Source organism: Mustela putorius, unplaced genomic scaffold (genome assembly GCF_011764305.1).
Source record: "Mustela putorius furo isolate JIRA1106 unplaced genomic scaffold, ASM1176430v1.1 tig00003949_pilon_pilon_pilon, whole genome shotgun sequence".
Classification (NCBI taxonomy): Eukaryota; Metazoa; Chordata; class Mammalia; order Carnivora; family Mustelidae; genus Mustela; species Mustela putorius.
The window spans coordinates 8563731-9111278 of record NW_025422093.1 but is presented as its reverse complement, the minus strand read 5'-3'; the positions used below and the strand labels follow the sequence as shown (position 1 = coordinate 9111278).

The window sequence follows — 547548 nt, the reverse complement described above, 5'->3', positions numbered from 1 at the left end:
AGTAGTTTAGTGCCATCACAGTTTGAAAGAAGACATCCATTTTTTACTATAGATGTTATAAAGAAAATTCTAAAATGATGCTTTCTTCTGTTTTTATAAATTTCCAGTTAAAAGTGGCTTAAATAAGCAGGTTATCTTTGCAGATTTTAAAGAAAGCTAGAAAGTTCTAATGTTCTGACTTGGAAAAAAATACATTTCTAATTATTTAGCATGCTTACCAAACTTTGAGTGAGTGTCATTTTTAAGAAGAGTTGTAGCTCTTTGGATTATTGCAGTAGCTGTCTAAGTGTGCAAAAATCTGTGATGGATGTAGTCATTAGTAAAGCATTTAAATCACTTAAGTATTTTACCATGGATCATTATTATTAAAGCACAAAATAACCCATTGTTAGAACATGTGTTTTTATAAATGAGTGTAAAAATATTTAAATGAATTGTGAAATGGATGTTTAAGAAAATATAGGTTTAAAAAGTAACTATATTAAGTAATGTCTTGAAACAAACATATCATGAAAAACACTGCTTTACTAGGTATATGATTATAAGCTACATTCACCCAGAATTTGAACACTCAAGTTAATTAGATTTAAATATTTAGTATATTTTGATAGTAGAGGATTTTGTTTCTTGAATATCTTTCACTTTTTTTAAAACTTTGATTTGTGTGACATTTATTTTTGGAAGTGTCTTTTTTTTCCTTTATTAAAAGTTTTGAAACTTACCTAATTCTTGTTTGCCTTTGCTTACACCTGAATTGTGTGACCAGACTCCAGAGGAGTGAGCACAAGTTCTCATATTAAATAAAAACCTTAAGAATTCTGTGGTGACATAATGATGGGCCAAGTCACCATTTTAGCTCTGTCATTTTTGCTTAATTCTGAGAAGGATATGTCACTTACCTTTTACAACTGCAAGTCTGAAGTCAAGGGCCTTCCTCCATAAAGTAACCATTGATCTAGGGATCCTTAGAATGAGAAAAACAGGTAGTCTTTTGGAGTTTTGGATAGTACCTCTTGAAGTCTTGGGTATTTCAAGACAGTTAAAAACGATATTCAGGTTGAATTCTGGGCACTTGTAAATGTCACATACAGTAAGTCAGAGATACGAGTTGTAAGGGCAGCCTCACCCTCATCTCCCATATTTGTGTATGATTCCTGAAGTACAGACTTTCTACTTGCCTATGTAAAGCATTTATAATTATTCATTTTTGATTTAAGTTGTCCCTCTCATCCCCTTATCCTTAAACTGTTTAGGGAAAATTTAAAATTTACTTTGTATATCAACTGCCTGTCAGTTGCAAAGGATCATAAGGTATCACATGAGAAATACAGATCACAAGGGCAACCTAGGACTTAATATTCAGAAGCGTAACTTTTCAAAAAAAATTGATAAAAATACCACGTGTAGTTTTTCATTTCTTTTATTTATTCCATGATCAGTTTGTACACGATTCAGCCATTGATGTTTTGTGGGATCTTGCACTCACAGTTCTGTATTTTGGGGGAATTAATTTTCCTCTCAGATTAAAAGAGATTCTTGGTTATGAAACTATTTATCTCATGTTTATTTGTTGGTAGTCAATTTGAACTGGACTCAAAGTTTTTTTTTTTTTTTTAATAAAGATTTTTATTTATTTATTTGATGGAGATCACAAGTAGGCAGAGAGGCAGGCAGAGAGAGGGGGGGGGAAGCAGGCTCCCCGCTGAGCGGAGAGCCCGATGTGGGGCTCGATCCCAGGACCCTGAGATCATGACCCAAGCTGAAGACAGAGGCTTAAACCACTGAGCCACCCAGGCGCCCCTGGACTCAAAGTTTTGAGTTCTGCTGTAGAATCATCAGTCCTGTTACGAGGACCAGCCATGGAAAATGTGATCAATACTTTAGCCAAGGCCATATAAATAGAGCTTCAGTGTATTCAAATTGTTGGATTTGGTCTGTGAAAATACTACATTACTGTTTATCTTTTTAGTTTAAATCTTTTAAGTGATTGTAATCAATAAAATAAAAACAAACCTGAACTTCAGAAGTTCAGTTTTATTACTCATCAACTGTAAACTAGGACTTTCAATTTTATTTCCTTTAAACAGGGGCTTAAATGCAATTGATTAGCCCTAAGGTATAATGCACATCACTTGTGGAAGTTCTCATTTTTTAAATATGCTTCTCTTACTGTTCTACAGATAAGAAAAGATTTATCTAATTTCACTTGTAAAAATTGCTATGTGTGGATAGTCATTCCTCCTTCTTTTTTTTTTTTTTTTTTTTCCTGTACTGAATGATGTCGGTACACTCTTCTTAAACAATTTGCATGCTTTCACCAGGAGTTTTTTCAGTAATAGTGCCAATTAAAAATTTGTGGACAGCTGGTATTTTTTGGTTGTAGAAATAATCTGTAATGTAAAAGTATGTTCATGACAGCTTAATAGCATTACATCTCTTATTTGTATTATATTGCATTGTCCTGTTATATGTAAGAAGGTGGTTTTAAATTGTTCATAAATTGAATGAATAGAAGGAGGGAATATTCACCTAAAATATTAGCACTTGGAAGGATTTTTGTATAATAGGATATAGTTCTTTAAAAGCTTACTTTAGCACTCTTGCTTTCTACTGTAGAGGAAGGGATGTGTCTTTCTTACCTCAGGAGGACATAAGTTGCTTTTATTATGTTGACAAATATGTAAGATCTGAGCTATGCTTTCCCCATATAATTTGTTTCTGTGAAGATCTCTTTACTTCCAAAGATCACTCTGAAATAGAGTATTGTAAACTCTTAATATACATATTGTGGGGTACGGTTGTGACACCACTTGTGTTGACTCTTCTAACCTACTAATTTTTTTATTTTTTTATTTTTTGTTGTGTTATGTTAGTCGCCATTGAGGACATGATTAGTTTTGATGTAGTGTTCCAAGATTCATTGTTTACATATAACACCCAGTGCTCCATGCAATCCATGCCCTCCTTAATACCCATCACTGGGCTCACCTATCCCTTCCTCCCCGTCCCCTCTAAAACCCTCAGTTTATTTCTTGAGTCCACAGTCTCTCATGGTTCATCTTCCTCTCTGATTCTCCTCTTCCCTTTTCCCTTCCTTCTCCTAATGTCCTCCATGCTATTCCTTATGTTCCATAAGTAAGTGAAACCATATGATAATTGACTTTCTCTGCTTGACTTTTTCACTCAGCATGATCTCCTTGAGTCTCGTCCACGATGATGCAAAAGTTGGGTATTCATCCTTTCTGATGACTGAGTAATATTCTATTGTATACATGGACCACATCTTTATCCATTTGTCTGTTAAAGGGCATCTCTTCTCTTTCCACAGTTTGGCTATTGTAGACATTGCTGCTACCAACTTTGGGATGCATATGGCCCTTCTTTTCACTACATCTGTATCTTTGGGTTAAATACCCAGTAGTGCAATTGCCAGGTCATAACATAGCTCTATTTTTAAGTTTTTGAGGAACCTCAACACTCTTCTAAAGTGGCTGCACCAACTTGCATCCTATCAACACTGTAAGAGCATTTCCCTTTCTCCACATACTCTCTGACATTTGTTGTTTCTTGCCTTGTTTTTTGCCATTGTAACTGGTATAAGGTGCTATCTCATTGTGATTTTGATTTGAATTTCCCTCATGGCTAATGATGATAAACATTTTTTCATGTGTCTGTTAGTCATTTGTATGTCTTCATGGGAGAAGTGTCTGTTCATGTCTTCTGCTCATGTTTTGACTTAATTATTTGTTTTTTGGGTGTTGAGTTTGAGAAGTTCTTTATAGATCTTGGCTATCAGCCCTTTGTCTGTAGTGTCATTTGTGAATATCTTCTCCCATTCTGTGGGTTGCCTCTTTGTTTTGTTGACTGTTAACTTTGATGTGCAGAAGCTTTTGATCTTGATGAAGTCCCAAAAGTTCATTTTTGCTTTTGTTTCCATTGCCTTTGGAGACGTGTCTTGAAAGAAGTTGCTGTGGCTGAGGTTACTGCCTATGTTCTCCTCTAGGATTTTGATGGATTCATGTCTCACATTGAGGTCTTTCATCCATTTAGAATTTATCTTTGTGTACGGTATAAGAGAATGGTTGAGTTTCATTCTTCTGTATGTAGCTGTCCAGTTTTCACAGCACAATTTATTGAAGAGAATTTTATCCCTTGGATAATTTTCCCTGCTTTGTTGAAGATTATTTGACCATAGCATTGAGGGTCCATATATGGGTTCTCTTCTCTGTTCCATTGGTCTATGGTGTCTGTTTCTGTGTCAGTAACTTGCTGTTGTGGTGATCACAGCTCTGTAATAAACCTTGAAATCGGGCAACCTGATGCCCCCAGTTTTGTTGTTCTTTTTCAACATTTCCTTGGTGATTCAGGGTCTTTTCTGATTCCATGCAAATTTTCCAACACTTTGAAAAATGCCAGTTGCATTTTGATTGGTATGGTGTTGAAAGTATAGATTGCTCTGGGCAGCATAGACATTTTAACAATATTTATTCTTCTGACCCTTGATCATGGAATGTTTTTTCTATTTTTTTGTGTCTTCTTCAATTTCCTTCATGAGTGTTCTATAGTTCCTAGAGTATAGATCCTTTACCTCTTTGGTTAGGTTTATTTCAAGGTATCTTATAGTTTTTGGTGCTATTGTAAAGGGAATTGATTCTTTAATTTCTCGTTCTGCAGTTTCATTGAAACTGAAAAAAGCCGCATTTGAAGAAAGCCGCTGATTTCTGTGCATTGATTTTTGTCTCCTTCCACATTACTGAATTGCCATATGAGTTCTAGTAATTTGGGGCTAGAATCTTTTGGGTTTCCCACATTAAATATCATGTGCATCATTTGCAGATGTGCAAAGAGAGAATTGGAAAAAATTCTTTTTTGCCAATTCAAATACCTTTTATTTGTTGTTGTTGTTGTTTGATTTGCTGTTGCTAGGACTTCTAGTACTATGCTGAACAATAGTGGTGAGAGTGGGCATCCTTGTCATATTCCTGATCTTAAAGGAAAGGCTGTCAGCTTTTCCCCATTGAGAATGATATTCGTTATCAGTTTTCATGGGTGGATATTATGGAATTGAGGAATGTTCCCTCTATCCCTATAATCTGAAGTTTTAATCAAGAAAGGATCTTGTATTTTATCAAAGGTTTTTTCTGCATCAATTGAGAGGACCATGTGGTTCTCTCTTCTCTTACTAAAAGAATCAATCACGTTGACTGATTTGCAGATGTTGAACCACCTTGCATCCCAGGGATAAATGCCACCTTGTCAAGGTGGTAATCTTTTTAACGTACTGTTGGATCCTGTTGGCTAGGATCTTGTTGAGAGCCATGGCATTCATATTCATCAGAGATATTTGTCTGAAATTCTCCTTTTTGATGGCGTCTTTGCCTGGTTTGGGGATCAGGGTAATTCTGGTCTCATAGAAAGAATCTGGAAGTTTTCCTTCTGTTTCTATTTTTTGAAACTGTTTCAGAAGAGTAGATATTATTTCTTTGAATGTTTGGTTGAATTCCCCAGAGAATCCATCAGGTCCTGGACTCTTGTTTTTTGGGAGATTTTTGATCACTGCTTCAATCTCATTAGTTATTGGTCTATTCAGATTGTCAATTTCTTCCTATTTCAGTCTTGGAAGTTTATAGGTTTCTAGGAATGCATCCATTTCTTCTAGGTTCCTTAAGTTATTGGCATATAACTTGATAATAATTTCTGATTATTGTTTCTATTTCCTTGGTGTTAGTTATGACCTCTCCCCTTCATAATTTTATTCATTTGGGTCCTCTTTCTTTTCTTTTGGATTAGTTTGGCCAGTGGTTTATCAATCTTATTGATTCTTTCAGAAAACCACCTTCTAGTTTCATTGATGTGATCTATTGTATCTCTAGTTTCTATCTCATTGATCTCTGCTCTAATCTTGATTATTTCCCTTCTTGTGCATGGAGTTGGCTTAATTTGTTGTTGATTCTCCAGTTCTTTAAGGTAAAAAGAGAGTTTGTGTATTCAGAATTTTCTTTCTTTCTTTTTTTTCAGTAAGGTTTGGATGGCTATGTATTGCCCCTTAGGACTGCCTTTGCTGTATCCCATAGATTTTGGACTGATGTGTTTTCATTCTCATTGTTTTCTTTTTTTTTTTTTCCCCTGTTAATAGTATTTTATTTTATTTTATTTTTTTAATTTTTTATTTTTTATAAACATATATTTTTATCCCCAGGGGTACAGGTCGGTGAATCACCAGGTTTACACACTTCACAGCACTCACCAAATCACATACCCTCCCCAATGTCCATAATCCCACCCCCTTCTCCCAAACCCCCTCCCCCCGGCAACCCTCAGTTTGTTTTGTGAGATTAAGAGTCACTTATGGTTTGTCTCCCTCCCAATCCCATCTTGTTTCATTTATTCTTCTACCCACTTAAGCCTCCATGTTGCATCACCACTTCCTCATATCAGGGAGATCATATGATAGTTGTCTTTCTCTGCTTGACTTATTTCGCTAAGCATGATACGCTCTAGTTCCATCCATGTTGTTGCAAATGACAAGATTTCATTTCTTTTGATGGCTGCATAGTATTCCATTGTGTATATATACCACATCTTCTTGATCCATTCATCTGTTGATGGACATCTAGGTTCTTTCCATAGTTTGGCTATTGTGGACATTGCTGCTATAAACATTCGGGTGCATGTGCCCCTTTGGATCACTACATTTGTATCTTTAGGGTAAATACCCAATAGTGCAATTGCTGGGTCATAGGGCAGTTCTATTTTCAACATTTTGAGGAACCTCCATGCTGTTTTCCAGAGTGGCTGCACCAGCTTGCATTCCCACCAACAGTGTAGGAGGGTTCCCCTTTCTCCGCATCCTCGCCAGCATCTGTCATTTCCTGACTTGTTGATTTTAGCCATTCTGACTGGTGTGAGGTGATATCTCATTGTGGTTTTGATTTGTATTTCCCAGATGCCTAGTGATATGGAGCACTTTTTCATGTGTCTGTTCACCATCTGGATGTCTTCTTTGCAGAAATGTCTGTTCATGTCCTCTGCCCATTTCTTGATTGGATTATTTGTTCTTTGGGTGTTGAGTTTGCTAAGTTCTTTATAGATTCTGGACACTAGTCCTTTATCTGATATGTCGTTTGCAAATATCTTCTCCCATTCTGTCAGTTGTCTTTTGATTTTGTTCACTGTTTCCTTTGCTGTGCAAAAGCTTTTGATCTTGATGAAATCCCAATAGTTCATTTTTTCCCTTGCTTCCCTTGCCTTTTGCGTTGTTCCTAGGAAGATGTTGCTGCGGCAGAGGTCGAAGAGGTTGCTGCCCGTGTTCTCCTCAAGGATTTTGATGGATTCCTTTCGTACATTGAGGTCCTTCATCCATTTTGAGTCTATTTTTGTGTGTGGTGTAAGGAAATGGTCCAATTTCATTTTTCTGCATGTGGCTGTCCAATTTTCCCAGCACCATTTATTGAAGAGGCTGTCTTTTTTCCATTGGACATTCTTTCCTGCTTTGTCGAAGATTAGTTGACCATAGATTTGAGGGTCTATTTCTGGGCTCTCTATTCTGTTCCATTGATCTATGTGTCTGTTTTTGTGCCAGTACCATGCTGTCTTGATGATGACAGCTTTGTAATAGAGCTTGAAGTCCGGAATTGTGATGCCACCAACGTTGGCTTTCTTTTTCAATATCCCTTTGGCTATTCGAGGTCTTTTCTGGTTCCATATAAATTTTAGCATTATTTGTTCCATTTCTTTGAAAAAGATGGATGGTACTTTGATAGGAATTGCATTAAATGTGTAGATTGCTTTAGGTAGCATAGACATTTTCACAATATTTATTCTTCCAATCCAGGAGCATGGAACATTTTTCCATTTCTTTGTGTCTTCCTCAATTTCTTTCATGAGTACTTTATAGTTTTCCATGAATTGTTTAAGTTCTTCTTTGATTTCCTGGTTGAGCCATACATTCTTGAGCAGGATGGTCTTTAGCTTCCAAGTGTTTGAATTGCATTTTTAAAAAATTTTTATTTTATGTTTTTTCTGTGTTTTGAGACTCATTGTTTATGCACCACAACCACTGCCCCATGCAATACATGCAATCTTTAATACCCATCATCAGGCTCACCCATCCTCACAACCCCCACCCCTCCAAAACCTTCAGTATGCTTCTCAGTGTCCACAGTCTCTCATGCTTCATCTCCCCCTCTGATTTACCCCAATTCATGTTTCCTTTCCTTCTCTTAATGTCCTCTGTGTTATTTCTTATGTTCCACAAGTAAGTATAACCATATGATATTTGACTTTCTCTGCTTGACTTATTTCACTCAGCATAATCTCCTCCAGTCCCATCCATGCTGATACAAAAGTTGGGTATTCATCCTCTCTGTTGGAGGCATAATATTACATTGTATATATGTACCATATTTTCTTTATCCATTCATCTGTTGAAGGGCATCTTGGCTCTTTCCTCAGTTTGGCAATTGTAGACATTGCCACTAAGAATATTGGGGTACAGATGGCCCTTCTTTTCACTACATCTATACCTTTGGGGTAAATACCCAGTAGTGCAATTCTAGGGCCATAGGGTAGCTCAAAAATATGTTCTTATTGGCATCATGTTGCCTGTGAGGTCCTTGTTTCTATAGATTGTCTCTGTAAATTTCTGTTCTATATCTCTCTTGGGGTCTTTCTTTTTTTATAGAACCCCCCTTAGTATTTCTTGCAGGCGTGAGCTTAGTGGTCACATATTCTTTCAGTTTTCGCCTATCTTGGAAGCTCTTTATCTCTACATCTATTCTAAATGACAGCCTTACTGGATAAAGTATTCTTGGCTGCATGTTCTTTTGTCTTGCTAGTTTCCTGTGGACAAGTCCGACGTTTTTCTGATGTTCCTCCCTCTGTACATAAGGAATCTCTTCCCCCTAGCTGCCCTTAAGATGTTTTCCCTGGTTTTAAGATTTCTGAGTTTCACTATCACGTGCCTGTGGTCGTTCTGCCCTCCTTGATCTTGGGGTTGTCTCTCTGCGTCTAGGGCATGAGTGCTTGTTTCATTCCCCAGATTAGGGAAATTCTCAACTAGGATTTGTTCAGCTATATCTTCTAGTCCTATCTCTTGGCACCCCCCCCCCCAACCAAGGATCCCAATAATTCTGACATTGGAATGTTTCATGGTGTCATTTATTTCACTAATTATGTTTTCATGGATTCTGAGCTGTTGCTCCAGGCCTTCTCCTGATCCTTCTTTTCTATCATTTTGTCTTCTAGATCACTAATTCAATCTTCGGCCTCATTTACCCTAGCTGTTAGAGTATATAGATTAGATTGGATCTCACTGACAGCATTTTTAAGTTCTGCCAGATCAACTCGCACTTCTACCTTTAGAGAATCTATGTTGCCATTAATGGTTTTCTCCATCCTAGCTATTGTCTGCATAAGTGTTACCCTGAAGTCTTTCTGACATCTTGCTTATATCCATATCCATTAGTTCTGTGACAGAGGTCACAGTCTCTGAATTTTTCCTGTGTTGGGAGTTCCTCCTCCTGATCATTCCGCTGAGAGGTGGTTGAAAGAATGCACAAAGTCTAAACTATTGATCACAACCCGAGCAAGATGCACCTGTTTTATAGGGACCTTAGGGTTGTTGGCCTCTTGTTCTTTCAGCCTGTCTTCTGGGAGAGTGTCCTGCTGTGCTTTTACTCAAGCAACACTGTTTGGACAGAATTGTCCTTACCCCTCTCGGGGGGCAGGATGGGCCCTGTGAAAACTGGTTGGGGGGGGGGGCTTTTGTTCTCTGGTGGCTTTCCCTAGTGGTTTTCTATGTCTCTTTCGAGAGTCAGAGCAGAAGTGATGGTATCCAATCCTGTCTTAGAACAGAAAGATTGCAGTCTGTTTTCCAGAAAGCCCTCCATGCCAGACTGACTTTGTTTTTGTCTGTACTTCTAAGAACCACAGTTGTGCACCCCACAGAAGCACTCCCAACTCTTGCTTCCAGATTCAGGCACATCTCTGCTTTTTGTGCTTCTAAAACTGCCAGCTGCCCCCAGTTCACATGCATGCCCCTGCAGCTCCAGGTTTCAGTCCAGGGGCTGCCTTAAAGCCCTTTCCCCATGGCTACAGGTCTGCAAATCTGTGCCTGGTCCCCAGAGGGGGACACTTTTGCACTCCTGTGTTTATTTCACCCTCCTGCCAGTGCTTGTGGTGGCTTTCTCCCCCTTCTGTTTATCTTCTGATATCTGCTCCAGCATCATTGCTCCCCACTTCATACCTTGAAACAAGCCACTGGAGATATTCTGTTGGTATAGATCCTGATATATCTTCTTACATTTCAGATTGATTTCATGGATGTTCAGAGTGGTCTGGCAGATATCCAGCTCAATTCAGGGGACCAGTTGAAATAGGGTCCTCTACTCCTCTGCCATCTTTGCCCCTCTCCCTTATTTTTTGTAAGATTTTTATTTTCTTTTAGAAAGACAGAGTGTGAACAGGGAGGGGGAGAGCGACAAGGAAAGAACCTCAAGCAGACTGTGCTGAGCATGGAGCCCAATGTGGGGCTTGATCCCATGACCCTGAGATCATGACCTGAGCAGAAACCAAGAGTTGAATGTTCAACCCACTGAGATACCCAGGTGCCCCTGACCCACTCGTTTTAACAGCCCACAACCACCCATATATTCAGTATATGAAGATGATTTATAAGACTAAGCATATGGTCATACGCATAGGTAAGAATTATTATAGTGACACAGCAAAGATACATAGCTGGATCAGAAAGAGGAAAAAACTATAGGAATTAGTCTAGAGCCTAGAGGAACCCATATGCAAGCTTCCTGTGCTGTCCTTGAAGAGGCTACACAGAGCGTACTCCCTCCAACAGTGAAATGCATTAACATGGGCACAGTATTTCTGCCTAGGGAAACCTGTTTTAAAAACCCAGGGTTTTTATTGGGTGCTAAATCATATAGGCCCACTTTGCCCACCAAAAGTCTAATTTCCCAGAAGAAAAGCAAGTGTTCACCATAAATTACATGGTCTTTAAAACAGTCTGGTCAAGCTAGCACAGCCAATACAACCATATCAAATAGAGAAAATTTCAAAAGCCAAGTTTTTAGATGCCAGCTGAGGACCAACCCTGTAAGCAAGCCCTTCTAAAGATTAGGCCACATCACTTGTTGAAAAGACGGTTTTTTCCCTTGGAATGGTCATGGTATCCTTGAAAATTAGCTGAACATAGAGGCTTATTTCTGGACTCTATATTCTATTGATCTACATGTCTTATGTTAATACCATACTATATTGATCACTGTAGCTTTGTAGTAACTTCTGAAATCAGGAAGTATGGGTCTTCCAGATTCATTAGTTTGTGATCTTGTTTTGATCTTCATGTCCCTTGTGATTCCAAATGCATCTCAGGACCAGCTTTTCCATTTTTTTTCTGCACTTATTAAAAGTCTATATGACTTGAGCTTCTCACAACATGATAGGTCAGTTCTAAGAGAGAGCATCTGGGGACAAGTGTTCTTAGAGAAAATGGAGAAAGCTCCATGACCTTTTATGATCTCACCTTAAGTTACAAAGTGTCACTTCTTGTAGTTTACTGGTTGAAGCAGTCATAAGCCATTTCAAAGGGAAGGGAACATAGACTCCTACCTTTCCATGAGAAAATTTGGGGTCACCGCCAAATTCATCTTATGAATTCATTCATGATTTCCTCCATTTCATAGATAGATGATAGATAGATAGATATAGATAGATAGATAGATCAGTAGATATATACTGTTTCATAGCATTCTGTGTAGAGGTCTTGCATATTTTGCATTGGATTTATTACTAAGTATCTAATTTTTTAAATGTATTAAAAAGATTTTTCTTCCCATTTTCTGTTCTTACTGTATAGAAATCAATTTATAATATTTGCCTTGTATCCTGCAGCTTTGCTGAATTGACTTTTTAATGGCTTGTAGAATTTTAAGGTTTTCTATAATCATAATCACGTAACCTGTGAATAATGATAACTTCCTCATTTCCAGTAAGTATATGCCTATTATTTCCTTTTCTTTCCTTGTTGCATTAGCTATGACCTCCAGTACCATGCTGAATAAAAATAGTGATAGCAACCGTCCTTTCTTGATTTCTGAGGGAATGCTTTCATTATTTCAGTCTTAAGTATGGTGTTTGTTTATTGTCACATTTCCTTCTATTCTTAATTGGTTGAGCATTTTTATCACTGTTGCATTACATGTTAAATTTCATTGAATACTTTTTCTACATCAGTCAAGATTATTATTGTGTTTTAATCCTTTTTTCCCCATTAATGGAGTATAAATTCCATTAACTGATATTTAAGTGTTAAATTGTCTACATTTCTGGACTAAACCCCCTTTAAGATGCACTATCCTCTTTCACAATCACTAACTTCTCAGGGAGAGCTAAGATTGTGGCATAGGAGAAGGATGCTAGGCTTGACTCATCCTCAAACAACTAGATAAGTATCAAATCATTCTGAATACCCAAGAAATTGACCTGACGACTGACAGAACAAACTGCACAACTAGAGAAAAAGAAGAGGCCACATGGAGGAAGGTAAGAAGTGCAAAGATATGATCTGGAGTAGAAATGGATTGAGGGTTCTGCAGAGGTGAAAGAGCCCTGGTCAAGGAGAAAGATGAGAGGGAAAGAGTGGAGTGCACAGGGATATGCACACAGAGAACACTTCCCCAAAGTCATGGGCTGGGAAAATGACTGGCTGATTTTCATGAGTTTTTGCTACCAGTGGGACTCAAAAGACTGGAGTTTCAGAGGTCAGCAGGCTTAGCTGAGATAGAGTCCTGAGGGTGCTGCCCTGTTTCTGAAGAGAAGGTGTGCAAACAACCCCAGGGCAGATGGCATGATCTAAGGATACCCTATGGTGCAGAGGGAATGTTCACTCTTCTTGGAGTGGATCTGTGAAGTGGTATTCACAGAAATGCTTCTCCTGGGATGCCTGGGTGGCTCAGTCAGTAAAGTGTCTGCCTTCAGCTCAGATCATGATCCCAGCGTCCAGGGATCGAGTCCCACATTGAGCTCCTTCCTCAACAGGGAGCCTGCTTCTCCTTCTGCCTGTCGCTCCCCCTGCTTGTGCTCTCTCTCTCTGACAAATAAATAAATAAAATCTTTAACTGAAAAAAGGAAGGAAGGAGAAAGAAAAAAAAGAAAGAAAGAGAGAAAGAAATGCTTCTCCTGGGACAAAAGAGCCAGCAGGCACCATTTCTCTCCCCTCCCTCCTCAGCATAGGTGCAGAGACAACTGCTGAGGGTTGCTAACCCAGATACTGGCTGTTCAGCCTGCTTTGCTTCAAATACCATGATCCTGCACTCTGGTGCCACTGCCTTCAATTGGTCAAACCTGCATCAGTCCAAATGCAGTGAGACCCTCCCCCAAAAGACTAGCACAAGTTCCTCTGCCACACCAGGTCCCTAAAGCCTGGAGTTTTCAAAGAAGTCTTGGCTGGGATAGAGCCCACTGTGCTAATCCAGGCAAACAAACAACCAAGAGACAATGTAAAAATAGTGGCTGAAAATACTTAGGACATGCCCAAGGGGAAATTACTTGCTCTTCCCTGAGACAGCAAGCATGAGGTCCTTCCTCTGGGACAAAGGAGCTAGCTGGTGCCATTCCCCTCCCCTGACCATCAGTATAAATCAGCTTCAATAAAAAGTATAGCATCAACTATGGTTGCCTAACCTGCTTACACCAACTCCTGCCCCCTGTGCTCTCCTGATACTGCTTTTCTCAGGCAAGTGTATCTAAGGACCAGTGCACTGGACCTCATCTCCAGAAAACCAGCACAAACCCTTCTATGGACTTCATCTACTAACCAAAGACCTCTGCAAAACTTCAGTTCTAGTGGAAATAGCATCAGGTCTTATTTAATAAGCAAACCAGAGCACACCTAGTTAAAACTCACCACACTCTAGCCAAGAACCCAACACTGCCCACTGCAGGCAAGGAGAATTTCTGCAGATGACTGACCTGATGGGTAGTGCACAACTGAGTGCACAAAGCACACACCAGAGACACTCCCTGATGCACCAGGGTCTGGACACTATATGACCTTTTCTTCATAAAGCCATTACATTCAGAAGCAGGAAACATAACAGGATTTTCTAACAGACAGAAGAAGACAGAGACTTATACAAAATGCCAAAATGGAGGAATTAATTCCAAAAGAAAGAACAAGAAAAGGTCTTGGCCAGAGATCTAATCAAAACAGATATAAGTAACATGTCTGATGGAGAATTTAAAGAAGGATACTTGCTGGGCTTGAGAAAAGCACAGAAGACACCAGAAGACCCTTACCACAAAGATAAAAGAGTTAAAAAACAATCAAGGAGAAACAAAAAATGCAAAAACTGAGATTTGAAATAGACTGGATGTAATGGCTACAAACATGGAAGAAGCAGAGAGGAGCGAATAAGTGACATAGAAGATAGAATTATGGAAAATAACAAAGCTGAACAAGAGAGAAAGGAGAATGATGGATCATGAGAATAGACAAAGGGGACTCTGACTCCATCAAATGTAATAACATTAGTATCATAGGAGTCCTGGAAAGAGAAAAGAGAGAAAAGGAAGCAGAAGGTTTATTTGAAGAAATAATAGTTGAAAACTTCACTAACCTGGGGAAGAAAACATATTCCAATCTAGGAGGCACAAAGAACTCCAACAAAAACAATAAAAGCAGGCTGACAACAAGACATATTGTAGTTAAATTTGCATAATATAGTAATAAAGAAAAAATCCTAAAAGTAGCAAGACAAAGGGAATCCCTAACTTGCAAGGGAAGACCATAAGGCTAATTGCAGATCTATTCACAGGAACTAGGCAAGCCAGAGGAGAAGGGGCTATATATATATTCTTATATGTATTGAATACATACTGAATATATAAACATATTCAACATGCTGAATGGGCAAAATCTGCAGTCATGAATATCCTATACAGAAAGGCTGTCATGCACAATACAAATAGAGATAAAGAGTTTCCCAGACATGAAGTGTCTGGGTGGCTCAGTTGGTTTAAGCATCTCCCTTCACCTCAGGTCATGATCCCAGGGTCCTCGGATTGAGCCCCATGTCAGGATTCCTGCTCAGTAGGGTCTGCTTTTTCCTCTCTGCCCACACCCGCATCTCATGCTCTCTCTTTCACTCTCTCTTAATTAAATAAGTAAAATCTTTAAAACAAAACAAAACAAAATTGAAGGTGTTCATGACCAATAAGCCAGTCCTGCAAGAGTTAGTAAAGAGGACTCATTGGATGGGAAGGAAAGACCAAAAGTAACAAACACTATTTTTCTGGAGAAAATCTCCAGAAACAATGACAAAACAAGCAATAAAATGGCAATAAATACATCTATCCATCTATCCATAATTACCTTGAATGTAAATGGACCAACTGCTCAAATCAAAACACACAGGATTGGATTAAGAACAAGATGCATCTACATGCTGCCTACAAAAGACTCGTTTTAGACCTAAAGACATCTGCAGATTGGAAATAAGGGTATGGAGAACCATCTATGATGCTAATGGACATCAAAAGAAGGTCAAAGTAGCAGTACTTGTATCAGACAAACTAAATTTTAAACCAAAGACTGTAATGAGAGATGAAGAAAGACACAATATCATCATAAAGAGGACTATGGAACAAGAAGATTTAGCAATTGTAAATATTGAGGCTCCTAACTTGGGAACACCCAAGCATATAAAAGAATCAACAATCATAAAGGATCTCGTTGATAATAACACAATAATAGTAGGGGACTTTAACACTCCACTTTAAACAATGGACAGATCTTCTAAGCAGAAAATCAATAAGGAAGCAATGGTTTTGAATGATATATTGGAACAGATGGATTTAACAGACAAATTAAAAACATTTCATCATAAAGAAACAGAATACACATTCTTTTCAGGTGCATATGGGACATTCTCCAGAATAGATCATGTACCAGATCACAAATCAGGCCTCAACAAGTACCAACAGATTGAGATCATACCAAGCGTATTTTCTGACCACAATGATAGAAACTTGAAGTAAGCCATAAGAAAAAACTGGAAAGACCACAAATACATGGAGGTTAAATAACATGCTACTAAAGATTGGCTAGCCAGGAAGTCAAAGAAGAAATTAATAAAATACATGTGCACCAAAGAAAAACATGATGGTCCAAAACCTTTGGGATGCAGCAAAAGTGGTCATAAGAAGGGAGTATATAGCAATACAGGCCTAACTCATGAAGCAAGAAAAAAATCTGAAGTAAAAAAACTTAACCTTGTGCCTACAAGAGCTAGAAAAGAACAATAATGAAGCCAAAAGCCAGCATAAGAAGGGAAATAATAGAGTAGAGCAGAAATAAATGACATAGAGACTTAAAAAAATTTTAGAACAGATCAATGAAACCAGGAGATGATTCTTTGAAAAAATTAATAAAATTGATCAACCTTTAGCCACACTTATAATAAAGAAAAGAGAAAAGACCTAAATAGATAAAATCACAAATTAGAGGGGGAAAATAATAGCCAAAACTGCAAGAAATAAAATGATAAGAGAATACTATGAAAAATTGTATGCCAACAAATTGGACAATCTGGGACAAATGGATAAATTTCTAGAAACATATAAACTACCAAACTGAAACAGGAAGAAATAGAGAACTTTTACAGCAAAGAAATAACCAGCAAAGAAACTGAATCAATAATTAAAAGTGTCCCAAAAGCCCCTGTGTGGCTCAGTTGGTTAAGTGTCTGACTCTTGATTTTGGCTCAGGTCATAATCTTGGGGTCATGGGATTGAGCCCTGTCTTGGGCTCTGTGCTTAGAAGGGAATCTGCTTCTCTCCCTCTTCCTCTCTCTCTCTTACCCTCCACTCTCTTTCTATCTAATAAAGAATAAATAAAGATAATTTTTTTTCTCCCAACAATCAAAAGTCCAGGTCCAGAGGACTTCACAGGGGAATTCCATCAAACATATAAAGAAGAATTAATACCTAATATTCTCAAACTATTTCAAAAAATAGAAATTGAAAGAAAACTTTCAAACTCTTTCTATGAGACCAGCATCCCTCTGATTCCAAAATGAGACAAAGACTCCACTAAAAAAAGAACTATAGTCCCACATCCCTGAGGAACATGGATACAAAAATTCTCAACAAAATGCTAGCAAATCATTAAAAGAATCATTCACCACAACCAAGTGGGTTGCATTCCCGGGCTGCAAGGTGATTCAATATTTGCAAATTAATCAGTGTGGTATACCACATTAATAAAAGAAAGGATAAGAACCATATGATCCTCTCAATGGATGCTGGAAAAGCATTTGATAAAGTACAACATCCATTTATGATAAAAAAAAAAACCCTCAACAAAGAAGATTTAGGGGGAAAATACCTCAACACAATAAAAGCCATATGCAAAAAACCAACAGCTAATATCATCCTCAATAGGGAAATACTGAGAGCTTTCTTCTATGGTCAGGAACAGGACAGGGATATCTACTCTCACCACTGTTATTTAACATAGTACTGGAAGTCCTAGTCCCAGCAAGCAGACAACAAAAATAAATAAAAACATCCAAACAGGCAAGGAAGAAGGAAAACTTTCAGTATTTGCAGATGACATGATACTCTATGTAGAAAATCCAAGAGAGTCCATGAAAACATTGCTAGAACTAACACACAAATTCAATAATGTTGCAGGATACAAAATCGGTGTCCAGACATCTGTTGCATTTCTATACACCAATAATGAAGCAGCAGAAAGAGAAATCAATCGATCCCATTTTCAACTGCTCCAAAAACTGTAAGATCCCTAGGAATAAGCCTAACCAAAGAAGTCAAAGATCTGTACTCTAAAAACTATAAAACACTGATAAAAGAAATCGAAGAGGACAAAAAAATGGAAAAACATTCCATGCTCATGGATTAGAAAAACAAATATTGTTAAAATGTCTATACCACCTAAAGCAATCTCCACATTCAGTTCAATCCCTGCCCAAATACCAATAGTGTTTTTCACAAAGGTAGAACAAAAAATCCTAAAATTTGTATGGAACCACAAAAGTCCCTGGATAGCCAAAGGAATCTTGAAAAACAAAGCCAGAGGCATCACATTTCTGGACTTCAAGTTACATTACAAAGCCAAAGCAATTAAGACAGTCTGATACTGGCACATAAACAAAGATATAGGTCAGTGGAACAGAAGAGAAAACCCAGAAATAAACCCATAACTAAATGTTCAACTAATCTTTGACAAAGCAGGAAAGAATATCTAACTGAGAAAAGACAGTCTCTTCAGCAAATGGTGCTAGGAAAACTGGAGAGAAATATGCAGAACAATGAAACTGGACCACTTTCTCACACCATACACTGAAAATAAATTCAAAATGGATGAAAGACATAAATGTGAGGCAGGAAACCATCAAAATCCTGGAGGAAAACACAGCCAATAAGCTTGTTGACATTGGTCCAACTTCTTACTAGATGTGTCTCTTGAGGCAAGGGAAACAACAACAACAAAAAATAAATGATTGGGACTTCATCAAGATGAAAAGTTTCTGCACAGTGAAGGAAACAATCAAAACTAAAAGGCAACCTTCAGAATGGGAAAAGATATGTGCAAATGACTTATCTGATAAAAGGTTAGTATCCAAAATCTATAAGGAACTTACCAAACTCAACACTCAAGAAACCTCTAATCCATTTAGGAAATGGGCAGAAGCTATGAATAGACATTTTTCCAAAGAAGACATACAAATTGTCAACTGGTATATGAAAAGATGCTCAACGTCACTCACCATAAGAGAAATACAAATCAAAACCACAATGAGCTATCACCTCATACCAGTCAGAATGACTAAAACAACACTTATAACACAGAAAAAAACAGGTGTTGTCAAGGATATGGAGAAAGGGGAACCCTTTTACAGTGTTGATGGGAATACAAACTGGTGTAGACACTTTGGGAAACTGTGGAGATTCCTCAAAAAGTTAAAAACAGAACTACCTACAATCCAGCAATTGTACCACTGGGTATTTATCCAAAGGATTCGATTGGATACATGCACCATGATATTTATAGTAACGTTATTAATAATAGTCAAATTATTAATTTGACTATTGACCGATGTCCATTGACCAATGAATGAATATTGGCCAAATGTCCATTGACTGATGAGTGAATTAAAAAAAACAGGTGAGATACACACACACACACATCCCAGAATGTTAGTCAGCCATTAAAAAGAGGCAATATATATATATATATATATATATATATAAAACAGAATTTTAGTCAGCCATAAAAAAAAAAGGATGAAATCTTACCATTTGCAATGACATAGTGGAGGTAAAATGTATAATGCTGAGTGAAATAAGTCAGTTAGAGAAAGGCAAATACCATACAATTTAACTCATACATGATATTTAACAAAAGAAATGAACATATGGAGTTAAAAACAGAGATTGGTAAACCAGGAAACAGACTTTCAACTAGGGAAAGCCTGAGGGTCCTGGAGGAGAGGTGGGCAGTGGGGATGGGTTAAATGGGTAATAGTTTAAAGAGGGCACTTGTAGTGATGAGCACTGATTGTTGTATGTAAGTGATGAATCACTAAATTATACACTTGAAACTAATATTATAGTGTATGTTAACTAACTGGAATTTAAATAAATCTTGAAGAAAAAAATCACTGACTTCTATTTACTAATATTTTTTTGAGGATTTTGCCTCTATATTTATGGCCATAATTTACTCTTTGAATATATTTGTCAAATTTTGCTATTGTAAATTTTGCTAGCCTCCAAAAAAGATTTGGGCAGTATTCCCTCTTTATTCCTCTTGAAGAATTCATGTAAGATTTGTGCTACTTCTTCCTCAAATATTTTGGAGAATATTTAGAAGCCATCTGTGCATAGACTTTCATTTGTGGGAAGATTTTAATAACAAATTCATTATCTTTACTATTTAATAGACACATTCTATTTGTTACTCTCAGTTTTATTAAGTTGTGGTTTTCAAGGAATTTCTGCATTTTATCCTAATTTTCAATCTAGTTGGCATGGAGTTGTTCACGGTATCCTCTATTTTTTTAAGATTTTTATTTATTTAAGAGTGTGGGGGGAGTACGAGTGCGGGAGGTGCAAAGGGAGAGGAACAAGCAGACTTCCTGCTGAGCAGGAAACCTAACTCAGAGCTCAATCCCAGTATCCTGGGATCAAGACCCAAGCCAAAGGCAATGGCTTAACCAACTAAGCCAACTAGTTGCTCCCATGGTATTCTTTTTCATAGTCATACCTCTTACATTTTATAATCTTTCTTTTCCTAATGATTATTGCTAGAGGACTACCAGCTTTTTAATCTTCCAAGGAATTCACATTTGATTTTAAAATGTTTCTCTTAGACATTTGTTCTCCGTTTCATTTATGTTTACTATTTTCTTTTTCTTCCTTTAGTTTGATTTTTAAATTATTTTAGGTTCTTGAGATGGAATCAGGTTTTAACCTTTCTTCTTTTGTAATATATGCATTTAAGACTCTCTCTCTCTCTCGCTCTCTCTCTCTCTATATAAAATCTCCTTCTAAGTCCCACTTAAGCTGCATCCTACCAATTTGGAAATATTGTATCTTCATTTATCATTAAATTAAAAATATTTTCAAAGTCCTGTTTTGATTTTCCATTTACTCTTGAGTTATAGAAATGTATTATTTAATTTCTCAGCAGTTGGATTTTTGTTTTTTTAGTTATGCTTTTGCAATTGATTTCTATTTAATTTCTCCATGGTCAGAAAACATAGTCTGAATGATTTTAATTTTCAGAAGTGTTTGAAGCTTGCTTTATGACCCAGCATATGGTAAATTTTTATAAAGATTCCATTTACATTTGAAAAGAACATGCATTTGTTGTTATTAGATACAGTGTTTATGTGGTAATTACATCAAGTTTATTAATTGTATTCAGTGTGTATTTGCTTGTTCTCATAGACATTAAGGGTAATATGTTAAAGTTTCCCCTTTATGATTATGGGATTGTCTATTTATTGATTTAAATTATTGGATATATACACACAACATACACACACATAAAATTGTGATTTCTTACTAGCAGAGTAATGTTTTTGACTTCAAGTCTACTTTATCTAACATTAAGATAGCTTTCCTTTTCATTAATATTTACAGTGTCTATCTTTTTCTGTTTTTTCACTTTGGATCTTTCTGTATCTTTTAAAAAATGTATGTCTCCTGTACTTAATATATTGAGTTTCATTTGATTTGGTTTTTATCCAATATGACAGTTTCAGCTTTTAACTTTACACTTAATGGAATTACTGATGTAGTTGGATTTCTATGTTCCTGAGGCTTTTCTTAAACATGTTTTCTTTTCTTCGTCTTTCCTTGCTTTCTTTGGATTAATCAATTTTTATAGTAGTCCTGTTTTTCCCTCTGATAACTTTGTAGGTTTTTTTTATTCTTTCAAGTTTGAGATTACCCTAAATTAAGAGATCAATCTTTGTCTTACTAGAGTTGAATATATATTATTATTTTTACCATTTTCCTAGTAATGTAAAAACATTACATTACTTGAACTGTGTTACCCATTTCCCATCTTTTGCATTATTATTCTCATGTATTTCAATTCTTTCTATAAGTAAAGTTCCACAAGACATTAATATTATTATTTTTATGTCATTGCCAGTATACTTACCTCCATAGTTACTTTTTCCAGTGCTCTTCATTGCTTCTTACATTTTCATGTTTCCATCTAAGACCATTTACCTTCTGACTAAAGAACTCCTTTTGATATTGCTCATTTTAAAAAGATATTATTTGAGAGAGAGGGAGGGAGAGAGAGAGTGCCAACAGGGGGAGGGACAGAAGGAGAAGGAGAGCATCTCAAGCAGACTCTTCACTAAGCACAGATAACCTCATGAAGGTTTTCATCCCACCACCCAGAAATCATGACCTGAGCCAAAATCAAGATTCAGACACTCAACCAACTGAGCCACCCAGGCATCCCTAGTATTTCTTTAAATGCAAATATGCTTGTGACAAATACAACTTTTTTCCTGAAAGTTTTTATTTTGCTATCATTTTTATGGGATATTTTCACTGGGAATAGAATTCTATCTTATTATTTTCTTTCAGCTCTTAAAGACATTCCATTGTCTTTTGATTCCGCAGTTCTATTGATAAATGAACTGTTAGTTTTACTGTTGCTTTTTGAAAAATAAGATGTCTTTTTTCTATGACAGCTTTTAAGATTCTTTTTTTTTTTTTATATTCTTTAACAGGTTTGCTACAGCGTTACAAAGAGTAGCTTTGTCTTATCTTGCTTGAGGTTCACAGAACTTCTTGAATTGTAGGTTGATACATTTCTTCAGTTTTGGAAAAATCTCAAATATTCATCAAATATTGCCTCTGCCTCTTTTTATTTCTCCCCTATAAGACTCTAGTATAAAATATATTAGAATTTTTTACTATAGCCCCCATGCTCCCCAGCATGTCTTCTGTGTTTTCTTTTCTTTTTTCCTTTGTGCTTTAGTTTGGAAATTTTGTATTCATCTTTTTTTTCAGTTCACTAATCCTATGTTCTGAGTGTGTAATCTGTTCTTAAACCCACCTACTCAATTTCAAATATTGTAGCTAATTTCAGATTTTATTTTTCAGTTCTAGAACTATCTCTCTTTTTTTTTTTACATATTTCAGTTTTCTATTGAGTCCCTAAATTATTTTCTCCATGTTTTCCCCTATTTTTAAGTCCTTAATCACAGTTATTTTAAAGTCTGTCTGCTAATTTCAATTAACTGAATCACCTGTAGCTGTGCTTTTATCAAAAGCCAGAAATTGTGTATAAAAACTGTTAGAGACTCTAGATGATATTATCTTACCTGAAAAAGGGCTCACCCATTCCTCTGCCAGACAAATAGTATGCAAAGATGCTCATCTTGAGGCAATCAAGGTCTGTACTTAGTTGAGGCTGGTTTGCAGTTTTATCTAATTCAATCTATGTCTAACTTACTTTTGTTTGGAGTGCCCAACGTTCTAGGACTGTCTTTGTTTCCTCAGAGCAGAGACTGCAGGAAATTCCAGTCTGCTTTTCAATATTTTTGATTCCCAGTTTCAGCATTTTGCTTCTTAGAGCTGCAGAATTTGGCAGATATTTTGAGAGGGGAAATAATCATATTTCTGAAGACTTCCTGATCTGCTGGAAATCACCAAATGTACAATTGGTTTTTCTGTTGTAAGCAGTTGCCCTTTGCCAGAGATCCAACCTGAATTCTCAGCCTTTCACCACACCAAATTAACACGTACTCCACGGAGAAAAAGGACCACAGATCCACTTTTTTAAAGCTTCCCCTTTCCTCTGTCTCTCCACAGTACAAGACTGCAAAAAATTGCAGTGTGGTTTCAAAAGTTTAGTTCTTTAGCTCCCCAACCAGTACAGTTTAAGACTCTGGTATTTATCTTGAGGAGAAAGCTAGCTGCATGTGGATGTCCCTTAAGTCTCCAGTTCTGTCCCTACAGCACTGTTGAACCACAGCAAGTTCTGTTAGTTTCTCTGCCTTTCAGTACTCACCTACTACCCGTGTGAAACCCAAATTCTCACCCTCTAGTCTGTACTACAGAAGAATGGTTGCAAAAACTCAAGAGCTTATCTTTGAGAGTTTCATGGTTGCTGCAGCAATCTTGTATTTTTCAATTATATTTTTAAAAGACTTTATTTTTTTTAAGATTTTATTTATTTATTTGACAGAGATCACAAGTAGGCAGAGAAGCAGGCAGAGAGAGAGGAGGAAGCAGGCTCCCTGCCGAGCAGAGAGCCCAATGTGGGGCTTGATCCCAGGACCCTGGGATCATGACCTGAGTGGAAGGCAGAGGCTTTAACCCACTGAGCCACCCAGGCACCCCTAAAAGACTTTATTTTTAAGTAATCTCTGCACCCACTGTTATAATTTCTGTATTTCAACCAGTTCTTCTGATTCTCAGTAGATCAGCCTATCTGGAAATAAAAATCCCTATCACTCTTTTTCTTTAATGTTCTACTTCTATAACATCCTATCTCTCTCTGTCCTCAGACTGCCTTCGAATTCATCATCCACAGAGATGTCAAAGTAGTCTATCGAACCCGAATATGTTCTTGTGGATTATTAGCTTTAAAATGTTTCAAAACTCCCACAGCCTCAGTAGCGGTTTTGCAGAGGAGACTGGGAAAAAAAGAAAGAAGAGGTTAATGGGTTAGCCTTTGGATCTTACACTGCAACTTCAAAGAGTGAAGCTGATTTATATATCAGAGTCCTGTAGGTTCTCACATTTGTTCCTTTTGTTTAAATCATCAACCAGCAGAATAAAGTACTATGATCTGACCTGTGCTGCACTTCCAGACTCATCTCCCCCTGCCTGCCTCCCACCAAACTTCCTGTGGTGCCAATGGCTCCCAGCCTTTCCCAATTCCAGTACAGAGCAGTGCTTTTCATTCTCAAATGTTGGTCATATTGTTCATTCTGCTGAAAATGCCCTCTTCTCCAATCCTTTAAATCTCCAATTCTTTGTTATCCTCACTGGTGCTTCATGACACTTAGTGTGCATCATTTCCACACACACACCCCGCTTTATTGAGATACAATTAACCTATGACACTGTATAAGTTTAGGGTGTACGACATGTTGATTTGATACACTTATATATTATAAAATGACTACCACAGTAGGGTTAGTTAACACCTCCATAAGCTTACATAATTACCACCATTTTTAGTATTGAGAACATTCAAGATTTAATCTCTTAGCAACTTCCCACTATATAGTACAATATTATTAACTGTAATAACCATGCTGTACACTAGATCCCCAGAACTTATTCATTTTATAAATGGAAGTTTATACCCTTTGGCCAACCTCACCCCATTTCTCAATGCCATTGCATCTCCACACAGACACACACACAGACACACACACACACACACAGACACACACACACATCCCTTCTGGTACCATCATTTTATTCTGCTCTATGAGTCTGGCTTTCTTAGATTCCACATATAAGTGATATACAGTGTTTGTGTTTCTGATTTTTCTCACTTAGCAATGTCTTCAAGGTTGCAAATTGCAGGATTTCCTTCTTTCTCATGGCTGAATAATATTCTACTGTGTATATATACACCACATCTTCTTTACCTATTCATCCACTGATAGACCCTTAGGCTGTTTCCATATCTTTGCTATTATGAGCAATGCTGCAATGAATATTGGAGTGCACATATTTCTTGGATATCTTGTTTTCACTTCCTTTGGACGGATACCCAAAAGTGGAATTGCTGGATCATAATAGTTCTATTTTTAATTTTAGGAGGAAACTCCATATTGTTTTCCATACTGGCTGCACCAGTTTACGTTCCCATGGACAATAGATAAGAATTCATGCTTGTCAACATTTTTTAAATCTTTTCTTTCTTTCTTTCTTTCTTTCTTTCTTTCTTTCTTTCTCTCTCTCTCTCTTTCTTTCTTTCTTCTTTTTTTACTATAAACAACTTAAAAAAACCCCAAACATACCTATAATGTATTCTTTGCTCCAGGGGCACAGGTCTGTGAATCATCAGACTTACACATTTCACAGCACTCACCATAGTACATACCCTCCCCAGTGTCCATAACCCAACCACCCTACCCCTCTTTCCCTGCCCCCCAGCAACCCTCAATTTGTTTTGTGAGATTAGGAGTCTCTTACAGTTTGTCTCCCTCCCGATCCAATTTTGCTTTATTTTTTCCCTCCCAACCTCCATGACCTCCCATTCTGCCTCCCAAATTCCCCATATCAAAGAGATCATATAATTATTGTCTTTCTCTGATTGACTTATTTTGCTCAGCATAATACCCTCTAGTTCCATCCACGTCATTGCAAAGATTTGGGGTTTTTTTGTTTTGTTTTGTTTTGTTTTCTGATGATAGCTATTCTAATAGGTGTGAGGTTAAATCTCTATGATTTTTTTAAAAACTTTACTTATTTATTTGAGAGAGAGAGATCATGAGAGGGGAGGTCAGAGGGAGAAGCAGACTCTCCGCTGAGCAGGGAGACTAATGCGGGACTCAGTCCCAGGACTCCAGGATCATGACCTGAGCTGAAGGCAGTCACCCAACCAACTGAGCTGCCCAGGCACCCCAAAATCTCTTTATGACTTTGATTTACATTTCTCTGATGATTAATGATGTTGAGCGTCTTTTCATATACCAATTGACCATTTGTATGTCTTCTTTGGGAAAAAAAAAAATCTCTTCAGTTCCTCTGCCCACTTTTTTTTAAAGATTTTATTTATTTATTTGACAGAGATAGATCACAAGTAGGCAGAGAGGCAGACAAAGAGAGAGAAAGACAGGGAAGCAGGCTCCCTGGTGAGCAGAAAGCCCAATGTGGGACTTGATCCCAGGACCCTGAGATCATGGCCTGAGCCGAAGGCAGCGGCTTAACCCACTGAGCCACCCAGGTGCCCCCGCCTGCCCATTTTTAAAGTGGGTTCTTTGTTTTCTGCTATTGCTTTGCATGGTTTCCTTATATATTTAAATATTAACTCCTTATCCAACTTATTATTTGCAAATACTTTTTTCTATTCCATATGTTTCCTTTCTATTTTGTTAATTGTTTCTTTTGATGAGCAGAAGCCTTTTAGTTTAACGTGATCCCACTTATTTATTTTTGTTGTCATTGTTTGTGCTTTTAATGTCATATCCAAAAAACTATTGCCAATGTTAAGGGATTTTTTTCTTTTTCTTTAGGTGTTTTATGGTTTTAGGTTTTACACTAAAGTCCTTAATTCATGCTGAGTTAATTTTTGTGAGTGGTGTATGATAGGGGCTCAATTTCATCCATCTCTATATGATTATCCAGTTTTCCCAGTACCATTTTTTGAAGAGACTATCACTTCCTCATTGAATATTCTTGAATCCCTTGTCAAATATTAATTGACTGTATATGCAAGAGTTCACTTATTGATTCTTGATGCAATTCCATTGGTCCATGTTTATATTTTTATACCAGTACCATACTGTTTTGATTAATGAAGCTTTGTAGTATAGTTTTTTTAAAGATGTTATTTATTTATTTGACAGAGAGAGACACAGCAAGAGAGGGAACACAAGCAGGGGTAAGTGGGAGAGGGAGAAGCAGGTTTCTTGCTGAGCAAGGAGCCCAACGTGAGACTCAATCCCAGGACCCCGGGATCATGACCGAAGCCAAAGGCAGATGCTTAACAACTGAGCCACCCAGGTGCCTTGTAGTATAGTTTGAAGTCAGGAAGTATAATGCTTCCAGCTTTGTTCTTTCTCAGATTTGCTTTGACTATTCAGAGTCCTTTGTGATTTTATCGGAATGTTAGGATTTTTTTTTTTTTAAGTTTCTGTGAAAATTCTTTGGAATTTTGATAGGGGTTGCATTCAATATATAGATGGTTTTGGGTAGTATGAACAATTTAACAATATTAATTCTTCCAACCCATGAACACGGGATATCTTTCCATTTATTTATTTTTTTTATTTAATTTCTTTTCAGTGTAACAAAATTCATTGTTTATGCACCACACCCAGTGCTCCATGCAGTACGTGCCCTCCATAATACCCACCACCAGGCTCCCCAAGACTCCCACCCCCCACCTCTTCAAAACCCTCAGATTGTTTTTCAGAGTCCATAGTCTCTCATGGTTCATCTCCCCCTCCAATTTCCCTCAACTCCCTTCTCCTCTCCATCTCCCAATATCCTCTGTGTTACTTCTTATGCTCCACAAATAAGTGAAGCCATATGATAATTGACCCTCTCTGCTTGATTTATTTCACTCAGCATAATCTCTCCCAGTCCCGTCCATGTTGCTACAAAAGTTGGGTACTCATCCTTTCTGGTGGAGGCAGAATACTCCATAGTGTATGTGAACCACATCTTCCTTATCCACTTATCCGTTGAAGGGCATCTTGGTTCTTTCCACAGTTTGGCGACTGTGGCCATTGCTGCTATGAGCATTGGGGTACAGATGGCCCTTCTTTTCACTACATCTGTATCGTTGGGATAACTACCCAGTAGTGTAACTGCAGGGTCATAGGGAAGCTCTATTTTTAATTTTTTAAGGAATCTCCACACTGTTCTCCAAATTGGCTGCACCAACTTGCATTCCTACCAACAGTGTAAGAGGGTTCCCCTTTCTCTACATCTTCTCCAACCCACGTTGTTTCCTGTCTTGCTAATTTTGGCTATTCTGACAGGTGTAAGGTGGTATCTCAAAGTGGTTTTAATTTGAATCTCCCTGATGGCCAGTGATGATGAACATTTTTTCATGTGTCTGATAGCCATTTGTAGGTCTTCATTGGAGAAGTGTCTGTTCATGTCTTCTGCCCATTTTTTGACATGATTAACTGTTTTGTGTGTGCTGAGTTTGAGATGTTCTTTATAGATGCTGGATATCAGCCTTTTGTCTATACTGTCATTTGCAAATATCTTCTCCCATTCCGTGGGTTGCCTCTTTGTTTTGTTGACTGTTTTCTTTGCTGTGCAGAAGCTTTTGATTTTTATGAAGTCCCAAAAGTTCATTTTTGCTTTTGTTTCCTTTGTCTTTGGAGACATATCTTGAAAGAAGTTGCTGTGGCTGATATCGAAGAGGTTACTGCCTATGTTCTCCTCCAGGATTCTGATGGATTCCTGTCTCATGTTGAGGTCTTTTATCCATTTCCAGTTTATCTTTGTGTACGGTATAAGAGAATGGTTGAGTTTCATTCTTCTTCATATAGCTGTCCAATTTCCCAGCACCATTTATTGAAGGACTGTCTTTTTTCCACTGTATATTTTTTCCTGCTTTGTTGAAGATTAGTTGACCATAGAGTTGAGGGTCCATATCTGGGCTTTCTATTCTGTTCCACTGGTCTATGTGTCTGTTTTTATGCCAGTACCATGCTGTCTTGGTGATCACAGCTTTGTAGTAAAGCTTGAAATCAGACAATGTGATGCCCCCAGTTTTGTTTTTGTTTTTCAACATTTCCTTAGCGATTCGGAGTCTCTTCTGATTCCAAACAAATTTTAGGATTATTTGCTCCAGCTCTTTGAAAAGTACTGGTGGAATTTTGATTGAAATGGCATTAAAAATATCGATTGCTCTAGGCAGTATAGACATTTTAACAATGTTTTTTCTTCCTATCCAAGATAATGGAATAGTCTTCCATCTTTTTGTGTCTTCTTCATTTTTTTCATGAGTGTTCTGTAGTTCCTCAAGTACAGATCCTTTACCTCTTTGGTGAGGTTTATTCCCAGGTATCTTATGGTTCTTGGTGCTATAGTAAATGGAATCGATTCTCTAATTTCCCTTTCTGTGTTTTCATTGTTAGTGTATGGGAAAGCAGCTGATTTCTGTACATTGACTTTGTATCCTGCCACATTACTGAATTGCTGTATGAGTTCTAGTAGTTTGGGGGTGGAGTCTTTTGGGTTTTCCATATAAAATATCATGTCATCTGCAAAGAGAGAGAGTTTGACTTCCTCATTGCCAATTTGGATACCTTTTATTTCTCTTTGTTGTCTGATTGCTGTTGTTAGGACTTCTGATACTGTGTTGAACAAGTGTAGTGAGAGTGGGTTTCCATTTATTTTTGTATTTTTTTCACCTAGGTTCTATAGTTTTCAGCTTACAGATTTTCACTGTCTTGGTTAAATGAGTGTTTTAGTGGTTTTGATGCTATCACAAATGAAATATTTTGTTTTTCAGATATTTTATTGTTAGTATATAGAAATGCAACGATTTCTGTATGTTGATTTTGCAACCTGCAACTTTAATTTGTTGACTACTCTAATAGTTCTTGATTGGTCTTTAGGATTTTCTATATATAAGATCATATAATCTGCAAAGATAATTTTATTTCTTCCTTTTTTTTTTTTTTTTATTTCTTCCTTTTCAATTTAGATGCCTTTTATTTCTTTTTCTTGCCTAATTATTCTGGCTAGGACTCCAGTACGGTGTTGGATAGGAGTAGTAATTGTGGACACACTTTCAACCTTTCACCACTATGATGTTACCTAAGTTTTGTCATATATGGCATTTATGTTGATGCACATTCTTTCTTTGATCAATTTTTTGATAGCTTTTATTCTGAAAGGATGTTGTATTTCACCAAATGCTTTTTCTGCATCAATTGGGATGAACATATGATTTTCATCTTTTACTCTACGAATATGTTGTAAGACATGTGTTGACTTGGGTAGTTGAACTATCCTTTTATCCCAGGAATATATTCCACTTGATTGTGGTATATGATCATTTTAATGTGCTGTTGAATTCAGTTTGCTAATATTTTCTTTAGGATCTTTGCATCTATATTCATCAGGTATATTGGCCTGTAGTTTTCTTTCGTTGTAGTTTCCTTGTTTGGTGTTGGTACATGATAATGCTGGCCTCATTAAATGGGCTTTCAAATGTTCCCTCTTCTTCAACTTCTGGAAGAGTTTCAGAAGGATTAGAAGAATTTGAGATGGATTGCTATCAATTCTTCAAATGTTTGGAAGAGTTCACCAAGGAAACTCTCTGGACTTTTCTTTGGTGGGGGATTTTGATTATTGATTCATCTCCTTATTATTGGTACATTTCAATTTTCTGTTCCTTCATGATTCAGTCTTGGCAGGTTGTACCTACTAAATTTCTTCTAGGTTATCCAATTTATTGTTGCATAATTGTTCATAGTAGTCTCATGGTTCTTTGTAATTCTGTAGTTGCAAGTTACAAAGTCTCTTCTCTCATATCTGATTTTATTTATATGAGTCATTTTCTCTTAGTCTAGCTAAAAGTTTGTCAATTTTGTTGTATTTTTAAAAAATCAGCTCTGGGTTTCATTGATATTTTTTATTCCTATTTATAATATTTCTATTTCTTTTCTGGTCTCTATAATTTCTGATCTGATCTTTGTTATTTCTTTCCTTCTTTAGTTTGTTCTTCTTTTTGTAGTTCCCTGAGGTGTAAAGTTAGGTTGATTATTTAACATCTTTCTGTTTTCTTTGTGTAGGTGTTTATCCCTATCAACTTCCTTCCTAGAGCTGCTCTTGCTGTTTCCAACGGGTTTTAGTATGTTGTGTTTCCATTTTTATTTGCTTCAAGATTTTTAAAATTTCCTTTTTGTTTTCTTCTTGATCTATTATTTGTTCAGGACTGGGTTAATTTCTACAAATTTGTGAATCTTGCAGCCTTCCTCCTGCTATTAATCTATAATTTCCTAACATTGTGACCTGAAAACATACCTGGTGTGATTTCAATTTCCCTAAATTTGCTAAGATTTGTTTTGTGATGTACCATATAGGCTGTCCTGGAGAATGTTCTGAGTGCTTTTAAGAAGATTGTGTATTCTGGGGCTGCCTGGGTGGCTCAGTGGGTTAAGCCTCTGCCTTCAGCTCAGGTCATGATCTCAGGGTCGTGGGATTGAGTCCCGCATCGGGCTATCTGCTGGCCAGGGAGCCTGCTTCCTCCTCCCCCTCTCTCTCTTTCTCTCTCTGCTTGCCTCTCTGACTACTTGTGGTCTCTCTCTGTCAAATAAATAAAAATCTTTAAAAAGAAAAAGAGAATATTGTGTATTCTAACAAACTGAGTGTTTTGGGGGGTGTGGGGATGGGTGAGCCTGGTAGTGGGTATTAAGGAGGGCACATATTGGATGGAGCACTGGGTGTAATGTGTGAATGATGAATCTTGGAACACTACATCAAAAGCTAATGATGCATGGTGACTAACATAACACAATAAAAATTTATTTTTAAAAAGATTTTATTTATTTATTTGACAGAGATCACAAATAGGCAGAGAGGCAAAGGGAAAGGAGGAAAGCAGCCCCCCCCCACCTCCAAGCAGAAAGCCTGATGTGGGGCTTGATCCCAGGATTCTGAGATCATGACCTCAGCTGAAGGCAGAGGCTTAACCACTGAGCCATGCAGGCACTTCCACAATAAAAATTAAAAAGAAGAAGAAGAAGAAGGAGGAGGAGGAGGAGGAGGAGGAGGAGAAGAAGAAGAAGAAGAAGAAGAAGAAGAAGAAGAAGAAGAAGATGATGATTTTGGGATATGAAGAAGAAGAGGAAGAAGAAGATTTTGTATTCTAGTGTGGTTGGATGGAATGTTCTAGATATGTCTTTTAGATCTCTTTGGTCATAAAATATAGTTCAAATCCAAGTTTCCTTATGGCATGGGTGGTTCAGTGGTAGAATTCTTGCCTGCCAAGTTTTCTTATGGATTTTCTGCCTGGCAATCTATTTTTGAAAGAGGTGTATTGAAGTTCCCTACTATTACTGTATTATTGTCTATTTTCCCTTCAGATCTATAATTGTTTAATATATTTAGATGCTCAATGTAGAGTGCATATATATTTAAGATTATCATACCTTCTTGATGAATTGACTTATCATTATATAATGACATTGCCTTTTATAGTTTTTGGTTTAAAATTTATTCTGTCTGATATAGGTATGGTTACCACTGCTCCCTGGACTTCTACTTGCATGCACTATCTTATTCCATTCCTTCACTTTAAGCTTATGCATCCTTAAGCTAAAGCAAGTGTTTTGTAGGCAGCATATAGTTGAGTTTTCTTCTACTTCTTCTTCTTCTCCTTCTCCTTCTCCTCCTCCTCCTTCTCCGCTTCCTCCTCCTCCTCCTCCTCCTCCTTCTTCTTCTATCTATCCAGCCACTCTATGCCTTTCTTTTGGAGAATTCAATCCATTTATATTTAGAGTAGTTATTTATAGGTAGGGACATATTCATACCATCTTATTAATTTCTAGCCATTTTGTATTTCCTTCTTTCCTTTCTCTTGTTGCCTTCTGTGACCTGATGATTTTCTGTAGCAGTATGCTTTGATTTCCTTCTCTTTATTTTTTGTAATCAATTGTAAGTTTTTGCTTATGGTTATCATGAGGCTTATGTGAACTGTCTTATAGATATAACAGTCTATTTTATGCTGGTAACAACTTAAGCTGCATACAAAAATTCTGCCCTTTTACTCTCCTACCCTTCATGTTTTTTATATCATCATTACCTCTTTTATATTGGCATTCATTTAAAAATTATTATATCTATAGTTATTTTCAATATTCTTATCTTTTAACCTTTATGCTGTAGTTAAGTGGTTAACATATCTCCATATTATGGTACTAGGTATTCTGAATTTGCCATATATTTACCTTTACTAGTGTATTGTATATTTTCAGGTTAATTGGTGTCTTATTATTTCTGCTTGAAGAACTCATTTCAGTATTTCTTATAAGACAGTTCTATTGGAATGCTAAGTGAAATAAGTGTCAGAGAAAGGCAAATACCATATAATTTCACTCAATTATGTGGAATTTCAGAAGCAAAACAAATGAGCAAAGGGGAAAACAGAAAAGCAAACCAAGAAATAGACTACTAACTGTAGGGAACAAACTGATAATTACAAGAGGGGAGTTTGATTGGGGGATGGGTAAAATAGGTGATGGGGATTAAGGAGTGCACTTGTTGTGATGAGCACTGAGTGTTATACACAAGTGTTGAATCACTATATTGTACACCTGAAACTAATATTACACTGTATGCTAACTAACTGCAATTTAAATAAAAACTTGAAAAAAAAAAACCTGTTCTACTGGTGATAAACTCCCTCAGCTTGTTTGTTTGGGAAAGTCCCATTTCTCCATTTCTGAAGGACAGCTTTGCAGTTAGAGTATTGTTAGTTGGCACTTCTTTTCTTTCAGCACTTTGAAAATATCACCTCTTTCTCCTGGCCTGCAAGATTTCTGCCAGATATATGTAAATAGCTTTATGGGAGGGGTCCCTTGTAAGTTATATACTTCTTTTCTTTTTGTGTTTTTAAGATTCTCTATTTGCCTTTTATCTTTGATGGTTTTATTTAATGTGCCTGGGAGACAATCTTTTTAAGCTGAGTTGGGTGATCTATGAACTTCATCAACTTGGATATCCAAATCACTCCCCAGATTTAGAAAACTCTCAGCAATTAATTCTTTAAGCTTTCTTCCCCCTCCCCTTCTCCTTTTGGAACTTCAATAATTTTCAAATTGTTTCTTAGTATGTAATTCTATAGATTATGTAGGTTTTCTCCATTCTTTTTTATTCTTCTCATTGTTGTTCTCTGACTAAATAACATCAAAGTTCCTGTCTTCTGATTCATAAGTTCTTTCTTCTGTTTGTTCCATCATGATGATGATGTTCTCTAAGGCATTTTGCACTTTGTTCTTTGAATTCTTCAGCTCCAGAATTTGTTTTATTCTTTTATGACTTGTATCTCTTTGTTAAGCTTCTGGGTCCCCCCCCCCCCATATATTGTTTCCCTGATTTTGTTGAATTATCTTCCTGTGCATGTATGCTTTGGTTTTGTTTTGGTTTTGGGGGTCTTTTTGTAGCTCATTCAGTTTCCTTAAAACAGCTCTTTTGAATTCTTTACCAGGTCCATTGCAGATCTCTGTTTTGGGCATCAGTTTCTGGAAGATTACTGTGATCCTTTGGTCTTGTCATTTTTCTTGCCTTTTTATGTTCCTCGAAGTTTTGCATTGTGGTCTTTACATCTGACAGAGCCACCTCCTTCAATCTTTACTAGCTGCCTTTAGTAGAGGAAAAACTTCCATCATCACTGCTAGGGATTCTGAGGCTTTCTCAGCTCCTTTGTACAGCTGTTCCGTGCTTCTTGCTCCCTCTTGTGGCAGAACTCCGTGTGTGTGTGTGTGTGTGTGTGTGTGTGTGTGTGTGTGTCAGAACTCTTAAGCTTAAATGCCTTCTCTTGATCCTTTAATGCGCTAGGTAGAATGCTGACAGCTTCCTTTTTGTTTTCCCAAAGGTGGCATTAAAGTTCAAATCTGTGGTCTCTTTCTGGCCTACAGATTCCAGCTGGCTCTCTGTGAATGTTCACTAGCCATATGTCAGAGATTGATTTCACTGCTGTCATCAGAAAATGCACAGAGCAAGTTGGATACAGGGTATGAATGTGTGTGTGTGTGTGTGTGTGTGTGTGTGTGTGTGTTGCATCGAGGACTGGGGGAGGCTATGGGCCAGGTGGGAAGATCTGTGGGTGAGGAGTCCCCTGCAGTTAGTACTCTGGTTTCCTGATGCAGTCCACAACAGAGTTAGTAAGATCCACATCTTTTTAATACCCTCTGAGAATCCTATCTGTGCTCTCTCAGCCTCTTCCCATTCTCCAGTCCTTATGTTTATGATTCAGTACTCTCTGGATAGCTGAGAGAAAAATGAGATCCTTTCACAGTTGTTCTACACTTTTTTCTCACTTTCCCTTGTTAACCAGAGAAATCATGGGCTCAGATTTCTCTTGGTCTTAACCTGTGCTCTCTTAGGGGAAAGGTGATGACTCTGTTCCTCTTCTTTTTCCAATGTGTCACAACTCCTTTTTTCTTTTTTCTTTTCTTTTCTTTCCTCTTTTCTTTCCTTTCCTCTTTTCTTTTCTTTTATTAAATTTTTATTTTTTTAAATTATTTTTTAAATTAAATAATAATGTATTATTAGCCCCAGGGGTACAGGTCTGTGATTTGCCAGATTTACACACTTCACAGCACTCACCATAGCACATACCCTCCCCAATGTCTATAACCCAACCACCCTCTCCCTACCCCTCTCCCCCTGGCAACCCTCAGTTTGTTTTGTGACATTAAGAGTCTCTTATGGTTTGTCTCCCTCTCTATCCCATCTTGTTTCATTTATTCTTTTCCTACCCTCCCAACCCCCCCCCCATGTTGCTTCTTGACTTCCTCATATCAGGGAGATCATATGATAGTTGTCTTTCTCCAATTGACTTACTTCGCTAAGCATAATACCCTCTAGTTCCATCCACATCATTGCAAATGAAAAGATTTCATTTCTTTTGATGGCTGCAGAGTATTCATTCCATTGTTTATATACACCACCACATCTTCTTTATCCATTTAACTGTTTTCTCTTTTCTTTCTTTCTTTTTTTTCTTCAATATTGTCCTGGAAATTTTCTGGGAACCTGGACTTATACAATCCTCTTTTGGCCTTGATTTTCTAAGACAGTGTTTTGCAGGCACTCCTAGACTATGGTTGAGGGGGCTGGAGTGGCTCACAGGTCACTACAGTGTACATAGCTGAGACTGAGACCTGTAAGCCTATTATTACCCATTATACAAGTGGTGGAACTCCTCCCAGGTTCCTTGAAAAATAGTGCTAGATCCCACAGCTCCCACCTAGGCACTTTTGTTCATGGATGGATGTCAAATTATTGTTGGTGGGGAGGCACAGATGAGGGATGTCTTATTTAGCCATAATGCTGACATCACTCCACTCCCATTGTGTATCTTTATAATTACCCTTACCATGCTCTATTATCAGTATAATTAACCATGGGATCCTTAACTTGGGATCATTTTTTACTCCCTGGCACTTAGCACAGTGTCTGGCACCCAAGAACTCAAATATTTATTGAATAAGTAAATGAATTAGTCATCAGAAGATACTTGGAATTTTATTTTTATTATTTATTTATTTATTTATTTATTTGACAGAGAGAGATCACAAGTAGGCAGAGAGGCAGGCAGAGAGAGAGGGGGGGAAGCAGGCTCCCTGCTGAGCAGAGAGCCAGATGTGGGACTCGATCCCAGGACCCTGAGATCATGACCTGAGCTGAAGGCAGCGGCTTAACCCACTGAGCCACCCAGGCGCCCGATACTTGGAATTTTAAATGGCATGTTTAATTGGGGAAGGGATTAATTAAGATAAGTGAAACCCAACAAAGATAATAAATAGAAGTAAGTAGAAATAAGAAATAAATAACAGCATTGGTAGGTCTGTGTGCAGTTAATTAGAGAAAAGGTTACATGGAGAAGGCAGATTTGATAGCCTGTAAGAAGTCAGGATAAGTTTTTCACTGGCAAACTGATGTAATAAAAACATTTGTTTAGGAATATTTATTTAATGCAGAATAGAATTTGAATAGGAATAGTCTGTTATACTAGAATCCTCAAAGGCATTCTTGGCTTCCATAGGCTAAACTGGTCAATGAAATCCTGCTGGTGGTACTGATAAATGTCTTTGGAATGTGAGCTGTAGCACTATGCTGCTAGTTTGATCACAGTCTCTTTCCTGGATTTTAGCAATAGCCTCTTCACTCATCTCCTTCCTTACAGTTTCCTCACTCCGATCACTTTCTATGCTCCTACCAAAGAGATTTTTCTAAAAACAAGTTTAACCTCCCTAAAGAATCATCCATCTTTTGCTAGCAAACTCTTTAGCAGATTACACACAGCCCTTCACAACCTAATGCTGCCCAACATTTTTGGATTTGTGTCAAATCACTCATTCCATATACATATTTAAAATACACCATGTTCTCATGTTTATCTGTCACTTGCACATACTGTTTCCTTTTTCTGAAATGTACCTCCACCCTTCTCCACTTGAAAAAAACAGTTCAAATGTCACCTGCTTTATGAAGCCAACCCCTCCTCCCCCAGGCAGATTTAAACAGATGGATCATTCCTTAGTCATGTTTGTATTTTTAGAAGTTGTTGCAGCATCTAGCATAGTACTGGTTTCTACTAGAAACTAAATTAAAAAAATATATTATGAAAGATGAATATCACCGTTATATCTTGGGAAAAATGTAAAAGAAACAGATTTTTTTTAAAGATTTTATTTGTTTATTTGACAGAGAGAGACAGAGAGGTCACAAGTAGGCAGAGAGGCAGGCAGAGAGAGAGAGAGAGGGAGAAGCAGGCTCCCCGCCAAGGAGAGAGCCCGATGTGGGGCTCGATCCCAGGACCCTGGGATCATGACCTGGGCCGAAGGCAGAGGCTTAACCCACTGAGCCACCCAGGTGCCCCAAGAAACAAATTTTTACAAAGTAAAAAGTGAGTACCATATACACACTCCTGCAATACTCAGATATAATCCCCATTAAACCCAATTTTGTGTATATTATTTCACACACTTTTTATGCATTCACACATTGTATAAAACTACACATGTGTAGTTTTGAAAAATTCAAGCCTAATGTTTTTGAATGACTGAATGAGTGAATAAAAGAACCTAAGATGTTATTTTAACAATATTCATTAAAGAAGTTAAGAAAGAGTCTTTATAGGGATAGAAAAGGAACAATAGAATGTGAGTATTGAAAAAAAAAAACAACACTGCAATTTCATGACTCATTTGCCTATGTTGTCCTTACATACAATCAAATATAATTTCAAAGCTGCAAACTGGATTCATAGGTGGGAATTTATAGCAAGATGAAACAATAAAGGTAATCCCTCCTATATATAGCTCTCTGAATACCAGTTTTCATACCAGTACAAAACAAAGAATTCCACCTTGTAGGATTTTGAAACAATTAGAGATAATATATTAAAATGTTTGGCACATGTCAGAGGGGAGAGGGGTAGGGCATGGGCTAAATAAGTGATGGGGATTAAGGAGTGCCCTTGTGATGAGAAATGGGTGTTGTATGGAAGTGTTGGATCACTATATTGTACTCCTAAAACTAATATAACACTATATATTAACTAACTGGAATTAAAATAAATATTAAAAAATATGTAAATAGCCACGAAATTAAATGTTTGGCACATAATTGAGCAATAAATTATAATTTTAATTGATCAGTTATTTTACAGTAATGCAAGGGCAAATACTATAAAGTTATCCTGTTTATTAACATTATTCTAACAATTTAACCATTCTGGATTTCTTCGACCCTTAAGTCAGCTTTCAGGAATATCCAGCAGTATGAATTTGAGTTTTATAATTTGCATAAAATTACAGCTATCCTTTTGCTTGTCCTACCTCCTGCTGACTCATAGAATTAACTTTAAAATAGAAAGGTTATATTTATATTGCATAATGTTGCTACAGCAATAGCTAAAAATAACTTTGGTGTGCTCTTAATAATTAAGGTTGCATCTTGACTTTGTTCCAATTGGGAAATAATTCATAAACCAATTTGGATAACTTGGAATTGTTAGCATGCAATAGATCTTACTTTCTATTTTTTTTCTCCCTTCCATTCTTCTGTATAGTATGTTAAGGCAAACTCAAGTGTATTCATAATAGAACCTTAGTAAATGAAAATGTTTTGGAGGAAAAAATTACATACATAGTTTTCTATGTGTATAATTTATTGAAATATCGATTTATAGGAAAGATACACTAGGAGAAATTCAGACAATAATTCCCTCCCCCCCTTGCTGCAATAAATTGTTATACTTTTGTAATTTTCATGTGTTGTTACTTTGTTTTCCTAATCAGAGTGTAACCTATTTGGGACAGAAATACCTTACTTAATACCTATTAGAGTGCTATTTAGTTTTTAATGAGTAAATTGTCTTTAAATGTGGTGTTGAAATATCTTATTTCTAGAAATACATTTTACTTATGAGTTTAGAATGCATCTATTCCTCATGCTAAACCTATTAGGTGATTGCTCTTATTTTAGTGAATTATTTGTCCATTATAATTACAAAAGCAAGACTACTTTCTTGAATATTTTTTCTTTGGGTGATATCAATGTATGTAACTCTGTTATTTAGTAGTGAATTATCTTGGTCTCTGGCTGCTGCTACTACTTTTTTACCAGTGTGCATGTATCAATAAACCATTATCATTATTTTCATATGTGTTTCCCAAAATTTTACATAGTCCCCATCTCCACATATTAACTTTTTATTGGTGAATACTTCTAACAGGTGTCACTATTTTCTATGGGGCCAAATTTGTATGTAAATGATTTGTGCAGATGCGAACCTTTTCACATTTTCTGTGTCTCTCTTCCTCCCTCCCTCTACCTATCTGTCATACTGAATATAGTATGTTAGGTACTAAAGGGGATAGAAAGAAGCTGAAGACTTGGTCCTGTCTTCAAGAGCTTGCCATCTATTGAGGAAAAAAAAAATATATGTGCACATAACAAAAGATTAAACACCAGAGCAGTCTATGATATGTCACAAGTAAATAATAAAAGCTCACACACTAAAGAAAAATTCAAGAATATATTTTGGGCTGGAATGATACGGTGTGTTGAATGAGTCTGATGGATAGTCTGATATAATGGAGAAAGCATTACATTTAATTGGAAGACCAGGTTTTCACCTCCACAACCTACTAATTAGTGTAACCTTTTGTGTCTTGTGCTTTCTGAACTTAATTTTTCTCATCTATAAATAATGATACCATCTCTGCCTGCTATTTTAATTTCTGAATAACATAATCAAAGTTATATAAAAATGTTCTAAAATATTAAAGTATGACTCCAATCTAAAGGGGTGTTATTTTTTCATCACCTACCATAGTTTTATGCTCAAACATCACTAATTTAAGAAATGCTAAAAGTTCAATAGGAATAGAAGAGTAATGCTGATATATAACATATGTGTATGCATGTATTGATGTGGGAAACAAAAGCAGTAGAAAAATTACTTTTTTAAAGATTCATTTTATTTATTTATTTGACAGATAGAGATCACAGGTTGACGAGAGGCAGGCAGAAAGAGAGGAGGAAGCAGGCTTCTCGCAGAGCAGAGCGCCCGATGCGGGGCTCAATGTGGGGATCGATGCGGGGCTCGATCCCAGGACCCTGGGACCATGACCTGAGCCGAAGGCAGTGGCTCAATCCACTGAGCCACCCAGGCGCCCCAGTAGAAAAATTATTAAATTTCCTTACCACCTACAGCCCACTGACAAGTCCTTGAAACAGGAAGAGTGACATTCCTCTAGGGACTCAACTGCCTTGATTACTTTGCTAAGGGCAAAAGGCAATCCTAGCCTGACCCACCACCTCCAGGACCCTGTAAATCTACTTTAACATATAAAAATTCCTTTGGAAACGTCATCTCTAAACTCCCAAGATACTTGTTGGTAATCATCCCCCAGGCCTATGGCCCACCAATATACATCTGTAGGGTCTCATGACTAAGCTTTCATTAGATGTTAATAAATGACCTTATCCCAACAATAGCTAGCCCCCTCAAGGTCTGAAAATCTTGCTTCCAAAATTCTTTAGAGACTTATGTTATCCCTAACTACTCCCAACTTGTATATAATGGGCCACTCCTCCTGACCCATTGCAGCTCTTTCTAACCACAGGTCCTGTCCCTGTACTTAAATAAAATCACCTTTTTGCACCAAAGATGTCTCAAGAATTATTTCTTGACTGTCAGCTTTGAACCCCAACATCTTCCCTACATTATGGGTGTAATTTAAAAGGGGCAGGAAATGACAGAGTAATGGCAGGTCTGTGATGCAAATCTCACGTTGGGGAAAATTCATATTACACCTGTAATTATTTAGAAGCTAATAATAATTGTTACAAATAATATAAAGATAATTATAGCCATTATCTGTTGAATCTTTATGATGTGACAGGGACTCTGTTAGGAACTTCTTGTATATTTCCTAATTTAATCCTCACAACAATCTTAAGAATCAGCCATTATTGTTCCCATTTTCACAGAAGGGAAAACTCTGGGTCAGAGAAATTATCATTTGGCAGGGTCACACAGCTAGTAAGTAACAAGAACAGGATTCAAATCCAGATGTGTCTAACTTATGAGTCTATATTCTTATCCGGTAATTTCCGTAACTTCGGTGTGTCATGCAAAATGCAACCCAGAGCCAAGTGAAGTGGTTTGATGTTTTTATTAAACCAGAAAAAGAACCAGGTATTTAAATAATAAATTATTTTTAAGCAAAGGTGAAGTGAGAAACTATAGGGGAATCAGAAAAGCCAGTTCGTGGAGGATTTCTATGCCATGTATGAGAATTTAAACTTGATTCCGTAGGTAATCAGGAACCACTGAAGGTTTCAAATATAGATATGTGAAAATCGCCTACCTGGCATTGTTGCAGGATTTCTTTTCCTTTATTGCCCGTGGTTCTTGGTCACACTGCTTTGAAGAATGAAGAGGTAGACCAGAGGAAGAGTGTTAGGCAGCAAAGCAAAGTTTATTGAGTGATAGCAAAGCAGTTTATTAAACAATAGTACAAAGCTCCCAAAGGAGGGAGCCCGATAGGGCTGCTACCATGAGTTTCTAAGACTAGAGGTTTTGGGGGGCTTGATGGCAGCTGTTTAATCTGATTAACCCTCAATGTGCCCATCACCCAATCAAGTTTTTGTCATCTACCTATCACAGGGGAAAGGGCAGAGGGCTTCTTCCAGGGTGGTGTAAAATCCTTTTAAGGGTTGAGTCCTCTTAGGGTAGGTTAGGAGTGGGGGGAGGGGGTCATCCCTGTCTGCCTTTCTTCAACTATCCTTCATTAGCATAGAGTCTGTCTCAATAAGCAGGTGAAGGGATGAGATTTGTCTTTTAGAAAGAAGGAGTTGGTGACTGGGCACAATATGGTTAGGAGGGAAATAAGATGAAAGTAGGAAAACTCCTGTAAGAGTTTGGGAAAAGATGTCAGAGCCTGAACCAGTGACATACAGGAGCGAGCTGGTATTGGTCTGGAGAGCCAGTTGTGTGTGTGTGTGTGTGTTTATATATATCCAAATGGATATATATAGCTCTTCCAAACTCTAGGTGTGGTGACATCACAGTAGTTGGAAATGAGCCGCTGTAGGAGAATTTATACCACAGATCTCAGCAAACACTACAAACTAGGGCTTTCTCTTTGGAGAGCTGATTTGCCAACATATTACTAGCCAAACAAAAGCAACAGCAATTTGGAGAAAGAATACTTACCAGAGAGGTTAATGAGGTAAAATCAGCAATACTTACCATTAGCTGATTGATGGGGGAGAAGTATTGTTACCAGCTAGATCCCAAGACCCGACCTTTACTGCTTGCCTGCCTGTACCTAGAAGCCTTTTCCCACCTTTTTTCCTTTCAGCTTATCCCATAACTCAGGCAAAAGACCCTAGGGGCATAGCATCCTCAGAAGGATAATAAAACTACCCCTTAAGCGATAACATCTGCCTGGGTAGCGATCCACTGGTCCAGACTACCCAGACCAATCTGAGATTAACCCCCAACTCACACCTTACAGAGTTGGACCATGGAGTGACCTGTGGAATGACTGACCTCATTATAATAGTAAAATCTCCACCCAAGGAGGAACACAAGCCTCATTTGAGCCTCATTTATATTACAATGTTAAGGCATGTTTTATTAAGCTGCATGTGTGACCTTATGCCCAGTCCTACCTAAAATGACAAGGCTTCCCTATCTAAATATTCATCCTAACGCAAATAAAAGGAACCCATTCAGCCTTGCTCAGAGAGTCAGGTCTTTGAAGTTTATTCCCCATGATGTCTTTATTTGCTGCGAATAAAGTTTACTTTGTGTGACAACTCCACCTGTATAGTAGTCTCTGTGACTTACCAAAAAGCAAACTCGCAGTAGCTCAATTACAGTGTCAGTGGGAAAGATTATAAAATGATTTATCAAATTATTAGTTTGGATAATTCAAATGGGATACTGGTGCCTCTTATCAGGACAAGGAGTTCAAAATGGAAAAAATAGTGAATTCTCTTCAGGGAAAATTGAAGTATCTGTGAGACATGATGGTAAAGATGTCCACAAGACAGTGGTTATATAGATTTGGAACTAAAATGAGGTCTGTATTCAAAATAAAATATTGGAATCATGAGGATATAACTGATAGTTGAAGTCAGTAGATAAACAGTAGATAAAACATTTAAAACAAAACAAAGTAACAGAGCCCTGGGAAAGGCTGTGGCAAGACTTCACATTTCATAAAGTAAATATAAATGAAATCATATGTCTTTTTGTTAAAAGCAATTTCAGTAAGTAAGTAGGATTATTTTTATAAATGCTGCATTCAGAATAAAATTACACTGCATGCAAATGAATGTAAAGGAATATTGGTATCTGATGAAAACAAATATAGATCAGATTTGTAAGAATTGTATAGGAAGATTTATCAAAATGACACTTTAATATTTAAGATTTTATTTATTCATTTTAGAGAGAGACAGCATGAGTGGGAGAGGCAGAGAGAGAGAGAGAGAGACAGGATCTCAAGCAGACTCCATGCTAAGCATGGAGCCTGTTATGCAACTCAGTAGATACCTGGAATCTGAGAACATGACCGGAGCTGAAAACAAGAGTCGGAGGCTTAATCACCCAGGAACCCCTCAAATGACACGTTAAAACAAAAAGATTTTTTAAATATCCAAAAGAAATTTAACTTTTATCAAACATCTGAAAGAACAAAAACATTCTAGAAAGTACAGAGAAAAATTGAGAATTCAGCTAAAATGTAATTATAAGGAAATGTGTGCTATACTTTATCTTGGCAATGTATTTTAATTGTTTATTTCTTTGCTTCTCTCATTAGACTTTACTGAGAGTGAAGGAATGTCGTGTCTTTTACCCACATTTGGGGCCTTGTACATAGTTATATAATCAGAAAAAAACTCGTTTCTTTCATGACAAGATGGACGTTTGAACAGATGACCTGGGAAGGTCTTTTCAACCCTGACAGTCTATGAATAGATGATAGAAATAGATAGATATATAAAAAAATATAGATAGAAAAAGTAATAGTTGCTTACTTACCGCTTAAAAGAAGTGGGCTTAGTCCTTTGTAATACTAAAGGGCCAATGTTTCAAAGCTACAGAAAGGCAGTTGACTCTCAGCTTAATTACAGTGGTATGAATTTTTCAATTATTCAATTAAGAATTAATAATTATAGCTACCCAACAGAGGTTTCAAGATGTGGCTATCTTGGAAATAATTAGAAATGTAAAAGCTGATCCTTAGATACTTTCAGTTTAGGTCTTCCCAATCTTTTTCATGCCATTGTCTGCACAGAAAATGGTTGTACAGCATATCAACCAATAGCTCAAAGAATATTTGCCATATGCTCTCAGGACTTGGGGAAAACTAATCTAGTCCAACATCCTCATCTGCAGTGGGGGAAACTGAATCTTAGGGGATGCAACATTTCCGGATCAAGACTTTAACATGAACGCTGGGACTAGGTACTGCCTCTGCACAACTAATTAGACAAAGTCCCCTTCCTAGAAATTAAGCAGGATTGGATGTCAGGCTCGAAGACCAGGTCTGGGATAGCTGCAGTGGAGGGGAGGACCGTCTAGATCAGTACTGCTTTAAATGTGGTCCCATGATCACTGGCATCAGAACTTTTTAAACCGTGAGGAACTTGTTGAAAACAGAGATTCACCGGCCTCACACAGACATACTTAATTAGGCAATGCGGCAAGGCCAGGACATCTGCATTTTTAGGTTTGAAAACACTCCCTACCTTCCACTCCCCCACCCCCGCCCCCGCAGTATTTTGGGGCTCTAGAGCTCCAGCTCCGGCTAGAACTGAGCGGCTCCGCTCCTCGCCAGGCACCCGCCAGCTTCACCTCGGAGCAGCGGGTGCCGCACAGTTATCCCGCGTCCTCGTAGTAAACTTGTTTGTTACGTACTAGCCCTTCCGGTCGTCACAGCCAGACGCCAGCCAGCACTGCCCAAGCCAGCTGAGACCACCGCAGTGCCTCCACCAGCCTCCTGGCCCCGCGGAGTAAAAGACTGCGGAGGGGGGCGGGGGCCGGGGGCAGAGGTGGCTCAGCTGCGCCCCCTTAAGGCCAGGACCCTCCGCAGGCAAGCCGGGCTGCGGTTTCCTTTCTCCGCCCCCGAGCTCCTCCTACTTTGCGGCCCCGCCCATCGGGAAGCCACTACAGCGCCTGCGTCAATTCTGCCTTGCCCCGCCCCCTACTACCAACCGGATGCTAGAGGATTTCCCATGGTGCCTCGCGAGTGGCGGGCATGAGAGTAAACTGCGGAAGGTCGCCAGCGGGTTCTAGTCATTGTTGGAGTTGTTCTCTTGTGCCGCAGGGCTTCGCCGAGATTGGCGCCCAGTCGCTTACTTGGCGGGTGCAATGGCGCTTTTCCGATGCGTGTGGAGCGTGCTGAGTGCCCTGGGAAAGTCCGGATCGGACCTCTGCGCGGGCTGTGGAAGTCGACTGCGCTCTCCTTTCAGGTGGGACCGCTCACCTGCTCTCTCGGGAGGTGGCACGGCCCAGGACGCTCTGGGGTTGGAGTGTGTACTTTTTGTCCCTTCTAGGAGGTGCGGGCCACTATGGCCCTCTGATTCAGACCTCGTCTTTGCCTAGGTGGCTTTGAGACCAGGCCTAGACGCCAGTAGTCTTTCCGGCCACCCTCCACCTTTCCTCTTCCCGCCCCACCGCACTGTCCACTCTGGTAGCACCGGTTCCGAGCTCTCTGCGAAGTCGCGCCACGAGCCTCCCGCCATCAGTATGGGAGTTAGGGAGGCGGCGGCCAGGACCTTTCCTCCACCTTGCTCTTCCTAGGAGGCATAGGTAGAGTTTTGAGACTTCCAAGTTTTGCAGGTTTTCCTTCCGGTTAGGACAGGGTTTTAAATGTCACTAACATGGTGTCATCTGTGGCATCTTGAGGACCTCTCATTTGGTGTCTCTGTCCTATACAAATGAATATTGTCACTTAAATACTTTATATTGGTTATTTTCTTTATACGTAGTTTTGCGTATGTACCGAGATGTTTTTCATCCACCGCGAATAGTTACCCAAAGAAGCCTCTGACTTCATATGTTCGGTTTTCTAAAGAACAGCTACCCATATTTAAAGCTCAGAACCCAGGTAAGGAGTTTTGGAGCATTTATTCTTTTCTGAAGTAGTAAAGAGGACTAAACGGTTAAACTTCAAACTTGATTTGCATTTTCAAAGCATCCATTGACTGTGCGAACATAACCATTATATTTAGTGGTCTGTAAAATAGGAAGTATGACGTATTTTTTACCAAGTCGAAATGCTTTAAGAATATGTTAATGAAAAGTATTATTTCCCTTTCCTACAGTATATGTATTTTTTGATGCATAGTTGATGTGCAGTGTTACTAGTTTCAGGTGTATAAGGTAGTGATTCTAGTGATTCCTATCCATAACTCTGGGTTATGCCATGCTCACTGCAGGTGTAGCTATCAGCAGTCACCAGACAGTGCTGTTAGGATATCATTGACTTTATCCTCCTGACTTACTAATTTAATGAAAGGTATTTTTAAAATAGCAGCGTGTGGAGTGGAAAGCATCCAAGGAAGAGGATGAAAAAGCTGAATTTGGGTGATAAAGTTGCCATTGGCCTGGAGTATCATTGATAAATCATCTTATCTTTTACTTAGCTCCTACTTCAGGGAAGTTGCAATGAAATAATAACTTACTTGGATTTGTTCTATAAACTGTAAAGCTCTATACAAATTACTGCTAATTTCAGGAGCTTTTTCACTGGAAATTGGTTGAATTCCTGAAAAAAGAGATTTCCAGGTAGGATATTTGTTGACTCCCTAGAAAGGCTATGGACCTTCCATTTGGGGTTATAGTGGCATAAATGTCAATTAACTTTGTTTACGATATCTAAAGCCCTTTCAGAGGGCACTTGTGAAAACCAAATGAGCTTTGATGAATTACATTATAAAGAATTGGTTTAAGAAACATGTTTCAGAAGTACTCACATCTTTTAAAATATGGTAGTTCAAACTAAGTGGGAAATGGGGAATGATGAATTGATTTTGGAAGAGTTTGCTTGAGTATAGTACTTCTGTAATTAAAATACAATTGATGTTACATGAATCAAGACTATATTTTATGTTTAGTCAGGTTTTATGAACTTAATAATTCCTGAAAGACTGGGGAAAAAGTTTTGTCTGAAAAATGAGTTAAAAAGCTTGAAGAAGTTGATTACCCAACTTCTTAAGCTAATAATTTCTGAGGACTATTTGGGGATATGTTATATACTTCTTAACTTTTAGTTAATAGATTTTTAACAGTGTTGAATGAAATAATGAAATCCTGTATCAAATTTAAATTAGCTGATTAAAGAAAACCTACATCATTGTATTCAGTGTTGTGTGGTATAGAGATATCTGTAATAAAACTTAGAGCTGATGGATTATGCTTTCCTAGAAGTCTTTAGAAATTAATCCTGAGACATAAAATTGTGACTTTTTTTCATTTTATTCCAATCTATAGCTGCAAAAAATTCAGAACTAATTAGAAAAATCGCCCAACTATGGAGGGAACTTCCTGATTCAGAGAAAAAAGTAAGCATATTGGTTTTTCACTATTGCTGGCCAGTTATTCTGCAGTTAAAAACAGTAGTCATGTCCTTTAAGTACCAAAAAAAAAAATTTATTTAATACCCTTATCTATAAAGGAACTTCATACATTCTCATTCACATAAACGATTAGAATATGAACGTATGGCAGTGGTCATGAAGGGTTGGCAGCAATCTGAAGTTGAAGACTAATTGTTAGACTCTCACCTTGGTTAGCATGTATATGAAAAATACAGGTTTTTAATCCATATGCATGTGATTCCAAAGCACATTTTTCACTTGGTAGTTCAGTCAGTCTTTATCTGAAGTCATGCAGTTGTCTTTCCCTGCAGGTATGTTATGTTTAATTTACCAGGGGTAAATTTATTGACTTCTTATCTGTGTTTTTTATTTATAGATATATGAAGATGCTTACAGGGCAGACTGGCAGGCATACAAAGAAGAGATAAACAGAATTCAAGAACAGTTAACTCCAAGTCAGATTGTATCTTTGGAAAAAGAAATCCAGCAAAAACGTTTAAAAAAGAAAGCATTAATAAAAAAAAGAGTGAGTATCAATGAAATATTCTTTTCCTTTGGCAAAGGACTGAAATTTATGTAACTATGAATATAGGGAGTTTTTTTTTTTTTAATTTTTGTATGTGTGGCTAAATGATGGAATGTCATCAGGGGTACCCCATTTAGGAAATAATGAGATCGCTCTATTCTGCCACTTGTACCACTTGGCACTGAGTGTCTTGGAAACCCTTGTTACTACTTTTGGATGTATCTCTATTTAAGATACATAGTTAGGACTAGCATGAAAGCTGTAGGAACAGAGTTATGAAACAGCCAAATCAGGAATAACAAGGATCTTTGCTTCTGGGTCTTATCTAGAATAACCTGCTGATTTGACTTGTTTTATAAGTAATGGTGAGTTTGATGCTAAATGTTGCTGAATAGACTGAATCTATTAACACGTCAGGAAGAAGTGACTTATTGTATCTAGTCAAGTAAGAAGTGTCCATAGGATGAAATTCGGTTTTTCCTTATTAAAAACCCCACATGGTTCAAAGTTTGTAGTTCCCAGCTTAAGGTTATTAATTCAGAAACTAAATTGATTTAAACAGCACGGAATATGTGTATTCTTTTCCATCTCCTGCTTCCCCTGCTCTTTGGTACCCAATTAAAAGAATTGAATTTAACACATTGTTGAGGTTTAAAAGTTGAGAGATATCAGAGAAGGAAATGAGATTGTTAAACAGATAGTCTAGGGTTCATGAGTTGTGGTGGATCCACGTAGTGACTAGGAGATGGTAGTGTCCTGCAAAGATGAAGCTGAGATTGTTTTAACTTTTAAAAAAGATTTTGTGCATATGTGCTCAGTTATTCAGTTTGTGGAGACTTTGAGAATCATATGTAAAGGAAATATTTGTGTGTGGAAAATAAATCATAAAATCTATTATAATTTTGAAAACTTAGTGCAGTTGTCATCTCCAGAATGAATAATCATTTTGTATGAGAATTATAACATTGACTCACAGGAACTTCCCACAGTGCATAGTAGTGAATAAAGTTTCTGTAGGTAAAGTTAAGTCTCACACAAATTAAAACTGTATCTAATTCTTCATTTTTATTACTCAGGAGTTAACAATGCTTGGAAAACCGAAAAGACCTCGCTCAGCTTATAACATTTTTATAGCTGAAAGGTTCCAGGAAGCTAAGGATGGTACATCACAGGTAAAACAGAAAACAGCATTTGTTTTTTAAATTTTTATTTATTTTAATTTTAAAATATTTAGACAGAAAGTTGTAGAGGTGCCATGTTAGGAGGTAAAGAAAAGTAAATTATTTTAAATAAGTATACAAATAAGATCCTCTTTCTTATATCTCTTTTAGAAGAAAACCCTTTTTCTTACCACATAAAATTAATTTGAGTACTTAGTGGCTAATAATGTATATTCATTTTTTTTATTTAAAAATAACATTTTCAAATTCATAGGTATTTCAAAGTTCGGAGACTTTTTATATTTTTATTGTTAGGTTTATTATTATTATTTTTTAAAGATTTTATTTATTTATTTGACAGAGATCACAAGTAGGCAGAGAGGCAGGTAGAGAGAGAGAGAGAGGAGGAAGCAGCAGGCTCCCTGCTGAGGAATCCTAGGACCCTGGGATCATGACCTGAGCCAAAGCAGAGGCTGTAACCCACTGAGCCACCCAGGCACCCCTTATCTGGCAATTCTTAGCTGTTTTGTAATCACTGGGAAAGAATGAGAGTAGAATTACAATGTTTTGTATTGGGATTTGAGTATAACCTATTGCTTCATGTTATATCCTTTAATAACAGTTATGTCCGTGGGAATGTATCATACATATGAATATCATCATATGAATGTGTCAAAGAAAGAAGTTTATCATTCCTGCTATGGCTTATTCTTTCCTTTATTTCCTTCTTAGAAGCTCCAAATGGGGAATTATATTTTTCCTTTTATAATATGATATGGTAAGAAAAGCGTACAGATCCCTCACTGTTGTCAATCTGGAGATGAAGGTTTTTTGCCATTCTGCCACATTTTGGGTTATTTGGATCTGTAGTTCATTTCAGAAATCTCTTTAATGTATGATTAAATAATGTATATGTGACATAGTCTTCCCTGGCTGTATACTTTTCACTGATTTACTCGTTGGGATTTTTTTTAATCTTATGTTCTTAAAGATTTATTTATTTTAGAGAGAGTGCAAGAGCTGGAGCGCAAGGAGAGGGACGAAGGGAGGGAGAGAGAGAGAGACAAGCAGACTCCCTGCTGAGTGGGGAGCCTGATGCGGGGCTTGATCCCAGGATCCTTAGATCATGACCTGAGCCCAGAGCAAGAGCCAGATGCTTAACCAACTGACCCACCCAGGTGCTCCACTCCTTGGGATTTAAAAATTCCGTTTCTATGTCTTTATGTTACTAAAATGCATATCTGTTTATTTTTTTTTAGTTGAAATTTGCTCAGTTAGTAACTTACTTTGGATTTTATCAGTATAAGAAAATTGTATGCTATATGAGAATCCTCCTAAATCAGTGGTTCTCAACTCAGACTGTGTCTTGGAATCACCTAGAAAGCTTAATGGCTGAGGGACCCTATCCTGGGAAATTAAAATTAATGCAACTGTCATTTTTAATCATTTAAAAAATACTGGTGGGACGCCTGGGTGGCTCAGTTGGTTAAGCGGCTGCCTTTGGCTCAGGTCATGATCCCAGCGTCCTGGGATCGAGTCCCACGTCGGGCTCCTTGCTCAGCGGGGAGCCTGCTTCTCTCTCTGTCTCTGCCTGTCACTCTACGTGTGCTCATTCTCGCACTCTCGCTCGCTCTCTGACAAATAAATAAATTTTAAAAAATATTTAAAAAAAATAAAAAATAAAAAATACTGGTTATACATCCTCATAGTTAAAAGAATAAAAATAAGACTTTGTTATGAAAGGTACCAGGTTTCACAGCCTTGTCATACTGCTTACTCCAGAAGCAGATACTTTCAACTGTTAGCTGACTCTTGTGATATTTACTGCTTATCTCTAAATCATACCTTATATTATTAATTCTTGATTTATTTCAATTTTAAGCCTTATCTTTTAAGCCTACTATATAAGACTAACATTTAATATTATCTTATCCTGCTGTTCATGTTTCCACTCACCTGCGTCCCAGTATAGTTATCAGAATTTTTGTTAGTTCAGTATTGAGTATGTTATTATGATAATGTAAACCTAGTCATAGCTGAGTTGTGCCATTTGCTATGATTATTTTTCCTTTCTTACAAAACTCACTTCCACTGAAGTTCATTTTATTTTGTGTTTTTGTTTCCTTAGCTTATTATATACTATCAGTAATTTACCCTTAAACTCTTAAATATATTCACTGGCTTTCAGTGCATTTAAGATACATAAGCTGTTCTGTCAGTTTCAGGGTGGTGCCTCTGATTTGTTCCAATTTAATTATGGCCTTTTATGGTTAGTGCACAGTTGACATTCAGCTTTTGTGGTGCTTTTGCTTCTTCTGTTGTCTTTCTTGGTTTACTGGTTCTGTTACAGCATCTCCCCAGTGAGAGTATGTGGAAGATCAACTTTTTGAGTTTTTGCATGTCTGAAAATATCCTATCCTTACATTGTTTGATAGTTTGGGCATAGAATTCTAGGATGGGGTCATGTTCTTTCAAAATTTTAAAAATAGTGCTTCTTTCTCTTGCAGCTGCTTCGAATTTATTTATTTACTTATTTTTAAAGATTTTATTTGAGAGAGAGAGAGAGACTATGAGAGGGGTGAGGTCTGATGGAGAAGCAGACTCCCTGCTTGAGCAGGGAACCTGATGTGGTACTCAATCTGGAGATTCCAGGATCGTGAGCTGAGCCAAAGGCAGACACTTTAACCAGTTGAGCCACCCAGGTGCCCCTTGTAGCTTCTTGTTAATGTTTTTGAGAACTATAAGCCATTTTGATTATTAGTTCTTTGAATGTGATCTGCTTTCTTTTTTCTTCCTTTGCCCCCCTTTTTTCCTCTGTTCTCTCTAAGACAGAGAGTCTTCTGAGCTGGTCCTTTCATTTTCTTTTCTGTATTGTTTTCTCTTAGCCTTTTTTGCCTTTCTTTCTAGGATATTGTATACATTTTTACTTAATCTTCACTGGCCCCAACTATACCTGGGGTAAATACACCCTTTAGAGAGGGTAAATCCTAGAATCTGCCCATGGTGGGGATTTAATCTCCTTTTCAAGAGAATTTCAGTCAGTCTCCTGTTTTAAGCCCAACATTCACCTCTATTTTCTACCTATCTGATGCTGCCAATTCCTGAGCTACCTGGGAATTCTGCACTATAAACCAGTTTGCTTTTTTGGCTTTCCTAGTGCTAACTTGGGAATCTGCCTTGTTGGTTAGGAAGTCACTATTTCTCCACCTGCTTTTCAGCTTCTAAAATTTTGTGATAGTGCCCTCACCTGTTGTTTTTGTCCACATGGGTTTATGGCATAAGAAATATTTATTTTACGTTAAAAAAATAAATAGTAGAAGTTTTTTGCTCACAGTCTGGAGGCTGGGAAGTCCAAGACCAGGACAGCGTCATGGTTGCCTACTGGTGAGGTCCCTCTTGGTTCATATCATCTCACTGTGTCCTCCATGGTGGGGGGGCTTTGTGTAATGGGTTTTAGGAGGGAGCAGAATTCAATATCTTTATATCTTTTTAGTTTTCTTTAATGAATGGTGAAAGCTCAGATTATTTAGACATGCAACTTTATAAATTATTTTTGAACTCAGTGAATACAAAACTTTATGGATTAAATATAAGCTTTAAAAAACTTAAAGAATTGAGAGCATTAAAGCAATTCCTTGCAAAGCTAAGAGAGCAGTTGTTTAGTGAGTAACTGTCCCTGGATATATTAGATGTGTTTATAAAGGTAAGTTTTAAGATGTTCGAAGTATAATGGTTATATAGTCTCAGATACTATCTGGTACCTCCATTTTTGTTGATAGGAAAGAATTTAGAGTTTGAAATGGTAAAGCTCATTTTTCTCATTCTGTTTTTCCTTAAAGCCACTGATAATTTCCTCTTAGCTTTAAACAGATACTTTTTAGACTATTTCCCTCTCTCCTTCACATTTGCTTTCTCCTACCCCTGTGTGTTTCTCCCTGCCCCTCATTCTCCTCCCACCCATTTATTCCCATTTAGTCTCTCCTTTGTAGGAGCAACAGCATAAGCTGTATGCGGTGTGCAGACTGTCCTCTCTGCCTCTCTCCAGTCATGGGTTCCCTGAATCCTTTTAATTTCATAAATGAAGAACCATGCCTAAGGGAGGTAATAATGACTTTTTCCAAGTCATATAATTAAGTTCAGCTAAGTAGAATTAAGGACTAGTGTTAAATTGTTCCCATGACTACAACTAAATACTTTGGCTCAAGTTTTAGAATAAAACATTAAGATACAGGGAAGAAATAAAGACACTTAGTCTTTGAAGTTAGTCTATCATAGGGAATATAGATTTATACTTGAATTATTAGTATTGGTGAATCAAAAAGGATACATCCACATAGCAAAGAAAACCATTATCAAAGTGAAAAGGCAACCTACTGAATGCGAGAAAAATACTTGAAAATCATACATCTGGGTGCCTGGGTGGCTCATTGCGGTAAGGCTCCGCCTTTAGCTCAGGTCATGATCTCAGGGTCCTGGGATCAAGAACTGCTTTGGGCTCTCTGCTCAGCAGGGAGCCTGCTTCCCCCTCTCTCTCTGCCTGCCTCTCTGCCTACTTGTGATTTCTCTCTGTCAAATAAATAAATAAAATCTTTATTTTAAAAAAAATCATATATCTGATAAGGGGCTAATATCTAGAATATATAAAGGACACATACAACCCAATAGCAAAGAACAAAAAAAAAATCTGATTAAAAAATAGGGAGGGGGCACCTATTGGGCATTATTTACAATAATCAAGACATGGAAGCAGTCCAACTGTCTATCAATGGATGAATGGATAAAGAAACTTTTATTTATCAATGACTATTCAGCCATCAAAAAAAAATGACATCTTGATATTTGCAACAGTATGGATGGCCTTTGAGAGCATTATTCTAAGTGAAATAAGAAATAGACAAATACTGTGTGATCTCTTATATGTGGAATCTTGGAAACAACCAAGTTCATAGGTACAGAGAATGGATTCGTGCTTGTCAGAGGTTAGGGTTGGGGCCCAAAATGGGGTGAGAATGGTCAAAGGGTACAAACTTGTATTTTTAAATATAAATAAGTCTTAAGGATGTAATGTGCAACAGGGTGACTGTAGTTAATATTTTAAAGTTGCCTGGAATGGATCTTAAAAGTTCTCATCACAAAATTTTTGTCTGCATTTTTGTGACATGTTAACTAGACTTATGGTGGTGATCATTTCACAGTACATAAAAATAATGAATCAAGTTTACTCCTGAAACTAATAAAATGTTACATGTTCATTATATCTTAATGAAAAGATAAATATTTTCATCCTATTCACTTTTTGTATGTTTTAACAGTGTAGTAGTTTTTATTTGGAAAGAAAGGTAGGAGTTGAGACTTTGCCTGTGATTCTTGACATCTGAAATTTTATTATTGAAATGAATAATAAAAAATCTTTAACCACTGAAGTGTATCTGGTACTTAAATATACATATTTTACAGGTAAAGCTGAAGACTATAAATGAAAACTGGAAAAATCTGTCTAGTTCTCAAAAGCAAGTAAGTAGTATGGTTTTAGTTTCAAGTGTCTAGTTAAAATATCTGTGAGAAAATATATTAGGGCAAGGCTTGATTCATGTGAAAACAACTTTGTATCACTAATAGCACAGTTAAAGTATTTTAAAATTATTTTTATATCCTTAGAAACAGTTTGGTTTTTTTCTTTTGGTAGTTTTTAACTGCAAATAAAACTGATATTTAAAACAATGTCACTCATAACTCTGAGTGCTCACTCTATCCAGGAATAATCACTCCTGGCCTCTGTTTCTTTTCCATATCCCAAGCCCTAAAATTATACCAGCTTTATTAATTCTTACAAAAATCTTAATTTCTGGCCCTTTTCTCATCTTTTATCTCAAAAAACTTTCCTTCTGCTGTCCCTTTTACACATGTAGAACAGTAAGGTGATTTCTAGAATATATGGAGTTTTCCAGAAATTAATTGTAAAAGACTCTTCTAAAGAAATCATTTTAACACTTAACACTTTTTCTCAGGTATATATTCAGCTTGCTAATGATGATAAAATTCGTTATTATAATGAAATGAAATCTTGGGAAGAACAGATGATGGAAGTTGGACGAAAAGATCTTCTACGTCGCACAGTAAAGCACCAACGAAAAGTCGACCCTGAGGAGTATTGAAATAGAAGATTGAGTTATGTTCATAATGGATAGACACAAGAAACCAATTAGGTCTCAATACCTGAAGCTATTGAAAATTAGAAAGGATAAAGTTGGTGAACATTTTATATTTAATTCCTTTTTTCTTTAGCCCATGGACTTTTCTGCCAGTTCAATACATTTTGTATTAGTATCTTGCTTTGGAAAACCCAAAGAGATAAAAAGTTCATGCGAAATTTATTTTGTGTTAAGGAACTACTGAGGATCCAAATAATCCATGAAATGCAGCAGTGAATCATTTTACCTTTGATAAAGGTAAATCAGACTGTGAAGTTTTTTTATACTTGATGACTGGAAGGAGTATTTTTGTTTCCTTATATATATATGGAGTCAGGAGTTTCATATTCAAAAGTGTCCCAAATTGTAGAAGTCATAGTGTCCTCTGATATAATTGTACATTTTAGAAAAGCGCCCATAATTCATCTAAGTAAATTCCACTTCCTAGGTGTAATTCACATATTCAGAGTTGATGGTTGTACATACAAGGAATTGCTGATTTTAATTGCAGTTTTTTATAAAAAGGATGGAGAGATTTATAAACCTTTTCCTCATTGCCTTTTTCCCAGAGTAAAAACAAAGAAATTATGTACCAAATCTATGCATATTGTTTTATACTGCATAGAATAAAGATTTTAAATGTTTCCTAATTATATGTTTTAAGGTGAAACATTCATTTTGCAGATTTTGTTTTCTTTTTTAAGTAGAGGTATGTATTCTGAATTATTTTCTTTTTCTCATGTGAGTATATTTATCCATAAAGTAGATAACCTGTATGGTATAAGTTTTAAAATGAGTGATCTAAAAAACAAGTCTCCAAACTCTTTAGGCTTGGGATTTAAAAGTTTTGCACAGCATATATAAACCCATATATAAGACACAGGCAGCTCTGGCCTGTAAGCCAAATCCAGCCTAGTGGCTGCTTTTCATAGTCTGTGGGACTAAGAATTGTGTTTACAATTTTAATTCATTAAGAAGGAAGTTTCAAGACACAGGAAAATTAATATGAGATTCTGTGTCCATAAAGTTTTATTGGAACACAGTTATACTTTTACTCTTATACTCTTGTATAAGTTATACTTACACTCTTTTACTCATGGTTTATGGTTGCTTTTGGGTAACAGTGACAGTTGAGTAAATGTTTCAGAGACTAAAGCCTAAAGTCTAAAATATTTACTATCAAACCCCTTACAAAGAAAGTTTGTCAGCCTATAGAGTGGTATGACTGGTGTTCCAATGTATAAATGTGTTGGGATAGTTCTTTAAAACTCTTTCAAAGGTTTTTGTTTTAGAATCTTTGTCACCATTTACTTTAAGAGAAAAGAAGTCAGACCACTGAAAAAGCTAAGCAAACTTACTCTGCAGTGTTAGCCAGGAAAATTATCTTTAGTTTCACATTATGTTGCAGTATAATAAAAAAGGTCCACATAGTGTGGAATGAGATTCTTTTGAAGTATTTGCTATGGGTTAGTAAAATGAACTTCAGGAACTTTCCAGTTAGCACATTACCACAAAATCTTTATCAGCTTTTAGCATTTGTTTATCCTTTAAGAGAGTTAAGCAAAGGTTTTCAAATCCATACCACATTTTTGATCAAAATAATTCATCTGTCATCATCAGTTCACAGGAACAGGATAACTCAAAATTTATATGTGCTTTATATTATGCTAGCTGTTGAGAAATGGCAGTTTCTAAATTTCTAGAAAACTTAGAAGATTTTTGTTGTTTCTGGATAGAAAAATCAGTAAAAAGTCACAAAAAGATGACTTAGGTACACCGAGCTTGACAAAGTTAGGGACTGAAGACAAAAAAATACAGCTTAAGAGGAAGAATAAGATTTAAATGTATAAAGGTGGGTGTTTTCAAACAACTTTGTGCTGTGGTTAGGAATACGGGACAGTCTGCCATTAGTTAGATACACCATGAAAAAAAATAGATACACCATGGTTCTGAGGCTAGAGTATTTTGGGGAAGAAGGGAACTGCACTGTTACCAGTCTATTTGGGTTTCCAGGAGAATTAAGTGCTCATTCCCTGTGGTATTTAGAATGTTACTCCTTATGTACCTTCTTCAGGAGAATGGCGAAAGTCATCAGTCAATAATTTTTTGTGTCCTGTGCTTCAGATGAGCCCAGGGAGCGTATAGGTGTCAGTGCTGGTAGTAAATATTGTAGAATGGGTGAGATGGAGAAATGAGTTTTGTAAATACCTGACAAAAGTACAAAACACGTCTTTGCAGTTACCTTCTGAGCTCTTAGCATTTTACCTATGGATGCTATTTTACACTGAGCACATTCAAATCAAATCTTCCCAAATATATTGGGAGGTTCAGTATACACTAGGTTCTCAAGTATTTACACCCTCATACAGGAAAAGGAAGTATAAAACAGTGGAAGGAGCTAGAGCAGAACTAAATTATGATAATACCAAATTGTATTGGATTGGCTTTGTTTCTAAAACAATGTTATTGTTAATACTTTAAATATTAGAATAATCTGATTCGACACCTTTCTTAAACTTCAATACATGCTGAAGACTGGCATGCCATATGTCAAATGTCATCTAGATTATACACAAAGTTTCTATTATAAAGAATAAGAATTTAACATCAGTAACCAGTGGCCACTCCTGTAGAGCCTTGGTTTTTAGATGTTTAAGTTGTTTCAACAGAGTAAGTGCTGTAGGAAGTACAGAAGAATGCTAGAGAGAAAGATGCTCAAGAAATGAAATAGGGTTTATGCTGTTCGTCATAAGTGATTTGTCATAAAGAGATTTTTGTACTATTGTTTAGAGGAGTACCAATATTAGGTTTTTGAAGTACTTTGATGACAGAATAGAGGTCTGTGTGATTATTTTACTTTCTGATGTTTACTTAAAGAATATTGTGTGCCCATTCAGCCTTTTATGATCATGTAATTTTGCTGTTGTTTTTGGCTAATCCTTTTTTGGAAATACCACTTTAAAAATAAGGCGTATGTTTTTATAGTTGCTCTGAATGTGTGTATTTAAATTTGTGAATTAAAAGGGTAGTACTATAAGTGGATTTAAAGTAACTAGAAAGTTTTATTGATTTTTCTGACATTTGCTGTACCTAAAACAATCACCACCAGGTTGTGCCGAAACAGTAGGAAGTTTTTATACAGTTAACTGAGGATATCCATTATTTCTCTTAATTTTATCTACATTCACTTTAAGAATATTCTCTTCCTTTCTTTACTGTCCCCAGCTACTTTCCCTTCTTTTCTTCATAGCACCAACCTCTTACAGACAATTTTGAAAATGCTATTAAGCACAGACTGTGTTTTAAAATTTTAAAGCAGTAAAGAATATTTTTAAAATTGAGTAAGAAAATGATCATATTTATTACTTTGAATTTATAAAACAGCATAATAATACAAAGCTGCTTTCATCAGTCTCACATTGTTCACAAAGTACTTTTGGTAATTGATTAAATCACTGATAATATTTAATAGCAAATACATAAAATAGAAAACCATTTTCTAATACACTTTAAAATATTTTTTTAAAAATTTACTGACTAAAGAACTAAATATTTAAAATTGACCCTAAACAAGAATTTTAAATAAGCTAAACATTTTTTCACTTTAACATCATTTGAAACACCCTTATATAAAATGGTTTCTGATTAACTTAGGTGATGTGCAACAAAATATTGGAATTTATTCTTTTTTGCTTGTATTGACTGAATTTAGAATTTATCCAGTTTCATTTCTCTTTCCCCACAAATCCTGTTTAAAATATGGGAAAAAAAGCATCTGATCCGAGTACTAACCTGGCCCAACCCAGCTTAGCTTCCAATATCAGGTGATAGCGGGCGTGTTCAGGGTGGTATGGCCATAGACCCCTTGCTCAGCCGGGAACCTGCTTCTCACTGTCCCGCTCCCCCTGCTTGTGTTTCCTCTCACTGTACCTCTATCTGTCAAATAGATAAAATCTTTAAAAAAAAATAAAATATGGGAAGAAAGAAAGGAGTGTATAGTTTTGATGTCACTAGTTTTGACACACTGACCTTTTATTATATAGGCTGCCAACCAGCAGCCTTAACATTAAAGAACTTGATTTGGTTATAGCCATCTCTAAGGTTCTGTTTATTTTTATTTATTTAACACAGATCAGAACATTTCTCTTCAGTTTAAAGTTGTAAAAAAAAAAAAAAAAGTAGCCCTTTGTTCTCATATTTATGTTATCACTTGATTTCTAAGGATTCCAAACCAATTAAGCTCTAACTTTAAAAAGCATTAAAGACCCCTACTGTAGCAAACTCTGTTCTATAGTTCATCAATCTTGCTTTCAAATTAAGATGAAAACGGTAGCAGGCTCCATAATCTTAAAATCTAGGTGAAACAACTTGTAAAATGTAACCAGGTCACTAGACCAACACACTAGTGTTCAACTTTAATAATTTCTAGCAGTAAAACACCTGGAATAGCCATTAACAAATGTATTCATTGGATTGTAGATTAATTTTTTTGAAAGAATTTTTAAAAAGTATAGTTCAGTTGCAGGCAAACATGAAAGATATCAAAGATCTTGTTTATCTCCCCCTTTCCCAGTGGGATCAGGTGCAACTGGAACCTTATTAGTTTCAACAAAAACAGATTCAAAGGCAGATTCCAGTTCATCCAAAGAATTAGCAGCTGTGGCTACTTTAATTAGTGTTGCATTGGTAAGATTGTTGCTGCTTGGAAATTTTGCTGGATTCCACTGCTTCTGTACTTCTTACCAAGACTTTTGACATAATTACAAGGTGTAAGTCTTGTTTGACCATCAAGACTAGCCAGAAGCGAGCCATGCACTTTGGGTTGCTTTCTTTGAGAGGTTAAGTTTAGCATATTGCCAGCATGGAAAGAAATTTCTTCAGATACAGCAGCAAAATCATATTCTCTAGCAAGTATGTGGTCATCCTCACCACTTGCCCAGTTCATATTGTTACTTCATCATTATGGGTAGACAGCATTTTCCAGATGAGGTAAGGACTACTAAGAATAATCGCAAAGAATAAGAACATTGGCCGAGATTTTGCTGAGTTAGCAGCTCTGCCCTCATCATCAAGGCAAGCCACAGTTCCTTCACTTTCTGCCCAAAGGTCCTCATTCAGAGCCTCTTCTTAAATCATCCACTGCAACTGTTTGTAAAGATACCTTATAGTCCTAACTAAAGCAAAAGCTGAAAAACCCTTTGTGAAATGTATTTTTAATTGGGAAAAATGATTTGCTACATCCAGTACAGCCCCGAAACATACAGACAGCTGAAAAGGTAGCATCCATCATCATACTCAAAGAGGCAAATACATGCACAATACTTCAGTGGACTGAAAAGCACCTCTGCTGCTTTCTTCAGCTTGCTGAATAAATCTAGGTGGCAGATCATCACACAGAGGCGGTTATAGCCAAGCCCATTATCTCCATAACTATAAGGTCTATAGCTTCCATAAAATGCATTTCCACAGGCACCATATCTTGAAGAAAATGAACTGTAAGCAGGTCTGAAAGCATTCACATTGCTGCTTCCTGTCTGCTGTGATGGCCTTGGAAGAATAGGTGGGGCATTCTGGTAAGTGTTGGTTATCCAGGTCTTGTCAGTAAAGTAGGACCCAAATCAGCAGATTGGAAATGGGGGCAGGTCTTCATCCTGGCCAAGCTCCAGGAATTCTGGCCAAGCTCCCTGGGTTTGGGGGTCAGGGGAGGAGTCTGGGAAGCCATCTCCTCCTCCTCCACTCAGCTCCCAGTCTGTGCTGGGAGGTTCTTTTAAATTAACTTGTTTATATTGGAGTTTTGTGCATTGAATTTGGTGGGATTAAGTGATGAGGGGTCCAAATTTATTAATCCTTCAGAAATTGTGAAACATTATGAGCATTTGATACCAATTTCGGATTTCTTTTCCCCCAGTCACCAGTCAGAACAGTTTCTCAGCAGTTGTGTAACTAAGGTGAGCAAGAATTTTATTAGTGGCAGATACTTAGTTTTACTGGTGGTAGAGACCAGTAGTTTTTATGACTTCGGAATTTATACCCTGACCACAAAGGTACTTACATGAGGTTAGTGGAGATTAGTTAAAAACATCATTTTTTGTTAATTTTGATATTAACATCTGATTATGCATAAACTTAGTATCAGATATAAGTTAGACCTAAACAACTCAGGATTTATCCAAAGCTATCTCCTCACCTTCAGTTTTTACTTTTGCAAAGCTCCTACTTGTCCTCTATAAGAGCCTGAATGACAATTTGGATGTGAGATAGACATGTCACAACTTTTAACCAATACTATTATTGACAGTGTTATCTTGGATTCAGAAGGAATGTGTCCCCTTTTTTTTAATGGAAAATGGGAATTGATTGTTGATGAAGTTTGTTGCTGAATATTAAGAACAAAAAAGTCTACTTGAGGAAAATAATTAGAACTAGACATTGCTCCCTATAAAAATCAAATGATGAAAAAAAAGTTTTGAAAATGGTGAGATGAAGACTTCTTTCCTTTTCGTTTTCCAAAATCTATTAAAGTGGCTAAAGAAATGCTAAGCAGGTAGACAAAAATAGCAATATTAGAAAACAAGAAACAGTACCATCAATAGAGTAGCAATTTCTAGTATTTTTGGAAGATAGGAGATGAGTAGTGACCAATAGGTGTTTGTTGCTGCCAACATAAACCAACCACATAAAGATTAGTGAGATAAATGGAGGTCTCACCAGTTCTGAGTATGGGGGCTAGTAACAAAGGTTATCTCTTAAGGTTTGGAGAGAAATTGGGGTTGGGTTGGAGCAGGAGAGGAATAAAATGGACAGACTAGAGTTTGTTTCTCCTTATTTTGCTTAAGGAAAGTAGAATGATAAGATACTGCATGGTTGGCTCTATCCAAACTAGGTGATATGATTCTTAACCCTTACTCAAAAGAATCAACCCTAGAGCTTTTAAACATGCAGATGCCTAGAGTCAAAATCTGGAAGGTAGAACTGAGTGCTGGCTTTTTGTAAGTTGTCTGGGTAAAATAATGTGCAGTTGGGGTTGAGAACCGTTTGGTGGGAGTAGTGCTGTATTTTGGCTTCCCAACCTGGTGGTAGTGGCTGGTATTACCTCGATAGGTTATTGGTAGAGTAAATATAGTCCATTATCCCAGCTGGAAGGTTTTCGAAAAAGCAAGAATTAGTAGTCATACCTGGACAACAAGCAGCCTGGAGCATATGGTCACTCTAGATATGAGTGTGCTTAGGTATTCTTTTCACCTCTGTGTAGTTATGCTGTTGGTTTGAAGAGCCAGGTTGTACAAGGAGCTGCTTCCATTTACTCCAGTATGCCTTGTAAATAAAACCATTTTTTGGCATGCCATGACATGAAAGAGGCTGATAAACACTGTTTCTAACTAACCACAGGTTACTTTTAACACATGTAGTAAGAAGTGAATTCCCTGTGAAAGAGAGAGCTCCTCTGCTGGTGTTGAACCCCCAAATCAAACCCTGGCCAGTAGGTTTCATGCTGTTTAAATCACAGAATCAAGCTGAGGAATTTTTCCTTTATCCATGTAGAGTCAGACATACTTGCTTCCTGTTTAAGGGCATATGGAGCATTCTTCTGGTTAGGCAATATGTTAGGTCATACGACAAACCTCATTAAATTTAAAAAGATTTTAAAAATCATGCAAAATAATCACAATGAAAAATAAGGTAATTTGGGAAATATATAAATATGTGGAATTTAAACATCCATTCCTAAATAACCAATGTGTCCAAATAAATCACAAGAGAAATAGAAAATACATTGGAATGAATGAAAAGACAATCTACCATGATGGGCTATAGCTAAAGCAATGCTTCAGAGGGATAATATGTTTACCTTCTATTGGCTACAGTATAGGAGATCACAAATCAACAACATAACCTTTCAGCTTAAGACTAGAAGCCCAAAGGAAGTGGATGGAATGAAATGAGATTTAGAGCAGAAATTAAAAGAGATAATAGAAAATAGAGAAAAATCAATGAATCCCAAGGGTTGTTATTTGAACTGATCAACAAAATTGACAAACTTGGCTGGATCAACCTATGAAAAAAGATTGAATGACTAGAATCTGAAATGAAAGAGGGAACTTTACTAATGACTATACAGAAATAAAAAGGATTATAAATATTATGAACAATTTTATGCCAACAATAAAATGGATCAATTTTTAGAAAGAAAACTTTTTAAGTAATAGAATAACTGGTAATTCAGGAGAAAGTGAAGGTATTTTCTAAAATTGGTTGAGAAAAATATTTTTAAGTATCTTTTAATGTTATTCAGCAGTAGAAGAACTAAAATTACAAAATTGGAGGAAAGGAGTAGTGTTACTATAAATGATTAAAATTCTCATCTTTTACTTACATGTAAATAAAAGTACAATTGTTATTCAGAGCTATAATCAAAACTGAAACCTGAAAAGTGGAATAGATAGCCTAAGGGATGGAAATAGGTTGGGAGACTTCTCCTATTCTTCTGATGTTTTAATTTCTATATATTACCTAAATAATTTTTAAAAAGATTTTACTTATTTGAGTGTGTGTGAACAACCACAAGCAGGGGGTGCGAAGGCGCAAAGGGAAAGGGTAGAAACAGACTCCCTGCTAAGCAGGCTCCATCCCAGGACCCTGAAATCAGGACCTGAGCCAAAGGCAGACACTTAACCAACTGAGTCATCCAGGCTCCCCTTAAATAATTCTTAAGTGCAGAACTGAAATATGCACAGATATTTTAAGGAAAGGGAAAAAAAAACTATGAAAAAGATTTCATATCCCTTGAGCTCTCAAGAAATTGGGCAAGATTCAAACATTATTTGATCTTTTTTTTTTCAAGCACAAATAGAACATTTATTAAAAAGATGTTCTGAAAACTCTCTTCACACTAGACAATATAATTAATATAATTTATCTAATTTACATGCAATTGGTTTCATATAAGCCACATTTCTGACCAAAATGCAATTATGTGGGGGTGCCTGGGTGGCTCAGTGGGTTAAAGCCTCTGCCTTCGGCTCAGGTCATGATCCCAGTGTCCTGGGATGGAGCCCCACATTGGGCTCTCTGCTCAGCAGGGAGCCTGCTTCCCTTCCTCTCCCTCTGCCTTGTGATCTCTGCCTGTCCAAAAAAAAAAAAAAAAAGAGAGAGAGAGAGAGAAAAGAAAAGAAAAGGAAAGAAAAACTCTTAAAAAAAACCCCAAAAACAAACAAACAAAAAACCCAAAATGCAATTACGTTAGAAATCAATAGCAACATCAACAACAAAAGGTAGAAAACTCCATGTGATTGGGAATTAGAAAAAAGATGTCTAAAATCACTGGGCAAAGAAGTAATTATCACAAAAAGTATAAAATTTTAACTATTCTAGTGAAAATAGTACATGAAAAAACAAATATGGTACCACTGGAATAAAAAGTACAGAAACTCAAATTTAGTATTAGAAAGGCAAAAGAATGAGGATTATTATTAAACCACACTATGATCTGTTTTTTTCTTTGTTTTGGTATATTTGACACACAATATTACATTAATTTCAATTATAAAACGTGTTCTAATTTCGTTCCTCATTTTGAAAAAAGATTCACAACTGAGCTTTACTTTTTTTAAAAAATTTTTCAGTGTTCCAACATTCATTGTTTATGCACCACACCCACCCAGCGCTCTATGCAATATGTTCCCTCCTCAATATCCACCACTAGGCTCACCCAATCCTACCCCTTCTCCTCCAAAACCCTCAGTTTGTTTTTCAGAGTCCACTGTCTGTCATGGTTTGTCTCCCCTTCCGATTTCCCTCAACTCACTTCTTTCCATCTCCTTCCATCTCCCAATGTCCTTGATGTTATTCTTTAAGCTCCACAAGTAAGTGAAACCATATGATACTTGACTCTCTCTGCTTGACTTATTTCACTCAGCATAAACTCCTCCAGTCCTGTCCATGTTGATATAAAAGTTGGGTATTCATTCTTTCTGATGGAGGCATAATACTCCATTGTATATATGTACCATATCTTCTTTATCCATTCATCTGTTGAAGGGCATTTTGGTTCTTTACACAGTTTGGCGACTGTGGCCATTGCTGCTATGAGCATTGGGGTACAGATGGCCCTTCTTTTCACTACATCAGAATCTTTGGGGTAAATACCCAATAGTGCAATTGCAGGGTCATAGGGAAACTCTATTTTTAATTTATTAAGGAATCTTCACACTGTTTTCCAAAGTGGCTGCACCAACTTGCATTCCCACCAACAGTATAAGAGGGTTTCCCTTTCTCCTCATCTTCTCCACCAGAAAAGAGAGAGATGACCACCAAGTGGCAGAGCCACAATCTGAATCTAAATATATAGATACTGGGACTCCAGAGCCCTCATTCCTAGTTATCTTATCAACTGACCCATTTAGACTTATGAATAACATTTGGGGGTTATTATGAGTAACACATGACAGACATTTGTGTATAAATTGTGTAGATGTTTGTTTTTCTTGAGTATATACCTAGAAAATACTATTTACAACTATTTTTAACCCTGTGACAAACTCTAGACTGTTATCCAAAGTGGTTGTGCCACTTTACATTTTCACCAGCAATATATGAGAGTTCTAATTTCTCCACATCCTTGTTAACACTTCTTTTAAAAAGTTGTGACATAATTGACATAATATTACATTTTTTCAGATGTACAAGATAATGATTTGTTGTGTGTGTACATTGCAAAATGATTACAATAAGTCTAGTTAACATCCGTTATCACACAGTTATAATTTTTCTTGTGATATGAAGATCTATCTGTTCTCAGTGACTTTCAGATATGCAATACACTATTATTAACTATAGTCATCATGCTGCACATTACATCTCTAGGGCTTATTTATTTTATAACTAGAAGTTTTTACCTTTTACCCACTTAAGCTACCCCCAACCCCTACCTCTGGAAACGACCAATCTATTCTCTATATAACACTTATTTTTATGTCTTTTATTCTACAGCCATCCTTGTGATGTTAACTTGGTTTGCATAATGACTAATGATTGAGCATTTTTTGCATGTGTTTACTAGTGATTTGTGTATTTTCTTTAGAGAAATGTCTATTCAGATCTTTTGCCCTATTTAAAATTGTGTTATCTTTTTATTATAAAGAGTATATAGTCTAGATATAGGTCCCTTATAGGATACATGAATTGCAAATATTATCTTCCATTCTGGGAGTTGTCTTTTTACTTCATTGATGACGTCATTTTGCAGCACAAGTTTTAATTTTGATGATGCCCAGCTTATTTTTTCTTTTGTTTCTTATACTTTTGGTGTCATAAGTAAGAAACAATTGCCAAATCCAAGTTTGTGAAGATTTACTCCCTCTATTTTCTTCTAAGTGTTTTATAGTCTGGTTCTTACATTTAGATTATATATTAGTTTTAATTTTTATGTTAGGGTTACACAGGGAGTTAATTTTTGTGTATGGTGCAAGGTGGCAATCTGCTTCGTTCTTTTGCATGTGGATATCTATTTGTTGAAAAAACTATTTTAGCCCCATCGAGTTGTCTTGATATCTTTTGAAAAATCAATTGAATATAGACACATATATTTGTTTTTTTAAGTCTCAATTCTATTAGATTCATCTGTATGTCTGTCTTTATGGCAGTACCATATTGTCTTAATTATTGTAGTTTTGTAGTAAGTTTTATAACTGTGAATTGTGAATTCTTCAACTTTGTTCAGTTTTCAAGATTATTTTGGTTACTCTGAATCCTCTTGCATTTCCATATGAATTTTAGTATCTGTGTGTCAATATATGCAAAGAAGTCATCTGGGATCCTGATAGATTGCACTGAATCTGTGGTAAAATTGGTGCATTTTGAAATTTCCATTGTTTTATCTTATCAATGACATCTTCATATTAAATTGCATTTGGTAGATATGTAAGTTTGTTTTTGACGCATTTTGGAATATGATTATGGGTTAACCTAACCCAGTGAAGTGGCTGCAATGTAACTAAAAAGATAGAAGAAACAGCACATCCAAAGGCCCTATATTAGATGGAGAGAATGAGGTTGATTAAAGAGATATTTAAGAGGCTGAATCCATAGGATTTGATGATTGATGTTATATAATGTATTTGTGTATTTGTTTATCCTGAACATTTCATATAAATGAAATCATGTAATATGAGAGATAAGGCAGAAAAAGATATCAAAGATTATCCCCAAGGTTTTTGGGGCAACCAAGATGGGGAATACCGAAGGATCTGTTTCCTTTAACTTGGCCATTTCTCTGCCTAGATCAGTGGGTTTCTTGCCTATCTAGGCTATTGTTTTTCTAGAGTTAAAGAGGCAAAACAAGGCCAGGATTTAGGTTGTAAGCATATACACAAAAATGGTAAAATTGGGAGGATTGAGAGTTGCTACACTGGATAGAGTCAAGGGTTAATTTGTATAGAGATAATCATAGTGCTGTGATTTTGCTAAATTAACATTTGTTAAGTAGAGCTCTGGGGTATCAAATGGTAGGCCAGGTGACTTCAACGAAAGACTATAAGAGAAAGTGAAATATAGAAGTTTATTAGTCACAGGTCCTGGAGGAAGTACTCTGCATACCTAGAGGGGTCAGGCAGGGAGGTAAAGGCAGAGTGCAGGTAAAGAGAGAGCAAGGCAGGACCTGGGAATATACCTTTATTTGGATACTTAGATGGAGTGCTTTGAGGTTCCCAGGATAAGTTCAGATTGGTTAACTCAAACCAGAAAAAGGAAGATTTTGGTAAAATTCTGGGAGTCTTAGCTGAAGGGCATACAAGGGGAAGATCCTGGGAGGTGGAGGAGAATGCTTATTATAAGGGTCACTGAGAGAGTCATATCAGGAACTTCTATTTACTTGTGATTCTGTGGGCTGTTAACTAACTAGGGCAAGGGCTTAACAGAAGGGCTAATGCCATCTTGAGGCTACTTGGCCACACAAAAAGATTGCTGGGGCAGCAATATTAAGGAGTAGTTTAGCCAACTCTCAATCTAGAGACCTGAATGTGCATCTAAGGAAGTCTGAGAGTACACCTAAGGAGATTGAACTACTGGGGAGAGACAGGTGATACATCAGTACTATGAGTGAGGATATAGGATCTGAGATGTCACTATAGGCAGAAGCTAGGTTGCAGTATCTACAGTTGGGAGTTCAACTGACAGTATGTGTGAAGAACTTTGTTGGGAGAACCAGGATCAGACTATAGAACAAAGAGAAACGAAGAACAGCATCCACTCAGCTTCTGAAGTTCATCAAAACCAGTCTTTAACAAATTAAAGAATCATCAACAAACATGCAGTGCTAATTTCTGGGTGTCTTAGTAGATGAACAAGAAGCTCAAATGATTCTGCCACAAATGGAATATCGATCATACTTTAAAAAACACTGACGAAATGATCAAAAAGACTAACTTAATGATGAATCAGTAGGCTACTAAGAGATACATCCTTTCTTTAGGTCTAGGAGAGATCTTAATATATTGTGAATGGAGATTGAGGTTATCTACCAGGAGTAGAGCCCTGCCAGATATTTGTCCCATCTGTGTGATCATTCTTTAAATAAGTTGTTCTTGACCTGGTGGGGATGGGTGGGATGACTGGCATTTTGGCCCTCAGAATATTTGGCCTTTTTTGTCTGAGACATTTTGATGGGGCAATACTATAGGCTTAATGGGTAAAGGACAAGGTTGCTGCTAAACATACAATATGCAGGCTATTCCCCACAACAAAGAATTGTCTTGTCCCAAATGTCAATCTTGCTGCTATTGAGAAAATCTGCTCTAAATTCTGGACTAATATAAGGTCTTGGAATAAAGAGAAGAGTAATTGCTGGCAAGATTTCAGAGACAAGAGCTAAGGTGGTTCTACTTCATTTTCTTTGGAAATTGCTACTATTAGCAATATCCACACAACAACCAAAAGAAATACTAAGCTTTATGGGAAGAGAAGGGTTAAGGAGAGGGGCATACAAAGACACAGGAAAGCCCCAGGAACAACTCTTACCTCTGTTCCGTGAGGACTCATTCATGATGATAGCTATTTGCACAGTCTTGGTGGTCCTTGTAAAGTGACCAGTAAGGAGAGCTTGTATTTGTATAGCACTTCCGTTCACAAAATATTTGTACATCCCCGAGCTTATTCTTTGGCTTGGGAGGGAAGCAGCATTGCTGCTGTAACAAATTGCCACTCTGTGACTTAAACAGAAATTTATTCCGTAATGGTATTGGGACCCAGAATCTGAAATCAGTGGTTTAGCAGGGCTATAATTCCTCCAAAGGCTAAAGGGGAGAATATGTTCATTGCTTTTTCCAGCTTCTGGGAGCTGTGGCATTCTTTACCTTGTGGTGTTGTATCTTTCTCTACGTTCATCACCTTTGCTTCTGTGTATGTCTCAAAATTCCCTCTGCCTTTCCCTCACAGGCACACACGTGATTGCATTTAAGGTCCACTCAGATAACTCTCAAGATCTTTAACTTAATCACATCTATGGCCGTGTTAGGTGGTATTCACACGTCCTAGGGATAAGGATGTGAGCATTTTCTTCTGGAGTTGGTATCATTCAGCTCACTGTACAATGTAATGATGACCCTCGTTTTACATTATTCTCCTAGGTCACATGGCTAATGAATTGTGGAACTTGGCCCCCAAGGCCAAATGCTAGTCCCATCTTTTAACATTATACTATAAATCCTAACAAGAAATATGAGAGAGAAGATGAAATAGATAAGGCAGAAACAAGAATAGAGGAGAATAGGGAAGTAGAAAACAGTTAAATTGCAGACTTGAGATTTGGGACAGTAAGCAAAAAGAAAGACTGCTATGAAAAAAGGCTAATGGATGAGCCCAGGGGCAATGGTCAGTTAATGTATAATTGAGTTACTACCATCTGGGGTTTTTGTTTGTCACCATACCTGCTAAGGTTTAATGTTCCAGGCCAGGAATTATCTACAGGTAAGATAATGTCATTTACTTAACAATGGTTGGCACAGTGCCTTGCAAATAAAAGCATTTCTTCATTGCAAAGCACGAAAGTTATCAGCCATAGTTACCAGTTCACATTTTTGTGCTCAAGTTCTATAAGGACTATTGATTTGATATTTTTCTAAACCTTGTAAATCATTACTTGCCAGACAACTAACACTCTCAGGCAAGTGATAAACAATGCAGCTTTCATTTTTCCTGTTCCTTGTCCAGTGTTATCCTATTAAGAGAGACTATGATTTTTAGACTACAGCTATTGTCAGTTTTGGCTACACACTAGAATAATCGGAGGAAACTTTAAAATCCATGGTATTCCTATGCACCCCAGGCCAATTAATGAGCAACCTCTAGAAATGGGATCTGAGAGAAAAAGTATACAAACTTTATACTTTTATTTTTTAATTGTCACATTCTCATTTTAAAATTAATATATAGGATTTTATAATTTTAAAGAATTATGAAGTATTACATTTCTAGCATATCATAAATACTGATTTAAAAATAAAAAATATAAATATATAAAATATATAAATATATAAAAGTCACAGAAATGATTCTTAAATGCATACAATGGGGATTAAAAACCATAGTGTAATATGATAAAACATTACTGGAAAATTTCCTATTATTCCTTTCCATTCCGCACCCTTCATAGAATTTTATACTATTAATGTAATATATTCTCATCCTTAAATGTCTTTTATTTATTACCCTATCATAATTGAATGGAGCCAACATATGGATATAAATTTGGATTGAGCTTTTAAATTTCCTGTGTCCACAGGCTTTAAGTACTTAAATCTGGATTGTGGGATCATTACAATTACATCAGAGCACAATTAAGAGGAATGCCTGGGTGGCTCAGTGAGTTAAGCCTCTGCTTTCAGCTCAGGTCATGATCTCAGGGTCCTGGGATGAGCCCCACATCAGGCTGTCTGCTCGGTGGGGAGCCTGCTTCCTCCTCTCTCTCTGCCTGCCTCTCTGCCTACTTATGATCTCTCTCTGTTAAATAAATAAATAAAATCTTTAAAAAAAACCCACAATTAATAAAGGCAACATTAATATATTAAGAGTAACTGGATATGATATATATGGATTTTTTAAAAGTCTTTATTTATGTGAGAGAGAGAGCATGAGAGGAGAGAAGGTCAGAGGGAGAAGCAAACTCCCCACAGAGCTGGAAACCCGATGCGGGACTCGATCCCAGCACTCTGGGATCGTGACCCCAGCCGAAGGCAAAGGCTTAACCAACTGAGCCACCTAGGCGCCTGATATATATATATTTTTTGAGCTACATGATTTATTTTGATAAAATCAACATTGAGCAGATAATCTGTTGGGTATAGGAGAACCTTGCTTATTTGGCATCTTTGCAGTTATTCTGTGTTGGTGAAGCTCAAAAGCCAAATCTTTTATTTTATTTTTAATTTTTAAATTTTTTTATTTATTGTTTTAATTTTAATTCCAGTATAGTTAACATACAGTGTTATATTAGTTTTAGGTGTACAAAATGGTGATTTAACAATTTCAAGCAATGCCTTGTGCTCATCATGACAAGTGCACTCCTTAACCCTCATCACCTATTTCACCCCTCCCCCTCCCACCTCCCCTCTGGTGACGATCAGTTTGTCCTCTGTAGTTAAGAGTCTGTTTCCTGATTTGTCTCTTTTTTTTTCTTTGCTCATTTGCTTTTCTTCTTAATTTCCACATGTGAAATCATATAGTATTTTTCTGTGACTCACTTATTTTACTTAACATTATACTCTCTATCTCCATCCATGTTGCAAATAGCAAGAGTTCATTCCTTTTAATGACTGAATAATATTACATTGTGTGTATATGGATATATATATATATATAATATTTACACATATAAATATATTATATATAATGTGGAGTTGGAGAGGATGCAGAGAAAAAGAAAGCCTTGTGCATCTTGGTGGGAATGCAAACTGATATAGTCACAGTGGAAAACAGTATGGAGGTTCCTCTAAAAGTTGAAACTAGAACTATCTTATGATCCAGCAATTGCACTACTAGATATTTATGTAAAGTATACAAAAACATTAATTCAAAGGGATATATGCACCCCTATGTTTATTGCAGCATTATTTACAATAGCTAAGAAATTATGGAAGCAGCTCAAGTGTCCATTGAAAAATGAATGGATAAAGATCGAAGATTTCATTCTTTTATGGCTGAATAATATTCCACTGTATATATGTACCACCTCTTTGTCCATTCATCTATCTAGTTTATTTATTTTTTGTTTTTTTTTAAGATTTTATTTTTTATTTATTTGACAGGCAGAGATCACAAGTATGCAGAGAAGTAGGCAGAGAGGGGGAAGCAAGCTCCCTGCTGAGCAGAGAGGCTGATGCGGAGCTCAATCCCAGGACCCTGAGATCATGACCTGAGCTGAAGGCAGAGGCTTAACCCATTGAGCCACCCAGGTGCCCCTAGTTTATTTTTGTTTTTGTTTCCTTGGCTCAGGAAATATATCTAGAAAAATGTTGCTAAGGCCAATGTTAGAGACATCATTGCCTGTGCTATCTTCAAGGATTTTTATTATTTCAGATCTCACATTTATGTCTTCAATCCATATTAAATATTTTTGTGTGTGTGATGTAAGAAAGTGCCCCAGTTCCATTCTTTCACATGTAGCTTTCCAGTTTTCCCAACATTTGTTGAAGAGACTATCTTTTCCCCTTGCATATTCTTTCCTCCACTGTCAAAGTTTAATTGAGCATGTAAGGGTAGATTCATTTCTGGGTTTTCTGTTCTGTATCATTCATCTATTTGTGTGCTAGTACCATAGTGTTTTGTTCAATACAGCTTTTATTATAGCTTGAAGTCTGGAATTGTGACATTTCCAGCTTTATTTTTCTTTTTCAAGATTGCTTTGGTTATTCAGGGTATTTCATGGTTCCAGACAAATTTTAGGGTGGTTTGTTCTAGTTCTGTGAAAACTGCTATAGGTATTTTGATAGGGATTGTGTTAATGTGTAGTTTGCTTTGGTTAGTACAGACATTTTAATATTATTTTTGTTTTTCCAATCCATGAGCATGGAATGTCTTTCCATTTCTTTGTATCTTCAATTTCTTTCAAATGTTTTAGTTTTCAAAATATAGCTTTTTCATCTTTTTGGTTAAGTATATTCCTGAGTACTTTGTTATTTTTGGTATAATTATAAATGAGATAGTTTTTTAAAATTTCTCTTTCTGTTGTTTCATTATTTGTGTATAGCTGTCAATAGATTTCTGTATGTTGATTTTGTATCCTGTGACTTTATTGAATTCATTTATCAATTCTAGCAGTTTTGCTTTGTTTTGGTCGAATCTTTTGGTATATTTGGTATAGTCAAATATATATATAGTGTGTGCGTGTGTGTGTGAGTGTGTGTATGCACTATTGTATCATTGGCAAACAGTGAAATTTTACTTCCTCTTTACCAATTTGGATGACTTTTTACTCCTTTCTCTTGTCTGATTGCTGTGGCTAAGACTTGCAGTACTATTTTGAATAGAAGTGGTCAGAGCAGATATCCTTGCTTGTTCCTAACCTTAGGGAGAATGCTCTCAGTTTTTCCTCCATTGAGTATGATGTTTGCTGTGGGTTTTTGATACATAGCCTTTGTTATGTTAAAATATGTTCCCTCTAACCCTACTTTTTGAGGGTTTTTATCATGAATGGACATTGTATTTTGTCAAATACTTTTTATGTATCTATTGAAATGATCATATGGTTTTTATCCTTTCTGTTATGGATGCAATGTATTACATTGATTGATTTGCAAATTTTGAGCCTCACTTGCATATTGGGAATAAATCCAACTTGATTGTGGCCAGTGATTTTCTTTAATGTATTGTTGGATTTGATTTGGTAGTATTTTGTTGAGGATTTTGCATCTATGTTTATCAGAGATATTGCCCTGTAGGGTTTTTTTTGGCTTTTTTTTTTTTTTTTTTTTTCAGTATCTTTGTCTGGCTTGGATATCAGGGTGATGCTGGCCTGATAGAATGGATTCCTTTTCTATTTTTGGAATAGTTTGAGAAGAATAAGTTTCTATTCTTTAAATATTTGGTAGAAGTCCCTTATAATGCTGCCTGGCCCTGGACTTTTGTATGTTGGGAGTTTTTTGATTACTGTCAATTTCCTTGCTAATAATCAATTTGTTAAAATATTCCTTTTTTTTTTTTTGCTTTGGTTTTGGTAGGTTATATGTTTCTAGGAATTTATCCATTTCTTCTAGGTTGTCAGTTTGTTGGCATTTGGATCTATTACAATTGTTTGTTTTTTCTCCTCTTTCAGTAGTAATTTTGTGTATTTGGGTCCTCTCTCTTTTTTAAGGAGTCCTGCTAGAGATTTATCCATTTTGTCGATCTTTTCAAATAACCAGATTCTGGTTTCATTGATCTGTTCTATTGTGTTTTTTAAGTTTCTATATATTTATTTCTGCTGTAATTTTTATAATTTCCTTCCTTCTGCTTGTTTGGGGTTTTACTTGTTCTTTTTTCTAGCTCCTTTAGGTGTAAAGTAAGATTGAGATTTTTTTCTTGCATCTTGAGGTAGACCTGTATTACTACAAACTTCTCTCTTAGAACTGCTTTTCCTGCATCTCAAAGGTTTTAACCATTTTGTTTTCATTTTCATTTGTTTTCATGTATTTTTTGATTTCTTGGTTGTCTCAGTCATTACTAGTAGTATGTTATTTAAACTCCATGTATTTGTGGTTTCTCCAGTTTTTTTTTTTCTTGTGGGTTGATTTTTATTTTCATAGGGTTGTGCTCAGAAAAGATGCATGGCATGACTTCAACCTCTTTGAATTTGTCGAGGCTTGTTTTGTGGCCTAATATGTGATGTATTATGAAGATTTTTTCCATGTGTGCTTGAAAAGAATGTGTATTCTGCTGTGTTAGGAAGGAATGTCCTGAATATATCTGCTAAATCCATCTGTACATTGTGTTTCAAAGCCACTGATTTTCTGTTTGGATAATCTGTCCATTGATGCAGTGGGATGTTAAAGACACTACTACTGTTGCTTTACTATCAATTACTTCCTTTATATTTGTTATTAACTGTTTTATTTGGGTGCTCCATGTTAGGTGCATAAATATTTACTGTTGTTATAACTTCTTGTAGGATTGTCCCCTTTATTATTATATGGTGTCCTTCTTTGTCTTTTTACAGTCTTTTTTTAAAAGTCTATTTCATCCAATATAAGTTTTCCTATCTTGACTTTCTTTTGATATCCATTTGCATGATAAATGCGCATCCTCTCACTTTCAATCTGCAGGTGTCTTTTGGTCTGAAATGAGGGTCTTGTAGGCAGCATATACATGGGTCTTATTTTTTTTTGTTTTGTTTAATTTTTAGTATATTCTTTCATTCTATGTGTTTTGATTGGAGCATTTAGCCATTTATATTCAAAGTAATTATTGATAGATATGTATTTATTGCCATTAAGTTACTTGGTTTGTAGTTGTTTCTATAGTTTTCCTCTGATCCTTTCTTGTACTCCTTCATGGTTTGCTGGTTTTCTTTAGTGATATACTTAGATTCCTTTCTCTTTATTCTTTGCATATCGATCACTGGTTTTTGATTTGTGGTTATCATTAAGTTTGTATATATAATATCTTCTGCATATCTCAGTTTATATTAAGTTGATGGTCACTTGAATCTGAACTCATTCTTTACTCAACTTCTCCCCATATTTTAGGTTTATGTTGTCATATTTTACATCTTTTTACTTTGTGAATCTTTTGACTGATTTTTATAGTATACTCATTTTTCATACTGTCATTTATGGTCTTTCCTTTCCACTTACAGAGTCCCCTTAAACATTTCTTGTAGGTCTCGTTTAGTGATCATGAACTACTTCAGTTTTTGTTTGTCTGACAACCCCTTTAAATTCTCCTTCTATTCTGAATGATAGCCTTGCTGGATAAAGTATTCTTGACTGTAGATTGTTTCTTTTCAGAATACTCAATATATCATGCCATTCCCTTCAGGACTACAAAGTTTCTGCTGAAAAATAATAATAAAATAAATTTTAAAAAATGATAGCCTTATGGGGTTTCCATGGTATGTGACTGTTTTCTTTTACTGCATTAATTTTTTTTCTTTATCACTACTTTTTGTCATTTTGATTACTGTGTGTCTTAGTGTAGACCTCCTCGGGTCAATTTTTGGGGGGATCTCTGTGCCTCCTGGATCTACCTCCTGGTATCTGTTTCCTTCCCAGATTATGGAATTTTTTGGCTATTATATCTTCAAATACATTTTCTGTCTCCTTTTCTCTCTGCTCTTTTTCTGGGATCCCTATAATGATAGGTTATACACTTGATGGAGTCACTGAGTTCACTAAATCTTTTCTCATTTTGCACAATTCTTTTTTCTCCCATTTGCTTAGCTTGATTAATTTACATTAGTCTGTCTTTCAGATCATTAATTCATTCCTCTGCTTCCTATAACCAGCTGTGTGTTCTATCAATTGTATTTTTAATTTCATTTATTTTGCCTTCAAATCTGATTTTTTCTCTCTCTCTCTCTGAAATGAGGAATGGAGACTGAGGTCCTCCATTCTTTTCTCAAGTGCAGTGAGTATTTTTACAATCATTACTTTAAATTCTTTGTCAGGCATGTTACTTATATCTGTTTGCTCAGGTCTTTTGCTGTGGTTTTATCCTGTTCTTTCATTTGGGACATGTTCCTCTGTATCCTCATTTTGTATAACATTCTGTGTCTGTTTCTCTGTGTTAGGACATTGAGCTATGTCTCTTATACTAGAAAGTATGAAGATGAGGTCCTGTAGTGCCCTCCTGTGTAGTATCTCATGTTCATCAGAACCTGGTGGTTCAGGAAGTTCTCCTGTGTGTGTTTCATGTGCCCTGATATTGTGGCTCAGCTGCTTTTCCATTCAGTGTGGTCATCTGGAATGGTTCCCCTGTGGTGTTATGGGCCAGTCTGGGAACTGCTTGGGCTTGAGTTATGTCATACTAGGTGTTTGCCCAAGATGCAGTAACACCAAACTACAAGGCATTTTCCCTATGTTGTACCCTGAGAAGCTTTCATTGGGGGGTGGAGCCTATAGATAGACCAGTTGTCTGCCTCCAGCTCACCCCTGAGGCCTCTGACAGGTGTGTGCAATTATCTTTCCCCCTCTCTGAAGCAGGAGTCACTCTGGAGTGTTCTGTAACTTGCTTGTGGTGGTGAGTTCACAGGTATAATTTATCAAAATTCATTGATTTGTACAGTTTATATATCAATATAGTTGATAAAAATATGTTTCAAATTTTTACAAATATTAAAAAGTAAAATCTTACTGGGAATACACAGAAGAATAAATCCCTACTCAAATTAGTAAAAGTCTGTCTCTCACTTTGAACCAAAGCTAATAGGGCTCTTTTAGATTCATCCCTGTCCCCCATATCTGGCCTATTCTTTACCTAACTCATCTCATTCCACCCACTTCTCACCCACCAGACCATGTGTCTATTTCTGGGACATGCTTCTCTCCATAACTTTAAGTCTTTCTTCAAATATTATCTTTTTAATGAAGCCCATTCTGAACACTCTTTAAAATAGCAACCTGTATCTCCCTCACTATACTCTGGTCTCTTCTATTCCACTCTTTTTCTTTATTCTGTAGACCTTAACATCTTCTAAGTATATAGATTACTTATTATGTTTAGTGTTTATTGCCATTTAGGATGTAAACTCCACGAGGGCAGAAATCTTTGCTTTGTTCTTTATCATAACTAGAACTGTGCCTGGCATATACTCAGCACTCATTAAGTGTTGAATAAAAGATGAATGAAAGTGGATTTAAATTGAAGACTTTTCAAGTTAGTGTATATTTGGGTTAATAAGATCCTTCATTAAGCATTTTAAAATCTTTCTAGGGATTTTTACAGGGGTACCCTGCCTGACACAAAAGCAAAAACTAAAATTCAAGGAGTTTGATTCAGTGATTTTGGAGACAAAACTAGCAGGTTATAAGTACTATGGAATTCAAGAGTATTAAGTGTAGTCACTGGTGATGATATAGGGTCTTGAATATGAGGCAGAATTCTTTAAAGCTAAGCACTCACTCTTCCTTACATTGAGAATACAGACTTAGGAGAAAAGCAAATTTGAAGGAAAGTAAATTTAGGATGGTTGTATTGATGTATTCATTTGTCGAACTTGAAGTATAGAACCATTATCTGGGGGAACAAAACTCTTACATCCTCTAAATAGATGGCTCTCTACATAAACTGAAATAGTAGACCAGATGTAAAGAAGTAGGAGAAAACTGTGAAGCAGGAAGGGTGGTGGGGAGGATGTTAACCTCACTACAGGGATTCTGTTACATTCTCTTCCTTGTATAACATGACAGATTTATGTATTCAGTCACATCACTGAAACCCAATTTCTCAGAGCCTTTATCATTTCTAACTCAAAAGAATGTCTACTTTTGACACAAAAGTGTTAAAGCTTAGGTAGATTTTTGTACTACATATGTTAAACACCCAAACCCAACAAGTGGAGATAGAAAGTCAGAACTGGGTCAGAAGAAACTGGCCCAGTTGTGGGTTATTTTCAGCAATTAAAGTGCCTGCTGAACTCTGAAGTTGATCAAGAAGACAATAGCTTCTAGATTGTCCAATCCAGTGGCCCAATTAAGGATGGGGTGAAGGTAAAATATGCAGTATTCAGAGGGAATGCAGACAATAGGCATTGCTCACACAAGTAGAAGAAAGTAACATCCTCAGGAAGTAGAGGCTAGGTAGACAAACAAAAAAGAGGGTTTGTTATGCAAAGGCTGGGAAACCTGTCAAGAAGGGCAAGGTTCAAGCAAGAACTCCAGTTCCAGCAGGAACTGTCAAGATACCTTGAAGTTGCAAGGACTGACCTGGAGTATTACAATATGTAGGGAAAACTCTCTTTTGAGAACACTGAGGAAGCCACAGAGCATTCAGGTTTTCTTAGAATCTAGGTAGGATAAGGAAATTGCGATTCATGATGAATTGCAATTAGGGTCAGGTGTCTAATTTTGACAGTAATATTTAAAATCAACATGCACGGTGAGAACAGCACTTCCCTTACAGTCTTGTTCGAAGATCAAATTAGTTATGTTTATACTGTATTTAGAATAGTACCTTACATAATAAGCACTACATATCAGGAGATGTACCTTACAATAGGACATAATTTTGTGAAAATACATTGCCTAAATAATCACCCATCTGGTATGTAACAAAGATTATGTTGTACTTTCTTTTTTTTTTTTTAATTTTTTATTTTTTTAAATAAACATATAATATATTTTTATCCCCAGGGGTACAGTCTGTGAATCACCAGGTTTACACACTTCACAGCACTCACCATAGCACATACCCTCCCCAATGTCCATAACCCCACCCCCCTTCTCCCAACCCACTTCCCCCCAGCAACCCTCAGTTTGTTTTGTGAGATTAAGAGTCACTTATGGTTTGTCTCCCTCCCAAACCCATCTTGTTTCATTTATTCTTCTCCTACCCCCTTAATCCCCCATGTTGCATCTCCACTTCCTCATATCAGGGAGATCATATGATAGTTGTCTTTCTCTGCTTGACTTATTTCGCTAAGCATGATATGCTCTAGTTCCATCCACGTTGTCGCAAATGGCAAGATTTCATTTCTTTTGATGGCTGCATAGTATTCCATTGTGTATATATACCACATCTTCTTTATCCATTCATCTGTTGATGTAAATCTAAGTTCTTTCCATAGTTTGGTTATTGTAGACATTGCTGCTATAAACATTCAGGTGCATGTGCCCCTTCAGATCACTACGTTTGTATCTTTAGGGTAAATACCCAGTTGTGCTATTGCTGGGTCATAGGATAGTTTTATTTTCAACATTTTGAGAAACCTTCATGTTGTTTTTCCAGAGTGGTTGCACCAGCTTTCATTCCCACCAACAGTGTAGGAGGGTTCCCCTTTCTCCGCATCCTCGCCAGCATCTGTCATTTCCTGACTTGTTAATTTTAGCTTTTCTGACTGGTGTGAGGTGATATTTCATTGTGGTTTTGATTTGTATTTCCCTGATGCCAAGTGATATGGAGCACTTTTTCATGTGTCTGTTGGCCATCTGGATGTCTTCTTTGCAGAAATGTCTGTTCATGTCTTCTGCCCATTTCTTGATTGGATTATTTATTCTTTGGGTGTTGAGTTTGCTAAGTTCTTTATAGATTTAGGACACTAGTCCTTTATCTGATATGTCGTTTGCAAATATCTTCTCCCATTATGTCAGTTGTCTTTTGGTTTTGTTAACTGTTTCCTTTGCTATGCAAAAGCTTTTGATCTTGATAAAATCCCAATAGTTCATTTTTGCCCTTGCTTCCCTTGCCTTTGGCGATGTTCCTAGGAAGATGTTGCTGTGGCTGAGGTCGAAGAGGTTGCTGCCTGTGTTCTCTTCAAGGGTATTGATGGATTCCTTTCTCACATTGAGGTCCTTCATCCATTTTGAGTCTATTTTCGTGTGTGGTGTAAGGAAATGGTCCAATTTCATTTTTCTGCATGTGGCTGGCCAGTTTTCCCAACACCATTTATTGAAGAGGCTGTCTTTTTCCCATTGGACATTCTTTCCTGCTTTGTCGAAGATTAGTTGACCATAGAGTTGAGGGTCTATTTCTGGGCTCTCTATTCTGTTCCATGGATCTATGTGTCTGCTTTTGTGCCAGTACCATGCTGTCTTGATGATGACAGCTTTGTAATAAAGCTTGAAGTCTGAAATTGTGATGCCACCAACTTTGGCTTTCTTTTTCAATATCCCTTTGGCTATTCGAGGTCTTTTCTGGTTCCATATAAATTTTAGGATTATTTGTTTCATTTCTTTGAAAAAGATGGATGGTACTTTGGTAGGAATTGCATTAAATGTGTAGATTGCTTTAGGTAGCATAGACATTTTCACAATATTTATTCTTCCAATCCAGGAGCATGGAACATTTTTCCATTTCTTTGTGTCTTCTTCAATTTCTTTCAATGAGTACTTTATAGTTTTCTGAGCATAGATTCTTTGCCTCTTTGGCTAGGTTTATTCCTAGGTATTTTATGGTTTTGGGTGCAATTGAAAATGGGATTGACTCCTTAATTTCTTTCATCTGTCTTGTTGGTGTAGAGAAATGCAACTGATTTCTGTGCATTGATTTTATATCCTGACATTTTACTGAATTCCTGTACAAGTTCTAGCAGTTTTGGAGTGGAGTCTTTTGGGTTTTCCACATATAGTATCATACCATCTGTGAAGAGTGATAGTTTGACTTCTTCTTTGCTGATTTGGATGCCTTTAGTTTCCTTTTGTTGTCTGATTGCTGAGGGTAGGACTTCTAGTACTATGTTGAATAGCAGTGGTGATAATGGACATCCCTGCCATGTTCCTGACGTTAGTGGAAAAGCTTTCAGTTTTTCTCCATTGAGAATGATATTTGCGGTGGGTTTTTCATAGATGCTTTGATAATATTGAGGTATGTGCCCTCTATCCCTACACTTTGAAGAGTTTTGATCAGGAAGGGATGCTGTACTTTGTCAAATGCTTTTTCAGCATCTATTGAGAGTATCATATGGTTCTTCTTCTTTCTTTTATTAATGTGTTGGATCACATTGATTGATTTGTGGATGTTGAACCAATCTTGCAGCCCTGGAATAAATCCCACTTGGTCATGGTGAATGATCCTTTTAATGTACTGTTGAATCCTATTGCCTAGTATTTTGGTGAGAATTTTCGCATCTGTGTTCATCAAGGATATTGGTCTGTAGTTCTCTTTTTTGATGGAATCCTTGTCTGGTTTGGGGATCAAGGTGATGCTGGCTTCATAAAATGAGTTTGGAAATTTTCTTTCTATTTCTGTTTTTTGGAAGAGTTTCAGGAGAATAGGAGTTCGTTCTTCTTTAAATGTTTGGTAGAATTCTCCCGGGAAGCCGTCTGGCCCTGGGCTTTTGCTTGTTTGGAGATTTTTGATGACTGTTTCAATCTCCTTACTGGTTATGGGTCTGTTCAGGCTTTCTACTTCTTCCTGGTTCAGTTGTGGTAGTTTATATGTCTCTAGGAATGTATCCATTTCTTCCAGATTGTCAAATTTGTTGGCATAGAGTTGCTCATAGCATGTTCTTATAATTATTTGTATTTCTTTGCTATTAGTTGTGATCTCTCCTCTTTCTTTCATGATTTTATTTATTTGGGTCCTTTCTCTTTTCTTTTTGATAAGTCTGGCCAGGGGTTTATCAATCTTATTAATTCTTTCAAAGAACAAGTTCCTAGTTTCATTGATTTGTTTATTGTTTTTTTGTTTGTTTGTTTGTTTGTTTCTATTTCATTGATTTCTGCTCTGATCTTTATGATTTCTCTTCTTCTGCTGGGTTTAGGGTCTCTTTCTTGTTCTTTCTCCAGCTCCTTTAGGTGTAGGGTTAGGTTGTGTACCTGAGACCTTTCTTGTTTCTTGAGAAAGGCTTGTACCACTATATATTTTCCTCTCAGGAGTGCCTTTGTTGTGTCCCACAGATTTTGAACCATTGTGTTTTTATTATCATTTGTTTCCATGAATTTTTTCAATTCTTCTTTAATTTCCTGGTTGACCCATTCATTCTTTAGAAGGATGCTGTTTAGTCTCCATGTATTTGGGTTATTTCCAAATTTCCTCGTGGTTGAGTTCCAGCTTCAGAGCATTGTGGTCTGAAAATATGCAGGGAATGATCCCAAATTTTTGATACCAGTTGAGACCTAATTTAGGACCGAGGATTTGATCTCTTCTGGAGAATGTTCCATGTACACTAGAGAAGAATGTGTATTCTGTTGCTTTGGGATGAAATGTTCTGAATATATCTGTGATGTCCATCTGGTCCAGTGTGTCGTTTAAGGCCTTTATTTCTTTTTTGATCTTTTGCTTGGATGATCTGTCCATTTCAGTGAGGGGAGTGTTAAACTCCCCTACTATTATTTTATTGTTGTTGATGTGTTTCTTTGATTTTTTAATAATTGGTTTATATAGTTGGCTACTCCCACGTTGGGGGCACAGACATTTAAAATTGTTAGATCTTCTTGTTGGACAGACCCTTTGAGTATGATATAGTGTCCTTCCTCATTTCTTATTATAGTCTTTGGCTTAAAATCTAATTGATCTGATATAAGGATGGCCACTCCTGCTTTCTTCTGATGTCCATTAGCATGGTAAATTCTTTTCCACCCCCTCACTTTAAATCTGGAGGTGTCTTTGGGTTTAAAATGAGTTTCTTGTAGGCAAGATATAGATGGCTTTTGTTTTTTTATCCATTCTGATACCCTGTGTCTTTTGACAGGGGCATTTAGCCCATTAACATTCAGGGTAACTATTGAGAGATAAGAATTTAGTGCCATTGTATTGCCTGTAAGGTGACTGTTACTGTATATTATCTCCGTTCTTTTCTGATCTACTACTTTTTTGGGCTCTCTCTTTGCTTAGAGGATCCCTTTCAATATTTCCTGTAGAGCTGGTTTGGTGTTTGCAAATCCTTTCAGTTTTTGTTTGTCCTGGAAGCTTTTTATCTCTCCTTCTATTTTCAATGATAGCCTAGCTGGATATAGTATTCTCGGCTGCATGTTTTTCTCATTTAGTGCTCTGAATATATCATGTAAACTCTTTCTGGCCTGCCAGGTCTCTGTGGATAAGTCTGCTGCCAATCTAATATTCTTACCATTGTATGTTACAGACTTCTTTTCCCGGGCTGCTTTCAGGATTTTCTCTTTGTCACTAAGACTTATAAATTTTACTATTAGGTGACGGGGTGTGGACCTATTCTTACTGATTTTGAGGGGGGTTCTCTGCACCTCTTGGATTTTGATGCTTGTTCCCTTTGCCATATTAGGGAAATTCTCTCCAATAATTCTCTCCAATATACCTTCTGCTCCCCTCTCTCTTTCTTCTTCTTCTGGAATCCCAATTATTCTAATGTTGTTTTGTCTTATGGTGTCACTTATCTCTCGAATTTTCCCCTTGTGGTCCAGTAACTGTTTGTCCCTCTTTTGCTCAGCTTCTTTATTCTCTGCCATTTGGTCTTCTATATCACTAATTCTTTCTTCTGCCACATTTATCTTAGCAGTGAGAGTCTCCATTTTTTATTGCACCTCATTAATAGCTTTTTAAAATTTCAACTTGGTTAGATTTTAGTTCTTTTATTTCTCCAGAAAGGGCTTTCATCTCTCCAGATAGGGTTTCTCTAATATTTTCCATGCCTTTTTTGAGCCCGGCTAGAACCTTGAGAATCATCATTCTGAACTCTAGATCTGACATATTACCAATGTCTGTATTGATTAGGTCCCTAGCCTTCAGTACTGCCTCTTGTTCTTTTTTTTTTTTTTTTGTGGTGAATTTTTCCGCCTTGTCATTTTGCTCAGATAAGAGTATATGAAGGAGCAAGTAAAATACTAAAAGGGTGGCAAAAAAACCCAGAAAAATATGCTTTAACCAAATCAGAAGAGATCCCAGATCATGAGTGGGGGAGAGAGGGGATAAAAAGAGCTTCAGAAAGGAAAAAAAAAAAAAGAAAAAGATAAGAAAAGAAAAGAAGCAATTAAAAAAAGAAAATGAATAAAGAAAAAGTATAAAAAAGAAAATATATATATATTAGATAAACTAGTTAAAAAACATTAAAAAAGAAAAGAGTAAAAGTTAAAAAAAATTAGCAGAAGAAGAGAAAAATATTGAAAAAGAAAAATAAATTTAAATTAACTACAAGACTAAAGAATCATGGGGAGAAAGCCATGCATTCTGTGCTTTGCTTTCTCCTCCTCTGGAATTCCGCTGCTCTCTTGGTATTGAAACTGCACTCCTTGGTAGGTGAACTTGGTCCTGGCTTGATTTCTTGTTGGTCTTCTGGGGGAGGGGCCTGTTGTAGTGATTCTCAAGTGTCTTTTCCCCAGGAGGAATTGCACAGCCCTTACCAGGGGCCGGCCTCAGTAATCTGATCGGGTTTGCTTTCGGGAGCTTTTGTTCCCTAAGCACTTTCCATAGAGTTCTGGAGGATGGGAATGAAAATGGAGGCCTTCTGGTCTCCAGCCCAGAGTTGCCGAGAGCCCGGGGCCCCACTCCTGACTCCGCCCTCAGAGAACTGAACCCAATTACTCCCGTCTCTGTGGCCTCCAGCCGCGCTCCGAGCTCACCATGCCTGAGACCAGTTCAAGGTAACCCTGAGCTGGGAGCTCACTCCTCAGCTCTGTCTCTGTAGCTGGCTTCCCCATTCTAATACCTGTAAGCTCTGTGACACTCAGACACCCCTGATCCTTCTGTGACTCTGCGGGACCTGAGGCCATGCTGACCCCGCGTGGGCTTCGCCCTGGTTTAGCCTCTGGAGCGATGTCCCTCAGCGGAACAGACTTTTAAAAGTCCTGATTTTGTGCTCTGTTGCTCCGTCACTTGCCGGGAGCTGGCCCCTCTCCCCAGGGTCTATCTTCCCGTAGCCTTGGATTCACTTCTCTGCCAGTCCTACCTTTCAGAAAGTGGTTGATTTTCTGTTTCTAGAATTGCTGTTCTTCTTCTCTTTGATATGCTGTTGGATTTGTAGGTGTTTGCAATCTTTAGATAAGCTATCTAACTTATCTCCTGCTATCTGAAGTAGTCTCAGACTGCTGCTTCTCCGCCATCTTGACTCCTCCCCTTATGTTGTACTTTCTTGGATAAAGAAATTTAGAAATTTAGAAATTTCTTGAGTAATTTAAACTTTTAAAATTGCAAATGAAACTGAATATTGATGGATTTTAAAAATGTTACAAAGCTGGGGTGCCTGGGTGGTTCAGTGGGTTAAGCCTCTGCCTTCGGCTCAGGTCATAATCTCTGGTCTGGGATTGAGCCCCACATCATGCTCTCTGCTCAGTGGGGAGCCTGCTTCCCCTCTCTCTCTCTGCATGGCTCTTTGCCTACTTGTGATCTCTCTCTGTCAAATAAATAAATAAAATCTTATGAAATAAAAGCTTATGAAAATAATAATAAATACTGGTATAAGAAAAATATATGAATGTTGCACATGTATCTGCACTTTTACTTTACCTGAATCACATCTAAAAATAACAAAAGAATTAAATGAAAATTAAGTGGCAAAAGACAAATAATGGCAAAAAAATAAAGATAATTGACAAACCAGTGAAGTTATAATACTCATGTATTTTACAAATAAACTATATAATACATGATATACACAATACATAGAATTGCATAAAGTGGTATGAATTATTTTTTAAAGGATATCTAGTGTTGTTCTTTGCGAAGAAAAGTGTCACCATATATATTGAAGTAGATAAACCTTTTTAAAAAAAGATTTTATTTTTTATTTGACATACACACAGAGAGAGAGAGAGAGAGAGCACAAGCAGGTGGAGTGCAGGCAGAAGGAGAGGGAGAAGCAGGCTCACTGCTGAGCCAAGAGCCTGATGCAGGGCTTGATCCCAGGACTATGACCTAAGCTTGATCATGACCTGAGCTGAAGGCAGATGCTTAACTGACTGAGCCACTCAGGTGCCCCTATATAAAACATTCTTAAATCATCAACTGGACAGCCAATTATTTTGTGCTCATAAATCCAGCTTTCTATCTGTGCATAACTCTGGGTGACTATGGGTGACATTTACTGGAGTTCTGTTATAGTTATTAAAAAACAGTATAGATAGCCTCAAGATCAAAAGGACCAAAATATGAGTTTTTGTGGAGGGTTCTCTTACTTTTCTTACAGGTGCTCACCTGTGAACAGGAGCTGAATTTCAGGGTTCCTTTGAGGTTGAACTTGAGGCTGAATGGTATGGATTCCTCTCTCATAGATCCTGGATCTGACTTCAACTCATTGAGAAGACTTTAGTTCCCCCCATATGCTAGTTCTGTGATTGCTGTGGCACTATTTCTCAAAGACTGGGCCAAGGATCTCCTATATCAAAATGTTCTCCTGTGCTCAATAAAAAAGATAACAAATGGGCCAGAGAAGATTTTCAGATGGCAAATAAACACATGAAAAGGTGCTCCTCATCCTATGTCAAAAAGGAAATGCAAACTAAAGCAACAATGAGATATCACTACATACTTATTAGAATGGCCAAAATCCAGTATGTGGATAACATCAAATACTGAAGAGGATGTGGGACACCAGGAACTCCCATTCATTGCTGGTGGGAAGGCAAAATGGTACAGCCAGTTTGGAAGACAATTTGACCATTTCTTACAAAACTAAACATAACTTTAACTATACAATCCATTAATCATATTTACCAAAAAGTGTTGAAAACTTATGTCCACACTAAAACCTGCACATAGATGTTCATAGCAACTTGATTCATAATTGTTAAACCTGGAAGCAATCAAGATGCCCTTCAGTAGGTGAATGGATAAACTGTGGTACATCCAGACAATGGAATATTATTTAGCATTAAAAAGAAATGAACTATCAAGCCATGAAAAGACATGGAGGAAACTCAAATGCATATTACTGAAGTGAAGGAAGCTAGTCTGAAAAGCCTATATACTGTATGATTCCAACTACATGTATGAGATTCTGGAAAAGGCAAAACTATAGAAATAGTGAAAGGATCAGTGGTTTCCAGGGGTAGCTGGAGAGGAAGAGATGATTAGGTATAGCACAGTGGATTTTTAGGATAATGAAACTACTCTGTATGATGCTATAAGGGTAGATATATGGCTTTATACATTTGTCCAAACCCATAGAATGTAACAGAGTTAGCTGTAATGTAAACTTTGGACTTTGAGTGATAATGTGTTAATGTAGGCTCATCTGTTGTAATAAATGCACCATTCTGGTGGGGGATGTTTATAACGGAGGAGGAGTGCATATGTGGGAGCATGAGGTATTTGGGAAATCTCTGTACCTTCCTCTTGATTTTGCTATGAATCTAAAACTGCTCTAAAAATAGTCTATTTATAAAACAAACCCCCACCAATTCCAGTATCCAACCCCAGACCACAGGGTCACAGTCTCTGAGGATAGACCCCTTGAATCTTCATTTTCTGCAAGTAACCCAGATGATTCTTATGCCCACTAAAATTTAAAATGTACTGCATTGGAGTACATATGTGTGTTTCCTCAGTTCAGGCTGCTCAGTACAGGAACAGCTCAGTACCCAGCTGGCTAAAGTTGAAGACAATAGAGACTAAAGCAAGCTGAGCTGGGCTCTTGCTCTTTCGTCCAGCAAATATTCTTTCCAGGCTCTCTCATTCAGTTTGTTAACCTCAAATGGCAATGTAATATATACACCATTCTTGATTTTGTTGTTACTATTACTGTTTCTACATTAGCAGTATATCAGGACATAGAGACTTCCCTTCCTCCTCCTCTTCCTTCTTTTCTTCTTCTTCTTCTTAAGATTTTATTTTTTTTTTTAATTTTTATTTTTTATAAACATATATTTTTATCCCCAGGGGTACAAGTCTGTGAATCACCAGGTTTACACACTTCACAGCACACACCAAATCACATACCCTCCCCAATGTCCATAATCCCACCCCCTTCTCCCAAACCCCCTCCCCCCGGCAACCCTCAGTTTGTTTTGTGAGATTAAGAGTCACTTATGGTTTGTCTCCCTCCCAATCCCATCTTGTTTCATTTATTCTTCTTCTACCCACTTAAGCCTCCATGTTGCATCACCACTTCCTCATATCAGGGAGATCATATGATAGTTGTCTTTCTCTGCTTGACTTATTTCGCTAAGCATGATACGCTCTAGTTCCATCCATGTTGTTGCAAATGGCAAGATTTCATTTCTTTTGATGGCTGCATAGTATTCCATTGTGTATATATACCACATCTTCTTGATCCATTCATCTGTTGATGGACATCTAGGTTCTTTCCATAGTTTGGGCTATTGTGGACATTGCTGCTATAAAACATTCGGGTGCATGTGTCCCTTTGGATCACTACATTTGTATCTTTAGGGTAAATACCCAATAGTGCAATTGCTGGGTCATAGGGCAGTTCTATTTTCAACATTTTGAGGAACCTCCATGCTGTTTTCCAGAGTGGCTGCACCAGCTTGCATTCCCACCAACAGTGTAGGAGGGTTCCCCTTTCTCCGCATCCTCGCCAGCATCTGTCATTTCCTGACTTGTTGATTTTAGCCATTCTGACTGGTGTGAGGTGATATCTCATTGTGGTTTTGATTTGTATTTCCCTGATGCCGAGTGATATGGAGCACTTTTTCATGTGTCTGTTGGCCATCTGGATGTCTTCTTTGCAGAAATGTCTGTTCATGTCTTCTGCCCATTTCTTGATTGGATTATTTGTTCTTTGGGTGTTGAGTTTGCTAAGTTCTTTATAGATTCTGGACACTAGTCCTTTATCTGATATGTCGTTTGCAAATATCTTCTCCCATTCTGTCAGTTGTCTTTTGATTTTGTTAACTGTTTCCTTTGCTGTGCAAAAGCTTTTGATCTTGATGAAATCCCAGTAGTTCATTTTTTCCCTTGCTTCCCTTGCCTTTTGCGTTGTTCCTAGGAAGATGTTGCTGCGGCAGAGGTCGAAGAGGTTGCTGCCCGTGTTCTCCTCAAGGATTTTGATGGGATTCCTTTCGTACATTGAGGTCCTTCATCCATTTTGAGTCTATTTTTGTGTGTGGTGTAAGGAAATGGTCCAATTTCATTTTTCTGCATGTGGCTGTCCAATTTTCCCAGCACCATTTATTGAAAAGGCTGTCTTTTTTTCCATTGGACATTCTTTCCTGCTTTGTCGAAGATTAGATGACCATAGATTTGAGGGTCTATTTCTGGGCTCTCTATTCTGTTCCATTGATCTATATGTCTGTTTTTGTGCCAGTACCATGCTGTCTTGATGATGACAGCTTTGTAATAGAGCTTGAAGTCCGGAATTGTGATGCCACCAACGTTGGCTTTCTTTTTCAATATCCCTTTGGCTATTCGAGGTCTTTTCTGGTTCCATATAAATTTTAGAATTATTTGTTCCATTTCTTTGAAAAAGATGGATGGTACTTTGATAGGAATTGCATTAAATGTGTAGATTGCTTTAGGTAGCATAGACATTTTCACAATATTTATTCTTCCAATCCAGGAGCATGGAACATTTTTCCATTTCTTTGTGTCTTCCTCAATTTCTTTCATGAGTACTTTATAGTTTTCTGAGTATAGATTCTGTGTCTCTTTGGTTAGGTTTATTCCTAGGTATCTTATGGTTTTGGATGCAATTGTAAATGGGATTGACTCCTTAATATCTCTTTCTTCTGTCTTGCTGTTGGTGTAGAGAAATGCAACTGATTTCTGTGCATTGATTTTATATCCTGACACTTTACTGAATTCCTGTATAAGTTCTAGCAGTTTTGGAGTGGAGTCTTTTGGGTTTTCCACATATAGTATCATATCATCTGCGAAGAGTGATAATTTGACTTCTTCTTTGCCGATTTGGATGCCTTTAATTTCCTTTTGTTGTCTGATTGCTGAGGCTAGGACCTCTAGTACGATGTTGAATAGCAGTGGTGATAATGGACATCCCTGCCGTGTTCCTGACCTTAGCGGAAAAGCTTTCAGTTTTTCTCCATTGAGAATGATATTTGCGGTGGGTTTTTCATAGATGGCTTTGATGATATTGAGGTATGTGCCCTCTATCCCTACACTTTGAAGAGTTTTGATCAGGAAGGGATGTTGTACTTTGTCAAATGCTTTTTCAGCATCTATTGAGAGTATCATATGGTTCTTGTTCTTTCTTTTATTGATGTGTTGTATCACATTGACTGATTTGCGGATGTTGAACCAACCTTGCAGCCCTGGAATAAATCCCACTTGGTCGTGGTGAATAATCTTTTTAATGTACTGTTGAATCCTATTGGCTAGTATTTTGTTGAGTATTTTCGCATCTGTGTTCATCAAGGATATCGGTCTATAGCTCTCTTTTTTGGTGGGATCCTTGTCTGGTTTTGGGATCAAGGTGATGCTGGCCTCATAAAAAATGAGTTTGGAAGTTTTCCTTCCATTTCTATTTTTTGGAACAGTTTCAGGAGAATAGGAATTAGTTCTTCTTTAAATGTTTGGTAGAATTCCCCCCGGGAAGCCGTCTGGCCCTGGGCTTTTGTTTGTTTGGAGATTTTTAATGACTGTTTCAATCTCCTTACTGGTTATGGGTCTGTTCAGGCTTTCTATTTCTTCCTGGTTCAGTTGTGGTAGTTTATATGTTTCTAGGAATGCAACCATTTCTTCCAGATTGTCAAATTTATTGCCGTAGAGTTGCTCATAGTATGTTCTTATAATAGTTTGTATTTCTTTGGTGTTAGTTGTGATCTCTCCTCTTTCATTCATGATTTTATTTATTTGGGTCCTTTCTCTTTTCTTTTTGATAAGTCGGGCCAGGGGTTTATCAATTTTATTAATTCTTTCAAAGAACCAGCTCCTACTTTCGTTGATTTGTTCTATTGTTTTTTTGGTTTCTATTTCATTGATTTCTGCTCTGATCTTTATGATTTCTCTTCTCCTGCTGGGCTTAGGGTTTCTTTCTTGTTCTTTCTCCAGCTCCTTTAGGTGTAGGGTTAGGTTGTGTACCTGAGACCTTTCTTGTTTCTTGAGAAAGGCTTGTACCGCTATATATTTTCCTCTCAGGACTGCCTTTGTTGTGTCCCACAGATTTTGAACCGTTGTATTTTCATTATCATTTGTTTCCATGATTTTTTTCAATTCTTCTTTAATTTCCCGGTTGACCCATTCATTCTTTAGAAGGATACTGTTTAGTCTCCATGTATTTGGGTTCTTTCCAAACTTCCTTTTGTGGTTGAGTTTCTAGCTTTAGAGCATTGTGGTCTGAAAATATGCAGGGAATGATCCCAATCTTTTGATACTGGTTGAGTCCTGATTTAGGACCGAGGATGTGATCTATTCTGGAGAATGTTCCATGTGCACTAGAGAAGAATGTGTATTCTGTTGCTTTGGGATGAAATATTCTGAATATATCTGTGATGTCCATCTGGTCCAGTGTGTCATTTAAGGCCTTTATTTCCTTGCTGATCTTTTGCTTGGATGACCTGTCCATTTCAGTGAGGGGAGTGTTAAAGTCCCCTACTATTATTGTATTATTGTTGATGTGTTTCTTTGATTTTGTTATTAATTGGTTTATATAGTTGGCTGCTCCCACATTGGGGGCATAGATATTTAAAATTGTTAAATCTTCTTGTTGGACAGACCCTTTGAGTATGATATAGTGTCCTTCCTCATCTCTTATTATAGTCTTTGGCTTAAAATCTAATTGATCTGATATAAGGATTGCCACTCCTGCTTTCTTCTGATGTTCATTAGCATGGTAAATTCTTTTCCACCCCCTCACTTTAAATCTGCAGGTGTCTTCGGGCTTAAAATGTGTTTCTTGGAGGCAACATATAGATGGGTTTTGTTTTTTTATTAAGATTTTATTTTTAAGTAATCTCTGCACCCAACGGGTGGCTCAAAATCACAACCCCGAGTCAAGAGTTGTATGCTTTACTGACTGAGATAGGTGCCCTGAGAACTGCTGCTGCTTCTTTTTAAAAAGCCTGTGCTGTATTTCATTGCATGGCTACCCCATATTTTTTTTTTTTAACAGTTTCCCTAATGATTGATTGTTTTTAAACTTTTTCTCTTACAAAAAAATGCTGCCATAAAGTCTTGTACATGTATGTACAAGTTATTTATCACCTCTGTGAATATATCAAGATAAATTCCTTAAAGTGGAAATATTGGATTGGAAGTATATGCATTTGTGATTTTGATCTGTGGTGCCGAGAGGTAGTGCCAGTTACATACCCCTAGCAATATGTGAGCACTGCATAACTTTTTGATGACTCCTTATTATTCTGTTGCAGGGATTACCATACTTTGTTTAATCTTTCTTCTGTTTGTGAACACTGGAATTGTTTCTCTTCCCACATTTATTTTGCTCTCAAAGCCACACTATTTTATTGTATTATGACTAAATTACTCAACATGGGGGATTTAACAATTTAGAGCAGGCCCTTGTTCTTACTGTCATGGGGGATTTAACAATGTAGAGAGGGTACTTGTCCTTACTGTTGTTATTATCACAACAACAGGCCTACAAACTCTTTTCTGTTTCACCATCTATGATCTCACTTTTGTGGCCAGACCTCACCTCTAGTCCCTGGGAATTTCTTCTGTGAACCCAGCAGGATGACATCCCTTAAGTCAAATTCCAACGCTTTGAAGCAGATCAGCAGATCAGGGCCCCCTAATGACTAATTACACACAGCCCTGACCCCACACAGCTTCAAGCTTGTTTTCTGCAGCCTTTCATCCCTGCATCCTTCAGTCCATCTCTTCCCCAGTGGGAAAGCACACAGTGGAGTGGGAAGAGCGTGATGCATGTCCCTCAGGCTATGCAGAGACTCTGATCTCTACAGTGACTTGTTTGCAAACAAATTCTTTCCCTTAGTGCCAAGGAACTGAAGAGAGAAGTGGGAATGGGGACAGCCCTGGCACCTGGAAACCAAAGGTTTATCTGCATGAAGCAATATTAGAAGTGGTTTATGCTGAGCATCTCCAGCTTTTCATATTGTAGTTCTGCACTAGCCTCAAACTTAGATGGTTTCTTACTGTTTGTTAAAAACCTTCCAAATATTTAGAGGTTCTCAGAGATGGTGGTCTTGGAGTGGAAAAAGTCCTCAGAAAAAAGTGCTACAACTCCAGCCATAATGGCCTTCTCTCATTAATCTCCTTGGCTCTTCCTGCCTGGATCCAATTGGAAATCAGAGCAAGATGATACTAAAAATAGTTTTGGCCAGAGACCCATGAATGCTTAAGTCTTACTGAGGAATGGAGGAGGGAGGGCGCCGTGGCTCAGTAGGTTAAGAGTCTGTCTTCAGCCCAGGTCATGATCTCAGAGTCTTGGGATTGAGCCCCACATCTTGAGCTCTCTCTCAGCTCTGCTCACTGCTTCTCCCTCTCCCTCTGCTGCTCCCCTTGCATGTGCTTTTCCCCCCTCTCTCTGTCAAACAAATAAATAAAATCTTAAAAAAAAAAAAATCTTACTAAAGAATAGCCAAGAAAGTCATATAACAAAGGAAGTTTAGCAAAGGAAACAAAGTAAGGCTTGTTTGGTAGATGTGCTTTTGACCCCAACCCCAGTGTAAACAACTAAATCATAGTTCTGGTTTACCACAAGATAGCCATGAGGAAAGAAGAGAGAAGAGAAGGAGATTATGACAACATACTTGCTGCGAGCATGGACCCTGGACCTTACCACTTTAGCAGTTTGGAAGGAAGACAAGAGAACCACACTCCTATGGATGCAATACTGGAGGAGCGCATGCTCCAAGCAGGGAGAAAATAAAGGCGCTGAAGTAGGAGCACGCACGATATGTCCAAGGGACAGCTCCTGATCCATGGATTTTATTTTTTAATCCATGATTCTGGCAGGTGTTTTAGATTACGATTGATAGCTGTGGATTTAATAATTTTAAATATAGTGGCCTTCATTTTTTTCACTTCACTGAACAATATTCAGAACTTTGTTTTGATCTATTGACATATACTCATTCTACTGGGATATGAAATTCTGAAAATCATTGAAGTCATTCTTTTCCTAGTAATGGTTGGGAAGACCTTGTAAAGATAGATTATAAACCAAGAAATGTCAAATTAATGATACTGGCAGTGAATTAAGTTGTTTTATTGGAAGTCTTCACTTCGATCCATAATTTGTATAAATCATTCATAAATTAATTGATCATCTGCTTTCTCAATCATTGAATAAACTGCAAGGAATAAAGTTTCCCCATTCTGATTATAGTGGAAAAAAATAAGTTATATCTAGAGGTTTGAATCAGCAACGCCTTGGCACAATTTGATTTGAATGTCAAGTGATCAAATCACTTGGAAGTAGTTTTGGTGTCCAGTGGGTTTTTCCCCATTTCCAAGAAGTTTAGACATCTATAGTTATTCATCCCAGAAAACTATAGCTAGGTACATTTTCTATCATCAGGTTCTTTTTCAAGGTTTCTCAAAAGTAGTTTATTCTACAAACATCAGAGGGCAGCATTTGATAGGGATTCCAAAAAGACAAAAAAATTCTCCACATCAAACCTGTCTGAATGCTCTATTGAGCTACACTTTTCTCTCTTTCCTGATTCTTCTTCTGTTCTTTACAAGAGAGCAAATGCCTTGACCTGTGACTGTTTACTACTTACTACCCTCTCCTTTCTCCACCAACAGACCTAGCTGGCTGAGTTTCATCTCTTCCCCCTCCTTTTAGGATCCCTGTGTGTACCACATAGACTGGAAAGCCAAAAACTCTATCTCCTGATTCCCTTGTAGAATTAGGATTGCAAATGTGATTTTAATTTGGCCAATCAGATGTACTTGTGGGACATTTGGAAAACAGATATGTGTATGGAGGAGGGCTGTTTCTGTTTTCTGTAGGCAAGCATGGTTTGGAGGGGTTGAGCTTTCTGTAGTAGCATCGCAATATTTAGTCACTAGCTCTGTGGGGCTCAAGGCTTGGCATGTTGGACATGCAATTTTTGCTGATGCCAGTCAAGCAGGAGAAGCGTGACTGGAGAGACAATAGCTACAGCAGTGGGGCATTGTGATTCCCAGCTTGCCATTTAGGATGAGTTCCAGGGAAGTTTCCTGATTCTCTACCTTTTTAATTATGGCATGGTTCCTTGGTTCCTTGGCAGGCCAGTTCTGTCTTCTGGGAGCCATTCCTGGAGGCCCTGCCTCAAATTTGTTTCCCCATTTTCCCAATACTTTATGTGTATCCAATTCTCTGCATTTCTTACATCTCTTTCTGCTTAAAATAGTTAAAGTTGTTTCTGTTTTCTAAAACTGACTCCTGAATGATATATTGACTGGAGGTAAGAAAAAGCTCCAGCTCACATACAGCACCATGATTCATATGTCTATGATCTTCGTAGCCATCAGGTAAACTGAACTGAAATACCACCGCGAAATCTGGAAGTAAACAAATTACTTCTTCTTATGTGCCTCGCCCCACTTCTAAAGTAAGTTAGTGTGATTGTACTGCTGCCACCAACATAACAGATATGCAACGGTGCACTTGGATTGCATGCTGGCAATTAAGTTCATAGCCATCATTCAATAAGCGTTTATGCAGATGACTGTGAGATTCTTTAAAAGGGTTATTAGGAGCTAACCACATGAATATTAGTTCAGTATAGCTCCCCTGGACCCCCAGAGGAACATGGCTAATGGATTCTGATATAACTGGCGTGAGGATCTAAAGATGCCTGCCAACTTCTTCAGCCATTCTACATTTCTTTCTTTGGGGTGAGGCTTAGTTTGGATGTGTTCTCTGACTTTATTCACACACTAGCATGAGAAATATTTAAATGCATTTGACCTCACAGGATTGCTCCTAAACAAGATACATTCTATTAATGCTTTTCTGTAGCTGCTCTTGGGGTATTTAAACTCTCACAGACCTTTACATGAATCCCCAGTATACCGGCCAGTCTTAATGACGTTGTTACTCATTGTTGGCATATTGAATAGTCTCTGGTAAGTGGACTCTTAATAATAAATATCCATATTTTTCATATAAGACAATGGCAAGACTACAAACCCAACCTACAGTCTAGAAGATCAACCTCATAGCTTGATTTTCAGGGAGATACAAACTGAAATTCCTTAATTTTTTTATGACCAGCATGCTGCAAGAATCCCTAACTCTCATAACTATAGGGTTGAGGTTACTATAAGAATTGGAGACGGAATCAGAGATTTCCAAGCTATCAATCCCTCTTGAAAAACAACAGCAACAATAACCACCACCACCACCACAACACATCACCATTGGAATTCCATTGCATATGGAAGCCATTCTGTCTTCCTTGACAATAGAAACTATTCTTTTTGCTACCCTGAGATCTCTCTTCCAGGAGGAAGCTAATAATCTCCCTCATGCTACATCTGCTGTCAGCAGTATGAGACCATATTCCATTTTTCCCTGTGGTTATGTGTAAAACTGGACATTTCAAAAGAAATTCCTGAAAACATTGCAGGAATTGGCAAACTCATACCAGCAAAAAAAGTAAGTAATCTTTTTAAGAATAGATGTTGAGGCTACTTGGCTCAGAAGCATAGATGATACCTTTAGGTGGAGCTAAATTTGTTTCTATGGGTGCATAATTCTCTTATGGTCTATACCTTACAGTTTGCCACCTGGATCAATGTTCTTATCTGTTAGGATTCTCTGGTTATAAACAATCTAAATCAACTCTGGATAACTGAAATGATATAGGAAGTAATAACTTGGGATTTCCTTAGTATAAATTCTGATTCTTTAACTTACTAATTTATGTCACTGGGCAATCAAACTCTCTATTTGCTTTCATTTGTAAAAGGGAATAATAAAAATACTACAACTTCATAAGGCATTGTGAGGAATAGGTGGAAACTTGCATGTCAAGAGTTTGGCACATGTTAACTATTCAGTAGGTTTCAACTATAATTTTATTTCTAGATGGTCTTTCCTGCTTTTTTCAAAAGAATTGTTTATGATAAATAGATAATAGATAGATGATAGATAGATAAATAAATACCTGGAGGTGACCACATAGAGTTTTTGAGGACTGTTTTCCTCTTCTTTTTTTTTTCCTTTTATTTTTTAAAAGATTTTATTTATTTGACAGATAGAGATCACAAGTAGGCAGAGAGGCAGGCAGAGAGAGACAGAGAGAGGAGGAAACGGGCTCCCTGCCAAGCAGAGAGCCAGATGTTGGGCTTGATCCCAGGACCCTGGGGTCATGACCTGAGCCAAAGGCAGAGGCTTCAACCCACGGAGCCACCCAGGCACCCCATGTTTGAGGCTTGTAAATAAGATCTTTCCCCCCACCGAATGAAAGCTTGTAATGTGCTTTGGTTACCCTTGTGGTGTTACATTTAGAGTTTATACTCGAAACCATTTGTGTCAGTTGGGTCCTAGAGTACGCAGGCCCTGTGACAAAGTTGGGAGTGCAAGATGTTCCTTGGGAGGTAATATCTGTAAAAGGAAAAAGGGGAAAGAAGTGGGATTTGTCAGGGAGAACCTTTAGACTCTGATGTAACTCTGACTCCTGCGAAAGGAGAGGAGCAGAAAGCAGGTTTGCATAGCAAGAACCTCAGATCTGGAAAAAAAAAATCAGCCAATCTGATGGCAATAAAGCAAAGATTGCATATTAGAGTATGCTCTAGGCTAGGTACTAGTGTCTCTGCAGTGCTGTCATTGGCTGGAGGATGCCTTAGAAGAATGTGGCTTTATCTTAAAAGTTAAGGCAGATCCTGAAAGCCTTAATAGCCAAGAATGCTGGCAAGTTCCTTCTTGAAGGGAAGTTCTGAGCAATAAACATCCATGGCTGCCACAGTCCACCCCTCATGCTTCTTGGCAGCAGCTCCTACAGGGTTCTAATGAGTCTCTCTTCCTAATGGGAATGTTACAGGCTCCAACTGATATTCATTGTCTGTCCTTCTCCAGGGAACATTCTACATCCCCCTCTCCCTCAGCTACTACTTCTCCAGCCTCAGTGACGTGTCTGTTTTTGGTTTTCCCAAAAGCTAATTCCTGAGGAACTGAGCCACAGGGAACCGTATTCTCCTCAGTTCAGGATGGCTGCACTCGTCAATTCACAATTATATTTGGACAAGAGAGTAACTGGAAGTGTCCCCAATGGATCACTGGAGTTCCACACATATTCCTCTATCCCAGTTGTAGCACAGCATCCCCACCTCTTAATAACCCCTAACCTATTTAAGGCAGCAACTCCTGTCCTTGCTTGTTGATCCCAGGTGTAAGGAATCCAAAGTGGCCAGATGGCAGCTGTGTCTTATAGATCAATGGAAACCTTGCTGTGTCTCTCAGGGTAGCAGGACTTCTAAACCTGCAAATACCAGAGTTGGAACTAAAACATAAAGTCCTCAATGGGTCACTGCAAATGACATTATGTGGGGCCACTCCTGCTTCCACCCCTTAATTCCTGGACCCATGAATTTTTCCTATTGGGTACATGGCACCATATACAGGACTCTGAATCAGTGTGTACTACAACCTGGAGGATGATACCCTGTCCCAGCCAGTACTACCTATAAGTTAGTACTTAATCAGGTCATTTCATTTTGCTAACAGATTGGCAGCTTCTGGGTGGTATGACCAGTGGACCTCATGTTTCGGCCCACTTCCCTACCTCCTCTCTCCCCTACCTTCAGGGGGTTCCCTGATCAGATGCTATATTGTATAGGACTCTAAGGAACTATGGGTCACATGCTCCTTAACAATAACTTCCAAATCTGATTCATTGTTAGATTCACAGACTGGAAAAACCTTAGAAGTCATTTCTTAGTTTAGGCTTAATCTGATCTCTGATTGACAGCTATAACACCCTTGAAAGAGACCAACAAGCCCAAAGATGACAAAATCCATGATACCAATGCCACCATTCCCCTTTTAAGGTCTCACTGTAGACATCATTAATTTTTTTTATGACTTTTATCTGCTGAGTCCATATAGGGACTCAGAATCTTTTTCAACAAACTCTGGAAGAAACTAATACTAAACAACCTGATCTGTGACATTGAGTTGAAATCTATGTGCTAATATGATCTAGCCTTTACCTGAGAGATAGCTGAAGACTGACAATGCATTCTTACTTGCAAGAGCTCACTTCATTTCTGTAGGAACATACTGCCTCATTTCACTTTTAAATCCCTCTTATATGTACATAAATGTTTAACAAATATTTAAATAATAAAATTTGTAGAATAAATAAAAAATAAAATAAAGACTTGAAGAAGTCTTTCATATTTTGTTTCAGATCACCCAGAAAATCTGTTGATTTATCAAATTTATTGAAAACCTACTATGTTAAGTACTAGTGTAGGAGCTGGGAGATAGAGTTGAGCAACACAGATAAAAGATCTATCTTTCTGGAGCTTACATTCTAGTAGACATTGACAATAAGCATATTAAGAATAGATGAAGAATGAGAAAGTAGCAAGTAGTGAAAGTGTTGTGGTGGAAATAAAACAATTTCGTTACAGGAATGATTGGGAATGTGGTACTTTGTGTGAGGTGATCAGGAAAGTCTGCAGTGAGAAAAAGACAAAGACTTTTATTTATTTGAGAGAGAGTGAGAGAGAAAGCACAAGCCTGTTGGGGATGGGAAGAGAAAGAGGGAGAATCAGACTCTGCTGAGCAGAAAACCTGATGTGGGGCTCTATCCCAGGACCTTGGGATCATAAACCAAGCTGAAGGCAGACACTTAACTGACTAAGCCACCCAGGGACCCAGAAGACTTTTGTTTTTATTGTGGTAAAATATATGCAAGATTTACCATTTAACCATTTTTAAATGTACAGTTCACAGGCATCAGGTACATTTACGTTGTTGTACAATCATTTACCACCTTTCATATCCAGAACTTTTCATCATCACATATAAAACTTTATATCCATTAAAAAAATAACTCCCCATTTCTCCTTCCGCTCAGTCTCTGGTAACTGGTTTTCTATTTTCTGTTTCTATGAATTTGCCTATTCTAGGTACCTCATGTAAGTAGAATCATATAATATTTGTCCTTCTGTGACTGGTTTATTTAATTTAGCATGTCTTCAGCGTTCATCCATGTCATAACATGTATGAAAAGATGACTTTTTGAAGAGCTTTTAGTTAAAGTATAACATGCAAAGAGAAAAGTTGAGAACTCCTTTACAACTTAAACAAATCAGGGTAAGCAGCACCTGGATAAGAAATCTAAAATTACCAGTGCCACAAGAGACCTCCTCAGAAGACCTCCCTAGACGTCCTGTCTAGTCATAGTCCCCAGTGGTAACTTCTACCTTGACTTTTAAGAGTATATATTAACTTTGCCTATTTTTTAACTTTATATAAATGAAACCATACAATAATTACTATTTTTCAACCTGCTTTCTTTTGTTCAAAATTATGTTTGGTGGTGTTTGTCTATATTGTATATAGTTATAGTTTTCAAAATTCTCATTTCTTTATAGTATTCTCTTGTGTATACTACAATTTATCCATTAAACCATTGATGGGTACTTAGGTAATTTCTGTCCTTAGCTATTATAAATACTGCTGCTATGAACATTCTTATACATGTTTTTTTGTGAACACATGAATGGATTTATATTAATTATATGCATATATAATATATTAACTATTTGTTATATAACATGGATATATAATGTGAGCATGTTATATACATTCCTATACATATATAATCAGAAGTGGAAATCCTAGGTCACAGATTATGTGTAAGTATATAGCTTTAGTTGCTTCCAAAATGGTTTATCCATTTACAAAGAGTCACATTTATACTGTGGCCTGAATGACAGTGAAGAGCGGAAGCTGCACTGAGATTTCTGTACTAATATCTCTCCACTGCTGTGCCAAAAATGTATCCTTTCTTCAAGTGGTTAGAGTCCAATGAGAGAAGACCTCCCACCTCCTTGTGGCTGTGGTCTCCCAGTGACACTTTAGTGAGAGTAGCCTTCATCATTTTTGTCAGGCTGAGGGAGACAAGAGATGCTGACTGATGACTCATGCCCCTTGGCTCCACTTCCCAGAGCTCCACTCACCACATCAGTGAGTCTGGCAGTTGGGGGAGACATAAACACACCCATTGTGTTGATATCAGTGGTAGCAAAGATGTCAAGAGCCAAAGCCTGAGAAGGGGAGGAGAGAATTGGAGTAAATAAGTCAATGGAAAAAAAGATCAAATGAGGGCTTGAAAGTCACATCTAAAGAATTATTTCAGTAACAGTGGCAAATGAAACACAAGGCCTCTACTGCTAGAATAATCAGTGGTACCTGTTTCAGATTCCTAAGCATGCTTTTGGGAGGTCTTAGGACTCAAAGTTTTGCCAGTTGTGTGGCCTAGGATGAAAGCCATCAACAGAGGTTGGAATTCAGGGATTTCTTCTCAACAGAAACGAAAGGAGGCTTGAAAAACTGGCCACAGTAATGCCTATAAATGCTGTGTGGGTGTGAGGAACTGATTCTTTGTCCTGGTTCAGAAATTACAAACAAAACTGTTAGAAATTGGTCATTTTGGGGTAAAGTTTCCAGTGGGAAAGAGAAAAGTTTACTGGCTTTTCCTTTCAGTGGTTTAGAATTTCCTCAGGGTACAGAGGGGTTCCAGTGTGTTTCTTTCAGGTGCTACTCATAAAATCCCATCTTTTGAAGAAAAGAACTAGAACAAAATGATTGGTGTGTTAAGATGAAGTTTCTTACTCTCCACATGGCCACAAGTCACTGATCCCTTTTTGAATTGCATGCTGTGCCTTTAAGATAGCCAAACAGGGGTGAAGCAAACTGTATTTAACCCCAGTCTTGAAGGGATTGAGGGAGTCTCTCTTTTTTCTTTCTTTCTTTATTCTTCTTTCCATCTTTCTTTCTTTCTTTCAGGTTAATTAGCAAAATAGAGTATATCATTAGTTTCAGATGTGTTCAATAATTCATCAGTTGCATATAACACCCAGTGCTCATCACATCATGTGTTTTCCATGATGGCTATCACCCAATTACCCCATCCCCCCATCCACCTCTCCACCAGCAACCGTCAATTTTTTTCCTATAGTTAAGAGTCTCCCATGGCTTTTCTCCCTCTCTGATGACTTCCCATTCCATTTTCCCTCCCTTCCCCTATAATCCTCTGTGCTGTTTCTTATATTCCACATATGAATGAAACCATATGATAACAGTCTTTCTCTGATTGACTTATTTCACTCAGCATATTACCCTCTAGTCCCATCCACATCAATGTAATGGTAAGTATTTATCCTCTCTGATGACTGAGTAATATTCCATTGTATATATAAATATACCACATCTTCTTTATCCATTGTTCTGTCAATAGACATTGTGGCTCTTTCCACAGTTAGGCTATTGTGGACATTGTTGCTATAAATATTGGGGTGCGGGTGCCCCTTTGGATCACTACCTTTGTATCTTTGGGGTAAATACTAAGTAGTGCAATTTTGGCTTGTAGGTTAGCTCTAATTTTAATGTAGTGAGGAACCACCATGCTGTTTTCCAGAGTGGCTGTATCAGCCTCCACTCCCACCAATAGTGTAAGAGAGTTCCCCTTTCTCTGCACCCTCTGCACTCCTGCCTCAGGGGTACAGGTCTGTGAATTGCCAGGTTTACACACTTCACAGCACTCACCGTAGCACATACCCTTCCCAGTGTCTGCAGCCCTCTCCTGCCCCCCTGGCCCCAGCAACCCTCAGTTTGTTTTGTGAGATCAAGAGTCTCTTATGGTTTGTCTTCCTCCCAATCCCATCTTGTTTCATTTTTTTCCTTTCCTACCCTGCAAACCTCCCACATTGCCTCAAATTACTCATATCAGAGAGATGACATGATAATTGTCTTCCTTGGACTGACTTATTTCGCTCAGCATATTACCCTCTAGTTCCATCCATATCGTCACAAATGGCAAGATTTCATTTCTTTTGATGGCTATGTAGTATTCCATTGTATATATATACAACATCTTCTTTATCCATTCATCTGTTGATTGACATCTAGGTTCTTTCCATAGTTAGGCTATTGTGGACATTGTTGCTATAAACATTCGGGTGCATGGGCCCCTTCGGATCTCTACATTTGTATCTTTAGGGTAAGTACCCAGTAGTGTGATTGCTGGGTTGTAGAGAAGCTCTATTTTCAACTTGTTAGAAACCTCCATGCTGTTTTCCAGAGTGACTGCACCAGCTTGCATTCCCACTAGCAATGTCAGAGGGTTCCTCTTTCTCCACATTCTTGCCAACATCTCATTTCCTAACTTGTTAATTATAGCCATTCTGACTGGTGTGATGTGGTATCTCATTGTGGTTTTGATTTGTATTTCCCTGATGCCAGTGATATTGAGCACTTTTTTATATGTCTGTTGGCCATCTGGATGTCTTCTTTGCAGAAATGTCTGTTCATGTCTTCTGCCCATTTCTTGATCGGATTATTTGTTCTTTGGGAGTTGAGTTTGATAAGTTCTTTCTACATTTTGAGTATTAGCCCCTTATCTGATATGTCATTTGTGAATATCTTCTCCCATTCTGTCAGTTATCTTTTGGTTTTATTGACTGTTTCCATTGCTGTGCAAAACCTTTTGATCTTGACAAAGTCCCAATAGTTCATTTTTGTCCTTGTTTCCCTTGCCTTTGACGATGTTCCTAGGAAGAAGTTGCTGAGGCTGAGGTTGAAGAGGTTGCTGCCTGTGTTCTCCTCAAGGATTTTGATGGATTCTTGTTTTACATTGAGGTCTTTCATCCATTTTGAGTCTATTTTTGTGTGTGGTGTAAGGAAAAGATCCAGTTTCATTCTTCTGCATGTGGCTGTCCAATTTTCCCTACAGCACTTGTTGAAGAGACTCTCTTTTTTGCATTGGACATTCTATCCTGCTCTGTCAGAGATTAGTTAACCATTGAGTTGAGGGTCCACTTCTTGGCTGTCTATTCAATTCCATTGATCTATGTGTCTGTTTTTCTTCCAGTACCATAATCCCTTGATGTTACAGCTTTGTAATACAGCTTGAAGTCTGGAATTGTGATGCAACCGTCTTTGGCTTTCTTTCTCAATATTTCTCTATTTGGGGAATTATTCCTCTATTTCTGGCTATTGGGGGTATTTTCTGGTTCCATATAAATTTTAGGATTATTTGTTCCATTTCTTTTAAAACAAAATTGATGGTATTTTGATAGGGATTGCTGTAAATGTGTAGATTGGCTTAGGTAGCATAGACATTTTCACAATATTTGTTCTTCCAATGCATGAGCATGGAATGCTCTTTTTCTATTTCTTTATGCCTTCCTCCATTTCTTTCATGAGTACTTTATAGTTTTCTGATTACAGATTCATTGCCTCTTTGATTAGGTTTATTCCTAGGTATCTTATGGTTTTGTGTACAGTTGTAAATGGGATCAACTCCTTAATTTCTCTTTCTTCTGTCTTGCTATTGGTGTATAGAAATGCAACTGATTTCTGTGCGTTGATTTTATATCCTGACCCTCTACTGATTTCATGTATGAGTTCTAGCAGTTTTGGAGCAGAGTCTTTTGGGTTTTCCACATAAAGTATCATGTCATCTGCAAAGTTTGATAGTTTGACTTCTTTTTCGATTCAGATGCCTTTTAGTTCTTTTTGTTGTCTGATTGCTGAGGCTAGGACTTCTCGTACCATGTTGAATAGCAGTGGTGATAGTGGACATCCCTGCTGTGTTCCTGAGCTTAGGGGAAAAACTCCATTATTTCCCCATTGAGAATGATATTCGCTGTGGGTTTTCATAGATAGCTTTGATGATATCGAGGTATGTACCCTCTATGCCTACACATTGAAGAGTTTTGATCAGGAAGGGATGCTGTACTTTGTCATATGCTTTTTCAGCATATGACATATGAGAGTATCATATGGTTCTTGTCCTTTCTTTCATTAATATATTGTATCACATTGATTGATTTGCAAATGTTGAACCAACCTTGTCGCCCAGGAGTAAACTCCACTTGGTCATGATGAAAAATCCTTTTAAGATACTGTTGGATCCTTTTGACTAGTATTTTGGTGAGAATTTTTGCTTCTGTGTTCATCAAGGATATTGGTCTGTAATTCTCCTTTTTGATGGGGTCTTTGTCTGGTTTGGGGACCAAGGTAATGCTGGCCTCATGAAATGAGTTTGGAAGTTTTCCTTCCATTTCTATTTTTTGGAACAGTATCAGGAGAATAGGTATTAATTCTTCTTTAAATGTTTGGTAGAATTCCCCTGGGAAGCTGTCTGGCCCTGGGCTTCTGTTTGTTGGGAAGTTTTTGATGACTGCTTCAATCTCCTTACTGGTTATAAGTCTGTTCAGGTTTTCTATTTCTTCCTGGTTCACTTTTGGTAGTTTATATGTCTCTAGGAATGCATCCATTTCTTCCAGATTGTCAATTTTGCTGTTGTATAGTTGCTCAAATATTTTCTTATACTTGTTTGTATTTCTTTGATGTTGGTTGTGATCTCTCCTCTTTCATTCATGATTTTTTGGGGGGCGGGGGGTCCTTTCTCTCTCTCTCTCTTTTTGATAAGTCTGGTCAGGGGTTTACCAATCTTACTAATTCTTTCAAAAACTGACTCCTAGTTTTGTTGATTTGTTCTACCCTTCTTTTTGTTTCTATTTCATTGATTTCTGCTCTGATCTTCATGATTTCTCTTCTCCTGCTGGTTTTAGGCTTTGCTGTTCTTTCTCTAGCTCCTTTAAGTGTAGGGTTAGGTTGAGTACCTGAGTCCTTTCTTGTTTCTTGAGACAGGCTTGTATTGCTCTATACCTTCCTCTGAGGATTGCCTTTGGTTTGTTCCAAGGATTTCGAACAGTTGTGTTTTCACTTTCATTTGTTTCCATGAATTCTTTCAATACTTCTTTTATTTCCTGGTTGACCTATTCATGCGTTAGTAGGATGCTCTTTAGCCTCCATGTATTTGAGTTCTTTCCAACTTTTGTGATTGAGTTCTAGCTTCAGAGCATTGTAGTCTGAAAATATGCAGAGAATGATCCCGATCTTTTGGTACCAGTTGAGACCCGCTTTGTGACCCAGGATGTGATCTGTTCTGGAGAATGTACCATGTACACTAGAGAAAAATGTGCATTCTGTTGCTTTGCGATGGAGTGTTCTGAATATATCTGTGATGTCCCTCTGGTGCAGTGTGTCATTTAAAGGCTTGATTTCCTTGCTGGTCTTTTGCTTGGATGATCTGTCCATTTCAGTGAGGGTGATGTTAAAGTCCCCTACTATTTCTGTATTATTGTTGGTGTGTTTCTTTGATTTTATTATTAATTGGTTTATATAATTGGCTTCTCCCATGTTAGGGACATAGATATTTAAAATTGTTAGATCTTCTTGTTGGACAACCCTTTAAGTATGATATAGTGTCCTTCCTTATCTCTTATTATAGCTTTGGCTTAAGATCTAATTTATCTGATATAAGAATTGCCACCCCAGCTTTCTTTGGATGTCCATTTGCATGGTAAATTGTTTTCCAGACCCTCACTTTCAATCTGGAGGTTTCTTTGGGTCAAAAATGAGTTTTGTAGACAGCATATCGATGGGTCTTGTTTTTTTTATTCATTCTGATACCCTGTGTCTTTTGATTGGGGCATTTAGCCCATTTACATTCAGGGTAACTATTGTATTGTATTTAGTTCCATTGTATTGCCTATAAGGTGACTGTTTCTGTATATTATCTCTGTTCCTTCTGTTCTATGTTAACTTTAGGCTCTCTTTTTTGCTTAGTGGACCACTTTCAATATTTCCTGTAGGGCTGTTTTGGTTGGTGTTTGCAAATTCTTTTAATTTTTGTTTCTCCTGGAAGCTTTTTATCTCTCCTTCTATTTTTAATGACAACCTCACTCAATATATTATTCCTGGCTGCATATTTTTCTTGTTTAGTGCTCTGAATGCTGCTAATCTAATATTTCTACCATTGTATATTACAGACTTCTTGTCCCAAACTGCTTTCAGGATTTTCTCTTTGTCAGAAAGACTTTTAAGTTTTACTATTAGATGGCAAGCTGTGGATCTATTTTTATTGATTTTGAGGGATGTTCTCTGTGCCTCCTGAATTTTGATGCTTGTTACATTTGTTATATTAGGAATTGCCCTAATTAGGAAAATTCTCTACTATAATTTGCTCCAATATACCTTCTCCCCCTCTCTCTTTCTTCGTCTTCTGGGATCCCAACTATTCTAATTATGTTTTGCCTTATGGTATCACTTATTGCTCAAATTCTCCTCTTGTGGTCCAGTAGTTGTTTGGCTCTCTTTTGCTCAGCTTCTTTTTTCTTTATCATTTGGTCTTCTATATCACTAATTATCTCTTCTGTCTCATATATCCTAGCAGTAAGAGCCTCCATTTTTGTTTGCACCTCATTAGTAGCTTTTTAAAAAATTTCAACTTGGTTAGATTTTAGTTCTTTTATTCCTCCAGAAAGGGCTTTTATATCTCCCGAGAGGGTTTCTCTAATATCTTCCATGCCTTTTTCAAGCCCAGCTAGCACCTTGATAGTGGTCATTCTGAACTCCAGTTCTGACATCTTACCAATGTTCGTATTGATTAGGTCCATTGGTACTGCCTCTTTTCCTGTTTGTTTGTTTTTTTTTGTGGTGAGTTTTCCCACCTTGTCATTTTATCCAGAGAAGAATATATGAAGGAGAGAATAAAATAGTAAAAATGTGGCAAAAAAAAAAACAAAACAGAAATATGTACACTAACCAAATCAGGAGAGACCCAAAACTGGGGGAAGAAGAAAGTGGGATATATATATATATATATATATATATATATATATATATACTGGTTAATAGAACAGAGCCACCACTTGATTTTGGGTGTATTCTGTTCTCTTAGAAGAAACTACCTCCTAAAATTTTAAAGAAAGAAAAACATATAATATATGTGTGTGTATACACTCACACACACACAAATAAGGGTAAACTCAATGAAGGGATGGAATATGACTGTGCAGATGAAAAATTTTTAAAAATCTAAAGGAATTGATAAGATTAGTTGGTTAGAAAAAGAAAAGAAAAAAAAGGAGTTAAAAAATGTTAAAAGAGGAAAAGTTAAAACATAGAATAAGAAGAAACATAAAATTAGAAAAACTTAACTTTGCAAGACTAAAGGGTCATGGGGAAATAGCCATGAATTCTATGCATTGCTTTCCCCTAGCTCTGGAGTTCGGCCATTCTCCTTGACTGGTGAGCTTGATCTTGGCTGGCTGTTCTTGCTGATCTTCTGGGGGAGGGTTCTGTTGCAGTGAGTATCAAATGTCTTTGCCTGAGGCAGAATTGCACGGCCCCTGCCAGGGGCCAGGCTAAGTCATCTGCTCAGGTTTGCTTTCAGTACCTTTTATTCCCTGAACGCTTTCCATAGAGCTCTGGAGGACAGGAAAGAAAATTGCAGCCTCCCAATCTCCTACCTGGAGGAGCCAAGAGCTCAGAGCTCCACTCCTCAGTGCACCTTCAGAGAAAAACAGTCAATCACTCCTGTCTCCCTGGTCTCAGGCAGTGATCTGTGCTCACCTGGCCCGTGATTGAGCATTTTCATCACTGGCACATAATCCTGTTTGGAGTCTCCAAACTCAGGAGATTCCTGCCACATGTTCCTGTGCCACTCCACCTAGAGGAGGAAGGAGGCAGTGTCTCCAGATCTGCCACTTGGGTCCATGCTCAAAAAGCAGTGGTCCAACTCTGCCTTGGATCATGGTTTAAGGTAACCCTGATCTGAAAGCTCACTCCTTGGCTCTGTCTCTGTAGTTGGCTTCCCTGCTCTGATACCTGGGAACTCTGCCACACTCAGACACCCCTGATCTTTTTGTGGCCCCGCAGGACCTGAGACCACACTGTCCCCATGAGGGCCCCCCCCTTTAGACTCTGGAGCAATGTCCTTCAGTGGAGCAGACTTCTAAAAGTTCTGACTTTGTGCTCACTGCTCCACTGCTTGGCAGGAGCCACCACCCCCTCCCAACCCCGGCAGTCTATCTTCCTCTCACTTCAGATTCACTTCTCTGCATGTCCTACCTTTGAGAAAGTGGTTGTTTTTCTATTCCTAGAATTGTTGCTCTTCTTCTTTTTTATCTCCTATTGAGTTTGTAGGTGTTCAGAATTGTTTGATAACTATCTAGCCAAACTCCTGGGATCTGATGTCATTTCAGTCTGCTACTCCTCTGCCATCTTGGCCCTCTCAATTTTTCTCCTTTTAAGATTAAGGAAATATATTTCTCAGGGTGTCTATTATCTTCCAATGTTCAGATCTTTCTATCAATTTTCCCAATTTGTTTCACAGAATTCCTAGGAGCAAGCACACAGTCACAGAGGGGCAAAGTTATGAACACTTACATATTGATGTTTTTGGCATCACTTGTACAATTTTTTTAAAAAGATTTTATTTATTTATTTGAGAGAGAGACAGTGAGAGAGAGCATGAGCGAGAATAAGGTCAGAGAGAGAAGCAGACTCCTTGTGGAGCTGGGAGCCTGATGTGGAACTCGATCCCGGGACTCCAGGACCATGACCTGAGCCGAAGGCGGTTGTCCAACCAACTGAGCCACCCAGGCATCCCTCACTTGTACAATTTTAAACAGATTATTTTCCAGTCACTAAATAGTAGTTTTTTTTTCAATAAGAGGCAAGGTTGACAAAGTTACTAAAATCCATATTTTTGAAGACTGGAGGAAGGAAGGAGTTGAAATGTAGTACAAGATGAGCAACAACTCTGAGCATAGGCAAAATTCTGCTTAGACCTTCATTTCCCTGCCTCTGGTAACACCACACATGCTGATACTTTTCCCTGGAGGCCCTGGGACCATAAGCCAATAAACCATCCCCTTGGAAATTTACCTACTCTCTGATAGTTATTTGACTGGATGAAGAAACCACAAGGGAGAGAATAGAATTTCACGGTCATATTCAGCCATTTTTCTGATATTTCATATCTACTACATGAGTTTCTTCATTTGGATCCCATTTCTCTGTTAAAATCAAAGAACATCTGCTCTCTGCTTATTCAGGGCCTGGCATGGCCAATGACAGTATTTCATGCTGAACCTGAAGGACAGCAAAGAAGTAAAGCTAAGGTGCTTTACTTGAAGCATCTAAAAACTAGAGCAGGAGTCTAAGAGCATGCAAAGTAAAAACATATGCAATATGATTTGCTAAGATATAAATATAACAGAAAGTTACAAAAGAAAAAATACTAAAAACATACTAAATGTAAACATGTTGAAGAAATTGCTGAATAAGAGTGTTTTCATAGCGTAGCCAAGCAAATAAAGAGATGTTTTCTCAATAAATAATATATTTAGAATATTTGTCTAGAAAAGTACATAGATGTCTTAGGATTAAACTTCTCAACTCTTTGGGAAGGAAGCAATTTCTTGTTCACTTATTTATTAACTTAAAATATGTTTAAATAGAATTTGCTGTGTAGCAACAGTATTAGGCACTAGGAGTAAGACCTAGAATAAGATCATTGAAAACTATGAGGATTAAATGGGCTAAACAAAAAGTTCCTGCTATGTAATAGGTACTTAATAAAGTGATATTTCTTAAAAAAAAAAAGAAAAGACTTACATGGTCCTTTCCCTCTTGGAGCATACAGTATAATGAAAGACATTGAACAGGTTATTACTCATTCAGACATTGAATGTGTGCACTGAGAGTTATGATGCAGAAGTGCAAGGTGTTTTCAAGCTAGTCCATCAGGGAAGGCTTTATAGAAGAAGATGATAAAAAAAAAAAAAAGAGGACAGAGTTTCTTTTCCTTTCTCTGGCATATAAAACAAAGTAAATATGTGTTGAGCAATTCAGGTGTTACACTGTCACCTCTGGGCATCGTCCTTCTCCTTTGAAAAGAATACATTAACATCAGATTAAACAAAAAGCTCATAAAATGCATGATAGCACATTGACCAATCAAAACATACCAAGCATTCTTTTCCGGAGGATTGGGAAAGAGATTCATTTTGAAATAATTATCTGGCAGTGGGTTCAAACTGAAAAAAACAAACATGAAGCCATAATTATTTTCCAACAGAGCTAAGGACTTATCCTACTTTCTGAAATTGTATAACTCTTTCATAGCACTGAAAGCTCAATACTGATTTTTATGTTCTAAGGGTAAAAACATAATGTCTGTTTTATTTCACAACATGAATTAAAAGAATTTGTGGAACAGGATGTTGTTTTGGTTCAATAGGTTGTTCAAGGTTCCTTAGGAGTTTTATCTAGTAACTGTTTTCAGCTTTAAGGTATTAATGTTTCCACTTGGTTTTCAAACCCAAAGACTGCATAAGCAGATTTTTCTGTTTTTGATGCTTATTCTACTGTTAGTGTGGTTTAAGGTAATCAGTCATATAACCAAGAGTAATAAAGGTCTCTCGCTAAGAGTTTTTGCCCAAATAAAACATTCATTGCTTTGAGTGGAAATGGTGATTATTTAAAGATTATGGGAATAGCTTGGAGTCAAACTTCATAAATGTCCCTGATTTGCAACTCATGAGCTATTTGGGAAGGCTGTCCCTCATGTTAATAAGATGCTGGCCAGGCTCATGTTAAGAAAACTAGATTTCCTGATGGGAACAATAAAGTGACTGATTTTCTTGAGCTATCAGCAAGTCTCTACTCCTCCTTCAGGGATCTTTCTGCCAGACTCCACAAGGAAAACCTGCTCTATTCCCATCTTTCCTTGTGGACCCAACTCCAGGGTTTGTGTTTACGATCACAATTAAGTCAGGTTTGAGACTATTTTCTCTCAGGACCATTTGCCACAGGGGGCTATCACTCCCATCTGCCAGTCCTCAGAATTTTGCTGCTTCCCTCCAGAGGCCTAAAGTTCACCACACTGGAGCCTGACTTTGGTCTTCCCTACTTGGCCTAATATTGCTAATGATAATGTCCTCCAAATTTTATGCTTCCCTACTACATTAGTTCTGATATTTTCCTACAAATGCATCTCCACTATACTAGTTTACTATTGTTTCAAACAAGTTACCATAATCTTAGGGCTTAAAAGAACACAAATTTATTATTGGACAGTTCTGAAGGTCAGAAGTCTAAAATGGTGTCATTGGGTTAAAATCAAGGTGTCACCAAGGCTGCATTCCTTCCTGGAGGCTCTAGGAGAGAATCAATTTCCTTGGTTTTTCTAGTTTCTAGAAGCTGCCTTCCATCACCAAGTGGTTGGCTGAGCCTTTTTCATAGCATATATCTCTAACTTTTGTAATCACATTTCACTCTGATTCTTACTTTCTTCCTTCTGATTTCACTTTTCATTCTTGTGATCACATTGGGCCCACATGAACAACCCAGGATGATATTCTACTTTGAAATCAGCCAATTAGCAACCTTAATGCTATCTTCAATCTTTATTCTGTCTTTCTGTGTAACATAACATATTCACAGATTCTGGAGATTAGCATATGGACATCCTTATGGGGTCCTTGGTCTGTCTACTACACTCATCTTCAATCCTGCAATCAAATATTACTTTTACTTCTCCAATGATTTCCTACAAAACTGAAAAATAGAACTGGTAATTGAACTCAATAGAAGATGTTAAAGGCAAATATATTTATAGGACATGTCCCTACTCATTTTCCTATGTTTGTTTACATATCCTGAATCAACCGTGGTCCTTTTCAATACAGAACCCAGCCTAGTCTTCAGAATCCTTCTTAATATAGTCTTCTTGGTAATCTCTTCCAAATGGTCAGATTTAGTGTAAAGATGAATCTCATTTGATATAGCTGCTTTAGTAGGTTACTTCTTCCTTTTAATTGGGAACTTCTGGATATGCAATGTTTTAACCCAAAGGAATGCTTTTAATGGTAAACTTTAGAGTACCAGTAATTAGCCCCTGGAGACAAGTATCCTTAGGAGATTTTCCTGGAATCTTTTTTTTTTTTTCTTCTAAGACTTTATTTATTTATTTGAGAGAGAGAGAGAGAGAGATCATGAGCAGGATGGAATGGCAGGTAGAGGAAGAAGCAGGCTCCCTGCAGCAGGGAGCCTGATGTGGGACTTAGTCCCTGGACTAAGGATTGGATTATGACCCAAGCCAAAGGCAGATGCTTAACTGCCTGAGCCACCCAGGCACCACTTTCCTGGATCTTTTAAGGTATAATACATGTGCCAATTCCTGTTCCCCTCTTCCTAAGTCCACCACTGCACAGGAGACAGGATTGGATGATCTAGGACAGTGATTCTCAATCTCAGCACTATGGGCATTTTGCATGGGATAATTCTCTGTTGTGGGCACTGCCCTTTGCTTGTAGGATGTCTAGCAGCATCCCTGGCCTTTGCCCACTTGATGCCAATAGTAATTCGCCAGTGAAAAACATCTAAAGAGGTTTTTACTTTTGCATGTACGCTGGGAAACAAAATAGCCCCCACTTGAGAACCACTGTTCTAGTAGAATGAAGTAGAAACCACCTATTTCTGGACTTAATATTAGAAAGAAAAATTTTTGTTGTGTTGTGGTTCTTTGACTTTCCTTTGATTTATATTTAATGGCATTTGCATATATTATTATTATTTTTTGTCAATGGAAGACCCCATCAACAATATAATTTCCTCAAGTCTTCATTTTAGATATCCAGATCCTAGACCTGAGTGGAAGCCTTTTTGTCAGCAAGGGTGTAGGATGAGCATGAGTATTGATTTTACCAATTTTTAAATTTTAAATTTTTAAATGTTTAAATCTCAGTTCAAATGCACTCCTCCTTCTCTGCCTTCTTCTGAACTCCTATTGGCTAAACCTCCAAAGACTGTTGTCATATACATCTGATAGTCCTTATCATTTTATGTATGGATACATGGCTGACTCCAGATAGACTACTTTGAGAATGGTTTTTATAACATACTGAGGTACAGTGCCCTGCATATAATAGGTGCTTAACAATCACTAAAAAAAAAAATTACTTATTTCGCACATTTCACAGAGTCAAGTAAGCTTTAGATTTAGCTCGCTTTACATATGTACAAATTACCAATCTTCAGGAAATAAAAGTTATGTTATTAATACATACTCCCAGTGTAGTCTTCCTAACATACCATTGTTCTTAGTTGAATAATATTCACTGTTTATATCATTATTCATATATAAATGTTTCTCATAGTTGAACTGTGTAGAATAAAATGATTGCTATTCCTTTTCAGCACATTTTTTAGAGTAGATACATGTCCACAATCCCTAATTTCCAATTCCAAAATTCAAAAAGCTTGAAAGATCAGAACCAAAACAAAACAAAATTTTATGTTTGCAGCAAATTCATTTAACTGCAACATCTGTCCTGAACATATCTGGCTACCTATAGTTCTTATTTATGTTACCTGGTGTGATTATTTAAATGCTTTGCTGCAGAAATTTTGATGTGTTTGTTACAGTAAATGACCTACTTGGAGAGTTATAAAATATATACCATTCCCACCATATTTCTAAAATTTTAATTTTAGATTTCTGAAAAAATATAAAATTTGAAATATATACCTCTCCAAGGAGTTCAGAATTGCGATGATCTCATTTTTGTTTGTTTCTTTCTTAAATGTACTTTTCAAAATTTTATACTTTGAAATAGAACAAACTTAGAGGAAAGTGCATAAAGCAAAAATGTACAAATGAGTATTTGTAAAATGAATATCTGTTTAGCTATCACCCAGGTCAAACAATACAAGATGGCCAGCACTGAAAAAGTTCCAAGTATTTCCCTACCCAATCATCACATCTTCCATGCTGTTATTGGTGACCATTAGCCTAACTTTTATGTATTACCTTGGTTTTCATTTTAGTTTTGCCACTAAATTACACATCCCTAAACAAATAATTTTGTCTGTTTCTGAACTTCAGATAAATGAAATAACATATCATATATATGTGTGTGTGTGTGTGTGTATACATATAGATATATATGTATATATAGGCTTTCTTTTTCCATTTAAAAATGTTTTGAAATAAACTCAAATTTATAGAAAAGTTGAAAATATGGTACAAATTTTTTTCTGCACTGAGAGTAAATTGCTAATATGTTCCATATGATTCTCCTTAATGCTCCTGACTTCTGGGATTCTTCTGTATGTATTTCTTATAAACAAGAACATTCTGTTGTATAACCTCAATACAACTATAAAAAGTAGGAAATTAGCATTGGTACCATACCCTCTAACTCTTAGATTCCATTCAAGTTTTTCAAATTGTCCCAATAATGTCTTTTATAGCTAATCCCTAATTTGCAATTCCAAAATTCAAAAAGCTCCAGTTCAGAATCACTACACTGCATTATTTGTCCTCTCTCTTTATTCTCCTTCAATTAAATTGAAAGTAGTTTGTCCAGTTTTCCTTGGCTTCCATGACCACAAAATTTTTACAGATTATAGGTCAGTTATTTTGTAGAATGTCCCTCCATTTGAGCTTATCTGACATCACTTGATTAGATTTATTTTATGCATCTCTGGCAAGAGAACTATAAAACTGATGTTATGTTCTTTTCATTGCATTCTACCAGGTGCTACATAATTCTTATTTGTTCCATTATTGATGCTATTTATTTTAATCACTTGATAAAAGTCATTAAGTTTGCTAGGCTTTCAGCTGAAAATTTACTTTTTTGTCCTTTATAATTAATAAATATTCTATGGGGAGATTCTTGTATAATACAAAGTACCTCATTTAAATATCTCATGAAACTTTGTTTATTAATTTTTAGTGAGCCATGGTTTCCAATTTGATTCAAAAGATTATAGTGCTTTAACATATTATTTACTGTGATGTTTAAATCATTCTAGATTGGACCAGTTGTATCCCCTCAAGACTATTGTTTGCCCTTTTGACATGTCACCATCATTCTTTAAGCCATTCCTTATTTTCTGGTATAGGAAGAAAGAATATTCCAGGATCATCTTCTACTTTTCCTGCTCCTATCCTGGAATGAGCTATTTTTCTAAGAAATTTAATTCTATGATTCCACTTAGTGGATATTTAGAGAATAAGATCTGGCTACTAGGTCTGCTCATTGCTTTTTTTTTTTTTTAAAGATTTTATTTATTTATTTGACAGAGAGAAATCACAAGTAGATGGAGAGGCAGGCAGAGAGAGAGAGAGAGGGAAGCGGGCTCCCTGCTGAGCAGAGAGCCCGATGCGGGACTCGATCCCAGGACCCTGAGATCATGACCTGAGCCGAAGGCAGCGGCGTAACCCACTGAGCCACCCAGGCGCCCTGCTCATTGCTTTTGAAGTTATGACTACTCCCACATCCTCTTAGTGGACATAGCTAGAGAATATATGTCGGTGTATACATGTATTTATATGTATATATGTGTGTATATATGCATATATATCATACATATATAATATTCACACATAACAATACACATTTACATCTAGATTTACTTCTCTATCAATCTATGAGCTAAAAACTATGAATCCTTAATAACTCTAATTTTATTTCAATACCACAGGGCTCATTCCAGTTTTCCTTCTTCCTACACTTTTATTCTCTTTCTCCTAACAGTTAGGAAACAGATTCCCATTATCCTTAACAGATTTACCTAACTGATTGATCTCTCTTATGCAATCAATATCCCATAACTCCTGCTAATCCCTCCCCCACTTTTATGCTCTCATCATTTCACTGGTGCTCTGACACCATACAATGTGCCTCCATTGTATGTAGTTATCCTTCCATCTTATTCTTCCCTAAGTGACCACTGACATTCTATGTGTCTTTATAAATGAGTTTGAATTTTCTAGAATTTTATGTATCTGGATCATATGGTGCACATTCTTTCATTTAACATAAGTAATTTAAGATTCACTCATGTTAAGTCACTAATTCCTTCCCTGATATTGCTGAGCACTATTCCATTGTATGGCTCTACCATAATTTTGTCTATATATTCATCTGCTGATGCAGATGTCATCAGCAAATGTACTGATGCACATTTGAGTTGTTTTCTACCTTTTGGCTCTTAAAAATAAAACTACTATAAAAATTCATGTGCAAGTCTTTATGTGGACATGTATCTCTCCTTCTCTTAGGTAAATACCTAGGAATTAAATGGCTGGATAAAATTACAGATAATAGGTTTAACTTTCTTTCTTTCTTTCTTTTTTTTTTTTTTTTGTCACACATTTGCCCTTATTATGAGCAGCAGCAGGTGGGATACATCCAGCAATAGTAAAAAAAATTAATTTATAAAAATAGGAATTCAGGGAAGCCACCTTTTTGGAACCCTTGGGAACTCATATGTAGATGCCAAACCAGAGCAACAGGAAGAGGACTCCAAAGCCCATGAAGAGCAATGCTACCAAGGAGATGAGAAGCATTCATTCTTCTGATCAATGAGCATGGAATGCTTTTCCATCTTTTTGTGACTTCTTCAATTTCTTTCATGAGTGTTCTGTAGTTCTTTGAGTACAGATCCTTTACCTCTTTGGTTAGGTTTACTTCCAGGTATCTTAAGGTACTTGGTTCTATAGTAAATGGAATTGATTCTCTAATTTCTCTTTCTGTGGTTTCATTGTTAGTGTATAAGAAACCAACTGATTTCTGTGCATTGATTTTGTATCCTGCCACATTGCTGAATTGCTGTATGAGTTCTAGTAGTTTGGGGCTGGAGTCTTTCGGTTTTCTACATAAAACATCATGTCATCTGTGAAGAAAGTGAGTTTGACTTCTTCCTTGCCAATTTGAACACCTTTTATTTGTTTTTGTTGTCTGATTGCTATTTCTAGGTCTTCTAGTACTATGTTGAACAACAGTGACGAGAGTGGGCATCCTTGTCATGTTCCTGATCTTAACGGGAAGGCTGTCAGCTTTTCCCTGTTGAGAATGATATTCACTATGGGTTTTTCCTTTTTAGCTATTTTCTTATTTTATCAAGTATGTTCTAGGTCTTTCTCAATTTTCATTTTTACCTTTATGTTTTATATATTTTTTTTCATTTTTGGCTTCCTTTCATTGTATTCAATTTTATTTTTGTATATATGTATTTTCTTTCTTTCTTCCCTATTTTGGGATCTAGTTTCTTCCAACAAACAGACACAAATACACCCAGGATCTACTTCATTGTCCTGTTCTGTTCAGCTTATTTGATTTAATTTTTTGTCTGTTTGTTTATTTTTGCTTACTTTTGATTTCTTTACTGTATATTTTTCTGGTGTCCTTGTTGTTATTTTTGTACATTTTCTCTCTCATTTATTCTTTTCTGTACATAAAGATAAGACAGAAGAACTCAACTTAAAAGAGAAAAAAGAGGTGGTACTCACTGCCATGGATCTAATCAATATGGAGATAAGTAAGATGTTGGAACTAGAATTCAAAACAATGATTATAAAGATACTAGATGAGCTTGAAAAAGGCATACTAGACAATAGAGAACCCCTTACTAGAGAAACAAAAGAACTAAAATCTAATCAGTTTGAAATAGAAAATGACATTACTGAGATGTAATTAAAAAATGGAGGCTCAAACTGCTAGGATAAATGAGGCAGAAGAGAGTCAGTGATATAGAAGACAAAATGATTAAGAATGATGAAGCTGAGAAGAAGAGAGATAAATAACTACTGGATCACGAGGAGAAGATTAGAAATCAGCAATATGTAAAGCAAAACAATATTAGAATAATAGGGGTTCCAGAGGAAAGGGGAGCAGAAGGTTTATTTAAACAAATCATAACTGATAACTTTCCTAATCTGGGGAAGGAAATAGCATTCAGGTCTAGGAGGCAAAGAGACCTTCCCCCCAAATCAATAAAAACAGGCCAAAACCTTGACATACATTAGTCAAGGCTGAAATTTCAGAGACAAAGAGAGAATCCTGAAGTCAGCTTGAGACAAGAGGTTCTTAACCTATGAGGGTAGAAACGAGGCTGCCATCAGACCTATTCACAGAGACTGGGAAACCAGAAATAAGTAGCATGTTATGTTCAGGGTATTAAATGAGAAAAATATGCAGCCAACAATACTTATACAGCAAGACTGTAATTCTGAAAGGAGGAGAGACAAAGAGCTTACAGAACAAACAGAAACTAAAAGAGTATGTGATCAATAAACCAGCCCTGTAAGAAATAATAAAAGAGAATCAAGAGGGAGGAACAAGATGGTGGAGGAGCAGGAGACCTAATATCATTGTGTCCCAGGAATTCAGCTAGTTATTAAGCCATTCTGAACACTTACAAACTCAACAAGAGATCAAAGAGAAGAGCAGAAATTCTAGGAACAGAATGGACCTAATCAATATGGACATCAGTAAGATGTCAGATCTAGAATTCAGAATGGTGATTATCAAGGTGCTAGTGGGGCTTGAAAAAGCATGGAAGATACTAGAGAATCCCTTTCTGGAGAAATAAAATCCCTTTCTGGGGAACTAAAAGAACTAAAATCTAACCAAGTTGAAATAATAAAAGCTATTAATAAGGTACAATAAAAAATGGAGGCTCTTACTGCTAGGGTAAATGAGGCAGAAGAGAGAATTAGTGATATAGAAGACCAAAAGATGAAGAATGAAGAAGCTGATAAAAAGAGAGTCAAACAACTACTGGATCACAAGCAGAGAATTCAAGAGATAAGTGATACCATAAGACAAAACATTATTAGAATAATTGGCATCCCAGAAGAAGAAGAAAGGAAGAGGGGTGTAGAAGGTATACTAGCGGAAATTATACCAGAGAATTTCCCTAATTTAGCAAAGGGAACAAGCACCAAAATCTAGGAGGCCCCTCATTGAAATGAACAGATCATCCAAGCAAAAGACCAGCAAGGAAATCAAGTCTTTAAATGACACACTGTGCCAGAGGGACATCACAGATATATTCAGAACACTCCATCCCAAAGCAACAGAATGCACATTCTTCTCTAGTGCACATGGAACATTCTCCAGTACAGATCACATCCTGGGTCACAAAGCGGGTCTCAACCGGTACCAAAAGATTGGGATCATTCCCTGCATATTTTCAGACTACAGTGCTCTGAATCTAGATCTCAATAACAAGAGGAAAGTTGGAAAGAACTCAAATACATAGAGGCTAAAAAGCATCCTACCAATGAATGAATGGGTGAACCGGGAAATTAAAGAAGAACTGAAAGAATTCATGGAAATAATAAAAAATGAAAACACAACTGTTCAAAATCCTTGGGACAAAGCAAAGGCAGCCCTGGGAGGAAGGTATAGAGTGATACAAGCCTTTCTGAAGAAACAAGAAATGACTCAGGTACACAACTTAACGCTACACCTAAAGGAGCTGGAGAAAGAACAGTAAAGTAAGCCTAAAATCAGCAGAAGAGAAATCATGAAGATCAGAGAAGAAATCAATGAAATAGAAACAAAAAGAAGGGTAGAACAAATCAACAAAACTAGGAGTTGGTTCTTTGAAGGAATTAATAAGATAGATAAACCCTGGCCAGACTTATCAAAAAGAAAAGAGAAAGGACCCAAATAAATAAAATCATGAATGCAAAAGGAGAGATCACAACCAACATCAAAGAAATACAAACAAGTATAAGAAAATATTATGAGCAACTATACAACAGCAAAATTGACAATCTGGAAGAAATGGATGCATTCCTAGAGACATATAAACTACCAAAAGTGAACTAGGAAGAAACAGAAAGCCCGAACAGACCCATAACCAGTAGGGAGATTGAAGCAGTCATCAAAAATCTCCCAACAAACAGAAGCCCAGGGCCAGACAGTTTCCCAGGGGGAATTCTACCAAACATTTAAAGAAGAATTAATACCTATTCTCCTGACACTGTTCCAAAAAATAGAAATGGAAGGAAAACTTCCAAACTCATTTCATGAGGCCAGTAATATCTTGGTCCCCAAACCAGACAAAGACCCCATCAAAAGGGAGAATTACAGACCAATATCCTTGATGAACACAGAAGCAAAAATTCTCACCAAAATACTAGTCAACAGGATCCAACAGTATCTTAAAAGGATTTTTCATCATGACCAAGTGGAGTTTACTCCTGGGTGACAAGGTTGGTTCAACATTTACAACTCAATCAATGTGATACAATATATTAATGAAAGAAAGAACAAGAACCATATGATACTCTCAATAGATGCTGAAAAAGCATATGACAAAGTACAGCATCCCTTCCTGATCAAAACTCTTCAATGTGTAGGCATAGAGGGTACATACCTCGATATCATCAAAGCTATCTATGAAAACCCACAGCGAATATCATTCTCCCCTAAGCTCAGGAACACAGCAGGGATGTCCACTATCACCACTGCTATTCAACATGGTACGAGAAGTCCTAGCCTCAGCAATCAGACAACAAAAAGAACTAAAAGGCATCTGAATCGAAAAAGAAGTCAAACTATCAAACTTTGCAGATGACATGATACTTTATGTGGAAAACCCAAAAGACTCCACTCCAAAACTGCTAGAACTCATACATGAAATCAGTAGAGGGTCAGGATATAAAATCAACGCACAGAAATCAGTTGCATTTCTATACCCCAATAGCAAGACAAAAGAAAGAGAAATTAAGGAGTCAATCCCATTTACAACTGTACACAAAACCATAAGATACCTAGGAATAAACCTAATCAAAGAGGCAATGAATCTGTAATCAGAAAACTATACAGTACTCATGAAAGAAATGGAGGAAGGCATAAAGAAACAGAAAAAAAGCATTCCATGCTCATGCATTGGAAGAACAAATATTGTAAAAATGTCTATGCTACCTAAGCTAATCTACACATTTACAGCAATCCCTATCAAAATACCATCAATTTTTTTTCAAAGAAATGGAACAAATAATCCTAAAATTTATATGGAACCAGAAAATACCCCAAAGAGCCAGAGGAATATTGAGAAAGAAAGCCAAAGATGGTGGCATCACAATTCCAGGCTTCAAGCTCTAATACAAATCTGTAAGCATCAAGGGAGTATGGTAATGGCACAAAAACAGACACATAGATCAATGAATCTGAATGATGGCCAAGAAATGGACCCTCAACTCTAATTTGATCAATTTGATTTAATTTAATCTTTGTCAACTAATCTTTGACAAAACAGGAAACAATATCCAGTGGATAAAAAAGAGTCTCTTCAACAAGTGCTGTGGGGAAAATTGGACAGTCACAAGCAGAAGAATGAAACCTGACCATTTCCTATACCACAAACAAAAAATAGACTCAAAATGGATGAAAGACCTCAGTGTAAGACAGGAATCTATCAAAATCCTTGAGGAGAACACAGGCAGCAACGTCTTCGACCACAGCCTCAGCAACTTCTTCCTAGAAACATCATCAAAGGCAAGGAAAACAGCAAAAATGAACTATTGGGACTTCATCAATATCAAAAGGTTTTGCACAGCAAAGGAAACAGTCAACAAAACCAAAAGACAACTGACAGAATGGGAGAAGATATTAAAAAGCAACATATCAGATAAAGGGCTAATATCCAAAATCTATAAGGAACTTATCAAACTCAACACCCAAAGGACAAATAATCCAATCAAGAAATGGGCAGAGGACATGAACAAACATTTCTGCAAAGAAGACATCCACATGGTCAACAGACATATGAAAAAGGGTTGAAAATCACTTGGCATCAGGGAAATACAAATGAAAACCACAATGAGATACCACCTCACACTAGTCAGAATGGCTAAAATTAACAAGTCAGGAAATGACAGATGTTGGCAAGGATGCAGAGAAAGGGGAACTCTCCTACGCTGTCAGTGGGAAGGCAAGCTGGTGTAGTAACTTTGGAAAATAGTATGGAGATTTCTCAAAATGTTGAAAATAGAGTTACCCTACAACCCAACAATCTCACTACTGGGTATCTACCCTCAAGATACAAATGTAGGTATCCAAAGGGGCACATGCATCCAAATGTTTATAGCAACAATGTCCACAATAGCTAAACTATGGAAAGAACTTAGATGTCCATCAACAGATGAATGAATAAAGAAGACATGGCATCTATTTATATAATAGAATACAATGCAGCCATCAAAACCCTCAAAATCTTGCCATTTGCAACAATGTGGATGGAACTAGAGGGTATTATGCTAAGAGAAATAAGTTAATCACAGAAAGACAATTATCATATGATCTCTCTAATATGAGGAATTGGAGTTGCAGGACAGGGATTCATGGGGGTAGGGAGGGACAAATGAAACAAGATGGGACTGGGGGGACGCCTGGGTGGCTCAGTGGGTTAAAGCCTCTGATCCTGGGATCCTGGGATTGAGGCCCATGTAGGGCTCTCTGCTCAGAGGGGAGCCTTCTTCCTCCCTCTCTCTCGGCTTACTTGTGATCTCTGTTGGATGAAAAAATAGTCTTTAAAAAATAAAAGATGGGACTGGGGATGGAGACAAATCATAAGAAACTCTTAATCTCAGCAAATGAACTGAGGGTTGCTGGGGGTTAGGGGGAAGGGACAGGATGGCTGGGTTATGGATATTGGGGAGGGTATGTGCTATGTTGAGTGCTGGGAAATGTGTAAGCCTGATGATTTACAGACCTGTACCCCTGGGGCAAATAATACATCATCTGTTAGTTAAAAAAAAAAAAGAAGAAGAAATGTTAAAAGAGATCTTTAAAGAAATAATGAGCCCAAAAGTAACAAAGACCAGAAAGGAACAGAGATAATATACAGAAACTATGAATTTACAGATAATACCATGGCACTAAATTCATATCTTTCAATAATTCCTTTGAATGTAAATGGGCTAAATGCTCTAATCAAAGGACACAGGGCATCAAATTGGATAAAAAATGAAGACCCATCCATTTGGTGTCTGAGAAACTCATTTTAGGCCCAAAGACATCTCCAAATTGAATGTGAAGAGGTGGAGAACAATTTATCATGCTAATGGACAGCAAAAGAAAGCTATAGTAGCAATCCTTATACAGAGAAATTAGATTTTAAACCAAAGACTGTAATAAGAGGTGAAGAAAGACACGATATCTTAATAAAAGAGTCTATCCAACAAGAAGATCTAGCAATTATGGATATTTATGCCCCTAACACAGGAACAGCCAATATATACTAATTAATAACAAAATTAAAGAAACACATTGATAATAATACAATAGTCATAGGAGACTTTCTCTATTCAGAACAATAGACAGATCATCTAAGCAGAAGATCAATTAGGAAACAAGGGATTTGAATGACACACTGGACCAGATGGACTTCACAGATATATTCAAAACATTCCAACATAAAGCAGTAGAATACACATTCTTCCTAAGTGCACATGGAACAGTCTCCCAAAAAAGATCTCATACTGGGTCACAAATCAGGTCTCAACCAGTGCCAAAATATTGGAATTACTCCCTGCATATTTTCAAACCACAACACTTTAAAACTTGAACTCAATCACACGAAAAAATTTAGAGGGAACACAAATACATGGAAGTTAAAGAACATGCATATCAAGAATGAATGGAAAATTAAAGAAGAATTTTAAAAATTAAAGAAAAATGTAAAAATTTAAAATTTAAAAAAAATTTTAAAATTCATGGAAACAAATGAAAAATGGTAACATAATTCAAAACCTTTGAGATTCAACAAAGGGAGTTCTAAGAGGGAAATATATAGCAATCGAAGCATTTCTCAAGAAACAAGAAAAGTCTCAAATACACAACCTAACCTTACACCTAAAGGAGCTGGAGAAAGAACAGTAAACAAAGCTTAAATCCAGCAGGTGAAGAGAAATAATAAAGATTAGAACAGAAATTAATGAAAGAGAAACCACAGGAACAGTAGAACAGATCAACAAAACTAGGTAATAAGTTCAATAAACTCCTAGCCAGAGTTTTCAAAAAGAAAAGAGAAATCACCCAAATAAATAAAATCATGAATGAAAGACGAGAGATCACACCCAGCACCAAAGAAATACAAATGATTATAAGGACATATTTTGAGCAACTATATGCCAACAGATTAGCCAATCTGGAAGAAATAGATGCATTCTTAGAAACATATTAACTACCAAAACTGAACCAGGAAGAAATAGAAAACCTGAACAGACCCATAAAGAGGAAAGAAATTGAAACAATAATAAAAAATCTAGCAAAAAAACAAGGGTCTAGTCCCAACGGGCCTCCTAGCATAATTCTACCAAACTTTTAAAGAAGAATCAATACCTATCCTTCTAAAACTGTTTCAAAAAATAGACATAGAAGGAAAACTTCCAAACTCAGTCTATGAGGCCAGTATTACCTTGATCCCAAAACCAGACAAAGACCCCATCAAAAAGGAGAATTGCAGATTAATATCCCTCATGAAATGGATGCTAAAATTCTCGCCAAGATCTTAGCCAATAGAAGTATTATTCACCATGACGAAGTGGGATTTACTTCCGTATTGCAAGTGTGGTTCAATATCTGCAAATCAATGAATGTGATACATCACATTAAAGAAGAAAGGACAAGAACCATATGATCCTCTCAATAAATGCAGGAAAAGGCTTTGACAAAGTACAGAGTTCTTTCTTGATTAAAAACTTCCCAATATGGGGGAACATACCTCAATATCATAAAAGCCATATACTAAAAGCCCACAGTGAATATCATTCTTAACAGGGAAAAATTGAGAGTTTGTTTTAAGGTTAGGAACACAACAGTGATGTTCATTTTCACCACTGTTGTTCAACATAGTACTAGAAGTCCTAGCCTCAGCAGTTCAGACAACAATAAATAAATAAAAGGCATCTAAATCAGCAAAAAAAGATTTTCAAACTTTTGTTCTTTGCAGCACGATAATCTACATTAAAAACCAAAGGACCGGGGTGCCTGGGTGGCTCAGTGGGTTAAGCCTCTGCCTTCAGGTCAGCTCATGATCTCAGGGTTCTGGGATTGAATCGTGCATCGGGCTCTCTGCTCCGCAAGGAGCCTGTTTCCTCCTCCTCTCTCTCTCTCTCTCTCTCTCTCTCTGCTTGTCTCTCTGCCTACTTGTGATCTCTCTCTGTCAAATAAATAAAATCTTAAAAAAGAAAAGAAAAGAAAAGAAAACCAAAGGACCCCACCCCCAAATTGCTAGAACTCATATAGGAATTCAGTGAAGTTACAGAATATAAAATCAGTGCATGGAAGTTAGTTGCATTTCTATGCACTACAATGAGGAAGAAGACAGAAAAATCAAGGAATGGATCCTATTTACAACTGCACAGAAACCAATAAGACACCTAGAAATCAACCTAACCAAAAAGGTAAAGGACTTACTCTGAAAACTATAGAACACTTATGAAAGAAATTGAGGAAGACACAAAGAAATGGGAATACATTCCATGCCCATGGATTGGGAGAACAATATTCTTAAAATGTCTATGCTACCCAGAACAATCTACACATTCATTGCAATCCCTATCAATATACTATCAACATTTTTCACACAGCTAGACCAAATAATCCTAAATTTGTATGAAATGAGGAAAGATCCTGAATAGCCAAAGGAATGTTGAAAAAGAAAACCAAAGCTGGTGGCATCACAATTCTGGACTTCAAGCTAGATTACAAAACTGCAGTCATTAGGACATCATGGTACTGATACAAAAACAGACACATGGATCAATGGAACAGAATAGAGAACCCAGAAATGAACCCTCAATAAATTGCTGACAAGGCAGGAAAGAATATCCAATTGAAAAAAGAGAGTCTCTTTGACAAATGGTGTTGGGATAATTGGACAGCCACATGCAGAAGAATGAAACTGGACTATTCTCTTACACCATACACAAAAATAAACTCAAGATGGATAAAAAGACCTAAATGTGAGACAGGAATCCATCGAAATCCCGAGGAGAACACAAATAGTAACCTCTTTGGCCTTAGCCATAGCAACTTCCTCCTAGACACATCTTCAAAGGTAAGGGAAACAAAAGCAAAAGTTCATTATTGAGACTTCAACAAGAGAAAAAGCTTCTGCACAAAGAAGTAAATAGTTGACAAAACCAAAAGACAATCTACAGTATGAGAGAAGATATTTGCAAATGTTTTATCAGATAAAGGGTTAGTATCTAAAATCTATAAAAAACTTATCAAATTCAACACCCCAAAAACAACAAATTCAGTCAAGAAATGGGCAGAAGACATGAACAGACACTTCCTCAAAGAAGACATACAAATGGTCAACAGATTCATGAGAAAAAGCTCCACATTGCTCGGCATCAGGGAAATACAAATCAAAGCCACAATGAGATATCACCACACACCAGTCAGAATGGCTAAAATTAACAAGTCAGGAAATGACAGATATTGACAAGGATGCAGAGAAAGGGGCTCACTCTTTGGGAATGTAAGCTGGTGCAGAAAGGGGCACACTCTGGTGGGAATGTGAACTGATATAGACACTCTGGAAAACAGTATGGAGTTTCCTCAAAAAGTTAAAAATAGAGCTACCCTAATGACCCAGGAATTGCACTACTAGGTATTTACCCAAAGGATCCAAGCATACTGGAACCAAGGGGGACCTGTACCTTAATGCTTACAGCAACAATGTCCACAATAACCAAAATATGGAAAGAGCCCAGATGTCCATTGACATCCATTGGCAGAATAATGGATAAAGAAGATGTGGTATATATACACAATGTAATATTACTCAGCCATCAAAAAGAGAAATGTTATCATTTGCAATGACATGGATTGAACTAGAGGGTATTATGCTAAGCAAAATAGGTCAACCAGAGAAAGAAGATTATCATATGATTTCACTCATATTTAGAATTTAAGAAACAAAACAGGATCATATGGGAAGGGGGGGGAAGAAAATAAGACAAAATTAGAGAGGGAGACAAACCATGAGACTCTTAACTCTAGGAAACAAACTGAGGGTTGCTGGAGGGGAGATAGGTGAAGGTATGGAGTAACTGGGAAATCGGCATTAAGGTGGGTGCCTTAATGTAATGAAGGCTGGATGTAATATGCAAGTGATGAATCTGTAAACTCTATCTCTAAATCTAATAATGCACTATATGTCAATTAATTGAATTTAAACAAAAATAAAAAAGAAAAGAAAATTGCACTACTTTATAAAACTACAAAAAATTTATATTCCCTTTCAGATGTTATTTCAAAAAATGTGTAGTTTTCATATATGTAATTATACCCCATGGTAAATGTCTTAATTTTGTATTATTTCTATCATGTCACATGAATAAATGAGTTTTCTCTTGCTGATCTTTATAATTATATCCTTCTAATATACATTCCATTTTTTATGTACAACTTTTTGAACTATTATTCAATTCATTGTATGTTTATATTGCTACTATGAATAATGCTCCATATCTATTTTATATCTATCTATCTAGATAGATAGATGATAGATAGATAGATGCAAAATTAAGTATCTCCCTTTTGTGGAAGATATCTGTTGTAGTGTAGATACATTTAATATTATTTCATTTATTTTAATATTTACTCACTAGAGCCTTGACGTTACAAAGCTTTTAGAGTTATGTGGGTGATAATATTTGTATTTGAGATTGTTGAAAGAAGTGACTTGCTTCATTTATGTATGCAGCATCCAGCATAGTGCCAATTATTAGACTAATAAAAGCTATGTTTTGAATGAGAAACTCAATGGATGAATGAATGATTAATTCACTTGTCATATAAGTAGAGTTTGAATGCATCCCTTGCCATCTGGATGCAGTTTGATTTCAAGTGTACCCTGTGATATTGGCAACGTCTGGAGAGCTATTTAGTTACTCCTGTGATCTGGATTTTAGAAAAGTCTGGAATGTTGCCCTGAGAACACAATCTGCAACAGTGTCTGGGATTTTTGCTTTTGCTTCCTGGACCACTGTGCACCCAAATATTTCTATGGGCTTACCTCTGAAAAAGAGACTGTGATCTTTTCTTTCTGAAGGAAACTTTCCCATTACTTTTGCCTCAGTGCAACAGGCCCTTGCAGGGCAGGCTAAGTTTGAGCCAGAATGTTTGAATTTCTTAGCTTTGTTCTCTCCTGGGCTTCAGAAAACAACTGGGTTCATGATCAGCTGTATCACTCTTTCTGTTTTATTGTTTGATGCTATTTCTTTTCTTTTCTTTTTTTTTTTTGTAAAGGGATATTAATTTTAGTTGAGATAAAAATTTTTTAAAGTTGGGATTTTGATTTAGCTAATTAGCACCATGGAATAATATACAATGGAGATCTTACATCAATGTCGTTTGTCTTTTACCAACAATAATTAGTACTTATGGCATTTTATGATTTCCTTGTATTATTTCACTTAATTTAATCATTACAACAACCCAATGAAGTAGATATTATTATGAACATTTTCTGAATTAGGAAAATAATGTCAATATTAAAAGTCTTTCCATAAGAACCTGGAAGTGGTGGGGTCAGTGTTCAAAGCTGATTCTGTCTGGTAAATCCATTTAAAGCATTTTCATGTATATTCTACTCTCTAATTCATGCTTACAACACCAGAAGAAGACTCTGATTTGTCCTGTTTGTAGAGGTAGAGATAGATTCAGAGTTTATGTTCTTTCCCATCCAAGTTTTCATAGAAATGAATTATCATCACCAGGTTGTTAGTGTGGACCTTTTGTTTCCTCATCTCATATTCTCTCTCAGCCTCTCCTACTCTAGATCTTTCTGAATCCTTCACTTTATAGTCGAAGAAACTGGGTTCCAGAATACTGTGACAATTTGCTAAGATCATACAGCTAGTTAGCAAGCTAAGACTAGAGCTCACATTTTCTGCCCCTCAAGCTAATGTCTCCTCTGTTATGTCTATGTGACAAACAAAAGCTCTTGGTAAAGAATGTGTTTTGTGAATTATATTCCAAACCAAAACCAAACCAAAACAAAACTTAACAAAACTAAACAAAAACAAAAAAAATTAACATAGACCCTCCAGTGCAGAGAACTTTAACTTGTCATTTTCACTAGCTAAAATGGTCTCTATCATTTGAGATGCCTAGTCAATCTGTTAATTATCAAATATATACTGAATGGCTAATATAAATGTGCTTAGCAGTAGAGGCCAGCCCTGAGTGGGGTCTCTGTCATCAGTATATGAAACGTCTCAGGATTTGATATTCTTTCTCACCCAGTATACAACTCAAAAGAAGCAAAGTAAATAGAATTTTCCTCCTCAACAGCTGTATTTATTTTAGGCCGTTTCTCCACCTACAAGTCCATTTTCTGTCCTCAGAGCTTCTGAACCTGTTTATTTTCAACCTCCCAGAGGCAGCCAGCTGTTGTATTCCTGTGTCATGGCACAAAGAAGTCAACAAGTTCTTCTGGAGGGGAACAAGCCATTTCAAGAGCTTAAAGGATATAACCCAAAAGAGAGTTTACCAACTGTGGCTATTTCCTTGAGCAAGACACCAACCCTGCTCTCAAATATCTTACTCAAGTAGCTTAACAAGATATAATTGGAGACAAAACTTGAGCACTGGAAGTTAAGGAGTAATATAAGCTCAGAGCTTAAATGATATCAAGTGAATGTGATTAAACAGAGTGCTCTAGTCAGTAGGCTGGACTAGGCTTGTAGAAATATTTTGAATTCCAAGTTTGATTTTGTGTGTGTTTGTTTTTAAATGAGACAACAGTTAAAAACTGAAAACATTAACCTAAAAATCCAGATATATATATATAACTTCTGTTGAAAAAACAGATCTGTTAGAATGGGTTTATCTTCATGCAAATATGGGCTGAAGTGGTGGGTGTGTTAGATGAAATACATATTCCCCAGCTTGCCACAGTCCTCAGCATTCACTATGTTCTTCCCAATGTTGAGGCCAAGTCTCAATTGCTTTGTATCCTAAAAACTCCAGTATTCTTTTTCTTATACTCATTGACTTCAGTTATGTGCTTGGTCCCACAGGTATGTGAGTATTGAATTCCTGCCAGAATAATAATGTTCTGTGAGTTTAGAGGAAGATGAGAACTTTGATGGTTGGGGTGGATATCCTACTTATTGGGTGGCTGCTATAATGTGATGAGCACTGGGTAGGCATGATACCTCATTAACTACTCAGAAAGCTCTACCAGGTAGGTATTATCATTCCCATTTTACAAATGGGAAAAGTGAGGCTCAGAAAGGTTATGTGGTCAGACAGAAGTCATCTAGTTAGTGAGTAGCTAGGATTCAAAACCATCTGGATGCAGATAAATCATCACTTTAGTTGCTGTCTCCCACAGAGAAGTAGGAAGTAATAAAGCTGAGTTTTGAACCCAGACTGTCTGACTCTAAGCCTAGCGGCCATTCTAAAATGTTATACTGTACCAGAGGCAAAGACTCTACCATTTGCAAAGGGATAGCAAGTAAATATCTCATGATGAATCAAGAAGAACAAGAAGAAAGAACAATTTCCATTGGGAAATGACTTACATGTCCAAGAATAAGTTCTGAAATACATTGTAATAAATAATACATTGGGACAGTCCTTAAATTATAAATAGGCCAGCCCATAACTAAGCAGCTGGCATGCGTCTGGGGTAAGTTGAATTTTGGCCATTAACAGAGTATAAGCTACTCAAAATCACCATTAGGTATTTTGATGTGAAGGACTGAATCCTATGAAGAAGCTTAACAAGGCCTACAAATTGCAAATGGTCTGGGAAGATAAAGGAGAAATAAAACCTATCTTCTAGACCTTGAAGGGAAGATCTAGATCAGTCATCCCCTGAGTAGTGCCCACGAGAAGCTGGAACTCAAAGAGACTGAAGTGCTATGTCACAATTCATCACTTTGCCTAAGGCTTATTCTGAGCACTGGAAATACAAAAGATTTAAATGTTACATACTCTGTTTACTATTTTTAAAAAAGGACTTTCTGATAAGTTGCAAAGCTTAGATTTAAACCCAGCATTTCTGGGTTATTCCCACTATATTCTGCCTCCCAGAAAGCAGATGGTAGAGAGGGGAAGGACAGGCCTTCCAGGTAGAGGGTTGCTTTGTTAGGAAATTTCAGAGTCTGTTAGGGTAGAGAAGGAAAAAAAAATAGCAGAAGTTGAAGCCTCTGACAACAGTCACCAGTTTCATCACTTACCCTGTCACCACAGATTGCAGAGGACTGACCATGTGGTCCCCACTGAGGGTCCCAAGGGCCATATATTTAATGACCACTCTGCCTTTTCATTTTTTTTCCTCATAGCCATGGCCATTTAGCCCCACCTGCAGGATCCAAAAGATTCTGGATCAATTATCTTCTTGGTCAAGGTAAGTTGCAACCTAGTAGTTTTTTTTTTTTTAATAAACATATATTTTTATCCCCAGGGGTACAGGTCTGTGAATCACCAGGTTTACACACTTCACAGCACTCACCAAAGCACATACCCTCCCCAATGTCCATAATCCCACCCCCTTCTCCCAACCTAGTAGTTAAACCACAAACCATCTTTAATTTGAGTGATGTTAAACAGCAACAAAACCGGGCGCCTGGGTGGCTCAGTGGGTTAAGCCACTGCCTTCGGCTCAGGTCATGATCTCAGGGTACTGGGATCGAGTCCCACATCGGGCTCTCTGCTCAGCAGGGGCCTGCTTCCCTTCCTCTCTCTCTGCCTGCCTCTCTGCCTACTTGTGATCTCTCTCTGCCAAATAAATAAATAAAGTTCTAAAAAAAAAAAAACAGCAACAAAACCCAAAATGACAATTACTATAAGAGTAATATTAGAGGGTGGAGACAAGATGGCAGGGAAGTAGGAGAGGAGGCGCTGTTTCAAACCGTACCCTAAAGTGAGCTGATTACCTACCAAACAACTCCAATCACCCATGAAATCATGGGTTCTGAGTTCAGAATTATACACGTCTGGATCTCCTCAGGGGCAGAAGACACCAGTGGGCAGGTAAAGCGGAGTGGGAACATCAAACTGATATCAGAAGATAAACAAAAGGGGGAGGGAGCCACCAACGGCGACCCACTGGAAAGTCATACCCCTAATACGAGAGTGCCTTGCATCTGGGGGCCAGCATTAACTTGGAATCTGGTTGAAAGCACTCAAAAAGAGCAAAGGATTGTGGGGGGAAATTGTGGGAATCGGGGCAGCTAGGGACAAGGGCTTAAGTCCCCGGACCCAGGACAGCCTCCCCTGGCGCTGAGCCATAGAGTGTGGCAGAGAAACCAGGTCTTGGTCCCTGAGCTGCCAGTGCACCCAAGAATGCATGGGGTCCGGCTCCTGTGAAGGGCTGGAAGCCTCGCCAGATGGCAGAACGCCGAGCCGTGCTAACAGAGCCTGAGATGCACGTGCCCCTCACCCTCCCCTGAGAGAGGTGCATGCCAGCCCAGCACTCTTAGATCCAGAAAGACCAGGCACTCCCAGCCCGGGGCCAGCAGGAAAAGCTCAGTGTGCAATCGCTGTTTGGAACGTCTCTGGCAGTCTGGAACTGCCCAGACAACTGCCACTGCTGTGGTTTTGGGTACATGCAGAAGATCCTGCGTCCCCAGGGACCTGCTCTGCCAGCGGCCAAGGGGGCATTTATATGCGCTCTGCAGCACCCGCAGGGGAGCAGACTGAAGCTTCTCTCTGAGAGGGTGGTCGGGGTGCAGTTTGTTTTCCTCTAAACTTCCAAAAACGATCATAAGCGGTCAAGGCAAGAAAAAAGAAGTGAACAAACATAAAAACCTCCAGAGAACAAAAGCCTGAAAAAACTGGTTTCCTCAGAGCCTACCTCCTTGAGGGGGGCAGGAGGACTTAACTCAGGGAACATCATTGACTCAAAACCCACATGGCAGGGCCCTCCCCCAGAAAACCAACCAGGAAAGGAAAAAAAAAAAAAAAGGACTACAAGGGAACAGCCACCACTACTTCATAGATACAACTTTTATTTTTAACTCGTTTCCACTATTCCGGTTCATTTTTTTATATATATATATAGATAATTTTTTAACCTACTTACCATCACAGTGAGATGTCCAGTACATCAAATTCAATAATAACCTTCTAACCTGAACTTTTTGATACATACACCCGTGTTTTTCTTTTGCATTTCTATTTTTTAAATTTTTTTAACTTTTAGTATAGTTTAGTCTAGTTTATTCCTTTTTTATTTTTATTTTCAAATATTCGTATAGAGTTAAACTTCAAGGTAATCCCCTTACCCCAATCAATGCTACCCCATAGGTAAACCAATTTTTAATCCCCCTTTATCTTGGGAAAGTTGAGTCCTTTAACAAAGATATCAAGATACATCCAGGAAGAATCAAAATAAACTTCCTCACCCACACTGAGAATTTATAACCACTCTCCCATCTTTTTCTTCCACCAGTGTTTTTGTGTATTTGTGTTTGTCCTGATAGTATATATATCTTATACTTATAGTATATCTTATATCTTATACTCTTTTTGATGAGATTCTTCCTTTTATTGCTTATACATATAGATTTTTTTTTCTTGTCATATATTTTGTCAGTCTTTTTCTTTGTCTGTTTTTGTTTGTATACTTCATAAATCTTACCTTGGGGCCCATTTGGGCTGAACCTTCTCTTTTATCTTCCCCTTTTTTCCTCTCTCTCTTTTTTTCTTTTTCTTTTCTTTTTTCTCTCGTTTGGGTGGGGAATCCTGATTGCTCAGAAGTGTTCCAAGGTGCACCTTGACTGCACCACGGTCAATACATCCAGCTACATCCATTCTATTTCTCATAAAAATGACTAGGAGGAGGAATGCCCAACAGAAGAAAAATCCAGAGGATGGGCCTTCTGCAACAGAGCTAATAGCTATCAACATAGACAATATGCCAGAAAGAGAATTCAGGCTAACAATTATCCAGGTAATAGCTAGGTTGGAGAAAGCCATGGATGACCAAATGGAAATGATTAGGGCAGAAATGAAAGCCAACAGGGATGATGTTCACAATGTTAGGGCAGAACTGAAAGGCACCAGGGATAAGGTTCACAATGCTCTCAATGAGTTCCAATCTAATCTAAATTCTCTAAAACCTAGGGTAACTGAGACAGAAGATAGAATTAGTAATCTGGAGGACAAACAGATAGAGAGAAAGGATCAGGAGGAAGCCTGGAACAAACAGCTTAGAAGCCACAAAAATAGAATCAGGGAAATAAATGATGCCATGAAACATTCCAACATCAGAATTATTGGAATCCCTGAAGGGGAGGAGAAAGAAAGAAGTCTAGAAGATATAGTGGAACAAGTTCTCCATGAAAATTTTCCCAGTCTCGCGAATGGAATCAGCGTTCATGTACTAGAGGCAGAACGGTCTCCACCCAAGATTATAGATTCCAAAACAAACAAACAAACAAAAAACCAAGGCACCTGATAGTAAAATTGAAAAAATCATAATTGTAGATACAATCTCTTGAAAGCCGCTAGGACAAAGAGGCTCCTTACGTACAGAGGAAAGGCCAACAGAATAACGTCAGACCTGTCCACAGAGACCTGGCAAGCCAGAAAGGGCTGGCAAGATATATTCAGGGCACTAAATGAGAAGAACATACAGCCAAGAATACTTTATGCAGCAAGACTGACATTCAAAGTGGATGGAGAGATCAAGAGTTTCCAAGACCGGCAAGGCTTAAAAGACTATGCAACCACCAAGCCGACACTGCAGGAAATATTAAGAGGGGTTCTGTAAAAGAGAAAATATCCTAAGAATAGCATTGAACAGAAATATAGAGACAATCTACAGAAAGAAAGACTTCAAAGGTAACACGATGTCTATAAAATCGTATTTATCAATAATCACTCTCAATGTGAATGGCCTAAATAGGCCCATAAAATGACACAGGGTTGCAGATTGGATGAAATGACAGGACCCATCCATATGTTGTCTACAAGAGACCCATTTTGAACCTAAAGATACATCCAGACTGAATGTGAAGGGATGGAGAAGCATCTTTCATGCTAATGGGCCTCAAAAGAAGGCCAGGGTAGTGATTCTCATATCAGATAAATTAGATTTTAAAGTAAAGACTATTGTCAGAGATACAGAAGGACACTACATCATTCTTTTTTTTTTTTTTAAAGATTTTATTTATCAGAGGCGGGGGGAGAGCGAGCACAGGCAGACAGAATGGCAGGCAGAGGCAGAGGGAGAAGCAGGCTCCCTGCTGAGCAAGGAGCCCGATGTGGGACTCAATCCCAGGACACTGGGATCATGACCTGAGCCGAAGGCAGCTGCTTAACCAACTGAGCCACCCAGGCGACCCGACACTACATCATTCTTAATGGGTCTATCCACCAAGATGATCTAACAATTGTAAATATCTATGCCCCCAATATGGGAGCAGTCAATTACATAACAAAACCATTAATCAAGATAAAGAGTCATACTGATATGAATACACTAATAGTAGGAGATCTTAACACACCTCTCTCAGAAATAGATCATCGAAGCAGAAAATCAATAAAGAAACAAGAGAATTGAATGATACATTGGACCAGATAGACCTCATAGATATATACAGAACATTCCACCCTAAAACAACAGAATACACATTCTTCTCAAGTGCACATGGAACATTCTCAAGAATAGACCACATAATGGGTCACAAATCAGGACTCAACCGATACCAAAAGACTGAGATTATTCCCTGAATATTCTCAGATCACAGTGCTTTGAAACTGGAGCTCAATCACAAGGAAAAGTTCGGAAGGAACTCAAACACCTGGAAACTAAAGACCACCTTGCTTAAGAATGCTTGGATCAACCAGGAGATCAAAGAAGAACTTGAACAATTCATGGAAACCAATGAGAATGAAGACACTTCGGTCCAAAACCTCTGGGATGCAGCAAAGCCGGTCCTAAGGGGGAAATACATAGCCATCCAAGCCTCCCTCAAAAAAAAATTGAAAAATCCAGAATACACTAGCTGTCTCTACACCTTAAAGAACTGGAGAATCAACAACAAATTAAACCAACTCCACACATAAGAAGGGAAATAATCAAGATTAGAGCAGAGATCAATAAGGTAGAAACCAGAGATACAGTAGAACGTATCAATTAAACTAGAAGCTGGTTTTTTGAAAGAATCAATAAGATCGATAAACCATTGGCCACACCAATCCAAAAGAAAAGAGAGAAAGCCCAAATTAATAAAATTATGAATAAAAAGGGAGAGATCACAACTCACACCTAAGAAGTAGAAACAATCATCAGAAGATATTATCAACAATTATATGCCAATAAGGTAAGCAACCTAGATGAAATGAATGCATTCCTGGAAAACTATAAACTCCCAAAATTGAACCAGGAAGAAATTGGCAACCTGAATAGACCGATATCTAATAACGAGATTGAAGCAGTGATCAAAAACCTATGAAAAAACAAGAGCCCAGGACCTGATGGATTCCCTGGGGAATTCTACCAAACTTTCAAAGAAGAAATAACACCTATTCTCCTGAAGCTGTTCAAAAAATTGAAGCAGAAGGAAAACTTCCTGACTCTTTCTATGAAGCCAGCATTACCCTGATCCCCAAACCAGGCAAAGACCCTACCAAAAAGGAGAATTTCAGACCAATATCACTGATGAATATGGATGCTAAGATTCTCAACAATACCCTAGCAAACAGGATCCAACAGCACATTAAAAAGATTATCCACCATGACCAGGTGGGATTCAACCCTGGGCTACAAGGATGGTTCAACATGTGAAAATCAATCAATGTGATGGATCAAATTAATAAGAGAAGAGAGAAGAACCATATGGTCCTCTCAATTAATGCAGAAAAAGCATCTGACAAAATCCAGCATCCATTTCTAATTAAAAACACTTCAAAGTATAGGGATAGAGGGAACATTCCTGAACTTCATAAAAATCTATCTATGAAAGACCCACAGCAAATATTATCCTCAATGGGAAAAAGCTTGCAGCCTTCTTGTTGAGATCAGGAACACGACAAGGATGCTCACTCTTCCCACTCTTGTTCAACATAGTATTAGAAGTCCTAGCGACAACAATCAGACAACAAAGAGAAATAAAAGGTATCAAAATTGGCAATGAAGAAGTCAAACTCTCTCTCTTTGCAGATGACATGATTCTTTATATGGAAAACCCAAAAGACTCCACCCCCAAACTACTAGAACTCATACAGCAATTCAGTATGTGGCAGGATTCAAAGTCAATGTGCAGAAATCAGTGGCTTTTTTTCTACACTAACAATGAAAATATAGAAAGGGAAATTAGAGAATCGATTCCATTTACTATAGCACAAAGAACCATAAGATACCTGGGATTAAACCTAACCAAAGCGGGGCGCCTGGGTGGCTCAGTGGGTTAAGCCGCTGCCTTCTGCTCAGGTCATGATCTCAGGGTCCTGGGATCGAGTCCCGCATCGGGCTCTCTGCTCAGCAGGGAGCTTGCTTCCTCCTCTCTCTCTGCCTTCCTCTCTGCCTACTTGTGATCTCTCTCTGTCGAATAAATAAATAAAATCTTAAAAAAAAAAAACAAAAAAAAGCCTAACCAAAGCAGTAAAGGATCTGTACTTGAGGAACTACAGAACAAAATTGAAGAAGACACAAAAAGATGGAAGACCATTCCATGCTCTTGGATCGGAAGAATAAACATTGTTAAAATGTCTATACTGCCTAGAGCAATTGATACTTTTAATGCCATTCCAATCAAAATTCCACTGGTATTTTTCAAAGAGCTGGAGCAAATAATCATAAAATTTGTATGGAATCAGAAGAGACCCCGAATTGCTAAGGAAGTGTTGAAACACAAAAATAAAACGGTGGCATCACGTTACCCGATTTCAAGGTTTACTACAAAGCTGTGATCACCAAGACAGCATGGTACTGGAATAAAAACAGACACATAGACCAGTGGAACAGAGTAGAGAGCCCAGATATGGACCCTCAATTCTATGGTCAAATAATCTTTGAAAGAACAGGAAAAAATATCCAGTGGAAAAAAGACAGTCTCTTCAATAATTGGTGCTGGGAAAACAGGACAGCTCTATGTAGAAGAATGAAACTCGACCATTCTATTACACTGTACACAAAGATAAATTGGAAATGGATAAAAAACCTCAACATGAGACAGTAATCCATCAGAATTCTGGAGGAGAACATAGGCAGTAACCTCTTTGATATCAGCCACAGCAACTTCTTTCAAGATATGTCTCCAAAGGCAAAGGAAACAAAAACGAAAGTGAACTTTTGAGACTTCATCAAGATCAAAAGCTTCTGCACAGCAAAGGAAACAGTCAACAAAACAAAGAGGCAACCCAAGGAATGGGAGAAGATATTTGCAAATGACAGTACAGACAGAAGGTTGATATCCAGGATCTATAAAGAACTCCTTAAACTCAACACACACAAAACAGACAATCATATTAAAAAAATGGGCAGAAGATATGAACAGACTCTTCTCCAATGAAGATATACAAATGGCTATCAGACACATGAAAAAATGTTCATCATCACTAGCCATCAGGGAGATTCAAATTAAAACCACATTGAGATACCACCTTACACCAGTCAGAATGGCCAAATTTAGCAAGACAGGAAACAGCGTGTGTTGGAGAGGATGTGGAGAAAGGGGAATCCTCTTACACTGTTGGTGGGAATGCAGGTTGGTGCAGCCACTTTGGAAAACAGTGTGGAGATTTTTCAAGAAATTAAAAATAGAACTTCCCTATGACCCAGCAATTGCACTACTGGGTATTTACTGCAGAGATTCTGATGTAGTGAGAAGAAGGGTCATCTGTACCCCAATGTTTATAGCAGCAATGGCCACGGTTGCCAAACTGTGGAAAGAACCAAGATGCCTTTCAACGGATGAATGGATAAGGAAGATATAGTCCATATACACTATGGAGTATTATGCCTCCATCAGAAAGGATGAATACCCAACTTTTATATCAGCATGGACGGGACTGAAAGAGATTATGCTGAGTGAAATAAGTCAAGCAGAGAGAGTCAATTATCATATGGTTTCACTTATTTGTAGAGCATAACAAATAGCATGGAGGACAAGGGGAGATGGAGAGAAGGGAGTTGAGGGAAATTGGAAGGGGAGGTGAACCATGAGAGACTATGGACTCTGAAAAACAATCTGAGGGTTTTGAAGGGGCAGGGAGTGGGAGGTTGGGGGAACCAGGTGGTGGGTATTAGGGAGGGCACTGATTGCATGGAGCACTGGGTGTGGTGCAAAAACAATGAATACTGTTACACTGAAAAGAAATAAAAAATTTAAAGAAGAAGAGTAATATTAGAAATTACTTTTTTTTTTTTTAATTTTTTATTTTTTATAAACATATATTTTTATCCCCTGGGGTACAGGTCTGTGAATCACCAGGCTTACACACTTCACAGCACTCACCAAATCACATACCCTCCCCAATGTCCATAATCCCACCCCCTTCTCCCAAACCCCCTCCCCCCCCCCTACTTTTGCTGAGCATTTTTGTGTCCTAAATACTTTGTTATATAATTTATATTCTTTATTTCACTTAGTTGTTATATCAGCCTGTGAGATACATATATATATTAAAAGAAGACAATACTCTTGTCAGTCTCTTACATTTCTGCAATCTTGTGAGTGAGGCACTGGCTTCCATTTGTTCCAGACTAATTTTTGAAGGATGCCTGTATAGCATACAGCCTTGGAAGATAGAGATAATATCTTCTGTCAGATTTCTTAAACTCAGGATTCCCCTTTTGTAACACAATCCTCTTTGCATCTCACTATTGGAAGTGAACTTTGGAGAATCAGCACAGAAATGCTGGCCCTCTGGCTATTGCTATTGCCATAAGTCATAAACTTGTCATTTGTCTCTGAACCAGGATTTTTTTGTCTTCCAGCACCCTTGAAACTGTAGCAGGTTAACCTCTTAGCTTGCAAAGAGGGTAATATCTCAGACTCTACACTTTCCTTTGAAAGATGTTATTTTCATTTTACAGACTAGAAACTGAGATTTTAGGAAGTGTTTTAAATTGTAGTATTTAAATCTCATCTTATACCTTAGTATTCACTTAGATATTCTTCCTTGTTATAGATATTAAATCCCCATTTTGGAACATATTTCTGGCACCCACATCTCAGATAGTTCTCTATTCCTGAGATAGTCATCTATCCATCGATCCCAGTGTTTATTCAGCACATAATATGAACATTGTTCTCATCAGTTATCCCTGGGAATGACATCTCTCTTTGAACCCAAACTCCTGTAACAGTATCATGGTGGAAATTAAGTAAATAATAATGGGCACCTGGGTGGCTCATTGGATTAAGCCTCTGCTTTCAGCTTGAGTTATGATCTCAGGGTTCTGGGATGGAGGCCTGCTTCAGGGTCTCTGCTCAGAAGGAGCCTGCTTCCCCCTCTTTTTCTGCCTGCCTCTCTGCCTACTTGTGATCTCTCTCTCTCTCTTTGTCAAATAAATAAATAAAATATTTTAAAAAAATGGATATGAAAACATCTAATTAAATTACTGATATATTTCTTTTATATATAGATCCCCAGGCCTCATTCCAAGGGATTCTGAATCAGTAGATTTAAGTAAAGCCAAAATGCAGACTTTTTTTTTTTCTTTTAAACAAGAGTCTCAGGTAATTCTGGTACATTTGTGTCCTAGGCTTCTTTGTGAAAAGCATTTATACATGGGATAAAATCGAGGTCCTTTACAAAGTACACCAGGATTTGGACTATTTACTCTGTGTTTACCTCTTATGCTATTGTTCCTTACTTTGTGCTTTATATTCTACCTACTCTTTTTTTAAAATTTTATTTATTTATTTGACAGACAGAGATCGCAAGTAGGCAGAGAGACAGGCAGAGAGAGAGGAAGGAAAGCAGGCTCCCAGCCAAGCGGGGAGACCAATGTGGGGCTCGATCCTAGGACCCTGGGTTCATGACCTAAGCCAAAGGCAGAGGCTTTAATCCATTGAGCCACCCAGATGCACCTATATTCTAGCTACTCTTAATAGCTTATAATTCTTTCAACTTCTACTCTTCTTCTTTACCTAGTATAACAACCTTCTACTCATTCTTTTAACTCATCTGTGTCCTCCTCTAGGAAGCCTTCCCCATCTGAAGAGGGGATATGTTTTCCCTATCTTCCCAAAGCTTGCAGTGCTTTATTCTATCATTTATTTCTACCTTTTATTAAGATTACATATCTGTCTCCACCACCAGACTATAAACTCCTTGAGGGCAAGTAATCTGTCCTGTTCATTTTTAATACTTTATATGGGAAGACATTATAGGATACTATAGTATCTGGTTCATAATCATCACTGGGCTTTGAAATCAGTTTTTGTTGAATGAATGAAAGAATGAATAAACGGCAGAATGATTAAAGCTATACGTTTGCAGATAGCTTTCAATATAAAATCCTATTAATGATACATTCTTGATTTTCTTAAAAACATTTATTTCATCTTAGATAACAACAATGTGAGGAAAGGGATATAGTAAAGAAGTTGGATTTTAGCATGGGTAGAGAGAATAAAGGCAATATACCCCAGCATCATTTTACAGAAAAGGAAACTGAGGTTCAGAAAAAATAAGTGAGTAACCCAACATCACACAACTTGCTAATGGCAAAGCAAGATTGAAAGCTTTTGGCTTTCATTCTCAAGCCATAGATCTAGCTATCTATCAGCTATCTATCATCTATCAATCATCCATCTATCATCTATCTATCTATATCATCATCTATCTATCATCTACCATCTATCTATCTATCATCTATATATCTATCTAATCTATCATCTATCAATCTGTCATCTATCAATCCATTCATTCATTAAAATTTTTAGTATAATCACCAGGTTCTCATTACAAGTATGCTCCTTAATCACCATCACCTGTTTCTACCATCCTCTTACTCCCCCTCCCCCTTTACTTGGGGTCTTTTGTGGTTCCATGCACATTTTAGGACCATTTTAGTTCTGTGAAAAACGCTGTTGATATTTTGATAGGGATTGTATTAAATGTGTAGATTGCTTTAGGTAATATGGACATTTTCACAGTATTTGTTCTTCCAGTCCATGAGCATGGAAAGTGTTTCCATTTCTTTGTGTTGTCTTCAATTTCTTTTATCAGTGTTTATAGTTTTCAAAGTACAGATCATTTACCTCTTTGGTTAGATTTATTTCCTTGTATCTTATAATTTATGGTGCAGTTATAAATGGGCTTTCCCCCCTTGATTTCTCTTTCTACTGCTTCATTTTTGGTGTGCAGAAATGCAACAGATTTCTATATATTGATATTGTATCCTATGACTCTACCAGATATATTTCTCAGTTCTAGTGTTTGCTTGTTTGTTTTTGTTTCTTTGTTTGTTTTGTGTGGTATTTCAGGTTTTCTATGCATAGGATCATGTCATCTGCAAACAGAGAAAGTTTTACTTCATCCGTACTGAATTAATTGGATACCTTTTTTTTTCTTTTATTGTCTAATTGTTGTAGCTAAGACTTCCAGTACTATGTTGAATAAAAATGGTAAGGATGGACATCCTTGTCTTGTTCATGACCTTAGGGGCAAAGCTCTCAGTTTCCCCTCCGTGTTAGCTGTAGGTTTTTGATATATGGCCTTTATTATGTTAAGATATGTTCCCTCTAAATCTACTTTGTGGAGGGTTTTTATCATGAATTGAAGTTGTACTTGTCAAATGCTTTTTCTAAATCTAGTGAAATTATCATATAGTTTTTATCCTTTCTCTTATGCAGTGATGTATTATGTTGATTGTTTGCAAATATTTAACCATTCTTGCATCCTGAGAATAAATCTCATTTGATCATGGTGAATGATTTTTTCAAATATATTGTTGGATTTTGTTTGTTAGTGTTTTGTTGAGGATTTTTGCATCTATGTTCATCAGGAATATTGGCCTATTGTTGTTTTATTATGTGTGGTATCTTTTTCTGGTTCAGATTTTAGGGTGATGCTGGCTTAATAGAATGAATTTTGAAGTTTTCCTTCCTTTTCTATTTTTTTAGAATAGCTTAAGAAGAATAGGTTTCTGTTCTTTAAATGTTTGGTAGAATTCCCTGTGAAGCTGTCTGGCCGTGGACTTTTGTTTGTTGGGAGTTTTTGATTACTGATTTAGTCCTCTTGCTGGTAATCAGCCTTTTCAAATTTTCTATTTCTTCTGTTTCTGTTTTTGGTAGGTTATACATTTCTAAGTATTTATGAATTTCTTCTAGGTTGTCTAATTTGTTGGCTTATAGTTTTTCATAATATTCTCTTACATTTGTTTGCATTTCTGTGGTGTTGGTTATTTTTCCTTTTTTATTTGTGATTTGAGTCCATTCTCTTTCCTTCTCCTTGTCTGTATTTCTTCCTTTCTTTCTTTCTTTCTTTTAGTGAGCCTGGCTAGAGGTTTATCAATTTTCTTTGATCTTTTCAAAGCTCCTGTTTTCACTGATCTGTTCTATTGTTTCTTTAGTTAGTATATAATTTATTTATGTTGTACTCTTTTTTTATTTCTTCCCTTCTGCTGGTTCTGGGTATTGTTCTTCTTTTTCTAGCTCTTTAGCTGTAAGGTTAGGTGGTTGTTTTAAGATTTTTCTCGCTTCTCAAGGACAAAAATGAACTATTGGGACTTCATCAAGATCAAAAGTTTTTTCACAGCAAAGGAAAACAGTCAACAAAACCAAAAGACAACTGACAGAATGGAAGAAGATATTTTAAAAAATCACATATCAGATAAAGGGCTAGTATCCAAAATCTATAAAGAATTTATCAAACTCAACACCCAAAGAACAAATAATCCAATCAAGAAAGGGGCAGAAGACATGAACATATATTTCTGCAAAGGAGACATCCAGATGGCCAACAGACACACAAAAAAAGTGCTCAGCATCCTTTGGCATCAGGGAAATACAAATCAAAACCACAGTGAGATACCACCTCACACCAGTCAGAATGGCTAAAATTAACAAGTCAGAAAATGACAGATGTTGGCAAGGATGCGGAGAAAAAGGAACCCTCCTACACTGTTGGTGGGACTGCAAGCTGGTGCATCCACTCTGGAAAACAGTATGGAGGTTCCTCAAAAAGTTGAAAATAGAACTACCCTATGGCCCCGCAATTGCACTACTGGGTATTTACCCTCAAGATACAAATGTAGGTATCCAAAGGGGCACATGCACCTAAATATTTATAGCAGCAATGTTCACAATAGCCAAACTATGGAAAGAACCTAGATGTTCATCAGCAGATGAATGGATAAAGATGTGGCATATATATACAATGGAATGCTATGCAGCCATCAAAACTCTCAAAGTCTTATCATTTACAACAATGTGGATGAACTAGAAGATATTATGCTAAGCAAAATAAGTCAACCATAGAAAGACAACTATCATATGATCTCTCTGATATGAGGAATTTGAGAGGCAAGGCAGGATGTCATGGTGAGTAAGGAGGGGAAAAAAATGAAACAAGATGGGGCCGGGGAGGGAAACAAACCATAAGAGACTCTTAATCTCATGAAACAAACCGAGGGTTGCTGAGGGGTTGTGGGGAGGGATAGGGTGGCTGGATTATGGACATTGGGGAAGGTATGTGCTATGGTGAGTGCTCTGAAGTGTGTAAGCCTGATGATTCACAGACCTGTACCTCTGGGGCAAATATCACACTATACATTAATTAAAAAAAGAAAAGATTTTTCTTGCTTCTTGCGGTAGACATGCATTGACATAAACTTCCCTCTTAGAAATGGGTGCCTGGGTGGCTTGGTTGGTTAAGTGTCTTCCTTCAGCTCAGGTCTTGACCTTTAGGTCCTGGGATCAGGCTCCCTGCTCAGCAGGGAGTCTGCTTCTGCCTCTGACTCTCCCCCTCACTCCTGCTCTCTCTCAAATAAATAAAATCTTAAAAAAAAAAAAAAAAGAACTATTTTTGCTGTGTCCCAAGGTTTTGAGACATTGTATTTTCATTTGTTTCCATATAATTTTTTATTCCTTCTTATATTTATTGGCTGACTTATTCATTGTTTAGTAGCACGTTATTTAACCTGCATGTATTTGTGGTCCTTCCAGACTTTTTCTTGTAGTTGACTTCTAGTTTCATAGGATTGTGGTCAGAAAAGATGCCAGATATGACTTCAATCTTTTTAAATTTGTTTTGTGGCCTAATATGTGATCTGTTCTAGAGAATGTTCCAGATGCATATGAAAAGAATTGTGTATTCTGTTGTTTTAGAATGCAATGTTCTGCATATATCCGTTAAATCTAACTTGTCCAGTGTGTCATTCAAAGCCTTTGTTTTTCCTTGTTGATTTTCTGTTTGGATGATCTGTCCATCCCTTCACTTTCAATCTACAGGTATCTTTAGGTCTAAAATGTAACTTCTGTAGGCAGCATATAGCTACATCTTATTTATTTTATCCTATCTGTCACCCTGTATCTTTTGATTGGAGCATTTAGGCCATTTACATTCAAGGTAATTGTTGAAAGATAAATATTTTTGCCTTTTTTTTTTTTTTTTGCTTTTTGAGATTTTTTCTTTTTTTAATATTTTATTTACTTGAGAGGGAGAGTGAAGCGAACAAGCCAAGGGAGGGGGAGGGGCAGAAGAAGAGGGAGAATCAAACTTCCTGCTGAGCGGGGAGCTCTATGCAGGGCTCAATCCCAGAACCCCAGGACCATGACCTGAGATAAAGACAGATGCTTAACCAACTGAGCCACCCAGGCAGCCCCATCTTTTTCTTTTTCTTTCTTTTTTTTTAAAGTATTTTTTTTAAAGATTTTATTTATTTATTTGACAGAGAGAGATCAGAAGTAGACAGAGAGGCAGGCAGAGAGAGAGAGAGAGAGGGAAGCAGGCTCCCTGCTGAGCAGAGAGCCCAATGCGGGCCTCGATCCCAGGACCCTGAGATCATGACCTGAGCCGAAGGCAGCAGATTAACCCACTGAACCACCCAGGCGCCCCATCTTTTTCTTTTTATTTATAGTTTGGGTTCAATGCAAATCAATTCCCTAACATGAGAAGTTACCATGGATCAAAACAGAAATATAGGAATGTAATATATAATCCAAAATAGATATTTAGCATTCAGATATGAAACAAAACAGAATATTCATTGACACATATGGAAGCTTGAGATCTGCTGGATATGGTTGCTCAGGTATGTCTTCCTAAAAAAGGGGAAAAATAGCTTTGATTATCAAGACTACTGTGGCCATATCAGATATCTGAACATTAAAGCCTCAACGTGTGACCATGCAAACAAATGACCTTAGAGTGTGTATTTAAAAAAGCTTTATTTTAAAAGTTTGCTGTACATTGAGACAGTTGTGAAATGAGTTTCTTTCCAGAATCAAGCTTACTTTGGACTTAGGAACAGGTTCTAACTCTCTAAAATTATTGACTAACAGAAAGTGTTCCAAATGTAGTTATTCTGATTCAGATTTAAAAAGACAAGTATTTACACAAAGAGTATACATTTTTTTCTGAATTTTAATGTATGTAAGTTTCCAATCTTAACTTCCGAAATATTATAATTTTGGCTTCTGCACACATTTTGCCTTTTTAATTTCAAGATTTGTCAATTTTATCTTCAAAACAGATAATTTCTTAACTTGTAAAAAGTTTTTGACATAAGCAGAAATAAAAAGCATTTTGAAATTCGTTGAGGTCAATGTACTTCTACTCTTTAGGATCAGTTTGGCTAAATGAATCTGGCACTGTTGCTGAATAGGAATTGGTGATAAGTATATGAGCAAAATTTGCTCATTATGCTTCAATCTGACATAGATTCCCATCCATCATTGCTCTGGCTCATGTCAATTATTATATAAAAAATCAAATGCAGTGCCAAATCCAAAGCCTCAGAGAAAAGAGTTCATCTTTTAGACCTAGGAAAGATAAAAACTATTCTCATTTTCAAGGTAGAATTTTACATGTTCATACTTTTTAAGCAATATTTAAATCAACTTTAACTAAAAAAAAAAAAATTAACTTTAACTATCTTGGATGTTGTCTCCTCATATTGTATCTGAAACACCAGGAGATTTAGTAGAGATTGGTCATCTAATCAAACCTTCACATGTTCTTCAAACCAATTACATTTGAGGTTCTCAACATTTTCTGTGTTAATAGTATGGAGTTTACAGACCTGTTTTTTTCTTTGTCACCCTAGATGTCTAGACACCATTTGGATTAGGTTTAGAATATGGGAAAGAATAGATATTTCTTGGCCTGAGACTTTTAACAGTAAAGAGGTAGAAGGAAGAATGAGATCATGAAGAGACTGACTATTGACAGCAGAACACAGCCAGTTGCTCCGGTAGTGGCATTAGTTGGATTTGGGGCAGTTGAGGTATTCTGGGAAGGAGTGACTTGAAGGTGTTACAACAGTTGTTTGATTTGAATAAATCTGTGTGAGTAAGAACAGCACCAGAAGTACTATCTTCAGTCTGAGCCAAGCCACCATTACTCTGCTCATGTCCATTCTGTTGGTATCGGTGCATGGCTCATCTCACTGTATATGGGGTTAAGTGGAGAACTAACTGCTGGTTTGGGGCGGGTGCAGGCAAGGCCATATTTATCACCATTTTATTAATTATTTTGTGGTTGTTTCTGAAGATTTTCTCTGATTCTTTATATCTTTCTTTCATAGTATGCTGGTATTCTTTAGTGATATATTTGGATTTCTTTCCCTTTATTCTTTGCATATTTATTAGTGGTTTTTGATTTGTGGTTACCATTAGGTTTGTATATAACATCTTCTGCACTTATTTGGATTTTCTCTTTATTCTTTGCATATTTATTATTTATTTGCAGTTACCATTAGATTTGTATATAACATCTTCTGCATATAACAGTCTAATTAAATTGTTGTTTAATTTTGAACCCTTTTGTTACTCTTCTTCTCCCAACATTTTATGGTATATGATGTCATATTTTACATCCTTTATTTTGTGAGTTACTTGAATTATTTTCTTAAGCAAAAATATTCATTTTTACTGATTTTGTGTCTCCCACCATCATATTGTCACTTTTGGTCAATCCTTTCAACTCAGAATCCCTTTTCATATTTCTTGCAGGGCCAGTTTAGTGGTCACATACCCCTTCACTTTTTGTTTGTTTGGGAATATCTTTATTTATCCTTCTATTTTGAATGATACCCTTGTTGGATAGAGTATCCTTGGCAGCAGGTTTTTTCCATTCAACACTTTTAATGTATCATACCATTCCTTTCTGGCTCGAAAAGTTTCTGCTGAAAAATCCCCTGATAACCTTATGGGATTTCCTCTGTATGTAATTGTCTTCTTTTCTTTTGCTGCCTTTATTATTTTTTTTCCTTTATCACTGTATTTCGCCATTTTGATTATAGTGTGTGTTGGTGTGGATCTGCTTTTGTTGATTTTGGTTGGAGGTTCTCCATGCCTCCTGAATCTAGATATGTTTCTTCTTTCAGATTAAGGAAATTTTCAGCTATTATTTCTTCAAATAAAATTTCTGCCCCCCCTTTCTCTCTTTTCTTCTTCTGGGACTCCTAAAATATGAATGTTATTATGTTTGATGGGGTGACTGAATTCTCATTTTGCACAATTCTCTCTTCTCTCTTTTGTTCAGCTTGATTACTTTCATTACTATGTCTTCTAGATCATCAATTTGTTCCTCTGCTTCTTCCAGCTGTTGTTCATCCTACCAAAAGTCTTTCTCATTTTATTTATTGAGCCCTTAAACTCTGCTATGTTATTCTTTATCTCTGTGTTAATGGTCTCACTGATGTCCTCCACTGTTTTCTCCAATCCAGTGAACTATCCTTATGATTATTGCTTTAAATTCTCCATCTGTTTCACTGTGGCCTTGTCATGATTTTCCTTTGGGGAAAATTCCTCTATCTTCTCATTTTGTCTATATCTCTTTTCCTGTTTCTAGTGTGAGGAAAATCTGCTATGTCTCCTGTTCTTGTGGGTAATGACTTTATGAAGAAGAGCTACTGTAGTGCCTTTCAGTGTAGTGTTCCCTCTTCTCTGGTGCCTCGTGTTTCTGGGACTCTCTCCAATGTGTGCTGTGCTGTTGAGGTTGCTTTATCCTTCAAGCCAGTCATCTGCAGAGGCTCTCTTTGCCTGTTGTGGGTAATGTTTGGGGCTTGGCCTGAATATGGCACATTTTAAATAGGCATTGCCTGGTCTGTTCGTGAAATGAGACCTGTTGCCACTTCCACTGGAACCAATGCTGTGCAAAACTTCTGGGTTGGGAGACATGGCATTGGCAGTGATTTGGGCTAGTCTTCTGTGGTATGGACAAACTGCACTGAGATTGAGGTAAACATGACTGGGAACAGCAGTCATGCTGTTCTGGAGCACTGAGGTGGGGCTTGGTGTAAGCAAGTTACGTAGCAAATATAGGCATCACACTGGTTCCTGCAGATAGTCCTGTGCCTATGTTATGGTGGGGTGGGGGATGGTGTCTGCCAGTTCCTTTGTACCCAGAGGGGTCTCTCCACGAATGTTGCTTCTAGGATATGCTCTGAGATGAGCAAATAATCTCCCCAATGTGTGTCCCAGGCACTCTTCAGGTCACTGTTTCCATACTGTATGTCTGTAGGCTGTTCATTCTGCTTTTCCTCTAAGAACGACCCAATGTCTTCCAAGTTCTTCTAGAGCCAAGAACACTGGCTTTTAAAACTCCAAGCTTTAAGCTCCACTGGTTACAAGAACTCATGAAATTTGGCCCCTCTCACTTTCCAAGCCTGTTGTTATTGGGAGTTGTTTCCTTGTGTGGGTTCCCCTGCGTATTAATCTGTCTCTTGCCATTCTCCACAACCATGTCTCTATCCCCACCACTGCAGCCATCATTTATTTTGTCTTCCAGGCCTTGTTTCCACACTTTCTACCTTCTTTGATGTGACCTCTTTTCTCCTTTTACTTGTAGAGTTTTTTCTGCTAGTCTTCAGGTTGATTTTTGGAGTATTTAAGATGATATGATAGTTATTTAGTTGTATTCCTGGGAAGAGGCAAGTCTACAGTCCTTCCATTCTACCACCAGCTTCTCCTTCCCGAACTCTTTAGATTAACCATACTCTCCCCCTTCCACTAAGTTATGGACCTACTCAAAGTCCAGCTAAAGTTTTCACCATCCTGGCTTTTTAAAAATACTTCATCTGATATTGATAATGTCGTTATTTCATATTATCTGAAAAATTCCTATGCAATGTTTTCTTTACACAAATTTGCTTTCTCTGATATAGACTCTATTGAGATATTTTTAAAACTGTTATTGTGTTTATTCTTACTATTTAATTAAATTACTGTTTTTATATCCTGTGAATCAAATCTGCCTTCTCATTTTGAATAACTAACTTTGATCTGATAGATTTTTCTGGAGAAATCTCTCTTTCACTAGTAATTAAGACATGGAAATGTGGTTTATTAAAAAAGAAAGACTCCTTGTTTTCCCTAAATCATCCAAAGCACAATCAACTCCATGTGTGTTCCTTTTTTCACTTTTATAATCATATGCAGAAAATCTTTAACATTCTATTAAGTCCTCCAGTTTAAATCAATACATATGATACATTGCATGGGAGTTTTTAATTTGCCTTGCCATGGAAACCTTTATCTTTTCCCTGTGACCTGATTGTAGCTTACTAAAATAAAAAAGACCCTTTGAATAGATTTTATGCAACATGGTATCTTAATCAGGTCTATGAATAATTTTTCAGGCAAGGGTCTTATTTCTATTTATAAAATAATATTTTGGAGACCATTAGGACTAGTCCTATGCAGTAATCATAAAGTCCTTGAGTTCCAGCTAAGAACATGCAAAAAAAATTGTTGTTACTATAACTGCTCAAACATATGGCTGGGTTCAGGGGAATCTGTTAACTTTTTGTGTTGCATCCAAAAGTTTCCAATTATCAACAAAAGATGGCATACCAGCCCAATTACTCCTGATGTATTCCAGTCAAGGATTCCAAGTAATCATAGTTGTGTGGGTGTATGTGGTCTGAAGTAACAAGAATCAGTGAAAATTTCAAGCATAAATACACAACAGAGATCATTTACATATCACAACCAGACAAACACATCCCACTGAGCTGAATGTGCTTTCAACAGGAAGCAAGAATTTTGGGCCACCTCCCAATCCCTGATTCATAGTCTTTGTAAACTGTTTGAGATACATTTTGTTTCCAGTTTTGCAACAAACTTCTCCAACAGCTTATTTGCTTCATACGTCAACAAACTTGAGGAAAGTATTGCCTGTTACATAAGATAATGAGAAATGTGGAAAACTGCTGTTAGGACCTAGCTACCCCCCCAAATTTGGACAAAGATATTATAGATTTGATGTGGAAGCAGGCTTATCTTGATGAACATTAGTATGTCCCTTCAATTCCTAGATAACTCTTACACTCCTTGGAATGAATTGGTTGGGGATCTTTTAAAAGTTTGCTTAAATTTAGTGACTGTATGAGCCAAAAAAATAGCAAAGTAAGGAAAGGAAAAAGGACTCAGCATAGCTTCAGGAAAATGCACGTAGCCTGCTTTGAAGGCAAATCATCCCCAGGCATGAGGCCACAGGGAGATCCCTGAAGACAACTCCTGACTGGCCAGATCCTGTGTTGCCTTTATCTATTCAGATATCAGCAAAAACTACCAAGCCTGTTGGCAAAAGTGGAAATAACTCAGGCTTGATCCTCCCAAAATGCAGCTCAGATGATGTCACTGTACTTCTATTGATTCTTCATCATTTATAAAACCAAGTACAAGGGTCCCTGGGTGGCTCAGTTGTTAAGCATCTGCCTTCGGCTCAGGTCATAATCCCAGGGTCCTGGGATAGAGTCCCACATCAGGCTCCCTGCTTGTTGGGGAGCCTGCTTCTCTCTTTCCCACTCTCCCTGCTTGTGTTCCCTCTCTCTCCATCATATAAATAAATAAAATCTGGGGGAAAAAACCCAAGTGCTAATTCCTCAGTCTGGTTCTCAATGCCCTTCTGTAATCATTTTTCAATCTTCCATTAATCACACAGATTTTAATAAAAACCAAGTTACTGATTAGTCCATGAAATAGCCCCAGTCTTTTCTGTTTTGTTGTCTTTGTTCATATGACATTACAGATAAGATTGATAGCAATACTGTTATTCTTATTAATTCTAGTATTTGTTGAATACTTACTGTGTGCGGGGGTCTCATAACAACTATAAGGTAAGGATGTAGAGTTACTTATTAGCTGCTGAGGACCACAGAAACTGCAAATGACAGAATAAAGGCTTTGAAACTCTAATGTCACATGTCTGACATGAGAGTCCTCATTATACTGCATCTAACTTCTACAAATAATCATATCTCTGAGTGAGTTTATTTTCTATGCAAATTTTAAAATAACCTCTTAGCAGTCTTTCTGATCTTCTACTTTACTATATGGTGATCTGGTGGAGAGCAGGGATCACAACTTTGTGTTTTCTGTATCCCACATAACACCATGTAGTAAGTGTACAGTAGGTCTTCCATTTGTTCTGGGCAAAGCCCCTGATTATCCAGATAGCAGAACAGGATTCCAAAAGGGAAAGTGGATTAGAACAAAAGTTGGATTTTGTGAGATTGATCTCTGGCATCCCAGCTTTATTTTCCCTTTTCCTCCTGAGAGAGGGTTCCATTCTCCAAGGCACCACAAGAATCAGAAGGAAAAAGGATGTTAAATGTTCTACTATGGTCAGGCTCTTTTGTCCTGGAGCTGGTTTGTACCATGTCTTGACCTGGTAATCAGTAATCAGTATGTTGTCTAGAACATGAAAACTTAAAATTAGCCATGTGGGAGTATTTATACCATAAAATTAAGAAACACTACAAATCAGTGCTTCTCTGCACCCCCTGCCCCAATATCTTGTTTGCCAATACACTAGGGCCTGCCCAAAGATGAGAGATACCCATGATCCCAAAGGCCTCTTGCCTTTTCCCTGATCCCTCTGACCCTCCCAACTTTTGGGTCTAGCATACTTTGTTCAGTGTTTTTTATGAACAGATTCTCTGCTTGGTATATGAAGAACATCATGATTATAGCTATCTGGTTTCTTACTGATGAAATAAGAGATACATGAATAACATTAAGGATTACCAAGTATATCATTTGGGTTTTTTACCCTCTTCATTTGTTTTTAAGTTGAAAGTATACATATTTCATATATGAAAGTATAGGAAAAATGTAAGTGCCTTGAGACTTTACTTTTCACTACTGCTGCCTACATAGGGCCTGCATGCAGTGTGAGGCATGTGATAGGTGTTAAAAAGTAAATGAATGAGATTACACGCAAAAAAACAGTCAAGAATATAATAAAACATGAACAATGTTTATCTATGAATAATGTAATCATGTGTTTTTTTAATTTTCTTTTCTTTTTTTCCTTTTTTTCTTTTTGTTTTGAGTCGGGTTCTTATCTGTATTTTGTATGTATTTTTGCAAATTTTGCAAATTTAAATAATATGCATGTATTACATTGAAAGCCAAATAAAAATAAAAGAAAGAGGAACTGGAATTATTCAAAATGGCTAACATTAAGAGCAAGAATCAGAAAAACTTGTGTTGCTAAAGTTTACTAAATTACAGGAGAATTTTGTGGGAAGGCTTCCTAAAGGAAATGAGACTTGAGGGGTACCTGGGTGGATGGCTCAGTTGGTTAAGTGTTTGCCTTCAGCTCAGGTCATGATCTCTGGGTCCTGGGATTGAGTCTCAGATTGGGTTTCCTGCTCAGGTGGGAGTCTGCTTTCTTTCCTCTCTCTCTCCCTCTATCCCTCCCCACTGCTCATTCTCTCTCTCTCTCTCATATAAATGAATAAAATCTTTTTAAAAAAGGAAGTAGGGCTTGAGATAGGTTTAAAATCTCCTTCCCTCAGAGTCATGTTAAGCTAGTTATCAAAAGAGAAAAACCAGGTAAAATAGTTCACACTAAGGGCTGAATGACTGGCAGATGATGATACTATCCCTTCCCAGGCATCAAAAATCCAAACTGATGGATTATGCAGTAAAATCTTCTATAGTTTTGCCAATTTTTCATTTGCTTATTTACCAATTACTAAGAAGTGTCTGTTAAAATATCTCACTGTTCTGGTGGATTTGTTGGTTTCTCCTTCAAAGAAAGTGCTTGATTCTGTGTGATATTTTCAAATCTACTTTCCAGATCACCAATATTCTCTTCATCTGTGTCTAAACCAATGTTTAAACTTCCCCTTGAGGTTCATTTTTCATCATTAATTTTTTATCTTTAGACTTTTTTTTCCACCTTGGCCTATCAATGTTTATACTTTAAATATTTCTGTAAAGTTTTTTACATTTCTTTTGTATTTGGTGTCTGGTAATTCCATCATCTGCTGTCTGTTTAGGACTGATTCTGCAGATTATTCACATCATGTTGTTGAAGACTTCTTTCCAAATATGCTTAGGGACCTTTAAATTCCTCTGGGATGTCTTTGAGGCCTGTCTTTAAGTTAATTTAATTCAAGAGATAATTGACTTTGGCTTCTGAGCAGTGTTTTATGGCACCATCAACCTCAGAGTGCTTGGATAATATGAGTTCTAACTCCAAATCTGTGTGAGGGTGCGTTCACTGTGAGTTAGGAATTATCGGGGAGTTTTTTTTTTATTCTGCTCCATATAGAGCTAACAGTGAAAGAGCACAGTGTTCCCACCACATATCCCTTTATTGTTTTCCCCTATTCCATATACTCACCCTATTATCTTTGAAGGGCTCCTGAATTTATACAGTGGTCTATAATACAACCTTTCACACTGCATCAGTCTCAGGATTTGTCTTTTGCCACCTGAGCATAGATCATTAAAGCCAAACTGTCAGCTACTATAGACTTATAAATGAGCCTCTAGTGCTTCCTTCCTTCTTTGGATTTGTAATTTTTTATTTTCTCTTTTTCCCACTAGTTCAGCCATGTGTTTAAAAATATGAATTTTATATTTTAGAGAAAAAGTTTAGATGTTCTGTACTGGGATGGTTTCTCTGGAATCTAGATTACCTTAATGCCAAAAATGGTTTCCTGCGTTCAGGCAAGAACTAAGAGGAATCACTGTCTATTACTTTTCCCTGCCTCCACAAATTTTACCCATCCTTATCCTCTAATCTATTCCAACTAAAAAACAATAAAATCTCCCATTTGTTTGAACAATTTGCATGTGCTAGTACTACTCTATGTTCTTTACATGTTTTCTTTAATTTAGTCTTTAGGGTACCTGTGATATAAGGTAAAACTTTAATTTTTATCTTGCCGAGAAGGACCCTGAGGTTCAGAGGGTTTAAGCTTACGTGCCCATAGAAGTCTGCATGCTTGCCCCCCAAACTCTATGGTCTGTCATGACAGATTGATGGGCAAACTAATGTGAAATTTTCAAATGTCTTGACTCAAATAAGTTTAGGAAACACAGTTAATGAAAATTAAAGGGATTTATTAGCAGAGAAATCTCAACCTTTAATATATTAAATGTGCACTGTGAGTCATTAAGAGAGTAAAGTTTGTAGTTTTTGCTAAACTCTTTTGGCTACACAACTCTTTTTTTAAAAATTTAAATTAAATTAGCCAAGGTATAGTACATTATTAGTTTTTTATATAATGTTCAATTTTTATATATATAAATTATATGCATATATAAAATTATATATACATATAATTTATTTATTATATCATTATAATTCATTATATTATAATTAATATATTATTTATTATAATTTTAAAAATTTGTTTACTGTAATTATATAATATATTATATATAAAACAATAATTATATATATCTATATATATAAATTATATATACATATAATTTTTATATGTATTTTTTTTTCAGTGAGCAATTAGTGCTTATCATATCAGGTACCCTCTTTAATTCCCATCACCCAGTTACCCCATCCCCCCACTCACCTCCTTTTCTGCAACCCTGTTTGTTTCCTGGAGTCAAGAGTCTCATATGGTTTGTCTCCCTCAATGATTTCTTTCCATTCAGTTTTCCTTCCCTTTCCTTGCACTATTCCTTATGTTCCACATATAAGTGAAACCATATGATAATTGTGTTTCTCTGATTGACTTATTTCACGTAGCATAATCCCCTCCAATTCCATCCATGTCAATGTAAATAATGGGTAGTCATCCTTTCTGATGGTTGAGTAATATTCTATTATGTATATGAACCACATCTTTATTCATTCACCTGTTGAAACACATTTCAGCTTTTTCCACATTTTGGCTATTGTGGACATTGCTGCTATAAACACTGGGGTACATATGCTTCTTCTTTTCACTACATCTGCATCTTTGGGATAATTACCTAGTAGTGCAATTGCTGAGTCATAAGGTAGCTCTATTTTTAACATCCTGGGGATTCTCCATTCTGTTTTCCAGAGTGGCTATACCAGCTTGCACCACCAGTGTAGTAGGGATCCCCTTTCTCCACATCCTCCCCAACACTTGCTGTTTCCTGTCTTGTACTTTTAGCCATTCTGACTAGTGTAAAACTGTATCTCATTGTGGTTTTGATTTGTATTTCCCTCATGGTAAGTGATGTGAACCATTTTTTCATATGTCTGTTAGCCATTTGTATGTTTTCTTTGGAGACGTGTCTGTTCATGTCTCTGCACATTTCTTGATTGGATTATTTGTTTTGGGGTGTTGAGTCTGATAAGTTCTTTATAGATCTTGGATACAACTCCTTTATCTCTAATGTCATTTGAAAATATCTTCTCCCATTCTGTAGGTTGACTTATAGTTTTGTTGATTGTTTTTTCTGGCCACACAACTCTTTTTTGCAAGAAAGCACCTCCAACACCTGTAGTGCCATAGAACAAGTCTTGGGAAATGTTGCCCTAAAATAATGAAATTTATCCCTCATTTGAAATATAAAAAATTTTGGAAACTCCAGACAAAGATGAAAAAGAGTCTTTAAACCTTATAGCAATGATAATAATAAACACTAAAAGCAGGTACCCAGCTTGATCATTCTAATCATGCAGATCCTTTCCAGATAACTTTTCCAATATTCACAACCAACCTTAGATGACTTATCACTGAGCATTCAAAAGACTGTCATTGTCTATAACAGATTCAGTTACTGAGATGGATTCTCTAATTTTCTAGTATAGACAGCATTTTTGGCACAAGTGAATCCTCAGGAAGACATTAAAAGTCTAACCCTCAGTCAGTTAAATATCTGCCTTCCATTCGAATTGTGATCAGGATCCTGGGATCAAGCCCCATGTTGGGCTCTCTGCTTCTCCCTCTCCTTCTGTATTTACTCTCACTTTTTCTCAAGTAAGTAAACAAAAAGAATCTTTTAAAAAAGGGGTTGGAGGGGTAACCCTCTCTGAGAGATATACATTTAGTGATGCTAAAATCCCCAGCAGTGTCACCAAAAGGTAAATACAAAAATGTTAACAGTGACTCCCATTAGATGATGGAATTATGAATGACTGTTATTTTTCCTTTTAATTTATCTGTGTTTAAAAGAATTCAACAATGTTATGTATTAATTTTAGAGTTTAGAAAGGCATTTTTGAAAAAAGTACATTTATAACTACTTAAAGGGGTAAATAAATATGTTTTTAAAATTGCAGAATTTGATTCTCAGAGAGAAAGGTAACTTTTTCAAAGTCACATAGTCTATCAGAGGTCAAATTGGTGTTTTTGATTCCCTGACTCCCTCCCTGAGGACCCTCCTCAGAATACTATACATTACCCTATAGTCAGTGAGACATTACCCTATAGTCACCCTGAGCCACTGGCAGGGCTGTCCCTTCTCAGGAAAGGAGTCCTCCAAAAAGGAGATACATATGTCTTTTGGGCAGGTGGGTCTCCATCCTTTTCTGGACAAATGAAAAGACCATGCTGACAATTCCACAGATTTTCTTGCCTGTGCTTCAAGATTTGCTAATATTTTTCTCACTAGGGCAATATCATGAAAGGAGGAAGAAGGGCTCCCTACAAGAATGGGATAATTAATCTCTCTTAAGTAACCATTCTGTAATACATGACTCATTGTTATTGCTGTTCTGTTCCAGCCATTTACTGCTGTTGAACACCCCACGGAAGAGATAGAGATAGATTGTTATTTGGCTTCCTCTCTTGGGAAGAATGACTAGAACCACCTAATGTGAAAGTTTGGGGAATCTTACACTGCTGAGGTTGGGAGATTGGGAGGTCTGTGGTGATTCTGGAACTCATTTTACAAAATAGACAATGAAGTAATTGATTCACTGTTTTCAATTTAAAATAGCATATTTGTGGGGTTTTTTTCTTGCTGAAATAAGAACTTAGAAGGATGATGGTATAACACTGGAGAAAGGGTGTTGGAACCTCACCCACCTGCATTTGCCTTCCTGTATACAATTTGAGCAGTAGAAGTTGGGAAATGGGTGATGAAACAAGGACTGGGAACAGATAGACTTTCTCACAGTGATGTAGAATTGAAGGAAGCACTCAGAAAGCCTTGGTACCAACATCTTAATTTTTTATATGGGGAAACTAAATTCTACAGATGTGAAAATATTAGGTATTTAACTGTTTATTGAGTCCTTTAAATGTCTTGAGAGTATGTATGAATAAATAATAAATAAATGTATAAATAATCTATTATGTACTAGAAATTAAGCTAGACATAGTAGGTGGAGCAGAAAACAATGTAGCTGAGTCCCTGCTTTCTGCAATCTAGAGACCCAAAGAGGAAAAATGAAAACAAACAAACAAACAAACAAACAAACAAACTCTGAGCCAGAATCCATATCTTTTAGGTCTAAATTGGTAATTTTTCTTACATTTCCCATCAAATATATCTTAAGAACCTAGTATTTTTTTTTTTTTAAATTTTGGACAACTCAGTAAACATGTAGACTTCCATTTTACTAACATTCAAAAATAAACTTGTATGTTTACTCATTCACTTATTCATTTATCAAATATTTACTAAGAACTGTCTATATCCCAGACATAAAACTCATTGAACTCACAGAATAAAATCTTTTTACTGAGAGCAAATTTACATATGCCACCAATGCTCTCCAAGTAGTAACCAAAAGGTAGCTGGAAAGTCCAGGGTTGGCTATATTTTCTTTTTGCCATTTAAAGTGGGCTTATTCCCCTAGGTACCTGAATCCCAACTTGGATTTCCTCTCCCATTTTTCCTTCCCTTTCTCTCTCTCTTTTCTATCCATCCACTAACCACCCCCCACTTCCTTCTGTCCTTTTACTCCTCCTTTTTCCTTCTCTCTCTTATTTCTATCCATCCTCTTTATACCTCGTGTAAACAATAATTACAGTGAATCGAATTATAGTAATATTTCAAAGTCATAAAGCTAAACACTTTCATCAACAGAGTTAATATATTCTTGTTTTGTAGCTGTTGCAAATTGTAACTTTTATTTATTCTTCCTAAATAAAAACTTTTCCTAAGTTTCAAGCTTTTTTTTAATTTTCTTTTTTAAATTTTACTTATTTATTTGACAGAGATCACAAGTAGGCAGAAAGGCAGGCAGAGAGAGAGGAAGGGAAGCAGGTTCCCTGCTGAGCAGAGAGCCCGATGCGGGGCTCGATTCCAGGACCCTGGGATCATGACCTGAGCCGAAGGCAGAGGCTTTAACCCACTGAGGCGTCCCAAGTTTCAAGCTTTTATTTAACATAGGCGACATGAATACTGGATTATATTCACCACTGTATCAGGAAAACATGTTACTGGTATAAATCCCCAAACGGGCAAGGGCAAAAGGAAGAAAAAGAAAAATGTGAGATGACATGACTGATTTTTGACAAGTCCAGATAAAAAGGAAGAATAAAACACTGGTCCTTATCAAGGCAAAAAAAAAAAAAAGAAATACTGCTCCTTATCAGGGTAAATAGTGTTATCTACCAATGCACACAAGAATTTCCAATATTAACTAACCTGTACTCTTCAAAAGGCATTTTCTCATAGCTGAAGAATCACATTCATGTTGGCAGCTGATTTATAAGTCCAAGAATGTGTTTTTTTGGATCACTGCCTCATCAAAATGGAGAAATTATAGAAATAAGTGGTGCTCATCTGTTTGTTTCTCTAGTTCACTTGCATGTAATTTTTTTCTTTCAATTTTCAGGTTAATGAAAAGCGGTTACTTGAAGTTAGCAAGAGTTTATGTGCATATTGCTAAAATCTGCATAACAGCCCTTTTGGGGTCTTATTTCAATAAGTAAACAAGATGAATTGCATATTCTTTTTGAAGGTCATTATTATAGCAGCTCAGAGACTGACCATCCCATTGAGATGTTCTTCCTGTTAATTTGGGACCTCTCTCAGACACTCTGGTTTCATTCACTGTTAATGGTTGTGTGTATGTGTGTATTTCAGCAAGCACTGGGGGACTTCGCAAGTACAGCTGATGTCTCTATGGTCTAATTGGTGAAAAAAGCAAGTCCTGGCTGGAGAAACACAAAACTGGCTTACTTTCTTGGCAGGATCTTCATGCTGCCAGGACTTGGTTTTTCCCAGGCTGAAAGCACTCTCCTGAAGGCTAAGTGCATGCCATTTAATGCATTTTTGAATGGGTAGGAAAAATGATAATTCCTTCAGTTCCCTTCTATCCCAAAAAGGAGGATCACAAACGGACAGTAGTCTGGGGAGAAAACTGTTCTACAGAAAGTCCCACTTGGTACTCCATCTCACTGTGTTTTTACTCTTTCACCTAGTGTCTGTACTTCTGTTTCCTCTTCTACAACACTGTGCTATCATATTGTAAATGCAGGTTTTTTGCAGCGTGTCATAGGTAAGTGCTTAGTATATCTATTCATAATTATATTATTTGACTACTACTGCCACTACACCATAATGTTACTACTGCCAGTATTTCTATAATTACCACTCTGAGTCATCTCAGATTGTGTTTGTACACTTAACAACTACAGTATTATTTCAAATTTCACAAAACTATGATTAAGAAGTCTGTCTTTAAATGATAGACAACTCAATTCACACTGGCTAAAACAAACAAACAGCACCACCAAAAAACTTAGAAGAGTTTCATGGCTAGTAATACAGTGAGCTAAAATAACCTGAAATCTTCCCACTGTAAAACAAAAGAAATGCTGGGTACATTTTTTTCAGAAGATTTTAAACTATCAATTCAATTTAAAAAACAGTTTTGTACTATTCACATTATCTGTATCACCATATGTGAGTTTTGGTATTTGTGGTTTTTCAGGAAATGGTCCATTTAATCTAAGCTATCAAGTGTTTGTGTGTAAACTTGCTCAAAGTATACTTTTATCCTTTTACTATCTGTAGGGTCCTCTGATAATATTTCTCTCTTTCATTCCAAATATTAGTAATTTGTGTCTTCTTTCTTCTTTTAGTCAGTTTTGTTTATAGGTTAATTTATATTTTATTGATCTTTTTTATAGAAGATTTTGGTTATTTTGACTTTATCGTTTTTTGTTTGTTCATTTGTTTTCAATTTTATGGACTTCTGCTTTCATGTTTATGATTTCCTTCCTTCTATTTATGCTGGGTTTATTTTGCTCTCCCTTTTCTAGTTTCTTAATGTCCTTTCTGTAAGCATTTGATGCTATAAATTTCCCTTGAAGCACTTATTTAGACATCACATAATTTTTGACATTGTGTTTTATTTTTGTTCAGTTTAAAATATTATCTCTGATGCATGGATTCATATAGAAGGGTGTTGTTTAAATTCCAAGTGTTTGGAGACCTCCTGTTATCTTTCTATTACTATTGGTATTTTAATTCTATTATACTCAGAGAACATACTTTGTATGATTTTGAATCTTTTTAATGTGTTAAGGTGTGCTTTATGACCCAGATATGATCTATCTTGATGAGTAGTCCATGTGTATAGAATGTTGTAACAATTTTAGTGAGTTCCAGTTGGTTGATGGAGTTGTTCAGTTCGTCTACAACCTTGCTGATTTTCTATTAATTCTGTCAATTACTGAGAGAGGAAAGATTGAAGTTTCCAGATACAATTTTGGACTTGTCCATTTTGTCTTTAATTGCATCAGTTTTGCTTAATGTATTTTGAAGCTGGTATTAAAGTTGCAAACATATTTAGGATTATTATGTCTTCTTGGTGAAATGGACATTTGATTATTATGTGATGCCCCTCTTCATCGCTAATGACCTATTTTGCTCTGCAGTCTTCTCTGATATTATTACAACCACCTCAGCTTTCTTTGGAGAGGGTTTGCATAGAATCTCCTCTTTTTTCCTTTCACTTTTAACCTACCCATATCATCATGGTTGAAATAAGTTTCTTGAAGACAAAATATAGTTGGATTATATATACTATATCATATATATGATAGATATATTATACATATTGTATATACTGTATATATGATATAAAATACATACTATATATCATTTATACTATATAAATATATATACTATATAAAAATATATATAGGCTATATATATAAACTATATATAAATATATATGTACTATATATAAATATCACATCTTCTTTACCCCTTCATCTGTCAATGGACATCTGGGCTTTTTCCACAGTTTGACTATTGTGGACATTGCTGCCACAAACATTGGGGTGCATGTAGCCTTTCAAATCACTATGTTTGATTCTTTTGGATAAATACCTAGTAGTGCAATAGCTGAGTTGTAGGGTAGCTCTATTTTTAACTTTTTGAGGAGTTTCTATACTTGATAGTTGGGTCAGAAAAGACCAAGGATAAAGTTTACTTACCTCATCATTTTGTTTCCGTTTCGAGTGACCTACTCAGTACAAGCTAACTGTGCTCATGCTTAAAACATTCTCCAACTTTTCCTATCAGGCTTTTTTTTTTCCTAGCTGGAATGTTGTTGGCTCAATGTCCTTTTGTGGGCTCAGTACAGTTGTTAGGAGATTTTTAATAGCTGCAGTATAATGCATCTGTTTTTCACACCAATCTCAGCTTCTGAGTCAGGAATAGCTACTTTTGTGATTCAAGAATAGAAGGGCCAGAGATGGCCGTAATTTCTCCTTAGGGCTGTAGCAGAGGAGAAAATCTGAGGATAGTAATGAACATGAGATGATATCTCTGTTAAGAAGAAATCTGTTCCTGCCTCATTCTTGGCCCAAACAGCTGTAAGCCTGATAAAACAATATTGCATGTTAGTTTCAGGAATGTAACTCAGCCATTTCAGTGTTTCCTTTCTGGGTCTCTGTGGATTTCTAACCCTCACTTTAACAGTAAGGTTATATTATCCTCATTTTCTCCTGCCATCACTCGGCTGTTTTTCTTTCTCCTGGGTTCAGTGAGTCATTTCCTCAAGTCTTCCCTGGTTTGGCTTCAGCAATTTAAGATAATCATCAAGAGCTGTCCTTTTCTCTCCTTCAGGCTTGAATTCCTCCCACTGTCAGAGACCTTTTGCTTCCCAGTGTCTGAGGTGAGTGGGATCCATCTAATACCCTTTCTTAAATCTTAGTGTGTGTGCTAGAGAGTCCGACAGACAGACCATGAGAAAAAGGTAACAAAATGAATGTTTTGGGGTGGGTAAAGGGAGAGAAAGAGAGAGCGACCGACTCGTGCTTTATGCAAGTTGTTGATGTGAACCCACTATTAAAATATTTAAACTGTTATAATTTTCCTTCAGAGTAACATGAAAACATTCAATGCTTTGTGAGAAACTTGATGCAGCTTTTTGTTTTGTCTCCCAAGTATCTGTATTCCTTCACCTGGTGTAGTTGTTAAGCACCTGAGTCCTGAAGTGAGACAGGATCTGTGTTGACACACTGATACTACCACCTTCTAACTGTCTAACCATTGGCAAGTTATTTGACTTGCATGTGTTTTTGTTCCTTCATCTGAAAAAATGGAGAGTATAATAGTATTCACCGAGGACTGGTGGAGCAATTAGATAAGGAATATCACATAGGAAGTGCTTCATCACTGGCTGTTATTGTTATTGTTACTGTCATTCCTATGGGAATTGAATTTATGCCTGCCAGTTACTTATGTTTTCCTGGGATGTCCAAATAGTATTTAATAAACAACTAGGTTCAGATCAGGTGTCAATAAACTACAGTTTACTGGCCAAAGTCTGCCATAACCTATTTTTGTAAATAAAGTTTTATTGGAATACAGACACATCCATATGTTTATACATTCTTCATGGCTGCCTTTGCTGTATAATGGCAGAGCTGAGTGGAGGTGTCAGAGACTATATGACCCTCAATGCCAAAAAAAATTATTAATTGGCCCTTAATAGAAAAAGTTTGCCAATCTCTGGTCTAGAGAGTCATATTTAATTGTTTTAAAGTATATAAATAGTTGTGGACAAATTTGTAATTCTGTGTCTCAGTTTCCCTAACCAAAAAATGCATGTAGTAGATAAGATGATTCCAAAATAGGATTTTTTCTAGAACTATTCAGATGTCATTGTAAATCCTGGAGTCTGGGAATTTGTAATTGGTTTGTCCTTTCTGGTGGGCTTTCATAAGCTGTAAGAAGAGATAAAAAGCAGAAAACAATTCTCAGTAATTTAGACACCAAATATTGTGGTAAATCATGAGAGGTGATTTATTCCAGAGAGGGAGAGGACAGTGTTGTGAGACTTTAAGGATTTTTTCTGGCTAGGTGGAGGAGATCTTAGTAATTGCTGTGTCTCTTTCTGCTGACTTAGCAATTTTCCTCATTCTTTGGCTTAAAAAAAAAAAAATTATTTCTGTTTCCCCACTGCCTGACCTCTGTGCCACTTTCTTTTCCAGGTTAGCCCCTGCGTTTTTTTCTTCCCCCAGAATGACTCCTTTCTCCAGTGGTTTCCTCAGCTGTCTGTTCTCTACCCTCTACTTCCTTCAGATGTGATGTAGGTGGAGGCAGATTGTCAAGTCTTCCAGCAATTACTGCTGCTGGATAGCGCAGGACCTGAATTTCAAGCAGTTTTAGGGGAGGGTGGAAGAAATGGATAAGTGAGTCACATGAAAAGGGAAACACCACAAACTGGTAATCTGCGTCCTTTGAAATTTAGGGTTAAGAAGCAGGGAAAGCTGGGAGAATCTCACAATTTGCAGTGGGTACCTGGGGAAGAGCCTTAGACCATCAGTCAGGACTTTCTGATTCAGCTCTGCCACAAAATAAGTGTAGTGTCCTCAGGTTGGTCTTTGATCTTCCCTGAGCCTTGGTTTTCTCTTTGTAAAATTAAAATAATTGCTTTCCCGCTTTCCACACAGGGTTTTGTGATGGTCACATGTATGTGGAAGAGGTGTTTGGTTTTTTATTTAATTTATTTAAAAGGAGAGCATAAGTAGGCCAAGCAGCAGGCAGAGGGGGAGGGGGAAGCAGGCTCTCCACTGTGCAAGGAGCCCAATATGGAACTGGATCCAGGACCCTGGGATCATGACCTGAGCCAAAGGCAGAAGCTTAAGCGACTGAGCCATCCAGGTGTCCCTCAAAGTCAAAATTATCATGGTTTGGAATAAAGGTTACTTCTAGGAAGTTTTGGAGACATTTGGGATCCAGGTGGGAGATTAAGACCTCAGGAAGCTTGGAGTGAATATATCAAGATGGATGGAAAGTGGAAGGTGTAATAGGGAGAAATGAAAATGAACTTAGCAGCATGTGATGGAGTTGTTTAAGTATGTTATAGTAAATGCCAATAATGCAAGAAATGAGAGTGTCCCAACACCTCAAACATTCCCTCGTAGATGCGCACGCATGGACATATACACATACACACTGCATTTCATTGATTCCAGGACCCATATCGTTTTGTGGTTGAACATCTCTGAAACTAAAATGCATCTTACAATCAATGGGGTGTCATGGTTCAGTTGGCAGCATTTTACCCTCATTATTGGCACATAAAAAAATTATGTGTATGAAAACCTATACTATCTTCAACTTGGTGTGTGTGTGTGTGTGTGTGTGTGTGTGTGAAAGAGAGAGAGAGTGGGGAGAGAGAGAAAAGAGAGAGAGAATGAAACTATCTCACCACAGGAAATGTCTGAAAAAATATATTGAATACTCATTCCATTTGCCTTAATAATTGTTATTATCTTAACTTTTTGGATCCTTTTTAAAACTTTCTTCATTTGAGACAGAGAGAGAGAGAGAGAGAGCATAAACAGGGGAGAAAGACAGAGGGAAAGCGAGAAACAGACATCAACTGAGCCAGGAGCCTGATGGGGTTCAGTCCCAGCACTAAGAGATAATGATCTGAGCCAGAGGCAGATGCTTAACCATCTGAGCCACCCATACATCCCCTTTTTTGACCATTTCAATTCACTGGTGTTACTTTTGTTTTCACAATGTTGTACAACCATCGTCACTAATTATTTCTAAAATTTTTCATCACTCAAAACAGAACTCTGTAATCATTAAGCTTATGTATGTATGTATGTATTTATTTATTTTAAAGTATAACTAACATACAGTGTTATATTAAAACATAATGGTGTACAACACAATGATTCACCAATTCTGCACATTATACAGTGCTCACCAAATAAGTGTTGTTTTCGTCATCAAACATTACTAAAATCTTGTTGACTATACTCTCTATATTTTTTATCTCCATGACTTATTTATTTATTTTTTTAAAAAAGATTTTATTTATTTATTTGACAGAAAGATTACAAGTAGGCAGAGAGGCAGGCAGAGAGAGAAGGGGAGGCAGACTTCCTGCTGAACAGAGTCCCACGCAGGGTCCCTAGGACCCTGAGATCATGACCTGAGGTGAAGGCAGAGGCTTTAACCCACTGAGCTCCCCAGGCACCCCTCCATGACTTATTTAGTTTGTAACTGGAAGTTTTTACCTCTTAATCACCTTTATCTATTTTACCCATCCCCCCTCCCCCATTTCCCCGGTATTTGTTCTCAGTATCCAAGAGTCTGGGTTTTTTGGTTCATCTTTTTTTCCTCTTTGTTCATTTGTTTTGTTTCTTAAATTCTGCATATGAGTGAAATTATATGGTATTTGTCTTACTCTGACTTATTTCACTTAGCATAATGCCCTTTAGGTCCATCTCCATTAAGACAAATGGCAAGATCTTATCTTTTTTTTAATGGCTGACTGAGTAATATTCCAGTGTGTGTGTGTGTTTGTGTGTGTTCTTTATCCAATTCATCTACAGATGGACATTTCTATTGTTTCCATATTTGGCTATTGTAAATTATGCTGCAACAAACGTAGGGGTGCATGCATTTTTTCAAATTAGTCCTTTCATTTTCTTTGGATAAATATCGGGGTTTGGGAGAAGGGGGTGGGATTATGGACATTGGGGAGGGTATGTGATTTGGTGAGTGCTGTGAAGTGTGTAAACCTGGTGATTCACAGACCTGTACCCCTGGGGATAAAAATATATGTTTATATAAAATAAAAAATTAAAAAAATATATCTAATAGTAGAATACTGCATCATATGGTATTTCTATTTTTAATTTTTTGAGTAATCTCCATATTGTTTTCCATAGGGGCTGCACTAATTTATTATTCCACCACAGGGCACAGGAGTTCCTTTTTCTCCACATCCTCATCAACATTTATTATTTATTGTTTTTATTCTAGCCATTCTGACAGTTGTTAAGGTGATACCTCATTGTGGTATTGATTTGCATTTCCCTGATGATTAGTGTTGTTGAACATCTTTTCACGTGTCTATTGACCATCTGTATATCTTCTTTGGAAAAATGTCTATTCGGGGCCTCTCCCCATTTTTAAGTATTATTTGGGGTTTTCTTGGTGTTGAGTTGTTTAAGTTCTTTTTTTTTATATAAAAGATTTATATATTTTAGAGAGAGAGAGAGCGAGCACAAGTGAGAGGGACAGAGGAAGAGGGAGAAAGAATCTGAAGCAGACTCTGAGCTCAGTGCAGAACCCAATGCAGGGCTGATCTCATGACCCTGAGATTATGATCTCAGCAGAAACCCAGAGTCAGACGCTTAACCCACTGTGCCAATCAGGTGCCCCTGTATAAGTTCTTTATATATTTTGGATACTAACCCTTTAAGGGTTATATCATTTGCAAATATCTTCTCTCATCCAGTAGGTTGTTTTTTTTTTTTTTGTCTTGTTTTGTTTGTTTCCTTCACTGTGCAGAAGCTTTTTATTTTGGTATAGTCATAGTAGTTTATTTTTTCTTTTGTTTCCCTTGCCTGAAGAGACATATCTAGAAAAATATTTCTGTGACTGAATTGAAGAGAATACTGCCTACAGTTTATTTCTAAGAGTTTTATGGTTTCATGTCTTACATTTAGGTCTTTAATCCAATTTGAGTTTATCTTTTGTATTGTGTAAGAATGTGGTCCAGTTTCATTCTTTTGTGTATAGCTGTTCAGTTACCCCAACACCATTTGTTGAAATGTCTATTTTTTTCCTATTGTATATTTTTTCCTCCTTTGTCATAGATTAATTGACCATATAAACATGGATTTATTTCTGGACTTTCTATTCTGTTTTATTGACTTATGTTTCTCTTTTAGTGCCAGTGCCATAAAGCTTTCACTCCTGTACCTTTGTAATATATCTTGAAATTTGGGATTGTGACACATCCAACTTTGTTCTTTTTCTTTTTCTTTTTTTTTTTTTAAAGATTGCTTTAACTATTTGGTGTTCTTTGTGTTTACATACAAATTTTGGATTATTTGTTCTAGTTCTGTGAAAATTGCTTTGTATTTTAATAGGAATTGCATTAAACCTGTGATTAACTTTGAGTAGTATAGACATTTTAACAATATTGTTTCTTCCAGTTCATGAGCATGGAATATTTTTTTCATTTGTTTGTGTCATCTTCATTTTTTTTAATCAATGTAATTGTTTCATGATTTCCAGCATACAGATCTTTCACTTCCTTGGTTAACTGTGTTTCTCGGTATTTTATTATTTTTGGTGCAATTGTAAATGGGATTGTTGTCTTAATTTCTCTTTCTGCTGCTTCATTATGAGTGTACAGAAATGCAGTAGATTTATGTAAATTAATTTTGTACCTGTGACTTTCCTGAATTCATTTATCAGTTCTAGTAGTTTTCTTAGGAAGTCTTTAGGGTTTTCTATATACATTATCATGTCATCTATACTTAGGAAAAGTTTTGCTTCTTCTTTACCAATTTGGATGCCTTTTATTTCTTTTTGTTGTCTGATTGTTGCAGTGAGGGCTTCCAGTACCATGTTGAATAAAAGTGAAAATGAACATCTTTGTCTTGTCCTTGATGTTAAGGAAAAAGCTCTCAGTGTTTCACCATTGACTATGATTTCACATATAATCTTTATTATGCTGAGGTATGTTCCCTCTAAACCTACTTTGTTGAGTTTTTATTATGAATGGATGTTGTATTTGCCAAGTGTTTTTCTGCATCTGTTCAAATTATCATGTGGTTTTCATCCTTTCTTTTATTAATGTGATATATCACATTAACTGATTTGTGAATATTGAACCACCCTTGCATCCCAGAAATAAATTCCACTTGATCAAGGTGAATGATTTTTTAAAATGTATATTTAAATTTATTTAATAATATTTTATTTAGTTTTTTGCATCTGTTCATTAGAAATATTGACCTGTAGTTTTCTTTTTTTGTAATGACTGTGTCTATTCTTGGTATAGGATTATCCTGGCCTTGTGGAATGAATTCATATCTTTCCTTCCCATTCTATTTTGTGGAATAGATAGAGAAGAATAGTTTTCAATTATTATATATTTCTAGGAATTTGTCCATTTCTTCTAGGTTGTACAACTTGTTAGCATATGATTTTTATAATATTCTCTTATAATCCTGTGTATTTCTGAAGGTTGGTTATTATTTCTCCCCCTTTATTTCCAATTTTATTTATTTCAGTCCCTTTCCTTTTTTTCTTCATGAGTCTAGCTAAAGATTAATCAAATTTGTTTTTCTTCAAATTACTAGCTCCTGGTTTCACTGACCTTTTAAAATTGATTTTTAGTCTCTATTCCATATACTTCTGCTACAGTCTTTACCTAATCTATTCTTACTTCTACTGGGTTTGGTTTTTGTTGTTGTTGTTCTCTTCATCCTCCTCCTCCTCCCCCTCCCGTTCCCCCTCCTCCTCCCCCCCCTCCTCCTCCCCCCTTACTCCTCCTCCCCCTCCCCCTCCTCTCCTCTTTCCTGTCTCTTTAGTTATACTTTTAGGTTGCTTATTTGAGATTTTTCTTGTTTCATGAGGTAGGCCTGTATCATTGTAAACTTCCTTCTGGGAACTGCTTTGTCACATCCCCAAATTTTGAACAATTCTGTTTTCATTTTTATTTGTCCCCATGTATTGTTGATTTTCTCTTTGATTTTTTGGTTGACTCATTCATTGTTTAGTACCATGTTATTTAGCCTTCGTGTATGTGTTCTTTCCAGATTTTTTTCTTGTAATTGATTTCCAGTTTCATACCATTGTGGTAGGAAATGATGTATGATATGATTTCAGTCATCTTGAATTTATTGTGACATGTTTTGTGGCTGAAAATGTGATCTGTTCTGGACAATATTCTATGTGCCCTTGAAAAGAATGTGTATTCTGCTGCTTTTGGATGGAATGTTCTTTATATACTTGTTAAGTTAATCTGGTTTAATGTGTCATTCAAACCCACTGTTTCCTTGTTGATTTCTGTCTGGATGATCTATCCATTGACCTATCCATTGATGTAAATACATTATTGTATTTCTGCCCACTTATCCTTTTATTTTTTTTTCTAGTTAAGTACTGTCATGTTGGATGCACATATATTTACAACTGTTACATTCTCTTGTTGGATCGTTCCCTCTATCATTTATCATACATAACTTTGTCTTTGTTTTAAAATCTATTTTCCTCAATATGAGTATTGCTACCCAGCTTTCTTATCCCTTCTATTTGCATAGTAAATGTTGGTCCATCCCTTCACTTTCTGCAAATTTACAGGTGTCTTTAGGACTAAATTGAGTCTCTTGTAAACAGCATATGGATGGGTTCTGGTTAAGATGGTGGAGAAGGAGGATCCTGAGCTCACCTCATCTCATGGGTACACCAAGATAAAAACTACATTTGTATAACTAATGCTGAAAATGACCCAAAGCATGACAGAACAGACTTTCCACGTTCTTTTCAGATAAGAGGCCACATCAAGAAGGTTAGGAGAGGCAGAAACATGGTCAGGAATAAGACTTCTAGTGAGACTAACTATAAATAGGAGTGACGCTACAAGCACAGAAAAAAGAAAGGAACAGACCCCATACCATGCACTCCTGGCTTGGACGACTCCACTAGGAAGACAAATCCCCATGTCATTCAGTTTTGAAAACAAGAGGGGATAGACTGTATTTTTTAAATTGGTGGGGTTTAACTCCAGGTAATTTAAAAATCAGTGCACAAAGCTCTGGGAGAGCTGGAGAATGATAGGAAACTGAGTCCCTGCCCTTAAAGAGAAAACATAACAAATAACCTGGTTAATAGCCATAGGGAGAGGAGGAGATAACCACACACAACAGTTCTCATGAGCCTTTTAGGTGGTAGAATAGGGAGAGTGCACTGTAGTTTGGAGTCCCAGCAGAGGGACTCCTAGTAAATACCTGGTCTGACTGTAGGTTCTGCTGACTAATGAAAACAATTCAGGGGTCAATACAGGGAGAGTGCCCTATAGTTTGGTGTGCACACAACTTCAGCAGACATACTGAATGCAGAAAGTTAGCCTAATGGTTGACACTACCCAACTATGAGCCCAGACCAGCCTCAAACATGCCCCTCAACAGTGCAGGGATAAATTCCTCCTCAGTGTGCCAATAGCAGGCAAAGTGGGACATTGTATACAACTAAACTGAAGACAAACCTGGGTACACAGTAGAGTGCATGTAGTAGGATGCACACAGACCTCATAGAAGCAACTGAAGTACATGGGACCCCTGAAGCAACTGCTTCTGGTGAACAGGGAGTATTGTGCTATAGGGTACCACAGGGCTTCATCATTAGGTCACTACTTTCAACATCAGAAAATGTAGCTGATCTTCCTAATACATAGAAACGAACACAGACAAAATGAAGAGACAGAGGAACATGTCTCAAATCAAAGAACAAGACAAAATCACAGCAAAAGAACTAAATAGAGATAAGCGATAATTCAAAGTAATGATCATAAAGATACTAGACTTGAGAAAAAGGTGGACAATCTTAGTAAGACCTTCAGCAAAAAAATAGAAAATATGAAAAAGAACAAGTCAGGAAGGAGGAGCAAGATGGCAGAGGATTACAAATCTGAAATATCATCAAGTCCCAGAAGTTCAGCTAAATAGTTATTGAACCATTCTGAACACCTACAAACTCAACAGGAGATAGAAGAGAAGAGCAGCAATTCTGAGAACAGAAAATCAACCACTTTCCATAGGGTAGGGTGTGCAGAGAAGTGAATCTGAAGCTGCGGGAAGATAGACCATGGGGGGACAGGCTGGCTCTCAGCAAGTGAGAGAACAGCAGAGCACAAAATTGGACCTTTTTGAAGTATGATTCACTGAGGGACGTTGCTCCAGAGGCTAAGCAGGGGGTGTCCCTTGTGGGGACAGTGTGGTCTTGGGACCTGTGGGAACAACAAAAAGACCAGGAGTATCTGAGGGTGGCAGAGCTCTCAGGTATCATAGTGGGGAAGCTGGCTGCAGGATGGAGCTGAGAAGTGGGCTCTCGGCTTGGGATTACCTTAAACTGTGATCCAAGGCACAGTTGGGACACTGATCTTCAATCAGGGACCCCACAAGTGGCACATCTGGAGAGACCCTCTCTTTTCTACTTCAGGAAGAGTGGTGCAGGAGTGTGCTGCAGGAATCTGCTGGGTTTGGAGACTCCAAACAGGGCCATGGCAAGAGACAGAAATACTTGGTCATAGGCTGGGTGAGCATGGAGTGCAATGGGAGACTGGGGAGAAGGGACTGATTGACTACTTTTCTCTAAGGGGTCATTGAGGAGTGAGGCCCTGAGCTCTCAGCTTCTACAGGGCAGGAGATTGAGAGGCCACCATTTTTATTCCCATCCTCCAAAGCTGTACAGAGAGTTCAGAGAACAAAAGCTCTGAAAGTGAGTCCGAGCAAATTATTTAGCCTGACCCCTGGCAAGGGCAGTGCAATTCTGCCTTCAGCAAAGACATTTGAGAAGCACTGCAACAAGCCCCTCCCCCAGAAGATCAGCAAGAACATCCAGCCAAGAGCAAGTTCACCAATGAATTAGAAGTATGGGACTCCAGAGCTAGGGGAAAGCAACACATAGAATTCATGGCTTTTTTCCCATGATCCTTTAGTCTTGCAAAGTAAGTTTTTGAAATTTTATATTTTTCTTATTTTTTTCTATTTTTCCTCTTTCCTGTATTAATGTTTCTTAACTATTTTATCATATAAGTGCCTTTAAAAATATTTTTAAATTTTCATTGTTATAGTCATATTCTATCTCTTCATTATATTTAACTTTATTATTGTATATGTATAGTTTTTTTTTCTTTGAAATTTTGGGATACAATTTCTTCTAATAGATCAAAATATACCCTAAATCTAGCACATGGCTGTGTTCTAGCTTCCAGCCTGATCACATCCACTCCTCTTTTATTTTTCTTTTTTCAGCCAACTTCTTATCAATTCCTTTTTAGACTCTTTATTAATTTTCATCTTTCTAGTCATATTCTATTCCTTCCCTGTGTTAAACCTTATTTTGTATATATACATATAGGTTTTTCTTTCTTTAAAATTTGGGGAGATAGTTTTTTCCAACAGACCAAAATACACCAAAAATCAAGTGTGTGGCTCTGTTCTATTCACCAGTCTAATATATATATATATATATATATATATATATATATATCTTTTTTTATCTCTTTTTCCTTCCAGTTTCAATTCTTTTCTGATTTGGTTAGTGTATATTTTTCTAAGTTCATTGCTATCATTTTAGTATTTTTTGTCTCAATCATCTATTCCTTTCTGGATAAAATGACAAGGTGGAAAAACTCATCATAAACAAAAAAAGAACAAGAGTACTGATGGTTAGGGAACTAATCAATACAGACGTTAGTAATACATCAGACAAGATTCAGAATGACGATTATCTCAAAAAAAGCATGGAAGATATTAGAAAACACCTTTCTGGAGAAAAAGAACTAAAATCTAACCAATTTGAAAATTTTAAAAAAGCTATGAGTGAGGTGCAAACAAAAATGGAGGCTCTTACTGCTAGAGCAAAAGAGGCACAAGAGAGAATTAGTGATATAGAAGACCAAATGATGGTGAATAAAGAAGCTGAGCAAAAGAGAGACAAGCAACTACTGGACCACAAGGGAAGAGTTTGAGAGATAAGTGATACCATAAGACAAAAAAATATCAGAATAATCGGGATCCCCAAAGAAGAAGAAAGAGAGAGATGGGCAGAAGGTATATTGAAGCAAATTGTAGTAGAGAATTTCCCTAATATGGCAAAGGGAACAAGCATCAAAGAACACAGAGAACATCTCTCAAAATCAATAAAAATAGGTCAATACTCTGTCATCTAATAGTAAAACTTACAAGTTGTAGTGACAAAGAGAAAATCCTGAAAGCAGCTCGGAAATAGAGGTCTGTAACATACAATGGTAGAAATGTTAGATTGGCAGCAGACCTATCCACAGAGACCTGGGTGGCCAGAAAGGACTTACATGATATATTCAGAGCATTAAACGAGAAAACTATGCAACCAAAAATACTATATCCAGCTAGATCGTCATGGAAAATAGAAGGAGAGATAAAAAGCCTTCAGGACAAACAGAAACTAAAAGAATTTGCAAACACCAAACCAGCCCTACAGGAAATATTGCAAAGGGCCTCTAAGCAAAAACAGAGCCTAAAAGTAACATAGACTAGAAAAAACAGAGACAACATATGGTGACAGTCACCTTACAGACAATACAATGGCACTAAATTCATATCATTCAATAGTTACCAAAATGCTGTCTACAAGAAACTCATTTTAGACCCAAAGACACCTCCAGTTTGAAAGTGAGGGACTGGAAAACAATTTACCATGCTAATGGACATCCAAAGAAAGCTGAGGTGGCAATCCTTATTCTCATAAATTAGGTTTTAAGCCAAAGACTATAATAAGAGAATGAGGAAGGACACTATATTATACTTAAAGTGTTGTCCAACAATAAGATCTAACAATTTTAAATATCTATGCCCCTAACATGGAAGGAGCCAATTATATAAAACAATTAACAACAAAATCAAAGAAACACATTGACAATAATAAAATAATAGTAGGGAACTTTAACACCTTCCTTACTGAAATGGAAAGGTCATCTAAGCAAAAGATCAACAAGGAAATAAAATAAAGGCTTTAAATGACACACAGGACTAGACAGACATCAGAATACATATTCTTCTCTAGTGCACATGGAATATTCTCCAGAACGGATCACATCCTGGGTCACAAAGCAAATCTCAACTGATCCAAAAGATTGGGATCATTCCCTGCATATTTTCAGACTACAATGCTCTGAAGCTAGAACTCAGTCACAAGAGGAAAGTTGGAAAGAACACAAATACATGGAGGCTAAAGAACATCCTACTAACGTATGAATGGGTCAAACAGGAAATGAAAGAAGAATTGAAAGAATTCATGGAAACAAATGAAAATAAAAGCACAACTGTTCAAAATCGTTGGGGCAAAAAAAGGCAGTCCTGGGAGGAAGGTATAGAGTGATACAAGCCTTTCTGAAGAAACAAGAAAGAACTCTGGTATAAAACCTAACCCTACACCTAAAGGAGCTGGAGAAAGAACAGCATAGTAAGCCTAAAACCAGCAGGAGAAGAGAGATCATGAAGATCAGAGCAGAAATCAATAAAATAGAAACAAAAGAACAGTAGAACAAATCAATGAAACTAGGAGTTGGTTCTTTGAAAGAATTAATAAGATTGATAAACCTCTAGCCAGACTTATCAAAAAGAAAAGAAAAAAGAGCCCAAATGAAAAAAAAAAAAAAATCATGAATGAAAGAGGAGAGGTCACAACCAACATCAAAGAAATACAAACAAGTATAAGAACATATTATGAGCAACTATACACCAGCAAAATTGATAATGTGGAAGAAATAGAGACATATAAACCAAAAGTGAACCAGGAAGAAATAGAAAGCCTGAACAGACCCATAATCAGTAAGGAGATTGAAGCAGTCATCAAAAACCTCCCAACAAACAGGAGCCCAGGGCCAGATGGCTTCCCAGGGGAATTCTATCAAACATTAAAGAAGAATTAATACCTATTCTCCTGAAACTGTTCCAAAAAATAGAAATGGAAGGAAAACTTCCATAGTCATTTTATGAGGCCATCATTACCTGGGTCCCCAAACCAGACTAAGACCCCATCAAAAAGGAGAATTACAGACCAATATCCTTGATGAATATGGATGCAAAAATTCTCACCAAAATACTAGCCAACAGGATCCAACAGTACCTTAAAAGGATTATTCACCATGACCAAGTGGGATTTATTCGTGGGCTGCAAGGTTGGTTCAACATCCACGAATCAATCAATGCAATATGATACATTAATAAAAGAAAGAACAAGAACAGTATGATACTCTCAATAGATGCTGAAAAAGCATTTGACAAAGAACAGCATCCTTTCTTGATCAAAACTCTTCACAGTGTAGGAATAGAGGGTACATACCCCAGTGTCATCAAGTCATCTGTGAAAAACCCACAGCTAATATCATTCTCAATGGGAAAAAACTGAGAGCTTTTCCCCTTAGCTCAGGAACATGGCAGGGATATCCACTATCACCACTGCTATTCAACTTAGTACTAGAAATCCCAGCCTCAGCAATCAGACAACAAAAAGAACTAAAAGGCATCTTAATTGGCAAAGATGAAGTCAAACTCTCTCACTCTTTGCAGATGGCATGATTCTTTAGGTGGAATACCCCAAAGACTCCACTCCAAAACTGCTAGAACTCATTCACAAAATCAGTAGAGGGTCAGGATATAAAATCAATGCTCAGAAATCAGTTACATTTCTATACACCAACAGCAAGACAGAAGAAAGAAAAATCAAGGAGTCAATCCCATTTACAACTGCACCCCACACCATAAGATACCTGGGAAAAAACCTAACCAAAATGGTAAAGGATCTGTACTCAGAAAACTATAAAGTACTCATGAAAGATATGGAGGAAGACACAAAGAAATAGAAAAATACTCCATTGTAAGAACAAATATTGTGAATATGTCTATGCTTCCTAAAGCAATCTACACATTTAACGCTATCCCTATTTTTTAAAAAATCAATTTTTTCTAAGAAATAGAAAAATTTATCCTAAAATTTATTAGGAACCAGAAAATAACCTGAATAGCCAGAGGAATGTTGAAAAAGAAAGCCAAAGTTGGTGGCATCACAATTCCAGACTTCAAGCTCTATTACAAAGCTATAAGCATCAAGACATTATGGTACTGGCACAAAAACAGACACATAGATCAATGGAACAGAATAGATAGCCAAGAAATGGACCCTTAACTCTATGGTCAACTGATCTTTGACAAAGCAGGAAAGAATGTCTAATGGAAAAAGAGTCTCTTCAACAAATTCTTCTGCCACATGCAGAAGAATGAAACTGGACCTTTTCCTTACACCACACACAAAAATAGACTCAAAATGGATGAAAGACCTCAATGGAGACAAGAATCCATCAAAATTCTTGAGGAGAACAAAGCAGCAACCTCTTTGATCTCAGCCACAGCAACTTCTTCCCAGAAACATCGCCAAAGGCAAGGGAAACAAGGGCAAAAATGAATCATTGGGACTTCATCAAGATCAAAAGCTTTTGCACAACAACAGAAACAGTCAACAAAACCAAAAGGCAACTGATAGAATGGGAGAAGATACTCGCAAATGACATATCAGATAAAGGGGTAGTATCCAAAATCTAGAAAGAACTTATCAAACTCAACACCCAAAGAACAAATAATCCAATCAAGAAATGGGCAGAATAGTGTGGAGATTCCTCAAGAAATTAAAAATAGAGCTTCCCTATGACCCTGCAATTGCACTACTGGGTATATATCCCAAAGATACAGATGTAGTGTAAAGAAGGGCCATCTGTACCCCAATGTTTATAGCAGCAATGGCCGTGGTTGCCAAACTGTGAAAAGAACCATGATGCCCTTCAACGGACGAATGGATAAGGAAGATGTAGTCCATATACACTATGGAGTATTATGCCTCCATCAGAAAGGATGAATATGCAACTTTTATATCAACATGGACGGGACTGGAAGAGATTATGCTGAGTGAAATAAGTCAAGCAGAGAGAGTCAATTATCATATGATTTCACTTATTTGTGGAGCATAACAAATAACATGGAGGACATGGGGAGATGGAGAGGAGAAGGGAGTTGAGGGAAATTGGAAGGGGAGGTGAACCATGAGAGACTATGGAACTCTGAAAAAGAACCTGAGGGTTGTGAAGGGATGGGGGGTGGGAGGTTGGGGGAGCTAGGTGGTGGATATTAAAGAGGCCATATATTGCATGGAGCACTGGGTATGGTGCAAAAACAATGAATACTGTTACTCTGAAAAGAAATTTAAAAAAAGAAAGAAATGGGTAGAAGACATGAACAGGCATTTCTGCAAAGAAGACATCCAGATGGCCAACAGACACACACAAAAAAGTGCTCAATTGCACCCAGCATCAGGAAAATACAAATCAATACCACAATGAGATTACCACCGCACACCAGTCAGAATGGCTAAAATTAACAAGCCAGGAAACGATAGATGTTGGCGAGGTTGTGGAGAAATGAGAACCCTCCTCCACTGTTGGTGGGAATGCAAGCTGGTGTGTCCACTCTGGAAAACAGTATGGAGGTTTCTCAAAAAGTTGAAAATAAAGCTACCCTATGACCCAGCAATCTCACTACTGGGTATCTACCCTAAAGATACAAATGCAGGATCCAAAGGGGCACGTGCCGCCCGAATGTTTATAGCAGCAATGTCCACAACAGCTAAACTATGGAAAGAACTTAGATGTCCATCAACAGACGAATGGATAAAGGAGATGTAGCATATATACATTTATATACATATATGTATACATATATATATACACACACATATACATATGTGTGTGTATATATATACACACACACATATATATATTACAATGCAGCCATCAAAAAACTCAAAATCTTGCCATTTGCAACAACATGGATGGAACTAAAGGGTATTATGCTAAGTGAAATAAGTCAATCAGAGAAGGACAATTATATGATCTCTCTGAAATGAGAAATTTGAGAGGCAGGGCAGGGCGTCATGGGAGTATGGAAGGAAAAATGAAACAAGATGGTACTGGGGTTGGAGACAAACCATAAGAGACTCTTAATTCAGCAAATAAACTGAGGGTTGCTGGGGGGTAGGGGGAAGGGACAGGGTGGCTGGGTTATGGCATTGGAGAGGGTATGTGCTATGGTGAGTGTTGTGAAATGTGTAAGCCTGATGATTCACAGACCTGTACCTCTGAAACAAATAATACATTATATGTTAATAATAAAAAAGTATAATTCAGAGATGAATAATTCAATAACTGAAATAAAAAATAAATTAGAGGGAATTACTAGCAGTTTAGAGGGTGCAGAAGGATGAATCAGTGATCTGGAAGACAGGTTAATGGAAAGTAACCAATCTGAACAGCAAAAAGATAATTGAATAATAAAAAAAAATATGAGAATAGGTTAAGGGAATGCAGCAGCATCATCAACATCATTTACATTTTAGAGATCCCAGAAGAGAAGAGAGAGAGAAGGGGGCAGAAATCTTTTTTGAGGAATAATAACAGAAAAATTCCCTAATCTGGAGGAAAGAAACAGAAAGAAAGAAATTCCCTAATCTGGAGGAAAGAAACAGATACCTAAATCCAGGAATTACAGAATGCCCCTAACAAAATTACCCCAGTCAATACCAACACACATAATAACCAAAATAGTAAAAAGTAGTGATAAAACAAATTTTAAAAGCAGTGAGAGAAAAGAATACATTTACCTATAAGGTAACCCCCATAAGGCTATCAGTTGAGTTTTCAGCAGAAATTTTGCAGGTCGGAGGAAATAGGATGATATAGTCAAAATGTTGCATGGAAAAAATCTGCAGCCAAGAATAACTCTTCCTAGCAAAAATATCATTTAGAATAGAAGGAGAGTTAAAGTGTTTCCCAAACAAACAAAAGTGAAGGAAATCATTCCCACTAAACCAGTCTTATAAGAAACATTATAGGGAATTCTGAGTGGAAAGAAAAGACCAAAACCAGAAGTAAGAAAATTATGAAAGGAAAAAATTTCACAGATAAAAGCAAAGATATAATGAAAGTAGTAGATTAATCACATATAAAATCAGTTTGAAACACAAGAGTGGTAAAATCAATTATACCTATATATTAAAATATGACACTGTCTATATAAAGTGTGGGAGGAGAGTGAAAATTTAGTGCTTTTGGTTGTATGCAAACTTAAACAATCATGAACTCAATATAGATTGTGGTATGTTTAAGTTGTTAGCTATGAACCTAACGGTAACCACAAATCAAAAACCCATAATAGATACACAAAAAAGAGAAATTGATCCAAGCATAACACTAAAGACCTTCATCAAACCACAAAGGAAGTGAATAAGAAAAATAAGAAGAGAACAGAGAACTATACAATCAGAAAACAAGTAATAAAATGGCAATAAGAACATGCCTATCAATAATTACTTTAAATGTAAATGGGCTTTATGTTCCAATCAAAAGACATAGGGTGAATGAACGGATAAAGAAGGTATTCACTTAATTTTCTTTTGTTAATATTTTTTGAGAAAGAATCTTAAAGATCATTGAACCCAATGTCTTCATACTGAGGAAGAAATGAGCCTCAGGTATTCGTTTACTTTGTCCCCATTGCGTATGTTTGGGGAGCAGTGGTCCTAGTGAGACTTCAACACATCAACGTGTTCACAATATGATTTACACAAATTATTTATAATTTCAGTGTTTTGGGAACCCCAAGAAGTGGGATATGTTTCGAGCTAGACGAACTAAGAATGAGGAGAGCTGTGCCCTATAAAAAAAGTCCCCCCTTGGTAACTTAATCCACATAATGGGAGTGAAAATGGAGTATAGATATACTGATCAAGGCCTGGGGCAGTCAGTAAGTATTAGTGTGGTTCAGTTTTTTTGACAGGACATCTTTCTTTTTTCCTTCCTGTCTTTGTTTCTTTCTTTCTTTCTTTGTTTCTTTCTTTCTTTACTTCCTTCCTTCCTTCCTTGCTTCACTTTTTTAAAAATTTCTTTTCAGCATAACAGAATTCATTGTTTTTGCACCACACCCAGTGCTCCATGCAATATGTGCCCTCCTTAATACCCACCACCTGGCTCCCCCAACCTCCCACCCTCTGCCCCTTCAAAACCCTCATATTGTTTTTCAGAGTCCTGCTTCACTTTAAATGGTTGTGGGGTATGATAGGATAGTGAATTGAGAGGCGTCAAGGACGGTGGCAGAGTAGGAGGACCCTAGGCTCATCTCTTCCCATGAACACAACTAGGTAACTATCAAATCATCCTATATTTCCCAGAAATAATCCCAAAGACTGACAGAACAAACTCCACAGCTAAAGGGAGAGAAGAGGCCACACTGAAGAAGGTAGGAAGTACGGAAACATGGTTTAGGGGAGAAATGGATTGCAGGTGCTGCTAAGGGGAGGGGCTCATGGTTGTGGAGAAAAGGAGCTCCACTGGCTGCAAGAACTCACAAATTTCATTCCCTCTCATTTTTCAAGCCAGTGGCTTTGGAGAAATGTTCTTGTGCATTCCTCTGCCCAGAGGGGACTGCGCTACTCCCAGAGAGAAGGCTGGCAAACAATCCAGGAGCATACAGAGTGGAAACAGTTTGGCAGAATTCCTGGGGCACATAGTGGGGAAATTATTTGCTCATCTTGGAGAGCATCCCTGAGAGGCAATGCTCACATTGCCTCTCAGAACAGGGGAGCTGGCCTCCTCCACCCTTCAACATAAACAAAGAGCCACCTGAAGGAAGCAGCTCAGCATGACACCAGCTCCCTAACTTGCTTACACCAGGCTCTCTGCTGCTCCCCTCACCCCAAACCCAGCAACTGTGCTCTGGTGGGACCATGCTTCTCAGTCAAGCTTGTCTCAGTCGCAGCATGGCAGGATCCTTCCCCTAGAAGATAGCCTAGGCCCTTGCCCACACCATGACTCCTAATCAGAGAGTTTTACAGGGAGGTGGTGTCAGGTCTCATTTCACAAGTAGATCATAAAGCCATACTGAAGTATACTTCAAGTAAAAAATGTTCTTGCTGAAAAAACAAAACAAAACAACAGCAACAAAATAATGCAATAGTTCATGTTTCAGAAGGGTTAGGTAAGATACTGACTGAAAAGTTTTCATTTGATTTTTAAAATTTGGAGTCAATGTTGACCTGGACACAAGCTGTCTGGTGGCATTGGAGGACACAGAAGGCAGATTGCATTTGGTAGTTGAAAAAATGTAAGTTGAGGAAGGAAAGGTAACCTCTGTTTCTACCAGTATAATTATAAAGAAAAAAGCAATATGGTATCCAGAGAAATAGATTAATAAAGACTTTGTTTAATTATAATAATAAAAATAATAATAATTAATAATAAAAAGATAGTGAATTTAGTTATCCCTTTGAAAGAGGAGGGTGCCTCTTGCCTTTTTGGTCACAGAGAGACAACTTTTGTCCTGTGTTCTCTCCCTATGCTTGTAGGGATGAGTCAGAGTTGCTCTTGTTATTTAAGTGTAGATGTGGGTTCAAGGCACAGAATGGCCTTGAATGAGTGGCCAGAATGAGACAGAATGGCCACTTTTTTCCCTCTTGAAGGTTCTAAAATTGTTCCACTTCATTTTTAGCCCCTTCATTACAATTGATGTTGTATCCTTTCCCCACAACTTTTTCTTTCTTTAATTAAATGATATTCTGGTCATCCTCAGATCAAATTGAAACATACCTGAATGGTGCCCTCAGGATCTCTCGTTCTGTGACTCTCTTTGAGCCTTGGTGCTGCCATTTTAGCCATGTGATTTTGGGATTCTTGAACCATAATTCGCCATCATACATAGGGCATTTGAGTAGATTAAATGTAATAATGCATGCATAGCCTTTTTTTTTTTAAGATTTAATTTATTTCGTTATTAAAAAGAGAGAGCACGAGCAAGGGCAGGGGTAGAGGGAGAGAGAGACAGAGAGAGAGAGAAGCAGATTCCCCCTGAACAGGGAGCCCCGTGGGGGACTTGATCCCAGGACCCTGGGATCATGATCTGACCCAAAGGCAGATGCTTAACTGACTGAGCCACCCAGGCACCCCCATGCATACAAGGTCTTTGCATTTCTTGATGTCAGACAGATAACCAATATTGAAAAAAATGATAGCTACTTTTATTATTTTCTTGTGGTAACCCCCCTTTTCCTTTATCAGGTAAGATAATATAATTCTTGTATTATTATAGCAAATTTATTCTCTGTATATTTATAGGTTTTAATAGTTATACTATTGCTATTTGTATGATTTTAAGTTGTTATTCTCCCAAGAATATTTGCATTATTTTCCTCAATTTATTTTTGTAGTGTAATGGCACTTCTTATACTGAAAAAAGTTCAGTGAAATCATTTAGTGGGGTATGTGGGTGGAGAGGTGCAGAGGAGTATCTTCACATCCACTTTCTCTCCTACTTCCATTTTCAGTTAAGACTGATCCTATTGTTTACATAGACATTTTCTCTGGTTATAAATGCCCACTGTATGCCAACTCCAGTCTTGTGTACACTGATTTACGTTTTGTCTTCCTAATGGCCACTCCCATGTAATTCTTCTGTTCATATAATTCTCTGAAAACAGAGAAACTTCCCTTTTTCCTTTCTCCTGATGATGGTACCGCAGCCAAAATTGCAGATCTGGTATTCCCACCTCAGATAACTCTCTCTCATAGCTCAAATTCTCTTTAACACTCTCTCTTTCTCTCCACTTCTGCACAATAAAGTACACTCTATTTGTGAACTTAAAAATGACTTGGACCATAAATAATAAGTAAGGACATTGTGGTAAAACAACAGTATCCAGGAAGAGGAAGCGTCAAAGATTTTTATATTTTTATTGCTTTCATTCAGATTATAAAAGAAGTGCCTGGTGGCTTAAAAGGTTTGAATAAAAATGTGTTAAGGAGAAAGAGGGTCTCACATAATCTCACCTATGAGGGGCAACCACTGGTAACAGGTTGGGGCATATTTTGATTCAGTTTTTTGTTTGTTTGTTTGTTTTCTGGCAGTAATAAATTTTGAGGTGTAACTAAGCATAATGGAGAAGAAATGAAACTCTAAAAAGCCTTTGAAAAAGCCCAGATCTGCTCTTAGGAATCAGCATAAGACTCCAATAAAATCTGTTCTTCCTTAAACCAAATATTCAAAATACATAAAAAGAATTCTTATTCAGTTTACTGTTGTGTTTAATAACTACCATTACTACAGTATTGTATTGCACTATTTTTTTAATAAACAAAATAGGTTTCAGATTCACAATGGGTAAAACAGGGCTAATCTTTAAATCTGGCCACCATTAAAATATTATTTCTTCAAATAAATGCGTACCAACAAACTTTGGAAAGATAATTTGGGAACAATTAATATCTTCTTCCAAGTGAATGTAGTTTTTATCAGAGGCATGCAGAAAAGAACCATATTTGGAACAGATCTCACTTTGTTATGTGGTAAAGAAAACCTGACTTAGGATTCATTTCTAGCTTAGATGATGAAACTTTGGGTAAGTCATTAAACTTTGCTTGAGTGCTTGGATCTTGCTGGTAATACTGTAGCAGCTATCATCTGAATGCATTTTGGCTGCTAGGAAGGCAACAAATAATGGCTTCAGAAAGGAAAATGGGACTGTTTTGTTTTTAAACAACAACAACAAAAAGTCCTGTCAAGTTATTTTAGAAAAAAAAGATGGTTTTAGGGCTAAAACTGGTAAAAGGCAGCAAATTAAAAACAGCTGAGTCATATAGGCAATGAAAGTGAAAACCTGGAAACTACCACTTTTCAAAGGCAGCATACTCTGCATTCTTGTGCTTTTCTCTGGACACAGGTTATCTCTGCTTTCCCACAATTTTGACTAATTCATGATCACTCTGGCCATGAGCTTGACTCTGATTCAGATTTTAATGTCTTTGAATTTAGTTTCTCCAGCTAACTAAGCCAGTCTGTGTTCCAATTTCAAATTCCCAGGATGCAAAAATCTAGTTGGTCCAGATTGTGTCAAATGTCCAAAGAATTGTGATTAGAGATGGATTCAGTAGAGGTTGGGAGCAGGAGTTGATTCTATTAGAAAAACCTGTGGTAGTAATGGCTGCCATCTTTGATATAATTTAAGAGAAAATTGATGTTTATATTTTCTATTCTATTTCTCTTTTGGAGGGTTTTTACTTTGTTTTAATTCAATTCAACAAATATTCAAATCTCTTCAATTCTAAGACATGTTTTTCAAAACTTAATGATCTGATATCTAGTCATGTCTCACAGTCAGTGTCAGTGTGTTCATTCAATGATCTCTGTTGTAGTATTTCTCCTTAATCTCCCACTACCACTATTAAACTGGTAAGATTGTAAAACTGAGGAAATACCACATATATTATCAACAGAAAATCAGTTGCTTTCCATGGAGGTTATCACTAGATATGGGGCTGGATTAGAAGGTGGGGAAATATTCCAGTATCTTTTTTCCACCATCCCTAAAGTCCTGTACCAAAAGAAAAAGGAGGCTGTATTCCCCCTTGCTGTAAGAAATGAAGTCCATTAAAGATTCCGAGGTGGTCTCGGGATTTATAGCTCTGAGAAGCAAACATTTATTTTATAGAATAACTATCAGTGCTGACTAAACAGGAAGTCAATACTAGAGCACGTGTGGGCACAAAATGTAGCTTTGTATGCAACAAAATTCCAGGCAATTGGCTCGTCTAATTCACTCAATTTTAAGAAAAGAATGCTTCCTTTGGAACTGAAGTTCTTTCTACTTGGTTTCAGCCCAAAGGTGAGCATTTTTGGAGAAGGTTAAATCTTTTCAGATGTTTTTGAGGTGTACAAGGAGGAAAAACTAAACCATTCTTCGTTACACATACTTCTAGCTTCTGTTATCCAAATGGGTTTGAACTTTAATATTTTTGTTCTATTTTGAGAATCCCACAGAGTGCTCAAAAAGTAGCTTATGGAAAAAATTCTTCTCAAATCAGTCCTGAAAATAGCTACGTTTGTACTTGAATAGAAGAGTAAACTTTTCAAGCTATGTAAAAGGTACACATAAGATAAGGCCTATATAGAGAAACTAATCACTTGGAAAACTGGCAGAATCTGTTAAAGTTTCAGAAAAACAAAACAAAACAAAACCTTGAATCAAGTTTTTAAAAATTTTGTTAAACTTTAAAACATACATGGATTGGAAAAAACAGAGCATTCAAACTCATTATTGAGACTGCATTATATAGTAGATCAGGTTTGATGCTTATTAGCTCTGTGTGGTTGGTTAGATTGCTGCTTCTTTCTGTATTTCAGGTTTCTAATTTATAAGAGGATCATGATAAAATAAACCTATTTCAAAAAGTTGTTGTGAGCAATAAATCACAAAAGCAAGGTATCTATTTTCACTTGGCATACATAATGTGTGTTGGCCGGCTAGCAATGGCTGTAATTATGTGGTACACAATAAAGGGTTCCACTGATGCCAAAAACAGAAAAATGGTTGAACCAGACAAGAAACCATGCGTTGAGTAAATAGCTTCGTAGACAAATGAATTTAGTGGATTTTAAGAAAGGAATTTCTTTTACTTTTAGTTTTATAAGCTTTATGGATAGATGCAAACTTTATTAAAACAAAAAGTGGTCCAGTTTCATTCTTTTGAATGTAGATGACCAGTTTCCCCAACACAATTTGAAGTGACAGTCTTTTTCTCATTGGATATCCTTTCCTGTTTTGATGAAGATTAATTGACCATATAGGTGTGACTTTATTTCTGAGTTTTCTATTCTATGTGTTTATTTCTGAATTTTCTATTCTATGTGCCAGTACCACATACTGTTCTGATTATCACAGCTCTGTAACATGACTTAAAGTCCAGAATTGTGATGTCTCCAGCTTTGCTTTTCTTTTTGAAGGTTACGTTGGCTATTACTTTTGTTGTTCCACACAAATTTTAGGGTTATTTATTCTAGTACTGTGAAAAATGCTGTTGATATAGTTTTTAAGATCTTTTATTTTTCACTTATTTATTTGAAAGAGAAAGAAAATGAGAGAGAGGGAATATGAGAGGGGAAAAGTCAGAGGGAGAAGCAGGCTCCCCATGGAGCAGAGAAGCCAATGCAGGACTTGATTCCAGGACTGTGGGATCGTGACCTGAGTCGAAAAGAGATGCTTAGCTGACTGAGCCAGCTAGGCACATGATGATTTTTTTAATGTATTTAAATGATTTTTTTAATGTATTGTTGGTTTGGTTTGCTAGTATTTTGCTAAGGATTTTTGCATCTATGTTATCAGAAATATTGGCCTGTAGTTCTCTTTTTTGGTGGTGTCTGTCCTTTTCTGGTTTGGTATCAGGGTGGTACTGGCCTCATACCAAATGAATTTGAAAGTTTTCCTTCTTCTGCTCTTGTTTGTTTGTTTGTTTGTTTGTTTAAAAGTTTGGAGAAAATAGGTATTAATTTTTCTTTAAATGTTTGATAGAATTTCCCTGTGTAGCTGTCTGGCCCTGGACTTTTGTTTGTTGGGGATCTTTAATTATTAATTCAATCTTCTTGCTGGTAATCAGCCTGTTCAAATTTTCTATTTCATCTATTTCAGTTTGGGTAGATCATGTGTTTCTAGGTATTTATGCATTTCTTCTAGACTGCCCAATTTTTTTGGCATATAGTTTTTCATAATGTTCTCTTATGTTATTTGTGTTTCTGTGGTATTGATTGTTATTTTCCTCTTTCATTTATGATTTGTTTATTTGAGTCTTTTCTTTCTTTTTGATGAGTCTGACTAGAGGTTTATAAATTTTGTTGTTCTTTTTCAAAGAACTGGCTCCTAGTTTCATTGTTCTGTTCTATTGTTTTAGTTTGTATATCATTTATTTCTGCTGTAATCTTTATTATTTCCTCCCTTCTGCTGGTTTGGGGTTTTGTTTTTTCTTCTTTTTGTACCTCCTTTAGGTATAATATTAGGTTGCTGATTTGAGGTTTTTTTACTTCTTGTGGTAGGCCTATATTGCTATAAACTTCTCTCTTCAAACTACTTTTGCTGTGTCCCAAAGGCTCTGAGCTTTTATATTTTTATTTTCATTTGTTTTCAAGTACTTTTCAATTTCCTCTGAGATTTCTTGGTTGACTCATTCATTGTTTAGTAGCATGTTATTTAACCTGCGTGTATCTGTGGTATTTCCAGATTTTTTCATGTGGTTGACTTCTAGTTTCATAAGGTTATGGTCAGAAAAGGTGCCTGGTATGTTTTCAATCTCTTTGAATTGGTTGAGACATTTTTTGTGGCCTAATATGTGATCTATTCTGGAGAATGTTCCATGTGCACTTGCAAAGAATGAGTATTCTGCTGTTTTAAGATGGAATGTTCTGAATATATCTGTTAAGTCCATCTGATCCAGTATGTCATTCAAAGCCATTTTTTCCTTGCTAATTTTTTGTTTAGATGATCTATCAATAGAAGTGGGATATTAAAGTCCCCTACTATTATTGTATTGCTATTATTAGTCCCTTTAGGTTTGTTATTAAATGTTTTATGTATTGAGGTGCTCCCATGTTATGTCTGTGTTATTTACAATTGTTACACATTTTTGTTGGATTGTCTCCTTTATGTTTATATAGTGTCTTTCCATGTCTCTTTTTATGGACTTTGTTATAAAGTCTATTTTGTCCAAAGTAAGTGTTGTTACCCTGGCTTTCTTTTGACATTAATTTGCATGATAAATATTTGTCCATCCCCTCACTTTCAATCTGTAGGTGTCTTTGGGTCTGGCATGATTATTTTGTAGGCAGCATACAGATGTGTTTTATTTCTTTTTAATAGAGTCTGTCACCCTATGTTTTGGGGTTGGAACATTTAGTCCATTTACACTCAAAGTAATTATTGATAGATATGTATTTATTGCCATTTTGTTACTTGTTTTTTGGGTTGTTTTTGTAGTTTTTCTCTGATACTTTCCTCTCTTTCCCTCTTTCATGGTTTCTTAGTTTCCTTTAGTGATATACTTGGTTTCCTACTCTATATTTTGCATATCTATTACTGGTTTTTAATTTGTGGTTACCATTCAGTTTATATACAACTATCTTCTGTATAAAGCAATCTATAATAAGCTGATGGTTGCTTAATTTTGAACTCTCTTTTTAACTCCCTCCACATTTTAGATATTTAATATAGTATTTTGCATACTTTTATTCTGTGCTGCTCTTATTTTTATACTTCATGAAGTATATATATATACTTCATGTAGTTATACTTCATTTTTCTTTTGCTTTTTTCTTCTCTACATTTAGTTGTGGAATTTGTTCTGCCAGTGTTCCATTTGCTTTCTCTTTTATTTACTTAGATGTGAGGGTTATCTAGTCTTCAGTGCTGGACAGGGTGAGCTTAAGGTCCTTCTACTCTGCCATTTTCACAAGCTCCCCATAGCATGTACTTATAACATAATACCATAAATATGATTGTCAAAGTTTTTTTTTTTTTTTAACCTAACAGTATAGGGGCACCTGGGTGGCTCAGTGGGTTAAAGCCTCTGCCTTCGGCTCAGGTCATGATCCCAGGGTCTTGGGATCGAGCCCCGCATCGGGCTTTCTGCTCAGCAGGAAGCCTGCTTTCCCCCACATCTCTGCCTGCCTCTCTGACTACTTGTGATCTCTCTCTCTCTCTCTCTCTCTCTCTCTGTCAAATAAATAGATAAATAATCTAAAAAAAAAAAAACAAAAAACTAACAGTATATGGCTTCGACGTGTTTCCGTGTCACTGTTTGGAAGTTTTGACATTCCCTATTTATGTATAAGACCCAGAAAGTCAAGAAGTATTTTGGTTCTGGAGGCATCCAGTTACTATAAATGTCCAAATAAGGTTTTTAAACATCCTTAGCAGGAGAGAAAGTGCTTATTTAAAAACGTGAGCCCCATTTACATCACAATCTGCTGAAGGGAGACCAGATATCCTTGTCCACTTATGCATGAAATATACATTCACAACCACAATCAAACAAAGCATCAAAGCCCAGGCAAGAAAACAAAAAGCACACTAATTATTTTTAATAGAGCATTTAATAAAGAAGATTGATTAAGAGTATCAGATTTAAGCAAAAAGGGAATGTTAAAGTAAAACAAGTAAATACATGCAGGTAGCAACTGTGACCCCTGTGGCTGGGAGAACAGCGGGAAGAGTTAGATCAGCAAACCTGCAAGCTTGGAGGGTCCCTGAGATGCTGGAACTAAGACTTCCACAGAGGGGGTGCCATCACTTGCTCTGAGTATGAGACTGGGTATGAGTATGAGGTAATTCCGAGTATGAGGCTGGATCCAGCAGTGATGGAAGAAGCTCGAAACTAGAATTATGCTTTGCTGCTGGAGCCAAAGGACATTGCTAGAGTAGCAATGACAGGATTAAGGGGCACAAGGGAAGGAGCAAATCTCTTCTTCCTTCTCCAGCCTTCATATCTCCCTCTGTTGTTTCCATTTGCAAAATCTAACAGGAAATGCTCTCTCCAAAGAGAATGGCATTTGCAGAGCCCAGATCTCAGGTTCCTGGAGTAGAATAGAAAAAGGTGGGTTTGTAGCTGAGAGAAAATAGGTTAATCCAGCACAGAGTGCTTGGATATAAATGTGATTCCTATTTTGTAGTTACTGGGTGATAAGCAGATCTGTACATTCCTGTTTCTCTGGTTAGGAGTTATTTATAAGCACAAGCAAGGAAGCCTATGAAATAGACAAGCTGTCTAACTAAGTAAACATAAGTTCATGATAATAGAGTTCCCCACTAATCTATGCTTATTAAGTAAATCTACCTGATTTGTCAATAAACCAATAACAGTAGTTTCCAAAATTATTTTTAAAACATTTTTGATAGAAAAACTTAGGGAAGAAATTATTTATCAATTTATTTTTTTATTTTTATTTTTAAAAATGTTCAGCTAATTTATTTAACAGAGAGAGAGAAAAGAAGAGAGCACGAACCGGGGGGAGAGACAGGAGGAGAAACAGACTCTCCACTGCACCTGGAGGTCAATGTGGGGCTCCATCCAAGAACCCTGTGATCATGACCTGACTGAAGGCAGATGCTTCACCGACAGAGCCACTCAAGTACCCCTCAATTTATTATTTTAAAATAAATTAGGGGAAAGTTTGCATTATTTGCCTTGGCAATTTGAAGATTTCACCCAACTCTGCATTCTACCACACATATTTAAAACCAGCATAAGCTGGTAGTAAATGGCCATGAAGTGTAAATAGGCCTCCTACACCAAAAGGATACTTCTCTTTTCTTTTCTTGTGTTATTTAATTCCTTCCTTGAAAAAGCTCTTCTTTTAAAGCCCATGAAAACAGGGGTACCTGTGTGACTCAGTTGTTTGGGCACCAGACTCTTATTGATTTCTGCTGGGTTCATGATCTCAGTGTCAGGATCAATCCTTGTGTTGAGCTCCCCACTCAGCAGGGAGTCTGCTTAAAATTCTCTCCCTCTGTGCTTCAGTCTGCTTGGGTGCAGGTGTGCACATTTTCTCTTTCTTTTTAAAGTCCATGAACACAACCAGCCACTTGAGAAAAAAGGCAAGAAAAAAATCCTATTGATTTCTTTGTGCTTGAGCAGAACTCTTGGTTCTTTTTTCTTTTTTCTTTTTTATTCAGTTCTATTGAAAGTAGAACATTAATTCATTCACTTTATTTAATGCCTTCAGTGTCTCTACTTTATTAAGTGGGGGGGATATAAAGATAAAGAGATAGACCCTGCACTCAAGGGACTTGGATCTAATAGAGGAAGATGGCTCTGTATACAGTAACTGATTTAGCAAAGATCCCATGACACAATCAGGTAGGTGGCGTCATGACGACACTAGAGGAATGGTCAATTCTGTCTTTGGGATGGGTATGCTTAAGAAAGTGTCCACTGAGGAAGTGACTTATTGAGAGTATATCTATCAAGTAGATAGTGAAGATAGGTAAAAATAACCTTCATCGATTCTTCTTTTTACTTTGTGGGTCAGATATTGTATGTGGAAATATCAGAGATGCTGTACCAATGAAAGAGTAAGAACAAAACCACAGTGGTATCATGGCCAAAAGGAAGATGAAATTCAGAAATATAAAAGTCTTTGCCAAGAAGAGCAAGTTTTTTCAATTGTTTGTTTGAGATATTTCTGCATTATATTTGTTGGCATTGAAAAAAATTAGCCAAGGTTAAACTAAGCTTTTGTATATCTGATCTCGAACTTTTGTAATACACTATTTCATTTTTATTTTAGCTAATCACATGTTCCCTTTGAATGTTATTTTAGCCATTTTCCTTTGGCCTTATAAAATGCAAATTATACTGTACAAAAGCAATTTTAATATAGGAATTACAGACTCCATTTGTCTTCACAAAGTATGTGCCATAATCAGAGAATATTGAACTGTATAACTGATGGTAGAATTGGGCGTGGAGTGAAAGAATGGCAGCAAGTGAAGCATATTTGAGGGAGGAATTCAATCACAATTATGTAGGGTTTGGGTAGTTTGGATTTTTGAATAATGTATTTGAGCATGAATTGAAGGATTGGTCTCAGAGTTTTCCTAGTGATTTTTAAGGGGAAAAATATCATCGAAGGGTTTAATTTCTCTTTTTATTAAAAAAAGGAATATGTAATTAGATACTTTATTATTTCAGTGAAAGACATATAATTCCATTATAACTTGAGCTCTAGCTAACAAGACCTGGCTTTAGAGGAAAGGATTATACCTGGACATAGAAATTATGTTTTATTAGAGTAAGAATTTAGAATTGTGGTTTTCAAATGACTTCTGAGCCTTCTGGAAAACATGTTAATATGTATATTTTCAAGCACTCTCCCTCCATCTCCCACTGTGAAATTCAGATTCAGTTGGTTTGGGAAAAGTTCCATAAATTTGCATTTTTCAATAAGCACACCAAGTGATTCTAATATAGATGGCATTGGACTACACTTTGAGAAAGGCCATAGAAACTTCTTCCTTCTGAAATTTTTTTTTTTTTAATTTTTTATTTTTTATAAACATATATTTTTATCCCCAGGGGTACAGGTCTGTGAATCACCAGGTTTACACACTTCTAAAATTTCTTTTTCATAATGCAGAATATAGAGCTATTGAAGGTAAAAGGCTTAGAACAATTCTTGCATTCTTATTCGTGATTTCTGCTAATGAAAGATGACTTTGCTAACTTAATTAATGCCTGCAAGGATGAGAGTGATGATTGTGTATGGTCTTGTTAGTGACTTGTTCCCTTTCTTTTTCCCCCTCAGGTTTTTCTATTTTTCATACACTGTCCTGATTCTTCCTCCTTTCTTTTGATTATACTGTATCTACTTTGTCAGTATGTATAGACGTTCATGGGAGCAATCAATATTTCCTGTCTATTCATAACAGTGTATCTGTAGACTTTTTGTACTAGTAAACAAGGTTAGCTGGATTTCAACCCATCATGTGGGAGTTTCCCTTTTTTTACCTGGAATACCTTAATTTTTCTCTTTTTGAATATTTAAGTGTGTTATTCCATTATCTTGTGGCATAAAGTGTTGCTGTTGGAAAGACCAATGACAATCATATTATTATAAATGACTTGTTCTTTGTGTCTGGAAGTCCAAAGGATTTTTTCCTTTTTACTTAAAATCTAATACCTTTTATTAGAATGTCTTTCTGAGTTGGCAACTTTAGGTTGATTTTTCTAGGTTTAAGAAGTTTTCTTTCTTTTTTTTTTTTTTAAGATTTTATTTATTTGTCAGAGAGAGTGAGCACAAGCAGACAGAGTGGCAGGCAGAGGCAGAGGGAGAAGCAGGCTCCCCGTGAGCAAGGAGCCCGATGTGGGACTCGATCCCAGGACGCTAGGATCATGACCTGAGCCGAAGGCAGCCGCTTAAACAACTGAGCCACCCGGGCGTCCCTTAAAATATTATTTATGTCATCTTTTTTTCATGGAAGTTTTCTTACAGTTTTTAGTGTTTGTTCTGTCCCATTTCTTTGATTTTCTTCTTCAGAGACTCCTATTATATGGAAGTCACCCTGCTTATATTCCATCTCTATCATTATCTCTAAAATCTTTTAAAAAAATATTTCTTAAAATTTCATTTTGCCTTAAAATATTTTTATTCTTCCATCTTCTATATCTCTTCAGTTATTTTCCACCATGTTTGTTTTCACCTTAGTTTCTTCTAATGGAGAATTACTTCTAAAGATGTAATGTTAACGTCTTAATTTAAACTTGTTTAATTCCTTCCTGAGCTCTTTATCCTCTTTTTCAAATCTTTCCTTTGTCATTTATAGTAAATTATTTTCCAATTCTGAGTATTTCTTCTTTCATAACTTCTATTATTTAAAACATTTCTTTTTGCTTGTTCTGAAATTTAAGTTGGAATGCTTATCTTTCTGGCCTGTTTTCATGCTCTCTTGGGATATCTACTACATTATTTGACTTTTTTCTTTTTCATATTTCAACCTCAGTGTATTTCTGTTGCTTACTTTAAAGTGCAAATAGATTTCTTTAGCAAAGAGATAAAAATATATGATCCCTTGGGGGCACCTGGGTGGCTCAGATGGTTAAGCTGCTCACTTTGGCTTGGATCATGATCCCAGGGTTCTGGGATCGAGCCCTCCATTGGGGTCCCTGCTTGGAAGGGAGCATGCTTCTCCCTCTCCTTTTACTGCTCCCCCTGCTTGTGGTCTCTTGCTGTCTTTGTCAAATAAATAAATAAAATCTCTTTTTATAAATAAATAAATAAATAAACAACCCAACTAATAAATAAATAAATATATAGGACCCCATACTTCCACGTTTTGCTTCTCTATTTCCTTCTTTACTTAAATCCTGAACTTCTTTTCCCTTAGTTACTATTTTTCTATCCTACTTAATCTGATCCTATTTCCAGGAGTTTTTACTCAATTAGGAATTCGACTTGGGAGAGAGCTTTGGTTTATGACTTTGAGAGTTCACAGGGTCCAGACGTCTTCAGCACCAGCCATCCTTCTGCCCTGACATTGGATCCTGTGGCGCTCCCACTTAGTCTAAGCTATTTTCAGATTAACTTTATGTGCTTTCTAAGGAGTAATTGATGGCAGTTTTGGAGTTCTTCTGATACTGTCCCCACTAGCCTCTATGAGGTCTGTGAGGATATGTAGTCATCTACTTTTCTTGTGTACATTCTTGGTGGGTTTTTGGTTTTGCTAACTAGTTGTTATGTCTGGAGTGTTTTTGGAGGAAGAAGATTCAGGGAGTTTTGGAAAATATACTAACTCCACCTCAATTTTCCTTTATTTATCTGTTTCAGGTGTAGGACTCTGTCTTCCCTCCTCAATATTTCTCAATTTTTCTAGTTATGCACAAAACAATTATTAAAAATAATATCCATCATTTATTGAGAGCATACTACATTCTGGATTACTGAATGAATTAAATGCTTTATAACATGTTCATAGTCTTTACAACAATCTTTGGATGTAGCTACTTTATAACCATTTTAAATAAAGAATAGCAGATGTGAAAAGTTAAAATAGTTGGTCCTAGGTTGGAGTAGGTTGCTTGCAAAATGGCACTAATCATCCTTCCTTCCTGATAATCATGTCCTGGGATAATCCCCTCCCCTCATATATGGGCAGGACCAAGTAACCTTCTTCTAATGAACAGACTGTAGAAAACGTGATGATATGTCACTTCTGAGATTAGCCCACAAAAATGATATTGGTTTGGGAACCCTTTCTCTCTTGCTTTCTTGCTTGTTCTTTCTGATAGAAGCCAGCTGCCATGTTGTGTGTTACCATAGAGGCCCATGTGAAAGGAATTGAGGGAAGACCCCCCCCCCCCCGCCAATAGCCAGCAAAGAACTGAAGTCCTTCACCCAACAGCCCTAGAAAAACTAGATCCTGCTAACAGCTGTGTGAGTGACTTGGAAGTGGCTCATCTCTTTGTTTAGACTTTGAATAAGACTACAAATGCAGCTGACACCCTGATTGTAGTTTGTGAGAGATTTTTGAGCCAGAGGTGCCCAGATAATTTATATTTGGGTTCCTGATCCACAGAAATACACAGATAATGTTTATTGTTTTAAACTGTTGATTTTAGAGTAACCTGTTACATGGCAAGAGGTAACTAATACACATGTCATAAAGGTAATAAGTGTCCCTGTTGGCTTGGAATCCAGGGGATCTGATTTCAGGGTCTATATTCTTCACTTGTTTGTGACACTGACTTTGATTAACCTATACCTTTATGTGCCAGTATTTCTACCAAATTGAATTTGACAATCTTCCAGTTCTTTGATTCTATTCATTCTTCTTTGAAAGAAATTTTTCTAACTAAAAATTGCCTGTTCCTGAACCGAGTAAGTGAGCACTTCCTTTAAGTCATGGACATTTAGAGTTAGGAGGAATCTGAAAATATGTATAATCCAAATCAGTCTGTTCCCAGTTTTCACAGACGAGGAAATTAGGCCCAGAAAAATTAAAAAGACTTGCCTAAAGTTATAGAATTAGTGAAATAATGAGGATTAAAGTCCAAGTCTCTTAAAGTCCGGTGTAGGGCCATGAGCAGGTACAGATAGTTCTGGATGGTCACAGTTCACTACCACATTCTGAACCTGGAGTAGATTCAAGTTGATTCCCCTTCAGTTTTGCTGCAGAAAAACACAAGGATCCCCAAGGGAAGAGCTGACAAATAATGAGTAGGATATTTATTTCCTTTCCTCTCAGTCTTACTTCTCCTGAAAGAGGGGTAAACAGACTGTGTCCAACTGAATGACTGTCTTGCAATCCCATAACCACAGCACTGAATCCAACATAGCAATGAAATTTCATACTGAGAGCCAACTCCAAATGATTTGTCTTGGCTCTTCAGACTGCTCGTTGAGAAGCATTTCCTGAGCTAGAGTGGAAGGGGCTTTTATTGCTTTCCCACCAAAAGAGGAGGGGTTTTGTGTTTTCCAGGAGTCAAGAGCCGAGGCTATCTAGTTGCCAGAAGGCATCCTACCATTCTTTTACTGTTTCAATAATATAGACTTCTGACTAAAAATATTCTGAAAAGTAAAAATTTTCATTTAGTTTTCAATACCCCAATGCTGGAAAATAAACTCCAGTACTGTCAGCTATGACAGGAGGTTGAGGGTCTGGTGGAATGTGTGCCATGTACTTGCCCATTGACATCTCTGCAGATTTAGCAGCCTGGTCCCTCCTTTGATATTCCAGGCTTTTCCCGCTATGAACCCTTCTTGCCACACAAGCTGCCCAGGAAGAGTCATTTTCAATCTCCATTGGCCTTTATTTCTGGCATCTTTTTCTTCTCATTTGATGGTGAGTTTTAGCATATAAGTGGCATTGGTGGAATTTATCTTGTCACTGAGTGTAGTGTTGGAAGCAGAGCCAGTTCTCACATCCCTGAGGTTGGATGCTTTTATGGCCTCATAGACTACATTTCTAGCTGGATCTAAAAGCCACATTGCCAGAGAACTTTTATTCAGCCCATCAGAAAAAAAAAATGCAGGAAGATACAATTTTGCATATGCTTATTCTATTGTCTTTTGCAAAACACTCTATTTTTCTCAATCCCAGGGGGTCATGGGAATAAATTTACAGGTGAGTGCTAGTCCAGGTATCTTAGATGACAAGTAAAATATTGGTCTTGTAGATCAAAAGCTCAATTAACATGTGCCTTGGAACTTGGACAACTGTAGGAGCTGTGAGGTTAGTGTTTAAATATCTCTATGGGTGGTAGTTTCAACATAGTACTGGCAGGTTTTTTTTTGTTTGTTTTTTGTTTTTTGTTTTTGGGGTTTGTTTTGTTTTGTTTTTGGCAAAGTTGAGAATTAGGCAATGTTAGAATTCAGGTGAATGCCTGGGAAAGTTCATTTTCTTCTATTCTCCTGCCTGCTGCTTAACTTTCTTCTTCTATTTCAATTCATTCTGTTCTATTTTCAATGACCCAGCATTGGAGTTTATTTTCCAGCATTGGGGTATTGAAAACTAAATGAAAATTTTTACTTTTCAGAATATTTTTAGTCAGAAGTCTATATTATTGAAACAGTAAAAGAATGGTAGGATGCCTTCTGGCAACTAGATAGCCTCGGCTCTTGACTCCTGGAAAACACAAAACCCCTCCTCTTTTGGTGGGAAAGCAATAAAAGCCTGAACATAATTTGATGCTTTGAGTTGTGGAACTTGGGTAAGTCAATTTGGATCTATAGGCTTACTTTGTCCCTAGGTATAAATGTGCGTGTGTTGGGGGAGAGAGACAGAGAGATAATGAGATCAATACTTCTTTGAAAATTTAGAACCCTGAAATTAATGAAGAAAAAGTTTGAACTACTGGGAATTCTGTCCTTCCTCAACTCTGACAACACCATTGTTACTTTTCTGTAAGGGCTTTTTGCATTCAAGCTTATTTGAAAGATGGTTTCTATTGTTTTAAATGTGAAAACCACCAGCATCAATGAGCCTTAGATTCCTTTGACTTCTAATTTTTTTTAAAGATTTTATTTATTTATTTGACAGAGAGAGAGAGAGAGATCACAAGTCAGCAGAGAGGCAGGCAGAGAGAGGGGGAAGCGGGCTCACTGCTGAGCAGAGAGCCTGATTAGGGGCTCGATCCCAGGACCCAGAGATTATGACCTGAGCCGAAGGTAGAGGCCTAACCCATTGAGCCACCCTGGCGCCCCTGACTTCTAATATTTTATAGAACTTACATATAACCAGATAGTCCTAGATTGGAGAGAAAGTCCCATATGATGGTTAAGAACATCATCTTTGTCAGATGTCTCTGTCTTTGGGTCAAAACCACACCTTACTGAGTCCTTAGTTATTATCTTCTTTAAAGTGGAAATAATACATATTTTTTAATTTTTAAAAAGATTTTATTTATTTATTTGGGAGGGGTGGGACAAGGAGGGAGAGTGAGAAGGAGAAACCAACTTCCTGCTGAGCAGAGAGCCTAATGTGGGACTCCATCTCAGAACCCAAGCTGAAGGCAGCCTGGGTCTGACTGAGCCACCCAGGGGCCCTAAAGTGGAGATAATATTTGTATCTATTTCATAGGATTGTGGTGAAAACCAAATGAGCTAGTTCACAGTGTTCAGCAATTCATAAATATTCAGTAAGTGATGGATATTATTATTAATCTGAAAAAACATTGGCATTATATATAGTATGCACATCTTCCTTTATTATATCATTTACATTTATTTCAAAAAGGCTTCTCCTAGAACCAAATCTAAAAACATTGAAATAGAATATCTAATACTCTGCTGCTTTTTTAAGCTTGACATTGCAAGGAAAATTTATATGATTTTAGAATGTTCACTTGAGTGCAAACTAATCTGTAAAATACACTGTACCATAATGTGACCATGTAGTTTTTGGCCAAAAGGTTTCAGTAAAAAGTTGAAGTGAAAATAATTTAAGACAAAAATGAATGGTTTCTGTGGATGATGCTTTACTGAAAATCAGCTTTTTCATAAAATTTAAGTGTGTATTTGTAGAACTTTATTTTTCTTTGAGTTTTTGGGTCTCAATTTCTTAATCTATAAAGTAAAGGGACTGGACCTGGTAATTTTTCATATTTAATATTGATGATCCTAAGTTTCTTATCATGGGATGTGGCATTCCAATCAATTCTTCTAAATTCTTTAGGCATCCATTTCTTTAGCTGCAAATTGAGAAAAGAATATTTTTGGCTATCTGCTACCATTGATTTTAGCACTAGAGTTTTGACTTTTGTTTTTATGCCTGTCCTCATCAGTCTTTGGTTATTTAATCATCTAAAGTGTATCACAAAACAATTTGTAGAGGAGGGGCAAGATGGTGGAAGAGTAGGAGCCCCTGTTTCAACCGGTCCCCTAAAGTGAGCTAAATATCTACCAGAACACTCTGAAGACCCATGTAATCAGCCTGAGATGTAAGATTATACACTTCTGGTCTCTACAGGAATAGAAGACATCAATGGAGAGGGTGCAATTTGGCTGGATGATGGTGGATATATTCAGCTATACATCCCCTCAACCAACTCTCACCAAAATGACTAGGAGGAGGAATACCTAACAGAAGAAAAATTCAGAGACCATGCCCTCTGCCACAGAACTATTGGAAATGGACATAAACAGTATGTTGGAAAGGGAATTCAGAATAATAATTATCCAGGCAATGGCTAGGTTGGAGAAGACCATTAGTGACAACTTATAATCACTAAAGGGCAGAAGTGAGAGCTGATTGGGCAGAAGTTAAAAAGGCTACAATGATATCCAATCTAATCTAAATACTCTAAAAGCTAGGGTAACCAAGGTAGAAGATAGATTTAGTGATCTTAAGACAAACTGATAGAAATAAAAGGATCAGAAGGAGGCCTGGAACAAACAGCTTAGAAGCCATGAAAACATAACTAGGGAAATAAATGACATCATGAAAATTCCAACGTCAGAATTATTGGGATCTCTGAGGGGGTGGAAAAAGAGAGAAGATTAGAAGATATAGATGAACAAATTCTGGATGAAAATTTTCCCAGTCTGGGAAATGGATCAAGTGTTCATGTCCTAGAGGCAGAAAGGACACACTTCCTCAACATCAATGAGTCTAGAAAGACATCCAGATACTTAATTGTGAGATTCATGAATCATAATTTCAGACAGGAGGTCTTGAGGGCATCTAGGGGCAAGAGATTCCTTATGTACAGAGGAAAGACAATCAGAATAACATCAGACCTTTCCACAGACAGGTGCAAACCAGAAAGGGCTGGGAAGACATATTTAGGGCACTAAATGAGAAGAACATGCAGCCAAGAATAATTTATACAGCAAAGGTGACATTCAAAATGGATGGAGAGATAAAGAGCTTCCAAGACTGACAAAGTTTAAAAGAGTATGTGACCACCAAGCCAGCACATCAAAAAATATTAAGGGGGGTTCTATTAAAGAAGAAAGAACCCAAGAGTGACATAGGACAGAGATTTACAGAGACAATGTATAGAGACAAGTACTTCCCAGGCAACATGATGTCGATGAAAACTTATCTTTCAATGATCACTCTCAATGTGAATGGCCTAAATACTCCCATAAAATGGCACAGGGTTGCAGACTGGATGAAACAATAGGACCTGTCCATATGCTGTCTACAAGAGACACATTTGGAACCTAGAAATACATCCAGACTGAAAGTGAAGGGATGGAGAACCATCTTTCATGCCAACGGGCCTCAAAAGAAATCTGGGGTGGTGATTCTCATATCAAATAAATTAGATTTTAAGCTAAAGAATGTAGTCAGAGATACAGAAGGACACTACATCATTCTTAAAGGGTCTATCCACCAAGAAGATCTAATAATTGTAAATATTTATGGCCCCAATATGGGAGAAGCCAAATACATACTTCAACTGTTAATCAAAATAAATAAAGAGTCATATTGATATGAATATTGATATGAATGGTATTGATATAAATACATTAATTGTAGGGGATCTTAACGTATCACTCTCAGTAACAGATGATCATCCAAGCAGAAAATCAATAAAGAAACAAGAGCTTTGAATGACACCTTGGACCAGATGTACCAGATGTAGATATATACAGAACATTCCACCCTAAAAAATCCAGAATACTCATTCTTCTAAAGCACACATGGAACTTTCTCCAGAATAGACCACATACTGGGTCACAAATCAGGGCTCAACTGATACCAAGAGACAGATTATTCCCTGCATATTCTCAGACCACAATGCTTTGAAACTGGAACTCAACCACAAGAAGAAGTTTGGAAGGAATGCAAACACTTGGAAGTTAAAGACCATCCTGCTCAAGAATGTTTGGATCAACCAGGAAATCAAAGAAGAACTTAAAAAATTCATGGAAACCAATCAGAATGAAGACACATCAGTCCAAAACCTATGGGATATGGCAAAGGTGATCCTAAAGGGGAAATACATAGCCATCCAATCCTCACTCAAAAAAATTGAAAAATCCCCAATACACCAACTCTCTTTACACCTTAAAGGACTGGAAAATCAACAACAAATGAAGCCAACCCCACACACAAGAAGGGAAATAATTAAGATTAAAGCAGAAATCAATTATTTAGAAACACGAGATACAGTAGAATACATCAACGAACTAGAAGCTCATTCTTTGAAAGAATTAATAAGCACTGGCCATACTAGTCCAAAAACCTAACCTAGACGAAATGGATGCATTCCTAGAAACCTATAAACTTCTAAGACTAAAGCAGGAAGAAACTGACAACCCGAATAGACTAATAGCTAGTAACGAGATTGAAATAGTGATCAAAAATCTCCCCAAAAATAAGAGCCTGATGGATTCTTTTGGGAATTCTACCAAACATTCAAAGAAGAAATAATACCTATTCTCCTGAAGCTATTTCAAAAAATAAAAACAGAAGGAAAACTTCCAGACTCTTTCTATGAAGCCAGCATTACCCTGATCCCCAAACCAGGCAAAGACGCCATCAAAAAGGAGAATTTCAGACCAATATCCCTGATGAATATGGATGCCGAGATTCTCAACAAGATCCCAGCTAATAGAATTCAGCAGTACATTAGAGGATTATCCACAGTGACCAGGTGGGATTTACTCATGGGATGTAGGAGTGGTTCAACATTTGCAAATTAATCAATCTGTTAGAACAAATCAATAAGAGAAGAGAGAAGAACCACATGGCCTTCTCAATTGATGCAGAAAAAGCGTTTGACAAGATAGAGCATCCATTCTTGATTAAAACTCTTCAGAGCATAGGGATAGAGGGAATAGTCCTCAACTTTATAAAATCTATCTATGAAAAACCCACAGCAAATATCATTCTCAACAGGGAAAAGCTAACCACCTTCCCTCTGAGATCAGGAACACGACAAGGATGCTCATCCTCGCCACTGTTGTTCAACATAGTACTAGAAGTCCTGACAACAGTAATCAGACAACAAAAAGAAATAAAATGTATTCAAATTGGCAAAGAAGAAGTCAAACTCTCTCTCTTCGCAGATGACATGATACTTTACATGGAACACCCAAAAGCCCACCCCCAAACTACTAGAACTCATACAGCAATTCAGCAATGTGGCAGGATACAAAATCAATGCACACAAATCAGAAATCAGTTGCTTTCTTATATACTAACAATGAAACTATAGAAAGGGAAATTAGAGAATCAATTCCATTTACTATAACACCAAGAACCATAAGATACCTGGGAGTAAACCTAACCAAAGAAGGATCTGTACTCGAGGAACTACAGAACATTCATGAAAGAAATTGAAGAAGCATTCCATGCTCATGGTTCAGAAGAATAAACAATGTTAAAATGTCTGTACTGCCCAGAGAAATCTATACTTTCAATGCCATCCTAATCAAAATTCCACCGGCATTTTTCAAAGTGCCGGAACAAACAGTCCTAAAATTTGTATGGAACCTGAAAAGACCCTGAATCGCTAAGGAAATGTTGAAAAATAAAAACAAACTGGGGCATCACGTTGCCTGATTTCAAGCTTTACTACAAAGCTGTGATCACCAGGACATCACGGTACTAGTGCAAAAACAGACACAAGGACCAGTGGAACCAAGTAGAGAGTTCAGATATGGACCTGCAACTCTGTAGTCAAATAACCTTTGACAAAGTGGGGAAAAATATACAGTGGTAAAAAGACAGTCTCTTCAATAAATGGTGCTGGGAAAATTGGACAGCTATGTATTGAAGAATGAAACTTGACCATTCCCTTATACCATACACAAAGATAAACTCAAAATGGTTAAAAGATCTCAACGTGAGGCAGGAATCCATCAGAATCCTAGAGGAGAACATAAGCAGTAACCTCTTCAACATGGGCCACAGGAACTTTTTTCAAGACACACCTCCAAAGACAAAGGAAACAAAAGCAAAAATGAACTTTTGGGACTTCATCAAGATCAAAAGCTTCTGCACAATAAAGGAAATAGTCAACAAATCAAAGAGACAACCCAGGGAATGGGAGAAGATATTCACAAATGACACTGAAGGCAAAGGGCTGATATCCAAGATCTATAAAGAAAACTCCTCAAACTCAACACACACAAAACAGATAATCACAACAAAAAATGGGCAAAAGACATGAACAGACACTTCTCCAAAGAAGACATAGAAATGGTTAACAGATACATTAAAAAAACGTTCATCATCATTAGCCATCAGGGAGATTCAAATCAAAACTGTATTGAGATACAACCTTATACCAGTTAGAATGGCCAAAGTTAACAAGACAAGAAACAAGTGGTGGAGAGGATGTGGAGAAAGGAGAACCTTCTTACACTGTTGGTGGGAATGGAAGTTGGTTCAGTCACTCTGGAAAACAGTGTGGAGATTCCTTAAGAAATTAAAAATAGAGCTACCCTATGACTCAACAATTGCACTGGGTATTTACCCCAAAGACACATATGTAGTGAAAAAAGGACCATATGTACACCAGTGTTCAAAGCAGCAATGGCCATAGTCGCCAAACCATGGAAAGAGCCAAGATATCCTTCAATGGACGAATGGATAAAGAAGATATGATTCATATATACAATGGAATATTATGCCTCTATTAGAAAGGAAGAATACCCAACTTTGTATCAACATGGAAGGGACTGGAGGAGATTATGCTGAGAGAAATAAGTCAATCAAAGAAAGTCAATTATCATATTGTTTCACTTACTTGAGGAACATAAGGAATAACATGGAGGACATTAGGAGAAGGAAAGGAAAAGTGAATTGGGGGAAATCAGAGGGGGAGACAAACCATGAGAGACTGTGGACTCTGAGAAACAAACTGAGGGTTTTGGAAGGGAGGGGGTTGGGGGATGGCTGAGCCTGATGGTGGGTATTAAGGAGGGCACGTATTGCATGGAGCACTGGGTGTGGTGAATAAACAATGAATCTTGGAAACACTGAAAATTTAAAATGTAATTTAAAAAATTAGTACTTGGCCAAGAAAAAAAACAATAATTTGTAGGCATTTAGTTTTAAGTGCATGGTTAAAGGCTTATCAACCTATAGCAGGCTATTTCTGAGTGTTCTTTGGGACATAATGGTGGAGAAAAACCCCACATTTTCTGCCTCAGACATCCGACATATGACGATAGTGATAATGATGAAGAAAATAAAGATAGTAAATGCAAACATAAGGGCTATAAATGGAGTAAGCTCAATATTTACTGGATACAGAAGTTAAGAAAACTCCAGTCAGCTGGAGTTAGGGTGTTTGTGAAGTCCAAGGCAACAGAGTGGGAGAGAGTATTCCAAGTCAGAGGAATAATGATAGTGAAACACAGAGTTCTAGATGAGAGAGCAGGACTAGACTGGGAGTTACAAATATTTCCACATTGTTGGAGTGTGAAATGTGGAAAGGGAATATGAGGTGGGATTGTTAAACGGGCCCGCTAAGAGTTCATTTAATTTAGTTATATCTGGCCATATGCTGAGATTATTCAAACATGTCTGAAATGTCAAGATTTTAAATTAAAGTAGGAAAGCAGTTTTAATATAAATTTCTGAAACTCTTAGGAAAATACAGAATCAATAGTTTTGTATTTTGCATTAGAAAAAACTAGCCCACGGAAACTAATTAAGAGTTCCTGGAAGGGGCACCTGGGTGGCTCAGTGGGTTAAGCCTCTGTCTTCTGCTCAGGTCAGGATCTCAGGATCCTGGGATCCAGCCCCACATTGGTCTCTCTGCTCAGCGGGGAGCCTGCTTCCTCCTCTCTCTCTGCCTGCCTCTCTGCCTACTTGTAATCTCTCTCTGTCAAACAAAGAAATAAAATCTTTAAAAAAAAAAAAAAAAGAGTTCCTAGAAAATAACACCAAATTCATTTTACTTTAAAATGTTTTCTGGGGCGCCTGGGTGGCTCAGTGGGTTAAAGCCTTCGGCTCGGGTTATGGTATCAGCGTCCTGGGATCCAGCCCCGCATAGGGCTCTGCTCTGCAGGGAGCCTGCTTCCTCCTCTCTGCCTTTCTCTCTGCCTACTTGTGATCTCTGTCTGTCAAGTAAATAAATAAGATCTTAACAACAACAACAACAACAACAACAAAACTATCCTAAAATGTTTCCTGAGGAGTCCTCTTTGTCAGATGAGCACTAAGCAGTTAGACATGAATTTCTTAGATAGGTGTAAGATAATACTCCTTAAAAAAACAAAACAAAACAAAACAACAAAAACTCTTATGGGTTTTCATAACTTGTGAACTTGAAGATTTAATTCAAAATTTTCCCAGAGATTTTTTTTTTTTTAATTATTGACTTACTTACTTACTTAAAAAATCTACACAATTGATTACCTGGCATCTGATCTATTCCTATGCTTTCAGTGAATTTCAGTGAAATGGAAAGATAAAGTCAAACCACATACATGCTCTTAAAATAAAAAGACTATCAATTATTCTAACTCTGGTTCAATTTTTGTAGAAAAAGGACACAATTCAGAAGCTGTAAATTCAAGATTCTGCTATTTATCATTTCAATAATGGTTTTGTAAGGATATGTTGCTTCATTAGCTTTCCTAAATTTAAAACTATATATCCATATGGCTTAAAGAACCAAATTGTTCTAGAAGGCTTGTATAAAACCCAGAAGTACCGTATGCCTTCCTTCCATTTCCCATTTCCTACAGGCAACCACTTTTAGTTTGATTCTATTTTCACTTCCATATCTCTAAATGACGTGCTTGTATTGGTACTTCTTCATTTTTAAAAGTTTATCATTATCTTTTAAGGCTCCCCTAAAGCACTTTTTCACCGCCGCCCCTCTCAAAGCCCCCACTACTCCTCTGCATATGTTCATACTCTTCAAGCATTTTATTCAGTCTAGAAGAAATCTCAACCCTGAGACTTATGACCTGCTCCAATTTGAGCTCGCCTTTCACTATGATCCCTAGGACCCCCTTTGCCTCTATCATGTGCTGGACCTCTTGTTTCCTAGGTTTCATGTTTTTCTTTTCATCTTGATTTACTCCCTTGCTTTGGGGACACACGATCTTCAGTAGCTTACTCAGAAATAATATAAGGAAAATAACCTCTTTTGAGAGATCTCATACTTAAGAATGAATTTGTCAGGCATGATTGATATTTTTACTGACTATAAACTTCTACATTGGAAATTATTTTCCATCAGTCACTGCTCTACCACCTTTAGCTCCTGGTGCTTCATCGGTTTGGTTCCTATGTTTTCTCCATACCTGCACACAAGAAGCTTAGCACTGGTGGATAAAGTCAAAACAAGCAGGCAGATCCCTTATAAATTTGTGACTACCAAGATCATGTGGACTTTCAACAGTGCCAATTCATTCTTTTACAGAAGCAAAAGAGTATTTTAAAAACTCTGTAAACAAACAGACATGAAAATCTCTACTTTCTTCAAACCTTTAGCAGCTCTCCTTCCCCCACATTCTCAGCAGGTAATTTTGACTTTCACTCTTTTGGGAAAATAAAAGCCATGAGGTGACAATTCCCTTGAACTCTAGAAATGAAATCTACAAAGTGACATACATTTACACCTATCTGTTCATCTTTGGATGAACAGTTTTGCTTATATTTGGGTCTTGAAGTCTATTCTGTTCATGCTTGCAAAGCCCTATAATACTGATTTCTCCTCTTTTTTTTTTCTTATATGTTCAATTTCTGTCAAATGGATCATTTTCAGTGGTTTTTCCAGTGCTCAAACCTCACCCATTAAATTAGTCATTCAACTTACCAGCCAACCAACATAATAAACAAGAAACAGCCCTTCTTCTACCTAGATTATTTCTACCTAGATTCCTTCAGCTATTTCTCTCTGATCCCCTTCTCAGCCAAACCTTTCGCAAAAAGCTGTCTTACTCCTCATTTCATTAGCTATATTCATTCCTTCACCACTCCATTCTGACTTTTCTTGCTAAGGTCCCAGTGACCTTCATCAGAAAATTTTGACCTGGGCTGCCTGGGTGGCTCAGTGAGTTAAGCCTCTGCCTTCATCTCAGGTCATGATCTGAGGGTCCTAGGATCAAGTCCTGCATCAGGCTCTCTGCTAGGCAGGGAGCCTGCTTCCTCCTCCCCCGCTACTCTCCCTCTCTCTCTGCTTGCCCCTCTGCCTACTTGTGATCTCTCTCTGTCAAATAAATAAAATCTTTAAAAAATTTTTTTTTGACCTAACTACTATGCAAAGATCATCACATTTTCTTTTTTGAAGTAGTCTTTTTTCCCCTGGGCTTACATAACAAAACTTTGTTTTGTTTTTTCCTTCCTCCCTTATTATTCCTTCTATCTCCTTTCCTATTATATTGTCATCTTCTTGATCACTAAATGTTAGGATTTGTGAAAAGCTCTTTCCTTGGTTCTCCCTTCTTCTAATTCTCTTCTCTTTCCTGAGATAGTTTACCCAGATATATGGCTAATTACCCAGATATATGGCTAATTACTGTCTATAAACAAATAAGTAACACGTTTTAGTCTCCAGTCAAGATCTTTCCTGAACTCCAGACCCATATGTCCAATTGCTTATACGACATATCTTTTTGGGGTCTCAATGACACCTTAAACTTAATATGCCCAGTTCAAATTCATCTTTATTCCAGTGAAGTCAATCCTCTCCCAGTGTCTGTTTTAGCTAATGGTACCTATCTTTCTCCATTTATGTTAGCCAGAACTCTAGAGTCATTCTTGACATTTCTTTCTTCATCAGCCCCTATCCAATTCATCACCAAACTTGTTGGTGACATTTGCAATCACAATATTTCTCAAATCCTCTCACAAATCTCAATCTTCACCACTCTAGGTAAGCTACCAGTATCTATTATCTAAACTTTCTGGATAGTCTCTTAATTGGTATACTTCCGTTCCTATCCCTCAAACTACTCCCCATGCTATAGCCATAGTCATCTTTTAAAATGCAAATCTAAGTATATTATCCTTGAAAGCCTTTACATGGCTTCTTTCTATTCTAAGGAAAAAGACAAAAACTCCTTAATTTGGTTTATAGGGCTTACATACTCTATTCTTTCCTTAACTCTCTTTCCTCAGCTAACACTGCCTTATTCCTTACTTTCTTTACCAGCTTTGCTGATTTCCTTTTTGGTCCTCCACTGAAGGAATGTACACTGCCTCCTCCCACCACAGGATCTTTGCTTATGCTGATCCTGTTGAGAGTCCATACAGCTTAGTGGCTAAGCATAGAGTATCCAAAGTCTAATTTTCAAGGGAGACTTCCTGGGTTCAAATCCTGATTTTATAATTTATAATTTTATAATTTACTTAGTTGTAAAATTAGTTGAGTTATTTTACCTCCCATACCTAAGTTTCCCCAACTGGAAAACAAGGATAATTTTGATATCTGACTTCAAGGATGTTAGGATGATCAAACAGTCATTTGAAGGGGAGGCCTCACTCTCCTCTTTCTTGCCGAAATTCTTCTCAAACTTCTATTCAGCCCCAGAGTAATTTTCTCTGACAAGCCTCCACTGACCTCTCTGGTTGAGTTCAAATATTCCATTACTAGATTTTCTCCTATCTTGAGTCTCTTATTCGTAATGCTTAATATAGGTGCAATTTTATATTTTTCTGAACGATTTATTTATTTAGATCAATATTCTATCTTTCTAGATAGAATGTTAGCTCCAGGAGCTTAGGGATTGTGTTTGTTTTTGATAACTCTTCTTCGGGCCTAACATACTATCTATCATATCCCAGGTTCTCCCCAAATATTTCTTTCTTTCTTTTTTTTTTTTAAGATTTTATTTATTTATTTGACAGACAGAGATCACAAGTAGGCAGAGAGAGAGAGAGAGAGAGAAGGAAACAGGCTCCCTGCGAAGCAGAGAGCCTGATGCGGGGCTTGATCCCAGGACCTTGGGATCATGACCCGAGTGGAAGTCAGAGGCTTTAACCCACTGAGCCATCCAGGAGCCCCTCTCCCCAAATATTTCTTGACAGAAATAGATGGTAAACATCCCTGATGGAAGGCTCCTTGATAACCTGTTTTTTGGTGTTTAAGTTAGTGCTTTGCACAGTAATTGATAAGTTCAGAGAAGGAACACACGGTAGTCAATCAAGCAGTTAAGCTGTATATCTGCTCCCAGTTTTTCAGAAGGTGATTCTGAGCAGGAAGGTTATCTGCTCAACAAGGTAGGGTTTTGTGGAAATTATTTGCCAGGTACATGGACCTGGGTTTGATTCTTGTCTCCATTATCTGATGTTATGTGACCTTAGTCATGTCACTTGACTTCCCAGAGTCTTAATTACCTCATCTGTCAGTACAGGACAGTACAGGGCACAATCAATTCTTGTTAACTAGGCAACTGAACCTATACGAGTTTCTATTGACCCTAAGTGTAACTTGCCCCTTGTGTAAGCCAATAAACCTCCCTCTGTGACACAGTAACAGACTGCTTTCCCATTCCAAACCCCACCCTCTAAAAGAGTAAACAAAGCAAAACAAAACAACCAGGGATGAATCAGTGGGAACGCAAAATGGAGTTCCAAGGGCATTCTTGGTGCAAGCAAGTTTCTTCCCCGGTGCTTCAAGTCCAAGTTTATAAGTGGCAGTGGGTGGGCTGGCCTGGGCAGTTAGGATCATAGGGTCATTTACTGGTCCTCTATGAGACAGACTTTGAAAACAGAGAAGAGCCCTCGGTCCCTGACAGAACAGGCTGCCTAGATGACAACTGGATTCAGCTAACCACCATTTCCCTCTGAGAGGCTTTTTTTTTCTTTGCCACCCTGCCTTCCCCCTTTCAAATCAAGCTGAATCTTTTCCTTGAGAATCACATAGAAAATGACTCCCTCCTCACTTCATTCAAGAAAAAAAATCCCTTTCTTCACAATAAAGAGTAAGCCTCTTGTCCACTTCTTCTGCAGCTGACCGTTTTGCTGTGCTAAGAGGAGTGATCTGGCTGTGAACTTGAGCGGAGGAATGAACTGCGTGGAAGCAATGACCACAATGATGTCTGCAAGAGATGGACATTGTTTTCTTCGGCTAGTCTTCTCCTTCCTCCCTCATCTTGTTTCAAACTTCTGGGACCGACCGGGGTTGTGAGTTACAGCGTGCAGTGTGTGTATGTAAATAGCAGGGGAGTTACGTGTGCATTCGGCGTGCGTTCGGAAAGTGTGCTTTAAACCTGGTGAGTGTCTGTGTTTGAAGAACCGTGAAAGTACACGGGCGGGATAAGTTTTGTACGAGTAAGTGCAGAAAAGCAGTAGTGTGTACGTGGTGAGTGTGCGCGCGCGAGTGTGTTCGAGCGCCAGGGGCGCCCCGCCCGCGCGCCCGCCCGCCGCGGCTCCCCGTGGGCCGGCGGGGCCAATGAGCGCACGGCGGCCGGGGCGGCGGGCGGGGAGGGGGCGCCGGAGCCCTGCGGATGGAGGCGCGGGCGGCGCGGCGCGCTCATTCCGCTCGGGCGTTGCTGGCAGTGGGAGGCGCAGTCACTGGCCCAGAATCCGGGCCCGGACTCTGGGCAGCAGGCGGCTCTCGGGGTTGGGATGCGCCGGGGGCTCCGTGGCGGCGGCGTTGGCGGCGGCGTGGGCGGCTGCCGGGGGACGAGCTAGCGCCGCGTCGCGGGGAGCCAGTGGAGCCCGGACTGCAAGCGGAGGCGGGGGCGCAGGCGGAGCGGCGGCCGCAGTCGGAGCCCGAGCCGGAGCCGGAGCCCGAGCGCCGCGCGCCCACCATGGCCGCCCAGGGCGAGCCCGGCTACCTGGCGGCGCACTCGGACCCGGGCTCCAACAGCGAACGCAGCACTGACTCGCCCATGCCCGGCTCCGAGGACGACCTGGTCGCCGGGGCGCCCCTGCATAGCCCCGAGTGGAGCGAGGAGCGCTTCCGCGTGGACAGGAAGAAACTTGAGGCCATGTTACAAGGTAGGCATCCCCCACGTCCTCGGCCTCCCGGACCGAGTCCGCACTTCTTCCCGGACATCCCCGCTCTGCGCCCAGCTCCCCACCCCAGCCCAGAGCCGACGTAGTTTCCCGGTTTCCTCTCCCGCGAAGCCGCAGGACACCCAAGGAGTGGGGACCTCGCGGGACTCTCCAGCCTTCCACGCCTCTCAGGTCTCCAGGCACCGGGAGCCTTGTGCTAACTTGACCCGCTTTAGAAAAGCCAAAGGCCGGGTTTGTACCGGCATGTCCCAGTTGTGTTCACTTCGATACTTTGGAGATGCCAACTTTAGCCTCGATACCCGGGCTGTGCCATCAGGACCCACTGCGGCCGCACAGAATATTCGTGACTGTATCCCCACTCCCTGATAGCCTTGAATTCTAGCGCTCTGTCCCTGTTTCTCCTCCTGTCAGTATCCACTTCCTCCAGCTGAGGGGCCTTGTTTAGCTATTGGGAAACACCGCAGATGTCAGGGCTTAAGATAGGAGCTCCCGCCCCCCACCCTCCGCTCTGGAGTAAAAGGGGCCTGGATGGGGGTAAAGAGCCAGAGCCTGGGGGCTGTGTCAGGGCAGTGCTGCTGGGTTGGAAGACACTGTGTGTTCATCTCCTGACAGGCTTATAAAACACATCTTGAGTTACACTCAGTTCATAAAAATCTTCCTGTGTTATGAGAGTCTGTCTTACACATTTTTTTTCCCCCCTAGTTTCTCTGGGACTTTCCCAGGCATAACAGCTTTAGGACTGGAGACAAATTCTGAGTTTTAATGGGAGGATTGGAATTCTTAGAGTGAACGCTAAAATGTCCAAGGTCATTTGGGCCTGCCTTAAAAATGTTAATTACTCGCCTACCTGTCAGTCACCAGTGTGGTCATTTCCCTCATCCAGAAAACTATGATGGTTTGAATGGCTGTCATTCTTAAAATACTTAGAGGACCAGGCATTAATTTGACTAAGGGTGTATGGTGGGTTCATTCAGTAGCCAGTGTCTTTATATCAAGAGAGGATTGGCGGTTCCAACTTTCTTCTGTCGCTTTGTGCATAACTAATTCGGACTTTATCAGTCAGTGCATCACAACATCGGAGCTGTTTAGCCCTCCCTGGAAATGCAGTGGCTTTTAAAGACAATTAAACAGGTTATTTTAAGAGAGAACAACATGTTTTCCAAGACAATAACTTGGTAGAAACAAATAGCAGGAGTGTTTGGCTGGGGTTTTTGGATGAGCTCCCTTGTTGCTTATTTTTACTGATAAACATCCCTCGTGCTTATCATGTCTGTCTCTTTCTCTCTTTTTTCCTCCTTAAATTATATAATGTTTCTAGGAGAGTTATTTTTGTAATAAACTGTTCAAATAAGAATATCGTATAGTGGATTTAAAAATTAAATTATAGAGGATTTGGAAATTAAAGTTGTATTTCGATCCATTTTAGTTTAATTTGTTCCATTGTTCTTTTTGACTAATTTCTGATTCTAAAACAAAATATTAAGTTTATTCAGAAAAATATTGCGAGATTGTTTCCTACGTGAGTTTGGGATGATGTGAAAGATGGATCTTCTAATAATACTACGTCTTCCTTACCTGTTCCATTTGTGCATGCACAGATAGTGACAGCGATGTTAGTTTCTAGGCAGCCCTCTGAGCTTTGGAAGTGGATTTCTTTTTTGAATTAATTAATTTTTCTCTAGAATAAAATGAAATATGGGTGAAGCATTTCTTAAATTTGAAGGCTGCCCCCTTAGCTACTCTGCCATGAGGTGGTTTAAAATTGCTTCAGTGATAAAGTTTCTTTCTCAAGAAGTCCTAACACTAACAGAGGCAACGTTTCTTCAACAATCAATGTATAGTGAAATATTTACATTTCAGCCCCAAAGAATTCTTTAATGATTGAACATAGGCTTTTGATTAACTTTCCAGAAATCACCAATAAGTGAATTATGCCTTCTGAGAAAGTAAATTTTGAACTTGTTTGGCAATAGAACGTGGTACACAGTGTATCAAGGCATTTTGTGATGCATGCTTCCTAGTGTTAAAGTATGTAGAACTACTATGTTTGAAGGAATGAGACTGGTTTTCTGAACCAAAAATAATCCTGTGTCTCATTGTTTTAAGCCAGGGGATTATACAGAGAGTGGCCACTGGCATCACTCAGACCTAGGTTGATATCCTACAGACATTGGGACAGTTTCTGGGCCTTTGTCTCAGTTTGCCCATCTCTAAATGGGACTAATAATAGTATTTCTGTTGGGGTTTTGTGAGAATTAAAAGGTACAATGCCTGATAAGCTAATGACAAATAACAGCCTAATATATTTTAGATGCTTTTATTATTATTAATAATAAATATTATAGCATAGATACAAATGGGCACATTTGCAGTGCCCATTACAATTTCTGACAGATAGTGTATACTTAATTATTTGGAGAACCAAAAAATTCTGCAATTTCATATTGTGGAAGTAAAATAGAGACCAAAATAGGAAGTTTGGCAAGTCAGTAAATATTCTAATATTGTTAGATATTCTTCGGTATAAAACTTTTTCTTTTGAAAAGTGCCAAGTAAGTAAAAGTATTTGCCTGATTGGATTTCTGATTATGTGAATCGGATTTGCCATCTTTCTTTTCATAATTGCCTTAAAATATATGCCGCTTTCCAGTTTAAATCTGGGTAAATAAGATTATCTGTCTTTAAGTCTACATAGTACAAATTAGTGATTATAATGCTTGGAATTTGTTTCTAGAGAGACTGTCCTGGGGGCAAGTTAATCTTTAATGGGTGCATTTTTATTAGTAGAGAATTTCTTCTATGCAATGGACCAAAAATTCACTGAGGTTAAAATATGGGCAGTAGGGCACTGATCAAAGAAATGAAATACCATTCTTGGGTGAACAATGAATCCCCAAATAATTTATATACATAAAAACCACCAGGCTGAAAAGGTAGGGAGAAATTGCTAGTTTTTCTTTTCTCTTTTCTTTTTTCTTTTTTTTTCCTTTATCTTTTTTTGTCTGATAACCACTTTGGAACAGTCTTGCAGAGTATCTGACATTTTTGTCTAAACAAAGATTATCAATTGTATTAGTCAGTGGTTTTATAAATGAGAACTATTTTCAAGTTTATTGAAGTTTATGGTCAGCCTTGGAATGCATACCATGGACAGCACTGTTTAATTGTAAAGAAAAATTGTTTTTTAATTTATTTAATACTGATTTTCAAACTTCAGAGTTCATGCCTCATATGAAATGATAGTATTGATTCATTTAAGTCAATTAAATGTGACTTATGGTATGCAAAGAGGAGGAAGAGAATAGTATAGAAGAAAGAATAGTATAGGAAAGTAGGAAATAAATAGGTCAGAAGAGTCAGAAATAGAAATAGTCTTGGTGTTTGCTAGAGGTCTGAGAGGCAAACATGGAATTTGCATATGTATGTTTTTTTCTTTCTTTCTCTCTGTCTTTTTGGTTGTTATACATCTTACTGTTACACTTTTCTTCTTAACTTACAAAACATACATGCATACCATACAATTAAAAATTCCTATATACAATTTAGAAGCATAGCCATTTTCAGAGTTCTGAATCCCTTGTTTCATCATAGAGGAAGTGTTACAGGTGGGAAATGGCCTATTTTTATGAACTGAGGTTGACATCTGGTGGGCTTTTAGGATATTGCTGTTAAAGACTTTAAAAACCGTGTTGCATTTTTACAATGACAGGCACAATAGGGATCATTGACTTCTGGCTTGCGTAGCAGAAGTAGCCACTAAAATAGGTTGTCAACACATTATTGATTAAAAGTAAGAGCAGCAGTTATGTTATCTCTTTAATTTAACAAGTGAAGTGAATCTTTAGTGAAGATGGTCCTGTGTTGTAGGTATTTTGTGGGAGAAATACAAAGCACAAATATATGAAAATTGGGAAGAACTGAAAGTGAAGATAAGTAAGAGCTAAGCTTGATACAGGTTTCTAGCTAATGTTTGATTAAGGGTTATACAACAGGAATAAACCAAACTTTATGAAGCTTAGGGGTTAAAATCACAAGGTGCTGGGCCAGAATGTGAATTCAAATCTTGATGCTGCCTTCTAATAGGGAGCTTGGGAAAATTCATCACCTGTGGCCCTCTGTCTGAAAGTGGGTGGGTCACCTGGGTGGCTCAGTCACTTAAGCATCTGACTCTTGATTTTGGCTCGTTCATGATCTCGGGGTTGTGAGATTGAGCCCTGCAGTGGGCTTCTTGCTGGGTGTGGAGCCTGCTTGGGGTTCTCTCTGTCTCTCTGCCCTCCTCCCATCAATCAGTCAATGAATCAGTCAAAAAATAAAAGAGGGTATTAATAGTTCTAGCATCTTGAAGTGCTTGTGATGATTAAGACAAAAATGATGTATGTAAAGCATCACAGTGCTGGCCATGTAGGAAATGCTGAATAAATGAATGATAACTATGTTCATTATAAACCATAGTTCATAAAATGCACATTTTTATATTGCAAATGAAAATCAAGTGTATTGGAAAAGAAATTAAATGGTCTTATGATAAATAAATATTGATAGTTATTTAAATATTATTGACCTTCGTGGCAGCTTACACTGTGATGAGTATATTAGCTTCTTGTAAAGGTGGTTGAGTATATACTGCGTAAAACTATATTAGACATGACTGTGGAATTTTAGGTTTTGCTCAGGATGAGAGAGCTTTATGTTCTTGTTAGTTGTCCTTGCCTTGAGTATTTTTCATTCTTTGAAGGGTCCTGAGCCATTCATTTCTGATACTTTTACAAAAGACTAGCAGCAAAATCTGTTTCCTTTCTAGTTTTACATTGCTTTGAACTTGTCATTCACTGGTGTCTAGAAAGAGGCTTTTTTCAAAGTCTGTGCCCAGACTTGTTCTGTTTGCTCACTTGTAAAATGGGGATGTTGTGAGCACTGAATAAGACTATGCACGTGAAATGCTTAGCTCAGTGCTAGGCTCATGGTGCTTGGTGGATGTCAGTATCGCCACAGCTCTGTGCCTTGTGATAAAGATTTCAAAACACTAAAGAGCAAATGCTCACCAGGTTTTCAAAAAAAAACTACATGTGAATTCCTTTTGTTTCAGGGAAGGGGTTATTTATTTTTTAGAAGTCTTTCTCCAATCAGAAGGTTAGTTAGGACAATTGTCGTTGAGGTTGAGCTCAGACTTGAAGGTTAAGATTGCTTTATAAACAGTGAAAAAGTCCATCAGAGATCGTGTAGCTCCGCAGTAAAGAGCTCAGGAGCTGCTGTTAGACTGGCCTGGATTGGGGTCTTAACTTTGCCTCTCCTAGGGTCCTGTAAGGATAAAACCAGGTGGGCATATGTCCCTGGCCTCTAGGGCATTGAGTAAGCACTCTTGGTCAATGCAGGTACTCATAGTAAGTCTTATCTTTGCAAAGGCTTGTGGGGTTTTGTCGAAGTTGATCAATGATAAGTTAAAACATAGAAAGGCTTGTCATATTGATGATTTTAATGGGCAGGAATGTATTTGGCTGTGACTAACAGAAAACCGAACACAGGGCGGCTTAAACAAGCCAGGGGTTTATTTTCCTCACCTAACACAAAATCTGGAGCTAAGAGGTCCAAGCCCCAGTAGTTGCCCCAGGGTCCTCAAGGAGCCCAGTGACTACCCTCTGCCATCCCCACTCTCTGGCTTTTGACCTCATTGTTCTAGACTGGCTGTCTGTTCCTGGAGGTGCATCCGGGGTCTGTGCAGGGGAATGGAGGAAACATTGTTTTCTATTCAAGATTTTGAGGAAGAATCTCTCTCCTGAAACTTCCATCTGTATTTCTTTGGTTGCTCTTTGCTACATGAGATTCTGGGACTGTAACTGCTTTTCCAGCTTCTCTAACAGAAGTAGGCATGGAAAAAAAGGGAGGCACAATGAATCCAACCCGGTTTCCCCACGATGGGTGAAGTGGGGATTGTGACAAAAATTCGAAGTTGTGACTGAAGCAGAAGCTTACTTATATTGGCAACTGACCTGCATTGATAATCCCTAGAAATTTAGATTATTTGGTAATGTTATAGGTAGGTGGAATTTCTTTCTTGGCATAATGCAGGAATAAACTTAAATTCTAAAGACAAAACATCCTTATCATATAGAGCTGTTCTCATCCTGTTACTGCTTTTACAAACAGAACCTAGGTCCACTAAGTAATGTAATTGCCTTTTTTCCTCCACTGTTTTTTCCATGTCAGTTTTTTTTTTAGTCGAAAATTACACAACAATAAAAATGCCTATTTTCCCTTTTATTACTCCATGATAGATATCTTTTCTCTTTTCCTTCCTGCCTATCACCCATCTCAAATTGCTTTTCGAATTGACAGGTTCAGTATAGTTCATGCTTCTGTCCTTTTGGCCAAGAAAGCCAGAGTTTGTTCAGAAGATGAAGTCATTTTGGACGCAGTTTGACAGTAGAATTACCATCAGATTTGTGCCATGCTTTGGTGTTTGAAATTGTTCAGAGTGATGAGCTAATAAAATACACCGGTTGGCTCATTCTTGGCTTTATTCTAAAATGTATCTCTTAAAAAATGCATGGTTCAGTGACATGGTACATGTAAAATACTGAATAATTCCTGATAGGATGAGGCACAATTATAATGTTAATTTATAGTGGCTCTTGCTTAGTATGGGGGATGACCTTGGCAAGAAACCCTTGCTATAATGCAGAAGCCACCACATTGATTTATTTTTTCTTTCTTTCTTTCTTTCTTTTTCTTTTCTTTTCTTTTTTTCTCCTATCAATTGATTTTTAATCCTTATGGTACTTACCTTTAGGGCAGTATCCGAAATACACAAACTATTAATAGAAACATTTTGTGGATGTTATATATTTATAAATCCATTTCCTACCTCCTAAGCTGCTAATGACTATAGGTAATGAAAACATTTATTTGTAACAAGTTTAATAACTTGTTACTCCCACTGGTATTTATGATGCTGGCATAGAAAAAGGTAATTCTCACCTTGTAGATTTGAAGAAATTTCTCTGTTACAGTGAGTAAGGTAAACCACACATTAGTCTGCATATTGAGTTTATCTAAAGCTTACTTGCATCTCTTGTATAGGAAGATGGTCAAACATAAGATTTGAATATTAGTCATTGTGGTTTTTTTTCTCATTATGAAAGTAATATAAACTTAACAGAATACTTGAAAGTACAAACAGATATAAAAAAGAAAAACCAGAAGTCTTCTTAATCTAGCAATAACCACTATTGTGTTTTGGAAATCTAGCAATAACCACTGATAGTATTTTGGGAATTATTTTCTGGGCTTTAAAAAATATGCTGACATAATTTATTTTTATAACAGATATTGAGTTCCCACTGTGTATCAGGTACATTGTTAGCATTAGGCTTTGGGGATGCAGACAAAACCAAGATAGATAAGATAGATATGGTTCTGTGTTTTGTGTCCCCTACATTCTAAATTGGAATCACACCCAGTTTTTCACTTAGCATTGTGTCATGAGTATTTTCCATCTCATTAAAGACTTTTGAAGAGTATGGTTTTAAGTGGATATAAAATATCACCTTGATATATCATACTTTGCTTAAACATTATGACATCTTAAAACATTTCACAGGGTGGGGAGTGGGTAGAGTCTGATGTTTTCACTCATACTGCCCGAGATTCAGATCCTGGGCAGGTTAAAAAATAACCTGCCTAGGCAAGTAAGTAACTTCTCTGCACCCTAGTCTTTTTCTGTCTACAGTGGGGATAAAACTACTGAGGGTTAGAGAAATACTATGTGTAAGCACAAGGCCCAGATCCAGTGCATATACTCAGAAAAATGGCAAATGGTGAATATTAATACTGCTGTCCCAAACACTCTTGCCTAAAAACCTTGTTTGCACCCTTGAATATCCTTGTAGGAAAAATTCTTACTAGTGAAATTTTTGAGCAAAGGGCATGGCTCTTTTAAGACTCCTGTTAAAGTGCACAAAATTATTTTCTGGAAACTTTGACAGGTTAGGCAGAAGAGACAACAGATTTGCAGGATGTCTGCTCCTCATGCCTGTGATCTTATAGCCTTACTTGTTTAAGCTGTTAATTGTGAGAAATTAGGATGTAATTGAATGACCTATCCACAGTTAAGAGTTCTATATGTTTCTTTCACTGAAAATTTTAAAAGGTATTTATTTTACCTGATTAACATGTCTGCAGATCAATAGTTCTTAAAATCTGTGTGCATAAAAATCATCTGGGAATATTGTGCAGAAAGGCAAACTCTGGGCTTATGTTGGAGATTCTGATTGTGTAGGCTGGAGGATTGCTATAGTGGTTGGAATCTGCATTTTGAAAAGAATCTCAGCGTGACTCTAGGTTGTGATCCTAGGGCTATACTTTGAGAAACCTTGTCTACATGGTTTCATGGTTACGGTCAAAATTAAAAAGATTCAGATCCTTATCTTTCTTTGATTTCCTTTGTCCTTGAAGTACTTTCTCCATGTTAGACCATCTTGAAGCATTTTAGTCTAGGAGCATAATTTATAACTGGCACAGCATTGTTTAGTGTATTGTATGGGACTTAGGAAGAGCCCAAACCTGTATATTCCTATAGGGGAATATATTATCTTTATTATTGTGCAGTAGGCTCAGAACAAATTTAATTTTCTTACAGATTCCCATTAAGTTAGAAACCTATTTAATGTATTATAAAATAATTTAAAAGGACATATTTGTTATAGAAATTTCAAAAGCAGTATGAAGGAAGCTTTTTAAGAATGAAAATAATCATCAGTAATCTCACTATCCTGACAGCTATTTTTACTTTTCTGCTTTTAAATATAATCTTGATATACAGTCTTTGACTATTTGTGTAGAGTTTATGTAGTTCTTGCGATATCATTAGCTACTATTTTGTATTTAGTATTTTAATCTAATATATTAACTATTTTAATGTATTTTTTAAAGAGCTGTTTATTTTGGAAAGAGAGAGAGAGCCTGGTGGGGGGGGTGGGGGGGAAGGACCCAAGGAGAGAGAGAGTCTCAAGCAGACTTCCCACTCAGTATGGAGTCTGACTTGGGGCTCCATCTCATGACCCCGCGATCATGACCAGAGCTGAAACCAAGAGTTAGATGCTACGCCGACTGTGCCACCCAGGTTCCCATTTCTGTATTTCTAAGCAGTTTTCAAAATTAAAATTTTGCAGTTGAATAATAGTACATTTGGTTAAAAAATTTTTACAGTTATAGACTATGTTGTAGTAAATGTGAATTGTATTTTTTTCTTCCTTTGGAACTTTATTCTGAGGGAAAAATTTTGAGGAGTATGGTTATTGAAGAATGGTAGTGATTTTGAAAGCAGCAGCCACCTTTAATTATTTGTATGAGACACTCTGCCGGAGCTTTAGGAGTGTTCAATCGTCTCCATCTCTCATGCAGCAATCTAGGAGATCCCGGTACTGTTGGGATCTGTATTGTACCGACAGAAAGACTATAAACACTTTAAACTTGGGGAGTAGGTTTCTTTTTGGAATTCTTCGTGGATCTAGACAGTACTTTTCTTCTCACGGTTGTTGCTGAGTTGAAACTCATATTCATTGTGGACATATACCAAATCTGGATCTAAGATGCTGAACTATACTCCAGAATAGGTTAGTGTTTCTCTGGTTCCCTGCTAAAAGGCAGAGGAATGTGATAGTAGGTATGAAGTTGGTTTAGAATTCTTGGTGAGATTGCACATGTTCCCAAGCTCTGCCTTCTAGTAGCCTTGGTTAACTTTTCTGTTTTCTTCATGAAACAGGGATAATAATATCTCTCACCCTGGGCTGAGGTGAAGATGATATAGTAATGAATTTCAAGTTGGCTTACAGTTGGTTCCCTGTACGTGGTCTATATGTTTCAAATTCATCTCCTATTCCTCTCCAATGTCTAGTCCAGTGCTGTGTTTATAGACTAAATGATCCATGGTGGAGCTGGATTAAAAACTGCCTATTTTGGGCTATGGACCTGGCACTGACTTCATGGAATGGAACTTTAAAGGTAGGGCATATGCTTGACCTTCAGAAATACCAACATTTCTGCCTTATCTAAATAAGGCATAGTAACTTTCCACCTGTAAGGGGGTCTTCCTTTACTTTTAGTCTAGGAGCTGTGTAGAATGTTGTACTATTAGTGATAGTATATTAGTGCAGAGTTTTGAATAAGGGTATGCAAAGTAATTCAAGTGAGGTAAATGTTGAATAATTTGTATCTGTGTCTGATTTGGATTAGTTTTATACATTGAAATTTGTCAAGGTTTAATAGAATTCGTTAGTTATAGATACTGGATTATCTTTTTCTTATAAGAATACATCTCCAGATACTTGTTTAAATGTGATTTTTGAAGCGTCTCAGATAAGAGACCATCTGTTCTTATAATAAGTGGTCTTTTATGTTAGTTTGCTCATGGCACTAGGATAGTCACTGACATATTTTTGGCTAGAAAGAAATAAACCATTCCTCTCAGAAGAGTGGGTAACCAGGAGTCAGGCAACTTGAATTCATGATCCAGCCTTGCCATTGACACTGTGTTGACACTGTGTAAGTCATTTAACCTCTCAGGGTTTTGGATTAGATTTCCCTAAAATCTTTCCCAGTTTTAGTATTCTGAGTTTTTTTGTACAGTATATAATAAAAGCCCCATAGTGGTTGGATTGCAGTGGTGGAAGCTGACTGAGTTCATGTACATGAGCAGTTTGGGTAGGAATTTGCCTTTATGAGTACCACACATTAGCATTCACAACAGATGGGGGAGGAGGGTGGAATGAAGACAGTAGAGTATCTTGGTTTAGAGGAGCAAGTACTCACAAGACAGCTGACTGTGTGAACTCTGTTGACATCTTGGCAGTCAGGTTTACAGTGTCTTGTGGGTTTGATGTTACCCAGTTTAAGGTTTTCTTTTTTCTTTAATTTAAGGTTTTCTACAGTAATTATACTGGAATGGCAATGTTAACCATAGTTGAAACTTGTTGGTGTTAACTGTTAGATGAACGAAGGTGATCATGTGCTTCCCCAAGTAGCGTCTTTTTGTAACATTTTCCTTCCTTTATATCATGTCCAGTTAGCAAGCTTCATGTGCCAAGATTTAAACATTTCATATAAACCATTAGAGAAACATAGTAGGGAAATGTAATAATGTTCATTAGAGTAAATTCTCAATTAAAAAGATAACTATGTCCAAAGTTTAAGTATTTTCAGAATTGTTTTAATTTCTTCTTCATTATTGAGAAGTAACACACTATTTGTCTTGTACAGAGGACCACTGAAGCTTGTATTACGTGTTTTTTGAGTTGGTTCCTTTATCATATTCTGAGCTTTTTAAAGCAAAATCAATATTTTGGCAAGAAATTGTTATCTTTTAAATTGCTTGATTATAATGATCTGATTTAAAAAGCCAGAAAAATGTTTAGCTTGAGTGTTGCAGGAGGACTCATATAAAGGAATGTTTATTTTAATCCAGGGGGAATGTTTTTCTTAATTATTTTCTAATATTGGTAAAGGAAACCCAAGCTTAGCATAGATCTATAGAGGCTTTTTTGGCAGGGAGAGGACAGGGATTTATAATTTAGTAAAGCATTGCTGGCAGTCATATTGTCACTTAAAGAGAAAGCTGCCTTCAAAAATATATTTACTGTCAGTGAATGGACATCTGAGATGCTGTTATCTATGAAAATTGCATTTGACTATGTCAAACATTTAAGCTTCAGCAACAAAATATTATAAAAATGGATTTGAATTCGAATGAAGATCTGCATAAATGATTAGCTTTCAGGCTTGTGAAAATTGTCTTTTATTATAAATTAGGAATAATGAGGCCATCTGAAAAACCCAATGGGCAATTACTGTGTTTGAAAAAAAATCATGAGGTCATATTATGAGACTTCACAAGTGAATAAAGCCTTTTACCTGTAAGAGGAATATAGTCTGGTAGAATAGAGGAAACCCACCTATATTCAATAACAGAAAAGAAAGGGAGATCCCATGGAGTAAAGTTCTGCTTAAGTAATGTGCTTTTTAGCCTGGCATTGCCTACTTCTGTCCCTCAAGACTAAGACTTACAATAGCTAGTTTATTTGAGAAAGGCTCTTGAGAAGAGGAGGTGAGGGAATAAGGAGAGTCAAATGGGGAAGGAGAAAAAAAAAACAAAGCCAGTACAATGATGCATTATTGACTTGGTTACCTCTGAGAGTGAACAGCTATTTCTGGTAGTCACAGAGACTACATCCCTAAATCACCCATCTAAGACACTAAAAGGAGAAGTATTTGTCTGTAAGTTTCTGTCTTTCTGGAGGGTTGCCCCATGAGGTTTGCCTTTTCTGAGCCTCTGGGTTACATATGTATGACAACTCTTGACCCTCCATGTATCCAGTGAGCTCCCAGAGCATGAAGGGAAGTGTCTGTTTGGTATAAGTTTGAGATGAGATACTATTAGTACAAAATGGGTTGACGCCTGCACAGTGTCATTAACTGTAGCTTGACTGGAATCAGAGATGAAGTGTAGTGGAGGTGAGATAATATATAATATGGTCTGTACAATACAAAAGCTTTATATATTTTAAATGGAAAAAAATTTCAGAAAGAGAGAGATAGAAGTGGATGTCAATACCCTTTGTTCTAAATCAAAGCGTAGTCTTTCCTATAAATTGTTGATCATTGCTGTTGTGTGTGTTTCCTTTGAGTTTGTTATAATGTGAGATTACAGAAATAAACTGGTCTTTGGTCAGAAAGATGGTAGAATAGAACACTCCAGAACTCACTGCCCTACAGAAACACTGACTTAATAATATATAGTCCAAAAAGCCATTATATTAATGCCCAGGCAAGTGCAAAGGCAAGAACAGCTGCATTGAAATGGGTCAGAAAGGTGGTTTCATTTTATCTATATCAGCCCCTCCTACAGGCCGGTAAAGCTAATAATTAAAAGGAAAAGCCCAGTATGCTGCTTGTGCCTTGGAAGGAAAAGAGAATAGTGGAACATATATCCAATGTTCCAGGGTTTTCTTGGAGTGGGAAACTACATGAGGGGTTTGTTTATATTTTGTTGCTTGACATGGAGTGCTGATGGGGAACTGGTATACTTTGGATGCCTGGCTATTGAGAGCAAAAGAAGGCTCAGCAACCTGTGATAGTGCCAGAGAACCTGCAGTACTGTAGATAGACATCAGAGGGAGAAATAGACTAATGCTTCACGCAAAATAAACTGGAAAACCTCTTTAGTTGGAAAATTATACAAGCTCAGAAAACATGTATCCTTGTAAAAGGTTTGAAAGGCCCCCAAAATCTCTAGCCAGGCTGACTGATGAAAGTCTTCCAATACATAAAGCCAGTCCATAAAAACTGGGGGAGGTGGCTGCCTTTTTAAAATGCAAAAATGACAACCAAAAAAATAGCAGTTAACAAAGGACACAACAAAACAGGGAAGCATGGCTCAACCAAAAGAACAAAATAACATTGGGAAATGGAGAAGAGAAATGAGTTGGGGGAAATCGGAGGGGGAGACAAACCATGAGAGACTGTGGTCTCTGGGAAGCAAACTAAGGGTTTTTGCGGGGGAGGGTTTGGCGGTGGGATGAGCTTAGTGGTGGGTATTTTGGAGGGCATGTATTGCATGGAACACTGGGTGTGGTACATAAGCATTGAATTTTGGAACACCGAAAAAAAGATAAAATTAAATTAAATTAAAAAAATGCAAAAAGGCTTCTAATTTATAGCAGCTGATGACATTAGGATTAATAAACTCATGAGTGCTTTTTTGTGTTAAAAAATAATCTTCAGAAACCAAACATAAGAAATGGAGCTTTATGAATTAGTGGACAAAGAATTAAAAGTAATTGTCTTAAACTCAGTGTGCTTCAGTAGATTAATGGAAGAATTCAGTAGAGGGGTTCAACATCAGACTTGATATAGCAGGAGAAAGAATCAGTGAACTTAAAGACAGTTCATTTGAAATGATCACATCAGAGAAATGAAAGGGAAAAAAAAAAACAAATGTGAAAAAAGTCTGAGGGACTTATAGGACACTGTCAGATGGTCCAATTTATACAATATGGGAGTCCTTGAGAAGAGAGAGATGAGCAGAGAGTTTCTTTGAAGACACAATGGTAGGAAGCTTCCCAGATAAGGAAGGAGAAAACTTAAAAGATTCTAACTAGGTCCATCTAAAGTTGTCCCACTGAGACACATAAAAAACCAAGAAATGGACCCTCAACTCTATGATTAACTAATCTTCAACAAAGCAGGAAAGAACATCTAATGGAAAAGAGACAGTCTCTTTAATAAATTGTATTGGGAAAGTTGGAGATCATATGCAGAATGAAACTGGACCTTTCTCTTACACTGTACACAAAAATAAACTCAAAATGGTAAAAGACTTAAACCTGAGACAGGATTCCATCAAAATCCAGAAGAGAACATAGGCAGCAATCTCTTTGACCTTGGCCACAGTAACTTTCTGCTAGAAACATCTTCTAAAGCAAGAGAAACAAAAGCAGAAATGAACTATTGGAACTTCATCAAGATAAAAGGCTTCTGAATGACAAGGGAAACAGTCAACAAAACAAAAAGGCAACTTACATAATGGGAGAAGATATTTGCAAATGATGTTAACAGATAAAGGGCTGCTATCCAAAGATTTATAAAGAACTTATCAAACTCAACAATCAAAAAACAACAAATCCAGTCAAGAAATGGGCAGAAGACATGAGCAGACATTTCTCCCAAGGAGACATGTAAATTTCCAACAAACACATGAAAAAATGCTCCACATCACTTGGCATCAGGGAAATACAAATCAGAACCACAATGAGATACCACCTTACACCAGTCAGAAGGGCTTAAGTTAACATGAAATGACAGATGTTGGCGAGGATGCGGAGAAAAGGGAACCCTCTTACTCTGCTGGTGGGAATGCAAACTGGGATAGCTACTTTGGAAAACAGAATGGAGGTTCCTCAAAAAATTAAAAAAAGAACTACCTTCAGCTTCCATTTGCAATGAAATATCTTTTCCCTTCCTTTCACTTTCAGCCTGTGTATTCTTTATATCTAAAGTGAGTCCCTTACAACATACAGTTGGACAGTTTTTTTTTTTTTTTGGTTGGCCATTTTTAAAAATCCATTCAGCTACTTTATGTCTTTTGATCAGGGAGTTTGATCTCAAATAATAAAAATCAGAAATGAAAGAGGAGATATTACAAGTGATGCCATGGAAATAAAAAAGATCATACAGGACAACTGAACATTTATATGCCTAAAATTGGATAATCTACAAGAAATGGATAAATTTAGAAAAATATATGACCTACCAAGACTGAATCATGAAGAGATTTAAAAAAAAAATCTGAACAGAGCTTTAACTAGTAAAGAGCTTGAATCAGAAGTAATCTTAATAATGAAAAGCCCAAAGCTGGATGGCTTCCTTGGAGAATGATACCAAACATTTAACAAAGGATTGAATCTAGTTCTTCATCTCTTCCTAAAATTTGAGGAGGATGGAACACTTCCAAACTCATGCTATAAAGCCCCCGATGCTAAAAATCAAAGATACTACAAGAAAACTACAAGCCAATATCCCCAGTGAATATTGATGCAAAGATCCTCAACAAAATATTAGGAAACTAAATTCAGCAGCATATTAAAAGGATTATATTTAATATATAATTAAATAAACCAAGTGAGGTTTATTTCTGGAATGCAAGAATGGCTTAACATGTGAAAATCAATCTGTGTAATATACCACATGAAGAGAATGAAGGACAAAACCCACAGGATTCAGGTAGGTAGTAAAAAACATTTGGCAATATTCATCATCTTTTTATGAAAAAAACATTCAGTAAACAGAATTAGGGGTGCCTGGTTTGCTCAGTGGGTTTAGCCTCTGCCTTCAGTTCAGGTCATGATCTCAGGGTCATTGGATTGAGCCCCGTATCAGGCTCTCCGCTTAGCGGGGAGCCTGCTTCCCCCTCTCTGTCTGCCTGCCTCTCTGCCTACTTGTGATCTCTTTCTGTCAACTGCATAAATAAAATCTTAAAAAAAAATAAACTGAGAATTACCTCAATGTAAGGAAGGGCAAATATGAAAAGCACGGCTAACATCACTCAATGGTGAAAAACTGAAAGTTTTTTCTCTAAGGTCAGGGTGCCCATTCTCATCACTTCTATTCAATAAGGTACTGAAAGTCCTAGCCAGAACAGTCAGGTAGAGAAATAAAAGGGCATCCAAATAGGAAAGGAAGAGGTAAAATTATTTGTTTGCAGATGGCATGATCTTGCATGTAGAAATCACTAGAGATTCCACACACACAAAACCGTTTGAATAAGCAATTTCAGCAAAGTTTTAGGATACAGAATGAACATACAAAAGTAAATTGCATTTCTATGTAATGACCAATCCAAAAATAAGAAAATAATCCCAAATACAATAGCATCAAAAAGAATAAAATACTTAGGAAATAAACTTAAGTGAGGAGATGTGGATATTGAGAACTGTAAAACATTGGTGAAATTAAAGAAGACACAAGTGGAAAGATATATGGTTGGAAGACTTAGTATTATTAAAATGCCCTATTATACAAAGTGTAGATTACAAAGTGTAGATTACAAAGTGATCTATAGATTCACTGTAAACAGTATCAAAATCTCCAGTAGTACAGTTGCTGGATCATAGGATTGATCTATTTTTAACTTTTGGAGGTACTTCCACACTGTTTTCCAAAGTGGTTGTAACAACTTGCATTCCTGCCAACAGCGTAAGAGGGTTCCCCATTCTCCACAGCCTCTCCAACATTTGTTGTTTCTTGTCTTGTCAATTTTTTCCATTCTGTCTGGTGTAAGGTGGTATCTCAGTGTGGCTTTGTTTTGAATTTCCCTGATGACTAATGATAATAGGCATATTTTCATGTGTCCGTTAGCCATGGGTATGTCTTCTTTGGAAAAGTGTCCGCTCATGTTTTCTGCCCAGTTTTTGACTTGATTATTGTTTTTTCACGTGTTGAGTTTGAGAATTTCTTTATGGATATTGGATATCAGCCCTTTGTCTATAGTGTCATTTGCAAGTATCTTCTCCCATTCTGTAGGTTGCCTTTTTGTTTTGTTGACTGTTAACTTCACTGTAAGGAAGGGTTTTTTCTTGATGAAGCCCTAAAAGTTCTTTTTTGCTTTGGTTTCCTTCACCTTTGGAGATGTGTCTTGAAAGAAGTTGCTGTGGCTAATGTCGAAGAGGTTACTGCCTATGTTCTGTAGGATTTTGATGGATTCCTGTCTCACATTGAAGTCTTTCATCTCATTTTTAGTTTATCTTTGTGTATGGTGTAAGAGAATGGTCGAGTTTCATTCTTCTATGCATAGCTGTCCAATTTTCCCAGCACCATTTATTGAAGAGACTGTCTTTTTTTCCATTGGATACTTTTTTCCTGCTTTGTTGAAGATTATTTGACCATAGAGTTGAGGATCCATATCTAGGTTCTCTATTCTGTTCCATTGATCTATGTGTCTGTTTTTGTGCCAGTACCATGCTGTCTTTATGATCATAGATTTGTAATATAGCTTGAAATCAGGCAACATGATACCCCTAGCTTTGTTTTTCTTTCTCAGCCATCAGAAGGGATGAATACCCAAAATTTGCATCAACATGGATGGAACTGGAGGAGATTATGCTAAGTGAAATAAGTCAAGCAGAGAAAGGCAGTTATCATAAGGGAATAGCAATGGAGGACATTAGGAGAAAGAAGGCAAAAATGAAGGGGGAGGAATCAGATGGGGAGAAGAACCATGAGACACCATGGACTCTGGGAAACAAACTGAGGGTTTTAGAGGGGAGGGGGATAGGGGGAGTGGGCTATCTTGGTGATGGTATTAAGGAGGGCCCATATTGCATGGAGCACTGGGTGTTATATGCAAACAATGAGTCATGGAACAGTACATCGAAGACCAATGTTGTACTATATAATGACTAACATAATATAATAAAAAAATAAAATTATGGGGAAAAAAATCTCAATGTCATGTTTTGCAGAAATAAAAAAAAATTCTGAAATTCATAAGGAATCTTGAAGGACCCCAAGTAGTGAAATCAGTCTTGAGGAAGAACAAAGTTGGAGACCTCACGTTTTCTGACTTCAAAACATATTATAAAACTGCAGTAATCAAAAAAATATGGTACTGTCATAAAGACAGGTATATAGACCAAAAGAACGCAACAGAGAACCCAGAAATAAACTTCCCTTATATGATCAGAAGATCTTTGACAAAGGTGCCAATGCTATACCATGGGAAAGGTTAGTCTCTTCAACAAATAGTGTTAGGGAAACTAGAGATCCACAGGCAAAAGAATTAAGTTTGGACCCTTACCTTATACCATATACAAAAATTACCTCAAAGTGTTTAAACACCTAAATGTAGGACCTAGAACTATAAAAATCCTAGAAGAAACATAGCAGAATGGCTTCATGTCACTGGGTTTGTCAGTTATTTTTGGATATAACATAAAAAGCATAGGCACCACAAGCAATAATAGACAAATGGTATGACATCAAACTTAAAAAATTCTTTGCAGCAGAGGAAACAACCAACAGGCAACCTACAGAAAAGGAGAAAATATTTGTAAACTATGTATCTGATAAGGGATTAATACCCACATTATAGAATTCCTAAACTTAGTAAGAAAAACAAATTTAAAAAATTGATTATGGTTTTAAATGGTCATTGCTCCAAAGAAGATACACAAGTGACAAACAAATATGAAAAGATGCTCAACCTCAAATGATCATTAAGGAAATGCAATTACTATATGTTGGCTAATTGAATTTAAATAAAAATAAAAGTAAAAAACATACAGCTTAGAACCACAATGAAATACCACCTCACAGCCAGTAGGATGGCCATTATCCAAAAAACAGAAAATAACAAGTGTTGGCAAGGATGTGGAGAAATTGGAAAACTCATGCACTGTTGGTGGGAATGTAAAATGGCTCAGCTGCTAATGGATAATAGTATGACACTTCCTTGACAAATTAAAAATGGAGTTATATATGATCCAGCAGTCCTACTTCTGAATATATATGCAGAAGAATTTAAAATATCCATTCAAAGAGATAGCTGTACTCTCATGATCATTGGAGCATTAGAGCATTATTCACAGTAGCCAAAAGATGTGAAGCAACTTAAATGTCCATCAGTCAGTAAATGGAGAAAGAAAGTGTGTGTGTGTGAAATTACACACACACATACTCCTGAATGTTATGCAGCCTTAAAAAGGAAGAAATCTTGTCATATGCTACAACAGGAATGAACCTTGAGAACATTACACTAAGTGGAAAGTAAAATAATCCAGTCACAGAAAGACAAATACTGCATGATTCCGCTTATATGAGGTATCTGAAATAGTCAAACTCTAAGAAACAGAAAGTAGAATGATGATACCAGGGAATGGAGGGAATGGAAAAGGGGAGTCTGCTCAGTTTTTATAGAGTTTCAGTTTTGCAAGATGAAAAACTAAAAGAGATCTGTTGTACAACAATGTGCGTATAATTAACACTATAGTACTTTTCACTTAAAAATAGTTAAGATGGTAACTTACATATTCTTGACTAAAATAAAAGCCAAAAAAGAAAAAAAAAATCCTGTGTATTGTCCTCTGTTTTTTTTACCTTACAGGACAGATTTGCCCTAGTTGTAAACCTTTATGAACAGTCATGATCTTTTAAAAAATGTTTAAACATTTGTAAAAGAGAAAGAGCAAAGTACTTGAAAAGTCATACTAGTTCTTTATCTTTGTTAATTGTTTAAAAAGGAGAGCACTTTCTATATTTCATAAGGGTGAAAGCACTCATCCATTGAAACCTGAACCGTGAGTATTTCCTTCTGAGAGATGCATAAAAATAAGTCGGCAAGAAGGCAGAACTCTGCGGTAACTGGAACCTCGTAATAGCATTTACATTTGGTGTTAACATGCACACACAGGAAACAGGATTCAGTTATTTTCAAGCTCTCTAATCCAAAATGTGCTGAATGGATATTTCTTTTTAAAAATAAATATACAAAATGGATTTGTGTTACTTGAAGTTTAAAATAAATGTTCTTGCATTCCATAGTTAACAATTGTAACAATATCACTTTCTCAAGTTCCCGTATTTTTAAAGTGGACTATCATGGTTTGGCTCAGCTACTAAATTAAATTATTGCTGGCTTGCACATTTCTATTGGTTACACTAAAATCTTTACCTCCATTGGAAAATATGCCCTATTTTCAGTGTTTATTTTAGGGTTCTTGGCTTACAATATCTCTGTTTAGCAACAAAGGATTGATTTGTATGTGTGATCTGTTGTAAGCATCTAGAAAGAAAAGAAAGAGAAATGTGTTATGCTGTGTTACAAATACACATCAAAGTAGTGTGAAAAGCATTAGTGCAATTATTATTATTTTTAGATTTTGCTTATTTATTTGACAGAGATCACAAGTAGGCAGAGAGAGAGGAAGGGAAGCAGGCTCCCTGCTGAGCAGAGAGCCCGATGCGGGGCTGGATCCCAGGACCCTGGGATCATGACCAGAGCTGAAGGCAGGGGCTTTAACCCACTGAGCCATCCAGGTCCCCCTAGTGCAATTATTTTCTTAATAATTGATAAGAATGGTTCTAGTTATGTACATATGTACATATACATAATATATATACATACATATAACACACACATATATATATATATATATTTATGTTATGGATTGAATTGTGTCCACCCAAAGTTAATATGTTGGAATTCCAACCCCCAGTATGTTAGAAAGTGACCCTGTAAAACAAAAATTAGGTCTTTATGCAGGTGATCAAATTAGAGTGAAGTCATTACTGTAATCCAGTGTGACTGGTGTACTATGAAAAAAGGGGAAATTTGGACACACACACACAATAGTAGAGGGAAGATACTGTGAAGAGCCTCAGGGAGAATGTGGCCATTCCTCATAGCTCTCAGAAGAAATCAGTCCAGCAGCACCTTGATTTTGGACTTGTAGTCTCTAGAACTGGTGACAATAAATTTCTGGTGTTTGAGTCATCCAGTTTGTGGTACTTAGCTATGGAAGTATTAACAAATTAATGCAGTGTACTTTTCTGTTGTACAAATCAGGACACTCATTTAGCTGAAGCACAGGTCTCAAAACAGTTTAACATTTTTTACTTAGTATCTCGTAAGCACTCTTAAGAAATTAAGGTTGGCTATGATAATGCAGCAGTTAGGTTTAAAAAGTGGATCCAGGACTTCTGACCCTACTTTGCAGAAATATAAATCAGACCTTTTCTTATTCAGGAGTTTGGGTTTGTGCAATTTTTAGCAGTGCCAGAGTCCACCAGGGACCTAATAGTGTAGAGAGGCAGAATCAGAAACAAACTTCACTTTAATCCAGCACCAAAAAACAAAAAATTCAAAACCAAAAACTAAAACAAAACCCTCAGAATTACACAGATTAGAATTAATTTTCCTGGAGATTGGAAGTAGATGTCTTTGACCAGTGTTTCCACTGCCCCAAGCTGTAAGTGCCTTTTTATTGTGCTCATGTTATTATTATGAGCACGGTATCAGGAGGTGACCCTTAAGTTCAGCACTTGGAGAAGTGGAAGAAGAAGCTGTTTGCCTCTGTATACCTTGGCCTACCCAGTTGTCCTGTGCTGCATATCCGAGTAAACTCACACCTGGGTTTACTACACCCAGCTGACGCAGGAACACATCAGGGTTTCCCAAACCCTGGGAAAAACTGGAGATAGTGATTGAGAAGAAGAAAACTATTTAAAAATGTTAGGTGTTTTTGTTGTGGCTTTTGGAGATTGGGAGAGGTTAATTTTGGGGTGAGAAAGTTCTCTATCTACTTGAATTTTGTAGACTAAGATAGTGAAGTCTGTCAAACTGGCCTGACCAGTGATTTTCACAGTAATTTTTAATTAAAAAAAAAAAACTGTATTATACGAAGTTGGCATTCTTTAAATCTTGTTACTGGCTGTTAAAGTTGTCCAGTATTTCAGTAACTCAAAATATACCAAGAGATGCCCTTTAAAAGGTGTTACATTGATATTTAATGTAAGACTGTAAAGTTTTTGGAGTAATGAAGAATTCATACCTTTTAGAAAAATTGACCTAGTTATTGGTAAAATTTTATTATCTATTCTAATATTATGTTTAGGAAATAGCTAATCAAAGGATTTTATTTGATTTGTTGTGCTTATGAATTTGAGAATTTCGTGACAGTTTATTTTTGGGATAGAATTAGTCTGTTACCACTAGAAATGACCTTTTCAAGTACATATACTTTTTGTGTTTCTATTATGACTAATTCCTTTCTAACATTTTCAAACCCACAGTTTTTAGTTATGAAATAATTGAGTAAGTCAGTTCAGAGTAATTTTCTTTTTTTTTAATTAAAAAAATTTTTAAAAAAGATTTTATTTATTTATTTGACAGAGATCACAAGTAGGCAGAGAGGCAGGCAGAGAGAGAGGAGGAAGCAGGCTCCCCGCTGAGCAGAGAGCCCTATGTGGGGCTTGATCCCAGGACCTTGGGATCATGACCTGAGCTGAAGGCAGAGGCTTTAACCCACTGAGCCACACAGGTGCCCCCAGAGTAATTTTCTATTTTTGTTTTTAACATTATTAATTGTGAAGTATAACACAGATACAACAAATATAGCAGAAATGAACAATGAATTATTTACACCACTCAGGTCAAGAAAGAAAATACTGTCAGCACCCTAAAAAGCACTCTATTCATGCCTATTCCTCACCTTTGAAGGTCACAGCTCTTCTCATTTCTATGGTAGTATTTGTCTTAGTTTGCCATCCCTATATACCTTGTTGGGTTTTACCTTCTTTTAAACTTAATGTAATTATGCAGTATAGAACCTGTTAAGTCTGGCTTTTCTCCCTCAAAATTGAAATCCATCCATATTGTGTATAAGTATGGTTTTCATTACTGAATATTTTCTATGGTATGAACTTACCATAGTTTATCCTTTCTACTCTGATAATCTTACCTTTAAACTGGAGCATTTAGTTTCACAAATATTTGATGTAATTATCAATATAGTTGGATTTAGGTCTGTAACTTTGTTATGTGTTCTTGTGTTTGTCTCATCTGTTTTTTACTCTTATTTTAAGTTTGATGGATTTTTGTTTTATTTATTATTTATTTTTTAAGATTTTATTTATTTGAGAGAAAGTGAGAGAGAGGGAATAGGAGCAGAGAGAGGGGCAGAGAGAGAAGCAGATTTCCTGCTGAGCAGGGAGCCTTATGTGGGGTTCCAAGCCAGGGGATTATGACCAGAGACGAAGGCAGATGCTTAACTGACTGAGCCACCCAGGCATCCTAGATTTTCATGTTTTATAGCAGTTTTAGATTCACAGCACAATTGAGCATAGGGTAAAGAGATTTCTCATTTTCCTGTCCCCATACATTCATAATCATTATCAGCCTCTCCCACCAGAGTGATAATCAGTTCTAGTTACTGAACCTGTATGGAAACATCACCATCTCCCGAAGCCCATAGTTACATTAGGGCTCACTCTTGGTGTTGTGTATTTTGTGGGTTTGGACAGATGCATAATGGCATATTCTTTGTTGTTTCCTATCCAGTCTTACTTTGGGCTAATTGATGATTTATAAAATTTCCGCCTAACTTATCTAGTGGTTTTTTAACAATAGCTTTTAAAAAAATGTAATTGCTTGCTGCTAAAATAAAAAAAAATTTAAATGGATAAAATTGATGAACAAATAGGATCACATTATACATCCTCAGGTTGCCACAACCTATTAAGAATTATTATTTACTACTGGGGGTGCCTGGATGGCTCAGTGGGTTAAAGCCTCTGCCTTTGGCTCAGGTCATGATCCCAGGGTCCTGGGATCGAGCCCCGCATCGGGCTCTCTGCTCAGCGGGGAGCCTGCTTCCTCCTCTCTCTCTCCCTGCCTGCCTCTCTGCCTACTTGTGATCTCTGTCTGTCAAATAAATAAAATCTTGAAAAAAAAATTATTATGTACTACTTTATGTGAAAGGAAAGCCTGTGCCAGCATACAGGTTCATTTACCACCATCCTCCATCCTTTACGATGTGGTTTCCATATGTATTATTGTCTACTTCTATTACAAACCCCACAGTAAAATTGTGTAGTTTTTTGTTTTTCATTTTAATTCCAGTTAGTCAACATATGGTGTTATATTAGTTTCAGGTGTACAGTATAGTGATTCAACAATTCCATGTATCACCTGGAGCTCCTCATGGCAAGTGCATCCCTTGATCCCTTTTACTTATTTTACCCATCCCCCCACCCCTGCCCCTCTGGTAACCACCAGTATGTTCTGTATAGTTAAGAATCTGTTTCCAGGTTTCTTTCTTTCTTTTTGCTTGTTTATTTTGTTTCTTAAATTCCGTATATGAGCAAAATCCTGTGATATTTGGCTTTCTCTGACTGACTTATTTCACTTACCTTTGTACTTTCTAGCTCCATCCATTCATTGCAAATGGCAAGATTTCATTTTTTTTTATGGCTGAGTAATATTCCTGTGTATACATATATTCCATCTTTAACCATTCATCAGTCAGTGGACACTTGAGCTGCTTCCGTATCTTGACTATTATAAATGATGCTGCTGTAAACTTGGGGGGTGCCTATCCCTTTGAATTAATGTTTGGTATTCTTTGGACAAATACCTAGTAGCGCAATTGCTGGATTCCATACTGTTTTCCAGAATGGCCGCACCAGTTTGTATTCTCACCAACAGTTGCAAGAGGGTTACTTTTTCTCTACATCCTCGCCAACATCTGTTGTTTCTTGTGTTGTTGATTTTAGCTCTTCTGTGTGAAGTGATACATTTTTATAGTTTTGGTTTGCATTTCCCTGATGGTGAGTGATGATGAGCATCTTTTCATGTGTCTGTTGGCCATCTGGATGTCTTCTTTGGAGAAATGTCTGTTCAGTCTTCTGCCCATTTTTTAATTGATTTTTGGGGTTGAGTTTTATAACATCTTTATCTGTTTTGGTTACTAACCCTTGATCAGCTATGTCATTTGCCAGTGTTTTCTCCTGTTCAGTAGATTGCATTTTAGTTTTGTTGTTTCCTTGCTGTGCAGAAGCTTTTTATTTTTCTGTGGTCCCAATAGTTTATTTTTGCTTTTGTTTCCCTTGCCTCAGGGGACTTAGCTAGAAAAAGTTGATATAGCCAATGTCAAGTAAGTTACTACCTGTGTTCTCCTGTGTAGGATTTTAATGGTTTCATGTCTCACATTTAGGTCTTTAATTCATTTAGAATTATTTTTGTATATGGTGTAAGAAAGTAATGCATTTTCTGGATTCCTGTTGTGACAACTTAATGGATGTCAGGATTCTGTTTTAAAGTTGAAGAGAATGGAGGCCATTAGGCTTTTTTTCAGGTGGTGGCCTTAGGACATGAGTAGCATATTAAAAGTTGCAACTTGTGGTCCTAGACATTTCACTTATTTGATTGAATTAATTGCTCCAGCATTGCTTTGTGTGGTGTCAGGGACAGAATTGACCTCCCAGGTAGTTAAAAAGTAGAGTAATCAGTAACCCTGGCAGGAGTCCTAGAAACTTCAGTATAAATAGGCCAATTTTCTCTTCTGATCATCAAGATCGAAAAGGGGAAGTTGAGGTCTAGGTAATGAGATTCTCTGTATGTGAAGTCAGTTAATTTTCAGTGAGTAGATCAGTATTTTCATCTCTTACGGTAATGATTAGCAACTCCTGTTAAGGGAAGTTTCAGTGAGTGCTTGAAAAATATGGGTCAGTGAGGTCTGTCATGTGAAACTCAATGTTGGCCTGGCATCTCTGGAACTCAAGTGATGGCCAAATGGTTTGGCCTCTGTTAAACAGAGTTTTAATCATTAAATGGAAATGGATAAAATTGGTGAACAAATAGAGTGGCTTCAAAGCTCTGATTTGGTCTTTAAATAGCCCCTAACTTTGGTTGGAGAGTCAAGTGAAATATTTCACCACAGGAGTTATCACTAAAGAGAATCAGTTCAGTCAATGGTGCTAGTTTCTCTAACCATGGTGTTCTACACTAGGGATAAAAAACTGTCCTCCCCAGTTAGGTAGAATTTAGATGGAGAAGTAAGTAATAACAAATTGTATGTTTTAAAAAATGTCTTCCACTTATTTGTTTGATTATGGTTATTTACATAATTTATAAATGATAGAATGAGAAAGTTTATTTGTAAGGCTGTGGAACTTCTATTTATATGTATTGGGGGATGGTTAATATTATGACAAACTGTTACCTTGGGATGAACGTTATACCTCTCTGGTTGTGTTCAAAATGCATCTCTTCAAAATGCTGAATGGAAAGCCTTGATTCTGTCTAATTTTATTGGTATATGTGTATGCATGCAAGGTAGGAAAAGATTAATTTTTATTCATTTGCAGCTTCTCAAATTCTGAAATTGCATTACTAGATCTAAAATAATAGGTCAGTTTGGTGATGTATTAAAGCATTTCATGTAAGGAAAGAGTGTTAGGGTTATTAGAATACTTGAAGAGCCATACATTCACATAGCATAAAAAGTTTACAACTTGATTCATAGTACAAAGGACAAAAGAATCTCTCAAGAAATATGACTTATAGAATATTGACATAGAGTTAAGTTAGTATAATTTCAACCCCTCTAATGCCAAATTTTGTCCTTAAAACTAAGAGTAATTTGATTGATAGTGCATTGATGCAAGTAGGAAATTGTTTTTTTAAATCACTTTTCTGATTGCTTTTAGTTTTTTTTTTTTTTAAGATTTTATTTATTCATTTGACAGAGATTACAAGCGGGCAGAGAGGCAGGCAGAAAGAGAAGAAGGGAAGCAGGCTCGATGCTAAGCAGAGAGCCCAACACGGGGCTCTATCCCCGGACCCTGAGATCATGACCTGAGCCGAAGGCAGAGGCTTTAACCCACAGAGCCACCCAGGTGCCCCAGGTTTTTTTTTTTTTTTTTTTTTTAAACAACATTTTAAACAGGATTAAACATAATTATGTAAATTGTGTTTGCAGAATCAAGGGGTATACTTGGACTGGTTAAGAAGACAATCTCAAATTACTAAATCTATAGGTCAAAGACTATCTAGGTATCAAAATCCAAAGGAGTCCCACTTAACTTTTTTTTTTTTTTTTTAAAGATTTTATTTATTTATTTGACAGAGAGAAATCACAAGTAGATGGAGAGGCAGGCAGAGAGAGAAGAGAGAGAGGGAAGCAGGCTCCCCGCTGAGCAGGGAGCCCGATGTGGGACTCGATCTCAGGACTCTGAGATCATGACCTGAGCCGAAGGCAGCGGCTTAACCCACTGAGCCACCCAGGCGCCCCTCCACTTAACTTTTTAAAAAAATGTATGTATGTATGTATTTATTTATTTATTTATTTGACAGAGATCACAAGTAGGCAGAGAGGCAGGCAGAGAGAGAGAGAGGAAGGGAAGCAGGCCCCCTGCTGAGCAGAGAGCTTGATGTGGGGCTCAATCCCAGGACTAGGGGATCATGACCTGAGCCAAAGACAGAGAGGCTTTAACCCACTGAGCCACCCAGGCACCCTCTTCTCCCCCAAACTTAACTTTTTTCATGTTTCTTTCTTCTGTTATACTCAGCTTCCATTTTTTAAAAATTATGTATTTTCTTGCATTATTCTTTTTTGTTAGTGGAGGGTCTTTTTAAGTAATTTCTTCATAATAGGTTACTTTGGTTGGAAACATTGCCTCCCAAAGGTCTCCTGTCCTCATTCCTGGAACATGGAAATGTTACCTTATACAGTAAAGAGACCTTTTAGATGTGATTAAGGATCAGGAGACTATGCTAGACAATTATTTTTTCTCTGAAGAATTTTCTTTAGTATTTCTTATCTTTAACATTCTTACTTTGCTCTTATTTTTGAGAGAAATTTTTATTAGTTAAGTAATTCCAGGTTGAGAGGGTTCCTCCCCCACCTTTTTATTATTTTAGAGATGTTTCACAGAATTCTGGCTTGCATTATTTATAATGAGAAATTGGCCATCATCTGCAAATTAGATTTGGTCTGTAAATTATGTGTATTTTTTTCTCTAGTTGTGTTAGAGATATTTTCTTTAACACTGGTTTAAGCACTGTGATGATATATATATCAATGTTGTCTTATTCATGTTTCTTACGTTTAGAGTTCATTTGAATTTATGGGTCTATAGTTTTCATCAAATGTAGAAGATTTTCAACCATTATTTCTTTAAATATTTTTTTCTGTTCCCTTCCTTTGCGGATTTGATTTATATGTATATTAGTTTGCTTGATGCAGTTCCACAGCTCACTGATGCTCTGTCCATTTTTCCTCAGTATTTCTTTTTTAATCATTGTGATTAATTTTAGATAGTCTCTATTACTATGACTTCAAATCAGCTTCTCTGAAGTTGATTTTTCTTCTCTAGAAAGTTTAATGTGTTTTTCGTCCTATCCAGTGTGAAACCCCAGACAGTGTATTTTTTATTTCTAGTAGTTTGGTTAGGACCTTTGGAATATCTTAAAATTTTCAAATTTTTGTTGTGCTTTTTGATCACATAATAGCCTTTTTAAAATGTTTCTGTCTGTTAATTCTAATATATGACAGTTCTACTTAACTGGTTTATGTCCTTAATATGGATTGTATTTTCCAGGTTCTTTACTTGCCTAATTTTTCATTACATGCCAGACATTGTGATTCTTGTTGAATGCTGATTATTTTTGTATTCTTGATCTTTGTTGTGGAATATAGTTAAGTCGCTCAGGAGGATTTGACCCTTTCATGTCTTGTTTTTAAGCTTTCTTAGATAAGACCAGAGCAACATTTAGTCTAGGACTTGTTTTACCTTCTACCAAGGCAAAATCCTTTTTGAATAATCTACCTGGTGTTCTTTTGATTATGAAGCTTTCTACTCTAACTAATGGGAACAACATGTGTGAACTTTATATTATTCCCTCTTCTCCTCTTAGGTGGTTCTTGGCTAGTTTCCTTACACCTAGGTGTTGATCAGGGAATAATGGAGGGGGAACCCCAGCACCTCTTCAGAGTTCTCTGCCTTCATAACTTTCTCCTCTGTGGTACTTTACCCTGCAAGTTCTCAGCATCTTGGTCTCTTGTACTCCCAGACCCATCTCCTCAGCTCAGGCTCTGTCTGGCCATGCTTTTTGTTTTGTAGTCTAGAAATTCCATCCAGGCAATAAGCTGTTTCAATTGAATGGTTACCTTGTTTGTTTCCTGTCTCTCACTGTCCAGTGTCCAGTGTTTTAAAAACCATTGTTCAAACTACTTTGTCCGTTTTTGAGTTGTTTCAAGTGTGTGGATAAATCTGTTTTGCTATGTTGGCTGGGAGAGGATGTCTCCAGCCTGTGAGATCTTAATCATCTTCAGGCACATTCTTAGGATCACTTTTTTTTTTTTGGGTAACTTCATAGTGCAGTTTGTTTAGTAAAAATGCCCAGACTTTTAGTTTTAATTGGGACCTGAAAAATAATGTCTTTATGTATATTTAGGGTGATTTATGATGGTTTATCTGAAGGTCTATAAAATATAGTAAAAGTCTTTAGAGTTCAGTTGTAATGCTGAAATATATAAAGCTTTGAGTTCTAAATGGCTTACAAAACTGAAAAATGGAATGTGTGTGTGTTTTAATTTAATATTGAAATGCAGCCATTAGATGTGTTGATATATCTGTTTCCTGGAATAAATGAATTTTTAAGTTTAGAAACAATGGAATATTTTAAACTTTGGTGTCACTTAGTTTTCTTTGGATTGCATTTTTATAAGTGATAAAATTTTTAGTGATATGGTGAGGTTATTGAAATTTGTTGAAAAAAGTTGCTTAATTTTTCCTACTATTTGCTATAAGAAACACATTACATTTGGAAGCATGCATTTAATTACTGGTGGAATTCTGTGCCGCATTTTATTATGTACAACTTTTTCTTTTGGCTTTCAAGTGGGAAAAAAAAATAAAAGCTCTGTGTTTGGGATAACTGTGTGATCAAAGTTTGAGGTGAGTGAAAGCTGATGACATATTTTAAGCTGATTTCAATTAAAAATCCTTTTGTCTTAGCTTTATTTTTGTTATATATCTAGGCACAGCATAGTGATTTGGGGTCATTTTCAGTCTTCCTTTTTTCTCTCTCTTTGTGGGCTGTTTTAAAACTTAAATGGTTTTGAAGCAAAGTCTTTCACAAAGTGCTTTGCTCTCAGTTATTGTTTATTTGCCATGGCTCTAAATCAAGTCCATAAATGAGAAAATGGTTTTGGCTCCCTGAGTCAGGCCAGAGATGCCGATTGCAGTGTCTGAATCAGTGGGGCTCTCCTTGACTTTGCAGGCAGCAGGCACTTTACATCAGTCATCTCAGAAGTACTGTGGGACATGCAGCAATCTCCCCTACAAATGAGGGACATGATTTTCAGTGAGGTCACAGTAAGCTGCCTCTTATGTCATTCTGCTAACAAAGAGGCCGACTCTGTAATACCCACAGCACTATGCTGTCTCGTACTATTTCCCCCTGGACGTAGGTAGAGGTAGCTACTGGCTGTTCTTGCACCCCTTGTCCAAATTGTCATAGAGGTCTTTATGCCCTCATCCAGGCAAGCACTGGGCTGCCGGTGACAGTCCTCAACTAGTTGATAGGAAGCCCACTCCTTTATTTAAAAAGAGGCTGTAAACACCATTATATATTATTTTGGTAAATTTGGATATGAATGGTTCTGACTATTTAGGAAAAATCTGTGAAATGAGGTACTTTTAGAAATAATTAAAGAATATCTATGAAATGACATACTTTGTGTACAATTTTGTCTTTCCCATTTTAAGTAGCATTGGTATAAAAAGAATAGGAAAGAAAAAATTATTTAAGAATCTGGGTACCAGTCATTTCAGACACCATCTTCTTTTTTGATTCTTATCACATTTACCTATGTACAATTTTTGCTTCATCTCACCTAGCTATTATAGAAATTTATCATAAGCCCAATCTTCCAATGCTTTGTAGAGTCACTGATTCATCTCCTAGGTATAATGTGAATATTCTGTTTATGTCTTTGAATTAGAGGTGATATAATTTACAAATTGATAGATGCAACTTACATTCAGGATTTCATGGATTCTTTGTGCTTCATATTTGGCATTCAGGAGGTAGGTACATGTGAAGGACTTGTAACAGTGCATCATTAGATCATTATTTCATGTTTGTGCATCCATGTGCTTAGGGATAACAGTGTGAACAAGGCAGACCTAGGCTTTCATCTCCAAAGGCTTGTAGTCAAGCATTTCAAGAGTTTTGAAACTTTGCACAGATGCTGGGCAGAGCCTCTTTTTGTCCTATCTGCAGGGGAGCTGGTCAGTTAAGTGGGCCAGCATGCTCTGTCTCTGCGCAGCCTGTCCCTTGAGGGCTTAGGAAAGAGGGCAAGCCTCTGAATGAGAAAGCAGACCACCCCTCATCTTCACAGCAAGCTGGACACCACTGTATCCCCATCACCTCACTGCTTGCTCTGGGAGGATAGAACAAAATTGTAATGGAAAAACAAAATAACTGGGAACCCTTTTTCATAGTAAGTAGAACTCTCTTTCCTTCTGGCTGTAAAATTGCTTAATATTCTGAAAGTTCATGAGATGGCTCTACTAGCTTTTTTTGACAAATCTAGAAACAAAGGTGGAAGATGGCATTTTAAAAACCGGGACTGCAGTGTTAGTTAGGCTGGTCCAGATAATTGTCCAGAGCAAATGTTGATTTTTCTGTCTTCTTCCTCTTTCATTTTATCCCCTCCTTTTCTTGTTTCTTTCCTTTTTTTCTTTCTCTCCCTCCTTTTCCCTTCAGTAAACAAGAGGGGTAAGAAATGCGTGAGTAAATGGAAGATGCACATATGAATGGAATGTCAGTGAGTATAAAGGTAGGGTACGGATTTTACATCTTTTGAGGGTGTGAATATACTGATGTTTACCTTATGAGTGTTGTTCTTCTTTGGTCCATATCTATCAAGTGACTTAGTGATTTGCACATTTCTAACTGTTGAATTGTGTATATATATATATGTGTGTATAAGTGTGGTTATAACCATATTAAAATTTATTTTTTAAATTTATAAATGATCAATGATTAAAATACTGAGGCATCTGTTTCTCTGAAGCTGAGGTCAATTAATAATCAGAGTGTTGCTTGGTAATATTATAGAGCAGATCTTTCATTTCATTGGGTGGCTCAGTCGGTTGAGCCTTTGGCTAAGGTCATGATCCTGGGGTGCTGGGGTTGAGCCCCACATGAGGCAGGCTCCCTGCTCAGCCTGCTTCTCTCTCTTCCTCTGCCTGCCTCTCTGCCTACGTGTGATATCTCTCTCTCTGTCAAAGAGATAAATAAAATCTTACAAAAATAAGGAATAGTTAATAAACTAATATGGTCTTATATTATAAAGGGATGTTTTCATCAGTTAACTGAATACTTTGGAGAACTAAAGCTCATACTTTTTTTTTTTTTTTTTAAAGATTTCATTTATTTATTTGACAGAGAGAGATCACAAGTAGGCAGAGAGGCAGGCAGAGAGAGGGCGGGAGGGAAGCAGACTCCCCTCTGAGCAGAGAATCTGTTTTTGGGTTGTGATCCCAGGACCCCTAGATCATGACCTGAGCTGAGAGCAGAGGCTTTAACCCACTGAGCCACCCAGGCGTCCCTGTCATTTTATTTTTGTTTCCTGTTCTGATGTTAGTTTGTCTCCTAAAGTTAGGACCCTAACCTGCCCTTTGTTCTACTTTGTCATTCACTGGAGCTGTGATCTGGTTTAGCAGAACTTTTTAGGAACTTTGTTAAAAGTTGAAATGACTCAGAGAGAGAATTTTAAAGAGTGGAGTGCTTGCTGAAATTTGTGTTTTTTTCCCCATCAGTCTCCTGTGAAAGGCTGAATAATGGCCCAAGATGTCCATAACCTAATTTACAAATCTGTGAGTATGTTACCTGGCAAAGGGACTTTGCAGATATGTTTAAATTAAAGATCTTGAGCTTTGGAGATTGTTTTGGATTATCTAGTGGGCCCAGTGTAATCATCAGGGTCCTTATGAGAAGAAAGGTGATAATAAGACAGGAGGAGATGGAGGACAGAAGCAGAAGATGGGATGTTATGGCTTCGAAGATGGAGGAGGAGGCCAGAAGCCAAGGAATGTGGATGAGTAACTTTCCAGTAACAGGAAAAGACAAGGAAGTGATTCTCCCTAGAGCCCCCAGAAGGAACGTACATATCTGCCAGCATTATTATTTTAGCCTGTAAGACTCATTCATAATTTCTGACCTCCAGAACACCAAATAAAAAATTTGTGTTGTTTCAAGCCCCTGAGTTTATGATAATTTGTTATAGCAGCACTAGGAAAATAATGTACTCCAAAGCAGTGGGGTATTTGGAGGACAAAATTGTAACCCTTAATGTTTTAAAACCCAATACAGATGTAATATGTGCTAACTAGAGGTATAATAGAAAGAATGAGTAAATAAATAAGTGGATACCAACTTTTAACACTTGACTTTTTGAATTTATAATCCAGACATTGTCACAATTCACAAGAATGAGAATGGGAAGTAGTAGGTTTAAGAAAAAAAAAAAAAAAACTTCCATAAATTTAGGGGAATTAGTAATAGATACCTGTTAATGATATCAGCTGTGCAAGGGACATGATTTCCCTGTTTAATTAAAAAGTGCTTATGTGTGAGGCAAAGTAAAATCTTATGAAATTGCCAATATCAGCTATTTTTGATGGAAAGGAAGAAAGAAGGGCAGACAGGCAAGCTTCAAGAAGCCAGAGCTGCAATTTGGTAACACTCATCTGTTCTGTTCTTTAATGATAATTATTGTAGTTGATGGAATGCTTCCTCTGTACCAAGTGGTGAGTTCAGCAAGGTTTTATATATATTTCATTTAATGATTACAACTGTCTGAAGTCCCTCACCACTATTTCTATCCCATTAAACTATTCCCATTTTTTTCCCAGATTTTTATTTAAAGTCCAGTTAACAAACTGTGTAATATTAGTTTCAGGTGTACAGAATTGTGATTAATTGATTCCAAACATCGCCCAGTGCTCATCACAACAAGTGCAAGCGTTAATCCTCATCATTTGTTTAATCCTCACCCACCACTTCCCCTCTGGTAACGTTCAGTTCTTTGTAGTTAAGTTGTATTTCTTGGTTTCCCTCTCTTTTTTCCTTCCCCCGAGTTCATTTTTTTGTTTCTTAAATTCCACATATGAATGAAATCATTTGGTATTGGTCTTTCTCTGACTGACTGACTTCACTTAGCATTATACTCTCTAGCTTTATCCGTGTTGTAAATGACAAGATTTCATTCTTTTTGACAGCTGAGTTATATTCTATTGTATATATACTGTATATACCGTATCTTCTTTTTTTTAATCAGTTAAACATCCAACTCTTTTTTAATTTTTAATTTAATTTAATTTTTTTTAAAGATTTTATTTATTTGACAGACAGAGATCACAAGTAGGCAGAGAGAGAGGGAGGCAGGCTCCCTCCTGAGCAGAGAGCCCGATGCGGGCCTTGATCCCAGGACTCTGGGATCATGACCTGAGCTGAAGCCACTGAGTCACCCAGGTGCCCCCTGACTCTTTTTTTTTTTTTTTAAAGACATTATTTATTTATTTGACAGAGGGAGAGAAAGAGATCACAAGTGGGCAGAGAGGTAGGCAGAGAGAGAGGGGGAAGCAGGCTTCCTGCTGAGCAGAGAGCCTGATGTGGGGCTTGATCCCAGGACCCCGAGACCATGACCTGAGCTGAAGCCAGAGGCTTAACCCTCTGAACCACCCAGGCCCACCTCTACTGTATCTTCTTTATCAATCCCTCATTATTGGACAGCTGGGTATTTTGGCTATTTATTGACAATGTTGCTATAAACATTGAGGTGTATATGTATCCCTTCGAATCAGTGTTTTTGTATCTTTGGGTAAATACCTACTAGTGTAATTGCTGTATTGTAGGGTAGTTCTATTCTCAACTTTTTGAGGAACCTCCATTCTATTTTCCACAGTGGTTGTACCAGTTTGTATTTGTGCCAACAGTGCAAGAGCGTTCCCCTTTCTCTTCATCCTTGCCAATCCCTGTTGTTTCTTGTGTTGTTGATTTTAGCCATTCTGTCCAGTGTGAAGTGGTATCTTATCGTAGTTTTGATTTGCATTTCCCTGATGATGAGCATCTTTTCATGTGACTGTTGGCCATCTGGATGTCATCTTTGGAGAAATGTCTGTTCATGTCTTCTGCCCATTTTTAAATTAGATTATTCAATTTTTGGGTGTTGAGTTTTATAAGTTCTTTTTCTGTTTTGATTACTAATCCTTTATCAGATATGTGATTTGCAAATATTTTCTCCCATTTCATATTCCCATTTTAAGGATTCAAAAACTGAGGGTCAGAGTTGTCCAGAGACTTGCCTGAGGTCCTTCAACATTTGACCTCAAGAGCTTGGCCTCATTTGTTTGGTATATGAGATGGAAGGGATACAAATCATTAGCATCAACAACTTCCACCACCTTTTTGTAATGCTGTATTTTTGTGATTATTAGAGTGATAGTGTTCAGTGAAGGAAATTTGAAAACTGTGGAAACATATAGAAAAAAATAAAAAATGACATCAAACGAAAGATAAATTCTCTTAAAAATGCTTTTGTGTTTTATAACACTTTAGCAGCACAAAAAAACCCCACCACATTTTTCAAGAGAGAAACTCCTCTTAACACTGAATTTTCTCAAGTTTACCAAGAAGTGGCTAGAGACATCAAGATTAGAGCTTACTTTCTCATTGCCAGCTGATGCATAATCACTAACAATATCTTTATCTGGAAAAAATGACTCTCAACACATTCTCATATTTCATGAGTCAGTTGAATTACCTGAGCAAAAGATCTGTCTGCAGCCACCACCCATTGTCTGTGAGATTCTGGCTTTTGTGAGAAGTGATTGATGGGTAGATGGTGCCACTTGGCATGGCCATTCTTGTTGGCAGGTAACCTTTCTTTCTTATCCATATATTTATGAGAAAGTTACTTCTTGGAATTGGTGTGTATTCTTTTGTTATTCAGTTTCAGCAAGTTTGCTTACCTGAAATTTAGGTCCATACCGAACTACAAGTGGTACCTTAGAAACTTGGAGATGTGATACTTAGGCCACCGACCGACATCATCAGTATGAAGTACAATGAAAACCCAAGGGGAGAATTATAAAAAGGTATAAAAACTGAATTATAAAAAGGTATAAAAACTGATGGTAATCTGGCATATCTCTGGAGACTGCATAGCATTGTCATTGATGTCCATGATGATGACCTGGATTAGACCATGTGTCTTGCACCTTATGAAAGATCTGGAAAAAGTGTTTAACATGTCCCTAGAACACTTTACATACTTAATGGTTAACTTAAATGTTGTTGTTGTTCTTTTCTTTAAGGGTATAAACTTTACTTTTCTATGATGACCCATTCCCTAGAAGGTCCCCAAAGCTGAGGTTTTAGTGCATATCTGTGAAGCAGCCTATACCATAAACTTTTAAAAAATGATTTGAACTCTCTTTTCTCCCTTTAGGAGAGCTTTGAAGAGAAGTAAAAATGATTTGTCATCCCTTCAAAAATATATACTTATATATTTTCACTCTCATCTCATAATTGGTTTGACTTCGATGCTTCAAAATGTGGTTGATCTTTTAAAAGTTTTATTTGATTTTTTTTTTTAAAGCTCTCCTGAATTCTGTAAGCTGAGTTGCATAGCCAGTTAAGATAGCCACTTGCAGTTTAAAGTTGAGATGTAAATGAACTGCTTATAGTTAAGTTGATTACTCATAATAGCATTTTTCAAGTACCTGGTTCTGGGGATCTGCTGATCACCTGTGCCTGGAGAGCTGGTGAAGACTCACAGGGAGGACAGAAAAATCGTCTAATTCTGAGTAGGCTTCTTAAGGATTTTCAGGCAGAAGAACCGTCAAGGACAAAGACTTGGAGTTTGGAAAGGGCATGGTCTGTATGGAGAATACTGAGAGATGTTATGTGATCAAAATCCTGCTGGGATGGAATGTGGGACGGGGGGTGAGGGGTGGGGAGAAAGAAAAAGTTAATTTTCTCTTCCAGAGTGGGAATTTTGCAGCCAGTGACATCCTAATCCCAACAACTTTCTGGCCCCGTAAGTTAGGTAATTTATCTTGTACCTCTACCTTGATTTTCTCATCTGCACAGTGAATGCTACTAACAGTGTCTGTCTGTAAGGGCTAGCTGACAAGACACAGAAGCCTCTCGTGTGCTACCTGAGATTAAGTGCTCTACATGGGTTTCCCTCTTTTTTTTTTTTCTTTTTTTAAAAAATTCTCCTCAGGATGCCCTGTGACTAACCCCGGTACTTTCGGGAGGCCAGATCAGACTGGCAGGTGCCAAACAGAGCTCTCGGTCTTTGATGGAAAGTGTATGACTTGGAAGTCTGCTCCCAACCCCTTCTAAAGCTGATTCTGTATTATGTAGCACTTATTTAAATGTTCTAGTGGGTTATCTCTTCACCCCAAAGTTTAAACCGAGAAATCCTTCTGGCAAGGATGAAAGGAAAGGAAGAAGGGTTGCTGGCCAGCAAAAACAGAGTAGAAGAGAAACTTGTGCACAGATCGCCCGCATCAGCACACCACATCCACTCCAAGGAGGCGGGAGGTTTCTCAATCCCAAAAATCTAGCCAGGGTTTTTTTAGGTAAGGATTGGTCTTTGTATTCAATGTTTATCTTGGACCTCTTCACACTTTTTCCTACTCTTGGTGCAATGTCTTCTCCTCTGCCTTCTCTCCACTCAGTGAATTATCAGAAGAGAGAAGGTAAGACTCACAAATGAACAGCTTTTGCAAGAACTACATGAAAATGCCAAAGCCTTTCTAAGGAAGGGGGATTTTGCCCCAAAGCTATAGGGCTGTTGGCTCACTAAGCAGTGGAGTGCAGAGATTGCACAGGTTTCCCCTACTTTACCTTTTGTGTTCCTAAGGGAAGATTTTTGGAGAAAGACAAACCAAGACATTTCACTTCTTAGGTAATGCTTAAGAATTCTTAGTTTGGGCTTTAATTTTTTTTTTTTCCTTCTCCAAATAACACTGGTAGAGAAATGAATGTGGATAGGTTTGGGAGAAGTGCTGTACAAGTACAATTTGGGTATGTTTTCGAGTTACACAGAAAGAAAGTAGAACATTAAGTTAAGTAAGTTTAATGTTGATACAGCCAATAACATTCATTTGGAGATGGTGTAACTGGTGTCTGTCTGCACAGAGTTTCCTGGAGGTTGTCCAGTGTTGCATTTTTCTTCTTGTTGCTCTTCCTGTCACCACAAGGAATATGTGTCCCTGTCATATTTAAATGTCTTGAGGGCTCTATATTGCAGTTAGAGTGGAATGTTAGGAACTTTTGTGGAGAAACTACTTATTTTTGTGAATTTCCTTCAAACCTGTAGCGTTGGCAATTATAACTGAAGGTGATTTCTTAATCAGCTGCAGTAGTTAGTAAATGAGCAACATGACTGCCCAGCTAGAGAGCAAGAGTAAGACGAATGTCTATGTATTTCTCGGTTCTGGGAAGCTCAAAGGACATTCATAGGAAAATTTACTTAAAAACAATAGACACAATGTCCAGTTCTGATGTCAGGGTTAGAGAAATTATCTTTGGCTAAGGTTGACTTCCATCTTGCCTTGTAACATTAAAGTGCATGCTCTAGCGTGATGCCCACATGTGCTTTTCCTGGCTTGCTCCTCTTGTAAGTTTGGCCCTCATAGACTTAAAGGTTTTCCAAGTTGGCCAACCCTCATGATGAACTCTTTTGAGCATGATAGGCTGGTTGCAAAGGCAGGAGCAGCCAAGATGACTGGAGCTATGACTGGTGTTGAAAGAGGTTGAAGTGGAGCTATTCGGAACAGATGCAGACTTACTTATTTCAATTGATCCCATCTTTGTAGGCTTCTTTTCAACTTTTAGAACTGCTTCTTACTTTGGCTTTGTATGTTTATCTTTCCCTTAACTTTCTAGCCATAATATATTTGAGCCAGCGGAACCTGGAATTTGTGCTTAATTTGTGCAAATACAGTTTGGAAACTTAAAGGTTAGGGAAGTTATGTGTAAATAAGATATTTAACTTAAACCAGAACTGTGTGCGTGTATCTCCAGACCTGAATGCATTTAACCTGGGAGTTACTAAGCCAACTGCTAATTTAGCATTGACACAGCCTAAAGAGAAACAAATGGATAGCAAGTGTAGTCTTGGTGAGATTCTCCTAGATTTTCTTACTTCCAGATGCTTTTATGCTTTACATAAAATAGTATCTTAATCACCTTTCTTAGTGAAATGTTTCATGACATCATTTTTGTTTTGGGTTTGTAAAGGTAGTACTGCTGCTCTTCGTTTTTTCTTCTTAGAAATACCTGCTTGACTTTGTTCAGTAGCTGGCAAAGGTATCCATTTCACCAATTTCTCATGTCCTTTATCTTAATCTGTCATTGCTATGTATCTAGTGCAACCTAGACATCAAACAATTTGAATTGTAAATCTGACTTCTCAGACTGCAAGTTTTTAGAAAGGCACTCTGACCAAATTCAGTTTGACAATTCTGAATGGAGTAATGAGAATTCAGAGGCTTGCATAATTTTATTTGAAAGAACCTTTGTCATTCCACTGGGCCTATCAGAGAACCCATCTAATGGAAGGTGCTTGATTAAATACTTGTTGAATTGAATGTATGTGGTCAAACAGTGCATTCTTTTTCTAGATAGTCACGATAGAGGCCAGCCTTATGGAGATTACCTGGAGGCTAAGAATATATTATTTCCATGGGGATTCAATTTTTAATCTAATGTAGAAATGTTGTTGCTTTGAACAAATTTCATTAAAAATATTGTTATAGGGGCGCCTAGGTGGCTCAGTGGGTTAGGCCTCTGCCTTCGGCTCGGGTCGTGATCCGGGAGTTCTGGGATCGGGCCCCGCATCGGGCTCTCTGCTCTGCGGGAAGCCTGCTTCCCCCCCCCCCCCACCCTCTCTGCCTGCCTCTCTGCCTGCTTGTGATCTCTCTCCGTCAAATAAATGGGTAAAATATTAAAAAAAATATTGTTATAAATCTTAATATATGCATAAAACTGAAAAGTATAGAAGTCTCCCTTAAACGTCTCTCATATCTCTATTCCTATCTAACCATATACCTGTGTCTAGATATATAGCTCATATATCTGTATTTAAATATGTTGAGGAAAAAAGACAGAGGGATAAAATATCAACAAAGATTAGAGCTCTGGTATTGGGAAATAAGAAAAACAGCCAGCTGGAGGAAAAACTGTGCTGTGCATAGCTGGTGTGCACTTCCAGTTCTTGGTGAAATATGAAATATGGTGAACATTTTTCATTGTCATTAGGTTTTCCTGGTAGCATGACTTTCTGTTATGTGATATTCCATTATTATAGATACTTTATTTCAGTTATGTAGGGCATGAGAGAGAAGATTTGGTGCTTACTATTATAGTTTTTCCATCAGTACTTATGGGAGGAAGCCGAAGCAGGAAATTAATTCATATTTGACTATGGAGTCTGTTTCATCTGAGGTTTTACCCCAAACAAAATGGTGGCACAGCACCTTGGGAAGCTGCAAATTTTTCTGTGTTGGGGCATGTGTTCCCCTTCCCTGTTTCCTCTCTCTAGTTGTAAGCAGAGCTCTCTCGGTGGTTGTGTAATGATGGCTTGAGCTTAATTGCTGTCTTCTGTGGTGTTGGGTAGTTTTATAGTATTTTAATGAAGGTGTAGCTCAGTGTTGGTGTGTTTGGGAATTCAGTGGCTCTTTGTTCCCTTAACTCTTTTCTTGGGAAAAAAGGCAGTTAGATTCCTCACAAAAGGCTGATAAGTAGATTCTGTATTTTATTCAGTGGAAAATAAAATTTGGCCTTTGTCATTACTGAAGATACTGACTTTGTAAGGCAGACTCCTACAGATTTTGTAGTAGTCCTAGGAGTTCTTAGCAGTTAAATGATAGTCCAAGAAGGAATAAACATTTTTTTGAGGTTCAGATGGTGTGAAAGACATTTAGCTAGTGCTCTGAAACTGATTTGATGGTTTATAATCTTTTTGGTATTCATAGCCTAGTAGCATAGGTGAGGGCTGTAGAATTCCTCCCGAATAGCCTTATTATTGGGTCAAGTGTAACTACTAAAACAGATAACACAGAATCTTGCCTTATGCGCAAATCCTTATCAATGAGCAAGGCTCAGTGTGTTTATTTCATAAGTTCAGTGAGGTCTGAGCTATCTCCTTTTAGTGCTCCTGCAGTCCTTGTAGGAAATATTCACTCAAGGCAAAAGGGAAATTGCATGAGTTTCTGCTAGTCTTCCCTCAGAGTGGAAATACTAAGCCTGGGCTGCCAATTTAAAGTGTTTGGGCCACTGGACTTTCTCAGTTTATATGCCCTGTTTACTCAAGGGCAGGAGTACCCTACAGTATTTCTAGTCAGTCCACATTTTTAAAACAGCACTGTTTGACCCATGAAAATAATTTTTAACATTCATTTTGTTATTTAATAAAATCCTCTGGTATTTATGAAAGTTAAAGAAAAATTCAGACTCCTCACTAACCACTGCAGTGAGACCTGAGTGGAGGCTGTCAGTTGCTAATACTCCTGGGGTCTGTTCTCAGCTGGAGTAGCCAACCGTTCTGGGTTGTGGGTCCGAACCAACAAACAGGCATTTGTCACATGAGCTGTGTCAAAGTATTTTAAATATGATTACAGACAACATAGTAGAAAGATGTTTTGTGATTATTCTTGTATGTGAGAACCAGATTGGGAGATTCATTTGGACACAAAAATGTTGAAATATAAAGAGCATTTTTGTGGTTGATGGGAAAAATTGGAAACATATTTGATGTTCAGACTGGCCTAAAAACCTGGGACACATGGTTGCCAGAGAACAGGCCCTTTCAGTGCTTTTCTCTGGGCAGTGGCAACTTGGAAGTGAGATAAAAATAGAGAAGACAGTCTAACTAGCTTCTTTGCATAAATATAAGTGCATGCTAAAGTAATACATATTAACAAATAGAAAGTTAATTATGTGCACGGGTAGCATATGAAAGTGTGCACAGCCCTCTTACCTTCAGCAGCAGTTTTCAGATATTTTGCTTCCCGACCCTTTGACACTTTAAAAAGTTATTAAGGACCCCCAAAGAGATGTCATTTATGTAGATTATAATTATTGATATTGACTTATTAGAAATTAAAATAGAAAAATTTTAATATAGTCAAACATATGGTTTCATTGCCGGTTAATAAAAATTATTTTTTTTATGAAAAATTCTGTATTTTCCGAAACAAATTCAGTGAGATAGATGACTCTATTTTTCTATTTTTGCGCATGTCATTAGTATCTTGTGTCCTCAAAGACAGCTGGATTCTTGTGCCTTCTGCTGCATGCTGACTGTTGCTCTCTCATCCTGCATGTAGTGTCTGGAAAACTCCAGTGTATGTGCTTGAGGAAATGACCATGAGAAAAGCAAAGAATGTAGCATCCTGAAAACCAGTCTGATCTCGCAGATCCTCCTGAAGGAGCATCAGAGAACACCCCCTGTCCGAAAGGGGCTCTGAGAATGGCTGTGGTGTAGTTTCAGAGAGGGCTCTAACCGCCCATTATGTGATTCAGTCCTCGAGCTAGCCCCGGGGACTAAGTGGTGTCTCCACTCTGTCATTGAGGAGGAACCCGCGGTTCTGGCAGCCTTTATCCTTGAGTACAGGGCAAGTTCCTCATGACTGGGTGCAGCCAGTTTTCTTTTGATGGTTCTGTTAATGTGATTGTTCTTTTTCAGTGTATGTCTTTGTTTACCGTGATTTGTGCCACCTCGTGCTGAGAATTCAGGGAGGGGGAAGAGTTCCTCATTACCGATGCACCTTTGTGGTATGAGATTAGTTCTTTGCAAAGAGTTATAGCTTTGGAGGTGATATTTCAAACAGACCTAATAGGTTAATTAGGGCAGTTGTTTATATTTTCTCATCTTATATGGATTATATTTTATACCTTATGAGAGAGTAGATCTGGTAGAGTGTCACTACCCCTAATTATTTTCACTCTGTACAAACTTGTGTTCTCTGTGGAGGTCAAAGCAAGACTTTCTACCAAGTCTTTCAGGAACAGATCTATTGTGTAGGATCTGTGTTTTGAAATTTTGCAGTTGACAGATACTTACTGTTCAATATACGTTCCCCTTAATATTCAATGAAAATTAGAAAAATGAAAATTATTAGAAAAGCAATAAAGACAGACCCCAGTTTTTATTATTTTATTCCATGTACTTATAAGTTACCATAAAAGTTTCTAAGTGCTTCCCCACAGTTTTTGTATTATCTTTATTATTCTGTATTATCTCCTTGCTTTCTGGGGATACACAGTTCACATCCTCACAATAGAGCACACTTGGAGGAGTGCTATCATAGCCACTCTGCCTTCTAATGGAATTCAGACCTGGATTTTTAGTCATTTGACTTCTTGGCTCCCGTCCTCAACTTAAGTTTAAACGAGGGAATTCTTAATCTTCTCTGATTTCTCAAATAGTATTTAAATAGTGTTGTGCATTGGAAACTATGTTACAAAAGTAAGGTATATTCAAAGTATAATATTAGAAAGGATTACTACTATTAGAAAAATACATTCAAACATAAGTTCAAATAACATTGTCTTCAACCTTATTTTCTTAACAAGATGAGCGACTCTGGCTTATTTGTTCAAGGAAGACAAAATAACAAGTGAGAGAAAAAGAGAAGGTTATCCCAGATGGCTTGAGGGTAAGGGAAGGAATGAGTGGTGGTTTAGTTTTTCTTTTGGGGTCTTCACAAGTCATTTCACTAAAGACTTCGGTGTGAGGGAAGGGACAGTGCGACCGCTAATCAGAAGAGGTAGGGGCTGAGAGGGAGAGGGAAAACAGAAGAACAGATCTGTCAGGGACAGAGGAGGCTGTAGCAGACCGAGAGCCCCTTTACAACAGATGAGGTTGGTTTCCATCCTGCCCAAAGGTCAGTGGGACTTGTGGTTATCACCATCAGTGCTGGGGTTTCTCTGAGCACTTAGCATTTATCAGGTGCTTACCATGTGCCAGGCAGAGGCTGGTTCCTTCTCCTATGACCTCAGTTCTCACAACAGGCCCAGGAAGGAGGACAAGAGGGCAGTGAGGCTCAGTTGGAAGTAAAGTATTTGTTCAGAGGCACACTGCTAGTCCATAGTGAGGCTGGGAGTGGAACATCAGTGAGATGCCAGAGTCCCTTGCTTTCTCTGCAGATCCGCTGCAAATTTAAAAGACTGGGAGTTGAGCCTGAAGGGGGCCCATGTACGAGCTGTAGCATGGCCTTACTTACTTGCTGTGGTATACTTTCCTACCATTGCTTACCGTACTTCTCCAGATAAAGAAGATGGAAGATGGTAAAGTGTCTGTTTCCAGAAACATTTTTAAGGAAATCAGAGAGAGGCCAAAAGGGACTTAAATTTCTCCAGAGAGGAAGTTGAGAAACTCAAGTACAGCAAACCCCTAATGCCAGATGTTATTTATCCAAAGGTTTTTGGCTACATTGCAATACTTTCTGGATCTCTGCTAGTTCTCTGCAATCTTTCTGAAGCTGCTTTGAGTTTTAAAAATATACGTACCTGAATTTGAAACCATAGTCATTTAATTTAAAATATGATCTTAAAACCCTAAATTCTTTGCAATAACAATGTTGGAAGCACAGAAGGAATCAGTCCAAATGATTATTTGAAGTATTATTTTATTCCAACTGGAAAAAAATATTTCGGAACTGGCAACTCTTTCAGCTAGAGTAAGCTGTGTTTTTGCTTTAAAAAAAAAAAAAAATCACATTTAGCACTCCCTTACTCCATACACATGGAATGTTTCCTACTTAAATTTTTAATTATTATTCCTTAATGGAAAGCTAAAAGGAGATTTCACTGCAGCTGTCTTTGACTTTTCTACCTAAATGGTAGCAAAAACTTTTATATTTGGTCATAAGGCAAAATATATTACTTATTACCCTGTAGATGATGTGGAGAGGTGGATGGGGATAAGGGTAATTAAAATTTTCTCTTATAATAAGGAGATTTGATTTGTGGTCGCAGATCTGTAATTATCCTTCTTTTCCTGAATGACATTTTCAGAATCATTCTTTCATATTTTTACTTTTGATCATCTTTTAAAATCATACTTTACGGAGTAGTTTTGAGTATGAGTATTTTCAAGTTCCTAGTTTTTGTTCCTAAGACTTCAAACAATCTCTTCTAATTGCTTTTTAATTTTTCTCGTAGTATGTTCTGCAGTCTGCTTTTCTGTTCCCGGCTAGAATCATACAGCCCCTGGTCTAGGGCTTACATTGTCTTCCAGTCACCTCCTTAATTGATAGAAAACTTAGGGGAATGTATTGTTCCAGTTAATCTATTTTTCTTAATAAAGATTGATGCAGAAAAAAAAATTTTTTTTGACTCTGGTTGTTGAAAATGTTCCTAAAATAATATCCCACATTCCTTCCTTAGTAAGCACAGTGGAAATGATTGCCTCCTGATGGCTGAAAATCTTGTAGTGTTTGAGAGCCACTTTTCCAGATATCTCTTCTCCCCAAATGTGTGATAAATAGAGATTGAGAAGGATTGGAGATAAATAGCTTCTGGCGTCATTGCCAGAGAGGCGAGGGGTCTGGTTGCTCTGTCCCCCTCCCCTGCATCAGAGAAGCTCAAGAACCCGTCTCTGAACCATGCTGTCCTCCCACCTGTGTGTGCAGGAGTTAACCTCCCTGGATTTGCACGTGTCCAGAGTTCTCTCTGCTTTCTCTTTGCTGTTTCTCCTTGAAAGCTATTACTCTTCTCTCCTGTCCTCCATGTGAATAAGGTGGGGCATACCTTGGCAGTGCCTTGTAGGACATTGAATGTCCAGGAAGTGGCTATTTTGAAGTCCTCATAATACTAGATGTCTCATGAGTTGATTCCTCATGAAAGTTTGGGCGGATGAGGAGCTCAGAGCTCCCCCACATGGTACTAATGATCAACCACACTGTAGCCCCGCTGTGCTCCTCCTGGGGGCCTCCCTTCTTGTTGCTGGTGAGTTCACCGTTTCTGCCCCGCTGCCTTGGCTCAGTCTTGCCTCTGGCCTTATCTGGACTTTCCTTACAGCTGGTTTGAGAGCAAAGCTCAGCGGGTGTCTGTAGGGAATGGTCCACTCCAAGCTGGGGGAAAAGACATTTTGACTTTTTTCTAAGGTTATGCTGTTTGCTCTTAAGTTCCTGCTAGTGCTGAGGTGGTCTTGCAGCCAAAGTAAACAGAGAATTTTCCTTACTAAAGTAGTTTGTGTATGGGCACTCATTGGTGGGAAACACCTGAACCCTGAGGCCATAACCTAACTAAACATGGAAATGGTCATATCTTAGAGCCTGGCTTGGTGTGGAAGGGTGTTTTGTGGCAGTGTAGTTCTTTCTAATTTTACAATCCATCCCTGGCATAGAAGTTCAGGGCTCTTGCTGGGTGTCATCTTATCACTACCAGGTTATTATTTCCTTCTTCCAGGAGGGAGGCTGGAGAGTGCTTGTTCCTAATCCTTTCTAATTTTTGAGGTAATGGGATTTTTTTTTTCCCTTCTCATTTTCTGAGCCAGTTGTGAACTGTAAAGAACTGCCCCATCTCCCTTTCAATCTGTTTGGCTTCTGGCTGACTCTGCCCAGTTGATTGAGGTGTGTTTCCAGAGGGAATGCAGGCTAATTTAGCTTAAAGGGAGTATGCTTAGAAAGGCAGATCTACAGAGCAAAGAAAGACCTGGATGTCTTCCAAAGAATAAGAGAAAAGATTTTTGGGTTAGCCATTATTTTGGACAATGGGATGTATACACTGTTGCTTACTGTAATCACTCCATGGAACCAGTTTAGTTCCAGGGCTGGGGGAGAAGTGATTCTATTTCTCCCAGATCTTATGCTTTTTGTACCTTCTTGTCTCTTCCTGACACCAGCCTCCCCTTCCCAATATCAAGCAACATTTCCATGAAATTTGAAAACCTTAGTTACCGATGGAGTACAAACAGGAGAAGTTGAACTCCGTGAATAACAGAGCTCTAGTAGTTTTTCAAGATCAGACAGTATCAGAGGAATTTTGTGTTTGTTAAGTCTGCTTAGGGTGTTTTAATGGTGGGACCTAAGAACAGAAAAATTTATGTGACAATTGTAAGATTTTAGGAAAAGTTTTAATAAGGAAGAGAGAGGTGGTTTTCAAATTTTGAAGGTACTTACAAGCAAAAAAGTTGCTAGAAATATCTAAGACTTTTATTTTCCTTTAAAAATAAATGGCATTTTTATTTCTTGGGGTCTTGAAAGCTGTAAAAATTTTTCTGTCTATACTCATTAATTAAAGGAAGTAATATTTAGTCTATTTTTTAAAAAATTTTAATTAATTTTTTATTTTTTATAAACATGTATTTTTATCCCCTGGGGTACAGGTCTGTGAATCACCAGGTTTACACACTTATTTAGTCTATTTTTTAAAAAGAATGGGGATATGAACCTCTGAAACTAATAATACACTATATATTAATTGAATGTAAATAAAATTAAAAAGAATGATATGAAGTCTCAGATAATGTAGCCTAATTATGAAGGTTTTATATGTTGAAGCATCTTTTAAAATGTTAGCTATTTTTAATAATAGTGCTTTTGTAAATAGTACTAAAGAGCCACAAAAAATAAGTGATAATGATAATATTTATATTTAAAATATTTATTAGTTTATTATAGTATTAAGTTATTCATAGTCAACATCTTTATCACCATACATATACATGTTTTAGTACTATTTTTAAGTGCTTTATTTTTCTTTCCTTTTCTTTTTTTTTTTTTTAAGATTTTATTTATTTATTTGACAGAGATCGCAAGCAGGCAGAGAGGCAGGCAGAGAGAGGAGGAAGCAGGCTCCCTGCTGAGCAGAGAGCCTGATGCAGGGCTCCATCCCAGGACCCTGAGATCATGACCTGAGCCGAAGGCAGCGGCTTAACCCACTGAGCCACCCAGGCGCCCCGTGTGCTTTATTTTTCTTAATCTACAGATCTAGATGGATACAGTCTTTGAGAGAATAGAATAAAAATACCCCCGAGTTTTTTAAAGGGGGTATTTCAACTTCTCAGGTGCCTGTTCTGTGGTTGTTAAAAAAGAAAAAAGTAAAATGAGAACAACAGATTTGGTACCATTTTGGTGGGGGACGGGGAAGCAAATGGATATGAAGTATTGGAAATACTCAGGTTTTGACATCAAATGATGGATTTTGGCTATTCACCTTTCTGTATTACAAGCAAAAAAGGAGGGGAAATTGCTAAGGGACACCCCCCCCATTTGGGAGGAATGAAAAAGCATATCTGTTTTATTTGAATGTGTATATATACTCATGGCAGATGTCAGAGATAAAAAATACGTATATTAAAAATTACAGTTATTTTCCATTTTTCTAATCATCACATCTTTCTTTGACTGACTCTTCCATCTTTAAGGACACTTGTGATTATATTGGGCCCACTCAGAGAATCCAGAATAGTCACCTTATGTTAAGGTCAGCTGTTAGGAATCTTAATTCCATTTGCTGCGTTTATTCTCCCTCAGCATGTAACCTAACATACTGAAAGGTCTCAAGGATTAGGATCTGGGGGCCGTAATTCTGCCTCCCATAGCGCTTACTGTCCATGTATCCCGAATAGAATTCATGGTTTTCTACCCTAAACTTTGTTTTCCCTTAATGAGCTGTGTCTTAGTAAGTGATGCCACTATCTTTCAGTTGATTACATTGCTACCTCAGAGTTATTCGTGGCTCTATCTTTGTTCTCCTCACTTTTCATATATAATCTATCATCGACTTTGGTGGATTTTACTTCCAAGATAGTTTTCAAATTAGAGACCTCTGTTTCTGCCACACCTATACCAAGATGTGTAGGAATTTTCTAATGGGTCTCCCAGGGTATTCTTCCCCAACCACCTTCAGCTTTACTGAGGTATTCTTGAAACACAAAAATTGTATGTATTTAGGTGGTATGATGTAATTATTTTAGAGGTGTACAGCATATGTTCTTTTGACCTTCTTCAGACGTTCTCCACCCCTTAGCTACAGATATCTTTTAAAAATGCAAATATACTAGTGTCACTTCTCTTAAAACTTAGGGATAAAAAAACAATCCCAATGGGGCCTCAGAGTACTCTCCCTGATTCCTTATCTGTCATTCCCTGTTGCCCTTCCTCCAGTTTCTAGGCTGCCTCAGGGGCTATCTATGGGTCTCTTCTCTCTGCCAAGGAGTCCTCTAATCTCCCCAACACTTGCTCTTTGCACTTACACTCCTTCTTCATGTTTTGATCCATATACTTCTGTGGGGAGACCTTCCTCTTGCTAGTTGGTCTGCAAGAGGACCCCAGTTGAGTGCTGTCAATTTGTCTGTACTTTTCCTTCATAACTCTTGCCACAGTTTGTGATTGTAACTATTTGTAACAGTTTTATGGAGTGGTTGAGTATCTCTGCTCTGAATGTGAAGGTGAAGCTATCATATTCATATATTCCGTAACGGCACTACTGCACTCCTGTGCCCAGGCACACGTTTTTTCAGTAATTGTTTTTTTTTTTTTTTTTTAATTTCCAAGATTTTTTATTTGTTTATTTGAGAGAGAGAGAGAGCATAAGCAGGAAGAGAGGGAGAGGGAGAAGCAGACGCCCTGCTGAGCAGGGTGCCTGATGTGGGGCTCAATCCCAGGTCCTAGGGATCACGACCTGAGCCCAAAGGCAGATGCTTAACCATCTGAGACCCCAGGCGTCCCTCAGTAATTGTCCTTAACCGGGCTGTGTTAAAATTCCCTTTTCTGTGATATAGAATATACCATATTCCTTAATGATAAGTCAACCAAATGTTATAGCTTTTTCCATTTCAGTGTTTAAGGATCAATCCTATTCATTTTACCTTTTCTGTCTTCAGATCAGGAAAGGGAAGAAAAAACTTCTTCCCCCATGACTTCCATTCTCCTCAAAAGGTGTCCATCTTCTGGTCAGTCCCGTTTTTTGTATTGTCTAGAGTTTGGGTGGGATAATGTGGACTTAGGGTCAAGCTGGTGTTTCTTAGTAAACTCTGGAAGGAGGTGGCTTCCCCTTAATGTGCTCCTTGGCTTACTCTATGAACATATATTGTGTGTACTTAGCTCTGGACTTCAGCCTTAATTCTGGATATGAAGATCATTGCTGTGAGGCTATTTCATGATTTCTCTTTGTGATTGCTAGTTAATTTCTCTTCCTGTTGTTGGGCAGTATTGTTCATGAGTATAAGGACCATACATACCTGCTTCTTCTTTTCTCTTCACTTAACTCCTCAGTGTAGGGTGGCCAGTTCCAGTTTATTTAGGAGTGAGGGGATTCTGAGGACAGTGTTAAAACTAGGATACTCCTGGTCAAATTGGGATGTTAGCTAGGCTACTTCAGTGTTTTCTTAGCACACTGACTAACAAAGTAGGTATAAAACTTTTTTTTTTTTTAATAAATGAGAAGAGAATAATTTGTCAAAGGCTAACAAGCAGGTAATGAGCTTATTGATGATTGTGCTTTTGTTCTTCAGTAACCAAAATTAGAATAAATAAAGCTAGTCATTTTGTCGCCTCACCTGATTGTTATTAATTTCTTTCCTTTTAGATCTCTAATTTACAGTTGTACTTAGTCACAATGGGAATGGGAAATTACAGAAGTAGAGTATGAAAGTGGAATTCAGTTGACTTAATGCTATGTGCCCCAGGTCCATAATTTGTGATATTTAATAATCTAGAGTAATAGTGATAGCATTGTAGTAATGCTGTTTTTTCCTTTGGTTTTGTAGAGTGTTTTTCATTGGCAAGTAAGTTTTGGGTAGTCTGTGTGGTCTGTTCCTATCCAGGATTATGACACAATTCTTTGTGTGGTCATTTTAAAATTAAATTTTTAAAAATTCAGCTATGATTCAGTTTTCCCAATAATAAACTCATTAGTTCATTTAATTATAAAAATTCTAAATAGTGTGGGTATTATTCTCCCTGTGTGACAGGTAATGATGTACTTTCAGAGAAGTGGTTAAGATGGGTTGTTACTGCATATTAATAAACACACAACTTTTATTCTGAAAGGGACTGGTATGCTACACACAAAACCCACAATATTGTTAATACTAGTTTTCCTTGTTTTCTTCTAGTTAAACTTTAGGAGAGTTCCTCACCTTTTTTAAAATGTTCTACAACTGGATAATGATGTTTCTACATGCTTGTAATAAAAAAGTAGTAATATGAAGTTTTCTCTGAGGATCATAAATCCATTATAAGTAGAATGACTAGGAAATGCCACTTTTTTGATTCTTGGTTTCTTAGCCCATTTATTCATGCATCCATCCATCCATCAAGCCAGCCAGCCATCCATTTAATGTGTACTACATGTCTGCTGTATTTCAGATATTGTCATACACTGGAAGATAGGTAAAAAAACAATTAAGACCCTGTTCCCATATGGATGAATTCAGGCTCTACAGTTGAATGTTCTTGGTGACTCCTTACTGACAAGCAATCAGTGCTATAAATATTTGCTAAGTTCTTTCTTTGTGTCAGACACTGTTGTTAGGTGCCCAGAATACGATGCCAATAAAACCTGCATAGATTTTCTATCTTCATGTGGTGTATAGTAGATATGGACACACACATGCAAAACACTATATACATGCTATACATGGACTCTGTACACATACACCACACTTTGCACACACATCATGTGCACACATATATAGCACATACGCATATAAATATTTGGATATCATTGGGAAATACACATATTAGTGTGTGTGTGTGTGTATGTATGTGTGTAAATCAATGAGCTCACTGAATTGAGGTGACTTCAGAAATTAGGCAACAGCCGCTGTTATTGACTTGCAAGCAGGGTCTTATCTCGTCTGGTTTGCCCCCTTGTTCTCTGTGGGAGAGACACAGGGTCTGCTAGTTATCTTGTTGGTAACTATGGGTTTTATCTGTGTGTTTTGTGCAGAGGAAGAAAGTGGATATTACCCCAGGTGGCCTTATTAAGACCTCCTGAATATTGGTTGCCACATGTCTCATGTATAATTTGTGCATCACGAATATTTAGTGCCACAGGTGCCTCATGCATATTTATTGCTTTATGAATATTGGGTACCTCTTGTATATTTAATGCCTCATGAGTTTTATGTGCCTTTTGGTTCATTCATCCCTTTTTATGTTCACACTTTATCACATCTCTTTACTTACCTATGTTAAACACACCTGATGAGTTCCATCTATCCATTTATTTTCCTTTGTTACTGAGCAGAATTTCCTGCCTTACTGAGCAGAATTGAATTTTCTCAAACAATATAGCAAGCGTACATTACAGCTATCCATTTGTAAGGTTCCATGAGCATAGTGCATGGAGCTTCAGGGGAAAGAAAAATATTTTTCATTTATAAAATTTCAAGTCAGGAATACACCTATAGATATTTTCTAATGTAGGAATTTTCCTAAAAACTTGAGTATAATAAAGCTCAAAAGTGAATTGAAATTCTTGTGAAAAAGACTATTCTTAGCAATGTATTTGTATTAGTTTATGGTTTTGTTTAAAGCTTGTACCATGAAATTAGTGGAAGGAGATGGCAATGCCATTTAATATCCCTTACTGCCTTGCGGGTTTTGAACTTTTGAGTTGCCACTGTTACTCCTCTGTGTCATAAACATTTTTGTTATGGTTATGATTCACGGTTATAGTGTATGGAAATGTTATTTTGTACGATAAACTGTCAGACTAATGTAAATGTGTTTTAGGGGGCCAGGAAGCTCCTGTTCATGCTGACCAAGAGCCAGATTCTCATTAAGCTCCTGGCTTTTGAGTAATCTGGGGGCATGTTTAAGGTTAGCAGTAATTGATAGGATGGTTTGTATTTTCTGGATATCATGGAGAGTAGTTCTTTCTGTTTCATTAATAACTAGTCAGGAAGGGACCTAGGTTTGGTGTCTTCTCTGCCATTTTCAGAGAGGGTCTCGCATAGATTGTTTGAGAATATATCTTAGAACAGACGTACCAACTATCTCATGTACTAAAGAAGTGGTTGTGTAGAGTAGAAGTGCTTTTCCAATGTGACTGAAACCAAATAAACTGGGAAAAATTGGGGAATCATAAATGCTATAAATATTTTGTTATACCCTTAATATGTATGTATAATATATTTAATATACATATGATATATATAATGTTTACATATATTTATATTACTTATGTTATATATTTAAATTATACACAAATAATATACATATATTCTATTATACATACATTCACTTTTTTTTGTTAGGGCCAAGATCTTTTCTGAATATGGGGAACTGATTAGAAACATTCATATTTCTTGGGATAAATTGACAGATGTATTTGGGAATAGATGCAGCTGGCCCTTAACATAGCTTGTGGGAGCCAGAGGTCGTAGGGGTCCATGATTTTGTCTTGTATCCTCAAGGGTTTTGGGCCCTCTTGTGCATCAGTCACTTCGTTTTACAGGAGAGAGAGGGGGTGTTGGTGATGTGGACATTGTCTAGGAAATCTGCTTCTCCTGGTTTTAACGTTTTCACTTCTCTTTTATGTCTGAATTGAATTTCAACTGAGATTTTCTAGTCTGTGCCAGTGACAGAGCAGGTAAAAAAGGCATTTCTTGTTTCGGAGCCTCTCATTTGTGGTATTCTGGAGTCATTTAAGCAGGCAGGGCCAGGCAGCTGAACCCTCCAGTGTGCCCCCTGCCCACACAGCTCGCCACTCAAGCAGTGGGTAGGATGACCAATTCTCCTGGTGTGCCTGGGACTGAGGGTTTTTCTGGGAGGCTGGACTCTCAGTGACAGAAACGAATCATGAGTTGCACCCCTAGCCCCTGCAACTCCTACCCCAGGATATCTGTGGCCAAAGACACGGCCTCATAGCAGATGCTGTCCACAAATAGTGGTGCATTAGAACTGGTGGATGAATACCAGCCTCTGAGCTCCTCCAGGGGACAGCTCTGTGGATCTCCCTGCAATGTCTGAGAGGTCCCTGCAGAATGGGCCCCAAGTCCCACAAAGGGAAGCCCTCAGGCATCTGTACAAACTTCCCTCTTTGCTGTTTTTCCCAAACCTCCCTACCAGCAACCCTTGGGATCAACTTCTAAATTAAATTACTTTTACTCATGTAACTTGTTGCAGAGTCTACCTTTGGGTGAGTCCAATAAAAGACATAAGAACTATTTTGCCCTCATTTCACAAAAAAGGAAAATGAGGTACAGAGAAATTAAGTAATTTTGCTCAGAGTTGTTCAGCTAGCAGAGCTAGTAAAGAATACTAGTTACTACATCATATACAGCTTTTGTTCCCATCCCCCCATTTGTAATTATTTCCAGAAAACCCAAAGGTCAGTTTATTCATATGGAATTAACAAGAGGCCGTCATCAGTCCATGGGATTATGGATGGTATGTTATTCTGCTCCTATTAACTTTATGGTCATAGAATTGAGTGTAGAGCAGAAAATACCTCTTAGAGTATTTAGGCTGTTCTTTTTTCTTAATCAAGGAGAAATCTATCTTTTATATAATCCCTTGCCCCAGTCTGGCCTTGGCTGGAAGGAGGACTTGTGACATCTCAGACTGGATCTGATGTAAATGGCCTGCTTGTGCGAAGGAGTTGTATCTTCTGGTTCTTGGCTAGCATCCTAGAGGTCTCTATCTATGAAATGACTCATTATAAGGAAGTCTATTAAAAACAAATCTCTCCCTGTTTCAGAACATCTCTTTAAACTTCTGCTTAAAGAATTTTGGGTTTTCAGTTCCTGTTACTGCCAAGAAATGGAGTATGCCTTGAGGAAGTACAGTACTTGGGTTTCTTGTAAAGATGGATGCTTTGGGAAGTGAGGGCATTTCCCTCTTATTTAAAAGCAAGAAGCTTGGAAATTATAATAGAATTTAAAAAATTCTTTCACTGTAAAACCCCACAGCTTAATCAAAAGTATTCCACGTTTCTCTAGTAAAGGTGATTCCACTTACTTGATGTTTTAGGAATCTTTTCCATTATTCTCAATCCCTTTAAAATCTATTTAAAAAAGACAGCAAATTATCTGCTGAAATAAAATAATATGGTGCAGAAGCGCCGAATATAACCATATGCCCATGTGTAGGAATGAGTGGAAAGTATTTTGCTTTAGAGAAACAGTCTTTACCAAAGATGGTAGCTCTGATTTAAAATGAGCTTGCTTTTCTTGGACTAACTTGTCCTTTCTACTGGTGCACTTGTTCCTTTCCTAAAAGATCTAAAAAGACACTCCCCAGTATTGGGAAATATCCCCTCATTGTCACAACTGGCTTTGGATTTTCAGCTCCATATCTGCTTTTGTCCTGTACTCTTAAGGGGCCACCCACACAAGTGCTCTTTCACCTTGTTTTCATGCTGTTGGGTTGCAATATATATTTGGGCAACTATATGCCAGCAAATTTGACAATCTGGAAGAAATGGATGGATTCCTAGAGACATATAAACTACCAAAATTGAATCAGAAAGAAATAGAAAACCTGAACAGACCCATAACCAGTAAGGAGATTGAAGCAGTCATTAAAAATCTCCCAACAAACAAGAGCCCAGGGCCAGACGGCTTCCCAGGGGAATTCTACCAAACATTTATTTATTTATTTATTTACTTATTTATAAAGATTTTATTTCTTTATTTATTTGACAGACAGAGATCGCAAGTAGGCAGCTAGGCAGGCAGAGAGAGGGGAGGGGAGAAGCAGGCTCCCTGCTGAGCAGAGAGCCTGATGCAGGGCTCCATCCCAGGACCCTGGGATCATGATCTGAGCCAAAGGCAGAGGCTTTAACCCATTGAGGCACCCAGGCGCCCCTCTACCAAACATTTAAAGAAGAATTAATACCTATTTTTCTGAAACTATTCCGAAAAATAGAAATGGAAGGAAAACTTCCAAACTCATTTTTTGAGGCCAGTATTACCTTATTCCCAAAATTAAAGACTCTACAAAAAGGAGAATTACAGACCAATATCCTTGATGACCACAGATGCAAAAATTCTCACCAAAATACTAGCCAACAGGATCCAACAGTACACTAAAAGCATTATTCATCACGACCAAGTGGGATTTATTCGTGGGCTTCAAGGTTGGTTCAACATCTGCAAATCAATCAATGTGATATAATATATTAATAAAAGAAAAAACAAGAACCATATGATACTCTCAATAGATGCTGCAAAAACATTTGACAAAGTACAGCATCCTTTCTTGATCAAAACTCTTCAAAGTGGAAGGATAGAGGGTACATACATCAATATCATCAAAGCCATCTGAAAAGCTCACAGTGAATATCATTCTCAGTGGAGAGAAACTGAGAGCTTTTCCCCTAAGCTCAGGAACATGGCAGGGGTGTCCACTATCACTACTGCTATTCAACATAGTACTAGAAGTCCTAGCCTCAGCAATCAGATAACAAAAAGAACTAAAAGGCATCTGAATGAGCAAAGAAGAAGTCAAACTATCACTTTTTACAGATGACATGATACTTTATGTGGAAAACCCAAAAGACTTCACTCCAAAACTTCTAGAACTCATACAGGAGTTCAGTAATGTGTCAGGATATAAAACCAATGCACAGAAATCAGTTACATTTCTATACACCAACAACAAGACAGAAGAAAGAGAAATTAAAGAGTCAATCCCATTTACGATTGCTCCCCAAACCATAAGATACCTAAGAATAAACCTAACCAAAGAGGCAAAGAATCTGTACTCAAAACTATAAAGTTCTCATGAAAGAAATTGAGGAAGACACAAAGAAATGGAAAAATGTTCCATGCTCTTGGATTGGAAGAACAAATATTGTGAAAATGTCTATACTACCTAAAGCAATCTACATGTTTAATGCAATCCCTATCAAAATACCATCAATTTTTTTTTCAAAGAAATGGAACAAATAATCTTAGAATTTATATGGAATCAGAAAAGACCCTGAATAGCCAGAGGAATGTTGAAAAAGAAAGCCAAAGTTAGTGGCATCGTAATTCCAGACTTCAAGCTCTATTACAAAGCTGTCATCATCAAGACAGTATGATACTGGCCCAAAACCAGACACATGGATCAATGGAACAGAATAGAGAGCCCAGAAATAGACCCTCAACTCTATGGTCAACTAATCTTTGACAAAGCAGGAAAGAATGTCCAATGGAAAAAAGAGAGTCTCTTCAACAAATGGTGCTGGGAGCACTGGACAGCCACATGCAGAAGAATGAAACAGGACCATTTCCTTATACCACACACAAAAATAGACTCCAAATGGATGAAAGACCTCAATGTGAGACAGGAATCCACCAAAATTGAGGAAAACAGGCAGCAACCTTTTCGACCTCAGCCACAGCAACTTCTTCCTAGAAACATCACCAAAGGCAAGGGAAGAAAGGGCAAAAATGAACTATTGGGACTTCATCAAGATCAAAAGCTTTTTCACAACAAAGGAAACAGTCAACAAAACCAAAAGGCAACTGACAGAATGGGAGAAGGTATTCACAAATGACATATCAGATAAAGGGCTAGTATCCAAAATCTATAAAGAACTTATCAAACTCAACACCCAAAGAACAAATAATCCAATCAAGAAATGGGCAGAGGACACGAACAGACATTTCTGTAAAGAAGACATCCAGATGGCCAATAGATATATGAAAAAGTGCTCAACATCCCTCAGCATCAGGGAAATACAAATCAAAACCACAATGAGATACCACCTCACACCAGGCAGAATGGCTAAAATTAACAGTCAGGAAATGATAGATATTGATGAGGATGTGGAGAAAGGGGAACCTTCCTACATTGTTGGTGGGAATGCAAACTGGTGCATCCACTCTGGAAAACAGTATGGAGGTTCCTCAAAAAGTTGAAAATAGAGCTACTCTACAACCCAGCAATCACACTACTGGGTATTTACCCTAAAGATAGAAATGTAGGGATCCCAAGAGGCACGTGCACCCAAATGTTTATAGCAGCAATGTTCACAATAGCCAAACTATGGAAAAAACCTAGATGTCCATCAATAGATGAGTGGATAAGATGTGGCAAATATATATATTATGGAATACTATGCAGATATAAAAAGAAATGAAATTTTGCCATTTGTGATGACTTGGATGGAACTAGAAGGTATTATGCTGAGTGAAATAAGTCAATTAGAGAAGGACAATTATCATATGATCTCTTTGATATAAGGAATTTGATGGGCGGGGGGGCGTCTGGGGGATAGGGAAGGAAAAAAATGAAACAAGGTGGGATCAGGAGAGAGACAAACCATAAGAGACTTTTAAGCTCACAGAACAAACTGAGGTTTGCTGGGGGCTGGGGAAGTAGGGAGAGGTTGGTTGGATTATAGATGTGGGGGAAGTTATGTGCTTTGGTGAGTGCTGTGAAATATGTAAGCCTGATGATTCACAGACCTTTACCCCTGGGGCAAATAATACATTATACGTTAATTAAAAAAAAATACTGTTGGGTGGGGGAAGAATTGCTAAGAAGGATTTAGTACAGTGTAGGTTTGACTTGGGGGCCTCTTCCCTTGCTTGTGTCTAAAAGCAGATTCATTTTTACCTGGTGCATGGTGCATAGTCTGGGAAGTGTGGCCTAACTAGTGGGGAGGTTTTAAGATGTAGCAGGAAAACTCTTTCCCAGGTGCTTTGAATATTAGGCTCCAGGAGTTTTAGGAAGTCTGCTGTGTCCTCAGGAGTTGAGGTGGGTGCTCTTTGACTCCACAAACAGTCCGCTTTTCCTAACACACTGTGGCAGGAATGAATTGCTCTGAAATTTTCTTGTATTTAGTTCTGTTTCTAGTCTCTGCCACCAACTTTCATAGGTTTACTCACCACGTATAAAGTAGAATTTAGTAATGTTTCTCAAGGTGGGGTGGTATTATTTTTCTAGAATATATTTCCCGGTATATGACAAGACTTTTTATTCTCTCATATCCTTTATAAATTTGTAAGGGTGATTTTATAATGTCTTCAGCTTCTCCTTCCTAAAATGAAATTTTTCACAGACAATTTTGTTAAAAGCAAAATACCCTCTAATAAATATCTCATTATATTAATTGCTTCTGTCTGGACACAGTTCTTTCTTTAGGTGTTGTGATGAGAAATGCATGCAATATTACATGTATAGCTGAATATTAATTTGGGTTGAAATTGGGATAATATTCTTTGTCCTCTCCTTAGCCTTGGTCAGTTTTTTTTTTTTTTTCTTTTGTTGTGGGGAGGGGCTGTGGAGAATGTTGGAGACTGATCCTGAATTAATACCTTTAGAGAATAGTCTGTCATGATGTTGTTTTTCTTCTTAATTGTTAAGTCCTTCAAGTAATTAAAAAGAAAAACCTTCTGAATTTTCTTTTTCTTTCTTTATTTTGTTTTGTTTTTTTTTTTAAGAGAGAGAGGGAGAGAGAGACAGACACATGGAGAGACAGAGGGAGAGAAAGAATGTTGAACAGGCTCCATGCCCTCACAACCCTGAGATCTAGACCTGAGCTGAATTCAAGAGTCGGTTGCTTAACCGAGTAAGCCATCCAGGTGCCCCCTAAATTTTCTTTTAATTACATGTCCTCTCCTTCTTTCCCTCCCCTTATTCCCACTTGGAAAAGGGTTAGACACAGTATCAGATCCATATTGACTGGTTGATCGAGGAGCAGCTCCATTGAAAAATCCTGAGGCCATTTTGGGGACTGGAGGGTGATAGAGAGGCATACTTTGTTTTTCTTATGGGAATATTTCACCTTAAACTTTAGTTACCCGATTGTAGCCACCAAATAGCACTCTTGCTCTAACCAATGCCATTTAGGTTGTCTTTCACAAGATCTAATAGAAGAGGGATGGGAGGGAACACTGCACTTCACTGTACTTTGTGGTTTATTACATTTTTCAAGTTCTTTGGGCAAAGACTGCTCAAGAATTTTTGTAAGATGCATCCACAGAAGCTCAAGTTATTCTTTTCTAATTGCAGGCAGTGAGCTTTTCGCCGTTCCCTTTGTGTGTACTCATCTCTAAGTTTGAGTGTGAGGGGGAACTGCTCATGGTTCACAAAGCAGCATCTATTTTGAGAAGTTGACTCCCAGCCCTTGCTGTTATAACAAGCATGTAACATAGCACCCTATTTTTCAAAATCATTTTTGTTGGCTTCTGGTTGTGCTTGTAAAAGGTGCTTATTTGGAACCCCCCCAGCTGTAGTGTTCTGTTTATAACCACCGAGTAGGTACAGTTAAGCTGACTGCATTGTACATGGGGAGAGTTTGTGTGGATTCAGGGCCAGGGAGTGAGGAGACAAGCTGTCTGTCAGATAACATAGTGGGAGAAGCCTGGCAAGACTTACTAGAGGGCAAGCATTCTAGCTTGGATAGACAATTGAAAAATTTGGGCAAGAAGTACTACTTTGTACATTCATTTCAACTTTGTTAATCTTAAGAAATCCTTTTGAAATCAGAATTTACCGAGTTTAATTAGTTATATGAGTAAACACAGATTCATAAAGTATTTTCTCATGAATAGATACTTTAAAAAATGACTTGACTTATGGTAAAAATTTTTAAGTGGTCTTTACTTTCAAATATGGATGTGTCTATGGGTTTTTTGGGGCTCATTTTCAAAGTACTATAGCTATATCCCAAGAAAATTTGGGAAATAAAGATAAGATATATTGTAATTAATAATACTCTTTCCTAGTGTATACATTTTGGCCTTCTGATGAATGTCCCTGGTTTTACGTCTGTATTTAAAGGATAATATTTACAGTCATATCACACATAGAATTTTATTACCTGCTCTTTTCTTTGTTTTAACAGCATAGTTTATTGTAATCACTTTTCATACTTCATCAAAGTTTTTGCAAATCAAAACCATCTTTTAAAATAACCTTAAAATGTCTGAGTAAGTAAGTGCCTGTATCTAAATTTTCTTAATTCTCATATTGCTTTGTTTTTACTCATTATAAATATTGTGAAAATGAACATGTTTGTGCCAGTAGTCTTTCCTCTTATATTTTGGATTATATCCTTAGGACCAAGTCTCCTGGAAATAGAATTATTGGGAACTATATGGAAATGATAGTTACTCTTTATATAAACCAAATTGTTTTTTAAAATGATTGCATGAATTTACAGCTCCATGATAGCTTTATTGGTGCTTATGATATTACTGAATTTCAGGGTTGTAGTATAATTATATAAATTATATAAAAACTCTAGCTGAGATAAAATCTTTGTATTCTCTGGAAAAACTCACCATTTTAAAAAGGATAGATTCACGTAGTCTATCTGACCCATTAAAGAGCAGGAATTTTATTTTTTTCAAAGCTTTCTGAAATTAACCTAAACCGGTTTAGCAAAATCAGAAAGATGTTCTAGAGAATTTTTACACTGTATAGTTGAGGATAAGTGCCTCAAGCATGCACCTTCAGAACTTGATAGCGCATTGCCAACTGTCGTTACTTTTTTAGAAAAGCTTGAATATTTTGAGAGTGGTGAATAATCTAGGTCTAAGACATTTTAGTTTCTTGAACTTAAGAAAAATGAGTTTAAACTTTCCAAAGTAAACAAAGTGCAAAAAAGCAGCTGAGAAGATAGAACTGTTCAAGAAAATGAATACATACAGACCCACTATGCTGTTAGAGCAGATTTATTTTAATTGAGATAGAATGTGACTCCTTAACCAGAGCTAAAATTCTGGGAATAAGAAGAAAGCTATGGCTTGGAATATGACCACCGTGTTTGCATCATAAATATACGCACATATTTTATGAAAGGAAATAGAGGTAATAGTATCTGTTATAACTTTTATCGTAGGCCAAAGACTATTACCTTAAAATTACTCTTCAAGCATTGTTTGAGATGAAAACCACATTTAAAGGTGGATTCTGCCTACTGATGAAAAACGAATTCATGTTAACAAACCAAGGAGTTTAAATGGAATAAATTATAATCAGATGTTAGATTTTGATCGACTTTAACAAAAACAAATGATTCTCTTCAGAAATGAGAATTGATGGCTTAGCCCTCAAAGAATATATCTTTCTTTTAAACTAAATGTCTTGAGAGGAGGGGATCTGCTTAATTTCCTAAAAGGAGACTTGTGATTTATCAGCAGCAAACTGCTGAATTTAAGAAATAAGAGCCCACTTAAATATTTCCTAGACCTTCTGAATGAAGTTGCCGTGATCTGTGGTAGTTCGGTTATGTGGAGCATTTTACAGAAGGTTGGATTGTGCAGGTAGCTATGGAACAGGACCTGTTGGGATGGTAGGTCAGCTCCCCTCTGAATGATACCTTTGCTGCCATTCTTTTGCATATTAGAACTTATTTTTTAACCCTGTAGATTGTAGAAGTCTTTCAGGACCACTGGGTATCTGCTGATTATCTTAGCACTTCACACTTTTTTTTTTTTTTTTTTAAGATTTTACTTATTTGAGAAAGTGGGAACGAGAGGGAGCATGAGTTGGGGGAGGAAGAGAGGGAGAGGAAGAAGCAGACTTCCTCACCGAGCAGGGAGTCCAGCCCAGGGCTTGATCCCAGGATCCCATGACTAGAGCCGAAGAAGGCAGACACTTAGCTGACTGAAGCACCCACTTCACACCTCTTCTAATGAGATGCCGTGTGAGGCAGTCTTGGCTCAGCAGTCCTTGAGTAGAAAAAATTTAGAAAGGGAGGGTGCCTGGGTGGCTCAGTGGGTTAAGCTGCTGCCTTTGGCTCAGGTCATGATCTCAGGGTCCTGGGATCCAGTCCCACATCAGGCTCTCTGCTCAGCAGGGAGCCTGCTTCCCTCTCTCTCTCTCTCTCTGCCTGCCTCTCTGCCTACTTGTGATCTCTGTCTGTCAAATAAATAAATAAAATCTTTAAAAAAAATTTAGAAAGGGATGGGAACACTTTTAATGATAAAAAATGAGTCAGTTACTGCTTCTATCATCCTTCAGTTCAGCCTGAAGAACAGCATTTCTAGGTTGTAATAAATTATGTGAAATACCCAGAGCACAAGCAATACTTTAAAATCTACAGTGATTTATATTGTCATATTTATTTATGTGCATATGTATGTAGAGTTGACACACAATATTGCATTATTTATGATGTCATATTTATAAACATTTTACCTACCTCAAAGTAATTGTATTTCTCTGTGGTCCTGGGGTTAAGGTGAAATGTGTAATAGGTGGCTCTGGGCCACTGGCTAGGGTCCTAGGAAGCCAGCTTGACTGAAATTTTGGAAATAAAAAGTAGCAGTGTCACCAGTGATTCCAGTGATGTCACACTGCTTGAAACTTATGTGTGTAAGAATTACCTGGTATATTTACAAGAGTACAGGTTCCTGGGCTCCCACAAAGATTAAGATTTGGTGGGATCTGTGGATGGGCCCAAGAATATGATTTTTTTTTTTTTCAGGAGCATCCCTCTCCCCAGTGTATCTTCAAGTTGGTATGCTTTATAGTTCGTTGGAGTATTAGATAACTCTTACTCAGTTGGTATGTTTGTATAAGCAGACCTATCTTATTTGAGCTACTGGAAGCATCCAATTAAAAAGATAAATTTTGTGATCTAGTTAAATTTATTGACAACCTGAAAGAGTTTGGAAAGATCATGGGACCTGTCCATTTGGTAGTTCCCTGACAGTGTAGAAGTGGCATAGGTATGTATTATTTAGAAGATCATTGCATGAAGAAAGGATATTCCTTTAAAAAAAAAAATCCTACAAGTAATGCTTAACTAGTGATACTGGTATGATGAGTGGGGAGGTTCTTCATTGACCTGGACTCTGTGACTTTCCTAGCCCTAGACACTAAATGTCTGCATCATTGTACTCAACCCCCCTCCCAAGACAACATCATCACCTCACATATTTCCAAACACTCCTCTGAGGAGTGATGCTTCCCCTGGTAAGAATCAGTGTGAGCCAACTTTAGATATTCATGGCCCCAATGACTGGAGAACTCGCCTTTCTCTCTGCTGTCCCGACCTATGGCCCCTCAGGTGCTGTTTAAGTGTTTTGAGACATATAAAGGGAAATCTAGTGGACGAACGGGTGTGGGTATTCTCTGCCCAGAATTCACTTTCCCTATCTCCCGTGTCTCAGTCCTTTTGTATGGTAAGGGATCAGCTCAGAGCTCCCCACCATGTTTATTCTTTGAGTTCCTTTTATCTGTGACTCTTAAATAATGTTTAACCTTTTACAGTCTCATCATTTTTATTACTGACCTCAAGAATTTATAGTTGAGTAAGACTTTATGTTCTTTGAGGTCAAGGTTGATGGCTTCCATTTATTAAATACTTATAGAATGCTTATTTACATATTTTTGAGGTGAAAACAGAGTCTTAGGGAGGCTAAATCACATGCTGGGGTCACACTGTTAGTAAATTGGCAAGCCCAGAGTTGAACCCAGGCTTTTCTGACTCCACAGTTTTTATCTCCCCTTTATATGCCTCAGATGCTAACTAAGTTTTGTTTAAATGAATCAGTAAGTGAGCCTTTTAGAATAATTTGAGTAGCCTTGATGAAAGCAAGCATATATTTGTGCCCTTGTAACCACCTCACCCATTCGGTGAAGAGAATAGGGAAACAGACTGCCCTTTCATAGATTTTTGCACATAACCTGAATTGTAAGCATGCCTGGAACACATTTGGTTCTGATTTAAAACAAGCTGGCTTGCCCCATTGCCATGTTATTAAAACACAAAAGAAGTATAAACTTCATTCCATTAAATAACCATCTACATAAACTCTTAAAGATTTTCATGGTTTTGGGTTGGGCCAAAGCTAGATATTAAGGAAATGGATATTAATGTTATATATTTTATTCAAAGTACTCTAATTCTTTAACCCTCTCACCAGCCCCTCAACACACTAACCAATATTTTTCTTTCTTCCTCAAAATGTTCCCAGGATGTTAAGGCAGGTACAGCTTGGATTTCAGGCTGCTTATGTCCACTATTTAGAAATACTCCTTGCTTTCAGTCCTTTGTAGCCTGTCAGGATGCTCTCTACTTGAATCTTTTTCAGTTTCCTTTGTGTAATAGTTAAGTAAGTTATTATAGTAGCACTGTATAATGGAACTATAATGTGAACCGCAAATGTAACTTAAAATTTTATAACTACATGAAAAAGAAAAGAGTTGAGATTAATTTTAATAATAAATTTCTTTAACCCCATATGTAAAAATGGTATTGTTTCAACATATAATCCAAATATTACTGAGATTTTTACATTTTTCTGTGCTAAGTCTTTGAAATCCAGTAAGTTTTTTACTCTTACAGTACATCTGGATTCAGACTAGCCATGTTTGAAGTGCTAAATAGCCACAAGTGGTTAATGGCTATTGTTTTGGGCAGTGCAGCTCTCTGGGAAGACCAGCATATCATTGTGGTGTGTTAGGTATTCATAATTACATTAAACTGTATAAAGGCCATGAACATACTTTAGCTTTTGATAAAGCTAGAAGACTGTTGATTTAAAAAAAAAAACACTAATATTATGTAAATACTCAAAATTGTCAGATAGTGTTTATGACCCAGGCCAGACTAACTGGTGCAGGAATTGCTTATGTTAGAAGAAAGAGGCCGGAGAAGCTAAATATTTGACATGAGCAAAATTTCTCTTCATCAGTTGGACTGAGAGTACATTGACGTATGTTAGGGTCATCAGTCCACAAGGAAGTCTTCATTGTCAGGTCAATAAATTTGAAGTCTAAGTAAACTCTTAGCCAGAGTTACTTGAAGAGTCCAAATTAAATGTTGTTTGAAGCAATGAATAATATAATTTAGGTGTTCTCAGATTTTTCTGAATATTTGTTTTCCTCCACTTGATAGCAGCAGATGCTTTGTGAAACTGAAAGCCGACTGACTAGGAAATGTTGGCCTTTGCCTGAGGCTGCACTGTGCCCTGAGTGTGGCGGGGCCACCACTGTCTTAGGTCATCTCCAGCACTGGGAAAATGACAGAGTTTTACTGCCCTCAGAGGTTCGACATGTAAAGAAAGCCCCCTGCAACCTGCATTTTGATTAGTGTAATTCTGTAGAGCACTTAATTTTGGGGTTAATAGAATATAAACCTTCAATAGGCAGAAGTCCCCATTGTTAGAATAGATTATGACTGCTGCCCCCCCTCCAGCATAAATTTTGTCATTCCTGTTAGTTCAGTTGGAAATTTGATGGGAAATGAAATTTTTAAAAAAATCTCACAGGATGTCTTGGATTACTGGTGTAGTTCAATTAGTGGTTCATGCTCTAGGTCCAGATTGTAATGGACGGTCCATCTCTTTGCGCTCATGCTCTTACTTATTGATCCAGTTTAGACTGTGGTAAATTAATAAGGTGTTATCTGTTTTATTTTATGTTTCATTTGATGTGACCTTCCAGTAAAAGTGGCCCTCTTTTAAGTAGTCTGTAATTAGAAATGTATACACTAAATTTTCTCTTTTTGGTTCATGCATTTTGGAGTCTCTTTCTGTCTCGAGGCTAGCTACTGTACTTGGATGTGAATCACAGAGGTTTTCCAAACATTGGATTTCGTGTTTTCAGCTGTGAAGTTTCCTACTGTGGGCATGAGAGTTGGCACAGAATCGGTATTTCCGTCTAGAAAGCGCTAGGTTAATTAAAGCCTGTGATATTCTATGCTTGGTATGATTTCATTGTCCATTATTCATCTCTGATATTGCCACAGGCATTATCCCTTAAATAGCTTATACCCACATTTGACCTTCACACTTTTGTCAGATTGCTTTATACCTTGTGGGCTGAAAGTGATGCTGTGACAAACAGCCTGGGCTCACTCTCAAAGACAAAGAAAGATTTCAAATATGTTACCTGATTTCTTTTTATAATTAAAAAGAAGTTCAAGCTATGTAAAGGCATTCTGAAAAATGCAAAGGAGAAAGTGATGAATGACCCAGTAATTCCACCAGTCAAATAATGATTGTTAATATTTTGATGTTTATTTTCCTTTAAGTCTTTTTCCCCCTAGCATATACATTCATTCTATGTGTATACATACATTCTTTTTTTTTTTTTAAGATTTTATTTATTTATTTGATAGAGAGAGCACAAGCAGGGGGAGTGGCAGGGAGAGGGAGAAGCAGGCTCCCACTGAGCAGAGAGCCTGATTCCAGGGCCCTGGGATCACTACTCAGCTGAAGGCATACACTTAACTGACTGAGCCACCCAGGTGCCCCATGCATTCATTCTTACATAGAGAATTGAGATAATTCTGTATATCCTGTCTTACAGTCTCCTTAAAAAATAATTTATTTCACTTTTGAACATGGGGATTTTGGGGGGTGACTTTTAAAAAAATTCCTGTTAACATTCAGTATTATATTAGTTTCAGTTGTACAACATAGTGATTCATCACAAATGTTCTCCTTAAATCCCCTTGCCTGTTTAACCCATACCCCACCCACCTCCCCTCTGGTGACCATCAGTTTGTTTTCTATAGTTAAGAGTCTATTTCTTGATTTATCGCTCTCCTTTTTTTCCCCTTTGCTTGTTTGTTTTGTTTCCTAAATTCCACACTTGAGTGAAATCATGTAGTGCTTGTCTTACTCTGACTTGTTTCACTTAGCATCATACACTCTGGCTCCATCCATAGTGCTGCAAATGGCAAGAGTTCATTCTTCTTCTTCTTTTTAAGATTTTATTTACTTGAGAAAGAATGTGAGCAAGAGAGAGCACATCAGTAGGGGCAGGTGCAGGGGGGTGGGGAAGCAGCCTCCCACTGAGCAGGGAGCCTGATGTGGGCCTTGATCCCAGGACCCTGAGATTGTGATCTGAGCTGAAGGTAGATGCTTAACTGATTGAGCCACCCAGGCACCCTGAGAGTTCATTCTTTTTTTTTTTTTTTCCCAAAGATTTTATCTATTTATTTACAGAGGGAGAGAGTGAGATCACAAGTAGGCAGAGAGGCAGGCAGCGAGAGAGAGGGCTCCCCACCGAGCAAAGAGCCTGATGCGGGGCTTGATCCTAGGACCCTGAGATCATGACCCAAGCTGAAGGCAGAGGCCCAACCCACTGAGCCACCCAGGCACCCCGAGAGTTCATTCTTTTTAATGACTAAGTAATATTCCCTTGCATATATATTCCACATCTTCTTCATCCATTTATCAATTGATGGCACTTGGCTGCTTCCATAACTTCACTATTATAGATAATGCTGCTACAAACATTGGGGTTCTTGTATTCCTTTGAATTAGTGTTTTTACATTCTTTGGGTAAATAGCCAGTAATTCAATTGCTGGATTGTAGGATGTTTCTATTTTTAACTTTTTTGAAGAACCTCCATACTGTTTTCCACAGTGGCTGCACCAGTTTGCATTCCCACTAACAGTGCAGGAGGGTTCCCCTTTCTGTGTAACCTTGCCAACACCTGTTGTTTCTATTTTGTTGTTTTTAGCCATTCTGACAGATGTAAGGTGGTATATCATTGTAGTTTTGATTCGCACTTCCCTGACGGTAAGTGATGATGAGTAGTAGATGCTCATCTATTAGCCAAGTCGATGTTTTCTTTGGAGAAATGTCCATGTGTTCTGCCCATTTTTTAAATTGGATTATTTGCTTTTTGGGTGTTGAATTATGTAAGTTACTTACATATTTTGGATACTGACCCTTTATCAGATGTGTTGTTTGCAGGTGCCTGGGTGGCTCAGTTGGTCAGGTGTCTGTCTTCAGCTCAGGTCATGATCCTGGGGTCCTGGCATTGAGCCTCACTCCCTGCTCAGAGGGGAGTCTGCTTCTCCCTCTATCCCTCGCTCCACTCTCGTGCTCTTTCTCTCAAATAAATAAATAAAATCTTAAAAAAAAAAAGATAAGTTTTTTGCAAATAAGTTCTTCCATTCCCTAGTTTACCTTTTAGTTTTGTTGATTTTTTTCCTTCACTATGCAGAAGAAGCTTTTTTTTTTTTTTTTAAAGATTTTATGTATTTATTTGACAGAGAGAAATCACAAGTAGATGGAGAGACAGGCAGAGAGAGAGAGGGAAGCAGGCTCCCTGCTGAGCAGAGAACCTGACGCAGGACTCGATCCCAGGACCCTGAGATCATGACCCGAGCCGAAGGCAGCGGCTTAACCCACTGAGCCACCCAGGCGCCCAGAAGAAGCTTTTTATTTTGATGTAGTCCCAGTAGTTTATTTTTGCTTTTATTTCCCTTGCCTCATGGGACCCATCTAGAAAGTAGTTGCTACAGCTGTTGTCAAAGAAGTTACTGCCTGTGCTTTCTTCCAGGTTTATATGGTCTCGGGTCTTATATTTAGATGTTTCATTCATTTTGAATTTATTTTTGTGTACGGTATGAAAAAGCGGTCTGGTCTCCTTCTTTTGCTTATTGTTATCCAGTTTTCCCAACACCATTTGTTGAGAATATCTTTTTCCCACTAGATATTCTTTCCTGCTTTGTCAGAGATGAATTGACCATATAGTTGTGGGTTTATTTCTGGGTTTTCTATTCTGTTATATTGATCTAGTATCTATTTTTGTGCCAGTACCATACTGTTTTGTTTACTGCAACTTGGTAATGCAACTTGAAGTCTAGAATTGTGATGCTCCCAAGTTTTGCTTTTCTTTTACAAGATTGCTTTCTTTGAGGTCTTTCATGGTTCCACACAAATTTTAGAGTTGTTCTAGTTCTGTGAAAAAAGCTGCTCCTATTTTGAGAGGGATTGCATTTAAATGTGGAGATTGCTGTGAGTAGTATAGACATTTTCATAGTATTTGTTCTTCCAGTCCATGAGCATGGAATGTGTTTCCATTTCTTTGTGTTATCTTCAGTTTCTTTCATTAATGTTTTACAGTTTTCAGAATATAGGTCTTTCACTTCTTTGGTCATTTTATTCCTAGACATCTTATTATTTTTTAGTGCAATTATAAATGGGGTTGCTTTCTTGCTTTTTTTCCCTGCTGTTTCATTATTAGTGTATACAAAAGTAACAGATTTCCATACATTGATTTTGTGTCCTGGGATTTTACTGAATTTGTTTAGGAGTTCTAGCAGTTTTTTGGTGGAATCTTTCAGGTGTTCTATCTATAGTATCATGTCATCTGCAAATAATGAAAGTTTTACTTCTTCCTTAAAGGTTTGGATGCATTTTATTTCTTTTGTTCTCTGATTGCTGTGGCTAGGACTTCCAGGACTGTGTTGAATAAAAAGGGTGGGAGTAGATATCCTTGTTTTGTTTCTGACCTTAGGAGGAAAGCTCTCAGTTCACTGTGGGTTTTTGATATATGGCTTTTATTATGTTGAATTATGTTCCCTCTAAACTTACTTTGTTGAGGGATTTTATCATGAATGGGTGTTGTACTTTATCAAATTGTTCTTTTGCATCTATTGAAAGGATCATATGGTTCTTATCCTTTCTTTGATTGATGTGATGTAGAATGTTGATTGATTTGCAAATATGAACCACCCTTGCAACCCAGGAATAAATCCCACTTGATCATGGTGAATGATTTTTTTTTTTTATGCATTGTTGGGTTTGGTTTGCTAGCATTTTGTTGAGGATATTTGCATATATGGACATTGGAGAGATTGGGTGGTAATTCTCTTGTTTTGTGGTGTCTTTATCTGCTTTGGTATCAGGGTAATGCTGGCTTCATAGAATGGATTTGGAAATTTTTCCTCTTTTTCTGGTTTTTTGGAATAGTTTGAGAAGAATAGATACAAACTCTCCATTAAATGTTTGGTAGAATTTACCTGTGAAAGCATCTGGTCTTGGACTTTTGTTTGTTGGGATTTTTTTTTTTTTTTTTTTTAATTAGTGATTCAGTTTCTTTGTGGGTTTTGGTCTGTTCAAATTTTCTATCTCTTCCTGTTTCAGTTTTGGTAGTTTCTATGTTTCTAGGAATTTACCCATTTCTTTTAGGTTATCCAGTTGGTTGGCATATTAGTTTTTCATAATGTTCTCTTAGGATTTTTTTTTATTTCTCTGGTGTTGGTTGTTATTTCTCTCTCATTTGTGATTTTATTTATTTGAGTACTTTGTCTTTTTGATAAGTCTGGCTAGAGGTTTATTACTTTTGTTGATTTTTTTCAAAGAACTAGCTACTGGTTTCATTGATCTCTTCTGTTGTTTTTTAAGTTTGCATATTGTGTATTTCTGCTCTTTTGTTTTTAATATTTTATTTGGGAGAGAGAGCACAAGAGAGGGGGTGAGGCAGAGAAAGAGGGAGAAGCAGACTCACTGCTGAGCTGGGAGCATGACGCAGGGCTTCATCCCAGGAGCATAAGATCATAACTTGAGTTGAAGTCTGATGTTTAACCGACTGAGCCACCCAGGTGCCCCACCTACTCTAGTCTTGGTTATTTTCTTCCTTTAGGTTTTGTTTGTTCTTCTTTATTTAGGTTAAAGTTGTTTGGGATTTTTCTTGCTTCTTGAGGTAGACCTGTATTGCCTCTTAGAACCAATTCTACTGCATCCCAAAGGTTTGTGTTTCATTTTCATTTGTCTTCATGTACTTCTTAAATTTTTTCTTTTACTTCCTGATTGACTAATTCATTGGTTAGTCACATATTATTTAACTTCCATTTATTTGTGGTCTTTCCAGATTTTTCTTATGATTGATTTCTATTTTCAGAGTCTTTTGGTCAGAAAAGATGCATAATATGACTTCAATCTTTTGAATTTGTTGAGGTTTGTTTTATGGCATAATATGTGATCTATTCTGGAGCATGTTCCATATGCGCTTGTAAAGAATGTGTGTTCTGCTGTTTTAGGGTGGAATGTTTGAATATATCTGTTAAATCCATCTGGTCTAGTGTGTCATGCAAGCCATTGTTTTCTTGTTGATTTTCTGTTTAGATGATCAGTCTGTTGATGTGAGTGGGATGTTAAAGTCCCACTGTTAAAATTGCAATACTATCAATTAGTTCTTTTATGTTTGTTATTAACTGTTTTATTTGGGTGTGCCCATGTTGATGCATAAATATTATAGTTGTTATATCTTCTTTTTGGATTATCCCCTTTATTATTATAGTGTCCTTTTTTTTCTCTTGCTACAGTTTTTGTTTTAAAGTCTATTTTGCCCAATATAAAAGTATTGTGAATTTGGATTTCTTTTGACCTCTGTTTGCATAATAAATGTTTTTCCATTCATTCACTTGCAGGTGTTAGGTCTAGAATGATTCTCTTGTAGGCAGCCTCTAGGTGGGTCTTGTTTTTTTTATGTATTCTCTCACCCTATGTCTTTTGATTGGAGCATTTAATCAATTTACATTCAAAGTAGTTTTTGTGTATTTATTGCCATTTTATTACTTGTTTTGTGATTGTTTCTGAAGATTTTCTCTAATCTTTTCTTGTCTTTCTCTTTTTCCTGCTTTTCTGGTTTTGCTTAGTGATATATTTGGATTTCCTTCTCTTTGTTCTTTGCATATATATTAACGATTTTTGATTTGTGATTACCACTAGGTTGGTATATAACATGTTCTGAATATAACAATATATATGAAATTGATGGTCATTCAAGTTTGAACCATTCTTTACTCCTCCTCTGCCCATGTTTCAGGTATATGTTGTCATATTTTATATCCTTTTTTGAGTTCCTTGACTAATTTTTTTTTTTTAAAGAAATACTAATTTTTACTGCTTTTTTTGTTTTCTTTCTTCATACTGTCACATTAGGTCTTTCCTTTCCACTTACAGTCTCCTTTAGTATTTCTTGCAGTGGTCATGAACTCTTTTGGCTTTTGTCTGAGAAACTATCTCTACTGAATGATATCCTTGCTGGGTAGAATATTCTTGGCTGCAGATTAATCCAGTTCAGCACTTTCAGTATATTATGCCACTTTCTTCTAGCTTGGAGAGTTTCTGCCTTCTGGGTTCTCCCTTGTAAATTACTGACTTCTTTTGTTTTGTTACTTATAAATGTTTTCTTAATCGTTTTATTTTGCAATTTTAATTATAATATATTTTGGTGTGGAGCTGCTTTTGTTTATTCTGTTGGATGTTTTCTGCCTCCTGGATCTGGATATGTTTCTTTCTCCAGATTAGGGAAGTTTTTAGCTATTACTTCTTCAAATAAATTTTCTGCCCTCTTTTTACTCTATTGTCTTCAAAGACTCCTACAATAAGAATGTTATTACATTTGATGGAAACACTGAGTTCCTTATGTAGATTTTCATTTTGAATAATACTTTTTTTCTCTCTTTTGTTCAGCTTACTTTCCATTACTCTGTCTTCTAAGTCATGGATTTCTTCCTCTGCTTCTTCCAGCCTGCTGTTTATTCTTTTTCTTTCTTTCTTTCTTTTTTTAAAAAAATATTTTATTTATTTATTTGTCAGAAAGAGAGAGGGTGAGCACACAGCAGGGGGAACAGCAGACAAAGGTGAAGGGAGAAGCAGCCTCCCCTGAGGTAGCCCAGTGTGGGGCTTGATCCCATGACCCTGAGATCATGACCTGAGCTGATGGCAGATGCTTAACCATCTGAGCTACACAGGTGCCCCCACCTGCTGTTTATTCTACCAAGCATGTTTCAGATTTTGTTTATTGAGTCTTTTATCTCTGCTATATTACTCCTTATCTCTGTGTTAAGGGTCTCACTCATGTCTTCCACTCTTTTTTCCTGTCCATTGATGATCATTACTTTAAATCTTTTATTTTTTTAATTTTTTAAAGATTTTATTTATTTACTGGACAGAGAGAGAGGTCACAAGTAGGCAGAGAGGCAGGTCAGAGAGAGGTGGGGGATGCAGGCCCCCAGCTGAGCAGAGAGCCCGATGCGGGGCTCAGTCCCAGCACCCTGGGATCTTGACCTGAGCTGAAGGCAGAGGCTTAACCCACTGAGCCACCCAGGCACCCCAATTACTTTAAATTCTTTATCAGGAATGTTAGTTATATCTGTTCTCATTTAGATCTCTGGTTATGGCTTTGTCTTGTTCTTCCATTTGGGACAGATTCCTCTGTCTTCTCATTTTGTCTAGTCTACATGCCTGCTTCTCTGTTAGAAAAGTCAACTATGTTTCCTGCTCTTGATAATCTTATAAAAAAGAGGTCCTATAGTGCCCTGTAGTGTTTTTCTCAAGGTCCTGACGCTTTAGAGAATATCTCCAGTGTATGCAGCATGTGCTCTTTGATGTGGCCTCTTCTCTACCTTTAGTTGTGGAGGTTGTTCTGACAGTCTTCAGGTCAATTCCTGGGGTATTTATGATGATTTGATAGTTTTGTGTAGTTGTATTCCTGGGATGAGGCAAGACTAGAGACCTCCTACTCCACTACCATCTTCCTCCTGTCTCTTCTGAACATGGGCAGTTTTAACTGCAAAACAACAACAACAACAACAACAACAAACAATATTTTAAAAAAGCATTAAACTGAAGAAGAAATTCATTCTCAAATTACCAACCACTATTTGAAGGAAAAAAAAATACTTTTGTTTGTTTCTTCTTGATTTTTCTCTACAGGGCTACATGCTTTTCTTGCTTTTAAATTTTTTTAAAGCAGGTAAATTTGATTTGTTCATTTGTTCATGTGGTCCCTGAAAACAGGTAGGGAATTTTAGGAAAGATGAGGTCTGAAAATCCTCACACTTACTGTGATATATAACTTTCAGAAGCCATTCTTCATTACTGATGTTTAAACTTGGAGTGTTTTTCAGTTTACTAGGTATTTGAATAACTTTGAGAATTGAAGGAACTTTAAAAATAGACTTAATGTCTACTATTCAATCAATTCTCAGAACTTTATATGCCACTCTTAGATATGAGTGTTAGATATGATTCATGAAAATAAAAAGTTCTTTGGAAGTATATAATAACTACATTTTCTTCATCTTTTTATGATTCCTCTTTCAGTGAAATTGGCTCAATTGTCATGGAAGTTTTCTGAAAACAATAATATACAGAATAAAATATCTCACATAGCTCTTTTAGCATATTCATTAAATTGATCTGATAAGTGAATGTTTTAAAATTTTAGTACTTTTGCTGGAGAATCAGGGTACCTAAATGTTCACATTTATTTTCAGGTGACCTTCACATACAGCAGCCTTCTTGGTTGCAAATGTGCTACAGTTGGGTTGTGTTAAGAAAAAGGGAGAAATGCCTTGAATCTTCATAGAGTTGAAGAATTACTTCTCATTTATTTTTATATTGAACTGTTTTGTTTGTTTGTTTTGTTTTGTTTTGGCTCAGATTCCACAGGGTTGAGGAAAAAACCCATTGCCTATCCAGCGAGTTTTTAAAGATATTCCATTCTGTCTTTTAAATGTGAATACATAATCCTTGTTTTTTTAGATTTGACTCCAGAAAACATTAGATGTTATACTAGAAAAGCATTTTAGAGTGAAAGGGATATTTAAACAAGTTTCCATATGCCTTACGAATTTTAAATTGAGTTCCCCCCCCCTTTAATTCAGTAATTAACTAAATTTACCCTGTAGTTTGGGGGAGTATAATAGTTTACACCTGTTTCAACTTTTGCTGTTTTTATTGGCTATGGATTTTGCCATCCCATATTTCTTGTGAAGCAAAAATATCAAATAAAATATGGCAAAGCATTGGAGAAATTATAATAAACATAAAAATGAATTGTTCAGCTTAAAATATGAAATGCTTTACCTGCACAGCCATGTTTCAGTAGTATTGAAGTAATTTATTCTTGAAGTTCTATGTCATGAAAATAAAGACAGTTGCTTTCATTGGCAAGAATAATCCAGGGTTTTTACAATCAAATGACTAAAGTTTGGAACATCAGGCAGAGGTCATGTTATACAGACAGTTAGAGAAAGCCTGTTAAATCATTTTATGTGTGTTCATGATACTGTGGAATAAAAAAGATGAGAGTGTATTGGTTTATAAGAATATGAAGACTCAACAGAACTGTTAAACCACAGAATATATAGTCAGACTTCAAAGGTCAAGGAATGTCACAACATCAGGATGGCTTGGCTCATTTCACAGGCAGTATTTGCCTCTCCAACCATAGTGAAAAGACAACCATTGAGTCAAGATATTATCATATCTCATGTGTTTTCTTTTTCTTTTTTTGTATCCAGCTCTTATATGGTCTTCCTAAAAGTACCCTGTGTTCTTCAGGCCTTGTGGGAGCTTCCCAGCTGTAGTGTTGGATTAAGAGTAAAATGAGTAGCTTTTTAGTACATTGTTCTGAATGAGAATAGCTAAATTAAGTTTCTATTAAGTTTGGTTAGGGGGAAGCTGTTACCATGAAAAGATCTTTGGCAAGTTGTCACTAAAATTAAGTTTTGATTTTGGCTTAATCTTATTAGTGGGTGACTCTGACTATATGGACCAAGGTTGTAAGTTGAATGAGATCAGGGCCTTGTGAATTTTGATTGACCAGTACAGGACTTAAATATTCATGGAATGAAAGAGGGAACTACTTTTTATTCTTTTCTGCATCTGTAAAATGAACTTATTAAATACCTAAGTTTATACTGAGAGGTAAATATTCTGCAAACATCCTCCCCACAATCTCTCACTTCTTCAGAGGAGTTTATATTTTAATACTGAGGAATTTGGACTATTTGAGAACTGAGCTCTCAAATTTGAGCAGGGAGGATCCTCCATTGGGGTGGCTGAGAGAATGCTTTTGGTGTTATATCCTTCTCCTTTAATTGGCTTCTGTGGCCTTGACAGCTTTGCCTTCATGGGGTCAGTAAAAGGCTGGTAGGAGACTGAGCAACCTGGGAATGAGATAAGGAATAGTTACTATATATATATATAGTGCCTATGACGTGGTCTAACCATGGTTTGTACCTGAGACAATTGGAGTCTCTCACTAGGGTGCTTGGTGGGCTTAAGTAATAGACACTACTCAGGATTTAGGGGGAAATCAGGCTCAGATTGGGAGTTTCGTATATGTCAATACTTGGAAGGAAAGAGGCCAAAGAATTACAGTATGAGTATTTTTGGTGCCATTGAGTATCCCTGCTTTCTCTTTCCCTTGATCTCCTAAGGTTGCTAAAGGTGCAGGTTTCTTTTAAATTTTAGATGTTTTTCTAGAACATAGTTAATTATAATTTGAGTCTAAGGAAAATCCTCTCTCCCTCTTTTTATTCATGCAGGGATTGAAAGGCCATTCTGTGAAGTCTGTTTAGCTGGACTTGGAATGAAGGGGCATTTCAAGGTTGTGACATAATGAGTTTATCAGGAGCAAAATAAGTGTCCTAAAGGAAATGTCTGTAATAAAGTGTACTTGTATTATGAAATTTAAAATGATGAATTCTATGTTGTGAAGGAGTTCCCTGTGGGTGAAAGGCGTCTTGATAGGCCTGTCTTGCTTCATAGGCCTTTGAAAATATCTTTGACTCCAAAGTTTCTTTCTTTTTTTTTTTTATTAATATTTTATTTTTTATAAACATATATTTTTATCCCCAGGGGTACAGGTCTGTGAATCACCAAGTTTACACACTTCACAGCACTCACCAAAGCACATACCCTCCCCAGTGTCCATAATCCCACCCCCTTCTCCCAAACCCCCTCCAACCAGCAACCCTCAGTTTGTTTTGTGAGATTAAGAGTCACTTGTGGTTTGTCTCCCTCCCAATCCCATCTTGTTTCATTGATTCTTCTCCTACCCACTTAAGCCCCCATGTTGCATCACCACTTCCTCATATCAGGGAGATCATATGATAGTTGTCTTTCTCTGCTTGACTTATTTCGCTAAGCATGATACGCTCTAGTTCCATCCATGTTGTCGCAAATGGCAAGATTTCATTTCTTTTGATGGCTGCATAGTATTCCATTGTGTATACATACCACATCTTCTTGATCCATTCATCTGTTGATGGACATCTAGGTTCTTTCCATAGTTAGGCTATTGTGGACATTGCTGCTATAAACATTCGGGTGCACGTGCCCCTTTGGATCACTACGTTTGTATCTTTAGGGTAAATACCCAGTAGTGCAATTGCTGGGTCATAGGGCAGTTCTATTTTCAACATTTTGAGGAACCTCCATGCTGTTTTCCAGAGTGGCTGCACCAGCTTGCATTCCCACCAACAATGTAAGAGGGTTCCCCTTTCTCCGCATCCTCGCCAGCCTCTGTCATTTCCTGACTTGTTTATTTTAGCCATTCTGACTGGTGTTAGGTGATAACGCATTGTGGTTTTGATTTGTATTTCCCTGATGCCCAGTGATATGGAGCACTTTTTCATGTGTCTGTTGGCCATCTGGATGTCTTCTTTGCAGAAATGTCTGCTCATGTCCTCTGCCCATTTCTTGATTGGATTATTTGTTCTCTGGGTGTTGAGTTTGCTAAGTTCTTTATAGATTCTGGACACTAGTCCTTTATCTGATATGTCGTTTGCAAATATCTTCTCCCATTCTGTCAGTTGTCTTTTGATTTTGTTAACTGTTTCCTTTGCTGTGCAAAAGCTTTTGATCTTGATGAAATCCCAATAGTTCATTTTTTCCCTTGCTTCCCTTGCCTTTGGCGTTGTTCCTAGGCAGATGTTGCTGCGGCTGAGGTCGAAGAGGTTGCTGCCTGTGTTCTCCTCAAGGATTTTGATGGATTCCTTTCTCACATTGAGGTCCTTCATCCATTTTGAGTCTATTTTCATGTGTGGTGTAAGGAAATGGTCCAATTTCATTTTTCTGCATGTGGCTGTCCAATTTTCCCAGCACCATTTATTGAAGAGGCTGTCTTTTTTCCATTGGACATTCTTTCCTGCTTTGTCGAAGATTAGTTGACCATAGAGTTGAGGGTCTATTTCTGGGCTCTGTGTTCTGTTCCATTGATCTATGTGTCTGTTTTTGTGCCAGTACCATGCTGTCTTGATGATGACAGCTTTGTAATAGAGCTTGAAGTCCGGAATTGTGATGCCACCAACGTTGGCTTTCTTTTTCAATATCCCTTTGGCTATTCGAGGTCTTTTCTGGTTCCATATAAATTTTAGAATTATTTGTTCCATTTCTTTGAAAAAGATGGATGGTACTTTGATAGGAATTGCATTAAATGTGTAGATTGCTTTAGGTAGCATAGACATTTTCACAATATTTATTCTTCCAATCCAGGAGCATGGAACATTTTTCCATTTCTTTGTGTCTTCCTCAATTTCTTTCATGAATACTTTATAGTTTTCTGAGTATAGATCCTTTGCCTCTTTGGTTAGGTTTATTCCTAGGTATCTTATGGTTTTGGGTGCAATTGTAAATGGGATTGACTCCTTAATTTCTCTCTCTTCTGTCTTGCTGTTGGTGTAGAGAAATGCAACTGATTTCTCTGCATTGATTTTATATCCTGACACTTTCCTGAGAGGAAAATATATAGCGGTACAAGCCTTTCTCAAGAAACAAGAAAGGTCTCAGGTACACAACCTAACCCTACATCTAAAGGAGCTGGAGAAAGAACAAGAAAGAAACCCTAAGCCAAGCAGGAGAAGAGAAATTATAAAGATCAGAGCAGAAATCAATGAAATAGAAACCAAAAAGACAATAGAGCAAATCAACAAAACTAGGAGCTGGTTCTTTGAAAGAATTAATAAAATTGATAAACCCCTGGCCAAACTTATCAAAAAGAAAAGAGAAAGGACCCAAATAAATAAAATCATGAATGAAAGAGGAGAGATCACAACTAACACCAAAGAAATACAAACTATTATAAGAACATACTATGAGCAACTCTATGCCAACAAATTTGACAATCTGGAAGAAATGGATGCATTCCTAGAAACATATAAACTACCACAACTGAACCAGGAAGAAGTAGAAAGCCTGAATAGACCCATAACCAGTAAAGAGATTGAAACAGTCATTAAAAATCTCCAAACAAACAAAAGCCCAGGGCCAGACGGCTTCCCGGGGGAATTCTACCAAACATTTAAAGAAGAACTAATTCCTATTCTCCTGAAACTGTTCCAAAAAATAGAAATGGAAGGAAAACTTCCAAACTCATTTTATGAGGCCAGCATCACCTTGATCCCCAAACCAGACAAGGATCCCATCAAAAAAGAGAGCTATAGACCAATATCCTTGATGAACACAGATGCGAAAATACTCAACAAAATACTAGCCAATAGGATTCAACAGTACATTAAAAGGATTATTCACCACAACCAAGTGGGATTTATTCCAGGGCTGCAAGGTTGGTTCAACATCCGCAAATCAGTCAGTGTGATACCACACATCAATAAAAGAAAGAACAAGAACCATATGATACTCTCAATAGATGCTGAAAAAGCATTTGACAAAGTACAGCATCCCTTCCTGATGAAAACTCTTCAAAGTGTAGGGATAGAGGGCACATACCTCAGTATCATCAAAGCCATCTATGAAAAACCCACCGCAAATATCATTCTCAATGGAGAAAAACTGAAAGCTTTTCCGCTAAGGTCATGAACACGGCAGGGATGTCCATTATCACCACTGCTATTCAACATAGTACTAGAAGTCCTAGCCTCAGCAATCAGACAACAAAAGGAAATTAAAGGCATCCAAATCGGCAAAGAAGAAGTCAAATTATCACTCTTCGCAGATGATATGATACTATATGTGGAAAACCCGAAAGACTCCACTCCAAAACTGCTAGAACTTATACAGGAATTCAGTAAAGTGTCAGGATATAAAATCAATGCGCAGAAATCAGTTGCATTTCTCTACACCAACAGCAAGACAGAAGAAAGAGAAATTATTTTTATTTTTTAAGTAGTCTCCATGCCCAGTGTGGACCCCAATGTAGGGTCTGAATTCATGACCCCAAGATCAAGACCTGAGCTGAGATCAAGATCTGGATGTTTACCTGACTGAGTCACCCAGTCGCCCTTCCTTTTTTCTTTTTTTAAAGTTTTAATATTAACATATTTCCAAATTAGAGAGTGAAAATCATAATTGGTAGTGTTAACTTCCAGGAAACCTATTTGTGGAAGTGTGTGATTGAAATGCTCACATGTGTTTGCTCAGTTTCTGTTCTCAGTTCATGCTGTTGGAGATTTGGTATTTGTACAGAAAGTAAAATTAAATGGTATTGGCATTATGTATTAGGGTTTATGTATTAGGGTTTTTTGCATTTTTTGTTATGTTTTTTTGTTACTGTAACAAATTATAAGCATAATGGTATACAACATAAATTTATTTGTGTAGTTCCAGTGTTGCAAAGTCTGAAATGGATTTCACTGGCATATGTCAATGTGTTGGCGGGTCATCCTCCCTTCAGAGGCTCCAGGGGAGAACCCATTTCCTTGCCTTTCCCAGCTTCTAGAGGCTACCTCTCTTCTTAAGCTTGTGGCCCCCTTTGTCCATCTTCAAAGCCAGCAGCGTAGCATCTCTAATATCTTTCTCCATTGACCTCTCCTTTCTTTGTTATGTGTCCTGCTCTCCTTCTGCTTCTATTGTCACATCACCTTCTTGGATTCTGACCTTCCCACTTCCCTCTTACAAGGACCTTGTGATGACATTGCGCCCACCTGGGTAATTCAGGATTGTCTCCCAAGCTCAACAGCTTTAATTTAATCACACTGCAAAATTCCTTTTGCCACATAAAGTAAGATATTCATACTTTCCAGGAATTAGGGCCTGAACATCTTTGAGAGGCTGTTGTTTAAGCCTGCCCTTAGCATAGAGTTTAAAAATTTTTTTTCTTTTTAGCTCTTCATTTCTTTTCTTTTCTCTTCTTTTTTAAAGATTTTATTTATTTATTTGAGAGAGAGAATGAGTGAGAGAGAGCATGAGGGGAGGGAGAAGCAGACTCCCTACTGAGCCGGGAGCTGACATGGGGCTTGATCCCAGGACCCTGAGATCATGACCCGTTGACAAAAAAACATATTTTTACAAGATTATAGAAGGTGTCTTATATTTAACTATGAAATTAAAGCTGGCTAAAAAATTTAATATTAATACTTGCTATTTCTTTGAGGGAATTTCTTTGAGTTTTGAGTCTTCTACCTAACAGAATGACCTGCCACATTTCTTGGGTCATCATTAATTTTTTCAAATTGTGGTATAATTGACACTCAAGAATCTTTAATAATTTTAGTAAGTGTCCTGGACACACATACACACATGTATATGTATATGCATGTACACACAGTGCTCCTCATCAGTATTGACCAGCAGGTGTTTGGGGTACCATGGCTTCTAGATTTCATTGTCTAGGAGTTCTTGCTCCAGCTCATTTCCTTGTCTTATCCAAGGGGTGCTTCTCCGGTTAACCACTGTTCCACCCTGCACCTGAGTTTGAAACCTGTATGGTGTTTGCTTTCCTTTTTTTCTTTTTAAGAGAGAGCATGAGTTGGGGATGGGTGTCCGGGAGGAGGAGGGGAAAGTAGGAGTGAGAGAGAGGATCTTAAGCAGGTTCCACACCCAGCGCAGAGCCCAACACAGAGCTTGATCTCATGACTCTAATATTATGACTTGAGCCAAAATTAAGAGTCAGGTGCTTAATCAACTGAGTCCCCCAATGCAGTTCGAGGCTTTTGCAAGTAAGATGCTATTGGTTCTTTGTCTCCTCTCTTCTTTTAGTCAAATTGCTTACTCCTCTCCACATATTAAAAAGAAGGTTCACAGACTTATAAGACTTTTGAATGTAGAGACCTGGTTTTCTCCTATATTTATAGTCTGCCATTTAGAAATAAGAACAATTATTCAAAGGTAATGACTTTTAAATTAATCTCACATGAAGTTTTATTGTTGTGTGTGACCTTCTCTATTACCATTTCATCCTCATGATGTTTTGTCTCTTTCTTATAAATGTGAATTAAGGAGTGAATTAAAGTATGATGGCAGCTGAAACCCAAGTTGATTATATAGTCATTGAAAGTGTAGAACAAATAGCTAAGAGTATAAGGCCTTGTGGGATGAACCACCCATTGAAAAGGCAACCTCATGCCTGGGATTGGTTGCAGATAGGAAGTGCTTAGAGCACTATAGTTTATTATATTGGTAGTTGCATTTGCTCATGTCATTCCTTAATTAAGGATGCGATTACTTTCATCTGTGTGTGAAAAGAGACCTGGGTCTTTCAGACAAAAAAAAAAAAAAAAAAAAGTGTGAAATTATCTGAAGTTGTATATTTGATTGAATTAGTATGTTTGTTTTTGTTTTTGTTTGTGACTTTGCACCAGATGAGGCCTGTTCAGGGAGGCACTGAGCTTTGGGAGAGCAAGAATGGCATCTCGCTTATTGCTCTGTTATTCTCATAGTTGATACTTGAGAGGCTTTTGAATACAAAGGCCGGAAAAAAAAGAAACTATTTTAAATGTATACGTTTTTATTTACAGCTGCTGCTGAAGGAAAAGGCAAAAGTGGGGAAGACTTTTTTCAGAAGGTAAGTTGCTTTGTACTCCTGCCTCTTAGTGATAATTCAGGAGAAGTCAGTGTGTCTCAATGGTTACACTCAAGGCCCATGAAAGCTCCCCTTCCGTATGAAGGCAAATAGGTTTTGATGAGACAGCTGGAGATGCTCAGGGCAAAGAAAGGATGAGATGTTGTTTGGGAAGTAACCGTTCTAACTTCTTGGTCCTCCTGAGCAACTCTAATGAGGCAAAGAGGCAGTGAAGGCTGCCAGGTATGCTGTGCTGGTTGTCTTTCACGGCTACCTCTGTTGCTTCTTTCCCCATATACATACTTGACCTGTCACGTGGAGAGGAATCCTTCACAGCTTTCCTCATTTCCGGTAAGCACGACCATGGGTGGGGTAATAATAATCAGTGAAAGATGAACCTTTAGACATGCTTGCTCACTATTGGTGATGGTGTCCAGTGTGTCCTGACTGTCCTCTGGGAGTTCTGAACTTCACTGAAGCCAGTCTTGCTAGTCATATTTAGCAAAGGGAACTGGGAGTGGACCTGATTGAAAAATGGAGGTGAGAACTATGATTAGCAATTGATTATTCCTAGTCAGCTCTATTTTAAAGTAAGAGTTTTGTATAGGGAAGATGCCTATCCTTTCAAAGAGATTGACTCAAGTTCATGTTCTTTTTTCATTTATTTGGATTTCTTATATTTGTGTCTTTGTTGTTGGGATCCAGAAAGCATGTGTATAACAACAAATACACAGATATTATGGAGTGATATAAAGCAGCAACTATAGATGAGGTTAAATAATGCTGTAGAAGGTCATAAGCCTTTGGAAATCACCTGTGTGTAACCAGATATAGCCTTTACAGCCTCTTTATTTTTTGTTCTGTGTAATCTACATTTTTTTCTCTTTTGTTAGCTTCAACATTTTCTTCATTCTTTGCCAAGAATATGGAAGCAAATATTTTCAGCCAATATTGCCATTTCTTCATTCTGAAAGTATTTACCACCTGCTGTATTCCACACGCTAGAGAGACTAAAAAGAGCAAGGCATAGTCCTTGCCCTGAAGAAATTTAGTCTGCTGTTTGGCAGTAAAGTTGTAGAGATAGCAGGAGAGTCTGGTGCTAGAGAGGGTTAAGCACTTGACTGGGGCTCTAGGAGATAAGAAAGAACTTCTTGAGTACTTAGGAGTAGTAGTTAATTGAAGAGTAGGCTTGGGTGGGCTGGGAGGGCACTCTGGGCAAAGAAACAATGTAAGAAAGCTAAACAGGGTTGGAAGAATTCCTGTGACATTTGGCTTGCACACATGACATCCGTGGGGTTCATAGTTCATGGTGAGATATAATATCTTATGAAATATCTTATATGTATTGGGGGGCTTTCCTAAAGGGACTTAAATTTAAAAAATTTTAGAATGCTATGCTGGCCAAATAGAATGTGTCTGACCAGAGTTTTCTATCCTCTCTTTAGGCTCCTGTTGAAGTTTCTGTACTTACCTGAAACCCCTTACTTGGCATTATCTGATAATGGTTGATATCTGACTTATCATTACCTGGGCATTTCAGAAGCCTCTTCCTGTACCTCAGGAAAGCTTGCCATGAGGGAGGAAAGGAGAAGACAAATAACAGAAATCACAGATCTGCTTTGGGTTGGCTGTGAAGGGACAGATAGATGTGATCTGTGGAAGGATTTTATTCATTGTTTTTTAGCTTGTGGACAGATGGAAAAAGCAGATTGTTCAGCTTTGTTTGACTGAGACATTTGAAAAACTGAATCAAAACATGGTGTATGTGGTCATAAAGGACCTTCATTCTTAGAAGATTTGCTAATATTTATCACCCTTTGTGGAGCCATATATACATTCCAGCTGTTTAAATAGAAACACATGTTTGAATCCAGGAACATGTGTGCGTCCAGCAAACCATACATTGGAATCATAGATTCCATTCCTGGTCACAGGTTAATGAAGTCCCTAAATAACTAAATGGGAATAGTTTTCATTTCTTTATTTTCTTCTTTAGTTCAGTAGAATGTCTTCCTGATAAATGTCCATGCAGATTTTGGATAGTCACCCTGGAAAAGAAACCTGTGACTTAATAAAAGGCAAACATTCCAAATTCTAAAAGAGTAATTTTCAGTGTTTTGACCAGACAGGAGTAGACATTATGGTTCATCTATAGTAGAATGAAGTAATGGAGAAGTATTGAATTGTTCTCCAGGAGCTGACTTCTAGTTTCACACATATTCCAGTTTCAGATAATGACATTTGGGAAGTATTTATGAATAAGAAATGAGAAAATAATTTTCTTTTCTCAGAGTTAGGCAGATATGAAGGCTGTATATGGTCATTATTAGAATATGTTCTGGTTTTGATTCTTGGTGTGTATCTCAAACCAAAATTAAAATCTCTCTTGAGTTGACTTTAAAATTTGATCACCCTTATTGTTTTATAACATCTAAGCTTTGTACTGGCTTTCCCTAGAGAGGAGATTGGAGAAGGAGTGTGAGGCTTTTATATGTTAATTTTTGTATGATTAAAATGTATATAAAATCATATGCTTTACTAAATTTAATTATTCTCACAAAAATTTTTCAAATTAAAAGAAAAAATCTTCAAGAATAAGAAATCTTTAAGAATTTGATTTGGTAGATTTGCAAAAGAGTTTGAATTGTAACTTAAAACTACTAAGGTCATCAAATACATTGTTTCAGATTCGGAGCAGTGATTGTTCAGTTTACACTGGAACTTCTCCTATAGAGTCACATTTATTGTTTCAGAGATTTACCTGGTTTCTACATACTGTTTTATCACATGTATTTGCAAAGTTTTATTTCCCCTGGTACTCTATTAGAGCAAAAGACTAACCTGTTATAGCAGAGAAACTCAATGATTTGGTGGGTTAAAGAACAGTTATTTGTTTTCCTTTTTTGTAACATTATAAGGAGAATATTCCCCGTTGGTGGGTGGCTCTGTCCTATGCTATCAGTTAAAGACCCCGATTCCATCTAAGAAGTAGCTCTGCTACTCCTTAAGGAATGGACCTCCTCTTTGTGGTTGGTTTGGGTGAGCACCATGTGTAAATGGGAGCTGGTAAGAAAGAAGAAGAGTATCCCCAGTCTTAGGCCTAGACCTGGAGGCATATGTCATGTCTTATATCCAGCTGGAGAAAACTTAGTTACGTAGGCTTACCAAACTGTCATCATGGGGAGGGAGGGGGAGGAGCGTATGGAGGAGGATTGATTTTTGCAAGCACTGTCTACCAAAAGGCAGATAGTTCTGAAAAATGGGTGTAGTCGAGCGTAAGGTCTTCCTGTGGTATGCTTGGGAACCTTTTGTGTTAGTTTTAGGGCTGCTGAAACAGTGTATCGCAGACTGGGTGGCCACAGAAATTGACTGTCTCACAGTTCTGGAAGTCGGAGTCCAAGAACAAGATGTCAACAGGGGTGGTTCCTCACAGCTGACCATGAAGGAGAACCTGTGCCACTCCTGTCTCTAAGCTTTTGGTGGTTTGCTTAGCATCTTTGGTGTTCCTTGGCTTGTAGAAGTGTCCTCCCCATCACTGTCTTTGTCTTCACAGGCATTCTCCTTGTGGGTGTGTGTGTGTCTCTCTCTCTCCAAATTTTCTCTTTTTGTAAGGACACTGGTTATATTGGATTAGGGCTTACCCCAGTGATCTCATCTTACTGATTACATCTGCCGTGACCCTGTTTCCAAATAAGGTCATAATCTGAGGTACTGGGAATTAGGATTTCAACATAGGCATTTTTGTGGGACACTATTCAACCTATAAACATTTCTTAATGGAGGAAATCATTCTTTAGGAAAATTCAGTATAATTAGAAAATTTTCCTCAAACTGTAAATGTTATTTATCATACTTTAATCTACACATTTTAACCGCCTAGGCGTTTATATTAAATTTATTCTTTTTACTTATAACAAGTCATTTCTAAATTGTCTAGAACAAATATATAATTAATGCAGAAGAAAAAATGTAATCTGTCATCCCATCTTTGAAAAAGAACTATTTATATACTCTTAGCCTTTTTTGTTTGTGTTTATTAAAAATGCATATAAAGTGCTTTTTAAATATTCTCTGATTGGCTGGTAGAATTATAAATCAGACTGTTTACATTGGGTATATTCCAAATGTTTTTCTGTATGAATGCTTTGCAAGATCTCCAGTAATTGTACTTTTTATTCTTTGGCTGTAACTATACTTACAAAAAGGAGGGAAGGGATACAACTTTATCATTTCTCTCTAGCTCGCTGTCCACCTCTCATGTCAACTTTAACTGAAACACATGGAAATGATCTGCCAGGATTTTTACAGTTCTTTGGGCAGTTGTTCATGGCTTACTCACTGTCTGTCCTGTTTCCTTTTAATCAGTTCTTTTTTTTCTTGTGAGATGACTATGGCCCCATTGGAGGGAAAATGTGTTACAGTATATTAGATGGGGATGAGTATAGCAATTGTGCTATGAATGTGACTCATCAAAGCACAGTGCTTTATTTAGGAATCCTGAATCTTAATGGCTGAAGAAGACAAAATCAGGTCAGCATCAGAACTGATGAAAGCTAGGTTTTCCATTGCATCGGGTTATATACATTATTTCTTCCCAAAGTACACATCACACATTTTTAATGCAGGGATGGTTTATAAAAAAAATGTCAGTTTGGAAACTGTATTGTATTGGAAACTGCGCTGCATTTTTAGTACCCTCAAACTCATCCTTTTAAGGCAAACAGATTACTTTCGTCATTTTAAGACTGAAAAGTAGCAAGTGTTACCAACTGAGGAAAATTGTGGAAGGAGTATTTGTTTCCCTATGCACCACAAAATGAGTGTTTTAGTTAATCTTAGGGACTTCTTTAATCTTTTTATTGGAGCAGGGGCCAAAGCAGAAATTATAGAACTGCTTCTGCTTTTTCCATGGGTCATTTTTTTGTATGTGTTGAATAGATATTCCTCTGGTAATAGAAATAAATTTTGGTTTAATTATTTAAAAATGAATTCAATTAACTATAGCCTAGGATATACTTTCTCTAGCACTAAGACTTTATGCTTAAACATTTTAAATTCTGTGTAAGTAAAATTAAGATATTTTAAAGTTTTAATCTTGGTGTTTGTTTTAATAGGTAATGTATTCACATGGTTCGCAATTCAAACATTACAAAAAGGTGTATATACAGTGAAGAGTATTTGGTGTCACAGTTCTGAAGATGTGTGGAGAAGGTTATGCAGCATTAAAGTGTTGATTCTAATTTTAAGCAAAAGTGATCAGGAATGGATGTCACCAGTTAAAGGTAGTTAAGTCTTGAAGCTACCATTCAGAGATGTTGAGTTCTTATTCCTGATTATAACACTATGACCCTGAGAGTAAGTTTCAGTGAGAGAATTTGTTGTTACAGTTCTCCCTGGCTAAACAGGGATGACTGACCATTTATAAGATTTAGAAAAATAGAACAACCTTTCCAAAACAGGTTGTCTGATCTTTTTAAAATCTGTTAAAGGTAGGAATCTATCCTATGTTTTGTTTTGTTTTTTAAAGATTTTATGCATTTACTTGAGAGAGAATATGAGAGAAAGAGAGAGAGACTGTGTGCACACAGGAGCATGGGGAAGTGGCAGAGGGAGAAGCAGAGTCCCCACTGAGCAGGGAGCCCTATTCCGGATTCCATTCCAGGACCCTGGGATTATGACCTGAGCCAAATGCAGGTGATTAACCAGCTGAGCTACTCAGGGGTCCTGATCCTGTGTTTTTAAAAAACATTTATTTATTTATTTGAGAGAGAGAGAGTGGGGGGAGGGACAGAGGGAAAAGGAGAGAATCCTCAAGCTGACTCCCTGCTGAGTGCAGAGCCAGAGGTGGGGCTCTATCCCAGGATACCGAGGTCCTGACCGGAGCTGAAATCAGGAGTCCAGGCCTCAACCAACTGAGCCACCCAGGCACCCCTTGATACCATTTTTATGCCTTTGTAATTTGCTCTCTATTATCTAGCAGATAAGGGTGAGAAAAGATTAAGAAAAAGACTAAATAACTTGTTCATCATCCATTCTCTGGTCTTCTAAGTTGTCTAGGTGTTTTATCTGACATGAGTAGTCTGGATATTGGGCCTATGTTTGTAGCATGCTCTGTAATCATGTCGAGTTCTATTGTCTTGTCTATTTTGGCTTTATTTCTGGCAGCCATTTCACACAACTGTTTTATGAAAACCCATTTTGTCTTTTAGTCCTCTCTCTGTAACCAGGAGGTAGGGGATATCATTAAGATTCCTATAAAACATAGCTTGATGGTAGTCAGTATACCCTAATTACTACTATGATTTTTTTCAGTGAATAATCTCAAGTCAGTATCTGGTGAAGCTTAGTTTTGTCCAGTTAGAATATTCTCTCTTCTTGAAACCAAACTCAAGGCACTGGTTCATGTGGAAAATCAAAAACTGAATTCATGAAAATAGATTTTTTAAGAAGGGTTACTAGGCAGGACTCTGGATTAAATAGTGACATGCAGTGTACCTGGCTGGGATAGAATGGCAATCGAAAGGTCCAGTTAAGTGATTTATTGGTCTTAGTTTAAAATGGGTTTTATATTATTTTGTAAAATGCTCTCCCTGAATGGATTCAAGTCCTTAATCCCTGTAGTTGTCAATATTTTTCTTAATTTAAAAATGTTGAGATCCAGACTTCTTTATTTATGGCTGATATCAAGATTTCAGGGCAATTTTAACATGGCACAGGTAAACAAATATTATACTAATAACTGATAATATGCAAATATAAACACATTTGGGGGATTAGAAGCAATTTGTCAAGATAGTGGCATTAATTGGGGCGCCTGGGAGGCTCAGTGGGTTAAAGCCTCTGCCTTCGGCTCAGGTCATGATCCCAGGGTCCTGGGATCGAGCCCCACATCGGGCTCTCTGCTCAGCAGGGAGCCTGCTTCCTCCCTCTCTCTCTCTGCCTGCCTCTCTGCCTACTTGTGATTTCTGTCTGTCAAAAAAATAAATAAAATCTTTAAAAAAAAAAAAGATAGTGGCATTAACGGTTTCTGAGGTGGGATTAAGTTTGATTAGTTCTAATCAGAGGAGCTTTGCAATTGCTTTGATATATATGTGTGTATATTTAATTATGTCCTTTGATTGTTATATGATTCAAATTGTTTTTATATCTAAGAAAGATAAATTCAGTCATGTATGTACATACATAGCACACCATCAGAGAGGTGTCTAGAGATCATTGTAAAAGGATGTTCATGTGGTAATATATATAATAATTAAAATTAAAATTGATTAAAAATAAGCTACATGTTTAATATAATGCTTGAAATATGCTATATCCAAACTTTGTATTATTAGGTAGACATTAAAAATCATGCTTTTTTGGTAAGTAATTAATGAATTAAGAAAATGAGTATCATATAAATATAAAAATCAGGACAGACGGTATATAAATAGCTTGTCTCAAATTTTCTTACATATATTTATGCTTTGAAAAATGATTGGGGCAGAAGTTATGCCAAATGATAGCAGCGATTGTCTTGGCTGTGGGATTATAGTTCATTTTTATTCTTTCTCTGTACTTTCCTTATAGTGGGCTTCTAATACTTTTAAAACCAAGACTAACAGCAACTACCATGTCATGGAGAAATGCAGATCATCGTGGCTAATAGTTTGAGGTTGTTCACAGGTGCATAAATTGTTGTCAATTTATAGCATATACAAAATTTTGTTGAAAGGAGTCTGAGAGGTCATCTGGTTCTACTTCCCATCAAACCCTGAAGTTCCTTCTGTATCATAGCAGTTGTAAACAGAGTAGATCCCAGTATACAAGGCAGATCATTTTTTAGTCGGTGCTAATTTTTTAGAAAGTCCCTCCCCCTTTGCCCTTGCTTTGCCATTTGGAAGTCTAAAAATTTTTGAAGATGGTTTGTACAATATCTTTATGTCTTCTTTTCTTTAGGCTAAAGATACTTAGTTTCTGATTTATCATATGACATAATTTTCAGATCTCTTACCATTCTGTTCACTCTCAGGGTCAGGGTCCCATGTGGCAACAATATCTGGGTATAATATTTTGTCTGTACAGTGATAGTGAGGCCTGAAAATCTTTGATATTGATGTGATTCAGAAGTAGGTAAAGATTACCTAACCTGTGCATTGGTACAGATGTGAAAAATTGACATTTCTTTCCATTCTTCACCCAGCTGAGTAAGGCTGGCCCCAATTCATTGCTAGGTACATAACATAAAATGAGGATACTTGATTTCAGACTGACAGGTCAGGGCCCACTTGGATACAGCTCACACATTCTGTCTCTTACTCTAAGCTCTTGACCTGACATTTGGCTTGGAGACAATGTCACCTTTATGGTGACCCGCATATGAAAGTGTAGAAAGCATCTCCCTGGAAGATTTCACCTGGCTCTGTGACTCAGTGGTCCAAACTCCTGTGTGATTTTCTTTCTTCATTATGAACTCTATAAGGTTACCTAGGGTAAAAGACTCAGCTGAAGGGTTACAGTCCATAAAACAATGGGTCTGTGTAGTGCCATTTAGTGTGATTTAAGTGAATGCTCTGACAGTTAGTAAAGAGCTTAAGCATTATTGACTTAAAATGGGTTCACAGAAGAATTAGTACCTTTTAAAGTTGGTTATGGTGATGGTGTTTTTTTCTTCTGGACAGCGCTCTGAATAGACTTGGATTGAGTTTTTTCAAGGTCAGACAGCTAGTTGGTGGCAGCCAACTTGAAGAGTGCTTTCCTGACTTTGACTATTCTTTTTTACTATTGTTAATAAAACACAAGTGATTTTCTTTAACTCAGCAATTATCATGCCCTCTTGGGTGGGCCAATCTTCTATAGTTGAGAGAAGTTCTGTCTAAAGCTACAAGTTATGCTCAGTAGGGCTCTGAAGTAGGGTTGTTACAGTGCATGAGATGGACAACTACAAGGCTGAAGCCAAATTAATACGGTAAAATAAATGATATGGATTTTGTCATCCTTTATAGCTTGTTTAAGCATGTTTCAGAATCATATTGAGGGTCGGTCATTTTGAAGTTTGTACCTCCGATATTTTATTTTATTCTATCTAGAAGACTTGAAATAATGGTTTGTTACAATCTCATGAATCAGTTCTTTATTGAATTTTGGGACCCTTTCTTTTTTTTAAAGAGCAACCTTCTTCTTGATGTGTTTAATATTTTGCATTTTATTTTTTAGACAAGGTGGATTATTTTGGAATTTATTCTCAACTCTTGCTTATGTCTCTGAATAGTACTTTTAAATATATGTACTTCATTTACATGTCTGCCTTTCCCCATATCCTGTTGTGAAGAAGGAGAGGAGCAAGCCATGTTCTACACTGCCTTGCCCTATTTCCCAGCTCATCCAGGCACAGCAGATGGGCCTAGATGTGGGTGCCGGATCCAGAGAGGAACTTTCTATAGGCGCGGGCCATGACCAGAGCGATAGGCTCTGAAGACTCACAGAACGAGATTCACCTCTAACAAACTGGGGGACTAAGACCCAGAGTGCTGGTGGGAATGAAATGGGAAAGGTCATGATGTAGGATGGGTGAGGGAGAAACCGAGGGGTGGAGTTGGCCATGGAAAAGCCGGAATGATGAAGGAGAAGGGGCTGTAAGTAAGCAGACACAGCCCATCCACAGAAGACAACATGGAGCAAAACCCAGAGGGATGACCGGATATGCCGGAAGTGAGAGATGCCCCTACAGAGAGTTGGCACAGTTTGTGTTGCTTCTCAAAGTTTGATCTACAGGGGTCCTTGGAATCTTCTCCACTTTTCTTGATGGAGTTGAGAAGTCATGAGGCCTTGTAATCAAGATGTAGACTAAAACACATAAAAGGCATCCGATTACTTGAATAATTATATAATTGTCCTCTCTTCAAAAGGCTTGTGCATTATGTGTAGTTTAACTCCTCAACAAATGACTCAAATTAAATCGTATCTTTAAAGGAGCAGTGCTCTTTAGATGAGGCATAAGGACATTTTCTTAAAACCTGTCACTAAAATTACAGCAGCAATACCACAATGTGTTTAAAACATGAAAAAAACACTGTTCTAGTATATGATGAATACTTTTTCTATATATATGTACTGTATGTGAATAGTTTTTTTATTCAGGGTGTGTTTCTTTTTGTTAATCAGTTGCCAGCATTATTCAAGGAATAATAAGGTCATTGCTATTAATATCTTAGGTGGAAAAAGCTTGTGCTGTTCTTATTTTCCGAAAAGATTTTGTTGTGGGATTTCCTTCTTCTTTTTGGCCATTGACATTAATGTTGTTTCAGTCACTATTATAGATTTTGTGGGAAGTTTGTAGTCAACCAACATGCAGAGGGATTAATACAGCATGAAATATTTTCTGCTTTTCTTAATTGTGGTTAAGGAGGACTCTTTGTTGCTCTATGACTCTTTATGTAACATGATCCTTGAATTAAATTGTTAAATATTCTGAATGTTATTCTCTTATTTTGTATGTTTAGCAGTTGTGGCTTGTCCCAAACGAGTTTTTTTTTGCAGTTTTTTATTTCTTTGGGTATAAATTCCTTCTTGAAAGAATTGCCTTTTGACACTTCAAGTAGTGAAAATATAGATTTCATTACCTTTCTTTTTTCTTTCCTTTAGTGAAATCAAAATGCTAGGAGAAGTGTGTAAGTATGTGTTTCCTTCCTTAGCATTTACTACTCTTAGTGTTCACCATAGATTATCAGTCAGTCATTCCAATTTTCTGCTTCTTAATGGTTAAAGTGATGATAGGTGGGGAATGAAGGAATTTAGCCAGAGATGAAACCAACTATTGGCAAACATATAGAAGCTTCTGTACTTTTTTTTTTTTTTTTAGTTCACCATCAATTTCTTCTTTGAAAGAATAAAACCACCCAGCTTCAATTCTCATGTGCCTGTTTACTTTGGAGTTACCAGGAAACCTTAATCCTCTGTGAATGAGAAAACGTTTAACTTAGTTTGAAGTTCTTTTCTTAAATAGAACTTCTTGTTAATTTTTCTATGGGATCTTTGAAGACAATTGTTGTAAGTCAATAGTAGTTGCTGTTTGAGAAGCTCTGTGGCATGTTCCCTAGGTTTGGAGAGCCTGTTTTATTTATATATATATATATATATATATATATATATATATATATATATATTTTACCCCTTTTCAGCCAGTACCTTGAGAGGGAGATATTAACAAAATTGAGGAAATATTATATATCATTATTTAACTGGAACATGGATAGATGTTTCTTCTCATTTGAGTGCCATTCCACCTTAGTATCTCTCTCATACATTACAAATATGATGAGCTACCTCAATCTGTGAATCTAAAAACTCTCCCATTTCTCCTGGATCCATGGGACTGCTAAAGAAGAAATAATTTCTACCTTCAAAGAGTTTCCAAGCAAAGGGGGAAAACGCTTATAGAATGGGCTAGAGTGAATGATTATGTATTGGCTTTACAATAGGATACCCCTCATGAGATACTTACTGACCTCACTGGGAGCTAGACATTGTCGAGGTACAGGACTGGAGAGGGACAAGGTGGATCTATGGACCCTGTCCTCAAGAAGGTCACACTTGAGAGGAAAAAGTGTTGAGTAGAGATATGAGGGGTATATGAACTGAGTATGATTACTGTGTTGGGTAAGATTAGATAAAACTGCAAGAGAGTTTCTGGCAGAGAGCAGGGCTTAGATTAGGTTAAGATGTCTTCCAGATCTGTGATTTCTTGACTTTCAGTGTCTTAATGGAGGCAAAATGGGAAGGCATTCCGGGCAGAAAGAATGAACTAAGTGCTTTTGCAGAGGTAAAACAAGGGAGAGGGGAGACTGTTTCTCTATCATCTGGTTCAGAAAACAAATGAGTTGAAAGTGATAGATATTATATCATTTCATCAAAATTAATTATGCACAGATCCAAGTGAAAAGTTGAGAGAATGAGTCGAAGGGTTTGAAATCCAGATTAAATTTAGGAGATCCTGTTGTCTGTATTAATTGTCTCCTGAAAGATGATGAAATTTAAAAAGGTAATCACATTTTGGATATAATTAGTTTTGCAGCTTTTGACTTGTGAGTGCTGGGTTTAGGGATGTGTTATTACTTTCTTCTTCCCACTACTTTCCTAGATGATAAATGCATTCTCCGATGCTTTGAAACACAGAATTTTCAACTACTGTGATGCCTTCATTGCGTTTTGGGTGATAAATTTTCCAAGTTTGGAATGATGGCTGTGAAATAAATAGCATCATTTAAGTAAGTCTTGAACCTTCTGTGGTATGCGTTTTTCAAAAAATGTAATTTTCAGGAAGACAATTCAAAGTTTTGGCTTTGCAGCTTGCTTCTGGCTGTGTTTTATGGGAATCAAACTAAAACTTCTGAGGCCAATGGCTCAAATTTGACAAATAATAGAAAATTTGGTTCTATTTGTCTAAATTAAAGAAATCTTTAATCTTTAAATTAAATTAAAGAAATCTTTGGCTATCAATTTAGCATACTGTATAATATTAGCATGAAACCCCAGTATAATGATGAACAAGTATAGAGCAGAGAAAGCCAAGAATATTTGAGATCTAATATTGTATGCAGAATAAATATAGCCAATTCTCAGTTTTTCAGGGACACATTTTCTAGCTGAATTAACTGGAGTTCACATTCCCATTCTCATTTCCCAAACTGTACCATTAACCATTTTGTGTTGGTATACTCTTAATCTCTTAATCGTCCTTGGTGTGTGTTTGTCCAAGGACCTTTTAAAAACTATTGATGCCCAAACTTAGAGATTCTGATTTAACTGCTCTGGAGGTAAAAGCTAGGGCATTAGATTTTTTTTTTTTTTTTTTTATAAAGCTGCCTGTGACTTCAATATGTAGCCCTGGTTGGGAACCACTGATGTGAGAATGGGAAAGTGCTAACAGAAATTGTAAGTTCATGTTGATCTCTAATGCTGATAAAATGAAATGAATTGCATGTATTTTGTATGTGTGTGTATCTAATACTAATGGATTTCATTTTCTGTTGAGTTTCATTCTCTTTTGACAAACTATTCATGGTGTTAGTTTTAAGGTGGGGTCTAATGTGAAACACTAGTTCTGCATTATGTTAATAAATATCACATTTTTGAAAATTCCATGATTAGGTAAGTTTGAGGAATACTGCCATATCCACTTAAAAAAGATCCTTTCCCTCAAAATTATCTACAGATTTTAATGTGTTATTTTTATTTTGTGGATTTGTTAGGGAAATATGTAATGTGCAGCACTTCAAAATATCATTTGATGAAAAAAAACTTCTTGGTGAAAATCTAGTCTACAGAATTCAATGATAAATGAATCATTTGGAAATTCCTTTAAACCCACACATGCATGCACACACACACACATACACACACACACACACTAAGATTTGTGCTGGGGCTAAATGTGATGGAAAGGAGGCTTTTTAAAAAACATTTTTCCTCAGTGAGCCTTGTAATAGAGATGAGAGTATAAACATTTGAGCCTATGATTCTTTCTAAAACACAGCCATTTTATATCTGTGCTCTGTATTTCTTTAACATTTCTCCACTGTCTCCAAGATAAAGCCAAATTTCCATCTTTGGCTTTGAACATTAATTACATTCAGTTCCTTCTTGCTTATTTAACTTTGTCTCCCATTGCTCCTCTAGCCATTCCCGTTGGCATCATCCAGTGGCATCCCCAAGCCATGATCATTCTTGACTGTAATGACTGCAGATAAAAATATCTACCCATCTAGAAAGTCATTTTCTTATCTCAATTTCCTACCTTTCCAGTTATATAGCTAAAACCCCACCGTCTTGCGGCATGTTCTGGACTGTCCTATCCTACACATGAGAGTATTTATTTGTTTATGTGTTGCATTTACATATCTCTATCACTTTGGATTTTGTTAAAAAGTTAACTTCCTTACCTTGTTGTTCTGTTCTTTTGAGTTAATATACTAATAGTTGAAGTAATTCTGAACTCTCAAGAGACTCCAGTATTTTTGGGCCTAACACATTGCTCTGTGTGCATGGTTGGGACTAAGTAACTTCTTAGCATCATGATATTCTAGGACTGAAAGGGACCGTAGAGATTTCCTAGGTTAGCATACAAATGAGGGAAGACCTAGAGAATTTAAGTGATTTGTCCAGGTCCTATAACTATCTAATAGTTGAAGTGGGGAAGAAAACTCAACTCACCATTTTTCTTTTCTTTTTTAAATTACACTGACAATTCACATCTTTTAAACATCTCTGTGCTCTTTTAGGGAAAATAAAAATCTCTTGTCTTTGTTGTTAGTGGGAAAACACAGTAAGTTAAATATGGTACCTAACAGATCAAAGCCATAAGAGAGAGCTGTCTTATTCTGCACCCTGCCAGCACACACACAAGAAGATACTTTAGAGGTTCTTAGTGGATACTTGTCTGATGTGGAAGCTTGGTCTTTAAAACTTGGATCTTTCAGAGGTGATTATAATATGTATTTCTTCATACCATCTCCTCTTTATCCCTTCTTCTTTCCCATCTTTCATTGTCATGCCCTCATTTTGAAGCAATCCACAAATAAAACAAATAAAAGATGTCAATTTTAGGAAGAACACTAAACCAGGACCCATGAGATCTGTTGACTCTCAGCCCATTAACCAACTGTGAAAACTTGGGCAAGTTATTTGTCGTTTGAGACTCCATTCTCCTGCTTGTAAAATGGGGATGATAATTCATAGATTTGGTGTTAAAATCAATGAAAATTGAACAGTTTCAAATCAGTTGAAATTGAAAAACTTTGATCAAAGGTGAGAGATATTTGGGTCTTTAGAGAGACCCTTCCTTGACAGTGCTTAAGGGAAGTCTGTGGGGCCTTAGAGTTTTAGGATGGGACTACCATGTTTTTAGTTGTTTGGAAGAACACATACACACTTATATAATATTGTTGGTAACTCTTCCTAGTTTAGAATGGAATGGCTGTTATATTTATTTGGGGATACTACTTTCTGGATTTTTTTTTTTTTTTTAATTTACTTGACAGAGTTCACAAGTAGGCAGAGAGGCAGGCAGAGAGAGAGGAAGGAAAGCAGGCTCCCTGCTGAGCAGAGAGCCCGATGTGGGGCTCAGTCCCAGAACCCTGGGATCATGACCTGAGCCAAAAGCAGAGGCTTTAACCCACTGAGCCACTCAGGTGCCCCTACTTTCTGGATTCTTATGTTGAGAAAAAATTCCATTTGTTGCGAAACATGTTTATATTTTTTGCATTTTTAAATAAAACTGTTTTCTTAGTGGAGTTTTTTTTTTCTCTCTTTCTTCCTAATTTTTCTTTCTTTTTTTTTTTTTCTTAGTGGAGTGTTTTTTTCTCTCTCATTTTTTTGTTAAGGTGTTGTTGATGGTGTTAAGTTCTCATGCAATAGGATAGTTCATCACTATTAGAAATATTGTTACTCCTTTATTATGAAATGGAAAATTGTCAGGGAATGATAGGCTGTAGCTGGATGAGGTTTGCTATCAATGAAGAATTATCAGGGCATGCTGAACTTCCATTAGAGATGCAAAAATATTTTAGTTTTACTTGGCAGAAGAGGATAAAAAGAAAATCCATGCAACTTCTTGATTCAGGGGCTGCTAGTTCTCTCTGTGGCTCAAGGAGTGTTTCATGTCTCAGCCATAAGAATCTGCCATTTTGGTTCTGATGTACATTGCCTTCCCTCCGCCCTCGGTTCTGCTTTCAGCTTGTGACTTAAGAGCCCTTTGCTGTGAGGCAATGAGAGTCCTTTGAAGACTACTTATGAACTCCTCCTTCCACAGCCCGTTGGGCTGCTGGGATGGATGGTGGGAGCCACTCATCATTATTGGTGTGAAAACTTACAGTGAATATGGAGTGCAGGGCACTGTTAGGGCTGTTCAGCAACATGACAAGACAGCAGATTCTGTTAATTGCTGTGAGGGGCGGTACTCTTTGGGAATTAGGATAGGTGTGGCTGTGACTGAGTGTTGGTACAGGCATAGTGGGCTAGATGGGGGTCAGTGGTGCTGGGAAAGACACTTAAATAATAACTGTAAGGTGAAGAATGCCTGGGAACGTGGGGAGGTATGAGACAAAACAGGAAGATAAAGGGATGGATGTGAGGAAATGGAAATGAATTTTTTTTTAAATTTTTATTTTTAAGACATTTTTTTTCTAACTGAAATATAGTTGAAACAATGTTACATCCGTCTCAGGTGTACAACATAATAATCCCACAACACTGTCTATGCTACTCTGTGCAGCACACATATCGCCACCATCTGTCACCATACAGTGCTTTTACAACACCATGGACTGTATTCCCTATCCTGTGCCTTTTTCATTCCTTAGAGGAATTAGAACCTAGTGGATGAAGAAGAAGAACATGAAGGAATTAAGGATGACTTCAAGGCTTCTAATATGAAAGGGATAGACAGAGTAACATTTAGCAGGAGAGCTGTTCTGAATAAAAATGTTAACTTGAAGTCAAGATGGGTATGTGGGTAGAGTGTTCAGTAGAGAGTTCAGGGCTGAAAATAGTGACTTATTAGGAATTCCTTGCATTCTAAAAATAGTGAAGTGGTTCATGTAAAGTTGTCTATAAATTAGGAGTTTTTAAATTCATCTCCTTAACATTACAGAAAATTATAGTTATGTTTTGCAGTAAGTAATTATGGCAGTTTTTTTTTAAAGACCATTGGGAAAAAATGGCTAGAAAATACCCAATAGAGAATGTGGGTCTGAACTTGGACTAAGTCAAGCCACATTTAAAGAACACTTGATTTATTGGGCTCTTGCCTTCTTTGCACTCTTCCTGTCTCTGGCTCCTCTTTCCCCAACTCTCCTGCCCTCTTTTTGGTCTCCGAGCTTCCAAGATATAGGACAGTGTCTAATTGCCACATAAGCATTGCTATGTGGTCACTCAGAGTTCATAGACTTGAAAGTGTTTTCTTCCAGAGAACTGTATGTGTCATATCAGCCGTCCCCGTGGCTTTGTGGCATGGTGGTAATGAGAAAGGAGGCCCAAGACTAATGTACGAGTTTACCTACAGCTAGGGATTGTGAAAAGGACATTGGTTGAGGAGAAAGGAGGTAATCCCAGTGCCAGATATCTCATTTAGGTGTCTGATTCCTTATTCCTTAAGGGAGGGCCAGAACTATCCAGTCTCTAAAGCTCTGCTATGCTGTTTTTTAGTGTACGGAAGTAAGATCCATATTCATACTGTCAGTGTTCCCAATAAATCAAAGCAAGGTCCGAGTAGCAGCTCACAGAGCATATTTGTTCTTCATATGAGGTTTATGTAGCACTCTTAAATTTTCCAGGTTTTCCTAAACTTCCCAGTAAGATAGAGCAGGAGGAAGGCCTTCAACTATTAAAGTAGCTTTGATAAGCAAACCCACTGTTGCAATTAATCCAGGCTAATCTTCCTGGGAACCATGGGGGTAGTGAGAAATGGGGTCAGGTATGAGAAGGAATTCAAGATTTGCCCTTAGCCTCACAACTCGCTCTTGTTAACTGAATTTTAGACAGAAACTGTAATTTCTCATCAATCATAAGAAAATATTATTTTGTATTTCCTTTTCTTGTGGAGGTAATACAGTAAGTTAAGCAATGTTTAGTGTCTCAGACAGGATTGGGTGAAAAAAAAGAATCCACAGTGTGGTTTTCATTCTAGGCCCATATCATATGGCTTACCTTTGTTCAGTGACAACATTCCTTGCAGATTTTGTTTACTATTTGGGTACTGAAAGATGTCGGTTTTATAGAAATAATCATTATTTAGAGTGTTTGTACTAAAATATTTACCTGTAACAGGACTAGTATGAAATGTAATAACTTGTCTTTATTCGTATTGAAGAAAGCTGTATCGTGGCTTTGGTATGTGTAGAATTTTAAGGTGTTTTAACTCATTAGATTCTAAAGTAATTATAGACTTCCCTTCTCTCTTTTTCTGAGTTCTTGAATCCCAGAGACCAATTGCAGCTTATAGATGTGTGCTAAATCTTCATATGGTGTTGTCACTGTGGAATAAAGTTACTCAGTACATAATTGTTGCCCAAATGAATGAAATGATGAATTTTCTCATTAAAAAGATTGTTTTATCAGCCTTTAGTGTGTGTGTGTGTGTGTGTGTGTGTGTGTGCCAGACACTGTGTTGGGCCTTAGGAATACAATGGTGAGCAATCAGACACAAGTTCTGCCATTATAGAACAAAGGGAAATTTTACTGAAAGATATAGACAGAATACAAGAAAATAAGCAAATAGAATAATGATTGATTATGATACTTCTGTGAAAGGAACATATACAGAAGTGAGGAAAGGCTTATTAGATGATGAACACTCAAATAGAAAAGAACTTACTTTTTTTTTTTAATTTTTTTTTTTTATGTATTTATTTGACAGAGAGAAATCACAAGTAGATGGAGAGGCAGGCAGAGAGAGGGAAGCAGGCTCCCTGCTGAGCAGAGAGCCCAATGCGGGACTCGATCCCAGGACCCTGAGATCATGACCTGAGCCGAAGGCAGCGGCTTAACCCACTGAGCCACCCAGGCACCCCAAGAACTTACATTTTTTAAACTAATTTCAGGAGGCAGCTACATTTTAATAATTTGCTTTGAATAGACAAGAAACTTTCAAGTATTTACTTCAGCTTTCCAAAACAATTCTTTACCCTCCCACTTAGACCAGTACATTGAAGGAATCCTACCCATTCAGGATATAATTATACTTTCTTTCATTTGTCTTTATTGGAATTCTTTTACAGTTCTTCCAAAACAACAATACATTCCTTAGAGCTGAGGCCCAGCAGGAATAATGGAGCATCTCATTTGATATATTATTCCATTACCTATGATGTCAGGACAGTTGGTAAATAATTTCTTTTTTTACAGAGTAACCAAAATGGGGGGAAGGGAGGGAGAGAAAGAAAGATTTAACCCAATCTAAACAGTCTGACCCCCGGAAAATGATTTAGGAAGGCTCTGTCATGTGATGGCTGCTATTCATTATCGGGGGTTTGTTTGCCTTTTAAGTCAGGGCAACACTTGGATTGTGGTTTTGCTGTCCTGCCCTTTCTTCATGTTGGAATTTTGCTAGGGCTTTTTGCAATTTCAGAGGCAGATGTTTGTCTTCCTTATGTTAGGGGATGATTTGGCGCCATCTAGGTTGATTTTTTGCTTTCGCCAAAGGAACACTGTTTCTGAATAGTTTCAAGCAATGACAGCTGCTGAAAGGAAATGTTATGGTGGTGCCTTCATGCCCTGGCTAGTCAAATATTGATTAGTCTTACAGGGACTAAGCAGTTGTGATTTTAAGTTCTAATAACACAGTGAAGGTTATTACTTGTGTTTTAGGAAACCAATAGCTTTTACACTTTCAGTGAAGAATTAACTGACCACTGTCAATTAATAATGAGGTTATAGAGAGAACCTCCCATAAGGGATTTGTGTGTGTGTGTGTGTGTGTGTGTGTGTGTGTAAAATACACATAATGTAACATTGACATTTTAGTCTTGTGTAAGTATACAGTTCAGTGGCATTAAGTACCTTCACTTGTGCTATTTTAAGAGATTCTCGCTGTGAAATAGCATCCTACCTGAATTGATATTTTGACATTATCATGGCCACATATTTATAAAAAATATAGGGACAAAAATATAAAATTGAATCACAGATACAAATTATTTTGCTGGAAAGATTTGAAATTGTAATAACATTGTTGCAAATTTACAGTAAAACTGGACTGGCTCGTTGCACATTTAAATGAACAGTAACTGACTACTCTAAAGCTGACATTTAGAAGTACTAAGGAGTTGGTAGATGTTTGAGGGCCTGGAAAGAAGTACAAGGAAGTCTCTGCATTTTGTGAGGGGTTGGATAGGCATAGACATGAATGGCAGCTGCTTCCTGTGGCTTCTTAGTCTCACATTGTGAAAGATGCTGGTGGGCAGGAGCGGAGTACTATCACGTGGAGCACTTAGCCTGTCTTCCCTGAAATGTTTATTACATCCATGTGTTTTGTGTTCCAGGATGAAGCATAGTGACTCTGGAAGGGCAGAGGAGGGGGTCAGAGAGATGAGTTCTAGGCTGGTTTTATTCCTGGAACTTTGTGGAATTTTTTTCTATAATGAGTTCCTGATGACTTGAGAATCTCTCAAAGCCTTGCCTTCATGTCTGGGCTGTTTTGTCACCATTTCAATTCCAATTGTCTGTCTTATCCTCTGTGCAATGAGTGGTCTTGCAGGAAAATGTGGTTGAGAGTACAATCCAACGTTTAATTGGACAAATCAGCAAAAGCACCCCTGCTTGTAAAAATATGGACCATTCATTTGTATTATTCTTTTTTTTTGAGATTGATTTATTTATTTTAGAGAGAGAGTAAGCGAGCATGGGAAACAGGGAAAGAAGGAAAGGGAGAGTGAAAGAGAAGAGAGAAGCAGATTACTTGCTGAGCACAGAGCTTGATCCGAGGACCCTATCGGTCTTCTACTTTAATACCTCCCAAGAGTTACTTACTAGTGGAGCTTGTGAACCAGGTCTCTCTTCTCGTGGACACCCCTCACTGAAATTTTGTTTCCTGGCTTTCTCACCTAATCATTACTTAAAGGGAAGCTAAGTTGGCTTTCTCAGCTTAAAGCAGGAAGTAGAAATCCCTATGATGGATTAGTCTTCTGAAGGCTTTCTGATGATGCCACTTCCAGATCAGAGCAGGAGCATTTGAGGGAGGGATGATGTTGTCCCTGAAGGGACGGCCCAATGCATCTAAGAGCATTTGGTTACGTTCAGTGATTTGAAGCATCCTCCTTTGATTCCAGAGCTTTCTGCTGGCTTCTTCCGTTGCATCCAGTTTTGTCAGTCTTCCCAGATATTTCCTGAAGCACTTTGCTCCCTTGTCGTCTATCACTGTGTATCTGTCGGAGAAACCTTTCTGTTACTGCCAAATCTGAGTTTGGCAGGACGAGGTTGAATTCTTAAATTTTTAGTGTGAATTCTGAATGGCAGAGTGGTTAAGCTTTAAGATATATTATGTTATCCCTTGTTTCAAAAGCAGATATGAAGTGGCCTAAGAATCTACATGAGTAGCACAGACTAAAAAATAAATGAAAGAGGAAATTGTTGTGAAGGGAAAATAGAAGTTGGAAAATAGTTTGATGTGAGGAACAATAAGGTTCGTGTACAATACCTCGGAATGTCAGCTTCCCCCATGGCCAAAGCTGAAAAGGAAACCTGACCAGTTATAAGAATCACAGGGTCTGTGGGATTAAAACTGAGTCAGTGGCTCAGGAAAATCACAGGCTTACTTGCTGCAGGATCCTCAGAAGACCTGTGGATTTGCTAAGGGAGACACTGGTGCATGTGTCTGGTGGAATATTTGTCTCCAGCAGCTAACCCAGCTGCAATATGATTCTTTCTTGTTATGTCTCAGTATAGGAAAAATAAATATTCTTCTTATGAGCTGAAGCAATTCTACAAAGGTTAGAAATTAAGAGTATCTAAGATGACCTGTACAACTATGAATATATATATTCTGTGAATAGTATTTCTCCCAAATGAGTTAGATAAAATGGTTATCTGGCTTTTATTATTATTTGTTAATTTTTATTACTAATAATTCTAACAGTAGCACCGCTTATAACACATAGCTACCCTTTTCCAGTACTTCTGATGTGTCAGACATTGTACTAAGACACTTGCTGCAGAAGAGATCTCTTAATCCCCACAGAAACCCTGTAGCTTGATTCTTATTTTAGAGGATGGAATTTGGCTCAGAGAATTTGACTGACTTGGCCAGGTTCTCATGACTGTTGCTGCCTCTGTGTCTCGCACCAATTCCACCACCTGAGACCAAGATGTTGCTGTGCGGGGGAGAGAGTTTAGCTCTTTTGAGCCAAATCTCATAGTCGGAAGAGCAGCCTTTTCTCACATTAGCCCAAGCAGCACAGAAATAGACCCCTGGCTGCCCTGTGCCTTGGAACGCCTCTGTTTTCTGTTCAGCCCCATGTGTGTTGCATACGTGCTTGGGGCATTCCACAGCTGGCTCCCTTTAGGACGCCTTAAGAGTTGTACATCCAAGGCCACATTATAGTGATTGGATAAGAACACTATTTTCTTTGACTTCTAAATATTCTTTAGCTTTGAATACATAATTGAATTTCACTTGGCTAATGTTGTCAGGAAGGGCAATCTTATAAAAAGGAAAAAAATGGCATTCTAGGTAAAGATATTTGAAATCTGATATTTCTACCATGTTCTCTTGATTAAAAATTAAAATTAAAAACAATGTAGAGATTGTTTCCTTCCATCATTTTGACAATACAGTGTATGTTCAAAAGTATCTTTAGTATGCCCATATGTATTTTAAGCCAGAGACAGTGTTACTTTTAAATGTCAACTTTTAATAACAAAGGTTTCGTCTGTGTTTTAACAAAGCGTTTGGTTTATATGCGCAGAAGACACCCCCCCCCCCACCACCACCAACACACACAATTTGTTGTATCTTCGGTCAAGGTAGGGAAGCCGATGATAAGTTTTTAAGAGGGAAAAGGTCTGCATTTAGAACCATATTGGCAGTTTGGCAGTTATTTATTTTTCCAGGGTGAACGTGCTTTCAGAAATTGCCAGTAGTTGCTAGGCAGGCTTCAACAAACACAAAGGACATTACCCAAGTGTCCAGGCTGGCTGGTTTCTCAATTTAAATTTTGTGATCCTGGCTCAAAATGTAGTAAACTCTATTGCCATTTGAACTTGGAATACAGAATTGTGCCAGCAAGCCCATTGGCATCCTGAGGCCATGGTGAAGTTAAATTTTCTTCCCCAGGAGGCCAATTGACTGACTTTTAGCAAGGGCACACTGACCAAGATCCAGGGCCTGGGCCTCAAAGGTGAATGGAAACTGTATAAAGAAAACAACTCCATCTTGCCAGGAGCGCTTGCCTTTTCATTTGGTGCTTTCCTTTCCGATGACTGGATTTTCCTGCTGAGTATATGCTGGCTTTTTGTATCTTTCTCTGTCTTCTGGCCCATGTATAAAATTTACACACACTCAGTTACACTCAGCCCTTTGCTTAAATAACTTTTCTGGATGAATTTGGGAAAATGCCAGTGAAACTGAAGAAATACATGTTCCGTTGGAATAGCGATGAGATGGGCAAAGATTTTTAAAAATAATTGTTTTACCATAGGTCTGTCCATTTACTTATTTTTGTTTTCTTTTGTTTTGTGCTGCCTCTCCAGGCCAACTTTTCCTAAGAACAGTAGTGTGCCATGTACTATTAGATGAGAAATGCAGATTAATTATGAAATCTGAAAGTTTAAAAGACAGCACCTTTTAAATGTGTCAGTCATACTAAGGGCAAAATGCTGATAAATAAAATTTCAGCTTTCCCAAATGGAATAAACATGCAGAGTTGGGGTAATATTAAGAATCTGAGATATTTATCTTGCTCTATAATGGGAGTCAGTAGCCTATTGTTTAGGCTAAAATTCTCTATGAAACATTACCGGAATTAGCTTTACCTTATTTCCTAGTGCGGTATGAATATCATACATCCTCCCAGATAGGCTTAGAAGGTCGTGCAGGCTGCCTGTGCTATCTTTTTGAATATCGTTACAACTAAAGGAGACCATGATGATTATTGTAATGATGGATTTCCTCCTGCATGTGTAATAACCCTTTTTTTTAGCCTTCTGTATCTGGAACATTTTGATTGGGGCTAGCATGGTATCTGCGTATTTCCTGCATAGAACCTTTTAGGAAACTCACAGTAGAAATAATGGAAGAAACAATGTTATCTTAGGCCATGGGTAGATCTCCTGTGAAAAATGCAACAGGTAGTGCTACGCTTGGGAGACATGGTCTTTCTTACCAGCTCTTGAAGTAAAATATTAATAATATTAATAATAACATTAATATTAATAAACTACTATCTGTTTCAGGGAGTTTACATTGTTAGTTTTAAATACAACAGAAAATGTTTCTTTTCATAAGTTTATATTCTATTTGGAAAAAAATAGCTTCTTTTTTCCAAAAATAGCTTGTTTATTTTTTTTTTTAAGTAAAAATGAATGGTAGGCTCTCATTGAAAAAAAAAAAAAGTACAGAAAAGTACAGAGTAGAAACCAAATAAAGAACAGCCAGATTCCTCCTCAAAGATAGTGTACACGTTTTGGAAGCTTCTCTCTAATTCTCTTCTTATGATAGATATACCTATATATAGCTTTATTTGTCCTGTCCTTTGTAAACTACTCTGTATTCTGCTTTTTGTAGCTAGCCATCAGCATTTCTTTTTCATAAATAAAGAGTTACAATATTCTGTTTGGTGATCATAGAATCACTTAAACATTTTCTCAATAAAAATGTGAAAATGTTTTATTTAATTAGAAAAGTTGCAGTAAACAATGATTATTTGCCTGTAGTGAGGATGTTAAATTTTTACTGAAAGAAATCCCATTAATAAAGCATTGAAATTACATTGTTTTAGGAAGTAACATGAATGTCAAAATCTCTTTACTGCTTTAGAGAATCAAATCCTTGGCCTTTAGTTTAATTAAAAAATTTGAAAGAAATTAAAGGTAGTTCACAGGTTTAAGGAATATTTTAATATACTATAACATACTAGTTATCTGGAATCCAGAAGAATGAATCATAGTGGTTACATTATCAAAGACTGAGGGAGTGAAAATCCCAAGATGATTTTCCACACTCCTGAAAAACCATCACCTTCATAGTAATCTGTGTCTTTCGGTTTGTCAGCACTTTGAAAGATAAGACTTTTCCAAGTCACAGAACCTTCTTTGGCTACTCACAATTACTTTTTTGTCTTGTTGATGTGGTAAAAAGAGTATGCTCACCCTTACCAGAACATGTACTTATGGGATTAAAGAAGAGGTTTCTCAAAAAAAAAAAAAAAAAAAAAAAATTGTGTGTGTGCATAACCACGGGAGAGTAGCATAGCTCTGCAAACATGAGAGTAGCTAAAGTTTTCCAGGTCCCTTTGGTGTTTAGCTTTAAATAGAATTACAGAGAACAGTTGACAAGCAGCACCATGATTGACTGATTTTCTAAGTGTTGTAAAGTGTTCAGAGGATACACTGCATACTGCATTCAACAACCTGTTTTCCTGAAATCACAACATTTTTTTTTCCCAGTTTTAAGACATGTTGAGTTCTTTTTTTGACTTGATCTAATGTTTTCATGCCTTATTTTAATTTTAAAATGTTTTCAGAAGTAAGCATGACACACTCAGCTGCATTTAAAAACAAAATGAAAGCTGCTTTGTGCCCTCAGTAAGCTACTAGGCCATCTCTAAGGGGAGCACTGGCACTTAGGACGGAGACCCTCTCCTGTATTAGAGTATGGCTGAAGTTACCTGCTTTAGGAATTTGTGGTACTTGGCAGTTTTAGATGCTCACAATATAGAAAAATACTCCCAACAGCTATCCTTCTCTGAGCTGTGCTCTCATATCATCATAGTGCACATGGAGTCAATGTCCCACCATGGGACTGATTCTTCAACCTTTTCTTGTGTTCACCCACTGAAAATGCCATTTTCTCCTGCCACAGAAGCCTTTGAATCCAAGCCCTAGAAGGCATTCATCGTACAGAGTTTTATTCTGTAGTGTGTTCAGTGCTCTTGTGTGCTAGGCACTCTGCCATGACTTCGGTTATTACTGTAGAGGTGTCCTATGATTTCAATGTTCAGTGTCTTTGTCTGTCTCTCTGTCTCTTTCTCACACATATACACACACATACACACCCTATATCTTTAACTGCCAGTACACCGAGTTACAGAATTCCTCTCTGATGTCCAAAATCCTTTCCATGGTCTGAGAATAAGGCTACTTTGTGCTCCTTTTCTCTCCTAATTATGATTACTTCGATCACTTGCTTCTCTCTTTCCTTTCTGCCTTTCTTCTTTTTCCTAGTAGTTCCCCTACATAGGATTTGGGTAGGACCTTTTCCTATTACCCCATAATCACCCCATAATTGCTAACTAGGATGCAGATCGAAGGGCCTGTTTATGGCCCTGGCATTTTGAGGAGAACTTTGGATAAATTGCCAACATTGAGTCTGCATACTTCTTCACATTTATTAACAGATGGCAGAAACTACTCTGATACCCACAGCCGCCACTACTAACCACCCCCCTCCCCTCAAACCGTTTCCCTAATAAGAGTGAAATGGGAAGAAAGAATTTGAATATCTAAGGCAGGTTGAGCTGATGGGAAATGAGGCGGTCCTTTTAAGAGGTTGGGTGATTTTCTTTTGGGAGAAGGGACTTTCCAAAGAAATCTCTCAAAGATTGGGTGTACAGCAAGAAGAGACCAGTTTTTTATTACATGATGGCACAGCTGCTTAAGCAACAGTCTTGCTGATGTGCCCCAGTGCCTAAGTGAGATTGGACAAGACAACTGGGGAGAAACTCTCCCATCATTTACCACTGAGGGTAGCTGGGCTTGAGCTGTCTCTCCAGTAATCCATGCATGAAACCTGACTACTAGGTGAGTAGAGGCCAGCATCTGCTGACTACTAGGTGAGTAGAGGCCAGCATCTGGAGACGATTAGGTATTCTACTAGTGTCAGACGGTAAGGAGACATAAGGATGTTGGTTATCTCATGTCAGGGAAGCGTGCAGTGAACCCTCATAGATGCCTCTCAAAAACTCATAGAGACCCTCCACAGGAGAGCTTCTTGCAGACCTTCCCTGTAGAGTAGCCAGTTAGTGGTAGCGAGAGAAGCACTAAAAAGCAGTGGAGAGAGGATCGCTGATGCACCCAGGTAAGTCAGGAGGCATTTGCTTTTTCTTCCCTTCCTTCCTTCCCCCAGGTAGCTGATCTCCACTGGTGTATTTGATAGATTTTTATGTGTTGACTCATCTAATCCTCCAAACAACTACATGATAGAGATTCTATTATTGTTCTCGTATAGCGGGAACTAGGGCATGGAGAAATTTAGTACGGGAATGTGGATCTACGTGGTCTGGCTCCCAAGACCACATTATAGCCATTATTGTCCCACCACCTGAGATCAAAGGGAGTGATTTGCAGGTTTTTTTTTTTTTTTTACTGTAACCAGCATAAGAAATGGGGTTCATTACATCCTGACCCCACTACACATCTACCTAAAAATAAATAAGTGAAAAAAGTTTAATGAGGTAACACATATAATACAACCTGATGTTTTTCTGTTTTCTGTTTCACTAAAAAAAAAAAAAAAAGCTTAGTTACCCCCTACTATATAGACAATCTGGAGCTCAGAAGAGGTTTCAAGGGAGGAAAGAATGCCTCCTCCTTCCCAGCATAACTTCTCTCTCCGTCCCCCTCCCCCTTCTCCCATGTGTTCCTGAGTTTCCTGAGCTATTAATCTAGCGGGTCATGGAAAGTGGAATTAACTCTGAATTGATTATCAGAGTGGAATGTTACACTGCACTGGACTGAGTTTCTAATACTGAAAGTGACCAAATCTTTAGGAAGTCTTACCTTCATGATAAGAGATGAGGAAGAGGGATTCTGGAGAGCACAGTTAAAAATAGTGATGGTGGGGTTCATGTTACTATCTCCACTGAACAATGATTCTATCATGGGCTGGTTATATCAAGCTTTGGCTGTTTGGACTATGTAGTTGCCATCCAGCCAGGACAACCCTGTCTTCCATTGGTCATACTACCCATGGAGCATTGGTTGCACTCTTCTTATACTCTGTCAGAGTGGAGCTGTTGGCTTCTGATTTCAGACCTCAAGCTATTTTGTGTTATTAACTTAGAACAGGTTTTATTGAAATAGCTTATTTTGCTAAATCAGATTCATTTATTACTCTGTACTTAAAGCATACCATATTTTCCCCTTCCTCCTTGGTTTAGGATTTTTTTTTTTTTCAATAAAACTCAGCCTCTTTAACGAGCTTTTATAGTTAACTGGAGCTTCCTTTGTTAAAAATAAAAAGTCAGGATGAAAAGATGTCTTAGCAGAAAAAAATGAAACTAAGTGCGTTTGGTTCTTGAAAATTTATGAGAAGTACAAATATTAATGGCAAAACTTCCGTTAGAATTTGTTGAATCATGCTTTCCCGAGACCAAAAAATTATTGGGCTCCCTCTTCACCCCACCCCCAACTTACAAGTGACTTTTGTAGGTGGTGAGGAATGCCTGTCTTGAACACTTCCCAGACTACAAAGATTGTGACCAGGCTCTAAGCTTTGTGACCTTAATCACCCATTTGTCTGGGAGTTGGAATGAAGCCAGGCTCTTTTCTAAGGGAGATTTTGGCCTTCCTTGCTTGTACATCAGCAGCACAGTGAGATGGGTTGTCTGTCTCTTTTATTTGGCGCGAAGCCATCAGCCTACATTGGGAGAGAGACTGTGAGCAGAAAAGTCCCAGTACACGCCAGCCTTGTGGAGACTTCCACCCCATCACAGACTGGACTTTCATGAGGGACCACTGGGGAAATTGCCTGCAGAACGTAAAACGGGCAGCCTCTGTGCTTCCACCCTGAAAAACTGGCTTATGTTTTAGCGTATGGATGTGGTGAATCCTGTACAGATGTGGTTTCTCTCCTTGCTTGAGGGCTGCAGGGATCAAATTCGCAGCCTAAGGCAGTGACCATTCAAGCCCTGATGTATGCAACTCTGTGTTCCAGTCTTCCCATTGGCTTTATTGCTCTCTTTACCTAGTATTCCTTCTGGGATTCTCTCAATTTTTTTCATTTGATGCTTTTGTTTCTTATGTGCTTTTTAATAAACCTCCGTCATCATGGTAAAGTACTTGTATGCAGAGTGCTTTTGCCAAGTAAATATAACATGTGTTTTTAAAGCTTTAGCCTTTTAAAAATATCTACTGCCTTAAATAGTGGTTATGATTGAAAATAAATTATGGTCTCAAATTTAGAGTGGAAGAGCAGGACCATAGTTTTTCTACATACCTTGCAATCTTGTTCTAGGTTTGGCTGGCAGCCATGACTAAAATGAGAATGAATTTTTCTTGAGATAACAAGATTAAGATAATTGAAAGGTCATGTTAATTACTCAGTACAGTCAGCTGATATTAAGTTGTAAGGAACCACCCAAGGGGCATTCCAAATTCAATAATGAATTGGGACAGAAAGCATATTTAAAATTCATACTTAACAGTTCAGAAAAGATAGGTGGAATAAGAAGTGTTTGTGCTGAGAAGCAAGGGAACTGTTAATTTTGGCAGTGTTACTTTGAGAAGCCATTTTCCCTTTTATAAATTGGTTGTCTCATCTATTAAATGAAGGAATTAGGTTAAATGAACATAACAAGTATGCCAACTCTAACATTTTCTGATTTTTCAAATGCAGTTAAAATAGAGCTTTGAAAAGAGATCATCAGTACTTGAATAAATGGAGAGTCCTGAGTTTTGAGGCCTTTACTGGTAGCTCAATGAACATACTAATCCACAGATACTCACTGCTGTACCATGGCACAATGTTTGGACCTCCAGACCCAGAATAAGGTGTTTTGCCCCCCCCATAAACTTGAGTGTATAGTAAAGCAAAGGAAGGTAATGGTGTATGCACACACTTGTGTGCGTATGTGATTATAGTGCTAACCAGGAGGGTTAGTAACTCCTAGTCATGTTTTTGGTGAGCTTTGATATGCCCGTATAGGTATTCAATGAAGGCTTATTGTTTTGAGTTGGTATTTTACAGCAGTATCCATTTAAAATGTTCAATCATATATACCTTGTTGCTTTACTTTGAAATTAACTCTTAAAAAAATTTATAGAGATGTAACACTTTAAAGTTGGAAGGGACCTTCGAGTATTACCCTGTATGTGGAGTAAAAGAAAATAAGCATAGTTGGAGCTTAGTGTTCTTTTCTACCTTTTCTCGAGTGAGTGTTTGCTATCTGGAGAAGGCTTCATAATTTGAAATTTGTGCACATGGAGGCTGAGCAGAGGTTTCCCTGATAGCCCTTGCATATACCAGAACATTTTGGCCATGGCCAATAAAGATTTTAACCACTAATGTAAGAGACATACAGAAAACAGATTAATATGCCAAGTCATACAGTAGTGCATAGTTATTGCCTTTAGAACCTCATCAGTGATTCCTTTTAATAAGGTGAGTGAGAATATCATATTTAAAAGACAAGTTATTCTCTAAAATGTGGAGTTTATTTAGTTAATTTGAGGGAATCTTGATGTTTTGTCCTGCTGATGGTAGCGGCCATATTTCACAAAAGAGAATGCATTTTCACTGAGATGGGCAGTACAAACATTGCCCTGAGTTTGGCCAAGTAGCCAGAAATAGTTTTAGGATTCATGGCGTTGTCTCCAAAATTCCAGGGATATTGCATCATCTTCATGGGTCTGGTTTGTTTTCAGTTCTTTTTGAAACTGAGCCCTGCTGGTGGGATAAATACCCAATAAATTACAGTCACACTAAGACTCTGCACACCAAAGACAGTAGCAGAAATTTAAAGCTCCTTTCAGAAGCATCAGGCTTCTCTTTTGAAGTGTAGCTTTTTTCCCCCTTGAAAATGTAGTTTAGCGTTTCTTCAAAGTATGCAGTGATTAAAGTCACAATAGTCCTGCATGGGAAATTGACAGAGCCACTCTTCATTTGCCCTCTGTTCAGTCCACAGGTTTGTTTGAATCAGGGGGCTGTGTATCCTTCACCAAGTGTCGTTGCTCTTGCTTATTCCAGCAAATATATGCTTAGCATGGACAGATTTTGATATCGGTAAGATAACATCATTGTTTAAATCATAGAGGTTCTAAGTTTGGTCTTCCAGAACTTTTATTCCTTAAGTTCCTTGATCTGAGAATAACTCTATTAATTTTTTTTGTTGTTGTTTTTATAAGAATTAAATGAGATCTTCACACACTGCCAAGATCATCTTCCAACCTTCAGTCAGTTGAAGATGGTTAGTTGCATCTGGGCATGCAGACAATTTATAATCTTGGCAATGTCTCAGTTACTTACAATGTTAAAAGTTTATTGAACATTTATTATGAGTAAGGCACTGACCAGGACCTGGGATTTGCCTGATAATTTAAGTACCTCTGCCTTTTGCACTAGCCTGACTTTCCAGCCTTCTCTGTCTCAGCATCTTTATACTAACCATGTGCTGGTGCCACATGGGCTGCTAGCTGTTCTCTGAATGCACTTAGTCATGTCATTCTTTCCATCTTGAATGGTCTTCTATCCAACTTTTGCCTGCTGATGCGTTATTTTTGAAAGGCCAACTTAAATGCCGTCTTTTTCATAAAATCATCCCTAATCACTGGGAGCTAGAAGTAATCCTTCATATGCTCTGTGTTACACACTACCTATCCCTCACTGGAGTTTTCATTTGCATGCGACACTGCATTGTGTTATAATAGAGGCATATCCAGATAAAGGCAGGGATTGCTCTTTTGCATTTTTTGTTTGTTCCAAAGGAAAGTGCCCTTTGGTAGTTTTTGTGTCATGGTAGGACTCAGTGTTATCAAATGAATGAACATTGCTGTCATATAAAGGCACCTACTTAATATACACAGTGATTTTGGAGAAGAGTGGGGGTAGTCTGGAGCCAATGAACTTACCTTAATGTAGGAAGATTTCTCGAATGTACAAATGGTCCCTGACTTACAGCGGTTTGACACAAGATTTTTTTTTTTTGCCTTTACGGTGGTGAAAAGTTATACTCATTCAGTAAAAACCATACTTGAAATTCTGAATCTGGATCTTTTCCCTGGGCTGGTGATGTGTAGCCCAGTACTGTCTTGGGATTCTGGGCAGTAGCAGTGAGCCGCAGCTCCCAGTCAGCCATGCAGTCACATAGTCGTGAGGGCAGACGACTGATACACTTGTGATACTTCTGATACTTCTGATACTTCTGTATCCATACATCCATTCTGTTTCACTTTCAGTACGGTATTCAATACATTACACAAGATGCCCAATACTTTAGTATAGAATAGGCTTTGTGTTACATGACTTTGGCCAGCTGTATGCTAATGTAAGTGTTCCAAGCCTGTTCAAGGTAGGCTTAAGCTAAGCTATGATTTTGGTAGGTTATGTGTATCAAAGATATTTTCAATTTACAGTGGGTTTGTTGGGTTGTAACCCCATTGTAAGTTGAGGAAGCGCTGTGGAATTGTTGCGTGTATGTTAAATTTTTGCTTAGTTATCATGTTTACAAGATTCCGAATTCAAAAAAAAGTGTACATATAAAGTTAAAATATCTTCAGTCTCTCTTCAGTTCCCCACATTCTAGTTTTGCAGCTTGCTTTGTTTTAACTTTAATAATATATCTGGGAATCTGTTCCAATTGAATATAAACATTGCCCTCATTTTTTTCTTCCGTCTGCATATTACAATATTATTGCATTGTATGATGCAGTTTAAACTATTCAACTGGTCCTGTTCCCCCTGCCCCCGGGGAAACTTTTAGCTGTTCATAACTGTTTATTGTTACAGAAATGGATTTTCAGCCATTCACAAAAGGAGGAGAGAAAAAAAAAACTAGAAATGGTATAAAATCTTGAACAAAGAGAATATTCTCTGAACATAGAGACAGTTTTAATAAGGTCCAGCTTGTTTTATAGAATTTTCTTTTTTAGTAAAAACAAACTAAAATTTAAGTTTTAAAAGCCACTTGAAAACCCATTTGGCACAAGACAAGTCAGTTATATTTGCTCATTTTGTTTCCTATTTAAATTGAAATTTTATTTGTAATTTCTGAGGATTCTGTGGGCAAGTTTTGTAATAATTTATATCTTTGTTTGAGGTCAAATTCAGTAATTGTTTTGTGGTACTAATAAGCATTTGAGAGAGTAAAGACTTGCTTTCCCATCATTATTAATATTTTACTTACAATCTCTTTAGTGCTCTTTCTGGTAATGTTATCATCAACCTCATCACTTTTGATTTTTGATTTTTGCAACTGAAGATAGGTCACAGTTATTCATGATTGCCTTCTTAAAAATTTTTCACTATGAAGAGTTATGTTCTGCAAATAGACATGTGAAATTATGTTAAATAGTTTTAGTGACAGTATCAACCATTTTTTGAGCAACTACTGTGTATTGTAGAGTGCAAATTTGCTGGATTCTCTGAGGTGCATTAAATACTGATCTCTGATTTCCATCCCAGAAGAGATTTAATTGAGGTAGTCCAGCTGTTGGGATTTTTAGCAAACTCTCCCCAGTGATTATTTGTTAATAGATTGTTTCTATTTTAAAATAGTTTTGGACTTCCAAAAATGTTGCAAAGACCTTTCACACTCCTATGACCCAGATTCCCAATTATTAATATTTTACTGAATTCCCTCCCTTTTCTGTTAATCTGTGTAGTCTTTTTTTCTGACTTGATGCTCCATTACCCCTCAATGAGGTTGGTACTGTTACCAGAGACAGCACAGATGGAGAAGATGGGAAGGCATGGAAAATTGTCTGTTAACATCAGGAAATCAACGTTGCACAACATCACCACATAATGCACACATTCCATTCCAATTTCACCAAATTCCCCCAATAGTGTCTCTTTTTCCCCCTTCCTGGTCCAGAATCATATACAAGGATACGTGTTGAATTTAGTTGCCATGTCTTTTTGTTTTCTTCAGTCTTTCCCCTGTTTCTCATGTCTGCGAAAGGCCTTTCATTCTGTACAGCCCTTGATGGGGCCATCCAGTGTTTTCTCACAACCAGACTCAGGCTCTGCTTTCTTGGCCAGAATGGTGCCATGCTTTTCTCAGTGTATTGCATCAGGAAACTGTCAGTCTGTTTCACCACTGGTAATATTAAATATGATCACCTGCTCAAGTTGGTAAACAATGACTTTCTTCATTATCACCCTATAACCCTTTGAATTTAACTAGTATTTTGTGAGGAGATGTTCCCGTATTATGTCAGTATCCTGTACGTCACCAAATCTCTACCTGTAAGTCCTAGCATTCATTGATGGCTTTTTTTTTTTTTTAAAGATTGCTGTGATAGTTGCTGAATGGTAATTACCTTCATTATTCCATCCACATCTATTAGTTAATATTCTATAAGAAAGAGCTTCCTTTCCTAGTTATCAATTTATTTATTCATTGACTTATTCATATGAATGTGGATTTATGGATTCTCCCTTTATTCAGTGGATTGTAATTTGTTAATCTCATTATTTTGATACTCAAATCATCCCAGAGTTGAGCAGTTCCAAGCTCCTGTTTTTGTTTGTTTGTTTTTTTGATACATTCCTCTCATTCTGTGAGCATTTTCCTACTTTCTGGGACAAGATGTTCTAAGTTCGTCTTGAACTTCCCTGCCCTGACCCTCATCCTTTTTAGTAGGAGGTGGTAGCTAGAATCCTGGTCTCAGTCTCAGTGCTTTCATTGCTGGTAGGCCCTCTCAGCAGACAGAACTAGGAAATGTGTATCTGTATACATAATACACACATGTGTATCTGTGACTATTTCTATACTCATGTCTGTATAACTTTAGAAAAATATTCTGTTCATTCACATTCTAACCCAGTACCTCCAGTGCTTTTTCTAGCCTTCACCTCTTTTCCAGAAATTGAGAATGCTAGCTCCCATTCTTTCAGTGTGTAACTTTTGGGCCCAATTAAAATCTGCTTAATGAAACCAGTATTCCAGCTACTCAGGAATCCTCCTTTCTCAGCCACCTTTGTGTTCCCCCCACTCAAACCCTTTCCTGAGCAGCCAGGCATGGGGCCCAAGATGCCTTAGCATGGCACCCCCTCCCCATCGTGGTCCCACTTCCGTGATCTTTAGCACCTTCATGCCAGGAAGGAGGAGAAGGGAAGAGGAAAAGAAGGGGTCCCCCCCAGGTGATTTCATGTGATGCCAAGTTGAAAATCACTATTTTTTTTTAATAGTTTGCATTTTAAAGATTTTATTTATTTATTTGACCGATAGAAATCACAAGTAGGCAGAGAGGCAGGCAGAGAGAGAGAGAGGGAAGCAGGCTCCCTGCTGAGCAGAGAGCCCAACGTGGGACTCAATCCCAGGACCCTGAGATCATGACCCGAGCAGAAGGCAGTGGCTTAACCCACTGAGCCACCCAGGAGCCCCCAAAATCACTATTTTAACATGTTATATGTATTGTTTTTAAAAATATTTCAAACCAAATACTCTGTCCTCATAAAACTTGAAATTTAAGAAAAATATATCTTTATTATCAGCTTCTCTTTTTATAATTTGTCCATTTTTCCCACACATGGAATAGAGGTAAATTTTTTTAGTCCTGAGACTGTAGGGGGGTATTGATAGATTTTTATTTTAGTGTTTTAAATTTCCTTAATGGTAATAGGACAAGGTTTCTAAAATGACATGATTTGGGGGCTGCCGGGGCGGGTCAGTCAGTTAAGTGTCTGACTCTTGGTTTTGGCTCAGGACATAATCTTATGAGTTGTTAGATGAGCCCCACATCAGGCCAAGCACTCAGTGGGGAGTCTGCTTGAAGATTCTCTCCATCTGCCCCTCTCCAAACACACACGTGCTCACAGGTGCAGCTCTCTCAATCTCTCTGTCTCTCTCTCAAATAAAATTTAAAAAGTTTTAAATGACATGATCTGGTAAATTGGTAGCAACCTGGTGCTATCGTTTTTTTTTTTTTTTTTAATTTATTTATTTGTCAGAAAGAGAGAGCACAAGCAGGCAGAGTGGCAGGCAGAGGCAGAGGGAGAACCAGGCTCCCCGCTGAACAAGGAGCCCCATGTGGGACTTGATTCCAGGACCCTGGGATCATGACCTGAGCCAAAGGCAGCCGCTTAACTGACTGAGCCACCCAGGTGTTCTGCTGTCAGGTGTTTTAAAGAGGAGATTCTTTTCTTCAAATTCATGACATTTAAAGGGCTCACATAATGAGCTTGGATATTTCTTTTTTTATATATTATTTCTTTTCAGTGTTCCAGAAATCATTGTTTATGCACCACACCCAGTGCTCCATGTAATACATGCTTTCCATAATAGCCACCACCAGGCTCACCCAACCTCTCACCCCTCCCCTCCAAAACCCTCAGTTTGTTCATCTCCCCCTCCAATTTCCACCAACTCACTTTTCCTCTCCATCTCCCAATGTCCTCCATGTTATTCCTTATGCTCCACAAGTAAGTAAAACCATATGATAATTGACTCTCTCCGCTTGACTTATTTCACTCAGCATAATCTCTTCCAGTCCAGTCCATGTTGATAGAAAATTTGGGTATTCATCCTTTCTGATGGAGGCATAATACTCCATTGTATATATGGATCATATCTTCATTTTTTTAAAAAAAATTTATTTATTTATTTATTTGACAGAAATCACAAGTAGGCAGAAGTAGGCAGAGAGGCAGGCAGATAGAGAGGGAGAAGGAGGCTCCCTGCTGAGCAGAGAGCCTGTTGTGGGACTTGATCCCAGGACCCTGGGATCATGACCTGAGCTGAAGGCAGAGGCTTAACCCATTGTGCCACCCAGGCACCCCCTGGACCATATCTTCTTTATTCATTTGTCAGTTGAAGGGCATCTTGGCTCTTTCCACAGTTTGGCGACCGTGGCCATTGCTGCTATAAACATTGGGGTACAGATGGCCCTTCTTTTCACTACATCAGAATCTTTGGAATAAATACCCAGTAGTGCAATTGCAGGATCATAGGAAGCTCTATTTTTAATTTCTTAAGGAATCTCCACACTGTTTTCCAAAGTGGCTGCACCAACTTGCATTCCCACCATTGTAAGAGGGCTCCCCCTTTCTCCACATCCTCTCCAACACTTGTTGTTTACTATCTTGTTAATTTTGGCCATTCTGACTGGCATAAGGTGGTATCTCAATGTGGTTTTTTTTTTTTTTTTAATTTTTAAATTTTTTATTTCTTTTCAGCATAACAGTATTCATTGTTTTTGCACCACACCCAGTGCTCCATGCAATCTGTGCCCTCTCCAATACCCACCACCTGGTTCCCCCAACCTCCCACCCCCTGCCCCTTCAAAACCCTCAGATTGTTTTTCAGAGTTTTGATTTGAATCTCCCTGATGGCTAGTGATGATGAACATTTTTTCATGTGTCTATTAGCCATTTGTATGTCTTCTTTGGAGAAGTGTCTGTTCATGTCTTCTGCCCATTTTTTGATATGATTATCTGTTTTGTGTGTGTTGCGTTTGAGGAGTTCTTTATAGATCTTGGATATCAGCCCTTTGTCTATAGTGTCATTTGTGAATATCTTTTCCCATTCCATGGGTTGCCTCTTTGTTTTGTTGACTGTTTCATTTGCTGTGCAGAAGCTTTGGATCTTGATGAAGTCCCTAAAGTTTATTTTCACTTTTGTTTCCTTCACCTTTGGAGACATATCTTGAAAGAAGTTGCTGTGGATATTTCTTTTTACTTCTGAAATCTCTGTTTCTTCACTAAATTCAGAAGCATTAATATCAAGAGGTTCCATGTTCCTTCTCCCTGGAGTTTAGAACTGGCATTTTAAAAACAGTTTTTTAAAAGATTTTATATATTTATTTGACAGACAGAGATCACAAGTAGGCAGAGAGACATTCAGAGAGAGGGAGGAAGCAGGCTCCCAGCCGAGCAGAAAGCCCGATGCGGGGCTCGATCCCAGGACCCTGAGACCACGACCCGAGCTGAAGGCTGATGCTTAACCCACTGAACCACCCAGGTGCCCCAGAACTGGCATTTTAAAAGAGTGTAGGCACCCCCTACCCCAACCATACCCCCTTCAGGAAATCTGAAGGGAGAAATGGTCTGGAGCCACTGGCCTAGATTATAAATATCAAAGCCCAAACCCCATTATAGTTAGAAGAATCCTAGGAGTGATCTAAAGCTAAATTCCATTGCTGTGTGATTCATGATGATCTAAGACTTTTCATCTGTTTTTCATTTTCTGAAGATTGTTAAGTTGGTTGCTATTATCGACAATGTTTAGGTTTAAACAATTAAAATTAAGGTATAAAGTTACCTGTGTATGTCATGTGCAGGCTTTGCTCATTTGTTGGCACAAGCTCATTAAGCAGAGGTTATATGGCACAAGTTTATCTTAGATAATATCTAACAGATTGAAAAATATCTGAAGTCATTTGGAGGGTTACTAAGTAAAATTTCACTTACTTAAAAAATTGGAATAAGGATTCTTGAATTTATACAGATTTAAAATCTGATATAACTTGTATTTTTAAATATGAGGCTTTTTAGTAGTATTTATTTGACCAAAGATTACATTTCATAACTTTGATTTGTTAGAATTTTGAAAGATGAAATCAAGAAAGCGAAGACATAAAAACTAGAGTGGAATTTGAAAATAATAGAGAAATATACTTTGAGAACTTTCATATTTTGGAATTCTAAACAATTGTTTATGAATGAGGGGTAAAAAGGTGTATCTCTTACATTCCAAATGTCTTTTTTTTTTTTTTTTAAGATTTTATTTATTTATTTTACAGAGAAAGAGATCACAAGTAGGCAGAGTGGCAGGCAGAGAGGAAGATGCAGGCTCCCCGCTGAGCAGAGAGCCTAATGCTGGGCTTGATCCCAGGACCTTGGGATAATGACCTGAGCTGAAGGCAGAGGTTTTAACCCACTGAGCCACCCAGGTGCCCTTACATTCTGAATTTCTGTTCATTGTTTTCTCTACAGTAAGGTCCTTTGCAAGTCACATATGGTTATATAGCTCCATCATCATATGTGTATATTTATGTTGAGTGACAGCTGTCATATATTGTGTCTGAAGAAAACATTAGTGACTGTGGAATTAATTATTAGCCCTTATGAAGGCCAAAATACTATCAACACTATTCATGGAAATATCCTACCATAAAGATATAAATGTCACAATGGCTTATAAAAAAAATTAAGATAGTGTTAAAGCACAAAAATGATATTTTTTTTCTAAAATTATATGCATGAATTATGCTATCTAAAAAAATTCTTGAACAAAAAGGATATTTCATTTTGATTTTTGATTTTGGAAAGTATATTTATTTTTCACAGGAATATTCTATTCTAAAATGCCTGAATGAACTATACCTTTTAAGAGGATTTTCATGTTTTCCACTAATGATAAGGAAGTTAAATAAAAGACTTTTAACTAAAAATGGGAATAATTTTGCAGTCCTTTAGTTATTACATTAGAAATTTGAAACCAGAAGTCAGTTAAGTTTCCATAACAATCATCTCTATTTACAAGATGAATAATACATTTCAGTCTGGATGTTGGGAAAGTTCTTAAATAGTAAAATGTAAAACAAAACAAAACACACACACTCACACACACACACCCAAAATATCACGTTTTTTTGACTAGAAACTTGGCCATTATTTTGCATTACAATGAGAAGGTGTGATATCACCAGTGATTACTTCCCCAGCTTGCTTCTGATTTCTTGTCTCTGGGAACACAGGAAAGAACTCTTTTGTTGATTACATTGCAGATTCCTATGGTTCACCTTAATGTATAATAAACTATCATAAGAAAATATAGGAGACTTTGAAACAATCCGGTAAGAAGATGGAAGAAGTATTGTGTTCTGACAACATTCAGTCAGCATGTAGAAAACTTAAATTAAATGAGTTTTTGCTGCATTTGTTCCCATCACTTTTCCGAAAATTCATACTTGTGCAACTTGTACATTGTCTATAATAGTGCCTGCTACATTGTAAGCACTCAGTAAAAATTTGTTGAATAAATAAGTGAAAGATATTTTATTTGTATTGGTTTTGAAAATTCAGATTTCTAAGTTTTTATTAAAAGGACAGTTTCCTTCCCCTCAGTTTCCAGTTCTTGACAGCCACTGATATGTTTCTCTCCCTGCAGGGTTTTGGAATGAGTAGAATCACACAGTGCTTTGTCTTTTGTATCTTTTTTAACTGAGACTAAATCTTTTGAGATTCATCTAGGTTGTTGAGTATATCAGTAGTTTATTGTTTTGGTTCTGAGTAGTGGTCTATTGTGTAGATATACTAGTATTTCTTGTTGTTCATTCACAGTGGATGGGGATTTGAATTGTTGACATTTTATGACTATTATCAAAGAATGTGCTCTAAAATCCACATACAGGTCTGTGGACAAATATTTTCATTTCTCTTGAGGTAATGCTTTGGAATGGAATGGCTTGCTCCTATGGGAAATGTGTTTCACTTTATCGGAAAGTGGCTCTGTGATTTTGGATTCCCACCAGTGATGTGTGAGAATTGCCATTGTTTACAGTCTTCCCAGCTCTTGGTAATGTCTGTCTTTTTAAGGTTAGACACTCCCGTGGATATGTAGCAGTTTTTCCTTGTGGATTAATGTACATTTTTTGAAGACTGATGTTAAGCAGTTTATGTGCCTATTGGCCCATTCATATGGTTTCTTTTGTTAAGTGTTCAAAATTTTGCTAATAATTTTGGGTTGTTTATTGAGTAGTAAGAATTTTGGATACAAGTCCTTTAAAGATATATGATATAATTTATAAATATTTTTTCCCAGTATATGACTTTGTTCTACATTTCAGGTATTTTTATTTCACTCTTTACATAATTTCATCTCTCAGGTAAATGCCCCTCCCCTCTTAAAGGACACATTGACCTTTTTTTTTTTTCAATTAGATTCTTATCATATTTTTAACTATTTTATGTTTCCAGATAATATTTACAATATTTGGACCATGTTGGAATCTGGTCCTGTTGGCCATGTTATCTATTAACACTGGAATAAATTTCTTTTTGTGTTTAGTAATTTTTTAATTGAATATGAGGTATTGTGTGCTAAAGAACAATAGAAACTAAGGTAAATAGTATTAACACCCCAAAATGGTCACTTCTCTCCTTCAGGCTGTTAACATAAGCAGTTGTGTCAATATTGTCAGTAGTTGAGCTAAATTTGAATTTTGTTGGTGCTATAGTTACTCTGAGTCCAACACAAACTTCAGACTTCTCCAGTGTTGAACTACTGTTACCTTGAGCTTAGTAGGAGGTCTGGAGTGCAGGAGAGTTTTCATAGTGTTTCTAATCTATGCCTGATTTTCATTCCACACTGCACACCTGGGCCCCAGGGCTCTGTGTTCTTTCCTCTTCCCCAGCAGTGGGCTACTGCTGCTTGTCATGCGGGGCAAGCTTCTTGGCAGCAGGGGAGTGGGGGCGGGTGGAATGTGTATTGGTATCCTCCCTTCTTCTACAGCCTCAGTTTTAGTCAGGTCTTGTATGCCTGAGCTTCAGGAAAGGGCCTTTCTCAGGGCTCCTGTCCCTCTCATAACTGTTTTTAAAATCTGCAGTGATGAGTCTTGATAGTATCTTGTTCTTCTACATAGTTGTGCTAAATTCTTTTATATCTTTAAGTATAAGTATTCTCTATGGTATTGTAATATCTGTATTATTTTGGTGGTCTTTTTCTGCAGCTTATTGTTTCTACTGATTCACTACTCATGGCTTTTCCCCTTGTATCTATAGTGATTTTTTTAAAAAAAGATTTTATTCATTTATTTGACGGAGGTTACAAATAGGCAGAGAGGCAGGCAGAGAGAGAAAGAAGAGGAAGCAGGCTCCCCACTGAGCAAAAAGCCCCATGCGGGCCTTGATCTCAGGACCCTGGGATCATGACCTGAGCTGAAGGCAGAGACTTTAACCCACTGAGCCACCCAGGCGCCCCTCTATAGTGATTTTTTATTATAAGCTCATGTTCATTGGAGCTTTATCTATGAAACTTATTTGAAAACTACTTTTAAATTGTTTTAAACTTTTGGGGTGCCTGGGTGGCTCATTGGGTTAAGCCTCTGCCTTCAGCCCAGGTCATGATCTTAGGGTCCAGGGATCCAGCCCCACATCAGGCTCTCTGCTCAGCAGGGAGCCTGCTTCCTTCTCTCTCTCTCTGTCTACTGTTCTGCCTACTTGTGATCTCTCTCCCTCTGTCAAATAAATAAATAAAATCTTTAAAAAAAAATAAATTGTTTTAAACTTATAATTCTGTTGCCAAGAGTACATCAATACAGACCTGTATATAGAAAATATCAGGAGACTTTTTTCTTTTTCCTCATTCCATAGAGCAAAGTCAGACACCGGTGATCACTAATGGGAATTTTTATTTCAAGCTCTGGGGCTTTATGTGTTTCTGTTGTAAACTTTATTTTCTGTTCACTGAACATGGTTTATTAAAATTCAGGCTATAGGCCACCAGGTAATAGACATTTCTATGGCTAATGCTGACTCCAGCTTTCATTTCCTATCATTGCCGATCTAAGGAATTTTCGTACTTTGAAAAATATATTTTTGTATTTTACTCAGCATTTTAAGATGTTTTTTACTTCAGTGAAGCCTTATCTGAATATCCAATTTACCCTGTTTTTAAAAGTGCAGCTTGTATGTGCTATCTTCTCATACCTCTGGTGTAGCAGTTGATCTATTGTATCATAATCATGAGGTTTTTTCCTTTTCAGCCAAAACTCAAATTTTAACAGGTTGTTGAATGTGACTTTTTACTTTTAAATCCCTGACCAAGCACAGAAAATGTGGGAGGAGGTTGTATAAAGAGCTTATACTTTTCATTTATGTATATATTCAAATATGTATGGGCTGGAAATACATCAGCATTTGTTAGCTGTGTGACCTTGGGCAAATTACCCATTTTTTTTTTAAGTTTATTTGTTTGTTTTAGAGAGTGTGCACGAGCCAAAGGTAGGGACAGAGGGAAAAGGAAAGAGAGAATCTCAAGCAGGCTCCTGCTAAGCACAGTGCCCTAATTCGGGGCTCCATGCCATGATCCCAAGATCACGATCTGAGCCGAAACCAAGAGTCAGATGCTCAACCAACCAACTGAGCCACCCAGGAGTGCCACAAATTACCTAGTTTTTAAGTCTCTTTCTTCACCTGCTGAATGGGATAGCAATGCCTGCCTTTTTTAGAACTAAATTAGACTTTGGTTATTGTATACCTGAAACTAATATAACATTGTATGTTAACTATATTGGATTAAAAAAAAAAATGACCACGATTAAACAAAACAGTCTACGGGAAAACTTCTCTGTCATGTCGTGTAGTAGGCATTCACATGTTAATATCATCATCTTCCTCTCTTAAATACCTGATGAATTTTCCCTATGTTTTCCCTTTTGAGTTCTTCCCTGTAAGGAATTTTAAGTAAGAGAGTAAAAATGTCTCAGCCATTTGGTCTTATATAGCCAGTTTTTTCTATTTAATGTTTAAATTCCTTGGACAAATATATTGGAAGTGATGACTTTTTCTGACTTTTCAATAATGAACTAGATAAAAGAGTTTCATGTTTAGGGCACATGGGAAATCTCAATTCAGTTCAGCTTGTCAGTTTCAAGAAAGGCACATATTATTACTTTACCAAACTAGAATTTTATTTTCTAATTAATTTCTATGAGTTTTGTACCTCTGTGGATTATAAGCAAGATACAGAAAAAAATTACTGATTCTCTTTGGCCTTCTAGTCCTTTAAAAGCTAATTTGTAAGGTGGTGTTATTGTAATAGGGTTGTATGGTGACAGATGGTAGCTACAGTGAGCACAGCATCAAGGTACAGACTTGTGGAATCACTGTGTTGTGTACCTGAAACTAATGTAACATTGTGTGTCAAATGCACTTGAGTTTTTAAAAACCTCATTTGTTCAGAACGACTTTTAAATTTAGTCTAAATACACAGTTTCTTACTGGCTATTGTGATGCTTTTTTACCAAACTTGAGACCACATTAATAATTCTTTTTTTTTTTTTTAGTTAAGATATCAGGTGTTTGAGGAAATTTTATAAAGTCAGTTCTCATTTGTTCACTGTAATTATGAAGAAATATAGGTTAAAGGGATAGTCTCTAATACTTATTTTAGGAAGTAGTTTTAATTTCTCTGTTCAATATTTTTCTCCTTTTAAAATCGGATGTGTTTTCAAGTATATAAAACGAAACTTTTCATACTCTTCTTTTTTGCAGGCAGGGGGAGGGCAGCTCCTTTTCTTCTTGTGGAATGGGTGAGGAACAGTGAAATTAGATAAAGGGAAGGAAGACAGGGTAGAGGTGCATCGAAAGTCAAGTCTGACCATCCCTCATTAGTCTCTAAAAGATCAAAAGCACCTTTTAATGTAATTTAAATGTTCAGTTGAGTCTTTTTAGTTTGCATATTATGGAAATGGAGCGTCAGAGAGGGGACTTACACTCATTAAGAACATATAGCTAGTTAATGGCAAAGCCAGGACAGAAGGCCACTTGTGATTCAGCTGTGTGATCCTAAGAAGGGTCTTTAATCTCTCCAGACTTGCTATTCAAGTGTCAAATGGGATCCTACATGCTTTATAAGGTCGTATGGAGGAAGTGGAGATCATGTATATTTGTGTTTATGAAGTGCTTATGTATACCAGGTGCTCTGTAAATTTTTGTTTCATCTTGGCTTATTGTAAATTACTTTTTTGTATGTGAACATAATCAATAAAAAATTGGGCAGTAAACACAGAATTGAATACTTTATGGTCTTTCACTTTTTAACAAAAAGTGCAGACTGGAAGTAAAACTCGTTTTGGGAGATTCCCTGACTCATTTTAGCTTGAAAAAAATGTAAGTTTTCTGTCATCTTTAGATGTTCCTATTTTGGTCAGCACATTATTGCCTTGGGTCAGATATACCAATTTATATAAAAAGGATTTTCAAAGATTTCCTTTTTCTTTTTTTTTTGTCTCCTTGCCCCTTTCTTTATGCAAGCTTTGATCCTCACTGAATGACCTTAAAAAAGAAAGGGAAATATCAGTGAAGCTTAAAACCTATACTTTCCACTCAAATTTTCTTCCAGATAAATTTACAGTGTTCTGAATCTTACCTTTGTGTTTGACCCTCGTTGAAAAACTCAAAATTTTTTTTGAGCCCAACAGCCTGATCCCACTAGTCACATTTGAGCTTTACACTACTTCCTTTGCCCTTTTAACAAACACATATTCCAAGGGTTGCACTGTTTTAAATGGATGAAGTAAGTCAACATTTTCTTATTTGGGAAAATTTGGTTTTATTGATGACATGGAGTTTGGTGTTTGTTTATGACATTCATGAAAGCATTTTGCTTTAGGTCAGTAACAGTGTGCAAACCAAAACCAATAAACTTATAAAACAAGATTTCTCTTCCTTCTCTCAAACTTGTGGGTATACCTAGATCAGTATTTTCCTGATCAGGCTAGTGAAGACTTTAAAAACCGAGGACCTAGTATTCAGAAGGTTATATGCACCCCTGTATTTATAGCAGCATTATTTACGATAGCCAAATTATGGAAATAATCTGTGTCCATTAATAGATGAATGGATAGCAAAGATGTAGTGTGTACACACACAGAGAGGAATATTACTCAGTCATAAAAAATAATGAAATCTTCCCATTTGCAAGGATGTGAGTGGAGCTAGAGAGTATAATGCTTAGTGAAATAAGTCATTCAGAGAAAGACAAATACCATGATTTCACTCATATGTGGAATTTAAGAAAAAAAACAAATGAGCAAAGAAAAAAAAAAAGACAAACCAAGAAACAGACTCTTAACTATGGAGAACAAACTGATCGTTTCCAGAAGGGAGGTGGGTATAGGGTACAGGGAGGAGTGAAACAGGTGATGGGATTAAGGAGTGTGTTTGTTGTGATGAGAACTGGGTGATGTATGTATGGAGTTGAGTTACTATATTGCACACCTGAAACTAATATAACACTGAATTTTTACTGGAATTAAAATTTAACTTAATTAAAAAGCGATAAAGAAATGGAGAACTTAGGACCAGAGTTAGACTCATTTAGCTATTTTCTTCTCCTTTACTTTAACAGTGGGGCTCTTAGGAAGACATAGTGTCTACATATTTACTTGAAAGATTAATATTCCTTTTTTTTTTTTTGAAGTTGAAATGGATTTTTAAAAGTTTAGTATAATTAAAGTCCAAGCTGAGAGCATGTACAGTAAGGAAAGCTACTTATCTTAGAATAGTTACCAGACTGTATGTTCAAGACTTCATCTGCTGAAAATGAGCAATAAAATACCCCATGCAGTATATATGAATATGTAATTAAAATACTTGTGCTACTAAATGAAAACTTTTCTTCTGTAGTATATACAGTTGTACGTGCCACTTCATAAATTCTCTGTGTCATCTGAAGAAATAAATGCATGCAAGTTGATATTGAGCTTTTTAATTGGTAGTTGGTTTTGAAGTATCAGTTTATAAGTTTTAATTAAAAGGACAGTTTGGGCTAGGGCTCAAGGTGTGGCCTGTGGGTCTGCAAGCTCAATGTTATCACTAAATCTCCAGAGAAGAGTGAGAGGAAGATGGAAAGGCATTGGCTGCATGGAGGAAGGATTCCTCCTCTGCCTCACTTTCTACTGGCTGCTCTTCCTTGAGAAGAGGGGACAGTTTTACTACTAATCACTCAGGCTTTGACCAGCATGGGGGTAATCTTATTACCTTTTTTTTTTTTAAAGATTTTATTTATTTATTTGAGAGAGAGAGACAGTGAGAGAGAGCATGAGCAAGGAGAAGGTTAGAGGGAGAAGCAGACTCCCCGTGGAGCTGGGAGCCCGATGCGGGACTCGATCCCGGGACTCCAGGATCATGACCTGAGCTGAAAGCAGTCGTCCAACCAACTGAGCCACCCAGGCGCCCATCTCATTACCTTTTAAGCAGTGTTTAACAGAAGAGTTTCCATTAAAGCAGACATCAAAGACAGTTTCCCCCCTCTTGTCCACATTTCCATCACCCTGTCTGCCGTCCTGGAAATGGTGATGCTCAGCTTCAACTGATGCCTTCATTCCTGTGGCTAACTTGTGGTCTGCTGCCATCCACTCCTCAGGTGGAATCCAGAGGAATATGGGGGCATCAGGAAGGACAGCATAGCAACTAAAACCTGTGGCTTCCAGCTATGTTCAGTGAGGAGTTCATTCACGGATGTGGATCAGGCACTGGCAAGTCACATGCTTATGGCACCTGTAACAGCTGCATCAGATATGACAAGCCAGTGTGAATGGTCAGCATATGTAATCTGGCATCTTCTTTTTCCCCTTTGATGAACAGAACTGCATTCTCACCTTCAGCTCTTTCATCTCAGCAGGTGGCCCAGCCTGAACTGATGAGCTTTCTGGGGTCTAGTGGCTTTCTGATTGTCACCAATGCCTTCAGCTTCTTTCTGCCTGCAGAAAGTGAGAGTCATGCCCCATTCAAGACAGAACTTCTCCTGCGGTACACTGTCTTTCTCCTTATGATGAATGACTTATTTCTGGCCACTGGCACCCTCTCCCCATCAGTGTCTGCTTTGCCCTGTGTCTGTTTCTGATGGGGCAAGTCAACATCCTGGGGACCATTCATCACCTCCCTGCTATACCTGATGATCACCCAGCCACCAGCTTGTTTTTACATTGTACTAGCCCAAAGAAATGCCACCCCACTACAACCCAGAAGAGAAGTAAGGGCCTGGGTCTCACTCCCACCTGCTGCCTGGCTTGAGGAACCAGTGGAGTAGTTGGGGAGGGTAGCTGGTAACAAGGAGGCATCAGCAAGGTCCAGTAGGAACACAAGGCTCAGAAGCAGCATTGGGTGCACCTGTGCATGCAGTTCAGCCACACAACAGATGCTGTGCTCTTCTGTCTCTACCTGCTCTTATGGCCTCTTCCACATGGTCACTGTCTTCTGGAAGACCTTGGAAGATGCCCACCTACAAACCTCTATTTGGAGGTTCTCTTGCCTCTAGAAACTAGCCAGGCTCTCATACCATCCAGTCCCGGCCCCACAGTCTTGGCAACGACCTTGTTTTTAACTCAGCCCTGTATGCAGTTTCAGACCAGACCCAGGTAGTTCCCTCTGCCCTCAGAAGTAACTTCCTTGTTCCTGCATGTTGTTAGCTCCTCTCAGCCCTCCCATGAGGTCTGCCTAGCTCCTCAGGATTCAGGCTCCTAGAATACTCCCCTGGTTGAATCACCCTCAATAAGCCTCTTTGCGGGGATTGGGCAGGGGGAGAGGACAATTTGACCTTTTTTTTTTTTTTTTTTTTTTAAAGATTTGACTTATTTATTTGACAGAGAGAGAGTACAAGTAGGCAGAGAGAGAGGAAGGGAAGCAGGCTCCCTACTGAGCAGAGAGCCCGACGCGGGACTCGATCCCAGGACCCTGAGATCATGACCCACTGAGCCACCCGGGTGCCCCTGACCTTATTTTTTGAAGATAAATTTTTATTAAAATTCAACTAAATCTGTAGTAATTTTAAATAATTTTATCTGCTAATTTTTATGAAGAAAGACCTACGGGCTTTCTTTAAGTAAAAAATTTGTATTGGTAGTGGAAATTAAGAATATGAACAGTATTCCTAGGGAAACATCTTTAAAAATACAATAATGAATAACTGACATTTGGGTATGGCAGTGATAGTTTTTCCCTTATTAAAAGGGTCCTAAAGAACTACAAATTATGAAAATAAGAAAACCGTATCCCTTAAAATGTTACATAATTCAGAATGACCATTTTTTCCCCTATATTAGCTGAAATTTTCCCCAGTTTTTTCTTTTCCTGAATTATCATGATTCATTGCTTAAAGTGTGTTAAAATATTTCTATTTAACTGTTTTTCTGCAAAATACACCTTTTGGACTCGATAATGATTTCAAGTGATTTTAAAATGCTAGATTTCTTTGTGATTAATTGGTTACAAATCTCCCAGTAGTAAACATTCATGGATTCACAATGAAAGTGAAGATGGAAAGGAAAGGGAGGGAGATGTGTGCTTGAATCATTATTGTTAAGTTTTAGTTAGGGCTTTTAAAGAAATACAGATCAGTTACTTAAAGCTTTGCTAACAGTTTATTATAAAAACACAAAAAAGTTGTAAGAATTATACAGGGAGTACCCTAGTGACTCCGTTATATTGGCTTTATCACATATGGATCTATCTATCCTGTTTATTCGTCAATCCATCTTTTTTGCCGAATTTCAGACTAGCAGGCCTATCTCAGCACACCAGCTCTTTACTATGCATACCAACAATCAGCATTCAAAAGTGCTTTGTCATTGTTAAATTTAGATAAAGTAAATTTAGTGTTGACTGTGTTTTGACAAATGTATACACTTGTGTAACCCAAACTCCTATGAAGATGTAGACCATTACCATGACTGGAAACAGTTTCCTCCTACCCCACTCTCCTGAACCACCCCCACTAACTGTGGCAACCAGTTTTCTGAGTTTTTTCCACCAAAGAGTAGTTTTGTTTGTTCTAGAATATTATATAAATGGAAATATACAATATGTACTTTATGGGATAAGGCTTCTTTCTCTGAGTATAATGCGTTTGGGTTTCATCCATATTGTTGCAGTTAATCTGCTTCCCTTTTTTGGACACCTGGCTATTTACCGTTTTGTGCTATTACGAATAAGCTTCTGAGAACAAGTTTTTACTTGCTGGGTATTTATTTACCTTTGGTTATTTCAAGAACTTAAAAATTAGACTGTTAAAAATTGCGCTTACCCAAGTGTGTATCTTTTCCACAAGTCTGTATTTCAGTGAATGACATCAGCATTCACAGTGTTGTTCAAGCTATAACCTTGAGTGTCATCCTTGACTGCTTGCTGTCCCTGGTCCCTGCATAAGCACATACAGAGTGCTGCCAGTGCTGTCTCTGTCTTCTTCACATTCACTCACTTGGCCATAGGACTGTCATCATTCTCCTGCTTGAAGCCATCCCCGTCTTTCATCTGGATTGTCAGAACAACTTCTGAACTGGTCTCCTTGCCACCTCTTTTGGCCTCCTTTACTTTCTTCAAACTACTGTCACTCATCTTTGAAAAAGTACACATTAGATCCTGTTACTTACCTATTAAAACATGTCTAGTTTCTCAGTGCTCTTAGGATAAAAAGTAAAATCCTCATCCTACTTTGCAAGTCTGCATGGTTTAGCTCCTCCTGCGTCTTCCCTGGTCTCATCTTTCTAGCTACACTGGGTTTGCATGTCTCACTTTGGGCTTTGTCCTCCTCTGCTGTGAGTCAAGCTCGGTAATTGGATTATTCCCACTTCCACACAATGGTGTTCTACTGTCTTCCATACTAAAGGAAAACAAAACTGCCTGCATCAGTTCAGATTAGAATTGTCTGTGGAAATAAAGCAAAACGAAATGATTGCTTTTTAAATAAGATGGAAGATTACTTCTCCTAAAGGAACAGTGTGGGTCTGGTGTGGTGACAGTGCTCCCCAGAGACTTAGTAAATCAAGTTACTTCTACCTATATCGTTCCCCACTCCTGGGTTATGGCCTTTATCTTCATAATCCAAGTTGGAACTTCTGGTGCCGCATCTAATCAGCAGGATGGGAAAAGGGACAAAAGACACTGAATCATGAGATTTCCTAGAATCTCCTAGCATGTCTCTAGGCAGAACTTTTTTTCCTAGCCATACCTAGCTTCAAGGTAGTCAGAATAGTTATGTTAGGTGTCCATGTGCCCAGCTAAAAATTGAGGATTCTAATTAGGAGAAAGTGAAAGTGGACATTGGGGTAGGCTCTTTACAACTACCATACTTCCCTTGATGTCACATTCCTCTCCAGCCACGGTCTTGTTTTTCTGCTTCTTCTTAAGAAGTCAAAACTTCTATTGAGAGTATCATATGGTTCTTGTTCTTTCTTTTATTAATGTGTTATATCACATTGATTGATTTGCGGATGTTGAACCAACCTTGCAGCCCTGGAATAAATCCCACTTGGTCATGGTGAATGATCCTTTTAATGTACTGTTGAATCCTATTGGCTAGTATTTTGGTGAGAATTTTCGCATCTGTTTTCATCAAGGATATTGGTCTGTAGTTCTCTACTTTTTTTTAATGTGATCCAGTGAAATGTAAATAACCTTTTATTTCATCTTGACATTGGAATACCTTTTTTTAAATTTATTTATTTTCAGCATAACAGTATCATTATTTTTTCACCACAACCAGTGCTCCATGCAATCCGTGCCCTCTATAATACCCACCACCTGGTATCCTGACCTCCCACCCCCCCCACCACTTCAAACCCCTCAGATTGTTTTTCAGAGTCCATAGTCTCTCATGATTCACCTCCCCTTCCAATTTACCCCAACTCCCTTCTCTCTAACTTCCCATGTCCTCCATGCTTTTTGTTATGCTCCACAAATAAGTGAAACCATATGATAATTGACTCTCTCTGCTTGACTTATTTCACTCAGCATAATCTCTTCCAGTCCCGTCCATGTTGCTACAAAAGTTGGGTATTCGTCCTTTCTGATGGAGGCATAATACTCCATAGTGTATATGGACCACATCTTCCTTATCCATTCATCCATTGAAGGGCATCTTGGTAGTTCTCTTTTTTGATGGGATCCTTGTCTGGTTTTGGGATCAAGGTGATGCTGGCCTCATAAAATGAGTTTGGAAGTTTTCCTTCCATTTTTCTATTTTTTGGAACAGGTTATGGACATTGGGGAGGGTATGTGCTATGGTGAGTGCTGTGAAGTGTGTAAACTTGGTGATTCACAGACCTGTACCCCTGGGGATAAAAATATATTATATGTTTATAAAAAATAAAAAATTAAAAAAAAAAGAAGTCAAAACTTCTTGAAAGAGTTGTATAATTATATTCTACTTCTCAACTCACAGCACTTCACCCTTCCACTTACATGGTTGTGTCGGGGTTACCCATGATCCCAGTGTTTTAAAAATCCGAGGGATACTTTGAAATCTTCATCTGACTTCATTTCTTAGTAGCTTTCTGTTCTTTTCTTTTTTCCTTGAGGAACTCCTATATGGGGATTAGCATGGAGTTTCTCCTTTGTCTTCTATGTCTTCATCCCCATCTACCATCATTCTGGAAGTTCATTCCCTCTCTGACGTTTACAGAATCTCCTCTTCTATCCAATGTCTAAATGTTGACATTTCTCAAGGATTTGTCTAAATGTTGACATTTCTCAAGGATTATTTTTTAATTAAGTAGTAAATAAGATTCTTCATTTTAACCATTTTAAATGGCATTAAGTATATTCACACTGTTTTACAGTCATCATCATCATCCATGTTTGGAACTTTCACTTTCTCAAAGTGAAGCTCTATGACCAGGAAACAAGACCCATTCCCCCTAACTCCCACTTACATTCTACTTTGTAAATTCTCAGGGTTTGTTTCACATCTAAATTGGAAGGACCTTTGTTTCTTCATCATGTCCTTCATAGGTGAAAGCCTCAGATTCCATGATCTTAAATAACATCTAATTCCAAATTTTTATTTCCAATTAAATTTTTTTTCCTTCTGATCACTAGATTCTTATTGCCTTAGCCTGTTATTTCCCCTTGGCTGGAAATCTACTTCAGTGGCTCATTGACTTGAAAAATGTAGCTTAACTGAAACTTTTATGTTCTTAGTCTCATTTGGTCTCTTTTTTACTTCCAGTCTCAGTGATGGCACCAATCAGAAGCCTGACTGATAACTTGATAGCTCCCTTTCCATTACTCCTCCCCAGTCAATCATTCAGTAGTCTTGGCTGTTCCACTCTCAGTATACATTGATTTTCTTCATTTTTCTTTATCTCTACCATCCTGACCTTTCCCCCGTGCTCCCATTATATCTTACTTGACAACTGCAATGCTCTCCTAGCTCATCTCTCTACTTCTGCCTGCCTCCTTCAATGTGATTTGTAAAACACAAATAAGGTCATGTTACTCCAAGGTTTAAAGCACTTCATGGCCTTCCCAGTGTTGTTAAAAGGAGACCCAGCCCCCTTATCCATGGCTCTCTGGGCTTTATATGACTTGGCCCTTATGTCCCTCTCCACCTCACGGCTGCCCTTTTCTCCTTCCTGCTGGTCGTCTTTCATTTCCTTTAATGTCGAGTTCCCTCCTGCTTCAGGGTCTCTGCTTGCTATGTTCTTTCTGTTTTCTTGACATCTTTCAGGTCTTGGCTTAATTAATTCTTAGATTGTCTCACCTAATACAAAGTATTAGAACAATTGTTCTGACTCAGGGCATCCTGTTCTTTTTAAACCCCTTTCCCGCTTAAAAAATGATTTCTTCCCCCTTCCTTTACTTCATTTCTCCCAGTAGATTTATTTTATTGTATTTGTTCATTTCCCCCGGTAGATTGTAAGTGTGATCAGGAACTGTTTAAATTCTATTCACTATTTATGCCTAATGTTTAATGCAATGACTGGCATGAATCTGTCATGCAGTAGGTATTTAGAAATGAATGAATCCTGCTCCCTCTTCCTGATGTGATTTGCATCACCCCCTTCAAGGTAACTGTGCTTCGTATTATGGCTCATTTCTTCAAGGTATTCTTCCCTAAGTAATAAATACATGGCATCTCTCTGTTAGGTGATATCATTGCAATTTTTAAGTTTCTTTTGTGAAACTTTTTATGCTCTGTAATTAAAGTAAGGGTGGTTTTGTTGTTGGTTTCCCTGACTATACTGTCAGCCTTGTGAGAGCAGTGGCCATAACTGGTTTTTTGTTTTTGCTTTTTTTAAGATTTTATTTATTTATTTGACACAGAGAGAGTGAGAGATCACAAGTAGATAGGCAGGCAGAGGGAGATGTGGAAGCAGGCTCTCTGCTGAGTACAGAGCCTGATGTGGGGCTCGATCCCAGGACCCTGAGACCATCACCTGAGACAAAGGCAGAGGCTTAACCCACTGAGCCACCCAGGCACACCATAACTGTTTTGGTCCATCGTTGTTGCTCTTCAGTTGAGCATAGTGCCTCATACTTACCTTGTTTTATAAATGAATTTATAATGGTAAAATATACCTCACCAACTGGTTCATATTTCATAACATAGGATAATTATGCCATTTTATCAGTGATGAATAGGTATTGAAAATTGAGGATGTAGAGAGAATCTTAATTTCTTGAAACTAGCATTTAGAAAGTTTAGTGGTTTCTAATTGGAATCTTCTTAAATCTTAAGAACCTAAAAATTCACAAGGGAAAACTTATGAAATTTTACTCTAAGAATCACATGAAGACATCTGAAATATTGCCAAATATAATTCTGCAGTTTTGCAGATTAATGAAATCTTAGTACATCTGAATGTTTGTCTTTCCAGGTCTCCCTTGTGACATCATTAGTACGCTTAAGTTTCTTGAGTAGCTTTTTTGGAAATTTTCATAATCAATTAAATTAATTTTTAAAATATATAAATTCTTTGAATATTACTCATAATGTTTTATGAGTTCCACACTTTTTTCCTATATCACAAAGATTTAAAATTAATTTTATAGAAAAATACATTTATAGTGCAATAGATATTTTCTATCATGCTGTACCAAATTCAGTGGAGTAATACTTTAATTTTCTGGCATCCTCTTGGAAGTGATAATTTCTGAACAGTAATTCAGGAAAATTTAGTGGTTTTAAAATTTCTAGCATGTACAAGGGGATTCATATATAAATTTATGTTGGGCTTAACTGGACTCAAGTTTCCCAGCAGTCCTTAGCCTTGGGCCTTTCCACCAATACCCTAGACCCAGAATCAAGTGCTGGCCTATAAAGCTGTCAGTTCCTTCTTCCTATGATCAAAGTCCAGCTCATTATAAACTGCCTGCGGCACGGGATTTTCTGATGGTAGAGACACCATCTGCTCACTTTTTTCAGTATTACCACATTCCTTTTATTTCTCTTTTAACCCATCTCAGGTAAACAGAAAACAAGCAAATGGCTTAGTGTTGTATTTGGTGTACACACATGTTTAGTTGAGGCTATATCGTATTTATCTAAATAGTGATTGTTGAAATAAATTTAGCTGCCAACATTTTAAAATTAAGGAGATTTTACATTCTGTCTGGTTTGGTAGCTTTTCTTGAAAAATCTGAAAGTCTGGCTACTTTGGGTCAGGTTCTGTACATGTTGGTTGGAGCCAGTGATGTGCTACTGTTTGCCTCACCCTCTCCTACTCCTTATTTCCTGATGTGAAAGTCTGGTGTCAGTTATCATTTATCCTTGCTTTTGTACTGTTGGTTTTCTCATGATGGAGTAAAATAATTCTTGTGCCCACATCTATTGGTCAAGGGAAACTATGAATGAGGGGACAGTGGATTCCAAGACAATGAGAGAAGATGTATTTTGTTTGGGGCAATGAATAATTTTTGTCTGTTTTTTCTTTTGTGTAATATATATTTGAATTATAAGCATGCACGGTGCCCATTCATTCCTAATGGTTCCTTACCTAGCTTCAATTGACATTGGAGCCAGACTCTTGACTTAGATACATGATTCTATAAAAAGAAGGTAATTCCACCTTTGGTTCCCTCAAAGGATAGTAGGTTGTTCTAGAAGCTTACAGCTCTCTTACAAATGAAATGCTCAGGCATGTTCTTTGTGACTTGTCAAGAGGGTAAATGTTGTTGGCTTTACCAGTAATTAGGCCTTGTAAGACCTGGCAAGTTCACTGTAAGTAAAACAGTCTTTGCCCTCAAAGATAGTTTATCTTTGAAGGGGGTTGAGTCAATTTAAAATAGAATTATAAGTTGCATAAGAAAGACAGTATAGCAGCTCTGAAGAGGAGAAGATTGTATCAAATTGAGGGGATCTAGAGGTTGTTTCTATGTTTTGAGATGAACTGAGTGCTGGAGAGACAGTGGGACAATGGAACTGCTTATAGAAAGAAAAAAAAAAAAGTTGGGGATTGGGTGTGGACCAGACATACTGGTGGTGATGAAGTTATGGGGACTGAGGAAAAGTAAAACCAAAAGAGGTGGATTATAGCCTCATTATGGACAGCCTTAATGTTAGGCCAAGAAGTTTGTGCCCAACTTAAGAGGTAATGAATAAGTCCTGACAGACTTGAATTATAGTGGGGAAATATCAGAGCTTGTGAGTTGAAGGGGAGAAAACTGGAAGTGCTCTCACTACTTGTGAAGCCATTGGTGGAAATGCTCAAGGTGGTCATTACTTGGATGGAAGGTTGTCTTAGGTTCTGGGAATAGTTTTGGAAAGAGAATCACTAGGTCTGTGCAACTGATTTGATATAGTAGTGTGAGGAGTGGGGAAGATGAGGGACCATGTTTGCATGTTTCTCCCAAAGGGAGACAAAAGGCCATGAATTCCCGATGGGCAGCTATAAAATGAAAGGGCCTCTATAAGCTTGGGTCCCTGAATGACTGTACAGAACCAAGCCCTTTGCTGATGTATGCAGTCCATCTAAAAGGAGAGAGAAGTTTTTGTTGTGTTCATCCCCTGATATTTGGAATTGTTATAGTAGCATAACCAATATATACATCTTCATTATACTTTTTTTTGAAGCAAACTTTCCTTGAACCCAGTACTTGTTTCTTTGCCTACTTACCCAGTACAGCCTACATAGAATTTTATTTTATTAATGTCTCGGGGATGCCATTACTGATCTGCTGTTGTCCTGATTGGTCGTCACCAGCATCAGTGCCACTGGAGCTTACTCAGATTGCTTGAAGAAGATCAGAGTGACCTGGGTAGTAAAATGTGTTGCCTAAAAAATCATATAATGTGAATTCATATAACTGGAATAATGGCCTTATGAAAAATCAGAGGCTAGAAAATTATAATCAAGTTTTGGTAACTTGATTTTGCTAGAAATATCAATACTATTACTTTTTTTCCCCCCACAAGTTATATACTGTTTAACCATTATATTCAAGTCACATACAAGTTACATCTGATAGTTCAAATTTAATCTTTTTTAGCTACCTATGATAATAATATGATAGAGATCTGGTTAGTCCTTCTTAGGAATTATAAGGTGATAGTTGGAGAATGAAATGGCTTTAAGAATTGTGGATCCTGTGTCCCAGGGGAACCAAGAAATCGGCTCTTCACTAACACTATAGGTCATCACAAATAACCTCCCACACCCTCTGAAAATTCTCTTTGGTTTGGAGCACAGGTCAGAAGGTGGGGTCCATGCTTTCTTTCACCCACAGTGTTTTTTACATAATTGAAACATTTAGAAATTAGATTTACATAATTTACATAATTGCCATTTAGAAATTAGAAGATTTAACACAAAAATCTAGCTCATCTTTTAAAACGGGAAAGTGTGGGCCCCTGAGCTGGTGCCAGACGTAGGCTAGAATGGAAGTGACAGAACACAGGCATCCTGCTGTCCAAGCCCATACTTGGCCTAACTTGCCCCTTACTATACGGAGAGCTTCTTCATTATTAGGCACATGTACCTTGGGAGAAAATTTCTGTCAGTGATTTAGAATTTACTTTTATTTAAGGAATATTCACTCAGTTCATTTATTCTGATAAGCAGATTCCACAAGGATACCATGTTTCGAATGAGGTAAAGGAAACTGTGTAGATGGAGCGGCTGCACTGGATTCACTAAGTGCTGAATAATTGGAAAGTCCTTCGTAATTGTTGCCTCTTCTGTCCCCTTTGTCTAACTACTTCATCACTGTTAATTACTTGAACCATGCTTCTTAGATCCTAAGTGCTAGATTCAAATGTTTAAAAATGAACGTTCAAGATCTAGTTTGTTGGCCATGAGGAGGCCACCTCTTTGGTGGGAGTGGTAAAGCGAGCAAAGAAATAAGCACTAAAATGTTGCCACAGTGGACGAGGGGAGAGAGATGACTTCTGCCTGGGAGGGTTGGGAGAGTTTTCGTAGTGGGGGGCACATCTGAACTAGGTTTTGGTCAGTATGTAGGAGTTTGTTGAACTTTTTGAGATAAATAGTATCTATAGTGTAGAACAGTTTGAAAGCCTTTATGACTGATTCTCAATGGGGGCATAACAGGTAGTCCTCACCTTACACAGCAGTGTGGGACCATAAAAATGACTGTGGAGGCTGAAACTGCAAGGTGTTTTCAGTAATCAATGGGAAAATTGAATGCTGTGCAAATTCTAAAAATTTTGTGAAAACATTAAAGATTTCCCTGTCAGTGATAAATGTATAGGAAAATGAAAAAAGATATTAAAGCTAATATTTAATGCACTGTATTTTAATGTTTGAAATATTGAGAATTAATGTGTCCATTTCTTTGTAAAAAACCTTGAACAGTTGGAACCATGGCTTTTTTATTGTATAGTTTGTGATATGGAGGGAGCATTTTTTCTCTGGCTCGATGAATTGTTGCGATCATAAGTCTTGATCAGATTCCAACATGTCATCCTTTGTACTTTCAAGGTGTGGAATATCTCCCAGAGTTTCTTTAATGTGAAGTTTTTTGCTGGCGTCAGCTCCTCCTTGTCACAACCGCTTTCATCGTTTATGCCCCTGAGTTTGTCTTCACTCAGTCTCCTCTGGCTGCATATCCTAGCCCCTCCAGCAACGCCAGTGTCAACACTCCCATCGTCCCTATAGATCTTGTACGCCTGACGTCTGACTCAAGTTTCACTTCCAGCAGTGTCACTGTACTTTTATCTTGGTTGGCCAGTTTCCACTTTTGATTATCCATTTTTGTAAAATGTCACTTGTTTTTGACCCTGGGAGATAAGAAGTCAGTATAACTACTTGCTTTGCTCCTCTGTGCATGAGGTATTTACAGATGTGCAGTGAGTAATCCCCAACACACTTCGAAAGAAGCTTTGTGATTCGTCACTGATCAAGATGCATGTTATATACGTAGTGATTTGTATACTGAAGAGCTGGCAGTGGAATGTGTATTTGATGCAACTACTCACAATTAATGTACTTTGGTAACTGGAATGTAAACTTGTCTCGTTGGGGGATTGGTGTTGTTTACCTAAGCTGGGTAACTAAAATTTGTGCATCTTGGGACTGTGCAAAGCCAGGACTGTCTCTTTGGCCATCCTGAGTGGGTTTGTTCTACCCTTTGTTGGAAGCTCATCATCTGTAACCCTGGCCAGTGTGGCTCTCTGTTGTGTCACTGTGACAACCAAATGTTTCTGACATTCTCTCTGTGTGCGTGGGGGTGGTGGTCCTTCCCTTGATTGAACTATTCTGGGGCCATCCCTGGTTACTCTGTCATGAATGAATCAGAGTGTTGAGGGGCAGCTGTTGGGCTGCTAGTGAGCTTTCAGATGACCTCCCTGTAAGTATATGGTGCTTTCCGCTTACTTCATAAGCCAAGTGGGTCAGAAATTGCTTTTGCCAGAGTCACAGGACTTTGATTTTAGCCAGACTTTGCCACATACTTATCTGCTGCTTAACCTCTTTGATTTCTCATTTCTTCATCTGCCAAATGGGATTCACATATCTGATTTACAAGATTATGGCGTGGAATACACGGGAAATGTATAAGAATATTAGACAAATGTGAGGAGTGGTTCTGGAGATGATGAGTAAGTGAATCAGTGAGATGCATTTCTTGGATTTAAAATGAAATACAACAGAGCCTTCTAATGTCTCAGCAAAATAAACATCCTCAGTTTTTAGACACCCCCTCGTGTGAGAAGTTCACTGCTTTCCCATCACTACTTTTCAGGGTTTTCTAGTTCTCTCTTTTTTCTCACGTAGCTCCCTTTGTGATGAAATATAGCAAATTGACTCACAATCCATTAGTCCATGAAGTAACTTTAAACAGCCTTCTCCATGAGGATAGACATTATTTCTCTATCAGTATAAGGAAAAGAGAGCACAAATGAGCTGGGTTTGTGTGTATGTGTGTGTGAAGCAGGCTGCAGATGGCTCCCAGCTGGTAGCCATTTTGAATGATGAATTTTCAATAGTTTAGAGTATAAATGTCAAGTTAGAGTGTTCAGTGTTCTTTTCCTGGTCCAAGAATAAATATTTCAAGTAAAGTCAGCATAAATAGACTTGTCGTTGGTTGATCTGAGATACTGTTTACTTACCTGTGGATTTTTAACTTTATGTCTGGATTGAAGAATTTGGTGAAATAAGCACGTTAGTAGAATTGTTGGTTTGGCAAAGGTTTCCATCATCTGTAAGATATTATCCTATAATTGCTGCAAACTTGCAAAATCTGTAGTATAGTGAACATTGGTAGATATATTCTCTTTCCAAATGGTGTACGAATCTGGAATTTGCTGGAGATGGAAAAACATTTATCATTTGAGCACTGGGGAATAGAAGTAGAAATTATTATTTTTTTTTTTTTAATTTTTTATAGAAATTATTTTTTATCATGGATAAAACTATATGTAGAATTTGATTAGATTTTACTTGTTTATTTCATTCTAATTTTGACAAGTTATTTTGGTTAAGTAAAGTTATTTAAATGATTCCTTGTAAATCTGTGATGGAATTTTTTTCTATAGCTGATAGAACTTCTTTCCAATTAAATTCCAAATTCCAGCCCTTGTAAACTTTACTCTCCCTTGCCATCTGTCCCTCTCTTACTCCCAATAGAAACTAAAACCAAAACAGGAACATAAGATTCCATGTTTATTAGGTGTGTTTTTAATATTAAAAAAGCAGTGCTATTACTCTTTGATTAGGGTACATTATGCCCTGTTTTTAGGAAGAAAGTTAAGATGGCTAATTAACTGCCTGAGGTGTTAAATATCCACAGCATGCTATCTTCATCAGATTTTTCTTTATTTTTCCTTTTCTTTTTCTTTTCTTTCTTTCTTTTTTTTTTTTTTAAAGATTTTATTTATTTATTTGACACAGAGGGAGAGAGGTCACAAGTAGGCAGAGAGGCAGGTGGGGTGGGTCGTGGGAAGCAGGCTCCCTGATGTGGGGCTCGATCCCAGGACCCTGAGATCATTACCTGAACCGAAGGCAGAGGCTTTAACCCACTGAGCCACCCAGGCACCCTTCATCAGATTTTTCATCAGGAAAAAGTAACTTTCAAACCTAAACTACAAAAATACATATTCTTTCTGATATAAACAATCTTAATTTTAATTGCATCATATGTTTCAAAATTGATATTCTTGGCTCAAATACTTTTGTTATTAGAAGTATTTTCCATTCGTCAGATCTAAGATTAGTATAAGAATTAAGTTACATTTCCATTATTAATCCCTTGAAAGTAATGAGTATAACAAGTCTAACAATGGAAACTTCAAATACTTATTTTTCAGATACTTTTATCTTTAGATGAATGCCTCCCAAATCTCCTCTCCCCATGACAGAGAATTGCTGCTTACAATAAAAGAACTAAAAAGCGAAATTGGTAGAATTGAGGACTCTCTCTCAACAGTGAAGATGTCCATAACTTGAAACAGACCTATTTGAAATGGCATGAACATAATAGCATCCAGAATAATGAGTTAGAACAAGTCTTTAAAATATTTAAGTTGAATAATTTTCGGTAAACATTTGAACTTTGATTTCTGTGAAGGTAGAAACCAGGACAATGATATTAAAGAAACAAAAACAAAAAAACTAACTGGCACTCACTTTAGGATATTTCTCCCTGAGATAGAAGATAGTCATTTTCTTCTTGGAAGTTTTGTGGTTTGTACACCAAGGCACTCCTTTATCTAAATGACACTGTGATACATGGCTTCTTTGCTCTGCAAGGAAGCACTATCCATTTTAAGCATGTTTCCCAGCTTTCAGTTCAAATTTCACACATCTTATGTTTTGCAGAGGGTTTGGTCAGAGTTAGCCACTTAATTGAATTATTCCTTGAATGCAAATTGAACATTTGGACAGTATCCTGGCTTGCTTAAGAATTGGGGCATAACATGGGTTTCTGGAAAATGATTTCCTTGTAGGAATTAATTGGATTTTGGAAAATGTATAATATCCTTTTGAAAAGGTGTCAGTGTTTTCATCCATTAAGAGATCCTAAAAATTAAGTGCTTTAGTGGTCCCATTTCTGTAATTTTTAAAAAATAACATTTTATTAAGATTTTTTAAAACGCTGTCTGGATTTTGTGAAGATTCTAAAAGATTGCCAGCAGCTCCTGTTATGGTTTGCCCATGATTAGCTCCTCTGTCAATGTCCTGATCTTTTAGATGTCACAGGAACTTGTTATGTCAACAACCTAGTCGGCTCGGTTGCTCAGTGGCTTTTATATCATTTGTGTCTACACCTAAGCTCTTGTTCAACTCAAAGACATGGCCTCTTTGAAAAGGAAAGTAAGCACTTAGGTCAGGGTTTTCTGGAATCCCTTGGACATCTTTTTAAAACTATATGTAAGCTTTCTAGCCTTTGTTCCCCTCTTTTTTTTGCCTTTAGGAGAAATCCCAGCTTTATCTCTGTCTTCCTTTAGCTGCTTTATTAATGAATAATCCAGAATAATGAATTAAAATAAGTATTTAAAATATTTAAGGTATGATTGAATGTTTATAGGAAATTATTCAAAATTAGTAATTTTTTCTTTGGGCTTTGGTTTTGTTAAGGTAGAAACAGGTCTATAATAAGATTTTTTTCTTTTAAAGCCTAGTTGGAACTCACTTCAGTTTTTTTGTTTTGTTTTGTTTTTTAAGACATAAGAGTGTCATTTTCTTCTCAGAGCTTTTGTGGCTTCTTTGATTTCAGCCACAGCTTCTGGATCTCATCTTTTCCAGCTCCCCTGTTTACCTTGATTTACCTCTCTGTTCATCTTGATGACCATTTAGGACATCTTTTTTTTTTTTTTAAAGGATTTTTCATTTATTTCACAGAGATTGATCACAAGTAGGCAGAGAGGCAGGCAGAGAGAGAGAGAGGAGGAAGCAGGCTCCCCACTGAGCAGAGAGCCTGATCTGGGGCTCGATTCCAGAACCCTGGGATCATGACCCAAGCCGAAGGCAGAGGCCTTAACCCACTAAGCCACCCAGGCGCCCCCCATTTAGGACATCTTTTAAAAAAGTAGTTTGCTGCATACAGAGCTTCTGACTTGCTTAGGGCCCTAATTTCTCCTATGCCCCCTATGATTTATATCCTCATCCCACTTCTACCAGGGCTCATTCTCCATCCCCTTTTCCATTAATTCAGCTTTAGTCCTATGGTTCCTGGACTGTTGTCCACACATACTCCCAACAGAGAACTATACTTCCTCTTCCTCCTTATCATAGGACTGCTTCACACTCTACTAGTCCGTAACTGGTTGAGGCTAAAGCCAGCTATTAGTGTGCAGTGTCTGTGTTGTAGGAACTGACTTGGAGTCATTGGAGGTGATGGTTTGAAAAGCTTCATTAAGAACTTCCTAAGGGAAGGGGCACCTGGGTGGCTCAGTGGGTTAAGCCTCTGCCTTCAGCCCAGGTCATGATCTCAGGGTCCTGGGATTGAGTCCTGTATTGGGCTCTCTGCTCAGCAGGGAGCCTGCTTCCCCCTCTCTCTCTCTGCCTGCCTCTCTGCCTGTTATAATATCTCTCTGTCAAATAAATAAATTAAAAAAGAAAAAAAAGAACTTCCTAAGGGGAATTTGGACTTCCTAAAAGTAAGTTAAGTATGACCTCTTCCTATTTATAGTTACTCTTCTAGCTTTCAAAATTGATTTGTAGTGAATTATAGCCAAGCACAGGAACTGGATGGCTTTGGTTTGTGTCATGTCCTCAAGGCTATATGAACATGCCCATGTGCAGATGCGTAGGCAGGTGGAGAAGAGGTGAGGCACATTTGTTGTCCTTGATGTGTGAAGTGAGGCTTGAAGCACCTCAGCCATACTGACTTACCCTCAGACCCTCTGAAGTACCTCCCTCCCTCCTTCTAGACCTTTCTACATGTATTCTATTTCTATCTGGGACACATTCTCTACCTTTTCTCCAGCTAGCTGTTTCTATTCCTTTAGGTCACAACATTAATAGGAATTTCCTTGACTACCCATGACTGGGCTAGGATTCCCTCCATATACTCATATTGCTCTGCTCCATTATGAAACTTAACACACAGTACACAGTGGTGGGTTAACTTGTCCTCGTCCTTGTTAGACCAGGAGCTCCTGGAGGGAAGCAAAATCTTATTTATTGTTGTATCTCTAGTTTCTAGAACCAGTGACTGAACAAAAGTAATTAATATGTAATTAACATAAGGGTCAATATTATCTAATAATCACTGTGGGCCATGTTCTCTGTTTGGAGTTTTCCACATGTTTTCTTATCAAAACCTCACAGCAATTCTATGAGTGGGTACTATAATTAATTATACAAAGGATGAAAGACTGATAAAAGCAATTTACCCATCATGATAGCTAAAAAGTAGCAGAGCTGGTACTTGACTCCTCTGGAGCCACCTGCTCTTAATGACTAGATTACATACAATGATGAACAAATAAAGAGATACCTGAGAAGGCATCCACTCAGAGCTCTGTATGGAGATTGTAGCCTAGTGAATGACCTGTGTGGTTGGCATTGACTGACCACAGATGATATTCAGGGGAGTCACTTTTTTCTACTCATAGAGGGAAGGTCAGCTATGGGTGCCAGATTCCAGTAACTAGTAATTCATTTTCTTTAAATTTATGTTGACATTTCTTGTAGCTCATAGAACTTTGGAGGTCATGTACTATAGAAGGTAAAACTCTGGTTTTAGAGTTAGGGATACTCAGCTTGGCATAGTCTGTCTCCCTTCCCACTCAGATAGTGTCAATGTTAGGTAGGTTTAAAGTGAGCATTTCTGAGTCTCACCACTTCACTGCCCAGTGGAGACCCTGGACTGATGGGAGGCTTAGAGAAGGTGTGTGTAAAGTAGCATTTTGACTTGATGGCTATTATATTCCATGAGGATATTTTCTCTGACATACTATTTTCTGTCATGGAGCATCTATTGTTTATTAAGAAGAGATCAAACATATATACAGGGTGATTCCTAGGAAGTTCTGCAAATGATTAAGATTTTAGAAAGTTATGTCTTACCACCATATGTTGCCAAAATAATTTACCGGATTAAACGGCCAAATTATTTAACTCAGGAAAAGAAAGGTATATAGATTATTTTCTTACTGCTTCCCTATTAACAGATTTATAGTAAGATCTCATTTTCCCATTTTATCTCTTCGAGGAAAATTCTGAATCAATTTTTAGTCACTTTGAAGATGTGTATGTATGTATGTATGTATGTATAGTTCTTGAAAGTATAAGTGTTAAAATGTGACCAATGAGAAGTCTCCCCTAATTGGGGCTTCCTGCCCTCATTCAGAGACTGTTGAACTTATTCATAAATTTACTTTTACTTGCCTTTCAAGACTTGAGTGATTTTGTAGATTGTATTTTAGAAAATCTTTACTAACCATCTCCCTTAACCTGACCTTTCAAAACAGTGGCTTTGAGCCATCTTTGTGAGCAGGTCCTGTGTAGCCACCCAGTTCACTGTCAGCAGTTGGCATTTTTGCATGTGTCCCTGACTGGACTGTAAGCTTGTGGACACCAGGAATTGTGTCTTAATCATAGTTATGGATCCTGGAACTTGTGGTACCTAGGTATGCTCTTGATAAATCCTTGTAAGATGTTAAAGCCATTTGTCATGCACAAATCTTAAAGCTTATTTTCAAATTTGTATATACATGTTTTAAAAAGAGGCCCTATGTTCCGTATGGTTCAGTCTTTGTAAGCAGTCTGGTTTTATTTTTTTTTTTTTTTTTTTTTTTTTTTTTTTTTAGATTTTATTTATTTATTTGACAGAGAGAAATCACAAGTAGGCAGAGAGGCAGGCAGAGAGAGAGAGAGAAGAGGAAGCAGGCTCCCCGCTGAGCAGAGAGCCCGATGCGGGACTCGATCCCAGGACTCTGAGATCATGACCCGAGCCGAAGGCAGCGGCCCAACCACTGAGCCACCCAGGCGCCCCAGCAGTCTGGTTTTAAAAGTATGGTCTTTGCAAGCGGTCTGGTGTTTTTATCTCTACTCTGCTGCTTTCTAGCTGTGTGAGGAATAAACAGGTCTACTTCATAAGCATGCTGTGAAAACTCATTTACCCACATGTATCCTTTGCTTGCTATGTGTAGGGTGGAAAGCTTATTTTTATTTTGCAGAGACAGATTATAAACAAATAAACACAAAACAGGAGAATTTCAGATTGGGAATTTCAGCACAGTGAGATGGGAAAAATTGGGGTTGGGTCATGCAGGAGTAGAAGGGGCTGTGGCAGCTGGACAAGTGTGTGTAGACACAGAGGCCCTACAGGAAACCTGCTGTGCATGTTTGCTCTGCTGGGAAGAAGAGTAAGCTGAAGATGGTAATATTTATTTTATTTTTAAATATGGATTTAGAGCTAAAAATTTAATGGTGGAGACAACCAACAAGGGCAGCATGGATGGTAGGAAAAGAAGAGGGGCTAGGTCTTACAGGGTTGGGCTGAACAAGTTCATCTACTTTCAGGCCTAGGCCAGTACCTTCACTTAGTGAGGACAGTGTGATCTCACCTGGGTTTTTCAGTCTTTAATAGATACACAGGTGTAGAGAAATATTTCTCTGAGAAAAATATAAAAGTGCAAACACCATGGTATATGGCAAGTGAATAATACAGATGTGATGATAATGGCAAGTGGCTCTTGACCTCTATGTAAGAGACCCAGTGGGGGTTGGGGGACAGCCGAGAGCCTCCTGGGCATCCAGTCCTCAGTGCCAGCCAAGTGTTGCCATGTGGGAATGTGGGCTTCAAGTGCTAAATCTGTCAAGTTCTCCAAAGAACCAGAAATCTTAATTTCTATGTGAAATTTTCAGAGTTAAAAATGTTGGCTCATGTTTTAAAAACATTATGATGGGTAGACAGAATGCATCTGTGGGCTTCCAGTTTGAAACATCTGCTGGAAGTTCTTTTATGCTGTGAAAAGGGGATTATGTAAAGTAAGATGCATGTTAATATTTTAACTCTGTAGCCTTATACGCAGTACATAGCCAATACTGAAGGGATAAAGGTACTTTTTGTTAACTTAGTTGTCTTCACCTTTAATTTGTTTAGTTAACTCTAAATCCATATTAAAAATCATATTGGGGCACTTGGGTGGCTTAGTTGGTGAAGTGTCTGCCTTCATCTCGGGTCATGATCCCAGGGTCCTGAGATTGAGCCCAGCATCCAGCTCCTTGGTCAGCAGGGAGCCTGCTTCTCCCACTGCCTGCTGCTCTCCGTGCTTGTGCTCTCTCGCTCTCTCCCTCCCTGACAACTAAGTAAATAAAGTCTTTAAAAAAATAAAAGTATAGACTATCCTACTCTAAATGAAGTGATTAATATGTACTGGTTTTATTTGCCTATTAGTTTGTTTAGTTGTTTGCCCTGTCAGTTTCTTTGACAAATTCTGTACTCATGGTACAAAGTAAACATTAGTCTAGTCTTACTCATGCGATAAAAGTAGAGAAGGAAAAAGGGTGAACAGTTTTTGGTTACTCTTTCTTATTTGCCATCTACCACTTTTACTCTGTGGTGGTTGTTTCCCTTACTCCTTCTTACACCTTCACAAATTTGGGTCCTGGTCACTCCGGCCTGTGTTAGTCTCATGGAAGCAGAAAAGAATTGTGGCAAAGATGCCATTTTGCACCAGGCAAAGGATGACGGGAATGCAGCCTTACGACATGATGTCGTGTTTAGAGGTTTTTCATCAGTTTTAATGAAATACAAATGTGCCCAAAGCAAGTTATTAATTTTTTTCCCAGAAAAAAAAAGTCTTCATTTAGTATGGCCTAACCCATGTAGTTTTGTGTTACAAGGATTATGTTTGGTGTGTTGCAATCTGTTGGCAATAGTCTTGGGGAATTTTATTCAGCACAAGCATCTCTGACAGTTCTGGCGTCAAGTGGGGTCAATTACTTGTTCATGTACTTTTGCTCTTGTTGTCTCTATGTTAAAAACTCTGAAGCATAACGGAGAGGAACACTGGGAGTAACAAAATATAACTGAATATTTCTAATAGATTAAAGGCTTATAAAAATGAATCTCTTTTTTCAGCAAGTTTTTTTTTGCGTTGTTTTCAAATGAGGTCATTTTATCAGCATGAGACTAAAGACTTGAAAATAATTTCTTTAGAGGAATCTTATCTGTAAATACAAGTTCTTAATTGAATCAATATTTTTCTCTTTTAATTTCTGTTACAGATCATGGAGGAAACAAATACACAGATTGCTTGGCCATCAAAACTGAAGATCGGAGCCAAATCCAAGAAAGGTAAATCATGAGAGATGGAGAAATTGGTGGCTTTGATAATGAGGACTGGAATTACTGGAAGTTTGCCTTTATTTTTATCATGTCTGTCCCCAAATATTTGTGAAGTAGTGATGTTTTGGAAAGTTTACCGTAATTAAGAATGATGCCTTTTATCCAATAACCAAAAAAACATTAAGTATTTCATTGTAATGGAAATGTTATTATGGAAGATACCATAGCAAATTACGATTTCAGTGATGTTCTTTCATTCAATGGCCATGAGTCATGGTGACTTCTGAATGTAACAGCATGTTTTCAACACATAAACTTCTTGTTTTGTACCACACGAATTTAAGAGCTATCTTTTTCTTCTTCTCATATGTTAGAAACCTTAGGCTTCCTTTCATGTATGCTTCTTCTCTTCACATGTCTAACTGGTGAACCCAGTACATTTTTCTTTCAGGCTGAGTGTTTGCCTTGCATGGCCTTTCTTCTGTTTTATCCTAGAACACATCACCCAATGGATGGATGGTCAAGAATGGAAGTACAGGCACCATTATTTATTTTTTTCCCCCAGATTACATAGTATTTTCAAGTGACCTGCCAGTAAATATATTTATGGATATTTTTTCAAAGTATAACCTTAGTCTCAACAAACTTTGTCGTATATACTTCATTAAAAGATACATGTAGTCATTAGGGGCTGATGGGAGATACTATCACATAATTCAAAAACAGATTGTGCAAGCTGAACATATCTTTTGTGGTCCAGCTTTTTTGCTGTTGCTGTTCAGTTTCATATTTACTTTCCCTTCTCCTTATGACTTTTATTGCTAAATGATACTAAACATTGAAAGCTTTCTCTTTCTCTTTAGTTCAGATTTCCTTCTTTTAATCTCATTTTATTAGTTACTCATCACATGGGATGAAAGTTATTTTATAGTTGTTGTGAGGACTAACTGGACTCCAGTGTATTGAGGTTCCTACAGACACTGCTCTTATTACTTTCTCATTTCTGTTATGGTGGCAAGAAAGGGAAACCCTGTGTGCTAAACAGTCGTAAGAAGACATGGTGAATTTCTAGGTTTGATCCCATAACCTCTACATGCCTTCCATTCGCCAAGTGCTGTGGGATATAGTCTCAGTCTTCAGCGTGTTGAGATGTTTTATATTCATTATGCTGAAGAAGAAATTACTTATTAGTGGGTTATCTACTTATTTGGTTGTTTGTGGCCATGTAAAAATCCCTGGCCTACTACATGAATAAATTGAAACTTGAATATAAATTATATTCGTTTTCCCTATTGTCAGGTATTTTTACTTAAAGAATGACATAAACTTCATTACTATCCTAATAAAAATGTAATTTGATCAGTCTCCAAAGAAAACCTCCAGTGGAACATGAATATTAAAATGATTCCAGATAATTTTGGATGGCTTATTCTCTTGCACTACCCATGCTAGGTCCCCCCCACCCACTATCATGAGAAACTCGGAATTGATTAATTTTTTTTTTTTCAAAATGTGGTTACAACTATAGAGATTTTAGATAATATGGAGATAAATAGATGAGGTTAATGTTTTAGATTAGTTTCCGGTCATTGAAATACATAACCCATTCACAATGACCAACTAATCCACATTTTGATTACACATTTTGCTTTGAAAATAGAAGTATTTTAGCAGTGCATTTTGGGGGAATTTAACAAAATTTCCCCTTGGTTAAAGTTAACCTTTGGAATTGTGCCTAAGAATTGATCCCTCCAGGCCTATGTCTACAGACCTCATTTTATTTTTCTATTATTTATGAAGTGCTATGAATGTATACAGTATTGTATGATGAGCCGAACGTGCCAAAAGAGAGAGACTGAGCTCAAGGAAGGGAGAAAAAAGTCAAAAGTTTTCCTCAGAGGAATTTACAGTTCAGAATTTATTTGAGTTGCTCTTATTACTTAAACACACAGCTGCTGAATCAGTTCTTGGCTAACATCCCTGATATATGTATTCCTATATTACTTTTAAAATGGATAAATTCAGAGATGAGGTTTGTTTGATTATCATTTTTAATAAGTAAAAATAAAATGAAAATGGCAGGGGAACCTTCAGAAGGTCATTCTTTGATTTGATGTGGATACCTGCCTCTAAATGTTGTATGGAAAACAGTTGTTAATCTTTATTTGGAACCTTCTTCATACTAAACCAGTATTACTCAAGAGACCCAAGAATGTAAATGTGTATGGGGATTTGTGCCATATTTGGATGGTTATTAAACTCTAAATCTCACGGTGATATGATATACAGATAATCCCCAGACGATGCTAGTCATTCAGTATAGGCACAGGCTTGTGTTGTATTTTACTCTCTAGACTTTTGATCCTCTTTGTTGACTATGTAAGCCAAGACATACATTTTTCATAGCTACTGTTACCAGTCTGCCCTCTTCTTTGCCCTATCAGAATTTAGTCCTGTGCTTTATTTTTTAAGCCATCAACCCTTTATCAGAGTGGCTGTGTGGCTGCATTGGTTGGAGTCCTGGTAAGGTGCTGCCCCTCACAATGGCAGAAAGCGATCTGGATTTGGTATCACTTGGAAAAATCAGGTTCTTCTCTGGAGATTCTGGTTCAGTCGGTCTGCAGTGGGACTGGGAAGTATATACTTAACAAGTTCCTCTCATGGCTTTCATGGTTAAGCTGAATTGCAGAAACCAAAATTTCACCATCTGATGTGGAAATATCATGACTTAGTTACCGGGGAGACCATGTGTTCATGGCAGTGGATGATGATTACTATTGAAAAATAGGCACAAGTCCTTCAACAGCCCCTTCTCCTGGATAATGTCAGTCTTGGTTTCTAAAAACTGCACTTTCATGGATTCATTAATTTTAAGTTTCTGTCATCATTGCAGTCAGTCAGCATGAGTAAGTTTAGAGTGATAACTGTTGTTCTGTGCCTGTGTGAAATATAATTTTGGGTAAAAAGCCACCTGGTAATTGTCCCTCTCTCCACCCCTTTCTCCCCCCTTTTTACTCCTCCTCCATTCCTTTGAGCCGTAGGGAACATAGTGAAAAAATGTAATAGAAACATTTCCATTTAGTAAGCATGGCATTTTGGCAAGGAGCCTGTTTTGTCATATAAAACTCAGGGACTATAGAATTTTTTAGAATTTACAAGTATATGAAATTATTGGAAGGTTGAATTCTCATTAGAGACAGAACTGAGAATTTAAGATTCAATATAATGGACGATTAAGTAGGCAACTCTAGGATTATCCTAATGATGAAGAAAATAAAGCAATATTTAGTATTTCTTGTGTATAATGCACATTTATTTTGTGTGGAAGTAAATAAAACTCTTTCCATCTTTTAGATTCAGAATGCTAGAATATTCTGCCTTAAATAGAAGAATCAGAGGTATATGTTCATGAAGACTGTCCTTAAGGATTAAGATGTTTAATACTTTAAAGCCTTACCAACAGAATAACTTTAGGCACTCATTAAAATTTTGAATATGCTATTCTGAATTACAGCCTGTTTTAAAGCAAATGCAGCTTCATTAAATTACAGATAGCATTTTGAACAAGTTTGACTGTTTTGCTAAATAGAAGTCCTGCCAGACCTGCCTTAACAAATAGATAAAAGTGTTTTTTAATGAGAATTTATCACACTGGTATGATTATGCTGCATGTGATACTAGATGAGATTGTTCTCTTAAATACAGTAAATATTTTTCTTACAGTCTTCTTTTTGCCCTTAATTTGCTCATCAGTCTCCTTCTTAAACTGGCAGGGTTGTAAATGTGAGTGAAAATTGTTTAAAGTTTTTATGCCAAATTCCAGATAAATGTGGTCAGCATTGATGAAGCTTTATTGGCTTTTGTTCTGGGAAAGAGTTGTCTTACAGAATTTAATGATAGAAACTTTTCTCTGCAAGTGTTTCTTTTATGACAATTCAAGTTGTCCTGGAATGATCAGGAATGAAAGTTGTGGCTGAATTGCATGATGTATCCTGGTTTGGAGGGAGTTGGGCACCAAGTTTGGCTATTTTCTCCCTCCTGGAATAAGGAAAAGGATCATTAAAATGAGGTTTTATTATTTTTGGTTGCATTCCATCAGAACAAGTGGTATCTAATAGGAAATCTTAGCTTGAGAAAAACTATAAGTTGTTCACTTTATTTTTTTTTAGAGGAAAATGTTTTGTTAAGTGTGCTTACAGTTTTGTTGGGTATTTATGTTGAACTGGTTGAGGCCTTTAACACACACAGTGTTGTTCAAAGGGCAGAGGGCAGAGAAGAGGTGTGGTGGCATGGTAAGCTGTGTTACAGTGTTTCCGGTGGTGAGTTGTGACCTATTAGTGTCTCAAAAATTATTTCAGTGGTCATAACCAGTATGTAAAAAATACAACTAGATTAGAAAAGAAAACATTAGAGTGTAAAATGAGTATTGTTTAATGTCATATGTCAGTATTTACATAGATATATAAACATATAAATATGACTAGATCATGGTGTAAAATGAGTGACAAAGACAGGTTGGAGAACACTCTTTTAGGCCATCAGTTCCCCAAAGAGTAAAGAGTACATGCATTTGGTTCATCCCTCTGTCCTTAGCACTGTAAGCAGTTTGTAGTTGGCACCGAGTAAATATCTGCAGATTTTCCAGTACCTCAGCTCAACTCAGTCATGGTTCTAGTGAAACCACTGATACAGATGGAGATGTCAACCACTAAGGTGTGATGTGTAGCAGAGAGATTTAAAATCATGGCATTCACAAAGGAGTGGCATTTACTATTATGAAAAATACTAATGATGCCTTTCCTGGAGCCCTTTTAAGTGAATGGATGTTAAGACATGATTTGTGACTGACACCAATGTGGCTAAAGCTCCTTTCAGTGGTTCTGAGTAGTGGAAGGAAACACAAGGGAAATGACCTCATCTTTGTCGTTCATGGGACGCCTGAATGAGCGAAGCTCTCTGCCTTCTCTGGTAAGCTTGTAAGGGAAACTTCACAAGATGCAGCCTCTTCCAGCTACAGTTGTTGTGGCTGCTTTAATTAGTGTTGGGTTACATAATTGACCGATCGCCAATATTACTGAATACCACTGTTTGTTGAGACCCAGCTGGGGCCACACACCATGCTAAATATATTACATACATAATCTTACTTAATGATCAGAGCAACCTATGAGTTGCATGGTGATATTTTCAGTTTATAGGTTAAGCAAACAAAGCCACCTGAAGTAGAATAACTTGCCCAGGGTTTTACATGTAGTAATAGTAGACCCCAGACAAGCTCGGGTCTCTTTTCAGAGCCCTAGATCCCCCTGGGTGAGATAGTACCTTTCTGAACCCCTTCCCTTATTCCATGGTGTTCTCAGACGAGCGTCCCTTCAGTGGCCATAACCTACATACAGCTGATTACAGTCATTACTGATAATAATCAGTTTTATAATGCCTCAGTCCTTGGGAATTACACTGATTTGAAAGTAGGCTAAATTTAGCGTATCCTTACTCTCATAGATAACACCTCCTTTTTCAGGGGGAGTTAGATTTAAGAGTTAAGAAAAACATGAAACTGTAACTGTATACATATTTTAAAAATGCCTTCTGGATTTTAACTTTGTATTTCATATCTTCATGTACTGTTTCCTTAGGAAGAGACCTTTTGATTTGTCATTAGACTAAACAACTTCTAAGATGGATTTAGAAGGAAAATAATCTCAGAATGTGTTTGCTTGCTTTTCTGCTTTTCAGTCTTTGAAAGTGGTTTTCTTTGAGCCGCTCAGGAGCCATTGTCTTACTGTTGGGGAGAAAGATTTTGCATTTAACATATTTGTATATATTGTTAATGTGACTGACCATCAGTTGATAAATGCTAATTGGGAACCAAGAGTAGGCGTTCAGCCAAAGACTTGATAACTTGTCTGCAGTGTACTAGTAGTTACTCTGGTTAGAGAGAACATGGTCTAAGTAAGATTTCTTAGAGGAGGTTGGAGACCTGGGATATTTCTAGTTCCTAAAGTTCTCAGTATAATTAATAAAAAGCTTATAAAATTAGTGTGTCTTTTAGATATATGACTGGTCAGTACATCTCTTTCTACATGAATGACTTCATTTATAGATAGTGCCAAACATGCAAATGCAAATTTGAGAACCTTTCTGAATACCATGTGTACTCTCACACACACAGACACTCATGCATACACACAGTCCTACCAGTGAGGTAATTTATGCTATGTTTGTTTATGCTAGTGATGCATTAGCACAACTAAGGACCTGAGCCTACGTTGATTTCTTGATCTCTGGCTGGTTCCCCTCTCTTCCCTTCTGAAGCCCCGAAGGGTTGACTTACTTGTTCATCTAATAATTGCCACAGGCTAGCTGCTCCTTCCAGTCTCTCCCCTTTCTCCTCTACCAGGGCCACAGAAGAAGAGGGTTTTAGTTGTTCAGTTGTCCGCTAAGCCTGAAATAAGTAACAAACATATCTATCTGTTTTTTTTTTTAAGATTTTCAATTAACTTAATTAGGAAGCAAATTCAGAGTGAGGTGGAAGGGTGAGAAAATGAATGGAAAAAGTGAAAGCATCAAGAGAGTGAGAAGACACACCAGAGATGGGGAGAGAATATTTGCACAGGCCGGATCTGATAAAGATTTGAGTAAAAATAAAATAATGATAAAATAAAAATAAAAATAAAGATCAGAATAGACAAAGAATTCTTAAAACTCAGCAATAAGGAAATGAACAACCCAATTAAAAAATGGCCTAAAGACCTGAACAGACACCATACCAAAGAGGATGTCCAGATGACAGATAAGCATATGGGAAGATACTCAACATCATATGTTTTTAGGGAATTACAAATTAAAACAATGTGATACTGTTGTGCACGTTATCAGAATGGCCTAAATCCAAAACACTGACAATATCCCATGCTGGGGAAGACGTGGAACAGCAGGAACTCTCATTCGCTGCTGGTGGGAATGCAAAATTGGAAGACAGGCAGTTTCTTACAAAACCAAACATATCCTTACTTTACAACCCAGCATTCACACTCCTTGATATTTCTCTAAATGAGCTGAAAACTTATGTTCACACAAAAATGTATGCACAGATATTTATAGCAGCTTTATTCATCATCACCAAACTTGAAAGCAGCCATGATGTCCTTCAGTGGGTGAATGGATAAATAAACGGTGGTCCATCCAGACTAAAGAATATTACTTAGCACTAAAAAGATGAACTATCAAGCCATTAAGAGACATGGAGAAACCTTAAATGCATATTACTAAATGAAAGAAGCCAGTGCTCATACTGTAGGATTCCAACTATATGAGATTCTGGACAAGGCAAAACTATGGAGACAGTAAAAAGGTTAGTGGTGGGTGATCATTAGGGGTTTGGGGGAAAGGAAGGATAAATAACAGGCAGAGCACAGAGGATTTTTTAGGCCAGCGAAATTATTCTGTGTGATCTAAAATGGTACATATATGTCACTATATATTTGTTAAAACCCTTAGAATGGTTTTGATGTTGATGTGATGTTGATGGTGGGATGGTGTTGATCCCTGGGGAGGAGCATAGATGTAAACTCTCTGTACTTTCTACTGAGTTCTGCTCTGAACCTGAAACTGTTCTAAAAATTAAAGTGTATTTTCACAAAAAATAGACCTAGATCCAGGACACAACACTTTATTATTTATTTATTTAAGGTTTTATTTATTTATTTGATGGAGAGAGGCACAGTGAGAGAGGGGACACACACAGGGAAAGTGGGAGAGGGAGAAGCTGGTTTCTCTTTGTGCAGGGAATGATGTGGGGCTCAATCCTGGGACCCTTTGGCTCATGACCTGAGCTGAAGGCAGACACTGAACCACTGAGTCACCCAGGTGCCCTGGCACAACATTTTGATCAGCATTTTAAAGTGTATTACATGAAAAGATAGTGGTATATGATCCCTAATAACTGCTTCATGTGTAAATTTAAAAGGAGCATGAAATCTCTAAAGAACCAATAAAAGTTTTGTGAAATTAAGAATGAAAGAAAGATGGTTCAACAGTGAATCACACTCTTGTTATTCCCCCAAAGGTGGCTGGAACCAAGATCGATCTTCTGTCACTTGCCTGCCTGTGACCACAGCCTTTCTTTTCGGGAGAGCTCCCTTTCTCTGTCTTCTAGTTTCCTGGACGATGTTTTTAAATCCTTCTCCTTTTTTTTGAAGAAAGTGCCATCCCAGGGTTCCTTCCACTGATAGTTCTTGTTAAATGCTGTGAGGAGGAAGGATGAAATACTTTCTATTTAGCTACCTTATTATAGGATTGTGGGAGGTATGTTACCTGTGTTATCTCTTAATCTTTGTACTAACCCACATGAAGGACTATTATCATATACTTTATACACATTAGTCATGTGGAGAGGTAATACAGCTTCTTCAAGGCCACAGAGTCTGAAGTGATGGAATTAGAATATAAGCTTTGATTTCAAAGATCAAAGTATTCGGGCACCTGGGTGGTGTAGTTGGTTAAGTGATTAAACATCTGACTCTTGGTTTCAGCTCAGGTTATAACATCAGGGTCCTGAGATTGAGCGCTTTGTTGGCCCTCTCCCTCCGTCCCTCCCCTCTCCAAAAATATATAAATAAATCTTTAAAAAAAAAAAATTAAGGTATTTTCCTCCAGTCCCTAAGCATGCAGATAGGTGCTAAATGAGAAGTGTTTAGTCACCAAAGGAATGGATATTCACTAACACATTGACTTAAGAAAGCTCAGAGTATTTTTCTTAATTATCTTGAAGAAGAAAGGCAATCCCCTAACTCCTTATCCACATTTAGAAGCTTACTGAATGATGCATCCAGTAAGCTTCTTTTTTAATACATCTTTTTAAAACTTTCAACCTGGATTTAATCATCTTTTGTGCTTTTTTGCAGTATATGTCTTTCCTCTTTTCCTCTTTTGAAACCTATTAATGTTTTACTGGAATTTATGTACTTTTATCTGGAGTAGTGGTTATCAACCTAACATAATTTTTTAAAAGATTTTATTTCTTTGAGAGAGGGAGAGCAGGAGCAGAGGGGAAAGGCAAAGGGAGAGGGAGCAGCAGACTCCCTGCTGAGCAGGGAGCCATCCCAGCACCCTGAGATCATGACCTGAGCTGAAGGCAGACACTTAACCAATGGAGCCACCCAGGCATCCCAGCATAGTTTTTGGTTTTGCTTTTGTTTTTTAAAAAATATTTATTTAAAACAGAGAGAGAGCATGGGCAAGGGGCAGAGGGAGAGGAAGACAGAGAATCTCAAGCTGACCCTGCTGAGTGCAGAGCCTACAGATCTCACAACCCTGAGATCATGACCTGAGCTGAAATCAAGAGTTGGATGCTTAGCTAACTGAGCCACCCAAGCGCCCCAACCTAGCATAATTTTATCCAGGATACGTTTAGCAAGGTCTAGGGATATTTCTGGTGTCACAGCTGGAAGGTGGTGCTGTTGGCATCTGGTAGGCAGAGCCAGGGTTGGCCGTCCTACAGTGCATCAGACGGCCCTCACAACCACAGTCTTCTGGTGCAGAGTGTGAGGTGTGAGGCCGAGGAGCTCCAAGCTGGAAGAGCAGGTGTGATGACAGGACACGGCCGTGTGCATAGCACTGGATTCTCACTGGAACATTGCATGAAGCACAGTGTGTAACCGGCTCCCTTTCCCAGGATTAGAGGTGGGATAGGGACCCCTGAAGGGAGAATTAATGTGCGTAACATAAGTGAATGGACAGAATTCCAGTGAAAGATAAACATGATAGGATGGCACCTGGCCATCAGTTTTTAATTATATAGTTTGTACATTCTTAACTGCTTGCTTGTTTTCTGTGAGTGTTTCAGACCATGTCTGTGACTCGTTTGCCTTGTGACTCCTTTGCTGGGAGATAGACCAGCTCCCCTCCAGTTCCTGCAGCCTGTGTCTTTCATTCCTCTTTTCTAGAATGTGTAGTTGTCATAACTGTGATAGCTTCTGAGATTTGTGAACGTATTTGAACACCATGATGATGTAGTTGCAAACAGCTAACCATGCTCAGTCATTTTTCACTTACTATAAAGAAAATAACTTAAATCATAATGGTATCTTCATTTCTTCAAATGGCCTTTTTGTGCCATTAAAGCATGGTTTGAGGCTTATTATACAAACCTGTTTTATACAAATGTACTAACAGACATTTTTATCAAAAGATATTAGATTTCAAGAATGAGGAGTTACATTCTTTTTATATCTTGCTGCCAGAAATTACCTTTTTTTTTTTTTAAGATTTTTATTTATTTGAGAGAGTGAGAGCAAGAGAGATTACAGAGGGAGAAAGAGAAGCAGACGCACCACTGAGCATGGAGCCTGATGTGGGGCTCAATCCTAGGACCCCAAGATCATGACCCAAGTCAAAGGCAGACTGAGCACCCAGAAATCACTCTTGAAACAAAATAAGTCCTAGCTGAAATAAAAATGAAATGAGAGCACAGCATATGTATGGTTTTTGTCTTGTGATTAGAGACTTATTATAATTACTTTATGAAAATGGATTCATTTTATACACATACACATTTCTGCTATTGGATTTTTCCTTTTAAAAAGTAGTAAGAGAACACCTTCCATATAAAGCATGTAGGTAATGTAAGAAATGCCATTGTGTGTGTTTGGGTAAAGATACATCAATAATATATGTCGACAGATCTGTTTTGATGGACATTGGGTTATGCTTTCTCTTTTTCCTACAGTGAGTGTCAAATGTATTCGTCTACTTGTTTAAGCTTTTCTATTACAAGAATTCTTAAGCCACAGCTAATGAGCAACTTTAATATTTTTTATGGTTGCCACCTTCTCTTCCCAAGTGACTGTTGAACTCCTACCAGTCAGGGAATGGATTCAGGAAAGGATGATTCTTCCTCCCATCTTTGTCAACATTGTGTTTTCCCATCCTCAGCCATAATAGAAGTGTAAAATACGGTGTTTCATGCATATCCTTAATTAACAGGAAAACTAAGCATTTTTCTCCTGTTTATGAAACTTTTTGTATTTCTCTGTGGACTATTTTTCTTAACCTTTTGTTGATTTGTTTGTATCCTTTCCCTGTTTTAGTTAGTTGTTCATCTTTTTTTCTAACAAAATAAATTGTTTTTTTCCTTCTCTGAAGTTTAAATTATTAGCAGTTCTCTCTAACTGTATTTTCCAAACCCCTCATTTCTCACCATTAATATTATTTATTTATAAGTAATTTGTGGATTATTTCAATTCCAAACTAAAAAGAAGTGAATTGACCTTAAAGAGTGATTGTGTATTGATTTTTGAAGGTCTGTAGGAAACTGTGCATTAACTTTTAAGGCATTGGATTTAAAAAGTTAACTATTTAAATATTAGATCTTCAATATTAACAGTATAGAAATTTTATATGCACATAGACACATATATGTGTATGTATGTGTATATGTTTATGTGGCAAGGGATGAGAAATACTTAAGAACTCAGTGACTCTTATATAATGTTATATGTTGTTTGGCTTTATTTCCATGATTTGGGCTTTCATTTTGGTATATTAGTAGGAAAAGCTCCTGAGAATTTTTCCAATCTCTCATACTCAACGGAAGGACACTTAAATACATTATTTAGATTGACTTGCATTCTGTTTCTACACTGTCTCCATTTCTAGAGTGGGATCCTTAAATAAGCGTATTTATGATTTGGAATAATTTACCTCCTTTTCAACACTCAGCTTACTTAAGAGAACAAAAGAACTTACTTTAGTGTTACTGTATTTCAGAGGTACCCTTTTCCTTTCTTTATGTGATCCAAGCTCTTCCTCAAATCTGACAGCACCAGGGAGTCCTGATTTATTTCACTTAGCTTGGAGAGGTACATGTGAATTTAGGAACATGAAGGAGAAGAAAGGAAAGAGGACTGTTCAGCCACCACAGATAAACATATTTGAAATCAAGCAGTATGTCCTTATTTCCTTTGCTTTCACCATCAAATGGATAAATTCTAATCTAACCCTCTGGGGTTTTCTCCTGAGGTGAGTGCCTAATAAATTTTTACATCATAGGTTATATAATATTCTCTCTTTCCACACCTGAAAAATGTAGTATCTACATAGTCTAGGTTGAAAATTCATTAAATTCTTTGCAAAATATTTTTTAGTTTTGAGTAAAGTTTGTTTCATCCACATTGAGTTATGTTCTGTTCCCCAAGCCCTATGCCGTCTCACCCCTTTGTCTATGGTGTGTCTGCTGCAGAAGGACATCTTCCAACCTTCTTTTTCCAGGTGGTCACTCCTAGTCATTCTCTTACATCCATTGTAGATGACACGTCTTCCTGGAAAATTTCACTCACCCTCCAGATGGAGTTCAGCACTCTGTTCTGTGCACTAACTCAGTACCTTATCCATACTTAGGTTTTGGCACTTTTCATGGTTGTGTTGTGTCATCATAGACATTTGCCTTTCCTTCTGGACTGTGAGCTCATGGACCTGTGTCCAAGGCCAAGATGTCTTACTCCCTTCTGTGTGTGTGGTACCTGCCAGGAAAGTGGAGTTAAAAATTATAACTTAAAGTTTACATTACCATTTAAGTTTAGAATAAATTTGAAATCACTTCAACAATGATTTAAATCTTACTGGTATCTTTTGAATAACTTTTGAGAAAGTGAAAAATGGCTCTGGCAGCTAAGCCACAGTATTCCCAATTGAACATAAATATCTCTCATGGAATATAAATAATCACACAAGACTCCTCCTTGAGTATGTATGAAGCAAGGCAGAGACAAGAACATGGTGCAACCACAGAAGTAATTCTCTTGTGACTGACGTGAGTGATTGTTGCTGCTTTACCAATGAGGACTCCAACTCAGCGTTAGTCCTCTGCCTTCTAGATTAAATTTGCCAGGATAATGAATTGCCCTCACGTTCTGACAGCTTCCATTCCAAATCTGGCCTCTACTTTCCTAGGCCCTCTGGGGAGGGTCTAAGTTATCATAAGTGTCTTATAATTTCCTCTTAGAATGTTCCAGTTCCTTTAGTGAACTCTTCCTCTTGCTACAGCTAAAGAAAGCTTGTTTTATTTACTACCAATGTGTTCCTAGTGGTATTTGGCTTGTGGGCACTCTTCGAGGGTTGGAGGAACTTAAGAAAGAAGCATGGACCTCAGTTTCTGCCCCTTGGATACTTGGAGTTTGGCCAGGGCTTTCTGCCCCACTCACTTTAAACACTTTTTTTCTAATGGCATTGTTTGCCATCAGGACTAGAGTAGTTCAGCGGGGGAGAAGGAGAGTACAAGCCACAGCCAAAGAAACTCTTTAGGAGTTGGTAGTTCCTAGTGTGAGTCTCCAAAGGATGGGTATGGCTGGGGCATTTTGTATAGGAAAGGCTAAAGTTGGGAAGGATCATTATTTGCTGGAGGAAGGAAACAGGCTGTTTGACAAAAGGGAGAGTTGGAAGAGTTGGTGACCAGTAAGATTGGACCAGTGGGGCAGGTCATTGAGTACAATGACCTCATGAGAACTCATCCATGGTGTGGACAGTGGGTGGTCACAGGAGATGACTGATGGCTATTGTAGGAATGTGATAAAGACTGGAAGATGAATGTGGTAGATCATATTTGATGACAGTGGGATTAAGGAGTCTTCTTAAAATGTAAATCAGCAGAACATGGTGGTTTGATGAAAGCAAGGAGTTGGCTGCTGTAGCAGATGCTGTTGATGTGCTTTTAGCCCACCCCTGAGTTACCCTGTGGTGGGCATTTCCCATTCCCACTGACACCTCTCACGTTAAGTGCTAGATGTCTGAGCTCCTCTACTAGAATACTTGTGGAGCACTGTGAGGGCTTACTCTTCTGCTCCAGAGCAGCCTGGACATGCTGGTGTTGGTACTGGTGCCAGTGCCAGCAAGTGAACTCTCCCAGGGGCAGCCTTCAGCCAGTGAAGAACTAGAATCAGAAAACATATGTCTGTTTTCCCCTTCCATCTGTGGGACAGTTCTGAGATATGTTATTCACGTCTCCTCAGAATACCCCAGGGGGAGTGAGTCCCAGCAGTGACTGCTCTGTCCTACTCCCTTCACCGGCTTTCCTCTCTTTTCAGTAGTATTTTCCTTACTCCCCAACTGGTGCTCCCTGGGATCACCTCCTGAATAAACTATCTCAGGTAACACACACTAACCCAAGTCCTTGTCTCAGTGACTTTTGCAGGGAAGCCCAAACTAAGATCAGTTTCCTGGATGATTGAGATAATCATTATGCTATGACAAACAGAGTTGGTATACTTCCATTGTTAATTAATGACACTGTTGTTTGGTGAAAATCTGACTGTAGTCATCCCAAGTGTATTTTATATGTCAGTGCAGAAATATGGCAAAAATGATTTAGAGTTCACGGCTCATTTTGAGAAAAAAATAATGCTCCAGACCATCTGTAGAAGTATTAAAATCCTCCCAAGTGGAGCATAGGTACTAGAATCAGTTTCCAGGCACATCAGATTGTTGTCAACAAAAAGAAAAATATATACCAAGGGAAGAAGCAAGAAGAGAGAAAAGTCTAAGATCCCATGGTTTTGGCAGGTTAAGGAAAGAATGTCAGTGGGCGAGCAGGGCAGGAACCCTGAGCTCCCTCACCTGGGTATGATCCATGTGGTTTGGGGATCCCAGACCCTTGGCAGCTACACTGTGATTCCTGCCTGGTTAGGGAGCACTGATTATTGATCACAGGGGAAAGGACCCAGACATGGGATCATTTCTGTCCACTTGTTGTACTCTCCCGAAACTCATGGTTGGTGAATTGAGCCAAGTTAGGAAAAATATTTCCGTTACTAACAATATAGTTGTTAAGTGTGCTCTATGGGGATTCTGAAATATTTACTTGACAGTAATAAGCATTAGGATTTCATTCTTTTCCTATTTTTCTTCATGATCACATTAGCATCCAAATATTTTAAAAGTCAGCACTTGATACAATTTTATAGGTAAATGGCACAAAAATTGCTTAGAACTAAAGGAAGCCATGTATCCATCTGGTTTCCATGAATAATCATACCTACGTTCTTCAGAGTTTGGAACTGATGCCTGATGGATAAGATGCCCACAAAGGGGAGGTCCTGTCCATTTCATTCTCTGAGAAAGGAATCCTTGGCTTTCCTGATTCTCATGTTCTATGTGAAACTTTATTCTAGACAGGAAGGCATAGCGTTTTTTTTTTTTCTCCTATAATCTATTAGAGACTTAATTTTATTGAAACAAGTTTAAATCATGGTCACATTTGTGACCTTTGAGAGAAGCAACAGAATCCTGAAAGGAACAGGCAGCAACTAATATTTAGGGGAGCCTATCTGTGAAAGAAAATGTTAATAGGTGGAGTGGTTGCTTGACACAATCATGGAATGAGTTTGCTGTTTCGTTTTTTTTTTTTCTTTTCCGTAAAAATAATCACTTGAGTGGATAAGGCTGAGAACACACAGAGATGAAACTGACACTAGAGAAAATAGGGCAGAGCTAAGGATAGAGCTACATCTTGCAGGGGTAGGGCCAGGCTTCAGTAGGTCTTGGGGCTGGGTTAATTATAGCCTTGTCCTATTGACCTCACTTTGTGAGTCCTTCCACTGACACTGGGCTCATTTGAACAAAATAACCCATTTCAATTACTGGTTTCTATGGTCCCCAATAGACACTACCAGATAGGGTCATGGATTTAAAGACTGAGGTCAAAAAAAAAAAAAAAGACTGAGGTCACTGATTCAGCCAGGAACATGTTCGGTCAACTTCTTGTCTGATACAGCATGTTCTCAATAAAATATTTATTAAACTGGTTTGAATGTATATTCAGAAGGAATAGAAAAGAGTAATGATTATGGTAGATTTAAGGTAAAAAGGAGAAAATTGAGTATAACTTTATTTTTATCAGTCTTTGGTAAGGGGGTGACTTAGAGGCTTGAAGAAACTATAGGGAAGGTTTAGGGCAGCTTCTTACAGAAAATGCAGTAGAGATGAATAAAAAACCTACCAAACCAAATTAGTATCCAGCTAAGGCTGCAAAATGTAATTTTGTAGTCAGATTTCTTAGGACAGTTATGTTTTTTTCCAGTTCTTTGACTGCTCAGCAGTGGAAAACACAGGGGACCTGTGGTGGAAGATGGTAATATGGAGAGGGCAAAAAGCTGGAGTGCATTTTAGGATGTGTGATGAGAAGGAGAAATGGATGACCTTGGAATGTGATGGTGCATGGAAATTTGAAGCCAGCAAGAAATTGGAAAGAGGCAGGAACTGGCAATCATAATAACCTAGAGAACTTATAGGGTTGAGGGTATTCAAGAGTTGTATTTGTAGGAGTTTGCAGCTACAGAAGTAGCTGTCAAGTTACAAGTCTTAAAAGTGGAATAGTCGGGATTATAATGCGGTCCATTTCATGGCTGGGCTTGTGGGATACTAATGTATAACCAGTTTTACAATTTAGTAATTCTCAGCACCTTTAAGATGGCTTAACAAAATTAAATTGGATTCTTTAAACAAACAATAAGAAACTTGTCAATGAGTCAAAACCAAGTAGGATGGAAAAGTTATTGTCAGTATGACTGTAGTTTACTAAATTTGATGTGATTTTTAAAGCTGATTAGCCAAGCTAATATTCCTTTAGTAACTGCCTTTCATGTATGGAAGAATGACTTATGTAACAACGAGCTTAGTGCTTTTGCTAGCCAGTTTTAAAATGTTACATGTGCAAACACCTCATAACTTGCGCATGTTTTCCAGTGAGAATTACATCATAGGTCGAAAGAAAATAAATGCATCCATGGTTCTTAAATGTTACATAATCTAGGTACTTCGTAACTTCCTACTTACATAATCTGAAGTCATTCTATAATCTCATGACTCCTTACAAGGGGAAAAAAGTTATATTTCATATAGAAATTCAATAAAATGATTGGATAAAGAACAGGGTGCGTGTGTGTGTGTGTGTGTGTGTGTATGAGTGTGTATGTGTGTAATTTTGCAAATACACAAATACTTAAGTAATAGTTAGAATTGCTCTGACATCTCTCTGACTGCTTCTCTTACAGTGAACATGTAGGTCTCCTTTCATTTCCAGAACATCAAAAGCTGTGACCTGTGCCAGCCCAAAGCTAGGCACAGGATTCCTTGTGGCCACAGGGAATGTACTTCTCCCTATCAAGCTTTCCTTCTATTCTTGGTCTTAGACTCTGCCTGAGTGGTCATTTATTCTCATCCTCTGAATCGGTTGCTTGAAGAGGCAGAGTCTGTTGGTAGCTTTCAAGATGTGTAGGGTTTGGTTTTCAGACTGGCAGTCCCCAGAAAATGTCTGTCCTTACCCCTGGCTGCCTCTGTTCCAATGAGGCAGACAGGGTACATTCAAGTTTTTGATTCTTCTTGTGTGTCCGGTTACTCATCATGGGATCCAACCTCCCTTATTGGGAAAGAAGTTCAAGAGATGAGGGCAGATCAGAGTCTCCGAGGATCTTGTTGCCAGACCTGACTGACTCTTCCTTTACTGCCTAACGTCTCATTTGAACTCAGATACCTGTCTGAGTAGTGTAAGCTGACATACACTAATTCTCTTTGAAATGGAAGTACAGTTTGCTCAAATCCCTCTCTATTTGCAGTGCAAACTGGAGTCCTCAATAGCAATTTTGTTGGGGTAGGTTTTGGGAGACTTTTATCTAGGTCATTTCTATCTTATTTAAAGTGTAGCACGGGACATGTGGGTGGCTCAGTCAGTTAAGCGTCCTACTCTTGATTTTGGCTCAGGTCATGATCTCAAGGTCGGGAGATAGGGCCTGGTTTGGGCTCTGTGCTCAGTACGGAATCGGCTTCAGGTTCTCTCTCTCCCTCTGCCCCTCGCCATGTGCGCACACTCGAGCTTTCTGTCTCATTCTCTCTCTCAAATTAAATAAAATCTTAAAAAAAAAAAAGTATGGCTAACTTTCTATTCTGTTTGTTACTATATATTAAAGGCAAAGAAACCAACTTTTCTTTTAGAATTTCTTCTTGCAAATGTCAGCCATTCAGGTACTTATATTTGTGGCAGAGTTGGTTTTTTTTTTTTCCCTTAAGATTTTATTTATTTATTTATTTATTTGTTTGTTTGTTTTTGAGAGAACATGAGTGAGAGCAGAAGCAGAAGGAGCAGCAGAGGCAGAGGGAGAAGCAGGCCCCCTGTTGAGCAGGGAGCCCAATGCGGGACTCAGTCCCAGGACCTTGGGATCACGACCTGAGCTGAAGGCAGTCACATAACCTACTGAGCCACCCAGGCGCCCCATTTGCGGCAGACTTAAATGTGTGGGGCAGCAGGAGATTTTGCTTAGCCTGCTCTTTCTGCTGGAGACTCCTTTTTCTGGCAGCCTCCACGCTGCAGTAGTCCCCTGACTCCAGGCTCTGCCCACGTGTAATTCAACAAACATTTAAAAACATCAGATTATCTCTCTACCTTCATTTTGTTTCAGGTCTCCATTTGGGCTTCTTTGGATTATGGCTCCTCTATTCTAGGTCCTAGTTTGTGAATTTATATTCTCCCTCATCGGCCAGTCTTTAAGAGGAGCGAGGTGGAAATGTGTTTTACCACTGGTATGAGCACATTATATAAGAAGGCAGAAAAGGGCTACTTTTGGAATTAAATAACCTATGTTTTTGTTTGTGTGTTTGCTTGTTTTGCCTTTACAAATCCACCTGATTCTTGAATCTTTCAGGTTATGGACCTGTGGGCCCCCATCTAATCCAAGGTGCTTCCCCAGCTGCCTCAGGTTTACTAGCCTGGATGGCTGCTCTTGATGCTGTAAATATGGTGCTGTCTGAGGAGACATTCTCTATACGCTCTTTGTTTCTCAGAAACATGTTTTTAGGGAGAAGTTAGCAAAGTAAACGTTAGGCTGAAAGTTACTGAAGACTTGCTTTATTATCGTTCTTTTTTTTTTAAAGATTTTATTTATTTATTTGACAGAGAGAGATCACAGTAGACAGAGAGGCAGGCAGAGAGAGAGAGAGGGAAGCAGGCTCCCTGCTGAGCAGAGAGCCCGATGCGGGACTCGATCCTAGGACCCTGAGATCATGACCTGAGCCGAAGGCAGCGGCTTAACCCACTGAGCCACCCAGGCGCCCCTTATTATCGTTCTTATTGATGTTTCTTAACAGTGTTGTGGGGAATGGTTACATACCCAGTGCATTAAAAATGGCCTTTATAAATGGGTATATCAAGACCAACTTTAATCTAGATGTTAGGGTTGTTCCTAACTATAAAAATTAATTATTTAAAAATTTCTACTGTTTTCTCACATCCACAAAGGGTTAGGATCTGCTTCTTTGATAATATGATTTTCATTAGACTGAAAACTTACTAGTTCGAACAATTCTTCTCTCTCCTTTAAAATTTAGTCTTTGGGGGCACCTGGGTGGCTCACTGGGTTAAAGCCTCTTTCTTCAGCTCAGGTCATGATCCCAGGGTTCTGGGATGGAGCCCCACATCGGGCTCTCTGCTCAGTGGGGGGCCTGCTTCCTCTGCTCTCTGCCCGCCTCTCTGCCTACTTGTGATCTCTGTCAAATAAATAAATAAAATCTTTTAAAAAATAAATAAAAAAATAAAATTCAGTCTTTGCAGCCTCAAGTGGGAAGAATTAGAAGTAAAATGAGATCAGATGACAAGCATGTCTATTTTCATCCAGATAAGACTACAGTAATGGGTTTAATCTTTCAACCTGTTTCAATAATATCAATAAGAAGTAAAAATAGCAAAAACCTATCACTGATTGTACACCTACCAAGTCAGGCATTGGTTTATGTGAGTTTTATAATTGATCTCACTCTCACAAATAACAATTCTGTGGGGTGAGCATCTCCCCTCAGCTGCAGAAACAAGCTTGGAGAACTCCGTGTAGTTACATAGTGTCAGGTTCCCTGACTGGGATTTACATTTGCCCTTCAGGCAGCTGGTAGTTCATCCTCTTCGGGTTCCTAAACTAGAACTGTGGACCTGACGTTGTGTGCTCAGACACACATGCATATGTGGAGCACTAGAGTAGTTAAATCTCTTTGACTTAGCAGCTAATGTTTTTATTCCGTGTCATTTGCGCACGTGCAGCTCCCTTCCATCCTGTGTCCATATACCGAAAAAAACCTGATTGTATTTTCTTTGGAACAATTGGAATGGCCTCCCTCCTACCTTTTTTTTTTTTTTTTTGGTCATTATCTTAAGAATATACATTTTTAGGGAATGTTTTGCAGTTGCTTCTTCAGGTTGAATAACTCAGTTGATGGTAAATATCTTTCATCTGTGTACAAAGGAACGCGTTTACCCCAGGGAAAATCAGATCTTCAAGCGGTTGTTATGTAAAATGAAACTTTTTCCTCCTAGAATTTGGCAAAGTTGAGTCTAGGAGGAAAAGAGTATGTGTGTGGGTGGGAGGTGGAAGAAATGTGAAGAAGTTAACTGAGAATTGTAAGCAACTGATGAAAAAAGCAAGCGTACATGCTGATCCTACAGAGCTTTACCGCTATATCTCACTCATGTTAATGTTGGCCTTTAAAAGGTGATAGAATTAGGTTTTCTTTTCATTACAAAACTCCACTGAATTTTACTGAGAGAAAATGGAATTTTCCATGGGATAGTAGGAAACTATTTTAAATATAATCAAAATGCTAAATTTTGGCTATATTTTATGCATTTACTTTTCCTTGAAGAAGCTGAATGCATTAAGTGTACAAAGTCTAACCAGGTAGATGGTTAAAGTGGTTTTCATACTTACCAATTATAAGAGGATTCATAACAAAGTTTTACTAAAAAGTAGATCCCTTTTTGTGCTAAAAATATACTCTTTAGAAACTGGATTTATATTTATTTAGCAGCACATCTGAATGGGATCATTGAACAGCTTCTTAACCAGCTAACAAACTATTAATATATAGGGATTTGAGATGGATAATCATGTAGTTAAAATAAGCATAAACTTTAATTCTTAATTTATGAATCACTGAAAATGACTTTGTGAAACAATCACCAGCCCTAAAAGCAGTGCCTTGTACAGAGTAGATGTTCAAAATATTTTGTGAGAGCATGTGTGAATGAGTGGGAACATGTGTGATTGATGCCTCGATCAATGAGTTAATGTGTGAATCCATAAGCTTAACACCTCCTTTTGCTGCCACTGTAATTATTCCTCTTCTCTTCCCTGTCTCCTCACTCTGGTATATATAGATTATGCTCAGAGAACCTGCTGGCTTGAAACTAGAATAATCATCCCAGGCACAAAGTCCAAATAGATTTTGGTGGAGATTTATGTTATGGGGGTGGTGGTGGTGGTAAAATAGCCTGATTTCTACCTGGACTAGCCTCAGCTCCCTACAGTCTGATGCTGTGGGGTTTGGCTTGTTGCAGTGGCTTTTTGCCCATGTAGCTATGACTGTTATTCTCTTGGTGACTGGCTTACCCACCTTTTGATATTCAGTTAAAGCTAAATAAGTCAAAATGGCTAACTGGCCACCGAGGTTGATGCAGGGTCATTCTGGCTTTGTGAATACATGTCTGGCTGGCCTTGATTGTCCTGGAAAGACTTTTTTTCCCTGCCATAAAGATCTTTCACTGTAGTACAGGTAATGGTTAAGAGCCTGATGTCTTGATCCAGCACAGCATGTACTGGACTCCTGGCTTAGTTATTGATCGATGGTGAACGGGGGGCAGTGGGCTCACTGTAAACCCCTAGATTTCTCATATGTAAAATGAGAATTCAAGTAGTGGTTACCTTTTAGGGAGTTATACTGACGTCTGCCTTAGAGAGAAGCTATGCTTCCATCCGTGGGAGTGTTGTCACTACTCTGCACAGAGGCCTGGACAAAAATGAGGAAGATTTTAACACATAGCCAGGGCCATATTTAATTCTTTGTCTGTCACTGCCCTTCATCATCTGCAACAATTAGGGAGCAAACAGCCTTTCTTTGTGACTTGCCAGCTTGGCAGGGACTTTAAGTCACTGTTTCCATCCAGGTGCCAGTGTTTAATTAAACTCTTCAGAGTCTGGGATCATTATGATAAAAAAAAAAATGTTCATTCTGGAAAAGTTTGAAAATGCTTTCTGGTTAGAATGAGATTTTTGGCATGCTTTTGACTGCGGTCTTTGGCCATAAATTCCTGAAATGCTGACATAGTTGAATTTATTTTGTTTAAACACAATTGCTAACATTTCCAAGTGTCCATATGGACTCGATAAATACTTTGCTTCTGCTTACTGTGTATGTGAACTGGACGAAGAGGAATGATTATGATTTGGGGAATCCTGAACATTTTTCCTCATTTAATTTGATGCTGAAGTGAATTGGAAATATGTCTTTGTCATCATAATTTTAGGGTTTCAAAAGTGTTTGGATTTTCAGGAAATCAGTGGTAACTTTATATTAGCGGAGAAAAGTGAATTTAAAAATTCTCAGTGAAGAGTCAAATGATCCGTTTTTCATAGGAAGAACTTTTCCAAGGTAATTTGCTGCCAAGTTGTCTACAGTGGCTTCAGGCATTACTTGACCTTTTGGCACATCGAGAAATTGTTTTCTTTGTCTAAATATTAAATCAATATTTTAGGAAGGCTGGGTAGTATATGGTATGTAGTGCAAGGACACAAAAACAATCAGCCATGTGTATTTCCACATCTGCAAGCAGATTTGGTTTGTGTAACTGTCAGTCAGGCAGATCTGATAGAATGAATTTTCATTCCCTCACTGGTCGCATTCAAATTCTAGTTCTCTAGTAAATAAATCACAATGACCATTCTGACAAAAATAGACAGTGAAAAATAGTATGAGGCTATAGTACATCCATTCTTAAGCAGAAGTAAATTGCTTTTTTGTTTATTTGATGCTATAAAAAAGAAAAAAACAATTTAATAAAGTAGTTTGTTTTAAATACGTGTTATCTGTAATGTGATGGACTCTGTTCTTTTCATGGCTGTTTTTCTTTCGAGTTGCAGTAGGTACTTCTTAGAGTCTGTAGTCTCCTGTTTGGATGCCATGGTAGGAAGTTATTATCTTCTTTTTGTTTTTGTTACTGGAAATCCTCACCCTCTCTGCCTTAGCTTCTCCATAGGCAGAGGCAATCTAATGAAAGGTTAGCAATACTTGTGCCTAACAAGCTTGTTCAACGAGATAGGAAAGAAAATAAACCTATTGTTTTTAACTGCCTGCTGTATCTCTGCCATTGTGCTGGGTCCCAGCCATCCCGTCGGGTAGGAGTTACCGTCCCCATTTATGATTGGGAGATTCTCCAGCCAATAGGTGCTGGTTTTCAAACCTGTGTCTTTTAGAATCTAAGGCCCACATACCAACCACATCAGCTACCTCATTGGAATTCATAGTGAAGTGAAATATTCAGAGTCGTTAGTGAATATTGTCACGCTTGGAAAGAAAATCACAAAATTCCAATCTCTTGTCCCAAACTATACCCTTTGTACTGTTAGGTCACTGGATTAAAGTGGATTTCTCCAAGGTACCCAACGTAGGGGTCTCCCTACATCTGTTCCTCTTTCAGCGTTCCCACCTCAGGTGCACAAGCCAGAATCTAGCAGTTACTCTTGACCCTTCTTTCTGTCACTGCCCACATGGGCGGACTAAGGACTAAACACTGTTGATTCACTGCTGTGTCCGTGGGAGGAACACCCACAGTTCACATCTGACTCCTGTGAAAGGAAACCTGGTGGGAGAGGGGCTGGGGTGCGAGAGGATTGGGCCAAGACCCTCAAGACTGTGACAGATCTGACAACACCTCATCTGGTCCAGCACGAGCACTGGAGCAAAAGTTGCCTTTTCAGAATTCCTGTTTTGAGCAGAAATGACAAGATCCTAATATGCTTCTGTGCTCAGTCCTTGGCTGGGAGCTGCTGGGGAAGAGTGTGACCTGGGCTTCAGAGCTGAGGTGAATCATTTGGAGACAGCCCACTGGCTCCCCCTCTTGCAGCTGCTCTACAACAGCCCTCTCGGCAGCCGCCAGCTGTTCACCTGCGTAGCCCGTACTCTGATGGGTCCCTGTTTGTGTTCCACTCTCATTCATCCTCTATGCTACAGCCCTTTATTTTCTTTTGATTTCTAAGATGCTGGCTTTATTCGACAAATGCAAATAAATCAAAAAGTCACTTCTTGGTAGCAAGAAGCTGGAGGGAAGACCATATTTAAGATGGATTTGTACGGGTCGTATTGAATAAACAGTCTTTGGCAGAATGATGGCTTATTTGCTGACACATTTTAGGTAACTTGTACACCAAGAAGCAGAGCCCTTAAAGGAATTATTACAAAATACCAAATGATGGCAACAGGGAGAAATTTTCATTCCTTTTTTTCTGGTGAGTTTTATGTTGCGTTAAATATAAAAATTCCAAAGTCTCGTTTAACATGAAAGGATTTATTTCTTTGTTCTTCTTTTCTTTTCTCTTTTTCTTTTCTGTTGTGATGTTTTCACCAGAAAATATCTGTTATGACTCGTGAATGGAATCTGTTTTATACTCATGTAATTCCATATAAGAATTTTTTAATGAATACTGTCTTACACCTTTACTATTTCTTACCTAAAGCTAGGAGCATCATAATACCTGTGTGACAACCATGGTTGGGTGACCCCAAGTATACAAACTGAGGTATTGTCCTATTACATTAGAATTTCAAGGTAATTTCCTTCCATAAAAAGTTCCAGGTATGTCCACTCTGATGATCACCAGGCCTCAAGGCTCAGAGAGAAATTCCATAGTGCGTGATAGTTTTTTTTTTTTTTTTTGCCTCATGTTGCTCTTTGTATTCTCTTGTCTAATGATGTGATTACTGATATTGTCACATGTTTATTTTAAACTCTTGGGGGAAAAAATAAAAAATAAGCCCTTGGCTGAATTCCAGATGGGGCCCTGGATGAGTTGTCCACTGTCTGTCTTTTAGCCTCTCATCCCAACTCACATTAGAATCACATTAGATTCCAGAGTTGAGAACAGACTCTAAGAGGTAGTTTCTTGTGTAAGAATTTGTTTGAGGAGTGCCCCTGAGATCAACACCTTTGGGAAGGAAGGTGGCGAAGAATGCCTAAGTGGAGAGAGGGAGAAGTCCAGCTCAAGGTAATACCAGTGACAGGCTCCCCTTCCCCTAGTGGAGACCTTGGAGCTGTGCCAAGTGGCCAGGATTTCATACCCCTGCCCTGGATCTACCCTAAATGCCACTAGAAAAAGCCACAAGTAGGCAGGGTACCTTACTTACAGTTGAGGGCTCTTGGACAGCAGCTCTCCAAGCATCTTGAGGGAATGAGCCCGTCAGTCCTACAGGGAGATCTGCTTGGCTCACCACTTGTGCTCTTCTCCAGCCACTCTGGACTTCTCCCTAAAGCCTCTGGGCCTGCTTGTCTGTTGTTTCTTTCACTTAAACTTCTTGTTCCTCTTCCTTTCTTTACTTATCTCCTGTTCATTCTTCAGATCATATCTTATAGGTCTCCTCACAGAAAGCATCTGACCAATCAAAACTCTTTGCTAATGCAAGCCCAAAGCACCCTATATTTCTCTTCCATTTTAATGTCTGTCACATTTTCATTTATTTGTTTATTGTCTTTATTCCGTATGTGAATAAGCTGTGAGTGGCATAGTGGTAGCATAAGCATCCCACTACATCCCTAAGGGTTAATAGTATGTGATACATAACGGGTACCCAATAAATAGATGTTGACTCACTAAAGTGGAAAGAGCATTAAAATTTTTTGAAATTCTTTTGCTTATCAAATATTCCCTCTATCATAAAAAATAATTTAAACAATATGCAGAAATCTGTGGTTACTTTTTTTTTTCCTGTGGTTGCTTTTCATACTTGCTTTTGTTCAGCACTCCATCGAGTGTAACATCCTATTTTTTTTTCTTGCATTTCTTATTCTTGTGAAAAATCAAGTGCCATGTAATTTAGATGAGTCATCACAGAGGTGAAGATACTTGTCGTTTTGGAGTATATTTGACTGACTGAATTTGCATAAGATTTGAGAAACACTACAATACTATCTTTCTGTTGGATATCTCTATAATTTATTGCTGCATTTTCGGGAAGTATAATCAAGCAGATATCTTAAAATTATCTCTATTCTTATTAAAAGACCATATGAAAAGACGTATACATTTACAAAATAGTTAAATTCAAGGTTCATGTTATGGTGTAGAATTCTTGTGTTACCAGAAGATTTAATGTTAGAAGGTAGAAGTGGATACTAAATTATCCCCCAAACTGAGAAGGCACTTTTAGAAGGGAAGCAGGCCACTCCATACAGTTTGCATAGAGTTTAATTCAGGGTAACTCCCTGATGGGCGAGATTGAGCAGGTGACCATATAGCTGTCCATTTATTCTCTGCAATGTCCAGACCTTGGTCCATAGATTTTATAGAGCGAGGGGACACACAGAGTGTCTCACTGTAGTGAGATCAAAGGGTTTGCATGGACATAATTGTTAACTAACCTTTAGTTAGATCTCATGGCACCACCTGAGCACAGGAAGGAGAAAGAGTATGTTATCTCTAACAAATTCATAGGAGGCAAAAGAAGCCACTCCCCATCCTGGCCTTGGTGGGCATTTCTAAGGTATGTATATTAATCTCCAAGGGGTGCTGTATATTAATCTCCAAGGGGTGCAGAACACTAGCCTCAAGAGAGGTCATCAAGTGAACGTGAGCAAGATAGAAGGCCAAAGATGGACCCAGTAGTGTCAGCCCTCTTGCACTTACTAAATCACAGTATTCTTTGTTTTTCCATTATCCAGTACTTGACAAAGAGAAGTGAAATGAGTAGTTAGTAAAGAGAAGTGTAAATCAAAATTACTATGTTCATGCAGATTGGGAAACACTGATATGATTGAATAGGTAAAAAAAACAGACCTGGATTTACAAAACCTTGGTTTAATATTTTCTGTATTTTATTTACAAATTCAGTTGCTGTCCAACAGTTCTTAAATGAAGTCAGGATTTTCTCCCTATTGTTTGTTTCTGAGATATTATAGATAAATTTTAGCTTAACAGACTCCTGTGTCCTTAGAACTAATCTTTCATAAATTGAGTTTATAATTCTGTCAAAATAAATAGAAAATAGACATATATCCTATTAAGGTAATTTTATACTTTCTCCTTTTCTGAGGAAATAAAAATACTTAACGATAATTTCTTTTAGTACTGTAAGAGATTCATTTATAATTCTGAGGTGAATAGTTCCTGTTAAATCCTCCTGGTTAAAGAAGGCTACCACTTTGAAGGTCACAGTCAGAGCAAATCTTTGGTTATTTGCTCTGTAGAGAAGTTACGCAATTGGCCCAGCTTTTTGGTACTCTGTTGTAGCATATAGAAGTCAGAAGATCTGGGTTTGGGTCCTTACCAGACCATGTCTAGCTGAGTTTACTTGACCTTTTTGACCAAATTCCTAGTCTGTAAAATAGGAATAATGACTCCTCCTTCATTGGGTAGCTGTAGGATTTAAATGCAGGAATCTGCAAGGGAGTGCCCTGAGGACTTCTGGCACTAGGCCCCCAGCGAATGGTAGCTATTATTATTATGACCAGTGCCTGGAAATAGCATATGTTTTTATTTCCCAATTTCAAAGTTAATTTTTGAAATGAAGGTTTATTTCCCCATTGAATTCTAAAAGTTTTGCTCATGTATAAAGAAAACACTGTTAAAATTTAGGAATTATATTTTGGAAACTTATGAGAGTCTTAAAATTTTTTGGCTGTTCCCCGAAACTCCTTTGACATTTAGAAGTTGTCAAGACACCATCAGGTATTTCAAAATGAGATCAGGTCTGATTCATTTGGATGAATCTGATGATTTCTGAATTTATTTGATTACATTGAGGCTTTTGTTCCCAGTTTTTCCCTGGATCGTGTGTGTGTGTGTGTGTGTGTGTGTAATCAAGAAGAGCAGATAGTGGGTAAGATTTGGGTAAAAAAGCTCCTTAGGAATTAATAATTTCTGGATCACTATTTATATCTTTCCACTTTTGTTCCTGAGTTTTAATAGCTCCCCAGGACAGAGTTGAGAACAAAGTGCCACGAGAGTCCACAAAAGGAGTGACTAACTCATTGGAAGACCTCATAGAAGAAGTGACATTTGGGTTGGCTTTGAAGGACAAATTGTTTGCCAGATGGAGAAAGGGACGGTGTGGGGTGACTTTTACAGACCAAGAAAGTGGCATGGGAAAAGGCAGAGCCTTGAAAGCACACATATTTCATTAACAGATACTAGCTTCCGGGACCCCCAGAACTGTGCAGGAGTGGCCTCAAATGGGAGAGTGTGTGTCAAGACACTGGGAAAGGCCTTGGGACCAAATAGAGAGGGGTGTATATCCTAAGGAATTTGTTCTTTACCTGGAAGACTGTGCTCATACTTACCCCTCAGAAAAGTTTCTGGGTGAGGAATGAGCTGAAGAGGTGAGAGAGTAGATGAGTTACTAGAAGGTGTTGACTTTGAGCCAGAGGAGACATGAACTGTGGTGACAGTTTTAGGAACAAAATAGGTCAGAAGTGGGATATTTAGGCAATAGAATGGATTTGTAAGAGAAAGATTTTAATTAATAGGTGTGGGATGTACATGATATATCATGAGCTTTAACCTCATGACAGTCCCATTAAGTAGTATTCTGCAACTGATTTTTTTTTTTAGAAGAGACATTAATACATTCCTTAAAAATATATTTGATAGAGCTAGGAGACTCACAGAAAAGGAATACTGTATCAGCAGACACTTGGGCTGTTTCCATATCTTGGCTGTTGTAAATATTGTAAATAATGCTGCAATAAATATAGGGGTGCATATAGCCTTTCAAATTAGTGTTTTTGTATTCTTTGGGTAGATACCCAGTAGTGCAATTATTGGATCACAGGGTAGTTCTACTTTTACCTTTTTGAGGAACTTTCCTACTATTTCCCACAGTGGCCACACCAGTTTGCATTCCCACCAACAGTGTACAAGGGTTCCTTTTTCTCCACATCCTCACAAGCTCGTTTCTTGAGCTTTTGATAAACCATTCTGGCAGGTGTGAGGTAATATCTCATATTAGTTTTGATGAATAGATAAAGAATATGTGATATCATATATATATATATGTATGTTATATATATATGTATGTGTGTGTGTGTATATATAATATATATATTATGTATGTATATGTGTGTGTGTGTATATATATATATAAAATATTTTTCAGTCATAATAAAGAATGAAATCTTGCCATTTGCAACAACTTAGATGCATCTAGAGAATATAATGCCAGGTAAAATAAGTCAGTCAAAAAAAGACACATACTCAGATACAGAAAGAAAAAAGAAAAAGATACATACTCATGCAGAATTTAAGGAACAAAACAAGCAAACAAAGGGGAAAAAAATGGCAAACTGAAAAACTTGCTAAACTGTAGAGAACAGAAGGCTACCAGAGGGAAGGTGGTTGGGCATATGGGTGAAATAGGTGAAGGGGATTCAGAATGTACTTAAGAGGAGCACTGAGTAAGGTATGGAATTGCCGAATCACTGCATTGTATAACTGAAACTAAGACAACACTGTAAACTACACTAGAATTAAAATTTAAAAATTCCTAAAAAGCTGTACTGAGGTCAGGTAAGTTTGGAAAAGGTTAAAGAAGGTGAAATAATTTTTGCTCTAATAATGTTATTTCTCATAACCTTTAATCTGACATTTCGTGAATTCCAAGAGAAAAATGTAGAATAATGAAGGTATGTCTCAAAACCTACTTATTTGATTTTAAAGAAATTTCTTATTCATATTGAGAGAAGTCTTATTATATCCTCAATTTACAAACTAAGAAACTGAAACTTAAGATTATGTATCTTGTCCAAGGATTTTATAGTTCATAAAAAGCCCTTTATATTTAAATCTATGCTGTTTGTTTTATATGATAGAGTTTCCCAACTGAAATCATTGGGATTTATGGCTTGAGGCTGGGAAATAAGTCAAAACTAACCTAGAGGCGTCTGGTTTGAGTGACCACAATTGTTGGCATTTTTAACTAAAATAGGAAAGATGAGTAAAGGAGCAGTTTTGTTTTTATTTTGTATGTGTGGGAATGGAATGGGTAATCTTCAGCTTCGGATGTGTTGCATTTGAGTATTTGGTAGAGAAGTCTAGTAAGTAGTTGGAATACCAAAAAAATGAAAGGTAAATTTTTGGACATGACAAAACTGTAACATTTTTGGCTATAAGATGAATGATTAAAATTTGGATATTCAATTTTATTATGGCTTTAAATAAAGCTTCTAACTTAATGTCCAAAACTGCCAGTCACTTTGAAGACTTTTGTTTTTTTCTAGACACGGTTTTTACTTAGTAGCCAAGCATCATATTTCATTTTGTGTGTGTATATTTTGTCAGAAAGCCATCTGTAGGAAACCCTATGAAAAAAATCTTCAATAATTTTCTTTTGAGTGAATTATACGTGGTAGCCTTTATGGGGTATTTTAAAGATTTCTTGACACCAGTAAGTGTCCATGTGAATGAAATGTTGTATCTCAGTGGTATCCTAAGAGTTTGTCACCTCTACCATGAGGTTATATATATGATTTTCATCCAAAAAATTATTTTGATAATAGTGTGTCTTGTACAACTTTGGTTTGATCTGTTTAAAGGTATATACTTCAATATCATTAGATATTGATTGATTGAAATTGCTATTCCTAATTTTCTGCCATCCGTTCTATTACTATCTTTATAATCAAGTTACTGGAGAAATAGCTATTAGATCAAGAGCTTTAACCCTCACTCCCCTCAAAAGGGCTGTGATATGGAGAAATGAGCTAGACCTCTGGAAGGCATACAGTAAACATCAGTAAGCAATATAAATAAAGTAGTTATGTCAGTTTAGAAGGCACTCTTGCTAGGTGGGCATTGGTTATGGTGTTATAGATCATTTGCTTCTTTGCAGGATGACGGATCAAAGGGCATTCAGGTCATGTGTGTGTGGTGAGGGAAATTCAGAGGGACACACAGCATATGTATGGGATAACAAGTAGGCAAATGCGGCTAGAATGCAGAGTTCATGGTAGTGTAGTTGGAGACAGGCTTCAAATAAGGTGTCTTGGAACCAGATGGAGGAGGACTTTGTGATATATGATTTCTTAAGAAAATACAATCTCCAGGTGTCTTCATCAGTACTAGTCTGGCCGTCACCATTCTGTGGACAAGTGAGACTTTATTAAGTCAGGGAACCTGGAACGGATAAAATGTGTGCATATGCTTTCAACTAATTGGGAGCCAGATCTTCCCTTCTTCCCACTTGAATTTTTACTTCTGATACCATTTGCTTTCATCATTTGGGCAAATTTTCTATTTTGATGGTGATTTTCTGATAAGCTTAAAGGAGAAGATGAAGTTAGCTGAGTTTCTTTTAAAATACCAACAGAAATAAAACAAGGAGACAGCAGCTGTAAAAAGCATATGCCAGATTTCTCAGTTATGGTCTTAACATGCTAGCTTCAGTGCAGGCTCCTGATGTGTGCTTCTGTTTCCATGGCTACCTGCTAGGCAGCACAATCCCCCCAGGCTGCTATGCTCTAGCCTCAGAATTTTTCATGCAAAGGAAATTCAAGACTTTTTAAAGAGTGAAGTCAATACTTTTTTTTTTTTTTCTAGGCAGATGGGTTATGCATTTTTAAAAAATAAAAATGGTTACTACAGTTTTGATTTCCAAGTTGTAAGTGAAGCCAGACTTGAAGGCAGTGTTGTAGGGAGTTTGAAATCCTGGCATTTAAATGGTTTCTCCTGGATGGTCCCCATGACAACAAAACTCAGAGCAGGTATTGAGTATCATCATCTCTGCTGTGAAACAGTCATGCCACAAGAATGCCTTTCATCCTTAATGCTACTCTAATAAACTAAAGCAGAAGAATTTAGTTTATTCAAGGTGTTACATAGACAAATATTTCAAAATCATTTTTAAGAGCTTAATCAAATTGCAATTGTAAGTGAACAGTTAAAAGATTGAACGATGATATGATATATCGTATTGTTAAATGGATTGACGTTTTGTTCACCAAAAAGCAAGGAAGTAATTCAGTTGCCAAGTGGAAAAAATATATATTGTTTTATGATAGAAAAATTTAAATTTCTTAAGCGCAGCTGAAGAGTGCTGTTTTAATATTGCTTATTTTGTAGTGTAATAAGTAAACTTGATTATTTTGGCATATCCCCTCACCCCCCAATTTTTCTGCCAAAGAAAAATTCTTATTTTCAAACTAACACTTTATAGAGCCATACATTTGTTAAAGATGTAATTTTTTAAAAAGTTTTAGTGTTTTATTTCAATAACCCTTGTAATACATACTTTTTAATTAAAGTCATGTAAAGGACTAAACTGGTACTGAGGTATAAAGAAGGAGGTGCCATCTAAGGAATAAGCTACTATGCATTAACCAGTATCACTTGAATTTTAATGGGATTTTTTTTCTAAAATCGAGAATTATTTTTCTTGTATTTGTTTGTTGTTAAATTTTCTACTTTATGTAATTGGCCATGAGAGAAGAGCATAAAATCTTCAATTCTGTGATGAACTTTTTCTGGTTTGACATCTTTATACCTATCTTGAATAAGAAATCATTTGCTGATAAACCCCCCTTGTTAAATCTCCTTGTTAAATCCAGATTGTCCCTGTGTTCAGTACAGTATCTACTTCTGGACCCTTGCTCAAGGAGAAGAGTAGATGCAGGAAATCATGGGAAAGACATTGGGGGAAGGGCAGTTAAAAACACTTGAAGGTAAACAGGGCTAACTTTATAGAAACGGAACCATGGAACAGAGGTTAATTATAGCAAATGGATAGGAGTGATGGTCTGGAAGAAATTAGAAGGATTGAATAGTCGTGAAAGATCTTACAACGGTTTTCTAAATTTGGTCTATTTTTATAGTTTCATTCAGGCCTTAAATTAGATTCTTCTCTTGTCCTCTCTTTGACAGTCTTCTGCTACATCCATATTACTGATTAGATGTTAAAATAAACCACTTCATCTCCTTTGACCACATTATATCTCTAATCTTTCAATGACTCTCCATCACAAAACTTCACATTTTAACCACAGGATATGGTTGTCCTTAAGGTGTTCCCTGGAGCATTGCATCTTTCGTAGTTACAAGTATCCACTAAGGGTAGGGACACTGGAGCCTGACTACCTGAGTTTGACTCCTGGTTCTGCAACCTATTAGCTCTGTGACCTTGGACAAGTTGTTCGCTTCTATTACTACAGTGTCTTCATCTGTGAAATAGGAGAATAATGAATAGTACTGCTTCATAGTATTATATGAGAATTAATATTATCAAAAATGTCTATGGAGCGTCTGGGTGGCTCAGTTGGTTGAATGTCTGACTCTTGATTTCAGCTCAGGTATCTTGGGGTTGTGGGACCAAACCCCATGTTGGGTTCTGCACTCAGCTGGGAGTCTTCTTAGGATTCTCTCTGTCCCTCTCCCCATCCCCACCGTGTGTGTGTGTGTGTGTGTGTGTGTGCTCTCTCTCAAATTAACAGATCTTAAAAAATATATCTGCTGTGTTTTCTGTTGTTGCTGTAGCAAATTACCATAACTTTATTGACTTAAAACAGTACAGATTCACTGTCTTACGGTTTTGTAGGTCAGAATTCCAGCACAGGTCTCTCTGGGCTAAAATCAAGGTATCAGTAGGACTCTGTTTCCTTCAGGAGGCTCAAGGGGAGATTTATTTTCTTGCCTTTTCCAGCTCCCACACGCCACCCACATTCCTTGGCTAATGGCCCCATTTCTTCATTCTCAAAACCTTCTTTTCTGTAGTCATCTCTCTCTCTGATGGTACTCTTCTGCCTCCCTCTTCTGCTTTTAAGGAGCCCTGTGGTAGAGCGAGCCCACTTAAGAAAAATTCAGGATAATTTCCATATTTTAAGGTCAGCTGACTAGCAACCTTAATTCCTTCTGCAACCTTAAATATCCTTTGCCCTGTATCCTGACCTATTCACCAGACCTTTGGAAGTCAAGGATGTGAATGTCTTCGGAGGAGCCATTATGCCATCCTGTTTCCCCTTTAACTTCTTCCATCCTAGTGTAGTAGGGCTGATTTTTGCATTTTCCCATACTTCTATTTTGGAGCAGATGTGTTACCACAGGCAGATGAGAGGGGCCCAAGAGAGGGAGAAATGGGGAGAATTATGTACTGATGTTATTTTTTGTAGCCACAGAGACTGGAGATAATTCCTATGTCATATTTTCATAGCCATCCAAATTGGTCTCCACTTTGGTCAGTGTCTCTGAAGGTTTGCTAACAGTTAAGATATGGACAACATTTAATCTATTTATCTGTGATAGGTCATTTCCTACTGCAACTTACTTTTCTTTTATATCTATAAAATTTGAACTAATACATCAAATATTATGATTTAGAGTGGGCAAAGACTCAAACTATGAAATAAAATATGTTAGCAGTTGTGAGGTGTCTCACAGGTTATGAATGTTTTTATAAAAATTATTTTATGGAGCCTGTCAACAGTTTGAGAAGTGAACAGCTCAGATCTTTTGGGCAACAGTCATTTCCAGAGATATGCTGCATATTTCTGTTGCCAAAGAGGAGAGGGAGAAAAAAACACCTACCTCTCCCTTAACTAGAATTTGGCAGAAGTATGATTACTAGGAAGGGGGAAAATGAATGAGTAAATGAGTTCCTGGTTTTGCAGCCAAAGAAACTATGGGAGAAACTTGACGGCTTCCCATTGGTGGTGGCTGTGTTTCTGTCTCAGCCTGGTTCTCTTTGTCCCTTGGTGTGAATCAGTTTGTAGGAGCATGTTGGAGAGAGGCATTCCTTTCCTTTTATAAAGTGGGCCATGAATATATTAAGCCATTGTTTTCTAGTGCAGTGTACATTTACCATTACCCTCAATGATTGCATTTAATAAAAAAGGGGTAGAGGGTGAAATCTGTTCTGAGTTCATAAAACTAAAAAAATTTAAAGTCAGTTGATATGTCAACAGCAGGGAAGTAATTCATTCTCTCTTGGAGAAGTGAATGCCAATAACAATAGCTGTGATTCTGGCAATGGAATAATGCTTGAGAGGGTCACTTTCCACTCTTGGCTCTCTCCTTTCCCTCCATTTCCAAAGGACATTCTCCCCAACAACAGAATCACGTGATTGATCCTTGTTCATGTCAGCTGTGGAGGTTCATGGGACCACACAGTGTGGATGGAGGCCCAGGTCTGTCTTCCTGTGGCTATAATCACAAAGGAAGTATTCTTTTTTAAAAAGAAAAATATAAAGTGATATATCTGTTTGTTATTAAAACCCTTTTCTATGCTATGGAGAAGATTAGCTTTAGCCTTGGGGTGCCAGAGTAAACTTGGATTTAATAAACTATGACCATTTTACTACTATCTTCATTGCCCTTGAATTCTATAGGTCAGTAAAATAAAGAAGGCAGCCTTTCTGTAATGTCTTCTTTGATTATATCTCTATTTAAAAAATAAATAAATGAAAAGATACAAGAATGAACGTTGTATTGGCCAATTTAAAGAAAATAAGTAAGCAAATGAATAATAGATGTCAAAAGTAAGTCTTCACAACTTTTTTTCATTTTCTCAGGGTATATGGTATAAATTTTAAATAACATAAACGCTCTTTCTGAAAATAGATATTTGAAAGTTGCTTATAGCCTTTTGTTTGTATCTGTCAACATAATTAGATTTTAAAAAATGTAAAACCAGTAACAGTTATTACTTCTGTTGCTTTGACCAGGATCAGCAAACTGCATTTCACAGGTCCAGTCTGGCCCACTGCCTGTTTATGTAAATGAAATTTTATTGGAATACAGCCCCGTCCATCATTTACATATTATCTCTGATTGTTTTCATGGTATAGAGGCAGAGTTGAGTAGTGGAAATAGAGTCCTGGAAAGCCGAAGATATTTACTATCTGGCTTTATACGCATACACACAAACACTGCCAACTATTAGACAGGAAAGGTACATCACACCATACTGGGTGATGTGATTTTAAAAATTATTTAAGCCTGAGTCTCTAATAGCTTATGGTATAGTTGAAGAAAAGATATTCTAGAGTTTAAGTGAGAGTACAGGTCAAATTTAATTTATTCATTAACTCAAATTAAGTGGCTTTTGAATGCCTCCTGTGTGCCAGACAATGTTCTAAGCATTTGAGGATATGAGGTAAACAAAGAAGACAAAATTTCTGTCCTCCTGGAGCTTACAGCCTAGAGAAGCAGGCAGATAATAAAGAGATGAACATATATGGTGTAATGCCTGGTATGTGCAATTTTATATACAGAAGGATTCACACTACTGGTGTTGTCTTTAGCAATAGATTAATTTTCCTAAATATCTTCATCTCTAATGAGATTCAGACTTTTTAAGGGAGCAAAGGGAGGATGCCTGGGCAACTCAGTTGGTTAAGCGGCTGCCTTTGGCTCAGGTCATGATCCTAGGGTGCTGGGATTCAGTCCAGGGCCAGGCTTCCTGCTCAGCCAGGAGCCTGCTTCTTCCTCTGCCCCTTCCCCCAACTCCTGTGTGTGTGTGTGTGTGTGTTGCACACACAATCAAAAATTAATCTTTATTTTAAAAAAATGAAAAATAGGGGTGCCTAGGTGGCTCCATCCTTAAGCGTCTGCCTTCAGCTCAGGTCATGATCCCAGGGTCCTGGGATCAAGCTCCTCATCGGGCTCCCTGCTTGGTGGGAAGCTTGCTTTTCCCTCTCCCAATCCCCCTGCTTCTGTTCCTTCTCTGTCACATAAATAAACAAAATCTTAAAAAAAAGAAAAAGAAAAGCAAAGGGAGAATGAAAATAGTTCAAGCCAATACTTTCTCTGAGCTTTCTCACATGGCTCAAAATTCCACTTTGATATAGAGTGGCAAATAATATATATTATGTTCTGCTATTGTAGAAGAATATTAAATTGAGCAACAGGAAACCTGTGTCTCTTTTTGGCTGAATGGCCTTATAAAAATTCTTATATTTTCAGCAGTATGTCAGGGTTTTTCTCTACCAGTGCTTCTCAAATTTGAGTGTGCATTAGAATCACCTGGATGGCTTCTTAAAACACACATTGCAGCCCCACACTCTGAGTTTCTGATTCAGTGCGTCTGGGAGAGGCTTGGGAATTTTCCCTTCTAACAAGAAGTTTTGAGGTCAGCTTTGCTGCTGGCCTGGGAACCGCTCTTAGAGAACCACTGACCTACATGATTCTAGTTCCTACCAGTTCCTCCCTTATTCTTAAACTCCCGGAAAAAGCTTTATAGCTCTTTGAATTAGACTAGGAAGATCCCACTAAATAATAGTTTGGCCCACATGGCTACTTAATATTCAAGGCTGTTTACTTAAGAAGAGCTTCCAGAAAAAGAATTTTTAAACACTTGATCACATGGATTTATACCTGCTTAATGTATTTTGTATGCTTTCTTTGGAAGAATTATGCTAAATTCCAAGGGTGGAGGCCATGATTGTTCTTGATTTTTTTCCTTTTCATGTCCCAAGTCCACAGTGTGCAGGTAGGCAGTAGGTGCGCAATGCTGGTTTGTTTAATTGACCTAAACTTAGAATAGGACAGAATGCTTCTTAAGGTCATCTTCCTCATGGTTTTCTGTTAAATTCCATTTTGAATTAAGCATTAATTCCACTGGTGGTCAAAATTCTAAAACTATCTGTAACATGTACTCTTGTTTCTGCAAACAGTAGTCGTGTTATTTCTGTTGAAATAAAAAAAAGAAAAACCTTCATTGATAGTTTGTCTCCTCTCTTGAATCTAAATGTACAGCAAAACAAATGAGCAAATACAAAACAATCAGCATAATAAAGTAGACAAAAATTCATGTTTTTCATTACACAAAATAACTTACACACTTAATTCAGTGTAATTCAAGACTTCTTTGCTAAATATGACTTTTATAGAGCATCCCCCAAAGCCCTAATGTTATTTTTAAAGCAAATATGCATCTCAACTTCTGTTCATAAAATAGGAACTGTGGGTCTGGAATAATACATAAGATAGACTCTCTACCATTAAGAGATCTCCACACCCTTAGTTGGATAAGGCAACAATTGCAGACTCAAATGTCTAAAGAGCCGGGCACCCAGTAACTTGAAAGTTTGGATTTTCATGAATTTTTAAAAAAATGTTGCTCAAGTTAGAAATAAAGCATGACATGGACCAACAAAACCTGTGTTCACCAGCTAAATTCCAACATTAGGCCTTCAGTTTATAATTCTCATGTATGGATTATATAGACAGTATTCAGAGTGTTTCACAGGGTGGGGGGTTAGGACAAAATCAGGTGTGAAGATTAGAAACAGTTGTTTATGTAAGTTGGTATTTGATACAGACTTTGAAGATAAATAAATGTTCAAAATCTAGAACAGTGTTAGGGTAGTGGGTCCTAGCAAGGAGAACATGAGAAAATACTGAATGCAGGTAGATGGAACAGATATTTAGGGCATCACAAAGAATTTCTTTTAAACAGCAGGACAGCAGGAATAGTAGCTTCTGAGAGAAAAGCCTAGTAAGTGTATTTGGGATTCTGTGGTGTGGGGCCATGATGACTAGTGGGAAAGCTTTATACTTAGGCGACTTGAAACACCAGTCATGGACAAGTGTTAGGTATCTGGATTATATTTATGCCCTATTTTCACTTAATCTGCAGTGCTGTTGAATGTTAAAAACATATAGCACTAAGGAAAAAGAAAAACCCTGACATTTAAATTATGACAAAGTGCTTTATTATCATTTGGAATTATTTTAAACTTATAGGAGCTCTTTTAAATATGTTTTGACACAAGAAATGTGAAAATACGGACCTTCGTGTTCTAGTTTTTGTACGCACAGACAATGCAGCTGTCAGGATTGCCATGGGACCAAGAGCTATCACAGCTGTCAGTTTTAGGATGCATCACTCCTTCATTGGTGTTGAAATGTACATCTTAGAACCAATAAAAATACAATAGGTAAAAAAATTCTACATGCTGGATATTATGCTTCTGTCCATAAACCGGATTGAGTAGAAGATATTTGAAGCTCAACTGCTAGGTCATAACTACCATTTCCATCCAACTGTTACTACTTGCAAGTGAAGTTTTGTTAAGACCTAAGTTCTCGAAATCCAAAGGGCATCAGGCTTTTAAATTTTTTAAAAATATTTATTTATTTATTTATTTTAGAGAGAGACTGAGAGCATGAGTTAGGGGGAGGGCAAAGGCAGAGGGAGAGAGGAAATCCACAACCAGACTCCCCAATGAGTGCAGAGCCTGACCTGGGGTTCGATCCCAGGACCTTGAGATCACCACCTGAGCAGAAACCAGGAGTGTGGTGCTTAACCCACTGAGCCACCCAGGTGCCCTAGGGCATCAGCTTTTTAATTGGAATCAGTCTTTACTCTTTTGAAGCCACAAATACTGTCTTACATGTTGAACACAGTTAATTCCGGTTTCATGTTTGTGTTCCTCCTTGAAAAATTCTTTGCTTCTCCATTTTTCCCCCCACTCTCTCTCTCTCACTGTCTCCAAAGAAATATTGAGATTTTATGAAAAAGAAACACAGCCCTAGAGAGTAAACTGTTCATTGTAGGGCTGATTGAAGAGGTTTGAAATAGAAAACGCACATACCCAAATCAACAGCAGTGACAGTGTACAGGGCTGTGGTCTTCCAGAAACCATTCTTAACTCAGGAAAACCAGGAAGGGCCACAGGTTCCCAAGGATTAAGGTTGTTATTTTCTCTGTTATTATTATTTTTTTAATCACCATTCCTGTAACTTATCTGAAATCTCCTTATTTCTGTGTTAGTAAAGTGATTCTGACATAAATGGAACAGTCACTGAAACATTGATCACAACCATTTCTTACCGTCTCCACTATGGTAATCTTGCCAGATGTTAGTCTAATGTGCTGTCAGCTTTAAGGTGTTACTGTAATATTTGTAATAAAAATATAGATATAAAGAAACTATGTCAACAATAGATTTCCTTAAAGTTTGACTAAGTCTTCCATTAGTAATACCTGGTGTGTATTTGTATTTAGGAAGTAACAAGCCTTGTGGGAACTATTTCGTCTTTTTCTCTCTGTGTGTATGGGATGCGGTACTTACCAGTTTAGATGCAAAATATTTCATTATTAGAGCAAGCAGATGAGTAATGTTGTAGAAGAATAATTCAAGGACCAGGAAATAATATAGCCCAAAATATAACTAGGGTTTACTCCTAGTCAGGCTGCATATTCTTGTGTTTTAATTTTCCTTTTTTGAACCATGAATAATTTCGAATTTTGTTTCTAAGAGGCAACTGAGATTCAGTTTTATTTTTAAAGTACCTGAAGCATTTATTCATTCACATGTAGGTTTGGGACCAAAAATCCACAGGCTCAATATTTTTAGGTGATCATTTGGGAATTAAGACTATACATGCAACATGACTACAGGGTGCATTTATTTCAAGTAAAAAGGTGTTAAAATGGAAACAAGCACCTTTGCTGTTACAACTTTCTCTGCAGTATACCTCACCATAATTTAGCATGAGTAATTGAACTTTTTCAATTTTGCTTATTTTTAGACATTAATTGAATGTTGTGTGCATATTTTTTGTTTTTCTACCTCTTCAAGAAGGGAAAATGGCAAAAACAAAAACCAATTTGGTCTGTAGTTCTGAATCTAAGGCATTTTTCAGCTGCACAAAAAGGGTCTGAAAGAGCTTATCTGAGGCATGGGTGGGCCCACTCTGTGGCATTTGGACCATTGTGGAGTTGTTGAGTGAAACCTAAAAACCAAAGTTTTTATTATCAGCATTGTATTGTTGGCTTTTGCAGTGTATCCATATGTAGTTTTCTGATATCCGATGTGCCTAGGGGCAGAGCTTGAATATCTCAGTGGCCTGATTCTGTCACTCAAGTGGGAGATCTAGACCCTCCTCAGCTGTCCTCCTGTCCTTCCAGACCTGATCCCACCCGGAATGCCATCATACCTGGGGTTAGCAGCTGTTGAATCAGGCCTTGGCAAGGGGTGATGAAGAAACAGGTTGCCTCTAACTCCCCGTATCCTATTTGGCTGCTAGACCCCTCTCTCTCGTATCCCTTCCTTGGACAGTCAGATCCTCTGTTAAATATTTTATGGGCACTGTTGACTATAGAATAAGTTTTGATTATTCCCTAATCAAGAGCACATCTGTTCTGTATATTAGGAGACCTTTCCGAAAACATAGCGGTAGGCATTGTCTTATTTACCGTGAGTTTGCAGCATTTACTTGATCCTTCACTTCCTTCCACTCATGGTTGCAAAGGACAGAAAGCTCAGGCTGCAGGAGTTTCCAAATGCAGAGGTTACTTTTTTATCACATCACAAGAAATCTGGAGGTCAGCAGCCCATAGCTGGTTCCACTCATGAGAGGTGTCGGTGGCCAGCCACCCAGGTGCTTGCATTCTCTCTTTAATGTTCTCGTTTTCTTTACGCTGGTAGTATGTGGTCGTAGGAGCTGCCACTTGAGCTGCCCCTTGAAGCCGTGTGGAGGGTGAAGGGCTGCTTGGTGCCTCATCACTCCTTCCTCTCCTGATGGAAATTGAGACTGCCTCTGGTGGTCTCCTACCAGCCTAATGGCTTTCTTTGTTGTCGTTTCTATTTGCTTTACTCTTCACGAGTTGATCTTTGCTCTATCTGCAGTGTGGTTTGTAAATGATGTGAGTTGGGGATCCAGTTTTATTTATGTAAAAGGAGGAAGTGTTCTCAGCACCAGTTTCTAGATGATGTTTGCGCAGTAATTTGTGATGCCGTTTCTCTTGTTAACAAAGTTGGTACACACACTCTCACTCACTTCTCCACCCTCCCTCATATTTTCGTGGAATATCTGTTCTTTTTGTGCCTTAGACTTTGTACTATATCTTAGTATATGGTAAGCAAAGACATTTCTTTCCTTTTCTGTCCTGGTCAGTTCTTTTCATTCCATTTTCTATTCTGTTCTCTCCTCGTTTTTTCTTTTCCATCTCTTTTCCTTCTTTCCTTCTCTTTCCCATCTTAACATTGACAGGGCAGGTCATAGATGGTATCTCTGTGCATTCAGTTTGGATAGGACTTGACTTTAGTCGGGTTTCTCTCTGACTGCTCAGCAGTTTAAAAAACAATGGTGTTTTTAATTGGCATATCAGGTGTATAAGAAGCCTAGATTCAACAATAATGCCCCAACCACAGCACTATGAAAATCACAGTGTACTGGCCACACTAAGAGGTTTTGGGTTTGGGTTGGTTTTGCCTGATTGCCAGATGGAGCAGAGTGTACCCCTGCAGCTGTAACAGAGCTCCCTACAACGTGGCTGCTTTCTGCCCTTGTCCCCCACCCCCACCCCCCACCCCCCTGAAAAGTGGTCTGTTGGGCATTCACGGTGAGTACCTTTGAGCTGAAGAGCTTATTTTCTTTTATTCCAAGTAGAAAGTAACTTTTTTGTTCTGGTGAATAGTACTTGAAAGAGTAAATAAATCTAGAAAACTCCATCAACAAACTGGATAATCCTGGAGCCAAAAATGTGAAGGTCTGCAAAAACTGGTTACAGAGGATTTAAAGCACCTTTGGTCTCAAGTTGTTGGTGGAGGGGGAAAAAAAAAAAGCCTGCAGCTGTTTTAAAGTGGGCATTTCCTCTTGGGGAGAGGTCCAAAGTCTCTTGCACTTCCATTCTGATTTCTTCATAGCTTGCCAAAGTTTGGCCACCACTGCTAGTCAGTTGCTGTCCCACACTGTAGGGAGCAGAGGAATGTCTCATCTGTGTCTGGAGGGGGTGGTCCCCCTGGGGAGCCGAGGGGTGCCTCATGCGTGCGTGCTGGGGCAGTTTTCTTCCCGTAGAGGCCTTATTGTACCGACTTTAGGGACAGACTTCGGAGTATATGTGTGTGTACACGCACGCGTGTACAAACTCCACACTCTACTTGAGCTCTGATTTCCAAGCTGAAACTGTTTACCTTCCAAATACTTGGAGAAAAAAAAAAAAGAGGCAGCCAGGAAAAGGACTCCAAACTTGAAAATGTTTCTCTTTCAGCAGATCAAAATTGCACGTGGGTCCCCTACAGACCTGAGGTTTATTGCTAGCAATACCAGACGAATTACAGTATGTATTGCAGTCATTGTATTTTCGGTTACATCTGCTTTCTCTTAAAGTGCCTTGGTAAACCGAAACGGTTAGTGAGTGGAACCCTGACTCTGAAAATTTTGAAAAGCAACTGTGTCCAGATCACAGGATTTTTCTTTGTTTTATTTTCATGGAGGAGTTGTTCTGCGTTTGATGACTATTTTATTTAAACCAAGTACAAATGCAGGGAGTAATAGACACCCTCATTTTAGCCTTATGAACTTTGGTTTGATTTCTTTTTCTTCCCCCTGCCCCCCAACTGCCAGGGCACACATTTTTGTGTCTACCCTGCTTTCTTCTCCAATTCTAATGTTTTGCTTTTGTTCATCTTGGAGAAAGTTGGAACCTTTGTCTTCGAATTGTACTCAGCCTTACAGTTTCCACACACCAGGGTCCCAAAGTCATTGGGGCTATTAAATTTAAAAGCTGAAAAGAGCTTGTTCCTTGGTGGACCGCTGAGACGCTCTTCATGTGATTTTGGTTTACATTTGGTTGGTTTTCACATTACAGTACATTTGGTTAATTATTTCTTAGGGTCAGGCAACTCTGTACCACTTTCTCTATGTTAGGGATTTTCCATCTGAGGTCTTGAGGAAAAATTGCTAAAAGTTTGTGGAAACCCCAAAATTTTAAATGGACAAATGAAGAAACACCTCAGGTTTGAAAAGGCATTTTTAAAAATTACATTCCTGCATTTCATATATATACTTGTGGGGTTTTTTTTTCTTTCTTTTTTTCTTTTTTCTTTTTCTTTCTTCTGTTTGTTTTTTTTTTTTTTTTTTTTTTCCTTTTTGGTGTAATAAGTGACATTCTGGAAGGTGATTTAAATTGGCCTTTGGGAAAATCTTTCCAGCGGTGGCTGAGTCTGGGTTAGATTCTACAGTGAACAGTGGAAGCTTCTCTACACTGGCCGCACCTGCTTTCTTGAGCCACCCCAGAGATGCTTCTTGTGGATATTTTCCACTACTTGGTGATTAGTCACCCCTCAGCTCTGCTGTTTTCACCGTGAGATAATTTCACATTGCCTTTTGGTGCACACGAGTCCTCTGTGTCTGCTTTTGCCTTTCTTTGCTTTTTCATTTTCCTTCAGGTTGTTCCTCTCACATTTCTCTGTACCTTTGCCTCTTCCTACCCTTTGAACGTCACGCTTCTGCCTGTTCCATTTTCACTTGAGTCTTGAAGTTTTGCATGTTTTCCTTTGAAAGATGTACCTTTTTTTCTTATGTGACCTATTCCAACATCATCAGGATGGAGACCTTTTTTTCTATTCCCTTTCATATCTTAGAAACTAAGAGCTTTTCTTCCTTTAAGACCAGCTGGAAAGGCTGCTTTTTGCTTTCTGCTTTTTCTAAGTAGAGTGGATTGCCACTTATATGAGAAACCACAAGCATTCCTGTGTGGAATTAAATTCTCTTTTTGTGATTCTGTGTGTGTGGGTGGATGTGGGGGGCATGGTAATATTTAGAGCCACTGGCCTTTGCCTCCCACGGGCTTTCCGTTCATGTTTTGTTGATTTTAAACTGTTCCTACATTTAGGACAGTTTACTCAGTTCAACTCTCATTCCCTTTCTGGCAGGAGACTCAGGGGACCTGCTTGCTTGCTTCCTCTTGTTCTGGTCCCACCCCAGAGGTTTTCCATGTGATCACACCCCTTTGCACAGAGGTTCTTGGTATTCAGGATTCTTTACCATTTATTAGCATTTTTTTGGCCAGAATGTTCTCCATAGTAACTGTCATGGCATATTAGGTTAGCAGTTAATTCCTTTGTGAGGACCATTTTATATGTAAAATTATATTTGAACAGTTATTTCCAATTTAGCATTTTAACAACATTGAGGTATCTTTTTTTTTTCTTTTAAAGATTTTATTTATTTATTTTGACAGACGGAGATCACAGGTAGGCAGAGAGGCAGGCAGAGAGAGAGGAGGAAGCAGGCTCCCCGCTGAGCAGAGAGCCCGATGCAGGGCTCAATCCCAGGACCTTGGGATCATGCCCTGAGCCAAAGGCAGAGGCTTTAACCCACTGAGCCACGCAGGCGCCCCTTGAGGTGCCTTTAAAATGGGTCCATCTCACAAACAAAAGAAAAATAACTTTCTAACCTTTGTACTGTGTTATGTAAACCGTGCTGTCAAAACTTACAGTGTCTGGAACTCAGGGACCTAATAGATTCAGATAACAAGATACCCTTTGCAGTTGGATTTCAGCAACATGGTAGACTTTGATAGTGAGGAATGCTTATATTTGTAAAGAATTTTCATAGGTACTCACATTAAATTTCTAACTTATTTTTTTGCTACTTTAATTTTTAATTGCTTTTATAAGAAAACTCTTAGTATGCATAGAAATAACTATGTCATGGAAATACACAATGCTGAACATAATTTATATGTGTCATTAGATATATTGCTTTAGAAAATAAAAGGAGTTACCTATAAAATAAGAAGCTCAATTCTGTGCAATGGCACAAAATCAGCCTCCTTGTTGGATGTCTACTACATGTATGTCTTGTGGATTTATATTTGTTCATGAGTAAGTGGACATTTCATCATGGAGAAATGTAGATTTCAATAAGTACTTTGAAATCCTAGCACAATTGCTGTAGGAAGAGTATGTGACGTTACTGGTAAGTGTACTACCAGTTCATCTGTTCAGCTATTATATTATATTGCTGTTTCTCCTGGAAAACTGAGATGTGAGATGTGAGAGGTCAAAAGTACAGCAAATAGTCAAGTGCCTTGTCTGAGCATCATGTTAGGCATTAAAGAGGCAAAAGTAAGTATGAGAGAGTCTATGCCAAAGAGTAGCTTGTGATCACTAAATGGGTGTTATGGAGGATGTTTACATTCAGGGTCTCTGACTCGTGTTTCTGTTGCTTCAAGGGGTCTTGTCTGTAAAGAGAAGTAAGAAGGGCACAGGCCTTTTCTTAACTGCCGGTACCTGTATAACCTCTAGCCCGGTCAGTAGGGCTAGGACTTCATCCACATCAGTCACTCCAGGTATTCCGAGTTAAGAATAAAGGACAGGGGCGCCTGGGTAGCTCAGTGGGGTAAAGCCTCTGCCTTCAGCTCGTGTCATGATTCCAGGGTCCTGGGATCGAGCCCTGCATCGGGCTCTCTGCTCAGTGGGGAGCCTGCTTCCTCCTCTCTCTCTGCCTGCCTCTCTGCCTACTTGTGATCTCCATCTGTCAAATAAATAAATAAAATCTTTAAAAAAAAATAAAAAAATAAAGAGTAAAGGATGTGGGAAGACTGGGACCAAGACAGGATTTCTATCAGTGATTATTTGTATGTTTACGTTGCTAAAGTTTGTTAGAACAAGAGATGTTATAGATCTCAGTATTTTCATTGATAACTATAATGACTGTCTTCTTAAGCCTGAAACCTCCAGTTCAGATCAGGTGTGTGTAATTGGCCTTCACATCAAAGGCTTCTCTTTTACTTATCATAACGAAATGTCTGAAGTTCTTGGAGGTTGGCAGCACTGAGAAGCTACCCTCTTAGCTCAGAAACTACATATAGCAAACAACATTAGAAATGGTGCTTGGTTTCTGAAGTTATTGCAAAGAACACAAAATGTACTGACATGCACTTGCAGTATGTTTTCTCTACTGTCTTAAAAAAAAAACATGTATCTAGTTTTTTAGTCACTCTATAGATTATTAGGCCTTTGGGAGCTACACCTAGGATCAGAGCAATCATGCAAAACTTTTTTTTTTTTTAATCTGGGAAAAAAATTGTGTATTTCATACAACCATTTCACAAAAACACCTATAGAGTGTAACCTGTTCTTATTAAATCTGTGGTTCCCAAATGTGTGTTGAATATGTGCACGTGAACTCACCGATAGAAGCTATCACCACAGAGCTGTATGGTTGCTAGATGATTTCTAATGCTCACCTCCTCTACCAAAACTGATAGTTCTGTTTATTCTACTGAATAAAAATGGTATTTGTGGTGGATCCTGGTAGAGGGAATTATATTGCTACCATGAGTATGGTATTTAGCAGCAAAGCCATTCATGGAACATAGTTCATCTAGTTTTTCTCCCCGCCTCTATTGGGACTGTGACAAAAAAAGAAGCCCATGATTCATTCTTGTCCCCCATCGAACAAAAACGAGGTTAGTTCTAATAACCAAACTGCCAGACTAGATAAGTAGGTCCATTTGGACCCTATAGAGCTTAGCAAAAATTGTCAAGTGTCAGAAATATTTTATCAGCCATTTCTTCTCACCATCTGTAGGTCCAAGATAATGGAACAAATGACACAAGCTTATTTCTTGTGAAAAATTTCTATTCCTCTTCTGTAAATTGTGATCAGAAACAGGAAACTGAAATTAAAATAAAAATTGGGCTTTCGTTCCAGTGATTTTTTTTTTTTTTTTTAAGCTGGCCACTTGGTGAAAGCTCATTTTAGATTCTAAGGACAACAGCTTCAGTCATTAAGATATTTTAAGATCTGTCAACATATTTCAGTAAAAACAAAACCTAAAATCTGTAAAACCTAAAATCTTTATAGACTTTCCTAGAGAAAGAGCATCAGGTTAAATATCCAGAATGAAAGCATTTTAAGCCTTTTGCTAGTATATTGGAAGAATTAATTGATATGAACTGCTTTGGGTTCTTACAGTCATATTTACATAGTATCATAAAGCATTCTTCACTAAATTACAAATCAAAGTAGGGAAGAAATGAAAACTGCTAAATTGTTCTTTTATTAAGACAATAATTTATGTTTACTCTTTTTCTGTGGTGTAAAAGAAACTCAGTGTCGACCTTCTGCTTTGTGAAACCTAAAAGTAGAATTACATTAAGAAGAAGGACAAAGGAGTGAGAAAAATTGGTCACTTTTGGATGGAGTTGTGGTCATTTGAAAAATGACGTTGTGTTAGCTGCTTTCCATAAACACGTTTGAAACAAACGTGTTCTTAGCTCTGCTTTTGGTTTTAGTAATAAGTCCACTGTGAATTTGTATATTGTGGAAAGAGCAAATGGTGTTAAAAGGAGCGTGGTTGTTGCCAGGTCTGAGAATGGGAATGGTTTTCTTGAGAAACCCTTATTCCATCAAGGGTGTTAAATTACTGTAAATTACATTCATGCAGCAGATTGCTGAGTCCCCAAATGACAGTTTATACTCTTTCCCAGCTCCTTAGTGTATCTATACCTAATAGTTTTGCTTCTTATTAAACTGTAGAACTCATATTTTCTCTTCCACAGAGAAGTTCCCATGTTTACTACAGGTGAGATCTACCACAATAAATACATCACCCCTGCCAAGCACCAGAGAATAGATTTTCTAAGCCATTTACTTAAACTAATATTCAATAGAGAAATTTTTGTTAACCAGAAAAGACTTTTTGGAATCTCTAACAATGAGATTTAAACTGTCTTTATTAATGGCTTTGGAAATTGTTCTAATGAATGATTTAAAAAAAAAAAAAAAAAGGAAAATCATGACTCTTGCACAGATTAAAAAAAAAGAACACATGTTAAGGATTTTATTTATCTCATTATTAATGAGAGAACCAGGCAGATGATATTATAACCATTCAGAGGAAAAGCACACATTTTTATGGAATAAAGGAATATCAAATGATTTTGGTTTTTTCTGATGAAAGGAGAAAGGGAAGTCAATTGAACTATCAAGGGATAAAATTTACTTGGATGTCTGTTTGCTACACTTATTTTGCTTCGCTCCCAACTGTATAAAATTTAAAGTGTTATAAAATAGTTAAAAGGCAATGGAAGGGTAGAATCAGAGAACTTGGAAAGATGTTTTCCAAAGGAAAGCGTAAGTTTATAAGTGTAGTTTTTACTTATAGATATTCAGTAATATGTTGCTTATTTTTGTATATTTACTATGAATGATAGAAATAAGAAGTTGATGGTACCAGAAGAACTGATTGAAAAACAACACATTAGCTTTTTTTTCCTTATTGATTTCCTGAAAGACAAAGTTTAATTCCTTTCAGACAAAGACTTCTTCATTTATTTTATAAAAATGTAAAGCTTGTTCTTTAAGGGTGTGATTTAAGATTTTGTAAGATAAGAGATGAAAAATTTATGAAGGGATAATGAGTTTGTGGGAAACTAGATAATGCTAAGATACAGATGAGGTGCCTCTATCTTTGAAGTAGCTGTCTACAGAGAACAATGGGGATGGGAAGAAAGTTGATTACTTTCTAACTGAAAGAGGAGATATACTAATACTAGGGGCAGGGGGTAGTGACAAGATTTAAAACTGAGACAAGAGAGGGGCACCTGGGTGGCTCAGTGGGTTAAAGCCTCTGCCTTCAGCTCAGGTGATGATCCCAGGGTCCTGGGATCGAGCCCCTCGTCGGGCTCTCTGCTCCGCAGGGAACCTGCTTTCTCCTCTCTCTCTCTCTGCCTGCCTCTCTGCCTACTTGTGATTTCTCTCTCTCTGTCAAATAAATAAAATCTTTTTTAAAAAAAAAAGAGTAATTAAAAAAAAAAAAACTGAGACAAGAGAAACACTAAGAAATGTGTCAGTGAAAGACTTTGAGCTCCTTGAGGCCTAAATCAATTTCCATTTAAGGGAACTGGCAAAGATACCAATCAATACTGAGTTTTAGAGATGGTTTATTGTGATTTCCCTTGTGTGTTAACTAGTTTTACCTGTCTCTATTTATTTTGATAAAGTTTTTAGAAAAATGTAGAAGTATTTGCAATTCAGTATTATAATACAGCTGGAAAAAGGAGATATGCTCCTCTAGATAAGGGTTGTTGAGAGTGGGCAGCTAATGAACAGTTCGGGCTGCTGATTCCTTAAATCTGTGTAAAAGAAAAAAATAAATGAAGGAGGTAATTTGGGCTTCTCTTCTGGAGATTGCAAAGCAAGCATTGGCTGGGGAATCGTTGATTTTTGGGAGCGTGCCATCACCTTCTAGGAGTCTAGAGTAAGTGCCTATATAATCTGTTTTTTTTTCTTCTTCTTCTTTTTTTTGAGTACAGGTGAGACCCAATGTTACATTAGTATCAGGTATACAACAGTGATTTGACAACATTATCCATTATGCTGTGTTCACCACAACTGTGGTGACAGCTACCATCTGTCCCCATAAATCGCTATTACAGTATCATTGACTATATTCTCTTTGCTATACTTTAATTTCTGTGACATGACTTATTCCATAACTGAAAGCCTGTATCTGTATAATCTTTTTCATGAATACAGTTCAAGAACTGATGGGTTTAAAGTTCTTATCAGTCACTAATAAAAGCAACCACTTCCATACTGACTTTTGTACGAAAAAAATTCTTATGAAACATTTCTATCAAAAAGGAAATGGGAGCCTTAAATCAGAGGAGAATAGATCAAGTTGTAGAAGTTAACTTTGTTAGGTAGGTGTGGGGTCTGGCTTTCAATTTGAAACCAAACTCCCTTTCAAATGATCATTTTAACTTGGCACCACTTTCTTTCATGACAGTAGTTTCCCAACATGTCTTTGTTGTTGATTTACGTCGGAAAGAGCCTGCACATACTACACACCCAACCTTGTATGGGCCAGTTCCTTCCCACTAATAGAGATCTGTGGCCAGGAGACTCACAGAGCTGATCAGATTCAAGGCCAACAAAGTGAAAGCTGAGGAATGTACAAACATAGAAAAACAAAAATTATGGAAACTTGAAGAGAACAAAACAAGAGACTATAAGAGGTGCCACCGATTTGAGGAAATATGGTCAGACATTGAGACTTGATTTGCAGCCAAGCTTGATGGGAATGTCTGTGGCATATTAGAGAATGTAGTTGTCAGGTTTGCTGAATACAGAAAAAAAAAAAAAAATGTTTAAAGCATGCAATGGAAGTGCCAAAATCAAGATCCATAAGGTTTTTACATGATACATTATATAGTAGTATCTGGCCAAAAATGCAGTCAACTTTGTTTTCTTTTTCTACATTATGTGGTAAAAGAAAGAGGAATAGATTATAAAATGTCCAGCATCTCTCTTTATAAACTCTGGGGTCTGAGTCAGCCCTGCTGCAGGAGAGGCCCAGTTAAATGAGTGCCTTGGTTGTTGTAATAGGCCATCTCAGTGCCCGGTAATATGTGTGACATTAAACTTCTGTACATTCTCTCAAAATTTCCTGTACATGGCTATTGACATAGCTTTTATTATGAGATGGAACTTAATAGGCATTGGTCAAACTTGCAGGTGTACTTTGGAAACCTTCAAAAACAAAGGGTTTTAATCTCTTTCCAGATTAGCCTTAAAGGTACATTATAGTGCTTGAGCAATTTCTTCCTAAACAAAGGACACTCAGCACATTCTTCATTGCTACAGCAATGTATTGGTCAGGCTCAGTTGGAATAGAGAGTCTATTAGAATTTCATAGGTTCTAAATGTAATGGCATTTAGATACATACAGACAGCTGTATTGTATTTGTTTCAAGACCCTGTGATCTTTAACCTTTGTGAATCCGGGAAAGATAAGGGAAGCCACTGAGTGTTGAATTGTTAATGTGACATGATTTTCTTTCTATGCAGATGTAGTTCTGTCAAATCCTCAAACTTCTGCAATCTTGACCATCTCTATCAGGGATAAAAATAATAGAGTCAATAATGAATAAACCCTGAAAACATATAGTTACTTTAAAAACATTGGAGACATTGGGAAAAGTTATTGCTCAAAATGTATGTTACTTTTTCTTTTCTTTCCTTTCCTTTTCTTTCTTTTTCCTTTCTTTTTTCTTTCTTATATTATTTAGGCACCAGCCAATGTAGCTGATAGCTTGAACTAGTCAACTTTCAAAGGTGATTTAGCAATTACCAGAGTGTAGCCTTGAGTTTTCCCAAGACACTATCGCAAATGACAAGTTAAATCAGGGTTAGGTGGAAGAAGAAAATGTTTTCACATATAAATGAACCCAATAAATTTTGGAATTTTCAAAGAAAAAATAAAAAGCATGATGATTTCTAATAATGGATGGTGTCTCCCTGGCCAGTACTGCCGAAGTGAATTACTTATATGGGAGAGATTCAAGAGGGGTTTAGCTTTGAGCTCAGACCAATGTTTGCATTAAAGTAAGACAAGATCACACGCTTCCTGTCTAAACTGTGGAGATCCCCATTTCTGCCAAAAGGATAGAAGACAGTAACAGATTTTGAGCCTGCCATGTTGAAATTGAAGAGTATGAAGATAATGAAAAGTTTACTGGGTGGCTGAAACTATAGAGAGATCAAGGTTGGGAAATTGGAATTGGGAAACATTGGAATATTGGATGGGAGTTAAAGCTACATGAGTTGACAGATTATCCAGGTGAATGACATACAAGAGTGCCAACGGGGAACCCTGGGAACAGAGGAGGAGAAGCAGGAATACCGAACGAAGACTCAAGAGTCTAAGTGTAGTGCTGTTTTGGGACCCCCCAGATGATACAGGTGCATTAATATTTACTAATGTTTACTAAGCACTTACTATGAAATAGTATTACAAAAAACCATTTTATGAGTGAGGAAACCGAGTTCATAGCAGCAGAACCGGGACTCATACCTGATAATAACCGGTTGCTTACATTAGGCTTGTGAATGTTTTAAGTAGACAAATGATCAAACAAAAAGAGCTAGAAATTACTGAAAATTGCCAGAAGCACAATTCCATCAAGAATCCATAATAATTCCGTTTATATACCCTGGCACTTTAGACTGAGCAGCAGAAGTGGGAAAAATCTGGTTTATGTGACTATGGAGAAAATTCTCTACACGTGGAATGCCATATCCTTTCCGGACACCTTATTGGGAAAGAGATCCATTAACTTGGAAGGGACCTGGAATTCACTTGTGGTTAAAAAGGGAAAGAAATAAATGCTTAAGGCTGTAAAAGCATATAGAAAGCGAAGAAGGTGATATGTGCATATATGCTGATACAGCAGAAGGGCAGAAAATCTGAGTAAGCATAAAACCCACCCTTGGTTTTTATGACAGAAACATACAGCCTTGAAATTGATCAGTAATTTCCATTTTCTGTTCCAGGTTAGGCATTTCCCACTTTTTTCCTTTTAAAACAGGAAAAAGAGTTGGTTTTAAATTTTATGTCTTTAATTTTCTCTAATCCTTGCCTGATGGAGATAAAAGCATAAAATCAGTGGAATGAAATTCAGGAGTGCTGAGGAAATGAAAATGGAGCACTAAACTTGGGCAGGTTCAACAGTCTGACTCGGAAAAACCAACAGATGATATGAGAACAAACATTTCAATCAGTCATTACTACTCTCAAGTAATCCAGGTGATACCTATGTCACTGAATCTGATGCAAAAACTGTTATTAGAAGAAAGTTTCCTTCCCTCCCGTGGATTACATAACTTAATTATGGCCTAACATTCCTGGGGAGACCAATTCGTGATTAGTTATTATGATTTCATAGGTACTGTGTGGCTTAAAATATAAAAATTCAGCCTCTGAAGGACCTGATGGTGTTCAAACAGCACTTCTTTAGTCCAGAAGTTTTTATTTACATTCATTTACTTATCAAGCACTTTCTTTACTTCCAAAGAGAAGGTAAATCTCAGCCTAACTCAAAACTTTCATGTTGTGGATTTGTGGCATTCATGTTAATGAGGTTGCACATAATAAATGCCAATGTGAATCCTAAAACATGTTCTCCCCACCAAGGACATGGGAGTCCCATTAATAACAAAAATGTGATTGCTTATCTAAGCAACAATTCAGATAAGTCAGAACACAAATGAAGCATTTTGACTTTTCTCCAACTTAAATTTTGGATTTTAAGATAAGGATCCAGAAAGGGAAAATAGTTTTTTCCCCTGCTCTGGAAGGAAACTTCTCTGATGCTTTTGTACTTACTAATAATCATGTCAGAGTAGCTGATGCCAATTGTATTTCTCCTCTCACCCTATTAAGAACTGATCCTATTAAGAAAAAAAAGTCTTATTAAAATTTAATCAACAAAAGCCAGTGTTACAGGGAAGGGTAGACCTGTTGAAATCTGCCAGTGAATCCAAACACCCTCTCTTTTCCAGGCATATGATAAAGTTAGTCCACAGAGCATATGAAATCTTTCCAGTCTATAATAACATTAACATATACATTCTGTTATTGGATGCAGCACAGAAATATTCCCATTTGACTCAGTTCAGTTCTTAGTCACTCCTCCAGCCTCACCCGCAAAAGCTGCCTCCTGCTGGTTTGAAAATCTCCATCGTTGCTGGCAGGATAGTGGTCCTTCTCTCCAATTATATTACTACTTAGTGTCTGGTAGTTGCAGAAGTGGCTCATGCTGCGTTCTGTTCCAAGAAAAATCAATCTGTGAACCAGATTAAGGCCAAACCCAGTCTCGGATAGCCAAGACCCAAGCGACAGCGCCGCTGGGTGGAAGTCGAGGGCGAAGGCAGGGGGCACTGCCTGGCGGGAAGGCTGGAGCTTGCCAGAATAATGCAGTAGAAGACAGACCGCATGTGCATAGCGTTTTGATTTATTGTTCCCTAGAAAATGGAGTGGGGAGAGTAAGTGGGCAGGAGGGCAAGAAAACGCTTTACTGCCTTAGCATACATTTTCATTTCTTTAGTGATGTAAATCATAGTAAAATTTGGATCATCCCAGAATTACCAACTGAAGGACTGGTAAGATATGTTTTCAACAATGAAAGCATCTCATTTTCTTTTCTTTCTTTTTTTTTTTTTCAATATCCTATTTATTTATTTGACAGAGATCACAAGTAGGCAGAGAGTCAGGCAGAGAGAGAGGAGGAAACAGGCTCCCCGCTGAGCAGAGAGCCCGATGCAGGACTCGATCCCAGGGTCCTGGGATCATGACCTGAGCCAAAGGCAGAGGCTTTAACCCACTGAGCCACCCAGGTGCCCAAAAGCATCTCATTCTCAAAGCAACCCCACCTTTCACACCCATACTTCTTTAGGGAAGGATTTTATACCATTACAAATATAAGTATCATGTCCTGTATGTATATTCTTTGATTTTAACTAGTATTCTCTGAATTGCTATTGACCCATCTGTGTTCACATGATCAGTCCTGAACTCGAGGACTCAGTATTTGCTCCCTTTCTTTGGAAAGCATTTTTGGGAATGTTGGTGGCAGTTTAGTTGAGGTTCTCCCATCATACACTGTACTTCACTAACCACACTGTTTTTATATCTTAACAGGGAGAAAACTAAAGATCCCCAAATATACAATATTTGGGGCCTCAATTCCTAAACATGGGCAGTAAAACAGGAGGTATTCAAGTAGCAGGGCCAAGGACTTGCATACTGAATTGAGTGAACTTTTGAAAAAAAGTTTGAAAGCTGGACTACAGAGTGTTTCAAGTTTGCATGTCTTTATTAATGTCCATCCAAAGCTATCTAAATCAGTTCTTAGGTTTTAAATTAAAATGGCGAAGTGAAAATTCCTTAAAGTTTTCTGAAAAATTTCTTACAATATTTAGCAGATATAATCTAATTTAATTTTTTTAGAAATCTTGCTTAAAATCCTTTACTGTAGTTTCTGATATGTAAGTATCATTGATATGTTGCACTGTGAAAATATGTATTGTAGAGATGTTATAGATTTATGCTAAATTAGTTTTGATTTTCAGATTTTAGAACTTACTGCGGCCTTAATCAAATAGTTTTTTTTTCTTTCTTTTTTTCTATTTTTGTTTGAGAGAAACATTGAGGTGATGGCAAAGTGAAAAAGTAAACACATTCCATTTTAATTCTTTCTTTTCTCTTTTCAAATATTTTCCTCTTACAAGCTATGAAGAAAACCTGTCTTCATCAAGGAGTTACCATGCTGATACATTGAATATTCCTACTACTCCTTAAAAAGTGAGGGAAAACAAACTTATCAAATGTCAAATTGTATATAAAAATTTCTCTAAAAAACAGGAATAACAGGGGCGCTTGGGTGGCTCAGTGGGTTAAGCCTCTGCCTTCGGCTCAGGTCATGATCTCAGGGTCCTGGGATCGAGTCCCGCATCGGGCTCTCTGCTCAGCAGGGAGCCTGCTTCCCTCTCTCTCTCTCTCTACCTGCCTCTCCATCTACTTGTGATCTCTCTCTGTCAAATAAATAAATAAAAAATCTTTAAAAAAAAAAAAACAGGAATAACAGTTTATCATGCTCTCACTCATCCTATGTCTCTCTGTGAGGATGATACCAAAGTCTGACAGGAGTTTCTCATTAAAAATCAAACAAAACATAAAACACAGACACTAAAAGAATAAAGCTAATCTGAGACATTTTAATATAATTAACATTAAAACCGTAGTTAAAATGAAGAGACATTGTTTGCTCTTGATGGGACTGTCTGGGGAGGGGAAATGCAGGGCTAAACACCAGATGATGTGAGAAGGTTCTGGGAGTTTGGTCATTCAGAACCACTGTTGCCAGCTGTGAGTCTCTGTGATGCTGTCACAAATGCTGTCTAAGGTAGCTTTATCAGGGGGATCTAGAGGTTATATAGACTTGCTGGACTCTGCTAAATCAGACCACATCTCTAAAAGAGGTAAGAGCAAATAAGAATATGTCTGGAGAAGAGCTAGAATGGTAATCATTCATTAATAATAGCTAACACTTATGGAGTACTGACTATAATAAGGACACTGCGCTAAGCCCCTATGTTATCCCATTTAGTGTTATTTATTTCTCACAACTGTGTGTATGGACACCTACTTTACTCCATAACCTACCTGTGCCAGAGATTGAAGATTCAGAAAAGTAAAATTGATTCACTTAAAATCAGTTCATCGAAGGAGGAGCTGAGGAAAGTAGGGGTGATTGCCCAAAGACAGAATGAGCCTAGCAGATGGCCATGCCAGAGTGGGTGTGCTGGGGGAGTGCGCTCTTGAGTACAGACAAGGTGGTGACACATGCATAAAAAGACCAGGAAGCAGATACCGGTTACTCTAGGGAAATCCAGATGCTTATCTAATTTGAAGATACAGTAAATAGTATGTTCTGTGAAAGATACAAAAGCTGGACATGGTGGCTTCCATGAGATGAAGAAGGCTGCAGACTTAAGAATGGTGGGTGTGTGGACAGTACGGTAGCATGTGATAGGGGACTAAGGATTGATCTCATACTTGACTTCTGTCTGAGGACTGGTCAGTGAAAGAGAAGCCCTCAGAGATCTACATTGCTCTGGAGGGACCTGGTAAAATGTAGCATTTGGGTTGACCTTAAGATGGTGAGGGTTGGATGGATGGAGTCAAAAGTGGAGCCAAAAGTGAGAATATGGAGATGAGAAGCAGTAGGACATTATGGGGAGTGTTTATGTTTGGTTGTAGTGCAGCTTATCTGGAGGGAGTGACGGAAAGTGAAAGCTGGATAGCTGGGTGCAGTCCTGATCATGAGGGCTTTGAGAACACAACAAACAATTCAAACTTTTAATTCTATAAGTTTGGAAATCTTGGAAGGTTTATGATCAGAAAGATGGTTTGGGGACATTATTGTTAACAGCTACCTTTTGCTTTTTGTGAAATGGCACACTTTCTGTGACTAAAAGTGCAGCAAGTCTAGATGACATTTGGAGGAAGGTGTGCTGGGAGTAAGGAGGTTTTAAAATCTGTGGCCACCTACATGGCCCTGACTGAGGGAGTCTTCACCACAATGACTGGACTTTGTGAGATGTGCCTGGCCCATTCTGGTGTACACTCTTGAACTTAGATGAAGGAAGGGAAGGAAGACTAGAACGTTGTTCTGTTCCAGCTCTGAAGTTCTTTGGTATATGTAGGGGATGTACTGAATCAAGGTTTTTATATCATCGGCTGAATAAAGATCTGTTTCTGTAGCAGAATGATAAAGCTTCTAGGATTTTACTCTAATACAATATGTAGGATTTTTTTTTTTTAAGGAGTTGACTTGATTCAATTATGCCTTCTTTCACAGACCTTCCATTCTTTCTGTTACTACTTTCTCCTATGTCTTTTAGAATAACTGAAAGAAAGAGATGATGAACACAAATTTGGTGTCATCTTTTTGGTTAGCTTTCATGTTTTAAATATAACTGCTGAAATTATGCCCCAAAATGTAATTGTTGAACATTTCTGAAAAGAAGACAAATATCAGCTTGCAGTAATGCCAAACCAAAACTGAATCCTTAAAGTATTTTAAAATATGCTCTCTTAATGTCTTTATAAAACTCCTTCTGCTTAGATGAAGACTTCTCAACTGTTTCAGCCTCTTTGAGAATCTGCAGATCCATTCAGAAAAACTTACCAATGCATATGTACACAGTTTTTGAATACAATTAGAGGCAGTTTCACCAGCTCCACAAAGATGATCCATAGACCTCCCCTGCTTCAGTAAGAAACTCTGACTTTAGGATGACTAATGGTTTGCAGAAATCCTACTTCTAGAGATTTGAAGTTGGCACAAAAAAACGTATGTATGTAGTTAAAACAGTGTTTTTTGGGAGCAGAACATACAAACAAATGCCTTTAGAGGTAAAAAATTGTATGGAAGCCAAGAAAATATTAAAGAAGTTTTTAAATGCTGCTGAATCCACACATATTTCTCAAAGGTCCTATAAACATTACAACACATTTATCAAGGAATATCTGAAGGTGCCAAGATACTTCCAGTAATGAACCAGAATAAACATGACCATATGATAAAAATACATTCGCTTTAACAGCCTCTGGGGTCAGGGAGAAGGACAGAAACATGAAAGTGGGGGAGGGGAGGAACAGAGCAAAAACTGTGTCACAATTCTTGACTATAGTTGTGAAGTTGAGTTGTGTTGAACAAGAAGAAGAAATCAATATTTTCAAAAAAGTATCTGCTGAGACCTAAGGAATTTTATTCTTAACCTATATAAGGCATGGATTCTACCCTGTAAAAGTTAGTGCCTTACAAAGAAAGACAAGCACAAATGTTGAATGAGCTTCTCTACTTCACCACCCCCAAGCTCCCGTACATTTTCTCATCAAGAGAAAAAAAGGAATTGGTGGAAAACGTGTTAACAGTCTCGTTCTGACAAAAGCAAAATTAACTCCAAAAGATTTATATAAACTTGAATGAAGGACTGAGTAAAAGGACAAGCAAATAGTTATTAATAGGCAATGAGGCACAAAAACTGGCAGGAACCAGAGCAGGGATCTCCCAGGGGCTGTGGGACAAAGGGAAGACAGAATATTATGGGACCTCTATGGAAAGGGACTGTGGCAAGAGATTGCCCAGTGGAGTTGAACTCACGGGGCTGCACAGCTGCTGCCAGAGATGCTGGTTTGGCTTCCTGGGTGCAAAGCAGGGCAGAGCCAGCCGTGGAGAATGGCCCTGGGGCAGTGGCTAATGGAGCATAACCAGGTACATTCTCAACTCTTGGATTTTCCCGCTGAGAAGACAGAGAAATCCTGGTGAAACTGTTTGTTATAGGGCACTACCTTTGAAGTTATTATTTACTTATATTAATGGGTAGTTTAATCATACCCTGAGAATGATACGTAAATAATGCTTTCCTAAATGGCCTTGCTTGTGGGGACATTGGGGAATTCTTTCAAGAAAGAGGACTGAACTCCCATTACCAGGATTGTTTCCATTTATTTTGGAAATAGTTGTGGAAGAAAGAAAGAGATGTGACCATAAATGTTTAAAAGAATTCCATGTATAGTTAGTGGTGTCCATAAACATATAGTCTTCACCAGCTATTGGATTCTGTTCCAACCGTGTCTTTCAACTGCTGTTAACCCTGTCATTATGTATTCCTGCTCCATTTTCACTGAGAAAGTCTGTGTTCAGAGCCAAAGTACATTGATAAAATTTTAAGGATATGGCCCAACAAATAAAGAGAGGTAAAGTTCAGAAATTGCATGGCAAAAAGCCATCACAGAACTGTAGTTGAGAAAGAAGGAACTTTTAAAATTGAGAAAACATTTGTCATTATCATTAACGTTTTTAAAGATCTAAATTTTTAAAGGAACTCTTAAAACATTGTGCTTGGAAAACAAGGGGTTTTGACAAGATTTAAAGTACAAGAATTTAACTTGATCTCAGGACTTTACTGATACAGATGGTCTTCTTTTTCCACATTTTAAAAGTGTACTTTTTCATGGTAGAAAATACAGAAGAACTTGAAGCGTAAAATAAAATAAAACCATAAGTGACTCTTAATCTCACAAAACAAACTGAGGGTTGCTGGGGGGAGGGGGTTTGGGAGAAGAGGATGGGATTATGGACATTGGGGAGGGTATGTGCTTTGGTGAGTGCTGTGAAGTGTGTAAACCTGGTGATTCACATACCTGTACCCCTGGGGATAAAAATATATGTTTATAAAAAATAAAAAATTAATTAAAAAAAATAATAATTAAAAAAAACCTTCAAAAAAAAAATTACCTGAGACCTCATTACTTAAAAGTAATCACTGGTGGTTGTTTCTCTTTTTATTCTGCTCAATATATATGTATCCTTAAAATGATGATACTGTGATTTTTTTTTAAAGATTTTATTTATTTATTTGACAGAGATAGACATAATGAGAATGGGAACACAAGCAGGGACAGTGGGAGAGGGAGAAGCATGCTTCCTGCCAAGCAGGGAACCTGACCTGGGGCTTGACCCCAGGACCCCAGGATCATGACCTGAGCTGAAGGCAGACAGTTAACAACTGAGCCACCCAGGTGCCCCAATACTGTGATTCCTTATAAATATTTCCAGTACTTCATTACTCTCCAGGCATTTTGCACCATTTTTTATTTCCATCCAAAGTATATTAGTTTGCCTAACTATATCCTTGTTAGCCTTGTAATTTAAAATCCACCCCCCCAATTTTGTAAATAAAAAATTATTTAGTAAGTTTGAACTTTATTCAAGTTAATATATTTCTTGACCATTTTTCTTTTGAATCATTTAGGACAATTAGTGTATGTTTGCTTTTTGTTTTTAATTTGTAGGAGCTCTTTCTAGAGAAAAAAGTTTATTTAATAAGATCAATTTTGCAAATACTGTATGATTCTGCTTAGATTAGTATTTAGAATCTTAAAGGGGAAAAAAAAGAATTGTGGATGATATAGGCTGGGGGAAGCGAGTATTACCTTTGGATAAATGTTTGGTAAATCCTGATTTAGAAACTATTAGACTTCAAGGTAACTTTAGACATTTTAATTAAGAAAAATAAGGACCATCGTGAAGTTATTTGATAATTTAATTTATAATTTTGTGCCCCAGAAGATATAAATCTCTTAGGACTGATAGATTAAGACCCTTGGTTCCAGTTTACTCAAAAGAGTTCTCAAAAAAGTAGGAAAGAAACAAATAATATACAGAAAAATGTTACAGTGGAAGACAGGGACATGACAATTGTTTTCACTATGTGTGATACATAAATAAATCTATTAACGGCTTTTCAGCTAGTCTATAGAAAGCCGGAGTAGGAAGAAGGGATTGGCGGATAGACATTTTCCCCAAGAATTGAAGGCCCATTTATTTAACATTATTAGGTACTTCCAGTTTTTGTGAAAATTACTTTCCTGATATCATGAACAAGCTTGAAACAGTTTTTAATACTCAGAGTCACATGAACCCTTAATTAACTGCTCTTCCATGCAATCTGTGAAACTTTCTCACTAGATCTTACAGTAAAGATGAGAAAGGTGGAGAATTTTTATGCCAGTCTTGGGCTGGCAAGTTACTTTTAGAATTGAATTCCTAAGAGTTTTGCATTTTCTTTCTTTTCTTTTTTTTTTTTTTTTAATTTCTTTTCAGCGTAACAGTATTCATTGTTTTTGCACCACACCCGGTGCTCCATGCAAAACGTGTCCTCCCCAATACCCACCACCTGGTTCCCCCAACCTCCCCGCCCTCGACCCCTTCAAAACCCTCAGGTTGTTTTTCAGTGTTCATAGTCTCTCATGATTCACCTCCCCTTCCAATGTCCCTCAACTCCCTTCTCCTCTCCATCTCCCAATGTCCTCCATGTTATTTGTTTGCTTTTTCTTACATAATCCTTAATTGTGCCTCAAATATCTCCAGAAGACAGATTTTCTGGCTTTTAAGTTTCTTCTCTTAATAAGCTGGACGTAAAACAAACATTTTTTATGTGGTATGATGTGATCAAGTCTTCATTTACGGTACTTTCCTTGTCTAAAGTGTGTGAACCCTTAAATGCATGGTTGCCTTTTGGGAATGGCAGCCAGCAGTTTTGTGTTAGGATTTTTCACGATTAGTCCCAGCTGTTGTAAAAAGGAACAGTCTGCCCTGGCCATAGATAACAGCACTTTGGGTTTAGCCCACAGGCAATACCACTGGGACCTTCCATGTACACTGTGAACATCAGTATTCCTTGGAGAGAGAATGACGATTAGTCATTTCTGGCTCCTCGAAATTCTTGCATAACTTGCTGTTATCTCAGTACAGCTCCAGGGGAGGCTTTATCTTGGCACATGCCTCTATCCCCACTGCAGTGCGCTCTCGTTGGTCAGACGGACCACTGAGTATTAGCCCTGGGACTCCTGGTTCATTCAGTGTGGGTTCTCCTTCCTTATCCTGGGTCCTTGCATTATTGTTTTTGTCATGCCTTGTGTCTTGGGCTTTGTTCCCACTATGACAAGAGTTGTCCATCTCTAGCTCATACATATGTATGTGCCCGTCCTCCCTTGTAGCAACCTAGCACTGCCAATGCTTTCTGTAGAACTGTTACATAGAAATCATTCAGATGATTCCAGGCACTTAAGTTTCCTTTCCTCCCCCTTGTCAGAATCCTTGTCCTTACTATCTCTGGAATATAAAGCTTGAATACCAAAAGGCTTCAGAAACTAATTGAGTTAGGCTTTGTGTTTTTAGCTTTCTTTTTCCACACTCCATATTCCAGAGCTAACTTTCTCTTGCGCTTTGGATTTTTCTCGCCCTCGTTTTGCATGAACAGCACTCGGCAGTTATGCTTGTAGTTCACTTTATACTGCGTAAGATAAGGTGGTTTGTAAGATAAGGTCGTTTACTCTTTCCTAATTCTCACACTTCTTAAATACATCTGTTCTTGGTTATTTCACCTGCTATGCCTTGATTTTGCTTAATACTTTGTTTGCATTTCCTTGTTCTTCTCTGAAATTATTTCTAGGTTTTTGCTGAGTCCATAGGACTTGTTTCTGACTACATAAACAGCTTTGATATGGTACAAAGGATCTCAACAGAGAAGAGGCATGTGCCTTATTTACCCCTTCTCTCTCTCATGCCTTCTTTCCTCCTAAAGTTGAAACAACTCAGAACAATTAGAAGAACATATTGTCACTATATTTTGAATGCTTTTATTATTTTGGAGATACTGGCATTCTATCAGTAAAAGTTCTTGCGTATCTTCTAGATAGCTGTGAATTTTCAAAGGGTAATAGCTCTTTTCCACAGGCTCCATTTTGGGATGTGAATGCACCTTTTCATTTAGCAAAACCTGCCTAAAAGCGCTCATTACTGTAGTGATGAAGGCACCTCACCTCCAGTCGCTGCCAAATAGTTGAACTGAAAAAGGTGTCGTACTTTCTATCGCTTGGTTTGCTCATGTCACTTGTGCCAATATCCGGTCAAGAACACACTTCCTCTGTTGAGTATTAAAGTTTCACTCTGCCAAATGGAATTTTGATAGAAAGTTATCCTGGGGCATCGTGGTGTTTAAACTGATTATGTGTACCAATGGAAACATCTTTTTCTTATGAAAACCAGGTTTTTTAAATTTTAAAACAAATTTGCTTTTGCATTTCTCTCTCTTCTCATTCCCCTTCTTTTCTAACTGACTAGGAAGTTAATTTTTTCTCTTTTAAAGTAAGTAAGGATTATTTTATACCTTATTCTAAAGCAACATATTTGGTTAAGCGAATGCCTGCAACAGGTAGATTTGGTTTTTTCTTAATCCAGTTGTAATATCTGATGTGTTATAGCTGCTCACCAACATTTTATCTTAAATATTTATAGCTTGGGTTCTTCTACCTACTCTCCAAATACACTTTTTACCTTCTTATTCTAATTCAGTTTATTAAAATGCTTGTCATCCTTGAAAGAATCTGGGAGTCTATATTACTGGCTATAAAATCAGCTTAAAGTGCATTGACTACTGTCATTCTGTTTCATTTCTTTAAAATAATTTCCAGTAAGATTTAATGAGTCGGTTCAGGTTTCCTCCATCTCTTGCTAAAGCACATATGTTCACTTAAAAATCTGATATCGGGAAAAAAAATGTGATATCAGTATGTTACTTGACTTGGATATAACATTTTTGTTTAAGAAGGAAAGTCTGTTTCTCAAGAGGTCAGAAGGAAACTTTTGTTTCACAGGAAAATATGGGCCATGACCCCATGACCAAGACTCAAATTCACTTTTGTTGTTCAGCAGTGACTTGCTAATGTAAAGGAATAGTGATCAAAATAGCACATGAATTGAGTGGTATCTAATTTTGAACCACAACATGACTCAGATAGGGTTTAAAGGACACTCCCATCTCCATATGCAGGTTTCCCTGCATTTGTTTGGTGCCTACAAGCACATTATTCAGGAAATGCCAGTAGGGTGAATACCAAATTTCATCTATGTTGATGCAGAATTGCACATTCATAGAGTGTGCAAAACAAGAGGAAAGCTCAAGCTGCTGTCTCTGAAGCCAGTCGTGCATCATGCCAGGTCACTGTTTCACACCTTTGTGTTTACTGACTACAGTTTAAGGCTCTTGGGAACATTTAGACTGTGATGTCTTCGGTAAGTAGCTCTTGAAATACCAAGAACTTGGAAAATAAAGTTATTTATGAGGTTAGTTTTATTTAAGAATGTTATAGTATTGCTTCACAACAAAGGCATTTGGATTTATTTGAAAGTATAATGATGTTCTGACCAAACTCCCTCATTGAAGAAACTCTCCTCCAGAGATTCAGTGACTTTTTCAAGGTAACAGATCTTGTTTATGACTTACTTATGATTCAGAACTTATTATCATCATTGTGGAATTTATATATTTTCCCCACAGTGTGAAAGGAATCTATTGCGGAGTCAGTCATCAAAACCTTTAATACATTCTGCTTGATATCTGCTGGCTTTTCATAGCATTTCCCTATATGATCCTAGTCAGCCAGTACCTAGGGGATGCCCAGGCCTTTTTCTGAGTCTTGGTTTATATTTTGTGTTTCATAAAATCCTTACCCTACAGCACAGTCTTTCTTATTTAAAAAAATTAAAAAAAAAATTCCCATTACTACTTTGGAACTAACTTCTTGATGGCTGTGGATATATTCCCAGTGGTTACAGGGAATTTTAGAGGAAGTTGGAGAGGCCTATCAACCCTGACCACTTCTAACAGTGGTGATGGACCCAGTCCCAGCCAATGTCTTTCTTCTAAGACAGTTTTAAAAGCTAAGACTTTTTAGGAAGAACTTGAAATAAAAGTGAAGAGAGCTCCAAGCCAAAAGAAAGTGCATTCTGTCCACTGCTCTCTTCTTATGGATATGAGGCCAGTTTGACAGTTTTATATACATTCATAAAAGGTACCAAAGCCATCTTGATTTCAGGCCATGACATGGAACTTTTCCCCTGTAAACAGAAGTGCAGCACTAATATTATGTCTTTTATTTTGGGTGTTGTGCGTGGGAGGAGTCAGGTTAGTTAAACAAGGGATTTTCTGTTGTTTTCTCTCTCCCAGAGAACCTGCTGAGAATGAAAGCATTGTTTTGATTTTTTGGTGTTGAATCTTTTTGCAACAATACTCAGTCATGGAGACAGGAAAATAGCTATCAACAGATCATTGGTGAAACAGTGATGGCTTGAATTGATCATATGTCAATAATCCATTACTTTCTGTAGCATAATAAATACAATGATAAAGCTGACATAAATCTGTCCTATACATTTTGCTCTGGAATAAGAATAAATGAAAGGAAGTTTAAGCTTGAGGAGAGAAGGAAAATGCAATACAATTTTTTACTAATGTTTCCAGGAATGGGAATATTTCCAAGTATGGGAAATCAGAGAGTGCAACCAGAGTACCAAGAGCTAAATCTTTAAAAAAATCATAACTAAACTTCACTTAAGCTCATATAAACATCCCATATATACATATATATATGGGATATATATATTAAAATATAAAATATATATATTTACTGAAAATATGGTTTTTAGCATGTATTGTTATAAAACAGTTGTTGCCTTATCAACTCCTTATGAATTTCCATATGGAAGTCATAAAAGCCTTTTTTGCTCAAAGGTTTAGCTCTTTTGCAGCATACATGTAAAAAAATACCCATTTTTTACCCATGTCCATACAACTTCATATAACTTATTGAAGGTTGCAACACCATTTGGTCTTCCTCTCTTCCATGGGATTACACCACAGAAGTGTAAACAGATTGATGGGGCAGGAATCTAAAAACCAAAATTCTGGATGGACATCTGAGAGTTCTCTCTATTTTTATAGAGGTACTGAGATAAAAATATTTGAAGTCAAAATGGTTCTGGGATGCACAGGACCTCTGATCACCTTAGATATGAAGTTTAGTCTCTTCCCATGAATTTCTATCTCCTCCGTCTAGGAAGCCATTTCCAAAAATAAGGGCTCCTTCAGTCCATTCATCTACTGTTTAATGAGTATCTGTTACTTGTTTGGTGCTGTGAAGTTATAAAACCAATTAAGACAATCCTCATATTTAGAGAGCTTGAGGGTTGATTATAAAGCAGTGAATATTATTTTTAGGCAAATATCTCAAAACTTTCATGGCCCAAATTGGAGTTGTCCTTCAGAGCAATTATTTTGAGTCAGGGGAGATTTTACACTCATTCCCTATTATTCTGCCGTCTTCCTACTATCTTCATAGCTGGCCTATTCTTTTATGTTCGTTAATAGAGCTAATCCTGTAACTTTTCTCCATCAAGTAGTTCCAGAATAGGTCTGAGTAAAACCTCAGCCCCTTTCAAGGATACATTTAAACTGTGAAAGAGAACATTCATTGAATACAGAGAACTGAACTTCAGGATTTGAAATAAGCACAATAAGTCCAGCCCTGAATAAGAGTTCACATCCTGTACATATCTTCTAAGCAAGATATGTACAGGAGGGCATGAGGAAGACACTATTATTGGCCACTTTAGCAGTCTAAACCAGAATATTGTCATGATTGTTTTTCTCTTGATTGATTTTCTCATGACTGTTTATGAGACTTGATTATTTAAAGATCCATTTTCCAAACAAGTGCTGATTTAGGTCCTGGAGACTGTGTGTTGTGTGTAAATCTCTATGTCCCTTGATAATTTATAATTTTAGGTCACTAGATGGTGCTCTTTCGCTTTGAAACAAAATGTATTTTCCGTTGAGGTGTTTGCTTTTCATTTTATTGTTCTGTTGATACAGAGATGGTAGAAAATAAAATTCTCTAATAAATTGGATCTGAGGCTTCTTGTCCCTCTACAGGTGCATAGGAATTTTAATGTGATTATCCAACCTGTACAAGTAATAGGTTTTCATATTAGCATACCACTCAGTACTTAACTGTTAATTTATTTTGTAAGAAAATACATTTTTCTCCTGTAGAACCATTTTATGTTATATATTCTTCGCTGATACATAAGATACTACATTTATATTTTTATGTGGTTTTATCTGTTCTGTGCTACACATGATTGAAAAATAACTTGGGAAACAAACAAAATGCCAAATTACTGGATCCTGAAGACCCAGGAATGTACATTTTAACAAATGCTACAATTGAATGCAATCAGGTGTATTTTGAGAAATGCCAGGTCCTTATCCCCCAGTAGTAAGCATTTTCAATGGAGATAAACATCAGAGTCAGCCGACGGTAATTAAAATCAAAGTCAAAGATAGCTGGGATCAAAATTTTGAATGTAGATAGCTTATAATGTGAATATTTCCTAGAGGAGCTATAATGGATATAATAAAAATCACTGAAGAAAATGCTTTGTTTACATAAGTATGTTAAAGTTGGTGAGAATCCTACAGAGAAAACGTGGTTCCTGTTAAGATACACTAAAGAGTAAGCAATGTGAACATGATGCCATACTGACTTCAGCTTGTTTGACATCCGTTTTGCCCCACTTTTAGGCCCGTGACCTTATAATACCTGACACTTAAACGTTTTAGAAGGTTTAAACCAATCCTTAGATCTTTCATCTTCATAGTGTCCCTGTGACATGGCAGGCATCAGAGGAAGGATTAAAGAACAGGGTAAGGAGAAGAGTCTAAGGCCTAGGGCAGCTCCCAGGAGATAGTCTGGGAAGGGGGGGTAGCGCGGGTGGCTAGAGGTGACAGCTGACTCAAATTAAGCACAGCTGTTGGGATGTCCCCGCAGGAGGCCAGAGGCATTCCTGAGCTCTGAAACTTGGTGGTGCACTGTTGTTGACTGTGATTGCTCTGTCCTGGTCTTAAGATCCTGTAGCTTTAGTGCAGGGTTTCTTCCCTCCCTCCCTCCATCTTCCCCTCCCTTCCTTCCTCTCTCTATTCATTGCTCATTTTTACCTTATGAATATGACCTGCTCATCATGGCATTGATTTTCAAATGGACTGTTGGATGGGGATACGGAAGTCACAGTATCAGGAAGTATGTGGAATTTGATAAAATTCCCACCAGGTGGTTCTCTTTTCTTATCCTAGAGAAGTGATGGTTTGGAAGGACTCAGTTGGAACTGCTTGTTAATTGTAGAAAATGCTCAGCAAACATCTCCGGACCCCGTTGCTGATCTGAAGTGTAGTTCCGAGTAGGAAGGACTCAGCAGAGAAGGTGTGCTGTAGGGGGTCAGTGAGGTTGACATCACTAGTGATGGTGATGATGATGCCCTCTCTGCTCTTCAGCCTTATCACTTTAGTCTAATGGTAGAGAACTTCTGGCTTCCCCCCAAATGGTCTTGGTCTCTGTCATGCCAACCCATGGGGTAACAGAACACCCTGTTGCAGGGGAGACTTGGAAACCTGACAAAAGAGAGAGCTAAAGAGACACATCCTCACCCAGAGTTTTGGCTCTGGTGTTTCCCTCCTTGTGAAGATTCCAGCTTGGCGAACTGCCTCACCTCCTTCAAGCTTTTACTCAGACCTCACTTTCTCAGTGAGGCCGGATGCGCTGACCCCCTTCCCACAGTTGGTACTCTTCACCCTTCTCTCTTGTTCTCCTTCTCCCAAGTTATATTCTAATACATTAGATAATTTATTTGATTCATTTTTTTCTCCCTGTATATAAGACTGTAAGCTGCATGTGGACAAGTGTCTTTTTCTTTACTAATATATCCTCCAGCCCCTGGAATAGTGCCTGGTACATAGTAGAGGTTCAGAAAGTACTTGCTGAATGAATGAATGTTTTCCTTTGTAACAGTCTGTGGCAGTAATTAATAATATATACTAATACATATAGTAGTCATGTAACACTAATTCTAAATAAATACTGCTGAATCATTATGTTTTATTATATTAATCTTGGTGTGTAAAGATAAATTCTGAATTAGATTATCATGTAGTGTAAAAGTGTGAATCCAGAGTTGGAAGACGTTGGATTGTAATGAATGAGTCTCTTAGTGGTTTTCGTACGGCAAGTTACTAAACTGCTCTGTGCCTTAATTTCCTCAGGAAAAGAACCTTACAAAGCTGTGGGGTAGATTAATTGAGTTAATACTCTTAAAGCCTTAGATCAGGGCTTGGAATGTAGCAAGAATGTAGTAAGTAATAAATTGAATTTATAAATTCTTTACTTGTTTAAAAAATAATTATGTGATAAACTCATTTTGCAGTTCAATAGTTTAGCCAGCTTTTAGAAGGAAAAAAGTCCACATAGAAAAATATACAACTTGGGGATTTTCCATATTCCTGTTTTGATTACAATGTTAACACACCTAGAATGAATTAAATCTTGAATTTCTTATGAATCTCTTTTCTTATATTGTAACATCAATTTTAAAACAAAGAGTTTGGGGGTTTATATGAGCTCTTTGTTTTTGGTTTCTTATAGATCCCCATATTAAGGTTTCTGGAAAGAAAGAAGATGTTAAGGAGGCCAAGGAAATGATCATGTCTGTCTTAGACACAAAAGTAAGTGAATGTTAAGGACACTCAGATGTCAGAACCTTGTCTCTGCAAGGGCTACTTCATGCTGTTATGAAAAGAACCATTTGGAGAAGAAAAACCAGGAGAAAGTAATGGTGGGTTTTAAAATAAGCATGTGTGATTCTACAATGGATGTAAAGTTCTGTTTAAAATTTGAATAGGTTCTCAAGCTAGGTAAATGAATAATATTATATATACGTACTCACACACACACACGTGTGTATGTACGTACATATAAGTACATATATATGTGTTTGTATGTATATGTCATCTTCAGAAATAGACAATGATGCTGATTAGTATAGGGCAAGTGATGAAGTTTAGAAGAATTATCATATTTGCCTTTATGATGCCAGAATGATCGCCTATGTGCGTGAAACTTGACAACTTTGTCTTATAAGTTCTTTCTCTTTCTGCAGGTATAAGCTAGATAATAGGGAAATATAATTCTGTAAAAATGTATACTGATTTGTGAGAATTTATTCTAGTAAACTCTTCTAAATCATATACTATGTGGCAGACACTTTGCTAATAAGCATCTTACAAATATTAACTTGTTTAATGTTCATAACTAACTCAGCACAGAGATATTAGGGAGTTTGCCCAGAATCCAGTTGCTAATAAACAAAGAGGTGGGATTTAAATCCAGGCTGTCTGGTTCTTAACCACTATGTTTTGCCACTTGGTATTTCACTGAAATGGTTTCTGATCTCTTCCTTTTTTTTTTTCTTTTCTTCCTCTTTTTTATTTTTAAGACTTATTTGCCTTACAATTATTAAATATTCTAGAATCTTTTCCCAGGAAGAATATTGATTTCCTGAACTTCAAATGTTAAACTAAAAGAACTAAATTTAAAAATCAAAGTGTTTAATGGATATGTTTAAAATTTTTAAATTAAGGCTATGTAAAAACCATTGATATTTTTAACATCTTGTTGTATTTTGACTTTCTAATTTTAGTTTCTGAGCATTGAAGAATCTTTACATCAGTCTTACAAATGAGAAAATATTTCATGTCTTTCTCATTTTATAATACCGAATTTCCCAAAATTAAGTACACAGATTCTAATATGATCACAGTTATTCATTATGTCTTCGAATTTTATGTTTTGCTTTATTATAACTAATCTTATACTTTGTTTTGGTTTAAGTAAACCATGTTACTTCTGGAGCTCTGTGCATTGTTGGCCCTTCCTCATTCTTCCTATCACTGAGAATAACAGGTCTGCTCTGTGAAGTTTGACCTACAGTAATAGACAAATTGTGAAAATAACATTTACAGATACTTTCCTATTCAGTTTTGAGTTTTATTTTTATTGTTTCTGTCATAGTTCAACACTCCTACTAACCTATATATATGCAGTCTTGTAATTATTTTTATTTTTTTGTTATTTGAATTAAATGTTTCATGAATAATCTCTGTTAAAGAAAAAACTGAATAATTTATTTGTAATTATGCCTGACTTTATTTAAATGCTGCTTTCCAAAAAGTTATCTTGGTAAAGGGGTTATCTTTCAATTTATTCTGACAGATCTGTCTTAAGATGAGAATTTTTTTTTTACAGCCAAAGAGAAATAGGAAATATACATTTATAGATTAAGATGGTACTACCAAGAAATCTATAGTGTTTCCCGTCGGGTCACTTTTTGTTAGTACTCTTCCCTTGGAGAAAAAGTGTTTTAAGGAATTGTTCTTTATTCATGCATCAAGAATTAATACCTTATTTCCGTATAGAGTAATCGAGTCACCTTGAAGATGGATGTTTCACATACAGAACATTCCCATGTAATCGGCAAAGGTGGCAACAATATTAAAAAAGTGATGGAAGAAACAGGATGCCACATCCACTTTCCAGATTCCAACAGGAATAACCAAGCAGAAAAAAGCAACCAGGTGCTTTGTCTTTTTGCATGAATTAAAGCTTTAATTTTCCATATGCATATCTTTTTTGGGAGACAGAAGCACAAAATAACCACAGACATACCATAAGATCTTGTGAATATGTGGAATCTAAAAAACAAAACAAAACAAATGAATAAACAAAAGGCAGAAACAGACCTGTAAATGTAGAGAACAAACTGATGGTTCCCAGAGGAGATGGTAGAGGGGAGATGGGCAACAATGGGAGTAAGAGGTACAGGCTCCCAGTTATGGAATGAGTAAGTCATGGGAATAAAAGGCACAGCATAGAGAATATAGCCAGTGGTATTGTGATAGCTATGGTGAACATAGCATAACTTCTAAACTTGTCCAATCATTAAAATCACTTGAAACTGATGTAACATTATGTGTCAACTATACTCAAAAAATAAAAATTAAAAAAAATATATATGGCCCCTTTTTAAGGAGACTGAAGGTGCTCTACTGTTTTTAAGAGATGATGCGTAGGTAACTATAAACTTTTCATCTCTGAGTGGTTGTAGAAGGGCGGGAGCAGCGTAAATGTGATGGCAACGTAAAGTGAAGTCTCTGAGACAAGGCCCAGAGAGCATAATGTGAGGAAAGGACCTGGAACTCTGCCTACTCCGAGCACGCGTCCACTGTGGGGATTCTGTCTGTAGCCTCACACACATGGTTCTCCAGGGTGCACCACATCACCTTCTCAGAGGCAGTGCCCGGGTGCCCGTCTTCCTCACATTGACTGAATTATGTATCTCTTTAGTTTATACACGTTCTTTCTAGTTTTTGTGTTTGAAAACAAATGAAACTCACCTGTCCGTACACTTTCAGTATGTGAAGAATGGATAGTATTATTTGTGCTATTTGGAAGTTTCTTCTCTAATCACAGTTCTAGAAACTGTCAGCCACAAAGATGAATAAGGTGACAGTCTTTTCTCTGTGGGGACAAATGTGACAGTGACATAAATAAGGAAGATAGAAAGCAATGGCAGTATTCAAAATATTTGACAATTGGTATGGCATGGGGCATGGTCTATTAGGAACAGTGCCCTAGAGCCCCATGCCTTTACCCTCATGCAAGGTGAATTCTTTAGTTGATGGATCATGGGAAAGTTCAGGGGATCCCGGGAGAGAGCTGGAGGTAGTGTTGGAGCAATAATTATTTTTTACCACCTAGCATAAAGTAGTTCAATATTTTGAGTATTTACGGCAGCAATAACATTGTACAGTAATGTAGAGTACAGACCTGATATACAGTATGCAGAAGATTAAATAAAAGGTAAAAAATACAGTGAACCAGAGAAATGATAAAGTGGACAGGATGGCATGATGGGGACTGTGAAGTTTTAGCTAAGTCCAGGGGTTGATGTAAATCAAATGACACCAGTCAGCAAAGGAGCTCATTAAAATGCAAATTAGGATTAAGTAGGACTGAGATCCTTCATTTTTAACAAGCTCCCAGTGAAGGGCAATGCTGTTCTTCCCTGGATGACATTTTGAATGGCAAGGGTGTGAATGGACTGGAAAAGCAGATGTGGGCTCGATTAAAATCTAACTTTGTATTTTCTACTTTTGCAGGTATCTATAGCAGGACAACCAGCAGGAGTAGAATCTGCCCGAGTTCGAATTCGGGTAACTGTTTATTACTTTAATACTGTAAATCAGTGTCAGCAATGGTTCCATCATAAGGCAATAAAAATATCTTCATGTATGAGTTTATAGCCAAATCGTATGTTCAGTAGTTTGGAAATAATGACAAAAGTTGTTTGAATGTGTTGAAGATATTTCTTAGAGAGATTCCAGATTGCACCTGACTCAGTTTCTCTGATGATTTTAAAATGATGAAAAAGAGGCCCAAGGAAGAATTCCATAGGCAGTTTAAGTTACAGACGCCCAGGTTTCACAAAAGACTCCTTTCATTTGAGAAACTTTGCAAACTCTACCCAAGCTTATGTATTTAATAAAAACAATTTACATTTTAGAATTCCATCCTCAGAAAGGAAGGAATAAGTTATGCACATCTCTAAATGTGTGGTGATTCAGCTGTCTGCTTGGGCTCTCATACTTTCATTTAGGAGCTGCTTCCTTTGGTGCTGATGTTTGAGCTGCCAATCGCTGGGATTCTTCAACCAGTTCCCGATCCTAACTCCCCCTCGATTCAGCACATATCACAAACGTACAACATTTCGGTGTCATTTAAGCAGCGTTCTCAAATGTATGGTGCTACTGTGATAGTACGAGGGTCTCAGAATAACACCAGTGCTGTGAAGGTAAGTAATTGAGATAATTATAACATCCTAAGTGTACAAATGATGCAAGTTTTATTTTTATTTTTTTTAGATTTTATTGAGTGAGAGATAAAGTGACTATGAGCGGCGAGGGGAAAGGGCAGAGGGAGAGGGAGAAACAGACTCTCTACAGAACAAGGAGCCTGATGCAGGGCTCCATCCCAGGACCCTGCGGTCATGACCTGAGCCAAAGGCAGACACTTAAACATCTGAGCCACCCAGTGCCCCAAAGCAAATTTTATTTTTTAAAGGATTTTAAATTAATTCATTTTCCAGAATTTTCCCTCGAATTGCATTTTGGTTTATAGAATGTGTTGAGTCTATCCATAGTTAGTAGAAGTGCACTAGAGTCTTTTCTTGTATGTGGATAGTTATTCTATAGGATTATTTCTTTCCTACTCTTCTCTCGTAGGAAGGAACTGCCATGCTGTTGGAACATCTCGCTGGGAGCCTAGCATCAGCTATTCCCGTGAGCACACAACTAGACATTGCAGCTCAACATCATCTCTTTATGATGGGTCGAAATGGAAGCAACATCAAACATATCATGCAAAGAACAGGTGCTCAGATCCACTTTCCTGACCCCAGTAATCCACAAAAGAAATCCACCGTCTACCTCCAGGGCACCATTGAGTCTGTCTGTCTTGCAAGGCAATATCTCATGGTAGGTTTACTGAAATTAGTGTTACAATTTCATTTTATTTTATTTACTTATTTGGGTACAGTGTATGTGGCTACACACACCTTACTACTGTGGTATTTATGAAAACACTTTGGAAGCCTTCTCAAATAAATTTCTTGCTAAAAGGAAGTAAAATAAGAATAAAGTATGTAATCCCTTACAGGCTCAATTTCATTACATAGGTGAGTAATTTCTTTGCTGTACTTTTTTTAAACTTAAACTAAACACAGAAGAGTATACAATGAAATAATGCACTGTATTGGGGCGCCTGGGTGGCTCAGTGGGTTAAGCCGCTGCCTTCAGCTCAGGTCATGATCTCAGGGTCCTCTCTCTCTCTGCCTGCCTCTCTGCCTGCTTGTGATCTCTGTCTGTCAAGTAAATAAATAAAATCTTTAAAAAAAAAAAATAATGCACTGTATTTCATGCAGGGTGATTATTTTCTCCTGACATGTAGTATTTGTCTGCATTTGACAAAGAAAGTCTATTTAAACAGAAAAGTAAAAATACCTTTTACCCTCAAAAATATAAATTTTGGTAGCATGAAACATGTGAACATTTCTCAGATCTCTGATACAATTTAAAAAATGGTATTTAAGCCACATATTTGTCTTAATGCATTGAAGTAAATAGTCATTATATAATTCATTACTGCTTCCTATTTAAAATGTGCAGTATTTCTTTTTTTTTTAATTTCTTTTCAATATTCCAGAATTCATTGCTTATGCACCCAGTGCTCCATACAATATGTGCCCTCCATAATACCCACCACCAGGCTCACCCAACTCCCCGCTCCAAAACCCTCAGTTTGTTTCTCAGAGTCCATAGTCTGTCATGATTTGTCTTCCTCTCTGATTTCCCCCAATTCACTTCTCTCCATTTGCCATGTCCTCGGTTATTCCCTATGCTCCACAAGTAAGTGAAACCATATGATAATTGACTCTCTCTGCTTGACTTATTTCACTCAGCATAATCTCTTCCTGTCCCGTCCTTGTTGATACAAAAGTTGGGTATTCATCCTTTCTGATGGAGGCATAGTGTATAGGGCCCATATCATCTTTATCCATTTGTTCATTGAAGAGCATCTTGGTTCTTCCCACAGTCCTTCCTATATTCATTTAAAAGCATGTATTGCATGAAGCCCTGGGTGTGGTGCAAAAACAATGAATTCTGGTACACTGAAAAGAAATAAAAAAACAAACAACAGCACCACAGTGTATAGGTTGATACATAGTTAACAAAATGGATTGACTGACATAATGTGGACTTGCAATTATCTTATTAAAAATACCACTGTATTCTCCTGTTCAAGAAATTGACCTTTAGTGACATTTGAAACAGTAAGCCTTGGGCGTGGTCTTTACTAATAATAACTTGCAGAATTTGTTTTTGAGAAACTTTCAGAAAGTCCAGTTTTTGCTTTTTAAGAGAGGAGCATAAGCAGGGAGGGGAGTGGCAGTAGGATAAGCAGAGAGAGAATCTTAAGCAGACTCTGGAGTCCTGGATGCCAGGACTCTGAGATCATGAAGAGTCCAATGCTTAACTAACTGAGCCACCCAGGGACCCCAGAAAATCCAAAAGATAAGAACTTGTTATAATCTTTAAGGATTGTAATATATAATTATTTTGTTGTGAATGATTTTTTTAGCCAAGCTTAATTTATAAAGATACTTTTTTTTTAATTTTTTTAAGGTTTTACTTATTTATTTGATGCAGAGAGAGAGAGAGCACACAAGCAGGAAGAGCAGCAGGCAGAGGGAGAAACAGGCTCGCCACTGAGCAGAGACCTGGATGTGGGGCTGGATCCCAGGATCCTGGGATTATGACCTGAACCGAAGGCAGCGGCTTAACTGACCAAGCCACCCGGGCATCACATAAGGATACTTTTAATATACCACTAGTTAGGTAGCATATTCGTGTCCAAAGATGATTATGATTGCTCTTCATAACTTTCTTTTTTCTGTTTTTTTTTCTTTAGGTATTATTTTAAGTGAACTTTTTCAAGCATTCTGTATAGTTAGGAATTCATATTCATACTTTGATCATACCTACCAAAAATATAAGTATGCAATGAGATACAGTTTTGTACAATATTAAAAGAAGAGAGTGGGTGCCTAGGTGGCTCAGTGGGTTAAAGCCTCTGCCTTCAGCTCAGGTCATGATCTCAGGGTTCTGGGATCGAGCCCCGCATCGGGCTCTCTGCTCAGCAGAGAGCCTGCTTCCCCTCTATTTGTCTGCCTGCCTCTCTGCCTACTTGTGATCTCTGTCTGTCAAATAAATAAATAAATAAATAAATCTTTAAAAAAATAAATAAAAGAAGGGAGGAAGAAGGGATAAATTAATAGGCTTTAACCTAAGGGCATCTGGGTGACTCCGTTGTTTAAGCGTCTGACTCTTGATTTCAGTCAGGTCATGATCTCTGGGTCATGATCTCAAACCGCACATTGGGCTCCACACTCAGCACAGAGTCTGCTTGAGTTTTCTCCCTCTACCCTTCCCCCAAGACATGTATGTGTACTGTCTCTCTCTCAAATAAATAAATAAATCTCTAAAGGAAATGAAAGGCCTTAACATACATTTTAAATACAGAAATTACTTTTATCCGTAAGGAAAATGGAACACCATGATTTCTTTTAATTCCAGTGTATTTGACTATTACTTCTGCCAATACTTATGTACAGAACCCAGCAGTTGGGCTAGCACTGAGTGTCTTGGGAATCAAGTATGAGATTCCTATAGTTAGTAGATTCAGGGCCGGGAAGAAAGCATCAGAGAAAAAACAAGTGCGGACCTCAGCAGAGCTAAAAAGTAAGAAAGCTAAAAGAAGAAACAGTAGTAGCACTTTACTCCAGGAAGGAGGTAAGGTTGGAGCTGCACCAGAAGAGAGGTAGGTCTTCAGTTGGTGAAGAAGCCTTTGGATGAATTGAGACCAAAGTATAGAATCCATTTGAAAAATAGGAGGCTGGTCTAGCCTGGAGGAAGGGGCAGATGTATGAACATACAGGCCTATGATTTTACAAGCAAAGCTGTGTCAAAATGTGGAGATCTTGAAATGCTGAAACATGGTTAGATTTCATTCAGAAGACAATAAAAGCCAGTACTTTAAGTCTTTGAGCAAAAGCACAGGATTAGTCCCCTTGATATGGTTCAGTGTCTAGTTTCTGGCATCACTAACAAAATGGAAGTCAGAGAATGGATGAATTTTCCAAGGTGGAAAGTGGGTAAAAAACTCAGGGCCAATAACAGAAACTTCAGACACATATAATTTTGTCATTCAAAAATAGTTTGTGCCCTCAGCATTATTTCCACACGAATTCCCTAAGCTTTGTGAAAGCATGTGATTGAGCTTTAATACTTTGGTTTACTCTTTCAGCCCATAGAATGTTGCATTATTTGTAGGCATGTTATATTATCAGATGTTTAAATGAGTAACATTTTACCTCCTGCACTTTCTACTGTGACATTTCTTAGGGTTGTCTTCCCCTTGTGCTGATGTTTGATATGAAGGAAGAAATTGAAGTTGATCCACAGTTCATTGCTCAGTTGATGGAACAGCTCGATGTCTTCATCAGTATTAAACCAAAGCCGAAACAACCAAGCAAGGTTGGTTCAGATCTGGGCCCAGAAGACCACATATCCTATCCCATTCTAGATTACTTTTTTATTTTCATATACATGTATATTTTCATATATATGGAATTAAATATTCTATGTAATATATATGTCATTATATATTATACTTTGTTATTTAAATATATAAGTTAGTAAAAACATTCATTTTTGATCATCATTTTTCTTTTTGTGTTGGTTTTGGAGTTTATTTTTAATGACCATTATTTCTTACAAACATATGAGTAAGAAAAGACGTGGTAACTTTCAGCTTTATTAAGTTATCAGAGAGTTGATAAGGCTAAACATTGTCTTAAATGTGTATGTGTACATATCCAATGTAATTTTTAAAATATTTAATTTACATACTCTTTGCGAGCCACTCTGCTAGCCCTGGAGATTTAAAGAATAGGTGTTCATTCTCTTTAATAAATAATAAACTAATAATGATAATCAAAAGTAAATAATGATGTGTCCTCCATTCAGTCTTCTTGGAACTTCTCTAACATGTTACAAAATTTCAGTAATTCCATGTATAGTCAAAATTTAATGGGAGAAACTTGATGATAGTAAATGCTAGTGAGAATGTGAGGGAAGAGGCAAATTGGCATAGCCACTCTGAGGAGCAATTTGGGACCTTCTAATCACACTGAAAATACTGATATCCTCCTGCCCGCCGGCATTGTACACCCAGTTAGACACCCTGAGGAGACCTATGTACCAGAGTCAAAGGACAAGAATGGTGTGGAATAAAAGAAGCAAGTCGCATAATAACATGTACTGAGTAATAACATTAATGTATCTTTTTATTCTAGTAGGTAAAACCCCAAACATTTGTGCTTTCCATTTTTTAATTTCTATAAATCTTATTATATATGTATCATGGTGTAAGGTATATCACAGACGATTTTTATAGATATAAATATCATGGTATTCAGTGTCCAACTTAAAAACAATCGTGCCTTCATCAAAAGAAAACTTTAAAAGAAAAAGAGAGGTTTGTTTCTAAGTGATAAAATGAGTTTAAAGTTAGAGAACAGGACATTAATTTTATGTGTCCTGAAGTGTCATGCTTAACTAATTTGAGTTGACTGGAGTCACTGCAGACACAGTGACTTCCAAGACTGGAAGATACAGCCAGAAGAGACTTTGTGCATGTGAAGAGTGTCAGGCACAACAGGATCTTCTGGAGTTCAGTACTAAATGAGCCAAGTCAGGGGGCTATAGATGAAAAGTGAGAATTCTAGAGCCTCGTTGCATCCCAGGGCCATTTAGTTCTGTCTGCCTGACCCGGATGCTGAGTACTGCTTTAACTGCTTTTTCAGTCACAAATTTTCTTTATTGCCCATTGAGGCTCTCCTCTTGAGTTCACACTTCCAATTTTCTAGAGGAGTCCATTGAGAAAAAGAAAAATTACTGTTTAGAAGTTTGTTTTACCATAAGCTTTGCCATTGATATGCCATCTGTGAGGAACAGGGGTACCTCAAGGTCTATTAGTTAACTAGTAGGCTATAAATGTCAAACGTAAGTGACTGTTACTATGCAGTCTATATATGGTGACAAGTTTGAGTTGTTTTGTAAAAATGTGATCAAAGGGAGAAAGCTTTAATGTAACAGCGCGAGGATGCCAAGGGAATGGGCTGTACAGGCAGACCACCGGAGGTCCAGTCCTCTTGCTGCCCCTGCCCAGCTGTGACCGTGGGTAGGACCCTTATCCTCCCTGAATGTGAATCACAATTCCCATCCAGAAGGTTTCTGGCAAGCATCAAGATTTATGTACAGCTTCTACCCCAGTGCCTGGAACACAGGACACACCCAGAAAATTATAACTAACCCTTTATGGTTTTACCACAAGGAGCAAACTTAAGAAATAAGTGGTTAGAATTTTTCAGTTGATTTTAAAACCGCATCAATATATTCCTTCCTGGAATCCTTATTACCATATTCATTTCTCACCCACCTCCCCAGTTCATTGTAGACTACTCGCGTGTCACCTTTTTCTTTCCCATTATGTGTTTTCATAGTCTGTGATTGTGAAAAGTGTTGAGAGAAATGCCTTAAATATGTATGAAGCAAGGAAATGTCTCCTCGGACTTGAAAGCAGTGGGGTTACCATAGCAACCAGCCCGTCCCCAGCATCGTGCCCTGCCGGCCTGGCATGTCCCAGCCTGGACATCTTAGCTTCGGCAGGCCTCGGACTCACTGGACTAGGTATAAAATTTATTATTACAGCGCTTCTCAGTCACTGGGGGATTGCTTAGCCCGTTCCCTTTCTTTCTACCATCTGGGGCTACAGTTTTTAAAGGCTCTTTTTTTCCCCATGTCAGGCCCAAAGATTAGGTGAAAAAGCAACAAAACTCACATCAATCCATTTTGGGTTTTTTTGTTAGACTCCAAAGATTTTGTACCTAGATTCTTTTTATTTTGGCATAAATAACCAAGGTCTGACTGTTTTATTTTCAGTGGCTGTGTTTGTTCTTCTAAATTAAGAATGCCACTGAGAGTGAAGCTCTGAGAGCAGGCTGACTATAATTTATGTGCTTATTCTCTCTTGCATTGGCAATATTGCCATCCATCCCTAGAGGTAAAGATTATCCAGTTTGTTTTTCAAAAAGTAATTGCAAGTCTGTAGGAGGGGTAGAGAGAGGGGGAGGTGGGAGCAAGCAGACACCCCCCTCCCCCGCTGGTGGTCATCACAGCCTCATCCAGACACAGGGAATCTAGCTGCAGCTACCAAGAGGAGCGATGACCTGTGTTTCTATCTACAGCACAGGGTAGAAGGTGGAAGAACGTCCTCCCTCGGTGCTGTAGCTCTTTGAGAACAGGGGGGCGCTTCTTACTTGTACCCTGTACCGCCTCATTTGTGGAGTCCTGGCTTACAGGTGGGGTTTCATTGCCATATTCCCATTAGGACAGGCTCACTACTTTCTTGCACATGTTTCCGTAGCCTCATTATGAAAAGTGAAAGTAATAGCCCTACAAAATCCCCTTGCCTCATTCAGTATTGATCTGAGACAGAAAAAACACTCTTCGCCTTCTGTCACTTCTTTTTTTCTAACAGCTATTTCTTGCTTTTAAAAATTATATGGTTATAATATGATTAAGATTCCAGGTAGCCCTGTCTAGACACCATTACAGTAAAGACAGACTCTTTACCCCTTGGCCTCTACTCTCCCCAAATCGTCCCTTGCACTAAACAGTCATAACAACACGTGCATGTCAGTTAGGATGTGCCAGTGAGATAATCTGGCAGGAACCAAGTTCTTCCTGCACCAGAGCAAAGATTCAGTTACTCAGTTTCTAAAATGTTTTCATGTCTATTCCTATCCTGTAATACTTCATACTTTCAATATTATGAAAAAGTTATATACAACTTCATATTTTACTTTAGAATATATTTAAATGCCTGAAGAGAAGTTTCATTACTTAAATCAAACATTAAATCCTTAAAAGAAGCAAAAAACAAACAAAAAAATTGTCTCTGAGGAAAGCTTTTGTACTTACTGAGATGGACCATGGACCACAGGGATGGTCGTGTGTTTTGACAAAATAAAAGCAAACTGTTCCAAGTAACTCAGCCTCTTCAAAAACATAATCATTCTACTGCAGGAGAACCTTCCCCTATTCTCTGCTAATTGTAAGTGGTTTGAAAAGAGTTTGTTTGGAAACAGAAAACAAGTGAGTTATAGTTAGAAATAAAGATGAATTTCCAGGGGCGCCTGGGTGGCTCAATGGGTTAAAGCCTCTGCCTTCTGCTCAGGTCATGATCCCAGGGTCCTGGGATCGAGCCCCACATCAGGGCTCTCTGCCTGGCAGGGAGCCTGCTTCCTCCTCTCTCTCTGCCTGCCTCTCTGCCTACTTGTGATCTCTGTCAAATAAATAAATAAAATCTTAAAAAAAAAAAAAAAAGATGAGTTTCCACTAGAGCAGAAGTATGTTCATCCTGGCCAGTTGAAATGAATGCAAAGCAGCTGGCATTGCTCAGTAACCCTGACTGCATCCCTGATTTACATACACCTAACTTCTGGTTCTGATCAGCATCTGTTTGTAGATAGTCTGGGTTCTGTGTTGGAGTTGTATCATGTAGTATCTCTTGGGAATATTCGAAAGAAGGTAATCTATCACTCATATTATATTTGGAAAATATCAGACTCTCATTGTGCATTCCGAATGGCAATATTGGTGCCCATCTGTATTTTTAATATTGAGTGTATGCATATTGACTTGGCATTCATTTATTGCAGGTCTTTTGGGGCCTACCACCTTATCTCTAAACACATCAACAACTCCAAACTCACTCTTGAATGCTCTTAATAGCTCAGTCAGTCCTTTGCAAAGTCCAAGTTCTGGCACCCCCAGCCCCACATTATGGGCACCCCCGCTTGCTAACACTTCAAGTGCCACAGGTGAGTGTCATTTAAGTACAATCAAAGGCATGTTGGTGTGGTTTTTTGTATCAGTTTTTAAATAAAATGTACCAGTTGTCCCGTTTCCTTAGGGAAAAATTATGGTTCAAAGCATACTGCGGCTAAAGAGAAACTCCCCAGTGTGTAAATTAGTTAAAATGAAGCATGACAAAGCTGTGAGTTTTTAATAAAAGTAGAATATAATCTTCCAACATGACAAACAGATCAGGAAAAAGAGTGTGATGAGCAGGAAGCAGTGGCAATAACACATGAAGCTAACTGACCTCATAATTAGGAAATGTCGGTTCCAGTTGGACAGATGTGCCTGATAGTCATATGGACAGGCTAACTCTAGCTAGTTTCCTCCTCCATACAGTGAAGAGCTTAGGTTAAGTATTCTCTCAAGTCTGGTTCGATTTTAACATTGTTTTGTGTTTTTATAGTAATGGTAAACCTATTTACGAGAGGTATCAAAACTGAACTCTTCTGAATTTGTAGTAACAAAAATGAAGTTTTTTGGTTTTACTGAATATGATAAAGTAATATTTGTCAAATATGAGCTTTTTTCTAATATCTGTCTGCATGAAATGTCATTGTAGGTTTTTCTGCTATACCACACCTTATGATTCCTTCTACTGCCCAAGCCACATTAACTAATATTTTGTTGTCTGGTGTACCCACCTACGGGCACACAGCTCCATCTCCCCCTCCTGGCTTGACTCCTGTCAATGTCCATATCAACAGTATCCAGACAGAAGGCAAAAAAATCTCTGCTTCTTTAAATGGACATGCCCAGGTAACGTTCTTTGCTAGAGGAGTGTGATCTATGCTGTTTCTAAGAGATAAGCCTCTGGTAATATGTTTAAACTTCCACCTGAAATGAATTTTAGAATGGTAGCCATATCTGTATGTTATTTTCTGTTATCGTTTTAGTCTCCGAATATAAAATATGGTGCAATAGCCACTTCATCACTTGGGGAAAAAGTGCTGAGTGGGAATCACAGTGACCCATCTAGACAGACAACTGGACCTGAGCAGCCATCTCCCAAGTCAAACCCTGTGGAAGGTAACTTTCCTTCTGAACTGACGTTACCCAGATAAAGGGGTTCGTAAAGTCTCTGCGGTGATTTCAAGCTGGTTTTGCTAACCATTTATGACTCATCCTACGTCAAGTATGCAGAAAGACATCTTGAATGAAATTCCAAAGAACACAGGGCACAATAAACTGAAAAACACTTCCCACAGAAAGAATCACTTCCCATTACATTGGAACTTCCTAAATTAAAGTGGATGTAATTGTGTAAGAGGAAAGCATCAATTTAGTAAATGTATACATATAATTTTTTTCCAAGTAGAGTGTTTCTTTTTCTAAAACGCTTCCACCCCTAATAAATCTTTTGAAAATGTGAGGGTCTTCTCTTTAAATTTCATCTTGAATGAAATTTGGGACAGCCTGAATTTATAGTGTCTTCTTTGCAGCTGAAAGCTGTTTTACCTGGGTCTCCCTTGAGTTGGGTTCTGATTTGTTTCCATCTCAAGTGGTTGTTGATGATAAGGTGACATTTGGATTTTCACTTTATCCCTTCTGCAGGTTGTAACGATGCTTTTGTTGAAGTAGGCATGCCTCGAAGTCCTTCCCATTCTGGGAATGCTGGTGACTTGAAACAGATGATGGGTCCTTCCAAAGTTTCCTGTGCCAAGAGGCAGACAGTAGAACTGTTGCAGGGCACAAAAAACTCACACTTACAGTATGTATTTTAATCTTTAAAAGTCCTTGATCCTTTGAAAGAAAATGTCTAACACGCTGGATTTGTTTTAAACTCAGTAGTTGGTGTTCTTTGGTTCAAGTGAGTTTGATCTATTCCGAGAGTGTTTTTTATTTTTCTTTTTAATACTCTTTTTCCTTTTAAAATTTCTACTAAGGAATACTAGCTGGTAATTTTCACTCTTCTGTCCTCTCTATAGTGATTGGATTTGTATCTGGGTTCTCTAAACCGTCTCTGTGCTCTGACACTTTAACATCCTCCCTGCTCTTCAATACGGCAGTATTTACTCTCTGTTTTTTCTGTTGGAAATTTTCCTCCTGTGAATTTTCCTTTGTTTTGCTTTGAATTTCTAACTTAAACTAGGCTTCCTTGTCCCAAGGTAGTAAATTGCAAACTATGGTAATAAATACTTGACAGTTTCATGATTTTATTTATTACAAACCACCATGAGTATAAATACATATATTGTAGTAACTGTAACTCTCCCTTACCATAATAGCACAGTTACAAATGTGTTATCCTTACTCTATCTTCTTTTTCTTTCTTTTTTTTTTTTTCAAATAGATAGTCTATTCACACTTTTTAAAAAAGGCAATACAGTGGAGTGCCTCTGTGTTGAAAGATTTTGCTCCTCTCCATCTCCATCTACCCAATTTCCTCTACTGTCTTATTAGTTTTCTTGTATATCCTTACAGGGGAGACTATCTTAAGACAAATATAGCCTTTATATTTTTATTTCCTGTGTTTCTTACTGAAATCTGTTTTGCTTTTATAAACTCTTTGATCACTTAACTACTCTCGTTCCCATTTTGTCCAAATCTGCTTTCTCTGTGTTTTTCCTTATGTGGTACTAGTAGCCACGGTGAACATTATTCAGCGTAGGTTAGAGAAGTAAATTTGCTTTCTTCCCTGTGTGGAAGCATTTGAAGGGTATGCCTGTTCCTTTCATCGTTAAATAAGTTCTGAACTTACCTCTCATCTAAATTAAGCTGCGACCTCCAGAATGGTCTCTCTGTAGCTACCCTTTCAGCAGCTCAGTGGGTCCTTTATTTTGTTCCAGCAATTTTTTTGAACATGGAAGTCTGATCTTGTCACACTCTGGCTTTAACGGCACCAGTCGTGCACATGGCTTGCTTCCTTTGCTTTGCTTACGCTGTTCTCTGGGCCTTCACAGGCCGCTGCCTGCCCAACCTGCAGAGGCCCTTTGCATTCCCCTGTGTGAAGCCACTGGGAACTTTTGTCAAGCAAACAAAGTGCATTGCTCCTCCTCTTATATTCCAGTAGCCTGCTCCCAGTTCTCCTGGCACAATGGAACAGTGAATGACAAAAGAAAGAATGAACCAATCAGATCAGCTCTTTTCCTAATACTGTTCTTTATTTCTCTTTTACTTGAGCTTAACGTGCACTTGGATTTGAACTTGTGCATGTATAGGGCATTACCAATCTTGCAATTCAGATCATTTTTCCTATTTTAAGGAACATTTTTATGTTCATCCATGCACCCTGAACAGGTGTTGGGAAATACTTATTTATCTGAAACCTGTGTCATAGTAGATTTGTTAGCAATACCCTATGCATTTCACACACAGGAACTGGATCATCTGTATGCCTTCAGGTTGACTTGTTTCTGCTTAGACTGTGTATGCACGAGTCATTGCTCTCTCTTTGACGTATCCAAATTAGAAATCTTGTCTGTGTGTCTGTTCTGTATGTATCACAGACATATGCCAAACATACTACATATAATGTTTGTGAAAATGTGTCATGAAATAGTTTCAACTCCAGCTCTAGAGTCATATGCTTGGGTTAAAATCCCAGCACTATCCTTTACTTAGAGGTGTGACCTTGGTTGAGGTACATGGTTATCTGTAAAATGGGAATAATACGACTGCCTAACTCAGAGCAGCCTTGTGAAGAAGATGAAATGAAATAATACATGTAAATAGTTAACAGTGGTAAACATAGACTGAATGTGCACGTAGGAAACATTCAGTACATTTGTATATAAACATGGACTGTTAAATTCCGAACTGTTTCACAGCAGCACTGACAGGTTGCTCTCGGACTCTGAGCTGAGTGCTGCAGAAAGCCCTTTGGCTGACAAGAAGGCTCCCGGAAGTGAGCGTGCCGCGGAGAGGGCTGCAGCTGCCCAGCAAAACTCCGAAAGGGCTCGTCTGGCCCCACGGCCATCGTATGTCAATATGCAGGTAATGAGGAGAAATGGGAGAGTTATCTAGATGTGGGGTGGTAACTTAGGGAATGGGGAATTCAGCAAATGTTTAACAATAGAGCAGAAATTTGGTTTTCCTTCAGTGCTCTAGTCAAAATTAAATTTAAATATATAGGTAGTAGTTAGGAATTGGTTTTGCAATAAACATTAAAAAATAAAAAGCTTGAGTAAGAAGAATTCTTTAAAGTGTATTAAAATTCACAATAAGATGGTCTGTGTCGCTATGTCTTATGTAAATGATATTATTTCTCTGTTACTTAAAGTTTAGATAAATGTAAAAACTTATTTTTAAGTATCACTGCCTCATAACATAGTCTTGGATAAATATATCTTTCTATATGCTTAATGGAGATAATAAATTTGGTGTCATTTAGATAGTTATAAAAATAATTAAAGTGAAGTTTAGGTTTTTGAAAGTAGATGCCAGGTATTATTGAAGACTATGTTAGTTGAGAGATGTATGATCATATTAAACAATTTCTTCAGCAGGGATCTTCTCTGTATCCATTTTTAAAGTATTAGGCCAGTAAATCAAAATAGACTATTGATCATAAAATTCAGAAATTTGATTTCCATATAAACGACAATATGAGAAAGAAGGATTTCATACTTTGTGCTTTTAGAGACTCTTATAAACATTTGATTTCAGTGTCAGAATTACTGGGTAGACTTTCCTACTTTATAGTAGATTTATTATCTCCAGTCTCCCCCACCTCCCCAGAAAAGGGGAAAGCTTTTCACAGAATCTTAAAAACAAGCTGTCACTGCTATGTCAAAAAAAGTAATTTATGTCACTAAATTATACCTCTATAATTTTAGTGAAAACTGCAGTTAAGTCCTGCTTGTCTGTTTTTTAAATCCTTCACATTTGAACATTTTCATGAGTTATTAGATGAATGTTTTTACAAAACCTGTCTTTTTTAAAGTGTCAAAGTTTAAAAAAAACACATTTGTTACATTTTTCCTGATGGATTTATTTTCAGTTAATATAAATTAAAGCTTTCATTATACGAAGTACCTCATTCCCTGTATGATTCCTTTTGGTTTTTGTCCCTCTTGTAGTTCCCTTTTTTTCCTTCAGATTTATACCTAGTGAATCATTTTCACATTCCTTTCTTTTGGGATGGATGAGAATGTTCTTGGTGAAAGAGTTTTAACTTAGATGTATTTATGCTCTTAATGAAGAGCTAACTTTTTAAATTGCTAAAAATTCAATGGTTGTAGTCATCAAGCATTGACCAAGAAAGACTGAAGATTTCACTGATTCCTGCACCTAAAAAATGATCTCTGTCTCCTGACCCTTCTTGGAACACTGCATCTCTAGCTCTCTCTTTACATTTACCTCACTTCCTAATTTATTTTGTAGTCATTTATTTTATTCTTAAACACATCCCTGCTCAGATTCTATGTGTTTTGAGGCTCTAGACCCTTGTTGATGCATTGTTGTATTCTTCTACAAAGAGCAACATAATCTCTTTAACCAGAAGACACTCGATATTTACTGAACAGGTGAATTTAGGATCTAATCATTAAAAGTTGATTTTAATTCCCAATGCCATTTTAGACCTATAATTTTTAAAAACACCAAACTATGTTATCTGAAAATCTGGCTCTCCTGATTTACTGTCATTTTCTTAGAGTTAATCACACATCTTAGTTTGTCTGGGTCAGCCCATTTACTTTTATAATTCTGGCCTAATTTTTATTTGTAGCACATTTCTCTCTCAGAAATATAGTTTCAGACCATACATTATACAGGCATGCTAGATCTAATGGTATAGTCCTCCTAGAAGAAGGGTCAAAAGAGCTCTCACCAACTGGTTCTTGGCCCTCTTGGTAGGCCTTAAGACATTCTTAAATCAAACCTTACATAGTCCCTAAATTGGAGAGCTGAGAACACTAGTTTTGCATTTGAGATGTAGCTGTGTCTGGACTGCTTTCTTCAAAATGACCTACCTTGGTCCTCGGTAGACGTATGATTGAAGTCACTTATTCATTGTGAATGGAAAGAATGAATGGTAACATCCTAGACCAGTAGAAGAAGTAGCTAGGTTTAATTTTATTGCATGGCTTTAATGTCATTACAGATCAAAGCGGCATTTGTCATGTATCTCACTTCAAAAGCAAGGACTGTGCCAATTAGGCTAAATAATTTAAATTGTCTTAACATCATCCCATTTCAGGCCACGATTTACTTAAGTGAGGAGGGGATGTAGAGAAACAAAGAGACCAGTAGATAACCAGAAAGCATTTTGGTAATGCCTTATGTTGGGAAACTTAGCCTATTGTTGGGTTATTCACTATACTTTAGCATCTGTTGGCCCTGGTGTGTTAAATACTCACAATAAATAGGATTTTTTTCCCTTTTGAAGAAAAATTTCTGATTCTTATCACTTTCATATTAGAAGTAGTTAATTTATTCTAATTAATTAGTTTGAAAACATGTTTAAATTTATCAGACTTGTGCTACATTACTATCATATTAATGGTACAAAGCTTAGCATGTGTCCCAGACAGATTCATGGGCTGTAGTCAAAACCTTTGTTCTCTAATTATGGGGTATTGGCAAGACATTTGGACAGACTGGCAATAAAGATATTTTTTCTCTTTTATTTTCAGGCATTTGACTATGAACAAAAGAAACTATTAGCAACCAAAGGTATGTGCTGTGTTAATGATCAAAACTTTGATTTTTTTTTTTCTAGGAGACCATAAAAAGTTTCCTAGTAGTCATGTTGAATTAAGAAATTGGACCTTCATGAAAAAAAAACCTACAGTGTTTAGGTTCAAGTTACACAAATTTTGTTGGAAATGAATGTGTTTTGTTGAATAGATTAGCGTTAGATTAATTAAGAAATAATGTAACATTTTTCAGTTTACTGTTACTTTGTATAAAGTATTTTATGAAGGTACTTTAAGGCATTTCATGTTAAGAAATAATACTCAGTGATACTTTCTTTACATATATCAAAGAAACAACATTCATCAATATTTTATTTTAGAAAAAACATTAAAAATACCAAACATTTGTTTTATATGCTGTCTCCCAAAGCTATGTTAAAGAAACCAGTGGTGACAGAAGTCAGAACACCCACAAATACCTGGAGTGGCCTGGGGTTTTCTAAATCCATGCCAGCCGAAACCATAAAGGAGCTGAGAAGGGCCAACCATGTGTCCTATAAGCCCACAATGACAACGACTTTTGAGGTTCGTAGAGTCATGACTTACCCATTCTTCCTGTCTGTTCTTTCAGCAAAGGAGTGGTATCATTCTTTATTTACATAAGGAAAAGTTGTTAATGGTGATTTGTTCTAATTTCTGTTCCTGTAAACATATTGCTATCAAATTGATACAGTCTAATATATTATGGTCTTTACCTTCACTCAGAGTTGTTGATCAGCTACTAGAGAGATGTGAATTTGGATAAATTGTGATTTTGTTAGAGGGGGGAGTGTCACAAATGATAGAGCAGGGCTGAGATTAAGCAAAGGACAGATGTAATATTCCATAAGAGTTATAAAGACTCCCTTTATTTAAGGATATCACTCACCAGCAGACCCACTATAGGGGGGCAAAGGCCAACACTCAACAAAAATAAGTTTTCAGATATGAGTTAAAATTTAGCATGTTCAGATGTGCCAGGAACACAGCAGGAAGTATCATAAACAAGAGCTCCAAAATTTTATGTTTCCCAGATGTTGGCTGCATGGCTCAGGGTGAGACTGGGAAGCTGGCATCCTTGCCGCATGGGGAAAGGATCCAACGTTCTGTATTTCTCAGCCAAGCTGCACGTGACTTGCTAAGCAAAGCCTTTTCAATCTGACAGTATCAGATTTTTGGCTGTAAGCCTTTTGGGAGTTGGGGTGGAATTAGAGCACACATATGCACACTCAGTACTGGGGAGAGTATACACACCCAAACGTGGATAAAAATCATGAGTCCAAGAATCACAGTGTTCAACCAGAATGCTTGTAAGCTGAAAAACAAATACTGGTTAAGGGTTTCATAATTGTTAGTCTAATAACTAGCAATTGTAGATTGACCTTCTTTTCTCCACCAATTTTCCTTATAATAAATTAGACTGTTGATGAAAGGCAAAAGCAAACATGCAATTTTTTTCCCCCATTGCTTTTAAGTTTAAAAGAAAATACTAAAAAGAACAGTCTCTTACAAATTTCCTTGTCAGACTTACAGTAGCAGCCTGGAAGCCTGTATTTAAGGACTGAAGTTAACTGTCAGCAGCTAGAATGTAGGAACCATTATGAAAAATGTTGAGGCTCTAGGAGGCACACTCCTCTTTCTGCCATTGTAGCTCTGAGAGAAAATAAGCTTTCCTTTTGTTGGCAGAGACCTTAAAACTGCTGTGCTAATTCTGAAGGCTTTAGCTGAGGCACCTATGGTCATCAGTTTCACTCACTTGGCTTTGGCAGAATGAGTGTTAGGTGTGTTAGGTGGCTGATCGTGTTTCTGTAGTTTCAGAGATGAAATTACCCTAGAAATGCTATTTGAGTTGTGTCCTCAAAGACCAGAAGGATTGCCGGTTGAAATGATGATTGTTCTGATAACGTAGTGATCAAGTGAAAGGGCTGTGGGGTCTGACAGCCACTACTGGTACATGGACAGCTCTGAGGAATGACTTCTCCCCTCTGAACCTGTTTTCTAATTTGAGTTGTTCTGAGGATTACCTGGAAGAAGGCATCCAGTATGTAGCATGCCATGTGGTAAGTTCTCGTAATATTGAGCAGCTACTGTTCTTTGAAATGGAGAACTTCACCCTGAAGGAAACCAAACACTGGCTGAAAGCTGAGATTACATATATGAAAGCTTTTTGCTGGAAATATTATTGCATATTCAAACTAGATTTGCTTTTTATATCCAAAGGAATACCTCAGAGTATTATGTGAACACATACTGTGCTAAGAACAATTATCTTATTCACATAATTTATTTCTTTGTGATTTATACAATGCATTTTCATCCATAAGCTTACCCAAAGCTACAAGCTCCCAGTGAGGAAAAAGAGACCCTGATCAGTTAAGTGTCTTCCTTGAGGTCATGGCAGTAGGTGTCACAGAAAGGAGTTGAGTTTATTTTTCAAAATTTCCTTATATTTCTCTTATTAATGGTTTAACCCAAGAGAGTACATAGCAAAGGTGATAAGTAAATGATCTAGAACCATGTTGCCATGGCTTAACATATATAAGATGCACTTTGGAGAGCTTCGTAGAAATGCACATGCTTTTCCAGGATCTCATTCATCAAATAGGGAGCAAGAATCAAGAATCTACATTTTCAGCAAAAGCCTAGTATGAGTCTGATGCAGACACCCTTCTAAAAACACTGCTCTAAAGAGGGGTAACCCTAGGAAGAAGATGCTGAAATTATTTTAGAACCTAAAAGACTCTTTGCTCCAGCGCCTGTCCAAGGATGGATGGACCACTTCTCGAGGCAGGGATGTGCAGGGTCTGACTCAGTGCCTGAACTCCCTCCTATGGCTTTTCCTGCTTTGGCCATCTTGGGCTAGCCTGTTCCCCCTTTGTGGTTAATATCTCGCAACCTGTTCACAATGGAAGGTAGGGGAGAGGGTGTGAGCAGCTAGATCAGTGCATGGGCTCTCACCATGTAACCTGTGTTTATTTACAGGCCATTCAACAATGCTGATAAAGATATAACCACACTTTCTTTGATAATGGTGTTCTAGCTTTTCCCTGTTGTGTAGGACTTGAACTTTTCTTCATGCATCCCAAATCTATTGAAAGGGGATGGAAGGGCCCCTTACAATAACAGGATCTAAATTTGTGCAGTTGTTATCTGCACATGCATGCCTTTTCCTTTATTCTGCCATAGCTCAGAGGGCTTAAAAACTGAGCAGTGAGGATTGCTTCTTAGGGTTAGCACATGGGGACAGGGTGTGATGGAGAAGAACCTGGGGAAAAGTAGGGAGAACTTAAACATTTTTATTAAAGAATTAACCACATCTCTGCCTACAGCACTAATATTTTGAAATTAGAAGGTGGCAAGAAACACTCGTTTTTCCCTTATTCTTTACCAAACCAAACCAAACCAAACCAAATGGACAAGTGGAATGCTTATCTATGAGAAGAAGCGTGTTTAGCCAATAGGTTCTGATGGAAACGTGCTGCTCACTCCGTGTGCCGGGGATTAAGGCACACAGAATTTCCTGCTCTAGGAGGCTTGCTTGAAGCAAGAAGTGGATGCTTTGAGCTTCTTAGTCAGATTTCTGAGAAGCTAGACTTGAGCAGTTGCTTCCAGTTTTAGGGCAGCTTTGAGAAATGAGCCTGTTCTGAAGAGCTCCTTCAGATAAGACGCTGGCACCGTGAGGCATTTTTTGTTTTCTCCAAGACTCAAAAATATGACCCCATCTACTTGATCAAATACTGAGACACAAACCGTTGAACAAAAGGCTGCTTTCAGCTATAGTGTGTCTGTCACATCAACAGAAATATGAAAGGTCTAGGATTTTCCTTTTCTGTTTGCTACCCCTCTCTGCTGCATATTCCCTGAAGCAAATAAAAACATGTTTTGGGACTCAAAAATGGTTTTTAATTTCCCCACCACTAAGAGTAATGAGATTGTCTGATTATTTTAAGTCTTACAAATCCAAGAATGGAAATGAGCTGCTCTTTATGGTACTTCAAATTAGTGAGTAGATAGTGAACTAGTAGATATCACAAGATTATGTTTTACTTAATTTTTTTAGAAATCACCATGTTTTGTCAGGACTGACATAGCCGTGTGTATCAAGTCAGCTTAGATCTTAGATGAATGTGTTTTTATGCCAAAAAAGAGTTTAGATGCAGAATTTTAAATATACATATAAATACTACAGTAATGATCTCATTGATGTTTCTGGTTATTGCCAGTTTTGAGCATATTCTTATTTCCCTTGTTACACTGGATTTATCTTGGTTGAAGTGTAATATTAAAGATGATTTTAACTGAAAACACTAGTTCTTTGGTCTCAGGAGCCTTTCTTTCCTCTGCCCCTTCCCAAAAGTCAGCAAAGTGCATCCCATAGAAGTGGGAAAAGATATTTATAGATTCAGTAATTCCACAAATATTTATTAAATATCTTTTTTGCTTCTGGAGACAATTTTAGGGATACAGTGCTTGAATACAGGTTCGACTTTCTTTTTGGTGGGTACAGAGAGATACAAAACAAACAAACAAGAAGTCTTTAGGTGATAAAAAAAATCCCTCGTCAATATAAGACAGAGATGCTTTACATTAGATGGTTATAGCAGACCTTTATAAGCAGATGACATTTAAGCTAAGTTCTAGATGACAAGAAAGGGCCAGCGTTGTGAAGATCTAGGGAGACAGTAATAGGCCTTGATCACCTGAAGACGGAACCAGCTGGTACCTTCATGGAAGAGAAGTTGGGTAGGGTGGTAGAGTGTTGAAGACTGAGAGTTCAAAAGAGAGGAAGAAGATCAGTTAGGGAGCACCTCAGCCCATGGCAAAGTATTAGAAAAGCATTATAAGACTTCATACAGAAGGTACCATTTGTTCTAATTTGCTTTTTTTTTTTTTACCAACCTAGTTGCTTTATGAAAAATGGATATTGGGGTGGGAGGCAAGAGTAGAATAAAATATTCATGAGGTGGCTACAGGTTACGGTTGTGGAGATGGAGAGAAGTAGGTAGATTTGGGGTATGTTTAGAGATGACATCAATAGAATTTGTTGATGGATTTGATGTAGTGAGGGAAGGTGACATGAGGACAACTTAGAAGTTCAGCTTTAGCAACTGGGTGAGATGTAGGAATTCTGGGGGAGGAGTGTGTTTGAGTATAGCTATTTGGGAGGAGGAATTTAAAAAGGTAAATTTTTTCAGGTATTTGTAATTTATTGGAAAGACCCTATCGTTGTTGGGATGAGGGTTTCAGGGAAAAGATGGCAGCCCTCTCCACTGTGATTCACCTAGCCTAGGAGCTGTATTCCTATCAAAGGGTTGGGTGTAGCCACACATCTTCCTATTTGTCCTTCATAGGTGATCCAAGGCAGAGAATCTCTGCTGTACCAGCTGGAAGATTTGTTTTGTAGTTCCCCAAAATAGGGAGGACTCTGAGTATCTATTGCTCCAAAACTTAGAGGAGCAAGGCTTTATCCTGAGAGCTCTCAGAACTCTGTTGAGCACTCTGATGATGAAGGAGAAAGACTTCATTGCGTATATTACCAGGTGTCGTTGGTGGCTGGAGGGCAGAGGCCATATATACAAGTACCACAGACTCCTGAGAATCAGCATGTGTGGAGAAACTGCAGTGGTTGAACAGAGAAGTAATTGGTGATGGTCTTATGTAGATTCTCTTCTCCTCAAATCTTGGGAAACCTACCTTAATATGTCCCCATCTGACTTTGGTTATTTACAGGGCTCATCAATGTCCCTCTCGAGATCCAGCAGTCGTGAACACTTGGGAAGTGGAAGTGAATCTGATAACTGGAGGGACCGAAATGGAATAGGACCCCCAAGTCCTAGTGAATTTGCAGCTTCTGTTGGCAGCCCCAAACGTAAACAAAACAAATCAAGTGAGCTTTGACTTTTCATCATACTTTTAGATGTAATCAGCCTGAAATTTGTCTGTTTGATTTAGGGTGATGCTCGGATATAAACTCTGGACCCCCTGCCTTCAAGTATTTGGCATAATCCTATGCCACCTCCTCTGTGAAGCCTTCCCCATTTTTCCAGGTGAAGTAGAGAGCATAGTTCTCTGCTTCCATGGCCTTTTGTCTGTGCTTTAACTTAGCACTGGTTATACTTGAATTTTTATACTTGTGGAGAACTTGAGCTTCACAAGCTAGGAAACACATTTATATTCATTCAGCAAGCACTCACTCATTGCCCGGGTACTGAGTGTTCTATTAGGCTGCACCTTATTTGTTGTTTCTTCCCAAGAGTCTAGCAGTTCTGACACTTACTAGGCACTCAGTAGATATTTCTTGAATGAACCTATGGCCATGCTCACGCAAAACATCCAGATGATGAGGAAAACACAGGGATGTAAAGGAGCCGAGCTGAATGCTGTCGCATTAGCATCATGGAAAACAGAGGAAAAATGGGCAGACTTGCCTTCAGCTACAGAAGGTGAAGAGCAGATCTGATTTTTTGAACTGGCAAGATAAAGCTGAATTGGCACAAATAGAAAAAAAGAGTTTAAAGCACAGAGGCTAGGATGCCTGGGTGGCTCAGTGGGTTAAAGCCTCTGCCTTCGGCTCAGGTCATGATCTCATGGTCCTGGGATCAAGCCCCACATTGGGCTCTCTGCTCAGCAGGGAGCCTGCTTCCCCTCTCTCTGTCTGCCTGCCTCTCTGCCTTCTTGTGATCTCTGTCAAATAAATGAATAAAATCTTTAAAAAAATAAATAAATAAAGCACAGAGGCTCTGGCTTTGAACAAATGTGGTTGAGACTCAAAATGAGTCCAATGGTTTTGTCTGTAACAGTACCCACACTTCTAGGCTGTATAAATAAGACAAGAATTGATGATTGTAATCACATAATAGGCACCTAATGGCCTTTTTCAAGGTTTTCAATGAATTTGGAATCATGGAACACATAGGGTGGCGTATTTGAAGAATACTTGAAGAAAGGCAGTCTGAATGAGTGTAGTGGACGTGGTCTACTGTCAATTGTTACCTTCAATCAGGTGGGCCATGTTGTCCAGGGTCTCAGATTTGAAAAGGCTGGTCATCATGTCAGCCAGGTCGAAATAAGGAAATAGATTCCAAGTACACTGACAGAAGTAGCCTGGAGACTTGCATGGGCATGGTGCCCCCCAAGCAGCTGAGAGGTAGACTGGTGCAAGATGCAGATCTAGGGCTGGAAATGATCTCTGCTCTGCATCTCAATATAAATTCCCTTTGTGTCTTTCTTTTTCTGTCTTTATCTCCTTTCCCTTTGCTTAACACTGGATAATTAAAATTGATTATACAACTTAGTTGAATTGAAGTTCAGGATTTGGGTTAAGATAGGAAACTCATTAATAAAAAGGAATGATTAAGGAAATTGTTGTTTGTCTTTTGTTAGATGTTTTAAGAGCAGAGGGAGTTTAAAACAATATAGAAACTACAAGTAGTCAAAATAAAAAGAAATATGAAAGAAATTATGTGCCATAATATCACTAAGAACATTTTATTTTAAAACATGTTTTTTTACATTTTACTAATTTGCTTAAGTCAACGATATGTAACATATTATCATTTAAATATATAATCAATATGAAGACATTTTTATGAGATATTTTACATTTTTTTGTGTGCTAAGTCTTCAAAACCTGATATTACCAGATTTCATAATCTTACAGAACATTTTCATTCCCACCACACACATTTCAGGCACTCAGTAGCCACATGTGGCCAGTGGTTACTGTATTCAACAGCACAGTTTTAGACAATTTTTCTTGACACTCTTCAAAAGCACCAATGTCCAGGTTTTCTTCAGACATCCCTATTTATACCAGTTGTTCCAATGTGATTCTCAGTAAACTCCTTCTTTTATTCTCAGAAAAAGTAAATGTATATCATTTGGACAGTAAATTATATGGTCATCCTGCCAGTAACCTCCTTATTGTCAACTCTGGTGGTTACTCCTGTGTGTTCTTCAAACTCTGCTTCGTGTGTCTCAATCAAACCAGCACCTCACTGGATTGATGACTTTGGGTCCTTACCTTTAAGTGTTGGGGGTCCTTGTCTCTACACCTTCTCCCCACAAAAGATAAAACATCTATTTTTTAGGGGCACCTGGGTGGCTCAGTGGGTTAAGCCTCTGCTTTGGGCTCAGGTCATGATCCCCGCATCAGGCTCTCTGCTCAGTGAGGAGCCTGCTTCCTCCTCGCTTGCTCTCTCTCTCTCTCTCTCTCTCTCTCTGCCTGCTTGTGATCTCTGTCAAATAAATAAATAAATAATCTTAAAAACAAAAAAAAAAAAAAAGAAAAGAAAAAAATCCATATTTTAATACGTGTTTTTAAAAAGTTTTAAGTAGGCTCCATACCCATTGTGGGGCTTAAACTCATGACCCCAAGATCAGGAGTCCATGTTCCATCAGCTAAGCCAGCCAGGCACTCCTAAAACATCTATTTTTTAAGAGAAAGAGAAACCTGATCAGGAAATTCCTTCCACTTGAAATATAGGAAGTATATATACTCTTAGTTGGGAGATTAAAATGGCCAGAGAAAGTGATCAGTGGCACATAAAAACGTGTAGAACTGGATTCTTAGATTTGGAGAATGCATTGACCAAAGGAAATTCCATGTATCTAATTTGCTAGGTGAGTGCCCTCCACTCTCACCAGTCTGGGAATCCTTCCTGAAGCTGCAACTTCAGTATAAGAGGAAGAATCCCCACGTGATTGAGAGCCATTTGTTGGTCAGGGAGGTAGGGATGGCTACACAGACAGCTCTGCTAGGTTCTCCGAAGCATCTCTGGAAGAGTGGGTATTTGGCCAAGTGCTTGGCATGGCTCCCTAGTCCATCACCCAGCAGTGCATGTTATTGGGTCTGAGAACCACAGACAATCTGGGGAAATCTTTGTCCACCAAATCAGCCACAGAGTCAAGGCAAGTTCAGCATTGATGTCTTCGAAATTTTCTAAGTTAACTAATGTTCATAAGTTAAATCCAGAAACTGTGCCACCATTCTTACACTTCATATTTTCTCTTAACTTTAAAAGTGCTCTGTTTTGTAAACTAACTGCCCAATTATATTTTTGTAAGGAATGAGATTTACATGTTGCAATATCCTATAATTCCTTTGACCACAGGAAAGCACAAGTGTGGATACAGAGGGCCATCCTGCTTTCCAAAAGGAGTCTGGACTTACAGTAACTTTCCATACCTGTATTATATCCCAGGGATCTTTCTTCCAATTTCTCATTTAATTCATATCAAATCAATTACAAAGAGCAAATGTTTCTGAATGCTCAGGGAGAATATGATTAATGATTATTAACTACAGAGGCACTGCTGCTGAGTTGCTGCCTCCCAAGTGTATCTTTTTAATGGCAGGAGCCTCCCTGAAAGCAGTAACCCGCATTTCATTAATGAAAAGCCAAAGTTTCAGTAAAGAATTGCTGTATTCGGGCAGCTACTGCTCCGTTAAGCCCCACAATGAAATCTAAAATATTTGAGTGATTAAAATTTTTAATTAAACCATGTTGTCTCTGGGCATTTATACTTCAAGCTTGTCTCTGCTTGCCTTCCAGCGGAACACTATCTCAGCAGTAGCAATTACATGGACTGCATTTCTTCGCTGACGGGAAGCAATGGCTGTAACTTGAACAGCTCTTTCAAAGGCTCTGACCTCCCTGAGCTCTTTAGTAAACTGGGCCTGGGCAAATACACAGACGTCTTCCAGCAACAAGAGGTCAGTCACTGTTTGTTTATTTTCCTGGGCACCTTCATTTTGGTTGTACATATGATGGCTTCTAGAATGAAATCACTCATTGACCTATGCCTGTGCTTTCACTGAGCGTTTACTAAAGTCTCATAACTTGTTTTTGCTGCTAAGAAAAATGTCATTTCATTTCTTACTTATTTAGTGCAACTAATAAACACAGGATAGCAAAAATAGAGAAAATTTGGTTTCCAAGAACACACCTTCCCCAGTTTGAGCTAAAAGACCTAACCAGTTTATTGAGTCATAGGAACTTTGGACTCACAGCTCCCTCAGCAGCAGTCTGTATTTAAGATCATTTCAGCCCTTAATCTTTGTTACCTTCATTGGTGGCACTTTTAAAAGACCGCATCTGAAGTAAAATCTGTGGTCACTTTTGACCCCATCTTCGTCTTGTTGCTGAATCTGTTCCCACAAAATAGAATATGCTTTTTATATATGTTAATTTATTCGTTAATCTACTGCTTCGCTTTTGCCTGAGCTAAGACAGAAATGCGATGTCTTCTGAAACATCACCACCATGAATTTTGGTCAGACCGATAAGCGATGGCTATTTATGCTCTGCCTTAAAGAGAAGAGCCCCTGAACATGATTCTTTCTATTAATGCCGTCATGTTACTAGGGCACAGCTAACCCAGTGCAATAAAAAGTTAGAATATTTCAGTAAACATGTGTATTTTTCAAATCCAGACATGGTTTAAGTTTTATGCTAGTTTGGCTTAGTTGATACTAGAGAACATCTGATTAAGTCAGTAATTCCCAAGTACATATGTATCAAAAAGAATCTAAGATTTTTTTATTATACAGTTTATATCATGAATTTATGCCCATGGTTCATTAAGTAATTAAGTTTAATTGGTGAACTTTTTTGTTTTTTAACACCAAAAAAATGTCGTGTGTATTGGATTTCAGTGTATTGATTTTGTTTTCTTTTCCCTGAATCTAAATTATTGTTCATTTAACTCAGTTAAATGAACTCTCTAAGCTGAATAACACTTTTCCTTATCAAATGCATTAAAAAACTGCATTTACTGATTTAGTTCTGCTGGTTAGACAAGGGTAGCTGATTGAGAAGTTCAAGGGCAGAGTATTTTAACTTGTCCAGACAAAGAAGGTTTTGAAGTAAAAGATTGGTTGTTATTCAATAATATTTGGATTTGTTTTGTCTGTGTGTATTTAATATTTAAAGAAGCATAGAAATAAATTTATTAAAGGTAATTCTTACCTATTCACTCCAAGAAGGAAGAAAGCAGGACAATATAAAGTCAGACTGCTTTATCAAATATTTATTAACTAGACCAGAGGTCAGCAAAGGTACTTCTTAACCATTTACTCCAAGAAGGAAGAAAACAAGATAAAATAAAAGCCAGACTGCCTTTATTGAATATTTATTAACTAGAGCAGGGGTCAGCAAACTGTAGCCTGCAAACCTGCCTGATTTCATAAATAAAGTTTTATTGAAACACAGCCACATTCATTCATTTACATATTATCTGTGGCTGCTTTCAAGCTCAAATAGGAGAGTCGAATAGTTGCAAAGGAGATAATTTGTCCCACTAAGCCTGAAATAGTTACTCTCTTGCCCTTTAGAAAGAGAGGATCCCTAAAATAGAGAATCTATTTAATTGAATTTCTAAAAACATATCTTTCGACATGATAGATGAAAAGGTTTTCTAAGATATACCTTTAAAATGAAAACAGAATATCTCAAATTAATTTCTATATAATTTGAATGAAAAGTACAAATTTGGTTGTTTCTTTCATGTAGGATATTTTCTAATACTCAGATATCACTTAACAAGAATTTCCCAGTAAGTGACCTTGTGGGATTTAGTTTATTGTAAGCAAGTTGAATATTCATTTTTAGCCACTTTCACAGATGATAAGTCTAAATACATCATTACTAGCCATAGCTGTAAGTTTTTTTACACTTTCAGTGAGCCCATTGCTTTATATCTCCAATCATATTTAATGCCCACTGGAGCCCCATAGGATACAGTATTATCAACCCTAGGTGCCCACAACTAGTAATGGCAGAGGCAGAATGGAAAACCAACTCTCTCTGGCTTCAGAGCCCATTACCTTTCTGTTACTCCACAGTGTCTTGAAAGGAGGGGTCATATTCTTGAGCTACTTTGTTGCTAATGCCAGAGAGGGCAATTATATTGTCCCTGGAAATACCTCTTGTATGCCACTGTTGGAGATAATTTGCCAGGCTGAGCCAAGTGAACCATGTGTCTGATGTAGTTTAGGAATTCTTCTCTCAATTCTTATGTAGAACACAGTGGAGAATACCAGAGATGGTATTACTCAGTTTCTTTTTATGACGCTACGCTTAACCAGTTCAGAATCCAAAGCTAAGAAATGGTTTCTCTCTTCTGGACAGGTATGTATCCTTCCTCTTATGAGTTCCCCAAAAGTATAGAATTTGCTCGGGCTGCCAGAATGCTAAGACCTAAATATTTAATCTCAATTGCATTAAATTACTGGCTTGGTTAAGTTTTATGCTAGAATCATCACTTCCATTTCACCACCTTTGTTACTTACCCCTTATCCCCTCGGTTTGTGACACCACTGTTCCTTTTTGGAAGTCGGCATATTCGTAAATGGAATATGTGTAATAATGAGTTGAACTTTTAGTAAGCAAGAAAATAAGTGCTTAATATATTGGTTATTTATATTACTTTTTCACCTACAGATCGATCTTCAGACATTCCTCACTCTCACAGATCAGGATCTGAAGGAGCTGGGAATTACGACTTTTGGTGCCAGAAGGAAAATGCTGCTTGCTATCTCAGGTGAATATAAATCCTCATACTCACATTTTAAAATCTGAATAACTTCTGCCCATGGCCCCAGCCAGTGGGGCTGGTTCTGTCCATCAACCACTTGCTTACACGCTGACACCTTGTGGTTGTGGTTCTAGAGTGTTTTCCCACTAACAGTGTGACAAATGCTGAGAACATCCCTACTACTCCTTCATCAAGGCATTGGCCTGAAGACCTGCCTTGACAATGTTGTTCTTTAAAACAGATCTCTTCAGCAAGATCTAACCAAAATTGCCCTTTGCAGAACTTAAGATTGGGGGAGAGGTGGAATTCTCCTTGTCATGGTTGTGTTAAGCAATAATCATTGGGAATAATTACTCTGGTTTGGCTGTCATGTTCCAACTGCATGTGTCCTTGTCTGCCAGCTGAGATAACTGCACCAGAGAACAAGAGAAGGATCCTTCCTGTAGCTGGAATCTGGCAATATTGTCTTGCTTTAAAATTTTTCCCAAACTCTTAATAGAATCTGTGAGTCATAGAAGGGTGTAGTGTGCTGAATCTAGTTACAGAATGAAGGAAGATAATGTTGTCTGTCTCCCAGACCACCTTTTTTGTGCCCCTGTTGCATATTCTATGTATTAGAAAACATTGTTCTGTGTATTTCCTGAGTACCTGCCATTTAAGAGGAATTCAGCTGGGTGGTGGGTGGTGAGTCAGGAATCTGCAGATATATAACCATGTACCTCAAAAAGTTGTTTGGAGAAATATAACGGCAAAAATAAAAAGGGCAAAGAAAAAAAAAGAGGTTACTTTTTGAAGTTCTGATGAAGTTCATTAATATCAATATTATATGTGTGCCAGTTTCTCAGAAAGAGACATCAAGGGCAGAAGCCAAGTGTTAGGTGTGGTGGGAAAATGACTTTGCCTTTTCAAAACATTGATTTTTGCAGACTCTTGCCTTTATGAGGCCAGCGGTGCCATCCAACCAGTGCAAGTCCTTTCCAGCGCGAGTCCTTTCCAAATAGCATTCACTTATCAGATCAGCAAATAAAATAAAAACCTGTCATTTTCCATTTAATTTTAGCCTGAGATTGCATCCCTCTCCCAACCCCATCAGGAAATTGTATATATAGACCTAATACCTGAAGCACATACAAGCAGAGCAGCTCTGAAAGAAGGGTGGAAATTCAGCGAGTAAGCAGCCTGTTAGGGTCCTCCGTGGATAGGGTTCTTCAGGCGTCAGTTGGAGAAGTCTTCTCCCCTCCTGCGCACCCACGCAGTTGCATTAATGAAACTCATAAGGGCAGATGCTTTTTCTTGTTTCATTCATAAGATCACCTTTGTATAGTAGAAAGAGCACTGTGTTCACATAAGGAGATCTGGGCTTTGCCTCTGCCGAGGCATTAGTCTTTGGGTGAGTTTCCAAACCTCATTTGGTTTTAGTTTCTTACCCATGAAGGTGGGTTGGAATAGATGATTCTGTAAGATCACCTTCCTTTCCTAAGGTCTGTCCTTCTATGCGCTGTGTCATCAGGGGTAGTGAAAATAACCGACAGTTTTAGCAGTGTATGTGATTAGCATTAGTTCTTTCTCTTTCTACTACCTGTGGCAATAGGACAATTTGCAATTTGCTTACTCTGAAGCTTAGCCCTAAATGCTATTTCTAGACTCAAATTAACCTTATGTATGTTTACGTTCTTTTATTAATTTAAAAAAGAAATTAATATACTACTTGAAATTTGATTAACTCACATAACTGAGCCTGTAGTGTAAATATATACTTGTAAGCAGGCACCTTTATACCAGAGAAGTTTATGTCCTAGAATTGGATAATTATTCACTAGAAAATCATAGAATGTCAGGGACCGTGTGATGAAAATTAAGGTCTTTCTTCGTGCACCCAAGCTTTGTAAAGCTTCCAGCAACAAGCAGATATCTCTAAATCATTGGGACCTTTATCCTGGAAGACATTTGTGATGTATTCCAGATGGGTTTTGGGGAGTAGAGTGGAAACAGGAGGGGTTTTGAAGCTTCTTTAAATTTTTTTTTTCTTCATTCATCCTCAGTGTGGTTCTGTTGTGGTTATACACTACTTCTGTAAACCACCTCTCTCAATGGGGCTCACAGGTCTTCTTGCTTTTAAAGGAAATTAGATGCCTTATGAATGTTCGGCACAGTGTGAAGTATTCGATTATTTTAAGTATGCTTTTGCCTTACTTTGTTGAGCGTATTTGTTTGAACCTGGTAAATTGTTTTCTCTGCAAGTAATAAGTTTTTATTGAGAAACGCTTTGTCAAAAAACTTCTTTTTCCAATTCAGCTCATCTGATAACAAAGACATCCATTCCTAGTCTCAGAACATTCCATTTCCAAGGACAGAATGCAGGATATCTGGGCAGCTTTTACTCATGTCTGTCTTGTGATTATATAGTTTGGTTAAATACAGAGTTTGCTCAAAATTCCTTTCTAAAATTTTATAGATTTTTAATTTGTAATCAGGGTCATTCTTTCAGTGTAAGGTTTTATTTTGTTTTTAATCTTGGGCCCGAGGACATTTCTTTTAATGTCATAGAAGGAGAGGAGATTTATCTCTAATAGAGACAAATCAGAGGGGGGGAAATGGTCTTTTTTTCAAATCTATGATTTTTTGAAAATTCTTTGATTTCTCTCAGAATATTTTAGTGAGTGATTAACTAAATGTACAGGGACAAGGTAAAAGGAACTTTAACATCCTGTAGACAGGCTTCCCACATCGGCCTCAGGTAGATCTAACATTTCCTGACCTATTCTTTTAGTTTGTGACTCTGTTCAGACCCGCAACAAGATCCTGAGAGCTGCCAGGATTGTGTGAACCTTGGAATTTCAAAGAAAAAGGTTGGTATTTTCCCAAACTATCTCTTAGGTTTACTTGAAAAAAATCAGGAGGGACTTTGCTTTTTAATATAAAAAAGAACAACAGAAATTAAAGTCTCTTCAATAGGACTTGATCTTTAATAATCTCTGGAAGATTTATCTGTTTCACATTTAGAAATATATACCTTAGAAATTATTTAGAAATTATTTCTTTAGGGAATGGATGAATTCCTTCATGATCATTTTATGCTCTCAAAAATCTAGTTGATGTGACTTTCCAGAATAAAGTTTTCAATGTTTCTTTTAAAAATGTGTTTGTCTTCAGTGGCCCAGTTTCTTCATGTGCTCAATTGTACATGTTACGTGTGCTAGGGGAGACTGGTGTTTCACCTGTTCATTCCTCTTCCTTCTCGATAGTATGGCAATGTTTTCCTGATTCATGGGTTATTCTCTCATGAGAAAATGGAGACCAAAGACTGTCCTCTAACTAGAAGGCGATAAAACTTTCCCAAGCCATGTACTTTTAAGGGGATTCATTCTTAACTCTCTTACAGTTGCCTTTAAATACATTAAATTCTGTCTTGATTTCTGAATCTCTGTTTTTTAAACAAGATACAGGTGTTCAACTTTTAGTAGGAATGTCATTGTTACAGTGTTTCTGCAAGAGTTTGAAGGTAGCCATCTATAAAGGAGCCTGCATATATCTTGCTTGTGTAGATATCTTCCTTGTTTCTCCAGAGTTTTAAAGATGCATTTTTCTGTTTAAAAAATAAATTTGGTATCATGAAATCTGAAGTTTAGCTGTATTATCTGGCATACCTGAAACTACTGATTTTTTTAAAATTTGTATTCCGATGCCTCAGTTGGTCTTCTCTACTTGGATGGACCACTGGAGCCCAAAGCCCAGGACATGGACCTCTATGTAGGCAGATAGAGTTTCAGCCTGTCACTTAAACGTTATTTTTAAAACTCAATTTTCTTACCTAAAATGGAGAATAGTGGGTACCTGGTGGCTCAAGTTGGTTGAGCGTCTGCCTTCAGCTTACGTCATGATCCTGGCCTCCTGGGATCGAGTCCCATGTCCAGCTCCTTGCTCAGCAGGGAGTCTGCTTCTCTGCCCCTCCCCCTGGCTCATACTTTCTCTCTCTCTCAAATAAATAAAATCTTTAAAATATATATATAAATAAATAAAATGGAGAATAGTAATATCACTTACTCCTTAAGGAGGACTTAAATAGGACAAATCAAATCATAAAGTGCTTATCTTATAATAAACACTACTAAATTTCTGTTATTTTTGTTCTGCCCTAAGACCTCACTGTGGCCAAAAGAGAGATGTCTCCACTCAGGCATCACCCCTGTGGGGCAGACATTTACATTTTGGAAGGTAGCAGAGTGAAATGTTAAGGGTACTGGTTCATCTTCCAGAACTTGGGAGATGAGTGCACATCCAGTCATATGGCTGTCCCTAGCCACCTGTGACCAACCCACTGCAACCTGAATCTCTTGTTCTGAACCCCGGCACTGGTATAGCCATAGCTTGCAGTGCGACTTCAGAATTGGAAAGGGGACTGTACCTGTGTGGTGGTGAGAATGCACATTCTGGATCGCTGGCTCTACTCCTGTCAAAAAAAAAAAAAAAAAAAAAAAAAAAAAAAAGGAAGGGAAGCAAGAAGGAGAGAGGGAAGAAAAAGAAAGGAAAAGGCAATACAACTTTAATCACATCAACTATATAATCCCATTATTTGATACTTCGGTTTGATGGCTGTCGGCTACTCTAATTTCCAGAGTATGACCATTGTCTTTACTGGAATGAGTTCATTAGCAGGAGTTACATCATTTAGTTTGAGGATTTGTAAATACGTGTGTTGGGGGAAAGGGGACTGTTGCATAGTGATAAACAAGGTGGACTGCTGCAATTAATTTTTTCCTTTCTGATTAGTAATTTCTGGTTGATGAAAGGCAAAGTAAACTGTGTTTTTTTCAGGACTCTGGTTTCTTTAAAATGAAATGAAAACATCTTAGTTTTTCCCTGAGAACTTGAGTTCAAGTATTAGTTGTTTTCAGTTACAATAATTTCACAAACCGTCGGTATTTTTCCTAGGTTGATTTTTTTATTCAAAGGAAACTCCTGCTGATACAGTTCCTCACATAACTCTTTTTGACTCAAGGAGCAGAGGCATCAGGAGTCGGTGGAGCCATTGGGCTGTGGCTTAACACTTCATCGTGCTCCTTCGTTATTCTCACATTTGTGTGTGGAGTTTCCTTTTCATGTCTGACTTCAGTAATTTAATGAATGCTGTGTTTGACATGGATGAGTTCAGTAGCTGTAATAATTTTCTGTGTCATTGGTAATACACCCTCTCATATGCCTTTCGCCACCTCTGATGGCTCCCCTTTCCTTGCCTCTGCAATGACATTTGAGATAGTTCAAACCGGTTAATTTGTCAGCCAGGAATAAAGAGGGTTCTGAGAACACGACATACCTGCTGGATAGTCTACAAACTGCAATAAAAATGATTTACTGTCCCTTGGTTCTCTCACTACCAACATGCTCCACTTAATATCAGACTTTCTAGCATTTCAGAAATGTCTTGACCAGCAACTAAAACTTTTCCTTTTGCTACCAGATTGACTTTCCCTCCAAAACCCTTCTATGTCACCATTTTCTGGGCTCTACTGCCTTGTCCTGTAGATAATAGAACTTTTCTATTGAGCTTCTAACAATTCTTTCTTTTTCTCTCTAGAACTAAATAAAAATCGAAGAAAGCTTTTTGAACCACCAAGTGCACGCACCTCTTTCCTGGAAGGCGGAGCGAGTGGGAGGCTACCCCGTCAGTATCACTCGGACATTGCTAGTGTCAGTGGCCGCTGGTAGCAATATCCTCGAGGCATGCACCCACCAAATCTGTCAAGTTGGACACAGGAGATCAGATCTGTGAACAGCCTTCACTGCACACCGTCCTCAGTACTCTGGGTGTCCGGTATCAGGACCAACACATCTTACTCAAACCTGAACTTTGTGCCTAAAAGCAAGAAAAGAGAGAAGGTGAACTTATGTCATCATACAGAAATGCCACATTTGGATGACTTTTTTTAAACGGCAATCCGACAGAACTTGCAATTTGAGGGTAGGGCTTTATTTCCTGTTTTTATTTACCTAAGTAATGTATGCACTGATTTTTTTTTTACTTAAAATGAAGGATTAATTGACATCTGGGATGCCAGAAAACTTAGAGGTTCTTTTTGTTTGCTTGTTTTGTTTAGGGATTTGGGGATTTTTTAAAAAAATAATCAAAATGGAATTTTCTGGTACTGCTTTAAAATAATTATTGAGGTCTTTCAGCACTTTACACTTTCTAATTTCTTGTCCTGTGGAAATCATGCCTCTTTCTCTCAACTTTCATGTCACCTGATGTATTGGTACAAATCAGATTTAGGCATACTTTTCTGACAATCAAGTTTTTATTTGAAATGGTACTAGATTATCAGTTTTGTGCCAAATATTCTGACTTTGGGAAATGTAAATGACTCCCCTTGGTTCTGGACCAGTTCTGTTCATTTATATCAACATCCTAGAAATAATTAGCAATTAACCTATTTCACATAACAGGTACAAAGAAAGACCAGATGGACTTTGCAATATTAACCCTTTGCAGTCATCATATTTAGCTGCTGCCTGTATTGCTAAAATGATTTTAATGGTTGTCTGAAGGCAAAGGGCTATTCTTTAGTATACTGCCACTAAAGGACACTTATTTATATCAAACTTTTATTTTTAGATATTATAAGCATACAGTACATAACTGATTAAATTGATATCTACTAGAGATTTATGGTAGAGAATGGACGGCATTCAATAACTGGAGCCCTAGATTGTCACTTTATTTAAAAAAAAGACAAATAATCATCTGACAAGACAGCACTGTTGCCATTAAGAGGAGAAATAAATTACTATCCTTATCATGTACACTCTAGCTGTGCTCCATATGGTCACAGGACTTTCAAAAACCATATCTGTCTGCTTGAAGTAGACTTGTGTTTGTTGAGAACAGAAAGGCTTTATTTAAGTTTCCAGGATGACAGTTTATAAAAACAGCGGAGTTCCAAAGGAAGACCCAAAGAAAAAGACTATTTTCTAAGTGGCTAGACTCATTGTTACTATCTTATACTGTGAAAGTCCAAGAAATCGGGCAACATTGTTTCCTAGGTCTTTTCGGACATCTTACTATAGATTTATGAAGGGTTTTCAATCCATGAAGAAAATCACTAAGTGCCTCTCTTTCTTCAAAGCAATATTATTTCCAAGTGTATTGATTTGTTGGAAAACTTTCCCATAGGAAATATTGTGAATTACCTGTACTGTAATGACTTATTTATGTTCAGTATTCAAGACTTTCTACATGGACATAAACCACTGTCACACATTTTCAGAAGAAGGTCTTACATAAGCCTACATAACAATTGAGGACTTTCATACAAATGTGAGATTAGAAGGATTCACCAGATATTTTTCCATGACTAAGTCTTTCCATTAAAGTAAGAAAAAGAATTGAAATTTTGCACTCAGAAAAAAATTTCACCTTATAAAATAATATTGGTAACCTGGAAGGCATAAGTAATGGGCCTGTCATAAAATTATATCCGTAATGACAGCACGAAGGGGATGGATGCCCATTCCTAACTAAATCTTGCATGCTTAGGTGTGAGAACTAAATTGCTTCTTTTGCGAGTACAACAGAATCATCCTGTGCACAAGTCACATGAATACGATGGAGTTCCCTGCTTTACGTGGCTGTATGGACACATCACACTACACATTCAGCACAGGGTAAGAATTTGGATTCATTTCCTGTTCCACTCAGTGCTATAAGTTTCATTTCTTTAATAAGACCTTCCTAAATTAGAAAAAATAATAACATCATTTAGAGCTCTTTCCCCAGCTCTACCATGCAGTTGTAATAGGAGGAAGATGGGATGAATTCACAGTATTAAGTTGATAACAGGTTTTATGAACAGTGCTTTGATACTATGCCAAAGAGAAAACTGTCCCAGTTAAACTAGATTAAATAGGGTGGCTAAAAATTAAAAACAAAAACAAAAAACACTGGAAATTACTTTTCTCACTTTCTCTTGATGCAATGAAGAGAATATGACACTACAGTATATGGTGTTGTCAGTGTTATATGATGCACAAAATATTTGGATTATTTGAATAAATGTTAGCTTTTAATCAGTCTGTGCCTTAATAGTGACCGGTTATCTGTAAATAGAGAACAGATACAGATTGTATTTTTGTGGGGGGTTTTTGTCCTTCTAGTGATTTTTTTTTTAAATGAAAGATGGAATTAAGCATTGAAAATGGGAATTTTTCTAAACTAATCAAGTGTTATATGAAAAATAAATTTATATAACCCCTTTGTATTGCCCTTGCTAGACGAAATGTGTCTTTTTAATTTTTTTTTTTTTTTTTGCCTTTTTCAGCAGAATTGGAAGATGTCTCTGTAGTAGCATTGAGCATGCATTCTCTCTTCCTGTTGTTTTGCATTGGCCATCCTCATTTTCATCCAGAAGCTAAAGCACTTTATTTTAGCCAGTGAGCTCGGGACCAGTAATCAATCATTGTTTCTCTGGCCACCCATAGGTATATACCAAAAGAGTAAGACTACACATTTTATTCTTGCTCTTTCTTTCTTTTATAAAGAATCAAATGTATGACCACTTTGACAACCTCATCCATCAACAGAGGAGCTCTTTCCTAAAGTTATGCTGGGCTTCTTGACCCAGGTTCCTGTTTCAGAGATGGACTGTCGTGCTGTCACACTGCACACCGAACCCTCACTGTGCCTTGTGCTGAGATTTTATCTGAACTCCTCTTCAAATGGAATTAATATATTGCCAATCCTGAGAGTTGTTAAATCTCAAGGAAATGCTAACCTTCCACTTATTTATGCTTCCAAAAATAACTCCACTGTGCTGAGTGGAGTGTGGATTCTGCTTAGCTTTCTCAAGCCCTCTCCACTTGCCCCTCCCCACTGCTCACTCTCTCTCTCTAAAAAATAATCCTTAAGGAAAATGGAAAATGGTGGAGGTACTGGGCAATGGACTGCCCCTGCCCTTCAACATAGGCCTCCATGTGTTTATAGCACTGAGAACTCCTATGCTGAATAGAAACCCCTGTTTTTGACAAAACTGTTGAAAAGTTCCCATCTCAGAAATGGGCATGAGTTCTCAAATGCAGTATTTCTTTCATCTACCTTTTGTTTTCTAGGTTTCATACGTTTAATCAGATTCTCAAAAGGAATGTGGCCAAAAGGGTTATGACACACAGCTTTATAGTAACACTATATGAGCCATAACTTCTTAGATTTGACTCCAAGTGACTTTAAAACTCAGATTTACCTTGAGAGAACATGAGTTTGCTACCACTGAGGGCAATCTGAGAACGTAACAATAGAGAGTGATGCTAGATGGTGACATAAGTTGTTCCTGACTTTGCTCCCCTCCACCCCCAAGAATGACTAACAACTATTCTTGGACAGGGCACCACTAAGAAAGTCCTAGAAAATGGGGGTGAGACAAGTGCCTCTCATGCCACAAAGACCAAGACAAAATGGACTGGAAGAGTATGAAAAGTAGCTACACACTGATGGCATTGCTTCTCCCCCAACCCGGTGCAGTACTGTGCCAAAAGGTCTCCCCTAAACCTATAGTTCCTCCACTGGAAAAAGAGGTCCCAGGGGAGACATCCAGCCACCTAAAGGTAGTGGGTTTTTTGGTAGAAGCACCTATTCTGATCTTGCTCCATGGGGATCATGGGAATCTCATTATGATGGAAGCTCCTCTCCACTTCTCCAACAACCAACACTCAAATCTTAGCAGACAACATTTCCACCTGCAGGCGCAATCAATATTTCCAACCAGTGACTTTGTAAATCTGCAGAGCCAAATAAGTGATGCATTCTGACCAGCTGCATTCATACCACAGCAGGGTACAGACCTACCGGATCTGGGTTTTCAAATAGAGTTTTGCCAGCCCTGGAGTCTCAGTCTTCCTGCACCCAGCCAGGAGAGCTGTGTCATACCCGCCTTCCATCCTCTCTCATAGCCCCCAGCCCCATACTACAGGGCTGACAGAACACCTGGAAGTTGCTTTGTAACCCACTAACATGCAAGCTGAGGTGAGAGGGAAGAACTGATTGCCCCCAAAGAAGAGTAGCCCTGTTTGGCCAGGGAACTTGGGGAATGGGTTGGTTTGCAACAGTACCACAAACAGACCTTAGTGGTATTGGAGCTGCTTCTCCTGCTGTGCCCAAAGAAGGGAAATAAATTCATAGCCCTAATTATTCTTTTTTTTAAGATTGTATTTATTTATTCGACAGAGAGAGCACAGCAGGGTGAGCAGCAAGCAGAGGGGGAAGGAGAAGCAGAGGGAGAAGGAGAAGCAGGCTCCCTGCTCAGCAGGGAACCTCATGTGGGGCTTGATCCCAGAGCCCTGCAGTCATGACCTGAGCCAAAGGCAGACGCTTAACTGACAGAGCCACCCAGGCCCCCCGGCCCCAATTACTCTTGAATACAACCTTCAAGCTGCCTGACCAGGGAACATTATCAGAATTCATGGGAAGTTGTATCGCCTCCCCCAGCCCTGCTTACAGTGGCACTTAAAACAGAAAGCATAGTCCATGGCACTCCCCAACTGTAGAGCAAAATAATTGACCTCACTAACTAGAATATTCATTGCACACTCTTGCCTGATTCAGGTGCCCAAATAATAAGTCATGCATGCTGTGGGTCCCGTCCTACTGCCCTGCAGGGAAGGGCAGCTCTTTTCATAGCCCCTTCCACTACTGCTAACTAACAGTTCTCACTATTAGATAAGCCTGGCCAGGAACAAAGGCAACAGTGGAGCTGATCCCACAGTTTCATTTGGTCAGGGAACCCAGTGGCAATCCTAATAAGCTGTTTTCAGCCAGCGTCACATCATCCCAGCACTGACAGAGCTCAGTTACCTTGCCCTCAGACCTTAATGGCAGGTCCCATTGCCCAAGAATCTTGTTACCCCAGCAGACAGGTCCAGAACCCCAAACTTAGCTGACTTAGTACTTAGTGAAGTACTGTCTCTGCAGGGTGAACCTGTGAAGTCTGAAAGATGAGACCACTTAGATACCGATGTAAGGATCACAAAAATCAGGTCAATACAACACCACCAAATGAAACTGAAAGCTGAAACTAATAACTGAAGGAAATGGAAACAGGGAAATGGAAATCAATGAACTGTCAGGCAAAGAATTCAGAATAATCCTTTTCAAGAAGTTTAATGACTAGAATAACAGTTAAAATTAGGAAAATAATTCATGAGCAAGATAAGATGTTCAAGAAAGAAATAATAACTATAAAAAATGAACCTAGAGCTAAAAAGTGCAGTAACTGAAGAATTCAATAGATTGAAAGGAAGACTCAAAAAACAATAACAACAACAACAAAAAGGGAGACTCAATATGCAGAAGAAATAATAAGAGACCTGAAAGATAGGACATTTGAAATTATCAAGTCAGAGGAGCAAAAAGAATAAAAAAGTGAAGAAAGGGTGCCTGGGTGGCTCAGTTGGTTAAGCAACTGCCTTAGGCTCAGGTCATGATCCTGGAGTCCTGGGATCAAGTCCTGCATCCGGCTCCCTGCTCAACAGGGAGTCTGCTTCTCCCTCTGATCCTCCCCCTTCTCATGTTCTCTCTCTCTCTCTCTCTCAAATAAAATCTTTTTGAAAAAGTGAAGAAAGCTTATAGGACATATAGAAAATAACAAAAACAATATTAATACAATAACAATAAAAACACATGGGAATTCCAGAAGGTGGAGAAAATGAGAAAGGAACAGAATATAAGTATATTCAAATAAATAATACCTGGAACTTTTCCAAGGAGGGGAGAGAATTAGACATCCAGATCCAGGAGACCCCAAAGACTCCAAATAGATTGAACTGAGACATTATAATTACATTGTCAAAGTCAAAGAATTTTAGAAGAAGCAAGAAAAAAAAAAAGAGGTTATGTATAGGGGAACCCCATAAGATTATTGGCAGGTTTCTTAACAGAAACTTAACAGGCCAGACAAGACTGGGAGGACATATTCAAAATGTTGAAGTTTAAAAAACAAACAACAACAACAAAAAAAAACCTGTCAACCAAAAATAGTATACTTGGTAAGCTGTCCTTCAGAAATGAGGAAGGGATAAAAACTTTCCTGAACGTATAAAAGTTGTGGGAATTCATCACCACAACACCTGCTAAAAGGAGGTCTTTGAGTAGAAATAAAAGGATGCTAATTAACATCCTAAAAACATAAAGCAGTGTGAATGATAGATATACTATCAAAGTTAGATTGCACACTATGGTAATCGATTCTGTACCATGGTGATTGTGGTGCATAATTCACTAACAATTTTAGTAGTTCTAAAGCAAAAGTAGTAAAAATAATCATAACTACAAAAATTTGTTAAGTTGCACAATATAAAAATATGTAGGTTATAACATCAATAATGTAAAATGTGAGGAAAGAAATAAAAGTCTAAAATAAAAAGGGCTAAGGAATTCCATCAAAGTTGTTACTAGTTTTAAAAAGGGTGTTAAAATATGGAATCTTGAAATTATGTTCTCCATACTAAGAATAAATACTTTTAATAAGGTGTCTTTGGGTTTTTTGTTACCATTATATTCCTTTGGAAAATGGACAATAAATAAATCCTTAAAAAAATTTTTTTAAAAAGGTGTTAAAATTTTAAGATTTTGTTGTAATTATTCAAATTGTAATTATTTAAATTAATCAAATTATTCAAAAGTTCATGATTTAAAAAGAGTCAGAGCATACTGATACCACATAACATTAAACACACAATAAAAGACAGCAGGGTAGGAAACAAAGAACAATGAAAAAAAAAAAAAAAGAATAAAACAACCAGAAAACAATGAACAGAATGGCAATAACTCCTTACTTACTAATAATTCACTAAATGTCAATGGGTTAAATTCTCCAATCAAAAGACATAGAATGCTGACTAGATTAAAAAAAGAAAATCCAAGGATATGCTGCCTGAAAGAGACTCACTTTAACCTTAAATACACATAGTCTGATAGTGAAGGGAAAGAAAAAAATAATTCAAACAAAAGGTAAATAAAATCCATATTTATATCAGAAAAAATAGACTTTAAAATTTCTAAAAAGAGGGGCTCCTGGGTCACTTAATTGGTTAAGCTTCTGCCTTTGGCTCAGATCTTGATCCCAGGGTCTTAGGATCAAACCTCACAGAGGGATCCCTGCTCATTGGGGAGCCTGCTTCACCCTCTGTCCTCCTGCTGCTCCCCTGCTTGTGTGCTTGCTCTCTCTCTGCCAAATAAATAAAGAAAATATTTTTAAAAATTAAAAAATGCTAAAAAGAGGGAAAGTAGCTCATTATATAATGATGTAGGGGTCAATCAACCCCAAAATATAACTGTTGTGAATATTTATGCACCCAAATTGGAGCATAAATAATAAGCAAAAACCAACAGAGCTAAAAAGAGAAATAGAAACACAATAGTAGTTGGGGATCTTAATACCCACCTTCAATAATGGATAGGCCAGACAGAGAATCAATATGGAAACTGTGGATTTGAATAACAGTATAGACCAAAAGAACCTAACAGATATATCCAGAACATTCTATCCAATGACAGCAGAACATACACTCTTCTCAAGCACACATGGAAACTTTTCTTAGAATAGATCATACATCAAGGCACAATACAAGTCTTGGCAAATTCAAGAAAATTGAAATCATACTAAATATCTTCTCTGATTGTAATAAAATCAAAAAGAAGAGAAAAACTGGAAATTCATGAATTTGTGGAAATTAAACAACTTTATCTTGAACAACTAAAGAAAAATAAATTAAAAAAGGAAATAATATCTTAAGACAAAAGAAAATGGAAACAAATCATACAAAATTTATAGTATGCAAAGTAGTTCTCAGAAGATGAAAATAATAAATACCCACATTAAGTAGCAAGAAAAATCCTAAATAAAAAACCTAATTCTGTGCTTTAAGGAACTAGAAAGTGAAGAACAAATTGAGCCCATTGTTAGCAGAAGGAAGGAAATATTAAAATTAGAGGAAAGATAAAAGAAATAGCAAATAGGAAAACAATAAAAAATTGATAAACATTTAGCTGGCCTAACCAAGAAAAAAAGAGAGAAGTCCCAAATCAACAAAACGATAAATGAAAATGGAGATATTACAATTGACACTACAGAAATACAAAGAATCATTGAAGATTCATAAGTTGCTTATAAGTTATGAACAACTATACCTCAGCAAATTGGACAATCTAGAAAAATTGGGAAAATTCTTAGAAATATATAAACTATTAAGACTGGAACAGGAAGGGGCACCTGGGTGGCTCAGTGGGTTGGGCCTCTGCCTTCAGCTTGGGCCATGGTCTCAGGGTTCTGGGTTCGAGTCCTGAATCGGGATCTCTGCTCAGTGGGGAGCCTGCTTCCTCCTCTCTCTCTCTCTCTCTCTCTCTCTCTCTCTCTCTGCCTGCTTGTGATCTCTGTCTGTCAAATAAATAAATAAAATCTTTAAAAAAAAAAAACTGAATCAGAAAGAAACAGAAAATTAGAATAGGCAAATTACCAGTAAGGAGTAATAAAAAATCTTTTAGTGAAGAAAAGCCCAGGACCAATAGCTTCACTGGTGAGTTTTATCAAATATTTAAAGAATTAGTGCCAATCCTTATCCTTCTCAAGCTGTTCCAAAATATCAAAGAGGAGGGAACACTCCCAGACTGAATTTACAAGGTTAACATTACATGACACAAAAGCCAAAAAAGGAAATTCCTTGAAAGAAAAATTTAGGCCAATATTCTAATGAATGTACATACAAAATCTTTCAATGGAATACTGATAAAGTCAATTCAGCAGCATAATTAAAGATCAAGTGTGATTTATACCTGAGATTCAAGAATAGTTCAAAATAAGCAAATCAATCAATATGATACATCACATTAATTGAATGAAGGAAAAAGTCATATCATTTCAATAGACACAAAAAGCATTTGACAAAATTCAACATTGATTAATAAAAATTCAACAAATTATGTGTAAAAGTAATGTACTTCTAAGTAATAAATATTATTTATCATAGCATCATACTAACATCATACTCAATGGTGAAAGGTTGAAAGCTTTTCCTTTAGGATTAAGAACAAGACTAGGGTGTGCACTTGCACCACCCCATTCAACAAAATGTACTAGAAGACTTTTTCAAAGCAATCATGCAAGAATAAAGAAATAAAAAACATCAGTATTGGAAAGGAAGAAATAAAATGTCTTTATTTGCAGATGAAATTATTTTATATTTAGAAAATCCTAAAAAACTTCACCCAAAACTTAAATCTGATCAATGAATTTAGTAAAATTACAGGATACTAATTTCAGTACAAATACCAGTAGTATGTGTGTGTGTGTGTGTGTGTGTGTGTGTGTGTATGCAACAAATTAAAAAAAATAAAATTATCTTATTTACAATAGTATCAAAAGCAATAAAATACATAGGAATAAACTAAGCCAAGGAGGTAAAACTCTCTGGAAACTACAGGGCATTGATGAAGTCAAAGACACAAAAAGAATAGAAAGGTATCCTGTGTCCATGCAACCCATGCAATGAAGAATTAATATTGTTAAATGTCAATATTACCAAAAGATATCTCAGATTCAATGCAATCCTTATCAAGATTCCAATGGCATTATTTACAGAAGTAGAAAAGGGATCCAAACATTTAAATGGAATAACAAAGAAACCCAAAAAGCCAAAGCAATCCTGAGAAAACAGAACACAGTGGGAGGCATCACGCTTTCTAATTTCAAGCTACACCAAAAAAGCTATAGTAATCAAAACAGTATGGTCCTGGATAAAAACATAAATATAGATCAATGGAACAGAACTGAGAACTCAGAAATAAACCTAAGGTCAACTAATATTTATAAGGGAACCAAAAATACCCAGTGGAGAATAGACATTCTGTTTAATAAATGGTGCTTTAAAAAACTAGTTATTCATTGTAAAACAATGCAACCAGATCCTTATGTCACTCACAAAAATTACCTCAAAAAGGAATACAGACTTAAATGTATGTCCTGACCATAAAACTTCCAGAAGGAATCATAGCAGAAAATTTTGTTGGCATGGGTCTTGGCAATTATTTTTTGGGATATGACACCTTTAAGTGTCAGTGCAGCATGGCAACAAAACCAAAAATAAACAAGTGATACTACATTGAACTAAAAAGTTTCTGCACATCGAAAGCAAAGTGAAAAGAAACCTACAGAATGGGTAATATTATTTGCAAACTATATACCTGATAAGAGGTTAATATTCAATATATATAAAGTACTCATAGGAATCAATAGCAAAGACCACCACCACCATCAAAGAATCTAATTAAAATAGGATAAAAGATCTGAATAGACACTTCTTCCAAAAAAGATATATAAATGACCAGCAGGTATACAAGATGTTCAACATCTCTAGTCACTGGGGAAATGCAAGTCAAAACTACAATAACATGTCACCTCATGTCTATTAAAATGTCCATCTTCAAAAAGACAAAAGATGACTCCATAAGATGTCAGCATAGGAAGATTCTGAACTCAACTCTTCCCATAGACACACCAAATCTGTGGCTCATTTCCTTCTGAAAGAAAACTGAAAATTAGAAGAGCTATATCTTTACAACAAAGGCTAAAAAGATCACACTGAAATAGATAAGAGAAGCAGAAATGCAATGTCACCAAAAACCCCACCCTTGGTTTGGTGACACAAAATAGGGATGGATATCACCCGTCTAGTGCTTCTCCCAGAGGAACAAGGGGTTGGTATCCCACATCAAGCACCCCAACTTCTGAGATCTATACCAAAGAAACAAGCTCCAGAAACATCTGGCTTAGAAAACCAATGGGGATGTTGTCTAAGGCACCAAAATTGCTGTAGGGAACTGAGATTCCCTTTCAAAAGGATCATGTGTAGTCTCACTTGCCCAGAGACCCAGTAAAAAAACAACTCAAAAAGCTCTTAGACTGTATTTGAAGATTTATATGTTAATCTAAAAGCATCTGCTGGAGGGACAGGAAACAGTTGATCATCTCTCGGATAGAGAGGTGTTGGCGGATGCCATTTTTGCATTGTTCACCTACCCTGCTAGCATGAATTGGCAAATTCAGACACAGAATTCCCCTGCTGCTTGTGAAGATAGGCAGAGGTGAGAGGTCATGGCAGTATTTTGCTGCTTAGCTAAAGCATGAAAGAGGGGGCAGTTGTAGAACTCTGCTCCCTGGCTGGGGCAGGGGAGAACGGTTGTCATATTCTCCCACTCCCTAGCTAAAGCCTGCAAACACAAGTGCTTGTGACATTACAATAATTCTCTGGCTCAGGCTGGTGAGTATGAGTGGTCATGGCATTCTCCTGCTCCTAGCCTAAAGCTGGCATGTGTGCACAGACAAGGCACTCTCCTGAAGCCCACAGATATGTGCTGTTAAGATATATTCCCACTGCCTTTCTGTAGCCAGCCAACAAACTCCTCCCCCTACACTCTTCAACTGCTTAGCTAAAGCCAGCAGGTTTGCAAAATCCACACAAAGATGCCCCATTACTGCTTGGCCCTGGTGGCCAAGGAACCTCAAATTCCTGAGATCCACTGGAATGTAACAATCAGAAAGACAATTTTTGGTGGGCCACTCGTCCCTGCCAAAGACACTGCATGCACAGCAGACTGAAACATAACCCCAGTCCCCCTGTAAAAAGGACTATTTTACTTCGCCTGGAGCTTCATCCTGAAGAAGAGACTTCAGGTTTCCCACACATCTAGAAGACTGGAGGTGAGACACCACTGTTACTCTCTTGGACACTGTACCTGTCAATGAGACCTCCCAAAAATTTTTATACGCTCATCTGGGGCACAGGGTTTGCAACTTCCACCCAGAGGATACTTCCTGATCTGGTCTAGAAGCTAGCAGAAATTTCAATTGCAGCCTATTGCCTGAGATTCTGGCTCCCAATTACCCTGAAACTAGGTGCTAAATGAGATTCTGTCCCTTGGAACACTGATAGATCTTGGCACACCCTCAGCCATAGGAATATATCAAGAATAAATCATACTGTTTAGACAATCACAAAGGTTCAAAAACAACCAAGAGCAAGGTTGAATGAGAAGATTTATCACATAAACAAGACCATCCCTTTAAGACAAAGAATTGGTTGCTTCATGTAATACATAAAAACCGAAACAGAGTCGAACAAAAATGAGAAAACAGAGAAATATGTTCCAAATGAAAGACAAAGGACAAAACCTCAGAAAAATACCTTGATGTTATGGAAATAAGTAATGTACCTGATAAAGAACTCAAAGAAATGGTTATAAAAATGCTCACCAAAATTGGGGAAATAGGTGACCAACAACACGGAAAATATAAAGAAAATACCAAACGGAAGTCATGGAGCTGAAGAATAAAATAACTGAACTGAAAAATACACCAGAGAGGCTCAACAGCAGACTGTATGAAGCAAAAGAACTAAATTCCAAGCAATGGAATTTATGCAGATAGAGCAGAAAAAAGATCTAAAATCATAGTCATAATCATAATCATAATTTAATGATAACTTAAGGAATCTACAGGACAACATCAAGTGGAATAACATTTGCACTAGGGGTCCCAAAAAAAAGGGAGAGATAAAGGTGCAGAAAATTTATATGAAGAAATAATGGTTAAAATTTCCCTAACCCAGAGAGAAAAACACTCCAGGTCCAGGAAGCCCCAAGAGTACCAAAAAGTATGAATTCATAGAGAGCCACTTCAAAACATATAATTAAAATGTGAAAAATTAAAAATTAAAAGAGAATCTTGAAAGCAACAAGAGAAAAAAACAATTGTTACGTACAAGAGAAACCCCATAAGGCTATCAGCAGATTGTGAAGTAGAGTCTCTGGAGGCTAGAGGTGAATGGTATGACATACTCAAAGTGCTGAAAGGAAAACAAAACAAAACAAAACCTCCAAAGAATATTTTACCCATCAAGATTATCATTCTGAATTGAGGGAAAGGTAAAAGTTTTCCAGAGAAGCAAAAGTGAGAGGAATTCATCAGTACTAAACTGGCTTTGTAAGAAATGTTAAGGGGGGAGCACCTGGATGGCTCAGTTGGTTAAGCATCAGACTCTTGATTTTGGTTAGGCCATGATCTCAGAGTCATAAGATTGAGTCCTCTGCTTTGGGCTCCATGCTCAGTACGCAGTCTGCTTGAGATTCTATCTTTCTCCCTTCCCTCTATCCCTAAACTACTCTCCAATGTTCTCATGCTCTCTCTCTCTAAAATAAATGGACCTAAAAAACGAAAAGAAATAAAAGACAAAGAAAGCAATCTTAAGGTAACTTCTTTAAGACTGAAAAACAATAGCACCAATAAATAACAAGAAATCATGAAAGTATGAAACCTCATTGGAAAAAGTAATATCTATGTTACATATTATATATATAATACATAGGAAAGGTAGATTAATCACTTATAAAGGTACTATAAAGGTTTAAAGAAAAAAGTAATAAAGTTAACCAAAACTATAATAAATAGTTAAGGGATATATTAAAAAGATGTAAAAAGTGCCATCAAATACAAAATGTTTGTGGGGAAATACAAATGTAAAGTCTTGGAATGTATTCAAATTTCAGTTACTATCAACTTAAAATTGACTCACATACATAGGATGATATATATGAACTTTGCAAACCACAAAGCAAAAATTCATATTAAACACACAAAAGTGGGCACCTGGTGGCTTAGTCAGTTAAGCATCTGCCTTCAGCTCAGATCATGATCCCAAGGTTCTGGGATGGAGTCCTGAGTTGGGCTCCCTGCTCAGCAGGGAGTCTGTTTTTCCCTCTCCTTCTGCCCCTCCCTCTGCTTATGCATGCTCTCTCTCTGCTAAATAAATAAATAAAATCTTTTTAAAAAAATAAATAAAAATTAAAAATAAACATAAAAGAAAATGAAAAAATATTTAAACATAACACTAAAGAAAGTCATCAAGGGATAAGAGAAAAGGAAGAAATAGAGAAGAGAAGAAACAGAGGAACTACAAAAGCAGCCAGAAAACAAGAAAATGACAATAAGACATATGTATCAATAATTAATTTAAAGGGACTAAATTTGGCAATCAAAAGACAAAGAGTAGCTGAATGGATAAAAAGCAAGAAACATCTATATACTGCCTACAAAAGAATCATCTTAGAAGTAAGGACACACAGAGACTAAAAGTGAAGAGATGAATGCAAAGTCACCATGCAAATATTTCACCATGCAAATAGTGATGAAAGGAAGGTATTGTAGCTATATTCCTATCGGACTAAACAGACTTTAAGACAAAGACTATAATAAAAAACAAATAGGGGCACTACATAATGATAAAAGGGTCAACACAATGAGAAGATATAACATATGTAAATATATATGTACCTAACACAGGAGGACCAAAATATATAAAATAAATATTAACAGGTTAAAAGAGAGAAATTGTCATATATATATGACAATTTAATATAAATATTAATATTATATATTATATATGTTATGATATATATAGTAGGAGATATAATAGGGGATATTAACACACTACTTAACATCAATAGATAGATTTTTCAGACAGAAAATCAATAAGGAGGGGCGCCTGGGTGGCTCAGTGGGTTAAAGCCGCTGCCTTTGGCTCAGGTCATGATCTCAGGGTCCTGGGATCGAGTCCCGCATCGGGCTCTCTGCTCAGCAGGGAGCCTGCTTCCTTCTCTCTCTCTCTCTCTGCCTGCCTCTCAGTGTACTTGTGATTTCTCTCTGTCAAATAAATAAATAAAATCTTTAAAAAAAAAAAGAAAAAAAAAAAAAGAAAATCAATAAGGAAATATACGTCTTAAACAACATGTTAGACCAGATGGATTTAATAGACCTATACAGAACATTACACCCCAAACAGCAGAATACACATTCTTCTTAAGTGCACATAGAACATACTCCAGGATAGATCACATGTTAGATCATGAGACAAGTCTTGATAAATTTAAGAAGACTGAAATATCAAACTCCTTTTCTAACCACAATGGTATGAAGTTAGAAATTAACTACAAAAAAGAACCTGGGGAGAAAAATCCATAAACATGTGGAGGTTAAACAACATGTTATTAAACAACCAATGGGTCAATGAATAAATCAAAAAGGATATAAAAATATACTTGGAGATGAGGGAAAATGGAAATACAACATTCCAAAATCTATGGGACACAGCACAAGTGGTTCTAAGGGGAAGTTTATAGGATCGAAGCCTACATCAAGAAACAAGAAAAATTCCAAATAATTAAAGCTTTTACTTAAAGAAAATAGAAAAAGAAAAGCAAACAAAACCCAAAGTTAATAGGAGGAAAGAAATAATAAAGGTCAGAGTAGAAATAAATGCCATAGAGACTAAAATAATAGTAAAAATCAACAAACTTAATGTCTCATTCTTTGAAAAGACAAGCAAAACTGATAAACATTTAGACAAACTCATCAAGAAAAAAAAGAGAAGTTACAAATAAATAAAACTAGAAATGAAAAAGGAGAAGTTAAAACTGACACCACAGAAATACAAAGGATTGTAAGTGATGATTATAAAAAATTATATACCAACAAACTGGACAACCTAGAAGAAATGGATAAATATCTGGAAACATACAATATGTCGGGACTGAATCAGGAAGAAATAGAAAATCTAAACAGACTGGTTACTAATTAGAATCAGTTATTAAAAAAAAAAACTAATAAAAAAAAATCCAGGACTGGAAATCTTCACAGGTGCATTATACTAAACCTTTAAAGAAGAGTTAATACCTATTTTTCCCAAGTTATTCAAAAAAATTGAAAAGGAGAGAATGCTTCCAAATTCATACCAAAACCAAAGACACTACAAAAAAGGAAAATTACAGGCTAAAATCCCTGATGAATATAGATGCAAAAAATCCTCAATAAAATATTGACAAATTTAATTCAACAATATTATTTTTAATTTAACAATATTATTAAAAGGATAGTATACCATGATTAAGTGGAATTTATCCTAGGAATGCAAGGATAATTCAACGTACATAAATCAATCAATGTAATATATCACATTAATAAAATAAAGAATAAATATTGCATGATCATTCCAATAGATGAAGAAAAAGCATTCGACTAAATTCAAAATCCATATGTGATGAAAACTCAACAAAGTGGGTATAGATGGAGTATATCACAACAAAATAAAAACAATATTTGACCAATCTACTGCTAACTACATACTCAATGGTGAAAAACTAAAAGCTTCTTCCCTAAGATCAGGAACAAGACAAGGATGTCCACCTTTGCCACTTTAATCATATAGGAATAGTATAGGAAGCCTTAGCTACAGCATCAGGCAGGCAGAAGAAATTAAGGTAATCCAAATTAGTAAGGAAGAAGTAAAACTTTCACTATTTGCAGATGACCTAATACTATATATAGAAAGTCCTAAAGATTCCACCAAAAAATCCATTAGAACTAATAAATGAGGGGTGCCTGGGAGGCTCTGTTATTAAACATTTGCCTTCATGGGGCACCTGAGTGGCTTGGTTCGTTAAGCATCTGCATTGCTCAGGTCTGGACCCTGGGATTAAGCCCTGCAATGGGCTCCCTGCTCAGTGGGGAGCCTGCTTCTGCCCCTCCCCCCACCGTGAGCTCCTTCTCTCTCTCTCTCTTTCTCTCGTTCTGCGCTGTCTCTCTCACATAAATAAATAAATAAATAAATAAATAAATAAACAAACAAACAAACAAATAAATCTTTAAAAAAGAAAAAAGCATCTGCATTCAGCTCAGGTCATGATCCTGGGGTCCAGGGATTGAGCCCTGTGTCAGGCTCTCTGCTCAACAAAGAACCTGCTTCTCCCTCTCATTCTGCCCCTACCACCTACTCAATCTCTCTCTGTCTCAAATAAGTAAAATCTTAAAAAAAAAAAAAACAAAAAAAAACCTAATAAATGAATTGAGTAAATTTTCATGATACAAGATTAATATATAGAAATCTGTTGCCTTTCTATACAAATGATAAACTATCAGAGAAATTATAATTCCAGTTGCAACTGTATCAAAAAGAACAAAATACCTAAACATAAATTTTACCAATGCGATGGAAGACATGTACTCTGAGAACTATAAGACACCAATGAAAGACTTTGAAGAGGACACAAATAAATGGCAAGATATACTGTGCTCATAGATGAGAAATGTTAAAAGTTGTCTTACTGGAGATGTAGTGGAAACAGCAAAAGAATTAGAATTAGAAGTGGAGCCTGAAGATGTGACTGAATTGCTGCAACTTTATGCAGTCTTAAACTTCAGTGGATGAGGGGTTGCTTCCTATCGATGAGCAAAGAACGTGGTTTCTTGAGATGTAATCTATTCCTGATGGAGATGCTGTGAAGATGGTTGAAATGACAACAAAGGATTTAGGACATCACATAAACTTAACCAGCAGCAGGGTTTAAGAGGACTGATACCAATTTTGAAAAAGTTCTGTGGGTTAGATAATACCATGCTATTGACAGCATCACATGTTAAAGAAAAATTATTTGTGAAAGAAAGAGTCAATTGACATGACAGACTTCATCATTGTTTTAAGAAATTGCCACAATCACCCTGATTTTCAGCAACCAACACCCTGATTAGTCAGCAACCATCAACATTGAGGCAAGACCCTCTATCAGCAACAAGATTCTGACTCACTGAAAGCTCAAATGATGGTTAGCATTTTTTTAGCAATAAAGTAATTTTTAATTAAGATATGTACATTGGTTTTTTTAGACATAAGGCTATCATACACTTAACGGATTAGTTATGTAAACATAATTTTTATATATACTAGAAACCAAAAAAAGTCATTTGACTTAGTTTCTTGTTTTATTCACTTTATTTTAGTGGCCGGAAACTTAACCACAGTATCTCTGAGGTATGCCTGTATCATATGTCAATTATACCATAATAATGATGGTGATGATGATGATCATAATACTTGGGGAAAACAACCAACAGGAAACAAATGTTGGCAAGGATGTGGAGGCAGGAGAACCTATTTGCATTCTTTGTGGTATTTGTGAACTGGTACAATCATTATGGAAAACAATCTAGAGGAAAATTAGCAAATAATTAGTAAAAAATTTAAAAAAGGACTACCATATGACCCAGCAATTTCTCTTCTGGGAATATATTTAAATGAAATGAAAACAATAACACAAGATGTTATCTGTATCCCCATCTTTATAACAGTATTATTTACAATAGCCAAGACATGGAAACAAACTAAGTATCCACTGGTGGCTGAATGGATAAAGAAGATGTGATACCCACACACACACTACTATTATTCAGCTATAAAACACACACACACACACACACACACACACACACAAGGAAATTCTGCCATTTGCAGCAACATGAGATGGACCTCGAGGGCATTATGCTAAGTGAAATAAACCAGACAAAGACAAATACTGCATGATATCACTTACATGTGGAATCTGATTTTTTAAAAATTTAAAATTTAAAAATTTAAAATTTAAAAAACACACTCATAGAAAAAGAGCATATTTGTGGTTACAAGATCTGGAGGGTGGGTGGAGAGGAAAATGGAGAAGGAGGTTAAAAATTACAAACTTTCAGTACTTGGAATGTAAGGTATAACCTAAAGACTATAATTAACCTAAAGACTATAATTGCTGTATTGTGTATACACACACACACACACACACACACACACATACATGCATACTGCTGTTAAGAGAGTAAATCTTAAGAGTTCTCATCCCAAGGAATTTTTTTTTCCTTTTTCCTTTTATTGTATCCATATGAGATATTGGATTTTAACAAAAATTGTTGTTGTAATTCTTTTACAATATTTAAGTTTAACTATTATGCTGTATACCTCAAATTTATACAATGATGTATGTGAGTCACTTTTCAGTAAAACTGGAAAAATGTAATAATACTTGGAAATTAATTCTAAAAGTTGACCTCTGAAAAGACATTGGACAATGTAAAAAATGGAGTCTCCTTAGATATCCAAGTTTCCAAGAGAACTTCACGGTCTTGCCTATGTAAATCTTGGCCTACCTTGTTAAATTAGCTCAGGATTTGTCCTTTTCTTGAGTACTTATTAATTATACATACTCAAATATGTTAAAGTGCATTTAACCTCATTTTGATAATAAACTGATATTTATTCAATATTACATAATTCCATTTATTACCAGAGGCCATGATTCTGTTTTCTCCTACAATCCTGCTCCAAGGAAGCAGCTTCCTTTCCTCATCTCCAACAGCCTTTCAGATAACTTTCAGGTAATCTGAGTGAGAACTGAAGAAATTCGAATTTGTAGTTTGACAAACATGTTTAGATCTTCTCTCTAGATCTCAGGATAATTCTTCTGTGTCACAAAATCCTTACTTGTAAAAAGGACATATTACCCACTTCCTAGAACGGTTGAGGGTTCAGGAGAGGTGTTGTATAACTCGTCCCAAATAGTACATTGCACACAGTGAGCAGTGGATGAAGAGCAGCGACTATTACTAACTGATTGTTCCTTTCCCTGCCTGGCCTTTCTTTGCCCATCAGGGATTGTCACTGTGTTCATCTTCTTTTTGCATCAGCAGGGGAAGCCCATTTCTTCAGCCAGAACATGAGTCATGAGGAACATTGTAAACCCCAGACTCCGCAGCCTGCCTCCAGACTGATAAGGTTGGAGTTGGAATACTTTCCTGAAGGTGAAGGTCTCCCACTTTGTTCAGAAACCCATACTGTATTTGGTTGCTTTTTATTTCAGTTCTTTAACATTTCTGACTCACCAGAACACTAATATGTGTGGAGAGGATTAGTAGCTAATTCTAATAGTCCTATACTTTGTGTTTAATTGTTATGTTCCCAGAGAGTTCTCATTACTTCCAGATGGCATTTTTTCCCCCTAAGATCACCTCAGTCCTCACCCCATGGTTCTGCTCAATTTCTCTTCACTCCCATTTTTTTTGGGTGGGGGGCACTACTACCCCAGGATTTAATACCAGTTTCCTTTGTGTGTATATAATGAGCTTTTCTTTTAGGAGGAGCCATTTGCCTATATTTATGCTACGTTTAGTTGTTTTCCACTTTAAAAAGTGAACTGAATTAGATAATATTTGACCATTCCTACAGATGTGGTGGCCAGGATACTTCAAAAACACTTCATCAGGGGATTTCACATTTTTGTTGCTTTTTAAAATACTTTGACTCATTCTGAAAGGAGGCAAGTGGAGCTTAAAGTTCTCTTTCTCAAGGGTTAGGCGACGAATGTGTTTTGGAACAGATTTTGGGAATTGGATTCTGAATTTGACTTTGGAGGCAGAATTTCAGTGTGGGAACCAGAACCTTTAGGAAAAAATTACAGTAACTGAAATGTTTCAAATTCATAATAGAATGTTTGGATGTGTTACAAGAGGAAAAAAAAAAAAAAAAAAGGAGTAGCTCAATAATTTGGTGTGTGTGGCCTCTTTTTTTTTTTTTTTTTTTTTTCCTCCCAGGCCAGGGAAAACAAATGATTCTTACCCCACGGTGTTCAGGGCTTCTTAATTCCTAATGAAAAGGTTGTGGGAATTAGACATTAAAAGACTTTAGTAAAACATCTAGAAAACAATATATGTTCAAACAAAATTTTCACTGAATTACAATTGACTCTTTGTCCAGATTGCCAATTCAATTTGATACAAAGTAACTGTGGATAAAGTTTTCCAGCTTTTTTCGTTTGGTGATGTGGGTGGGTTACACTTCCTTTGTTTTTCCTTTCCTTTGCCAGAATCATAAGCTCACATTAGTAATAGCCACATGAATTTGCTCTACATAAATTCTTCCTATAAGTTGAAAAAGTCTCCACCTTCTATTTCACAAAGCTAAGTTAAATTCCTAGATGAGAAAGGGAAATCTCATCTTACTATTTTCTTTATATATTTAAAAGCTTTTAAAAACACATAAAACTACCTTAACTGTTTCCATCAGAAAATGTGAGGACAGGATGGCTTTAAGGAAAGTTATAGCCTTATTTGTCATGTCATAAATTTTAAATCAGGCACTCCATTATAATGAAGATGTCTTTAAAGAAGTGATTTGTTAAAAAAAAAAAAATCAGAGGACATAGAATTGAGTTAGGAAAGAGGATAATAGGAATGATACAGATAATACTTATCACCCTTGCATTTTCATAAGCCCAGGATAAATACAAGCTTTTTGGAATAGCTCTTTTGGTCACACTACTTTTTTTTTTTTTTTTTTTTTTTTTTGGTCACACTACTTTTAAGGCAATGATAAGTTAACAAGACTGAGAAACTAGTTAAAGAAATAATTTAAAACAGAACTTTAGGTCTTTAGGTGCACTGTTTTACATCCTCTTCAAACAGTATTTCTCTATGAATTATTCTGTATTTCTCCCAGTTTGTTAAAAACAATTAAATCTAGGTGATGTAAAAATGGGTGGTATGCCAGTGCTTCTCAAACCATATGTGATGAAAACCAGTTTTTAAAAATTCACTTAAAATGAATTCTTCAACTAATACATTTGCAAAAATAATAAAAATCTTGTGGCTGTATAGAATTGTTATAAAAGTTCCTAAATGCTTCTGCTCCCTTCTCTTACTGCAGAGAACACCTGCAGTAAGGTGTTCAGTAAGGTTGAATTCACACCTGTCCATAGACCACTCTTACAGGAGTACTCCACATTTTTCATAGCAGAAGAGCTTAGAAATGTATTTTTAGAAGATACATGGAATTATCAAGTGCTGTCGCATGTTTTATCAGCTTTACTAGCCTCAAAAGAACTTGGATGTGCTTTGAAGTGTCTTTAAGATACAGTAAGTTGTATAAATCTCTTGGAGAAATATTGAAATGTGTGTCTCACGTGTGCCTAATGTAAATGTGCTTTTCTTTTGATTCTGTTCTTTCGCCAGCCCTGTGGCCACTCCAGCTGCTTCCTGTGTGTTTAATGTATCAAATTCTCCCTCTCTTAGTTTCTCCATCTCACGCTGTCCCATTTATTTATGCTTTCCCACAATTGAGGGGAAATAGCATTTTCAGCCACTTGGAGGAGAGTTTATTTTGTGTGGCAGTACGTCTAGGATCTGGCATGCTCTAGAAGTGGAAAATATTTCCTTTGATCTTCTTGAGATGGTGGTTTGTAAGGTTCCAAGGCAGAGACCAGCAGGGCATGCATGTCATATTACAACATTTTGGAGAGAGGCCCATCACCATTTTCACTCTTGCAAGGCTAATCCAGACCATTTTGTTTGGAGCCATTCTTTATTTGCAGATGTTAGAACTTTACCTTTTTAGGATGCTCTTGGAAATTGATTTTAATGTTCTGCTAAAGCAGAGGAATCATCCTAGTACTCAGAGCAGGCAGTGATAAAGATACAATTTCAGCAGCAAAAAAAAAAAAAAAAGAAAAAAAAAAGGAAACCAAATCCCGAACAGTGGCCCCTCCAGCCTACAGCCCAGAGAAACAAGTTGACAGCTTTGTGAAGAGGGTATCCAAACTAATGTGCCTGCTGGAACCAAACAGAGCAACCATGTGGAGTGGTGGTAGTAAACCAACTCCAAGCTGCTTGGGGATTGTGAAGACCAACTGCTCACACAGAAGGAAAAGGAACCAAATAAAATACTAAAGAGGAAAAGAGGGAAATTGGGGGAACATGCTATAGCAAGGCCTGCAAGCCACAACATAAAAGACCAAAATCTCTGGCTTTGTGTCTGTGAACCTTGGGTATGTCTTGCTTCCAGATCCTCCAGCAATGCAGTCGTAACAGCTTCAGCTGAAAAAGGGACTCCTGAGAATGGTGAGGCTCCACAAAGTGGCTTCCTTTCCAAGATCTCCCAGGCCTCCCAGAATTTCCCCAGTTGGGGAAGAGAGAGCAGACAGACTGTCCCTTTGTTGGGAGGAATGAGGGAGATTCCATGGCAACTCCAATGAGGAGCTGTGGTCAGAACCTGGACATAGTATCTTCCTTCACCATTATTAAATATGTATCCTACAGCCCCAGTTCTGCCTGGTTGTGTGGGTCAGTGTGTGCAGTGTTCCTCTTTCTGAGAGGAGTGTCTTGTGTGATGACACTCTTAATCCTCCTGCCTCTTAGCTCCGGGTCAGCCTATGAGTTACAAAGATTAATTCCTATTTTGTGCTTGGCTTTTTCACTTATGGTGTTTTGGCCCATAATTTATTTTTAATATTTGTTAAATTAAAACCTGTAAGTTTTATAGAAATACAGGTATCCCAGCATCATTAGAAATTTCTGGGGGAAGGCTCAGGCAATCTATAGTTTCCTAAAAGTTTTCCCCATGGTTCTGTTGTATCAGGGCTAGAAATCCAGTCATTTGAACCACTGGCTGAAGCCACTATGAAATAAATGGTAGTAGGGACAACAAAAACCTTCTCTTATAGGGAGGCACTATTTTCATCCATTTTTACAGATGGTTCTGCTAATGCAGAGACATGTTAACTAATTTGCTAAAGGCCATATAGCAGTGAGAGGTTTAGATACAAGCTGAGGGGGGACACCTGGGTGGCTCAGTGGGTTAAAGCCTCTGCCTTCGGTTCAGGTCATGATCCCAGGGTCCTGGGATTGAGCCTCACATCGGGCTCTCTGCTCGGCAGGGAGACTGCTTCCCCCGGCCTCCACCCCCCCCCCCGCCTACTTGTGATCTCTCTGTCAAATAAACAAATAAAATCTTTAAAACAAAACAAACAAAAAAAGATACAAGCTGAGGTTTAGACACAAGCTCTTTGACTCTAGAAGTGGAACTCTTGTCTACTAAAGTTGCAAAAGATCTGTGGTAATGTGGGCTGATTTGGCTGGTCAGAAATTGACTGTGTTTAGAGGGGAACTGTGGTCAAAAGATTGTAAAACGATTTGAAAATAGAACATTTTTCTGTCTCTGGGAGCAGACAGATGGGTAGAATTCTGTGCACCATGCCCATTCCAGGCAATGCTGAGAACTACTGATGAGAGCATCTTGTGTAGGCGAGGGTCATAGGTGAGTGTGCAAACCTTAAAAGTGGCTGTGTCTTGGACTGTGTGTTGAAAACCCTTGACCAGGGAGTCACATGGGGAGTAAATGTGGAAATGTGCTTTCCTGACACTTCAGTCCTCTTAAGGGATTCAGATGTTCTGATTTCTTTAATTGTTGCAGAACCTAAAGAAGCATTGCAAAGAAACAATGTAAGGGCTGTGGTTCCTACATGTACTTTCTCAGCCAATCAAGAAAAGCTTGTAATTATCATAGGAAGGGGGTAAGAAAACAGAATGGGCCACATCTCCCTCATTCCACTTCTACTTCTTCCCTCCATTCCCATTCCTTCTTTAGGGTCAGGGGACATGCTCATGTATCTTTGAATTCCTCCTGTAGCATTGCTATGAAAGTGTGTCCACATATTCTGCTGCGTTTCTCTTAGAGATCCAGTAGAATTAAGCTTTGCTACTAAATCCTGACTGTTGGATTTCTCCACTTATAATAAGATCTTCATTACTTTGAATGCGTTATTTGGCTTCTCTGACACAGCCTCCTCATCTATAAAATGCAGTTGCAAATATCCATTGCCCAGGGTTATCCTGGGGATTAAGTAAAATAATTTGGATTAACAATCTCATCCAGAGTCTTTCAATTAGCATGTACTCAATAAGTGTTGATTTCTTCTCTCTTGGCCCAGTACAGTGATCTTTCTAGGACAACACTTCAAACACTGTTTGGAAAAAACAATTACTAAAGTGATTTGCATAGAAACGGTGGTTCAGAATCTGACATATAGGATTCCTTGACTCTCCTGAAGTGAATTTTCCCCCAAAGGTGGCTGTTGATACCCTCAGGCCAGAGTTTGATGGAAACACCCTTACAGTGAACAACTTGGGTTTATTTCCCACTGCAGGGAGGGAGAAGTCACAGCATGGGGTAAGTGAGTGTTAGAAAAACCTTGGTGTATTTGGGCTTGTAATAGGTGATTTGGAGAGGGAGGCAGTTAAAGGAAAAGAGATTTTTCTGTGAACTGGATGCTGTCAGGATGCAGAGGTAATTCTGATTGTTTCTTAGTATGTCTTACCTAGAAGAATATAGAACAAGATAAAACTGAAATGCATAAGGAAACAATGAGGAGTAATTCTATTAGCTACGAGAGGGGGATATTTGGAATTTGAAAGTTTGGATGATGTTCATATTTTTTCTGTGTTCACACATGATTATGGAATGGTCTGTTTTTGTCTTGATCCATCTTGGTCATAGAATGGCCTTGTCTGATGTTGATGTTTTGTAAAATTGTTCAACAGGAGAACACCAAGATCTGGCTGTGAGTGCTGGTCCAGCTTCTAGATGACAGGGGCTACCTTTCTCTTTTCTTGTGATTTTTTTTTTTAGATATATATATATATATATATATATATATTTTGAGTGTCTGTGTGTGTGTGTGTTTTCATTTCTCATACCCCCTGAGCTGATTCTTCTGTTTTCTCTCTTTTTTTAACTTTTATTTTTTATAAACATATATTTTTATCCCCAGGGGTACAGGTCTGTGAATCGCCAGGTTTACACACTTCACAGCACTCACCAAAGCACATACCCTTCCCAATGTCCATAACCCCACCCCCTTCTCCCAACCCCCCTCCCCCCAGCAACCCTCAGTTTGTTTTGTGAGATTAAGAGTCACTTATGGTTTGTCTCCCTCCCAATCCCATCTTCTTTCATTTATTCTTCTCCTACCCCCTTAACCCCCCATGTTGCATCTCCACTTCCTCATATCAGGGAGACCATATGATAGTTGTCTTTCTCTGATTGACTTATTTCACTAAGCATGATACCCTCTAGTTCCATCCATGTCATCACAAATGGCAAGATTTCTTTTTCTTTTGATGGCTGCATAGTATTCCATTGTGTATATATAACACCCTTCTTTATCCATCATCTGTCGATGGACATCTAGGTTCTTTCCATAGTTTGGCTATTGTAGACATTGCTGCTATAAACATTCGGGTGCACGTGCCCCTTCAAATCACTACGTTTGTATCTTTGGGGTAAATACCCAGTAGTGCAATTGCTGGGTCATAGGGTAGTTCTATTTTCAACATTTTGAGGAACCTCCATGCTGTTTTCCAGAGTCGTTGCACCAGCTTGCATTCCCACCAACAGTGTAGGAGGGTTCCCCTTTCTCCGCATCCTCGCCAGCATCTGTCATTTCCTGACTTGTTAGTTATAGCCTTTCTGACTGGTGTGAGGTGATATCTCATTGTGGTTTTGATTTGTGTTTCCCTGATGCTAAGCGATGTGGAGCACTTTTTCATGTGTCTGTTGGCCATCTGGATGTCTTCTTTGCAGAAATGTCTGTTCATGTCTTCTGCCCATTTCTTGATTGGATTATTTGTTCTTTGGGTGTTGAGTTTACTAAGTTCTTTACAGATTTTGGACACTAGCCCTTTATCGGATATGTCGTTTGCAAATATCTTCTCCCATTCTGTCAGTTGTCTTTTGGTTTTGTTAATTGTTTCCTTTGCTGTGCAAAAGCTTTTGATCTGATTAAATGCCAATAGTTCATTGTTGCCCTTGCTTCCCTTGCCTTTGGCGATGTTCCTAGGAAGATGTTGCTGTGGCTGAGGTCGAAGAGGTTGCTGCCTGTGTTCTCCTCAAGGATTTTGATGGATTCCTTTCTCACATTGAGGTCCTTCATCCATTTTGAGTCTATTTTCATGTGTGGTGTAAGGAAATGGTCCAATTTCATTTTTCTACATGTGGCTGTCCAGTTTTCCCAACACCATTTATTGAAGAGGCTATCTTTTTTCCATTGGACATTCTTTCCTGCTTTGTCAAAGATTAGTTGACCATAGAGTTGAGGGTCTATTTCTGGGCTCTCTATTCTGTTCCATGGATCTATGTGTCAGTTTTTGTGCCAGTACCATGCTGTCTTGATGATGACAGCTTTGTAATAGAGCTTGAAGTCTGGAATTGTGATGCCACCAACTTTGGCTTTCCTTTTCAATATTCCTTTGGCTATTCGAGGTCTTTTCTGGTTTTATATAAATTTTAGGATTTTTTGTTCCATTTCTTTGAAAAAAGATGGATGGTACTTTGATACGAATTGCATTAAATGTGGAGATTGCTTTAGGTAGCATAGACATTTTCACAATATTCATTTTTCCAATCCAGAAGCATGGAACATTTTTCCATTTCTTTGTGTCTTCCTCAGTTTCTTTCATGAGTACTTTATAGTTTTCTGAGTATACATTCTTTGCCTCTTTGGTCAGGTTTATTCCTAGGTATCTTATAGTTTGGGGTGCAATTGTAAATGGGATTAACTCCTTAATTTCTCTTTCTTCTGTCTTGTTGTTGGTGCAGAGAAATGCAACTGATTTCTGTGCATTGATTTTATATCCTGACACTTTACTGAATTCCTGTACAAGTTCTAGCAGTTTTGGAGTGAAGTCTTTTGGATTTTCCACATATAGTAACATATTATCTGTGAAGAGTGATAATTTGACTTCTTCTTTGCCGATTTGGATGCCTTTAATTTCCTTTTGTTGTCTTATTGCTGAGGCTAGGAACTTCTAGTACTATGTTGAATAGCAGTGGTGATAATGGACATCCCTGCCGTGTTCCCTGACCTTAGCAGAAAAGCTTTCAGTTTTTCTCCATTGAGAATGATATTTGCAGTGGGTTTTTCATAGATGGCTTTGATAATATTGGGGTATGTGCCCTCTATCTCTACACTTTGAAAAGTTTTGATCAGAAGGATGCTGTACTTTGTCAAATGCTTTTTCAGCATCTATTGAGAGTATCATATGGTTCTTGTTCTTTCTTTTATTAATGTTTTGTATCACATTGATTGATTTGCGGATGTTGAACCAACCTTGCAGCCCTGGAATAAATCCCACTTGGTCGTGGTGAATGATCCTTTTAATGTACTGTTGAATCCTATTGGCTAGTATTTTGGTGAGAATTTTCGCATCTGTGTTCATCAAGGATATTGGTCTGTAGTTCTCTTTTTTTATGGGATCCTTGTCTGGTTTTGGGATCAAGGTGATGCTGGCCTTATAAAATGAGTTTGGAAGTTTTCCTTCCATTTCTATTTTTTGGAACAGTTTCAGGAGAATAGGAATTAGTTCTTCTTTAAATGTTTGGTAGAATTCCCCCGGGAAGCCGTCTGGCCCTGGGCTTTTGTTTGTTTGGAGAATTTTGATGACTGTTTCAATCTCCTTACTCATTATGGGTCTGTTCAGGTTTTATATTTCATCCTGGTTCAATTGTGTTAGTTTATATGTTTCCAGGAATGCATCCATTTCTTCCAGATTGTCAAATTTGTTGGCGTAGAGTTGCTCATAGTATGTTCTTATAATTGTCGTATTTCTTTGGTGTTAGTTGTGATCTCTCCTCTTTCATTCATGATTTTATTTATTTGGGTCCTTTCTCTTTTCTTTTTGATAAGTCTGGCCAGGAGTTTATCAATCTTATTAATTATTTCAAAGAACCAGCTCCTAGTTTCATTGATTTGTTCTATTGCTTTTTGGTTTCTATTTCATTGATTTCTGCTCTGATCTTTATGATTTCTCTTCTACTGCTGGGTTTAGGGTTTCTTTCTTGTTCTTTCTCCAGCTCCCTTAGGTGTAGGGTTAGGTTGTGTACTTGAGACCTTTCTTGTTTCTTGAGAAATGCTTGTACCACTGTATATTTTCCTCTCAGGACTGCCTTTGTTGTGTCCCACAGATTTTGAACCGTTGTGTTTTCATTATCATTTGGTTCCATGAATTTTTTCAATTCTTCTTTAATTTCCTGGTTGATCCCTTCATTCTTTAGAAGGATGCTGTTTAGTCCCCATGTATTTGGGTTCTTTCTAAATTTCCTCTTGTGATTGAGTTCTAGCTTCAGAGCATTGTGGTCTGAAAATATGCAGGGAATGATCCTAAACTTTTGATACCAGTTGAGACCTAATTTAGGACCAAGGATTTGATCTCTTCTCGAGAATGTTCCATGTACACTAGAGAAGAATGTGTATTCTGTTGCTTTGGGATGAAATGTTCTGAGTATATCTGTGATGTCCATCTGGTCCAGTGTGTCATTTAAGGCCTTTATTTCCTTGTTGATCTTTTGCATGGATGATCTGTCCATTTCAGTGAGGCGAGTGTTAAAGTCCCCTACTATTATTGTATTATTGTTGATGTGTTTCTTTGATTTTGTTATTTATTGGTATATATAGTTGGCTGCTCCCACGTTAGGGGCATAGATATTTAAAATTGTTAGATCTTCTTGTTTGACAGATCCTTTGAGTATGATATAGTGTCCTTCCTCATCTCTTATTATAGTCTTTGGCTTAAAATCTAATTGATCCGATATAAGGATTGCCACTCCTGCTTTCTTCTGATGTCCATTAGCATGGTAAATTCTTTTCCACCCCCTCACTTTAAATCTGGAGGTGTCTTTGGTTCTAAAATGAGTTTCTTGTAGGCAACATATAGATGGGTTTTGTTTTTTTATCCATTCTGTTACACTGTGTCTTTTTATTGGGGGCATTTAGCCCATTAACAGTCAGGGTAAGTATCGAGAGATATGAATATAGTGCCATTGTATTGCAGTACTAAACAGATATGAATATAGTGCCATTGTATTGCAGTACTAAACAGTAAGGTGACTGTTACTGTATATTGTCTCTGTTCCTTACTGATCTACCACTTGTAGGCTCTCTCTTTGCTTAGAGGACCCCTTTCAATATTTCCTGTAGAGCTGGTTTGGTGTTTGCAAATTTTTTCAGTTTTTGTTTGTCCTGGAAGCTTTTAATCTCTCCTTCTATTTTCAATGATAGCCTAGCTGGATATAGTATTCTTGGCTGCATGCTTTTCTCGTTTAGTGCTCTGAAAATATCATGCCAGCTCTTTCTGGCCTGCCAGGTCTCTGTGGATAAGTCAGCTGCCAATCTAATATTTTTACCATTGTATGTTACAGACTTCTTTTCCTGGGCTGCTTTCAGGATTTTCTCTTTGTCAGTGAGACTTGAAAATTTTACTATTAGGTGATGGGGTGTGGGCCTATTCTTATTGATTTTGAGGGGCGTTCTCTGAACCTCCTGAATTTTGATGCTCTTTCCCTTTGCCATATTGGGGAAATTCTCTCCAATAATTCTCTCCAATATACCTTCTGCTCCCCTCTCTCTTTCTTCTTCTTCTTCTGGAATCCCAATTATTCTAATGTTGTTTTGTCTCATGGTGTCATTTATCTCTCGAATTCTCCCCTCAGAGTCCAGTAGCTGTTTGTCCCTCTTTTGCTCAGCTTCTTTATTCTCTTTCATTGGGTCTTCTATATCACTAATTCTTTCTTCTGCCTCATTTATCCTAGCAGTAAGAGCCTCTATTTTTTATTGCACCTCACTAATAGCTTTTTTTATTTCAACTTGGTTAGACTTTAGTTCTTTTATTTCTCCAGAAAGGGCTTTTATCTCTCTGGAGAGGGTTTCTCTAATATCTTCCATGCCTTTTTCAAGCCCACCTAGAACCTTGAGAATCATCATTCTGAACTCTAGATCTGACATATTACCAATGTCTGTATTGATTAGGTCCCTAGCCTTCGGTACTACCTCTTGTGTTTTTTTTTTTTTTTTGTGGTGAATTTTTCGGCCTTGTCATTTTGTCCAGATAAGAGTATATGAAGGAGCAAGTAAAATACTAAAAGGGTAGCAACAACCCCAGGAAAATATGCTTTAACCAAATCAGAAGAGATCCCAAATTGTGGGGGGGAGAAAGGGGATTAAAAAGAGGTTCAGAAAAAAAAATTTAAAAAAGAAAATGAATAAAGAAAAAATATAAAAAAGAAAAAATATGTATATCAGATAAACTAGTTAAAAAAATGTTAAAAAAGAAAAGGGTAAAAGTTAAAAAAAATTAGCAGAAGAAGAAAAAATTGAAAAAAGAAAAAAAAATTAAATTAACTGCAGTACTGAAGAATAATGGGGAGAAAGCCATGAGTTCTGTGCTTTGCTTTCTCCTTTTCTGGAAATCTGCTGCTCTCCTTGGTATTCAAACTGCCCTCCTTGGTAGGTGAACTTGGTCCTGGTTGGATTTCTTATTGATCTTCTGGGGGAGGGGCCTGTTGTAGTGATTCTCAAGTGTCTTTGCCCAGGTGGAATTGCACCACCCTTACCAGGGGCCGGACTGAGTAATCTGCTCAGGTTTGCTTTCAGGAGCTTTTGTTCCCTGAATGCTTTCCGTAGAGTTCCAGAGGATGGGAATGAAAATGGTGGCCTCCCAGTCTCTGGCCCAGAGGAGCCGAGAGCTCGGGGGCCCCACTCCTCAGTGCACCCTCAGAGAATAGCGCCCAATCACTCCTGACTCCCTGGCCTCTGGCTGCTCTGAGCTCACCGAGCCTGTGACTGGTTCAAGGTAACCCTGAGCTGAGAGCTTACTCCTCAGCTCTGTCTCTGTAGCCGGCTTCCCTGTTCTAATACCTGCAAGCTCTTTGACACTCAGACACCCCCAATCCTTTTGTGACCCTGCGGGACCTGAGGCCACACTGACCCCACGTGGGCTTCACCCCAGTTTAACCTCTGGAGCGATGTCCCTCAAGGGAACAGACTTTTAAAAGTCCTGATTTTGTGCTCCATTGCTCCGCCGCTTGCCAGGAGCCAGCCCCTCCCCCCGTGGTCTATCTTCCCGTCGCTTTGGATTCACTTCTCCACCAGTCCTACCTTTCAGAAAGTGGTTGATTTTCTGTTTCTAGAATTGCTGTTCTTCTTCTCTTTGATCTCCTTTTGGATTTGTAGGTGTTTGCAATCTTTAGATAAGCTATCGAGCTGATCTCCTGCTATCTGACGTAGTCTCAGCCTACTACTTCTCCACCATCTTGACTCCTCCCCTTAGTTATATATTTTATTTATTATGTTTATAGCATTGACTTGTATATGACAGACATTGTTCTGAGAGCTTCACAACTTCACATTGTTCTGAGAGTACTAATGTACCCCTAAAAGTTACTATTTTCATTAACCCCATTTTACAAATGAGGAAACTTAGAATCAGATGAAATAATTTGCTCAAAGTCATACAGCTCATGGGTGACAGAGCTGAAATTCAACCCTAGGCCACATGGCTCTTTAGTCAGGGTCCCTAAACTATATACCAAGCAGGCAAGATGCTGTTTGTCCTAGAAGGCAGCCATCAGTGGCCTCATGGGGTTTTTTTACAAGCTATTTAAAAATTTGTTTTTACTCCTCCTTGAGACTTCTCATTCCATCATTGACTCCAGATTCTCTGCATTTATTCAAAAATCTTGATGGAGTACCTACTGTATGCACATGGTATATGTGTATGTGATGCAAATGTTTCCAAGCCTTCTGTGGGAAATATTCCATCTCTGTTGCACCTGTGTTGAAAAATCTGCACCCTGATAGCTGTTTGTGCTAAAGCAAGAGACAGGTCATTCTCTCTCTATTTAGTTGTCAGCAAGGGAGATAGTGAATCTTGAGGGCACATCAAGTAATGGACCTACTGCCAACAGTTTTCTGAGTTGCCAATACCTGAACAAATGGGATGAGATGTTCTCATTCCAAAGAGCACTACAACAATTCCAGGTATTGCTGGAACAGACTAAAAGATGGACTGATGAAGTTGGCAGATGATATGCTCACTGCTGTTTTGATGTTGGGGTCAGTTTATAGGCACAGTAATATTTATTTGACACTTAATCTCCAAAGGAATTAAAATTAAGACTCTTTATGATGCTATAATATAAAACCATTAGTAATCTCTGTAGTATTTCTCTATAACCCCTCCCAAATGCAGACAAAACCCCAAAAAGAAAATGGCAAATGTATGCGGAAATAGGAAGATGAACTTGAAGCTGGTAAGGACTCTGGATCTTTGCTTCTACCAGGTCAAATATCTGTGAACAAAAAGCTCTCCATCCTTCTAGGAGTCCATCAAGTAGCAACTATGAGGAGGAAGTTCTTCCTCATGTCCCACTTAACTCTCTCTCTCATGCTATAGTTAATTCACATCTTTGCATGCTTAGTCATAGGACAGAAGCAAAGTTATCTATAAGAAAAATTGACAGGCTTGGTATTCAGCTTTTCCTCAATCTTCCAGGAGCCTTCAGTTTCCCCTCCTAGACCTGCTTTCACTGGCTTCCCTATGTAAAACCTCTTCTTCAAAAAACTGGTTTTCTTTCAGGTCAAATAAAGCCACTGGGGGAAGAGAGGGCAAAAAAACCTTGTTTGGAGGGGAACTGCAGGAAATGCTTTTAGTTCTTAAAGTGGCTGTTAGTTCTTTGTCCAGAAATAATGACTTAATCCAAAGGGATGAAGGACATTTTGGAATATCAGGCATCAGCAGTTGCTCTTTATAGAAAAGACTGTCAATCTGATTTTTCATAAACCTCTGCATGGTGCCAAGGAACTGAGTACACTCTATCTCCATAAAATGGGTCCTCTGTGAAGAATTGATGATTATCATTAAGTTACATAATGCATATGTAAAGTCCTTATCATAGATTCTGTCTCATGGTTAGTGCTTAATGAAAAGTAGTCAATCATTATAATATATTAAACTGTTTTTCATGGGGGCGCCGGGGTGACTCAGTGGGTTAAAGCCTCTGCTTTCGGCTCAGGTCATGATCCCGGGGTCCTGGGATCGAGCCCCGCACTGGGATCTCTGCTCAGCAGGGAGCCTGCTTTCCTTCCTCTCTCTCTGCCTGCCTCTCTGCCTACTTGTGATCTCTGTCTGTCAAATAAATTTTTTAAAAAATTGCTTTTCATTTATTTTGGCTATTACTGATATGGCACAGTGTTCTCAGGTAATTGAACCTGAAAACTTGAGGTTTAAGATCTGTGTAGTAGGAGATTCATGTGCGTCTGGTGTCTGGGAGTGCCATTTGCCCTTCCTCCATCCTAGGGTATCCTGTCCTCATAAGACAATTAGGTATATGTTTGGTTCTTGTGATGCTTTTTTAAATTGCTTTTTACTAGTATATGACTTTTATACCTTATACATTGACAATCTGAGCTAAAATATTGTGTTTACTTCAGCCAGGACAGAAGTTGACAGAGCCTTCAGTACTTACATTGGATACACACCAAAAATATCTGAAACCAGGTATTTTTTTTTATAGAGAGTTGTGTGGATTTAGGTCAAGTTGTGCCCCAATTCTGACATAATTATCAGGAATGTGAGGTTACCATTGAATTGCTTTGGGGGAAATGAGGCCTCTCTTATATCTCTCTTGATAATTGGAGTCATGATCCTGAGTAAGGCTTTCAGGTCATTGTACAAGGATAAGATGGGTTTATTTGCAAAATGCAACATGGAAGCCTTCTGGGTTAGACTTGATATATGGAAAAGGTTCCTTTGGGATGATTATGTTCCTCATTTAAGGTCCAACCTGAGGGTAAATTATAGTCCTAGAGGAAAGGTCATTAGGGATATGGCATGAAGGCAGTTTTACAATATATTGGTGGCTACAGTTTAAGAATAATGTGAAAATACAAGTAGAAGAGTACAAAATCTCTAGTGGTTATTGTGGCTCCTTCCTTAGCCTGGGTTTCTTAGAAAACAGATGGAAGTCTTTTGTGTTAACACTTCACTAGGAGAGCATTCACAGGTAAGTAGTAAAGATAAAAAGGTAAAATTCAGAGAAGGCAGGATGACAAAGATAAGGTAGAAGACAGTGGAAGAGTAGGGGATCTTGATTCATCTGGTCCCTTGTTTTTGGTTAGATAATTATCAAATCATTCTGCACATCTATGAATTCAACCTGAGATATAAGAAAATAATTTCTGGAATCTACAAATAGAAAAGCAACCACTTTAGAAAAGTAGGAAGTATGGAGAAGTGATTTGAAGGGATATACTGCAAGGGGGCAGACACTCTGAAAGTCAGCTACTGGAAAATGATATAGTCCCAGAGTGCAAAAATGGAACTGTTAGAATTCTGTTCCAGTGAGAGACGTCCCTTTCTGAAAGGTGTTCATGTGGTTAATTGGGACAGAATCCTAGGCTGGACTCTGTGGTCTCAGAATCCCTGGGGTCATAGAAAGAATGGGGGTACTTGAGCCAGCAGTTTCCATGCACTGGAGCGTGGAAACTGGTTATAGTCAGTGAACCCAGGAAGGGATCCTTAGCTCGTTTTGTCATAAACCACGAACCGTGGCACAATGGGGTGACCAGTCTTCATACAGGGCCTCTGCAAAGGGTTGAAACATGGTGACCCTCCAGCTTCCTCAGGGAGGGGCAGTGTGGGAGTGCATCACAGGAGTCTGTAGTTTGGCACACACAAAAGTGAAGACTGCTTATCCCTGAGTAATTACTGAAGAGAGGCAGGCCATAATCTTTCAGCTCCAGAGCTGGGGCTCAGGGCTTGGCCACTTTTATTTTCTTCCTTTAAAGTGACATGGAAAGCCCTTGGGGAGCAAAAGCCATGTAGAACAACCAGAAGCAGCTTACACTGAGCCTGGGCCTCTGGCAAGGGGTGGTGCAACTCTGCCCAGGCAAAGACACCTGAGAATCACCACAGCAGGTCCCTTCCCAGAAGACCAGCTGGAACAACACGTGAATACCAAGGTTATGGAGCACACAGGACTATAAAACTCCAGAACCAGGGGAAAATAGTATTTAGAATTTGTGGTGATCTTTTTTTCTCATGGTTATTTATCTTTCAGTTTAAAATTTTCCTTTTCTTTATTTTTTTCCTTTTCAACTAATTTCTTATTTTTTCAACTCTGTTTTTAAGTCCTTTTTGTCTTTTATTTTTACATTTATATTTTAAAAATATATTCTTGATTTTTGGCTTCCTTTCTCTATATTCAATTTTATGTGTGTGTGTATGTGTGTGTGTGTGTTTATATATATTTATTAGTATATTCCCTGCATATTCTCAGACTTCAATGTTTTAAAACTGGAACTCAATAGGAGTTTCCACAATAGGAAATTTGGAAGGAACTCAAACACTTGGTGGTTAAAGAACATCTTACTAAAGACTGAATGGGTCCACCAGGAAGTTAAAAAAACTTAAAAAAATTCATGAAAACTAATGAGAATGAAAACACAATGTTTTAATACCTCTGGAATACAACAAAGTTGGTCCTATGAGGGAAGTACATAGCAATACAAGCTCTCAAAAAATTGGACAAGTCCCAAATATGCAAGATAATCTTACACCTAAAGAAACTGGAAAAAGAACACCAAATAAATCTTAACCCAAGCAGGAGAAGTGAAATAATAAATATTAGAGCAGAAATAATTAAAATAGAAACCAGAAGAATACTAGAACACTAGAATAAATCAATGAAATCAGAAGCTGATTCTTTGAAAGATTAAATGAGATCAATAAGCCTTAGGTCAAACTTATCCAAAATAAAAGAGAAAGTACCCAAATAAATAAAATCATGAATGAATGGGGAGAGACCATGGCCAACAACAAGGAAATACAGAGAATTTTAAGAGCATATTATGAGTAACTATATGCCAACAACTTAGGCAATCTAGAAGAAATGATGTATTTCTGGAAACATAAAGTACCAAGACTGAAACACAAAGAAATAGAAAACCTGAACAGGCCCATAAACAGCAAGGAAATTGAAGCAGTAATTATAAAAACTCCCAACAACAAGAGTCCAGGGCCAGATGTTTTCCCAGGGGAATTCTACCAAACATTTAAAGAAAAACTAATACTTACTCTTCTGAAACTATTTCAAAAAAATAGAAAGGGAAGGAAAACTTCCAAACTCATTCTATGAGGTCAGTCTTACCTTGACCCCCAAACCAGACAAAGACATCATCAAAAGATTTACAGACCAATATTCCTGATGAATATGGATGCTAAAATTTTCACCAAGATCCTAGCCAATAAGATCCAACAGTACATTAAAAGGATTATTAACTACAACCAAGTGGGATTTATTCTTGGGCTTCAAGCGTGGTTCAACATTTGCAAATCAATGTGATACATCACATTAATAAAAGAAAGGACAAGATCCTTTCAACTGATGCAGAAAAAGAATTTGACAAAGTACAGCATCGTTTATTGATTAAAAATCTCCACAGTGTAAGAGTAGAGAGATCATACCTCAATATCATAAAAGCTATCTATGAAAAGCCCACAGAGACTATCATTCTCAATGGGGAAAAACTGAAAGTTTTCCCCTGAAGTCAAGAACATGACAGGGATACCAACTCTCACCTCTGGTTCAAATCAGTACTAGAAGTCCTAGCCACAGAAATCAGACAGCAAAAAGTAATAAAAGGGATTCAAATTGGGAAGGAAGTCAAACTCTCACTCTTCACAGATGACATGATACTTAATATGGAAAACCAAAAGACTGCACCCCAAAATTGCTTAAACTCATATAGCAATTCAGCAATGGGGCAGGATATAATATCAATACACAGAAATCAGTTGCATTTTTATACACTAACAATTAGAAGAAAGAGAAATTAAGGAATTGATCCTGCTTACAATTGCACCATAAACCATAAGATAGACTGAGTAAAAACCCTGACCAAAGAGTAAAGGATCTGCTGAAAAATATGGAACACTTATGAAAGAAATGGAGGAAGACACAAAGAAATGGAAGAACCCTCCATGCCCACGGATTGGAAGAATAACATTGTTAAAATGTCTATGTTATCTAGAGCAATCTACACATTCAAGGCAATCTTTCTCAAAATACATAGTTCTACCAATTAAATTTACAATTAAATATTTTCTTTTTGGGAGGAACCATAGGGAGAGATGAATATATGGAAAAGAAAAAGCAATCACACTCCTTCTCTAGATGTGAGCCTGTCTAGAAATTTGAGGTGATAGGAAAACTGTCCCCACCTCAACACTGTCCACTTCCACAGATCAAGGTCCAAGTCATCTATAATTTTCAACATCCATTTTCATCCATCCATTTTCAGTCTCATCTTCTAAGACATATGATAAACCCCCTATCCAGCCTAATTAATCAGCTAGACCTTCCTTGAGTACATTCTCTGTGTCCATGATTTGGCCATGCCATTACCTCAGCCTGGAATGTCCTCCCTGACACTCTCTGGTTATAGAAATCTTACCCATTTCTGTAGGCCCAATTCAAATGGCAGCTCTACCATGCAGCTTTCACAACTGAGTGGAAGTATATTATTCTTCCTTTGAAGTCCTGTACCTCTTTGTGTCTAACATGGTTGATCAAACGTTACTTTCTTTCTAAAATTTTTAACATTTTTTTAAATTGTGTTATGTTAGTCAACATACAGTAAATCATTAGTTTCTGATGTGGGGTTCCATGATTCATTATTTGCATATAACACCCAGTACTCCATGCAATCTGTACCCTCCTTAATACCCATCACCGGGCTAATCCATCCCCCCGAACTCCCTTCCTTCCAAAACCCTCAGTTTATTTCCTGGAGTCCATAGTCTCTCATGGTTTGTCTTCCACTCCAATTTTTCCCCCTTCATTTTTCCCTTCTTCTAATGTCCTCCATGCTATTCCTTATGTTTCACAAATAGGTGAAACTATATGATAAATGTTACCTTCTAATACAGTTAAAGGACTTGCTGGTTTGCTTTCATTCTTTTTTCTATTGCCTCATTGGTGCCAAGGATGATGTTTAAGATAATGACTGTGAAATAGTAAGAGTTTAGCAAATATTTGCCAACATGAATTGAATTCCAGGGTACTTGATGGAAAATGGGGAGACAGACAGAAATGGAAGTGACTAGTATTTCTTCTCTTCTGCTGCTGTTTAATGTGTTTCACTTCATGCTCAGTCATAGTGGAGGAGGTCCTAGAGATGATGAAATTAAGACAGAAAGTGGAAGGGTGGAAGACATATGAGATCTAATTATGTTTTTTTCTGAATGTGGAATTTGTTGTTTTTGAAATGGGCAAAAAGTGTGCTCTGTTACAGCTCAGTGTCATTTCACAGCATGACCCATCTGCTATAATTGTTTTGTGCATATTTGTTCTGATATTTGGCCTGACATGTGTGTCAAAGACCAAATGATAAAACCCATACAAATTAGTGAGAATAGTCTCAGACTGAAAGGGGGAAATGGCACTTAGAACAAAAATGAAACATTAGTAAAACCAATTGGGAAACTAGCTGACAGATGAAGATCATTCTGGAGTGTATTAGGAGTCAGATATGCTAAATAACACACTTAGCAGTGAGGACTTTTGTCAGACTGAGAAGAGGCTGGTACTAGAAACCAGGAAGTCTAAGTTCTTTTCATACCTCTAATCCCCTTTAGCAATTAGCTTCAATTGGCTTCCATTTTTCCATTTATGCATGGCTTTGAGTTATTGCAAATCATCTGTGTCCCAGAGAGTATAGAGCAGACAGAAGACACTGTCTTCCATTTCATGTCCTAAGAACCTCTGACCTTTAATTCTATTAGAACAATGACTCATCCAGAGCAATATTTGTGTTCATCCATTGCAAAGTTGTTTTCTAAGGTGCAGCTTTGTGCCAGCCTCTGCAGTATGTTCTGGGAATGGGAAAATGAACAAGACAGACACCTTTGAAGCCAAATAGTATTTTATATGGTTCCAGCCAAGTCTGCCTTAAGTACATGAGCTTGACCACCATCAGTTCATCTTTAAACATTTTTTCTCATCTGTAATTGAGATGACAATAGAATGTTTGTCAAAGAATTCTTGTATTATGTATCATAAAGTGTGCAAAGCTCTCAGCAGAATGTTGGGCACATAGGAGGCCACTAACAAATGTAAACAGTGATGGTGTAATAGTTTGATTGCATCAGAGTGACAGACCAGCTGGACCAATAGATCAATCTGAATCAACCACAAGATGACTTTAAACATCTTCAGATAAACTATGGTATATTCAGACAATGGAATCTTTTTTTTTTCCTTTTTAAATTTATTTTTTTATTTATTTTCAGCATAACAGTATTCATTATTTTTGCACCACATCCAGTGCTCCATGCAATCTGTGCCCTCTATAATACCCACCACCCGGTACCCCAACCTCCCACCCCCTGCCCCTTCAAAACCCTTAGATTGGAATCTTATTTAGTGCTAAAAAGAAATGAACTGGAGAGCAATATCACCAAGAGGGTGACATAGGTGACTTTGCTCTATCTCACAAAAATAACTGACAACTAGTCTTGAACAAAACACAACTAGAGCATGGAGGTGAAGCTGAAGCACCTCCTGTATCACAGAGATCAAGAAAACTGCATTGGAAAGGTCAGAAAAGTGGCTATCTTATGGCATTGCCCTTCCCCCAGGCCAACACAGCATCATATGGAGAGGTCTCTCCTGAGCCTATGGTTTCTCCAATGGGGAAAGGGGGGGGGATTTCAGCCTCCTCCTAGTGTTTTGGGTCACTTCATGGAATCCCATACTCTGGTCTCAACCACAAGGATTGCTGGGAGTCTATGGGCTCAATCAGAGAAATTTTATTATGATAAAGAAGGGAGAGGAGTTTCTAACAACCAATCTACAGAACCAAACAGGTGGTACATAGTGAACATGAAACTCTGTGGGGTGTATGAATTCCTGATTTGAGTCCTCAAACAATAAGTTTTGCTGACTCTAGAGAATGGTTTACCCATGCCAGGCTCCATGTACTACTGTGGAACATGATTCTTGGCCCCACAGGAGCAGAAGGTCTGGTGAGAAAACCTGGAAGCTAGCATCTAGCAATGCTCAAGCTGAAAGGGGCACAGGCAGAGCTGATGGTATGCAGTACAAAGCCAGTGGTCTTGGTCACTAGGAAACTCAGGGCATGGGTTGGCTTAAGACCATGTAGAGCCTTACTGGCTTTAGAGCTCCTTCTTCTTCTGCACCCAGGCAGGGAAACCAATTCATAGTGCCACTTATTACTGAATATAGCCTTCAGACTACCTGAGCAGGGAACCTAACCAGGACACATGGAAAACTATGTAGCCTCTATAACAACTCTCATAATAGTGATACTTGAACAGAGAGCATACGCATGGTTTTCTCCATCTGCAGAGCAAAACTGGTGGCCTCACCTGACCAGGAAATTTAATATACTTTTTTGCCTAATTCCAATATCTAAATAAGGGATTGGCCATGGGTCTTATTCTGTTGCCCTTCTAAGACAAGGAAGCTAATTCCTAGCTCACCTAATATGAGTATAGTAACCTGCCGGGATTGTCTAGTAAGCCTGACCACACCTCAAGGCAACAGCAAAGTCCTTCCCACAACCTTTCATGGTTAGAGAACAAGCTAATGGTCCTACCTAGGTATTCTTAACCAATGACACACCCTCCAACCCCTGATCACAAGCTCAAATGATTGTCTTGTCCAAAAACAGAACTTAAGAAGCAGGCCCCACCTGCCAAAGACCAATTCTAAGAGAGATGCTCCCAAATCCAAACTGAGCTAAATGATAAAGAAATGTCTCTGTCAAAGTGAACCTGTAATGTCTAGAAGATGAGCCCACTTACTCAAATGCCCAGATTATCAGTGGAAATAATCAAGAACTTAAAAAAAAAATCAGGTAAATACAACAACCAAAGAAAACCAACAAAATTCCAATGAATGACCCTAGAGAAATGAAAATCTCTATGGCCTTTCAGACAAAGAATTCACAATGATTCTTTTAAAGATTAGTGAACTACAAGAACACACAAACAACAAAATAAAAATAGGGAAATGATACATGAACCAAAAAAGCTCAACAAAAAGGTAGAAACCACAAAAAGAAAGAAAAGTTCAAGTTGAAAAATACAATTACTTAACTATAAAATTCAGTAGAGAGCTTTAGAATCATACTTGCCATGCAGAAGAAAGAACAAGTGACCTGAAAGATAGGACATTTGAAATGACCCAATCAGAAGAGAAAAAGAAAAAAAAATTAAAAAGAGCAAAGAAAGTTTAAAGGACCTTTGGAATACAATGAAAACAAACAACATTTACATAATGGGAATTCCAGAAGAACAGGAAAGAAAGGGAAGTATATTCAACCCCAAGTAGGTTGAACCTAAATAACATTTTACAGAGTCACATTATAATTAAATTGTCAAAAAGCAAATACAAGGATGGAATTCTAAGAGCAGCAAGAAAAAGAAGAGAACATGCAAAAGGAAAACCATAAGATGATCAGTGGATTTCACAACAAAAATGTTTTAGGGTAAGATAGAATGAAATGACATATTCAAAATATTGAAAAAAAAATGTCCACCAAAGATTCTATACCTGATAAAACTATCCTTCAGAAATGAAGGAAGGATAAAGACTTTGCTGAACAAACAAAAGCTGAGGAAGTTCTTGCCAGTAGACCTGCCTTGAATTTCTTTGAGTGAAAGTAAAATGACATCAATTAACAACATAAAAAAAAAGAAGGTAATATAAAACTCACTGATAATGACAAATACACAAAGTTAGATTCTGTAATGTAATAATGATGGTCCATAATTTACTTACAATTCTAGTTTAAAAGTTAACAAACAACAGTAAAGATATCTATAACTACAATAATCTGTTATTTGTTACACCATGAAAATATGTAAATTGTAATCTCAATAATCTAAAATGCAAGGAAGAGAAGTAAAAATGAAAGTTTAGGAATTCTATTTATTTTTATTAGCTTAAAATAACGTGTTACATTTTAAGGTGTTTTATGTAATCCTCATAATAAACACAAGGGAAAAACTTGTAGCAGTTACACAAAAGAACATGGTAAAGAAGTCAAAACATACTGATACCAAAAGATATCAAAACACATACACAAAGATAGCAGGATAAGACACATGGAAAAATGGATCTACAAAACAACCAGAAAACAATTAACGAAATATCAGTTGTTAGTCCTTTTTTATTAATAATTACATGAAATATAAACATATTATTAAATTCTCTAATCAAAAAATACAGAAAGGTTGAATGGATTAAAAAACAAGATCCAATAGTATGCTGCCTACAAGAGATTCACTTTAGTCTTAAATACACACATAGTCTGATGGACTGATGGATGTCCATCAGTCTGGATGGAAAATGATATTTGAAGAAAATGGTAACCAAAAACTAAAAAGAAAGAAGAAAAAAAAAAGAGAAATGAAAGAAAGAAAAAAGAAAGTAAGGAGAGAAGGAAGAAAGGAAGCAAGGTAAGGTGGAGGGAATAAAAAGAGGAAGAAATAAAGGAAAAAGCCTGGGTGCAATACTTACTTCAGACAAAATAAACTTTCAACTAAAGATGTTAAAAGGGACAAAGAAAGTCACTATATAATGATAAAGAGATTAACTCATGAAGAAGTTAAAACAATTATAAATATTTATGTGCCCAAATCACAGTAGCTAGACATATAAAGCAAAAATTAACAGATCTAAAAGAAGAAATGAAAAACAATACAACAATAGTTTAGACTTTTATACCCTAACTTTGAACAATGGATAGATCATCCAGACAGAGAACCAAGAAGAAAACATTGGATGGTGCAACTCTATAGACAAAATGGTCCTATCAGATATAGAATATTCTACCCAACAAAAGCAGAACACATATTCTCCTCAAGCACATATGGAACAACAAATCTTAGCAACTCCAAGAAGATTGAAATCATATCAAGTATCTTTTCTTACCACAATAGTATGAAACTAGAAATCAAAAAGAAAAGAAAAACTGGAAAATTTATGAATTTGTGGAAATTAAACAACACATGAATCAAAGAATAAATTAAAGGGGAAATGAAAAAGTATACTGAGAAACAAAAATGGACACAGAACATACCAAAATGTATGGGATATAGCAAAAGCCATTCTAAGAGTTAAGTACATAGCAGTAAAATCCTACATTAAGAAGAAAGATGCCAAATTGAAAAAAAAAAATGGGCTAGAATCAGAAACAAAGAACAAATAAAGTGCATAGTTAGCAGAAGGATGAAAATAATAAATACTAAAGGAGAAATAAAGGAAATAGAGAACAGGAAAACAATAGAGAGATCTACCAAACTAAGAGTCATTTCCTTGAAAAGATAGACAAAATTGGCAAAAGTTTAGCGAGATTAACCAAGGGAAAAAAGAGAGGGGCCAAATCAACAAACCTATACATGAAAAAGGAGACATTACAACTGACATCACAGAAATACAAATTATCATAAGAGGCTACTATGAATAACTATATACCAACAAACTGGACAACCTAGAAGAAATGGGAAAAAACTTGGAAACATACAATCTAAAAGGACTAAATCAGGAAGAAATAGAAAATCTGTAGAGACTGATTACTGATAGATTCAATCAGTAACCAAAAATCACCCAAGAAAGAAAAGCTCAGGATCAGATGTCTTCAATGGTGAATTCTACCAAACATTTAAAAAGTAGTGCCAATCCTTCCCAAATGCTTAAAAAAAAATAATGTACAGGATGGAGCACTCCTAAACTCATGTTATGAGTCAAGGATTCACCTGATACCAAAGCCATAAAAAGATACCACGGGAAAGGAGAACTATAGGCCAATATTCCTGATGAATATAAATGTAAAAATTCTCAGTTAAATACTAGTAAATCAAATTTAGCAGCACAGGGCACCTGATAGCTCAATTGGTTAAGTGTTTGCCTTTGGCTCGGGTCATGATCCTGGAGTTCCAGGATCAAGCCCCACATGGGGCACCCCACTCAGCAGGGAGTCTGCTTCTCCCTCTGCCCCTCCCCCTTCTTGGCTCTCTCACTCACTCTTTCTCAAATAAACAAAATCTTTTTAAAAAATAAACTTTTCATTTGCCATGATGAAGTGGGATTAGTCTCTGTGATGGAAGAGTGGTTCAACATCTACAAATCAATGTGATACATCACATTAACAGGGATAAAGAACAGAATCATATAATCATCTCAATAGATGTAGCAAAAGCATCTGATGTAATTCAAGATCTGTTCATGATAAAAATATTAACAAATTAAGTATAGAAGGAATGTATCTCAATAAAGGTCATATATGTCAAACCCATGGCTAACATCATACTCAATGCAGAAAGTTTGAAAGCTTTTACTTCAAGATCAGGAACAATATAAGGGTGCCTAATCTCACCATTTCTATTCAACATGGTGGTGGAAGTCCTAGCCAAAGCAATCAGGCAAGAAGAAGAAATAAAGGACATTAGAACTGGAAAGCAAAGTAAAATTACCTCTATTTGCAGATAACTTGATTTTATATAAAGAAAATCCTAAAGATTTCATCAAAAACCCTGTTAAACCTAATCAACAAATTCACTAAAGTTTCAAGATATAAAATTAACAAATGACAATCAGTAGGATTTCTGTACATTAACAATGAATTATTTGATTAAATAAATGAATCAATCTCATTTACAATAGCATAAGAAATAATAAAAACATTTAGGAATAAATTTAACTAAGGAAATGAAGGAACTCTATTCTGAAAACTATAAGATATTGATGAAAATAACAGAAGGAAACACAAATAAATGGTATCCTGTGTGCATGGACTAGAAGAATTAATATTGTTAAAAATGTCAATACTACTGAAAGCCGTCTATAGATTTAATGAAATCCTTTTCAAGTTTCCAATGGTATTTTGTACAGAAATAGCACAAACAATTCTTAAACTTATATGGAACCACAAAAAATTCTGAATTACCAAAGCATTTCTGCAAAAAACAAAGCAGGAGGCATCATGCTTCACATTTGTTTTCAAGTTAAACTCTAAAGCTATTGTAATCAAAACAGTACAGTCCTGGCAAGAAGCAGAAAAAATGGACCAATGGAACAGAATTGAGAGCCCACAAACAAATCTAAGTACAGACCTTCCTCAGCTTATGATGAGGATACATTCCAATAAACCCATAAGTTGAAAATATCTTAAGTCAAAAATAAATTTAATATGCCCAACCTGCTTAGCCTAGCCTACCTTAAGCATTCTCTGAACACTTATGTTAGCCTACAAGTGGGCAAAATCATCTAACACAAGGCTATTTCATAGTAAAGTATTGAATATCTCATGTTATTTATTGAATTCTGTACTGATAGTAAAAAACAGAATGGTTATAGGGGTACACAATGGTTTTAAGTGTATCAGATGTTTACTCTTAGGATCATATAGCTACTGGAAGCTGCAGCTCATGGCCACTTCCCAGCATCACAAGACAGTATCTTATCATATATCATTGTCCCAGGAAAAAAATCAAAATTCAAAGTATGGTCTCTATTGAATATGTATTATCACTTTAGCACTTTCATATAGTCAAAAAATTATAAGTGAAACCGTCATAAGTTGGGGTTCAACTGTATGCATGGCCAACTAATATTTGATGAGGGAGCCAAGAATACTCAATGGTGAAAAGATAGTCTCTTTCACAAGTGAGGCCTATAATTGGGTATTCACATGTAAAAGAGTGAAACTAGCCTGCTATTTTACAGTACTCACAACAATTAACTTAAAATGGATTAAAGACTTACATATAAATCCAGAAATCATGAAGCTTCTAGAAGAAAATAACAGGGGAAAAAAATATCCTTAACATGGATATTGGCAATGATTTTTTTTACATGACACCTAAAGCACAGGGAACAAAAGCACAAACAAGTGTGACTATATCAAACTAAAAAGCTTCTGCACAGCAAAAGAAACAGTCAACAAAGTGAAAAGACAACACATGGAATGGGAAAATATTTGCAAACCGTATATCTGTTGAAGGGTTCATATCCAAAATGTATTAAAAATTATACAACTCAATAGCAAAAAACAAAAACCTCAAATAATCCAATTTAAAAACTGATAATGGACTTGAATAGATGGCTTCATCTATGAAGAAGAAGATCTATAAATGGTTTATATAAAATGGTTTATATAAAAGGTAGGAATATAAAAAGATGCTCAACATCACTACACATTAGGGAAATGGAAATCAAAATCACAATGAGATATCACCTCATGCCTGTTAGAATGGTTATAATAAAAAAGATAGATAATAAATGTGGCAAGGATGTGGATGAAAGGGAACACCTTTGCACTGTTAATGGGATTGGTACAGCCCTTAAAGAACAAAGTATGGAGGATCTTCAAACAATTAAAATTAGAACTATCATATAACCCCAAAATTGCAGTTCTGAGGATATATACAAAGGAAACAAAAACACTAATTTGAAAAGATATCTGCAACCCCATGGTGATAGCAGGACTATTTGCAATAGCCCAGATATGGAAACAACCTAAGTGTCCATCAGTAAATGAATGGATAAAGAATTTGTGGTATATATACAGATAGGTTGGCATATATATATAAATATAATTGGTACTGTACACACACATATTAAGGTAATATTCAACCATGCAGAAGAAGGAAATCCTGCCATTTGAGATAACATGGATGGACCTTGAGAACACTATGTTAAGTAAAATAAGTCAGAGAAAGATAAATATTGTATAATTTCACTTACATGCAGAATCTAAAACAAGACAAAACAAAACAAATCCACAAAAAACCCCACCAAACTCAATGAAAAAGAAATTGGATCTGTGATTACCAGACATGGGATGCAATGCTGGGAGGGGGAATTGGAGGAAAGTGATCAAAAGATACAAATTTCCACTTATAAGATAAATAGGTACTATGGATCTAATGTATAACATAATTATAATTGTCACTGTTCTATGATATATATGAATGCTCTTGAGAATAAATCTTAAGAGTTCTCATTAAAAAAAAAAAAAAAAAAAAAAAAAGAGGGCACCTGGGTGGCTCAGAGGATTAAGCCTCTGCCTTCAGCTTAGGTCAGGGTCTCAAGGTCCTGGGATCCCAGCCCTGCATCGGCTCTCTTTTCAGCAGGGAACCTGTTTCCCGCTATCTCTCTCTCTGCCTGCCTCTCTGCCTACTTGTGATCATCTCTCTCTGTGTGTCAAATAAATAAATAAAATCTTAAAAAAAAGAGCTAGTAAGCTACAAACAGACATGGAGAAAACTTAGATGCATGTTACTAATTGAAAGGGGTGAATCTGAAAAAGCTACACACTGTATGATTCCAACTATGTGACTTTCCGGAAAAGGCAAAACTAGGAAGATGATAAAAAGATCAGTGGTTTCCAGGGGTTAAGAGGAGGGGAGAGAGATAAACAGGCAGAGCACAGAGGAATTTTAGGACAATAAAAATACCATGTATGATATTTTAATGATGGACGTGTATCATTATACGTTTGTTCAACCCACAGAATGTACACCAAGAGTGAATCCTAAGATGAACTATGGACCTTGGGTGATTATCAGTGTCAAGGTAGGTTCATCCTTGGTAACAAAGGTACCATTCTGTTAAGTGATACTGGTAATAAGGGGGGGTATTAATTCATATGTAGGGACAGAAGGTATATGGGTTTGGTGACTTAGAAATTCCAAACATTTCTAGTCTTGGCAGGTCCTTGCTGCTGCTCTGTACAATGTTCCTGATTTCCAGGACCCAGTGCTTCAGTGTCAAGTCTCCAGCTTCTGCTATTGGGACTCAGAAACAATGACTAGACATGACCATGGTTCATGACAGCTTCCCATTCTGGGGAAGGTGATAAAAGGGTATTGATATAAGTGGGGTCAGCCCATGGAGAGCATTTGTTTTCTGCTTCCAACTCCCCCTTGGTGTCATTTTCTGTATTTAAGAATAATAAAATGCCAGGAATGACAGAAATTGAGATTCAGAGAGAGTAAGTGACTTGCTCAAGGTTATTCATTAGTGCCAAGATTAGGACTCAAACCTAAGTTTCTTGTCTCCATTGTGGTGCCTTTCCCTGAGCTAGTTGCATAAAAAAGGAGCAAGGAAAGTTTGGTAACCTTAAATCTCTCTTTCTCTTGATGTGTTCTTGTCATCAGCAAGTTCAAATAAGTTCTGAGTTTTATTCTGCATAGTATCCAAGATGGTATGGTCCTACTCTACATTCTAGAGGAACAGCTTCAGTTTTCTGTAAAAGCACCTGTGCTTTTCTTTAATAAAATAGCAGTGTGCTAAGTTAAGATGGACCTTTCCTCTAGGCCCAAGGAATGATCCATGATATGACAAAAGCCAATCACAATAATCTTGATGACTTAGTTGTGGCCAATAAAATATAAAAATATATCACTTGAGATAGCCCCTGAGACACAACAGGAGACTCTGAGAGGAATACACCCCTTTGCTACTCAGGGGGCCTAATTCTATCAAATTGCAGTCATTATAGTTAATGTGGCTCTATTTGAATCCCCTGGAAAGTGAGGCTGTGTTTCTTATGATTCAGCACTGTTGATTCTTTGGGCTGGATGATTCTTTGTTGTAAGAACTGTCCTGTGCTTTGTGGGATGTTTAGCAACATCCCTGGCCTCTACCTTCTAGATGCCAGTTATACACCTTTCTCCTGAGCTGTGACAACTAAAAATGTCTCCAGACATTTTGAGAACCACTGGTCTAGGGAAGTATGGAAAGTGTGCGCATGCGTGTGTAGTAGGGAAAAATAAATATATGTCATTTATATTTATATTTATTGATAATTTAGATTTCTTCTTTTTCACTTTAAAAGAGCTTCAGTGAACATATCCTTAGTCTTTGTTAATATCTTTATTTTCTTTGAATAAATTCTTAGACATGGAATTACTTGGTGAAAAGAGTGGCAGCTTTAAAGTTACTCTGAGGACTAAATAACCTCCAGAAAGACTTTTCCATTTAGATTCATATCAAATTGGACACTTCTTCTTAATCTGTACAGAGTTTAGTACCTAGTTTTGCACATGGCAGGTACTCAAGAAATACTTGGTAGTTGGTTGATTGTTACTTGTGAATTCCCAATCCTTTTTTTTCCAATAAATATCTAGACATGTTGGTATATGTCACTTCACAACAATTCCTGTATAGGCTGGGTCTGCAGAAGGTATTTGTTATTATTATATATATTAAAAAATAGTATTATATTATATAGTCTATATTCCTATAGACTGAAAGTATGGTCCCTGAACCTGTGGTCCCCACATAGGAACTTGTTGGATATTCAAATTCTCTGGTCCCACCTCAACCTATTCTGTGTTTTAAAATCTTTCTACAAGGGTACCTAGGTGGCTCAGTGAGTTAAGCCTCTGCCTTTGGCTCAGGTCATGACCTCAGGGTCCTGGGATCGAGCCCCATGTTGGCCTCTCTGCTTGGCAGGGAGCCTGCTTCCCCCCACCTCTTTCGGCCTCTCTATTTGTGATCTCTCTGTGTCAAATAGATAACTAAAATCTTAAAAATAAAATTAAAAAAAAATCTTTCTACATGATTCCCTGAAAGCTAAAATTTGAGCACCACTGCAATAGACAATAAAAATCAACAAACACTGCTCTCTTTAGTATATAAATTGCTAATCCCTAGATAGTCCCTCTATAACGGCTTCTCCCTGGTGGGAGTTGGCCAGCCTGCCCTTTGTTCATCAGAGATTTTGAGCCTTCACAACCTAGATGTGTATAATGGTATCTCACTCCATATGGTTCCCTGGTTGGTCCTTTAAAGTCTCTGCCCATGCCAATACCTTACAGTAAGGTTCAGTTCAGCCTGATTGATGGTCCATGGCCTGTGAGCCAACAGCTGGGATGCTGAAATGAAGAATGCTTCTTGCATGTTCAACCTCATTTGCCAGATTGCTCATTAGACAGATAATGCCCTATCTTGGCCAGATATAAAGTCCACTGTGAGTGGTGTCCATCTGCTGTGAGATGGGTCTTTTGATCTAATCAGAGACTGCAGGCCTCTAGCAGGCACTTCTGCCAGAGAGAATAGCAATTTCCCTGCGGCTGAACCGTATGGGTGGGTGTGAGCAGAGAAGAGAAGAAGGTGGGAGACTGCACACACTTTTGAAGGCTAAATCAGCTATTTCTCCACATGGGACAACCCCAGGGTACCCAGATGCCTTTCAAAGCGTAGGAAACAAAGTCAGAAGGTCAATTTGGAAGGGAACAGCTGCAGTTGACAGGGATTTTGGTGCTTGAGCTCACATCTGGTTCTTCTTCCTCCCCTGTGGGTTAGAAATGAGCCCTGTACTAACAGATCCTGACATCTGTAATCCTTGGGGTTTGCAAGATTGTGTGTGTGTGTGTGTGTGTGTTCATATATGTGCAGTTTTCTAATTAGACTACAGCATCTCTTAAAGGCAGGGACTGTGCCTCTCACTGCATTCTCCATCTTGTTTATAATGGAGATTTTTTTTTTAAGATTTTATTTATTTATTTGATAGACAGAGATCACAAGTAGGCAGAGAGGCAGGCAGAGAGAGAGGAAGGGAAGCAGGCTCCCTGCTGAACAGAGAGCCCGACGCGGGGCTCGATCCCAGGACCCTGGGATCATGACCTGGGCCAAAGGCAGGGGCTTAACCCACTGAGCCACCCAGGTGCCCCTATAATGGAGATTTTTGAATGGGACTGACTGTACTTTAAATTCTCATGCACTAAGGTACCTCATGTTCAGGCTTCCCAGGGAACACTGGGTGATCCTTCCTATAAGACACATAATTTTGAGAAGCTAATTATATAAGGGACTGAAAAACAATGTAAAACCACCAGTCAAAACACTTCACTGGGGCAGTTCTAGGCATTGCTTTGTAACTGATAATTTTTTAAATAGTGAAATGCATCATTATTCATGTCTGACATCTCTATCCCAGGTCAAATGTTGCTTATTTGGTGACCAATTCAGACATACAGGTCAAGAGGATGGGACTAAATTCTTAAGAAGCCAGGAAGCTCTACCTTCCTTCTGTGAGGGAGCAACTAGTGAAAATAATCTCTTTTCATTTAAGGAGACCAGTCAGTGAATAAAGCAGCCACTCTAAGGAAATGGATGCTGGGGTTACAGCAGTAAGAGCTGAAGTGAGAGTCAAAATAAAATGCTCACTGTCAGAACATGTTTGCATGACCAGATAGCTCTATAGCAGTGAATGACACAGCATGGCATGAATGAGATGCATGGGAATGAAGAGAAATCCCATGTTCTTGCTGACCCTAATATGAATGGAATGTGATCTATTGTCCAGGTTTTAGCACTGAAAGTCCTATGTCCCTAGAAGTCCCCCAGTTCCTGGCAAACCAAGATGGTTGATCGCTTACTCGTTTTCTGAATGTCTTGATTTCCCACAGTGGCCCCTTGGAGATGGCTAAATTCTTCATGAGATATGTTTAAGGCAGTCCTGGAAAATAAGAGCCAAATCAGCTATTTAGATCTTAATTTTTCTACTCCCTATGAAATGTATGCTTGGTGTTTGTAGATTTTACACCACCCCCCCCCCCCCACCTTTCACATCTATAGCAGGAAAGCAGCAAGTATGGCAGTCCTAAAGTGGGGCAGCTGCTCATATTGAAAGTAGAGTCTGCCTCAACAGTGGAGGCCAGACTTCCCCAGATCTTGTGAGGCTTCTCTAGTTGCCTGTCTATAACTTCTGGAGTTCAAGCCCAAGGTGTTGTGGTGGAGTGAGGTTTCACAGTGAGAGCGGGTAATGGAATTATAATCTTGCAAGAAGTTTCACGGTCTTTCTCATTCAGTTACTTGGTTTATCACCTCTCTCATTCCAAAGACTGGTCAGGCATGTTTCCCTTTAGGGTTTTATTAATGCTATTTTGGATTTTGTGACATTCTCTGCCTAGAAAGTCCAAAGTCCTGAAAAGCACTTAGTTTCAGAATATTTGGAAAATAGAATAGTAGAATGTATTGAGAACATAGTTTCTAGAGTCAGACGTTCTGGGTTTGAATCTCAATTCTTCCCCTTCAATATGTATGACCTTGGGCAAGTTACTCAAACTCTAAACTCAGTTTCCTTACCTATAAAATAGGGATGGTGTCTTTTACATAATAATAGTATCTTTTTCATAAAGTTGCTGTGAGAATAAAATGAGTATATATATATATATATATATATATATATATATATATATATATATGAAGTGATGTTTTAATTTAAAAAAGTTAATTTAATTTTTCCAGCTTTACTAAAATAAAATTGATATATAACATTGTGTAAGTTTAAAGTATTCAATGTATTGATTTGATGCACTTAAATATTGCAAAATGATTACCACCAAGTATTAGCTAACACCTCCATCATGTCACATAGAAAATTTAAGTTAGAACTTTTAAGAATTAGAACATTTAAGATTTGCTCTCTTAACAAGTTTAAAGTTTATAACACAGTATTATTAATTATAATCACCATGCTGTACATTAGATTCTCTAGAAGTTATTCATCTTATAACTAGAAATTTGTATCTGTAGTTTGAATCCTGACAGTTTTTTTCTTTTTTTGAAATAAAAGTGTCCAACTTAAGCTTTGATTGCTGAGGCATCCACTTCAAAGAGACATCTACTTCAAAGATAGCTATCTCAAATAAACACATTGCCAGCCACATGACTAGATAAAGAGGCAGGCTGTGCCATGTCCCCATCTGCCAACCAGGCTCCCATGTTTTAGTGATTTTGGTAATTAACCATTTGGGTTGCTTGTTTTTCTCTTTTTTCACATCTTGAATTCCCATTCTGTGTTTTTAATTCACCAATAAAGAGTATGTCCTTGAAACCCTAGGCCTCTACACTCAGTCCTAATAAAAGCAGAACCCCAGACCCACACCCTCTTTATCTACCTGTGTCCTTGCTCTGTGGCCTTAGGCATGCTGTATGGCCCTTTCCACGACCTATGATTAATAAACTCCCTACTCCCCAAAGTTTCCTGATGAGTACAGAGGGCTTCTTACAATCACAGTAAGAATCATGAGGGCCAGTCTAGCCACAACATTGGTATTGATAGGTTTAGCCTGGCACAGAGTAGTACATTTTGACCAACATATCCCTGTTTCTCCTACTCCCAGTCCCTGGTAACCATCACTCAAATCTCTGTTTCTAGGAGTTTGGCTTTTTTAGATTCCACATAAGTGATACATACAGTATTACTGTTCCGTTTAATATGTCCTCAAGATCCATCCATGTTGTTGCAAATGGCAGGATTTCCTTCATTCTCCTGGGTGAGTATTATTTCATTGTACACACACACACACACACTACAACTCTTTTATTATCCATTATGGACCCTGAAGTTGTTTTTATATTTTGGTTTCTGTGAACAATGCTGCAGTAAACAGGATATAGATAGCTCTTTGAGGTCCTGTTTTCATTTCTTTTGAATATATACCAGAAGTAGGATCATTGTAACATATGTAGCTCTATTTTTTATTATTTGAGGAACTGCCATACTGTGTTCCATAGAGGCTGTGCCAATTTAAATTCCAACCAACACTGCACAAAAGTTCTCTTTTTCTACATCTTCACCAACACTTGTCATCCATTGTCTTTTCAACAGTATGCATTCTAACAGGTATGAGTTGATACATCATTGTAGTTTTCTTATAAATAAATATATATATATATATATATATATATATGTTTTTTTTTTTTTTTTAAATTTTTTTTTTTTTAATTTTTTTTTTTTATAAACATATATTTTTATCCCCAGGGGTACAGGTCTGTGAATCACCAGGTTTACACACTTCACAGCACTCACCAAAGCACATACCCTCCCCAATGTCCATAATCCCACCCCCTTCTCCCAAACCCCCTCCCCCCGGCAACCCTCAGTTTGTTTTGTGAGATTAAGAGTCACTTATGGTTTGTCTCCCTCCCAATCCCATCTTGTTTCATTTATTCTTCTTCTACCCACTTAAGCCTCCATGTTGCATCACCACTTCCTCATATCAGGGAGATCATATGATAGTTGTCTTTCTCTGCTTGACTTATTTCGCTAAGCATGATACGCTCTAGTTCCATCCATGTTGTTGCAAATGGCAAGATTTCATTTCTTTTGATGGCTGCATAGGATTCCATTGTGTATATATACCACATCTTCTTGATCCATTCATCTGTTGATGGACATCTAGGTTCTTTCCATAGTTTGGCTATTGTGGACATTGCTGCTATAAACATTCGGGTGCATGTGTCCCTTTGGATCACTACATTTGTATCTTTAGGGTAAATACCCAATAGTGCAATTGCTGGGTCATAGGGCAGTTCTATTTTCAACATTTTGAGGAACCTCCATGCTGTTTTCCAGAGTGGCTGCACCAGCTTGCATTCCCACCAACAGTGTAGGAGGGTTCCCCTTTCTCCGCATCCTCGCCAGCATCTGTCATTTCCTGACTTGTTGATTTTAGCCATTCTGACTGGTGTGAGGTGGTATCTCATTGTGGTTTTGATTTGTATTTCCCTGATGCCGAGTGATATGGAGCACTTTTTCATGTGTCTGTTCGCCATCTGGATGTCTTCTTTGCAGAAATGTCTGTTCATGTCTTCTGCCCATTTCTTGATGGGATTATTTGTTCTTTGGGTGTTGAGTTTGCTAAGTTCTTTATAGATTCTGGACACTAGTCCTTTATCTGATATGTCGTTTGCAAATATCTTCTCCCATTCTGTCAGTTGTCTTTTGATTTTGTTAACTGTTTCCTTTGCTGTGCAAAAGCTTTTGATCTTGATGAAATCCCAGTAGTTCATTTTTTCCCTTGCTTCCCTTGCCTTTTGCGTTGTTCCTAGGAAGATATTGCTGCGGCAGAGGTCGAAGAGGTTGCTGCCCGTGTTCTCCTCAAGGATTTTGATGGATTCCTTTCGTACATTGAGGTCCTTCATCCATTTTGAGTCTATTTTTGTGTGTGGTGTAAGGAAATGGTCCAATTTCATTTTTCTGCATGTGGCTGTCCAATTTTCCCAGCACCATTTATTGAAAAGGCTGTCTTTTTTCCATTGGACATTCTTTCCTGCTTTGTCGAAGATTAGTTGACCATAGATTTGAGGGTCTATTTCTGGGCTCTCTATTCTGTTCCATTGATCTATGTGTCTGTTTTTGTGCCAGTACCATGTTGTCTTGATGATGACAGCTTTGTAATAGAGCTTGAAGTCCGGAATTGTGATGCCACCAACGTTGGCTTTCTTTTTCAATATCCCTTTGGCTATTCGAGGTCTTTTCTGGTTCCATATAAATTTTAGAATTATTTGTTCCATTTCTTTGAAAAAGATGGATGGTACTTTGATAGGAATTGCATTAAATGTGTAGATTGCTTTAGGTAGCATAGACATTTTCACAATATTTATTCTTCCAATCCAGGAGCATGGAACATTTTTCCATTTCTTTGTGTCTTCCTCAATTTCTTTCATGAGTACTTTATAGTTTTCTGAGTATAGATTCTGTGTCTCTTTGGTTAGGTTTATTCCTAGGTATCTTATGGTTTTGGATGCAATTGTAAATGGGATTGACTCCTTAATATCTCTTTCTTCTGTCTTGCTGTTGGTGTAGAGAAATGCAACTGATTTCTGTGCATTGATTTTATATCCTGACACTTTACTGAATTCTGATATTTTCAGAGCACTAAACGAGAAAAACATGCAGCCAAGAATACTATATCCAGCTAGGCTATCATTGAAAATAGAAGGAGAGATTAAAAGCTTCCAGGACAAGCAACAACTGAAAGAATTTGCAAATACCAAACCAGCTCTACAGGAAATATTGAAAGGGGTCCTCTAAGCAAAGAGAGAGCCTACAAGTGGTAGATCAGAAAGGAACAGAGACCATATACAGTAACAGTCACCTTACAGGCAAAACAATGGCACTAAATTCATATCTCTCAATAGTTACCCTGAATGTGAATGGGCTAAATGCCCCTGTCAAAAGACACAGGGTATCAGAATGGATAAAAAAACAAAACCCATCTATATGTTGCCTCCAAGAAACACATTTTAAGCCCGAAGACACCTCCAGATTTAAAGTGAGGGGGTGGAAAAGAATTTACCATGCTAATGGACATCAGAAGAAAGCAGGAGTGGCAATCCTTATATCAGATCAATTAGATTTTAAGCCAAAGACTATAATAAGAGATGAGGAAGGACACTATATCATACTGAAAGGGTCTGTCCAACAAGAAGATTTAACAATTTTAAATATCTATGCCCCCAATGTGGGAGCAGCCAACTATATAAACCAATTAATAACAAAATCAAAGAAACACATCAACAATAATACAATGATAGTAGGGGACTTTAACACTCCCCTCACTGAAATGGACAGGTCATCCAAGCAAAAGATCAGCAAGGAAATAAAGGCCTTAAATGACACACTGGACCAGATGGACATCACAGATATATTCAGAATATTTCATCCCAAAGCAACAGAATACACATTCTTCTCTAGTGCACATGGAACATTCTCCAGAATAGATCACATCCTCGGTCCTAAATCAGGACTCAACCGGTATCAAAAGATTGGGATCATTCCCTGCATATTTTCAGACCACAATGCTCTAAAGCTAGAACTCAACCACAAAAGGAAGTTTGGAAAGAACCCAAATACATGGAGACTAAACAGTATCCTTCTAAAGAATGAATGGGTCAACCGGGAAATTAAAGAAGAATTGAAAAAAAATCATGGAAACAAATGATAATGAAAATACAACGGTTCAAAATCTGTGGGACACAACAAAGGCAGTCCTGAGAGGAAAATATATAGCGGTACAAGCCTTTCTCAAGAAACAAGAAAGGTCTCAGGTACACAACCTAACCCTACACCTAAAGGAGCTGGAGAAAGAACAAGAAAGAAACCCTAAGCCCAGCAGGAGAAGAGAAATCATAAAGATCAGAGCAGAAATCAATGAAATAGAAACCAAAAAAAACAATTAGAACAAATCAACGAAACTAGGAGCTGGTTCTTTGAAAGAATTAATAAAATTGATAAACCCCTGGCCCGACTTATCAAAAAGAAAAGAGAAAGGACCCAAATAAATAAAATCATGAATGAAAGAGGAGAGATCACAACTAACACCAAAGAAATACAAACTATTATAAGAACATACTATGAGCAACTCTACGGCAATAAATTTGACAATCTGGAAGAAATGGATGCATTCCTAGAAACATATAAACTACCACAACTGAACCAGGAAGAAATAGAAAGCCTGAACAGACCCATAACCAGTAAGGAGATTGAAACAGTCATTAAAAATCTCCAAACAAACAAAAGCCCAGGGCCAGACGGCTTCCCGGGGGAATTCTACCAAACATTTAAAGAAGAACTAATTCCTATTCTCCTGAAACTGTTCCAAAAAATAGAAATGGAAGGAAAACTTCCAAACTCATTTTATGAGGCCAGCATCACCTTGATCCCCAAACCAGACAAGGATCCCACCAAAAAAGAGAGCTATAGACCGATATCCTTGATGAACACAGATGCGAAAATACTCAACAAAATACTAGCCAATAGGATTCAACAGTACATTAAAAAGATTATTCACCACGACCAAGTGGGATTTATTCCAGGGCTGCAAGGTTGGTTCAACATCCGCAAATCAGTCAATGTGATACAACACATCAATAAAAGAAAGAACAAGAACCATATGATACTCTCAATAGATGCTGAAAAAGCATTTGACAAAGTACAACATCCCTTCCTGATCAAAACTCTTCAAAGTGTAGGGATAGAGGGCACATACCTCAATATCATCAAAGCCATCTATGAAAAACCCACCGCAAATATCATTCTCAATGGAGAAAAACTGAAAGCTTTTCCGCTAAGGTCAGGAACACGGCAGGGATGTCCATTATATATATGTTTTTAAAAAGTTAAAAATAGAGCTACCTTATGACCCAGATATTGCACTACTTGGTATTTATATTTACCCAAAAGATACAGATATAGTCAAAAGAAGGGACACATGCACCCCAACGTTCAGAGCAGCAATGTCCTAAATAGCTAAACTGTGGAAACAGCTGAGATGTTCATCGACAGATGAATGGATAAAGGAGATGTGGTTCATATATACAATGGAACCTTACTCAGCCATCAGAAAGTATGAATAGTTACCTTTTATATCAACATGGATTGAAACTGGAGAGTGTTATGCTGAGTGAAATAAGTCAATCTGAGAAGCAAAATTATCATATGGTTTCACTCATGTGGGACATAAGAAACAAGATAGAGGATCACAGGGTAAGGCAAGAAAAATGGAATGAGGAGTCATCAGGAAGGGAGAAAAGCATGAGAGAATCTTAGCTATAGGAAACAAACTGATGGTGGTTGGAGGGTTGGTAGGTGGGTGGATGGGTTAATTGGGTGATGGACATTAAGAAGGGCATGTGATGTGATGAGCATTGGGTATTATATGGAACTGATGAACTCTACATCAGAAACTAATGATGTGCTATATGTTCACTAATTGAATTTCAATAAAAAAAGAAAAAAAAATCTTCCATGAGCACAGATAATTCTCCATTTGTTACAACTTCATTAACTTCTTTCATTAAAGTTCCATGGTTTTCAGTCACCATATCTTACACTGTCTGGGTTTAATTTATTCCTAAATATGTTATTAATTTGATGCTACTATGAATGGATTATTTTATTTCTTTTTCAGATATTTCATTGTTAGTGTGTAGAAATGAAATGATTTCTTTATGTTGATTTTATGCACTTCAACTTTATTGACTTCATAGCTCTAACACTATTTGGTTAAGTCTTTTTTTTTTCTAGCATCTTTTTTTTAAAATTAAATTTGATTTTTTTCAATGTTCCAAGATTCATTGTTTATACCACACACCCAGTGCTCCATGCAGTATGTGCCCTCCTTTAATACCCACCACCAGGCTCACCAATTCCCCAAGCCCCCTTCTTTCCAAAACCCTCAGTTTGTTTCTCAGTGTCCACAATCTCTCATGGTTTATCTCCCCCTCCAATTTCCCTGAATTCACTTTTCCTTTCCTTCTCCTAATGTCCTCCACGTTATTCTTTATGCTCCACAGGTTAGAGAAACCATATGATAATTGACTTTCTCTGCTTGACTTATTTCACTCAGCATAATCTCCTTCAGTCCTGTCCATGCTGATACAAAAGTTGGGTATTCATCCTTTCTAATGAAGGTGTAATATTCCATTGTATATATGGACCATATCTTCTTTGTCCATTCATCCGCTGAAGGGCATCTTGGCTTTCTCCACAGTTTGGCAATTGTGGCCATTGGTGCTGTGAACATTGAGGTACATATGACCCTTCTTTTCACTACATCTGTATCTTTGGGGTAAATACCCAGGAGTGCAATTGCTGGGTTGTAGGGTGGCTCTATTTTTAACTTCCTAAGTCTTTAAAGATTTTTTGTATATAAGATCATATCATCTGCAAATAAAAACAATTTTACATCTTCTTTGACTGGATTTTTTTTTCTTTTTCTTATCTGATTTCTCTGACTAGGACGTCTGAAACCATGTTGAATAAGTGGTGAGAGTGAACATCCTTTTCTTGTTCCCAATCTTAGAAGAAAAGCTTTCAGTCTTTCACCACTGAGTATGTTGTTAGCTATAGGTTTTTATCATATATAGCCTTCGTTGAAGTACATTCCTTCCATACCCAATGATTTTTTTTTTTTTTATCAAGAAAGGATGTTGTATTTTGTCAAATAACTTTTTCTACAACTATTGATGTGATAATATGATTGTTACCTTTCATCCCATTGATGTGGTGTATCACACTGATTTTGGGATTCTGAAACATCATTATATCCTGGGATAAATCCTGCTATTTGTGGTATATGATCTTTTTAATGTGCTATTGAATTCAGTTTGCTAATATTTTGTTGAGAATTTCTGTATCTGTATTCATCAGGGATGTTGATCCATAGTTTTCTTATAGTGTCTTTATCTGACTTTGGTATCAGGGTAATTGTGGCCTCATAAAATGAATTAGGGAATGTTCTCTCTTCAATATTTTCCAAAGTTTTAGAAAAATTGACATTAATTCTTGAAATGTTTGGTGTAATTCACCAGTGAAGCTGGCTTTTCTTCGTTGGCAGGATTTTGACTACTGATTTAATTTTTTACTCATTATTAGTCTGTTCCAATTTTCTATTCTTTACTTATTCAGTAGGTTATACATTTTTTAATTAATTTGGTATGTTTCTAGGATTTTACCCATTTCTTCTATATTGTCCAATTTGTTGACATATAGCTGTTCATAGTAGTTTCTTTGATCCTTATATTTCTGCAGCATCAGCTGTAATGTCTGCTCTTCAATTTCTAAATGTCTGTTTTCCTTAGTCTAGCTAATAGTTTATAAATTTTCTTTTTAAAAAAAATCAACTTGGGGTGCCTGGGTGGCTCAGTGGGTTAAAGTCTCTGCCTTCGGCTCAGGTCATGATCCCAGGGTCCTGGGATTGAGTCCTGCATCAGGCTCTCTGCTCAGCAGGGATCCCACTTCCCCCTCTCTCTGCCAGCCTCTCTGCCTACTTGTGATCTCTGTCTATCAAATAAATAAATAAAATATTTCTAAAAAAATCAACTTAGTTTCATTAACTTTTTCTATTGTTTTCCTATTCTCTAATTTTTCTCCAATCCTCATTTTTTCCTTCTTTCTGATAACATTGAACTTAGCCTTGTGGGGGGTTCCTTGCTTTTAAAATTCTATGTCTTGAACTTTTGACAGTTACTATAATGGGTCTTGGAGAATATTTTTGTGGGTTGGACTTTAAGGGTGATCTATTAACTTTGTAAACCTGGATATCTAAATCTCTCCCCAGGTTTGGGAAGTTCTTGGCCATTTTTTTTCTTTAAATAAGCTTTCTACTCTTTTCTTTCTCTCTTTCTTCTGGGACTCCATTGATATTTAACACCTCAAAAGAAAAATATGTACACAAGTCCCAAAGGCTTCCTACATTCTTTTTCTTTTATTTCTTTTCTTTTCTCTTCTCTTTTCTTTTCTTTTATTTCTTTTCTGTTTCTTTAGTTCTGTCTTCTAGATCACTGATTTTTTTTTCTTCAAGTCCGCTGTTAACGGTCTTTATTGAATTGCTGGGTTCAATCATTATCTTCTTCACCAAAATTTCCAATTGGAATTTGGTTCTTTATGTTTTTAAAAAATCTCTTTTTGAACTTCTCATTTTGCTCTTGCACTGTTTTCTTGACATTGTTAAATTCTTGGTGTTCTCTGAGGATCTTTAAAAAATTATTTTGAATTTTTTGTGGTGCACTTCCTAGGTTTCCATTTCTTTGGGGGCTAATTACAGGAGGCTTGCTGTATTCCTTTGGTGGAATCCTGTTTCCTTGATTCCTCATAATCCTTGTAGCTTTGGCATAGGTGTCTGTACATTTGAAGAAGCAGTCAGCTCTTCCAGATTTTATGGACTGATTTGGGAAAGGGAAGACTTTCACCTGGAGGTGGGAATACCCTGGAGCATGCTGTGACATCAGGTTTAATGGTGCAGGGTCCCATATGTGGTGAGAAGTGGCAACACTGAGTCTCAGAAGGGGTATCATGTCCTTTTGGATCAGCCTGCTAGGTTCAGAGCACTGATAACTGTGTGGTACTTGGTGAGGACTTCAGGAAATCAGAAGTGGCTGAAAGAACTTCTGTGGTGTTCAGTACTAAAGAACAAGGAAATCCTGTTCCAGCTATAGACCAAAGCAGGCAGTGGTCGTGGCTGGAGGTGGTGGTGTGTACACACTTGACTGTGGGGCTAGTTGTAGATGTCCAAATAGTGGCAGGGGCTTGTTGCAGATACACATGTAGTAGTGGGGGCCAATATAGTCAGCAAAGGTCAGGGCCTACTATGGGCTTATTGACAGATGCAGAGTCTTCTGCTGTCAGTGTGCTGTCCCATGGCTGGATAGGCTCAGGCATCTTCTCTGCAATGGATACTTGTGAGGAGGATTCGGCCAGGGCATTCAGGTGCACAGCTAGAGGGGGTATAGAGAACATGGGGGTGCTGACCAGTGACAGAAAAGAGAGTCTTCTCTGGGCCCTCAAACAGTTGCAGACACGCTGGTTGTCAGCATGCTCTTCCTTGACTGTACCATCTTCTTGCAGGTATGCACACTGTAGTAGAGATGAGTGATAGTTCTCAGACTGGCACCATGGCAATGCATAGCTGGAGGCACTAGTCCCAAGCATATGTACTGTAGTAGGGTTCAGCTATCTAGTTCTAGGTGGGCATTTTTATTTGCACAGCCACAGAAGCTTGGGCTGGCTGCTGGTACAGATTCCTAGGCTCCAAATGGGAAGAGGAGAGAAGGAGTAGGGAGGGATTTATGGACCTAGCAAAAGAGTGAGATCTTTAGAAGGGCCACATCAGGTGTGTTGACCATTAGTCTCTTCAGTGGCAAAATCTGCTAAGTGTGTCTGCAGAGCAGTTCATATCTGTTTACAAGATGGTTCCCATTGTGTGGCTTTTACTGGTATTTCCTGCTTTTCTTCCTTGTTCTTCTCTGTATATTTCATCTCTGTCAGTCTGGTGGGGTGAAATTGAATTGGGTTCTTCATGTGGTGCCCAGAAAGGCTAGTGAAACAGGTCACTCACCCTGCTCTTCCTTTTCTGGCAGGGGAACTCTTTCTAGCTGTAAGATCTTTCTTGGCCTTGAGCAATTCCATCTTGGGAGATGCAGTGATGTAGGGAAAATTAAGCTATTGTCCTTCTCTTCTTGTGTAGCTAATTCTCAGTTGGTTTTTTTTCCCCCTCAACCATGCTGCTAAATTTGCTTAAGTGAACTCCAGAACTCTTCCAGAGCTGCTTTCATTTGTGGGTTACTGTCTAATTGTTCATCTTTATGGGTGGAGGGTGGTGAAAGCTGTGAGATGTCATCTCAACGAATGTATATGATGTACTTAGAAAAAAGATTGAGTGCTATATAAACATTTGCTGTTACTATTATTACTATTACTACTAAGGTTGCAAGAAAAAAGAATTTAACAAACATGGCTCTAAGATATACCTTTTAAATTTGCCAACTTTGTGGTTATGGGCAATTTCACCTCTCAGAGCTTCAGGTCCCCCATCTGGAAAGTCATACCTGAGGTTTGTTGTAAGAACTAAAAGAGAAGTCTGGTTAAAATTGCCTCCTTGATAGTTGTCAATATTTTTCCATCCACAGAAAGTTAACATAGACTATAATTATATAGTCACATTAACCAGATCATTATATACAAGGCACTGATAGATTATCAAATCTGGTACGTGGTTTGTCATTATTCCTGGTATGGTGCAGCATGCACTAACTTTTTTGCTTCATTGAAATTGACATCCATAGTTTAATTGGAACTTCAATGGCAAGGACTACTGAAAAAAATTTCTCTGAAGCCTCACTTCATAATAAGGCATATTTTCATGAGTGTCATAGAAATTGCTTACTAGCCCCCAGAGGATTTGGTTACAGCCCCAAGATTGCTTACCAGCCATAATTAAATGCTTTGTCTGCCCAGAGCCAGCTCAGCTGCAGTATCTGGGAAACCACTAGCTAGGGCTTTTAGGTCTTTCTACCTAAGAAATGGTGCTCATTGCCTGGAACCAAAAGATTGTCTTGTGTCTTCTGTCCATTTTATTCTCTGCTTGCATGGCATGACCTTATATTCCCCCTTATTATTTTTTTCCTCTAATACCTTTTCTGGATCATAAAGTCTCATTCACTGCTCCCCTTCCTCTGCCCCTCACAAAAGGCAGCTTCTATATAATATCATGCTATGTCCTCTTTCTCTTACTACTTAGGAGAACCTAGCTTTCAACCCTGATCTCTCACTCCTTAAGTAGTGAAGCAGTGAGACCATTTCTGACCCACAAGAAGGTTTCATGCCACTACCACCATGCCATGGAATGTACAAAGCTGTCTTGGGGCATTTCTAAAACATGAGTGAGCCCCATGCCAGTCACAACACAAGAAAAGCCAATAGTATAAATATCTTTACCTTACGTGCCCACTCTCATTCTTTGTACTAGCTTCCATTTTATCCAGAAAAAAAGCCAGAAAAACAGATCATGGATTCTAGGGTTCTCTGATAAGAATGTAAAGTTGAATAAACAACATGGCTTTCCATAGGTCTGAGATCTTGCCTTTTTATCCCACTGTTTGGGTGAACATTTTTTGTTACCTACAGAATGCCATGCTTATGCCATGCCCTGTGAGAACAGGTCAAATAAGAAACATTTTACTCATGTGACATTTGCATTATGGTGAGAAAGATAAAGAAATTTACCAGTGATGACAGGATTGCATAGTAAAATCTATGCCAGAGGCATGCTGAGGGAATCACACTGAATCCTAGTTGAAGGCAGATAAAACAAAGAAGAGCTTTCAGAATACAGTCACACTAAACTGACTTTGAAGCAGTGGGTAGAAACCAGATAGATGAAGACCAGTGGGAGAGAGACCCGCATCTAACTTAGCCCTCTGTCCCTTCTGTTTTTGTTACTGTAGGCTACTTTATCCCTGCCTTCTCTATTACTTAGGGACTCTGGAACTTTCACATAAAGGAATATAAATTCCTTAGTTTTCCATAGTACAATTAAAAAATAAAATTTCTATTCTTTAGAAAACAGTTATTCACTGTTTAAGGTAGTTTTGCTCCACTCTATATTCAGGCATAGTCTGTAATTTCAGTTTTTGGTTTGTTTCCCACCAACTTCTCAAGATACTAGGGTTGTAGTTGGAGGAAGTTACCCTGGATCTCTGTGCTTTAGAATACATAGCATTGCTACGGTGCCTCACACCCTCATCTTCAGCCCTGATCAGTGAGTCTGTAATCATGGGAACAAGGCAAGCAAATTTTATGAAGGAGAGTTTTTTTGTTTGGAGAGGTCAGGCCTCTGGAAAGGAAAGCAAAGGAAATGGCTGGGTGGTCAGGAACAGTATGAAAGCTAAGGATATCAGGAGAATATGAGAGATAAGGGGGGAGTTTATAAGGGAATTAAGGTAGCTTCCATATAAACTTGGACTGCCTTGGGACATTTCTGTGGGGTTCTGAATGTTACTAGATCAGTTCTAGTCATCAGGAAGTGAGATACAACATCTCTCAGGAGAAAAAGTGTTAGTAACAGAAACACTTGTGGAATTGTAAGAACTCCCATTCAGATTACCAGCTTTTTTTTGTAGGGAAGGACTGTATTTTCTGGAACATATATTGTTCCTGGAAAACTAAAAGCCCTATCCAGTCTTCTAGACCTGACTGAATTTGAGTTTCAGTGCTGTTGAGCTACAGTGGGATGTGCCTAGCAGCTGGTGTGTGGGAGACCCTGTTCTCTGGGGTTCAATTTTGCACAAAGTACTCTAACACCAACTTCTTGCCAAGGTTTCAGTGGCTGTTTGTGACTATAACTAACTATTATCTTAGTCTGAGAACCTCCCATAACCTTACCAGAAATTCAGAGCTGGGATAGAATTTTGAGTCCAATGTTAGGATTTCATACAAGGGCCAATTAGAGAAAATGTTGCATCACCCCAAAGTTCATGCTGCAGGAAAGGTTCAAAACAAAAACCACAAACTGTCTATTGATTATTTAGAATATTGTTTTGGTACATGGTCTACTCAAATGCTAAACAAAATGCAATTCATTCCATTACACTGAGAAATAAAATAAAACACACTGTAATTATTAGCAGCATGTTAGGAGAGAAGATGATTTAATGGAATTTTTTTTAGTCAAAATCAACTTTTCCAATGTATATACTTCTAAACTATGTTAGTGATACCTATTCTGATTATTTTAAGCAATAAAAGGAAGAAACCGTGAATGAAAAAATAATTTCCTTTTTGAAGAATGATGTAACCAAGAGAATGTTGCATAATAATGTCTGTAGTAACGCTAAAATCACTTGGGATAGTACTTTTAAAGTGCTGTAAAGGTGGTATGATTATGCAAGAAGAAAATAGAAAAGAGAAAATAGAAATGAGACAGTTGAAGATTAAGGAGTGTATTTCTGTAAGGAATTTTCAAAGGACATTTCAAATATAGAATCCTAGTTCTCAATCTAAGGGATAGTTACAGCTGACATTTCAGCACCTCCAGAACCTGTTCTACTCTGCTTTTGCTTTTATTGGAGTCTGTCCTCTGTCTTCTTCTAAGTATCTATTTATTTAAAGAGAAATCAATAGGCTAGCTGAACATTAAGAACTGACCTCCAAAAGAGAAGTCAGGAACTACAATGGGGAGCATCTTGAATCATGACAGAAGTATATTGACTGGGCAAATTCAAGCAGCTTCTGTTCAGACATTCAAAACAGTGGGCCCTTATCTGTTATCATTGGTGAAATGGTTTCTTGAACACTGGTAGATTTGGGAAAGCTGAACTCACTCAGTATTATCCCTTTCCCTCTCATGCATCTGGATCTCTCTCATGGGAATAAACTACTTTTCCTCCTGGCTGATGACCTCTGGTAATTATAAGGGCTTGGGGATGATACGGCTGTGGTGCATGCTAGCCCTCTGATTGTCAGGATTGACGTGAATGGTCTGGCTGGTGTGTCCTCTTCCTCATTCCTCACACCATGAGTAACTCTCCTGGAGATCTGAGAGGATGGTTTTCCTAAGTAAAGAAGGATTATTCTTCTATAAAAGGCAGGCTATCATAGTATTTGCCTGTTAGGAACTTTGTATCAATTGAACCATTACTGGCAAATTTAAGCAGAAAATAATGATTATTATGAAGGTACTGGGAATATTTTTAGAGGAAAAATAAAATAATATTTTTATGATCTTAGGAATGGTGAGATGAGATTTCTTATACAAGATGAAATCACAAACTATGTCAGAAGATTAGTAAATTTGGCTACATTAAAATGTAATTAAAAACCTGTGTATCAAATACACCAAAACTGAAGTAAAACCAAACAAAAACCTTGGGAAAATATTTGTAAAACATGCACTTAACAGAGGATTATCATCTGGAATGTGTAAAGAACTCTTACAAGTGGAGGGATTTGGGATAATGGTGTAGAATAACCCTGAACTCAGCTTTTTCCCCTGGATACAACAAATCTACAACTACATATCGGGTAATTATCTCCTATAAGGAATCTGAGTGTTAGCTGAACAGCATTTTCACAACAAAGATAAAAAAGACAAATTGAAATGAATAGGAGAGGCAGAGAATTATATCACCCAGAAACCTACTCTAGGTCTGGTAATCCACAATTGGGAAGTGATTCTCAAAATATGGAATTTTCCCTTGATTAGTGAAGGGATAGTGCCTCACATCAATCACCCTGGCCACTGAGCCCAGCACTGGAAAAATGAACCCACCAAATATCTGGTTCTGAAATTCAATTGGGATTAAATCCAGGAGAACCAAGAACTATAGGGAATGCAGGCTTGTACATAGACCCACTTGAGCTGAGATTCAGTGCGAAAGTAACAGTTTAAAAAGTACCTAGAGCATAAGAGAAGAAGATCCTATACTAATCCTAAAGTGGTTTTCAGAGAGATAGGAACCTGAAGTGACTTCATTATATGGGGACACAAGGGCTAGGAGGTGCTATTTTTGCAACCTCATTTTAACTTGTTGGTGATGTAATTGACAAACACCATTTTTGGTGCCCTCTCATGTATTCTACTAGCTCTAATAAGTATGTTTCATGCCCTTCCCACCCCTGTATCAGCCACACCAATACTATGTATCAGCCCCACTCTTCTTGCACAGCAGCAACACCATAGCCCAGCTGGATGAGTGCCTTGCTCTCCACCATTCCACATGACAGCCATAGCCCCACTAGAGCTGAAATGCACACACAGTTCACATGAGAGATGCCACTTGACTACCTGGCTCTGAATGCCAGGGGAGATTGTGCTTCAGGATCTATGGAACATCTCCAACAGAACACAACTCCTTCAAGACTGAGAGAGGGGCTGTTTTACCTAATACATATAGACTAACGCAAAGAGTCTGGCAAAATGAGGAGACAGAGAAACGTGTTCCAAACCAAAGAACAAGACGAATCCCCAAAGACCGAAATGAATTAAAAGGAGATATGCCACCTACCTGGAAAAGAGTTCAAAATAATGTTCATGAGGATGCCTACCAAACTTGGAAGAACAGATGAACACAATGACAACAGCAAGAAAGAGGTAGAAAATATGAGTACTAAACCTAAGTTATAACTGAACTGAAAAATACAGTACAAGGGATCAACAACAGAACAGCTAAAGTAGAAGCACTAATCAGTAAGCTGGGAGGCAACGCAATTGATCTCACCCACAGAGAGGAGCAAAATGGAAAAAGAATTTTTAAAAAGTGAGCATAGCTTAAAGGACTTCACATTGAATGGGAAAAGAGAAAAGCCAGAAAAATTATTTGAAGAGATAATGGCTGAAAACTTTCCTAATCTTGGGAGGGACAAACATCTAGGTCCAGGAATCCCAGAAAGTCCCAAGATGAACCCATACAGAACCACACAACCTGTCTACCTGTCAATAGGTATCATTTCAAAATGTCTCCTGCCCCAGTACACTCCTGAAGGCAGGCCCAGATGGTACCAACACCAATCCAAAGTGATTCCTGCCCAGGGAAAGGGGATCAAATAACCCACACACCAGTGTCCCTGCCATTCCATCAGCCATACCTCTTAGCCAGTCACTTAGTGAGTAGGCCCTGACTTTCAGGGCTCCTCCAATAGTGGCAGAGAAGCTAACTGCAGACAGCTAGTCTGACTGCCAGCCCCACTTATCAAGAAGCTTCCTGCAGCCTCAAACAGGCCCTTCAATATTGCAGGGACCAAATACTGGAGTGTGAGCCCATAGCAGGCAAGGTAGATCAGTGCAGTTGGCTGAGCTGAAGGCATTCACACCTTAGCCACAATAGTAGGACACACACAGCTCCTACAGGAGAGGCTCCTGCAGGGCCTTTTTCAGGTTATCAGAGAGGACAGTGTTACATGGTACCATAGGACTTCTTCATATGGCCCCTGTTTCCAAGTCCAGAAAATTTAACTGACCTTCCTAATACATAGAAACAAACACATAGAATTAGATAAAATGAGAAGGTGGAGGAATATGTCCCAAATGATGGAACAAGACAAAAATCATAATAAAGAGCCAAATGAAATGGAGATAACAATATGCCTGATAAATAATTCAAAGTAATGGTCATAAAGATTCTTGCTGGACTTAAGAGTGGATGAATCAGTGAGAAGTTCAACAAAGAGACAGAAAATAGAAAAAAGAACCAGTGAGAGCTGAATCATTCAACAGCTGAAATTTTAAAAAGTACACTAAAGGCAATTAACAGAACATGATAGGACATAGAAGAATAGATCAATGATATGGAAGGCAGAGTAATGGAAAAAAGACATGCTGAACACCAAACAAATAAACAAACAAACAAGAGAACAGGTTAAGGGAAATCATCAACATCATCAACCATATGAACATTCACATCAGAGATCCCAGAAAAAGAAGAAAGAGAAGGGGGCAGAATGCTTATGTGAAGAATAATAGCTGGGAACTTCCCTAATCTGAGAGAAAGAAACAGATATCCAAATCCAGGAAGCACAGACTCCTGAACAAGATAAATCTAAGGAGGTCCATATCAAGATACATAATAATTAAAATGATAAAAAGTAATGATAAGGGTACCTGGGTGGCTCATTTGGTCAAGCATCTGACTCTAGATTTTGGCTCAGGTCATGATTTCAGGGTTATAAGATCAAGCCCTGTGCTGAGCTCTTGTACTGGGCATGGAAGCTGCTTAAAATTTTCCCTCTCCTGCTGCCCCTGCAATACCACTCTCTCTTACTCTAAAAAAGAAAACAAAACAAAAAAAACAAACTGAAAGAGATTATGCTGAGTGAAGTAAGTCAAGCAGAGAGAGTCAATTATCATATGGTTTCACTTACTTGTGGAGCATAAGGAATAACATGGAGGACATAGGGAGATGGAGAGGAGAAGTGAGTTGGGGAAAGTTGGAGGGGGAGACAAACCATGAGAGACTGTGGACTCAGAAAAAAAAAATGAGGGTTTTGGAGGGGAGAGGAGTGGGGAGGGTTGGGTGAGCCTGGTAGTGGGTATTAAGGAGGACACATATTGCATGGAGCACTGGGTGTGGTGCATAAACAATGAATTTTGGAACACTGAAAAAAAATAAAATTTTTAAAAAGTAATGATAACATTGACTGATTTGCGGATGTTGAACCAACCTTGCAGCCCTGGAATAAATCCCACTTGGTCGTGGTGACAAATCAAAACCACAATGCGATATCATCTCACACCAGTCAGAATGGCTAAAATCAACAAGTCAGGAAATGACAGATGCTGGCGAGGATGCGGAGAAAGGGGAACTCTCCTACACTGTTGGTGGGAATGCAAGCTGGTGCAACCTCTCTGGAAAACAGCATGGAGGTTCCTCAAAATGTTGAAAATAGAACTGCCCTATGACCCAGCAATTGCACTATTGGGTATTTACCCTAAAGATACAATCGTAGTGATCCAAAGGGGCATGTGTACTCGAATGTTTATAGCAGCAATGTCCACAATAGCCAAACTATGGAAAGAACCTAGATGTCCATCAACAGATGAATGGATCAAGAAGATGTGGTATATATACACAATGGAATCCTATGCAGCCATCAAAAGAAATGAAATCTTGCCATTTGCGACAACATGGATGGAACTAGAGCGTATCATGCTTAGCAAAATAAGTCAAGCGGAGAAAGACAACTATCATATGATCTCCCTGATATGAGGAAGTGGTGATGCAACATGGGGGCTTAAGTGGGTACGAGAAGAATAAATGAAAGAAGATGGGATTGGGAGGGAGACAAACCATAAGTAACTCTTAATCTCACAAAACAAACTGAGGGTTGCTGGGGGGAGGGGGTTTGGGAGAAGGGGGTGGTATTATGGACATTGGGGAGGGTATGTGTTTTGGTGAGTGCTGTGAAGTGTGTAAACCTGGTGATTCACAGACCTGTACCCCTGGGGATAAAAATATATGTTTATAAAAAATAAAAAATTATATTAAAAAAAAAGTAATGATAAAAAGTGAACTTTAAAAGCAGAGAGAGAAAATAAAACTTACATACAAGGGAAACCTCATAAGGCCATTACCTGATTTTTCAGCAGAACCTTTGCAGACCAGAAGAAAGTGGGATGATTTATTCAAAGTGCTGAAAAGAAAAAAGCTTGCAGATAAGCTATTTTTCAGGATAGGAGAGATAAAAGATTTCCGAAACAAAAGTTAAAGGAGATCATCACCATTAAAACAACCTTAGAGGAAATATTAGAGATTCTTCAAGTAGAAAGGCCATGAGTAGACAAAATTGTGAAAGGAAAAAATTTCACTGTTAAAAGCAAATATAGAGTAAAATTAGCAAAGTAATCATGTACAGATCCAGTATGGAGGTTAAAATACAAATGTAGTAAAATCAATTTTATCTATAATTGTTATTTTTCTTTTAATATTTTATGGTTTTAGGTCTCACATCTAGATCTTGAATTCATTTTGAGCTTATGTGAATGGTGTAAGAAAGTGGTCCACTTCCATTCTTTTTGCATATAGGTGTCCAATTTTCCAGCATCATTTTTTGAAAATGTTACAGTATTTCTTTTCTTTTGGTGCCCGTGTTTCTTGGACTTCAAAGAATGAAGGTGTAGACCAGATGAAGAATGGTGGGCAGCAAAGCAAATTTTATTGAGTGATAGCAAAGCAAAATTTATTGAGTGATAACACAAAGCTCCCAAAGAAGGAGGGGGCCCTAGAGGTCCCCAGAGTTTCTCATTCTAGGGGTTTTTATGGGCCTGTTGGTGACTGTTTTAATCTAATTAACTTTCCAAGTGCCTGTCACTTGATTAGGATTTTGTCATCTACCTACCACGTGGGAAAGGGTGGAAGGCTCCTTCCAGGGTAGTACAAAAATCCTTTTAAGGATGATTTCCTGTTAGGATGGTGGGGCCAGATTGTGTGTGCAGGGGTGGGGGGGTGGGGGATAGGAGTGTTTTTCCTGTCTGCCTTTATTCTGACTGTACTTTATTAAAAAGATTTTTTAATGGGAAAATATCTAAAAAAATTTTTTTTGTTTTGTTTTTAGCATATGTGTTTCAGGGGTATAGGTCTGTGATTCATCAGTCTTACACAATTGACAGCACTAAGCATGGCACATACCCTTCCCAATGTTCATCACCCAGCCACCTCATCCCTCCATCCCTCCTACACCCCTCCTCTCCAGCAACCCTCAGTTTGTTTCCTGAGATTGAGAGTTTCTTATGGTTTGTCTCCATCTCTGGTTTCAACTTGTTTTATTTTTTGCTCACTTCCCCTATGATCCTCTGTCTTGTTTCTCAAATTCCTCACATCAGTGAGTTCATATAGTAATTGTCTCTCTCTGACTGAATTCACTTAGCATAATAACCTCTAGTTGCATCCACATCATTGCAAATGGCAAGATTTCATTTTTTATGGCTATGTAATATTCCACCATATGTGTGTGTGTGTGTGTGTGTGTGTGTGTGTGTGTGTGTGTATACCACATCTTCTTTATCCATTCATCTGTTGATGGACATAGAGGTTCTTTACATAGTGTGGCTATTGTGGACATTGCTGCCATAAACATTTGGGTGCATGTGCCCCTTCAGATCACTACATTTGTATCTTTAGGGTAAATACCCAGTAGTGCGATTGCTGGGTCATAGGGTAGCTCTACTTTCAACTTTTTGCAGAATCTCCATGCCATTTTCCAGAGTGGCTACATGAGCTTGCATTCCCACCAACAGTGCAGAAGGGTTCCCCTTTCTCCGCATCCTCACCAACACCTGTCATTTCCTGACTTGTTAATTTCAGCCATTCTGACTGGTGTGAGGTGGTATCTCACTGTAGTTTTGATTTGTATGTCCCAGATGCTGAGGGATGTTGAACACTTTTTTATGTGTCTGTTGGCCATTTGGATGTCTTCTTTGCAGAAATGTCTGTTTGTGTCTTCTGCCCATTTGTTGATTGAATTATTTGTTCTTTGGGTATTGAGTTGGGTAAATTCTTTCTAGATTTTGGATACTAGCCCTTTATCTGATATGTCATTTGGGAATATCTTTTCCCATTCTGTCTGTTGTCTTTTGGTTTTGCTAACTGTTTCCTTTACTGTGCAAAAGCTTTTGATCTGGGTGAAGTCCAGTGGTTGATTTTTGCTCTTGCTTCCCTTGCCTTTGGTGATGTTTCTAGGAAGAAGTTACCATGACTAAGTTTGAAGAGGTTGCTGCCTTTGTCTCCTCAAGGATTTTGATGGATTCCTGTCTCCATTGAGGTCTTTCATCCATTTTGAGTCTCTTTTTGTGTGTTGTGTAAGGAAATGATCCAGTTTCATTCTTCTGCATGTGGCTGTCCAATTTCCTAACAGTATTTGTTGAAGAGATTGTTGG

At 37.6% G+C, this 547548-nt stretch overlaps 2 protein-coding genes and 1 pseudogene across 4 annotated transcripts; 2 read left to right on the top strand and 1 right to left on the bottom strand.

Moving 5' to 3' along the window:
* The first annotated feature begins 45436 nt into the window (after positions 1-45436).
* TFAM (transcription factor A, mitochondrial) lies at positions 45437-59015 on the top strand. Its single transcript, XM_004780649.3, has 7 exons — positions 45437-45966; positions 46486-46604; positions 47990-48060; positions 48473-48622; positions 49699-49794; positions 55240-55296; positions 55791-59015. Exons 1-7 carry the CDS (start codon positions 45866-45868, stop codon positions 55935-55937), a joined length of 741 nt encoding a protein of 246 aa, XP_004780706.1. The 5' UTR covers positions 45437-45865; the 3' UTR covers positions 55938-59015.
* A 1499-nt stretch (positions 59016-60514) lies between these two features.
* LOC101672538 lies at positions 60515-61695 on the bottom strand (annotated as a pseudogene).
* Positions 61696-213777: 152082 nt separating this feature from the next.
* BICC1 (BicC family RNA binding protein 1) lies at positions 213778-475780 on the top strand. Of its 3 annotated transcripts, XM_045069917.1 has the most exons (22): positions 213778-214303; positions 297556-297602; positions 365307-365376; positions 435340-435419; positions 437169-437327; positions 438912-438965; positions 439409-439603; positions 440034-440285; positions 443772-443903; positions 445934-446120; positions 448154-448315; positions 448915-449111; positions 449249-449381; positions 449907-450063; positions 452123-452288; positions 454931-454970; positions 455364-455518; positions 460703-460859; positions 464527-464687; positions 467416-467515; positions 470280-470358; positions 473085-473221. In XM_045069917.1, the coding sequence occupies exons 1-21, from the start codon at positions 213808-213810 to the stop codon at positions 470333-470335; spliced, it is 3156 nt and encodes a 1051-aa protein (XP_044925852.1). In that variant the 5' UTR covers positions 213778-213807; the 3' UTR covers positions 470336-470358; positions 473085-473221. The 3 variants fall into 3 exon arrangements, with proteins under 3 accessions (XP_044925852.1, XP_044925851.1, XP_044925850.1); XM_045069916.1 differs by lacking the exon at positions 470280-470358 and having other exon boundaries at positions 452126-452288; positions 473085-475780; XM_045069915.1 differs by lacking the exon at positions 470280-470358 and having other exon boundaries at positions 473085-475780.
* Positions 475781-547548: the final 71768 nt, after the last annotated feature.

What these genes read in the sequence shown, in the direction of transcription:
- TFAM (XM_004780649.3), top strand. Translation starts at nt 45,866, where the DNA reads ATGGCGCTTTTCCGATGCGTGTGGAGCGTGCTGAGTGCCCTGGGAAAG. An exon ending in CGACTGCGCTCTCCTTTCAG is followed by an intron (nt 45,967 to 46,485) that starts GTGGGACCGCTC and finishes CTTTATACGTAG; the next exon opens with TTTTGCGTATGTACCGAGAT. An exon ending in TGTCTAGTTCTCAAAAGCAA is followed by an intron (nt 55,297 to 55,790) that starts GTAAGTAGTATG and finishes ACTTTTTCTCAG; the next exon opens with GTATATATTCAGCTTGCTAA.
- BICC1 (XM_045069915.1), top strand. Translation starts at nt 213,808, where the DNA reads ATGGAGGCGCGGGCGGCGCGGCGCGCTCATTCCGCTCGGGCGTTGCTG. An exon ending in ATAACACCAGTGCTGTGAAG is followed by an intron (nt 439,604 to 440,033) that starts GTAAGTAATTGA and finishes CTTCTCTCGTAG; the next exon opens with GAAGGAACTGCCATGCTGTT. An exon ending in ACGTAAACAAAACAAATCAA is followed by an intron (nt 460,860 to 464,526) that starts GTGAGCTTTGAC and finishes CTTGCCTTCCAG; the next exon opens with CGGAACACTATCTCAGCAGT.